This window comes from Pezoporus occidentalis, unplaced genomic scaffold, assembly GCF_034315485.1.
Source record: "Pezoporus occidentalis ecotype Australia unplaced genomic scaffold, CSIRO_AGI_Poc_V1 ctg17, whole genome shotgun sequence".
Lineage (NCBI taxonomy): Eukaryota > Metazoa > Chordata > Aves > Psittaciformes > Psittacidae > Pezoporus > Pezoporus occidentalis.
This window is the reverse complement of record NW_026913531.1, coordinates 6,506,387-7,083,102: the sequence shown is the minus strand read 5'-3', so window position 1 is coordinate 7,083,102 and position 576,716 is coordinate 6,506,387. Positions and strand designations below refer to the sequence as shown.

Here is a 576,716-nt window from a genome sequence, read left to right as displayed (position 1 = left end):
CAAAAGAAAGGGTCAGGTCACAGGAACCTTCCACTTTCTTCAGCAGTGAACACTGATCAGTACTACTCTATTTTAGTTCCCTCGAATGGCTTTGTCCTCCTTGTGCCTTCCTTTTATACATCCTGATCCCCAGTTTGCAATTAGAACTCTCTGGAAGGTTTTATTCTCCTGCTGGGCTTGAAGAAAGGTTTAATATTAATTTTGATCCTTTTATTCTTCATTCTTCACTTGTTTGTCTTATTGTATTTTTACATCTACTTTGCCAGAATTTAAAAAACTTTTTTTTTTATTTAATATTTTCCTCATTTGGATATGTCATCAGCTTTCACCTTATTCAAGACATTAATAAGCATATGTACTGTTGCTGTGCTTACAGTAAGGCATTTTCTTATTGTTTGTACATATTTAACCGCTTGAATTGTTCCTTTTGGCAACTTTCTTTTTAACAATTTCTCTCATTTTTACCAGTTTCCTTTTTTTGAAGCTCAACACTCCAATTCAATGGACTGTTGGCCTTTATTATTATAACAGATATTTCCAATTCCTAGTTCCTAATTGTCTTGAGAGCTTTGAAACAGAACCTGTGCATTTCCCATTGTGGGCTCCCTAATCAGCTGTATCTCTATTTCTTGCAGGAGATACTGTGCCACTGATAGTATCTAAAAACCCTCTGCTTCACATCCGGATGTGACATTTGTCTAGTCTGTCTGCGGCAATTAAAGTCTCTTGTTACAGTTGTATTTCCAGGTTCTGTACCTCTTTCAGCATATCCCAGTCAATGTTGGTCTCCTAGTTGAGTCACTGACAACATAGAGCCAATACTTGATTCTTGTTGTAAGAATATAACGCCTATTGAAACACCAATTAATATATAACCTCTCTGAGTCACTTTCAGCGGACTTTTATCTTGCATAGGGAGAAGCAGGAAATACACAAATTAAGAGTAAGCAATTATTTATTAGCTACTGCACACAATAGGGAAACAAAGCCTAATGATCTACTAGGCTATGCATTGATATGTTCACTCCCACTTCACTGAAGGAGCAGTAGAGCCTTCCCTGGCAAGGCTATTGTCAGTCAGAAGGACAGGGTTATCCATGGCTGCTCTTTGGTCCTTGGACTGAACTTCCATGCTGCCTTGTTGCTGTCTTCAGAGTCTCTGTTTCCAATATGCTCTTTGTTTTCTTTATCTTGCATGGTTTAGCTTATATACTTTCTTTTACCTTCACAACAACTTTCTTAGTAGGACAGAGCCAAATCAGAACCATGTTGTGCCAGACTAGGCCCTAGATTGCAGACAGCTGAGCCCTAGGGCTGAGAGCTGTTCTCATAGGCTCCCAGTAGCTCACTGAGGTGTTTGGTTTGTTAGCTTCATTTAAGATCTTAATATACAAGCCACCTCTATGACCAGTGGAATTTATTCTACCTTTTTTGCATATTTTGTATTTTCAGTATTGCAATGGCCCACAGACCATTTAAAAAACCTAGTAAAACAGTAACTTAATTTAAGGGTAGATTTCTTTCTAGTTCTGTCAGCTGAGTCCTTAGTTTGCTGGCATTGAAGCAGAAACAAATGCTGCTGCTCTGGTTCCCTTTTGTGAGTTCCAGTCTGAATGGCACTGTATGTATTCAATTACATGTATGACAATATGCTAAACAGCCATGATTTCAAAATTGAAAATTTGGTTCTTTTCTGACAAAGGTGAAATCGAACCTGAAAAAGCCCATTGAATTTCATTTAAGGTGTCTCATTTAAGTGTTTTTGCATAGGAAACATACTTCACTTCTGTATGTTCAAACGCTGCATTTTGTGTCCTTTTCACTCTTAGCCCTATGGTCTGGGGCACTGAAGACAACACTAACATTTTCATGAGGGTTTGTGTGGCTGACTGTGTTGTAGGGCAAATGGGACGTTGCACAGCTGTGCAGCAGCAGAGCAGACTGCCAGGAAGAGCTAGGACAAATCCTGTTGAGGGCACTGCCCTGCCATCACCCTTGGCACCCAGCTTGCCATCTCCTGTGAAGCATCCCTCTCCAGCTGCCCTGACAGGCAGGGACATAGAACCATGGTCTACTTATCCAGTCCCCAAACAAATGGGGAAAAAGCCCTGACACAGCTTCGTGTCTTTTTCCTGCAGCCTGGTCTGTGACTGCTCTAGATAACAAAGCAGACCATGAGCACGGGCAGCCAAACCTTCCAGGCAGGAGGGGAGGATGTAGGGGGGAAGGGATGGAAGACAGGAAAGGCTGCAGAGCCCATTAGTGCAATCAAGACCCTGATATCTAGTACTGTTTATTTTAATTTCCTTCTTTCTTCAGGCTTTTTCTGGTGATGTTGCATTCTCAGTCATGCTCAATTTAAATTCATAAAGCATTACACTTTCAGCTGCCTTTCCAACATCTTTCCTTGATTTGTCTTTTATCACTCAAGCCACCTCACCTGGGTATCATGTTTATTGATATGGCTGGGAGGAAGGACATTGATCTTCTGTTTGCTATGTATTTGCCAACAGCTCAAGCACATTTGTCTTATTTGTAAAATCAGCCTGCTCCTCAATGTTTTCCATTTTCTGTTCCGTTTCTAATGTCCTATCTTTCTCCCTCGGAATAATTTTTTTTTTCTCACTGTAATCGTCACTAGCCAAGGGACCACATGCTGATTACTTCTGAATAGGGGACGTGTCTGTTAGATCCTCCTCTGGCATGACCTGCCCCTCCTATCCCAACACTGAAACCTTGTTTGCTCTTTGACTCCCTATCTACCAAATATAATAAAATCAAGGCTTTCATCCTTCATTTCCATATTACTACACAATCACCTCTGCCTCCAAATCAACTTTCAATTGTTTGTGGTTTTTTTTTTAACATCTTCTTCTTCATCTCCTCTTGCAGCTGGCTTCCCTTTGCTTCCCTTCCCTTCTGTGTTTTCCATTGCACCTGCTCTGGGCTCCTCCATTTTCCCTCAGCTTTCACAAGTAACACCAGACACCATCCATAATGGGCTGGGAGAGTAAATACCCAGTTATGAATCTTCATTCAGTGCCCAGCCACGGGCTGTCACTACCACAGGCACTTGAAGCCTGCCTCCAGCGCTAGTTTCTCGATGTGCTCATAGACTTACAGCCATCAGCTGGTGGTTTGCCCTCATGCTTCTCCTCTGCTAACTTGACTGCTTGATACCTGGCAGGATTAACCAAAACTCACATGCTAATACTACCATCAATCAAGCCCAGCCCATGCTAGCTGTCACATTAACTTATTTCACTGCAGGCTTGGAGAAATCTCTCCATCCTTAGCTCCTGCACCTTTGAAAATGTCAGTTTCTTTTGTTTTAATTAGTATAGGACACTTTAATCAATTTTTTATGAAGAATTTTTACTTAAAAATACTCCTTATATATAAACACATGTAACTGTATACTTATCTGTATACACACCTACACATATATAAAAACAAAACTGTGTATAACTACCCTTTATACACAGAGAGCCAGCAAAAGAAAGTAGGGAACAATACCAAAAGCAGTTGCCACTCCATTCCCATGAAGTTGCTCAAGAAGTGAGTTATTAGAGCATTAGAGCGTAAACCATCACAGCTACAAAAAAGCAATGTCTTATATTTTAATTTCAGTGATTTGTAGTAAGTATACTTTTTTCCTTTGTGTGACTGTAGGATTGATACCAAATGATTTATTGGCAATGTGCTAGCAATCATCTTGAGGTCCTTGTCAAATTTTGTAATGAATTCTTCTCAGTTCAGCACTTGGTTTTTGGTAATGGGAAGCCTGCCAAGTTCTGAAATTTGATTTAAAGCTTTTAGCTAATTGTACTTCTTTCCTATTAGTTTCATTTAAAAACATTGTTGCAGTGAAACTGCAGTTTATGACCTTGTGTTTCTTCTAAAACAGAATAAATTGCTACAAAAAAATCACAGTAGGGGAAGCAACGATTGTAGCAGCAAAATTCACACCCCTCAAAATATTAAATCAGGATCCCATTTTCTGGGTAACAAATGCAGTCCATCATTAAAAATAAACAAATATATAAACTGCTGAGATCATGCCCACATTTCTATTGAAATTAAATTTCAGAGGAACCTTAACACAAGAATTTTTTTAAGTTCTGATGGTTCTAGGTGATAATGAAATTCAGTTTATACAACATGATGATATTAGCACATCATGCTTGCTTGAACCAATACTATTTTCTGCTTTATTTATGCTGATAAATGACTTGCTTCAACATAATAATCCACAGCAGAAAGGGTGACCTCAAAGCTGAGAAATCAAGGGGAAGTAGGAATAGAAATACAGGGCAGGATCAGCTTATTTCCTTGGGGACTCCTGGGACCATTGTGCAAAATTTTCCCAAGATGCAGAGGATTTTACAGTGCATGTACAGCAAGTTTGACATTGCTGGAAAGTCCTTTCTGGACCTGAGGAAACTTCAGTGTGATGGGCAGATCAGTGGCATGGGTTAAGCTAGGCATTGGAATTAATTCTTATAGGCCACTCTAAGCCAAGTCTCTTACTACTTATGAGTAGTTTCTGCTGCTTCTGCATTATTCTGTACACTTCCTAAATCATACTGTCATCGTATTAGCCTCAGCTTCTAACAACTGTGATTATAATCTGAATCTAAATGAACTTTGCTCATTTTCTACTCAATGTGTTTCCAAATACTTACTTGGTAATTATTATTCATCGTTGCACTTAGAAATTTTTTTAAGCAAATAAGTTTTACTTAAATTTATTAGTGTCCCTGGGAAATGTTTACAAGGAAAGGTAAATAAGTAAATGTAATTAAGCCATTGACAGACTGCTCATTAGTTCATTTTTCTTTCAGTGAAAGAGAATTGGAAATGTTGGGGTTGTTTTACCCAACTCTTATGGTAAAACTTAAAGAGCAGCTAACCACTCAGATACTTTTCCAAATGAAAGACAAGAAATGGCAAAGTTTCATTCATTTCATGTCTGAAACTGATGGAAGGAAACCTGCAGAGAGCTCCTTTTCCAATGTTTTTCAAGGTGAGGAAAAAAAAACACAAACCGAATATTTCTGTTTCAAACAAATATGTTGATGATAGATGGTACCCCAAAACTTGTATGTCTGTTCTACAGTTGCCTAATATCGCTTGCTGTAAGGCAAAGAGGATCTATGCGATTTAAAATACAGCAAACTTGTGCCAATCTTTCCATCACTTACTTCAATTGACAGCATGTTTTCACATATTCAGCTTTTCATATTTGCCTCAAAATTAGATTGTTGATTTTGATGTATCTCTCTATACATTCCAGTCACTAGATTTTAAATAAGTGGGAATGTGATGCTTCCTATTGTTACTATCACACACAACACCGCATTTGAGGACTTCTCTGCCAGGTTCCTGACTTCTCGCTTTCAGTCCTGTGTTTGCAAACCACCCACACCAGGCAGAAACCATATCAAAGACATCCAGCTTAAAAAGGAAGGGCCTATCTTACAGAAACATGTTTCAGGCAGAACTTAGCTGTTATGGACAATAATAAACTATCTCAACTGCAGTGCTCCTTTATCAGTTTAAATTAATTGTAACTGCCAGCTCTTATCTATAACTTCCTGGGCCATGTGAGATGTATGAAATATGCTTAGATTCAGAAGGGCTACACGTGTTCAGAATTATGTAATTTGCACCTTTTCTGGTCCTTCTTCAGAAAGTGTGCTGTTGGGTTGTCATCTATATATTGCTGAACTCTGCAGGTTCCCATTTCACTGATTTCTTTTAGTCTCTTTTTAGAACAGATTTTTTGGTCCCTATTAGACTAATTACAAGTTTTAACTGAATATGCACTTAAATCACAGTCAGTTCTACTGAATGCAAATGATTGAACAGGAACTTAAATAATTTACAGCAGGAAGCAGCAGTTGCAAGGAAACTGCGTGTCTTTGATAAGCAAAGAAAGTACCATGAAAAATTGGACCTGGAGTGGGACAGCACTGTTTAATTTTGTTTCTAGCAAACATTTAGTCTGAGATGCTTGGTATTCTCCAACTAAACCAAATATGTGTTTAAACCCCACATACCTTCATAGTCAAAAATAACGATGCTTGCTGCTGTAAAGTAAGACTTAATGAACAGTTTCAGTCACTTCATTAAATGGCAAGTTGTCAGATTAGGAGAAACAGTTGGCACATTTATACAAAGGGAGAAAACCCACCATTAAAAGCCATTCTTATCCATTAATTTTTACTGCTGCCCATTCTGGCATTCTTTTTAGGATACACATGTATGTTTCATTTCAGTCATGCCTTTGGCTAACAGAACCTCTTTTCTCCTGCAGGTAAAACAAGCAGTATTAAGATACCCACTGTCCACAAAATGGGAACAATTCTGATTTTGAATCAAAAGTTAATGCACAATTATTATGCTGTCTTTCATATAAGTATTTTCAGGCTAGAAGTTAAGAGTAACGGATTTATTTGCATTTGACTGTTTTGTTCAAGTTTTGGTATAACTTTGCAAGTGATTGAGTTGGTCCTGGAGTTTACTAAAGGTGAAGAGGTTAGAGGCCCTATCCCAGAATATTTCACTGTTCTCAGATCTGTCAAGATATGATACATAGCAGACAATTACCTATTTGCATACTCACATCATGTCTGATTTATTGTCTTGGCAGATACAGACCAATGCAACACTTGTTCCTGTTCCCAATTAATGCCAAAGGCAAAGGTGACAGATTTGGACTTTAAAAGGGGAAAGAGGAGATTGGTTATAACAGCTACAGTTGTCAGCCAGAAGAGGAAACTGGCACTGAAAAGAAATGAAACCCTGGCTATTCTTGTTAAAAAGAAATGGAAAGTTAGTTGAATGAGGGGAAATAAGATCTTTTTAATATGTCTACTGTAAGTTAATTGAACACAGTGAATAATGATGATGATGTGAATGGATTTGTCTGCCTGTCTGTCTTCCCTTCTGCCTTTTTCTATACCTCTGTGATAACATATTATGTTTTGAATGCTGTAAAGAGGTGCTTGTATTTTAATTTTACTAGCTTTGCTCAAGTTAGGTAGTTTTAAGCAACTATATTATCTCAAAATATTATTTATTCAAGGTACAATAAAATTGCCTTGGGGAAATTCTCAGTTGTAAGGTTGGGTATATTAATTCTGTCAGTAAAAATAGCATTTCACTCCAAAAGCAAGTATTTTTAATGACTAGTTTTAAATGCTGAAGTACAACTATAAACTAGCCACAAACCATTTTTCTGTCTGTATATAAAATATTTTCCTTTGGCTAACTTTGGAGCATTTCTACTTGCAACAAACTTTAAAACAATGGAACATTGACTGTCCAGCTGACTACCCTTTGTTTGCACATCAGGATCAAAGTTAGTGTCCCTAACTTCCTGAGTGTTCAGTGAGGGAATCCGCAGTTACCTGTCTCCTTCTTGAGAAGGAAACAAATGATCCCTTCATATTTAACAGTATTATCAGGCATCTTGTAAATGTAGTTCATTTAAATGCATTGTTCAGAAAAATACTTTTGTTTTTTAAACCAGGAGCATATGTGTCACCATAGTTTGGGATGAAATCACATGTAGCCATTCTCACTTTAGTTTTTATATTGAACTGCTTGTCACACACCAGCTGAAGGAGGTAATATTATTTTTCTCTATATATTGGTTTATTTAGGATTTTGGCTTTGAAGCAATCACATAACTTCAGTAGTGGTGGGTAATCTACGTTGGAAGTGAAATCTCAAGTTTTTAGGCTTTGAATCAGTCTTTTGCATCCAGGACAAGTATGTATGTTATGTAGCAACAAATTTTTTACCAGATTTGCAGAACTAACCTACTAGTAAAGAACTAAAGGTGTGGTGCTGGTGCTTGCAATTCTGTTGCCATCTCATATAAACTAAAAAAAGTAAATTTCAGAAGAGTATAATATGGATTTTTGAAAGTTCTGGTATCCTATGATTTTGAGAGCAATGAATAGAAGTAGCCTCTAATGGGCGTATATAACAAGGCATACAAAAGAAGCACTTATTTTTCAAGCACACTTTAACAATAAACCACCTTCAACTTCAGTTTTTGCTGCAAAATAGATCTTCATGTTGTCACTTATGATTTACGTATAGCTATATAAATACACACTGCTGAAACAAACAGGCAGACAGAGAGTAGAGGCTCGGGATCCTGTTGCTCCCATGGTGACCGTCTTCCCGAAACAGCAAAGTTGTGATCTATGAAAACAGCTCCAAAATGTAACAGTAATGTAAGCAATAACAAGGCATTGTATCTTGAATAAATAACCATAATCCTTTCTACTTCACTAACAGCTTTTTCAAAATGAATAGGTTCAAATCTCGTAGGAGAATGACATTTTGTAAACACTGGGTGTATGACTGTCCTGGGTTGAGCAGTAGCTGAACCCAGGACATTGACATTCCATATGAGGAATACCCTCTAAAATTATTTACTTTTAACTGCCTCACTAGTCAGAGATTATTTAAATTAGACAAAACAAACTGATGACTGATTCATAATTTTTTAGATTAAAAACCACATATAGTCCTTCATTCTTTACACTCATAAATTTCACTGGGAATGTACATTGCCTCTACTGCACTTCACTCAATTACCTGATCACAATTGCACATTTCTGTGGAGCACTGGTACGATTCAGGGAGAAAATGTGAGCATTTCAAATGGCAACAGCATTAGCAGAAACCCTTCTCTGTTATTTCCTAATTTAAAGATTTTTTCGCTTGGTTCTTTTCTTCTGTGCAGGACGTTGACTACTTTAGCTGTTACCTTGGCAACTGTTTGGTCATTTCTGTTGCAAACACTTTATATTGTTTTTTTAGCTTTTTGAGAAGAAAAGTGATATACTAAATAATAATAAACAATTCTTTTTTCTCCTTAGCCTTTCTATTTCTGCAGTCCATTACTATTTCATGAAAGAAAGCCTTAGGGATCCTACCAGAGCTTGAATTTCTGGTAGATAGAAAGAAAGGGGGTGAAGGAAAAGAATAAGTGCATGTGCAGATGCATTTCTGTGATAGTAACGAGTTGTGAAGTAAAAAGGCTGAATGCATGCAGCTTTGAAGCTCTTGAAAGAAAGGAACACCAGCATTTGAAAACTCTTTGAAAAAATTAAATATTAAAATAATTGAAAAATAGTATTAAAACTCAGGGAGAAGGAAGCTTCTAAATCAGGGTAAAAGCTGTTGCCTACTGTGGACTGTAGCCTGATATAGAAATATCACACTATTTCAGCCACTGAAGAGTCCTACCTCTGCATTGGCAGCTCTGCTCTGTTTTTAAGTGAGCTGACAGAGGCAGGGCTTGTCCCTCTGCTACTATAGCTAGGCAATTCCCACCATCTTCCTTGTTCAAAGACAATAGGAGTCCCTCAACCACGTTGTTCTCAGCAGTGTAGACACAACCATAGTCTATGGCACAAGCCACAGTCAAAAATTCCAAACAAGATTTTCAGTAATGTACGTTTACAAACTAAAAGACTTCTACAATCAAACTCATAATTATGTATGAACATCATATAACAGTATTTTGCTGTTTGGCGTATGCTTAAGAATGCACAATTTTAGTGATTTTTTCTCACCCATCACAGTAGAGAAAGAAGCAGAAGTTTCTGTTTCTTATCAGGGCACAACTGCTAAGCCAGTATTCCTGTATAAAGATACCTCAGATAACTCAAAAATCCTCAAAACACCTTAAAAAAAGAAGAGATGACCATTTATGTCTATGAAGGTCATACACATTCTTTCCCTAAGGTACAGAAGACCTGAAATCTGAATTAGCATAAATTGTAGATGTTTAAACTGAAGATCAATTATGAAAAACAAAAGAATAAAAGAAAAAAGAAAAAAAAAGTATATGAAAAGTAAAAAATGGAAGAAATGCAAAGACGAATTTGGAAGGAAACAAAATGAAATAAATTGTTAACAGTAGGAAAGAACAGTAGCAAAGAAAGTGAGGAAAGGAATGATAGTGAAATACTGCATCAATTCCCATTTCTAAGTGGTGGGTTCACACCAATAACAGTGTCTATAAAGAATAAGCAAAGAAAAAGACCCTCACTATAGTGATAACAAAAGAAGAAAAAGTATAATAAAATATTTTCAAGAACCATTTGTAGATTAGTATTAAACTACTAAGTTATAACGGACATTAAACATGCACAATTACATAGAACATTTTCTCACATTACAATAAAATGACACATGTAGAAATAGACTGAAGCCAAGGAAATCTGTTGGTACATCTAAGCCAGTGGGAAATTTGTGGTGATGAACTTATCACTAAGATATTTAATCTTTTTAACAATATAGGGGACTAATAAAAGTGCTCCAAAAGATGACATTATGAACTAAGTATCAAAGAAGAGTGACTTAAGTTACTCCAATAGTTAGCGAGGTATTTTATTTCTTTTGGTGATAACCAGTTTACCATAGGCCCTCATTAACTAGCAAAAAAAGACAAGTGGCTAAAGAAGCTTGGGATTTTAATATGAAAAGTTCCCACATTCACCAGATTTTCAATATAAGCATAGATACCACAAAGGCTGACAGATTAAAAAAAGCCACCTTTTAATATGCAATTTTTAGATTTTAATGAACTCTTTGGTATTCCATACCACAATTGACTCTGGAACATCTTGAAGTTTAAGGTCTACCAACAGAAATAATCAGCTTTGAAAAGGTTTCACATTAAGATTTAGGTCAAACTGCACAACTCTATAGTAACAGAAAACCAAGTCAATGAAAATTTATTCTTTTACGGCTGCTTTCATTGCCCTTGATTTCAGCATCACAAAAAGCAGAGACTCATACAACACAGGGAATGCCTGATTTAAAAACAATTTTTAGATTCATATTTTCTAAATGAAATTGTTCCTTTAAGAAGTGGAATTTAAAAAGAAATCTTTAAGGGGAAATTGTATGTATTTGTTCTTTTAAAAAGCAACAAGGCCTCATGTCATGCTAGCAGAGAATATTTTCTTCCAGAATTGCACAAACAGTACTAATAATTAATTACAAAAAAAAAAAAAAAAAAGCAGTTTTCACTCCAGGCAAAAGGATACACGGCACTGGACCATTCATTTTCTTCACTAGTAATGTGAATTGCCATAAGAGCCAAAGAAAAATAATGCCTGAATTTCCAAAGCAGCAGTTTCAGTTGATCACCAGAAATGTACAGCCTAAAAAAACAGAATTTATGAACTTCAGTGCAATTGCTTTAAATTAAAAACTGAAGATATGCAAAAATATAGGTAGACCAGAAAGCACTATATAGCTAATGCAGGGTGTTTAAAAATTATAAATTTTCAGCAAAATAATATCTTTTCCTCTAATTTTTTCTGAAGTTAGAATTAACTAGGCATATCTTAAAAGCAAATCATGAGAATCTCTAAGGCAGAAATGTGCTGTACATGGAGGACACAAAAGACAACCTACACAGTTTGGTTCAGAAGACTGCAAAGATTGCCCTTGGATAGACAATGATTGTGGAGCCTGCTTTATGTTCTCTGTCTCATCAGATGACACAGAAACAAATCACAGTCCACATAAAACAAGTCACACGATCATCAGGTTAGCTGACTACATCACTCACACTGAATCTGCAGTGTGGTTCTTCATGCAGTGACAAATTCAGAATTTACTATCAATGACTTGCAAAAGTACATGATCTCATTTATCATGTAACTTTCTTTTTGCACTAGTGCACAATCAACTTCATATCTTCCTCACAGCATCTTTTATCGTTCCTTGCACGCTACACACTTGTAATTTATAACTTCTTCACAGATGTTCAGGTCTTTTATTCTTTAAATGAATAAATTCAGCAAGTCTTTAAAGCAAATTCATATATTTAGACATGTATTTAGTTCTACTAAGTCAATACTTCAAAGTAATCTTTAAATGAAGCTCATACCCTAAGGGATATTTTTAAACCAGAGCTACAAATCCTGTCAGAAATTAATTTCTTGAATGCAGATTTCATTCCATTGTGTTCCAAGATTATAACTGACTAATACATGTCTAAGATGCATAGGGTTATATGCCTAAGCTGCACAGCGTGTGCTTAGCTGACAGTCAAAATCACCTAACGTGCATCCATGTAATTCATACACTAGTAATGTCCACATGCATTGGAAGAGCAGTAAATTTCTCAGCTTGGGAAACTTACTTCCCATCTGTTCAAATACAGTAAGTACACATGAAATAAAAGCATTCATTAATCTAAAAAAAAAAGAATAAGAAAGAAAGAAATTTTCTGCCATTAAGGCAAAGCACTGTGTAGTTTTAAAGGGGATATAGAATCACAGAATCATAGAACAGTTAGGGTTGGAAAGGACCTTAAGATCATCAAGTTCCAACACCCCTGCCATGGGCAGGGACACCTCACACTAAACCATGTCACCCCAGTCTCTGTCCAACCTGGTCTTGAACACCACCAGGGATGGAGCATTCACAACTTCCTTGGGCAACCCATTCCAGTGCCTCACCACCCCCACAGTACAGAATTTCTTCCTTATATCCAATCAAAACTTCCCCTGTTTAAGTTTTAACCCATTACCCCTTGTCCTGTAACTACAGTCCCTAATGAAGAGTCCATCCCCAGCATCCCTATAGGCCCCTTCAGATACTGGAAAGGTCTATATACATGCTATATATCTGTCTATCTATATCTGTATCTGTATCTATCTATATCTACATATCTATATCTATGTCTATGTCTATGTCTATGTCTATGTCTATATCTATATCTATCTGCTTGAGACATTTAATTCCTCCTTGAACCCTGAGGAGTAATACATATTAGATCCCTTTTGAGGCTTAGATAACACCAGTAAAATTCTTCATCTGATCCAGAGTTTCAAACTGTGACCTGAGGAGCCAAGGCTAGGTTTTGGGGGAGCAAATCAGGGATCTGCTTTCTATCTTACTATTGATGATGTAGCTTTAAAGTCATTTACCTTTTTGATATTAATACAATGTAAATTTGTCTCTGGATTTTTGTATTTGCAAGATTAAACTCTCAAAAAAGTATGAGTAATGGAAACTTATTTGTCAGGATTAGAATTTCCTAGCAGAGCTGGAGTTCTGATTGTTTGTATCATGAGCACCATGTAAATTTGTTATCTAAGGATAAAATAAAAATAAAGCCAGATAGGTTGAAACAGCTTGAGATAGCTAGGTTTGCAAAATTCTGTGCATATTTCATCTGGCTGATGAGAACAGACATCATATGATTATGTATATGTTTTTCTGGGCCCACAGACAAAAATTAACTGTTTCTGGGTTTAGTTCACTGGAATTTAGGAATTCTATTTTTGTTTCTTAGGGAACCCAAATATGAAACCAGAAATATGAAAAAGAAGTTGTTACTACTTGTGCCTAACAGAGCATCTTTTCCCCTTGCAGTTTGTATTTCTTCACTCTGCAGTTGGGATCTACCCCTATGAGAGCTGTGGCAGCAACAATATGAGCGCTCAAATCTGAGCTGCATTTCCAGATTCCCCCAAGGAATTACATTTTGACTAATAAATCTGTTAACCGTATTTGGGAAGGATGAAGGATTGATATATGTGGTTTTGGAGTGAAAAAAATTCATATCAGAACATTATAAACTGGGGTGGCACCTTCTTTGTCTACTTATTTCATGCTACTTTCTACCCCACTTTTAACCTCTGAGGTTTCGTGGAATCAGGAATAATCTTTTCTGTATGCACATAGGCTGTGACCTCTACAGTTTCAGACTTGCTTTCAGCTCAGCCAACAGCCACCCATTTCATTAGCATGTTTTTTCAAGCAAAACAACACCTGGAAAACAGAATTTTATAGACCAGCATCCCCCCCCCCCCATACTCAGAATATTAGCAATTCACTGCTGGTGGAAAATACTATGACTCCTTGCCCAGGAAAATTTTATTTGCTTGTTGCTGGAAAGATTCTGCATGCCTGTTTGGCTGCCTGTTGCTTTGTCCAAAAACCTGTCCCATGCCTGCTCATTTTAACTCTATTTCCATCACAATGTCCTCTCTATACTTTGGTTAAAATTAGGTTTCATAGGCTACCCATGCTTTTACAATTTCTGTATATCACTACCTTTTGCTTTTTCTCTTTTCTCCCAACAGCAGCATCTTTGGTGTTATTTCTTTGGCCTTGAACCAGTTTCCATCTCCTGCCGAATGCCATACATCCACAAAGTGCTTGTTCTGCAGTTGTGATTTTGCTGCTTCATATAAAAAAGAAGAGCTTGCTCTGGAGGCCTTGTTATAAATAGAACAGACTTTTTCCTAGGTCTCCTACTGATTTGCCAGATTGATTGTATCTCTGCTAATCAACCTGAATAATACATTGGCATTCTCCTTTTCTCTTAAAATAATAATGCATATCTATTTTGCTTTATGCTTCTGAAAGGTTACTTACACCATTTTAAATAGCAGAATATCTCTATTATGCTTAGATGTTTTGACCCTTTATTTGATGTTGAAACATCTTATATGTACACATAATTTCTGCACATATAATTGAGCTATTTGAAGGTTAATTCTGATAAGGTGACCTTTAACTACGTTTTTTTCAGTTTTATTTCCATCTTTTCCATCTTGCTGGATGCCAGTCTTCAGAACGTGTCAGTAAAACCAGGAAGTGTCTCATCACGCATTTAAATACAAATCTTGCTTTCTGCCCCACACATTCCCCTATAAATACCTTGAAAACATTGTTTTCAATTATAGATTAACATCCTGTACAATGATAATATTAAAAAAAAAAATCCAGTTAACATATCTCAATGTGGAAAGGGAGAGAAATTTCATTAATAAGGCTTTAAAAAATAATATAATTAAGAATCTAGGTCATTAAGAGAATAATGAAGAGTCATTGGTCATTGATTTGCTAATTTCACTATTATGAAAAGAGGAAATCTATAGGCCTCTTAAAAAAGTGATTGACAATATAGCCTTAAATATTTGCATAGTTTGCAAGCACACTTAAATAGAATGAAATATGATTTTTTTTGAAAGAAAATACTTGCATCTGCAAAGTTTGCAATTGAAAAAAAATTAAATGTATCTGTACTTTGCACATACAGCTAGGATCCAAACCAGTTCCAGAGTAAGTACCTGTAATGAGATGTTTGAGTATTCAGAACAGATCTATCAAATTTGTACCTTCAGCTAATTGCCTAAGAGAGTATAGTAATTAAGAAAATACCCCAGGAATAGGATACCTATTCCCCATTCCTGCCTCTGCTATAAAATGTTACTTCCATTTTAAGCATGTTACTTAAGATGGCTTTTCAAATTCTTATGCACACTTAAGAAATCCATTGCAGTTTCTTGGGGGAGTAAAAAAAAAGTGAAGGTATATTTTTGGGTGTAGAGAAGATAATCGCTGTTGTGCTGGTGTCTTGAAACAATCTGAAATATCCCACAGAAGCTCTGCTAGCCCACTCAGCTGATGCATGACACACTGGATAGCAAATCCAGAGTGCCTAAGCAGCAATATTGCCAATTAGAAACAGAAAACAAACACACAAAATGAATGACACACAATTCCATAAATTATATGTTATAACCAGGAATATTTCCTCCACTTTGTTACAACTGTCAGATCTTCCATAATTATTAGAATATTGTGCAGAAAACAAGATGAGGACATGGGCAGGAAAAGGCATATCGCATACTTTAGTCAAATGAGGCTCAGCATTAACCCCATATTAATTTATATCTGTGTATCTGAAGATATTGCCTATGACTCAATAGGGACTCAATAGGAACAAAAGAAAAAATAATCATACCTCTGATGAACCAAGGTGAGGAAGTTAATATTTCTTTTTCAGGTGAGCATCAAGAAGAAGTTAATCACAGGGTGAGTACATTGTCTGATGACTTGATCATTAAAAAAAGCATTCATTACAATTGCCGTCTCCTTGCAATAATTTGTTATTTTCATATTATTTTGAAAACACTAGGGTTCTTTGCACTTTCCTTAATTAGAGATGGAGATTCAGAAGGATATGAATGTTCTGGTGCCACAAAGTGAAATAATGAACATTTTCATGTAGTTTTACATAGGTAAAACAGAAAGAAGATACAGAGACAGATTCTCTAAAGTTACAAAGCATGTCACTAACAGTGACAGGAATAGGAGCCAGAGGCAATGATACAGTGCTTCTGTGCTAATCAGTAGATCTCAAGAACTGTCTTTCCCAATGCATGTGCTACTAGATTCAGAAGGACCCTAACTACTGTGAATTTGCATGCCCAGTTGCTTATTAACACAAAAGAGCAGCATTAAATACTTAGGCAACTAGCCCTTAAATTCCAAGGTAGGTCTCTGCAGGGACCATCTTCTGGAGGGACAAAAAAGTGTTGGATATTAGTTGCATTTGATTTTATCTCTTCTATGTTTACAAGACAAATTGGATGTACATCTGGTACACAAAGCAAGTAATACTGCTTAAACCGCTGTAATATGAAATCACTTATATGCAATGCAGCTTTTGTGTGTCAAATGGGAGCTTACTAAACAAAAAAAAAAGTCTTATGCAATAAAGAGCTGAGATTTATGCATAATGTAAGTGAATATTAAATAATTGTATGAAGAACCAATGATGATTTTAAACATAGATACAGAATTAAAGACAGTTGTAAGACAACTCCATGTTCAAACTTATTCTGCATATGCTCACCAATATGTATTGGCAGTAACTGAAAAACAGCCTATGTAGATGTTTATTATAGGTACGAAGGCCTGCTTTTGTCATTTAGTAGAGATAAAGCCTTAGTTTATAAGATGGCTCACTGAAATTATAGGATGTCAACCTGAATCAAGGTTTCAGACTCCATCCAACAGTGATTAGCTCAGAAGCATGTGAAAGGAGTACAACATACTTTTAAATATGATTTGGTAAGTAAATAAGCTTTATGTAAATACAAAAATATGCTCCTGCTGAAAAATGCAGTGGTTTATTACGTTTGCCAAGAGTCTGATTCTGTTATTCCTATTTAAATTGTCACGTTATACCGCTGATTATTCCCACCATAGTCAAACCCTGGAATATTATTTCTAGAATTCAGAAAAATCTTCATAAATATACTGCTACCTAATTCTGGAGGTGACTAAGTTTGTCATATTAATGGTCTGCATCTACGTATGTCATTGACCATCCCAATTATAACGCTGCCAAACAGCTAGCTACAAAACTGATACTCGCTCGTAGTATTCTTTAGTTGACTTTGCTAGGAGGAAATGATTCATTAGACACTACCAGAATACTCCTTGCATTGACTCTCTTTACCTACAGCATGTCGGATGACCCAAATCCTTCAATGTAAAGAGATATAAGCCAGAAATACCAGTTAGGACACTGATTGCCCATAGTGCTTCTGAGTACAGACTATTAAGATTTGGAAAACAGGGGAATCAAGGTGCTGGAAAGAAGAGAAAGCCAAAAAGAAATGATCATGGGAAGAAGAAGAAGGTTCAGAAGTAAAAAGGGAATCTGGAAAGAAAATCCACACAGACAGCATGGCTGCCAACTACTATGGAGTATGAGTATCATGTACATACAACAGTGGTCTGGGGCCTCTGTCTGTACTTACTGTGTTACTTTCAGTGTGTCAAGCCTCTCAGCACCAATCACAGAAGTCACAAGATCAGACCAAGGTATCTATGTCTGTTCCTGGTTGATTTTCTGTTCCTTCTGGGTTTTTTAAAGCTAGGTTCATCCACTAATTCAGCAGCATCCTTACTTTGTTTTTTTTTTATACTTCCCTGAGTCTTAACATCATAATAAGATGCTGGTGCCACTCTGACCTTTTAATCAACATTTATTAGTTTGTTAGCTGATGGTCATATAAAGATGTTAATTTTCTCAATTTCATCCTGGCTGACATATCCAAGTGACATTTCAGTTCAGAGATAGCAATATTTTATTTAAAGCAAAACAAAAAAGCCATCACAGGCATGGGTCTGCAAACTGGGAGACACCTTAATATTATCAGACTCATTACAAACCAGGCAGGTGAAATTTATTGTGACCTGAAAGTGCAGGGATCTGGGACATTCATATAATTAAAAAGTCTTGGTATACCTTAAGATGGCATTACAGACAGAGACAAAAACCTGTGCATGCTCACCTTCCAGTCCTTGTTTCAGCATCCCTTCCATGTAGAAGCAGACACGGGCAGAGGAGAGGGAGGGTGTTTAATCTGAGCTGTGTAAATTAGCTCAGCCTCTCATTTTTCTTTAGTAAAAAGTAAAGGGATTTTCACTTCAAAGTTGGTACATCACAGGAATTTAAGATAAAATTAATGTTTGAACAGCTCCTTCTCAACACAGCCTCTCACACCTTGCTCTTTCAACTGAGGACACATAGGTGCATATATACACGTGTGTGTATGTGCATATTTTTATATATATGTGTGTGTATATATGTATGTGGATGGATGAATAGATGGATGGTTGGATAGATAGACAGATAATCTGATGATATGTATTCTACTTCTATTTTCTCTTTATCAGCCCAAGCCACTATCAAGTTTTATACTTTTCTAAGATAGTCAGCAAGTAAATCCTTTTTTTTTTTTTTAAGTATTTCTTGACTTACGTTCTTCCTAGTTACAGCTTAAAGAAGACAGCTTATGAGCCTTTCCATTTCTCTAAGAGATTTCGACCCTCAAACATCCAAGAAGCAGCAAGATAATCTGCTGATGTAGTTCTTTTTTTGGTTTCTTAGTACATGAGGAGAACTGGCCAAACGTTCCTTTCTATTACACTCTGTTCTATTCTGCCCTATTCCTCATGATGTACAGTTTTCCAGTTCTCTTTTAAGAACGTGTATGGATAAATTATTCTTTTGATTTTCTTTAGAAAATAAAAGAATTGCTTTCCTTCAGGAACATAGAATCATAGAATCATAAAATGGTTTGGGTTGGAAAGGACCTGAAGATCATCTAGTTCCAACCCCAATGAAGTGGGCAGGGATGCCCCACACTCAACCATGTTGTCCAAGGCTCTGTCCAACCTGCGCTTAAACACTGCTACTTCTTTGGGCAACCTGTTCAGAGCCTTACCACCCTCACAGTAAAGAACTTCTTCCTTATATCTAACCTGAACTTCCCCTGTTTTAGTTTGAATCCATTACTGCTTGTCCTATCTCTGCAGTCACTGATGAAGAGTCGCTCTCCAGCATCCCTGTAGGTCCCCCTCAGATATTGGAAGGCTGATATGAGGTCATCATGAATCTCACTTTATATCAATTACTCCTCAAAAAAATCCCAACCTGTCAGTAATCCCTTCTGTCTCTTCTTCTTGTATTCTGTGCCACTTAACCCTGCTGATCAAATCCACCTAGGACACACATGCTCAACAAGTGGAACTGAATCAGCTTTGGAGATGGATTAACACTTGTACATGTTCTAAAAATGTACCTGGAAGGAAAGGACTAGTATTACTCCTGGGGCAGGTGGACTGTAGCATTACAGACAGGTTGTCTTCTTTATGTCCAGAATCTTGTGTCTCAGTTTTATCACAAAGGAGTTTATCTCTCACTTTCTATCAGTCTGAGTTTCTAAGGTGACCCTAACAGCTGTGTTGCAAGTTAAGAGATGATATAGAGAAATGTTTTTTCTTCATGCTGTTATTCTGAATTTTAGTAGTACCTGTTTTGTAGTTCTATTTTGAATAATAGTAACCACTAGGCTACAGGAAGCTTGGTGTTCCTGCTTGAAGCTTACTTTGCTTGGGACTAATTTGGTCAACTTAGCTCCTGTTCAGGATGCTACTGACCTGGATTATATTCTTTTTGTCATTGAACAATTCCCAGCTGCTGGAAAAACAGACCTGTAGGCAAGGGTTATTGGATCCAACCCTGCAGGACTGCTGGCTTTCAAGAGTGGGACATTCAGAAGTCAAAAAGAAAACATGAAGGGAAAAGGCTTCCTGTGTCTTTTGATCCAGTCAGCAGTAGAATTAATAGTAGTTTCCATTGGTACCCAAACAGAATCAGTTACACCCACTGTTACACCACTACGGCTTTTCCCTGACCACAGTGTGTACTATCTTGCATTGTTCCTTTACAGAGGCTTGCCAAGACATCCTCCTTTTGAAGGAGCAGTTTGAAAGTTTCAGGGTAAAATGTCTCATTAGGTAGTTGTAAAATAAACATCAGGAAAAAAAGTTAAATTTTAACTTGATATTTTCAACTTCATAATTTTAGCTGAAAAAAAAATAAAATAAAATTACAGGTATGCACAAGCAAGCCAAGGTCTTCAGACAACCCTGCCTTTAGGGAAAAGGAAAGAGATTTCTTTCCAGCTCTTTCATTTGCTGTACTAATGAAACAACAGGCACAACTGTGAACCCACTGCAGTAAAGAGCATGAGACCCAACCACTTGAGTTGTCCTTCTGGGCTACCTGTATTTTATGGTGAGTTTTACTAAACTGTTATTTTTAACTTCCAAAACAGCAAGGATTGGAAGAACTGGACGGCAACCTGGTTTCTATGTTGTTAAAATTCTCCTGTGTCCTGATGTGCTCTCATCATCAGATCATTCATTCTCAGAAAAAAAAAAGGTCCAGTTTCATGTATTCAATCCCCACCAGTCAAATAAAGACTGTATGTTAAACTGTGTAACTGTCAGATTTAAATTTTTCTTATGATTTTTGAGCACTGGCATAACAATGATCAAAGAGGCTGTGATGTATCTGGGTACCATGAGAAAGATTCTTTCTCATTCCTTTGTGCCAGAACTGCTTATAGAAAAAAGTAGTATTGAGCACTCTTTAAAATAATTCTGTCCAAATTTCTCTTCAGATTAGCTTTCAGAGTCTCTTATCCTGAATTACACTTCCAAAAGTCCAATCTTTGCTCCTTTCCCTTGAGTGGGTAATGGTGTTGGGGAACAATCACACAAAGAACAACCAACTGAAATGTTCTTTGTACTCTTTATCTTTCATTGAGCAGAAAACATAGCCATATATAAAACCTATATAAATCATAAGGCTGCCTGAGGCTAGTTTTTTACTTTCCCCTTTTTCCCCGATTTATCTTGCTTTACAATGACCATGCACACTTCAAGGGATACCTCAGGAAAGACAGAATATTTTTTTTTCCCCATAATTCCTTTGATCCAGACTGCACTATCCTCACTTCTCAGTTTCACTGTTCAGTGGGTAAAATGGATGAAGCATAAATTTCTGAGAAAAGCAGATTAATTGCAAAGATATTTAGTCTCCATAGTAATGTTGCATCTTTGTTATCCGACATGAAATATCACGGGTAAAAAATGCAGAAAAATCAAAAAACCTGGACTCTACACAATAATAATTCTTAACCCCTTTCCCATTTCTGTTCTGTTTTCTTTTCAAAGAAAAATTTTCATTGTTCAAACAATTAAATATTGCTAACAAATTTATGAGAGAAGCTTGAAATCTAGTTGATGGATTGTTTAATTATGGTAAAATATAGCCATGTAGTCATATAAACCATTTTTTTTTAAGTCATTCTCTGGCAGAAGAGAACATTTAAGATGAAAATGTAAGTTTAATATATGCTATCCTGAGAAAAGAACAAAGAAGGAACAATACCCACCCTATCTGCCTTTTGATACTTATTATCTGTGCCTTACAATCTACCCACTCATGTACATTTGCCACTATTGCAGAAGTTGTCTTTTATTTTAACAAATATGAATTTGAATGTGGGTTTTTACCTCAAAAAAAAACCCACCTTCTGGAAGAATGAGCAGAATAAAAAGGAAGAAAATTTGATTTCTCATTCACATTCACATTTATTGAATATGTACTTTTGTGTGTTATAAGCAGAAAGAAAATTCATACAAAAAGGTTCACTTTGCTTAGATATCTCAATTCCTTCCAGCTAGCTGCAAGTCATGTGCGCTTTCGTAATACTACGATGCACATAAGTATATATGGGCTTGGTGGGAAGACATGAAATAATTTTACAATTTACCATGAATGCACACTCAATAACTCATCTCCTGAGGATTCATCACCAGTCATTGTTCAGTTTGTTCACAGAACAACGATGAAAAGTCAATTAAAATATGCCAAGTAACATATGTGAGGACCTGACTTTGCACTTTTGCCAATGGATTTCAAAAAATTAACAATCACAGCAGTTAATACATTTTCTAAGATCATTTTAAACACACATAGATTTATTAATTTTAATTTAGACAGGGTAATTAAAACAAAGAAAGAAAAAGGACAGCATGACATATATTGGTATCTTCTACAGGCAAATATTCTTGCTGATTTTTTTTGTTTTGTTTTAATATTCTTCCATCACAAACACACATGTTTTTCACCTTTCTGTTTCTTTATTTTGTTTCTCCATAACATTTTTTTTGCAGTCAGGTTACTATATTACAGTAAGGAACATTATGGAAGCTATCACTCATTAAGCAGCTGCATGTTGTGACGTAAACAGCAATATTAAAGAAATTTATCATAAAATGAGTTGGTTATTTTGAAGCACAGAATGGTAAAAACAGCTTTCGCTGGTTTGTTGGGTTCTTTTGTGTGTGGGTGTGGTTTTGTTTGTGTGAGTTTTGTTTTTACTTTTGTCCACATTCTTCTAGTGATTTTAAACTACCCAGAGGTAGTACTTTTTTACTGCTCAGTCCCTTTTCTGAGACTTAGATAAGTTCTTAGATATAATTTCTTGTTTATCGGTTGTTTCTCTTATTCTATGATGCTCTAAGCTGTTGGTTTTATTCCTCTTAAGCCTAGAGGCTGACACACACTAAAATATCATTTCACCATAGGGACAATTTACCTTCTCTCTCAGTGGCTTAAGACTATACTGTATCTAGGAATGTTTGATGAGAATGTTTGAAATAAAATAGAATGTCTATATTTATACTACCAGTATTTAATCTTTACAATAGGACACAGAATAAAATCCCACAGCCAAGATATTCTGATAATAGTTGATTAATATGTAGTTTATTTTATAGTGTAGAAATGCTATTCAGATGTAAATGCAAAATGAGAAAGGAGTCTCCATGTTCCTGAACTTTTTCTAAATATTTCAACTTTAAAATTGCTTGTGAACTCCAGCTATCGCCTTCAGTCTCAGGCACGTATATATAGCACTATATAATCTCTAAATAAATAAAAGAATAATAATTATTAAAAAGAGTTGCTGACAATATGGTGTCTTGAAGCCTTTATGCAACTGTCATTCTCAGACACAAAGAATGACACTTTAAAGCAAAATTTAGAGAGGAAAATAAATTAAGAAGTTTTTAATTTCATGTATACACACGTGTATATTTAAACATGATTATATTGAACAGAACTTTAAAACTTCAGCATGCCAGAATAATTCTATCTTCTCTCAGATGAACATAGATTTCCCAAGAAAAAATATGCAGAAGTTGTATTTTTCTTATGATACTTTCTGTATATTGCTTTTGCCTTTGTGTTCTGAATCATTATATATGTTTACTGTAAGTAGAAATAAACAGGAATTTTCTGATGAAGCTTTTTTTACCAGAAAAAAATAGTCAGAAAAAAAAATTTTAACAAAAATTTTGTCAGCCTCTTTAGGAAAAAAATCTCTTCAGGGGAAGTTTTCCAGGATCCAAGGTGACATCTGGGGAAGTGTGTCAGAGGGTGAGCATCTGACAGACAACTGATTCCAGGGATTTGTTATTTAACCTAAAACCATATGGCAGATCATTTACTAGCTTCAGATGTACTGCAGGGTCATTCTGAACTATCTGGGAAACCTATTGCTGTTAAAATACCAGTGAGAGTTTTTCATTCTAACTCTCAGTATATAGTAGTCATAATTTACTCATGCTAATTTGCCTTACGATGTCTCTTGGCTTTCAGTTATTTGAATATGATGTGGAACTTGTTCAAACCTCATGATTAATAAATGCAGCAGTTTCATATTAATCAAAAAAATGGCAAGATATTAAACTTTCTGGATAGTGTGAAGTGTTATTTATGTGCTTCCAAAATAGTATTCAGTGTATCTAAAATTATGAGCTAGATAAGCTCAGTTTGTTCATCTTCTGACCTCAGGTGCATTGCTTTGATGAATAATTAACCACATATGCATTTGTCAGGGATATACACTTATTTTTCATTCTCTCTTCTGTGACAAAATTTTCTGTTAAATACCATTATTCATTTCCTTCAGTGACATTTTTGTATTCCCCCAAATAATTGAAGTACTGAAATTCAACATGCTAGCTAAAACAGTTTTCTACAAAGCCCTTTGTTGGAACACATTTGTTGAGATAAACAGCCAAAAAAAGGGAAGACAGGGTTGGATCATCATGTGACATGTGGAGGCAGCCAAGGGGACACCAGGCTAAGCAGGTAGTCAGCCAAGACCAAAGGCATGTAAGAACTGACACTGCTAAATACAGCTGAACATTTCTTCACTCCATCATCCAACAGCTACACAAAGGAGTAACATACGTAACATACGGCAGCAGCCCAAGCCATATGGGTGTCTGCAGGAACTCCAGCAAAGATCATAGGAAAGGCAGAAAGTGAGCTGCAGACAGCGCTAGAGCATGCCTGCCAAGAGCTGATGGGCTTATGCATCAAAAGAGCAGACACTGAGGAAGCATCTCTGTCTTATCACCTTCCCATTTCTATGCTCTGATGCTACCAAGTCAGAAAGTTTAAATTCCTGACAAGAGTGCAGTGTTAAAGTAATTGATAGCACCACCTGTACTGCTCTTTCACAGAAAAGTATACAAGTCCCAAGAGTGAGCGTTTACAGAAGGTACAAAAAATGTCAGTCTGTGTGCACCAGCAGCAGGAAATCTGTCTAAAACTGTAGCATGTCTCTTATTAAGACTCTTGAGACAGCAACACAGTGACTCTTGCAAATACAATCTTTTCCTTTCTATGCTGGCTGTGAAGCTGATTGAAGTAGCCTTTGTGATAAGTCCTCAAGAGGAGGATGCACGGAGAGCAAGCAACTTGGGGTGACTTGCCACTTGCACTGAGTTGGAGTCCCTTTCACCTGCTGGCCTCACCTTTGGAACACAGAAAAGAAGGAACTGAAAGTTTGGGAAGCTGTGTAGAGCCTCAGTAGGGATGAAACACTGTCTAAATGACAGGCTTATCTATCCAAACTCTGGGCCTTAAGCTCCAAGCTTCAGAGCTTGATCAAACAGCTCTGAAGAAACTATCATTGAGGAAAGACATATCTTCTTGAGATAACAGTATCATGTAAGACTCAGGCTATCTTGTATGTGTTGTTCATTTTTAAGATATTGTCTTTCAGATGCCAAAGGCATTATTATTCCATGCATTATCTTGTGTGTAGGTTTTGCATATTGAAATAATTTGTCTAAGTTTCACATGAAAACAAAATTAATGATATAGGAAAATGAATTTTAAGACTAATTGAGATTATGCAGCATAAGTGAGTCCATGACTTGTCCAAAAATCCTTACTCAATTCTGTTGATAAAAATACAAGTGCAATTTTCATCTATTGCTCTTGAATTAAATGCTTTTTTCTTTCTGTAAACAGAATTTGAAAGGTTTTTCAAAATACCTAAATGCTTCTGAATCCTGTTGCATTCAGTCATAGCTATAGAGGTCAGGACCTAAAAAACCTGTGAGTACTATAGAATCATTCTCAGGCTTAGCAGGATAGGATTTTATAGCTGATAATTGAACATCTGTGTGCTTTTATATAATTTGGCAATAAATATCAGTCCTGGTTGCTTTCAGCTCTTTTGCATGTGCCTTTTTTTAGAATATTTTAAATCTTTGCATACATTTTAGATAAGTCACTTTGCCTTTTTTTTTCTTCATTAATTGCTTTTAGCTTCTGTAAATTGCAAACATGTTTCTATGGAGAGGTCAAATTCCTGTTTGATCATATTCACAGATCTTTGTATTAGTCTAAGTAAATTTACAGTGTAATTTTACAGAGTTGTCTCTCATTGTGCATCAAAGATGGTTTATTCTTCTCATGGAAAATATGAGTATAAATGTTGTATTATATTTTTAAAGCAAGCTACATGTCCCTGCAAGCAATTACACTTAGAAATGGTGGCCTGGAAGGGCTTATCTTGTAAAAAAGAAAAGGACAATACTGCAAAATATTTCCTCATGTTTCTAACAAAATGGTAATAGTGACTTTATTTATAAAATCTAACATACATATGTTGCCTTTATACATTCCAATAGTTACTTAAATCTTAACACCCCCCTTTGAAACACAGAACAGTAACATGTATTCACATGTTTTGCTATATATATATATGTATATATAAAGCACCAATGTTTTTAGGCAGAAAGACTAGCTCTCTCTCACTAATCCCTGGTATTTATGCATGACACAAAGAGGCTAAGCTCCATATGGGTCCTGTCTTTTCCTGCCAGCTTGCTTTTTTCAAGTCAGTAGCTATCAAGTGACTGATAACATCAAAAACTTGATGCCAGTCTCATGTCCATGCATGGCTCTTTACCCAAAATACTTTGTACTCCAGAACTAATCATAAGTTTCCAGAATTCTTGTGTATCTTTGTAAGTGTAATTAATTAAGGGAAATGTGGCCTTTTCTAAGGGCTGCTCTGTGAGCTGATACACTATCAGAGTAGTGATGGGAAAGCAGCATGTTATGGGGCTAGACACCCAGGTGGACGCTGGTGACAGCAGGAGACAGCAGATCTTATGGCTCAGGTCCTCCCTAGGACTGCTCTTCTTTTTTGCTTCTTATCCCACCACAAAGCTATGTTAAAAAATATAGTACAATGGACTGGACATAGCCTGTGGGGTCTTTTCTGATGTAGGCATTCAAAGGCAATATCATTTTAGCAACCTAGATCTACTTATAGTTTTGGTATCTAGAGGATCATGAGCATCCCCTGAAACATCTTTTCTGACAAAGAATAAACTACTTAAAGTATGTAATAATGATATTTATGCAGTGGATCAAAAGGATGGATTTTTGATGGATCAAAAGAGAACATGGCATTAATTAATGACTTTTCAGAATGACGGTTTCTAAGATTTTACGTTCATTGTCATGGGTTGATACTTCTGCCAGCTGTCATGGAAAATATTTGCACCTTTTTCTTGTAAAAGTAATTTTGCTGGATGTTTGGATTAAGATTGTATAGAGCCAGGGCCAGTAATGCTCACTCCATAGACTTATTCTGCATATAAAGTTAATGCTGCCTCACTCCTAAATCAAGAATGTCTCTTCTTCTTTGACAGGCAATAGATCTTCCATGGGATGAGCTATAAGAAAATTTTGAAATGTTTGAGGAACAAAATGTTACTCCTTCATATATGATAAAATTATTGATGCACTTTTAAATATTAGTTCACCATGAAAAATACCAAGGCAGTGCACTCAACTACCTTGACTTATTTCCTTGCTGATAATAAGTGTCATCATCCACCCCCGTGGGAACATATAAGAGCAGGTTTGAGCCAGTTCTACAGCTTGTTTTGAATTGGCATAGGCAGTGGTGATTGTGCAGCACCTAAGAAGTGAATGTGATTTGTGACCAATAGCAATGTTGACACTGCGCATGGCAATGTACCCTCAGGTGCAACTATTCTTGGCAAATACTGACAGCAAAGCTGAGGCACTTCCACAGTCATGAAAAACCTCCTGAATTTAGCCTGCATTCAGGTCACTTAGATGTTGGTTGCTCTTCCTGCAGCTGTCCTCAGGGCACTGGACTCCTGCAGGGAAAACTGACATCTCTCATCTGCCTGACATCATTAGTGATAAGACAGATATGGTGGCTAGAGGCTGCGCACATTCCAGGTGTGGTCATGTAGCAGATAAATATGCCTTAGAGGACACTGTAGGCAGTTTGAACCAAACATTTCCCTTTCCTTCCTTGTCCCCAAGGGCCGGATGTAGGGACAGCATGCTTAGCCTCCAGCCTGCCTTGGGACACTGTCATCAGTATCGTGTGACTCTTAGCAAGGACTGTGTAAGTACAGTCTTAAACAGCCAATTCCAGATTTAGCAACAAAGCCCCTATGTGCCAATTACTATACAGAGCAAATTAACAAAACATTTCCCAACCTACGTGACTTGAAGCGAGGAGAAAGAAAAAACTAGCATAAGGGTCAATGAGAAGATGAAGAGAGGTTAACAGGAACAGAATTCCTCTCACTCTTTCTGAGCACTTTTTTTTAGCACAGACAATATTGGATGAATTGTGTGTGTCTGTGAGTTGAGGGTATTAAGCTGGTGTGGCTAAAGACATGAAGCACTGCGGCATTGTTTAAACTCATTAGACTGTATATCTAGAGAAGTAAAAAATAAAAGCTCACAACCCTAAATTACTTGCTTAAATGAACCTTTTAAAAAGATAGTGATGTACAAGAAATCCTGCAGGATTTAAGAAGCTTATCAGCCTCTATGCAGACTTGCTTGTTTCTGCTCTGTCTCAAGCATCATTTTAAGGGTTGGGAATTCATTTTCTCCTTTTGCACTCTGTTTTAACCATAGACTGTCAAAGCTGACAGGTTCAAAATGAGTTCCAGCCTTGGAAATGCATCTTTTCCTTGTTTTTTTTGTTTTGCTTTAGGTTTTTTGTTGTTGTTCATTTGTAGGGTTTTTTTTTGCTTTTTGGTTTTGCTTGCTTGGTTGTTTTTCTTTTTTTTTTTTTTTTTTGGGGGGGGGGGGGGGGGGAGAGGGGGTTGTTTTGTGGTTTTGTTTATTTTTTCTTTTTCCCAGAAACAACTTTTGTTGAGTTCTAATCAACAACCCTGAAATAACTTTTCAGACTTTGAAACAGTTACGAAATGCTAGCTACTTAGATGTGGGAAGGCAACCATCTGGCATATCCAACCTATGGCTTCACTGCAAGTGACCGAAAGATCAGCACCTCAATCCTTATGCTTTTGCTTGTTTGTTTGTTTGTTTGTTTGTTTTTTTAATGGGTACTGCCAATACATGGAAAACTATCAAGCACTCTGGAGCATGAGAAACTGGAAACCTTGCCAGTTTAATTCGCTGTTGTTTCCCTAAAGTGGAAGGAAGCCCAGTTATGAATATTCATTATTTTAAAACCACACGTTCTGGATAGAATACATCTGACCATTGTGCAAATCCCCCAAGAGTTTCAAGGTCTGCTTAAACCAGCTGAGAATCAGGAATATTACACAGGACTTTAAAATTATTCCAGAATATTTAGGAATAGATTGCAGCTCAGACAAGTCTGAACAAGCAGAAAAAGAAAAGCAAGAGATCTCTTATGGCCCTCTGCAAGCATCTTACCATGTCACGATTGGCCATGTTGCATAGCCATTCATTTTTAACAAAATATGTAGGAAAGTGGGGGTGAGGAATGGATGTTGTCAATCTCATCTCCAGAGTGCTGGATGGCAGAGATGACCTGAGGAATGCATCATAATTAATGAAATTAGAAGTCACAAGCCTAAAGCAATAACAAAGAAAGTAGAATTGAATTTTACAGGTGTGAAACTACTTCTAAGACAACACAGTTCCACACCACATTTTGCTAGGGGCTGTGCCAAAGGACATACCAGATGTTTAATACTATGTAACACCTTGCCTAAAGCTAAGCAAAGGTCACTTTCGTGCAGAATATTGACGCAAAATGTGAGGAAATAAAAATATAAGAGGAGAAACAGAATCCTAGTTAACAATTTATTTTGGTCCAAGACCAACAGCTAACATCCATTATGATCTATTTTGTCCATTGACCAAAAGAATGTTTTTCTTGATGCTGTCTTACATCTTAAGTCTTTTTATTTTGGAGAGACATTTTTTCTATTTTCACTCTACTTTTCTGAGAGGAACAAAATATTTATTGTTTTGATATATATTTATTTAAATTTAATTGGATAGACATTACTGTTTGCATGTGCTACCATGTCACCCTTGGAAGCCTTAGTTTCTGTGCTACTTTTGAAGGAATGGAGTCCTCTGTCCAGATGTTGTCATACACTGTATTTTGCAGATTGCTGCAGCATGCAAGGGTGTTCCTGCTGAGCAGGAGCACCCAGCCTGCAAGCCTTGGATAACATGGTCTGGGGTGAGGCATCCCTGCCCATGGCAGGGGGGTTGGAACTATGTAATCTTACAGTCCTTTCAAAGCCAAAATATTCTATGATTGTGTTTCATTGGGTTTGTATTTTTGTTAAGACTGCTTCCTTAATATTTGGCAAAGTGTAACAACAGTTTTTGCAGTTTTTTAAATTGTCGTTTCCCAAAAGTATAATTTAAATTTATGTTGAAACTATTTGGAATGCATTTCCTGCTCTAATGGCAAGGTAGATGCTATTTTAAGTTTACCTTTCTCTAATTTCAGTTTCTTCTGAACACTGAAATTACATTTCCACTTACCACTTCTAATTATTAATCCTGTGATACACTAAAACATGGCTTTTACAGAAGAAATCTTTGTTGGGAAATTCCAGCATCCCTGCAATCAGTGGTCTGGTCACTACCCTGTGAACCTTGAGTATCTTTGCTGCTGAAACTGGCAACAATTGCTGTCGCCCTTGTACTACATTAACCCATATAATGATATAATGTGGCAGACTGCAGAGGCAATAGTGTTTTGTCTTTCAGCGAAAATTCAGTGGCAGAAATCCCTTTGTCTTGAAGTCTTGGATGTACATCTTATCTGGCAATAGCAACACAGGCTAGGAAATTTCTCATCTTGCTGAGGAAGCTTAGAATTTCTAATGCTTTATGCATACTTACACAAATTCTTCAAGAGGTATTTGACTCCATATTTATGAATTGCTCTTTATATTTGAATGAGATTAGTATTATCCATTTTATTTTTTCATGCTGAATAATAAAAATGCACAAAATTTCTTTTTGCAGAGTGCTACTTCTTTTGTAACACCTCCTGCTATAGGGCAGAATGTTGAAATTTCAAAAAACAGATAAGCTGTGTACTCTCAGAAGTGTAAACAAGGCTTTAATCCCCTTTATAATGTAGCAGGTATGTTGTGTTGTTTTTAATTACTTCATCATCCTAAAAAAGCAAACAGTTTCAAAACTGTTTTCTTCTTAACATATGTGCCAGATGCAGTATCAGGGAGCTTGCAGCAAACTCAAATAAGGGCGTGATTATATAGAAAGCCTGAAAAGAGTTGTGTCCACATCATAAATATTTTAAATAGATTTTAAATTATTTCAAGAGTCTTTCTTTAAATAATAATTTTACAATGAAAGATATAAACCATAATTTTATGCTAAATCAATTCATATTATTGGAAGAAACAATATTACAAACCACAGACAATAAATTAAATCCTGTGAAAATTGACTTTAGTAGCTACCAAAACAAAATAAACAATATGTTTGCATAATCAGGAGAGAAATATTGAAGCCAAGTTCATAAATGAGTGTTGCTTTCAAACCTATTCAAATATTTTACATTTAGAATTGGCTTTTATGTAAATATTGAAACTTCTAGTATTTGAGCTATACTTTTATGTTTTTACTTGATACATAAAATGTTTTGCTTACAAAGAAAAAACCACTTGACATTTAGCTTTGAATCTGTTGACAAAAAATTAATCATAGAGTCTATTTAACATTGTACTATTATTATTAATATATTTATTATTCCATTTAAGAATAGTCATTGTGATTACTTTGAATGCAACGATAAAGTGAAATAATAATTCAGATTCTTAGATTCTAAGCCCCCGTGGGTTTTTTTCTTGTTGTGGTTTGTAGTTTTTGCACTGCCTTTCTCCTTTATAATGTGTAGGATCTACTATATTGGTGGATGCAACGACATGAGGATTGTAAAACCTTTATTAAAAGTATTACTGATGGTAAACACTGTAGAGTTTTAGGAAAGTCATTGTTGGGGGGATACTTGAGGTGTTCATTTGGCTAATGTTTTTTTTAAATCCTCATGCTCAAAACAAGTTTAATCCTAAAGATTTAAATGCAGAATAAATTGTAGGGGGAAACAAAGATCTAAGAAAACTATCCAATTTGCGGACATTTATGTAAGCATTGCTAACTCACGGTGTTTATATAAATTGATCTTATATAAATGACATTTTTCACTTTTCATGGTTTACATACTGAGTAAAAAATCAGTCTTAACTCCTCCACAGTGTTTGGTGCTCTCCCCACCGAGCTTGCTTTTTTTTTCTAGCAAAAGAACTGATCTCTCTTGGTTATAATTTACTGGTAAATCAGTGGGTTTACATGCAAGGATGCAAGCTGTATTATCTTCAGTAATTACTTTTGAAGTCATAGTGGTAGTTTTCTTGTACAATTCAGTCTTCTGAAATGATCAGAGAATCAAGCTGGTTATAGCCTTATTTCACACCAGCTTTCTAACAGACAGAGAAATGTGTTATGATGCCTGCAGAACTTTAATAAACAGCATAACTCTTTATCAGGTGTTATATTTGTTTTGCTCCTGAAATAATGTCCTTCATTATTCTTCCATTTAGATTCCTTTGCTGAATACCACTGTAGCTAATCTACTACTGCATGTTAGTGGAGAAGTTGTGGAAACAGAAGCTGGAAATGTTTGGGAAAAACCTTTATGCATCATGAAGTAGGATTCCTAACTTATGAATAGAAATAAATCCATCTTATGTCTCAGATCATAAAAGGAATTTATGTTCAATGTGTATTCTTTTCATTTATTTGAAAAATACTGTATTTACAACTGTAATTTGCATGAAGAGAGACCACATCGTTAAAATATGATAAGCATTTTTTCTAAAAAAAACCAAATACAATTGCTATTTATTCATACAGACTGGTATAGAACAGGATCCAGCTATTTAAAATTAAAGTAATCCAAATATAAACATAACTGGTGGATGACTAGACTATAATCTAAAAAAATTAACACTTTTATATCATTTTTGGTTTAAAAAGACCATGTAAGTAGAAGTTTAGTTTGAACATGCAGTTGCACTGTATGTGTACTGGCTTTCAGAGAGCATATAGGCAATTTCTCTTCACTGCTCATTTCATTAGTTAAATTCAAACCAAGCAGTAAAAATGTTCATTTCTTCATGTCAACTAATGTGCAAATCACTGAACTGAAGAAAAGATGAGTGAGCAAAGCAGAAAAGATGGAATTTGTCTTAGAGATGAGGACAAAGACCGAAGACTTAAGATATGCACAGTATATCATAAAAGCGTATCGCAAATTTATGTTATATCACCCCTTTTCAGTTCCAGTCTGGGGTGAGCTACATCCTTTTCCAAAGCAGAATTTAAGAGCATTGGAAGGTTTTGTCATTGTTTCCTAGAGATGCAGGTAAGGGGTGGACCCCCTGTCATGATATAAGTACCACTACCTACTGTGACAGTGGGAGGGAGTAGGAAAGCAGGGGCAGGGATGCAGGTGCCATCTTCCTCCTTCTAACTGTGCTGACATTAAAGTTTGCATCTGTAGTAGAGCAGAAAAAGGCCATTGAGAAGGTTCATAAGAAGGCTACAAAATCTCACAGGTGCAAAGACATTGCTTACACAGAGTTGCCAAGTCACCCCGCTTACTTGAAGAGCAAAACCAGCTGGGGAACTCATACAATCATAGAATCATAGAATCATAGAATCATCATAGAATCATAGAATCTCACAGAATCATAGAACAGTTAGGGTTGGAAAGGACCTTAAGATCATCTAGTTCCAACCTCCCTGCCATGGGCAGGGACACCTCACCCTAAATTATACCACCCAAGGCCTCGTCCAATCTGGTCTTGAACTCCGCCAGGGATGGAGCATTCACAACCTCCCTGGGCAACCTATTCCAGTGCCTCACCACCCTAACAGGAAAGAATTCCCTCCTTATATCCAATCTAAACTTCCCCTGTTTAAGTTTTAACCTGTTACACCTTCTCCTTTCACTACAGTCTCTAATGAAGAGTCCCTCTCCAGCATCCTTATAGGCACCCTTCAGATACTGGAAGGCTGCTATGAGGTCTCCACACAGCCTTCTCTTCTCCAGGCTGAACAGCCCCAACCTTCTCAGCCTGTCTTCATACGGGAGGTGCTCCAGTCCCCTGATCATCCTCGTGGCCCTTCTCTGGACTTGTTCCAACAGTTCCATGTCCTTTTTCTGTTGAGGACACCAGAACTACACACAATACTCCAAGTGAGGTCTCAGGAGAGCAGGGTAGAGGGGCAGGATCACCTCCTTCGACCTTCTGGTCATGCTCCTTTTGATGCAGCCCAGGATACCGTTGGCTTTCTGGGCTGCAAGCGCACACTGAAGCTGGCTCATGTTCATTTTCTCATTGACCAACACCCCCAAGTCCTTCTCCGCAGGGCTGCTCTGAATCTCTTCTCTTCCCAACCTGTAGCTGTGGCTGGGATTGCCCTGACACAGGTGTAGGACCTTGCGCTTGGCACAGTTAAACTTCATGAGGTTGGCATCAGCCCACCTCACAAGCGTGTCAAAGTCCCTCTGGATGGCATTCCTTCCCTCCAGCGTATCAACTGAGCCACACAGTTTGGTGTCATCAGCAAACTTGCTGAGGGCGCACTCAATCCCACTGTCCATGTCGGCGACAAAGATGTTAAACAAGACCGGTCCCAACACCGATCGCTGAGGGACGCCACTTGTTACTGGTCTCCAGCTGGACATTGAGCCATTGACCACAACTCCTTGTGTGCGGCCATCCATCCAGTTCTTTATCCACCGAGTGGTCCATCCATCCAATTGATGTCTCTCAATTAATAAAGTTATCACTAAACTTTTCAATGTATTGAAAAGAAATAAAGATGCCAAGGATGCCTCATATGGAACACAGAAAGCACAATCTTTTTGCCCTTTTACTTTAGCAGAGGCCTTAGTGCAGGCACATGATAAAACTCTCTCCCTAATAACTATGCAGGAGGGATTTGCAATAGCACTCGGACATACCTTATTTTAATGAGCTGCCTGATAAACTGTCTGTAGGGTTACTTCAAGTCACAGTTTTACTCTATATCTTCTTTCAGCACAAAGATGAGGCCGCTGTAGCCTGAGCAGACTATTCCTATACAAAAGCTGTTCTTTTTTTAACTCATTGTCTCCACTGTGTCAATAAGTCATACACCTTCTTTGGGATACTCTTTAAAACACCTCTCTCCAGGAGATAATCTTTGTGTGCATGCCTTCTCAAGAGAGTAGGCACAATCTTCATCCTTTCTAATTTCAGCCTTTTTTTTTTCTGAAGACTGATTAATGAAACAACCAAAATAAGTAACTTGCTGATATGGTTTGCCTATCAGTACGATGTCCAAAAAATGATGAACGGGGTATCTCACTGTTGCCTCAGCCAAGCAAGGTGGAGGGCTGGGGTTAACACTTTTGGACCTTATTGCTCTCTACAATTACCTGAAAAGAAGATGGAAAGAGGAAGTGGCTGATGTCTTTTCCAAAGTAACAAGTGATAGGACAAGAGGTAATGCCCTCAAGCTGTGCCAGGGGAGTTTTAGTTTGGATATTAGGAAAAAGTTCTTCACCAGAAAGGTTATCAGATATTGGAACAGGATTATCAAGTGGAATCACTGTCCCTGGAAGTCCTCAAAAAACATGCAGACAAGGCCCTCAGTGACCTGGTTTAGTGGTGGACTTAGCAGTCCTAGTCCTAGGGCAATGGTTGGATTGATGATCTAAAAGGTCTTTTCCAGCCTAGTCGATTCTATGATTCTATTATTCAACCCTTGCCAGGTGCTGTATTACCACCATGTGTATTTGCCAGCTTGATTGGTGTGTTGTTACTCCCCTCTGGTTTACAGTGGAGATATGCCCAGATTACTCGTCAGGCCACTGGCATTGCCAGGATTCCCTGCGTCAGTCAAAGCAGGGATCTGAACCCTGTCCGCTACCAACAGCCACTGCCAAAAGAGTGCAGCTTTGTCTCTAAATATGCATTTCTAACAAAGATAAAATTTTGAGTTATAGAACACTTTAGTGCTGTGAAATATTTTATATTCTTGTAGATCTGTCATCCAATTGGAAACCAACTTTTACTCCATGAAGATTTCTAAAGCATTCACAGACACAATTCTTACTTATGTTGTTCCATAAATTGCTAAGTACATAATTTACTATGCTCCAGCTACCTATATGATTACTGCATCAAGTGTATTACAAAACTTCAGAAAGATATGGAAGCACTATTAATCATGTAGTGCTAGCCTGAACCTTAGCTTCTCTTACCAACTTCAATAAACTTGCTTAATTAAGAAAGGAATGCAGCATAATTTTAAAACCTAATGTATCTTTGGCTTAAAATATTGATTATATGTTAAAAAAAATTTTAGCTTGAAATATTGGTGGTGAGGCTCCACACCATTGAGAATACTTTTTGCTTAGAGTAATTGTAATACTGTATACATGTCTCTGAAAAGGAATATGTTTTTATTATTGTTCCAAAATATTTTTGATCCTTCTTGAAGTATTGTCTTCACAGTCATTGTCTCCACATGCAGTGGAATAGTTTAAATTCAGTTGTCACCACAGCTTTCCAAGGCCTGAAAAAGTAGTAGAGTATTATAGTTACTAGGCTTTGTAAATCCTTTAAATAACTTAATATTCAGTAATACACAGACATGTAATTTTATATTATTTAAACCCTTGTCCACGTGTGTGTTTTTCAGAAAATCTCTTGTTCAACATGTGTTGTCAAATGCAAAGGTAACCTTTCTTAAAAACAGAAAAAGTTTGAAAATAAAACAAAGAAAAAACTCAGCCCCCAACCTCAAAACAAACCTGCAAACCTGCAAAACCAACACCTAAACCTATCAGATTTATAGTACATTTACGTAAGAGATTTCTGGTGAGCAAATAGCAGAAGTTTGAGGTGCCAGCATGCATGGTGCCAGCCGTTGCAGAGGAGAGCCATGATATCATCACTTAGAGACAAGCCTAGGGGATGCCATAGTTTCTGGCTGTCCTGGGCACATTTAAATTCTTCTCAGCTCTTATTCAAGTTGTTATATATTGCACAACCTTATCTCTACTAAAACACCTTAGGAACAGAATGATTAAGTCAGTAACCCTTTACTTGGCCATAAAGAATAAATTAATGAGTGACTGAGTATGTGTCATGTCTTCATTCTGTGCTGGCCACTGAATCCTTGATAAGAGACCAAATTTAAAAAGGAGAATTTCCAAATATCCTTCTGGGTTTTTTGATGTACAAGATGAAACATCTTTTCCAGTGTAAAAATCCAGGTTATGCATTCCTGTTGTCATGAAAGGCTCACTGTAACTTGGCATAAGTGGCTGTGAATGGGAAAATGAGAAGACACCAATCTGAGAAAAATCTGCAGTTATTTGAACAGTCAATGCTTAAAAGACTGCAGTAATCTAAAATAAAGATGCATTACGTAGTATAGGACAGAACAAAGGGCTAATTTTACAATTTTACAGATGCATCTTTAAAAACAAAGCAAATTAAATGTATTTCAGAAACATTCAAGTCACTCAGAGCAGCCGCTATCAGGACCCCAAGGGATGATTCCTACCTACCATTCTTGGAATGTTTATAAACACCTCTTTGTCTCAAAGAAACCTGCAATTCTGGATGATTCTCATTTTCTTTCATTGCGCTAGTACTGACTTTCATTAGTACTAATTATCCTTTTTAGTGCTTTATTTCAGACGGCTAATACTTGCTTTAATGGAAGCTGCATAAATTAACTCCCTTCTGAACTGGGAGAGAAGATTGGAAGATCTTTGGAGTAAGAATTATTCCTTCTTTTTCTATCTAAAAAGTTCCAAAGTGTAACTAGCCTTTCTTATCTTGGTCAAAGGCATTGCTGTAATAGAAACACAAAGGCCTGCATGCCACTGCCAATGTATGATTTAATGTAGCTAACGTGGTGCAGAGGGAATTCTAAGTCCCAAGTTGAGGCCATGAGAGATGCTACATTGCAACTTGGCCCCTGTAATAATTACAACAACAAATTTTATTGTGCAACCTTCCTTAGCTTTGTTGAACAAAACCTGACAAAAAAGCATTATGTTTTGTTGGCTTTACTACTCTGACATTTAATATAAGAATAGTTTAATCCATATTCCTACTGTGACTTATGTTTTACAATTGTAACCCATTCTCTCAACATTAAAAAATAAATGCTTGCTGTAAAATAGGTAAATGTATTATATTTTACATTTACCCTCAGAGCAAAGTAAACATGTCAAAACTAACAGCTGCCAGTGCTTTCATTGCTGAAACCCACATAATCTAAAAAAACCCATATTTTATTTGATTTTGATGAATATTTATGTTCAGATTCTTAAAAGTAGTCAGTGCTAGCAATAATTCCTGAGGATGCATAATAACAAGCAGAGTTAGAGGAATGCTATATTGGTTTTATCTCAAAAACAGTGCACAGAAATAATTAATTTCAGCTGATTTCTATAATAGGTATGAGAATAGCAGTCACAGACCTCCTATTCTTTAACCTCCAGCTACTTATATTGAATATAATACTGAATATAATAAAAATATGTTTTCATGCATACGTGCATATACATAAACATTGACAATTCAGCCACCATTTTACATTCTGTAAGTGCTGCATTTAAGAGAGACTTTCAGAACTGAGTTTCTCAGTAAGTGCAAACATAGAAATTAAATGCTGCAGGGGAGTGAGGAGCAACAGTGAAATGAAGCACAATTTTCTTTTAAGTCTCTAGTCTGGAAATTCAGGTATCATAGTCATATCCACAGCCATGCATCCCTCTCATTAGCAGTGAATAAACTGGGCCACATGTCACAGAGGATTAAGTACAGGCCATAGCACAAAAGAGCAACTAGAAAACAAGAGAAAACAACTTGGTTCCCATTTTTTCCAACTGAAGTCATTTTTTGAGGAGCTGTGCTTAACTTGAGCCTTTGGAAAATGCCTGTAGCAGCTGGCAAATGGGATGAAATTCAATTTGTCCTGAATTTAGGTCTCTGGTTCTTAAGCACTATCAGGAGCATTAGGATGCCAAAGCTCCCATTTGGGTCATTCAGCATCGTTAGGGGAGGTGGAAGATGCTCAGTAGGGTAAGTGGAAATTAAAACAGCCCTGTACTGCAGCCACACCACTGCAGTCAATGGCTGGGAAGGATTCAGGTCTCTCCCCCAAGATCTGGCAGCCCCTCAAGCAGACGGTGTCCCCAGATCCTGCAATGAACCCTCACAGGGGGACAGGATCAGTGCCCATGGCAGTGGGTGCCCACATCTGCTCCCAGCACTGCCCCGTTTGCCTCTCCTTAGTCAATAGTCTGCAGAATAGTCAATAGCCTGGATTCATGCCAAGGACTGACATGCTGTCACCAGTTAACAACTGGAATAAACCTAATATACACACTAGGGGAAGTCAAAATTTTACCGTCAAGGGACACTTTTTAGGAGGGAAGACCTCTATTTTTATTCATTTTTCTCACATATATATTACATGCAGGACCCTATTTGAAAAGAATACATTTCAGATGGAAATGGTAGGCACACAAATACTAGAAAATATTATTTTATTAATTCCTATCATTAACTGACTCACATGGGATAATGCAGTCTTTACTAGGCTATATAATTTTGATTTGGATGGCTGCTTGCATCATTTGCTAAGTAAGTAGCTATTCAGTATCTATTTTTCTCCTCCTTATTTGACCTATGTTCTCATGGCCCATTTAGCATACACATTATATTTAACATTTCTTTTTTTCCTCTCTTTTTTTTTTTTGTTTTTTTCTTTTTAATGGCTTTATTCACCTTTCTGGAGAACGCCCTGACTGGCTTTAAGCCTGGCAGTATGGAAAATGCCCACAACCCTGATAATTGGCCTCTGGGGCACAAAGTAATGGAAAAATCACATAATTCAAGAGAAAATACAACTTTGATTTCTATTATTTGGCCATCCCTTAGAACAAATGAATCTTGAGTTTCAACCTCAGGTGCTTGACTAGCTACTATAAAATAAAAAAGCAATGTTTCTGGTAGTCTTAGTTCAATCTTTTTCTTTTAAATTATTGACCTTCATTTGATAAGTTTTATGAGAGTTTTTTTAGATGTTTAAAGGTGTTGCTTTGATTCCTAGACTTTCTTTTCACCAAAATAAAATTCTGCTGGAAGGCCTTGAAATATTTTATTGTGACAGTATGATCAGTTCAATGTGGATAATCCTCACCAGAAATATTACTGAAATTGTTATTTTAACCCTAATGTATGTCATCTGTGAGAGACAATATGCTGATGGGATTGTTAAAATTGTTATGATTGCTGTTATGACTGTTGTTAGATACAATGACTAGAGACTGTGTGAGACCTGAAGCCACAGGGAACGTTAGAATTGACAACTAATTTTAACTGCGTGCATGTCTACCAGCTCTATCTGCAGGATGGTACACCTAGGAGGATGTATATTTGTGTAGAGAAATCAAAATTTAAAAATCACTATCTATTAAGAAACACTAAACCCCTGGTGAATAGAATTTGAGTATGAATATTTTTAGTGTATTTTTGCCTGCACCATATTACTAAATCTTTATGCGTTGCTATATCTCTTCTGAAAAGCATGAAGAGATCATTTCTCTGTGTGTTTGCAATCTGCAGTGTATAGGGATGAGCAAAGTCCCGATTAACAATGTTCTACTGTGTAACTATAGATCAGTGTAGGAGTAAGAAGGAAGACAAAGACCTTAACACAAACTGCAAAATATAGTAACGATTGCTTCTTTTTTCATGACGCTTGCATTATTACTTAGCTTTTAAACCTCTGTGAAATACATACCTCAGAAATTTATTTCCCTACAATTTATGTATTTTGCAATGCAAATTACTTGAAGTCTAACATGTTTTTAATACTTTTTGGATTACTAGTAGTAGAACAAAAAGTAGTGGGACTGGATTTATTGGAAAGGACTGAGGAATAGCTATGAAGGGTCACAAATCAGACTGACTGCAGGAAAATTATATTCAACAACATCCAGTGATTGCTCTGAAATGGTTCTTCATGAGGCTAAATTTAAAACAGATTTTTTAAGACTCAGGAAACAACTAAGAAGGGTAAGAATGAGTGCAAGAAAACTATTTTCAGCAATGAGCAATGATTGAACTGGAAAAGGATTCATTGTGACACCAAATTTTAAACAAGAACTCTTTTTACCTTTAATTTGAGATTGAGGGGCTACTGAAGGTCTTCTGTAGTAGTAAACATATGGGTCATGGAATTGTTGGGTGTCCCTGTCAAAGCTATAAAAAGCATGAGAGCTATCCTTCCAATTCCAAATTTCCATTATTTATTTAGCATTCATAAAACTAGGAAAGCTAGTATCTTTCATAACATTATTCCTTGTTTTATTTCCTTATAAAAAGGTCATATCTGGTTATATTTGCAAAGCACATTGAAGCTTTTTAAGTCCATCTCTACTAAAAATTAGTAAAACTAAGCAGATATGTTTAAATATCTTTTTAAGTGAGTATGCATTTAAATGCTTTACTGACATTTTGCATGTTGCAGTATTTTCTTTAAGGTCCCAAACTATGTCAAAACATTCAGCACAGGCCACATTTTGATGTTAGTAACGTCCCATAGTGCTTATAGTTACTCGTGTTTAAATGATTACTTGGATTACTCATTACATTGGTGGAGGACTTTTAATTTGCAAGACAAACAAGACACCTCTTACAAGAATTAAGATAGGGAAAAGTATCAGTTCAGTACAGCTGTTCTGAATAAAAACAATCAGAAATTAAAAATCGGTCATTAATTTAATCTAGGAGTAGTTCCAGGAGGCAGGAGTAAGGTAAAATAATGGAGACATGATGGACAGATACTTTGTAAGTAAAGAAATAATAATACCCAACCAAATTTAATCCTAGTGATTTAGGTGCTAAATAAGTAACTATTCAATATCTGTTTTTCTCCTTCTCATTTAAACTACATTTTTATGACCCATTTATCATACACTTTACATTTCAGTTTTTATTTATTATTTATTCTACTTACTTAACTGTACTTCAGCTATTTTACAAAAAAACAACCAAAAACAAAACTCAAGGCACTTGACAAGTGTGATCCACCTCACCTTGGTATCTAAAGCAGGTGTGATAGTGGTCTAGAAGCTCTTATTGACTATGGGTACTTCTAGAAACATAGAAAAATTACTCAAATATAAATGTTGACTTGGTTGATATCTTTAGCTAGATGAAATGAATCTCTCCTTAATGCCATTGTGTGGTCCCTTAGGAGGAAGGACATCTCTATACTGAAATGTGAATGTCTGAAATGGGTGGAAAGTAAGACGGGATCAACTTTATGAAAACAAATACCAGTGGCCGTGGCACCCTGGTAAAAACCAAAATGTTTAAAGAAGTTATAAGCAAACTATTATGTGTAGAAGTCTAAATTATGGAATTATGTTCAATATAAGAATGTGATTGCTTTGAAATAAAACATAATGTTTGGTTAGCATTTTTTTTTTTTTTTACAATAAAAAATTTTAATAAATATGCAATGAAGCATCACCAAATAAAAAAAATGCAAAAAACAACCGAACAAAATTAAGTTCTTTTTCATGTAAGACCTTTTCACTGTGGGCATTGCCCTGTCTCTATGGTGGCTGTGGACACTTCCATGTTTTGGGTCCATCCATTGCTGTTACCAGCCTCCACATGCAACAAACTTTTAAGCTAGTAAAAATCAGTATTTTCACAGGATTTGGAGACAGACAGATATAATATATTATATATAAATATCTTACTTTAGTTTCACCAATTATCTTTGACACTTTTAATCTAAAAGCTGCTAAACCTTTATCTCTCGTGTATTTGAATGACACTGCAAGGACAGTATTTCCACTTCTCCTCCTTCACTGATAATGAAGTAATTCTCTGGTTGAAATAGTGATGGTCAATGGCAGCCTGGGCTGCAGTGACCATGAGATGGTGGAGTTTAGGATCTTGTGTGGGAGGAATAGAATACCTAGCAAGGCCACATTTCTGGATTTCCAAAGGGCAAACTTTGGCCTCTTCAATCAATTGCTAAGGGAAGTATCATGGCAAAAGGTACTAGGTGGTAAAGGGGGTCAAGATAGTTGGTCAGCATTCAAGGATCACTTCTTCAAAGCTCAGGATCATAGTGTCCCAATGAGTAGGAAGTCAAGTAGGGGAGCCAGGAGACCAGCATGGTTAAACAAGGAACTGCTGGGCAAACTCATACGGAAGAAGAGAATCTATGGATTATGGAAGGAGGGGCTGGCCACTTGGGAGGAATATAGGACAGCTCTTAGAGGATGTAGGGAAGCAATTAGGACAGCTAAGGCCTCCTTGGAACTTAATCTGGCAAGGCGGGTCAAGGACAATAGAAAGGGCTTCTTCAAATACCTAGTGATTAAAACTTAACACAAGAAGCAGTATAGGCCCACTGCTGAATGAGGTGGGTGCCCTGGAGACAGAGGATATAAAGAAGGCAGAGGTGTTGAATGCCTTCTTTGCCTCTGTCTTTACTCCTGCAGACTCTTCCCGGGGGACCCAGATTCCTATAGCCCCGGAAGGAGTCAGGATAAAGTAGGAGTTTGCTTTGGTAGATGGGGATTGGGTTAGGGATCAGTTAAGTAACCTGGACATCTATAAATCGATGGGTCAGGATGGAATACACCCGCTGGTGCTGAGGGAGCTGGCGGAGGTCGTTGCTGAGTCACTCTCCATTATCTTTGGTAAGTCTTGGGAAACAGGTGAGGTGCCTGAGGATTGGAGGATGGCAAATGTCACGCCAGTCTATAAGAAGAGAATGAAGGAGGGCCCAGGTAATTATAGACCGGTCAGTCTTACCTCCATCCCTGGAAAGGTGATGGAACAACTTATTCTTGACACCATCTCTAGGCATATCAAGGATGAGGGGGTCATTAAGAGCAGCCAACATGGCTTTACCAAGGGGAAGTCATGTTTGACCAACCTTATAGCCTTCTATGAGCAAGTAACTAGGTGGATGGATGATGGTAGAGCAGTAAATGTGGTTTTTCTTGATTTCAGTAAGGCATTTGATACTGTCTCCCACAGCATCCTCATTGATAAGCTAAGTGAGCTGGATCAAGAACTGGTTGGAAGGAAGAAGGCAGAGAGTTGTGATTAATGGGGCAGAGTCTAGCTGGATGTCACACAGCTGTGGGCCCCACAGTTCAAGAAGGACAGGGAATTGCTTGAAAGAGTCCAGCACAGAGCTACAAAGATGATTAAGGGAGTGGAACATCTCCCTTATGAGGAGAGGCTGAGGGAGCTGGGTCTCTTTAGCTTGGAGAAGAGGAGACTGAGGGGTGACCTCATCAATGTTTACAAATATGTGAAGGGTGAGTGTCAGGATGATGGAGCTAGGTTTTTTTCAGTGATGTCCAGTGATAGGACAAGGGGCAGTGGGTGTAAACTGGAGCATAGGAGGTTCCATGTGAACATCAGGAAAAATTTCTTTACTGTGAGAGTGACAGAGCACTGGAACAGGTTGCCCAGGGGGGTTGTGGAGTCTCCTACATTGGAGATATTCAAGGCCCGCCTGGACAAGTTCCTGAGTGATGTACTCTAGGTTACCCTGCTCTTGCAGGGGGGTTGGACTGGGTGATCTTTTGAGGTCCCTTCCAACCCTTAGGATTCTGTGATTCTGTAATAATGAAGACAGAAATTTCATGCATCTCACTCCCAGACGGCACTGGGTAAGCCTCACATATATGTTCAGCCTCACTGAACATATATGGTGAAAGACAGCCCCCATTTTCTGTACAAACAAGATCCTAATGAGGATTTCTTTTTTCTTTTTTCAGATCCTTCAGTCTCCTGGCAAGTTGCAGAAAATTCAGAAAGAGCCAGGAAGAAGACATTTCTTGCTCATAATCACTATAAAAGGAAGCTGTGTAATCTCCCTGTTTCTCTGAGCTGTTTTACCTGCAAGACCACAGATACCTTGTAAGAATATAGCACTCAAACATTTACTCACAGGGGCTGTTGTTCCCTGGTGCCTCCAGTGCCTCCAGTTTATCTCCAAAATATTCGGTTTATTAAAAATGGAAAGGTTCTACCTTCGTTGTTTGCACAGTCTGCTCCTTATGTGTTTAGAAAGAGAAACAACAGCAGTAAATTAAGTAAGTGGAAATACTGGTTATGTGAGGGAGATTACATCAGGGTTTTGTTTGGTTCATAAAAAAAATAAGAAGAAAGGCAATTATCCATATAGTCCCATAGAAAATGTTTTAAAAAATTGTAGAACTGGTACTGGCACTGGATTCTTCATGTTATGAAAGGAAGCAAAGCATGCAAGTTTGCCTACAAGTTTGTAGGCAGATAAGTATTTCAGAATCTATGATTGAGATCTGTCATTCCACCTCTCTCTTAAAAAATTACATACTACAAAAATAAATTTCCTGTAGAAGTACTGATGATCTCTTGTGGGAGAATATCATAGAAAGCAAGCCTTTTGCTTTTCCTACACTCAGTGTCTTCAACTACAAGTAGTGTCTCCAATACCTTTAAAAGCCACCTCTAAACCCCCTTCAAGACAAGACATGAGTGAAAAGTGGAAAAAGTTCTTACAATTTTGAATGCTCCATTTTCTGTGTTGTGATCTTTCACTACCTAAAGAAGAAGGTAGGCAAATCAAAATAATACCTTATTTGCCAAATACCTACACACTTTTAAAACAATCTGTCTTGGCTTCTTAGCCAGTAAGTCTCAGATGTGTATAGTGGTAGAACTTGCGCTTTGCATTCAGCCACCAAACACAGTAATACACTATATAAAATATTGGTTCTTTTCCAGTCATTCTTGGAAGGAACAGTCTTAGGACTAGCTAATTATCCTTTGGTATGGATCAGGAAAAATTCTGTATCCGTGCAGACACCAGACACTGTATTGGAGGATACCGATTTATTAATTTGAATATCAAAATCATTTCTCCATTTCAAGTAATGTGGCATATTTATCACACGTAAGTGATAAAAAGGCAGAAAATAATCTGCACCATAAGGAGTAGCTGGAAATGTGTCCTGGGGAGAAGCCTTGAGGGAGAAAGCCAGAATTTGCCTTCTCGTGAGCGGACTTAGAACTGGGATGATGCAGTCTGGACCAACTAACCTCTCTAGACTTTACAGGCTGGAAATTGGCTTATGTGCTTTACTTTCAAATTCAGGTGTAAAGTTAAAACAACTTTATTCCATGAGATGTGTTAAAGCAGAATATTCCTTCAGGAATAGGCTAAAGACTTGGCTCATATCTCTCTTCATGACTGAAAGTAAAGTTAGTATAAAAGGATTGTGAAGAGATAAGCCTCAGTGATTTCAATTGCAATCACATTACACTTCAGGTCTTTGTTTTGGTTTCAATTTAAATGTAATTGAAAATCCTTCTCAGCAACATAGTCATGAAACATCTTAGAAGAGAGATCAGTCCTGAAATCAGTGTTTGGGAGAGGAATGATAGTTGCCTACTCTAAAGGAATAAATGAATTGGCTCGTCGCACTGAGAGTATGGAAGAAAGACATACTTTTGTTAGAGGTTCCATTCTTATATTTACTAGAGAAAATGACTTGACTTTGTGTAAGTGCTGTTCATCCCTCTATTATCAACACTGTTCCCAGCGCAAGTCTAAAACATAGCCCACACTAGCTACTATGAAGAAAATTAACTGCATCCCACCCAAAACCAGTACAACAGTCCACAAGGAAAGAGTCACATTTAAAGGAGAATGTGATAGACAAATTTACAAGCAACAATTACACACACAGATACATATCATTGACAATATGAAAGAAAATTGTATTTCTTTATTTTGATAAGAGTATGCATCATAAATCATGTAGTATGCAGGATCAGTAACTTTTCATCTTTATTTGAGAATCACTGACTGCATTAAACATCCAGAAATGTTGCATTGAATATCACATCATAATTATCTTGAGAATTGTAAAGCCAGATCAAATTTCTAAACAAACAAAACCAAACCACATCAAAATCATAAGAAGTAAGAGGAAATAAAATGCGGGCACAGGCAGTTACTTGTCAATAACTTTAATAGTTATGAATACATCCTCTCTGAGTAGTTCTCTAAGATACATTGTTTCCACTCAGGTTTATTGAAACAACCTGGTTTCTTAGAAGGTGAATACAACAGCAGGGAGCATTTTTATGGTCATTGCTTTCTACTGAAAATACTGTTAAGAAGCTTTGTTCTGTTGTTTCATGTTTTCATTATGACTACATCCTTCTGCTTCCAAGTTCTTCCTCCTTTCCTTCCTGTAACTAACAAGCAAAACTAAACAATAATTTACACATAAACTGTTGGGTCCTTCAAACATAAGACAGCATCACTCACCCAACGAGTTCAACAGGAGAAGTAACTACAGTGCAGCATGAGCTCCTTTGTCAATTTATATTTTGTTGAAGTTTTCAGTACACTGATATGAAAGGCTGCATGGGTCTGTACTGACAATGGGTACATCAGGGTAGTCTATTCTTTCTGCAGCATGCCAAGAAAATGAAAAGGAAGAAAACCTCAAGTGTCGAGGACAGTCTTTTGAAAAACAGAAGTAAAAAAATTTACATTTTCTGGTGGAAGCTTGGATTAATTATAAAAATTTATAATCTGGGATGACTGCAACACTCCAATCTATGGAAATGCGTTTCAGAAACAAAAAATGATAGTGTAGAATAAACTCATCTCTTGGTCACTCTGCAGGATTAATCTCTGCTTTAGACATTGCTATTCCCAATACTGTCACAGAAAAACTCCAATTGTCTTCTGCAGGAGCAAGATAGTATTTTTCTGCCTTAAATTCTCTGGGAGAGAATACCAGAGTAATTGCACTATCAAAATTCAGCTGTGACATGATATTCTTGTCTCCCTAGTCATGACAGGTAATATAAACTGCCCAAATCACATTCCTGCTTTGAACAGCTTTCTCCTGGATCTAAATTATCTCCAGCAAATACAGAGAGAGTCTAGGGACTGAGCTGCTCTTTGGGGCAAAACAGTATTCTGGGCAGTTTTGTTTCAATCTTAATTTATATACAAGGTGGTAAAAACGTTTATTAGATTTTGAGTGACTGATACCATAATCAAGCAATTCTGCTTATTATTTTCATTTAAAGTCCTGCCAATTGCTTTTTTCCACTCATTACGAGGCCATTAAGTATGTTTTCAAATGTATTCATTGGCATGTGAGCTGTGCTTTATTTTATTTATGTATTTTTACTTACAATGAAGACAGAATGAGACAGGGAGAATGCTTCTTTGAAATACCCAGTGTTTGGATGACCGTTTTGCTCCTGTTTGGAAAAACATTTTGGAGAGGGAAATAAATAACTTCTAAAGTAAAAGTTCAGCTGAAGATCAAATAATGTTAAGAAAATACAGCAATGTGACTCATTACTTGAGTCAATCCCTAGAACTCTGAAGTTTTGCCTGCTACCTTTATTAAAACCTGCTTCACAGGGCCAGTTGCTGAAATGGTTTGAAAACTTGAGTGAAAAATGAAGTAGTATCAAGAATATTGTAAAGGAAATTACCCAAGATAAAGCAAAATTGTCACAGTTCAGTCAGGAATTGAGAAACTGCATCTAAATATTTTCAAAACTGATTGAAAAAAAGTCTTAATGAAAAAAGTCTAGGTTTTCAACAGTTATTGCAATAGAAAAAATGACTGGTTTCTGTGCCCAGGTAATAGAAAAACACTCCAGATTCATGCAGTATGTTTTTATTGGTTTTGGTATTCAATTAACTATTGCTCTGTAAAAAACACAGATGTGAGTAGGAGTCTTGGATAAATAAACTGTCCTTCAAAAATCTGCTTTCGGTATCACACATCTATAGTAAAGTTTTCATTATCTTCCTCGTTGCTGGAAGTTTCAAATCTTCTACATCTGCTAAAGTTTAAGCATTCTAAACTGTTCCACAGTCCTCTGTTATAATGATCTCAATTCCCTTCAGAAAGACATCTTTTATCTAATCTTTAATCTCAATTTCTTTTGTTGGTAAGGAGTTTGTTCCACAGTATTGTGAAAAGGCTTTACTGACATCAGTAAGAATTGAACTGAGCTTAGAAACTCCCATTTCTGACTTTTCCCCCCAGCTTTTAGTGTCTGTCAGTGTTTTATCTTGCTTTTTCCAGATAATCACTGATTGTAAAAAATTTTGTTAGTGTTAGATACTCCAAAAAAGGGTCCAAGACAAAACCAATTGCTAGACTACTTCAAAGCTAAATTATTACTTATATGTAAATTTAGGTTATTGTAACATCTGAGTCTAAAAATAACCTTCTAAAATCACACATATATGTACGTACGTACGTATGTATGTATGTATGTTTGTATGTATGAAAACAGTTTTAACAACTGTACCACTAGGTTACTAATCATGGGGGGGAGTTCACTGTTTATGTAAATTATATAGCATAATTAACAATTATTATCCAAAAGAAAGGAAGAGAGCTTTCCATGACATTTGGCTCATGACTGCAAAACCTTAAAATAGTCAAAATTGAAATAATGAAATAGAATATAAAATTTCATGGAGAGACTTGATCTTGAAGGAGTCCCATTGCAGTAGATGAGGAATGAGGAAAGGCCACCTTCATTGAGAAAGTCACAGATTAAATCAGTTCAAATCTAACATATCTAAGAGATGACACCAGGTGTCATAAAACTCCTGAAGGGAGTGAAAAAAGTGAAGGCAAAAGTAGTTATTTTGGTTGGAGGAACAGTTCTGCCTCCTGACTAAAGTAGAAGTAAAAATGTTTTGGAGAGGGAGATTACACCAGGCCAGGTCCCCTTGTAAGTGTTTGCAGTGGGATGGCTTTTTGGTGACCAGGGTGAGCCAGGGAAACAGCCATATAATGGGGACTGTGCCTGGACCAGAAAGTTCCTTCAGAAGACGATTGCCACAAAGTAACTCTATATTTCTATTCTTCAGACATTTTCCTTAACTTTGAAATGGTTGCTTTTCAAGGCTCTTGGCATATTATGGCAAATATTAAGATTTACTGAAATTCCATATGTTAACTCTTTTAAACTATAAATGCATGTGGCTTCAAGAGGTATTACAGCTGCCCTGTTTACCCAATTAATTTAGTAAATCCTTAACTGCTCATTTTTGCACATAGCTAATTAATCTGCCATCAGATATATTCCTTTTCTGACCTTTTAAAGATTTTTAAATGCTTTCGGAAAAAAACTTGTACAGGTCACTGACTAAGTTTCAACATTTTTAGGACTAATGTTATGTATAAAAGGAAAGAGGCTGTGGATGAGTTAAATCCCAACAAATTGTCAGTGGCTATTTTTCCTGAAAGATTTACAAAAAGTTGATTTTATTGTACACAGTTGTACATTCTTTAAACAATATAATTGTTCAAGCAAATTTTGCTGTTTAGGCTACAGATGTTTCATTCAGCATATAATGAGGGCTAATAAAACCTAATAATACTGAATAATTGGTCATGCTGTAATTAGATTTGACTCAGCATACTTTTGCATTTAAAAATGTTCCAGATACAGATTAAGCTTTATTGTCTTGAAACAAATAATTCATATGATGAGGCAGGTGCTTTCTATGGTTTCATTGCAATTTCTCAGTCTTCTGATTTTTATTTAAAAAAAAATAAAAATCCAGTTCAAGTATGGATGAAAATCTATCTAAGGAAAGAGGGCACAACAGCCATGACTGACTTCCAGTCCCAAACTGGGGGAAACCAGACTAGCTAAATCTTCATCTGCAACATTATGGATCATCTCAGATATGTTGCAAAGCTCAGCTGTGTAATACTGTTACAACTGGTAGTTCTAGCAGGTCAAAAGCAAATAGTGACAGATTACTTTAACCATTCAGGAAGAACAGTTTTAGCTCAGAAGACACATTTATTTAGCTTGAAATTGAATGCTGCAGTTTGTCATACTGAGCACATTTTCATGTGCACAAATCATAGGCTCTTAGACCCTTCTGAACTTGCACTTGAAGTTTTCTGATTGCATGGGGAGTTCTTGGTTCACAGAATCACAGAAGAGTTAGTATTGGAAAGGACCTTAAGATCATCTAGTTTCAACCCCCTTTCAAAACTATTTACATGGTAGAAGAACATATGCAGACAAAACCAATCTCTATCTGCTTCTAATTACTGTGTTCCAAGTCAAATACTGGATATCACAAAAGATCACTCCACGCCTCATAGCTAAATAGTACAGAAGGAGTTTTGCTTTTTCTTAACAGTATCAGAAAAGTGGAGGTCCTTCAGGACCTTCAGGGGTTGCAAACACAACCAGCTCTGAATTCTATACCTGTAGTTCCACATTAAGAGTAAAGAGCCCAGACCTCCTGGAAGGAATATTATATTTTTAATATGTGAAAAGTTTAAAGCTGCAACACTGTCTGAATTCTATATCTGTAATGGGGAAACAATCCAGACCTCCTGAAAGGGATTTTACCTTTTTTAATCTGGAAAGATTAAAACTCAACAAGTGTCCTGGGTTCAGCAGTAGCAGTTCTTTTTTCTCCTTCTTAGTAGCTGGTGCAGTGCTGTGGTTTTGCCTTTCGGCCTGGGAACAGCGCTGATAACACCGATGTTTTTAGCTACTGCTCAAATATTTAGACTGACCAAGGACTTTGTGAGCCTCATGCTCTGCCAGTGAGGAGGGGAAGCTGGAAGGAAGGAAGCAGAGAAAGGACACCTCACCCAAACTAGCCAAAAAGATATTCCATACCACAGCACGTCATGCCCAGGATGTAACAGGGTTACCTGGAAGGGCTGATTCACTGTCAGGGTTGGACAAGGTATCTGTCCGTGCTCGCCTGGGCTGGGTTTTATCAGTCGGTGGGTGGTGAGGTGTTGTATTCACTTGTTATTTCCTTTATCATTATTATCATTATTATTATTGGTAGCAGCAGCAGTGATTTGTGTTATACCTTAGTTATTAAACTGTTCTTATCTCAACCCGTGGGAGTTACATTCTTTCAATTCTCCTTCCCATCCCTCCAGGAGCAGGGGGAAGAAAAGGGTGGGGAGTGAGAGAGCGACTGCGTGATTTATGGCTGAGCTTAAACCACGACAACAAGAACAACTCATAACAAATGATGTTTAGGTTATCTGGATTTATCCTTTTCCACTTTGAAGGACCATTTCCCATTTAAATAACCATACTAATTGCCATACCAGCATTTGCCCACAATAACAAGAAGGACCATATGGAAGCTTTCCTACACACAAAATCCAAATCACAAAATATGCCCACATTTTAAAGTTCCCAAATGAAAATAATTAAAAATGTATAGAAGGACATACTTTGACTATGCATACTAAGAGTGTGTACTGTGTCTTCAGCCTAGGGACCTCACTGAAAAACACACGGATTTCTATCTGTTAAGCTACACCTTGGGGTTTTACTCAGGTTTTGCTGAAGGACTGTGTCCTTGGGGGTTGAGATCTGCCTGTGCATTGGCAGAGCACTGCTACACCTCCTCTCCAGACTGTCCCTCTCCCAGGTTTAGAATATCTTTATTCCAAGTTTCTTCTGCAACCCAAATATCCAACAAACTTGAAAATCAAAAACCCCTTCAGGGTTTTGTTAAGGACAGATTCATACTCTGTCCTCCAGATATCAGAAATGGGAATACACTCCCCCCTTACTATGTGCCTACTTAAGATCAGCTCACAGAAGACATTGGCTAGTCCTACAGAGACTCTAACTGGTACAGTCCCAGTGTTAAATGTTTATAGACCAAATACAGTTTTACAAATATAAAATGAATCCCAAAAACTGAAGTATTCCCATTTTGCAAAGCTTTACAATTTACAATTAATTTGACAAACTTAGATAAGACCTACAATATCTTTTTTCTTCCGGCATTAGTGATCCAGAAAAGGCTTTCTCATTTTCCATGAGCTGTAAGGTTTGTGATCTGCTTTAAGGTGAAAAATCGTTATTTTGAGGATTTTGGGGCTTGGGCTTGTTTTTTTTAATTTGAACTGCTGCTGCATTCCCAGAACTTGATCTTTAAAAAGATGTTTGACAGAGTGTGCCCCAACCAAATATTTCACAAACATATGCTTTCTTTGAACACAGGATGCTTTTTTCACATGATAAAAAGTAATGTGTCCACTGTACTGTAATATCTGAAATCATTACTATGGGCATGATATTTGTGAAGTATATGAACAATAGAGAGTGCTTTTTGAAAGAGCAATTTAGTATAAAAATGACACTGTACAATGCAGTTCTGCATGTGGCAATATATTTAATCCCTTATTAATAGCCGGGGTGTATAATTCAAGATTTATCTTTTATAAATGTCATTATTTAGGCATTGTTAGAGAAGAAAAGGGATCTGCTCCATTTTTCTTTCTGTTGTAGTATGAAATATGGTGGATGATAACTACAATTCTCTGGAGATGGCAAAACAAGAAAGTATAAAAGGAAAAGAAAGATCAAAGAGAGGCTTAAAGCATCTTCCCAATGCAGCTAAAAATGTGCTTTTAGGCTCTACCAAAACAGTGATGCGCTCAGAAACTGGTTTATGCACAGTAATTCTGGTTCTGTTAACAAATCAAGCCCTATATGAAAACTACTTCTGTTAGAAACCTCTCGGGAAAATCAGGGCTAGCATCCATCTTCCACCCTGCCAAGCAGGTGAAGGATTTCTGGAAAAGGCTGGCTTGCAGGTTCATCCACAGAGGCAGCAAACTCGCTGCCCCAGCAGATGCAACATCATCATTTTGTGGAGAAGAAGCAGTTCTCCTGCCAGTGCCTCAGCAATCTCCATTTCCACTCTGCCCCTACTCTGTCAGCTCACGCAAAAGCTGCAAATAACGTAAAAGGGCCCACATGGTTAAAATGTGTAAGAAATATAAAACTCTTTAATGTAGCTTCTGAAACCCACTGTATTATATACTGTGAATTTTCCTATTTTAAGATATGTTTTAATAAAGGTAATATTCAAGATACATATGACACATCATGTTTTACACTGCAAAATTCCATTTCTGTGGTAATAACAGCTATTTAAGAACTGTAGCTATACTTGTGCTTATGTAGGTGAGTTTTTTGAGAGCTCTCACTTGTATGTATACCACTACAGTGTTAAATTACTCTAAGTCAAATAATTTCAGTTACGTACAGGTGCCTTGTAGGTCTTCATGAGCACTTTCTTTATATGATTCCATTTAGGACATCAGCCAAAACAAGTGAGATTTAGTGAATCAAAGTTAAGACTGCATATAAACTCCTGAAATATCAGCAATATGGGATTCTTTGTCACACTAAGGACAATTCATGCAAATCATATTCTTCACATTCTGCAAAGCAAAAGAAATTTAAAACAGACTGGAGTAATATGCAGAATTAAGAAAATCTTTTGAAAATACTAGATTCTAAGTCTTTGTTTTTAATCTTAAGTGTCTATGTCAGATTGATAGACTGATAATATATAATAATATTTAAAACAAATGTGCTGTAATGTGTATTTTGTGGCAAAGGTTTATTAGAAAGGAACACAATAGGTATATTAATAAAAAAAACAAACCTGATCTTTCCATATGATTTTGATCCCAAAACATTTTTTGAACATAGGATACATTTCATCAGTAGGTGAAGTACATCTATGATTACAATTGAGGCTAATAGCTAGGAATAAAGCAAAATATGAAAGACATGGTTGGACAGAAAAAAAAAAAAAAGAAGGAAAATTCAAGTTTGTTTTAAAGAGGATTGCAGGGCAGACAATGGATGTGTATAACATTGCACAAAGCAGTGTCCCTCCCTTCCAACACAAATTAATATTTGTGGGGTTTTGTCTGAAGCATTCAAGATGTTGCACACATTCTAATTTTTTCCAAGCTCTATAAAATGATCCCCACCATACTCTGAAAATTAAGGGTTTCTGCATTTCAAATTTGAAGGTCAACACAGCAAAATCTACAAGACTTATAACTTTGCTTTATATTTTTTCCAGTTTCTTATAACTTTGGGAAATGTTAGGCCAGGATTCCATTGATATGAATCTACCCCTGACTGAGTAGCATGCATATATATACACATATATATACACATATAGATACATATACATACACATATATAAACACAAAGATTTCTAAATTTCAGTGCAAAATATTAATCTCTTCAGAGAAGGTAGTTAGGAAAAGGCTTTCTCTTTTTCCTTAAAAAAAATAAGTCTCATGTTTTGTAAAATGCTAGCTCTTCTTTGCTCTTTGAAGCAACTCAGAATTTGACAAAAAATTCATCCTAGTGTCAAGAACATGCTTTCACTGCCCTTCTCCAAAAGATCACGGATTTGATTGATTGCTGAGTTCCTAAAAAAAAAAAAAATCTCAGCATTTCTCACAGGCAAGCTGTCTAAAGACCCCACTTCTCCCGAGTCCAGACTTCCCAGAAGTGTAGACTCTGAGTGTGAGTTTTCCTGAAATTTTCCTTCTCTGCTCTGGGAGGCATTATGTTGTAAGGCGTAACTGAGAACTGAGAGGCTGGTCTCCCCTGTCAGGTAAGGCAGGATAAAGGAAAAATAATGCATTCTTACACGTAAATAAGTAAGGAAGATGCTGAACTCTGGGCAGCATAAAAGAAAGGTGGAAAAAAAACTGTTGGAGGGGAGAAGATACCAAATAGGAGTTAAGGCCAGCGACAAAGTGAACATTACTACAGTTGCAAGCAATAAGTAAATGAATAAGGAACTCCTTATTTTCTTTACAACTCCCTACCTGTTTTGCAGATGCACTCAGAGGAACAAACGTAATTAGTGGGAGCTCTGTTTTCAACCTAGGAAAGTATCACACATTGCCAAATCCTTGGGAAAAAAAAAAATAAATAAAAAAAAATGCCTTGGGCTTCTGTAATTAACATCTAGAATTAGTTATTACTTAGAAAATTGGTCATTATCTGTATGCTTCAATCCCAGGTCTGCAAGTAGGTATACTAACTCAATTTTTTTTTCACAGAGGTGATACTAAAATACGTCTTAACATTTGCAGCTTATTTCATATATTGTAGAAACAGAAACCCTTAAAAAACAAGTAGTTACATTTTCTGTTCAAGACAGAATATGTTAGTGAGAAGGGCATTTAGCCAAGAACTGACTGACATTCATAAAAAGTAATACTGAGTAACTAAGCATTCAGCGAAGGAAGTAGGAACATTGCGACAAAAGAACAGCATAAGCGCTTGTAGATGAAATTTGGTTTCCATAATTGCAGAGGATCCAAATTAATGTTATATAGACAGGAACAGAAACTAGGTGCTTCTTAAAATTTATCTGCTTGATCCAGCACTTAAAGACCACAAAGTTCTTTCAGAATAGGTAACCTTTTATGTAATATTCATATCCATTGGAGAGCAATTATTCCCACTTATATTGAACAAGTTGGTGTTGGCAATAAATCTGATTGCAGCACAATTTCTACAGTATAAACTTTATTCCCAAGTGTGCCTGAAAAGTTGAAAATGTAGAAAATTTATATTTTTGCCTGGCTGAAAAAAGACATGCTGCCTACCAATTAGTCAGGAGGCAACCTCACCAAGATTCAGGCATCTATATAAAAGCCAAAGTTCATTCAAAGATTCTGTAAATACTACCAGGATTTGGACAATGTGTGACAGCATAAATCAACAATTTATAAATTAGTCATGGGAATCTGCTACTATTTATTTAGGATTGTCTCCACACAACTCCTTCAGGAATTACTGTTTGGAGTTGCTTATTTTTACATATGAGGCAAAGAATGGATTAATAATTTCTCCTGAGTTTCTGCTAAGGTTTCTCTTATAAACACCTCTATAGTCTACCCATTCATCTGTAAAAGGTGAGGTCAGTTCACGTGTAGGAAAAGCCTGATGAAAGTACTTCACAGGCAAAAAGCATTTACTTCTAGAAATTCCCAGTGTACCGAGTAGAGACAAATTTTTCTATTTCATACCCTATAAAAAAGCATTCTTAGAATCACTCACTCCTAATTACTTAGGTGACCGATTGCATTTCTACCAACCATCTGTAAGGATAAATACTTTTCTCTGAATAAACCTAGCTTCCTGGCACAATGCTGAAAGTTAATGTAGTCAATAAATATACAGATGTGCCCTATTAATGTATTATATACCTCAATAATAAGGAATGAGCAACCTATGTATTAACAAACAAGAACATCAGTTACAGCAGAATATTTTCCAGGGAAAAGTTCCTGGATTGCGGTTCCTGAATCTATGGCTGCAGTCTGTTTGCTGCTTCTTCCTGAGGTTTCTGCTTCTTGTTTCCAATGGCCAAGTTACAACAAAGGTTGCAAAAGAATCTTAAAAATAGCATTTCTTTTCTATGGGATGATGTCATGGTTTAAGTCCAGCCAGTAATTCAGAACCATGCAGCCACTCACTCATTCACTCCCTTCTTTCTCTCCCCGCTCCTGGAGGGATGGGGAGGACAATTGAAAGAACGCAACTCCCATGGGTTGAGATAAGACCAGCCCAGTAACTAAGGTATAACACAAACTACTGCTGCTGCCACCAATAATAATAATGATAAGGGGAATAACAAGGGAAGAGAATACAACTGCTCACCACCCGCCGACCAATACCCAGCCCAACTCGAGCAGTGATCTAGCCCTCCAGGGTGACTGCCCCCAGTTTATATACAGAGCATGACGTGCTGTGGTATGGAATACCTCTTTGGCTAGTTGGGTCAGGTGTCCTGTCTCTGCTTCCTCCCAGCTTCCCCTCCTCCCTGGCAGAGCATGAGACTCACAAAGTCCTTGGTCAGAGTAAATATTACTGAGCAGAAACTAATTACATCGGTGTTATCAGCACTGTTCCCAGGCTGAAAGTCAAAAACACAGCTCTGCACCAGCTACTAAGAAGGAGAAAAATGACTGCTACTGCTGAACCCAGGACAGATGAATATTTTATAAAGTCCAAGAACTAAACACAGGGTGTTTTTGGCACTGAAGAGTACCCTGCACAGTCTCCAGCTTTCAGTTGCAGAGGGCACAGGTTACCCCCAAGAGCAGATGCCTCAGGTACTGTTGGATGCTTAAGGCAGAATTAGACACATCTTTTCATGTGAGCTGATCCAGAGACCATTCCGAATTCCTTTAAAATCTTAGAATATGGAAGCTGAGGTGTTTTTCCCATTTCCATCCTGGTTATATTGTTGAGCTCATGAGGCTGATTTACACTCAAGTAAATGAAAAGAGAACCATTCATACAGTCCTATAAAGTACACAGACGCTCTTTATCAATTGCAGTGCACTTTGCACTTGTATGGGTCAGCAGAATTGTTGTACCAAATGAACTCTTTGCTCTAAATAACTGGCCTGGGGAATGATAATGGCTCACTGATTTTGTTCAGGGTAAAAGTACAGTTTTGAAGATAATCCCCTGCTTGTCTCCATTTACCATGTGTTGCTTCATTGATGAGAGCAGTTTTGGTGTGCATCAAATAATTTTTTTTCAGAGGGAACTAAATCACAAGGTCTGCTCTCCAAGTGCTTCACTGTTAATGGGGACATTATGCTCTGAACAAATGTGCAGGTTCTACCACCACAAGATCTTCCGCCATGTAATTAACATTTTTTCCTTACAAAAAGAGTCCAACTATATGAGTAGCTGAAACACACAACACAAGGAATTGGTAGAATCGTGCAGTCCAGACTGAATTTAAATTGAAATAATTCCCACAATTTCATACGGTGGGAATGGGCTTAGCCTTAGCTTCAGGCACTTCTGTTTACATATCATAGATCCTTTCCCATTGTGCTCCACTGCCTACTAATCTAGACATAGAGATACCCTAAGTTTAAATTTTTAGCATGTGAATAAATTTTGAGGATTTTAGAAACCGATGTGCAGACACCCCTATGGCTTTCTCTTTTTTAATAGTGGCAGGAACTTTGACAGGAAACCCAGAAGTTCCTTTCTTCATTCCATCTTGCAATAGGTAGCCAAAACTAGTCCCATCCTTGCTGTTACAGTTACGTAGTGTATTGGAAGAACATCTGGAAAGAAAACGGCAAATTATTAACACCATTTGCTCTGGCATAAAATGTTTCTGATTTCAACAATCATATAAATTTTTTGAGTGTCTATGACTTCTTAGGAAATAAAGATGAGGCAGCCAAGGTTGCTTGCACTGTGGCACAGAGAATTTTTATATAGTTTCTTATAAACACACTGAGAAGTACCTCCAATAGTGCTTTAAGAAATCATTCTGAGAGCGGACACTTGGAAAATGGCTATCACTGATCCAGAAGTCTGATTACAAGATATAGAATTTATAGAAGTATTGAGCTGCAAGGGGCCTCAACAAAGCAAATATTTTTTTATTGATGCAGCAATAAGATCCTACACTGTTAATTGTTAGAAATCAGGAAATATAAATATAAAAACAACTCCTACAACGTTAAATTCACTCCATACCAGCTTCTGTAAGTTCTGGCATATATGTGCACAAAGATGCCTAGAAAGTAAAGCAGCTGTTAGCTTCAGAAATTGACAAGTGCTGATGTTACTTGTGATACTGATATAATTCGGATTCAGGAAAAAAAAAAATTCTATGCAAATTTTTAAATAATACAAAATATTATTTTAATTGATTTAATATTTTGATTTTTGTAAATTTGCTTATGTGTGTTGTTGTTTGTTTTTTTTTCTATAGCTTATTACATTTTATTTTTCCTCAGAATGAAAGAAAAAGTCCTTTTTAAGGGGCTATTGCCTGCATTCACACTGTCATTAAAGTCACTAGGAATTAGCAATTGATTAGTCCCTCTTAGCAAATTCAAGTCATCAGTCCGCCTGAGAAGCAAATCTGCCTGGCAGAGTTATGCAGCCACACAAAAGAGCCACAGCTCTTCTGTTGCTGGGGGGCTGAGAATTAACTAGCAAGTGTTGCCTGGGTAAGAGACATGTCTTGAACATCTTGTCTTCTGCTGCAGCAAGTATGACAGAAAAGTAAAACAAGAAGTGGAGAGCTTTCACACAGGCAGACCAAGCCCATTTGCAGCTGAGAGAGAAGGAGGTTGCAAGAATTTATTCACAAATCCTTTGAATCGTGAAATATCTTTTTTTTTTTTTTTTTTTTTTTTAATTCACAAGTATTACACAATAATAGATGCACTGTAAAGTGATTTATTGTCCTCTGGAACATCTGATGGCTAGTTCCCAAGTTAATAATAACACTCCGTTTTATCCAGACCTTTCGATGCTAACTCTGAATTCTTCACAACAGTGTTTTTATTGTCTACATTTTATAAACAGAGAAATAGATGTACAAAAATTACTTGTTCAGGTCATCACTGTCAAAGCTGGGAAGGGATATAAAATAGATTTTTTCCTATTGCTTTATTCAGAAGAATAGCTACATAGTATGTGCAATATATGCACCTGATACCTAAGCTAGCAAAACAATTGTTATGTGCATCTTGCCTTAAATTTGATGGGAAGAATGGGCTTTCCCCTGGCTCATTTTACACTTTTTTGGAAGTGGGTATTTAGCAGCAGTAGGGAATGGGGAATGGAGGTTTTGCTGAAGAAATAATAGCAGGCTGATAGTACACACTGTATGGTCGTTCTCAGGTCTTCATTCAGCCCAGCAGGAGCACGAATGGCAGTGTTTGCTCACTCATAACTGAGTGTTAAAACATCAGTTAAACTCTTTCAGATATTATTTTTTATATATTACTGTTTTCAATTAGTTTTCAATGCAAGGGGCTGACAGCTGCATGCAAACTCTTTCAAGAAACAGTCTTTCTAACTCTCTTTGGATATTGAAATTTTGTAAAATCCAGAATACAGTCCCTTCCCAACTTGAAAAACAAGAGTCCTTTTCAATACATTTGTGTCCCATCATTATGGCATTCGACTGATGTTTGGCAAAACAAAAGTAGGTCGCAAGGTAATGTTCCAGTTCTGGAACATGGGTGAGGTCCTCATTTACTGTACATTTGCTCTGTGGTATCCCTATTTTTTTCTTTTCCTTATGAGCTGTCACTGCTTCAAGACAACTCTAACTAAATCTCAATATGCATGCAAAGCTAAAACTCTTGATAAAAGAAGGAGGGCTCTGCCATTTCTAGGTTAAGTCTCTAAGATATTGCAACAGTCCTTGTGAATAGTAAATACTCTGTAGCTGTCAGTACTCGAACAATGTTTATTTATTAATAATGAGAATATTTTTACTTGTGTGTCTCTATAGGATTCTGGAAGCTGTCATGCTTCCAGTCCAATACATTGCTGCATGTTTTCATAGTTTATAAACCTTGTCACTTATGTATAAGGCAAAACCAGCAATAACTCTTATCATGGCATTCGCTTTACATTCATCTCCATTCAATGTTATTGTAAAACATTTGAGAAGACATATTCATGGCTGTATATGCCAATTTCTTATTTAAGACAATTATCTTCTTCTCATTTTATGGTTCCTCTCAGTCTTTCAGACTGAGTTTTGAGAAATATTTTACTTAACACCTGACTGTCTTAAATTTCCCCTTAGAAGATTCTGGTACTTGTAGTTTAAAAGTATACCCATTAATTCAAATTGTAGACACCATGAAATTATGTCATAACATAAACAGGTCCCCTGTTGACATCAGCAGAAAATGTTTTTGAAGTGTTTATTCAAAAAAGAAAAATCTGAGGGAGAATGAGGGACATACATAGAGGCATTAATCAATGTGACATTTTTCTTATCCTTCTTATAAATAATGTGGGCAACAAGAAACTGGCAGTTACAGCATTCAAAAACAAAGAAAACACTTATCTTAGAGAGCATGTACAGGGTGCATAAAGTGGTGTGAGATATTTAAAGTGTAAAGCCATTCAGATACTCAGAAGATATAATGTTTTCTTGGAACCAAGTACTTAGTGAATCACACAATTAATTTTGATAATGGAATAGAGTGTCTGTAAAATTCTACAGGGAGTTAACCAATATGAAGTATTTCCAAGACATAATGTTTTGCTACTGATTTATATACTCAACTTTTGGAGAATTATTAGGTCTAATAGTACCACTTGGTATTACTTTACTTCTAATAAATAAAATTGCTGGTTGCAGCACAGAAATATTAGAAACTGTGAACTGTAACTGCTGGATTGATTACTACAAGTAGTGGCTATCAGCCAGTCAAAACACATATGTTGGGTTATTATTTAATACAATAACCTAAGGCAGAACTCCAGCAGAAACCATAATACATATTGCCTAATTAAAGAATATCAGTGTATCATCGTGGAGACAGTGACTCAATGTTAAGACAATAAACATACTCTTACTGTTAGTATTCTTTAACTTCTGAGTGTTTAATTTTGCAGGATTAACATTACAGTAGAACCATCTTCAAGACCAAATTTCCTGGAGAGGTCTGGATGTAAATTGCCATACCTGGTAATACCAGTGAGCCTCCAATCCATGATGGTGCTCTAGCAGTTGCAAGATCCACCTGAACAGCAGGGCTGTTCACTGAAATAGACAGCTGCTGGGCAACATGCGCTTTCCCCAGTCCAGAACTCCAAGGCTGGAAAATGCTATGACACATTACTGTTTGCATCTCATTTAACTTTTGACTTAGGTCTTTGGGTACTAAATTTGCTATCCTTACAAATTTAGTGTTCTGCCTTTATTACAGACTGCTAAGGTCTGTACTTAGTGCTTTTGTGCAGCCATCACTTCACCAGTCCTTTTTTCCCCCTATGACTAACTAGACTACATAATCACTGTAATTCCTAAACCTTGATGTTTTGTTTGCAAGTTTCTCTGCATAAATTTCAAGATTACAGGTCAATCCTTTGATGATTTCACCTGCTGTTCAAGAGAACTGAACTAAACAACATCTCTCCATAAGGCACAGAGGACCTAAAGCTTCTTTCCCACTCCCTGTGGCAGGTTTGAAGGTGTGAAGTTCAGAAATTTATTTTCATGAGTGCGGACTTACAAGGCAAATTCATCATGGAAGTCCTAATGTAATGTCAGCGTTACATGCTATTGGTTAGTAAATATTTCCAGTGGATTTTGCTTCAAACCATACCTTATAAAACCTGCTGGAAAGCAATGTCCATCTAGTAAAACTGCTAATGAAATTACAAGGTACAGGGACAATAACCTCACATTTGAGGAAGTTTTTTTAGTCCGCTAAAATAATAAACTTTTTATTGTACACTGGATATTATCTGTGGAAATTTGTATATAAGTGGGAAGGAAAGACATTACTCAAATTTCCTTTCAGTTACTGAAAAAAAAAAAGTGTTATGAAGTCACCCTCTAATGGGTCTTGGGTCCTTTATATCTCTTTTACTTCCCCATTTCCCTGTTTTAGAAGGTATAGCTGCAGCCTGCAGTTCTCGGAGTAGTATGTATTGCTGCTGCTTATGGAAACTGTGACTTGGACATTGCAATGTTCAGTCTTTTTTAAAAATTCTAGGAACTCTCAGTATTTCAAGTGAGAAAAAGGAACTGGCTGCTTTGTCTCACTCATAATAGGTAACTGGAATGAGACAGATCTGTGTGTAATAGCTACACGTTAGTTACTAATCAGTTACTACTGGTTAGTGTAAAAAATCCTGCATGCTGACATTGGAATGAAGAGCAGCCTTTACAATGGAAAATGTTAGGGACTATAGAATATTAACTTCTAATATCTAGTAATTCTCAACTTCACATTTTATGAAGTTATCTGAAACATTAAGTACTAATGTTAAGTATTTTATGTGAAATGCTTAGTGTGTCAGATACTTAACTGACTTTGTACTACATGGCAAAAATAGAGGCACCTATAAATATTAGACCTGGAAAATCTTTATATCAGGGGTAGAAAAAACATACATGGTATCTCAAGGACTGAAAAAAAGTGCAATGATACTGTAAAATATAAAAGCAAAAAGCAAAAGATCACATAAACAAAATAAGTTTGTCAAATACAGATGTTTTTTCTTGTGCGAATACTGTATTTGTCTCCATCTGTATCAGTGAGTGTGGAAATGCTACTGGAACCACAGCCCCAGAAGACACCCAGAAAACAAGTAATAAAAAATGAAGAAATAATTGCAATAAATCAGTGTATACTCATGATTGGATTGTAAGAAATGATTAGGGGTTGCCACAACCAGATGAGTAGCCACCTTCTGAAAATAAATATTTCAGTAGCTACCCTGAATTTGTAATGCTCGTTTCCTAGTTCTCCTCTTAGAAAACCTGATTCGTAGTGATTTTCTTCAATGACTGAAAGATCCCTAAAGAAACACATGCTGTTTTAACCTTAAATAATTAATTTCTTATTAGGCAGCTACCATTTTCTTGACTATGGCTGCTGTTTGCTTTTACTGTGGCATCTGTGTTCCTTCAAAACGATTGCAAGCTTGGTCAATGCGAATGATGGCTACGAAACACATTGTTAAAATTTTCTCTTCCAGCAGGATCATTTTACTTCTGAGCATTTCTACTTTCTGAGACCATTATATGATTTTCACCTGGTAGAAATCAACAGAATTCTGCGGGCTTCCTCTGGAGCTGTAAATCAAAGCCATCTGGACAAGTACTGAAACTTACTTGTTTTGTAGTTCAACATCTACAGGGGTTACTACATCACTAGTTAACAAGATTTCTGCTTCAAGGTGTTCTTGAAATAATTCTACAAAGAAACAATGAAAAGAACCATGAACTTAGATGAGATCAAAGTACTTAGGATTTTCCTTCCAAGAATTTGTACCGTTTGCCGAATCACACTTCTTAACTGTCTCAGTCAAGTGCTTCTTATGTGCACTTCTACAAGAATATCTGCAGAACGACAATGCTGTCTTATATAAGTCAGATGTCAGTGTGAATAGAAGCAAGTGCTGCACTGACGTTCATGAAAAGTTAAGTGGCAGAGGGTAAATGATTTGTACTAGTAGAAGTGCTTTTGGTGTCCTTGAGTATGTCACTGCTTGTTGACCTACTCTGTTGGTTTCTGGAGTAAAATCCAATTAACTGGTGCCAGTCAGTGCCTCCTACTAATGTTAATGCCGTGCACGCTGTAGAAATAAATGGTAAAACAGAAAAAAAAAAAAGAAAAAAGAAATCCAAGCATCATTCTGATTTCAAACTGGTGTTATATTAGTGTATATCTCCAAGAGGTGCAAGAGAAGAAGACCTTGTTATTAAGCACTGAGATATGACTCAGAAAATGTGGGTGAAATTTCCAGTTTGGCAGAATTTTTGTGACCTTGAGAAAGGCACACAATCCTAATGTATCTCAACTTCTTCACTTATTACAGAAATAATACTGACTGTATCTTGTTAAAAAAAGCTTATGTGGGGATTAACTGTCTTTTCAAGAGCTTCTGTACAACAAGGAAGGAACTTGCTGCATTATGTCAATAGGATAAGGCTTCCTACTCTGAGCTCCTCTGAAATATCCTTGCTTTGGTGGCTTCAGTTTAGACTGAACATGCAAAAACTGCATGTGCAGTGACATGCAGTGGAAATGGGAAGATCAGAAAAATGTTGAAACCCAAGGAAGGGTAAAAAGAGGATGGACTCTGCTGCATTGTATGCTGAAAACAGAATTATATTTGACAATTCTGATGGAATTTTTAAGCATCTAGATTCCCAGTGGCTTCCCAGCCCCAAGCCACTATTAGAATCAAACCAATGTAACACATTTTAGAGGAAGTGTAGAAAATGAAGTGAAAATGGACACCTCCACTTTGGAGAAGGAAGAAACCCATGAGACACTCAAATGCCAAGGCCAAATAGGACAGATAGGTTAATATTCACATTGCTCAAAGCCAACACTCTTCTAAAGAAGACAATGGCACCCTCACCCCACAACATTTGGAGGTTGCCTTGGCTGCGTACATACACCACAACCCTTTCAGCTTGCTCATGCCCCATATATTTCTCTAATACATGTGCTCCTTGTGCAACATACAGTGTCATGATCTCCAAAACATAAAAAGGTTTCAGCCCTGCAGCTCTGTGTATCTTTGTTGTTTCCGCTCGCACCTCTCTAAAGCCTCATGTTGACTATTGTTGTGAACGTAGAGATGACTCCTGCTGTGGGTGCTTCTGTCATCTCTTCAGGTATTAACCATGGATAAGATAGGAAATATTTTATGCTGTTTTCAACACAACCATGAGTTTATCATTCTCTGCAGGATGATACCTTTTCTCCTGTTGCAAACATCTTGTAGGAAAACTGAGGTGAGATTCATGGCCCAGGAGTCCAATGCTCACCACTTGGCCAACATATTCTCTATAAATAAGCTAAAGAGAAATGTTGGGTGCACCTGTGAGACTACTAGGCAGCAGCAGAGGTGCAGCATCTCTTTGCAGTCCCTGGTGCTTAACCGGGAAAAGGGAGTCAAGCAGGTGACTTGTTGGAGTACAAGCAAGATTCAGGCCACCAGTAACTCGGAAATCAGGAAATCCTACTTTGTGAGCAGCAGAAAATGTTTATTCAAGGAACACGTGAGGGACAAATCAACTTTTCCCATACTATCAAGAAATGCTGATTAATGACTGTATTTCCTACATCTTGTAGGACCTTTTTTCTGTAACAGATGTAGATCTTTATCAGATGATTCACTGTTATCCGGTTAAGAACCAAAAAAATACCAAATATGTGGGTTTTATCTTAGATTCCCTTCAGTGAGGAGTATAGCTTTATTTAAACTTGTGGTGTCTACCTTTATATATATCTTTCTCTCAAAAGGTCATTCAAAATTATCTTATCTGAATGAGATAGTCTTAGTGGATATCTGTTATTTACTCAATCCTTTTGTCAAAGTGGAAAAACATTAATTTTCCTCTGGAGTCTTTGTCTTCAGACTAGCTCTAAATAGAAGAAGAATAGGAATTCATTTTGTTTTGCAAAAAGACCCCACTGGTGAGATGAATGAGAAACTCCATTATTTTCTTCTTAAACAATTTAGGTATGACTAAATATTTTCCCAAGTGCATATGAAATTTTCTTAGCTGTCTAGTTTTTGGTTTTTTTTGAGATGATGATGATGTGAGAAAAGGGTGGGAGAAGAAGAAATTCCTAGTATCTTTAGTCTTCTTCACTGGAAATATCTGAAATTTGAGCTTTTCTGTGTTTGACTGTTTATGTAAATTATTTCTGTTCCTTGATTAGATGGGCGTGATTGCATTCTGTTGTTTTTCTTTCACATTGACAATTAATGGCTCCTAAGAGAATTTCAGCTGATGTCCCCTGGTAGAAAATCTGGCAGGATGAAGGATGAAAAACTTTAAAGTTGTAAACATTCCTTTCATACGGAAAGAAATGTCTATTGTTGTGTAGAATAAGGGGAATTCAGAATAATTTTAATCATGATACATTCAGCTTTTACACTAGGTAGTCCTTTTTCATTGTCTGGGAAAAACAACATCAAATCAATTTTTATCAATAAGTTGTAAAGAATAAAGGTCAGGTTTTTACCTGAACCTGAATAGGAAAACATTTAACAATACACAAAATTGCTGTCATTACAGTTGAGATAGGAGTCATTTCTTTGACTTTAATGAAGATGCAATCAGTTTGCTAATGAAGACCTTGGAAGAGTCTTTCTTCATAGCCATGCCTGATAAGATTTCCCTAGGATTACTGGGCTGCCCTGATCTCCCATTCTCCGGCCTAGCTCCACAACATAGAATTTCACACCATTGTTTCAGGAAATATTGTGCAGCAACTGCTTGCAAAGGCTGTGGTGCTGATTCAGACTTCAACCATTTTTTACGGTCTCTTTAAACTAACAAGCTACAGGAGTCTTGCCTTGATGTCGTGCAGTTTCATGCAAATCATTGACCCCATTCCTGTAACAGAAGCACTGTACTTTTTTTGCCACCTGCCCTTTCAGTTTGAACCAAGACTATCTATTTTCCATTCTATTAAATAAATAAAAAATCTTACCATTACACTTTACTGGATTTTTTTTTCCAGTTGTGATTAGGAAATAATATACAGCACAGTAGCAAAATGAAGAAAAGTTTGTAAAGGAATTCTTCAGTGTAAGATTTTATTATACGGTTTGTATTCGAGTACCAAGTATATAAAAATTAAAGCAACTTTCCTTCTGATTTCTCCTTTAGGAGAGAATTTCTATTTGAGACTTATCAGAAACTCATACTTTCCAGTTTTCTTCGTGAGTTCTGTATCTGTGATTACTGCTGTAAAGAAGTATATAAATAACTTCAACACAGCTTTTTCCTGTTGCTTATCATGCTTAAATCTTAGATTTACCCTTTGAATCTTCAATGTAGTAAAGTTAAATGTTTCTTTCTGAAGAAAGAATTAGAGAACTGGTAGAGTGTCAATAGTACATTTCTTTGGACTAACCTGTAAATTGTATCTGCTTCAAGATGTTTGTGTCATTTTGTTGAGGGGCAAATATTAAATGTAAGTCCAATTTATTACCTAGGGTTTCTTGCATTGGTATATGTTTGGAACAAGAATGGTAAATGGACTGAGAGAGATTGCTGACAGATTGCTCATCATGCAGTCAGGTAACAGACAAAGGTGAACGCTTTCAGCATCATAAACTCATCATAAATCAAAATTGAAAGCTAAATCAGTAAAGCAATTAAAACACATACAATATTTATACTCTCCTAAAATGAATATATTAGTTCCTAATTTCTTTGAGGTACATATGTTCTTGATTAACTGTAAACTTCAGGGAGAGTCCAAGTTCTCAATGCTTTTTGGCCAGATTCGTTATTTCTCAGATGAAATTGAACAAGACAAAATACAAGCTCCTATGTCTGTAAAATAAAAAATAGATTTTTTTTTTTTTTTTTTAATGTCAGGAGCACGACTGGATGAAAGCAGTACAAAGAAGCAGTTGATTGCAAGATTATTTGGGGCTATGAAAGTAACAATACCCTGACAAGGTCTCAATTCTATGTATAATTATGCTCAAGAAAGATCTCAGAATTTCATAGGAATAAAATAAAACAATGCTAAACTGCTAAGAAGAGTGAAAAGTTTTCTGTATGGAGAATAAAAAAGCTTAAGTTTTTTCTTTTATCAAATGCAGGTTGAAATGAGATATCACCATTGTATAAAATAACATGAGGACAATGGGAAGAGAATATTTGCACTAACAGCCACTACTAGAACAAAAGAAAAATGGCAGCAAAATAACCAAAAACAAATTGCTCCAGAAACAAACAAAAAAAAAACCACACCAAAATAACTCAGTATTGAAACACATCTAAAATGGAAGTCATAGGAGAAAAAGTCTTACTGTTTTGTGAGAGAAGGTGATGCAGCCCTTCTGTTGCTGACAGCAAGGTGCTGGACTCAGTGACTCAGGAGGGCCATCCTTCTTTCCTGCCTCACCAAAATGTTAAAAGGCAGCTTTTGGGTTTTTCCCCAAGCCATGTCTCTCAAGGTTGCATCTGTCTGCACACAATAGCAACTCTCAGTTCTAGGATTCTGTTGAGCTAGGATGAAACTTAACATGGACTTTGTATATTTATTTACTACAACCAGAGTAATACTGGTGTATGAGGATGACAGATGTCAATGAGGTAACATTTGCAACCCTGTGCAGGCATGTGCACACATGCACACATACACATACTCTTCTGCATAGTTGCACAGTTCAATATAAAACAATTCTTCAGTTGACTTTCATTGTCTATAAGCTATTTAAATATATATTATTGAAAAGTAACATCATGGAAGCAGCTGTCCCCAGAGGTGTCTAAAATGAAGCAGACACTAAATCACAGACAGGACTCCTAATTTTCTTGTTTCAAAATCAAAAATAATTATCGGTAAAACCAGTTGAGGGCTCTGAATAATAACTGCAAATATTCTTGTCATTCATCTATAAAGAAAGAAAATACATAATTAAATCTATCATATGGAAACTAATCCACTAAAAATTTCTTAGCTATCAAAAATTAATTCATGTTTTACTGTAGGAACCTTTACTGTGACTCAGATACAAAAGCCTCATCACCCCACTTAGAAATTTCCCATTCAAAATAAGCATGCACGATCTTTGTGCATTAACACTCTAATTTACAGTTCCATTTTGAGTAACAGCAGAAGTAACTGGACCGTGGAATAAATTATCAAGGGAAGTGTTTATGGCAACATCATTTCAGAGAATGAAGTCTGTGACATTAGCAAGGATGGCTTAATGAACTGCTGTGCCAAATGTAGGTCGAGTTGTATCATACAGGTAGCTGTATTATCGAACCCTGAAAACAAGAGACTTCAGTTTCTACCACTGTCAGTCTGGGCTTTTCCTTTTCCCCAGCCTTTCTATCTCATTCTCAGGCTTTTCTAGCCACAGGTGGCTGCCAGTGATGGGGGATGGCTATGTCTATGCTCTAGCCCCCACTCGAGAGTTACCCAGTGGTTAAGTTACCTCACTGACTTCCATGCCCCTGGAGAATCCCTGTTCCTTGGTGTGCCCCAATGAGAAAGTCATGGATGCCAGCCTGACAGCCTGCATCTGCCTGCGCAGTAAATTAGATGAAACAGGTGGAACAAGACAGCTCTTCTGCTCAAGAAAAAAAAAAATAAATTAAAAAATGAGACAGATGACTCCTTAAGCAAATAAACAGAAGAGAAAGAGCAGGGTTGTCCACATTGCCTCCCAGGGTAAATCCTTGACCTATGCTGTCCCAGGGACTTAGTACAGGCATTTCTCAGGCTATTTCTGGTTGCTCCAAGCCAGAGCTGTGCCAGGGAGCATGTTAACAACTAAGTAGTGTAGCTGACATTGGAAAAACTCCACACCATAGCCTGTTTTGCTACTGCAGCTCTAGCTACACCAGGAATTAGCCTGGCAAGCAGATGTGCCCTTCTGGTTCAGACACCGTCACTTCACAGTTTTTGTTTCTCTTTCTGTTCTAGTATTGTTTTCCCCAACTGATTGATGGGATTTTTTTCCCCTTTGTATATTTTCAGGAAGGAAAGGTAGTGTTTGCAGCTGTCAACACACAGAGATGAGAGCCGTCTCAGTGCCTGGATGCACCACATTACATGACACGGGTGAGTACATTCATAGTGTATCTAATTATTTTCTTGGCCCTCTTCTAAAACATTGTCTATCAGCATATCTTTCTTTGGACAAGGAATCTCCTCAAAGGAGAATTTGCTATACGTGTTTCTTTTATTTTTTTTTTCATTACTGAATAGACCTACAGACAAGATAAAGGCTGGGTCATATTTTTGGTCCTGAGCCAGTACTGACATTTTGTTCCATAATCTACTCTTACCACAGGTCTTAACACAGGATTCAAGCAGAGCTTAGTTGCTTTATATTTCTTTAAACAGATTTTTTTTTTCAATAAAAATTATAGTGTTACTGAAGCTGTAAAAGGCTAATTTTAATGAAGTACAGTTTTAAAAAGAAAGTCTTTGCATGATATCTGTAATAACATATCTTTAAGCTGGAGTTTATACTTACTGCACCTCTTGTAGATCCTTAACAATAAAAAAACCCTCATGTCCTCAAGAACATGGAAATGAAACTCACAGTTCCCTGAAATGAAAAACTGCCTTGAATATTTTCCTTCCAGACTGTCATCTTGTTTTAGCAAGTCCACCCACAAGCTTTATAAAATGTGATACATGAAAGGCCAGAAAGACTGAAACATTCAATAAGAAAGCCATATTTGTCACAATAACAGAAAAGATTCATTCCATGTGAAAGTGAAAAATTAAATCTATGCCTCCACAATTTGTGATTGGTACTGGTCTGAATGAGGTATTATGTAAGAAGGACTGACTAGACTCAGATTACCTGAATTCATATGAGTGGATTTATTGTATTTATTGCAATATGCATTTATTACAAATATAAACATAAAACTTAGTTACCTGAAATGCAGTTTTGGCTGCTGAATACAATTTACGTCCCAAATAGCCACAGAGTAGTATTCGGATGACTAAAGGACAGCTAGGAAGAAAAAGGTTTGACTTTATTTTTCTTTTGTAATCAGTAATATTTTACTTTACTGCACATTCTGCCCATTCCATGACAAAAAAACAAGCAAACATGTGATGTCCTGGAGGAGCGGAGTATGTCCTTGCTTCTGCCACTGGGTGCCATTGTGAAAGCCTAGACAGTTCATTTAAACCAGGCTGTGGTTTATGGATATCTCAAAGAACACACCTTAGCTCTGTTGTACATGAAAGAAAAGTGGAGGAGCTCTGCCTTCAACCATAAAGACGTAAAATGCATACAAATGCTATCCAAGTACTAAGTATTCTAAAAAACTCACCTCTGGGTGTTTCAAATTAGCACCCTGAAGAATGGATACTTTGGATAATTTTGGCCTTAAGCTATTTATGATAATCCCCCATGTATGAAATGGAGTCACCTCACAGAAGTACTGTGTGGATAATTTCATTAGCATCTTTAAAAAATGTGTTAGATGCACTGGCAAGCATTTAGGAAAGCTCATGAGAGAATACATAATAACAGAATGAGTAATTCTGAGTTCAGAATGGGTTCAGTTAATAATGGACAGATCCATACACCTAGAATAATGAAGAATAAACAAACAGAATAATATCAGGCTATCATGTCAAGGAATACCCTTTATTCTTGCATGTCAGCAGACAGGTTTCTGGGGAAAAAAAGGTGTATATGTTTACCAATCAAAAATTTATCATGAGATATAGGAGGCCTAGTGAATGTAGCCTGAGCCAATTTTGCAATTTTAATGGAGATTTCAGAAGCTGGAGGAAAGATGTTATTACATGAGATTTCAATCCCTACTTAATTCTTTAGTGTGAATACAGCAAGTACAGTTCCAGAAAGCTTTTCCTTAGTAGATACTTTCATTAAAAGGAAATGTTGTCTTTTGGGCCTCCACTAAGGTGGAAGTAAAGCTCTCATTTAGTTTCAGAGGCAGGAAGACTGAAGCTCCTAAGCAAACAGTACTCATCTGACTTTTCTATCACAATTAGGACTATTTAATAAAAGTCAGACTTTGGAACTCTACTGTTGTGTAAAAATTTTCTGGTGCTATTTAAATGAACAATGTCATCTGTGTGTATCTTTGGCGCACTTTCCAATCTTTCTCTTTTAAAAAGCATTTTGTTTAGTTATTCCATCTAAAATAACAATCAGATCTTGAAATAAATTGCTGGTTTGGCATGAAGAAAATAAGGTGAACCTGTTTTCTTAGAATTTTTCTGAGCATTAAACACACAACTTCCATTAATACAGATTTGACAGCATTTCATATGTTTTTCAAAAGTTCCAATGAATGTAATAAATCTTTTGCACTTAGCTTCTCTACTTGGCAGTTTCACCATGATCCCTTGTTACGAATAGAATTTATACTCTAATCTTGAAGGACAGCTTATGTAAAAGGAAACACTCTTGAAGCAAAATGGTGACATGGTTAGCTGTATCATTAAAACCTTTCCGAACATAATGATCACTGTCAGGCACACAGGAATTACAGACTACTGTGCTTCTTTCAGTTTTAAATTACAGAAAGGCTCAGAATATGTTGTCTGAAAGTCATCACATAGAATCAGCAGTGACCACCTACTTCATAAACAACTGACAGCTCATGACAAAAGTGATGATTTTCAATATAGGAAAGTAATTTATTATTTGTTTTCTGTGTCCTAATTCATTGTTAGAGTAAGTGAATGAGAGCTCAGAAAATGAAGATACGCTCATGTACCTTGCCTCAAATGTCTATTCAGTTTAATCATGAGATAGTTTCATGGATTTGATTACAAGGAGCACAATATGGCCTTGTACACATTGCTTTTATATACTATGTTGATTTAGAGAGAATTTAAACCAGAATTCATCATTTGAAAAAAAGATGAAGCCACCTAGCATGTTACCCTCAAAAGGTTCAGTGACTGTTTCTATATAAGAAGCAATTTCACAGTGTGTAAATGGCTGTGGTGTGTTGCTTGGTTTCACAGAGTGTAGTGTGACATAACATAATGAATGGTTTCAGAGGAACTGAGTGTTGTAAGCAGTAATAACACCAGTGAAAATATCAATAGAAGATAATTTGTACAAACATTAATGTTCAACATTGACCTGGTTATTAGCTTAGGACCATATTCTCCTTTCATGGTTTAACTGCAGCTGGGAACTACGTAGCACACAGCTGCTCACCACTTCCCCCTGCTCTGCACCCATGTGATGGGGAAGAGAATCAGAAAAAGGAAAATCTCATGGACAGAGATAAGAACAGTTTAATAATTACATAAAGTAAAATACAATAATATAAAATAAAAGGGAGATTACAAAAAGAGAGGAATAAATCCCAAGACAGACAATACAAACACATTTGCTCACCACCTGCTACCAGTGCCCAGCTTATTCCTGGGCAGCAATTTATGGCTCCCAGCCAACTCCCCCAGTTTCTATACTGAGTATGACATTATATGGTATAGAATATCTCTTTGGCTAGTTCTGGTCAGGTGTCCTGTACTTGCTTCTTTCCAACTTCTTTTGCCCCTCCTAACTGACAGAATACGAGAGACTGAAAAGTCCTTGATGGGGGAAAGCATTACTTAGCAACTACTAAAACACCGGTGTGTTAGCAGCATTGTTCTTGGACTAAATCCAAAATACAGCACTTCACCAGCTATGAGGAAGAAAATGAAATCTATCCCACCTGAAATCAGGACATCTTATTAGGATAATTGGAGTTCTGCCTTCTATTTTTAAACTAACTGATATACTTCAGTCAGAGACTTTGCAGTCAACAAGTGTGTTCTTGAGCAATTGAGCCCCCCCCCCCCCCCCGGCTCTCCCCTTCCCCGCTCCTGGAGGAACGGGGAGGAGGATCGAAAGAGTGCAACTCCTATGGGTTGAGACAAGAACAGTCCAGCAACCAATGTACAACACAAATCACCACCGCTACTATCAACTACAACAATGATAAGGGAAAATAACAAGGGAAGAGAATACAATACCACAGGACAAGAAACGAGTCCCACCTGGAAGCCCGTGTCCTTCCGGGTAACTCCCAGTTACCCCCCACCCCGGGCGTGACGTGCTGTGGTATGGAATACCTCCCTGGCTAGCCCGGGTCAGGCTCCCCGCCTCTGCTTCCTCATGGCTTCTCCTCCTCCCTGGCAGAGCATGAGCCTCACAAAGTCCTTGGTCAGGGTAAACATCACTTAGCAACAACCAAAAACATCGGTATCACCAGCACTGTTCCCAGGCTGGAAGTCAAAACACAGCACTGCACCAGCTACCACGAAGGAGAAACATGACTGCTACTGCTGAAGCCAGGACAGTTCTGCATAGTTTCTTGTCTGGAGGGAATCTTCTACCTTGAGAACAATTCTCTCACTGAAGAAATTTCCAGAGATATAACAACATGACTGGGATCGCCTATAGCCTTGTAGCACTCTTCCCTCTGTTCAGATAAAATATCGATCAAGGCCCCAAAAACAAATAAGTGCAATAAATTACCACCTAAACTGCATATATGACAGAAAAGAAGCTTTTCTAAAATTAAATATATATACATTATGATATGATTTGTAATTTATGTACACAGCATAAAATGAAGCCAATCAAAGTGGTCAGATTCATTACAATCCTAAACTGGTCAGTGTGTGGCAAATTATTCTTCCATTTAGAAATATTTCTATATGGGGGCAAGTATATAGGGGTTTCTTGGGCAGTGTAGTGCAGCAACATTGCATGAATATAAAGACAATTCTTAATGGTAATTTACTAATTCATACTAGGAGGTAGGTCACCTGCCTCATATCTTAAATACTTTATAGCCTTACATAAGCAATAAATATTTGGAAAGAAAAAATACGATTCTCTCTGAAGAATAGAGAACTCATAACATTGTTTTCCATTGCTTGGTTGTCTTGTTTACAATAACCTAAAAATATTTTTAAAATCCTTAATTTATTACATTAGAAATGAAACATACAATTATGCTACAGTAAAAATGCATATAATTAATAATCTTTCAGGCACTGTAGAGAGTCCCAATTCCATACTGTAAAGAAACCAAATTCCCCTGTCTTGAAAGGGACTATTAACATTTGAAATATTGAAATATAGAAATCCTGAGGAATGCCAGCAGAAAAAATAGTAACTGCCTTAACCACAATGCAAAGCATGGAAACACAGAGTACGTAGAATGCCTAAAAGTGGGAGTAATCTAGTCAAGATACCCACAGACATAGCAGTGAACAGATTTTATGAGTGATCACCTTTAACCTAGCTTTGTTTTCACTGAAATCAGTAGCAAAAATCAATCAAATTCCCTGGGACGACTGTTAGTAAGAGGCAGGAAGTCTTTGAAAACCATGCCCTGGGCACCGGAGAGTAATTCTTGTAAACAATCCTTTTCATCTGCTTAATATCTTCTTGTCCTTGTTATTTGTGCACCCCTGAAACATGGAATGCAAGCCTGCTTCTGACTCTAAAGCTGTGTGTTTCCTATATTGTACCTTTACATTGTGCTGGGTGCAGCTCAGCACTACAGCAGTCTGCTCCTTGCTTTGCTTCCCAGGGAAGGCAACAGCACTATGCAGACCAGAAGGGAGCGGCAGCAGTCCTTGGGTAGGATCTCAGTATTGGAATTGATACCCTGACCCTGTTGTGCTCACCTCCCAGTTGGTTTAGCTGCTTTTTAGGATGAGCTTCTGGCAAGCCAGCGATATCAGTAGAGGGGCATACAGAAGAAAGCAAAAATGCAGAAGCTTCATATACATCTGCCCATACATATACACTCTTCTGAGTATCTTAGGAGAAGGTTTACATGGTTTTTATTTTGCTGGTTTCTATCCTTTTCTATTTTACTTAAAACTTATAAGTAATTTCTGCCTCCCCAGATCCTATGGTTTCCTCTTCCAAACTGTTACAGATTTAGGTAAGTCTAATGCATCTGACCTTCTCTGTAATTACTATTTATGTGGTGGAGCAGGAAAAAGCTATTTAAATGTTGCAGTATTTCAGGGTTTTATTGTCTTGTCTTTGTAGGACTTTTCTGTCCTATCTGACTCTATTTGATCTAAGTGCTTATATGGGCCCAGATCAAGTGTAGCTCTCAAGCACTTAGTTTGAGTCAATTCATCCCACCCTTAGAGCTTCAGTGTGATTACTTTTATATGCAAAATGTACATGTTTGTTTTTCATACAAAATGAAGCTTGTACCTAAATACTTTGCTCACAGTAAACACAATAATTGTCCTGTTGGTCAAACACAGCCTGCCTGAAATAGCTTTACTGTTGTAGAAATGGATTTTGTAGAAAAGCGCTTTCTTGTGGTTTGGCTATATGGTTTTGCTCCCCTAGCAGCATCTAATGACTTACTCTGTCAAAAAAGGTCTTAAAAATAATCCTGCATTCTATCCAGTTTTTAAGCAAGCATCTTCCATTAAAGGTCTTCCTTCAGTATGGTTATCATACCAGCGCTTCCATCTGAGCCTATGAAGTCCTAACACAGCTCAGGTTCCCTTATTTCTGTGTAGTACAAGCTTGGACAAGTAAGGAACCTACCTCCTCAATTCCATAAACCCCTCTATTTTACCTCTACAGTAATCTGTTATATGGTATTCAGTGAGGATAATTCTGGGAACACAACCTACAACCAGCAGTCAGCTGTGTGCTCTTTCAAAGCCATCTGAACCTCAGATTTCACTTTTTCCTTAGTCCTTATAAAATTTTCAGGAATGGAAGGGAGCAAGTCCTAAAGTGTCCCCTGGAAATGATGTAATAACTCCTCTTCCTAGTACCCCATATCACCTGTTATTCCCACAGTGTTTCTGGATAGCTGGTCAACAATTCTTATATTGTCAGTAAAGGTCAATCTCAAAAACATTTGTAGGTTTTTGAGAAAGTTTCACGTAAATAAATATGGTAAATAAAATGTGGCAATTTGTATTTGGACTATACCAGTATTTCACAGCGTTCTAGGTGTCTTAGCCTTTCATGATGCTATGGGCCTTATACATTGGCAGCTCTGTAACTTGCCTTTTCTTTTCCCTGACAGCCACTGAGTTTCCCCTTTGACTTTTTCCTCCTTCTCTCTTTCTCCTCTTTTGTTTTCTTATTTTTCCAAAAAAACCAACTTCCACCATTGGAGTCAATCTCTGCCATCAGCTAAGGAGGCCACTAATGTGCATGTAATTTCTGCCAAATTCGGAACTCCATGGCTGATCAAATTTCTTAATGTTCAAAATACTTGAATACTTTTGCATGATAGTAGGGGCTGATTGCATTTTATGAAGCAGAAAGTGTTTGCCAAAGAGAAGATAATGTGATTTTAACAAAATCAAGGGAGTTTGTCAAAAGATGAGGTAAATCTTAACACCTTCCTTTTGAAATGCAACTTTCAGAGCAAATTCCCATTCAGGTGGAAAGCTCCTCAATGCAAGCATTTTAAGAAATAATAGATAGCCCTCATGTTCTCAGGATTAAGTTCCAGAAATCAGGTTTTTTCTTTAACCACCTGTCAGTTAATTTCTTTGGCAGCAATGAGATAGGAAGAGCTCTTTTTGAAACTGTGTGAAAAGGCTTCCTGTTACTGGCATGAAAATATAAATCCTCAGTGTAGCTAAACAGCACACTTGTAAAGAATGAAAATTAGAAACAGTCTCAGTGGAATGGTATGAAACCCAAATGGACAGATACATTCACCATTGCTGTCACCTAAAAGCCCTATTTACTTCAAAACTGGTGGAAAAAGAACTGAAAATGATATTCTGGCATAGACATGCAAAATTATGGAAGTAGTAAGAAATGAGTTATCTTTCCTTCATTCACATTTGCAAGCTTAATTAATTATCTCAGGGTTAAAATTAATTTTAAGCATTTGTTCGTTAAACCAAAGAAATAAAGACATTGGCTTTTATAACATTAGGGTTTCTTTCATAATTCTCTCAAACCTTCAAAAACATAGTAGACAACACAAATATTGATAGCGAGCTTCAAAAAGTAAAGCGGTAAATATAACCTGATGTTTGAGATTTCAGCAAACAAAAATTCCAACTTTTAATGCAAGAATAAAAAATATGTTTATAATTTTAGTGCTTCAAAAGATCCCAGTTGACTTCAGGTTCACCCGTCTATAAATTCACACAGGGTTAGGTAGTAGTGGATAGCCAGCCTCTTAAAGGCCCTATGGAACTGATATGCTAACATGAGTCAGAAGATTAATGTAATCTTTTGGTCAAGGAAATGGACTTGGAATTAAGACATCCAGGTGCAATTCCAGGATCTTTTACATTGAGCTTAAATACATTTTCTGGCTGCCTATTAGTAATCTTTTCATTTCCATGTCCTTTTTCTCTCTTGTATGGTTGCTCTGTCCCTGGCGGTGTTCAAGGCCAGGTTGGACAGAGCCTTGAGTGACATGGTTTAGTGTGAGGCGTTCCTGCCTACGGCAGGGGAGTTGGAACTAGACGGTCTTAAGGTCCTTTCCAACCCTAACTATTCTATGATTCTATGATTCTAAACTATTAAGGGTAGAGCTATTGTATCCCAGCAAGAGGGAAAATTAATATCCATTACTTTTCAAAGGGCATGTATGTCATGTGGGAAAGACTATTTGAAAACTACCAGTCATTAGGAAAGACACTGATCTTGATATTGGTAAAAAAGGAGCGTGGGCATTAACAGAGGCCTTTCTATTCAAGCATTCCAAACTTCAAGTCAGTGAACTAAAAAATAAAGAATTGGCGCTCATGGAAACATGGTATCTGACATAGCTGTTCTTTTTGTCAGTGTGGCTTTCCATCCACTTATTCTATACTGGGCTACTAGGAGCTCAGAAGTAGCCAAATCTCATCCACAAATTAATCTGTACCTGCTGCTACTTTGGCAATGTAGCTCTAAGTAACGCAATCATCAGTTCTTGTGATTTTTATAAAATCACAAGATTTCTAATTTTCTTTTCTAATGAACTTTCAGTTCAGACAATTTAAATGCTACTGGTGTGTTTACAATATTGTTACAACATTCCCATTCACCTTTGAACTTGCCAACAAACGTCATAATTGATATTACCAATGAGTAGTGAAAGAGAAAGACATTCAAATAACCAAACTGCTGGAAAACAGTTTGTTGCTTACTGCACATAACCAGAATGAAAAGGAAATATTTATGGAACTGAAATAGAGAGATTTATGGATCAGCGCATTAGTTGCCTATCCAGAAGTTATCAGGTTTAGATACTGCTCTCACTGAGATGTAAAATGGAGATAAGTCACTTAAAATAAGTCACTGGTTTAATCACTTGTCAAGCTAAGTTAGTTGATAAAAGCATCAACTACTGTATTTAGGTAAAAATAAGATGGAAAATACATACTATACTCACTTGAACATAAATATGTTAAAATTCTAAATCAATTTCAGTAGTTTGAAAGCTGGTCTTGTGCTTTTGGGCAGTACCAACTTGTAATTTTGGACAGTACCAACTCCAAGGCATGTTTAACACATGGTTATGTACCTGTATTTTAAAGAATTTACTGTTTTGGCTTATCCATGTTTCTCATTTTGGACAGTGTGATTTTTATTCTCTTACTGCATAAGAAAAGGAAAAAATCCTTATGAAAACGGATCATACAGCAATTGTCATCACTCTAGCTTCTGGGGAGTTATTCCTTATTGATATTAAGAAAAGCATGGCATTTTGTAAAAGAAAATCTCAGCAACGTCTCAGTTGGAACTGAGAAGTTGTTTAAAAGTATCTATGCTTTAAAATTACATTAATGCTTTAAAATTGTTGTGAAGTATTTAAAGTTCCACTAAGTTTATTTACATAAGCAACAGCTGAAGATTTAGGCCTGCAGGATTTCTTAAAATTTAAATGTTTCTTCCTGCTACACCTGTTTGAGAGAACCTTCACAAATGGCATACCATTAAAACTACTAAGTGGGGCTTCAGATAATTTTCCCCCTTCAATTTTTCATGTCCTCCATTTTTCTGAAAATCACAGGTGATAGTTTCCTTTTTCAAGACCATGATCCATAGTAAATAACCACTATGGTACTTTAGCTTCCAGTGATTCCAAGGCTTAAAATAGAGTCTTGAAGTTGAGATAAATAAATAGTGTCATGCAGCAGAAAAAAATGCATATGTTTTAAGTGACTTAATTTTTCAAATGTTCTTTATGTGTAAAAATAACATGGTTGCTGTGTTCCAGTTAGAGTATTGGCATGCTATAAACACAGATGTCTAACACAGAAAGCAGATGTTTTCAGAAATAGGTCAGAAACAAAAGACTGACAACCTCAGCGATGACAAAATCTGACAACACATAGGGTACTCAATTCAGTCAGCTAAACTGAGGTGTATAGTACCCTCTGAGACTTTTATCTTTTATGTACCTGAAGCGCCCACCTGCAGCTGTCCTCCAGGCATCACCTAAAGGAGTCCCATACACTTCTGGACTGCTGAAGCTCAAGCTCAATACAATAAATGGCACTAGATGCTCTGTGTTTACAATGGAAACTTGTGGACTTGTGCTTAGATCAGCATCTGCCCTTTAATTTCAGACACTATTAACAAATGAGAAGTTGAATCTGCCTCTCAGAATCTAAAGACAAAACAAACTAGACTACATTTCTCCACTCAAGGAAGGGTTTCATCTTAGGTGAGAAGATCCAAGCTTCTGCCTTTGAAGCTGTGTACCTTTGGTAGACAATGCTTGCTTTGGAGGGCATCAATTTGATTTGCCTGCATCCTAGGTAATTCTGGAGGAACGATATCAAATACATTTGGTCTGTCAGTATGCGCTATTCTGAAATCGGCAAAATGATGTGCTCCATGGAAAGGGAGGGGAAGGCAGTCAACTTGTCACCACAAGAATGCACTTGCACATGTGTAAAAAATACAGCTCAATCCACAAACATTGTACAGGTTGATTAGGGCAATTAGTTTTTAATTGCTTTAATAGGAATGTTTCCAGTTCATGTTAAATAATCAAGCATCTGTCATTCTTTAAGCTGTGGCTTTCAAGAGTTTTAAGACTTTTTTTTGCCAACTCATCTGCAAAGTAGTAAACACTTTGTAGCATGCCTTCTGTGCATATTTGCTGCTTCCTTCTTTATCAGCTCTTCCTTTGGTGTAAATTCAACTCTGAATAAATTTGTAGGTCACAGCAGAACTGAAGAAGTAAATCCATACAAAGTTGTAAAGAAACTTGAGAAACAAACTGAGATATGCAAAAGACGTTTTTATACTACCCTAACTAAATCCAAATAAACAATGGCACAGATACACCATAGAAGCATATAACCAAGCAGCTACATTTATCTTTCTGTTTACTGAGAACTGATTCCACTAAAATATGTGGTGGTTTAATTCTGAGCTTTAGTCTTTTAATTTCTCTTAAGAGAATGCTTTGATGCCAGTTTATCTGACAAAGCAGGACTTTAATAAATAAGGGAAAGAGCTTAGCAGAGAGAAGTATAACCAGTACATGGTGTAATTAGTCAAAACTCTGTACATGCTCAAAAAAGCAACTGATAATCATGCAAAGAATACTCCTTTTCTGTTTTATGCAACTGACACTTAAAAAACTTTGCTCAATTATACAGAAAAACAAAACAAATCCAAAGTTTAAGTGAAATAACTTCTCCATCTAGATCAGTTTAATTGAAGGATGGGCAGTGTTCGTAAATTGTGTGTATATATACCTATATAAAAAAGATAACTCTAAGATGGTATTAGAAGGTAAAGATTTGATACTTTAAGAAATAAGAGAGAGCAAAATAGAATAGATTTTTTTTCTCATTCAAACCCACTTTGGAGGTAGATGACTTTGTAGAAGGCATCTGGGTTGTACTTTTGTAGACCCCTAGGAACATGAGTAACATTATTTGAGTGATCAATACTGCCAAGAATATTTTGTTATGAGAAACTGTAGCTTCTGATAACACAAAATCAATGTTAGGCTCTTCTGCAGTATGTATGCAGTATGTATAGGTGTGATACCCTACAGATTTTTCTATCATAGTCACTGAACTGAAAAGAGACTATCCTATTTTAGACATGGTTTTCTTAAATAATAAGATAATTTCAAATGAGCTAGAAGCAAAAAAATAAACAAAACCATGTTGGATTGTGTGACCATGTGTTGATTTAATTGAACAAAAGTATATGTATAACTACTCTTCTTCAGTCTGACTCATTTCCCATCAGACTTCTCTCCTCTAGGGAGAATGTCATTTTTCATTAGGAGTTAAATCAGGACAGCTATTGGTAAGCAAGTGGGACAGCAAAACAGTGACTCAGAATAACATCCCACAGCAAATATTTGAGGCTAGTTTGAAGATGAGTCACTGAAAAAGGTAGTTCAACCTCCTGAATTCACTGAACTATTTTTCAATGGACTGAGTCAAAAAAAACAAAACAAACCCCAAACCAGGCTGAGAAAGATAAATCCAATCAAAAGTGAAACTCAAAATGTAGAAGGAATGGAAGGACTATTCAAAGGACTGTTAAAGAAGTAAAGGCAGTTGTCTTTATTGAACAGTCAAGTTCATCTGTGACTGACATCTGTGTATGCAATCTGGTGTATTAATTTTTTTTTTTTTTAATACAACGCTTCAACCTGCTATTTATATTAAATACTGTTTTCATTTGAAGAAAACTCTCAATTTAGTCTGTTCATCATCAATTACAGCCTCCCAAGGCTAAGAACAGTCATACCTGCTGGCTAAGATTTGTTGATCCAGCAGACATTGCTCTGTCTGAAAACCAGACTGGGTAGCACAAAAGATGATAGCCAGAAACTGTCTTCATATTCCTAGAAAAGGACTCTTGTGGTACCAAAAGGCCTAGGGACTGGTTTTGACACTGAGGCTAGAGAGGACTGAGTGGCTGTGCCCACATTACATAGCATTCACTTGGGGTAATCACCCCTCCCCATCATGAGCATCCATCATTCTAGATAAGCATTTTTTGTTCCCTCTTTCCAGTTTATGTTGCATGCAACAATGTCAGGAATGCATTGCAGTCCATCAGAATGGTACTATTTCATATCATGAAACTGAATGCATCTACCATATGCTCCATGGTAGAGCATGAGGGCACGAGAGCGTTTAGAGATCGCAAAGCCTGGTGGGAACATAATGTTGGAAGAAAGAGCTCAGCTTGGTGACACATGATAGGTTACACTTCTGGAGAGCTGGGCAACCGCTGCCATTATTGCAGTGATCAAGTGTAGACTTACTGGAACCAGAAGTGTTGGTGTTGCCCCAGCGGCTAGAAGGTAATAATGGCAATGCGGCTACACTTCCGCCTTTTATAGGATGCCAGTCTAAGGCTAATGGCACTGAGCCGCTAGTGCTTCAGTCACATTGGCTTGTGACATGGGTTATGCAGCTCATACAAGCTGCAGCTCATACAAGCTATTAACAAGCTCATGTGCTTGTTAATAGTGAAGCAGTAGTGGCTCAGTGCCATTAGCCTTAGACTGGTGTCCTATAAAAGGCGGATGTGCAGCCGCAGTGCCATTATTACCTTCTAGCTGCTGCGGCAGCAGCAACGCTTCCGGTTCCAGTAAAGACTACACTTGATCACTGCGATAACGGCAGCGATTGTCCAGCTCTCCGGAAGCGTGACCTAATAGTCCATGTTGACTATTAGGAATGATCTCTGGAATAAGCAATGTTCTGAACTGTGCTGGTGTTGTCTCAGGGGATATCCATTGGAAAGGAAAATGGCAGTTAGGGCTGAACAGAAGTCACTGTGGATTTTACTCACTATGCAGGAGTCGCATAGGGATGTCAGGGCTGCCATCATCGACATCATCACCTATTGTCCTATCCCTAGATTCAGAGGGAAATTACCCTGGGGTTTCTTGCAGCCCTATGGGATATATAATAATTTCTTTTGGGGAATACTGGTGATACACTGGTGATAGATTGAGAAGCACTCTTCCAGTTTGCTAGTAGTTTGTGAGACCTACCACCTGACTTGGTAGTAAGAAGTCATGTCCCCTGTACTTTAATTTTTACACAGAAGGCATTTAACCAGTTTTTGAAAGCATGGTGCAAGCCAAAAGAACCTTGACCAATGGGATACAAAGGTAAGACACAGTTTTAAGAAACATTTTTAAGAAGTTATTTATGTGCTTTCAAAAACTGGCAAAAGAGTACTTACCACAGCTGCAGAAAAAAAAGAGAGATAGCCAAAATATGTTGCAGTGGGAAACATGTGTTATGTAGCGAATTCTCATTGACTGACAAAGTAAACCAGATACCAATACAATTAAGATAACACATAAATGTTTATTATTATTTTGTTTATTTCATTATACTTAAGAATCACATGTCAAGGACATAAAGGCTAATGAACTGTAAAGCAGTTGTTCTACTGCAGGGCATTGGAATCCCATGCTAGGAATTCTCATATGTAACTTAAATTTCTATTGACAACTAGAAAGAATTCACAAGAATAGCTAATTAGAAAGAAATAATTTCATACAGTGATTGTCTTGTACAATGTGCACCTGCAGAGAGGAAAAAGACCGAATGCTGATGAGTCAGGCAGGTTCTCAAGAAGGTTGGCTGTTGGAAGGCCTCTCTTTCATCCACGTAGAGACTGAAATGGAAAGACTAAATCAGGAAATGGTGAACCATGAAACATAAGCAGAAAACAGATAAAAACAAGAAAGTGAAAAAAAACAGCACCAAAAGTAAAAAACTGGATGAAGCAACTGAATATAGTGAAAATAAAGCATTAACCCCCTGCATATATGGAAGGGTTTTTTACATGGATGGGAGAGCAAAAATTAGGATCAGATATATGCAATAATTCTGGCTCAGCTTGCTCCTCATTAGGAGCATCTGTTTCTTATACAGCTGTTTTCACAAAATTTTTAGGAACTTAGTATGTTCAATAGATCTTCCCTCCGCAGGAAACAGACATATCACACACAGTGTGCAATCTTGAAATTTATCATTATATTTAAAATGAAATATATTTCATTATCTCAGCAGTGAAATCTTGTTGATGTAGTTAACACAATGAATTATGGATGAAGTTTTTGACTAAAGCAATCAAGATTAGCTAGCAATGATGGTTTACAGTGGTTAGGAAAAAAATATAGACCCACAGAATTGTAAAATATCTTGAATTAGAAGGATCAAATCCAGCTATGATTTACAGAATTCTGATTCTGGTTGGAGGTTATTTTTTCCTTTTTAAAAAATAAAATAATATCCTAATTAGCAAACTAACATGGAAATACTTCAACTCTGTAGTTTAGAAAGTCAGTTCAAGATATATCAGTGTAGCTTCTTCATTTAGAAAAGTCCAAAGATGAAAAAATGAAAGATTGTGGTTTGCAGAATTGGAAGGAACTGGGTGTACACAAGACATGTGAAAGTAAGTGATTTCAACCATGTAATTTTTGTAAAAACTTCAATTAACAGATTTGATTAAATTACTTGGCAATTAGTGAGAAAATCAGCTGGTAGCTCTGTGAAGGTAATGACCAAAAAAATTCATTTGAATTCCACTGATGTGATGAAAAATTAAAGCAAAAAGAACCTTCCTTGAACCTTTGGATCTATTGATGCCTCCAGGAGGGACTGTATTATTCATATAGTTTTAATTCAAAACAAATATTTCACTGGATTCCGTCATGTCTACTAAGAAGTGAGTTTATTAGCATTTTCTCCATAGGAACACTAATATCTTTTCTCTATACAACTATTATTTTAATAGATACTTAAATTATATATTTCTAAGAATTCGAAGTACCAAATTTGGTCAGAACTGGACAATGTGATCAGAAAATACTGGGTGAAGGCAGAAGAGATGTCTCATGTACTCAGGCCTATATGAAGCTGGGACAAAAAAAAACCTTGGGTGCAACATCATTACTCAACTGTGCACTCTGGGTTCTGGCCTTATATCATCATATTTTACAATTCATTCAATTAAACTAAGTAAAAGATCAGAAATGAAATCACACTATAAAATTTCACACCTCTCTACCCCCAAGGGGACACTGAGGTTTACAAAAGACAGGAAGAGGGAGAATGATAAAAGGTTGATGCTGGTCAAGGAATCTAACAGGGTATTCCTCAGAAAAGAACAGGAAACACTGGAACTTTAGTTTCTCAAAAGATGCTTACTGAGATCAGGCTAATGAAAACAGCTTGCAAAATGAATTTAGCAGTTGGAAAACTGTATCAGTTTTAAATAATATACCCTCACCTCATCTTGTCCAATTATACTGCAACACAAAAATATACATTTCTGTAAAAAAAAAAAAAGTGCAGTTATAGTGGAGATGGAGGTTTTTTGCTATGTATCCGAAAGATTGAATTTGGGTCTCACTTCATATGTATGCCAACGCTGACCTTTAGTGGTCCACATCTAAGGGATGAAGGTTATCAGGTGGGGAAACAAAGCTGACAGGAATGCCGCTCATATATCACTGGCTATAAAACCTCTTATTATTTAATTATTCCTGCTCAACAAACCGTCTAGCTTTAAGACAGGTAATTTGCCTGTATGATAGGAATACCAGTGATGTAATTTTAACCATTTTTGAAGAATTTTCTAACTGTTCACAATGTATCTATGAACTGAATCATGCTGCCACCACACTGCCCTTCCAAATCTTCAGGAAAATATTTATTTTGTAGCACATAGAGCACACAGCACATAAGGATCCCAGACGTAAATCAATGCCTCAATAAGCTCTCTGTATTTCAACATGCAAGATATTATAAACACACACAAAAAAGAGGCACACTGCCTCAATAGATCTTGCGGTGGACTTTGATATGATCTGGTCTTGCCTTTCTAGCAGTTTTTTAGCACTTTTAGTCTCTTTTGTAACACTGGATTAGAGAAAATGCTGCATGCTCAGCTGGATTTGTATTGAAGGCAGTGTCCCATGCTAGAGGATATGTGAACATCTGTCACTAGCATCAATGCACTTGTTCAATCAATTAATGTTTAAAGTACCTTAAAGATTAAAACTGCTAAGTGCTATTATTGCTTGTTGATGGTTTATTTCTTAAATTAAAGCCTTTCTGCTAATTCATGAAATCTCAGAATACATTTTTTTTAACCATTAAGATATTGGAAAGTTTATTCTATGGATAAACAGAAAACAAAGTCAGGTTATTGGTTTCCAGCACATCAAATATAAGATGAACAATTTTTTTCCTTTAAGTTAAACAGGAGAAACATGAGTTTATGATATGTTATGCTATGAGTTTATGTTATCTTTAGACAGAAGAAACATGAGCATAAAATTAAATGCTTAGGAATTTTAGTTATTATGTGATATAATTTTTTACTTTTTTTTTATATTTCTAACAAGTATCTTCCATTGCCAAACAGCGAATCACCTCTCATTGATAATTAAATGCACCATTGACAGTTCGCAGATGAGCTAGTTGGTACCAGGATTGAATATCTTCTATGATTCCAAAATATTCTCTGCTTTCCAAAAGGACACGGAACTGTTGGAACAAGTCACGAGGAGGGCCATGAGGATGATCGGGGAGCTGGAGCACCTCCTGTATGAAGACAGGCTGAGAGAGTTGGGACTGTTCAGTCTGGAGAAGAGAAGGCTGTGTGGAGACCTCATAGCAGCCTTCCAGTATCTGAAGGGGGCCTATAGGGATGCTGGGGAGGGATTCTTCATTAGGGACTGTAGTGATAGGACAAGAGGAAGTTTAAATTGGATATAAGGAAGAAGTTCTTCACTGTAAGGGTGGTGAGGCACTGGAATGGGTTGGCCAAGGAAGTTGTGAATGCTCCATTCCTGGAGGTGTTCAAGGACCAGTTGGACAGAGCCTTGGGTGGCATGGTTTAGTGTGAGGTGTCTCTGCCCATGGCAGGGAGGTTGGAACTAGATGATCTTAAGGTCCTTTCCAACCCTAACTACTCTATGATTCTATGATTCTCTGTCAAATGGCATTAACAAAATGCTGTCTGGTTTACTGACCTGGAGTACATAGAGCATGCCAATAATGTCAACGGCAGCACAATTATTTACTAGATTTCAACATCAAATAACAAACTGAATATCAAAGTAAAGACAGTCTTTTGCTTCCTCAGATGTGAACCTATATTTGAGAAAAGAGCAACTTAGTTCCTTTGCTTTCCACTACTGCAGAAGGACCATTTAGCTTTACAATTTCTAGTTATTAAGAATGGCTATCAAGTTTATTGCAAAGTGCATATATAAAAAAGAAATGTATACACAGAAAAGCTGCAAAAGAATTTTGATCATTTAATGATTTCTTTTTGAGGGGGTGTGTAAAAATGGGCTTCATTTCACAATCTCACTGTCAGTAAAATCAAGTGCAAACAGGGAGACAAATACTTTTTCATTCTAGGACAGTACTGAGTATTAATTTCCCCAAGGAGCCGCCTCAGAAGTTTTTTGTAAAATTTATAAATCAATTTTAATACTTGCTCCCATTTCAGAGTGTATTAGCTATATTTATTCATATGTTTGTGTATTGTCCTACTAAGACTGCTGATGAAAATTTTTTTTTTAGGCTTTTGTCTTTTCAAAATTCTAATTTTCAAAATTCCTTTGATTCCTTTTCATGGAAGCATGCAAGTCTTTACTTCTGGAAATACATGGGGAGAAATAAATATGCCTCTCTTTGTTTTTAAATTAAGATGTCTCTGTCCTTCCATTAGTAATTTTGTATCTCTGCATTTCACCCCACAAACGTAAAATATTTGAGAGTGGAGTTTGGGTACTGCTTGGCTCTGGCAAAAATATGGCTTTTAGCCTGTCACATTTTCATTTTGTAGAATTTTGTAGATTGAGCAGTCTAGTAAAATCTGTTTCTTAATTTACACAAGGCATGAATTTTCTGGAGCTTAAGGCATGCTCTCTGTAAATGTGCTGACAACAATGACTGCACAGCGTTGCACGCACTCAGTGACAGCCTACTGTGCGAGGAAATGGCTGAGCAATAATAGATTTCCAGAGGGCATAAATCTGCTAATGGTGATTTGATGTTCTGGTTCCTTCTCCTAAGAGAGTAACAGGTTGAGAGGACAGGGAGGTTGTGTGGCAGCCGGAATGACATTTGGAAAGGAGACGGTCAGGGAGTCAGATTCGCTGGGGAGACGGGGGGCTGTTTAATATGGAGCTGTGGCACCCAGGTGGTTGAGTGCACTCTGGCACACACCAGGAGGCAGAGACAGCAGCTTAACTGGTGGTCTGAACAGTGATGCACTGTGAGAGCAAATACAGAAATTTCTGAACAGTGATGTTACATCAAATCATTCAGTAACCACATAAAGTGAACTGATGGTAATAATTATGAAACTGCCCACATTAGGAAGCAGTAGAGAATTTTTCCACCAGAACTTCCTTCTAGCTGAAAATTAGTTTCCTTAACTAAGCAGCACCACTGCTTCTCTCAAAACCATTATACTTGTCCTAGACCAATAACTCTTTCCCAAATGGTTTTAACTGACATATTAATTTTGGTATGTAAAACTAAATATCTAACCAATATAAAGGAGAACCTTTTTAATAAACTGATATTATTAAAAATGTGGCTATGTAATCATAGAATCATAGAAGAGTTAGGGTTGGAAAGGACCTTAAGATAATCAAGTTCCAACACCCCTGCCATGGGCAGGGACACCTCACACTAAACCATATCACCCAAGGCCTCATCCAACCTGGTCTTGAGCACTGTCAGGGATGGAGCATTCACAACTTCCTTGGCCAACCCATTCCAGTGCCTCACCACCCTAACAGGAAAGAATTTCCTCCCTATATCCAATCTAAACTTCCCCTGTTTAAGTTTTAACACGTTACCCCTTGTCCTATCACTACAGTCTCTAATGAAGAGTCCATTCCCAGCATCCCTATAGGCCCCCTTCAGATACTGGAAGGCTGCTATGAGGTCTTCACACAGCCTTCTCTTCTCCAGGCTGAACAGCCCCAACTTCCTCAGCCTATCTTCATATGGGAGGTGCTCCAGTCCCCTGATCATCCTCATGGCCCTTCTCTGGACTTGTTTCAACAGTTCCATGTCCTTTTTATGTTGAGGACGCCAGAACTGCACACAATACTCCAGGTCCCTCTGGATGGCACTCCTTCCCTCCAGTGTTATCAACCGAACCCCACGGCTTGGTGTCATCGGCAAACTTGCTGAGGGCGCACTCAATCCCACTGTCCATGTCACTGACAAAGATGTTGAAGAAGACCGGTCCCAACACAGATCCCTGAGGGACACCACTCGTTGCTGGTCTCCAGCTGGACATTGAGCCATTGACCACAGCTCTTTGTGTGCAGCCATCCAGCCAGTTCTTTATCCACCGAGTGGTCCATCCATCAAATTGATGTCTCTACAATTTAGAGAGACGTGTGGGACAGTTTTGAATGCTTTACACAAGTCCAGGTAGATGACATCAACTGCTCTACCCCTGTCCGTCAGTTCTGTAGCCCCATCATAGAAGGCCACCAAATTGGTCAGGCAGGATTTCCCCTTAGTGAAGCCATACTGGCTGTCACCAAGCACCTTGTTGATTTTCATGTGCCTTAGCATGCCTTCCAGGAGAATGTGCTCCAAGATTTTGTCAGGCACAGAGGTGAGACTGACTGGTCTGTAATTCCCCGGGTCATCCATTTTCTCCTTCTTGAAAATGGGGGTTCTATTTCCCTTTTTCCAGTTGTCGGGAACTTCACCTGACTGCCATGAAGTTATGATGTCAGTTCTTGCAATACTTGAATTCACCTGCCTGTAGAGATTTTATTTACAAAAAATAACATCATCAATAGCAGCAGAACTAAGATTAAAATAACTAATAATTATCTATACTGTTATTGATAGTTGTTCTCTATACTGATAGTATTAAATTGTAGATAGATGTGTTACTGTGATAACTAATTGTAGTTTAAATACCAGGAGTAAAACTCTGGTTCTATTTAAGAAGGAAAGCAAAAGTAACCAGGCGTAGAGTTGTAACTGGCTATTATTTAAAAAAAATCTTTGAATGTAGAACCCCATATATTTAAAAATAATTAAATCAAAAGCCTTACTGGGAGTTAATGGGAGTTAATGGGAGAAAGTTGAGAAGTATTTTGAAGATTTTTTGTTCTTGATAAATTGATCACTGAGGTGAAAAATCCTGGGTTTAAAAATACCTTATTCTTAGAGAGGAATGCTCAACATGATGGGAACTCAGATGATCATTTTAAAAAAAAATTGTGGCTTTTAAAAATAATACTTCTCATTTCCAATCTCCCTGTTTACATTTCCTTTAAAATGTGAAGGAGAAAAAAATGTATTATTAATGGTAAAAACAGTAAAAGAATCGTGTTTTTCTCCTGAAAAGGACAACTAAAATATTTCTGATGTAGAAACTTGATATCTCAAAAAACATTGCTTTAGGAATATACATCATAATTTATTAACATACAAACTATGTAGTATATGAAAATAGCTCACACAACATATTAATAAGTGTCTTCAGTAGAGAAGATAATCATTGCAGTAGTCACTATATGCCATTCTTCTTTTAAGTTATACTGCAGAGTAGTGCTAAAACTGGAAATTAAAAAGTCATCATCTCTTCAACTAACCTTTCAAAACAACTCCCCCAACAATCTTTGCTGAAAAAATGCTTTTGCTGAAGCAGCTCTTCCTTTAGTAGTACAGCTATTACAGTACCAGTGACACAGATCATAGTTTTCCAAAGTGTAGCCTCTTTTTTAAAAACTAAAAAATTTTCTCTCTTGCCCATCCCACCTCTGTCTGATGGTAAAGCCCACAAAAGACTATGTCTGTAAAATAAGCCTGTGTAAAACCGCCCTCAGGACAGTCATCTCAGGATATGTGTATTTATCTAAGACCATGCTGACTGTTCACATGGGAAGCATGAGCTCAACCTAAAGAGGTATACCTAACATAGCTTAAATTTATCATGAGCTCAACCTAAAGAGGTATACCTAACATAGCTTAAATTTAGCATAGTAAAGCAATCAAAAGTTAGCAGGTTTCAGTGTGGCCAATGAGAACATACTTTTAGAAACTTGACTACAGTTATGACTTTTTGGAATGAATACTTCAGCTAGCTAGATGAATACAAGTTTAAGTATAGTTATAGTTGCTGCAATCATACACCCAGTTGCAATGTAGACATACTGTAAGACCTCCTGTGGAGAGATAAAAACAAACTTTGAAAGTCAAATACATTTGGTTTCTCAAATATATTTCAGGTAATTTACAATTATGAAATTTGCACAGTAGGACTGCTGCTTTAACTTGATACAAGCTCTTCGGCTGTGCTACACAAGTTCTCTCTGCAAAAGGAAAAACAAGGATAGGAATTGATTTTAAATTAGAAAAAAAGAAATGCTAAACCAAGAAACTAATCTAAAACAACACTTTTGGACAGCCACAGATCAAAACATCTGTGCAGTTTTAAACTTCATCTTGAAAAGAGAGCAAGGGAAAAGTGCTTTTTCTTTTTCTGATGCTTATCCTCAACAGAAGTATGAACGATTTGACTCAATGGCTTTTCATGTCACAAATTGCAGAAACATATCTCACACTGTGATTAAGTTTATAGTCCCATTAATTTATGCAGTTATACCTATTACTGGTACTAATACAATATTTTTTCCATTTCCTCTGTCTAATTACATAGAGGTACAACAGATGCAAAAGATTCTTCTGGAATAAATACAAGAACTCACAAGGAAATATAATAGATTAATTCCCTGTTTTCAGTGACAGGTTATAAAATTATATATTAATTCCTTGTTTCACACATTTTTGTCATACTAATTACAGCCAAAAATGTAAGGTTAGTAAAATACACCTTAGAAGTTCAAAGAAAGAAACCTAATTTGATAATGGTCTACTCCTAATTACTAATATTTGCTGGAATTGCATGACATGTATTAGTAGGATATATATGTTACCTCTCTGACAGAGCTAGAATACCCTCTTTATTTTAATTCAAAAATGGATGGTATAGGGTAAAAAAGTCTTGTGACCTGTTTGTGAGGCAACGCTTCAGGCTAGAGGTAGTCTAAAGCATTCATTCATCCAGCTTAAATCTAAAATACACCGTGACAGTGTCTTCTTCCTGACTGCAGAAGTTCAGAGTTACTACGCATCTAGAATGACTGGAAAGGAAATATGTTTTAACACACACTAATTCATACAGGATAATAAGGTGTTAAGAAATAATGAATAAACTGAATAAGACAAAAATATTCCTTACATGTGCCCAATGTGACAGATATTGTTATGTCAGGTTTAGCAGGGGTCATATCCATTACCTTCTGAAATCAATGGAAATTATCTGACCTTACTGAAACTAAGATTTACAGAGCACTATGGACTTTTTAAAACCATATTATTTCGCTTTGCCTAGTAGTCAAATTCATAAAATTTCCTCTCACTGGAGGAAAAAAACTAATTAGCAAGAAGCACTCTGCTCTTTGAAGTAAATTAACTCCCTACAGTTATTCAGTTATTTTGAACAATTTTGCGTAGTTTCATGTATGTTCAAACATCAGCTAAGGTTGTATGGGGGTTGCCATCACTATCTTGCACTGGTAGATGTTGGTCTTCACTGTCAATTCTTCCAGAAATGTCAATTCTTTTAAGAATGTAGGTGCTTTATCTAAGTACCAGCAGCAAATACCACACCTGGAGAAGATGGATATTAGCAAGAGTTGTAGGTATACTAATATTGATTCAAACGTATAATTGGTCTGTGGCTTCCAAAGAAATACCTGGATGTTTTGTGAAAAATGAAATGCCCACAGAGACACATCTTGGTCCTCTGTAAAATTATCATAATTTATTGAAAGAAAGAAGAAATGAACAGCATGGATATTCTGCCTTGGTTTTGATTTAAGTGTATCTGACTCTGCAGGTAGATGTAGAACGTGACGGATTCAAGCTATGAGCCAGATGGACTTCAACAGTAAGGTCTGGAAGCCATGGAGATGCAACAGCACAGACACATGTCTACCAATGAGCCTAAGAAATGAGGGAAAAAAGTGGGGAGGGGAATCAACAAGGAGGACAGGGGGAGTATATGTATATCCTCCTTCCCAGATCCCATGCAGGGTCTGTAGTAGCTTCCAGTACTTCCTGACTCAGCGGCCTCCAGCTCTCCCAGAAATTCAGACCTTCTGCTCCAGAGCTTACCCCCAAGTTTTCCCTTTCAGAACTTTCAAATCCCAGTCTCCTCTATCTCACACCTCGCTTATTCAACTTAATGCACATAGTGCCCTGTTACTTTTGTCCAAGAGTCCCTAGGCTTATTTATTGTATTTGAGAGCTATTCAGCTGTCATCAATCCTTCGCTTATGACTTGACCTCACAATGAACCATCCTATGAAAGCCTTTTTCTGTATTTGCCTGTTGCAAGCCTTTCCGTTGAGATCCTTGTGTATCATAGAATCATATAATCATAGAATGGTTAGGGTTGGAAAGGATTTTAAGATCATCAAGTTCCAACTCGCATGCCATGGGCAGGGGCACCTCACACTAAACCATGTCACCCAGGACTCCATCCAACCTAGCTTTGAACACTGCCAGGGATGGAGCATCCACAACTTCCTTGGGCAACCCATTCCAGTGCCTCACATCTATGATCCCGCAGCCATTCATGGAATTACGTTAAATACTATCACGAACTCTTTGTACTAAGTAGACAATTGTAAGTCCTAGTAATACTGAGATTTCCAAAGAAATATGAGTGTCAGTGACTTACCAGAATGCATAGGTTGCAAAATGTTTTTTATGATACGAGCTTCAGTGAATTCCAAAGATGGCAGAAGAAGTTAATGACAGAGTGAGAAATTACATAAGAATACAAATTACTTTTGTTTTTGTAATAAGTTCCCCAGCTTAAATAATGCATTGCAGAAAATTTCTTATATTCCTGGATATACTGCATTGAATTCCTGATTTTTCCAGTTCCTCAGCCTTTCCTCCAGACCATACTTCCTAATTTATTCATCTTCTTCCCTTTGAATATCTGTGTTCTATTTAGCCACTCATCAAACAACAGTCCTTAGCCCTGCAAAAATTTGTTTTTAAGACTTGTGAATGGTAATAGGGCTCAGTGTTACAGCATTTCTTCCAAACAGCCTCTGATTTACAGCACACAGAGAAAGGAATTTAAAGCAAGAGATCTTTATGTGTATACTCTGTTACTCTTAGCTTTCCCTCAAGCCCTTACATGTAAAAATTTAATTTTAATGTTTCCAGTTGTCATCAGGACAAAATGATAGCCTTTTTGCTAGAGTCTAAATATTAAACTGGGACATCTGTTGGTCCTCTTCCTTATTTGTAGGTTGAATCTTTTTTTCCAATTGAATCTTTTGGTCTGCAGATTTTTATTCTGAGCATAAGAAAATATAACATTGCAATTCTGCCACTTATCAAAGCCATTCTTTCAACTTCCCTGCTAATAGCCTTTCATGATTTCTACAGTAATTTAGTTTAAGTAAGAAGCATAGCTGTTCAAAGTAATGCATATATATTTTCTGTTATTCAAAATGTTATTCTTACTTAGGGTAGCACTACAATTTTGAAGCAATGTTTCTAAATCTGGGGTTAAACTAAGAATAGCTTAAAATACCAGTGTCATGTTTGCGCTTTATTTTGGCTTACTGAGGAATACAATGGCCAAACTGTTTTATCTTCATTTAGGTTGCCATTTAATCTTTCTTAGTTATGACTCATACATTAAAAATAAACAATCAGTATTTATGTGTATCCTGAGAGTGCTCTTATAAGGAAAGATGAAGATGTTCTCTTAGAAGATCTAACCATTCTGTAGGCAGGTTATTTTTAAAAAATGACATATTTTTGAGTAAGTGGAGATATTCTACTGTGAGAATATTTAACTGCATGCAATCTTGTCATCGATTCCACCCACTTCAAGGGGAGTTATTATAATGCTTATTGGTGCGCTATACCTAGTTAAGGGCATAGGGTTTTTTTTGCCTAATGAATTAGAAACCTCTGCACCTTCTTTTTTATTTTAATATAGCAAAAAGATTACTAAAGAAACTATGCTTCAGTTCTGGAAGCTACAGAAGTATGTGGACAGGCTTGTGATGTAGATTCCAACCAAGGCATTTTCTGTCCTGCTACTGACCATTCTAAACTCAACTGGAATATAATAGTAATTTTTATGTATATGAAACAAAACTGACATTAGGCAATGAGTCATCTTTCAAATGGATGAAATAGATATATCAATAGTATATACCAACTGTAAAGATATTTGTCAATAATATATACCAACTGTAAAGATAACAGTCTAATCTTCTCCTTCCACATTAGCATTGGCAGTTAAAAATTGCATAGCATAGATTTTGCACTGCAATCCAAGTGATAGGAAAAGAGAAATAAATGCAAGTAGTATTTTTTTCTAGTAGTGGATCTCTACGCTGTTTGTTTTATTTGTGGCTTGCAAGGCAAAAAAACATGTAAAATGGGATTTTTGATGCTATGAGAAGCTTATTTTGGTTTCTGCCCTGTCTGCTGGTGAGGACACACCCACACAGTTTGGCTCATTACCTCTAAGCGTGACTGATTAGGTTTTTATGGAAAAAAAGGCACAACGTTACAAATTAGTCACCTGGAGCTATAAATGAATGTAGAGCACATGAAAGACTTGCTTTGAATGCCCAGATAAATCCACTTGACTTTCAATACTAGCATCTGATAAAGCTGACAAATACTCTGGTGCTAAAAAAACTTTCGACACGCAAAAGTATTTGATGCCTTATTTGTCAGAACAAGTAGTGGAAAATATTATCTGTTTCAGAGTGGGAAAGTGAACAGCCTGAAAGTGATGACTTTGGTTTGCTGGAGTTATATCTGAATTTTACTTAGTGACTTACAGTAAATACAAGCTCCAGAAATTCTTCTTGACTTCAGCCTAGCACAACCATTTCTGCCCACCCCAGGATATTGGAAAATGGCCTGTAGTTTGCATTGACTATATTAATTAAGCAACCTGTTAGAATTTAATGTAGTGCATTATTTTGTCATTCATCATTACAACAAGAAGGTTATTGAAGGATACTGACTCACACAAGTGAGACAAAAGCTTAGGAAATAAATTGCTGCAAAATCATGACAGCACAAAAGCACAAAAACACTTGACAGAAGAAAAGAATCAATACAAATTAACAGTATCTGCACATGAACAACAATCTTCCCATTTCAGCTGGGAACTAACAGAAGTAATGTCCTACCAGAATTATAGATGACTACTTCAGGAAGGTTTCAATTCCAGAAGGAATGCAATCATTCTTCTTCCAGGTCACATGATAGAGAGGGCTTACAATCAAACTGTGATTTGGGATGTGCATTTGCCAGAACCCCACAGGACCTAAGAAAGCTTGCGTTTCTTTCTTATTAGTTGGTGGAGACATTGCTATTATCTTGTTGATCACATCTGTGGGGATCTGGCGACGTCCATCTTGCCATTTAATTCCCCAAAATTGCGCAGGTCCCTTGGCAGGTCCCTTGTGCAGGACCCTGTGCAGGTCCCTTGGCCTTACTCCATTTTATGGCAAAACTGGCTTTCAACAGGATTTGGATTATTTTCCTCCCTTTCTCAAAGACTCCTTCTGCTGTATCACTCCACACAATAATGTCATCAATGTATTGCAGGTGTTCTAGAGCTTGCCCCTGTTCCAGTGCAGTCTGGATCAGTCCATGGCAAATGGCAGGGCTGTGTTTCCACCCCTGGGGCAGTCGGTTCCAAGTGTACTGGATGCCCCTCCAAGTAAAAGTGAACTGTGGCCTGCACTCTGCTGCCAAAGGAATTGAGAAAAACACATTGGCATATCTATCCAGTTTGCCTGAATTCCCAATCATCAGAGAGAAAGAAAGGCCTCTGAAGACCTACAAATACAGATACAGTTGTGGTGGGTTCACCTTGGCTGGACACCAGCTGCCCACCAAAGCTGATTTGTCTCTCACCTTCCTAAGCTGGACAGGAGAGAGAAAATATAAAGAAAAGTTTGTGGGCTGAGATAAAGGCAGGGAGAGATTATTCACCAATTACCAGGTGAACCAGACTTGACTTGGGGAAATAAGTTTAATTTAATACCAAGCAAATCAGAGTTGGGTAATAAGAAATAAAACCATATCTTAAAATACCTTCCCCCCACACCTTCCTTCTTCACAGGCTTAATTTCACTCACGATTTCTTCACCTTCTACCCTCAGAGCAGCTCAGGGAAACAGGAATATGTGTTGTTTTCAGTTCATCACATGCTGTCTCTGCTGCTCCTTCCTCCTCAGGGGACTTGCACTCTTCCATGCTGCAGTGTGGAGTCCCTCTCATGGCAGACATTCTTCCATAAACTGCTCCAACGTGATTCCTTCCCATGGGCTGCAGTTCTTCATGACATGCTCCAGTGTGGGGCCCTTCCACCAGGTGCAGCCCTTCAGGAACAGACTGCTTCATCATTGGACCCCATGGGGTCACAAGTTCTGCAGCAAACCTGCTCCAGCACAGGCTCCTCTCTCCATGGGGCCACAGGTCCTGCCAGAAGCCTGCTCCAGCACAGGCTTCCCACAGGGTCACAGTCTCCTCCAGGCATCTCTGTGCCCCTGTGTGGGGTCCTCCATGGGTTGCAGGTGGAGGTCTGCTACTACATGGATTTCCATGGGCTGCAGGGGCATAGCCAGCCTCACCACGGTCTGCACCACAGGCTGCAGAGGAATCTCTACTCCAGTGCCTTGAGCACATCCTCCACCTCCCCCTTCACTGACCTCGGTGTCTGCAGAACTATTTTTTTCACATATTCTCATTCCTCTCTCCCGGCTGCTACTGTTCCACTGTCCTTTTTCCTCTTCTTAGCTATGTTATCCCAGGGTTACTATGACACTTGCTGACAGGCTCAGCCTTGGCCAGCAGTGGATCCATCTTGTAGCAGGCTGGCATTGTCTCTGTCAGACACAGGGGAAGGTTTTGGCAGTTTCTCATAGAAGCCACCTCTGTACCACCAAAACCTTGCCATGCAAGACCCATACAGCAGTCCATTTAAAAGAGCTAAAGAGCTGCTTTCTTTTTTTCTTTTTTCTTTTTTTTTATAATTACTACACTGTAGATGCAGTGGTAAACAGCATTCTGAAGAATTTTCCTCTCAGTGACAGTTCCTTTTCTATCTGTACACCTCTCATTGCGAATTTCAGGAGCATTATATTTGATTAAATGTACTTATATCTATGTTAACTTTATATGTTAATTATGCAAATAAAAATGTTAAAATGTATTACAGAAACCTCTATGTTATGTGAGTGTTTTTTTACTGTGATTTACGCTTCTATTACTGTTTCATAATTTTTCACAATGTCTTCTAAATTATTCAGCATTGCAGTAATAATACTAAATTGTATAATATAGTGTCATTGTTGGGTTTCTTGCAAACTTGCACTGAACTTCTAGGTAATACAGGTCTTCAGGCCTGTTTGTTCCCTGCTCATACCATTCAGCCTGGCTGTAAGTCTGTAACTAACTGTGGATATGATTTAAAATCCATTTTCCTAAATATCAGCAAAAGCAGGCCAAGATTCAAGCTTTGTCATAAAAGTGTAGGTTGCTTTGACTGGAAAACATCTGCTCTTAAAGAAACTTACAGCTAATATTTAAGAGTTCAAACAAATGCAAGTGTTGCAATTCTGAGTACCATGATCTCAGGACCTCCTGCCATCTCACAAAACTGCCATCTCTGATTTAAGTGTGCAGGCCTGCCAAGCTACATAACATGCCTAATAGGAAAATCTGGAAGTAATGATTTATTTGCATAAGCCAATAATGAATTGGAATGCTGAAAAACTGAGAGGAACTTAAGAATCTACTCCTTGTTAAAGGTCAATATCCAAATCTAGCTAGATAGGCAATTCTTTCTGGCTAAGATACCTTCATAGGAATTGTCTCCTATATTTGTCCAGAAAGTAGTCTTCTTTTAAGAAGAAAACATTATGTATAACAGAATAGACAATATCTTAGCAATTCAAGTTCCTCAGCTAAATAATGTGAAAGTCAGTGTCAAAATCCTATTTAATCCAACTTGTAGCAGGGACTTTACCAAAATTAGTGCTAGACTCACCAGAGGTCTGAATAGCACAACCCTCTTTCAGAGGTCTTTCTTCTTGTATTCCTTAAGTGTTTTTAGATACCTATATTCAAAAAGAGGTATTTGGGTCTCAGTTACATACACCACAGGTGAGGACTTTAGCCTCTAAGGTATAGATCTGGCAGAAAAATTACTTTGTTGGTTACAGAAAATGGAAGAATTTCAACATGAAAGACAGAGATTCTTCACCTTCCTATTTACTAACTTAAAGCATTTGCCCAAAATACAGGATCAGGTCACTGCCTTACATCAGACAGATTAGGAATCTGCGCCAAAATCTCTCATCTCAAATGGGCTCATAATTGATACAGATTTTTGCCAGTAACTTGCTGTTGTATACATTACATTTCATGAATAAGAGGTCTGACAAAGTCCTGGCAGACTCATGAGCTATGCCATCAGTTCATCAGTTTGATTTAACTGACTGTGGACATCACCAGTGTTTAGGTATCTTTCCATCTGCTCTTTGACATATACCATTGGTGCATGCTTCAGAGCTAGGGTCTTTGAAAGGTAAATTAGATTTTAAATATTTTGTAAATCTCATCCATAAAAAGAAATTATTCCTGGGCTTGCAGAAGACAGGGATTTCAGGGAGATTTTTTCCATCTCTTTATCTATATTTAGAGTTAGATGAAAGCAATATAAAATACACTCTTAGTCAATGTGAATGATGTTGCCCCACTAGAATACAATAGGACATACATAAAATACTATTAAATTAATATATAGAAGCGGTATCACACCCTTCTACTTAACGGACAGTTTCTTTCTTTGATCCTTAAATGTTCTGCACATAAGGCCCTGCATGCAAAATTCTCCTTAAACACTGTAATGTAGATTTAGTAAAATTCTTTTTTTTTTTTTAGTTATATGTCCTTTTGTATGGAAGATTTGCAAAACTAATTTAATAGGAACTGGCTTTTTGGATACATGTCAACAAAATTGACTTGCCTAAGTAGAATTTATCACCTTCTCCAATACAATGAATTAATAATAATGGGAAAACTTAAAATCTCTGAAAATTATAAAAGCTTTTTCAGCTCTGTTACCATTAGCTGTTCACACTCCCTGAAGGAACAGAAAATGATTACCAAACACATCCAAATAAAACCATTTGTACAAATCATGAAACACTGTAGAAAGCAACTTGATCTTGAAATAAATAAGTTTTCCTGCGATTAAAAAATCTACTAAGCAATTCTGATTCCTATTCCAGATCACTCCCACACACTTAAAAGGAGCCTGCTGCATTTTTTGAACTGCAGAAGATACTAGGATTTATATTTCTTCCAGCTGCACAAGAACATGAACGACATGGAGCCAAATTTCTTCTTATTGCAACTCTCGCTACTGTAAGAGAGTTATCTACTGAAAAAAATGTCCACTCCTGGTTCCAATTCTGAAGTATGACAACATGGCTAAGAGAATAATTTACTTCAACATATTTAGTAATGAAACTTACTTAAACCTAAAAGTTTATGTTATAATCCACTGATTTAATTTTTAGGGTTTTTTTTTTTGTGTGTCTGAAGCAAGAAAAAACTCTGAATAATAGAGTTTAAACAGGGAAACATTTTCCCTCTTTAATCCAGATATAGCTCCTTCTTTGTTTCAAGTTGCTTTTGAAATTTCTTAGATCCAGTGTTGTGATGGCCACAAGCATTGAACCCTCCATATGATCTCATTTTTTGATGTGGTTCAGCTGAAGACATAAAATATAATTTTAGTTAAACCAGTGCAAATTTTATATCTAGACAAGGCCTATATTACAACTGCTAAATATTTATTATTAGTAATAGTATGATTCAAGGAGATACCACTGCTTGCTTGCAATCTCAAGTGAGAACATTCATGATTTCTCATTCTCTTTTCAGCCATATCTAACACATTCTAGTTTTAAAGCACTGCTCATTTGACATGGAATATTAAGTAGTAACAAAAAATATAATTCCCATAAGGTTATTTTTACAGAGGTACTTCCAAGACAATTGTTCATTTCTTAATTGGTCACAAAATTTGGCTGAATTAGAGATTATTAGATCACGTATCTATTTATAACAATTTCAGGTGCTTTTACATTTCCTTTTATTGTTCTTGTTGGAATTATATTATTTTTAGTAAATAATTTTTTTATGAGGCTGTTTTATTTTTACTGCAATTTGAGTTTGCTACTCTGAATATTTTTTTTTAGCTTTCCCAGTGAAAATTCAATCTTTTCTCAAGGAAGCCAGGAAATATTTACACATATATTTCAAAGATAGAACCTTCCCTTTAGCTGTTTCCAGATTTTCTTCAGAGCTTGAGATCAAATGTCTCCCTGTGTGCACAGAGTAGAAAAAAAAATAAAAAAAAGTCTACAGATATTTGATTGATGTTGGGTTTAAATATGAACAGCATTCTTCATACCTCCAATCTAAGGATCTATCTTCCTAAGGGAATAAAACATCACAGGGCAACAGAAGCTGCACTCTTCAATGGCTACAGTGATAACTAAAAAGCATTTCTTTGGTGTGTAGGGAAAAAAAAAGCCCCATTTGGGGATGTAAATATTCATATTAGACTACAGAAAATAAGTAACCCTAAACCATCTCAGACAGAAAATAAAATGCATTAAACTGCTTTTACCTTTTCTATATGCACCCAAATTATCTTGTCTAAAGATTTATGACTTTAAAAAGAATGAGCTGGTACTTTCTTAAAGTAAAATATCTTAGCTCATTGCTTGCAACACCTTTGTTGCTAGGCTGCATTAGGAAACAGGCATTCTCATGTTGCCACACTAATTTGTTTCTTCTTTCCTTTGTTAACGCTTCCATTTTCTTTTCTTTTGTCCATTTTTACCTCATGCTTTCTTCAGCTGGGCAATTCACTTCTGTATTTTTTATGGTCTAATAATTATATTTCTTGGCATTCTGATTTTATCCTTCAGTTCTGTTCCCAGTCCATCCTCTAGTTACCAGAAAGCTACTGAGCTGATGTCATCCAAAACTGAGTTTTGCAGATGTAACAAGGAAGGTGACACTGTTATCTCCAATGCCCAAGCCAATACTCACACAATTCAATAAATGTCAGCACAAAACAGGAGATAGAAAAAAAGGTAGAAATATTTACACCAGACAGAAAACTTTTACAAACATAATAAGGATGGATTTGGTTTGTTTGTGATTATTTGAAATCAGTTTTCCCTACCCATACTAGATTTCCTCTATGCATGTAACCTTCTTTCCTAAAAGGGACGACATCATTCTGCAAATTGCTAAATTTCAGTATAAAGTTTGAGAAAGTTAAAAATATCACAAAAAGGAAATCTGTACAAGTTTTCATTACTGACTTAGTGGTTTTCAGGTGACCAGAATATGTCTAGTACTATGTTCTAGTAAAGTGCACTTATTAAGGCATACTGAATAAAGACATGTAATTAAAATTGTAATGCTAATTTAGAAAAATTAATAGGCACATACATATTTCCTACAGGTACAGCAGCACTTCTCAAATGTCCAGAATGCTTTTTGGACAAGTCTGAGTTCACTCTTTTGAGAGGCTTGGTCATTCCAGTTCTGGAGATGAATCTGTTCCCTGTACAGCACATTATCTTTGTCTGTGCTGGAAACTGTTGAGGTGGTGTTGTGTTGGTTTAGTTTTGTGGGACTTTTTGTTTGTTTGTTCTTTGTGTTGTTTTGTTTTGTTGTTGTTGTTGTTTTCCTCCATATAAAAACACGTAAACAGATCAACCTGCTCCCAAACTCCACACAACTAAAACAAGCTGTTTTTAAAGGAATGAATTCTGATACCACTAGATGTTCTGAACATGCCATTTATCTACGGTTACACTCATCATCTGCAAGAAAGGTGCCACAGTAGTTATTGAAAAAGGATGTCCAAGCACAGTCCAATAAAAGAATCATGTGTGATATAAGAGCACATGCAAATGAAATTCTAGCCCTGAGGCTGTAATTGTCATCTTATGTTCAGCAAAATTTTAATATGATTTTGTTTTCTGCTCTACTTGTTGTCTTGGTGCAGAAGATATAAATATACTGGAAGGGATGATTTATTTGTTTTGAAAAGTGATACATCCGATGCTTTATTTGTTGACCATCTAGGATCATATTCTAACACATTCAACCCTGCTGATACGTATTTTGAGAGCAGTTTCATTGATTTTTGGTCTGGCCCTGAGTCCAGGGAGAAAAGTGCCTAGTATGTGTTCTGAGTTGGTTTTGCTTTACATCAGTGATGAAGAAAGAAGGACAACTAATATGTCATTTAAAAAGAAGTGATGTCAAGTCAGCATGTTTCTGTTCTTCTCTGACTTGATGAAGAGTCACAAGGGCATATTTAGACTTTTGAAGTATGAGAACTCCTTCTTGAACTCTTTTTAGTTCTTTTAGCTAAGTATCTGAATGATCTCTCCCCCAAGCCCTTTCCTCTCTCCCTCTTTTTCTAAATACCAGAGCAACTGCTGCTACTTGAGATGTTGGATACATGCCTACAATGAAGGACACAACAAAAATGAGTAGGAATTCACAGTGATACTGTAACCATGGTTTCATCAGTGAGTACTTGTTCATATACCATTTTAAAAGCAGAGAGGAAAACAGCAGGTATTTCTGATAGTAAAATAGATTCAAATCCAACATGACAGAATGTCTTACATAAGGAAAACACAAGATTTAGTGGAGTATATTACAGTTCTCAATATTGCCATGATATTCCTGAATGGAATATAATATAATATAATCCTGAAAAATATGATTTTCCACTAAATATGCTTGAAAATACTATATGCCTTAATTTTCCAATACTTTGTAGAATAATCTGAAATTATGAAGACTGCATCGTGCAATGAAAATCTAAAACAGGAGTTGTAGATAAGTTTCTAGTACAATCATCAGTACAATATGCTCACCAAATGTTTTCTTTCAGTCATTTGATCTAACAAAAAGTTTTGGATTAATTTAATTAATTTAAACTACATTCATTCCCAAATAGACATTTTATAGCAAGCCATATTAACACACTTGGAAGATATTTCTGTTCCTCTTGAAATACTATCTGAAACTTGGGACACTACATCTTCTATGGCAGCAGTTGGAATCTACCTTAGATATAATGGCAAGGATTAATGCAATACAGAATGAAAAGTAAGAAACAGTGAGGGAAGAACATCAGAGGGAAAAAAAAAACCACACATAAAGACATCTCTGTTCCCTAGGAAAACTGACTACAAGATAATTAAACTCAATATAACAAGGTTGAATATTCAAGCACTTGGCGACAAATTCCAAACATGAAGACAAAAACCCATGGGAAGTACTAGCATAGCAATGCTTTAATATTCTGCATTTTAAAAATCACTTTTATGAGTTTCCTATAAATATAGCGGGTCAAAAGAGTCAACTCTCTGGAAACAAGTCAGGATAGTAACTTAGTAAAAAAAAATTATCCCTTTTTATATGCACCAATGAAAGTCATGACAGACTTTACCAGTTACCAGTATGTGTGTTCTGCCATAGGAGTTTCTGTTTATCACATGCGGAAGAGATCTGGACTATGGAACAAACAGCTTACATGAGCCTCAGAACTGCTGGCACACTGACAGACAGCAATGGCTCTCCTGATCTTAGCACTTGCATTCTGGAGGTGATATTCAACAACAGATGACATATCTGTAGGCCAGTCTACCTGCTGTATAGTTTACTGTTCAAACTGAGAAGTCAGGATAAAGGTATAACTATTTCTCATGCTGTTTTTATTTTCTCCTCTAATTCTCCCAGGTTGTGATCAGTTTCAATCTCCTTGGAACTGTTTCATCCAGCTTCAGAAGCACTGACCCATGCCTAAAAGGAAAACAAAAATATGAAAGAAGACACCTAGTACTCAGTGATTTTTTTTTTTTTTCACAAGCATCACTCGAGTTGTCCTTATTCTGTCTTTTTCCTCCTCTCTATTCAGCAGTCCTAGTTAAACTACAGGTTTGACATGCCTATCACTTCAAATCCCTGAGTCATAACATTGCATGAAAGTAATATTTTTTAAAATAAAATATGAAACTCTTGGGTTTCGTTATGTTGCAAAAGTCTTGAAGACACAGCTAAACGTAACAAAAACAGCAGTATGTGCAGAAAACCTGAAGCCCAAATTCTGAAATCTGTCAAAATAAGACACAACCAGAGAGAAGTGTGGACCTCTAAGCCCTATGCCTTCTGCCATGTCATGCTTACGATAGTGCTTCCAAGAGGGCATACTAGGGATGTGCCTCTCTCCAGCTCACTATACTGCTTGCGCTAGTTGCACTAGGACCTGTGTCAGCAGTGACAGGAGAAGAGAAGACTTTTCTATGGAGGTGAAAGGCAGAGAAACACCCTCAAGCAAATGCCTGGCTTCCCCTGAGAGGGGTCCTTCAAGAGCCATAACTTGCATTGCATGTCAAGGCCACAGAGGGTAGCTGTAACAAAGCACTCAGTGCTGGCTGAAACGATCAGTGCTGGGACAACAGACTGACATACATGGGTGGTGACACCTCACTTGCCTCAGCATACCAATATATGCTTCTCCCAGGCAAAGTTCAGTCGCCTCAAATGCACCCTCACTTTAAAACACCACCACCACCACCAAAAAAAAAAAAGCAAGAAAGCTGCATGTACTTCAGTCTCTTATTTTTCAGTTTGCTCCCCATGATATGGCTCACTATTTAAAGCATTCAGTCTTTGTGTACAGTAGTATGAAGTTATTTGGAAAAATAATGTGTGGTAAATTGGCAGACAAGTACAGTTTAAAATATAGACAATCTGCTGAATGATTTAGGAGAGCTGCCATAAAATTTCATTTCTTATATTATAATATGTTCAACATTTTATGCAACATAGTACTTCAAGAAGATGATAAAATTAAACAGCGAAGGTTCTTTGAAAATGCCTTGCAGGGAAGAACACACCAAGTGATTGTCAGGTCACAGCAGGGGCCAGGCCTGGGGTGGGAGGGACTCCCCTGGGGTAACAGGCCAGGGCTGGGTGCCAAGGCCCATCCCAGCCCCAGCCAGGGTGCACTGGGGCAGTCCAGCCCTCAGCATCACCTCCCTGGGGACAGGGACAGGCCAGGATGTGGGCTTGGCTCAGGGGCATGCATGGCTGGGCAGGGCAGGGCTGTGGGGAGCTGGAGACTGGCCCTGCTGTGGTGTTCAGGGTTTGTGGGTGTATGTGTGTGTGTGTGTGTGTGTGTGCGTTCTGACAGCCCTGGGGTTTGAAATGGGGTGCTGGGTTGTGGGCAGAATTGGGGAGCCCCAGGGATGAGTCAGAGATGGCCATGGCTCACAGTGCCCTTGGGGTCCTGGGTTATTGTGCTTTCAAGGGAGAGAAAAATATTAACAGACAGTACCGTTTTAACCTTTAAGAAAACAAAATCTATACCTGATATTCTATAATTCATGGAAAGAAATCTCCAGGGCGGAGCTGATGGTATTGTGATCTGGTGAGTTTATGAAATAATAAGATTCCACTACTTGCACTGGGCTACAGAAGATTGCAGGTATCTTATAATATATTTGGGGCCTGAAGGCCCAGGCAGAAGGTATTAACAACTACTAGGAACTTTCTACTTAGTAAAATTCCATAAAGACTCAGAAAACAATGACCATTTTTGACACTCACAAATTAATATAGGAGTCCACATATCAAGCTGTTCAAACACATGAAGAATACCAACTGGTTTTGTAATTGTAATTAAAAAATTAAACAGACACACAAATTATTAATTTTAACATCTAAACACTATGAAATCCAAAGTCCACTGAGGCTAAAACCCATGCCTGTGCAGAGCTAGAGTTTCATCCCAGTTCTTTACACTGTTATCTAGCACACAATGTAGTCTTTTTGTGTTGTCATTCTGTATTAAAAGCTGCATCAAAAAGAGTTGCTAGTCTACAAAACAGTCTTACTTTATTTAGTCCAACTCAATAGGTTTGATTTTTAAGGAAGGTAAATGGGCTTTTTTGTGAGGATTTTTATTGGTTAAATCTTAAATAATAAATGCAGGAGGAAGAGAGTTGTTCAGAAGCTTTCACTACCTGGAAACAGTCTGGCAACATTATTTTTAAGTTTAAGGTCTGCAGAAGCTTTCTCCATGTTTAAGTATAAGATTTACTATTGTTTAGCATCAAGACTCCATTGCTTTTTGTGTTCCACATGTACAGGTTTTCCTTTACCACTAAAATACTGTCTATGCCAAATTTTTCTTTAATCTTTTTTCTGGCAAGAGTACATCTGAATGCTTTTCCCCATGTGTATATATAGCATTGAAAATCTATAGCAGCGAAGTTCTCAGCTTTGTAAGGCCTAATTGAACCCACCATACCCTTTAGGTCTGAGTTAAGTGTTAAGGAAAGAGGTATCGCATTGTATCTGATGAGATTCACACAAGAGAATGAGTTGAGGGCAATCTATGGCAAACAGTAGAAGATGCTCTGAAAGAAAACAGGGTTTAGTCTAGTACTCTAAGGGGGCCATACAGCTTTGTAGAGTGATGCTAGTGGTATTCGTTGTCTTTAATCTTCTCCCTTTCCCTAGCAGAATGAGAATTATGACAGTCACCTGTTTACCACAGCTCAAATTTAGTTGAAAAATAACTGACTAATTGTATTAATCACCCTATGAATGATAATGGTTGTTTTTTCTTTCTGAGAATGCTATGTAAGATGTACTCATTGGTTAACTACATCTCTCTCTTACTTTCCTGTCTCGTATTTGAAATAACTCCCAGTTGTGCAGAGTTTAGGTTTTACTTTAAACTACATATTTTTCTCCTTTGCAAAATTCAGATAGTCTTTTTCATACAATTTCAAAGATTTTTATAGTTTATAATAGTTATATATCTGTATTAGATTTGATTTGCCTTTTATTTCAAGAAATGCAGATTGACAGAAATGGACTACCTGGAAGCAACAGGTATAGTTTATTTTTAATAAAAAGATTAATAATTAGTAATAGCTGTTAATGGTCATCTTCAGCTTTCCAGTAATAAACTGGAAAATTATTCCTAACAAAATGAACCAAATGCTGAAAAAGTAGGAACAAAAAAACCCCATCTCCAAGATAATAAAGGAGACATGGAGAAGTAGAAGGTGAACAAAAGAAAATTTCTTCAATGTGTAAAAATTTCATTCTAAAATGGAATTTCTATTGGCCACATTTTATAGTAAGATTTGTTTTTTCATGTGATCAATATTGAAAAAACTTAATATTTGGGGGTTTAATAAATTTCTCTGGTAATTTTCTGGAGAATTCTTACAGCACTAAGATTTGTAGGCATGAATTTTTTTCTTTTTTTTTTCTTTAATTGTCTTGGGGATCTGTTGGCAGGTGTGTACGCAAGTGTGTGTGTGCATGACATGTGACAAGTCCCCTTCAGGTGGGATTTTGAGTTCTGCAAACAATGACATTTTGTTCATCTCTGCAATTCTGCTTGCCTCTCCTTTCCCTCTTCTGTCAGCTAATGGTAGAAGTGGGAAGCTTGTCACAGATACAGATGTTAAGAAATCTTTGCCATGACTGAAAATAGTTTCAAACTAACAAAATAAATTGCTAGCAGCGATGCACATAATTAGCAGAAAATATGACTCACTTAAAGGAGAAAACTTAGAAATTCTGCAAATATATGTATTTTTTCCAAATACATGTATTTCTCCCTATGACTGAATTCCTAGTCCATTACTATTTTCTACTATGAATTTTTATTCAGATAATTGAACAAAGTAGAATTAACATTTTTATATTCTTCATTAAATATAATGGACATTAAATAGCACTAAAAATTATAAGCAAAAGGAATATATTTCACAATAATATATTATGCCAAGTGTGTTCTAGAATACCTTACCTTTTGTCTAATATAATAAATAACAATCTAACATATAGACAGCAAAATAAAGAGCAGGCTCAACATCACTGAATCTTACATAAATTTAAATTTGTACCGCTACATGTTTAATGACACCACAAGCCCTCAGATCTTTGAGAACTAATGGCTCATTATTCCTGTTACTGCATAAATGCATAGAGGAGTACAGAAAAGAGCCCTGTGTTGGTGTGCAGCATGGCAAGGTGAGAGGCTGGAAACCAGCCCCATTGCAACACAGTTAATGCTGTTTGGGCCGTGTTCTTACTGCAATAACAGTAGCATGCAAGCTCCTTTAACTTCTCTCTCTCTTTTCCTCGGCTTTGTATTCTTGCCCGTCATTCTTTTTAATTACTATTTCAGATTCTCTATCAGGTATATTGTGTGGGCAGGAAGCTCAACAGGTACATAATAAAAAGGTTTGTGTATAAAAACACATGCAAGTCCATGACCTACCAAAAGAAGGAACTCGTTTGGGCTTTTTCTAGTCCTGAACCTTCCACTGTTTTACTGATGATTATGAACCTAAGCTTGTACCCTAAGGAAGATGTATGGTTCATATACTGGCTTCTATTTCACAATTTTACATTAATAAAGAAAAGATTTTGCACGTATGGAACTCCTGCAGTCAGACTCCTTCTTCTAGGAAAAAAACTAGAAACCTCTCCAAAGTACCCGGTTGTTAGTAGGGCTGTTTGTCATAGTGAACGAAGAATCCAGTTTCTTTTTCTTGCTCTTAAACAACAATTTGGACAAAAAAAATAAAAAGACAAAAAAAAAAAAACAACAACAAAAAAACCCCCGAACACACAAACAAAAATCCTCAAACCCCCAAACAAACAAACAAAACCCAAACAATCAAATGAACAAACAACCCAAACCTTAAAACAGTGAGAAAGAACCAGTACACATATATGGCAAAGCTAAAAAATACCTTTATGAAGAAATATTTTAAATGGCATTGGTAATTTTTGTACTGCAAGCATATGAATTATTTAAAAAAAAATTGAAATGTTATTTGCACATCTGATGAAGATTTGCCAGCCAGAACACAGCAGGGTAAGCAACTCAGCATTCTTTGAAACTTTTTATACATAGTAGGAATGAACAACAGCAGATGCTGGAATGCAGTGCTGGAATCTCCTAAACTATTGACCTTGTCTTTTGACAAAGCAAGGCTTTATTCTGTTAGCAATCCATTATCTTATGAAGTTCTTTCTAGCACCAGAAGTTGCCATTCCCTTAACTGCATCAAAGTGGAGGTGGACATGCTTTGGCTACACATGAATGTGAATGGTTGAATAGTGGGGAAATACCGCCACAGTTTTTGTGAAAATCTGTTTAATATTCCAGGTAGGCATTTAATCTGTGTGTTTCCTTATTTATTATCCTTATTATCTACTTGAAACAGAAGGTATACAATTGAGTGTCTTACATCAGCATGATTTCTTAAATTTCTTTGTTTTGGCATGTTTATACACTACTACATTCAGCCCATCAGCTAAGAAAATCCTACAAGAGTCCTTCATTTTATTTCTTTCTCTGAGCAGATGACATTTTTCCCAATAATGAAACATTCTGTTATAATTAAAGAACATAACTGTCAAACTCTAAACTTTAATTAATCTACTAGAGAGATAAAAAATACCAACCCATGGAATATTTGAAAGTATGGAGTATCAGAACCTCTTTTAAATATCCCTGTGTTTAAAATCTAGAATAAGTAGTGGTGTGCATTTTGGCTTTCTCTAAGTAGTCTGTCTAGCTGATGAGCCATACTGCACCACAAGTACAGTACTTGTAGTTTCCTGGTCATAGGAAGATTTTTATCCAGATAAATAGCACTTTTGTAGCAAAGCTAAGAGATTATCAAAGTCTGTGTAGCTGAAGCTACCTCACTGACATTACACTGAGACAGTTTACTGGCAATTTATAGTGATGGAAACTTTAATTTGGATACTGCTTTGGAGGGGTTTAGTGTAAGCAGGTTTTTATTTATTCATGTGTGAAGGATCCAGGCATGACCTAAAATACCTGTGAGATATCTCAATGACCTGATATTTTCAGATGGAGACGTCACTGGTCTTTACCTTCTTAACTTTTTCAGGTTTGAAATGGTGAAGGAATCTTGGGGTGGAAAGGTAAACTAATGTTATCAGTTAGTTTGTCCTGATGCTGGCTATGATGTCTTTTTTACTGCCATTGGTGTTATAGATTGGATTATTTCTTAATTATAAGATCTTTCACCAGCATCAGTTATGGCTCATATTACTATTTTCTGATCTCTCTAGTCAACAGCTCCTTTGTGGTCCTCAGCCTTGGCTTTAGAATTAGCTCCTCCTTCTTTAACTCACACACTATGCAAAGAACTTGATTGTGACTTGGATGATCTTTAACAAATGCATAGTGATCACAAACTTTAAAATGCTTAAAGTATTTTTAAAATAATGATACCTTGTTTCTTGACCACAGCGGCTATTTTGACAGTCTGCATGTTCTTATACTTGCACGGATGAAAAGGAAGCTCCTCAGCTAAGCAACGTGCATAGGACATCAATTTCTCTCTTGTGTACCTGGATTTCAGTGACTTTTAAAGACATTGCTGTTACCCACTTAGATCTGCTCCATGCCATCGGCAAAGACCAATTTAGAGCAGTTTGTAAAAAACCTGAAACAAGACAAAGAGGAAAAATTATGACAGAAATGGGAGAAATTTTTTTCTTCATGCAACCTTTTTCTTGCATCTATATGTTAAGGATAATAAAGCTAATAATGAAATCATAGTCCAAGAATCTGATAGCACAGATACAACAGAGATGAATGACATTTATCATTTCATATGGTAATCACAGTAAAGTTTTCTATTACACTTTAAGCATTCAATAGAAGACAATTAAAATGTTCACTCACATACCACTTTAGCTGCAAGCAATACTTCAGCTGAGTAATATCAGAGTGAGTAGAAAAATAGCAGAATGACTGCTCTTAAACAATGTTCCCAATCTGGGATCACAAAAATAAAAGGTCCCCTTCAATTTTCAGGTCTGATATACAACAGTATGTGAGCAACTGGGATTTTTCAAGCAGGTCTTTATCAGCCCTTAAATCACACCCCCAGAAAAAGCACCCCAGAGGAGTATAGTAAGACCAGAAGATTCTGATACATTCAAGCATTCTGCAGGCAGGAACTAGAACCTGCTCCGCAGATCAGCTAACTAAGAGAGAGAAAAGCTGTCCTTTCCCAGGTGAGGGCTTTCATCTGTGCTGAAAGGTGCTAACTATCCTATTAAACTCTCAGGTTTGGATGTCTTCTATTGGCCTTTAGTTAGCTTCAAACAATTCAATTCTAAGTTAAGAGGATGTCCCTGTTCTGAGCTTTTTCTTCCTCCATTGAACGTCTGCAATAAGAAATTTTTAAGGTTACCGCATCAATTTCTGAAACCACATGTATAATGTTTTTTTGTGTGAGAAAATCAGGTTTATAACAATCTTCTAGTGGAACACAGAAATCAAGATATGGGAAGTAAAACTCACAGCTGAACTAGGTAAGAAATTTAGTGAGGAACTACAGAGGAACCCTTAATATGCAAAGAGCCTTTGGGAAATAAGCATGGATGCAATTGTAAAGTACAATCGGAATTATTACTCCAATTACATGGGAATGTAATTTATTCACACAATATTTTTTTTTTTTTTTTCTTTTTCCCGGTCTTAGCCAAGATCCCTTGAGCTTTATTTCTGCACTCCTCTTAGTCTCTAATGGCTTCTTTATCAAGTAAAGACTAGTTCTAAATATTGGTGCTTTATTATTTATCCCAAAGTAACATTTCTAAGACAGGTTCTTCCTTCTCTATCTTCATCTAAAAATCTTATGCAGGCCTTCATCATGTTGTAGTAGCTCTGGCAGGCCCTAAAAAACTGAAGTGCTGCATCATCAATATTATGCAAAACAGAGCTACAGGAATCACTTTCCATTCTTACTGCTTTGACTACATCACATACTTTTGTAAACATTATCTTCTCCTCAGTTTGCACTGTATGTCTTGAAAGTAAAGGCAAATCTTTTTCAAAGGTGGTTCTTTACCTCCCTATATGATTAGTTATTCCTTGAGAGTACAGGGGTGTCTACGCTGTTTGTAACAAAATATTTCATGAGTCTCTATCTTTGTTGGAGGCAGAATGTGAGGAAGACCCATGCTGTGACTTACACAGGGAAGGAAGACAGCTGTCAGATGTGTCTTTAAAGTATTCTTTCTGACATTAAATTATATATATATTTTATTTTTTTTTTAAATAACCTGGTAAATGGTGAAGAGGACTTCCTCTGGTAATAAAGAGTACAAACTCACCCTACTCTTCCTACCTGTCTTTACCCACTTATCTCCTGTAAGTTCCATGTGCTCAAATACCAGATGAAACAGAGCCAGGTGATGGAGAGACTGGGCATTTCATGCTTTGGGGCTAATTAACAGATTTGGTTGGCGTACTTGGAGCTTGGATAAGCAAAAATATGTTTTGGAGGTCTGATGGTTGAATTCCATTCAAGAGAAGCTTAAGCGTGTAATTAAACAGCACATTCACTACTGAAGTTTCCATAAAATATATCATTATGCTTTTATGCTCTTCATCAAAATTATCCATGCAGTTTAGTTTTACCAAAAGAGGCCCTTTACTGTAGGGAGAATTCCCCTTGTGTAACAAAGCCCAAAGGGCTTGCTCCATCCCAGTTTTTGTGTTTCTTCCATAGTTTTTCATTTTCTATTCTTCAGAGTTTTCCTCCTTCTTTCACCCCATTGACTTCAAAAGCTTATGTGCTTGAATAGGAAGAGGCTCCTGTTCAAATTGGTATCACAAAGCACAGGTGTTAAGTGGCAGCCTCCACACTATGCAGTAACCTCAGCGCCATGAAGGACGGTATTTCAGCCATTTAGTCCTCTGTGAGTCTGGCAACAGAGAAGCTAAGGGCAGCAGGTCAACTAGGACAATACTATAAGTAGCAGTAACAATCTTTCTGTGCTGGGTTTTTTGTTTTTTTTTTTCCATGCTTGAAAGAAAGTAGAGAGGAAGGGCATGAGGAGCTGAAGGGCCAACAGGCTTCCCAAAATGTCCTACAAATGTTTATAAATCAAATGATTATGAAGGAGACTTCAAATCATTGACTCCTCTAGTCCACAGAACAAGGACTGGAATTTTTTCCAAGTTCTAAAAACAACCACCTTGTGTGAACATGGACGATGAGTTCGGATCTCCTACATACCCAGCAAATGTTTTTATCGGTAAGTTGCTCTTTTAAATATGATAAAAAGGAAGGATGTCATAAATGACACTTGTTTTCATCAATACTTAGAAAGAGTGACACCCTCATGCTTACAGATGTTGTTATAAAACATAACAGTGCTAAGTTGTAGTTTGAAGTTGTGAATCCTGATCTGCCCCATGTACCTTATTTTACAGAGTAATGTGCTTTAATGCCAAAGACAGGAAAATAAAAATCCCCCCAAAATAAAGGAAGAAACCCCATCATATATGTCCTTCTTTGAAGAAGTACATACCAACCAGTCTACATGGCTGTCTGCTGAACATGCTTGCTCTCATGAGTGCTTTCTGAGCTGCTTAGTTTTCCTTTGCTTGCCTAACTCAAAACTCAAGATTTGTTGCAATTTGTTGTGCCTAAGTGGATGATGGATCTTGCCCTTAGCTGCAGAGTGATTGTTAGGACACCGCTCTAATGGTTTGTGTGTTGAAGATAAATTAAGTCGGGATAAGGATCTGAAGTGCCCAAGATAACTGACAAAAAGCCACTTAGAATAATGGCGTAAGTGGAGGGAAAGAGTTGGTTTGTCTCTTTTAACCCATGAGTTGCACTGAAAGGCCAAGCTCCAGCAACAAACTCTGGCTTGGCACCAGCACTTTCTTTGCACTTGTTTTTGCAATGTCTGTGTTGGCAGTTCTTCTCACCCTATTTGCCTTCTACCATTCATTCATGCAGAGCATTTACATTTTCCACAATACAGTGTCAAAACCACTGTGAAACCACCACCGCAGCACCACTGAGCCTTGAACCCACTTGGGTGGTCGCTCCCCTCCCATGCCCTTTTAAAGCGGATGGACAGATGGACTTCATGGACAGTATGTGTAGGAAGTGTAAGCAAATACTGAAATATTTATTGCAAGAATGAAGTTTGTGCAGTTGATAACTGTCTCATCCTCAAACTAGGATGAACTTGATTTCAAAGTAACTCTCTGGAAGTATTAGATATTGGGAAGAAGTTCTTCACTGTGAGGGTGGTGAGACACTGGCACAGGCTGCCCAGAGAAGTTGTGGCTGCCCAATCCCTGGCAATGTTCAAGGCCAGGTTGGACAGGGCTTCGAGCAACCTGGTCTAGTGGAAGGTGTCCCTGCCCATGGCATGGGGCTGGAACTTTAAGATCCTTTCCAACCCAAAGCTTTCTATGAAACGCTATGAGAAGCTCCCATTTTTAACCGTTTTCTGGCACACATTTATTCACAACACCCGCGTCCTCCGAGACCCCGCGTCCCGCCTCCGCACCCCTTCTCCACCCTCGGCCCGCGCAGGACAGGCGGGGGCTGCGCAGTGAGTTTGCTCGAGCACGAGGGGCCCAACGGATAGCCACGCGGCCGCCTTCCAGCCCTTTCTAACGGCCGGAGAGGAGCCGTTGCGCTGAGGGATGGGGGAACACGACGCGCCACTCCCCCGACAGGATCCCTCCCTGGTGTCCTTTATGTAGGGAGCTGGCGTGAGGGGATAATCGCCGCGAAGCAGCGGCGGCAACTGCATGCGGGAGCCGTGTGCGTGAGGCAGGGGAAGCAGACGTGATTACTTCAGAATTTATTTAAGGAGCGGTGGAAACCACTGCAGCGCCTTCCAGGGGAAGTCCCCGCCAACGAGCAGCGCGCCCAGCCTGGGAGCGCCCGTGCGTTCCCCCTTACCGCCTCGCTCGCCCGCTGCCGCCTTCCCCGGCTTTGGACCCGGGGAAAGGGCGCTTGCCAGCGCCTGCCGTAATAGTAATTACACGCCTGGACTATTCAGATTATATCAGAGTTTAGCACTGCTTTGTCATGGTCAGATTACAGCAGATGATACGTTTTATTACACTGTATACTTGAGAAGATGTACTGGCGTTTGCCTGAACTCGTTTGAATTAGAGAATATAGCATCTTGTTGCTCTCGTGCTGTTTTCAACACGGGCATCACCGAGTTTCCAGCCAAGGGTAGGGCAGTGCTTGGCCCCGGGCGTCGCTGGCGCTGCCCCCCAGGCAGGGGCGCGATGCGCGGAGTGGACCGAGCGCATCTGCTGTGAGTGACCGGCCGGGGCTCTTCCAGCTCCCACTGCCGCGGCTCTTGCTCTGTACCGCTGAGATCAGGCTGCGTACGGTGCCTGCCGAACAGCGGTGAGCTGTGGATAGAGGATTTCTTTCTGTAAAGCAGAAAACAGCCTTTGCTTTTGATCATGCAGGCAGTCGTGCGCGCGTGTGGACTTCAGTCACGCAGAGGCATAATTAGGCTGGGAGGTACTGAAGAACCAGAGAAATCAGGCAGCGTTCAGTTAAGCTTTAACAAAAGATGAGAAATAAAGGGAAGATGCTTTCGCCCTGGCCCCTCCCTCCTGTAATCGCTTGCCTCCAGCTGCAAAGATGCTGTTGCTCTAAAGGGGCTGCTGGAGCTTTAAGAGGCGTTCCCCCCCCCCGCTCCCGACAATGGTCTGAGCCGAGCTCTGCTTCCCAAAGCAAAATTTGTAATATGCCATTTTTCCCATGGATGCTTCTCCTCTTGGCTGCTGACGAAGTGACTGAAGAAAATGCTGAGGTGCCAAGCAGCCAGTCTTGCCGGAGGACGTGTGCGGGGGTTTGGGATTTCTCGGAGCAACGCCTGTGTCACCATTTCTAGGAAGATGGTCCAGGAGTGCTCGGCTGTGTGAGTCCCCCCTCGAAGCCGGTGGAGACTGCGGTTGTTATTGATCAAGTGAAATAGCAGACGCCGAAATAAAAGCCACTAGGTACTGAACCTTCTATTTCTGAGTTAAGACATTCTCTCCTTAGCCCTGCTACCCTCCGGGAGGTGAGATACAAAAACAAAATCTTGCAGTCTGCTGCTTGCTGTAGTACATGTATGGTATTTCAATGCATTTCTGTAATGGAAGTTGGGGAATTTAAGACTAAAAATTGTGAAGTCAACTTCTCATTTATTTTTTGTGGTTGAGGGAGATGTGAGGCTGGAGGGATAACGTAAAGTACAAAGAGTCAGAATTAGTCCTTTTTTAAGGTACTGTGTTGATCACCCCTCCTGTGTGGAAGGAGTGCAGGATGCTTCTGTTAAAGGTGATATCATAGTTTAGTGGAGGCTGGCAGGTAAGGAGTTAACTAGGAGGAGGAATAGCATGTAATGCAACTCAGACAATAGGAAGGATTTTCCTTATGGAATTGCACTGTGCTGCCTAAGAGTGATCTTGATGAGAACATCTGAAAAGACATAATTGCAGTAAGAACTGGTTTTGTCAGCCACTATGTTTATTTAATGATTTGGGAAAAAAATAGTTTGTAAATGCAAAATATCCAAAATGATCCAATGAAATGAGTTTTCCAGCTGATGTCACTGTGGACAGGCTAGAACGTATGGTAGTTAGATATCTACTTCTTTTTCCTGCAGTAAAATTGCAAGTAACTTGAAATGACTCCTCAAGATTGGTATGCAAATCAACATTTGACTATAGAGAAAAGAAGGTTTTAAAACCAGTTATGGACAGAAAGGTGAGGGAGTAAAATTAGATTCACATCTAAGGTGGTAGCCTTCAAGGTGAGCAAAATGAATGCTTGTCTAACAGCCATTGTCACGCAGAAGCCAAGTAGTATTCTGTCTTCTCATTCCCAGAGCTTGCCCAAGTAAAAGAAGTTCAGCTGGTAAATTATACCTAGGCTACATGAAATTGCAGAGGTGTTCATTAGAACATTTGCTTTAAAAAATAAATAATTCCAAGACTCTTGAACAATTGAGATAACAGGAGATGCCATACAGGGTGGGGTCTGATGAGAAGAAAGATACAACTTTTTAATTTTCCATCTTTATATAGCATATGTACCGCAGAAATTTCAAGTAGTTTTAGAAAAAGTGTTGAAAATGGACTTTTGCAGCCAGTCTATAAATGATTATCAGGATCTGTAAGACAGAATTGCTATCAATTTAGGTGTTAATGGAGGAGTTCCTGAAAACGAGCTTTATGTAACTCAGTTTTGACTAAGAGTAAGCATATTCTGTGTCCTTTGTTTCATTTTTTATTCGTTCACTCACCTGGATATCTAAACTAAGCTGCAGAATTTCTAATTGAGCTAATATTGAGTTCAGTCTTGATGGAGACACAGCTAATGCTATAGATTTGCTGTGACATGTTTCATATGACCTAAAAGATCTTTCGTGCAATGAGAATGAGCCACATTCTTTCCCCCTCTCATAGAAAAGATAACTTAAATAGTCATTGCTTTTTTCCAGTTAAATGTTGTGTGCTTAGAGGGGAAACCTGTTTGTGATTTCTCTTAATATTGTAGGCAATGGTCACATAACATCCCGTGTACTACCTAGTCATGCAGAACACACATTTGTGATTTTTATCCCCCTGTTTGGAGGTAGTAAAATGACAAGAGGTTGATGGTTTGCCTGTGTTACTGACTTTTTGCAACCATCTGCCCTGATTCAAACCTACTTATATCCATGACAGAATTTGCATGAATTCAAGCAGTTGTTGGATTAGGCTCCATGCAAGTGATTGGAGAAAACACTGATCTAGGAACCAATCAACCTGGAACAAATTTTGCAGTAGATCATGTACAAGATAGGCAACAGATAAGGAAGAGAATGTATTTAGAGGACTTTAATGTGCTGCTTCACAGACTGCCGTTGTGTGTGGCTGTTATACCTGAGCACTTCAGGTCTAGAACAACTATAAAAATAAGTGCTTAGGCTTTGCTTCAAATTAGAAGAATTCCAAAGTTATTACATTGCCTAAAAGTCTTTTCCTAGGGAGCAGGTATGTGCTACATAAAAAGTTGCTGCATTTTAAGGGAAACAGTAATTTGTCAGTATCCTACTTCCCCTTCAGAACTTCTCAGAGGGTTTGTGGTAGTTGTAAGGTGCCACACAAGTTCAGTGTCCATTACAGTCCTTGAAAGTTTTGGGCACTTACTGTGCTCCCTGAGCAAGGGAATTGTAAGGTTTGCTCTATGACTTCTGATGAATCCAAAAAACAGTGTTTGTGTATTAACTGTAAGATGCTGGTGACTTACAGTAAATGCATTTTTCTTTGAGAGATTGCTTTACTTACATTCAGAGTACTGAGTAAAGTGGTAAATTTATTCCTTCAGAGATACCAGTTCAGTACCAATGGAGGTTTTGTTTTTCAAGAAAGAGAAACACATTTAAAAAGACTTGAGATCAGTCAAGCATAGCTCTAATTAAGTTGTATTGCTACAGAGCGTCAGCTGCCTTCTGGCAAAGGAACATAAATTTTATCTTTTATTCTTTTGAATAAAGAGGTATTAATGAAGCATATGTCACCTTTTTAAGCGCTTTGCCTCTACTCGTGCCTCTTCTTTGCAGTCCTGGCAGTATAAGAAGTACTGTACACGAGGCCTTGTTCTTTTACCATGGACTTCCGTGGTCTTGAAGGTATGCAACAGAGGTGTTTAATCCACCCCTTGTGGTTCCTAACACCAATGGAAAAAAATGCCAGTGCCCTCAGTGTTCTTTCTTGGGTGTCTGTGTTCCCTCATACATAACTTTGCGTGCCTTCAGTCATATCCGGACAGAGCAAGATGGCTACCACTTGGTGGTGGCTTGCTGCCATTGTAGTTATATGACCTGTTCCTCACTCCTGAGGACAGGTATGTTTAATGAAGGTCTTAATTGCCTGTTCCCTCTCCACTTCCATTCTTCCCTCAACTCCTTTCCTGACTCAGTTTTGTGGGGGTACCAGTCTGCATTTCTCCTCCAGTGGCACAGAGCTGCGTGATTTACTAGATGCATGATTGGACGCCACTGGTATAATCAAGTAGGATTTGAGTATCAGATTAAGAAACCAAATTGGATGCCTGAAGTATACCTACTTCATCTTTTCTTCTTTCTTTCATGTGACCAGGGTCTTGGTAAAGAAATCCTTAGTAAATTGCTTCAGTGGTAATTTACTGGGTCTCTGCAAATCTGACTCCAGATAGCTGCGTACAGATTTCCGAGTTTACTCAGTTCAGCATTATGTACCTTTCAAGAAGAAGCCAAGTCTGTGTTTCTTGATAGTTGGGTTTGTTTGGGGGTTTATATTTGCTTGTTTTCTGCGACTATGATGTTAGGAAAGCTTTTTCTTTTTTTTTTTTTTTTTTTCAGTTCTTGATGAGAACAGAATGTGTTCTTGTTTTTATTTCTCATAAATACATCAATAGCATGGTCAGAGAACTTCCTAAATGTACCAAGCACCTCAGGGCTTTATGTATGTTATAAACATTGACTTGATAACAGATGATGACCACTGAGTAAGTTCAGTGTTGGGATTTGGCGGGGGGGGGGGGGGGGGAGTATTTATTTATATTTACTGATTTTTCCCTTTAGATTCTAGAAGGAGCATATACCACTTGACTACTGTCATACTGTACATATGTGTTCTCCTGCCAAGCTAGGCTTCATCAGCTTTTCAGTCTTTATTCTAAAAATAGTTTTTTCATTATTTGCTTTACTGTCATTCACTGGGTAGGTGAAAAAATATAAAGCATTAAAATCTTCCTTCAATCCTGTTTTTTTGTTTAAACCATTTGAATGATAAGCAAGAATATGGGAGGCCATAAAAGTTGAGTTACAAGACTTTTAAAACTTAAATGTTTTATGGCTTCTGATGTATCTAAAAATCAGTGTTTATATATTAACTGTAAAAAGCTGGTGCCTTAAAGTAAATGCATTTTTCTTTGAGAGCTTGCTTTGCTTGCATTCAGAATACTGAGTAAAGTGGTAAACTTTTTTTTGGAGAGGTGTCATTTTGACATCCAATATAACATTGTAGGTTTGGGGGTGTTTTTTTTGTGGGTGTGTGTGTATTTTCTGGCAAAGAGTAATTGCCTACATTTCAAAAAATAAGCACATATTTTCTTTAAATTTGGATGTCTAAAAAGTACATATTTTCATTCCTCTCCTCATGTGATTATGTTTTCATATTTCTCTAGTTTGTGTTTTTTGGGGGGGGGGGGGGGGGGGGGGGGGGGGGGGGCTGTTTCTTATTTTTTTTAATGTCATTTGGAGATTAGGATATTTAGTGTAAATAGCAGTATCTGAAAATGTGTCCATACTTGTAATCAGGTATAACTGATGTTTATGTTTTAATCATGATTTTCTTTACTTTGTCAAAGTTTTCCAAGTATAGAGATCCCACTGATCTCCACAAGGTAGAGACAGGCCATTCTACTAAAATAAAGTTTTTCTTTTTTTTTTCTTTTTACTTTTTTTTTTGTGTGTGTTTGTTGTTTTTCTTTTTTGTTATTTTTTGTTTTTTTTTGTTTTGTTGTTGTCGTTCATTTATTTCCTTCTTTATGTACACAATGAAATGAACCACAATTTTTTTTTTTTTAATTCCAAATTTCTCTCCAGCTTTATTTAAATAGACATTAAATTTCAGAATCTCCATGGTAAATGAGTGAATTCTTTAAACTTAAAGCTTTCTCCAGACACATGAAATTATTCCGTGTAGAAGGGACCTTTGGAGGTCATCTGTACCAACCGATTGCCCAATGCTGGGCCAACTGCAAAATAAGATCAGGCTACTCAGTGCAGGTTTGGAAAATAAAAAGTTTTAGCAATCAGTGTAAATTTCTGAAGTGTAAGGCAGGTATTTATATACTCCAATTTCCTTTATATTTTGTCACATTATCTGAAAATTACAAGAGAAGTAATTTTGCAATATAGATTTGTGGCAATACAATTCAAGCTTTTTGTTGTAAACTTCAGAGGAGGGATTCTGATGATTCATACACCTTTGTCTTCACTTGTTCTTCCTTTACTGTCTGCTCTATTTTTCCCTAATAGGATTCATCAAAGCTACATAACTGTAATTGCCTTGTAGCACTTGATAGGAAGACGCTGATTAGTGAAAGGAATACTGCCCTGGGATAACAAAAAACATAGGAGCTGGTGCATGCAGACCAAATGGAGAGATTAAAATGTATGCACAGACATATTTTTACATCTGAATTTCAGTGTGCACATGGAGTTGAATGAGGAACTAACAACCTAATTCACTGTATAAAACCAATTCAGAAGAGAAGAGGGCCAGGAAACTTCCTCCTGATGTTTGATCTTTTGGGGCTGTCTCTGGTTACATAGTTATATATAGTAATCAGTTGTATGACAGGGGAGCAGGATCTCAAACTGTTGGCTGATATACAGAATTAGGAAACATGGAATATTCGAATGTCAGTTTATGACTGTATTTGGTCTATCCAAAAGTTACAGTTCAGAAAATCAAGTCCTGTGAGCCAAGCCATTGAAGTGGTAAAAATGGAGAACAAGGAGGAAGTTTAAAGATGGCCCATTAGTTATCCTGCTGAGTTCTGAGTAGAACTGATGCCTACATGAATTAATAAGAACTCTGTACCTGAGACAAATACCTGATACATATGCATGGATTTGTTATTCCTGAACTATATATATATATGTATATCCAGTAAGTTCAGGATGAATCTGATCTCTCTCTGTATGAAAATTAATTCATGCATATATAGTGAAACATATCTGAGATGTATCAAAAGTTCTGTAAGCTCACAGATCAGCCACAAAAACGTGTGTGCCATTGTGGGTCTAAAATGTAATAGAAGTGGGCTTGCCAGTAGCCTTATCCTGAACCTTTGAGAACTGCAGCATTGCATGTGGCTGCATTTCCCCTAAATACAATTGAAAAAGGCATTTTTCACAGAAGAAATGACTTATTCTGGTTATTTTACCAGAGAGATCACTTTCAGTATCTAATGGTTGAAATCCTTCCTGTATTAAGTACATTTTAGCTTAACACAGATTTATGGTCCGCTATTAGTAGGGCAAGATTCCTTCACATTTCAGTGTATGAAATTTTGCAGTTGATTATATTATGAAACCAGACTAAAAATTGCCAGAGTTTTGGTGGGTTTTAATCATCAAAGTGAGGCTTAAAATTCAGACTTACATAGAAAAATTAGAATGCTTTCTTTCCTCATTGGAAATTTAAGACTAAAATTACTCATGGTATGACCACATTAGCAGTCAGACCCAAATGTCATAGCAATACTATCTCTATTTTATGTTTTAATGAAGATTCTTCAGGTCTTTCCATCTGCATTGTGCTTGGTTCTCTAGGTGCTGTTGGTGTGTTCAAACTTAAGTTCCTTACAGCTACAGTTAAACTGGAAGCTTAACTGTAATGGCCTGAACCTGTGCGTGAATCACATCATCATGTGGTTAACCAAGGATTGTCTAATACCTGCACACGCCACCAGAAGCCTCTGGAAACTTCAAGAACTCTTATAACTCCCTGATGTGATTCGCTTCCTATAGAAAGATCCAAATGCAAATGTGCCCTCCTATTTGTCCTCAGCTGCATGTCTTCAACTACTAAATTGTGATTGGGCTGTTTGATGATACTTTTTGTCTATTTTTGTTGGTTTGAAGTCCATGCTCTGTTTTACCTGCCTTTGCTTTTGTTGCAGCCCTTCTGAAATAACCTCCATTTTCTCCTTTCTTTTTTTTTTTTCTTCGTCCTTTTAAGTTTCTTAAATATTCTCAGTATTTTGATTCCTTTCTGCTATCAAGCAGAAAACTGATAAAGGGTGCAATAAGGTCCTGGGGAAATGGCTCTATTCTTGAACATATGCTGGAAGAAGGCCAGCATTTCTTGGGAATAATGTTAAATGGTGGCAGCCTTGGGACACTGAAGGCATCCCATCTGCTGGCCGGCATGACTAATACATGCCAGATAAAGTGGTGTGGTTGTTTTTTGTTTGTTTGTTTTTTTTTTTTTTTTTTTTTTTTTTTTTTTTTTTTTTGTTGTTGTTTGGTGTTTTTGTTTGTTTGTTTATTTGTTTTTTAAAAAGGGAGAAACATGTAAAAGAATGCTTTTCTAAGGGCAAGAAGACACAAATCATAGTAATGATACACGGATTGACTCCACAGCTCATTGGAGTTGTAAAGTAGGTATGCTTTACTCAGCGCTGAGGCACATGGGGATTTCTCCTCCAAATGCATGCGTGCCCCCCTTTGCCACTCAGTTCGTTTATATTACATATAATGATTACCTAAACATGAGATTGCTTCACACCTAATACATATGCAAAACCTATTCCCGTCTAGTATTATAATTAGTTTTCTGGCATTCGTCTCATTGGTGTGCCTGTGCAGTGCCTCCTGGTGGTGGTCGTTAGGGGGTCGTGAGGATGAGGGCCTGTAGTTCCTCTTCATCACCGTGAGTAACCTCTTGCTTTCACGCAGACTCAATAGGGTTTCGGCTCCTGTCCAAACCTCAGGTTAGGTACCAGCCGGTTTTATGTATCTTAAAGCAGAAACTTGTCAGGTTTGTAAATTTTGTTACTCTGGCTATCTTTTGTTCCTTTTCTTTCTAAAGATACTATTTGAACAAGAATGTCTTAAATATTAAGCTATGAATCTTACCTACTACAATTCTGCCTAGCAGCTGTAACTCCTACAATTCTGCTATACCATTCTATCAACTTTGACTCCTATGGTTCTGCTTCACCAAGCACAGCGACTGCTTAAGCAAGCAGGCACAATGTTAACCCTTTATTTCCCAGTATCAGTAAATTGGAAGAGCATGGCATACATGTCTTTCACAAAGACCTGTAAGAAATCTTTCTTTGGGAGCCCCACAATATACCTGCAGTTGCTTGAAATTTTGTTGTTTTCTGAATTGATGACCCAGGAATACCCTGAGAAGCTGAGTTCCCTTCAAGGTTGTTCTGGGCGCCTTGTTGTCTCCCACAAAATATCCATGTGAGGACATGGCTCAGGATTCTCTTTTCACCTGCTCCTCATTGTTGCAAGTGTCAGCACAGCCCTTTCTGGTGTGATCTACCAGCATTTCTGATCTGGCCCAGGTTAGCATACTGCTTTTCTGTATTTGTCTCCAAGCTGAGGGTGGGGAAAGGGAGAGGATGTATATGGTTCCAACTGAAAAATGGCAATGATCTCCAAATTGCTTGAAGGCAGTGTACATCACCAGTCTGACTGCAAGAGCTCCTGTATCTTATAAAGGTTCTCCTGAGGCTGTGAGCTATGGGAGAAAACTTCCAGTAGAAACTGCCTACATCTGGAACTCCACCCAATTTCCCTGCCCTCCATGATCTTACTGATAGCAGAAGTTTATTACTTGTGTCATGTCATGGTAATGCAGCCTAGCCTTCCAAGGTAACCACACTGCGTGGTCCACTGCCCTCCCAGAATGCAGCAGCTGAGAGGGAGAAGGTGTGGCAACAGTGCCATGAGCATTCAACCCATGGATTCCATTGCTGCCCTACAGCCACTTACATATATAGGATTTTCTGCATCTCCATAATGGCTATAGGAGGAGATTTTCTTTCTAGTTTAAATACAAAGAGTTGACATAGCAACAGCTGTTCACACAGAGGTTGCCCTGCCTGTTCATACACACATACCAGCATGTGTGAAAAATTGCACCACTCACTCTGCCGCTGCCTGTGAGCAGTCACAGTGTATGCTGTGCCATTCAGACCATGTGATTTGCTGTGCAGGACATTGGAGGTAATTTCTTGAGTGATGGAGGTTCATCAATGAGAATCCCCTGGAGCAGGAAGTGTACTCCATGAGATGTTGATGATTATGAAGCAGGAAGGGTTCAGTGACAATCTGAATTGTTTCCTTTGGTCTTGAAGAATGGCCACCTTGGTCTCTGGCCACCTGCTGCATATGGAAAAGTTATGATTAAACTGGGCTAGTGACAGATGGCCTTGGATGTTTTAGTTGTCCCTTTGCTTTCTGTTGCCTTGACCATCACAAACTGGTTAGCCACAAGACCTGGGTGGAGATGCTCCACAGGGTGATGACTGTTTGCTGAGTGAAATATGTTCCCACAACACTGTGAGAGGTTTGTGGAGGCAAGACAGTGGCTCGTCCCTGCTGGTAGTCCCACATATCATGGCATGTGTGGACAGTGGACAAAGTCGTTACATCAGCAGGAACTTCCCAAAAGCTCTTCTGCTTCTATAGGAAATTGAAGTATAGGATGGTGGGTACTCATTTATTCAAACTATTCTGTTGGTCCAGCTGCAGAGTTTAGTCACTGTCCCTATCTGTGGTGCCTCACAGTACACAGTGTCTATACTCCAAAGAGGAAGTGGTAGCTACCACGAAGGTCAGTTGGTAATGGCACAGATATTTTTCAACTTGAAGGTTTTTTTGGCGATGGAGGTGCTGATGTGTTAACATCTCAATATGAAAGGACATTATGGTGCTTCCTAGTGAGGCCTGTAGTTTAGAAGAGGCAAAAGTTAGTGGAACAAAGTTTTGAACCTCATGAGTAATGGAGATATGCAGCATTGAATCAGATAATCCTGAGTAAATATACCTGACCTAAATATATTAGAGATGTGTGGATTTACCAGTATCTATCACTTTAAGCTATTAACTGTTTCTCTCTTGCACCTAATTAATTACTAAATGGGTAATAGCTACAAACAACTCTTATTTTTCATCCAGTCCAGACATTTTAAAAGCAGGATCAAGACCTATCTAAAACCTCAGAAACTAAGCTATTACCTGTGAAGGTTATGCAGTAGTAGCTGATAATTCATGCTGAAATACCAGTGTTTGGTAGTTTTGATAGCTTTGCTAGTTATCACATTTGCCAAAACAGTGAAAATTAAGGATGCATGAGCATGCAGAATATCATCAAGGTAAATCTAAGCAGCAAGTGTTAGCACAAGGGTTGCTTGTGGCTTAGTGATAATAGGAGGAGTTGGTTTTAATGAATTAACAAGTGTCTTAGGTCTTTTGTTCCCTGGTGCATGGCCTGTCTTTCAGTGACATTCTGTAACAGCTAGATCTTCCATTTTTCATAAATGCCACATTCACAAGTTCCATTTTCCTACTTTGGAAAGCAGATCAGATTTAAGAAAATGTAGAGCTAATCCATCATAGTAGTGAGACTAAAATGGTGAGAATGTTACATGATGACACATTTAACAGTGAAAACGTGTCAACCACGTGTCTTGTAGACAAAGATCATGTCCAGAAAGTTCACAGCAAACTTCTAAGTAACATATTTTACTTTGATCCCACTTGTTGAGATAAAAGTCTTCCAATAGTTACTAAAATAACAGAATATCCAGAAATTAATTCTTAAGTTAATTTAAACTTAAGGTTAATATAACTTAAGGTTAATTTAAACTTACAGTTATGTCTCATGTACTGCTTCAGTCAAACTAGAAAAACTGTTTCTAACTCTTTGGATGACTGTCATTGGGTAGATGTCATCTATTATTACACAATCTTTTTTTTTTTAATCTGAGCTTTGAGACCTCTCCTATCTTTGGATTTGTTTTTGCTTTGTTGTTTGTTGGGTTTTTTTGTTTGTTTTTGTTTTGGGGTTTTGTTTTTTTTGTTTTTTTTTTTTTTGTTTGTTTGTTTGGGTGGTTTTGGTTTTTGTTTGCTTGGGTTTTTGTTTTGTTTTGTTTTTTTTTTTCTCCCATTTGCTGGACCCAGTATCTCATAGCATAAGTTTCTCCCCAGGTGTGAACTAGGGTTTGAGATTTAAATAAGCAGCTTTATAATTGAAGAATGGGACTAGGTGGTACTTGCTCTGCTTAGGACTTGTTTTAGGAAAGAAACAACAGTGATTCTGACTCTGGTAATTCAGGGGTGGTAATTAGCTGTGATTTTTTTTAGTTTTTGACCTCTTGCTGAACAAGCTCACTGGAGAATAATTTCCCCCAAGGGTGGGAATAACTACACAGAAAAATAGATTAACCTGGCATTGTTAAGGCAGCATGATACTGGATCAATGGTTAGCCTAAGCTGTACTGTAGAAATGCCTAGAGCAGAACAAAATCTGGCAATTAATGGCAGCTGCTGGCATCAATATCAACAATTCAACAATGACATTAAGAAAGGGGAGAAAATCAATGATAAAGGAGACTAAAATGCAGAGGAAGTCTTTTCTGTCATTTTAAGAGAGCATTATTTGCAAAACTATTAGTTTAAAATATTCCGCTACCCTCCGTCTCCTTCCAGTCATTCTTCTCTCCGCTTAGGAAGCACATTCAAAGTCTTTGCTGTGTTGACTTAGTCAGTGTATTTAATCCCTGTCTATCGACCATCTGATTAACATGGAAAGCACAAAGTTGAAAGAGGAAACAATGCAATAATCTGCTAACTGTGTCCATGTGACAGAGTTAATTCCTCTTATCAAATCCCTTCAAATGTTTTTCTGCTGAAGAACTTTCCCTTGATTTTTGTTTTTTTTTTAAAGAAATGATGTGTGAAGTGATGCCAACGATAAATGAGGACACCCCGATGAGTCAACGGGGGTCCCAAAGCAGCGGCTCGGACTCGGATTCTCACTTTGAGCAGCTGATGGTGAACATGCTGGATGAAAGGGACCGTCTCCTTGATACTCTTCGGGAGACACAGGAAAGCTTGTCACTTGCACAGCAACGCCTACAGGATGTCATCTACGACAGAGATTCTCTCCAGCGACAGCTTAATTCAGCACTGCCTCAGGTATGTAGTTTATAAAGATTTTGGTTTTGGTTCACCAGTTTTCTACTTAATGCTCCTTTAATCGTAATCAATATTTATTCCTTAAAGCCCAAATTCTGCTCCCATCGAGGTTGGCTGCAGAACTCCTATTGATTTAATACCTGGTTTGACCTCTTTGGGTCCTGTCTTCTCTTCAGAGTAGGAGTAATGCTGCTGACTTCAAGGAGACCAAGATGAAAGCCTGTAGCTACTGGTTCTTTTGGCTGTTGCACTGGCATTTACAACAGATGCAGGACCATTTAAATTAAAAATCAAATGCTAGGAATGAAAAAAAAAAAAAGAGGGTGTTTCTAACAAGCAGGTAATAAAAGTAGCTTATATAGGTGAAATAAGGTACTACACAAAACCACATGAGCAAGTGATATTTGTATTCATTAATTTTTAAATAATTACATAAATGTCATTACCTAAAATTACCTTGGTCTTTTTTAGGAACTGCAAAATTAATTACTTAAGTTAAAATCACAATATGATATTTTGTTATTCTATATCAATATTATTCTTTTCAAGATACTAGAATGAAAAAGAAACATCTTAGTTCAGTCTTGCCAGAGGTTTGAAATATACCATCACTGAAACTACAGTTTTTCTCCATGTTAATTTATTTGCGCCTCTGAACTGCCACTTACTAAAGAATTTGATGGTAGCCATGAGAGCCTGGGCATACTTGTCTTGGCAAAGTTGTAAACCTGTCAAGACAGTAGTTAGAGAAAAAGGAAGACAGATTCAGTTGTGTGATTAGAATAAGGAGATGGTAAGGATGAATCAAATGAGTGAGAAAGTTCTTAACGATAGAAGATGAAAAAGGCACCCACTGGAGTAGGGAACAGAAGCAGTTGCTTAAGGACTAACCTCTGTAGGTTACTGGAATATCTTGGGATAGGGTTGAAAAAGGGAGAGACTTTAATTATTTGAATAATAGAATTACCAGTTTCAGCAATAGCTCCAGCAATAAGAATGAATACACTTGGCTTGGGTAAAGCAGAAAGGAGTAGCAGTGATCTTGGTATACAGTAGAATCGAGGTGTTTTGGGTTTGTTGAGGGTTGTTTTTTTGTTTGTTTGTTTGTTTTTCTCTAATCTATGGGCAGTTGTGCTTCTATTCCACTGGTGTCTTTTCAGAGTGTAAGAGAATAAATGAAACACAGCATAGATCCTTTATTCAAAGATTTATTGCTAGAAATCTGGAGAAGAGAGGAGGTTCTGCATCTGTGAACCTTCATGGGGTGTGCCACTTAGTACAGAGGCGCTCTCAGCCTGTAGTGAGGTATTTCTGTTGACCTATAGCAGATGTATAACCCTTAATGTTTCTGTGTCTCACATAAGCAAAACTGCTAAAATGCAGGAGACTAGCTAAGGAAAATAATATTCATCATAAATGTGATACAGAGCCTAAAAAAATGGAAATTCTAAGGAACTGGATCATTATATTATTTTAATCTTTTTTTTTCTTCTAGTAAATGTTGGTATTGTGTGTTTTTGAATGGTAGCCGAATACTCCCTAAATGTAATTGATTTGTCAGGTGAACACTTTGCAGTACCTTATACTATTAAGAATGCATATTTCAGATGGTATTCATTATGTATCTAAATGGAGATGTGTGTTTCACATGAGAAACTGTCTGACATACTGCTTACACTTTAAAGCAGAACCAGATTTTTTTTCTCATCAATTAGGTTGTCTAGATCTTCATGTAAGTAATTCAATGCTTCTGTAAGCCTGTAACATTCTAGTAATACAGCCTTCCAAGAAAATAACTTCCTTATGACTGCTGTACTATTTAGCTTCCTTTATGGACTTGAAATATTCTAAATAGTACTTTTATAATTTTTTTTCTGTTTATAATTTTATGAATGACAAGCTTGCATTGCTAGCAGCCTGACATATGCTGCTATGACCCCATGACAATATGCTGCCCAGTGCTTTTATTGTGGAGAGAGGAAGAACTCTGTGTTCATTTGATTTAATAGAAGAATACATAAATATATGATGACTATATGATAATTATTATTTAGTTATAATGTTACATCTTATAAGTCTTGCTTTATCAAAAAATATTTTTTAGCACTTGTTTTCTTTAGTGGTTTTTAAAGTTCGGTTATTTCTTACTATTTACATGATGCTTTCCGTCTAGAAAATATATATTGATACAGTTACATTCCAAAGCATTTTTGTTAGAACTCTGGTTTTGTTGATTGCCTTAACCAGTTAAAAATATGGTCTGGAAAAGTCATTACACTTTGCATAAATAGAATCTTAACAAAAAGAACCTTGCTTGAATGGATCAATGATTAAGCCATAGAAAAAGCTTGTCTGATTGGAAATAGGAAATAATTAATAACATTAAATATGAAGCTTGAGATGTTAGTTAATGCTGCTAAAGCCATAGCTGTTAATGTTGGAGCAAAATCAAAGATTGACTAACTGTAGATGGTTCTAAAGTTTTGTACTGACCTATACTGCAACAGAACAATGTATTGTTAACTATTTCTTTAAAATTCAGGTTACAGAAATGCAGGTGTCTTTCTAATTGCTATCATTGAAGTAATTTTTATTTCCATTAGATTAGTAGTCTTAACCTTATGAATATCTGCGTTTAACTGGCCAGCTATGTTTAAAGAAGGAGGGAAAAAGTGAGCAGGTAATTACAGACCAGTTAGAGTAAATGTAATAATAGAGAAGAGTTTCAAACTCTTTTTAAATTAAAAACTAATAATAAGTCAGAAACTTAACTTTAAAATATTACAAGGGTGTGCCAAAATTATCTTTATACAGTATAACTTAACATCACACTTTGGTACCAGAATTTCTGAAACTGAACTATGATATCCCTAAAATAGATCTCTTTCAAAATTTCCCCATTTAAATTACTGCTCAGTATGAAGTAAGAAAAAGTAAAATAATTAGTAAGGTAAATAATAAAACAGAGGAAAAAATATTCAGTTACAGAAGAGATTGAAAGGATGGAAGAGGCTAGTAATAGTAGTAGTTGCTGGTTAAGAATGTGTTTGGAGAGCATGCCAGTAGAAATTTTTGATGACACGAAATTGAGTTGAACAGTTACCTAAGGGAATGAGTATGGTAGTACATAAGAATGAGTAACAGATATGGGATGATGTTGCATGGTACAAAGATGAGGGCTCTATATCTAGCAGTTAACAAAAATTTATGTTCTGACTTTTTAGGTAGCAGTAGGAGACAGGGAAAGTACATGTTATACAGCAGTTGTGGACAGCCGATGGGAGGTGGGTGTAAAAAAGATGAATATCATTCTGAAATGTATTACATAAGAGATTTCTATGAGAAGTAGAGGAGAATGCACTTAAACCAAAGGCTGGTTTGAGCCTTTCTGCCTGGGTTTTTGTTCAGTAATGATTTAGACCAACCTTAAATTGGAAGAGATTCAGGAAAACACTGCTAGAGCAAAGAGGCAATAACACCTTCTGTGTGAAAAGACTAACTGGAGTTTTCTTACTTCTGGGAAAAACTGAGTTGAGAGGGAGTATGCATTATTTCATAGGTTTTCTTGGAGAAGCAGGAAGATGGAATGACTATGTAAAGAAGGAAGAAAGAGTTTAAGCCAAAAATAATGTTGATGGAAGAAAAAATGAATATAGGGTACCATGAGTAAAGATGTTATCATTCATCAGAAGGTCTTGAATTATCAAGGAATGGCATTCAGAATCCATCTTTCTTAGACAGGGTGAAAACCCCCAAAATGTTTTCAAGATCAAGCTGTTGTGAAAGACATTTATATATCATAGTACCTTTGGTTAACCTCTGAATTTGACCCAGAACACCCCTTCCTGTTCTTTATTTCAGAATTTACTGTGGAGACATTCTACTTTGTGTGGGATCACTCACACAAAGAATGAAACATGAGTCTGAATACTTTTACTAGAACTGTTAGAGTTATGTGATAGTACAGTTGAAAAGCATTCTGTGCAAAATAAGTCTTCTGATATTAAGAATCTAGTTCAGAAGTGGTCTTGTTTATTCTTCCTAAAGCTGCCTGTTGACAGTGGAAGCCTCTAAGGAAAATGTACTTAAGTCTGTGCTGCATGTACGCTTACAAAAAGAATTTATTGTATTTAGGTCATGACTCTTGAGACCAGAAAAAAAAAAAAAAAATTGCTAAATACAATATAACTCTAATGGGGAAGTATAGGATTTAAATACAGTATGTTTGTATTTTGTTGGAATAAAATTAGATCTTTTACTGTAGCTTAAAATGTGCTCTACTAAAAGGCTTAGAAACTAACTCCTGTGTTGAGTAGTAGAAAGAGTAAAATTTTCAATTACAACTTTCTCAAGCATATTTTGTCATAGTCTTCTCTAAGCTAAATAGTCTAGAAAGTGTCACCTATGTTAGTTGCCTTGTAAGCAAACATGGAAGAAATACAGTTCCTGTTATTGTAAGACTTACATTGAATCATAAGAATCATACAAGTTCCATGAGTACTTACAAGAGTTTTACTTACAAGAATACATACTTACAAGGGTGCATACAAGAGTCATAACAGTTGCAATAAGTATGCTCTGATAAAAATGCTGGACTAGGCATGTTTTGTGCTTGTTTTATTGTTTCATTTAGTCTTTAAAAAACAAGTTCCAAGGTATGGAAGATGCTGAGCTATTATTTATATGAAGATACTTATAAGTCATCACTCTGTAGTCAAATACTTGTATTTTGTTCATGAATAATGCACTTGCTCAGTGATTTACTTAGAAATTAATCTAATATTTACATGATCCCAGAATTGTTGAGGTTGGAAAGGTCACTTTATCCAACTCTTCTGCTCCAGCAGGGCTGGGAAGAAGGCTGCTGTGTCCTGTCTAGGACTGTGTGCAGATGGTTTTTGAGTATCTCTGAAGGTAGACTCTACAACTGCCCTGGCCAGCCTGTGCCAGTGCTAAGTCACCCTTACAGTAAAAAGTGTTTCCCGATGTTCAGGAGGAGCCTCTTGTGTCTCAGTCTGTGCCCATTGCTTATTGAATATTATATTACCAGAAACAGGGATAACAATGTGGCCCAGTCCTGTGGCTGTGCATGATGATAAAGTAGAACAACTTTATGAGCACATTAAAAGACTTTCAGATGCTGAAATGAATCCTGCTGATTGTCAGTAAGGACAATTTCTCTGATAACTGTCAGTCTGTCAGTCTCTTTTTCCTGTCCTGCACTGGTAATTTTTCTAGACGTTACTGGGCTCATTATTAAAGGACTGATGAAAATGTGTAAGAACTTTTCACTCAGATGAGTGAGTTACTTTCAGTTTGAATCTGAAATAATAATAAAATTATACTGTGGATGATTCTGAGGAAATAAATTCCAAATTAAGTTTTCAAATACAATGGTATGATTTTTAATGCAAATGTTTATATAATTTAATAAAAATACTAAATTCTTTTAAAGTCCTTTGAATCAAAACTTTAAAGTCAATGATACTACAACAATTTTTTTTGGAAGTTTTTTATTTCACAAAATCAGCATATTTAAATTTTAAATGTTGCTAAGGAGTTTTTACGCTTCAGAGCCTAACAGAGCTTTGAGAAATGCTGTTGCAAGGCTGAAAGGCCTGTTGATAATCACAATTTGAAAGCAGACTTCATAGGTGAAATATTATTCCAGGTGAAAATGGTAGATCATGACTTATATTCATTGACTAATACTTTGATATTTACAGTAATACATTGATTTTGTTCCATCTTTGAATACAAATTCTTTTTTTTTAGAGAAAATTCATAGATGATGGGAAGGTCATACCATCACTGACATTGCTGTACTTATGCTGATAGAATACCTAATTCTTTATTTACAAAATCTTCCTTTCATGTGTTTTAAACTCCTTTCCTGAGCAGTTGCTGGGTTTTTATAAAGAAGGTTTAAGTTCCAGTTTCACTGAGCATTTATGTTATTGTTAATGTTACGTATGTTTTGGGGTTTTGATTTGGTTTGGTTTGTTTTTTTTTCATGGCTATAATTCTTTTCATGTTCTGATGATCAGAATCTGCACCTATGCTATGTCTTTTATAGTCAATTTATTCTGACTAATAAAGCTGTCTAAAAGTTAAGCATTCAGTCTTAATCACGTAGAATCTCTCTATAAGAAAATGGGAAAATTAAGTCCTTCAGAAAGGGCAGTTAATTTTGTAAGATGGGTAGTGTGAACCTGGAAATGATCTGAGTTTGTTTTTTTTTCTCTCATGACTAGAGAAAAAGCATTAATGCCTAACTTGGATGGTTAACTTTTAGACAGCTAAACTTGTAGGAAGTGAATTCTTCCCTACATGGGTATAAAAGCCCTGAATTTAAAATGACCTTTAATAACTACAGCAGTCTAAGTATGCTATTCGTTGGTAGAGATCATAGAATAATTTATACTGAGAGAGACAGTTAGAACTCGAGGGGTCCAAACCCCCTGCAAAGCAGGGCTAGTTATCCACACCTAGGAGGAGAGTGTTTCTGAAATACATATTTATTTATATATACTTTATATAAATGCATAATACATATTAATACATATGTTTCATAGAATCATAGAATAGTTTGGGTTTGAAGGGACCGTTAAAGGTCATCTAGTCTGAGATGGCATTCTCTCAGAAATTCCATAGCAATAATAGACAACCCTGTTAATAGTAGCTAGCAAACACATGTATAACTTTTCATTTGGTTAAATGTTTCATGCAAATTTACAATTTCATGAAAGACCTTCTAATAGTACATGTACAATAGAACAATTGAATTGCCTGTTTCTATACTAGCCTCTTTAGAGTTTTATTAAAAGTATCTTTGCTATGAAACCTTACTTTTAGTACTAAAGTCAAACTTTACTTTTGGTCTTGATAAGGAAGATCTTGGTAAGGAAGATAGCATGGAAACGGCTCAATTTTCTGAATTTATTTCTGCCTTTTTGCTTTTATTTCCAGCAACTTTGAGTGTATTGTGACTCCAGTGAATCTCAGTGGTGGAGATCTAAGCACATAGTCCTAATTAAGTATAAATTCTTCAAGATGTTGCCTTCCCCCCCCAATAAATATTAGCATTAGCAATATTTGAAAATCTGTTCTTTCTGGATATAGATAGTAGGATTGTTTGGGGTGTGAGACTGCAACGCTAAAAAGAATTTGTTATATCCTTAGTACCCCACAGATTTTAGCTAAACTCTTAATTGTTAGCTACAAGGATTCAGTAATAAAAGCAGTGATAGAGATATACTAGTAATCATTACGTTTTTATTTCTTCTAATAAGAGACCATTTATTTAGAAATGATTACTGGAGGCACGATAGAAGGGAAAAATCCAAAGAGGGAAATGTAATGACCTTGTTTTATTGAACCACTTTATGTAATTTGATCAATATTAAGCTTTAATAGGATTGTGATTAGAGAATTTTATTGATAGCCTTGCAGTTTCTTCCAATACTGATGGACAATGAACGTTTTACTGCCAGGGACAAGAAAGGTGTTGAAAGACAACAGTAAGTCAGTAGGGTCTTATTCTGAGGTTGTATTTTCTGTTTAAATGTGTGTGCATATAGTGCATAGATGCAAAAAAATAACATACATATAAATAAGTATAGTGACATAGTTACAAAAATAAAATAGCCCACCAGAAAAAAAAACACCATGTTTTTAAAGAATTGAAAATAAATATTGTTCTTATAAGATTAGACACTTGCTAAGCAATTTCAGGAATTTCCTTTTTAGTTAGAAAGAATAGTTTGACCCACAGTATTGTTCTTAAAATAGCTCTTGTTCGTGTGATGAAGATGGAATGGTGGCTTTTCTTCTCGTTTTATTATTTTCTGGCTTGCTGAAGAACATAGAGTACCAATAGAATCCTGTGTATTTGAGTGAACAATCAGTACTTTTTTTTTTAAGTACTAAAACCCTTGTCTTGTACAAATGGCTTCTGTAAGGTCTCCATCAATTTTTTTTATATTTCAAAGTAAAGCTTTTTTTTTTTTTCTTTTTACATTTCCAAAGAATAATTTAAAAATAATTCCAAGAAGTGAAATGCAGATCCTATGTCGTGTCTGATGTGGAAGTTTCAAGTTTTTTATGCTGGAAGCCCAGCGATGCACTTAGTATTCATGTGTAAAATTTAATCTCAGTCGAGTGCTCGTTGCCATCTCTAGAAGATTTCCACTGTCTTAGAGAACAGTTGTTCAGCCTTCTAAATAAAAATGTCTTCATTTTCAAGTGTTCTGAACCTATGCAGATCCCACTAAAGTCAGTCCAAGGATCAAGTCTTTGTGACTTCCAAAATCAGTTTAGATTACTAAATACAAACATAAATATTTTCTTAAATTGTAATGATACTTTTCTGCTAGTTTAAGGTTTATCTCAGCATATTAATATTAAGGTAAGCATATTGATAACATATACAAAAGACCAGATATTAAAAATAACAATTCTAACAGGGTAATTATAGACGTAGATACATTTTGTTACAGAATTTAAATGTATCATGGAGAGACAAATATTTACCTATACTAACAAGTATTTGCTCAAAACCATAAAACTATGTTAGGGACATGATTTTTTTCTAAAGTACACGTAATTTAGCTCTCTCTGGAGTCTGTGGAGTTTTCCTGATGACTCTTAACAGGTTTGCTGGTGCTGCTGAGTGTTTATAATTCACATGATCTCTGGGACTCTGAACTTCTATAAATAGAAGTTAAGGGATCTCTGGGGCTCTGAACTTCTATGGATAGAAGTTAAGGGACAGGTAGAGCAGTAACCTTATTTTTATGTAATATCCTTTAAGATAAGTGTTTTGGGTTTTTTCCCCTGGTTAGAATCACATAATACTTTGTTTTTAAATTATCATTGGTCTACTGCATTCTTTACCATGTATGAGTTCTAAAAAAAATCCAATTATATTGTGACAGTCAGTTTGTTATGACATTCACTCACCTGTCAAAACAGATAATTTAAATAAGTCTTGGAGACTTGCAGTAAGGTCCTCTGTGTAGGTTGGTTTATTTGAAATGATGAAGTAACCAAATTACAGATTTTTTTTTTTTCCTGCATGTTAGTTTTTTGTTGTTTGGTGGGGTTTTTTTTTTTTTGTTTGTTTATTTGTTTTTTGTCCCCCATGAGAGTCTAAGCAGATGGGAACATAATGATAAATAAATGGAAAGAGTAATAACAAAAATATAATGCACAAATAGCCTCCAGCATGTCTACAGTTTCATGGGTAATCCAGAAGTATGGGCACATGCATGGAATGCAGTGTTTCTTGAAATGCATGCAGTTGCTTCTGGAGTTCTTTGGACAGTGTTTTAGACTTATCCTAGTGAGTTAGGGAAGAAATATGTAGGGGGTTCTGGGCATGATGGGGCTTTTAGAATAAGTTAGAATAAGTTTGGATTTGGCACGACAATTTTTGATTGTTAATTTTTAGCTTGCCTAGCTAAGCAAACGTGCATATTTTCACTATGCCCAAATCAAAAGTGTTCCTTGACATTCTCACTGTCTAAACAAGACTCATAAGAGTATTTGAGTCAGTGGTGCAAAATTTTTATTATTGTATTTTTTTTGCATTTATAATGACTAATACCATCATTATAGGCATTATAGGCATTGAGCACTAAGATAAATACTACATTCAGAAAATAGATTTTCTGATCTGAAAAATAAAGTTAATCTTTCTTTGGTACTAATGAATAAAGTGGCATCTGGAGAAATGTGCTTTGGAGACAGAATGCAGAGATTATTTTTAAATTATATTTAGTATATATTTATACACTAACTTTGTGTATTATACTTCCTTTGCTTAATAATATAAAATTAAAAAATAAACATTGACAATGGAAATAATATGTATGCAAGAAACTAAGAAATGCTGAACAAATTTGCAGTGATTTCTTTTTAAAAGGTGAAGGATGAATACTATCTCATCTAATTGGCGCGTAAGCATATTGTTGTAGGCTGCTTGGTCCAAAAAGTGTAGAAGACAGTACTTCTGAAATAATGAACAGTAATAGATATTACCCCTGTTCGAGTAATATGTTACTAGCAGTAGAATCTTGGTACCAGAAGTATCCTGAGAAAAGGGGCTGTTTTAAGATAGAGAATTTCTTAATGTTCAGTAATTTATACATGTTCGTATCAGATCCAGATACCTGACTATTATGTGAGTTGTTGGCTTTATCTGCTTTAAACTAACACAAAATTTGTCAGCCAAAACATATTTAAAATTCTAACACTATGTGGAGAATGGATCAATTGACTTATCCCTGTTATACTGTTTTATTAATCAGCTAAGTTCTGTGGCTCATTTTCTTTTCCATCTAACTGCTTAGGATCTTAGCTTTACTACAAATTCAGCTGCTTCCTTTATTAAGACAGAAATGTGGTTTTATTTTTTTTTTGTAATTCCACTGATCCTTTTTCAGTCTGTATTGCTGCTACTTCTGCTTACAACTGTGGCATGCAGTTATAAGCATATACTCAACTATCTAATAATATATATGTGCATAGATTCCTTCCCTCCAGAGACTCAGTATTTGGATAATATAGGTGGCTTTGAGGATGTACTGTTTACTGAAATCATAATTAAAAAAAAATCAAAAATTTCAAGAAAAGTTTCAAGAAACAGCACAGTTTTTCACAAAATTAGACATGTCTATGCATTTATAAATTCTCAGATTAAGTCTTCAGAAATAATACTCTGCATGGACAGATGGTTTTATTTCAGTGCAAATAGAAACTTCTGCTTATTTAATGAGGATCAGTGAAAATTATTCAGGAACCTATCTTTAAGTCTGAAAAATTGATAATCTGATTTCCAAAATAAATAGCTACACAAGAGCTCAAATAATCTGAGTCGAACTTGCTGAAATGTGTGCATTGCTCCTAAAAACATCACTATATATTTCTGATTTCACTATTTCATCTGGTTACAATTCTTTATAAGTCAGTTGTGCTTGAATCTGAACCAGTTATTTTCTGTGTGAATGCGTCCTTGATAATTTTGCTTCTTACATACGTATTGCAGAGCTATGATAGCTAGGATTACAAGAAGATCAGTGACACTGAGGTAATACAAGAAAATATCGATGTTTTGATCTATGCTTGAAGATACAGAAAAATAAATTTTTCTTGCTGGTCATTGTTTGTGTTCTCAGACATTATAGAAAGAGAAGTGAAAACCATCACTTTTTCTCTGGATACAATATATCAAAGTACTTGCCTCTTAGAATACTAGCAGGTAACTATGAAATATCTGAAATGCTATTTGTCCTAACCCAGTGCTGCATTTTTGAGTCCTTCATTATGATGTCTGTTTGTTTTCTAAAGTAACTTACCAATATTACCTAATTTGCATGGTGATAATAGTATGCTAATAAACCCTTTAAAGAAACCACAAAAATGACTTAACAAAGTTGGTTTAAAACCATAAAGATCTAAACCCATCGGTTTTAGATCTTATTCTCCACTTGAGAATAAAATTCTTGTTTCCTACTGCTTATTCAAACAAAAAAATAGTTTATTTGAAGTCATATAGCAATGATCTGAAAGTAAACCAGAAATTTTCTACACCTGTACATGAAGAACTGTTTTAACTTTACAGTTCTTTGTTTTTTGCAGAGATAGGTACCAATAGAATAGGGACAATTGTTGCCAAGTTCATAACACTTAGTGCTCATTTCTAGAGTGCACACACCCCAGCTGCTCACAAAGGGATGTCAAAGCAGAGGCCTAATGAAATGAGGAACAACCGTACTGAGACATCTCGGGGATGCTTTTGCAGACTTCTGCCATTTGCAACTGAGGGCAAGTTTTTCACTTCAGCTTGTATGCTGTTCCTAAGATAGAAGTAAAGTGTGTGTGCTCCAAAACCACTGCAGTAACTTTTGAGTGACTGTAAAATTAAAAAGAAAAAAATTAAAAAATATCATGGACTTCCTCCTACTTTTTAGATTATAGACTCATAGAATAGTTAGGGTTGGAAAGGACCTTAAGATCATCTAGTTCCAACCCCCTGCCATGGGCTCACTAAACCATGCCACCCAAGGCTTCATCCAACCTGGTCTTGAACACCACCAAGGATGGAGCATTCACAGCTTCCCTGGGCAACCTATTACAGTGCCTCACCACCCTAACAGGAAAGAATTTCCTCCTTATATCCAACCTAAACTTCCCCTGTTTAAGTTGTAACCCGTTACCCCTTGTCCTTTCACTACAGTCTCTAATGAAGAGTCCCTCCCCAGCATCCCTATAGGCAACCTTCAGATACTGGAAGGCTGCTATGAGGTCTCCACGCAGCCTTCTCTTCTCCAGGCTGAACAGCCACAACTTTCTCAGCCTATCTTCATACGGGAGGTGCTCCAGTCCCCTGATCATCCTCGTGGCCCTCCTCTGGACTTCTTCCAACAGTTCCATGTCCTGAGGACATCAGAACTGCACACAATACTTCCAGTGAGGTCTCACAAGAGCGGAGTAGAGGGGCAGGATCACCTCCTTTGACCTGCTGGTCACGCTCCTTTTGATGCAGCCCAGGATACGGTTGGCTTTCTGGGCTGGGAGCACACACTGAAGCCGGCTCATGTTCATTTTCTCATCGATCAACACCCCGAAGTCCTTCTCCTCAGGGCTGCTCTGAATCTCTTCTCTGCCCAACCTGTAGCTGTGCCATCAATTTATCACTTATAATACCACCAGCTGATATCCTCACCTTCACAAAGATTTAAATTATATGAAAAATCAGTCTTGCCTATCACGTTTTCAACATTGTATTGTTGAAGAAAATATTCATGTATTTGTAAATATGCAGTCTTGTACATGAGTATGCTTGTCTGCATGCAAGCAATGAATAAAGAATGTGTACATGATATGAATTAACTACAAGCTGCTGATCCAGGTGCACTCAATCTGAAAACAGATGTGACTAAGTCCAGTAACAAGTTAAATTTAGTGCACTTATCAGTTCAAGTGTTTTCTCCAAGTAAGAATGAAAAAATAAAAGGTATTGATGCTACTAAATGCAAAATACTTTCTGGTTCTCTTGATGACTCTGCTTTTGAGAAGAGCAAGAACACATTTTACATCATCACTGCAGAATTGTACTGTTGTCATTTTTGCACAGAACATATCCTTGAACCACAACATAACTTCCCTACCTCCTCTTTTTTCTGTGGGTCAGTTGTGACTCATGATTGTTGTACATTGTCCTCCAAAAGTGAGTTATTTTATGAGTAAAAAGTGTGTGACACAAGTCAAAGTCACCATGGATATTTGAATATTCACATGGAAGGTTGTACATTAACAGAATTTTAACTGGCTTGTGACATCTTCTTATTTGAAAAGGATGATGCTCTACAAGCCAAAGATAAGTAGCATATTTGGTTTTCTGACAGAGTGATCACTTTGTAATGTAGTAGTATAGGTTACATAATTTGATTATGTTGTATCCTTAGTGTCCTTCAGGATCCTTCTTTCAATTTCTAGTAGTGAAATCAGTATTTCATCCATTTAGACTTCTATTGAAGATTCAGGTTCCCTTCCGTTATGTCCAACATTTTCCAAAAAACTTCTGTAGCTTGTTGCTTCTGTAAATAATTTTTATATTCACAATATGCAGACTTGTTGGAAGCAGTTTTAATAACTTGTGAGAGTAGGTTTACATAGGATATTTAACTTTGATTTTCTATTAAAATTCAGTTGCTACTGCACTGGAGTTTCTACTGATTATTAGTAAAAAAAAAAGATGAAAAAAATACCCAAAATAATCTAATTGCATAATCATAATGTAAAATGTTATTTATTATTTAAAACATTTTTTTTTAATTATTATAGTTTGGATTTTCCATGGAAAAGAAAAGATCTATAATATTTTCAGTCTCTTTTTCCACTATTTTATAAGAATATTTTGGAACAGTTTAGTATAAATGCATCTTTGAAAAAAATAGTTTATTGAGGAAAAAATAAAATTCCGTTTTAGGAGTGGAGGAGTGGAGGTTACATTTTATGGAGAAGGAAATTATTCATTAAAAATTCTTTTTTTTTATAGCCAGACTTATTTTTCAGACCATGTTATGACTGTGATATTGTGAAGAAAAAAACTAGCATTACAAAAGTCAAAGACTTTTTTTTTTACAGACACTGAACAATTTTTGAACACCTTAATGTAAAGTTTTGGGGATTTATCTGGGTTTTGTTACCAAGGAAATCAGAAAAAAAAACAACACTATAGTGCAAAAGATAAAAACAATTTATTAGAAATTAAATTTTAAAAACAATTAATTGCTAAACTTTAATTTTCAGGCAGTGAAATCTGCATGAGTATATTCTGTTGCCATTGTCTGTATCACTGAATTCTTCTCATTTGTGTAAATATGATTCCAGAGAGGAGTAGACCATGTTTGGTAATGATTACTTTAGGAGGATATGCCACATATGTGCTTTTCTCTCTCATTTGTTTTTTGTTTTGGTTTTTTTTTTTTATAAGACTTAAAATAGGTTGGTATTTTATGAAGGTGTAAAAATTCCTATCTGTCCATTTCTCTTTTGTTTTAGTAAAACAACAAATGATGGTTATTTTGCCTTCCACTGCAATTATGTCTGGTTATCTGTCTTCCTGAAAAATGCTTCCTGGTCAAACATGTTGATTCCAGCTTTATTTAGTATTGCTCAGTAGTAGAGTTGACTGCCTCTGTTCGTAGCTTGAGAGATAAAGACAAGAGAATTCCATGGTGTGGTTTGATGTTTGTAATTCTACCTTTTTTAAAGGCAAAATATTTAGAAATAAAGAGTCCATGCTTCTATTTTATTAGTTGTTCTCTTATTTAAAATCAGATGTTTCCTCTCTGTTTTTTGTCTTTTGTTTTTTTTTTTGTTATTGTTTTGTTTGTTTGTTTTTTGTTTGTTTTTTTTTTTTAATTAAACTGAACCTATATGCCCATACAGATTTCCAATAGTTAGATATTTTGCACCTGTTTTATTTAAGAAACTTTTGGTGGATTATTTAAGGAGCTTTCTCTGCTGTCTACCATCTAACCAGTCTAGCCTCCTAACCCTTTTTCTCCAAAAGTAATTAATACACTGCATTTGACATTAGTGGCTTTATTTTTGAGTCAAATTCATGATGAGAAATCTTTTCTACAAGATGACATATACAAACCTTTTACTTTGGAAATCTAATATTCTGTTTGGGACTTCAGAGACAATTGTCTGTCAGGACCTTCTCTAACTGCAAGGGACCATTTCTTTTTAAGCCTTGGATAGAGATCTTTTGAAGCTTATTTTGCCACATTCTGTAAATCTGCAGTTCAGTGAACTAAAGCAATATGTTGCAGTTCCTTCTGTATTTTGGGTGTAGCAGGAATTGATGACCTTATTTCTCATTTACTAATCATGAGGTACTCAGCATTGCTGAACACATGGAGAGACAGGTTAGAAGAGCAGACTAGATGAAAGGCTTGCAACTTCAACAAAACTGCTGGAGGATATTGGGAATAGCATACAGGATGTTCTCTAAATTCCTGCCTTATGGCATTTTTATGGAGTTTGGTGTCCACTGATTGAAGCAGGTTATCAATGTACATCTCAAAATATAGCATCAAGTTTAATTTAAATTTCATACTTTTTCATTGTTCTATAACATTTCATACTTTTTCATTGTTCTATTCCATGTTAAAATGTTATGAAAATTAAAATGTGATACTTATACAGAGCAGGTTGTTTTTTTTTGGTTTTGTTTTTTTATTTGCAACAAATTTGTTGATAGGAGTGTCCCTGAAAGAACAAAATTCTTAATTCTTCTACCTGTCCCCTATAGAAGATGACTCTTTTACTCCACATGAAATGGTCTGCTCTGAAAAACTGAGAAACTTAGATTTTTTTTCTTCTCTCAAATAGATAACATTAATTCCATGATTACTTTCATTAAAAAAAATTAAAACATTTTGACAAAGTTAATCTGCATTTCTGCAATAGGACTGAGGAACAATTGCATCAAGGAGTGAGGAGACAACCCACAGCAGATCATTTCTTACATTCTTTGTTCAGGGTAACCCACCTGGCAGAATCATTGCAAGCAAATCAAGTCACCTTACAACTGCATTCAGTCAGTGGTGAGCAGATTGTGGATATGCTTTTCTTGTTCTAAGTGTCTCCTGCCTCCTGCAAAGTGAAGCGTGGGATGGTGAGGCATTGCATTTTTATTTATTTAAATGAAAAAGCTCTTAAATATCCCAAAGCCTGTATTTCTCATGTATTATATGAGTAATCAAAATATTAACCGTTGTTACATCATTTCTATTTAGTTTTTAATTAATATTTGTAATTCTTTTTAAAGTGATTATAACAAGACAATATCTAATCAGAGAACAAAGGTTTGGTTTTGTTTGTTGGTTTGTTTGTTTTTTTTTAATTAGAGGAAGTAGCCATATTTTGAGAGAGCAGCTGTATTTGGAAGATATAACTTGTGCTTACATGATAGAAGCACACATAAAATTCTTTCTGATAAGTTACAGATAATGTAACTTTGTGCTTCTACTTGCCTACTTATGAATATAAATAGAGCAGTGAGGAACAGTGGTATTCACTGCAGAAATAGTTTGAAGATACAAAAAATGTGGGACTATACAGTTGGGAGTCTATACTTGTGACTGCACATCAAGAAATGAGTCTTGTAAAAAAAACAAAGATACTGAACTGTGATTTAGAAAAGCTAAGGAGTGCTTAGGTCTGCCTCTGAAGTGCTGTTTAACCATAGGTCAGTCATAAATTTGCTGTTCATCAAACCTCCAAAATGGTTTTCTTTCTGTTTCTTTACCTTTTTCATGTTTCTCATGTGTAACCCAGGCTTTGATCTGACTGGCTCACTCATTTCCTCTGTCACTCAAAAAAACACAGTGTCTCTGTACATACCTGTTATAGTAAAGCTTTTAAGTTACTTTTGAAAGGGGTGATGGGGAGCAAATTAGTGTTAACAGATATGGAAAAAAACCTGTGCAAGACTAGGAAAATTTAATGTCAGTGCTGGATGACACTAAGTGAAGCTGAAACTTCTGATTTATGCTACAGGCCAATGAGCACTGTAGGTTTTAGGTTGTGGAAACTACTCATGAGATACCTAAAAAAGCAAGATTTGCATTTCATTGCTTCCTTGGTTGGTACATTGCACAGCTGAGAATTTTGAAAGATGTACAGTACATTTTTCAATATTCAGTTTAGCAGTAAGTATTAATACTTGTGCAGCAGTGACTCTCAAGGAATGGAGCTATCTATTTTTATTAATGTATAGTAATTAAATAATTTCCATTTGCAAATTAATATACTTTTTAAATCCATTTTTATGACCACAGAAAAATGTATACAGTGTGTATATACAGCAGTTCCTCTTTCATATTTGTTGTGGTTTAAGCCCAGCTGGCAACCCAGAACCATGCAGCTGCTTGCTCAGCCCCCGCTACCTTCCTCCCCCTGCTCCTGCAGGGATGGGCGGGGGGAGAATCGAAAGAATGTAACTCCCACAGGTTGAGATAAGAAAAGTAACTAAGGTATAACACAAAACTACTACTGCTACCACCAATAATAATAATGATAAGGGGAATAACAAGGGAAGAGAATACAATGGCTCACCACCTGCTGACCGATACCCAGCCCAACCCGAGCAGTGGTCTCGCCCTTCTGGGTAACTGCCCCCAGTTTATATACCGGGCATGATGTGCTGTGGTATGGAATACCTCTTTGGTTAGTTTGGGTCAGGTGTCCTGTCTCTGCTTCCTCCCGGCTTCCCCTCCTCCCTGGCAGAGCATGAGACTCAGAAAGTCCTTTGTCAGAGTAAACATTACTGAGCAACAACTAAAACCATCGGTGTTATCAGCACTGTTCCCAGGCTGAAAGTCAAAAACACAGCACTGCATCAGCTGCTAAGACTTGAGAAAAATGACTGCTACTGCTGAACCCAGGACAATATTAATACCAATTCAGTCATTGATGCTATTCAGGTTCATGGTAGGACCAAGTCTTTGTGTTTGTAGTGTCCCAGTATGGGTGGGTACATTCCAGGTTTTCCTGCTTTTCATCAAGCTTTCTCAGACATATACCTCTTGTGTTGAAGATTTTTTGCAAGTCTTGTGTTTTTGCGTCTTTTGTCTGTTCCATTTAGGTATCTGTTAATTTTCTGCTTATTTTTTGGAATAGAGTCTTAAAAAAAGGGAATGGTTTATTGTCTTTTCTGAACCCCACTAATAGGTGTGTAATATTTCTAGCTGCCTTAAAGCAATTAAACATAGCCACAGATATATGGGCTGAAATAGCTGAATAATAAAAAGCAAAGCTTTAACAACACTGGTTAATGCAAAGCTGTGTGGGGAAAATGATTTGCATTGCTGTTAAATGGGTGTGTTTAACATACAAATTCATTTAACTGATATACGATCTTGCCGTATTTCTATAGTCTCATTCAGTATTCAAGAGCAATGCAAAAATTACAAGATGAGCTTTCAAAGTTGTGGCATTTTTATAATAATTGTTGTATTTTAAATATTAGCACATATTTAGTGTGGCTGTGTGGTATGTAGATTTTTATCACTTTATGATTTTTTAAAGATACAAATAATGCTGTGGATGTTTTAATCATTTGGACAGTTAGTGTCTAGGTGCTAGAAGATCTGGGGTCTCCCTGGGATCTGGGGTTCTGCCAGGGCAGAGCCTGGCCCCAGGACCCATCCCAGCCCCAGCCAGGAGCAGGGCAGCCAGGGGGTGACTGGGGCAGACCCAACCCTGAGTGTCAGACATCTCCCTGGGGATGGGGACAGGCCAGATATGTGCCTGGCAGAGGGGGACCCATGGCTGGGCAAGGTAGAGCTGTGAGGAGCTGTTGCAGCACTGCTGGGGCAGGGGCTGATTGTCCCAGGGGCCAGAAATGGGGTGCTGGGCTGTGGGGGGAACCCCAGGGAGGGGTCAGGGAAAGTCAGGGCCAGTGGTGACCTAGGGACCTTCAGCCCTTATTTATAGAGTTGCCAAGGGAAAAATCTACAAACACTACTATTCTAACTTTTAACTGGTATTCTATAGTTAACAGAAGAAAAACTTCAGTGTATTTTTTCATTTGATAACATTGTGGCCTCATGAATTTATGAAGTAATAGGATTCCACTACTTGCACTGGGCTGTGAGAGATACAAATATATAGTGAAATGAGAAACCTCTTTATTTTACATGTATGAATGGCTTCTGCTTCGCAATTAATTTGTGTATTTATTCGCAAATGTCAAATACATAATTTAGAAGGAATTTCACAATTCAGTTTTTACATTGCCAGATTCAAAATCTATGATTTTGCATGATGTAGCAACTGGTAGGTTCTTCTGTTCAGCCTACAGGCTTCAAATATCTGGTAGAACAGCTCTCTTTTGAAGAAGCAGGACCCCTTGGGGATTGTAGATAGGTAAAATTCTTAGGAGTTTAAGAAAACTTAAATTCTGACACCCAGAGGCTTAAAAATCCTTTGGCTGCCTTTTTAAATTCTGATGGCAACAAGATGATGAGCCTAATTATATATGCCTGAGTAACAGAACCGTATAAATTAGTGTGATGAGTTACCAGTACACAATTAGGTGATAACTAAGGTTTCTTAAAGATGACAATTCTCACTGAGATTTTAAAACAAAAATACTTCTCAACTAAAATGAGTCTTGAAATTCCTTCATATGGGCTATATATTAGTCATTAATATCCTAGTGAACTTGGTCACAGATGATCTTACCTAGTGGTTTAGAGCTTAATGATCTGGAGGTGTTCTTGTTATTATAACAGACATACTTCATGTCATTACTTGACTGAAGGGATATAACATACTTAGGTTTATAAGCCATGTATGATTTTTATAGTTTTTGTCACATCAGGGGTTTAATCATTGTCTAACATGCAGAAGAAACAACACTTCCTTTAATAAAGAAGAAGAAAATCATAAGAAAAAATACAGTATATTGTCCCTATAAATGATGTTTAATGTGTACTTTAACACTTTCAAATGACTGCCCTTCCTTTCTAAGCATTTTAGGTTGATGGGATACCATCTTAATGAGACAGCCCTAATTATAAAAGTGTCACTTCTGGAAATGAATAAAAAATTTCATTAAGAGCTCAGTGATTATATTTGTGAAGATTGTCTAGCTAATTTAAGTTGCAAAGTTAGATGATGCTCTTAAGTGGTAATCTTATGTATTTTAATAGGTGTATAATTCTGAATAATTTCAAGGAGATTGTTAAATTCTATGATACCATTAAAGATACTTTTAACACAATAGGTTGTTCATTCCTGATTCATTGTCAGCTTCCAGATATAAATTGGAAAACAGGTATAGGTTAAATCACTTGAGAGCTGGGTGATTAACCTAGTTAGCAGGCTCATACAGTCATTGCTGTTCCACATAACAGCAGTCAGATGGGCATACATCAGTTGGGTGACTTTGTGTCCTGGTGGGACAGATTGCCCTCATTCTTTGGGGCATCTGCAACATCCCTGTTAGTTTCACTGACTTTAAGAAATGGCCCAGATCCTTAAAGGTTATCTTTTGCCTGATTGCTTTTGATTCCTTTAAGAGGTTAAGCTACTAATGTACTGTTAAGCACAACCAGACTTGTTAACTAAGCCTCCAAGTCTTCCTTTGTGAGCCCTTTACCTCAACTGTCACATCCACTGGGTTCAGTTAAATACTCCTCACAGTGCCAGTAATCAGCTCAGAGTGGTTAGTAGCTGCCTACACTGCCAGCAGCCTACACTGCTGCAAGTTCTTGGGAAAGGAACCTTGATTCTCATCTAGTCATTGTCCGTTTTGGGGGAAATTAAAACCCTGTAATTTTGGTTCACTGCTTTAATGATAAAAAATACAAACCTGATCTAAAATGTAGGTCTCTAGCATACTGTATGTTATTTTTTACTGCCTATAGGCTGGCCAAACAAGTATAATTGCTGAAAATATATGTGGTTTTTGGCTTCTCAGGCTGCTTAAAACTGATGCTGAATTAAGTATGAGAGGTCATAGAAAGAGCACAGTACATTATGTTGGCTGTTCATGTCTAGGCAGAGTTATGCAAATATATATAACTTCACACTCTGTCATCTTTCTCCTGAGTGAATTTATTTCAAAAGAAATAAATCCTTTGGTCTTTTCTAATCTGAAATCATAACTTGGCTTCTAGTCTAGGTCACTTGTTCTGTGACCAGCCACACTAAGGGAATGCAGTTGCATGTGAAGTAAAGCTAATTTAGGAGTAGAATTATCTGAATTTGTCTTCCCGATTTTGTGGGCTTGTAGTAATAGTCACATGAAATGGAACAAACTAAAAGAAAAAAACAAAACACAAACAAAATCTGTCTCATCACCAAGTCTTTAGTAAATTTTCCTTCTCCCTGGAGGGTGAACTTGATATCCAGAGTACATAGGTGCTTCTTGTTATGTATACATATACCGTTATCACAGAAACACTCTAAGTGGACTGTTACCATTGTAAACCTCTGGCAAAGCAATATGTTTTTCCAACATATTGGAAAAATGAAGTATAGACTTAGGCTTTGGAAAAATGAAGTATAGACTTAGGCTTAGGAAAAATGTTAATTGAGGGTTAGAATCAGTTAGAATCTGAAATGCTAATCTAATTTATTAAACACCTTACCAGCTTCTGAAAGGCTGGATATGATCATCAAAGCCAATCATAAGAGAGGACAACAAAATTTTAAAATGCCATCTCTATTAATTTATTTTTTTTCCAGGCTATGTTGGGGAACTGAAGTCACTGGGTCAGATGCAGTACATCCTGATGTAAAATGTGTCAAAAAATATTTTGGTTTCTTTTTCTTTTCAGAATTGGTAGTTTATTAATAAGCTACCTCCTATTTTCAAACTCATTGAGAGTATCTGCATTTTAGATGCTAAAATAATGTTTTAAACAGCAAAACATAATTTCTTGTATAAATTAAGATTAACCTTAATCTGTAAAAATAGATACAGGGGCAACATTTCTGCTTTCTGATGGACTCACTAGTCTCCTAACTAGCATGACTTACTACTTGAGGTAAGGCTAATTTGGACATGAGGTAAGATTCTTTGAGCAGAGTTAGAGATGATAATGCATCATTGGTGATGTAGTAAGAAAAAATTGTCAAGGAATTTGGTAGATTCCTAATGTTTTGAAGTTAAGGAACTTTTTTTTGAAAAGGAAGACTTCATATTTTTTTCAAGTTTTTCTCAATAAAAATATCCTTGCAGTGAAAAGCATATTGCTCCAAAATGCTGGGAAAGGAGGAAGAGGATGTAATAATATGAGGTTATGTCAAATGAAGCTGTAGGCTGGCCATATAGGCTTATTGCAAGACAGTTTACTTAATAATGAAAGGATGGAAAATGACATGATACATTCTTAAGTACTGAAAATAAAAATGTAAAACCTAAACTGAAAAGACATGTTTTGAAGGTACAAATGAGGTTTGCAACTGATGGTGAAAGACATAGTATGGTATGAAATAATGATATTAGAAACTCTAAATGTGGAAGGGATCCTGTGGTATGCTAGTGCTTGATAATGTTGCAAAAAATAAAATGTTACAGAAGTCAGATAGCCATAAAATTTAGAATGAACATGAATCCTGCATAGTCATGAAAAAAAACTAATGATTTTGCTTTGCATGAAATTTGAATGGGGGGGGGTTAGCCTGCATGCGAATAAAGGTTTAGACAATCTTGAATGTAATGGAAAAAACTGCTGTAATGCAAATAATTTTTTTGAGAAGTATTTCATATGAAATGGTGTAATAATAAAATGTAGCTAATATCTTAGCAACTATGTGAGTGAATATCAGAATAGGCATGTTACTTTTTCTTTGATTGTTTATGATGATACATTGTGGGTAGGAAAATGAATCTGAACTTTCCAAAAGGTTGTGTTCCATTTCTTCATCTGCATAAAATTGTAAAAGTCTGAACTCTGAAGTTCTGCATAAAACATTATGTAGGTTTTTTGAAAAGTCTATGTAAGGCTTCTGTAAAAAGAAGGATTTTATGAAAGTCCACCAGTAATAGTTCTTGGCACAAAATCAGACATTCAGTTGGTATGCTGTGAAGCATAATGGCTATGAGAAAGGCCTACAGGGGGAGGACAGTAAACTGGAAGGAAGTCACACTGATACTTAGAGGCACAACTTAAAGCATTACAAAACAAAAATAAAAATCTAATCAGCAAAATGGTTCCTTTGTGGATCAGCGGTTCATCTGTTGTTGCTTTGTAACCAGTTTGGTTTCAGGGCCCTGAATGTTTTAATGTGTTATAACGGTACTCTGCATGGAAAAGTTTCCCTATTCTGTGCCTTTTGTTTCTCTGTTATAAATTATATATCAGTATTAATAAAATAGAGCTTTTCTCTTTAGATCATATTTTTACCATGGCATGGGAACAGGGAGGCAGTAGAGTCTGCCTCGTACGCAAACCCTGCTCCTGCCATCCCACTTTACTTCGCGTGTGCTTAAAGCAAATCCCATGAGCCTTGGTATAAATAGAAACAGCAGCTTCATGAAGTGTTCATACTTATGTTGTTTGTTTATGAATTGAGAACATGACCTATTCCAGACGTGCAAAATTGCCTAGTTTATAAGGAAATATTTTCACAATTTAAACAATTTTGATAGTTTAGTTACTTTATAAATTTTATATTATTATCTTGGATTTTTGTGGAAGTAAAGTTTCTGATATGATATATTTTACTCATTTTAAAAGTGAATGCAAAACATCTGACAATCGAGAAACGAGCAGAAGGATATTTGACGTTACTGATTTGTATCTCAACCTCATTGTGCGTTTTTCTTCCTCAGGTTGTTGATTTATTGTTTTCAACCCACATCAACAGCTGTGTGACACAGTTACCTCCAGGTCCCTTTAAATTATAGATATCTGAATGTTCAATTAAAAAAGAAAAAAAGTGCTTCTGGCACATAATATACAGACATGCTCCGTAAATAAAAATTGTGGTATGTTTTGGTTTGGGAGAAGGTTCTTTGCATAAGAAAAGCATTATCTGTGAATATCATTAAGTATTAATTAACTAATATTAATTTAAAAGTGGCTGGTGATGGAGTGAAAAACCATTGTTAGAAACCTATTTGGAATGAAATCAAAGGTGCCTTTTTTCTTTTATTTTTCACTTATTTGTAGAAAACAAACTTCTTGCATCCAAGAAACACTTGGTTTGCACATTCTTGAAATGTAAAGGAGCATGGGGCTGGCTAGCTACACCTGAGTGTTGTCATAAAGGGAGTCAGTAGCCAACTGGCAACCAGAAAACACAGCCTGCAGGAAGAAGTTTGGTTGCAGACTGCTGCCTTGTGTCAGGAAGCAAGTTGGCCTAGCCTGAGTACTACTTTGGAAAGAGCCTGTTATCAGATGGTTTCCACTGTCAAAAGGATGTTTTTTACCCTCAGTCTACTTACAGGTAAAGGAGATTCAAAGTGGGATACGCCAGCACCTGAATTATTTTTTCTCGAAGAAGTTACTTGAGAATAGCAGAAGGAATAACAGGGAGTGGCAGAAAAATGGTTATAGCTGCTCTCATCCTGGTTGTAGAGCAGACTTGTGTTTACCTGCTGGCTCCTGTGGGACTAGTTACTGAAGTCTGAGTTACATGCCAGCAGTGGTGTGTTGCCATGAAAGCAGGAAGGTGTTGCTGGAGATCTGTTGTGTTCCTTGTGAACAACTGGATAATGAAGTAGTGAGATGGTGTCCTGTTGTACCATTGTCACACTTCTACCTTAACAGTTAATGCCTCAGACTTTTTTTCCCCAATACTTCCCTGTGTTAATGCTCTTTGCTTCATTTCTCATTTGCTTTCTTGGGGCAGCACTGATGTTTTCATTATCTCAGATTAATTTAACAGTGCTCCATGCTGATTTAACAATAGCTACTCTGATTTTTTAATAAAAGTTCTTAAGCATGGTTTTTCAGGTATAAATTTACAACAGTATATTTTAAAAGCTCCTATTTTTATTTTGATCTTCTTTACTGTAAAACCCAAAAGAATCTATACCTGTATTCTGTCACTTACAGGTGACATTCTGACTTGTGGAGAGAACTTATTTCCTTCCCTGGGGATGGCAAATACCCATAACTAAAATTCAACTCCCCTTTTGCATGATTTATTGATGATACCGATAAATGGCCATTCTTTATGTTAAGCTGGTGATTAAAAATCATGATGAAGTGTTGCTTCTGTTCAGAATCACCAGAGAAAACAGCTTCTGTAGAGCTAGCTCACTCCACTTTGTTGGTCTAAACCGTGTCTAATTCTGATCCCAGGCTATGTGCTGGTGAGGGTGAATTTAGAAATATACTGCTTTCTGGACATAATATGGTGGTTTTTTTTTGTGCCTTATTTTTGTCAGTCAGTGATAACCGTTTCATACTAATGGTCTGTAGAAATACGTGCATTTTTTATAATACTGTCTCTTAATATTTCAAATTAGTGTAAATGTTTAATATAAAAAGAAGAAGTTACAGGCTTGTAACTTCGTGTCTTTATGCTACCATAGAACTTCTGAAAAGAATGAAATATTTGGGGTTTTGCTTACTAGTGCATAGTTTCAAGTGCTTTTCTAGAAAAACATTTGCATAATTTTCAGTATCTAGTTCCCTGAAATAATTCAATGAACACTCACATGTCCTTGTGGAGCTGATGCAGGTTCTACAGTTTTGTACTGTATTTGAATGTATGCCATGCCCTCTGAAGTAGTTTATTATATCATTTATAGTAGTTTATTATCGTCATCAAGTTATACATCCTTACATAGCTTTATTACAATAAGATGTTTACATGAAGTAAACTGCTTTGGATGATGTTATAGGATGATGAATGTAGAAGGAAAATGGAAGGGAGAGAAATATTATGTTTTGAGCCTCTGTTTATGTTAAGATCAGTGTAGATTATTGTCAGAACTTATCCTTACAGGAATCTAATATTAAAGGAAATGTTAGGGGATGCAAATTCTGTTTTTTTTATTGAAGCTGTTCTGTGATTTGTATTTTGACAATATGGTTCATGTTGTTACTGAAAGTAGTAGGTTGATGCACACTTAATATCTTGTTATGGAAACTGAACTTCAAAAATAGAAAGGAAGAGAAACACTTAAACTGAATTGTGGATTTGTAACAATGCTACTTAATATGTAAGATTCCAAAGAAGGTAACCTAATTAAATGTTGAAGAGAGATCTTGGATTTGGCAGCAATTTTCTTGTTCTTCATCATTGTGATAAGTAGTGAGTCCAAGAGCTCTGTCTTTAGGACACTGAGATTATTTTTCTTAAGGATTTTTTTTTTTCCCCATGTAAAACTAAACAGTTGAAGATGTTTCTGTTGACTTGCATCAGAGTCTAGAGTTCTGATAATGAAGCTTTCTGTCAGTGTAGCATGATTGCTGTCTTCTTGAAATATAGCACTTAAAACATCATTAGGGCTAGGCAGTATTCTACAGATGTGTTATCAGGAGGTCAGAAAATGAAACAAAAAAGCCTCTGTGCGTATATGCCTATATATTTTGGGGGTTTGCTTTTTTGCTTAGCTTCGTATTAGTAGATGAGGCAATTCTGAAAAAAACTTTTGATTTACCTTTGTGATTGTTTTACACTTAGAAATCTCAGTGATGTCAGGTATTTTCTTAAGTAAATCAGCCTGTGCTTTTACCTCCAAACCTCTATGAAAACATGAAAATTTAAAGACTCAAATGGTATCCTGCTGGTTGCACTGAATGGGTAGGAAGAAAAACACGTTTGATTTTTATTGAGGCAGATAGTGTTTTGCTAAAGAGGACCATCTCCAAGAAATTTTTCTCTTGGGGAGATGGGGTGGTGGGAAGAGAGTAGCAGGTCTTAGACTTGGCAGCTAAATGAAGTTTTGTTTTTCCCCTCTATGTCTTAATGTGCAGATTAGGTGTATTTGCACAACTGTCAATGGTGTCTGTCCCACATTATAGGGGGAATGCAAGTTGTTTATCTCAGTGGTGAACTTATTCTTTCCCTGTTGTGTATTGCCTTAAAGCAATGAGATGTGTGGTTTGGCTAAACTATTCTTGTTCTAATAATCCACAAAACTTATAAGGGGAAGAAACTGAACCATTTTGTCTCCAGCTGTCTGCCTTTCTTAAACAAGATAATTTAAAAAAAAAACAAAACAAAAAAAAACCTTACTAGGCTTAAAGGTATGGTAATTTGTTCTTCAGCTCTGCAAGGTAGCTTTTCTAGCATATTAAGTTTTTTAGATACCAGTGAACTGAAGACACTCGAGTGTTCAATATCAGAATCAGTAGCATTTTACCTGAGGCTTTTTACAAGTCTGGAATCCTTCTTGAACAGGGTCCATGTATCTTTGTATATGTTACCTGTATGCACAGCAATATCTTAAATTCTGGACCTGGTCAGAATTACTGCGGATATAGCTATTCAGCTCCGAACATGTAATTACAGCCTGGTTTTGTCTGCCTTTTTCACTTGGATCAGGAAATGTACATTGTTCTTTCTCAAACTTACTAGTATTTTAGTCATCTGCTTATTCCTGTGAGCACAAGAGTCCTCTTTCCATAAGCTGCAGAGAAGAAAAATGGTCAGCAAGCTGTGCTATATACTCCCTGGCTCTAACCATTAAATTAAACCCTCAGATTAGTAAAAGCAAATTGAATGGGCCATTCTTATTCTGACAGTTTGGTCTGAACTTAAAAAGACCTCAACATTTTTTAGTATTGGAAATTGATAACATGTCCTCAGCTACAAAACCAAAGAGTTATTTAAATTAGTAAACTGACTGGCTAAAGATAGAATATAGAACCATAGAATCATTTAAGTTAGAAAGATCATTAAGTCCAACCATTAACCCAACACGGTGAAGTCTACCACTAAACCATGTCCCTCAGTGTCACATCTACATGTCTTTTAAATACCTCCAGAGATGGTGACATAACTACTTCACTGGACAGCCTGTTCAGTGCTTCACAGCCCTTTTGGTGAAGAAATTGTTCCTAATATCCAGTCTAAACCTCCCCTAGCGCAACTTGAGGCCATTTCCTCTTGTCCTATCACTTGGGATTTTACCTGGGAGAAGAGAATGAAGCCCACCTCGCTACAACCTCCTTTCAGGTAATTGTTGAGAGTGGTAAGGTCTCACCTGAGCCTTCTCCAAACTGAACAACCCCAGTTCCTTCAGTGCTCCTCGTAAGACTTGTGCTCTAGACCTTTCACCAGCTTAGTTACCGTTCTTTGGACATGCTCCAGCACCACAATTTTTCTTGTAGAGGGGGTCCAAAACAGAACACAGTATGTAAGGTGCAGCCTTGCTAGTTTACTTTATTAAAGATGGAGTGGATGGCAGTATGTGTTGCTAAGATTGCCTTATAGTTTTGACTCCCTTAAAGTAGGTTTTAAGCACTGGAATGCAGTTTAATTTTATTTCCTTAACACTGAAGTTGTTCTGATTATCATTCTGTTTGGCATACAATATAAAGTGTCCTATTTCCCCTCACCCTACACATTTAAACTAACGCTTGGTTTTTATTATAGTTTAGAAGCACTAGGTCTATCTTTCAATAATGAAACATGGATTATTATGGCCAGAACTTGTCTAAAAGGATGACACATGAGTGGAAGTTTGTTTTTTTGCTAAAGCAGCTGAGGTTTTTATAAGAAAAGAATTCCAGCTTCCTTGCAACACAGAAGTGACATAAATTACAGCACGGGTCTTCTGTTACTTTCTGAAATTAATGCATTTTGGCATAGTACCTGCATAGATTCTAAAGTCCTGTAGAGGATAAACATGAAATATTTCATTGTATGCAAGTTACGTTATGCTGGCTGGAAGCAAAAAGTTGCATAGGAGATGCTCTGCAATATGCAAGTTCATAATACACAATGCTGAGCACTTTCCAACAGGTGTATGAGTTCCCGCACTTCTTAGTAGGTTCTTTAATACATTCCAACTGTGTCACAAGTTATTATTCATGTTGCCCTTTTCAGCATTTCATTCTGTCTCTAACACTTTTTATCCTGGAGGTGCAATGACCTTTGAAATTAAATATTTTATGTAAAACTTTTGAAGGGTAATGTACACTGACATATAGGAAAACAGATCATGAATGCCTAAGAGACTCAGGACACCTGTTGTAATCTTACTTAAAAGTCTTGAAAAAGGGATGCAAATGATAAATGTATGCTATGTGTATGAAAATCATGCACATTATTACTCTCCCCCTGTCAGGATTTATATGCCCATCTTGTCCAGTTTGGTGACATGGCAGAGAAGGTTATAGCAGGATTCTATGTGTAAAAGTCAAAACAAGATTAACGGCAAATGGAAACACTGTGCAGATGTATTTAGACTCAGAGCAGCTAAACAAATAATAAAGATAAGTTATTGTGAGTATGTCTCCTCAAACTGAAAGAAGACATTGTGTTTTATCCAGAAGAACAGTGTTAGTACAGTGCTAATAGACTATCAGGCAGATCTTAGAAATTCAGTCTTATGGAAACAGGGTGGTGGTGGTGAGAAAAGGTCATATAGTGGAATGCCTCTTGCTCTTCGCTATTCGAACTTGGTTTCATGTAATCAAGAACTTTTTCATGCTTCGTTATAGTACTTATCTCCTGGTGAATGAGTAACAGACTTGGAAGATGACAGGCTCTCTCAATAATTGTAATGCCATTGAGAGAAGGTCTGACCCAGTAGTCCATTCCAGTCTAGTCCTGCTAACTCTAAAGTAGTGTGTGGGTCCTTTCAGTGTAAGGGTGCATATTAACAGCGAAGGGGAAGGATGAACAATGAAGCTTCACGGCTTCTGTAAGATAAAAAACAGTGCAAGCTGCACTGCAGATGAAGTAATTAATGCAGCTATGTCATATGCTGGCTTTGCAATCTTCTTCCCTTACCCGTCTTTGACTATAAATTGCACTAACAAACCCAGAAGCGGAGGTCTAAATAGCCTGTATGCTTCCTGGATCACAGGTAGGAAGGAATTCAGTTTGATCCAGTGTTCTTCCTTCTAAATTGGATGTGAGGGATGTTCATATACATTTGGGAGCAATATGTACAGCTCCACTGCTTGTGGAGGTTTTGATTCTGCCAGCGTGGATTTTTTAAAAATAGCTGCCCCCCCCTCTGCAGTTGCACACTACAGTTATGCAGGAATTCTTGATCTGCATCTTATTCCTCAAGGACTGTGTTTGATTAAGACTTGGAAACTACGTCAATCTCTTTATCCCTGTCAATGCTTGGCAGATACAGAATTTTATCAGATGTGATTCTCCTTTTTTTTTTTTCCTTCTCCTTAATTCAGTTGTTCTATAGCTTATGTTAGAAAAAGTATAAAACAAGATTTTATAAAGAAAGGAAATAGGCTGGAACTTTTGTGTATACAGTAGAGATTTGCTAAGTAATGGGAAATACTTAAGATATTTCCTAGCTATGGAAAGTTTGAGATCTGGGGGTTTGTTACTGGTTTTTGGTTTTGTTTTGGATTTTTTGTGTTTTTTTTTTGGTGGGTTTTTTGTTGTTGTTGTTGTTTTTCCCACAGAAATGGCTACATACTCTCACTTCATGCCTTTCTTCTGTAAATCTAAATCTTACTTGTCAATTAAAACTTGCTGGCTCAGTTACCATCAGCCTTACCTGCTTCACTCTCTTACCCTTCTTTCTCATCTTTTCTGGTGGGTGAATGACACATGGTGGGTTAAGAGTTCTGAATAGCTCTTTTTTCACTCTCCAAGATAGTTTCTTTCCAGTTGATCTGTTATAACATTTATTCCCTGATCATGGTGGCTGGGAAATGGGATGTAAGTTGGGAATTGGGAAGAGTGTATATCCTTCTTTCCTTCTGCTCCCCATTTAAGAATTCTCATTAAGAATCTGCTCTTCATTTGAAATGAACTTTCTTAATTAGAAAGTTTCAACTCTTAAATGAAAATTAACTTGCTTAGTCTTGCTTAGTTTGCATGGTTCTTCTGCAGTTGTAATTTTCTGAAAATAACGAACCATTTTTTATTGTCTAGAGTTAATAATTGCTAAATATATGATAGATATTTCTTCCATGAGCTTCATGTAAAAGGTGAACATGTGAGTTTGGGAATTACTTCATTTAAAACACAGAGAATTTCAGGAGCGCTCTTGTGCTCCAAAAGCTACTTGAATCTTTCTTTTCTGCTTCTACTCATTGTGTGATTTAAAAAAATTGCCTTAGGCCCCTCACATCCCACTAAGAAGGGGAAGGCACTAAAGCAAAGGCAAGCCATGTCAAATGCCACACAAATGGAAGTGTATCAGTAGATAATGCTATCCTGTCAGTTCATTTTTGTGGTATGAGTTTATGTGACAGTGTGCGTCACTGATGAATGCTGAAATACAGAAAATTTGAGTTAGGGCAGTGAGGAGAAAGGAGGAGACTCAGACTATATCTGGCCTTGTTCATTAATATTATGCATAAGCCTAGCTGAGTTTCTTCCTTGGAAATGTTTCATAATGTCACTTTCTTAAAGTGTGTCTTCGTGAGTTGAATGTTTATTATATTTCTTGGTCTTCAATTGACATTTTCTGGTAGATCAGTTTTGCAGATAAATCAACGTCTTCTACTCAGGAAAATGCATTGACTGCATAATATTTATCACACTGTAAGAACATATGGATGTTATTGTCAGTTTTGCCTGACCATATGCTTGGACTTGAACAGACCAATGTAATTCCTGTTTTCTTAATGTGTTAAATATGAAAGTTTTAATGTGGAATAGGTTACAAATTAAGCAGGGAAAATTCTGAGGATTTTTTTAAAGCCACCTTAAACACAGAAAGATTTTTGAAGTCAGGTAGCCTCATCTCATGTAAACAACTTGTAGGGGGCAGCAGATTTTCTGTGTGTGCCTGCTTACATTAAAACTTAAACCCAGCCCATTACTGAGAGACTGTTCAGGAAGATTTTGGTCTTTAAGATATTGTGGATGTTAGTCTGATCCCTAGTCACAGCTGCAACATTGCAATGTGTCGCCTGTGCCTATTTTGTCACCAGTAATAGACCTGGAAGTGGGTTTATATATTCAGCCTTTACTGTGATGAGCCATTCAGCATTATAAATTGTTATATTTCATGCGAGAATAGAATGGCAACTTTGTCAGCTATTGGTTCCACTATGACTTGAGTACTTTGTGTGTACTGCTCTATTCCCCGACTAATAAATGAAAAGGATTTGCTTTCATACTTAAAATAGATCATAACATTTGAAGGTGAGTTGTATTTACTTCAGTATAAAATTATGTCTTTGTTTTCTTATCCTGCATCTGTTTCACTTTTAAGAAGTCCTATCGCAAATCAAAACATCTATGAAACTGGTGATTTTGTTTTTCTGTAGAATTTGATAGTTGATTTTTGAACAGTAAAAAATTGGGTTCTATGTTCTGTGACAAACTGTTTGATTCCTAGCAATCATTTTAAACTTGGTATCAAAAACTGTGGAGCAGTAGAGGAAGAAGGGACCCTAGATGACCATCTAGTCCCATTGCCTTGCTCAAAGGAGAGTCAGCTAGAGCAGATTACTCAGGATCATGTCCAGTTGAGTTTTGAGTATCTTCAGGCACAGAGAACCTCAACACCTCTCACCAAACTGCTCCAGTGTTTGATCACCATTACAGTATTCTATTTTTTGTTCCTTGAATTTAAACAGAATTTTTTTGTTTTCCACTTTTCTGCCCATTGCCTCTTATCCATTCACAGTGCATCACTGAGAAGAGTTTGGTTCCATCTTCTTTTTGCACTCCCCTTCAGTATTTACACACATTGGTAAGATCCCCCCTGAGCCTTCTCTTCTTAAGACTAAACAATCGCTTTGAACTCTAAACAATTGAGATGGTGCTGTTCATGTGTGTACCTTAGAATTTGTGGGAAAATAACAGTTTCAGTGAAGACACGATATTTTCATCTATTGGCAATTTTCTATTGGGCATTATGCCTGTACATTGTGGCTGATGTTTGCACAGCTGTTAGCAATTGCTCACAAAGAGGCTTGCAGTAGGGAATCCAGCTCATAATATTAGATACAGAAGGCTTCATTTTTTTAAAATCTACAGATTTTCAATCCAAAAAGAAAAACCCTCTCTTTAAAGAACTTCAAAGCCCATCCTCAGTAATGTTAGCTCATTGTGTTCTATGAAGATTTTAAAAGAACACGTTAATGTTCACTGTGGAATTTAGGGCTACTACTCATCTCTGCTAGATGCTTTGCAGTAAACAAGGAGATGACGTCTACACCAAAGATGTGCTGTTAAGATAAGAGAGTGGGTAGAGGTAGCAAGTGGAATTTTAATTTCTCAGTGTTGATAGCCAGAAGACAATGTTGATCACAAAGGTAATCCAGGTGTGCCCACATCAACCCTGCAACAAAATGGAATTTTATTAGTAGATTTGAAGGGAAGTAGCAAAATAGCAGGAATTTGTAGGGAATTGCTTTCTAAAATAAGAAACAGTTTCAGATGAAACTCAAAGATGTGGACTATAGAATGTCACAAGTAAGCAGAGTTTTGTATTGTGGTCCCCATACAGCTGTAGTTAGGAATTCAAGTAGCTATCTTACTAATACTATCGTTTGAGAGTGAGAGAAGTCAAGAAACATCATTTCTTTTGGAAGATGAATGCATTATGAATCAAGCAAGTACTTTTGGAACTTAGGTACACAAGAGAAATAATGTTCTGTGTTTCTTGATGTCTTTCTCATGGACACTTAGAACAGGAAAGGGAATTTGAACATAACAAATTCTTTCCCAACATGGAGCTCAGAAGCAAATCTAGAACTAAGTTAGAACTGAGTTCCTAGATCTGCACACTGATGGAAATGGTTGACTATATCTTAAATTACAGCTCAATGTAAAGGAAAAATACAGTGTAAGGACAAGCCATAAGTTTTTCTTTTTTTTTTTTTACTTATATATGTCAATGTTCATTTACATAAAAAAGGAGAATTTGTGTTCACATACCAGTTTCTAATACTATTATATGGTTGTGAGAGAGAAATGACTAAACAGAGCAACAAAAAAAATTAAACATTAAAGGCTGGTGGGTGTTATGTTTCTGTAAACACTTCTGTATTCTGAATTAAATAACATGCAGTCTTCAAAACCAGCTATACTAACTTCTGGGGCAGGTAATGATGAAACTTACTGAGATTTAGATGTTACATTTAATACAAAGTTCTGTTGAATCCCATGTGTAATGGTCTGCTTTAGAGCCTCACCCAAGACCTCTTTTGAGCAACCCACATTTGTGAGATGTCCTGGCAAGAACAGCAAGTCTCCAGCCTACTGGAGAACATTGTGATTAGCATTTCTGCAATTTGGCCATAGATGTGAATTAAACCCATACAATCTTTCTGTTATTTTTAGTGACACACTTATCTTTGCTCTGTCCTTTAAAAAGCTTTTAACCACAGAGTGGGCTCAGTGGAATATTCCTTTGAGTTTGCAACTTTAGCACTGATGTCTGGAAAAGCATTGGAAGAGGGAAAGATGAAGTTGCAAACTCTTGTACTTCAGCTCTTGATGGCCCTGCTACCTAGGGGAGCCTAGTATTTCTTGTTGTAACTTAGATGTGCCTAAAGCCATTGTGGGTGTTGGAGCAGCACAAACTTAGGAAAGTGAAAGTGATACGGCCTTGGCTCTCACCTCCCTCAGAACTCTCAGAAACTGTCATAATACCATACAGTGAGATTGCCTTTTATTTCTGGAGCCAGTACAGGCACCAGCTGACCTTGGTAATAGCTAGTGGTGCTCATGACACAGACCTGAGGCTGGGAATCAGAGCCTCTAGACTTGCTTTCACTGTCCTTCCTCATTGCTTAATACCTTAATCTCTTCAAATGCTGTCGAATATAAACACACATTTATTCACCAAACTTCTTATTTCTGCTGATGTATCTGTAAGCTATATTAATTTGAATAAAAGAAGACAGGCCGCACACAAATTAATGGGAAATTCTTCAGCAGTGCTCCATTGTGCAGAGGAAAGTTCAGACTCACTCTATGGGGCAGACATGAAAGTGTCATAAAACAAACAATGATCAGATTCATTTGTTTTTCTTAGAACAAACAAAACCAACCAAACAAAAAAGAACAAGGAAAAAAATCTCAAATTAACTTCAAGTTTAATTTGAAGTGTAATTAATTAATGTGAATTATTACTCATCTGCATGTTGTACTCTTTTCCTGATTTCTTTGTCTTTTTAAGTTAATCAGAATAGATTGCCTCCAGTTTTACTTGTCCAAAAATGTGAATAATAAAAAACTGAATAGGGACAGTGTGCTGAAATGCCTCAGCATAGATGTTCATGACCACTAAAAGCAAAGGACATTATATAAGAAAGGCAAACAGCCATGAATAATCAAACAAAGCTCTCCATGTATATTGGGACTTGAGCAGGGTAAGAGAGAGAAAAAACAAATCATTAGCAAATGAACAGCTGGCAGAAACACATGTTTATTCTTTATGTCTCTCATGAGATATACAGCTTTCTTACTGGAAAATTTAAATTGATACTGTCATTTGTAATAAAAACAGTTCATGTAGCTTGACTTCATTTGATGTATATACAGGAAGATAGTAAATTCTCTGCAGTTCTTCGGGATAGTAATGTCTATCAATAAAAATGAACACATATTAAGAGCCTCATAATGACAGTTACATACCACATCTTGTAGATACTTTTTTAAAAATGAAAATTCAGAATAAGCATGCTGTTATCCCTGTCTGAAGCAAAATGCTGTAAAATGATTTTCTCACAGCTTAGTGATTAATCCTATACAAGTTTCCTTAACCAATCCCACTTTAGTTATAGCCCTTCCTTGAAACAAAACTGCAAAATATGCTGAGACTGTGATTTTACTTAATTTCTCAAGATCAGTGAACTTATTTTTTGTAAATGGTCATGAGCAGAGTTTCTGTATTGATCATTGAACTGAAGAAATAGAGGAATCAAGTCCTGAGAGTATAGTAAGCTTAGGGACCTTAGAAGACAAGTGACTTGTAAGTCCTGGGCAGTGTTTCACTGAAGCACTAGAATAACATGAAGGAAATATGATATAAAGCTCAGAAATGGTAAGTGATATCATTACTGAGTTGAAGAATAAACTGTAAAGTACATCAGGTAATTTACTGTTTAAAAGCAAAGGTAATATTTTTTAGAAAAGCTGTCTTCTTTTGAATATATGTTTATGTTTACTTTCTGTCACATAAAATGTCTTTTTCCACCAGTAAATCTAGTATTTCCTCTGTAAATGGAAGCTACTTGCAAGAAGAAAGTAGATGAGTAGATATGTAAGACGAGCTTATTTTCAGGAAAGAAACAATATGATCCTAAACTCTTTAAGATTCTTACTCCTATCTGTGCTATTAAAAAATTGTATTGAGAAGTGATCAGTCTTTGGAAAGCATCATCTCTGTGAGAGGAATAGAACCAGTCTAATCTATTGTGATCATGCTTGAAACACAGTCAGGCGTACTGTCTCCCCTTTGCTCTGCCCATTACCATGTTTACATGCCTGCAAAGGGTAACATGAATACTCCATGAATACTCAGGTATGCAAAGTCACATAAAATCAGACTCAGCTGGGCAAGTTGGTTTCAAATAGAAGTGAACCAGGTTTTAATTACTTCTTCATACTTTGTTTTTGCAAGGGTTAATCTTTTGTTTCTTTTGCATGTTTGTGTTCTCATTTTTTATGTACTGAATGCCAGATTTCAATCATATATAAGATATTTTGATGAGACAAGTGAAACAGGAAGTCCTGTCTGAGAGGCAGTTTGGAATAAAGTACTACTTAAAGATGAGTTTAAATATCCTTCCTGCCTTTGAGGGGACCTGGACATTAGCCTCCTTACAAAGATAGTGCTATTTTTCTGCCATATTAAAGCAAAGATATGAAACCCTTCAAGACAACTGGATGTATCTTGGTAGATTTTTCTGCAGGATTATAAATGCCACTGCTTTCTATTGGTGATATTTGAAACTGAGGATGATAGCAAAGATTAATCTAACTTTTGGCTCTTCTGAGGCTTCTGGTGTTTAACTGCATGTACTCCAATACAAACTAGTTAATGTGAGTTGGTTTATTTTATTGATGGGAAGCAAGATAGAAATCCTTTCTGCCCTGTTCTGCCTTAGAATTATTAATGCAAATATTTCTGAAGGGATTTTTCAGTGCATACTTTCAAAGCAAAACATTTTGGTGAATAGTGCAAGTATGCGTAATTTCTCTCAAAGTTATAAAAATGGGAGTGGGTGAAAGAGTGTTATAATTAGAGACAGCTGAGTATTGTTTGTCAAAGACATTCTTTAACAAATTATTTGTTATTGGATAATTTGAAACTCACATTTGACTATTTCTGTAGATTGTGGGAGGGAGCTCTCAAATTTAGCGAATAAGAATTATGTAAATTGAATGCTTTGTGTGATTTTTTAGTTTGTTTCCCCTCTGCTCTTTAGTTTCATTTAAAAAAAAAGGTGAAAAAAAAGCTCAAGCTTTACGTCATTGTATAACAGGAGCTACCAGGGCTCATCTGGAATACATAAAACCAAAAATGTTTTGTATCTCCATACCATGTTGTGAGTGAAGACTAAAAAAGACCGGTTTTTGCAATGGTAATCAGTTAGTTATTTGGATTTTTAAAGCAGAAGAAAGGGACAGGTTAAATGATCTTTCCGAAGACACATAACTGAAGCGTGACCTAGATCCATGCTGTAATTATTGCTTTAAAAAGGTGTCTTAATGAAAGGTGGAGTTTTTTCAAATGTAACCTATAGTTTCAAATTCTTGTCACTTTCTGGCTAAGGTAAGCACTGTGTTGATGCCTCTGATTTCAGATGTTGTACAATGCAAACATATATTAGATTATTCACAACTGCTTTCATATAAGATGAATGAAAAGTAAATAGGCTAAGATGGGATGCATATGAATCACTGAAAATTATTGTCCCTGTAAGTGAAGACTTTATAAAGAGTGCTTCTGTGCTACAGTTTCTTTTTCATCTGTGCCCTTGATCTTTTCAAGTTGCTTTGTGACTGTGACCCTGCCAGTCTGCTCCTTTGCAGAGTGTTTGTCATGTTTTGGATGATTTTTTTCTCCTGAGGAAAGTAACTTTTGTCTCTTGTGGAAATTTCTCCTGGTTGATTGGACAGGCCTTTATTGGAAAAGGCTGATTTCCTCTTTTCCCTGGCACCTCTTCACCAGACTGACCTCTTGGTCACGCGTAGTTAGAACGTGCCAGGAGCTGCAGGCAAAAGAGGCTGTGTAGTTTCCCTGCTCCAGCAGCACTCGGGTGGATCCTTTGGGAGAGGCACCAGGTGCTCAGCTTTCTGTCCTGGCACTTACTCACCTGGAACTTCTCTTTCCTTCTCAAAGCAGGTCTGGTCATAGCTTTGCAGTTTCTTCATTGAAAGAAGAGTATCATCTTCAACAGTTCAGATCTGTTGGGGGAATTGGCAGCTCCTAAAACAGGGCTTTGAGAGCTGGCCATGAGTCTGTTAAATCCAGCAAATATTCTAGTTGGTGATTTCAGTGGATTGTGTGAAACATCTGGAATGAGTGACTGTGCTGTTATGGCACAAGCCAACTGTGGGTTACCAATTTACTATATATAGGTATGTCTTTTTCCAACCTTTTGCCATTAGCAGCTGTTCCTGAGGTGCAGTGAGCCACTGTCTAGTGGTACCCAGGGCAGGATCTGCTGGGTTTCCACCACAAATTAGGCAGGACCTCCTGGCAGTGATTTGCACCTTTCCTTCAGTCTGCCACCATGGAGTGGAAGGGTATTATTCTTGTCATATAGGTGGAGAGGTTCCTTCTAAAGGCCAATTTCTCTTCCTAATAGCCTAGGTAGGTGAAATTTGTGGCTGTGCCAAAGCTGCATTGCTTTCTCAAAGGCATGCCAAGACAGAATGCTCAAGGGTAGGATTTCATTGTAGCTAATGTTATGGTTTTGTTTTCAGTCTGAGATGAATTTCTATTTGAAGTTGTGCTTCCAGTGGTTTTTCGTAACATGAAATGTTTAGGCTACTCTGAAAACCATGCTATGTTTTCTTGCAAATAAACATTATTTGCTAGTTGGTTGTAACTGATAAATACATAGGTATGTTATTTGGAGACATGACCTAGCACATGATTAGGGATTTTATATTGCTGTATTTTTCTTGGAAATTTGTGCCTTATTGAACACATTATTTTATTATGTAGTTGCCCTGTGCCTGTATACTACTTGAGTTCAGGGAAATATACTTGCAATTGTGTTATTGTAACTTAGAAATACTATTAGTACTAATAGTATTTCTGTTAGTACTATTACTATTAGTATTTCTAATACTTTTAGTATTTCTAATGTTGTTAGAAATACAAATAGTATTTCTATTAGTACTATTACTACTAAGACACTGTATTTTCACTGTGTATTACTTTGGTATCTTGTGTTTAGTTTTAGCATGAGACATTCATTGCTTGTATTTCTTCAGCCACAAATAAAAAAATGCACTTTTAAAAGAACTGTAATTTTATTTTCTGTTTTACTATATTATACTACAGGGATTGATCTCCTATATTATATTTTAATGAAAAGAAGACTGGGATTTATTTTGGTAGTCTGCCTGCATTCATTTTGCTTTCAAATTAGATAGGAAAATTAACTATTGGTTTGAATGCATCACTTTAACAGCATTGTCACAACAATCAATCCATTATCAGTCCATTTCAGCCATTTTAAATCTGTGATTATTTTTTTAATTCTACTTTTTGCTTTTATATATCTTACCTTGTTTCCTTCTTTTCAGTATTTTAGCATTCTCCCCCCAGCTTGCTTTAGAATGATGTATGTGAAAGTACCAACTTTCATAGCTGCTGTAGAGGCTTGATTTACATGTGTATATACAAGATACCTCTAAAGCCCATAGTATTTACCTCGGTACTTACATAGAAGGCCTCATGCATCTGATGTACCTGTCTCTTAGTAGGAAGTGGTTGTTATGACATGTTTTCATTTTGGGCAGACCTTTGAAATGTACATTCTATCTGTCAATATTGCATGTCATCATAAATTGGGGGAAAGAGTTGTATGTGTAAGTGAAGAAATTTCTACTTTTTTCTACTTTTTCTGTAATATAAAATTAGTTGTAGAATTGGGAGGGGGGGAAATTGATTTTCCTATAGAACTTATTTTCTGCTCCTTACAAAACTCACTTAATGCTTAGGCAAAGACATATTACCAAAAAGTCTAAGTAGATACTCATGCATAAACTAAGAAATCTTGGAGCGTACCATCTTTGTGTTTGACATTGGTATTTAGAACATTTTAAAATATGTGTGCCCTGATTATGTATTGAAACATATTTTTAATTAATAATGAACTAATATGGATGTACACTGCAATGGGAGTACAGCATGTTCTGAAAAATGCATAAAAGGTGATATGTTTTTTTTCTGCCTTTTTTAAGTTTGAATGAATTAAAAAATAAATAATTTCATCTGAAGCAAAAGGATTAAAAAAGTGTATATTTTTCGGGTTGGTGTTTTTTTTGCCAATTTAAAACAATTTTGCGTTAATGCTAATTAAGAATGGCCATGAAGATTTTTTAAAAATGAAGATTTCTGTCCATTATTTAGACTAGTGTAATTAATAAAATGCTTTCTGTGATTCCCACTTCTCTTACAGTTCGTTACATTTTTTGAATGTTGGAGGAAAAGCTATTAAATGTAGTCATCATACCTCATTTAGGATGCAGACGTGATAGCACTAATTAATGTTTCTTGAATTAAATAATGTAATTGGGTAGCTAACTATAGCTGGTATTTTAGAGTAGTTTGTTTTAAAGCTCATTATGTGGTCTTAATGAAACTGGCTTTTCCTGATTGGTGCTCACTACTCCAGACAGGTATACCCAGAGCTCCTGTCTCACCAGTGAGAAAAAACTGTTTCAATGTAGGAGCAGTGAGGATTGTTTCGCAGGAAAGAAGGCACAAAATTAGGCCTAGGCTGCTAATTAACCTTAATTAGAAGCAATTTGTTTAGAACCATAAGTTTTATAGCCTACTTTAAGTACTTCAGTCCTCTCTGTGGTGGCTCTTTTTAGGAATTCCACCCTATGAGACCTGTATAACCCTCTCTATGCTTGTATCTGAATGTCTGTGGCATGCACACATGTAGAGAGTACAAAAGCTTCCTTTACACTGAATTAAAATAGTGGGTTTTTTTGTAGTAGTAACTGCTGCTACACTGCATTTTTTGTTGTGTTCTCTATTTCAAAGGTTATGTCAGCACTGTACAGAGACATTTGAGAGGCAGAACTAGACTTGGTGCATGTTGGTACTTTTCAGTAAAAAAATAATTTTAGGCAGTTTGCAAAAGGTATAATGAAGTCCATCACAAAATCTTTTAAGGAAGGTTTCCTGAGTTTTCACAAGTTCTGGGGTCTAGCCTCTGTATTTATTTTCCCTTTTATCACCTGCTACTTGTGAAATTTGTAGTTTTGTCTTCCAGGAGGTTCTGAAGACCTTTTGAAAGCTTAGTAATTAACAGAGAAACAGTAGAAAACAAGCATGCAAATTCAATTAGAGGGATTTTGGAGCTACCTGTAATACAGCATATGTAATATCCAGATACAGTGCTTTCTATAGCAGAAAATTTTCCTGAAATGATTGAGGATACTGTCTAGAAATACTTTTTCAAAGGTGCAGGAATGCATTATCAGATGTGATGTACAGTAGGCACAGAAAAACGAAAGGGCATGTAAAGTGTAGGAAAAAAGCCTGAAATAAAATACAGTATTTTGCATTATATCAGAGACATGAGACCTAAAGACACTGTTGCATTTCAAGTATTTTTCATTGATATCTCAGTTATCATCTCATTGTCTAGATATAAGGGGAATAGCTCAATTATATTGATTCCTGACACCAGAAAATGCAACCCAAGGGGCAATTTAGATTTACCTGAATTAAACTGGAAGGCAAATCAGTGACAGCTTTATAATACTTAAGTTACAGTTTTAAATTCAAAACTTAGTTGGAAAGGAAAAGCTCTGTTACACTTTTAATGGTGAAAGCAAACAGGTTAATGTATACAAATATTTCTTCTCCTTTTACAAATGCTTTCATTTCAGGTGGCAGAGTCTGGTGATCTAATGTACAGTAAAATAACCTGAAACAAAACCCTTGCCAAAAAAAAAAAACAACAAACAAACCAAAAACCGCAAAAATCAAACAAAACCAAAATATCCGAAACCAAAACCCCCAAAAACCTAAGGCTGACATTAAAGACTGGAAAAAGGTTTAGGGATACTACTACCATTCATATTGCTAATTCCTTTTTAATTTTTTATAATTTCCATACCTCAAGGACGTGGCTTTCTAAAAAGTGTGGTTTTCTCAGTGGAGGTGAAGGAAAAGGAATTGAGGCTTCTGGAGTTGAGACCTTCTGGGAGCAGATTTGGCCTTGCTCAAGCAACACAAGCTGGAACAATCCCAGCTGGTAAAAAGTTCATGCACAATTATTCCAGGCAAAGGAACTGAACTGTAAGCTTGAGCTCAGTCCCAGGCTGCTGCCCTTGATGCCTTGATGTCCTCTGGAGAAAGTATTATTGGAATAGGAATCAGTAAGCACAAGTGCTGCCATGGGGGGAACAGGCATTACCACCTCCAGAGGATGATTCTGAAATCCGGTGTCTGGCCTGGTGAACCTCAGAACAGACACATTGCTTGAGGTGGAGCAGTCCTTTACCCTTTCTGGAATCACAGTTGGAGGACCATGGGGAGGGAACAGCTTTCAGGCAGCTGATGTTGTTTATGTCACAGAAGAGACATAAACTGGTTATATCTCTCATAGTGAGATAACCAGTGTCCAGCCCCAGATCTCCTCATGGTGAGGCATGTTACTTCTCCCTCCAAATGGACTGACCCTCACACAGTGTTATTCGTAATGGATGTTGGCACATGGTTTAAAATAAAGTCAAGAAGCAGAGAAAGAAACAAGTACCGCCACGAGTAGAGGGGAAAAGTACTAATGAAAATGTTACCCAGCAAGTTTATTCTAATGCTTCAGTCTCCTTGTTAGGATGATAATTGTCCATTACAGGCTTTGCAGGTAGTCAATTAAAACAAGATGGCTTTATGGTGCTCCCTCCCCATCTTGTCATACTCTCAAACGCCCCAAGTGCCCTTTGTATTATCCAGGATTCAGTTTATTTCACAGTATGATTTAGGCTTCTCTCTTTCTTCCAAAGAGAACAGAGTATTATATTCACATAAAGACTGTAAGATATTGCAATGCTATATATGACTCATGGTGTCACTGTAGCATATAGTATTAAGACACAGCTTATCAGCTGTCCCACTGCATGTTAAAGGAAATCTCTTTCTACATCTTCAGGTCTATGGCTTCTGTTAGTTTATTAATTTCTACTACAAATCTGCAGGTTTTCCACTGCTAATCTGTCCCTACTGCTTCCTTCACTCAGAATTCCTGTCACATCCCTGTTCAAAATGCAGAGCTATATATGAAGGTGCTGGCCTGTCCCTGCTGAACAGCCTTTCCTCCTGTCCATTATCTTTCTGTTGAAGAGGTTAGTTCTCACCTCATGCGACCTCCTGGCTCTAATAAATGGTCCCTATGCAAATCAGGAATCATTTAAAAATATATTTTCTTATTGTCCTCTTTAGTCTGCTGAAGCCTGTGAGAGTGCTTATTTCCTTGATTGTAATAAAACTTGCATTATTATCTGAGTTCATCAGCTGTAAAGGATTACTTGTTTTCATCCTTTTCCTTCTGTAATACCTTACAAACAACAGAATCCACAGACAGAGCTGTCACTTTTTGACCAAAGCGGACAGGAGGAAAAAGCAATTAGTAAATGATACAATAGAAGCCTACCTCTAGAATATTCCACTTAACAGAGGAATGCGTCAAAAATAGAATTCTCTTCTACTTTATCTAACAGCAGAAACCAGAAACATGAATGTTTGCTTACTGAGTGAAGCGATTGCAAAGGAATTCTCTATAACCTTGTCAGCTAAAGTGGTGAATTAAATGGCATGTCTTGAATTACTCAAGATATCAACAAACTTGCAGGCAGGCAAGACAAAAAATGTGATAGTCCAGGTTGTCCGAATGGATCACATATGGTCTAGTCACAGGCAAAGCAGTACTCTCCACCGAAAGTCCTCTTTATCCTGACAATAACTTTTATATGTGGACATGATGTTGTATTTTAGTAGAGTTGCAACATACAGAATATTTTTAGTTGTGTGAATGGGATTTTTATTTGCATGAAAAAATGATGACATAAAGCTTAGTCTGTTTTTACTGTGTCATGTTGGTATTAATGAACTGTTGCTCAACCTGCAGTTTAACCATAAATGTTAGGGAGGATTGTTGGTTTTCTTTAATGTCCTTCTGGAGTGACTGTTTCAGGCATTGACAGGGTACTGTCAGAAACTTATGGCATATGTTGTCCCAGATCAAGGGACTGCCTGTCAGGAATACCAATAGATGGATATATGGATGTGGAAAAACTGACTGAGGGTTTAAAACTTCAGGCATCATATGTATGAAGGTAGCTTTTGGAGAAAGAATTAAAAAATACCCCCCAAAAAACTGCTTCATTTTTTAAAAATTTGATTTAACTTTTTTTTTTCTTTTCATTTGACTCCAGAAATTAGTCACAGATATAAAAACTAAGTTTCAGAAGATAATTCTGTTCTTTGAAGAAGAAAAGAGGATGTTGAAATGGATATTCTATTTTTTCTCTTCATTTTCTATGTGTGTGTTTTCTACATAGAGCTCTCCTGTCATAATAAATTGCTAACACTGTTGCTTTTCACATCTGTCTTTTGGCAAGACTCGTGGGTACTTAAAGAGATTAAACAGGGCAATTACTAAGTAAAGTCTCTTGAAACTATCAGTCTTGCTAATGAGAGAAAATGAATGCATGCTTCCATTTAAATGAGATATGTGAAAGACAAGCTTTCAATATATCATAGTACCATGGAACATGATGTAAACGTGTTGGAGCAACATGATGGTATATTGGAAAAGAGAATAAAAATGAACATGAAGCAGCAAGGTTGCTATGGGCAGAAATGTTAGACCTTTTAATTGCATGCTTTGTAGCCTTTGAGGAATTCTTACACAGCTGGAATTGGTGACCATTATTTGATACATCCATATATTGGAGGGGTTTTTTTTCCTTCCTTCTCCTTTTCCCCTCCCTCCCTTTCCTCTTTCCTGGATGTGGAAAGACTGATTTTGCAAAATATCAAATGAAGTAACTGCTGTTCTTAGCATGGTTAATAAGTGTAAAGAACTTACGAGAAATAAGGTCTCTCCCACTACCTAGTAATTCTGATAGTATTTGAGACTAATGAGGAAAACAAAATGCTGCACTTTTCAGAGCTCGGTCACTTTATGAGAAAGGCTATATAAAGTGTTCTTGTCATCAGCACTAGGTGATGGGTCTTCCTGGCACAGGCTGATCTTACATAGTCCATACTTTGTAGTAACATAGTTGTATTTTTGTCAAATTCTTGGGGGGGGGGGCAGGAATTGTGGTGATTTTCCTCTGTCTTCTTTTTTTTGTCGTCAGAGAAAGAAGGGGAGATCAGATAAATACTTAAAAAATAATGCCACTGGAAAAAATATGAAGTTGAAAGTTAAAAATATTTAAAATAAGAGCTGTAATTTATATTGTTTGTTAGTGTTTGAATTGAGAAAGCATGCGTAATGTGATTAAGTCTATTTAGGACTATTGTGTAGTTACTAAGCTTGGAAAAGACTATAAATAAAAATTATTGTCTACACACTTTTAACTATGTCATGGTTTAACCCCAGCTGGCAACTAAGCCCCTCACAGTCACTCACTCACTCACCCCTGGTGGGATGGGAGAGAGAACTGGAAGGGTAACAGTAAGAAAACCCATGGGTTGAGATAATGAAAGGACATGATGCTTTAATAAGTCCAGTGGTTGCACTTGTACCCAGAAAATGCCCAAAGGCTATCATTTAGAAACTTGAATTAGGGTAGTTTAAGCATTATTTAAAGTATTTTCCTTAGAAGCAATTATTAACATATTTAAGCTTTTATTGTCATAGAATCATTGACTCATGGAATGGTTTGAGTTGGAAGGGACCTTAAAGCTTATCTAGTTCCAACCCACCTGCCATGGGCAGGGACACCTTCCATTAGACCAGGTTGCTCATAGACCCATCAAGTGTGGCTTCTGAAAGGTTTATAATCTTTAATGTGATTTGTAGGAAACTGAGGAACATTTCTTGTAAGAGGTGTGACTTCTCAGAGGAAAGAGGAACATGTGAACTGTATGTGCCTCTTTAAACATTCTTGCAAAATACTGTAATGGTTTAATGCCTGGCTAGAAGCTGAGAGCCGCACAGCCACTTGCTCACTCCCCCTTGCCCTGGCCCAGCCCACTGGGATGGGGAGGAGAACTGGAAAAAGGTCAAATCTGTGGGTTGAGGTAGGAACAATTTCATAATTGAAAAAAAATAAGATATACTACTACTGATAATAATAATTGTAATGAAAAGGAAGAAATCAAAGAGAGGAATAAAACACAAGAAAGACAAGTGCTGCGCAATATAATTGCTCCCCACCCACTGACTAATGTCCAGCCATTTTCACTCCCATCAATAATCTCTGTGAATCTCTCTAAATATGCAGTGGAGTCTGAAATGTGCCCTGCCTAAATATATGCAACCTATTTTGCAAAGTCACAAGTGGTAATTTAGTGTTTTCAAATATTTTAAACCAGGTGTAAGAATTATGAGAATTCTGCACACACAGCAAACCTTTTAAAGAAAATAAATACTTGCCTTGTGCAGCAGGTAATGTTTACGTGTTTACTGTGACACACAGGTGATTAGTTTTTTAAAAAGAGCATCATCTACTACTTATTTGCATGCATTTTTTATTTTATGAAAGTGTTAAAATTATTACCATATCAGAAGTCCTTCTTGTTAGCATTATGATAGCAATAATCACACAGGAAACTTGATGTCTTCTTCAACACACCATTATTTAGAAAATTGGATATAACCCCCTTACTCTGTGTGGGACCCATTTTCTGTTTATAAAATAAAAACACAAATTATTTTAAGATTCAGATAGCAACTAAATACTAAGTATTAATATTAATGTATAAAATAGCATTGGAGCTGATCTAAAGAGTATGTCAGCTATTTCATATTACGTTGTTTTTTTAGGGCTGTTTCTATGGGGAACCAGAAAAAATATTTCCAGATTCTATTCTGCCATCCTTTTTGAGGCATATTCTGCAAACCTACTACAGCTGAAGGATATATGTTATTTCTCCTTTTATACTGTTGATGCATCTCTTCTGCTGTGCCTTATGTTTTACTTTATCATAATCATCTTTGTACCTGCGCATGAATCTGCAAGCTCTGTCAAAATTCCTTCTAATGTTTTAAAGCCTTTTTTTTTTCTTTTCCTAAAGTCATGGTTAGTGTGGATAGACATAGGGTAAATTACTTAAGATGTTAATTTTTTTTCTGCTTTCCCAGTTTGCAACAGTTTTCTTCCAATGTAGAAGAGAATAATGGGGAACAGTATTTTGTCTCTCTTTTTCTTCAGTAATACTTTCTCCCCAGATACTTTCAGTTATGAACAAGAAAAATGATGAAGTCGACATTCTGAAAATACAAATTTCTACTCTGTTTTTCTAAATGTAGTGCTTCTTTAAAAGAATGAAATACTGGCGGTTATAGCAAAAGTATGCACTTTACGCATACACATACAAACACGCATCCTTACATCTGAGCTATCTGGCATTTATGTGAACTATTCATTGTACTGAATTTTGTTAAAGTGAAAAAAGATTACTTTGTCAAAAACAAAGATGCCTTGGCATAAAAGCTATCAAAAGGTAACCTTATGTATGGTGAAGTTACGGTGATAGTGTGTTCCCGATCCTTAGTGAGGCAACCGTTATTTTGCAAACAATTATTTAGAATGAAATTTTAACTCTAGTTTTTGAACAATATCTTTGTCACTTCAGAAGCTGTGGCACTGACTAGTTCCTGTAAAGAGAGTTTAGCACCACATCTCAAAAGTTCTGCCAACCTTACTTAAAGTTCTGGGCTTTTATCCAATGAACTTTTCTGGTTTTGAAAAATGCATTAGATTAGATTTAACTGCATTTGATGACTAGCTGTAGTGAAAATTGCCACTGTAGAGAAGAATAGAAGGTTACAAGCAGTCCAATTCATACTGAAGTTAAAAACCAAGAAAACTCTTTTGTGCCCTAAAAGTCTTTTAAGCATAGTTTTCTAGTAGAAATTTATATACAAGTTAGTTCCTTCTGAAATAATGTGTTTTGGAAAAAGATGGATGTTTTTTTAGTTTGACTAGATATCTGAATATTACATGGTCTCTTCACAGCTGGGATCGTATAAAACAATCTGAATTGTAGCATTCAGGTAAATAAATAAAAAAAAATAGTTTTCTCTGCAGAGAAAGCCATCACATATTTTGATAGAGATAATAGTTTACATTTACATTAGTTTTAGAAGTGATTTTTGATAAAAATGGGAAAGTGCTGTTGAGATAAACAGCATCTAATGAAATTAAATTTCTGATCCTCTGCTTGAAAGCCAGCCTTTGACAGATACAGCAAAATTAGAAAACAACAAGCAAGGGACAGGTAGTATTTTAATCAAAATACTTGAAAAGGTAAAGCATTAGAAATAAGTGCAATATATACCAAAATCATAAATGCCTACTAGGAAAACTAGATACTACTTACTTGGTAATCTGGTAAGTATGAAGTGCTATTCATAAATTCTCACAAAACCTCAGGTCTTGCTTTTGCACCACTTGTTCAAGAGAAGTTAAGTTAAAGCCACTCCTATGAAGTCTAGTTAATCATAGACTGACAGGGGTTTTGAAGTGGGGATTTATGTTTGCCCAGTAGCTCATGTCTGTAGGTGAAACAGAGCTAGTGAATTTGGAACTTCCAAACACTTGGCAGCTCCAAGAGGCTGCTGTCCCACTAGCATGAGGCTGCACAGAGTGATTTAAGATTCTCTTTAAAAATAGTAGGCAGAGTGCCTGCAAACTTTGGCCTGTATTGTTAATTTTAACTATAACATATGTTTAACCTTTCTGTCCTTTTCATAGAATCATAGAATCGTAGAATAATTAGGGTTGGAAAGGACCTTAAGATCTTCTAGTTCCAACCCCCCTGCCATGGGCAGGGACACCTTATGCCAAATCATACCACCCAAGGCCTTGTCCAGCCTGGTCTTGAACACCCCCACGGATGGAGCATTCACAACCTCCCTGGGCAACCCATTCCAGTTCCTCACCACCCTAACAGGAAAGAATTTCCTCCTTATATCCAATCTAAACTTCCCCTGTTTGAGTTTTAACCTGTTACACCTTCTCCTATCACTACAGTCTCTAATGAAGTGTCCCTCCCTAGCATCCCTATAGGCACCCTTCAGATACTGGAAGGCTGCTATGAGGTCTCCATGCAGCCTTCTCTTCTCCAGGCTGAACAGCCCCAACTTCCTCAGCCTGTCTTCATATGGGAGGTGCTCCAGTCCCCTGATCATCCTCGTGGCCCTCCTCTGGACTTGTTCCAATAGTTCCATGTCCTTTTTCTGTTGAGGACACGAGAACTGCACACAATACTCCAAGTGAGGTCTCAGGAGAGCAGAGTAGAGGGGCAGGATCACCTCCTTTGACCTTCTGGTCATGCTCCTTTCGATGCAGCCCAGGATACGGTTGGCTTTCTGGGCTGCAAGCGCACACTGCCGGCTCATGTTCATTTTCTCATCGACCAACACCCCCAAGTCCTTCTCCGCAGGGCTGCTCTGAATCTCTTCTCTGCCCAACCTGTAGCTGTGCCTGGGATTGCTCTGACCCAGGTGTAGCACCTTGCACTTGGCATGGTTAAACTTCATGAGGTTGGCATCAGCCCACCTCACAAGCGTGTCAAGGTCCCTCTGGATGGCATTCCTTCCCTCCAGCCTATCGACCGAACCACACAGCTTGGTGTCATCGGCAAACTTGCTGAGGGCGCACTCAATCCCACTTCCCATGTCAGCGATGAAGACGTTAAACAAGACCGGTCCCAACACCGATCCCTGAGGGACACCACTCGTTACTGGTCTCCAGCCGGACATTGAGCCATTGACGACAACTCTTTGTGTGCAGCCATCCAGCCAATTCTTTATCCACCAAGTGGTCCATCCATCTATCTCTCAGACAGTCTGAGAGAACAGTGTTTCTGTGGAAGCTGCAAAGACCATGTGACGCACATTTAGAAGAAACTGTGAAAACAAGGATGACTTTATGTTAAAATATGGCATGTGTTAAGCATTCAGTAAAAGATTGTCAGAGAAATTCACTTTCCCCTCTCCCCCCCCCCCATCACTTTGTAATTAGGAAGTGATGATGATATTCAAATTAATAGTTAATAAGAGATATCTTATGCCAACTATAGCAGGCAATCCAAATCCAGTAGCAGTTAACTGCTCATTTATTTTCTCTATTATATCTATGGTAAAATACCATATCTGGAGTGAATGTAAGTATGGGTAAATATCAAACGTTAACTTAGTAATGCATACCAAGAGTGATCAAACTAGATGTGTTAGTAGCCTAAAAAATACTTGAATTTGTCTTTTATGTTGCATAAAAGAGAACCATCTCTAGATTTGTCATGCTGCATAGAAATAAATCAGATGTTCTTTCTATGTTGACAAATACAATAATGACTATATCTGATTTAGCTTTTGCTGCTACAGCCTTCACAAGATTTCTTCCTGCTACGAACAGTTAAAATACTCAAGATCAAATTAAGGTAAAATTGTCTGGGGGGAAAAAAAATGAATTTCAGTCACAGCCTTAATATGGATGGATGTGTGTTACTCATGCATTTGTATAGTTTTACAGTAGGCCCAGAATGCTAAGGTAATTTCAAGCAGATTATTTGTCCTTAGACTTTTTATTTTAACACCTTCTGCTAGAAAAAGATCTCTGAGATTGGTTTAAAGAAATTAATTATATCAAAAAGAAATGCTCTTTCTTTCCATTTCCTGAGTTCATAATGCAAATTTGCAGTTCTGTTAACACACCTTTAGTCTTCTTTTCAATAGCCTTGTGTTTTGATGGGAAAAGCGTAGAATGGTTTGGGCTGGAAGTGACCTTAAAGATCATCTCGTTCCAACTCCCTGTCCATGAGCAGGGACATCTTCCACTAGAACACGTTGCTCAAAACCCTGCCCAACCTGGCCTTGAGCACTGCCAGGGGTGGGGCATCCACAACTTCCCTGGGCAGCCTTTGCTAGTGCCTCACCACCCTCACACCTGAAGAGTAGACTTTGTGCAGCAAATATAACATCACTGATTGACAGACAGAAAAGTTTGTCATCCGAACATTGCCGTGGGTTGAACATTTTAGGGACTAAAACCTTGACCTTTCTTGCAAATTTACATTTAAGAAAGTACTTCAGTGTTGTTCAATTAAAATATTCAGGTTTAAAATTAAAATATTTGACTTTATTACACTTTTTAAAATACCTGAAATATATTTTGCATTATGTTTTGCATTATGTTTGTTTCCAAAATATTTAGTTTGGAAAAATGTTAATGGAGTATTTCAACAGTAAGTAAGTGCTTTGTGACATTTTTGCTTGAAGTTCAACTGAAGGAAATGTTGAAAATTTGTGTTTATGTAAAATGGTTTTATTTTCACAAACCAACATTTCTGAACAGAATAATATCCCTCAGAAACTGTTATTAAAACCCCCTCTACTTAAATGGAGAATGAAAAAAACCCACATTTCTAATCTTCCAGAGCAGCACTGCCTCAGTTCTTGTATCTGCACAATGGCATGTGGCATGCATTCACAATTTATTTTACCTTCCTTATTCCATCAAACAAGCTCTTTGCATTTTTTCTCCACTGGAATTATTTATTTGCACTTAAGTCAACAGCTGGGTTCTGAACTTGGCAGTAATCACAATTATAAATCAGTGTTTTGCTTATGCAGCTTGTGTATATAACACCGTTCACTACATATGTAGTACACACTTTTGCAATGATGAAGTGCAAGTTATACCTCGTTCATTTCATCTGCAAACACTCTTCTTATTTCCTTATTTTCAGCCTTCATTATTCTGCAGTACTCATGTGCATTGTGATGCTATAGAGAAACCCTAATTTTAGTTTAAAAAGTTCTCTCTTCTTGCAGCCATCTATTTTAATCTGTGCCCATTCTGTCCATTATAAGTGGTAGAGTTACCTGTAAAATAAACCTTCTGGGAGTAATGGGTGTATTTTGAAGCACAGATAAGAATTACCCTGGGCATTTGCCCAAGGAGAGATGTTAGGGGAGAGATGTTAGTATTCTTGGTCTCCCCTTTTAAGTTCCCAGCATAAGTGAATCTCTCCCAGAATAATCACAGCATTCTGGAATGGCATAAAGTTCATGAGCTGCCAGCTAAATCTGCTGCAGGTTAAAGGAACTACTAAGGTTATTTTAAATTATATTGGCGTTTCTAGTGTTACGTGGAGTTTCTCACAGAGGTGTACAAGGAGTTTAACTAATGGATCAAGTTCAGTTTAAAAAGAGTCTGAAAAAGCATTAGGATATATCTCTGAGTGGCCAACTAGAGGAAGGGTATGCAAAGAAAACAGCCTGCAGCCAAAGAGGAAAAATGGATTTTTCACAGTGCTACTAACAGAAGAAGCTGATGAGCTGCTCTGTCCTCATCAGTCTATTCCCTCATGTGAACCCATGTCCAAAGGAATAATGGTAATTTCTGCCTTGTCAAATTCTCCTCCTCTTCCTGATTATCCTTGCATCACTGATTCAGTCATCTGACATTCTGTTGCAGATTAATTCTCCCCGTGTGCTTTTTTTTTTTTAATGGAGACACTATGGATTCAATACTGAAATGCATGTTGAATAAGCGTAAGATTATAATGTTAGTAGGTTCCTTTATGGCCAAATGCTTTTTATCAGCAGAAAGACAAGGGAAGCAGGAGGGAGACAAATGAAAGTAAGTGATTGGGAAGAGACGATGTGACAGGGAAATCGTGTTTTGGATAAAATGTCAAAAAGTTGGGAATGTGGAAAGCTGTTGTGGTTGTTAGCTTCCAGGAGGGCCCATGGAAGTATTAAGTCACCTGCAAATAACAGCACTGGATCCTTTTGAGTGTCACTGTGAAAAGGAACACACATAAGCATTGAACATTTTTCAGGGTTATGTATAATTTCTCATTTCCTGTCATGAGTCAAAGATGAATGATGTGAATTAAACAATCAAACAATCTATAGGCAATAATACACCTTAAAACTCCACAACAGTTCACTGGTACTAATCACTGTGGAGAGTAAGGCACAAAGAAACTGGAACATGGGTCTTTACATTTACTTTTTGTGCATCCCTTTCTCCAGTAGCATCCAAAAAGCTCAAAGAGAAAGATATTATGATGTTTCTAAGAACTGGAAAAGGCCTGAATAACTGAGTAGCCCTGTAGATTATTGAGAGACTTGGGGTTATTGAGCCTGGAGAAGAGAAGGCACCAGGGAGACCTTATTTCAGCTTTTCAACATATAAAGAGGGCTTATAAGACAGATGGAGTGAGATTTCACTGAGGCCTGTATGGACAGGACAAGGGGCAAGCGTTTTAAACTGAGAGGGAGTAGATTTAGATTGGATATATGGAAAACATTTCTTAAGATGAGGCTGGTGAGACACTGAAACAAGTTCAGAGAATTTATAAATGCTTCATCCCTACAAATGTTCAGGTTGCACAGGACTTTGAGCAAAGTTGTTTAGTGGAAGGTGTCCCTGCCCATGGCCAGGGAGTTGGAACTAGATGATCTTTAAAGGTCCATTCCAACCCAAAACATTCTAGGATTCTGTTACTATTGTGAGCGTTAAATGTACCAAGATAATTTGGATGTATCGTTACTAAATATGATAAATACAGTATTGTATAGCATTCACATTTGCAGGATAGGTGATGCAACCATCTTTCAGAACTTAGAGCAGAGCAGAAATTAATTGAAAAATGAGATGCCCTTTGAAGTCATGAGATATACATAGGAGCTAAGCACATGTTTTTTTTTCATGTTGATGGCATCCTACCAGGAAAATAACTGATTTGTTAGTATGCTGTTTCCTGATCTCCTGTAGTGTTAAAATCTCATTGCATAAAATCTTCACTGTATATAACAAACTTTTTCACCCTTTAGAGGAATTAAAGTGTAGATATTGGGGAAGAGATTTAAGGATCAGCAAGCATAGTCTGTAAACTCCAGTTCAAAAGCCCATCTTCTGAACTTTTAACCTTCTCCTTTTTCAATACAATAGTTTAATTCCAATTAGATATTTTTTAAACTATTATGTATTTTAGCCTTTCTTGGGAAATATTCTTTAAAAATATTAGAGAAGAAATAGTTGCTCATTTTACAAAAATATCTCATCAAGTTGAAGATTTTTATTTACAAGTTTAATGCCCTAAGCTATCATTCCACTAAAAGGAAGGCAGTTTTTATGAAGATGTTGCTTAAGGGCTTTAATCTGAAAATAATTTAAAAGAATAAACAGCAAGACCCAGGGGTGATAGGACTGTTTACTTGCAATATACGGTAGATAAAGAGTTTGTTAGTGAATGTATTTATATGAAAATGTAAAATTAATAGCCATGTTTAATGTCTTACACAGGAAACTGTAACAGTTATGAAGATCTTGATGTTTGCATAGGCTCTCCAAAATCTGAAATCCTTCTACTATTCATAATACCTTTCTGTAATTATCCTGGGCCAGCTGTATGTGCCGTGGCACCTGACAGCTAAGTGAAGCACAATATTGGGGAAGGAAGGAATATTCATTATGAAACTGTAATAAAATATTCCATATATTAGGAACACTGTGCCTTATCTCAGTGAAACAGTACAGTTCTGTAGTGAATGTAAGAGGGCAGTGCAAGATACGCTGTGCGGGAGATCCTCTAAGGGCCCAAACTATATGTCGAGGTTTAAACCCAGTCAGGTAATTCGTTCGCTCACTTCCCCCCCTTTCTTGCCCTCCCCCTGCTCTCGGAGGGACGGAGAGGAGAATCGAAAAGAATGCAACTCCCACGGGTTGAGATAAGAACAGTTTAGTAACTAAGGTATAACACAAATCACTACTGCTACCACCAATGATAACGATGATAAAGGAAATAACAAGGGAAGAGAATACATCATCTCACCACCAGCCAACCGATAACTCGCCCCCCAAGCCTGACCAAGCTCTGACCGATACCTCCTCCAACCCCGCAGTCTCCCAGCCCTTCCGGCTAACTCCCAGTTACCTCCTGGGCATGACGTGCTGTGGTATGGAATACCTCTTTGGTCAGTTTGGGTCAGGTGTCCTGTCTCTGCTTCCTCCCAGCTTCCCTTCCTCCCTGGCAGAGCATGAGGCTCACAAAGTCCTTGGCCAAACCAAAACGTTGCTATCAGTTCTGTTCCCAGGCCGAAAGTCAAAACACTGCACTGCACCAGCTACCAAGAAGGAGAAACATGACTGCTACTGCTGAACCCAGGACATTATAATAACTGCTACCTTGAGTCTGGAAAGTTGGCTCTTGTCAGCAACAGCTGCATGTTGGCTGTTTTAGAAAATCTTTAAGGCACTCCATCGTATTAGTCCCAGAGAAGATGGTAGGGGAGGAGGCCCTTTGTAGATCCTCTCTTGTTTTCTGGGTGTACCTCAGGTGTTTTTCAGTTAACGTGGAAGGTTGGATCCATATGCTTCAGCTATGATTCTTAATTGTTAAAAAATTATTATAGTGTTTTTATTTTGATGTTTTTAATTTCTTAGAGATTTGTTCTCAAATGTGATGAGACAAATCCATGCTCTCTGTGAAGCTGATAATGATGCATGATAAAAGTGACATGATTGCTTCAAGCTAGTGATTTGACTGACATTTCTCTTAAAAGTAAAATAAATTAATTTTAATATACATTTAGAAAGGAATGTAAATACTTTGTATGTTATATATGAAGAACATTTTCAATACTTTTTACTTTTTCAGTTACCCGCTTCCTAGTGGGAGCAGGATATAAATTTCTTTTGAACAGAAATGAAAAACATTCCTACTTACGTATGATCATCCTGAATCTGAATATGTTTATAAATACATAGTTAAGTTAATGTATGTAATAATACCTATATACATACATAGAATCATAGAATAGTTAGGGTTGGAAAGGACCTTAAGATCATCTAGTTCCAACCCCCTGCTGTGGGCAGGGACACCTTACGCTAAATCATATCACCCAAGGCCTCGTCCAACCTGGTCTTGAACACTGCCAGGGATGGATACATAAGGGGAATTTATACAGTACTCACAGAGGCACATAATTTATTAAGAACAATTTAATGTTATTTATGAAATCTGTAATTTTTTAAGAAAAATACAATTATATTTTTAAACCAAGAATGCAGGAACAGCTTGAAGCCTCCTGTCATTATTAAAGTAATTGCAATACACAAAAACAGAACAAAGCAATGTTAGAAACAATAATCAAAAGAGAAAAATATGCCCAACTCAAGGAAATTTTTTATTACTTCCCTTGCATGCTCCTTGCATTACTTGCTTTTCTTCTTGTAAAGGAATTCTATTATTATTGCATTACTGCCTAAATCAAAATAATTTTTTTATAACTGATCATCTCGGGAGAATAGAGATAGTAAAATGCAGTTATATTTGCATTCCTACTGCAAAAATCACATATAGATATGAAGAGAAGACAAGGCTGTGCCTGTAAGACACAGTCCTAAACTGTAAGAAGCACATTATCTTAAGGGAAATTCAGGGAGGCATTGTGTGCTTCAGGGAGGGAGACACAAAAAGAACAACTTATTCAACAGGAAATGTGCTTAGAGCAATGCCCTCAGAAAGATGTCATTTTCTGTGGAAGGTGATGGAGAGAGGAATAGTTTGCTGCCTCTAAAGGCTTGCATTGTTTGCAATGCTCCATTCCTATTTGTGCCACAACTGAGTGATCTGAGAGCTCCAATAGTTGCGCTATGCTTCTCCCTGTGTACCTTACTTTTAACAATGTCCTAAGAATGACTTCTGACTATATATATATAGATTACACACAAAAGATCACAGCATGCCCTCCATATTGGACCTCCACTGTCATCAACAGAGAATTGTATGACTGCAACAATGTTTATAATTTGGGGAAAAATCACACTGTGACAGATTAGATTTTCTTTCGACATTTTAATCATCATAAAGGCTCATTGTTGCTTTGTTGCACTGAAACCTTTGTGAATTGGATAATAAACACGTCATACATTTGAAGGATGACTTCTTTCCCTGAAATTAGTTAAGCTTGACTAAATGTTGAAAATACTACATTGCTATCAGTTGGCAAATAGGTTCGTTTCTTTGAAATGTTCTTAGACTGTGCAACACATTTGTTTTGAAATATTATAAAGCACTTATTTTAAAATCAGTACTGTATTTTTTCTTGAAACAACTGCTAATGGACAGTTTATTTGAACAGGTAATTACTCTCATAACCAATTCAACATATTGTAGCTTTTCTGAGAAATGCTTTTGGGAACTGTCTTTAACCCAGTACAATTTAAATGGATTTCAGAACAACTTGCAGTGGATTTGGATAATATCCTTTCCATCAGCAGCTAATTGGCAGGAAATGAGATTAATAGTACACAACGAGTTTTTCAGTTTTGATCACTAGTAAGTGCGCTAAAATACCTGAATAACTCTGTATGGCATTACACAGCACCTATTGTTTAAATAGTCCTATTCAAGCTACTGAGACAAGTGAACCAAGTAGATTTAACTTTCAGACATTGCTAACAAACTGCCTTATGAAAATCACACAGGAAAAGGTTCTGGGTGTCCTAAATCAGTAAATACTTTTTTGAAATTCAGGCTTAGGTCTTTTGTTGTCAACAGCTATGTCTTATGATTTCTGAGTTGCATATCTGCAAGCACTGATAAAGAAATTTGGGCTTTATATACTACTAACAACCCAGACGTTATTCCTAAAAGTTGACACTTGCCATGAGCATTTAGGACAAATTTTAAGACATCCAGTTGTTTCTGCGTGGTACTTTTTTTTTTTTTTTAATTATCTTGCTTAATATGTGTCTGGTTTGCAAAAATATGTGCACAACATATGTCTTTTCTATTGCTTCTTGTCTGAAACAGTTTTAGCAAAATTAGCACATAAATAGTGACTATTATTAATGTTGGCATTAGTCTGGCATAATTTGTTATACCCACTCATCTATATTTCATATGCTGATCATGTTGAAAATCAGTGAAGCATGTGAAATTGTAAATGACAAAGTGAAGCATTTGCAATTTTATCCACTTCTGCTCATGGATTAACTGTTTGGTCAAAAAATTAAATTCCCATGATACTGAAGGCCAACAATATGAGGTTTAACCATGTGAAATTTGTACCAAAATTTCACATAAGGGGATCAAATGATAAAGCAGCTATAATGATGTGTACCCATGTTCTTTGTATATGATGTAAGTTTTTGCTAGTAAAAGGAGAGGGAATGAAGCAGTGTGGCTAAATTGCTCAGGGTCACTTTTATGAAGTTAGTAGGACTGGAAGTCAACCATTTTTGTAATTGTGATGCAGACCAGTCATTCCCAGAATCCTACCTAGATGATTACATCCACCTTACATTACAGTGCCTTTCCTAAAGGGCACTGAACTCCAAGATTGATTAATTGTGACACATTACTTTCTGTGACAGGAGCATAAGCTCTGAATGAACAATTATTTAAATGTTCTCAACTGAAAATCAAGCCCTTGTCATCCATGCTTGATGTACAAACATGGTCTCCTGACTGTCTACGCTTTTCCCCATCTGTTTGGATGGCAAAATGCCTGTTCTCAAATAGGTCAAAACCTTGCCATAGGGCATGTATGCCAGGCAACAATGGCTTCCTGTGGAAGACTGCATAAGCCTGAAAGTGTCTTGACTTCTGCAGGAAGTCCTTCCTTTGGTATAGGAGCGAAGCATTAGCTCCTCAGGTTTATATACTTATCCTCAGATATTGCAAAGCAGTGTCTGAACAATAGGAAGGAAAAGGAAAGAATGGCCTAATATGATGTAAACAGGGCAAGAAAGTCTTTCTTCAGTTTTATCTCCTATGAACTCTGAGAAGAACAGCATGGTTTTAAGGTCTTTAAGTGTGGGACCTGCCAGGCCAAGAGAAGAATCTGGCATGGTGTCTGGTGCATTAGGTTTCTCTGTCTACTTTTGCAAGTATACAAGCAACTTACTTACACATTCAGGCCCCTGAGGCTGAAAAACAGGAGGCCATTGGTCAATGCACAGACCTCTGATTTCTCAAGAAGATCACTTACTGTAGTAAGCAGACTGCAGACTGTCTTAAAATAATTCTTATCCAAGAAATGAGTGAGGATATGCGCATAATTTTAATTAGTCTGACCATAATACTTGCCTTGTTTATATTTTGTGTGTAAAAATGCAGCATATAAAATGTAGTAGTGGAATTGCTGTGTGGTATGACTTGCACATTGTATGAGCACTTACCTATAGGCAGCAACATACATATCTCATTGCAGAAAACAGTAAAATTAATAAAATATCTTGTATATGTTTGTAAATGTTGATCTCACAATAGCATAGACAGGAGTCAATATTCTAAGCTCTGTGGCTGCTGTACTCTGGAAAATATAAGCTTTTAGGTTATATTAAATAATGACTAAAATTTTCTGTTACGAAACTTTTGACATGCTGTCATGTATATTTTATTTAGAGCCAGTATACACTACCATAGCAATATAACACAAAAATAATCAAAATTATGGTTCAATTTCAATGGCTTCAGTACCCTGAAAGTCACTGAAAGGATTTAGGTGGGACATCTGCCGTATTTTTTTTCCCCTACAATTTCAGTTCTTTAGGGTTATCTCAGGTAGGTACTGATTGAAATTGATATCCACATTAATTGCAAAATAACCCATTGACACTAAAATGTTCTGGAGTTCAAATACTGCAGAAAACTCCATACAAGTTACAGTTCACCAACTCCATGAAATACAAGGGAATTCTCAAAGTGCCCTCTAGTGTAAAAAGCTTAGCAATGCCTGTTTATCGAGTGAGTTGAATATAAAAGCTTACACTCTCTTTTTCATCTAATAAGGTCATGGAGAGAACTGAACTTTTAAAATTCTACTGATTTTTTTCACTAGCACATTCATCTGATTTACTAATATAAAAGCAAATTCAGGTCTATCACCAGGAAAAATCAAACCAAACAGGAATAAATAGCTCAAAACCAGTATTAGGCATATGCTGTCCTAAAGAAACATCAGTTTCCATTAGGAAATACTGCTGGTCTTTCTTTGAACAATGTCAGCCCTGGTGGCCTCTGCAAGTCTGTTGTGTTTCTTCCTCTCCTTCCTGCTGGGTCCATGCCATAAAGCTTGAGCTGAAGTTGCCAGTGTCATTGCAGTGTCGCAGTGTCTTCTGTCTAGAAAAGACAGAAAAAGAGTGAAACATCACCAAAGTGTATGCCTAAGCTTCCTCACATGTGCCTTATAATTTGTCAGCTGTTCCTTTCCAGCTGAAATCCAGTGCAGTCTTTAGTTATATTGTCAAAGTTCTCCTTGTGAATAATGGATAAATATTTGTATAAATCTTCAGGTGGGCAGTCCAAAATGCATTGCGTAAACCAAGAGCCTGAGTCTCAAGGTTGATTTTGCAAGTGGTCTTGCTCTGTAAAGTGATGTATCTGCATGCTGGTCTTGAAGTGTTAAGACAGCTGGCAGGAAATCAGTTACCTGTCAGGTATATCTGTGCACATATGTGACTCAGTGCTTCTAGGAATTATTCGGGATTCTGTTACCTTCTGAGATGACAGGCTATTATTTAGTAGTCCAAGAGTTAGAATAGGGTATTTGGGGTCTTGGTTCTCCTCAGCTTGGATCTGTAACTGTGCCACCCTAAATGACTGAGCTAATCACTGGACTGCCATCAGCAGTCACTGGGGCCCCTTGGCATCCTGCCCACAGAAGCTGTGTTACTCTGCAGCCACAAGTGCAAGAACCTCTCGGGTGGAGCAAGGGGGAGCTGGAGCGGCACGAGTCTGGTTAGACCTGGCAGCTGGGAAGAGGCAGCCCAATAGTTGCAGCATCTGGTACTTGGGCTGCTGGAATCGCATAGAAAAACACTTAACTAACCTTTTAAATGCTCTACTTTATTACTGTGCCTTTATACCAAGGTTCATCTTGCTGGCCTTGTTTCTGGACCCTTGTATTGTTTTGCAGTCTCAGCATCAGTAAGAGCCACAGCAGGAGCTCTTACACAGAATAGGCATTTACATGGAAGTTAAGGCTGTCTTCTTGAACTGGGAGCTCTGGTTCACAGTCTTCTGGTCTGTGGAAGTTGTTTTACCATTAGGATATGACTTCAGTTCATATAGTCACATTATGATAGCGTACTGTTTGTCCATATATCTTAGATACACCTGAACATTCCTCAGGGACCTAGAGATGAAATCTGGCCTTCCAATAATGGAAAAAAGCACTAGAAAGTGCAGAGATCTTGGAATGCATCACAGTATACCCCTATGAAACAGCAGACTGTCAGAGAATCAAAACTAAGTCAGAGTGATATAAACAATTTCCCTGATGGTTCTTCAGAGCTGCTTCAAAGCCACTTGCCAAATCTGAAGATACATGCAGGGGTCTGGATATTCTCAGAGCAGTTTCAAAGGACTTTACAAAATACCCTTTTGTCTGCTTTCTCTTGCCATATCCCAGATATAGCAGGCAGTCTCCAGAGAAGCCCAAACAGTTGTGCTCAAAACATTCAACCAAATCTTTCTTAATAAAATTCAGGAATGTGTGCTACAGATGTCTTAGCATACATTAGCAGTGTAGGGTCAGTAACGACGGCCTTTTGCAATCCAGAGACTTGTTACTATAGACTGCAGGAAACGAAACAGCCTGCTCTGAAGCACTGTGGGGGAGCTATTTTCCTGACTCCATTGTCCTAGTAAATGGTGGGCTGCAACAGGTTTCCCTGTTTCATCAGAACTCTCTATAGCCTTATCTTTCTGCAACTCCAGATCACCTTTCTTTAAGCTTATGATTCATTTAAATTACATAGTCTGGAGGTCAGTCTGCAGAGGAAGATCTATAGAGAAAGCCTTACAAAAACTATCAGGCTAAATGTTAATGTTAGGGACTGTGAATAATCCCCTGTTCTTTCTAAACTTAATCCTTTCGGTGGCAGCATTATAATAATGGGCATTTATGGTTTGCCTTGCAGTCCTGTTATTAATACTGAATAGGAGCCAGTCTTTTTACAAATCTTGCAGCTTCCCAGTCAGCAGGTCTGTATTTATGGTTGCTATTCTGAGATACCTAATTTCCTGTGCTCTCTGTGAAGCTTTGGTGCCTAACACTTGGTTTTGGATTCCATCCCAGTGACCAGGTGCCTCTAAGTTACTTGTATAACCTCCTAACACTTTTTTTTTTTTTTTTTTATGTCTAGCCATTAAAACAGAGTTAATCACTGCTGAAGTTCAAGGTGCTATTTTCAGTGATGTCCAGTGTAGCTGGATGCTAGGAAACAACAGGATGAAGTTCCCAATCAGACAGATTGGACAAATTTTGCAAAAGCAAAAAAAAAGCTATAAGTTGATTTATTTTACTTCAAAACCATCAGAACTGTGAAAATCAGAGTAGTATAGGTCAAACCTATGCAAATGTGTATGTCAACCTTCAGTTAAATATATTGGTCAAGAGATTTAATAGGAGTAACGGGTAATAAAATCTTGAATTCAAGAGCAACTCCTTTTGAATTAAAAGTATTTCTCTGCATAAAAATCTGGCCTGAAGGACACTATTAATAATAAGGATTCTTATAGATAATGAAGAAACTATTGTTCCTATCACAGGAAAATCAGTCAGGCTGCTGAAATGTTTATGACTGTCAGGCTTAATCATTCCCAGATTCACTGGTTATGTGATAAATCTGATAAAATGTGATTTAGTCGCATGAAGTCCATTCAGGCCAGGTTACTGGTACTGAAAATAAAAAGTATATGATCTGTAGCTATCTGTTGCATATAGAGCTCTTTATGGTAAAAGTAAAGTATCATTTATTCTGAAAACTGTCCTACCAAGTGAAATAACTTGTTGTTGATATTCAATAGCTGTATAAAATAAGGGGCAGGGCATAAGGGGGGAAAATAATCATGCTGTAGTTATAAAGAAGCAGCAGCACAAACAAAAGCATCTTAAAAAATGTAGGTTTATCAAAGCTTGGGGGGAAGCAAGTCTGATGTTTGGTTTTCCTTTTCCCTGCTACCATCTCTGCTACTTCTGTCACTTTTCCCCTTCTGTGCTAGAAGTGGTTAAAATTACAAGGTGAATCCCAATGTGCTGCATTTTTGATTGCTATTTTATTATATGCATCCCATTTTCAGGATATTTTTTCCTTACTGTTTATCTCTCAGCTAAATTTGGAAAGCTCTCTGCAGGCTGGTGTTCTGTTGAATGAGCTGGCTGCCTGGATAGATAACTTGATGTGATTTTGCACTGGTTAGGGCTGTAAAGTAAGAATACTGTTCTCTGGTTTGCCAAGGGCCTCTTTACATATATTAAATCTTGTCTCCTTATATCATGTGAAAAGACAAAATTAAACCAATAATCCATTTTCTGAACAATTCTCAGATTTAGTGGAAAATTATTAGAGGAAGGGAGGAAGGAGAGATGCCTCATGCACTAAAATAACAAATTTGGGATGTGGACCTGTGGGAGTGAGTCGAGAGGAGGGCCACAAAGATGATAAGGGGGCTAGAGCACTTCTGCTATGGAGACAGTCTGAGAGAGTTGAGGCTGTTCAGCCTAGAGAAGGTTCTGAGAGACATTAGCCTTCCAGTACATAACGGGCACCTACAAGGATGCTGGAGAGGGACTTCTTACAAGGGCATGTAGTGACAGGACAAGGGGAATGGCTTTAAGGTGAAAGAAAGGAGATTTATATTGGATACTACAGAGAAATTCTTTACTGTGAGGGTGGTGAGGCACTGGCACCGGCAGTGTTCCCAGTCATGCTGGATGGGGCTTTGAACAACCTGGTCTAGTGGAAGGTGTCCCTGCCCATGGCAGGGGGTTGGTGCTAGGTAATCTTTCAGGTCCCTTCCAACCCAAATAATTCTATGATTCTATGAAATTCAGGACACTGTTAGGAAGTAAGGCTAGAAAGTGACCACTAAGATCAGCTACACAGATCCCCCTATAGATTTCCTCCAAGATACTGCCATAATGTCTCAAGTGAAACCTCTTAATTTTAGAGACTCAAACTGAATATATCAAATTTTCTGGTAGGTTACTTTGGTTTTTAATTTCTAAACAGAGAAGTGTTCTTGCATCTTAATTCTAGTCTCATGTGTATACACAAAAGAGCCAGAGACAAAAACAAAAAACGTGTATCTTACATCTAAAATCTTCAGAGTTTGACCTTCTTTTCCCCACCACCAAATAACAAAAGCTTAGTTATATTTCATATATATTTTTAAAGGTGTCCAAGCTTGAGTTCACAAAGACATATTATTTGGGTGACAATGATTATGCCTTGGGTAACATGGTTTAGTGGGAGGTGTCCCTGCCCATGGCAGGGGGGTTTGGAACCGGATGATCTTAAGGTCCTTTCCAACCCAAACTATTCTGTGATTATTTCCCAAGCTTTTGGTACACAGCAGCTTCTGCAGAAAAAATAAAACCAAACACAGTTCTAGAGAAGAGATGATGAACAGACAGAAATGATAGAGAAGACACAAGCAGGGCAGAACTCTGACTGAGGCACTTCAGCTGTGAGGATCTTGCCTGTGAGACGAAAGGGAATCTGAGATGTCTTTTCCTGCCTCTGGTTAAGTTTAAAAAGCTATGCTTTTGAAGTCCATACCTAGCTCTAATCGAAGTGCTTTTGGGAATCCTCTACTCTGTTCCTTTTTGGTTGTACATTAGGCACCTTGTGAGAACACCCTCATTTTGAGTCATCTTATTTTGATAGCTAAAATACTGCTTTCCCAGAATCTCATTTTAGATACTATTCCTATAATGGTTCCTGTATTAAGTGAAGGATCTACCATATAAAAGTCACACTTTTATGTGATGTTGTTGTAACTCTGTAGTACAATAGAAACAAAATGAAAACACATAACTTTTTTAAGGCATCAGTTAGGACTACCACTGGCAGATACCCCAAAATTCTGTAAAGGAAACTGCCACATGCTTCCAGCAGCAGATAACAATCACTCTCAAATCTTTGCATAATATTTCCTCTTTAAATATGCAGGCTTTAACATCTGGAAGTAGTGCTGAAATTATTTTTCCCTGAGCTTTTGATGGAGAATACAGGGAATGTATAGAAATTTCCTGGGCCATGTTTGCTTTTCACAGACTTTTAATAAACAAGTTTGGTAACAGGAATGTTCAATGATACAAGGAATTTTATTAGTTATGCAAAGTGAAATTTGTAATTATAATTGAGAATGATGGCATCAGGAATAGGTTTATGTTATGTAAAGATGTAAATATGTAAATTTTAAACAAGGGATGTCAGATGAGAATACTCATCTATTTCCAGAAAACACAACAACCAATAGTTGTTCATAAAAAGAATTTAAACTCCATCCAATATTAAATAAATACTGAAAAAACTTATTTTCATAGACTTCAAAAACAATAGAGGTATAGTGAGGGAATATTTGTTCATTGTGTATTACTCACCCTGCTGCATTAATTATTATTACTAATAATAGCTGTCTCAGAATGTTTGGACCTTGAATTTGGATTAACTTTTCCATCTGCTCATGAAATAAAAGTCCTTAATTAGTCAAAGACTTGGAAAGAATCAGTAGGAACCACTGACTAAACGTAGCTAGGACTTTATAGAGACATGAGCTGTGCCTTTTTACTTTGTCTCTTCCAGAGAGCACGGATCACCCCAGAGTCACAGGAAGCATATCATTTTCCCTGTGTGGTAGCTGTAGGGCTTCCCTTGTCCTCTGGCTTTTGTCCCAGAGTATCTCACAGGGTAGAATTGATACTAGTAGTATGAGACTTGAAAAGATCCAATTCTTCATCACACTGCCTATGGATGTCTTCTAACCAAGCATCATATTTAGAAGCAGCGTTAACTTCTCATTGTCTCATATGCAACACATGTGTGTAATGTTTAAGGATTAAAAATTTCCTGTACATCATGGCATACAGCAATCCATGTACCCCCACCAGCCCTGGGGGAACAGATCTATCCACCTACTTTATCCGTGTAAAAGACAATTCCAATCTGAGAAGGAAGGAAACTGAGAAGACGTATGACTGAAGGAGAGTGGTTCATGGAACTTTTACTTTCAGCAATAGAAAAATAACTTTTTGCTTGTATGTTTGTTTGTTCTTGTTTTCTCAGCCTCCAGAGAACAATATATGAAATTAGAATCTTAACTTAAACATGGGCCTGTGTTTGATTTCAGGAGTATACTTTGCTAAGGAAATAAAGCTTGTATAGCTTCAGACTATTCCATATTTCTGCAGTTAAAAAGATTAAACATTTTCCATTGTTCATCAAAAATGGGGGGGGGGGAATGGTTTGTGCTACCTTCTTGTAGTTTCCTATTCTCTCTCCTTGCTCCCCATGCAGTTGGTTTCCTCTTCTCCCCCTGAGCTGCTTAAGAGATTGTTCTGTCTCTGTGACTTCACTCTCTTGTCACTTCAGACTCCTGACTTGCTCTCAGCAGTTGTCTCTTCTGCTGCTCTGCTTTGTGTGTGAGCCACAGCAAAGCTATCGACAAATCTCAGAGAACATTAGGACCTGGGATTTTCAGTTTTTCCCCTTGCTGTGCCTATATGTGAAAAGCAAGAAAACAAGGATGGGGGAGCATATAATGTTGATGTTTATTATATTTTCCCATCTATCCTGTCTAAATGATTATATATTGTGTTTATATGTGCCTAAAGCACAGCACAGTTAGGATTCAGGCATCAGCAGTGTATCAAAACTAAATAAATGAGGCAGAGTTTCTCTCAAGAGCTTGTCTGTGAGTTCCTTAAAGATTGCCATAAATCCCTATTTGCTTCATAAAAACAACTTCTGCTGCATATCTGCAGCAAAGTTGCAGAGAGACTGTCTGAACACGTTGCCAGAGGGAGTTTCTGGCTGAGCCTAACCATGTTCATAGAAGAAAAATGAAATTATAATCGTATTGGGAGATTCTGTGATCTATGATTAAAAAAAAAAAATAAATCTAAAATGTAGCATTTATGTTAGACAAAGCTATTTCCACTATCGATATCTTTATTGATAGTATATTTCAAAAGAAATTTCATAGAGTAAGTTTGCTTAAATTTATTGAGAAGCAATAAGGTCCTGTGTGCTTGTGTAAAGCTTTGTTATTTCTCGTATATAATACCTAAAACCTGTCTATAAAATAACATTCCTGCTTCAAGTTTTTGCTGATCAATAAACATATTTAACAGGCAGTATAATAAACTTAGGGAAAAATCTGGTTATTGGCATGCTAGGAAAATTTAACTATATAAACTCACAGACTAAGGTAGGAAGTGACAAGTAATTATTATTTCTGTGATTAATCTTTACAATTCTGAAGTGCTAAGCATCTCAACTTCACTGTGCTACTATATACATGAGTAATATGAAGACATGGGAGTGAATCTCTCCACCTCAGACAAACTGGTGCTTTGAATTCTTGTCTAATAATTTAATCATTTATCCATTGTCAGTACCCATTTTATTGCATCCACCTACTATGAATCAAAATTAATTGAAATTACAATCTCAGCAAGCATTTTGATCATCTGTAGATGGAGTCGGACACAGCTCAATGTGCGTGGGGGAAATGAGCATAGACCTTGTGGTGGGAATGGCCCTTCAGTATGTGACTTCAGCTCGGCTTGAATTCCTCTCCTAATTCTCATAACATGCTCTCACTGAGCTGGCAGCACTCATGTTTACAGAAGGGTTGTATAATTTCTCTTTATCTTGGTAAATCTGGCAGCTGGGCTGAAGCAGCTGAGAGACCTGCAGGTCTGCACAGCGCTGGGGTGTTGATGGGGGTGGCAGGGATATAACGTCCCATTCTGTCACCCAGTGTTTCTGCACACTGTAGCTACAATGTTGGAAAGTCTCCTGCCAGTTGGGCTGTCTTGGTACTGGAATTGAGAGCTACAGGAAAGCAGCCACCTGCAGCATTAATTACTGAGACATTACAGATACTCAGAAAACTTCCCTAGCTTCCTGGCCCACATCAGTGCTGTAATTTCAAATAATTATTGGGTCGTTCCGTTCACTGAACCAGCCAGCTTAGACCTAATGAGATTTTAAGTTAGCCAAGATTTGAAACACTGCAACTTATTAGTCACCCTGAACATTATTGATCAGAAGAGGGTGTTGTAGTAAGCTTCTCTCACATCTGATTTCTTTCAAAAAGAAAGGCTGAGCCACCTAAGCATGATTACTTCAGCAGCAGGAGGGGCAGAGAAACTGCCAGTAGCACCCTGTGACATAAGAGGCAGTTGACAGATCTCAGTAACTGGCAATGTTTGGGGCAAAACTGTTTTCCTGAGGACATGAAGGTTCTCGTTGTGCTCTGTAGTTCAAGTAGGTATCCATAAGGCTGAAGACAGGTAATAATCCCTTCACATGCTAGAATCTTTTGGGATTTTTGGAGGAAGAGGGCATGGATAAAGAAAAACAATGTGCACTATGGATAGAGCATCCTGGAGCAGTTTCCTGTGAAATGGATGTAATCAGGATTTATACTTAGGCTGGGTGCACTGAAACAAGGATCAGATTGAGTGATTTCTGTGAGCTGATGCAAGTTACAGCCAACACAATAAAAAGGAAGCAGAAAGAGTCTTTCCTCTGTTTCATTTTTTGCTCTTAATCACCTTACTGATGCAAGTGAATCTCTATTGCTTTATTTTTCAAGAGTGTGAGGTGACCAAAGTGAATGGTACAAGTCTGGTTAGAGAGAACTCTGTGTGGCCTGTGCCTGGGGAGAGAGGATGCAACATGCTTGTTCCAGTGGACTGCACACAGTCCTACTGCTCTTGGTACTGGAAACGCTATGAAGAGAACCGTGGCCAATCCTCAGCAGCATCAGAAGTGGCATACATTGGTCTCTGGACTTCTGACTCCCAGTCTGTCCTTGCAGCTGCTCATAAGCCCTAGCAGAAGGAGATGGTCCTGTGATGAGCCCTTCCTGCCAGCCCAAGGGAAGGAATTGTGTGCCCTGTGTTCATAAGGAAAGAGGATAACATGAGGAAGGTGGAGGAGGGAGAAGAGTGGATTTCAAGTGGAAAGAAAGCCCCTGAAAGTGTACTTGTCTCCCAGTCTCCCTAGCTTCCTCACCACCTATCTAGCATACTTCTACTCCCTCCTATAGCGGTATTTTACCCATGTAGTTCTGTCCAGTACCTATTTCCAATGTCAATCTATATTATTTGCTGTTTAACCTGCATTTCCATATAACTTTAACAAAATGTGGACTTTCTGCTGTGAAGATAAGATTGCTATAGTATCTCTGCTTGTTACCAATTAAAGTTTGTAACTTCAAGTTTATTTGTTGGTAAAAGAAATTTTCATATAGCTAAGGGCGGATCAGGTCACAAGAGGAAGATTTTGGTTTTTTCAAGGAAAACGAATGTCGACATCTGCAGATGTTGTTAAGTTAATGAAGATGGGCTAAAATCAATAAATATATTATGACATAGCCCTCATTGCACCAAAGATTCAGGTTTCAGAGACGTTTGCCTAATTCCCACTGAAGCTTGTCTTTTTCATCAAAATCCGAACTTTACCTGACTATTCATATTTTACTTTACTATGCATGTTTTTGTATTTAGCTATCCCTATGAATAACTCACAACTTTATTGTAATAACCTCATCCCCATGGGATTCAGACATGTAATCATCTTACATTTCCCAAGTGAGGAAACAAAATGAAGAAAGACTTAAACTGCTGTTTTGACAATTCTGCTTATCCTGTGGAATTCCTGACTCTCGGAATAACCCTGTTGATGCTAGTGAAACTTTTTCATGGAGCAAATCACAGCTGTTACTGTCTTGAAGGGCATGTCTAAATCTTTCTGGAACCCATCTGAGCCAGCTTCTTAGTGACGGGTTCAAAATGAGCAACAGGAAATGAACTCCGGGCTCCTGACAGTCTGAGACTTGAAACTAGGAAACCTCTTTCCACCATGCATTTCTATAGGTGACCGATGTGGCCCATGAAAGGTGTGGGGTGAAGCTCCCCAGGACACAAGAGCTGTGGAGCTGTGTCTCCTGGCCTGCAGCCCATGGCTGCTCTGTGTGTCACCCTGTCAGGCTCCACATATGAAGCACCCTGGCCCCGCATCCTGACACCCGCTGCTGCTGCCATGGGGCCAGCATCACAATCCCTCTGCTCCCCATAGATTTGCTATGGTCAGCATCATCTTGGGAGATGAGGAACAAGATGCCTTTTATGTGACCTCAGCTAGATTATCAAAAGGTTACTGGCCAGAGACCAAATTACTCTCCTTGAAATGTTTTTCTTCATTGTTTACTAGCCAGAACGTTTTATTATGCAGGCTTCAGTGCCATATAATTGCAAATACTTGTATAGTTAAAATGGAGTTGAACCTCACAGTTTCTTGATATTTTAACTTGTTAGGCACATTAAAGTACGATTTTTTAAGAAAGAGCACCATCTTGTGGAAGTACGTGGTCTGAGTGTGCTGAGCAGCCAAAATCACGCTGAAAGCCGTGCAGTTAAACTTGGGCATTGTGAGTTTAAGCATCAGTAGTCTTTATAGTCACGGTTTTACCTTAAATATGAAAATAAGGAAAAATAAAGAGGCAGATGAGATAACATATTTCTTCCGTATTATCATAAGCCTTCACAAAGATCATTTGGAAGCTCTGAAAAAATCATTTCAGAGCTTATTGAAGTAGATAAACCTTAAGATACTTCTGAACATATTCTAGGGTGACAAAGTGACAATGCTAGATTGCTAATTCCTGAGAATATGAGCTTCAGGTTTATGATTCCTACACAAAAATTATTTTAGACAAGTTTTGTTTGATAGACCAAGGCAATGGCCTTCAAACGGAAGTCATAGAGTACTGTTCTCTGCAGTACAGCCGGCTATATTAGAGCCTGGATTTAAGCCTGTAGTACATTCATTGTAAAGCAGTCACGTTTGTACTGAATGTTATTGTACTGTAGGTGAAGTGCAGTCTTTTAGACTTTCTGTTACATTTGGTATTTCTCTGTACCTCCCTGTACTGTCTGACTGGCTTCATGCTTTGTTTTCCAGTCATTTAGTATAAAAATGTCAGATAGAACTGCTTCATTAAATGGAAATTATAAAATAACTCTATTTATATAAGCTAATCAATTTACTCAAACTTTCACTTATTTACATAAAATCAAAATAAATCAGTAGTCAAACTTTACATTTTAACTACACTTTATTTTCATGTGTTATGTGGCACTCTCAGATGCTCCAGTGTAGTTGCTCTGGCTGTTAACATAGAGCTGTTAGCATACAGTAGCTCTTGAAATCAGGCCTGGTATTGCATGCTGATGCACAACTGTCCCGGTAAAAATACATCACTCACCAGGCAAATGCATCACACTCACTTTGATCATTTGGTATGTCAGAAAAAAAAAGGCCTTTTATCGCAGCATGAAAGAATGTTGCTTCAAGACTACAGGATTTCTTTTGCCTTCACTTAGCATAAGAGATTCTCCTATGACAAATATTCTGTCGCTCAGATACTATTTTAACATTTTATATATATGCATACATGGATGTATATATAAAAGATGTATATTTTCATATATATGCATCTATATACACGTGTCAGTAGAATAATTCCCCAAAGCTGGTTCAGTGAATAAGTGAACATATTTACGTTTTTATGTCTCTGTCTAACATATAACAACCTTGCAATAACTGTTTTGTTGGTGGAAGTGACATTAAAAATGGGTATAACTTATAACTTGCAAAAGTACTTAGAAGTTCCTTTTGTATTACCAGAATGGACCTCATAACCAAGAAAATCAGTTTTATGTTCCCATTAAATATCCTAGCCATCTTATATAGGCATTGATTGCTACTGTTCTTTCATGTCAGATGGTGTGTAAGACAAGTGCTAAATCAGAAATGCATGATCTTCAAGCAGAAAATTTCCTGAAAAATTTCATTTAAGCTTTTGAAGGAGTCAGATTATTTCTCATGGCTTCCTGAAAAACTTCAAATGTACTTTTCTTTTTAGAAAGCGGTTTGCTCTTTCTGTTGTTGAAGGGTAGGTTAACATGACAGATCACAGTGATACCTTTGTTTCTATCCTGGTAAGTGTATTTTGTCTGTGTCTGGTAGTGGTTGATTGTATATTTAGGCTAAAAGCATATATTAAAACCTAAAAGTTTGATGTGTCTGCCCTCCAGTGAACACAGATCAAAATGAGCACAAGCTTTATATTACACTCTTGTCTGGGAGATCTTTGAGACTTTTTGACCAAGTATGACAGACAAACGCAGGTGTCACCAAGTTAAGGAGACTGGAGGTCTAGCAGTCTGGTCTGCCCTTTAGCTGTGTTTAGGAATACATATTTCCACAGAAAACTGAAGAAATTTTGCAGGTAATTTTGACTATCAATTTACAACAGAAATTGCCTTTTTGTTGGTGGGTTGTTTTTTGGGGGGGGGTTTGGGGGGTTGTTTTGTTTTGTTTTTTTTTTTGGAGGGGTATTGTTTTGTTTTAAAATTTTGAATTATAAATAGAAATTAGCATCTTGCACTTAGGTAAGCTATGATTTTTCACAGGGTTTTTTAAAATTTATTTTATTATACAATTTTAAAAGTTCTAAGCATAAACATAAATGATTGTCTTTCACTTGACGCCTACTAAATGCTGGAAGTGAAACCCCTCAGAAATAGGCTGTGCATATTCTAAATTCTCTGACTTTGAATTACTGTTCTGATGGATTTGAATTTTTTTTTTTTTTTTTTACATTTCCCTCTTTTGTTGCTGCTGCTTTGGACTTTTTGGGAACTGTTGTGTCTTTTACCTTGCTCAAAAAAACTATAAAAAAATATATTCTGAAATAAAAGCCTGCAGCAGCTTCAGATATCATCACCTCTCTACTTGGTGATAGATGCCAACCCTTGGTCTGTGTCACCTCATGTTCTGACAGAAACGGAGATGTGCTTTTGTCTCAGCCACTGCAAATCACAATCCAGTATAGCAGTGCAAATGATTTTTGTTAGTAGTGTGAGCTAATGTTGCAGCCTGCAAAAGGTGTAATGTATGTGACTAAATCTCTATTTGTGAAAAAGGCAGAATACTAGAATTGGATATACAAACCTCTTCCTGTAGTTTCAGAAAATCATTGCCTTCACTCACGTCTGTTCATGTTTAAGATGTGTGAAAAGTTTCTTAGTGTTAGGAACAGCTTTTCCTCTTTTGGTTGTGTATATGAGGGGTGCCTCCTTCTGAAATCACACATCTAAATACATCTGCCTGGAATTTAACAGCCACAGCCCTACTGGAGAAGGAAGGAAGGTGGTGTAATTTTATCTTTGTTTTTTTCTAAGGACTTTTCTTCTCATGATTCCTTATTTCTTAACTAGAAGACTACTTGAACTTTTGATATGTTGTTCTCTCTTTTATATATTCTTCTGTTGCTGCATAATATTGAGATTTCAATATGAACAGCAACTGCATTAAAATAAATAAAGAAAAAAACCCTTCTTGTTTCCCTCCTTCCTCAAATACAATAAATTCTAGTTTCTCTAATAATCCAGGCTTTGTAAAGTTACTCAAACTTGTAAAATACTACCAGGAGTAGTTGTTAACTTCCATTTTATTATATGTATCAAAGTAATTTCAAGAATCCAGCCTTGTATCATTTAACTTGCAGGGTTCATACTCATCCAGAGAAGTTATTAAAACAATTACATACCAGCTGACAGGAAAATTAAACATTCTACATGAAGCGCTTATTTATTTTTACATGTAGTCATAAGGAAATGTTTGTTTAACAAAAGGTGGATAAAACTTTCTGGCATAATTTGATGAGGTGAACGTTAAGGTCTTGTCTAATATTTGGCAAAAAAAAAAAAATGCAGTCACCTACTGCTTAAATTTAAGCCACAGTCTTTGTGTGGCCAACAAACCACAATTTCCATGCTGTACTGTGTGTTATCTTTGATAATTTTCTGTAGATTTGTCCCTGGCTTGCACTGTCCTTGCCTACTGCTTCTCTTTGTTAGAGCCCTGAGTCAATAGGCTTCAGTTTGCCTGAGTTTGCTTTTGTATAGTGTAATCTTTGACCATTTTTCTGAAAACCAGTTAGTTCTGAGATCTGTCAGCTTTCTGGTGGTTCCCACAAGTTCTTTTCCTTGGTTCCACTTCTGCAGGCAGTCTGTGTTTGCAATTGGGCATTTGAGAGTTTTAAGAATATGTGTAGAATACGACACATCTACACGTTTCATGCATGTTGATTGCTTCTGACTCCAACACAGCTAGAAGTCTAGAGAAACTCTGCATCTAACACAAATTTCCCAGTTTCAGAGATTCTATAGCTTCAGGTTTCTTACCATTCTCAAGTGGGGATTTTGGGGGTTCTTTATGGTTCCTGTAGGTTCTCTTTGGCCTGGTTGGGTGGTGAGGTGGATTCCCCCACCTGCGTGGAACTGGTGGTGCTCCATGTGATCCTATGACTCAGAGAAGAGGTGACTCCCACCAGCATTTGCTTTCCTTGTCATGTGCTCTGTTTTTATTTTACCACCCACTTGCAGAGAAGGAGAAAATTTGTTCTCCCAGATCACCAGTCCATCATTTTGCTTAAGGTAACTCTAGGGACATACCATGAATTAAGATTGCTGACAACAGATGGCAGCATTTGGATAATTCTGCAGTAATAATTTCAATGAGAAATGTTAGCACTGACCTTTTCCTGCAGAGTTAGAAAATTTTAAATCACACTCCTAATGCAGGGACAATCCTGAGAATATTTCACCCTCATTGCACTTTATAGCACTGCTGTTACAAATGTCATATACAAGTAATGTGGTACCACCTCTAGAAAACAGGTGTGATTGTGTCTTTTGTACTGTTTGTCTTGCACGAAACAGAAGCACATACAGTTCTGTATAAATTTTTCACAAGGGATACAAATACTGGTCCCACTCATGTGAGCTTTAAAACTTATTCCGGTAAGAAGTATAATTTATATTTGGTATTTTAGTGAGTTCAGTAGTCTAGCAACAAACTGAGAAGTACTTGGTACTCCTATCAGTGATTCTGAAGGCTCATTTTAAACCTTTATCTAAAATATGTACTTCAGACTACTGCTGAGCGTCCTCGGTTCAGCAGTAGCAGTCATTTTTTCTCCTTCTTAGTAGCTGGTGTAGCACTGTGTTTTGACTTTCAACCTGGTAACAATGCTCATAACACAGATGATTTTAGTTGTTGCTCAGTAATGTTTACTCTGACCAAGGACTTTGTGAGTCTCATGCTCTGCCAGGGAGGAGGGGAAGCTGGGAGGAAGCAGAGACAGGACACCTGACCCAAACTAGCCAAAGAGGTATTCCATACCACAGCATGTCATGCCCAGGATGCAACTGGGAGTTACCCGGAAGGGCTGGCTCATCGCTCGGTTGGGCTCGGTATCAGCGGGTGGTGAGCGGTTGTATTCTCTTCCCTTGTTATTTCCCTTATCATTATTGTTGTTGGTAGTAGCAGCACTGGTTTGCGTTATACCTTAGTTGCTGGACTGTTCTTAACCCGTGGGAGTTATTATTTTGATTCTCCTCCCCATCCCTCCGGGAGTGGGGTAGGGGGGAAGAAGAAGGGTGGGAGTGAGAGAGAGACTGCATGGCTGACTGGGTTTTAAACCACGACACTTGAGCAAAGGTGCTTATCTGCAAATACATTTGCAAGACTGAAACTCTAGAGAATTATCATGGGTTAATATCTGGCTTTTTTGCCAAACTTCATCCAGAAATGAAGAAAACAATAATCCAAAATTATGTCCCATATTTTTCCAGAGGAAACGTATATATGCATTAAAAACAGTTTTCAATTCACTTACTACCTTTTCTCTTGAATGAGGCCACAAACCTACTTCATCTCAATAACAGCTGTAATAACACTTCAAAGGACCCCTGGTTTACTTCTTCTGTAATTGCCTTCTGCTTCCATTAGAACTGTTTAGCACTATTTTTAAGCAATACGTAACACAAGGGATTTCTAAAATTATGATAACTGTATGCACTAACTGAGGAAGGACTAGTTAACTGAATGTTGGCATGGCAAGATACAACTTGCAGAACAGTTTGATTTTGTACAGTTTGCATTTATTGCCTCCCAGTTAAAGTAGTAATGAAACAGTGGTGCCCAGAGACAGGACAAGCAGCAATAGCCATAAACAAAAACACAAGCAGTTTTACCTCAACACGAGGAAGAACTTAGTTGAGGGTTGCAGAGCACTGGAACAGGCTGCCCAGCAGGGTTGTGGAGTCTCCCTCTCGGAAGAGATTCAAAACCCACCTGGACGTGTTCCTCTGTAACCTGCTCTAGATGTCCCTGTCTAGATCATCTGCCCTGATGGGGGCTGAACTAGATGATCTCCAGCGGTCCCTTCCAACCCTAATGATCCTGTGATTCTGTAATTATGTGAAACAGTAACAGACTGTTACTGTGACTGAGTTAAAACTTTAATAGTGAACAAATAGTGGGTACAAATAGTGGGTACAAACTGGAACACAAGAGGTTCCACTTAAACTTGAGAAGAAACTTCTTCTCAGTGAGGGTGACAGAGCAGTGGAACAGGCTGCCCAGGGAGGTTGTGGAGTCTCCTTCCCTGGAGACATTCAAAACCCACCTGGAAACATTCTTGTGTAACCTTATCTAGGTGTTCCTGCTCCGGCAGGGGGATTGGACTAGATGATCTTTTGAGGTCCCTTCCAATCTCTAGCATACTGTGATACTGTGATAAATCTGCCATGCTGACACCGGGGAGCTGGGGACACACATTCTTAACTTCTTCCTGATTTTCTTCAGTCTCCACCAATAGCAATGGATCGAGTAATCTGTGTCATACAACACACACCCATCTCTCCCTATGCTGTTCGTAGTGAGCACTTCGCAGGGGAGCAATGACACCTAGAGAAGCCTCAACATAACATCATTTTTCCCAGCAGTATTCTTGTTACAGTGAAAGACTACCTGTCCCCAGATTGACTATCCATCTCCCTCTCTTGCAACCCTGTTTTCATGCACTGATGACGTGAAGGAACATCCCTAGACATCTTTAAAGGCTCCTGCCCGGTGTGGCAGGCTCAGGTAAGGCCGCGGCAGCTCCCCGGCAGCCGCAGCCCGGCCTGGCAGCAGGTGGCAGTCAGGGGAAGGGGATGGGGTCAGAGCTTGCCTGTCGCCATTTGTTTTGCTAATATTTGGGGGTGTTTCTCAAACTGGAACATGCAGGAGAGGGTTTCAGCCGATTGCAGAAAATCAGCCTTTTGTCTTCTCAGACCTGGACATGAATAGGTTGTTCTAGTGCTTCAATCTTTAACTAAAAATAATGCTTTATAATCCTTTCATATCTTGCAGTTTATCAATGGCTGTTTGGGCTTAAATCCTCTTTAAAATATTTTGCTAGGAAAATGTCATTTAACAAAGAAGTCATGCTAGGAATAAAATGAATCATGCACATAAATCCTCACTTCCATGTGCATTAAAATGAAAATAGGCCTCTAGACCATCAGTGTCAATTTGGTTATTCTTACCCTAAAGATTTAGTGCTAAGTCCATGTGAAATTTGTGGCATATATCACTGCATGTCTGCACAATCACCTGATTCACATGTTTTGTAGTACTGAATGTTTGTAGATGTCTATTAACTGCATCCTGTTCTATGGAGATTAGAAAGTGGGCCCTTACATTTTAAATAGGATGTGCATATACTTAAAGAAAAGCCTGCTTAGTGACTGAGGGGCCGCTTTCTAATCTCAGATACATAGTGTGCTCTGCCTGTTTACTGTACATGGGAAACCATGATACTGAGCAGAGATTAGTATGGCATTAAACCTGTGCATTCTGCAGTAAATTACCTGTATAATGATAAATATTTTTAAATAATTTCTTCAACCATAGTGTTTTTTCTTCTTTTTAAGTTTATCAACAGCTTCCCTATGCATTTAAAAAAAAAACTGTATTTAAAAGCCAGTATGCAACTTTGATGTGACCTTTGATGATTCACAGATTCATAGAAACATAGAATGGTTTGGGTGGGAAAGGACCTTAAGATCATCTAGTTCCAGCCCCCCTGCCATGGCCAGGGACACCTCACACTAGAACCATATCACCCAAGGCTCTGTCCAGCCTGGCCTTGAACAATGCCAGGGATGGAGCATTTACCACTTCTTTGGGCAGCCTGTTCCAGTGCCTCACCACCCTAACAGTAAAGAACTTCCTTATATCTAACCTGAACTTTCCCTGTTTAGGTTTTAACCCATCACCCCTTGTCCTATCGCTACATTCCCTTAATGAAGTGTCCCTCCCCAGCATCCCTATAGGCCCCCTTCAGATACTGGAAGGCTGCTATGAGGTCTCCACGCAGCCTTCTCTTCTCCAGGCTGAACAGCCTCAACTTTCTTAGCCTGTCTTCATACAGGAGGTGCTCCAGTCCCCTGATCATCCTTGTGGCCTCCTCTGGACTTGTTCCAACAGTTCCATGTCCTTTTTATGTTGAGGACGCCAGAACTGCACACAATACTCCAGGTGAGGTCTCACAAGAGCAGAGTAGAGGGGCAGGATCACCTCCTTTGACCTGCTGGTTACGTTCCTTTTGCTGCAGCCCAGGATACGGTTGGCTTTCTGGGCTGGGAGCACACACTGAAGCTGGCTCATGTTCATTTTCTCATCAACCAGCACGCCCAAGTCCTTCTCCGCAGGGCTGCTCTGAATCTCTTCTCTGCCCAACCTGTAGCTGTGCCTGGGTTTGCTCCGACCCAGGTGTAGGACCTTGCACTTGGCATGGTTAAACTTCATGAGGTTGGCATCAGCCCACCTCACAAGCGTGTCAAGGTCCCTCTGGATGGCATTCTTTCCCTCCAGCCTATCAACCGAACCACACAGCTTGGTGTCATTGGCAAACTTGCTGGGGGCACACTCAATCTCACTGCCCATGTCAGCAACAAAGATGTTGAACAAGACCGGTCCTAACACCAGTCCCTAAGGGGCACCACTTGTTACGGTCTCCAGCTGGACATTGAGCCATTGACTGCAACTCTTGTGTGTGGCCATCCAGCCAATTCTTTATCTACCGGGTGGTACATCCATCAAATTGATGTTTTTCCAGTTTAGAGACAAGAATGTCGTGTTGGGACAGTGTTGAACACTAATTATTTTTGCCTGGATAGTTTGATAGCCACATTGATTCTCTTTGTATCTGCAATTATAAGTCACATGGAGATAATTAGTTTTGGTTTAGAAGCAACTACAATGTAGTGGGAATTCTGCATCTTTCACATAAGGTGAATTCGTTTATGGTATCATGTTTTTACTTGGTTTTGGCTTTGTTTTCCTTCCTTACTTTCTGAAGAAACATCTTTATTTTTCTGAAGGCATTCTCAACACTGCAAAATTATCAGAGAAAGCTGATTTTTAAAATGCCTCAAGTGACAGAAACCCAGGGCAAGACACAGGGGAGAGAGTAGTATTTAAATGTTTTTAAGATTGTGATGCAAAATCTACATCAGCACAGACGCCAAACCTGAAGCTTTCTCTTCCAGTGATGTCATCTTTCAGCAAGAAGACAGCAAAATGTATTCTAGTTTTTGGCTGGAACCCTGGGAGGGGGTGCTGTTCATCCCACACAGCGCTGATGGACTGGTGCTTCTCACAGTTCCATCTCTCTGCTGATTGAATAGTATAAAAAAAGGCTGGCTCTGGTACTGCTTCTTTTTTTTTTTTATTATTATTAGATGAAGTAGAAAAAGATATAGCTTCTTAGTATTGCTGTGCTGGACAATTCCTTTGAACACCTACAAATACATTAAGATGCCTGTATGCTGAATTGCAGAGAAAACCCAATGCAAGAGGGCTGACTACTCACTGTGATGGTAGATGAAGTCTCTTTTTTTTGGTGTTGTGTAACCAGTTCATTGTTTTTCCCTCATCCATTTTTTTATGTAGCCTAGTTTGATGGAAAAACCTCCTCATCTTCCAATCTAAGCCATCTTTTCCCCTGTGTCATTTTTGCAATACATGTGCAGCAATATCCTGTGTCAGCCAGCAGAAGCACTGTTCTGTGTGGCAGCCTTTGCTTTATAACAGTTTTGAAAACAGCTATACTCATATATATATTAAAATGTTATACTCATGTAGTATAGTATTAAACTAACATAGGAGTTTATTCTAAGTGATGGGAGATATATTTGCTGTTTTCAGTGTTCATAGTGTGTGTGATGGGAGATGTATTTGCTGTTTTCAGTGTTCCTAGTGTGTGTGTTTGTTGCAGGGTTTAGGTCAGTGGTACTTTCTGTATCAGGGGGAGGAAAGGAGTAAAATTACTTTCTTTGCATCGCAGTCTACAGAGCAGAAAGAGCTGCACAGAACTGTACCATTTTTTACTTTTCTGTGGATAGTAACATTTTTGAATAGCCATAGACACAACTCCTGTGTTCTGCCATCATCAGAACAAAATACGAAATGAAGACTGAGCCAACTACATTTTAACGAAAGCAACATTTTGTTATTTGTTTCTATAAAATCTAGCTCACCAAATTACTGAAGACAATAAACATGGGGAAGAAACTCTAGGTTTAATCCAGAAGATCTTCATTGTATAACCTACCAAATCCATAGATCAAAAATATTAATTTTGAAAATAACTCTTCTCCCAGGAAAGCTCCAGTGTACTTTTGACAGCAGCATTTTTAAAGACAGTGTAGTTAATCACTTTTCATGAATGAGTGAATGAATGAATGAATGAGTAAAAACATTCAGTGCTCTGAATTTAGCCACATGATCCTAGCTCAAACTTAGGTCCTAAACCCCCAATCAATCATGAAGTAAATTATTATGAATTCATATATATTACACCTTTAGAGCTGACTTGGAAAACACTTAAAGCTGTTAAATCATGAACATCCTGTCAAGTTATTTACCATTATAACTGATGCAGAACTTTCTGTTCTATACTTTCAGGTTTTTAGGGCAATATTATTCACTACTGGAAATAATTTCTTTTAATGAAGAACTGATTACAAAATGAGAATTTATCAGTGAATATTTTCCATTTAGCACAGCTCAGTTGCCAGAGAAATGTCTATGTCTCTCACTTGCAGATGCCGAGCACCCATCATTTCTGCAGAAGGTGATAAGACATGAGGATGCTCAGCATGCACTGGAAAGGACCTGTGGTTAGCGAAACCTTCTCACAATCAGTAACTAAAAAAAGGAGGGGAGGAAAAACAGGTTTTAATTAAAAATTGCTTTTTCAGGGTCAGCTGCTTGTAGCTGCATGTTGCTGAAGGGTGAAATAATTTGTGAAACAATCAGACTGAAAAAAAGAATTAAGTTAAAAAACCCTCAATTTTTACAAGCAGAGGTGCCTACAGTTTTATGTAGTACTTCCGCCTGCAAGGTTCAGTGTGATCTGTACTCTGGTGATTAAATCCGGAACACTTAGTGAAGGAGGCTGTTGTCTTTTGGACTTGGCTGTGCCACTCATTACAGCTATTAAGATGCTGGAGTGTGGGAAGAGAGCAGAGTAAGAAAAAGCCTGCCTTCTGGTTAAAGAAGTTGCATGCTTCTCTGAAGCATGCCCTGCTGCCTCTGCTGCCGACAACTTGTGTGATTCTGGTCAAGTATAATGGTCAACATAAGCATAAATCTTAACAGACAGTCAGGTGCTGGTCTCTGTTCTTAAATCTTAAGACCATCTAACATTTTCAGGTCTCAGTCACTCCCAGCAAGAATGACAGATTTCTTTGGTCATATAATACTGAGTTAGCTAAAAAATCCCCAAAAAGTTACGTAACATACTTCATGTTGAAAGCAAAATTAACTGACAATTTTGGCTGCAATTTGCCGGTGTAATTCAGAGTTACTGATATGTACTGGAAAGGAAAAAACAACCTCATCTCAAGTTGCACACAAGAAAGGAGACTTTGAAACACTGGGATGCAATGGCAATATAGAGAAATACAGTTATTTCTGAGTGGTTGTTAGAAAGTCTAAGTTAAATGTAATACCTTCTACAGAGAGCAGTATCAGAATGTCAAAATTATTTTTAAAACCCTGTCAGGAGAAAATAAAAGATATCAGATCTCAGAGTGGTTCATGATGGTGACTTTTGGGAAACTTAAAAGAAGTCTGGAAATATGTTCAGGTTAGAAATTGTTAATGAAGATCTGTCCTGATTGTCCTGAAAATCAAGAAAACAAGCCAACCTAATAATTCTATGCAGCTTCTTCTGGAGAGAGAAACACTTTCATACAACACAGATTTAATAATTAGAATAGAATACATAAAAGTATAACAATTATTGGAAGGAAAACATGGACAAGCTGGATCGATGGGCTGAAGCCAATGGTATGATGTTCAAAAAGGCAGAGTGCTGGGTGCTAAACTTGAGCCACTGTCATTATTTAAAGCCCGACTGGTTACTCAGAACTGTGCACCTACTTGCTCACTCCACCCATTCTTCTCCCTGGCTCCCAGAGGGATGGGGAGAAGAATGGAAAGAATGTAAATCCCATGGATTGAGATAAGAACAGTCCAGTAACTAAGGTACAATACAAAACTACTACCATTGCCACCAATAATAAGAATGATTAGGGAAATAGCAACGGGAAAGAATACGAAACTTCAGCTTTCTGTCATCCTCTTTAAATATTGCTAAGACCTATGCTTTTCTAGGAATGTCTGCTTATGATATGATCCCTCATGGCTAGATCAGTCATGTTGTATAAATTATGTGTATTTTACATTATAAGAGCTGAACTTTCTCCATGACCAATCATTTTCCACACTGAACTCTACTGTTCTTCTATTCTAGGACTGAAACTTCCATCTAGCTTCAAGATACTTTTAAGATATATATTTCATTTCGCCAATTCTGTTTGTGTATCATTAACTATATTCATCTGAGTCATAACATCTGATTACAAGACACATGTAAACCTTGTGTAATGTTTTGTTTATATCTTTTTACATTTGGCTTTTCTTGTGGGTTCTTTGCAGTCAGGTTTTTTCCTTAAACAGGAAAAACTCTTTTTTCAATTTGTAGCCTTTCCTGCTTTATCTTCTAATTTTTAAAGATTATTAAGATATATTAGTTTCTAAGTATTTGCTTGAAATTCAAGATAATTTGCATGCTCTTGACAGCTCCCATATGACTTTACATTGTATTGGTTTGGTTTGGTTTGGTTTGTTCTTCTGCCTGTCTGTTGGGCTTTGTGTCTTTGCATTTTTTTGTATATGTGTTGTTCCCTATATGTTTTTTAAATATGCTGTATACATTATGTGCTTTGTGCTTTAGTTCGAGACCCCTTGTTTGCTGCTTGTGATAAAGTTGTGCCTGAATCTTTCACATTTCACATGCTGTTTCATCATTAACTGTGGAGAGTCTTCAAAATATTCTGCATAGATAAGCATATAAAAAACTGTAACATTTTGAGAACTTTTTTTTTTCCCCATTCTCTCAGGTTTTGTTTCAGGCTGTGTGCACTCTGTATTATGGAGACATGATTGCAGTATGTCTAGATAATATAACTTGTGCCAAGTTTCTTCTAGATGAATTGCATAAAAAGAGCCTTGAAGACTTGGCTGCACGGCTGCCAGGAATCAGTGATGATCTATAGATGATCCAGGCAGAGCACATGCTGTTTTACATCAACAGCTAGGGATAACAGTGAAATGAACTAAAGGTATCCATCATCTATGTCATACCAATCTGTATTCTCTCCCCCATTATGATGTATTCTCCATTCAAACATTTGACTACCACACTGCACCCAGTATGATTTATCTTGATTGAAGTTTTAGAAATAGTTGATTAATATTGATCATTCATATTCTATCTTTAAATCTTACTCTAAGCACCAACTGATTTTCAATAGCAAGAGTGGAAATTAATGACATTTTTTATTATGTGCCATAACTTTAAAAATTCTGGAAAGGTTTGACATGTTTATATGCTAGTAAATCTAACAGTACCGAGAAATGTTCCTGGATGGTCAAACACAATCATCTGTAGTTGTAATCTATTGGCCCAGACCCTGGCACACTTTTCATTTACACTGACTGGCTTTTTCTAGGCAATTCCAAAGTATGGTGTGAGAGCAGGACCACTGCAGGAACCATTCCAATAAGCAATTTGCATGAAGCTTCTTTGGACACTTCTGTGTTGACTAGCTCATCTGTGCACTCTCCTGTGCCAACTGGCCACAACGATTTGGAACTTTCCGAAGCACATTTAGTCTGCTCCTATAAATACAGCTTTCCTTTCCTCTGTAGTGGTGTCACAGCCTCCATGCCAAGTCTGCTACCGCTTCAGTTTTGACAGGTTTTGTCTGCCTTTTTTTTGCCCCGTTAATGTGTCCAGTGATTCAGATAACAACTCCGAAGATGGGCAGTAACACTGAAACACAGTAATGGCTGGGATGAGATTGCTTAGGAGGATGATCTTTATGTAAACTAAAACAAGAAAAAACTGAGCTAAAAAGAAGTCTGTGGAAAGGTATCTGTGAAATGTATTTGTGCTTGTTAAAAGTTATTGATAATAATAAAAGCTTATTTTTAGCCCTTATGAAAAGGGATGATTTTTAACCATGGAGCATGATATGACGTGTCATTTTTAATCTAACTGTAGCATTCAGTGTTCCATAATGGACATTTTCTTCTCTAATAGCTGTCTACCATTTTACCTTTTAGATGCATTAATTGCAAAAATGAAATTACAAAGATTAGAAAGACTTTTTGAAGGCTCTTGTAAATCAAATGAAGAGTTCAGTGGTTAATTTAATACGTGAAGAGTTCAAAGACATGTGAAACAATAAAATATCTTGTTTATCTTGAAAAGAAACCAAGTTTGTCTGTTCAGATATTATAAGATGAAGTGTATGTAATGGAAAATTATGGGGACATAATCATGAATGAGTCATTTGAAATTTTTAAAAAATAAAATCACAAGTTTTATTTAAATTGTTGACTCATCTGTGATTTATTTTCCCAACTGTTCTGCCTTGCTTGTCTGTCAAACCACGTCCATGGTCATCTTAGATTTTTCTGTTAGACAGTGCAAATGTAGAAAACATTTCTGCTGTTTAATGAAATTTCTTTCATGGTCAGTCTCCAAATGCTTTGAGTTATAATTTATGTTTGTGCTTGTCTAGATTGGTTTTTATGCCACCTATTTATTCTGAGGTGTAATGTTGTTCAATCTTAGCAAACTACAGTTAACTTCAATTTCAGTGCTGTTCTCTATGCACCAACTAGAAGGTTTGGAGTCTTGGTAAATAGACAGGAGTAGGAGTAAGATAAAATGTTTCCTTCTGATTTCCATCTGGGTGTGCAGAGAAGGAGCAAGACATTTTCTGTCATGGTAAGCTGCTATCTGGTGATGCAGAGACAGATAGTGAAAATTATTAGGGGTAAGAGGAATTTTTAAGTGAAGAGAGGCTATCGTGATTAGCACTGTTTGGTTAAAGGAAAAATAAACCACAACTTATTTATGTAAAATGTAACTGCTATAAAGGAGCTACGGTAAATGTATCTATTTATTTTCTTAACAGAATAGAAGCCAGTCAGTGTAGTTGAGAGATTGAAATATTTAAAACTCATCAAGTCAAACAAATTATATTCTGTGTATGATTTTTCTATAGGTATCTTTCCCATAAAGTATTGCTGAAAATACATCCTGCATCAGACTCCGGAAAGGACTAAACTTTTATATTTTAATAATACAGGTTAAATATGTGGTTGGCTTGTGCCATTTTATTTTTTCCAAATGAAAATTCTTCCTAATGCATTTCAATTAGGAAAATTTTCTATGTATGACCAATACTGTGATTTTACTATTCTATTAGCCACAGGTGCATTTATTTTATATATGTCTTAAGTTCATTATATATATATGATGCTCTACAGTTTTTACAATGTCCTATGATGCTTCAAAAACATATTAATTAACATAGCCACTACTTGACATTTATAAAAATTTGAAGCTGCTTGGTATTTTATGAAATTCTAAAGAAAATTCTGAGCTTTGAATCATAATGAATGTACATTGGGTCCATTTAATGTACATAAGGCATGTTTATGCTGCAGTGAATATGAAATGAACACAAAGTACGAAGAAATAGGAACTGCCTGGCCTGAGAATGCTACGTTATGTAACCTTGTAGATGTGACTTAATTTGTTTGTGTCACAGTATCTCCTTTTATAAAATATGAGTAATTTTGCTGTGCTCCATAATGTTCTTTATCTTAGTCTGGGATGTTAATCTTGCATGTGTTTATAACAGCAGACTATATCTGAATGTGAATGTGAATTTGTTGCTGCAGATGTTGCTTTTCACATCATTTGTTTTAGGCAAGTACAAAAAGACATTTTCTGGATTGTGTGGTTTTGGTTTAGTTTCACATAGGTATTTTTAATAGTAAATTTCTCTCAGGTGTACTTAACCTGTGGTGGGCTTTTGTGTCCTTCATTATCATGTTTTCTGGTCATATTTTGATGACTTGTTTAGCATTCAGTTTGGTAGGGGTAGGATTCACTGCACTGGGTGGTAGGATTCACTGCACCTAACTTCAGATATCTAGAGCGTAGGCATTTCTGTCTTTACTGACTCCCATCTCTGTGGTGTGATTCATCTCAAATTAAAATAGACATCTAAAATAGGTCAGAAGCAGTGCCCCTTGAAAGTGCCTGTCATTATTTACTTAAGGGAGCCTTTGATAATGCAGAGACACTGGCACTTACACTGCAAATAAAGCCCACCAGAAGATGCTGATGTCCATTCCTGCAGTTGCTTGTAAGAGGGAAATGGAAAAGCTACCTTACATACATTTGCAAAGAGCTTTCAATGTGGGGATGTAGTCTTTGCTCAACAGCAAGCGATAGCAGCAAGGACTTTTCAGTTTCCCACCTGATATCACTCCACCTGAGGTTTTCTGTGCATAAATAATGCTTGTCTTTTGATCTGTCATCTTTGTAGTCTTACCACTAAGTTTTCAGCATTTTCCACATGAGCAATGAGTGCAGAACACGAGGCAGTAGTCATCTGCTACCACACAGAAGGGACAAGATCTGTTTAAAAGATGAGAACAGTACTGTGTCAGTATTGCAGTGTTTAATTTAAGTTTGACTACGTTTTTATGCTTCAGTCAAGTAGCTATTTTTTCCTGACTGTCCAATCCAAATGTATGCTTTTAGACTGTGATCTTTAATAATTACAATTCTTTCTTCAGTTAATATTGGCACAAATATTTGTTAATTGTTAGAATCATATTTGATGGATCATAGTTGATTGTTTGGAGTTGAAGATGGATCAAGTATGATCCATCTTCATCTTGATTTTCTCGCTAGAGATACAGATTAAGCTGTAAGAATGTTAATAACATATATGACACTGTTTATAAGTTTATGGCACTTTTGAAATGCATGGCAAGATAAATCATGAATAATGCTGCTTAGTCAGTTGCATGATGAATAATGAAGGGAAATATTTCCCTTTTTTCATGTCATCCATACTGAATGCAGAAAGGAAAGAAAAAATACTGTTATTTTTCTTATGTCTTATAAATACTGTGATACTTTATATTGTATACTACTTTTTTTTTTTTCCCCAAAATGTGTTTAGTAAAGCATAAAGATGGCTATTATGAAGATTAAGATTTAGAAAGTCCTTTTTTGGGGATTTAGCATGTTTTGAGGCCATTCAGTCCAAAGCTCAGGAAAATTACAATTTTAAATTGTTGCCTTTTACCTTTTTTTACAGAATTTTCAGGAAGATAAATATGATAATTGAAAATGAACACTAAATCAGCATTAATCACCACAGCATATTTGATGGTTGCCCAAGTCTGAATTAAAAAAGAAATAAATAAAAATTTGAATTCACATTTCCTAGTACTGGAAAAGTACTCAACTGCATTTGTATATCATCATTTTCTGCCCAGGGAAATGCATTAAGTTTGATTCTACTTAATAGGTATGCAGTTGCTGGATTGTTCTATATTTTTATAATAGCTTGTAAGGGGAAATGGGAGGCTGCTGAGTCAAGAGCTGGAACAGCCATTTGCCCGCAGGACAGTATTGACTGTTTTGTTTTATAATCCCATATCTTTTCTGTGTTGGAAAGATAATTTTAGACAGTGTCAGTACACAAACACTCCCACTGCACTTTTGATAGGGAAAATGGCATCAAGAGGTTAAGGACAAGTGCAGAAGAAATCGAATATATTTTTAGAAGAGATGCTGTTTCTGCTTTCTACCATGACCGCTTATCTTTATAAGGGTGTATGTATGACAATGAAGAGGCATGCACTATAGCAATGTCTTGAAGTCTTTTCAAGCTAATATGTTATTACTGATTTGTGGTATGTACTTACAGGAAAGTGCTAGAAGGTTTGATTGCTTTTCACTAGCTATTAATAGGAATTTTGTATCATCTGTAGAAGACTACATTTTGTGAATAGAGTGGGAGACACAGGTCTGAGGTTTTCAAACTTGCAGTCACTCCAAGTGCCTGGCTTGTTATGTGTACAACAGTGAGACCTGATGCTCAAAATGACACGTAATAGCATCAGCAGGGCTGAAGCAACTTGGAGAGGCTATTGAAAAACTGAGCATCCTTGAAAATCAGATGAAAGTAATCTTCAATTAAACAACCAAATTAATTACTGCTTTTAGAAGTATGACTGTAAATATTGTTCCCTTCAGCAGTCCTGTAGCAGATTCCCATTCCAAGGGTTGTAATCCCATTCAGAATCATTGATCTAGTGTCCTTGGTTCAGCAGTAGCAGTCATTTTTCTCCTTCTTGGTAGCTGGTGCAGTGCTGTGTTTTGACTTTCGGCCTGGGAACAGAGCTGATAACACTGATGTTTTGGTCTGGCCAAGGACTTTGTGAGCCTCATGCGCTGCCAGGGAGGAAGGGAAGCCGGAAGGAAGCAGAGACAGGACACCTAGCCCAAGTTAGCCAAAGAGGTGTTCCATACCACAACACATCATGCCCAGGATGTAACTGAGAGTTACCTGGAAGGGCTGGTAGACTGCGGGGTTGGAGGAGGTATCTGCTGGTGCTTGGTCGGGCTGAGGGGGCGAGTTATCGGTTGGCTGGTGCTGAGGTGTTGTATTCTCTTCCCTTGTTATTTCCTTTATCATTATTGGTGGTAGCAGTGGTGATTTGTGTTATACCCTTAGTTACTAAACTGTTCTTATCTCAACCCGTGGGAGTTGTATTCGTTTCAATTCTCCTCTCTGTTCCTCTGGGAGTAGGGGGAGGGCAAGAAGGGGGGGAGTGAGTGAGTGAGCTGCCTGACTGGTTTTAAACCACAACATCTAGTTAGCTGCAAGAACATCAGTAATATTTCATTACTTGCACAGTATGAAAGAAGTCATGTTCATGAAGTTTTGTGGATTTAGTTCTGGTTATCCATGTTTCTCCAGTTTATGTTCAATTCATTCAGAAATATATTCGCTGACATTGTGGAAATATGATGACATTTTAATTAAGAAAACAAACATTTCTTTTGCAAAGGCCTACTGACATTCACAATCCTTACTCGAGTATTCCCAGTTTCTGTGTAAAATATGGGACTAATCAGTTGTGAATTTTAGATTTTGTTTCAGTTCTTTAAGTTCTTACTCAAAGGACCAGTTTAAAAACTTGCATCAGTCAAGCAAAAGCTATTTACCAGATGGAGCAAAACCAGAAATAAATGACAAAGACAGTTGTCTTGGCACAAGGTTTCCTTTATCATCTAAACATAATTCTGCTGCTCATTTTCATTAGTAGTTTCTCTCTGAATAGCTCTTATACTTGTGGAACAGGATATATCTCAGTGTATGTAAAGACTGCAGGATCAGTATAAAATAAATTAATAGGATGAAAATGAATAAAATAACACCATTAGGAAGCAAAAATATTTTTTGAAGGAAGGAGAGGCTGTGCTGTTGTAGTGCTTGAACACGTTATCTCAAACTTGTATCTTCTTTCGGTTTTCTATCATAAGCTCTCATCCTATTTTTAACTTCATGATAAGGCTTATAATGTAAGATGTTCACTTAAAAAGAAAAAACCTTTCTGCTAAGGATGATACATAGGCAATGATTATCATCTGTTAATGTTTTTTCATAATTTCACTCTTAATGTACCGTGATCCTTTGCAATAATTTATGTGATTTAGATGCTACATTTACTGGTAAGAAATTACTCTTATTTTGCCAAGTAAATGTGTGTAATGTTACAATCCGAACAACTTAAAGGATGTAAATAACAAAAGTGATACCTAAGTGATAGGACGCAGGGTGAAATAGCAAGCTAATTGTTTTCACATTTCTTTGCTACCATCTGGGATCACATTATTTTGGAGGCTTTGGTCTTGATTCACCAAGAGTTAATGTTAGATTTGACTGGAATTTTATTAAAAATACTCATAAATGCAGTCACTGCTATGATTCTACACGAAAAAGTGTCTTTAATTCCAAAGAGTCTCAAGACTTTTCATGAAATATGTATTTATGTAACAAAACAGAAATATGGTCATTACTGGCATCAAAGTGAATGGCAGAGGACGCTGGTTGTGTACTAAGTGTAGTTTATTATCTGTGCTTTGAGCAGTTGAAGCACAAGTCACGGAGAAAGGCATGTATCTTTTCAAATCAGGTAAGATACAACTTTGTGATACAGATCTTTCCTCGATTTTTTGTTGTTTCATTACACATTCTTGCAACTCAGCCATCCTCTCCTCCTCTAACTCTCACATTGTGCTCAATATCCAGAACACTTCTTTATATTCAAGTTGTATGTTTTCATTCAGGTTTTTTTTAGATTAACTCAGTGAATCACTGTCATCAATGCATAACATAAAAATAGATAAAATCAGTGTTTATATCAGATTCATTTCAGTTACCTAATGAGCTTCTGTATGCAATCTTGATTTACTGATCAAGTTTTATAGAGGAAATACAGATCCAGTGCTGAGGGGTTAAAGTGTTTAAAGAAAACCAGAATGGTACTTCAGATATTTCATCCCAGCTTTGTTGAACTATGCAGAAAGGAAGTCAGATAAGGAACTATTTAATCAGTAAATCTTGAGAGTGTGAGAATTAATTTCTCATACCTACGATGGCTAGAATATTGTAGCCAGTGCTGTACAGGTGTCCTGACTGTGGTCAGCAATTGCCTGTCTCGATTGTGCAAGAGGAAGGGGAATTTTGCTTCTGCCCAGCAAACAAGCAGCTTTCCTGGGTTCAGCAGTAGCAGTCATTTTTCCCCTTCTTAGTATCTGGTGCAGTGGTGTGGTTTTGACTTTTGGCCTGGGAACAATGCTGATAACACTGATGGTTTTAGTTACTGCTCAAATGTTTGGTCTGACCAAGCACTTTGTGAGTCTCATGCTCTGCCAGGGAGGAGGGGAAGCCAGGAGGAAGCAGAGACAGGACGCCTGACCCAAATTATCCAAAGAGGTATTCCATACCACAGCACATCATGCCCAGGATGTAACAGAGTTACCCGAAAGAGCTGGTTCACTGCTTGGTCGGGCTGGGTATCGACAGGTGGTATTGTATTCTCTTCCCTTGTTATTTCCCTTATCATTATTATTATTGGTGGTAGCAGCGGTGGTTTGTGTTATACCTTAGTTACTGGGCTGTTCTTATCTCAACCTGTGGGAGTTACATTCTTTTGATTCTCCTCCCTGTCCCTCCAGGAGTTGGGGGGGGGGGGGGGGGGGGGGGGAAGAAAAGGGGGGAGTGAGTGAGTAAGTGGCTGGCTTATGGCCTGGGCTTAAACCACAACAACAGAAAAATCAGGCATTGTGTCTTTTGGACTTACTTCTGTTGTGGTTGCATTTTATGATTGCTGATTAGGGACTGCATACTTGATAGGTTGTAGAAAATGTATTCTGGATTAGCTCCTGCATTTATAAACTCACTTAGCTAATGAATCAGTGACTAATTTCATTGACCTTTTATAGCACAGAGATAGTTAGCATTAGAAAAATTAATTGTGAAGTTTGCTATTTAAAAAAGAAATAGTTATGAAAGTTTGAAGTTCACTAGTTGATAGTCACTTCACTCATTTTTTTTCAAAATAATTGCAATACTTTGTAAAATGTCCCAGTATTTACAACTGTCGTGGTTTAAACCCAGTCAGGTAATTCGTTCGCTCACTTCCCCCCCCTTTCTTTCCCTCCCCCTGCTCCCAGAGGGACGGAGAGGAGAATCGAAAAAAGAATGCAACTCCCACGGGTTGAGATAAGAACAGTTTAGTAACTAAGGTATAACACAAATCACTACTGCTACCACCAATAATAATGATAAAGGAAATAACAAGGGAAGAGAATACAACACCTCACCACCAGCCGACCGATAACTAGCCCCCCAAGCCCGACCAAGCTCCGACCGATACCTCCTCCAACCCTGCCGTCCCCCAGCCCTTCCGGCTAACTCCCAGTTGCATCCTGGGCATGACGTGCTGTGGTATGGAATACCTCTTTGGTCAGTTTGGGTCAGGTGTCCTGTCTCTGCTTCCCCCTGGCTTCCCCTCCTCCCTGGCAGAGCATGAGGCTCACAAAGTCCTTGGCCAAACCAAAACATCCTTGTTATCAGCTCTGTTCCCGAGCTGAAAGTCAAAACACCGCACTACACCAGCTACCAAGGAGGAGAAAAATGACTGCTACTGCTGAACCCAGGACAACAACAGAGCAAGGGTACTTGAAAAAATTAATTACATTCATCTTTGCATTTCCTCTGAAAGCTTCAGTCATTGTTCTTGTGCTTGAAAGTGAAGCATCATACAGAATACATAGGTTGGGGCATGCTTTATCCTTTACTATTGCTGACCTACACTTTATACAGCTAACAGAAGATAATTTTGTTCTGCAGTGTACTTGCATTCATAGGTTACACAAATCATTATATTCGAAGTTAAAATAGGGCTTGTAAGTACATACTTAAGTGCTTTTCTAAGACACACTTTGCATACAAGCTTTGGTATTTGTATATTCAAGATACAAAGCAACAAAGAACAATGTTGTGAAATGTTGATAATAATCTCTTAATTACAGAAACGGGATGAATAATAGGCTTTATTTCTCAATAAGATAAGCTGATCTGTTTCTACGAGTCTTCCATTCTAAAATGATTTTCTATTTGTACCAGGAAGCTGAAAGTGAACAAAAAGATTCCTTGTATTATGTTTAATTTTCCTTAATTCTCCCTCCCACTTGGTTTTCTGGGAGCTGTACCAACTGGGAAAGGTTAGTTTCTAAGACTTGATATCACAGTATCACAGTATCACAGTATGCTAGAGATTGGAAGGGACCTCAAAAGATCATCTAGTCCAATCCCCCTGCCGGAGCAGGAACACCTAGATATGTATGAGTTTTATAGATTCTTTGAAGTATGCTCATTTGTCAGGTCCTTGTGCAGCTTTTTTGATGGAAAAAGTGGAAATGCTTTTGGTGTAGAACTTCATTAAATGAGCTAAAAGGAATTGTAAATTAGTTCGGATGTGGTGAACAATTAGACATGATGTGTGACTTTGTGAAGATATTCACTGCAATTTGATATGCAATTTGAGGATCTTTTGTTTGAACTGTGGTAGAGGTTTAACATCATTTCAGCCATTAATAGTTGCAGATCAGAATTCTTTAAATATTAACGTATTTCAGTTTAAAGCAAATTTAGGGAATTTTAGCCAGATGACTAATATATTGCATGATACTCCCTCTATATCGACGTCTACAACTGCAGATATTAAAGAAACATCAGTTCAAGTACAGGACTGTAGATTTTGGAAGCTGAGTAGGGTTTCTGTGAGTCTGTGGAGTAAAAGTGATGTGGTCTAGGTTTAATGTGAAAGCTCTCTAATGTTCTGAAAATCACACACTGTCCCTGATCCTGGAGTAAGGCATGTTTCTGTAACATGGTTTTCCCTGCTAGAAACAGAAATGAGAACAGTATGTGATAAAAAGTCCATGTTTCTGGGTAATAACTCACCTAATTTAATATGAGCTGGTGATTTAAATCTTAACTCAAAACATCTGCTTTTCTATTGCACTACATATTCTGAAGAAAAACTATATCACACAAGCGCTAGCATATTAAAAGTGCGTTTGTCCATCTCTGCTGGCAGAGATACAAGTTTTTGTATTAGTGTCTCTCAGTTTTCAAAATATTTCACATAATGGTCTGATATATTTTTATATACATATATATAAAATATATATATGTATATTCCCTTTTTGATGTGTAACTTACTGTTTTTTTTTAATTCATATATATATACATATATTAACATTTATCTACATTTTTGTATCTACTATATAAAAGTAGATAAGTAGATAAAAAATTCCCTTTTTGATGTGTAACTTACTGTTTTTTTTTTAATTCATATATATATACATATATTAACATTTATCTACATTTTTGTATCTACTATATAAAAGTAGTAGGCCTCACATCAAAAAAGAACAGTTATACCACACTGAAAGTTTTGGAGAGGGATATCTAATTAAAATGTGAAGTCAGCATAACACATACAATATAGGTTCAGAGCTTGGTAACTCATACATTCAAAAGTAATTGCAAGTAAAGCCATCTCAGAAGCATTGCCATGCCTCGTAGTTTTAAACATGCAGGATTTCTTTTCATATAAAAGATTTTTTTTTTCCCTCCACTACAAATCTTTCACTTCATGGAATAATTAAGTCATACGTTGGAAGACTCATTGGAGCAAGTATTTGAATAGGGATTACTTCTGTCACTGAGCTGTACTTACAGTCTGTTTCTCCATTTGCCCTGTTGGGTCTGTTCAGTTTTCTTCATTCTGTTCCACTTTCTGCTATGTTGTTTGATACCCATCTTAGTGGTTGTGGCATTCAGTTAGACATAGGAGACCTGGTTTCAGCTCTGTGTTCTGAGGAGATTGCTGAATCCTAGCTTTGGGGCTGCTGGGTTTTCTGAAATATGTCTGTGTCTCTGTAATTGTGAACACACATGCTGCTGTGCATCTGTTCGTACTTTACTGAATTTACCTATGCTCTAACCAAGTCCTGAAAGAAGGCTGGTTTCACGTTTTTAGGAAAATCACTGTTTTTCACAAATGTTTTCAAGCTGTTTGAGTGGTACATCAAAATTACATTCTGATTCCATGAGAGTCCTGCAAGAATATGGTGGTGGTTTGTTTTTCATAGACCTGAAAAAATTTATAGTTGTTACTGGGAACATTTTTTCATGAGGTCAAAAGTTATTGGAGAGAGAGAACAACAGTTTTAATGTCATGCCTTTTCTCCAGATCTACATCGATTAGCTAAGGAGATGTGTTTGTTGGAACTTACATACAGGGTGAGAGGGATGTTGGGGTTTTTGTTACTGTTGTTGGTATTTTCTTCTAAGCGTAAATTTTGTCACCTAAGGAAGAAAGATTCTATATTCAGATTACCAATAATCTGGTATTTTCCTTTGACCAGTTGAAGGGCCCCTTTCTGAATATTAGCATCTAGATCTTCTGGAAGACTACTGAAGAAGTGGAGAATAATCTTTAATTTGAGGTCTGTGTCTCAAGAAAATGTTCCAGACAATAATTTTGCTTTGATTCAGTAAGTGTTATAGAAGCAGTGTGATGATGATTATGAGAAATTGTTAGACATGGATCTAAGAGGATTTTTTCTCTGGCTTACAAAATGTGATTATTGTGGTATGTGCCACACTGGCGTACACAGTTAAACAGACAGGTATCTCTGCATCTATCCCAACTCCTTTCGTAGTCATTTTACTTTAGAAACTGTATTATCTTCATTTGCTAAAAGCATTAAGATAGAATAAAAACCAGAGGCAGCCTTGCGACTCACCAGGCTTTTTAGATTTTTGACAAATTTCATTTTGAAAGCACCATTTCTTAAGTGGTTTCTCTGTCTCTCATTTAAACCTTATGAATAAAATACAAAGTGCTTGATAGAACAGGTAAAGTTAGTTTTCTAACCACTTTACATTTTTTACACTTTACTGAAACCTTACTTTTCAGTTCTTGTAAATGGAACACTTATTTTTTACTGCAAAAAGGAGTCAAGTTCTTTGAATATTACTTCCTTTAATGTTTTCCTGTAGTTCAAACGATCTGTGTGTGAAGAAAAAATGCAGTGACTGCTTTTTGAACATTTGATGCAGGTGTTCACAAGTACTATTGACCTTACAAAATAAATTTTAAAAAGATATTGTGTATAGCTAATAAGCTAAGCTGTAGGTCTGCAGCTTTGTGAAGCACAGTAAGGCTCAGAATAAAACTTCAAACTCATATTTAGTTAGGAAAACCTTTCAAAAAAAGATTCAGACTGAAGCTGAGAAAACAGAAAAGAATAAGAAAAAAGAGGTTTATAATATGTATTATATTTAAACTGACTGTAGCTCTGTTAACAGTCTCACAGATGTTTATTTACCCAGTCTGTAGTAGAATCAAAAAATTAAGAAATGTAAAAAATATCAATTTAGAAAGCAGTACACTCTTATCTAGGCAAGACAGTCAAAATACAAAAAAAAACACAAAACCAAACCCAACGAGTTTTCTGTTATTTAAAGCAAGTTGCTATGTGTTAACTTTGCTGTCAGCAACTGAAATGATAAAATTGTCATTGTTATCAAATAGAGCTATAAACTGAACGCTAGGCATGCTTCAGGTTAGTCAGAAGAGGTCCTCTGTTTTTCACTGTGCATGCTTGCTCAAAATGAAACCGTGTGTTATTGGTTAACTGGGATGCTTAGCATAATCACTTTGCAAGGCTGTGGTGGAGGGAGGTGATTATCACTGAGAACAGATGGGCAGGTCCAAAGCATTGCCAGATTCTGCACAAGCTTCGTGTACTGTAGGTTCTAGCTCTCTTTTCTTTGGCATTTGTGATTTTTATTCACTGCACACATTCTGAAGGGCTAGCTGAACTAGAGGTCAGGGAGCAATGACCTTACAGTTTAGCTCACAGATGTAGGAGTGGGGAATTCAAAGCACTGTCACTGTACATCTGAACTGATGGGGAAGACTGCATTTGGTACAATTTCCTCCCTAAATGTATGAAAGGATTTATCTCCGAGCTTAGCACTCTGCATCTGTAGCTCTCTGTGGATTGTACTGTGTGTGTGACCAGAAATGATATTCTCGGATATGAACACTGTCTCTGCCTCTCCTAAAGTGCATCCTCCTAATGGGACCCGGTTTTATACTTTTCAGGTAAGTGAACTTTAATAAAACTGAAAGGATTTTTCATGGTACTTGAATGATAGGTAAACTTTGAGTAAGAGTAGCTAATAGGTTAAGAAGCTTATGTGTTAATTAGTTTTGTATTGATAAGAGAAAATATGTAAGAAATCACTATCATCAGAATAAGTTTGCTGACTTAAAAATATCAGCATGTAGATTATTCCTAAACAAACATAGAATTTCATGCACAGTGATTTTGCTATTGATTTTCTTTCTCAATAATAATACCATCTTACAATTCATTAGATTTATAGTCCTTAGATGGACCCACACTGTCTGTCTGTTTAGTTCAGATGAGCACTGTGTTGCCATTATCAGAAATTCCAAATTCATATTATGCAGAATAATATTTTTAAAACTTTGAATGTTGGACCTGTCTGGATTTTTTTATATTGATTCTGAATGTAGTTTCATACCCGCTGACGCTTAATTTGATTCATGTGGATAGTAACCATACATGTGCAATTGACAGAACAGCAGAATATATTGTTAGGACTTTTAAGGTTCTCTGTTTTAAGCCAAGTTTTGCCTCATTCAGGTAAATAAGCCTGTGTGCTTAGCTAAATTTAAGAATTTATTATATGCTTTAAATCCAATGTGCAAAGCAGTCTAATTAAAACCATCTTTCAGTAGCATTTAATCAAAAGAAATCTTCAGTGCCTTGGCTCTGGAAAACTATGTAATCCTGTATTAAGACTTAACAATAATAAACCCCACAACCTTTCTGCCCCAGCTGCTCCTTGTAGCACTCTGGCCCAGCAGGGCAATGCAAACACTCCACTACGTAAAGTGGCAATAGCTTTTTCAGCTCAGCCTCTGATACACTTAGGATTTAAATAACCTTGCCACTCATGATTGTATGATGGCTTTGTCTTTTTTCTTACTTTATGCTATTGTGGAGTGATGTCTTTAATATGTAACATATCCTGTGTGCACTACCAGAGCAAACTATCTGAGGCAATTTAAAATTAATTAAATGCATGGCAAACTTCTTTCACAAAATACAGGTACCCCATTCTCTGGGTCCAATAGCTGCATTTCATTTTTTACTTCTTTTAATCCATTGTTTTTAATTGTACTGTCTTGCCTTCCTTACAGTGATGTCAAATGATAGTTGAGGGCTGTGCAGAAAGAGTGGCATCCTCCTAACAGTGATGATCTGCTGATCCTGGCAGTGATTCAGAGACATGAATGCCCCAGGCCTGTTCCTCTACAGCATGACTACTTTTCTCACACACTAACATCTAAATATTATGTACAGCCTCCTGTAGCTATGCTCTTAAGCACAGTTCCTGACATCAGGTATTCCTTCTGAGCGTGTCAAAATAGTCACTAAAATTAGGATGCTTGATTGTGATACTAAATTGACTATTTTATTATGTGGTACTTCATGAAAGTAAGAGCTAACAATGAAGTATATAATCTTTATTACAGTATGTATTGTTGCTATTAGTAATCTCTGTGATTACTGTAGGCATTATCCAACATATAAAAAATTGTCTTCTAAAAATTATTTCTTCTGCTGATTTATAAGCTGAGGGGACAGTAAATATAACTGAATTTTCTGTTGTGTTCTGGATACTTTAACAAACAATGTAGACTTAAATGACCTTGGAATGTAAAGCTGCTAATTCAGGACAGTCTGTGTTTGTGTTCTAGAACAGCTTGCTGTCCTCAGTGCTAAAGAATCCTGGGAAAACTTAAAAAAAGAAAAAAAAAACAACAACAAAAAAATCAACCAAAGACAGCCTATATTTTCCTGTGATGTTTTCCTGTGTGAAAATTTTTTCTTCTATGTATTTGTTTGCATATGTGAAGTTGTTTAAACCACGACAGAAGTATAAAGATATCCATGTGAAGCAGCTTTCCAGTTCTTGTCTTGTCTTCCTTTGTCGTTCCTTGCTTCCTAGCTATTCACCACGTTTGTGGTATCTTCTCTTTTGCGCTTGAGTTACTTCAGTCTTTGCTTACAAATACAATAATTGCTGAGAAGGACTTCATATGACTTGTTAATTGTTTTGATCTGCTTTAAACTACTTTCACCTTCTGCTTTCTTAGTTACTGTTTCTATATGTTACATTGTAATCTCTTTGAGACAGAGAATCTCACTTAAATAGTTTGCGAAGTTATGGGACAGCTTAATGGTTCTTAATTTGAAATATATATATATACTGATATTTAACCTAAATGTCTGAAAAATAATCTTAGCAAAACTAATGTCCAGAGTTTTTAAAACTGAATACATCTGACTGATAGAGGGTAATGAGTGATTTAGCTGCTGAATTAATTGTACATTGATGTAATGATTGAAAGCTGCTGAATTAATTGTACATTGATTCAAAACTAGAACATACTAATTCTTTCAACAACAAAAATGGTACTGAGAGAAGCAGAAAGCGTGTGTGCAACTTGTAACTTTATTATCGGCATTTCACTGCTGTTCTTAGGAAATAAGACTGGATTGGCCCCTATGGACATACAGAGATGCATCTAGCAGAGCACTTGGGCTGGGAGAACCATAATTAGTGGATATCTCTACAATTTTTTGAGCATTTATTAAAATCTTAATCAAATGTTTTTAATAATATGATTTAAAATCAACTTTATAAATCTGTTCTTTTTATGAGTTTAATTGAAATCAGAAGTCTGCTATAAATTTTTGAATTCAGAGATTTTATTGCCTGATGAACTTTATTTTTAGTAGATCAAATTAACAAGGAATTTCTTGACAAATAATTGCACCATTTAAAATTGTGTTTTCACTTGCAATGACACAGCATAATTAAACAGTTTTTTTCACTTCCCCCTTCTCTCCCACTTTGTTGTATCAGCTTCTTTTGCCTCCAGGACACCTAGTGTTCAGAAAAAGTATTGAATTTGAGAACTACATTATATTTGCAACTACCTAGAAACTATAAAATTCCTAGTACCTTTGTCCTGCTCAGGAAATCGGTCCTGAAATTCTGTAAATGGTGAAAGCATGGTTTGGTTCAGTATATTTGCTGAACCACCTGCTATAATTAAAAGAAGCTTAAGCTTTGATCCCTAGACTCTGCTTGATAAAAACAATTAAAATAGAAAATTATAGGAGAGGTCATATAAAGCAATTATATGATCTATGAAGGGAAGGAGTTGTAACATTATTATGAACAAGATTTAATTTTAAAATTATCAAGGCATTACCAAAGTTTAATGCTTTGTATTTCAGTATCTCTTTGATCTCAATTTCCTTGTGCCAACCTTAGCAGACTTCAGCAGCTGTATAACAGAAAGTGATTTTCCTTCTGTCTTCAATGTTGATAAAAAGTTGGCATTTCTGCTATTCTATGGGAATAAATTAGTTTGCCAGCAGTCCAATGGTGAGCATGTATCTATCTTTCATGAACATTGTGAACATCAAAGTCCAAGTAGTAACATTGCCGCACTCTCTGGTTGGTCTTGTAGTTCACTTATATTTAGTGGTTATTTGCGTAAAATAATGATACAGTTGGAAAAGGTTTGATTAGAAAAGAGTTATTTTTAACTTGGCTATTGGTTATGAAATGGGAAATGATGCTTTGAAAAAAGACTTTTTAATCAAGCTGAATTTCTAGAGAACTGGAGAGTGGTTCCTTTTTTATGAAAGCATAACACAAAGGAACTTAATTTTGACAGTTCAGATTTCATATTTGAAAGTTGTGGAATACTGCTTTGATCATTTAAAAGCAACTTAAGCTTACCTTGGTGTTTATCATATCCAGTAAATATTTTGTTTTCTTAAATTAGTTTCTGCACTTATAAATTGAATACTAATTTGCACAACTAAATATTTAAAACATCTTCACATTGTACATAATGTTTATTGCACCAGAATTTGAAATTGAAAGAGTATTTTTTTCTGTTTCAGTATCTTTGAAAAAAAAACCCCAACCAAACCAAACCAAACCAAAACCACAAAACCTGAGGTATTTGTATGAACAGTATATTTTTACTCTTGTAACTTTCAATTATTAAGCTAAGCACAAATCTAAAGCACAGATTTAAATGAGGGATAAAAGTGGTTGCCAATAGGCAGAACTTAGGAACTAGGCATGTGCAGTAGAGAAAGACTAACACACTCATATTGTGGCAGTACGCTGTCTCATGTATCCAGCCACAATTTTAACTGTAAAATCAACAGTATGTAGTAACATTTTCCATAAATGTAAAGCAAAAACTTTCAAATAATTGAAAGAAATACTAGCCCATTTTATAGTCAGTTGAGATTTGTGGTTTGTAAATTAATTCTTAGGACAAGTAGAGTATACTTTTTGCTAAGAAGTAATGAAGTAAGGACAGGTCTTTTCTGAAACCTTGGGAAGTTAAAGCAGTTTTTGAAAGTTATCAGATGATCAGAAGGAAATGTCTAAGACACATCAAGGATGTGGCCCATCCCCAGAAATGTTCAAGGCCAGGCTGAATGGGGCTTTGAGCAACCTGGTCAAGTGGAAGGTGTCTTTGCCTGTGACAGGGGCTTGGAGCTAGATGAGCTTTAAGGTCCCTTCCAAGCCAAACCATTCTGTGATTTTACGATTCTATGAAATAAAATTACTTTCTTACTGAATCTGCAGAGGAATCCTAAAATATTCAAAGGTTTGAAACTGGGTTACTGGGAAATGTTTCTATACATAAAACATATCTATCACCATGATGCTGATTACTACTCTTTATTTCTTAGCGACTAAATGTTACAGTCCAATGATAGTGAATTAACAACAGAATGCAAACAGAAATGTTACTTTCTAGTACAAAATGTGCTTTGAGCTGTGTGAAAAAAGCATAATCTATAAGAAATACTAGATGCACTCCTTAATTTTGCTCTTAATTCTTATATTGACAGTTTAAATGAAATATATACTTACCCAGAACTTCTGTTTTATACTGTCTTGTAGTTTTAATGTTTCAGTAATCCTATTGCTCTTCCATGTATCTTCTTATATAGAACTGGTAAATGAAACAAAAAGCCTCTTCTGTAAGAGAAAGTATATTGTTAAAATTTATAATTGTACTTATTAGAATACATTTATCATGAAGTTATGCTTTGGGCAGGTATGCCATGCTACTCTGTTTAGTAGGCCGTAACTTTTCTAACTATTTTTTGCCTTGCCTATTTCTATGCAATCTAATTTAATATCAAAGACATCAGGTTTTGAGTTTTCAGAAGTCCCCTGTACTATGAAAAAGGTATATTTTTAGTGAGGGAGATGGGTTATCAGTCACCTTGTATCTGATGTGATCACTCATAACACTACAAAGTTTTTGTGAAACATGTTTGATGACTCTGCTCCTACTCTATGGAGACTTAACTGCTCGTATGGAAAATATACTATATACTAGATAAAGGTAACGGCCAAGAATTTGTGTGTACTTTCAGAGCTGTGTCACCTGGTCCACCTAAGAACTGTGGAATCTGATCTTATCTCGAACCTTTCAGCTGGCTGACCATGTGGGCAGTTCTTTCCATTAACTCTCTGGCAGGCATGGACTTCTCTCTTAGTTTTGCCTAAATAAAGGTTTTCCTCTTCTTACTTAATGCACCAGCACAGTATGTTTTTTATTTGCAAACATCACGTGAAAGTACTAGAGGCATGTTCTTTGTGAAGGCTGCAAGTCCATGGTAACTTGTATAAGTAGTGATGGTAGACATCACTGAAAGGCCAACTGTAAAGGAGGCAACTGAATAATTTGGTTTGTGTGCAAAACGTGGTACAGTTCACATAGGATGTTGTAGACTTCTGAGGGTTTGAAAGCTGACTTAGTGAATATACATAATAACAGTGGCAGAAAGGCTGACAGGGAGGTGGTTTTGAAGACCTGTGACATGCTAACAGTTACAGAAAATAGTCATGCTGGACCAGTGCTTTAGCCTGTAGCCAAAAACTAAAATTGTTAAAAAGTCTGGGCAGTGTCAAAGGCAGGAGACAATAATAAAGTGATCTGCGTTGCAAATAGCTTGGAAATATTTAGAGCTGTAAAACTGGGGTTTATATAATTTTGAAATTAGGAAATTCAGAGGAATAGTGTGAGGAATATGCTTATAGGCTCTTTTACTCAGAAATAAATGACAAATGCTAATAAAGGCTGGTCTTGCATTTCAAGTGAGTGATATTTATTCTTATTCTATTTTTATTCTGTTATATGTATTTTTATTGCCTGTTTTGTGAAGAACAAACTTAAAGCTTTTCTGCTCAAATATAGACACGCTAATGCAATGTTAATCTGTATGTACACCAAAATATTAATGTTCTCTGCATTCAAACAACTATAAAATTTTGAAGTAGAGATATTTAAAATTTTTATATGTTAAAACATATTATTCCAAACAAAATTTCACTAAGTTTCATCTGGTAGTGTGTTTTTGTTTTGTTTTGTTTTTTTGATAGAATAGAGGAGACTCTGAGCATTTGTTAATCAGCTATAATAACAACTAATAGATTTAATCATTTTCGTGACAGTGTGGCACTTGGACTCCAAAAATGGAACAGAATTATTCAGGCTGACAGAAAAATTAGAACATCATGCAAGTGTCTGGCTAAAAATCTCTAAAACTGTATTACTGTATTTAATACAGTGTGCCTTAAGTAGAGAGATAATTTTGTTTGCACAAGGGTATTTTTTTGTAAATCTGTTGTGCTAAATAATTGTGATTTGTGGCCATCAGAGCCACAAGATGAGGACAAAGTCCTCATCACCAGCAGTCCTGTCCACACCTGTGATGCAGGGAGTGTCTTTGAAAAGCTGCTTGTTTTCTGGTTAGTGAAATCATGCTAAGGACTGCCCCAACTGCCACCAAATATCCTCACTCCTGCTTAAAAATCAGTAGCACTGCATCACCCCTCGTTTTCTATAGTTTCTTTTCTAGCCAGTCAATAAGATGGTCTGATAGTTTTTATAGAATGATAGAATAGTTAGAGTTGGAAAGGACCTTAAGATCATCTAGTTCCAACCCCCCTGCCATGGCCAGGGACACCTCACACTAAACCATGCCACCCAAGGCTCTGTCCAACCTGGCCTTTAACACCACCAGGGATGGAGCATTCACAACCTCCCTGGGCAACCCATTCCAGTGCCTCACCACCCTAACAGGAAAGAATTTCCTCCTTATATCCAATTTAAACTTCCCCTGTTTAAGTTTGAACCCATTACCCCTTGTCCTATCACTACAGTCCCTAATGAAGAGTCCCTCCCCAGCACCCTTTTATAGGCCCCCTCAGATACTGGAAGGCAGCTATGAGGTCTTCACGCAGCCAAACATGCTGTTCTGCATGCAGTGAACTGGGAAGGATGGGTGATTATTAACTGACTGGTTTGATCTATAGATGCTTTGCATCCTCCTCTGGGTGGAAACACACGTTGCTTAAGGTTCTTTGCCTATTGTACAAAATCATTTTTTCCACTTAAAAGCATTTAACTGAACAGTAAGAAAGCAGAGCAGTCAATGCACCTTTCCCATGCAGAATTCCTGTAATTCAGAGTGTGGCAGGTTCTACTTTGCAAAGTAATGAAGTAGAGTCAAAAAGTACATGTCCTTTTTCTGACAGAATCACTGGGGCTAAACCAGAGCTGCTGTTTCTTTTGCAGCTGAGTGGATGTGACCAATAAAAGCAGGGGACAGCGGGAGGAATAGCAATAGAAGTGCTTTCTCCTATTCCAGAAATAGGATCACAGTTTGGTTTCTGAATCATAGCTAGAAACCATGTTTCTGGCTCAATTTCAGAAGTGCTTTCAGTGTTAGATTCTGAACTTGGGCTTCTTTTACCATAACTTGAATAGAAAAACTAGAGGAATAAATGTACTGGTATTTTCTAGAAGAGTAAGAATACTAAGGGTTATTACACAATAATGTGTCTTGGTTTGATACTCATTGGTCCATTCCCTTAAATGAAAACAAGCTGGATAGAGTGAGATAGCAAAAAAAAGAACAATATAGGTATAGCCTGTTCTGAGAGCACAGATTGTGCCTCTGTAGATGGGTGTCCTGAACTTCCTGTATAAATTGTGGTGATAATCTATTGGAAACAATGTTGGTTTTCCCTTGATGAGTATTACCAGTCTTCCTATATAGCACTGCTGAAGCTCTCCCATCCCTGGCTGGGAGGAAAGTAAAGTAATTTGCAGATTTCATTATACATTTAAAATATATTCCTAGTAGTTGTCTCAGATCTTGATCATACTCCCACTTTGATTTGCTACACATTGGACCGAGTAGAGGAACGTATTTAATACAAGAGGGTGTTCTGTCTGGAAGTCTTTAGTGCTATCTTGACTAGCTTTTAGTATAACTTCAACCTCATAGTTCTTCGCAGTCTAGCTTTTACTGTATGAAAGCCTGAATTAGTTAGCGGTAGGAACATAAATGTTGCCCTCTACATCAGTTGATAAGCCTATGATAATTAGATTTCCTTCAAGAGCTGGAAATACCGTATATCAGCACTTAGAAATGTTGGTTTTTTTTTAAGAAAGTACAGTCTAGAGAAAGATACAGTTGGATAGAAACTACTTACTAGACTTAAAAAAAAAGTAAATGGAATTATATATAGATGGAATAATTACTAACTAGCACAGCATTGACTTTTTTTTATATAAGGCATTTTGTGCTCACAGTCTTTTATACACAGTTCATAAATTTGTAAGGCAAGAGGATCTGTTGCTTGCCTGTTACTCATTTAACATTTCCTCATACAGTCTTCATTATCAACAGCATCAGCTGATGATGTTGAGAGGTGGGTGATCCACCTGCAGATTTCTTCTCTTTCTTACATCTGTCTTAAGGCAAGCAAAAAAGCAGGGGAAGATGGACAATGCAAAATACTTGGTATGTTGAACTGTCCTTTGACTGGAGGCAAGCAATACAATTGTGAATAAACTTTCTTGCTGAGGAACTTGTTAGCCTATAGATATGCCTTTTTTTTTTGGAAATTACTGTGATAGAAGGATTAAACTAAATATTCTAATTTTACCGTTATTCATAGGTTGTATTTTCATTTTGAATGAAGTTGTGTTAATGTACATCACAAGGTTTTTGATACTAAATTTCTTAATAGTGATTTCTGTAAATAAATTTTATTTTGCCTCATCAATTCCTGCTCGGTTCAGTATTCAGTTTGCAGCTATGTTTAGCGTAATATTTATGGAGGACTACAAGGCTAAGATTGTTTTGAAATGACAGCTGGCATAATTCAGTTGATACTGTGATTCACTCAGACATGTAAACAAATGAGAAAGTTATGGATTCACTATTTCCACCAAAAGAATTAGAACTACTTATTCATGGAAATTTAAGTGATCTGTTTATATTTTTTTCACAAGAAGGAATTACACAGTTTTACATGACTAAGAGTGCTTGTTCACTAGGAATGACACTTTTCACTTTTTGTCTAACAAGGTCTGATTTTGGTTTGTTTTTTTTTAATTAAGTATTTTAATACTGCATGCATGATGGTGATACAGTGTGAGGTATGACTGTCTGCCCCATCATCCAGAACAGTGTTAGTGCTGAGCAAAGGCAGAGGGGTGAGGAGATGCCAGCGGCAGTGAAAATGCATTGAGGGTGTGATTACATATAGAGATGTGCTTCTGTTGCAAGATTAACTGAGTGTAAGGGAAGATACTTCATGTGTGCTAATAGCTCCATTAGTAAGTAGTATGGCAGAATAAAAACTGATCTCTAGTACAAAAGAGGAGGATCTGATGTCTGTGTCATTCACATGTGGAGGCCAGGTGGGTTATTTTGGAATAGGTCTAGTCAAGTCCTACTGGTTGAATGTCCACAAGTGAATGGAAGGCATCAGGTGCACTCTCAAGAGATGAAAACCAAAGAAAGTTGAGAAAATAGAGAAATTTGCTTCAGACAGCCTGATGCAAACTGAAACACTAATGTAGACTTGATTTCTGTAATGGCAGGCTCTGATAGCACTTCAGAATAAGGGCTGGGTTCTGTCTCAAATCATATTTTGGGAGAGAATAGTCCTCTCAAGGAGTCCAGGAAGATAAGCCTCCCTATGCTGAGCTAATCTTTGTCAATATAACTGTATTGATAAAGACTATGTTGACTGTCTAATATCATGAATTCATTTCAGATGAATCTTTCCAAGGCATGCTATTTGCAGTGTGTTTTATTATTTTCCTAGGACTCTATTACTAAAATAAATATTATGTGGAGAAAATTATTATTGGGGTGTTACATTTCTGAGCAAATAAAAAATCATTAATGGAAAGTTTTGATGAAGCAAAGAAAAAGGTTTTTTTGACATTTAGTTATGGAAGCCTCTTTTCTTTACCATACTTCTATATTAGTATTTAAAATACTACTATAAAATCAGTTCACATTAGTAATTGAGTCTCTCTTTCATGTAGTTGGGAACCTGAATTCCAGATGGGGTTAATGCATGTATACAATATATCATATAAAGTTTGAAAACATACATGGCCTCTCTTGACCTAAAGCTTTAGATGGCTTGGCTAGTGCTGTAATGGACAGTGGAACATAAAGCTAAATATCTGCTAAACTGTGCTCAGCAAAAGAATGAAAGTAGTAATTTACACTAAACAGAGCTGTGAACACATCTATTGCTTGGAGTAAAATTGTCAACATCAACCTTTGTGCTTCGAATAAAGATCTGATGTCAGCACTTTGTACTGTCCTCTCTTCAGACTGGGAGCACTGTCGCTTGCTTGAGGTAGTCTGGGAATTTTCAGCTGGTCTGTAAAAGAAACCTTTCAAGGAATTTTCTTGTCATAGACTTTTAATAGTTTCAAGCTACAGGTTAAAGCAACACACTTTTCGTCATGTTCTAGTATACATTTTTTTGGCAAGTATCATTTTGGAAGTTAGACAGCAGATAGGCCAAATAGTCTTTATGCAGAAGTACATCCTTAAATTCAAAGGAAATCAGCAGGGACCATGAAGCGGGGGAGGGAGGAAGAAACAAAACCAACCAACAGCAAATATATTGTTTTAAGTTTCTCAGTTCTCCACTTCCTTTCCTACTCTTCCAGAAGCATTAACGTATGGAAGCGCTTCACAGACTGTGTCTTTATTTCCCTATTCTGAGCAGCACAACTGCATTGGAGGCCTGAGCTTCAGGACAAGTTTCATCATCTCTCTCACCTTTGGTTTGTGAAGAGATTCATAACAGGTCTTTGAAACCAACTCTCTTTCCATTACACATGATTTTTATTATTCATAAGCTATTTATGGAGGAAAGCTTAGTCCTTAGTTTGCATAGTCACTGTGCTTAATAGCATGATGAAAAATTGCTGATCTCATACTGCTGCTTTCATTGCAAGACTTGTCTGCTATTTTAATAGTTTAGAGGTGTTTTTCTGAAGTACCATAATGATGTTGTGAAAATTCAACATGTGTTTTGGAGCAGTTTCTGGGTCAGTAGTAAATTGATCTATTATGCCTTCAAGAACATTGACTTTTTTAAGTATACATTTTTTTTATTATTATTTTAAGGTAAACTCTATGATGTAGACCAATACTTCCGGCATGTTTGTGAATTGATATTATAGAAGATTTATCTTTTTCTGACATTTATTCTGAAATGTTTTGATAAAGCTTTGCACTTCAAAATTTGAGAAATGCACTTGAGAAATCTTTCTTATGCCATTACTTCTGCAGTCACTTTTTCAATATTTTTCCCTAGAAATTCTATATAAAATAAATATATACTAATGAATTTGAATACATTCATGTATGCATAAATAAATGAAATATATTTCACTATGAAAAAATAGCACTTTGGAATCTGATATAAATGACAGGATATCATAAATCTTTGGAGAACTAAAAGAATCCTTAGGAGTATTCCTAAGAGTAGGGTTCTTTTGGTAATTTTGAGGGATTTCAGCAGACAGAGTTTAAAATTATCTCTGAGAAAGCATGAACCCTTGTAGCTAGGTAGCAGTCATTAGTTGTCACAGACCACTTAAATATGGTGTTGAGCATTACCTAATTACTGATACTATTCATAAAAAAATTTGTGTTTTTCCAGACAAATCTGAAGGTATGGCAATCTAGTCTTGCTTTGCACAGATGCAGTCACCAAAAGGCTTATCGCGTGGGCTCTGAGTAAAATAATTCACGAATAAAATTTGAATGTCCTGGTGGAAGTGCAGCTGAAGTGTCTGATATGTCACAGCAATAGAGTCCAGGAAAGGAGCTTAGCCTTCTATGCCAGACTTTATCAGCCCCCTAATCCTATAGGTGGGAATATGATATATGTAAAATGTTTGCACAGTTCAAGATCTGTTTTCCACACTGTGTGACTAGTTGGAAGCTCTTCAAATAGAGTTTATTCCTCAGCTGTTTGACTGATTTCAGAATATTGCTGCGTAAGGCTGTATAGAAAACCTGGTGATCAGAGAGAGAGAGTTACTATCCATTTTTCCAGAATAGAATTGACTGTGCAGGCAATTATTTCTTATCATTCCCATTTAATATCTGAATGACATGAACTTCACCTTAAGACTTTTACCTCTTGGAGACTTCTAGCCTCAAGGAAGCTGGGGAAAGTCAGCATATAGTAGAGGTGGATAGTTCTCACATGTTTTCATGTTTCTTTTCTGTGGTATTCATAGAATACCAGATTTCAGAAAACTGTTTTGGAATACTTGATATCAGTTCCAGGGAAAAAAGATCTATTAGCTGGTCACCCACCAATGAAGAGTGAATTTTCAAGCTGTGAGGTGAAGAGCCGAGGGTCAGATGCACAGAGAGATACTGGTATGACCCTCATTTTGGCTCACAGCTTTCACTTAAAATGTAGGAATACCATTTTATCTAAGTGTAAATACACAATAAATCCTCAGAGAGAAAATCTGGATTAAGTATACAATTTAGCACCTTTAAGACTTGAAAACCACATTTATCTTTTTTCCCCAAAGGTAACCAGAACAAGGGAATTAAGTATGTTGGCCCACACAGCTCCTTCTGTAAATATGACAAGATCAAGTGCATCTGCTTTTGTCAAGTGACCATTTATGAAACCATCCCTGGTAATTCCCTATTCAGCAAACAAAAATTTAACAAATCTCCTAGGTGTCTGCAGTTGAGCAAAGGGATAGCGTTAGGTCTTTTGAAGATCACCATTCTCTTAAAAGGAAAATTTTAGGGACATGAATTGATTTTATTAAAGAGAGGATTTTACCACAGAGGCAATCAGCATTCATTTAGAACTTGAGAAGAATAAGTGAGAAGGACTCATAGTGTGGTTGGAGAATATGCTGGAAACTTTCCTATGGCAGCTGCAGCATGCAAGATCCAAGTCACAAGTTGGATTGGATTTCTTTCTTGCACGAAAAAGGATATGGATATTTTCAAATTTAAGTCCCACTCATTTCATGTACCAGCTGCTTTATCACCATTTAGTCTCCTTTTATTCCAGTTACAGTTCTGATATAGCTACAGCTCTTTTAACATCTTAGTGAACATGACAAAAATACACATTCAGATAGCAGCTGAATATAGAGTTTGCTATGAATGGATGGTATAATCTACTAAAGGAATAATAAAAACATTTTCATTCCATATGTTCTGTGTATTTGGGAAAACCCAGCATGTTAGCTCTGAATATTCACCTCACATTTGCATGAAACCAGTGTAAAAATGGAAAGTCAAACCCATTATTTTCTTCCACTTAATTTCTTTCAAATAACAGTGTTGTATTACTTCCTGACAGCGCTTAATTAACAGCCCTGGAGATTTTTCCTAGGTTTGAGATTCTTCAAACTCATCTGTGAATTTATCTGACCAAGAGAAAGCTAGCAGGCTTGTTGCACTCATTATTTTCTTCGCAGTGTATGTGTGTCTTGGTGCATGATCTGTGAAAGTTAAATAATTTCAGTTGTATGTACAATTTTTATAAATGGGTGAGCAAGCTAAGACAGATTTTTTACTAACTGAAGGTACAAGTCTGTTTTTCCTCAGAAACAAATTTGGATTAGAAGTCAAGGGAAATAGAGCTTCCTTCCATTTGTCTGTGTTTTGGGGTCCTCTGAGGACTCATCTTTCTAATGTAAACAGTTTAGCTTTACTTTCAGGGCAAGATTTATCTCACTTGATATTCTGTATCTGTACTGTGAAGCTCTATCCAGACTATTAAAACTACTTACAGTTTCACCAAACTCTCCTCTGCCTACCACGTAAAGATATAAACTATTCCAAAAGTACCTCTTTCTAAGATTTTGAAGGCAGCTGAGGAGGGTTATCTTTGATTTTTATGTGCTGATTTCTGGTAAAATCAAACTTACTGTCAGTATCCACAAGCTTAAGAGTGAACATTTGTTTTTGTTTTTAAACTTAGCTCATATTCTTACATTTTGAAAATTTGAGGAGCAGGTTATCGATGAAAATTAGTTTGTATTCAATGTATACGAATTTGGAGGAAAGCAAATCTGAATATGCAAAATGTGTATCCCAGTCACCTTCTGAAAAGAATGGGTGAAGATAAGCTGATAGCAAGGTTTGATGTGTGGTTGTCAGATTTCTTTCTTGCCTAATATTAGAGAGTGTGATATAGACGTGGAAAAATGACTTTGTGCTACTGAAATAAACACTATTCACTTATTTTTATATCTAATGCTATGTATATGACCATGATAAGAGGGGGGTTTGCAGTGAAGAACAGATGTAGTTTGGGTTTTTAGATCAATCTTGCTTTAAAGAACACATCTAAAAATACTGTTTACTTACATTTGTAGTAGAATTGGCTGTGCTTTCAAATTTGAATACTTGCTCCACAATATGTTTACTTTGCTTACATTGCTGAAGGAAATTTCTGTCTAATATTTTAAATAGCTTTGATATAACCATATCTGTCAAGAACTGAGACAGAGCAAAGAAAAATCAATTATGTCAAAGTCTACATTACGCATCAAGAGATCAATCTTGACTTAACGATATAGTATGCTTTATAAGAACCATATATTGAAATTGTCAGCCCTTTTAAATGGTATGTGGTTATTTTTGGATAAAAACAGAGAGCTAGAAGGTTATTTTAAGAAGTCAGAGAGTATAAGGGAAAACTTAATTTTTTGTACGTTTTGTCTAATCTTAACATCAGACATAAAATCTAGGTAAAATGAAACCAGCTTGGTAAAAAATAATAAATTCAGGTTTGTAAGAACAAAAATTAGACATACTATACTGTTAGACAAAAATTAGACATACATACTGTTTGATTATGGAAAATGAGCATTATCTCTCTTATTACAGTGTAATTATAGTTGTAGTAAAAGTGTAAAAATAATTGTAGATTTTGCCACGCAGTATGGCTGAAGGTTAAAATCTATCCCAGTTTGCACTTCTCTGCTATTCTGTTTTACTGAAAATCATCATAGGAAGATGGATTTTTGTTCTCTGGCTCTGAAAGGTAAGCTTTTCCTTAAGCTTTCCCTAAGACCAAAGAACTTCAGCTTTTTCTTCACTATTTCAAGCCATCTGAGGTGGTCATAGTGATCTACAACTGCTTATGAATGCTGTGACCTGCATATTAAGGTAATGTGTGTGTGGATCTACTAGATTCTTGAAATCTTTAATGATTTGGTTCTAGAGCAGTGTAGTTAGGCAGATTGTAGCAAACCAATGGAATAGCTTTAGATATGCAGCTGTCTGGAAAATATTTTGCTAGGTCTAGGAAACAATGACTGTTCTCTAAAGAAACCGGCTTTGTATAACAGCAATGTCTAAGAACTACTGAGTCTAGGAACAATGAATTAGTAAAGAAGTTACTGTGTAGAAATAGAAGGAGAACTGCTTAGTGACTGTCACAGAATATAAAGCTACAAGCTACATGAGTTATATTGACCCCAGATTTTCACTCTGACACTATAGAGGCCTAGTGGTACTTTAGATAAGAAAATATATTCTTTGTCTTTTTTTTTTCTTATTTATGTTGACTCTTTTCTCAGTATCTCAGACATTTTTAAAGTCCTGTATTTCAAGCAAGCTGCTCTGAACGGAAATTTTTAGGATTTGCTAGTTGAGCATTTGGTGCAGAAGGTGCCACAGTCTGTTAGCCAAGAATGACTTTCAGAGGGACAAAAAAATGCAACTCCTTGTCAAAAGAGGTTCTGTGGAATTTATCTTCCCAAATATCACTCGGCTACAAATCTCCCTTGCTTAAAGCCAAAACTGTCTGAAACCCATATAAGACAGAAGGCAATGCAGGGAGTTTGTAGGTAAAAATATAGTCTTTGCCTTCAGCATAGAGCAGCAGCACTTAAGACTCACTTCAGGGCCTAATTAGACATATAGCAAGATCTGTAGCTATACAAACTGCACAAATACAGTTTATTCCCATATAAAAATCATGCATCTTGAAAATGCTTAAAAAATGAACAGGATCTGCCACAATATCAAATGATTCATACATAAAAGCTGTAGGTGAAAGGTTTCTTCTGAACATGCCGTTAGACAAAAGAAAAGTTGATCAGTGTCATTATCTAGGTTTTTCTCCCAAGTTAGTAGGTAAATAACTTTCTTTAATGTAGTTTTGAAAACATTTAAAGAAGTTGTTTTGTAAAAAACAGTAATGGTGGAGAATGGGTGCTAAAAAAAAAAATAAAAGTCTGTCCTTGCAAAGCAGGTATTGAAGTAGAATGATCTTGTTTGTAGACGCACAAATCCAAGAAACAGTATTTATTGCAGCCCCTAGCAGAACAGATGGAAGCCTGTGCTTCTCAACTTGCTAATTAAACACAAATTAAATCTTGTTTCATATCAGCTATAGTTTGTGTTTTTCTTTGTTCAGAGCAGTGACAAGAAGGCATATAATTCTCTTTATGTTCCCTCTTTTCTTGCTTCTGGTTACCGTATGTGCTGATTTCTGTAAGAAAACTAAAATTAGGCATATAATATTTTTTTTAAGAGATAAGAGCATAAAATAGTTTAAGAAATTTAAGTTTCCTTCACAGCCTAAAAATTTTTGACATTCCTGTGCTTTGTGGGGTAGAAAGAACATTTCCATTTGAAGCCCTGCTGTGATAATAATAATGGGAGTTTTACCACCTACAATATACGGGTAGCTCTGTTGCAAGTATTCAGAATGAACATTTGAGCCGAACTTTTGCATCTGTCAAAGAAAGGATTAATGATAAAGGGTGGCTTGTCTTGTTCAGATTGTCAGTGTTTTCAAAAACTAGGAGCCCCCCAAAGCTTTGCCATTTTTATGGAGCCTACTGCCTGTGTTGCACAAAATAATACTGCTCTATAAGAAAGCTGATAGAATACATGATAAATTAGTTCCTTACAACTGCCTCTCAACATTTTTAATATAAAATATTACATGAGACCATATCAGTATACTCCATGCTTTAGTATGAATTGTTACTGTTTTTTCATGAAATACACATTAAACTATATCTTTTTGCTTTTTGTGAAAATAAGTATTATGTTTTCATGTCATTATCTTTCTAAATTATAATGCTTTAAGTGTTAAGCAGTACTTTTGCTATCAGACACTTTCCAGAAGCTGTATTTGAACCCTTCACTTGATTGAAAAAGAAATTAGTAAAACAGTATAATTACACGTATTGTAAAAAAAAAAAATAATCAAAATTAGAGTTGAGGATTGATACTAATGGGGTGATTATTAGAATACAAGTGAAGGCATTAACAATTTAATGCTTCATCCAGAGAGAAAAGCAAAACAGAAAAAATAATGGAGGCTCCTGTAATTCTTAAGCAAAGCCACTACAATAAACAAACAGTTATGAGCTCTACTTCCTTTTTCAGCATTGTTTATAGATTCTGGTAATTGAAGTGTACTGTAACTGTTAAGAAAAACAACTGGTTTTCCTTTTAGAGGAGAAGGAAAATAAATGCAGGAAAAAAGTACTTGGCATGAATCTGTGGTTTATTGACTTTCTTAACTACCTCTATCAGCTTTCACTTTAACTCTGCCATAGGATGGCATTCTATGAATGGATAACAAAATAAAAAATAAAAGTCATGGCCATATTTACAGATAATGGCTGCCACAGCTAGTATTGCATAAAGAACAGCATACAAAATAAGATAAAGAATTTTCAAACATCTGTCATTTTTTATTAGGAATTCGGTGATTTCAGCTGCCAATTTTTGCCTCTCTAAGGTTCTCTTAACAGATAAGGGTACCTTTCTTCAGGGACCTTTGTGATCCAGGAGTAATAAGAAGGTTTTGTTGTTTTGTGTACCATAAATACAAACCAAAATATTAAATATTAGGGATTTATTAACAATGTAAGACTACAGAACAAGTCCATGAAGTTTTTCTTGTAACTGAATATCTTTTGTTACTGAATTTACCTGCTCAGAACTGATGTCCAGTTTCCTTTAGCCCTTTGGCTGTATTATGAAAACTATTTCTGATGAATGACACGGAAATACCATACTTCTTTATTTTTCCCTCTGTCTGTAACTGACTTGTGCATATTCTGTCTTTCAATACCATATTTTCCTTATTCTGGTGAGTTTACAAAATATATTTCTTTGACTGTAGTTAAGAAACATTTCTTCATATTAAAATATACGCTTATACTTGCACACAGTAAATGTCTTTGTCATGCCTAATATACCTGACATTTAAAATAGGACAATTTTTTTAAATACTGTAACATTAATGCATGAATAACAATAATACTTTTTTTCAGTAGATTGTTTTTGTATTCTAGACTGTGAGCAGTCTATTTGATTTAAGCAATAAAAAGCTCTCCAGCATTTACATGCTTGGTGGAAAGGCCACCACCAAGCACCTTTTCAAAAATTCATCACATGCAACAAAGCTGCCCCCCAAAATTAATCTTTTTTCCACTCTCTGTATTTAATTTAAGCTTGAAAGTGATTATTTGTTGCATATTATTAAGCTACTAACTTGAAAATAAAAGATCTATCAAAAAAAAAATACTTTGATCTGTGCGAATATTTTGAGTCTTGCAGAAAGAAAAAGATTCACCAGTTCCTCTCAGGCTAAACCTTTTCACTGTGTTAATTTCAATAAGGTTTGTGTCAAAGGAATAGTAGAAAGCGATCCATATGTCCTCTAACTTTCTATATTCACCTTACCAATTTTTCCCACTACACTCCTCATATATTCTCCCGAGAACAGGTTTTTTTTTGAAAAGACAATATCTTTAGACTTATCTAATGAAACAGTTTCAGTGGAGTCCCAACATGAAAGGGCACAGAAATGTTAGAAGTTTAGCCATGGAAATACTTTGGCACCATATGTTTATCAGGAGGATTTATTGCCAGACACTGATGTTACAGCGAAGTTATAATTAAACGGGAATGAGACTGATGAAACAAAGCTAATGTTTTGATGAAGCTGAAGTTGTTCCATATTTGGAAGCCTAACTCCAGGTGGTAAGCCTTTTCTTGTATTAGACTAAGAAAACAGAAGCAATTTTTAAAAGCTTTTCCTACTTTTTCATCACTTTTCCTTTTTCCTAATTTAGATCACATACATAATGCAATATTGCCTGTTTCTTTTGTTCTTAACTAAGCAAGCTTTTTTTTTTGAAGAAAATAATATACATCAGATACACAGTTATTCCACTCCTTCCCATCTTTTCCTCCATACTCCGGCATCTTCCCTTTTTAGAAGCAGAAATTTGCTACACACAAATTACTATACTTTTATGCTGCTTTCATGTGCATGGGCTGACCTGTCTGTGTTACCAGCAGGTTAGGAAATGAAGAAAGATCTGCATCTTCTTTGCCCTTCTACATTGGCAGAAAACCAGTAAGACATTTCAGAGATACACGGTCTGGTGTTCAGTGTGGACCTCAGTATTAAATGTGCCATGACTGAAATGCAAGAGCTGCAGGAAGAGAGCTCCATGATAAAGAAATGCAGAACCTGTGTATACTAGAAAGGCTATGTGCATGTAGAGACTGAACTCTGCCAGCAGTGATTTCTGTTCATGCTATTTTGCATTGTTAGACCTGAATAACACCCTTCAAGACAAGATAGCTCTGTTACCTTGGAAACATCCAGCCAGCCATGGGTAATCTGCCTAGCACTTACTGCTACTTTTCAGAGCTTTTATCAACATTTACTGAAACAACTCCTTTGACTCAATCTAAAACTTAGTTCTGTTTATGGAAAAATCACCATTAGCCACTGAATTTTTATTATACTTCATCAGCCTGACTAGAAAAAAAAAATATTTTGTTATGTGAAACCAGGTCTTGCTGTCTGTTCAAAGACTGAATGTTGTCTCATTTACTCCTTCAATTTCCCTATTCACACACAAGAACTGCCATTATTGCAATAGTTTGAAAAAAAAATAGCATTTTCCATTTCTTGAGAATGGCCTCAAAGTACCAGGCACTACTATTGTTATTTCAGATGATTACTTAATCTCAATTTACTGTTGAGATTCGGAGTTGGGTGTCATAACTCTAACACAGTACAGAGCACAAAGCTTCTGGCTGCTACTGCTGGTTTCAGTTGTAATACTCACATAAACTAAACTGAGGGACATCAGGCTTAGTACAGTGTTCTGTATTTTGAGAAGGCACCTAACGTATCTTAAGTGAAGTGTCAATATTCTTGTTTTTTTTAAACAGATTGACTTCACGATTCTGTTAAATTGAACCACTGAGCTCCAATCCTGAAAATCTGTTACAAACTTTTCATACAAACTTAGGCAATTTACTTAACATTCCTTTTCCTTCATTCTGCAAGTCTAGAATAAGAAAAAAAAATGCTCTTTTCCCCATCCCTTGACCATAGGATGTGTTTGGATTGAAGATGTGAGGGGAAAGGAGTAAGGCCATTGACATCATGACTGTCTGTCTCTATTACTTTAAATGTTCCAATTGTCATTTAGAATCAGCTTGCACTTAGCCTTCCCCCTGTATACTGAGACCAAAGATGAATTTAGCAAAGCTCTTGCAACTAGATACCATCAAGATGAGAGAGACTGACAAGGCCAAACTGTTTCACAAAGACCCAGATTACTATATCTGATAGTCTGGTTTTGGTGACTTTGGAGGCACGCTTTTCACCCGGAGTCAAGAGAAAAACAGGTATGTTGGCTGTTGAGCAAGTATTGGTCTCCATAATGAGTGGGACATTACTTTGAAATGCCTGATGACTTCTTGCAGTTTGCAAATTAAGTGTGCTTTCTCTCTTGTAAATCTAACAACCTACTTCAAAGGTACTAAGAAAACTGGGTCTTTAACCTTGCACTTGGCCTTTAAGGGTCATCATAATTAGAGACAGTAGAAGCCTGTCCAAATAAATAGTGAATGCATGTTAAAGTGAACCTGTGGACTTGTCCTGCATGCTGTTTTTGAGAAAAGAAACTTTACATTCAAATTTAAGTCAGCCTCAAAAGTAATCCTTTTTTCTTGAAATGCTACTCATTTAATTTTTAACATATTCTGCTCTTTTCTTTTGACATAATTTTCTGATAAAACATTATACATGCATAAAAAAATACTAGAAAAAACTACTGTCCTGGGTTCAGCAGTAGAAGTCATTTTTCTCCTTCTTAATAGCTGGTGCAGTGCTGTGGTTTTGACTTTCAGCCTGAGAAGAATGCTGATACCACTGGTGTTCTTAGCTGTTGCTCAGTAATGTTTACTCTGACCAAGGACTTTCTGAGTCTCATGCTCTGCCAGGGAGGAGGGGAAGCTGGGAGGAAGCAGAGACAGGACACCTGACCCAAACTAGCCAAAGAGGTATTCCATACCACAGCACGTCATGCCCGGTATATAAACTGGGGGCAGTTACCCAGAAGGGCTCAGGTCAGGCTGGGTATTGATTGGCAGGTGGTGAGCAGTTGCATTCTCTTCACTTATTATCTTCCTTATCATTATTATTATTGGTGGTAGCAGTAGTGGTTTGTGTTATACCTTAGTTACTCGACTGTTCTTATGTCAGCCCATGGGAGTTACATTCTTTCGATTCTCCTCCCCATCCCACCGGCAGCGGGGGGAGAAAGGGACGGGGCACGGGGGGTGCAGGGAGAGAGAGGCTGCGAGGCTGCATGGTTCTGGCTTACTGGTTGGGCTTAAACCAGGACAGTAACAAACAAAAAATAAAGTTTCCGCATGACGTTTAACCAGAGGTGATTTGACATATGATGTGGTGTTTCTCATACATCTAAAGATGAGAAAATGTCAACAGAATCAGTCTACTAAAACTCCTTAGGATGCTTCACGGTTTTGAGGATAATAAAGTAGAGGGATTTGGCAAATTTCCTCTGGGAGGGCAAAGCTTGTCAGCTGCCTAAGATGCCTATCGAAGCTACTTCACAGATAAACTGTAGGGCAGTTGTGGCTTAGATGAAGAAATATCAGATCACCTGATTGATCAAATCCTACAGAATAGAAGGTGCCTACGGAATAGAAGGTGCCTAGGGAGGCTTTCTAATTTGGATCACAAATGTAGTTACTTATTTTAAAAGATATGTTTCATACAAAGCTATAAAAGAAAATCAAGTGAGGCTGAGAGTGCACATCATGTTTTTGCTTCTTGCTGTATGACATTTTTCATCTTTCACCATAATCATGCTTAGTTCATCAGCTGTCTCTGGGCACATCTCATCTGACATATTTCATTGGGAGCATATCACGTCAGGCAATATTTTAGCAGATGAAATGACCAATGAAATTTAAAGGGAGATTTTTACTTGGTTTTCTCTTCTCTTTTCTCTTTCTGTATATAACAAGGTGGGAAAGCTGTGATCCCACATGGCACAGTGACTTCTTTTTTTTTCATAATTTCAATCTGGTTTCTTTGAATTCAGCCGAATTATTTGTGTGATAAGCATAGTGAGTCAGGTTTACGACTCCAATATGGGATGAACAGAATAAATACAGATTAATTACTCTGTAGTAGTTAATCATTAAGTGAACCATTTTACATTATTCCTGTCTTAATAACAAACATAGTTTTTAAATAGACATTTGTATTGAATATGTGTATCCTTTGAAATAGTTTGGTTTATTTTTAAGTAACATTTTATATAATAAATCAACCATGGTGTAAGGAGGATGATAGCAATGTATCCCCCGAAACTGAAGTATTACATGGTCAGTTACAATACTAGTCCTATTTATTAATGGACCACTTCTAAGTCAGGGATAGAAATAATCCAGTGTCTCCAGACCTGGAGATATGTCTCATATTGCTCTCAGTATCAGTAGCTACAGGGGGAAAAATACACTAGCCTATAGAGCCTACACTTTCAAAATGCTGTGAAAGAGACAAATATCTAGGGGACAGTAAATTCTAACGTAGATTAGAGAGACAGTATAGTCATCTATATTTAGAAAAAGTGGAGCACAATGATATGGCATAATCTGTCATTATGGAGTAATACCTAGTATGTAATACCTAATAGCTATTTAAAAATACAGTAACAAACTGAAAGGAAATTTGATTTCAAATATTTAAAGCCAAACTGATATAAAGAGAGAACGTTCCTGTTTCCAGAGCTACAGATTGCCTATACATTTACTGTTTGGTTCCAAACTTCCCTTGCCATGTTTTAGCCAATAGTTAGTTTTTAAAAAAAGAAAACATCTGAAAAGGATAAATTTGAATAGAAACACATTTTTTCTTTTGTGTGATTATATTTAGATAATGTTTTCAGAGATCTGCATCTTGTGATTAAAAAAACTGGTGGTTTAAATCCATAACAAAAGAGTACTGATCAGATTTTGAAATCTGATAAACTACTTTGTTAATTTTTATTCACAGTTTTTAGCATTTAAAAGAGATGTCCTTGACCATCACATTCATGCACAAACAGATGAGTAGAACAAGGGATGTCAGGCTTGCTTAGCACCTCATATATGCAGATCATGCCTTGTAAATTTATTATAATTAAGGTGGGTGATTCTTTTAAATCCTAAAATTACATGAATAAATCCAATTGCACTGCTTCCACAGGAATTGAATTCAAAGTCCACTGTAGGCCTAAGGGAGTTGGCAGCGTCCAATTAGATGAAAAGCATGTCTAATACTAAGTGGCTAACAGAAACATAATTACCATGGATAACTAGAAATAACAGGATTAGAAATGAAAAATTACCCATTATAATGCTGATCCTGAATTTATTGTGCATGAATTCAGCAGTGAGCCCATGCATAGCAAATGTCAGGATTGGGACTTAAATAACAACTGATCAACTTTTGTTATTGTATGTTGAGGAAATAGGAGAATATGAGACTAGCAAAAAATTTGCCCCTTGCAGCCCAGGAAGCCAAGCATGTGCTGGGCTGCATCAAAAGTGTGTCCAGCAGGTCGAGAGAGGTGAGACCCCACTCTCGTGACACCCCACCTGGAGTACTGTGTTCTGTTCTGGGACCCCAACACAAGAAGGAAATGTACCTGCTGGAACATGTCCAGAGAAGGACCATGAAGATGATCAGGGGACTGGAGCACCTCCCGTATGAAGACAGGCTGAGGGAGTTGGTCCTGTTCAGCCTGGAGAAGAGAAGGCTCTGGGGAGACATTAGAGCAGCTTCCAGTACCTGAAGGAGGCCTGCAAGAAAGCTGGAGAGGGACTTTTTACCAGGGCATATAGTGACAGGACAAGGGGCAACAGCTTTAAACTGAAGGAGGGTAGATTTAGATTAGTTGTTAGGAAGAGATTTTCAGCTGTGAGGGTGCTGAGGCACTGGTACAGGTTGCCCAGAGAAGCTGTGGCTGCCCCATCCCTGGCAGTGTTCAAGGCCAGGTTGGACAGGGCTTTAAGCAACCTGGAGGTAGGAGGTGTCCCTGCCTATGGGAGGGGGGTCGGAACTGGATGATCTTTAAGGTCCCTTCCAAGCCAAATTATTCAGTGATTCTGTGCATTCCTGATTGTAATACCCTGACTCCCTTTTGCTTCCCTTTTCTTCTTCCCTTCTTCCTTCCTCACTCCCTCCCTCCCTTCCTTCCTTCCTTATGAGTCTACTATTCCTGAATTTTACTTTTCAAATAATCTAGTCTTTTTCTCATAGACTGCTCAACTTTCCACTGTACATTACCTGTGTAATCCATTATAACACTTATGCAAAAGACTGTATAATTTGACCTAGTAATGCTTCTGTTGATACTTATCCAATTAAAAGTAATAAAGGCTTAATCAATCTTTACAGCTTTATACAACATGGTTCAGTTTCTGCAGTATAGTATTGGCAAGAAGAATAGTATTTAAATATCCATGATATACCTACAGATTCTTATAGATTCAGTTTAATTCTTTTTAGGCCCAACTTTTTATCTCTTTATTCTGAGGAAACTTGTATCAAAACCATCAAAGCCAGTAGTTTTAAGTATGTCCAGAGGCAAGTTCTGTAAATAAATTCTGTTCATATGCAGGAATAATTAAATCTCAGTCTTATGATGCTCTGTGCATGGATCATAGATCAGAATTTATTCTGTTAAAGGAAAGTACATCAAGGTTACAAAATCAGAACATCAAAGAACTTATATGATTCACAAAGCAAATTTCTTATTTCACCTTCTCGATGGCACATTACTATTAAATGACACTACATTTTGATTCTTTGATTATTGCAGAATGTATGAAGCATTTGCAAATAAGCTAATACCTTCTATTTCATACTCAGGCTTGTCTTCTTGTCCTCTACATTCTTAATAGTTTTATCATTTTGATAACTTGTGTGATATTACCAATACAGCAGATGGGGCTTCCATGATGTAACGTACCCTTCTGCTTCTGTAAAAAATATATTACTAGCTTGTGATTTAAAAATTCAACATCCTTCCTTTTCTTCTTTTTTGTACAGTATTATTTTTACAGTTTTCTCAGCAACTGATTATTTTCTTCTTTTATTCTAAACAACTGGAGAGAATCTTCTTTTATAGCTTCAGCCTTTTAGATAGTTTCTTGATTGGTTTCACTCAGTCACCTTCCTTAGGTATCTGTCGCCTAATCCACTTCCCTGAGCTTTGAAGGACTCCTTATCTATTTGTAGTTTTATCATATAGCTATTGCATCGTTTCACACAGAAGTCAAAAAGGAAACAATAAGGCTCCACATTCAAATGAGGCTTGCAGCCTGTGATAGAGCCCTCCAAATCAGTTAGAATTACTAATTTGTACCCTGACAGGCTTCCCAAACTATGACATAAGTGAGGAAATCAGAAAAAATGAATGTTAGGAATGCAAGATCTATACATATGCAGCCTTTGAAGGCCAGTTTTACTTTGAAGGACATGTGTTGTCCCTTAATATATAGCTATTTATTTAGCCACACAATACACCATCTCAAGCACATACTTTAACTGTACTTCTGATAAAAAATTACTTGACTGAAATATATAAATGATACTATATGAAATATTACGGTATATAGCTACATATTTATATTAGAAAAAATGCTTCTGTATTTTTCTGTCATACAAGTTAGTTCTTAATCACTCAGATACACATTTTCATTTTTGCCCATCTCTGTTTATCTCATGTTCATACCCTCTTGTTGGCTTGACTGCTTCAGAAGAAACACTGTAGCAAATAAATAAGTGCTTGTCATAGCTGATCAACCAGCATAGTTGAAGTCCCTGTGTTCAGCTGCCCACAGATAGTATTGGTCAGCTTTTGGGCCACATTAGTGCCTTCTCAGGAAGGCCAAAAATTAGAAACTTCCACACTGCAAGCCATCAGATCCATATTTCCTTTCTATATATGGTTCTTGCCTTTTGTGAACCCATATGAGAACCTCAGTGATATCTTTTGGTGGCCTTTTTTTTTTTCCCATTTAATCCTGTTGGTAAAACAGCTATCAACTGTGTCTTAAAGCTTGCAGCTTACAGGAGTCAAAGGCATCCCAGTCATCCAGTGAATAAGGTTGCTTCCCTGATTTAGTGCACTTTATATTATCTCATTCTGCCACCTTCTTTTTTCTTTTTTAAGATATTGTTTGTGTTTCAGATCAGGATACTTACACCAATTTGTTTTTAAATGTAACAAGGTGACTTTCTGGGAAACTTAAAAGGAAGTAATAGTGATTAATACTACCAGAAGGCTTACATCTGGGAAAGCTTTCTGAAATCTTTGTACTACACTCTACCAGCCAATGGTACTCTGTTGGTGAGGCCTGGGAAGGTTTCTGAAGCTCGCTATGCAATCAAAGAATGTGCAGGTATATTTATTTTTTATAGGTAAAATTCATCTCTACCGATAGCCAGAGCTAAAATTGTATGCTACCAATGACATCAGAAGAGAATTAACCATTTCTTTATATAGGTAGATTAATTGAAAAAAAAAAAATATATAGTTAGCCTAGACACAGCTTCTTGATGGTCCACAGAATCTGTAAGAGTCACTTGTATCTCCTAATAAAAGTGCCTGTTACTACCCAGCCACCTCTACAAGCAGCTGGAGCTGTGATTAAGAGAAATACATCTGTAAAGCCATCTTCTAACACACTGCTTCTTAACTTAATTTGAACATTCCTTATGGCTTTAGTAGTCTAGTTTTATCATGTAGAGTTTTATTTGATCTGAATATGCTAATGAAGAAGACCAAAGTATGTCTGAAGACAAGAGAAAAGTAGGAAAAACAAACTAAAAATTAAATACTGGGAGAAGACAAATGTATGCCCGCTGCATGTCTGTGATCCTTGTATTGGTTTTTACACCTAAGATAGCTGCATACAGAATGTGGAAGTGTTTTTCAAGCTAATTAATAACAAACAGAAGCACATTTACTATTTATTAATCAACACACAGTTTGAATTGTACAAATGAAGACACTGTGTTGTTAGTGAGTTATAAAGATTGAAGCTTTAGGTTCCTCAAAGTGCATTAGACATCTTTAACTTACTAGAATGTGATGGCCTTCTGAAGCTGATGAGATTCCTTGTGCTTAAAATTTTAAGCACATGGTCTAGTAATTTGCAAGGTCAGAGACCTTGAAGGTTGGCACTCATTAAAAAAGTGAAAGAGGAATAAGTCTAGTGTGTCAAGAAGCTCTTAAAAATATTCCATTTTTAGCAATAATGGTTTTGATGAGGACAGAATATCCCTGAGATATGTATATAACTGACTTCACATGATTTACAGAAAGTCTGTCCAATTTAAACTCACTATCAGTGTACAAAACTAGAAATTCTGCTATAAAAAGGAAGGCAGAGCTAAGATTGAGACATCTGGAACAAGTATTAAAAATCACCTAGTAGAGAATTAATTTTCACAAAAGAATAAACATTAGATAACCAAGATAAAATTAGGTATTTTTAATCCAGGTATCATAGGTTGGGATTTTTTTTATTTAATAAAATACTGAAGGTAAAGCAATTAAGTTATCTTTTAGTTGAGAAAAAATTGAAAAAATAAAAGCAAAATCCCTTTAAAAAAAATCATTTAGTATTATTAAAGTTCTCACTGCATATTCATATAATTCTTATACAGCCTGTACTTCCAAGTATTTTTCTGTCAGATTTCTCAAGAAGGTAAATTACTCAGTATCTTCCATATGTCAATCCTCATTGAATAACACCTACATAGTTCATGCTGCAATGCTGTAGACTTCAAGAATGTCCAGCATTGAAGACAAGTGGTTTGACTCATAAACAGGTGCTTTAAAGAACAAGTATGGATACCTTCTCTTTCCTTATGTGCAATCAGTTTGTGGGTGGGAATTAAAGGTTTATTGGCCATTTGTTTATGCAATACAAATGGTGGTTTTATTACCAAGATCTGGATATGTGTGCCTTATGTCTGGTTATTATGATTTCGTGTCTGTATTCAAGAGAGCCGTGGCTTGTCACTTAAGCCTTGCCCTGTATTTGTGTCATGCTGCTTTGTGTGTCTAGGCCAGTTCAGCATTTTCAGATTCCTTGTGTATTTAGCTGAAACCTGAGTGAAGCCCTTCGGATTGTTATTTCTGGGTTTGTTTCAGTGTGTTCTGTTACTGTTCTGTGTATGGGTTTTTTGTTGTAAGAAATGCAGAACTCCTTGTTTACCTTCTGATAACGGATTAGCTTCATCTAGAGTAGAAGAATACTTTGAATGAGCTTCTGCCGCTAACAGTGAGGAGGATCCTAAGCTCCAAGTCTTTAAACCTTTTATGTGAAGGGATCAGTGGGGATTTTTAAGTTGACTAAAGTGATGGAGATTACCATACCAAACAATCCTCAAATAGCTGAAAAGGTTAGAAATATGTTTCCGACAAATGTACTTCAGTAGAGTAACTGGAAAGCAATGCAGTGTCAAAGAGTTACAAAATACCATGTTGAAAATTATAGCACAAATTGCATGGGATTTTTGCACAGAATTTTAGTTGAAATCCAATGTGCTAAGTATAATGTAGCCGTTAGGTATGATAAACAACAGTTTTACTAATAACTTTGGAATGCCTCTGTTTAATTATAAATAATATAAAGATGTTATCCATTAGATAATACAATTAAGCTGCAATTAAAAAAATACTGCTAAATTATCTAGGTAGTTAAAATAAATATTGAGGTAATGGTATGTGTTCATATAGTAAAACCAATCTCAGAATTTAGGATGGCTTTAATTATGAAATCCTAATTTACCTCTCTTTATGTAATATATTCACAAGAAATTTACTATATTCAGGTACTACTGTAGGACCTACATAACTGCCAGTGATCTGTTGCTCAGACTTTAAGGTAGAATGACCAAAGGAAATTTTTAATAATGAAAAAGGTTACTGATGCATTATTAAATGTACCTAAGGACCTTAAAAGGTATACTCTAATCCTATACATTACAAAGCTACTCAAACTGTACTGTGCATTTCATTGCACTGGGATTCTAGAGACTAAACTTGGCTGGGGAGAGGTTCTTAAATTTTGATAGGATTAGATTAAAGTTATTAATGAAAGTGTTTTTCTTCACCGAATTTCAACTATATTTTCTAGAGAAAACAGCAAGACTGAAGCTGAGAATTGTAAGCGTATATCTGAGCAGTTTTTACTTCTTCAGAAGCAGCTATATTTCTCAATTTGAAGGGGATTTTCCATCTCCCTCCCTCCCCTTGTCCCTCCGAATGTAAAAACATATTCTGGAAAGTTTTCATTGAGTTTTAAGAAGCTGAAATGAGTTTTGCTACATCCCATCAGAAATCCTTTTTTCAACCTCCAGAACTTCTGGGACACTCACGTTGGCGTGTAGACTTAGATAGGCAGGGGAACCCAAGACTGCCCTCTAATGGCGCTTTCTGCAGTGTTGCACAGCTGACAAAAGCTGGCTGGCAAATACCGTACTGTAGGTTACACAAACCATTTCCAGTAATTATAGGGCTTCTTTATGCTTGCAGGACACCTGTAAGAATATGTACTTTTTACTAAATAAAGAAACAGATGAAAATGTCTGTGGCAGTGTAAATATTATAGAGTTCACAGACAGGAGAATGGTTGCCACTTCACAAATTGCTTCTGTATAAAAATAAAAGAAATAAGTATTTAATTTATGAAGCAGTAGGCTCTGCTGTTAGCTGAAATGAATTTCATTTTGTCAGTACACGGCAATTAGAGAAGATTAAGAGAATGATTATGATTCTGGTTTTGTGTGTCTTAATGCATGTTAGAGCTGTTAACTTCTATCAACTGGATATCATACACGAATTAGGGAAAGAACATGTTCTGGCAGGACTCCAGACATGCTACTGCCAACTGATACACCTGTGTGCTGCGTGCTGGGTGTGAGCTTTACAGAAGGTCCAGAAAGCAAAAGAGAACCTAATTCGTTGTAGTTGTGGGGGAATTTTTTTGTTTGGTTTTTGAAGGCCTGTTTTGAGCCCTGTAAGGGACACATTACCTTTTAATGGGAAATGGCCCTGTGATATGAAATAAGAGGGCTGTGTTCTGCTTCAAGATGAGCAAAACAGCCTTATTTTGCATTATTACTCAAAAATAAAGGAAGGGAGAGGGTTTGGGGAGATGGGATTATACAGAGCATTCCCATTGCTTTTGAATACCAAAATAGTGTATTTTATACACATTTCTTTTGTGCTATATGTTGACTCAGAGGTAATTTCTGCTATCAGAATATACACATACTCCTGTACTTTTAAGGGACTGTGTCTTTGCAAAGTACATTTGTTTGATTAAATATGACTTCTAAAAAAAAAAATCACACTTTTGTGAGCCAATAACATTGGTTCTTTTAATCTATAGACCCTTCAGCAGCACCTTAGAAAAGTTTCAAGTATATTCCTCTGACCAAAGCTATTGGTCTGGAGGAGACATCCAGATTGAACTGAAGCTGAAACTAAGAAGCAGCTGTAAAATGCCTCATGCTCCCTTGGAGAATTGGCAGTCTTTATAGTGAAAAAACAGCACTAGAATTTAGTTAATTCACTTTTTCATTCTTCCATAGGAGAAAAGGGTGCACAATAATGGAATGGTAAGAGCTGTGTTTGTGCTTATGCCTACTGTGTCATCAGCAGTAAGATGACACAAAGTATAGCTCAGAAATGCAGACCCTCTCATGAGTAACCCTTAAATATTGCAGGCTTAACAGAAACTTTTCTGTAAGTACTTAATTCTGTGTGGTGTTTTCATGTTTTTTCCATGCAGCGTTTGGGAGATTATAAACCTTGTAATTATTAGGAGAGCAAAAACTGCAAACTCTCTAAACCCCAAACAGTGAGCTGTGAGCAATTCTTGGAACTTTCCCTGTGTGAGGGTATGACCTAGCTGTTGCAAACAGGTAGGAGGATAGGTAGAAGGTAGTCAGATACATAGATTAAAAAAACCCTAAGTGTTGATGTGTACTGAGATGATAGCTGCTCTCTTGGGCCTCTCTGTTTTCCTGTGTTCTCCAGTCCACTTTGAAAGCCAGAGTTATTTCAAAGGATGTTTCACTCTAGAATCTTCTTTAATATTTCTTACTAAGTAGGAAGTAAATTTCTAATTTGTGTCCCACCAGTTGGACAACACAAGGTAACAGAAGTTAAGAGGAAACTTTCAATTATATTAAAATAAAAAAAAAAATTGCCACGTTAAAAAAAAACCAATAAAAGCTACTGAAACAAGGACATAACTGTGAGACCTTTGCAAGATCATAAGCTAAGGTTATCACTGGCAAAGTAAGTTTTAAAAAAATATTTCCAAAACAGGTGCTATTCCTGGTTTCATGGATGCACAATCTGGCCATTGGTCTGTCAAGGGCATTAGAACTCAGAAGGAAAATTTCAGAGCTCATTAGGAATATTTTGTGTCTGTGAAAATTAGATATCAAGTTGATATAAGTTCAGTTTCCACAGATACCAGAGAGCTATGACCTTCTCTAGTTTTGGCAGCAGTGTAATTTAGGTTTGATTCACTCAATGCTTCCTGCTTATAGTGTTTCAGTGGGATAGTGGGGAAGATATTTACACTGCTTACTTTAGATGCTTAAGGTAGCTTTCCTGATAAGGGAGATGGAGACACTCCCCCACAAGACCAAACTTAGAACTTGCCTACCTTCAGACTGTAATTATGGACACCCCCAAACTGACCTGCTGTTCATGGGGCAGTCATGTACCCCTCTTCTTCTCTTAGCAGGCTGTGACCTTGATGTTCTGCCCTCCTCATTGCATTGCCAGAACATTTGCCTGATGATTTAAATCATCTGCGTAGTGGTTTGGTTTTGGTTGGTTACACACACACATGCACACGCACAAAACGCCAAAAATTCCTGGGTTTATTAAGCAATCGCACAGAGTCGTCACGCTGCAGAAGTACATATGGTCAGTGTATGGTAATGGGACCTACCCTTTCAGAACCTGTTGAGTTTTATGTCAGCTTGTTACACACCTTGAAACTCCAGCCCACTGCCTGCTGGGGATACTGCTGGGGCAGTTTGGCTTCCAACCTGAATGCCTCAGGCAGCGTTGGTATTCTTCCCACCCCAAAAATCACTTAACAAGTTAGTTTGTTTTTTTCTCTTTGGCAGTTTTGCACTCTGCCACTTTCTGAAGTTTTTCTTTCAGAGAGTTTCACTCTCTGACCTCTTTCTAATCTATATAGAGTCTTGAACCACTAAACTTGAGTAATTAATTGAGTAATTTATCATGTCATTGCACCTGCCCTCTGGGATGTTGCACAGGAATTTTGCTTATTTTAATCACAACATCATTTTAATTGGCTGTATGAATGATACTCTTTAAAACTTAAAAATAATTACAGAGCATAATTTACATTTAGAAAGAGGGAATTAATAATGCATTTACTTGACCTGAAGCTTTTTCAGTTATATTACACTGATACAGACAGCTTCTAATATCTTTTATACTTTACATTAATTCTTAGAACAGCGGGTTTTGAGGTTTGAGGTCTCCCTATGGACTAACAAATAAAAGACAAGACTCTCTGAGTCATTCCTGTGTAAAATAGTGAAATAATGCCTAACTTAAACCTATAGATCTGCAATTCATATGATAATGTACCTGTTCTGTTAGTCATCCCCACATACAAGATAATTTATTTGTTCCTATATATTTTTCAGCACTTTCTAAAATAAAATAAGCTTGTAAGACTTTTCTAGTTTGCAACTTAGACTGAATAGATGTATTTCAGTATCAAGCCAAATAATTAATGCCATCTGTATGAAAACTATAATTGGAAATTGGCAGTGGTAGATAAACAAAAGAATAAGAAAAAGCTTTCTATAAATAAGTACTATCCTTTTCTCTTGGCAGTCTATATGTCATGAGAACAAAGAAAATCCCTAACTTCTCTTCACAAATAAAACCAGATATTCCATAATTGCCTCTTCCTAATAACCCAAATCTGCATGTGTGTACATGCTTGTGATTATTTCATCGTATAAAGTCTGGAGGGCCTGTAACATTATTTTCAGTATTTCAAATAGAAAGTTACTCTAACATGTTCTTAGTCTGCTAAGAGTCACTTACAAGTGCATACAGAATCTGATTAGTTATTCAGAATTATGAATAAATTTTATGCCTAAAGTATTGTCAATATTAGTTATGGTGATACTTGAGGGACACAGGGAAATTTTCAGTTAAACCAAGCAATTTTTTTTAAAAATTGTCAAAATAACAACTGATTTTTTAATCTGCAATTTTTTATTGTAAAATTCATTCTACGTGTTCATTCTGTTCATTCCTTTTAATTGCCACTACTGTGGCATTAAGGTGAACTTGGTAAGCGCAAAGTCAGATTTTAATATTCTTTTGCAAAACAAATTCTGACCAAAACTATAAATACATGTCCCACATGACATCCTTGTCTTCCCACACGACATCCTTGTCTCTAAATTGGAGAGACATTAGTTTGATAGATGGACCACTCGGTGGATAAAGAACTGGCTGGATGGCCGCACACAAAGTGTTGTGGTCAATGGCTCAATGTCCAGCTGGAGACCAGTAACAAGTGGTGCCCCTCAGGGATCTGTGTTGGGACCGGTCTTGTTCAACATCTTTGTCGCTGACACGGACAGTGGGATTGAGTGCGCCCTCAGCAAGTTTGCCGATGACACCAAGCTGTGTGGTTTGGTTGATACCCTGAAGGGAAGGAATGCCATCCAGAGGGACCTTGACATGCTTGAAGTTTGACCATGGCAAGTGCAAGGTCCTACACGTGGATCAAAGCAATCCCAGGCACAGCCACAGGCTGGGCAGAGAAGAGATTCAGAGCAGCCCTGTGGAGAAGGACTTGGGGGTGTTGGTCAATGAGAAAATCAACATGAGCTGCCTTCAGTGTGTGCTTGTAGCCCAGAAAGCCAACCGTATCCTGGGCTGCAGAAAAAGGAGCATGACCAGAAGGTCAAAGGAGGTGATCCTGCCCCTCTACTCTGCTCTGGTGAGACCTCACTTGGAGTATTGTGTGCAGTTCTGGTGTCCTCAACATAAAAAGGACATGGAACTGTTGGAACAAGTCCAGAGGAGGGCCAGGAGGATGATCAGGGGACTGGAGCACCTCCTGTATGAAGACAGACTGAGGGAGTTGTGGCTGCTCAGCCTGGAGAAGAGAAGGCTGCGTGGAGACCTCATAGCAGCCTTCCAGTATCTGAAGGGGGCCTATAAAAGGGTGCTGGGGAGGGACTCTTCATTAGGGACTGTAGTGATAGGACAAGGGGTAAAGGGTTCAAACTTAAACAGGGGAAGTTTAGATTGGATATAACGAAGAAGTTCTTTCCTGTGAGGGTGGTGAGGCACTGGAATGGGTTGCCCAGGGAAGCTGTGAAAGCTCCATCCCTGGTGGTGTTCAAGGCCAGGTTGGATGAAGCCTTGGGTGATGTGGTTTGGTGTGAGGTGTCCCTGGCCATGGCAGGGGGGTTGGAACTAGATGATCTTAAGGTCCTTTCCAACCCTAGCTATTCTATGATTCTGAGTATGCAGCTATTTAATAATCTGCCTTTTTATTATTCTTATTATATATCTTGATATAAGGTCACAGTTTTAAGGGACTCAGTTAAATTTTAGGTCAAATTATATTTCAGGAGAAAGCTGGGAGGCAGATCTTTCTCTGCCCATTTATGAAGTGACATTTTGTTGCTTATTTTGTGGCTACATTGTAAGAATCTTTATCAGAGGGCGAGTGTGCACACTGTACTTGCGTAGAAGATTGACACAGTTGCACTAAGTTACTGTTACTCAGAATGTATTAGAGACACTGTATAGTTACAGTGCAAGCTGTTCTCCAGAAAGCTTCCTTGTATTTCATAGGGTTTTTTTGGCCTTATTTATTTCTGAGAAATCTGACCTGGTGCATCTGTACTGAAATAAAAACTAATTTTTTTATATGCTGGTCTAACTTTACTGATGTGAAGTGACACTCTTGTAAATCCCACTCTATAGCAGTGCAGTGCTTCCATGCTAAACATCTAATGTTCAGTTTTCATGACAGTAATTCCATTTTCTCCTAATATGAAACTATATTTGGCATATTTTAGCTCTTAATTATTTGATACAGCTTCTTTTCCCAACAATATCCTCCACTCCTGCCTCCAAACCTCTTCATATCCTGAAGTTGCTTTTTTGATGTGTTGGTAAAATTAACTGGAAGTAGGTGTTGCTGTAGCTTGACTGTCAACACAATCGGAGGACAGACATGAATTTATGTAATCTCTTTTATCCTGATGCTATTAAGTAGCTAAAGATTAGGCTCATAATTCTGACATTTCCCCTATTTCAGTGTCTGTATCACAAATAACACTATTGGCCTTCCTATTACTTCTGTATGTTCTGGCAAGAAAACAATAGGTAGGAACATGTATGTGTGAAATGTGTTTATTAAAGTAGCATATGAGAGCAAACAAATTTTATTTATTTTTATTTATAGCTGCCTCAGCATTTTTATTTTGTTTGCATATAGGGTGTGAAAAAACTAAAGGTATGTACTACTTCCTCACAGAAGGTCTAAGATAGAGTGCAATCATTAGCTTTAGTAGGCATAGTTAGGCTATCACATTCTTTCTTTTGTTGTTACTACCTTGTTCAGATTTGAAATTTATTTATATTACAGGAATTTCTCTGGCCACATATAAAAAGGGAATAGGACTCTTAGATATTAAGACTAGACTAGAACAGTATACCCATGAGAACATTAATAGCTCTGTTATGACACTTCTTTTCCTGTTAGATGGGTGTTGTCTATATTTATAGATTTTATCTCCCAGATGGATATATCTGTTTTGAGACAGATGGGAGAGTGGGCACTCTGTACCAGCTGCTGGGAGATCAGCATTAAGCATCCACAACTTGGCTCCACTGATATTTGCACGTCATGACTCCCCTTAGAAGAAGTTGCCTTTCTTAACCACATATTCACAATTGCTAGCTGTGGCATATAGTTGTTTATCTGGAAGTCACTTTTACACTTTTATTGTTAAGCATTTGTGTAGAAGGCTATCGTTCACATACATTCATAGCAGTAGGTATAACCAGATAATAAATAGAATATATTAAATGAGGTTAGAGATGCAACGCCAAATTCAATAATGCCTGTGTACAAAGCTACAGAAGGATACAGGATGATTTTAGACCATAATATAACCTTTAGTTAATACCATTCATAATACACATGAAGTGCTAATTCTTCTAATTATATTTAGATAGGGTTGTTAGTACCTTTATATTGTATATATTAAGATACTCAGCATCAACATTATGTTGTTGAATAAAGCATAGGGACTATGGTAGTGACTTTTGTACAAAGGTATCTTCTTTGCTTTCAACTGAGGAGGTGGAAATAGCACTAAAAAGTGTAGGCCTACTTTTACAATTCTAAATAATGGTTTATGTTTTAAGTAACTTGCTGTCTCTCCAAGCTACAGCTCTATCTGCTTGATCAAGTAGCCTGCAAAATGTTCTGTTAAAGCCACCCCTGTAGCCATGACAGTTACATATCTTCCACTGCTTCCTCAACAAACAAGTAAACAGTGCTTAGAGAAGAGGGATATGTAGGGACTCAGTGCATGCACTGTCAATGATCTATCCTATTTCATTGCATTATCTGTTTTACTGAAAGAGAAAACTCTTGAGTACTAGGTGTCTCATTGGTCTTATGAAATAGTGTAAAATATTGGTAAAATTTCTTCTTTAACACATTTCTGAAATGAAGCAACCCAAATTTCATGCACAAACACATCCTCTTCCCTGCACAGCATGTACATAAGGCTAAATTTAGAATATTGGTGTTTAGGAAACAAAATTGGAAATAATATAACTATCAGCTTTGATATTGTGAATTTCTGTGTCATCTGCTGAAAATTGCCTCTGCTAAGCATGATGTTTAGGACTCAGGCTCTCAGACTCCCCTTGTGAATACTGATGCAAACTTATTTGATAAGGAAAAGGTAGGTTTAGTTTCAGAAAGAGTGCTTTAAAGTATAACAATATTTGCAGAAAGTGAGAGGTAATAACTAAGAGGGCAGGAATCATTCCACTAATCCAGCTATGTCCTGAATTTCACTGAAAGACCTCTGCCAATGGTATCCCAGTCCTCATCATTGTCAGTAGATCACTGTGGTTTCAGTCAGAGTATTTATTTGATAAGTGAACTGGAGCATGAATCGTCTTCACTTTGAAATGGACTTTAACTGGTCTCATGGTGCAGAGAAAGTCAAGGACAGATTATAAAACCTTGTGATACTTTTTTTGGAAGCTTTTTCATGCATTCCTGAAACCCGGTTTAAATGTCATTTGCTGCGTATGCTTCTGAAGTTAATGCACTTTGCTGGAATAAAGTACTTTTCAAATAGGTCTTGAACAAAGTTGGTTTCCTTCTTGCTAAAGAAAATCCAGTAGATAAAAGCAGGTAAAAACAGCCTTTGGAATTTGTTTGCAACAATAAAAAGGGTGGCCAAGAATCAAGTGCTGACCTATTACTCCTAATGATAGGTTTACCTCTATTATGTATTGTCATGGCCACCAGATAGCTAACACCCTCATAACTTTAGTATTCCTCTGAGACTCCAGACTATTTATCAGTCCTTCAGCTTCACTTGAGCTGGTAAGTTCTGGCGAACTTCAGATTTTACATATGATGAGTGGAAAGCCAAATAGATTTGATACTGCGTGTGCTTATTGCATATTTGGATTCAACAGCTGAACTCAGAGCATCTCGGATGTTTCAAAGGATAGTGGTCTGCTGACTTTGTAATCCCTTAGTTTTCACCATTGTAGGCTGACCTGGAATTGCAGCACAAGAAGACCACAACTGAAGCCTTACTCTGGTTGCAAGATTAAGTTAATCTTGCTTTGAATAGGAAAGAACAAGGTCCATTTTTTGCTCCTCTCTGATGTGTTTGGGCACATAATGTGCAGAATCTTCTACATAATACAGCAGACTTTGTGTGTGTGTGCCTGATGTGGCCCTTACAAAGCACAACAGCCTGGATTTCTGTACTGCAACATCTCTATTACTACGGTAGTTGGCACTCCACAGTGGTATGAATCTGCAGATGACAAGCAAAATTTAAAGCTGGATACTACTGTGGAGTCCATCTGATAGGAGAATAGTACAAATGGCATTTGTTCTGTTTCAAGACCTAGTGACAGGTATGGTGGTGATGTCAACAACTGGTGGGTAAGTGCTCCAAAGGTAGAATTATACCATCTGAAATTTGATCTGATGTTGAATATATTGAGTGTTGTTTAGTGCTGAGATTCTTCTATTTGGAAGAGGTCAGGTGATAAAAACTTGGAAAATCAAAAGCAAATAACGTCTGTGAGGAAAACTATATAACTTCAAACCAAAAGTTCACAAAATAAAGCCCTTCTAGCTTCATAGTTTAGATGCAATAGAGTTCCATGGGCATTAACAGTATATCCTAATGAGTAACCCCGAAATAAAAGTGATTTCTACAAATAAGACAAAACAATTGATAGTAATCTGCTATTAAATAAAAATTCTTACCCCCCCATTTGAACACTATTTTACAGTAGCTCTTTTCTTTTTCTTTTCTTCTGTTGGTAGTAAATAGAATAGATTACATCTAAAAAAAATTTACAGATTTGAAGAATAACTTACAGTCTTGTTGAAACAAGAGAAAGCATTCAGTCTGAGAAGCTATTATACAAAAAATGCAAAAATAGAATTAGCTGCTTTTACACCATTATTTCCTCCAGTTCGCCAAATCATTGGTATCAAGGATCTTCCACATGGAGATGGGAGCAAGACAAGGGCAATACAGCTCCCTCAAGGAGGATTATTATGGGGAAAGTAATGCAGATGGAATAACAGAGTGCTAAAAATACACTCAGCCTTATAATGTCCTGTTACCATCACAACTTTCCAACTACGTTGTCATGTACTCAATACCGAGAGATCAAGATAGCAAACAAAGGCTCTGTATGTTAGAAACGTGCAAACTGGTCTGAATGCTTGCACATATATAATGAGGGAATATGACTGCATGTTTCTGAGGGAGGAAACTCACATTCATGCACTCCTATTTTAGCAGAAAGAGAAAGGGAAATTCTTTACTTGTGATTTGAAGAAGTGAAAGGGCCGAGTACCAAACTCATTGGGTAAATTTGGCCTCTTGCTCTCACAGCACCACAGTAATTTTATTTGTATAGCTATAATTGAACATAATCTTGAAGCACCCCTTCTTTGTAAAGAAGCTGTATATAAACAGCACCTTCTCGCTCCACAAATCTGTCTCTTGCACACTAAGTTGCACACTTGAATTCTGAGTCATACGCATGCACTTCAGGAGCAACTATTTTTTCTCTGTTTTTCTCTTCTCTGTAGAATTCTAATATTAACAGCACTCTAGGGAAGGGAGGTGCAAAATATTCCCCCTGGCATATCATCAATATTGGCACTGACTGTGCTCTGATTCCAAAATGTTAATTGTTCTGTGACCAAGGTAAAAATAACCATTTCCGACTTTCAACCTACATACAGTCTATGTCACTATGCCTTTTAATGGAAGTATATTTTTCATACTAGAATTACTTTTTCAGTAGTTTTTAATAGTAATCATAATATCAACTATTGTACCTTTAGTGGAGAGATTAATTTTTTTTTGTTCCTTTTCTTTGTGTTTTTTTTTAGAAATCAGTGCAGAGAAAAAGCTCTAATCCAGCATTTGTTTCAAAGAGAGTAGACTTTCAAGTAGTTTTCATCATCTTTCTTCTTTTATTGCCAAAATTCTGCCTCAGGATTTGTTCTTTAAGCAGTTTTCATAAGAAATGCATGAGATTAATGTGTAAAGCTGTAAAGGTTTGCAGCCACACATACACGCACACTGTATATAGTTTAACTGATATGAGTAGTTTTCAGGATTTATGGACTTTTGTATAAAGCTTAAATAATTTTGGTAGTGCTGATACAGTTCCATCCTGATAGACTTCAGAAATTCTAAAGAAATCCTTAGACCACTACTAGAGAAGTTTCATAGTCAAACACAGTCAAAAAAATGACCACCCTGAAAATGTTTTGTGTTTACTTTTCCATCTGCATGCTGGTTTACTAGGATACCTGAAAGAGAACTGGATATGCAGCTTGTCCCTTATTTTGATGTTTTGATGCTATCTATCTGCATTACTACCAAAAAAAACCCCATGGATTAGAAGCTAAAACACAGAAAAATTTTCCTTTGGAATTCCCATAACTATATTATTCCTATTTATTTACTTATTTTTGAGCTTAAATGAAATTGAGATATAAACCTGCATTTATTAGTAGCTTATTCCCTTCAAAATCTGATGGAATTGAAAGACCTGAACAATTACAAAGGGGAATGGCTGGGAAATAGATTGTTATTAAATATAAACTCTAAATCTGTTATTTTGTTCTAAACATAAGAGGGTTAAGTAGTCTGCCAGTACCAGTGTTCAATTAAAAATGGCTTAGTTCTGCTGTTAAAGTCTGTCTGTTTGACTTAATTCCACAATAAAATTGTTCTGTTAAAAATTTCATGTAGCAGCATATGGACAGGGTTTTATGTTGGTCAAGCAGATGCACACTGAGTTCTAGTATGTACTTAAGGCGATACACTTTTAGCAATATAAAGACTTAACCTATATTTACAGCTGGGATTTGCATGAGGGTTTATTCAGTGGGATATTAGTGGCCACCATCATGCAACACATGCATTTATTTATTTATTTTTCTGGGTGTAAGCTTTAGGTTACATAGTTTATGGGTTTTTAGTTTAGATTTGTTATGAGTTCCTTTGAGCTGGATATGATGGCTTATAGTAGAGGCATAATATATATAACACAGAGGATATTTTCATTAATGTACTTGGGAAATAGATAAAACCTCTTGGAACCCATGCCTCTTGCAGTGTTGCTTCTTTCTTTCATAAACATCATTGTTTTTTGTCCTGTGAAGTAAGATGACGCCATTCAGTATGTATTTTCAGGTTTATCCTGCCTGTGCAAAGGCTGTGGTTCAATACATTTTGATTTTCAGTGACAGAAACTCGTACCTTGAAGCTGGACACCTGTACAAAGGTCCTGTCCAAACTCATTCTCCAGCTTCGCAGTTCTTTAACTCCTGGAGAAGTGAAGCTTTCTAAAATGGGCGGTTGGCCAGCAATAATAGTCCATGTTCAGAAATACTGCTTGCTGCTCTTCTTCTGCCTCATGGTTTTATATATCACTAATCCACAGGATCCTTCTTAATCTGTCCCTGCTAACTTTCATTTTTAAGGTTTTCTTATAAGGTTATACCACAGGTAAGGACCTTGAACTAACTATAGTATCTGTAAAGAACATTCTTACACATTCATCAGTCTGACATATAACATTGTAGTCTTCAAACATATTACATCTTGTTTTGAACATCAGGGCTGTTATGTGCTTTATGTAGTGTATGCACTTGTCAATATTGGTGATAGTACTTAGAAAGTAAGAATACTAAAGAATTAAGGTTGAGGTTCCATTATCTGGCCAAGGTAGAAGTATAGTTGTGGCTACAAAGAGGGCACAGTGTAACAAATTTGACATACCAAATTAAGAGAAGGCTGGAACAGAGGTGTAAAAGCAGAAAACAATACATTACTGCATAAGACACGCAATGCTTATTGCACTTGCAAATTACGTTTGCAGACTTTCAGGTTTTTAAGGCATTTTACATGTTTCACAGTTGGGATTTATCAGCAGTGGATGTGTCTGGTTCTAGAGCTATAATCTGTACTCTAAAAGCTCAGTACTCAATAGTAATTTAGGAAATTAGACGCAGTGACAGAAGCACGTAGTTCAAAAGATAAAGAATAATGAATTCTTAAGTATTCAAAACCATAATAAAATGTGAGCAGGTGAAGACATGACACTTCATTCATATCCACCAAATATCAAAATCTGGACATCGCTCTATCTTGTTTTCAAAGTGTAAATAGATTTTTCCATGCAAGTTCTTTCATCCAGTATCAGGGAGTGATATGAAAGAAAGTATGCTTGCAGATATCTGGATATCGCAAAGGAATATCTGAATTCTTTTCAGTCAGGATTCACTTGCAAGAAAGTGACTTTGTTGTTTTAAACCAGCACATTCTCGTCAGTGTGGTTTCAGAATTCTGGAGTACTGAGTATGGCACAGTATCTTCAGTTGAAAAGTATCGCATCCAAATGAAATGGGGGGGGGGGGGGGGAGAGAATTATCACCTCATGCTGACAGCTTTGAATATTTTTGAGGTCTAGAAATGATAGGCTATTAACTCCACAGAAGAATATATTTTGTTTAAAGTCCTTCGGATAACAGTCTGATCTCAAAAAAATGAGGTGAGCGTGCTTGTGGTGGCTTAACATGTTAAGGGTTATTCTTTTAATCACCTAGGTATTTTGGGTATTTCCTAAAGCTTTGGTTTTGAAATTTTGGAAAGACTTTATTTTATTTATTTATTTATGTATTTAAAATCTGAAATTCCCATGAAAAGATCCACAGCCATTGAAAGATTTTGGGAACATCTTGTGTTTTAGGTTGAACTAAAGATGGAAATCAGGTTTCAGAACACATTCACAAGACTAATCTTAAAAGATACTTATCAAGAAGTAAAAGTGGCTATTTGTCTCTCTATTATATGATTGGAAATAGATAAAAAATTGAGGCAGCAGCTCTAACAATAGTTCATTCATAATATTCCAAAAGTGACTAAGAGTCATGTTTCAGTTCTACAGAACTAGTGAACTTGCTTCTGCTGACTTGAATGTGAAAAATTAGTAAATTACATTCATGGTTTTTCCCATTTATTTTGCATTTCCATTAAGTCAGGTTGTTCGTTTGGTTTCTTCATCTGCATCCAGTAATGTTAAAAACGAAGTTTTGGAAGCCTTAAAGCCTTTATATATATATATATATATATATGTTCAAAGTGCAACAGGGAACTCTTCATATGTACGCAACATGGTTCTGAGAAGTTGCTGTCTGCATTTTCCTCTCTACATTTGGAGCAGCTTTTTCATGTGGGTGACATGGTTTTGCTCTACACAGCATGCAAGAATTTTGTGCTTGTACTCCATATGACAATGTTCAGCAGAATTGGTTCAGAGCAACGGATTATTTTATTCTTCCTGTGGCAGCTGAAGGGATTATTTCTTACCTAGAGGAACATGTGCAAACAGAACATTAATTTACAACAGGTAATGCTGTTGTTATTGAAATGAAATGGTTAAAACTGAAGCCCTGGACTTTAAAACAGCTATAAGGCTATATATATATATATATGAAAATCATCATTATATTTGATTTCTCATTGGATTACTCAACAGTATTTATACTAATCATCTCAATGATAATGTAAGGCGTGTATCAAATGCTATATTTTCTAATATAGTATATGATACACAATTCCAGCAATGTGCAAAACCTGATAAAGCAAATGTTTAAAGTCTAAGGACTTTTTGAACTGTGCTCACAGTACTCACATTTTTTTGAAGAGCTTTAGTTAGGAATCTTTGCCTGCATATTTTAAAATGCAGCTTTCTGTCTTTTTTAGCTTTGAAGGTTATAATAAAACTCAATTGAGTCACCAAAGATATGAGAAACAGCTAATATGAGGTGTTAACCATTTCATCTTCTCTTTTGGAGCCCTATGACTTTACACAGCTCACTGCAGTTCCAAAGGAGCTAATACCTCAGCAGAGCCTGGCACAGAGCAGCATAGAAACACCTGCTGTGATTCTGAAAGCAAGGTGTTATTTTGTTGTTGCTGTTCCTGGGTTATTGAGTGCTCTTTCTTCATAGGCATCACGGCCCACTGGTATGGTTATGCTGCTTCTCAGTCTGAAGTTAGGTATTTCAGAGTACATTCAGGAGTCTTCTATTGCATAGCATAGCCATGCTCACAAGCTCTGTTATTTGCAGTGTAGATTTTGAAATGGTTCTGCTTTACTTAAAAATCTTTTTTTTTTTTTTTTTTTTAATTGCTGGCATATTCTGTGAAGTTTCTGTATCTGGTTGGCACGGTACAGACTTGGGCTTTTTTATGACTCTTACTCTTTGCTATGCTTCTAGGGAATAAGTCATAAAACATACTTTTTGTTCTATGTGCAACTTGGACATACACCCAGAGAGCAGGAGGCTCGAGATGAGCATTCTGAAGAAGTGTAGTCAGCCTGGAGCGCTGAATAGCACCTGAAGCTTGGGGGCTGCTGGCATTGGCTATAGATACAATCCTTTACTGGAACATGCTATTGCCTGGCTACCTAGTGACAAAACCAGATCAATACTTAGCAATTTCTTCCCTAAAGCCTGCTGATGAATGCTCCTATATGCGAGCAGGTTATTCTTGTTTTTCTGCTGTGAGAGTTAACAAAATTTCAGCAATGTGTAAACACTGGGAAAGAAAAATTAGCTATCCCATCTGCTTTCCTCTGATTAACATTTCTTCCATCACATGTTTAACACTAAGCCTTTCTGATGGAATTAAAAATAGGTAGCTACAGAAGAGCCTACGTCTATTCATTGACACTCAGTCTTTGAAACTTACAACCATAAAATCACTCGAGTAATAGACCCTACCAGGTATAGATAAAAAAAGCCAAGTGTTCCTGTTGCAGTGCTTCTGTATCTCATCCTCTTGGGAAAATTCTGTGAGGAATTTCAAATATGAATATATATATCTGTATCTCAAGCTATTACAAACTATCAGCAACCAATAGTACCAACAATCAATAACAGCAGCAAGCAGGTACATATATATGTATATATGATAGATTACTACAAACTTAGAGTTAATGAAACAAACTTGTCAATGATGTAACAGCAAATATACTTACTCCAGATTAGTTATTTGTATACATATGGTACAAAGTGCATTAAATATGACTCTATGAAACAGATTCTGGAAGGGGCTAAGGCATCCCAGAGGGCAGGACCAACCCATCCTAGAAGTGGGAGGACAAAATGAACCAAATCCAATTATTTTTTTTTTTCAGACTGTTTTCATGTTCTTGCAGTTAGAGCAGCCGATGACAGTTACTAATTCTTACTTCCTTAGGATGTTTTCCCCTTTTTCCAGACTCTTTTCACGCTTTCAAATGATAAGTTACCATTACTGTTCATTGGGTTTGTGCTTTTTGATGGTATCTCAGGATGTCTGTGGTTTCTATGTACCCAGCTGTACTTCAGTGATGCCAGCTGTGCTTCTCAGGATGCTACTTGTTCACAGGCCTAGTTCCTAGGCTAACAGCTCCCAGGCTGTCAGGCATGTTCTTTGTCAATATTTCAGCAGACATTTTCTTCTGTTTAGTTAGTCTAATCAGGTCACTTTTATTCCTTCTCACATTAGAGCTATAAGTGCAAGTTTTAATTTTTCTGTTAATAAGAAACAGAAAAAAAATGTGAGCTATTTGGTTACTAAGCTGGTAGTTTATGCAAGTGATTTATGTAAACTAAGAATGTGTGATGTGGTCCTGGGTTTTTACCTATTATTTAGTAGCTATGATGTTGATCCAGGATCAGCCAGTAAATCGAAGCAGACTTTAGATTCCTTCTGTGCTTGGGAAGATTTGCCTCCGCTCCTGCCATCTTCTGGAAGAGGGTGCAGCAGCCAAGCTATCCCCTGACCTGTGCATATCTCTTGTTGATACCAAGCCACCATGTGTAAATTTCTAACAACTGAGTAGGGCAGGGACAAAAATCCAAGTCTGCCGTTACTGTGGGAAGTGCTCCAGCTGATCTGAAAGGCATTTTCTCTTCTGGAGGAGTTAACTGTTATGTGCAGGGGAATAACAAATATTTTGTGAACTTAATGCTGTGGATGTTCATCTGAGTGGTAGCAGACTTTGGTTCATATCCACGCTCTGAAAATGATAAGAGACTCAATTTGAATTTGACATGAGTGTCCTTCCTATTATGTGACTCTCTTAGCTGTATGGTGCATTGACATGAGGGTCTCTGGCTTATACTGGGAATGCTCTTAGTAATTATGACAGAAGTAGGAGATACTCTTGCAGGATGACAGTGGAGAACAGGAGACAGGCAGCTTTAGTGCCTGAGAGCTAATTAAACTGCCACTGGAATGTCACATAAATAATGGGTTTGGTTTGTTTTTTACTGTTTGGAGTTGGGTTTTTTTTTAATAACAATAGAGTAGTTCCCAATAGGATTTCACGTGTATCAAAACTTTTCAATATTAATAGCAAACCCAAACTATGGGCATAGACACATGGAACTGAAGAAGATGCGTAAGTGCATAAATTCTCTTAATCAAATATGCATATGAAATGTTTTGTTCGCAGTTTCACTGAGATGCTAGCTGAAGCAGAGTCAATCAAAATAGACTGACCAGAAATCATAGCTATGATTTCCTTAAATGTCTTATTGTAGGAACACTGTTGCATTTCTCTCATGATACACTAATTATTTAGTTTCAGGGTTGCAAAATGTTATGATTCTTTTTCCTAATAGATGCTTACCATTAATCCCATCATTGTTTGTGAGACAGCTGGATGAGTAAAACTGTAAAGCTGTTAACACTGTATCAAAAAAGGCAAAGCTGTTGATAAAAGAGTGGGATTCTGAGTTAGAAAAGGTGGTACTTCTGTTAAGTAAGGTTACATGACATTCATAACTAAGACTATCAAATGAATGCACTTATTGAGATAATGTTTGCATCTTTGTTTCACAGTAAATGTTGTGTTAATGATTAAAATCACCACACTTCTGATTCGTATTAACCATATTTTCTACCAGTGTTAATCATATATTCCTATGCTGAACACCTGCACATGTGCCAAATCATTGTCCAGAGAGAGTGTTAATTAATATATATATGTGGAAATTCTTCATAAGTTTTCTTTTTTTATATTGTGGAAAGATACTATACTGTATTTAAAACATTGTTTTTTGCAGTAATTGAAGTTTTAAATTGAAATATAAAGTATTGTCTAAATGTCATCTTTTTGGAAACCATATTTTCTTGAGCTTATCTCTTGTCGCTACTGCTACACTTTTAAGTAATGTTTCTAACTACAAAACTTGCGATGTCCTGTTTTAATTAATCTCATGCACCAAAATGCAAGCAAAAGATAAATGGAAAAAAAAAGTCAGGAATTAATTGTACTTTGACATCTTGCAGATGGATGGATTGATAGACAGATGTAAGAAAAATTCACAGTGCATCCAGCAAAACACCTTCTCCATGTAAACAAAAATTATGATTAGAGAAATACACCTTAAAATCAGTAAAGATACTACTAACTGAAGATATTTCTTAGTTACATAAGATAGCTCACTGGACTAGGCCCATCATGTTGGTACCAATAAGACTAGCTTCAGGAGTGAGCTCTTTGCAGCATTCCGGCCTATACAGAACTGTCACCCTTTGAGATATTTTCTTATAGTCAGAGGCAGTTCACTTGGGAAACATTTGCACATGTGAGTTTTGGGATGTGAGTGTTCTGTACCCAGACAGCACTTCTGCCTTACACTTTTGGTAACATCATGCTGTGGATCTTCCCAAGGTGTGGAGCTGGCAGCTGTGCATCGGTTACCAACATGCAAGAGCATGATCTCTATTTCCCATCCTCCTTCCTCCTACTAAATGCACAAGATATTTTCAGTGCTTATAAGATATTCCTTTTAAGACATTCCTGTGACTTAGCATAGCCAGGATGGCTATTTATGTAAACTGTTAACTGATGGTATGTGTAAGCTAATGCAACTTGGTTTAGACCACGGTGAAAAAACAGTTACTTGAATCATTTCAAGTTCTACTAAGGTGAATTATGTTGCATTTTCCACAGGCCAAGAGCAGGCAGTCAATTTACAGTGACTCTTTTGGTAAATTTGCTGTCATCTGCGTGTTTGCAGTTATAATGCTTTCTGCATCAACTTAATACCGATGAGATGTATTTGCTTTTTTGTTTTGCGTAGAATGGTGATATTGCAGGTTACATTAAAGTTAGCCTTCAATTAAAAGTTAGCCTTTTATTTCCATTTGCAACTGAAATACAGATCATCTTGGAGGAAGGATTTAATTTGAGTGAAATTAGGGGGGTTTTGGGTGTTCCCAAGCTGGAATAAGTTTGCTACATTTAAAATCCCTAACAGTGTAAGGAATACATTGTGTTTTACCTTATACAGCAAAAATTTCTGCGACCATTCCTCGGTAGTCTGGCTGTCTAGACATTCTCTTGATCACTGAATGCATCCTCTATAAATAGTTAGCAACTTGTATTTTGCTTGAAATGGGAAATCAGCTCAGCTTTCCTCTGACAGAGATGGGGTAATCTTTAGCCAAGCAGAAAATCCAATGTATCTGGCACCTGCTGAAATTTTCCTTTCCCATGCTTGCCTGTGAGCAGTAGTGACGCAGCAATGGTGAGGAAATAGCTTTTCAAAGCAAAGTACTGTATTTTGCCAAGAAAGATGGGATTAAATAACAGAATGCCTTGTCTAAACTTGGTGTTCCTTAGGAAACAAAGTGGCAGCTTTCTGGCTGAGAGAACTGTGCTATATTTAAACCACTCACCTTTAGGCAATTCACTCAGATGTTAAAAATCACCTTAGAAGGTACCTGCTTTATTCACTCACAGGTGCTTTCAACTTGAAGTACTGTGAATTATATTTCATTTAGATAATTCAATTTCAGCCTTCTTGATACACATTCTGGATCATAGCTGCCCTTTACTGATCTGTGCTCTCTCCACTTCTCTGTCAGACTGATCTTTTAACTGGCCAGAGTATTTTGATCTGCCCTTTCCCAGCTGTTAGAAAACTTGCCATATTAACAAAGCTAATATATTAATTATATTTTCATTACATTACTATGTGTTTTATAGGTATTCTTCTTCAGGGGGGCTGTTAGTTCATATCTTTCTTTTCTTTTTCTGGCTATGATTTATACATTATTTTTAGTTTATGAAAATAACACTTGAAGTACACATAACATTCATATATAATCATATGATAATTTACTAGGTTGTTACAGCTGCCAACTTTCTAGTGACAATATGATTTAAAATTTTGATAAAAAAAAATACTGGCAGGCTGTTTTTCTTTTTTTCTAGCCCCAAAATAACGTTCCACTATTATGGTCTATTTTTTATTAAAATTACTAAATGCCATTAGTGTTGTTAGACATTCATGGTCTAAATTTGGATTTTATGCTAATCAACAAAATACCTCTGCTTTGCAAACTAGATTCTGTATTTTTTATGTATGTATTTGTCTATGTCTGCATTTATGATGTACTCAAAAAGATTGTTTGGATCTACAGTCATTCATGTCACTGTGTTGGTGAACTTAAGAAAAAATATACCCTATACTTATTCAGTGATGCTTTGATGCTAATTCTTTGGCTGTTTGAGTAAGTGTTGCCAGTGTAATGTTTTACTCTTTTTATTATATTCTTTTCGTTGTAGTCACTGAAGTGTGTGCTCTTGAATTTATCTCTTTAAGTAGTCCTATAGTCTCATTTTTACATGGGCATAATAATTATTGTTATACTTTAAAGTCCTGGTGCTTATCTAGGTAGAAAGGCTCTATGCAGAGGAGCAAGATCATAGGTATCAGGAAACTTTTTCTTTCCTGGACCACTCCTTGGTCACTGCTACAACATCAGGGACTTGTAGAAACATAGCAAAGGAAACTGGGCTCTTGGACATGTGCACTCTTGCTCACTTTCTTCAGGTCTCCTGGTGTACACGCACTTAAGCACCTTTGTCATTATTTCCAACAAATTTTCAACGTGTTTCTGTTCATTTTCATTATAAAGACATAGGTCCCTGAACATCATCTGGTAAGAAATTTGGTCTGATTTGTCCTCCAAGCAGCTGCAGGGAATGTTAAATGAGGAAAAAATAAACAGCTTAAAAAAAGTTCCCTGTGCTTATGTTTTTCTTGGAGCATTTCAGATTTGGGCTTTCAGTGCAATGCTGAGTTATAAACCAGTGTCAAAAATGACAGTTGAAAATAGTTTTAAAATGCTTTTGTGACTCAATGTGCTGTTTTAATACATAAAGACATGCAATCCTCAGTCTGCTGGTCTTCACCTGAAAAGTTCATGTTTAATTTAAATCAAAAGTGTTTCAGTTCTTTTCTTTACAATTAGAATTTAATTTAATTTTTGAACGTGCTTTTCCTCATAATGCTTTTCATGAAAGCTTTGAGAAAATTGAGTAATCTCCCTTTCCTACGTCGCCGAGTTATCAAATTTAGAAATCTACATTTGAGCTATAGTTAATGGAGAGGAATAATCAGTTTCATGTACAATTCATCCTAAAATATATCCTGCACAGGTCAGATTAATTTTATTTTTATTTTGATTGTGTAGGTTTTTTGTGTTTGGTTTGTTTGGCCTGGAGAAAAGGAGGCCCAGGAGAGACCTTATTGCTCTCTACAACTGCCTGAAAGGAGGTTGTAGTGAAGTGGGTGTTAAAATCTCCTCCCAGGTAACACGTGATAGGACAAGAGGAAACAGCCTTAACTTGCATCAGGGAGGGTTTAGTTTGGGTATTAGGAAAAATTTCCTTACCTAAAGGGTCGTCAAGCACTGGAACAGGTTGCCCAGGGAAGTGGTTGAGTTGCCATCCCTGGAGCATTCAAAGGACATGCAGATGTGACACTGAGCGACATGATGTAGTGGTGGACTTGGTGGTGTTGGATCAGTGGTTGGGCTCAATGATTTTAAAGCTCTTCCAACCTAAACAATTCTGTTTCGTTGATTCTAATGTGAAGCTAAACTGATTTTTGACATCTGGCTGTTGCCCAAAGGGTGACAACTGAGAAAAAGGTACAGTTCTTGTTAATTTGTCTTTGCTGCTGCTTGGCAGCATAATAAGCAGCCTCAGTCCCTGAAACTGTTTGTAAATTATTAATACATCACTGCACTGCTCTGTATTTGTTTGCTTGTCTTTTGGTATCTCAAAGGACTGGGGGGGGGGGGGGGGGGTATCTTCAAATGCAAAAAAAAATGCTGTTGCTGAAGTCTGTGACTTAGGCTCTTATATTTACCAGGAAAAGCAAATAAATCAAAACCAGCAAAGTACATCCAACCAGTGTACATGTATCCCACATGTACTTTGTTTATACACACGTGACATGGTGCCTTTTGCCTTTTTTCAGAGAAGAAAAATTCTCAGAGTTATACTTCACAGTGCCTAGCAAACATGGTGGCAAATTATAATATAAATTACTTTAATTATTTCTCTAAGACAGCAGGAATGCATGTGATGGCCCTGACCTATTCAGGACCTGCAGAATGTTATACAGTCATCAGTGAGACAGGGAGGGAGAGAGCCAGATTGCTTAGAAGATGGATCAAGAGAGTAGCATTATATCTCCGAGGAATTAAACTGTCATATGCCTGTCCCATTTGTATATTCAAAAGCAAGCTACATTTTTTCAGCAATGTCTTTTCTAGAAGGATGAACATTTAAAACAAACCACCAAACTAAGAACAGTTCAACAAAAACACTGCAAACTGCAGATATCTATGTATCTGTATATGTTTTTCTCTGAGGTGATAGTCTATGAGAAAAATCAGTGTGGAACAGTGTTAGCTGTATTTGCTAGTCTTATAGAATGAGGTTATATTTATAAAAGTGATACTTCTAAAAATAGAAATAGAATATTAAATTATTTTTGTGGGCTCTAGTATTTACAGTGATAATCTCAGCAGATCTATTGTTGCTGCAATTAGAATAGGCAGAGTTTCAATCAATGAATCTTCTTTCTCTTGCATTATCAGGCAGAAGAGAGTGGGTTTTATGTACTTTTTATTTTCCTCTTTAACTTTCTCCAACTCTATATTTTTAAACCCACAGATTTTTCTATTCTCCAAAGAAAGAGAGCAGAAATAAAATCTCTTAATCACTATATTCTATTCTGCTCTCGTGAGACCTCACTCGGAGTACTGTTTGCAGTTCTGGTGTCCTCAGCGTAAGGACATGGATCTGTTGGAACAAGTCCAGAGGGGGGCACGAGGTTGATCAGGGGACTGGAGCACCTCCGGTATGAAGACAGGCTGAGAAAGTTGGGGCTGTTCAGCCTGGAGAAGAGAAGGCTGCGTGGAGACCTCATAGCAGCCTTCCAGTATCTGAAGGGGGCCTATAGGGATGCTGGGGAGGGACTCTTCATTAGGGAATGTAGTGACAGGACAAGAGGTAACAGGTTAAAACTTAAACAGGGCAAGTTTAGATTGGGTATAAGGAAGAAGTTCTTTACTGTGAGGGTGGTGAGGCACTGGAACAGGCTGCCCAAAGAAGTGGTAAACGATCCATCCCTGACTGTTCAAGACCAGGTTGGACAGAACCTTGGGCAACATGGTCTAGTGTGAGGCATCCCTGTCCATGGCAGGGGGGTTGGAACTAGATGATCTTAAGGTCCTTTCCAACCCAAACAATTCTGTGACTGTGTAATTCTATATAGCCAAATGCCAAAGGAGAAATTGTCATAAATTAAAAGAAGCACTTCCCTTGTTGTGAATACCTTTCAAAAACATATTTAAATCAAATATGGGGAGAGGAAAGAAAGTATATGTTCTTTAAAATCCTTTTCATACAGTGTTTTCTCAGATAATATTCAAAAATGTTTGTCTTAGTAGAAATTACCAATGATGTGATGACATCTCAGACTTGAATCTTCTTGTTTAAGAGGCTGGTAACTTTACATTTCAAAGGCAACTTTCAGTTATACACTCAATATTATATTTTAGTCTACTAACATCCACATCCTTCATACTCAAAATTTAATGAAACATCTAAGAAGTGTTAGATGTTTCCTTACCTATATCTCACATCCTTGAGCTGTGTTGCAGTCTGGATGGGGGATGCAGAGTCAAAGTCAACCTCACTCCTGTTTTGTCCCTGTAGTGGCTGAAGCAGTTTTCTCCACTAACTCACTCTAGGTTTGTGCAGGTCTTTTGACACAGCTGTGCTGAACACAGCAGTGTGGTGGAAGTATGGGCAGTCCTTCATGACTGGCTTCCCTGACCACAGCAGATGGACTCTGTCATTTTCTTTTTCATCCTGCACCATGTTCAAGGAAGACATCCCTCTTTTCCTTTGTAAGAGGAATAAACAGTAGTTTTCCACTGTCTGAAGAGGGAAATTCTCATTACCTGATATGCCTTCTTTTATATTTTCTAGGAGGCAACATTGGTCTGCATTTAAAGTCTGGCATATTGGGCATCCATTAACCAACATAGTATAGACAGTACAAACTCACGTGTCACAAAGCAGGCAATGACTTGGAGAGTGTGTACAGTAGGAAGTTCCCAATTAATACAAGATATTGTTACAGCTCTTTTTTTAATATGAAGGATATGAAAGAGAACCTATTACTGAAGCTTAGCTGTCTATGATTACAATTTCCAGATAGGCTTATCTTGAAGACTGCTTCTTGTCATGGTTTAAGTCCAGCTGGTAACTCAGAACCATGCAGACGCTCACTCCCCCCACTTCTTCCCCACCCCTGCTCCCAGAGGGATGGGGAGGAGAATCGAAAGAATGTAACTCCCATGGGTTGAGATAAGAACAGTCCAGTAACTAAGGTATAACACAAATCACTGCTGCTACCACCAATAATAATAATGATAAGGGAAATAACAAGGGAAGAGAATATAAAGGTAGAGGGGAAGGGAGAAAAAACAATAAACACGATTCACAGTACAATTGCTCACAACTTGCCAACTGATACCCAGCCTGGCCCAAGCAGAGTTCTGGGCCTTCTGGGTAACTCCCCCCAGTTTATATACTGGTCATGACATGCTGTGGTATGGAATACCCCTTTGGCTAGTTTGGGTCAGGTGTCCTGTCACTGCTTCCTCCTGGCTTGTTGTGCCCTCCCTCACTGGCAGATCATGAGACTGAAAAGTCCTTGCTCAATGTAAGCACTACTTACCAACAGCTAAAACATTGGTGTGCTATCAGCACTGTTCTCAGACTAAAGCGAAAACACAGCACTGCACCAGCTACTAAGGAGAAAAATAACTGTTACAGCTGAAACAAGGACACTTTTGAATTATGTCATGGTTTAAACCCAGTCAGCCGTAAATCAGCCATGCAGTCGCTCTCTCACTCCCCCCCTTCTTTACCTCCCTCTGCTCCCGGAGGGATGGGGGGGAGAATCAAAAAGAATGCAACTCCCATGGGTTGAGATAAGAACAGCCCAGTAACTAAGGTATAACACAAACCACTGCTGCTACCACCAATGATAATAATGGTAACGGAAATAACAAGGGAAGAGAATACAACATTTCACCACCCGCCGACCGATACCTCATCCCACCCCGCAGTGAACTAGGCCTTCTGGGTAACTCAGTTTACATCCCTGGCATGACGTGCTGTGGTATGGAATACCTCTTTGGCTAGTTTGGGTCAGGTGTCCTGTCTCTGCTTCCTCCCAGCTTCCCCTCCTCCCTGGCAGAGCATGAGACTCAGAAAGTCCTTGGTCAGAGTAAACATTGCTGAGCAATAACTAAAAACATTGGTGTTATCAGCGCTCTTCCCAGGCTGAAAGTCAAAAACACAGCACTGCATCAGCTACTAAGAAGGAGAAAAATGACTGCTACTGCTGAACCCAGAACAAGGACCAGTTTGTAATTGGTCCAAATAGTCTATATTTTGATGATTTGGTTTGGTGAGGATATCTGAACTGATTGGGCATAGCATAAATTACACAAACAGATAACACAGAGCTTAAATCAAAAGTACAAGTACTGATTGGCTTCTTCAGGCAAAAAACATTCACCTCTTACCTAGTGAGAGTGCTTAGCTGCAAAATTTCTCAAGACTGTCTTTCAAGCTTTTAATTATCATTACACACATTCATCCCATAAGATTTATTTTTAGCTGTTCTGTTACAGGAAAATTACAAAAAAAAAACACCAACAAAACACCACAACAAAACCCAACCAAAAACTTCATTTAGCCTCTATGATATATTCTCCCTGAAAATATATACTTAATAAATGACATAAAATGTTGTGAACCTGAATACTTTAGTCTGCAGCCTAAAGTACCCTGATAAGGGCATGAAAAACGAGCGCTGGGGAGATTGGTGTGATCACAAGCCTGAATTAAGGCTTCTGTCCTTTATCCCTTACCATCTTTCTCCTTGCAAATGTCAATCAAAAGCTGAGGTATACCCTCCTGGGCCTCCCTAATGTACGTGGGAGCTTGTACTGGTTGCTCCATTTTGTTTGCTCACATTTATATAGAATAGCTATATCCCAGACTCCTCCATAGCCGGGCAGAGCAGAATATCTTTCAGTAGTTCAAGAAGGTGGCGGCATTCAGCACTCATCCAAGAGCATGTTTTCTTCTGCCTCATTCTGCTTCCAGATCAGAGGACAAATTGTTTGCAGGAAACTCGATGTGCTGAATTTGAGGATTGGAAGAGGAACAGATTTTGAAGAGGCTTCATCTGACTTGTGGGGCAATCAAAGCAGTACGCTGTTGTTGAAAATGATTTAGGCATACTTTTGGCTTTGCTGTCTGCTGTAGTCATACAATAAAAATGAGATTGCAAGAATTAGAGCGTGTTTCATTTTATTTTGATCATCTTTCCAGGAGTTGGGCTTCATTTTGCCTTTGACAAAGCTCTAATAGTGCCTGTGATCCATGTCCAGTTTTTAAGATTTCTATCTCCCACAAGACTCATGTGGTTTCTGAAACCTGTATAGACTCCTCTGGTGCATTTGAGCTCTGTCTAATCCAGATCTGTCAGAGGTCTGATCACCTGGGACCATGTGCATCATTCTCAACGCACCTTTCTAAACTACATTTGCCTTAATGCAGAGCAGTATGCAGGCATGTGTGAACTGCTGTATCTTCCTTCCCTACAGTCCCTCTGTCTGGTGATGAGAGATTACTACTACAACCTGGGTACAGGTCTGGTTGCTGGGTGATTAGAGGAGCAGGATTTCAGGGAGTGCAGAAAAACACTATAGATGTATTGGGTTGGTGGTTTGGTTGTTTTTTTTTTTCCATTTTCTTACTTTTTCCTTTCCTTCTTTTTTTCTTTTCTTCCTTTCCTTCATTACTTTGCCTTGTTTTCCTTCTTTTTCAGTACTAATCCTTGATAAAATGACTTGGAACGAACCTGGAATGTAAATAGAGTCTTCATGAGAAAGAGCAAAAGAGTATTTAGCATGATTTCCACAGATCTACTTTAAAAGACAGCATAACATTCCAACATGCTCATACAGTTTCATATTTTTACATGATATCAAATGAGCATACCCTTTCTTTTGTGCACTTGTAATGAAAAAAATACTGCAGTCTGAAAAGGCTTTATGCAAAGGAATTTCTGGCAATTAGGTGAAGAAATATTTTTCAGTTTTGACTAAGAACTATTCAGGCAGTTCCTTTCTAGACTTCTTTTATTAGCAAAATTTTTAACGGCAAAATATATGCCTGAATTATTTCCGTGCCTTGGTACAACACAGAAGCATGATTTGAGATATTTTAATGGCTATATGAAATCAAACTCTGCTTCTTTGATCACTGTTCTAAATCTTTAGTTGCTGTAATAAATTTCTCCTAAGTTCAATACATTTAAATCAATATTTTGTAGTGTAAATGTAAGAGCTTATTTTAACAATGGTGATTTTCTGCGTTCGCATCTTGTAGAGATTTTAAAAATGAATAATCAGAGTATAATTAGACTGCTCAGTCACTGTGATGCAGATAAACAAATATCAATCTTATTATCTCTTTAACATGCTCACTTAATGATGCGTTATCTTACCTTGTATCACCATGGGGGAAGGTACTATACAGTACTGGGGGAAGATTACTATACAGACTGCAAGGTCTGTCTTCCTGTATATTAGGTATTAGGGCTTGATCTTGCAAATTTTTATATGTAAGTTTAATTCTGCAATGATATCAAGTTCTCTGTAGCTCAATGGGAATACTCCCATGAACAAAGTCAAGTGTGTATAGGTCAGTGTACACACCAGAGAGGTCCTGTTGATGTAGATGGTTGTAGAGTAGGTTTTGTTACTTCTTTTTACATTTTTTTTCTGCAGGATATCATCAAGCATATAATGTATAGTATATATACTATTATGTATACTGTGCATATATGTACAACATATATCAAGTCTTAGAATCATAGAATAGTTTGGGTTGGAAGGGACCTTAAAGGTCATCTAGTCCAACCCGCCTGCAATGGGCAGGGGCCTCGTCGACTAGATCATGTTACTCAGGAGCCTATCCATCTTGACCTTAAATGTTTCCAGGGGTGGGGCACCTACCACCAGTCTGGGCAACCTGTTCTAGCACTTCACCACCCCCACTGTGAAAAATTTCTTCCTTACATGTAGTCTGAATCTGCTCTTTTTTAGTTTAAAACCATTACCCCTTTTCCTATCACTACATGCCCTTGTAAAACATCTGTTTTCATCTCTCTTACAAGCTCCCTCTAAGTATTGAAAGAACACAGTAAAGTCTCCCTTCAGCCTTCTCCATGCTAAATGTCCTTAGATAGTTCTTTGTATATATCATATCCTATATATACAAAATTATTGTATATTTACAGGTATACACAAATGGAGAGGCATACCAATTCTGGCTATAAAAAGATTTTTTTTTATTTCCTTGACTTAAGAGCATAGACATTTCTAACTTTATTGAGTTAAAAGTCCTAAGTTGATAATTTAGGACCATTCATTTAGTTCGATATTTACAATGTCATTACATGTAACTGAGTATTTAACTGAATGAGAAAGTATAATTAAAGAACAAGGATCATCTCTTAAATGGTTTGGGATTTTTTTAAATGGAGAAAGAAAAATAAATTATGTATGTTTTGTTTCAACAATAAAAGATCCCTTTCTGCACAGAACCAGATGATATCTTCAGATAAGAGGCCCCTCACGAAGACAACTGTGTTATACTAAGGGCAGCTGATAGTAAGATGGGGCAATATAAAGCATTAGATTTAGTGAAAGTGTTGTTGGTGATGGGTTTGTTGGATTTTTTTAGGGGAAAAATAAAAGAAATCTCACATTGTTTTCTAGTACAAACATTAAAAGAAATTAGAGAGTTTTGTTTCATTTAGATGACATGTTAAGAGGTCAAACTAATTTTTCAGGAATAACTATGAATTTCCATGGAAGAAGCAACTTGAGTTGAAGATACTGGTTGTTGGAGTAGTCATGTGAGATGTATGAGATACTACATGGAACCAGCTACACTTCAGGGTAGGCTCAACTGAAGCCACTTTCCTATACTGAGTAGACTAAAACACCTAAAAATCATTTTGGAATGTGGGAAGTGATATAAGACTGCTCACCACAAAATTCTTGTCAAGAAACATAAAATATTGCTCTGAGGGAGAGTTTCTTTTTTGTGATAGCAGGCTAATAATTATTTTTCTTATAAGTATGTTCCACTTGTCAGTTACCTGTATCATAGAAGTCAAAGAATTAAGGGAGGTTCTGCACTGATTTCTTCAATATATCAATAAATTAGATTTATTCAGTGAATATCTTTGAATTTGCCAGCAGCTTTGGATACCACTGATTATAAAACCTGGCTTTCTTTTTTATTCATGTCCTTATTTTGGAAATAGCCTTGAAATTAGTGCTGTAGTGCTGATATCATAACTAAGAGCGAGAGAGCTCCTGCTTTACCAGAGCTTTGACTGGGGACTTCCTAAGATTAATTTACAGAATTAGTTAAAACTTTGTTTAATTTAGTGCTTCCACAGAAGCTTGAAATTGTAGTCTCATTTATCCTTTGTCACTATTTCCATCTAATTATGAAATGCAGGCCAGTTTTCTGCCTATGTGGGCCGTTATTTGTGATTGTTGTCTGACTCTGTCTTGGAAACGCCAGGAGGTATAGCCTGGGGGCTGTTTGTGGGTGATGAATTTTCTGAAAATGTTTTCAGATGTGCCACAGCCTCACACAAGTCTTTTCCTTGTGGAAACACAAAAGATAGAAGAGAAGAAGCCTGGAAACACTTCTGGGTCTGTCATTTAGGATACAGATTGAGAATCTACCCCTGTGCACGTATTTCACAGCAAATAGTAGCTGAAGTGCTCATCCCAGGCAAAAATATAGTTCTAGAGCTTAATTTTCAGATATTTTTATCTCTGTTGACCCTATTTCTTTCCTCTGATAAGCTTTAATGCTGATGCATTTTCTATAGGAGAAAGACAAAACTCTAATAGACAGCTTCCAATAGGTGACAGTTACTAGGGTACAAAGTATTAAGTAGATGCTAGAATATTAGACGCATTCATGAATGGAATAAATATTCTATCAAGATGCATGAGATGGGAATTGCTGCATTACTTACACTGGATAACTCATTCGTGGGTTTTGTATCTCAAATGATTGTCAGTAAAATCTTCATGACAATATGATGTTTTTGTCTTAACTTGCATAGTTTGAAGACAAACAATTTTAGAATTAATGCACAAATTTTATACTTTTTATTGAATCAATTTCTTTCATTTCTTTTCTCGTACACTTGATATTTTAGGTACTATGAGTCTGGGTAGATAGGAAATTACCATGGCTATAAGGAAATAGTCTTATTGCCTTGAAATACCAGGGATCACACATTTCCAGTTATGTAAAGTTTCCCATAGTGGCCTGAAGAGTCAAAATACTGGTCCTTAAACCTATTAGCTGCTAGAATTCAACACTGTTCATTTTATACTTTTCATCAAAAAACTTTTAGTCACAGTTTTACAAGAGGAAAGAGGAGAGGAAACTGTTTACAAGATTAGGCTAAAGTTACCCAGAGGATATTGCTTTGAACAGTGATGAATAACAGACAGAAATGAATTAGTTAACAGAGCTCAGATGCAGCAGTCAAAAGTATACAGTAGATCTACCTTTTCACACAAAAATGCAAAATTATATCTCACACAAAATGTTTTCTGATAAGTAAATTTAAAGATATGCAACAATGTGAAAAATATTTACACATTATTTTTTTAACCCCTTATCAGTAGTTGTATATGTATAAACATTGAGATTAAATTTAATAAGCATTAAACCATTGTTAAATAAAGATGTGAGACTGAAATAATGAATGTTTATAGTGAATGTTTATAATATGTATGTTTTCTTATGATGAGATATTGTTTATTGTGAACCTTATCTTGCTGACGTAATGTGGGCTGTTTTTCCCTTACGAAATTATGGAACAACAGTGGTGTTAAAAGATATGTCTAAATATGATACCTGAATTGACCATGAAGCTGATTTGCAGGGACATGTTCTTTTCAAAAGTAGCTGCTCTTTATGAAGTGAAATTGCCTTAAAAAAAGAAAAAAAAGACAATAAAAAAGCATTATAAAAACATTTTCAAATATTTAGGGTGGTAAATATGAAGAAGGGAAATCTTACAGAAGGAAGTTAAGAACTTGGCAGCATACATGGAGAGTTTGCTTAAAATTCAAGATTTATTCTTTTTTGTTACCACTAGCAGCATAATTCTCCTGTAAAACACTGCAAGTTAAAACTGTTTCAAATATTTTAAAACTCTTATAAATCACAGAATGAACATCATTGGCAATATGTGGTTTGTAGATAGTCAAACATCGATACATGCATGTGGCTATTATCAAAGATATTGTTAAGGTGCACATTTTAGTTTACTGCAAAAGTCAGTATTAATATACAGTCAGGCTTAACTTCCTCATAAATTATAATAGTAAAGTCATTATAAAACACATCTTGCATTATGTTGTGTTTTCCAAATGTCATATTGTGTTATTAAAAATACTTGAATGCAAAAGTACTGTCTTTTTGTCAGTTCTGAATACCGTGTTTACTGAATTGAGTTGGTAAATAGTCATAGAAATAAAGTGTAGGTCAATACTTACTTTGAGAGATGATGACGCTCAACTATAATTAGCATGAACATTGTATGTATTGTTACATATGCTCACAACAATGGAAAAAAATCGTTGTTTGGAGGTCTAGTCTAGAACTGTTTTGGGTTTCTTTCTTTGGTTTGTTGGAGATGTTTTAAATGGCAGTCACAATACATTGAATCAGAGGTTTAAAAAAATACTTCTAGAAATTGTTGAAAATTTCTGATATTAATTTCCTCTGAAGTAAATGTGATCTGAAGAATTGTCGTCTGGTCAGATTGCCCAGTAGTCAGCGTCTTTCTGAAGAAGGTTTTTACATGTTGGACTCTGCAATACTAAATTAAGAAGACATTAAAAAGGTGTAAAAATAACATTCAATGCTAATGTATATTCTTCAAATAGCTGAAGGGGCTTCTTTTTGTGTCTTTCCATAAATTATTTTAATTTGGGGAGTAGATCTTTCTTTTTTTCAAGCCTCACAAACAGGTAAACCTCTTGCCTTATGTAGAAACTTCATATTAAAGTTAGCCGTAGAGGTATGATTATTTCTCCATAGTTATCTGACTTTTTGACAGTGCTTCAGAGTTCACTCCTGCAGTGCACTGCAGAGCACTGAAGTGACTTACTATTTGCTTATTTACTCAACACCTCATGAGCCAGGAGATGTAACAATACTTTCAATTTTTTTGTGAATTTCAGTTGAGCCACATTTTTCTTCTCTTAGATCAGCTCGCTTGAATGATAACGACATTCATCTTGTTAACATGGTGTAATTTAAATATACTGTAGCACTGTATAAAACTGTGTTCCATTCAGCAGAATCTCTGTTGCCCCCTTTTTCAGATGACGGTTGCTGCTGGTACGAGCATTGAGAATAACATTCAAAGGACCATATCCTGCCCTAATGTATGTTCAAAATATCTTGGATTTTTGTGTAATTTAAATGCAAAGCCTTCTAATGTAATTTTCATCTTTTGTTACCCACAGAAGCTTGTGCATCTCAAGATTACTTCATATTATATGTTTCAGGGTCAATGAATATTGTACTACAAGTGAGGTCTCACTCCATCAAAATTACTGACTTACTGTCATTCTTTTCTGATGCAGCTAAATAAAGAAAATTTTAATATATTCACAGTTCCTTCTGCATTTACCTTGCTTCCCACACAGCAAAATGCTCCTGTCAGTTGAAATCAGTAGAACAGCAATAAGCAAACTGAGGAAAGCAATAAGAGGCTATATTTATTCTACTGAACCTAATTCTAAATTGGATTTTCATGTAAAGATGTGTAACACTAAATTTGGAAGGAAGGTAATTTCATTTTTCTTGCTTAAACAAATATATCTCATGACTTAGAAGAAGGGAGGAATTCTATTGCTCAGGAAAGGCAGACTAAGAAATCTATCTTGTTAACGAATGAAGCAAATTATTCACTTGTAGTATAATAGGTCATTTATCTTGTTTTAGTAAAAGTATTCAGATAATGCAAAGTTCTTGGGCCAAAATTGAATTCTTATACATTAATTGGAAAACATTAATGAGAATTTGGGATGTACCACTGTGGAAAGACTGTGGCTCTGCATTATATAGAAGTTATTTTTCTATCATGTAATGTGTTTGCTAATTTATTTTTCAGCTAAAGATTATCATGTTTATAGGGGAATAGGTAGGAGGAATTCTGGATAAGCATTTCCATCGCCTTAAGTTCTTTTAAGGTAGAACAAATAAGCAAAGTACAAGCACAATATAGACAAAATAACTAATAGCAAAGAGAAAAAATAGTGTGAATTGATATTGGCAAGAAATTTGTCCTCCCTATCTGGAAAAAAAAAAAAAAAAATCAACATCTTAAAACAATCTTTTTCTCTGGAAAGTTTGTGCTTTTAAGGGAACAGAGAAATTCTTCACACTACAGTCCTAGAAGATAATGCATCTATCTGAATCATTATTGAATTTCTGAATACATTTCTTGAATGGACCAATATTATAAATTCCTTTCTATCATTTGTACTGTTTGATTCCACTTTCAGACTTCCTTCTATGCAGAGGAAAAAAGTTTGCTCAGTATGTAACATACGATTAATCTCCCATCTCATCTGGGTTTTCAATATGACTTTAACTTCTCCAAGGCAATTTTAATATTTCAGTCTGCATATAGTACCATTTTGAATGGAAGATAGTAATAGCTAATAACATGACAGAGTTGACAAGCATGGTGAAACACAGAATTTCAAATTTAGATTTAGAAGTCCATATCGTTACCTTAACTGCCATTGAACAAAAATGTTCTTACTCTTGCCTTTTGAGATCACAGGAGCTGTCATTATGAACTACAGTTCTTAATTATCCCGGGTTTAGTTTTGTTTTTTCTCTTTGTACTTATGTGAAGTATTTTTGTTCTCCAAAAAGAAATATATCAACCTCTACAAGAAAGGGGATAAAATTTAAAATCCATAAAATGCTCTTCTAACTCCATCTCCTGATTTTTATGTCAAAAGTTTAATGTTGAATTTAATATTGTTGCCTCTACTCTAGAGACAGTAGAGGGTAGATGCATTCTTACCTGTTGGTTTTCTGAAGGTATCAGTCTTTCTCTGTTGACTAAAAAGAGGACCTAAAAGGCTGTCTTGGCTTAATTGCCCTCCTAATAGATGGTTAAAATTAAGTAATACAAACCCTGTTTTCACAATTTGAGATAACGTTTAGGACAAGAATTGCTTTACCTGACTGTAGCCTCCTAAAAGCCTGGTGTTCAATTAAGCCATGATGTAGCCACTTTCAATGAAGAAAACAAGATATACCTTTTGAGAGACTGTCCTCTCAAGATAGATTGTCACTGAGGGGTCTTCCTCTCTTAACTTAAGCTGTAGGTTAGGCCAATAGCTAGCCTAGTAGACATTAAAGATCATTCCAAAGCTGAAACTTAGAAAAAAAAATAAGTTCCTGTGTGGATAACAGTGAAAAATCTTGCAAATCAGTTGAAAGACTAGACTTTACTAGGTCCTTCTGATATCTCTCCATGAATTATAAAGCATTCTTAAAAAAGCTAGATTTCACTTTCAGTGTAAATTCATTAAAATAAAAACTTTCATGTTGAAAACTACTGTTGATTTCCTCTGGGAAATAGTTCAGTCACAAGGGGTGTGAAACATACTCTTGCCATTATTATTTACTTATACCCAAAGTCATTCTCAGGTAGTCATGAGGCCTAATTTTAGATTCTCACTTTATAAATAGGTGCAAACAACCAAATTCTTAACTCTGAAGACTCTTAACAAGGAGATACTGTATTTTTTGTTGCGTACTTCCAAATAATTCTCAGTGAAAGTCTATGTTATGATTTTAATGATTTTTAATACTTAAATTCCTTAAATTTATTTTTATTATACCTGATTTTTACATATATAATTAATAATGACCAAAAGTCCTATTAGATACAGAAGACTCCTGTTCAGAGACAGAATATAATCCCTACCAACATCTACATGCCATCCAATGCACAAAGCAAAAGTGAAGAGTGCAAATCTGCACTCACCCTTTCACCCAGCATTTGCAGGGAGGATAGTAGGGGAAGGCGGTTCTGCTTTACAAGTACTTCTGTTAGTACAAAATCTTCCTAGGGCACAGTAACAATTGCAAAAGCAGATTGAGCTTCAATTTAGAGAAATACTGTAACTGAAAGATCATCCAAAACTTGGTGAATAATTGCAAAGGGGTTTATTCACGCCTAATTCCTCTGGTTCCCTGATAATTGGAAACTGTTTATGTAGCCATTCATTACTGAATAAAACCCAGCTCCTTAGACTTTTTCACACATACACTTTTATGTCATGACTGATTGTTGTTATGCTAATTAGAGAAAAAATTGCTAATGAAAATAACAATGTACTTTGCAATATACAAGAAAAAAAAAATTATTTTATTCCATTGAATTCCAAACCCACAATTACCTGTGTGAACCATAGTTTAAATAACTGGCATTAAGGCTCTCAAATATACAGCTGAAACTGTTTCAACTTTTCAATTACTGGACTACATTGTTCTGAAATGTTTTCTGGTTTCTTGTAATTACTGTGAATTCTACAACTTTTTATTTCTGCCTCTAGTAAAAGTAATAGCTGTGGAGGATGCTCTCAGAAGCATAAAATTATCAGTCAGTGTATATTGCACTGGTTCAGCAATTTAATTACATGGCATTAATTATACAGCTGTAATTAATTATAAACCTCAGTTATTTAGTAAAAAAAAAAAAAAAAAAAAAAGCAAAATTCATTTGATTTGGCTTTCTGGCTCTTTATATCAGACCTAAAATCTGTTTCTAGAAGTACTTATCTAGAAGCAGTGACAGAGATGGTAAAACTGTACAGAAAACTTAGATCATTCATGAGAGATATATACGAAAATATTTCAAAATTCTCTATTAATTCTGAGTCACACCTCTTAATGTTATTGATAACAGTTGTAAGAAGATTTATAAATATAAAGAGTGTACAGTATATCTTTTTGTTTAATAGAAGTACACTGCAAAGCTTGCAATAAACCTGAAGCTCAAGAAGAAACTGCAACATATTTGAAATTGATCACTCAGATATGATGATTTTCAGGTTACAATTTTGTTACCAATTTATCACAAATTAAAAAAAAACAAATTTGTGTGCTGTTGCTCTGTGAAGTTTACACCTCCACAGACTTCATTAACGTTTACCTTTATTCCCACGTAAACTTTCCTTTTTCTACTTCTTATTCTTATGAATTGTTTACATGAGAGAAGCTAAGTGAAGAAACTGCTATTATACACAACACTAATATACTATTGTAGTATATTCCTTTCTCTTACATACTGTTTAATGGCATAATAAGAGGTACTTAACTGCTGGGTTTGCTGTCTTTCATACAAGATATACCAAATCTTGACTCTCTCTCTCTCTCTGTGTGTGTGTGTGTATATATATATGTATCATCTTTATACATTAGTTTTTAAACAACTGCAGTTGTTGCATACATTGAAAAAAAAAGTTTCTTGATAAGAAGTAATATCTGTAGATGTACTCTTAAAGTATGCATGTATTCTAGCACACCTGAATGGACATTGCTGATGGATATAAAGTCATTTAGACAGAACAGTTGATCATACTTTGATACCTCAATGCCATTACTTCATGAGTGGAAACAGTGCAAGCTAGTGGTCAGAACAAAGACAGGACACTTAGTATGCAGATCCAGTTGCTGGGTTTGCATGATCTTGAGCTTCTGCAAAATGGCAGTATTAATACTCCCCTTTTTGCAGCTCTTTAAGGTCCAAAGTAAAAATGTAAATAACAAAATATGAAGACAGGCTGAGAGAGTTGGGCTTGTTCACCCCAGAGAAGGGGAGACGTTAGAGCAGCCTTCCAGTACCTAATGGGGCTGACAAGAAAGCTGGAGAGGGACTTTTTTATAAGGGCATGTAGTGACAGGACAAGGGGAAATTGCTTTAAACTGAAAGAGGGGAGATTTATATTAGACATTAGGAAGAAATTCTTTACTGTGAGGGTGGTGAGAGACTGGAACAGGTTGCCCAGAGGTGTTGTGGCTGTCACATCCCTGGCAGTATTCAAGGCCAGGTTGGACAGGGCTTTGAGCAACCATCCCATGGCATGGTGTTGGAACTAGATGAGCTTTAAGGTCCCTTCTTGTAACTATATATACATACAAATATATTACATTTTGAGTGATGAAATATATTTTTTTTTGTAATTGTTTCCCCAGCCAACAGTTCTGCTTTATTAAATTGCTAATACTTGGCATCTAGGAAGAAACAAATATGCCCCAAGAAAGAAAATGAATTATTTTAAAGGTTAATTATGTTAAAGGTTTAATTATTACTTAAGCACTTGTTTCATTCTTACAGCCTATTGAAGTTAGAAATAGTTGAAAAGCATACACATACTGGATGTGACAGATCATAGGAAAAAGCTTACACCAAATACTATGTTTCGAATATCCTCAGTGCCTCAAGAAAGTCATTGGACTGGAAATGCGTAAACACTTTATACAATAATGGTTGAATATAATACTACAGCAAGGATTAAACTTGGTTTCAATTTCCCAAAGGGAATTACAGGGGAAAAAAATAATATATACTATGAGAACTCTAAACTGTGTATTAAATATAGTATATTTTTTTTCTTTACCTGAGGAGCCATGATGACAGACCACTAAAAGAAATTTGGAGATGATGTTGTTCTGATTGTATAAAGGAACTTTATTTGGCCTGAACAAAAGTATTTGCCCAAGATGAGGAGCTACTACAAAAACCTATTTCATCTTACAGAAATTCAATTAATGGAAAAAGCTTTTGAGTCTGAATCATCCATATGTTGTTGTTCCTAAGAAGTTTGCCAGTGCAGTAGAGACTTCTGGAAACATTTTGCAGCCCCTCAGAGCACTAGTTGTATTCAGCTGCTTTGCAAATCTGTATCCACCATGTGGTCCCATGGTCTGTCCTTTTAGTAGAGTGCCAGCATAAACTAATACTCATCACATGTACCTATATAATAACATCAGTTTCTAAAGAAGTGAAGAAATCTGCGAGAGCTATTGAATTGCTACTGTTGAATTTTCAGAATATCAGAACTCTCTGGCCAGGTTCTTTTAGCTAGTACGTACAAGAAAGATTTACTGTTTAATACCACATTTACTTGTTTGAAGATATTTGACATTACCTGGGATTTTGGTTTAGAAAAGTGATACAGTGAGATATTCTGAAATTGCAACAAAAGCACAATGTGACAGTTGTGCTCTACAGTGAACTCACATAGTGAACATAATTCCTGTTACTGCTCTCTATATGCTAATTGTCATGGCACTGGGCATTCCTGGGAATGTTGCTGGGAAGGAATACATAGGGTGAAGCCAGCTCAAAACTGTTGCTCTCTTCAAAGTCAAATTTGCTGTTTGCTCAATATTTATACTCTCTGCTGGTCTGAGCAGCAAATACAGCTCTCCCGTGCTGGTCTATCTGGCTCAGGAAGATAATGCTTTCTGTTGATTATTTTAGAGTAGGCCATTTACATAACCAGTTGACCCACTCAACTGGTACAGGTGTTGAGATAAGTTCAGATGCTTTTATAACAGCTATGCCCACTGCAGACATTATTTTCTGAGCTTCATGAGCACGTCATCCTTGTCTGTCTTCTCTGAGTTTTATTTTGTTATAGGGGTTTATTGATCCATGACACAGAATCAGCAGTATTGCAAATTACAGCAAATGCTCTTGGAAGAACAAAAAGAATATGTTAAGCAGTTTGTACATGCATCTCCCTCTTTCCTTAAGGAATCCAAATGATCACATCTTGTGGTTTAAGCCCAGACAGTAATTCAGTACCACTTAGCAGTTTGCTCACCCCCACCTTCCTCTCCTGGAGGGATGGGGAGGAGAATCAAAAGAATGTAGCTCCAAGGGGTTGAGATAAGAACAGTAACTAAGGTATAACACAAACCACTACTGCTACCACCAATGATAATAATTACAGGGGAATAACAAAGGAAGAGAATACAACTGCTTACCACCCAACGACCAATACCCAGCCCAACCCCAGCAGTGATCTAGCCCCTCTGGCTAACTGTCCCCAGTTTATATATTGGGCATGACATGGGCATCTTTGGTTAGGTTGGGTCAGGTGTCCTGTCTCTGCTTCCTCTCATCTTCCCCTCCTCCCTGGCAGAGCATGAGACTCACAAAGTCCTTGGTTGGAGTAAACATTATGGAGCAACAACTAAAAACATCATTGTTATCAGCGTTGTTCCCAGGCTGAAAGTCAAAACCACAGCACTGCACCAGCTACTAAGGAGAAAAATGGCTGCTACTGCTGAACCCAGGACACCACATTCAGATAAGAAAGCTGAAGGTTGTCAAGTTCACTTTTTCAGTCGATTCTTACAGATTACACAGGTCCTAATACAGAAATTTCATCAATAAACAGAAATACGATAGTACACATAGGAAAGGTGAAAAAGGTGTCAGTCATATGAATAATTCTTTTTGTTACATTGTTAGTTCTCTGATAGCAAAACAAAGATTTTTTTTAAATGTTTTATAAAGATATCTATGAAATACTATCCAGTCACTACAGAGAAGGCCTTTTGAGAATAATTTAAAAATACTTAAACTTTTCATTTGCATTTAAAAATTGACATACATAGAAGTTCTTATGCAAACTGTTGTTTGAAGGTCTAGTAGAGACTGCGTGCATGTCCATACCATTTTACATAAGCTACTTAATAACAGACAAATAAAATCTCAACATAATTTGTGGAAAAAGAGCAAATCAAATTGATTAGGCTTCCTGAGGCAAAACAGGAGGTACAACTTTATGCAAAGTTAAGCATGATCAGAAAGGAAGGGTATTTTCAAATTTACCTATTTCAGCAGATAGGGGCTTGTATGTCTGTGAGGGTAGCTTTTACTATCCCCTTTACTTTTGGAAAGTGGACTCATTCTATTCTCATATTGCATTTTTTGTTGTTAAGAAAGTCTTTTGATATTATTGCAATACAATTGCTTGGGGATTTGGTTGGGTTTGCTGGTTTTTGGTTGTTTTGTTTTTTTTTTTAATTTGGTTTTGTTTCCAAAAACTTCTAAAAGTGGGTAATGAACACTGAAATGCTGTAACTGCATTTTAATTCATTTAGTCTTCTTGGTTTTAGCCACTTAGTGCAGTTGAAAAATAACTCAAAAATTTAAAGAAGGAACTTTCCTTTTCTAGATATCAATTTACTTTCTCCCACGTTATAACACATTGCTTTCTTAGTATATAGGCACTTATATTTCACTTTAAATAAAAATATTGTATTAACTTCCACTATAGCTCAGTGGCTTATTCGTAAAGTTGGTAATAAAATTCTGAACAATAGAGACTGGAAAAGGAAATCATAGAATAGTTAGGGTTGGAAAGGACCTTAAGATCATCTAGTTCCAACCCCGTGCCATGGGCAGGAGCATCTCACACTAAACCACGTCACCCAAGGCTTCGTCCAACCTGGCCTTGAACACCACCAGGAATGGAGCATTCACAGCCTCCCTGGGCAACCCATTCCAGTGCCTCACCACCCTAACAGGAAAGAACTTCTTCCTTATATCCAATCTAAACTTCCCCTGTTTAAGTTTGAACCCATTACCCCTTGTCCTATCACTACAATCCCTAATGAAGAGTCCTTCCCCAGCACCCTTTTATAGGCCCCCTTCAGATACTGGAAGGCTGCTATGAGGTCTCCACGCAGCCTTCTCTTCTCCAGGCTGAACAGCCCCAACTTTCTCAGCCTGTCTTCATACGGGAGGTGCTCCAGTCCCCTGATCATCCTCGTGGCCCTCCTCTGGACTTGTTCCAACAGTTCCATGTCCTTTTTATGTTGAGGACGCCAGAACTGCACACAATACTCCAGGTGAGGTCTCACAAGAGCAGAGTAGAGGGGCAGGATCACCTCTTTTGACCTTCTGGTCACGCTCCTTTTGATGCAGCCCAGGATACGGTTGGCTTTCTGGGCTGCAAGCACACACACTGCCGGCTCATGCTCATTTTCTCATTGACCAATGCCCCGAAGTCCTTCTCCACAGGGCTGCTCTGAATCTCTTCTCTGCCCAACCTGTGGCTGTGCCTGGGATTGCTCCGACCCAGGTGTAGAGTATTGAAAACCAATTGATTCAAAATGGATGAGAAAGAAAAGAGGTGCCTCCAGGTGTCACCTTCAGTTCTGTATTCCTGCATTCCAGTAGTGCTAAAATAGATGTCTGCCTACATAAGTATCTTTTTGACTTTTAGTAAATTTGCATGTGATGGTTATATACTAAATATAGTGCAGGCAGCTAGCATTTTGGCTAATCTGACAAAGTCAGATTTTCAGTTCATCAAGCAGGTCAAGACACAGACAAGGTGCTCTGCCCAGGTATACTGAAGCATGACCTTTCCAGACTGTTAGGTAGTTTAGCACCCAGACAGGGGTTTTGCCTGCTGTGTTGCCACAGGCAGTTTACAAACTGTGAGATAGCTATGGTTCCTGTGTGTAGGCTGGAGGTGAGCTGAGTTGCAGACTGCATGGCCACACCTGGGACAGACAGCTAGGATGTAGACTTCAGCACCTAACATGGATCTCTGGAGTTATCTTCTGCTTTATTTCTGATGCTGGGATTCTGTCATTTTTTACCTCCTCCTTGTCACAGCTTTTGTTATCAATACATATTCAGAAGTGCTAAACTAGATGTCTGCCTGAAACAGATATATTTAAGATTTTCTGTGAACTAGTAAGTGATGGTTATATACCAGTTATATTCCAGGCAATTACCTTTTTGTGATGACAGAGATTTCATGGTTTTATACTGAGACAACTGCATGTCTCTAAATCAAAGTTTATAAACTGTAGTATTGTACTGTTACTGTACTTATTTGCTATGTTCACTATACTTAACTAAGTCCCGCTGCTTATATTACAAGTAGAAAAGCACATACATTCCCTAGGGAACAGGCAGCCAGTGAGGTGTCATTTTCTGCAAGACTTACGTTCTTTCTGTTTGGAAAAGTCTTGCTTTTATGGCCAGGAAGTTAATTTTCATGTATGAGTGGCATAATGCAATGCTGTGGCCTTAATTCGGCATCTACTTTTTTCCATATTAGAAATACCCAATTCCATTTCTCTTGACTGAAATATTTCTCTACAATTATGACAAATTTTCCCCTTTTACTAAGGAATTAAAAGGTAAATGTTTAAGACAAATGGCTCACTATGGAATTTTGTTGGTAATATATGCAAAAAAGCAGCTGTTCAGTTTTACCAACTTTAAACTAGTACAAGATATTCTCTTCGGAAAAGGCTATCATCTACTAGGTTTTGTTTTTCACTGAATTTTGGTATCCTCTTAATTGAAGTAATCACTTTTCTCAGCTTTCTCACATGATCATTTTGGGGTTTTATAGATAGGCCAAATAGTTGATGTGTGAAGGGAGGTTCCTTTATTTATTTTGTTTACTTTTGTTTTCTGTTTTATTGAAGAGATACTTCCAGATAATCATTTTCAAATTTATCTCCTTTTGCCCAGTTGCCCATCAAAGAAAGTATTAGTCACATTCAGAAATCTGACAGAATAAGCTGTTTGAGCAAATTAATCACTATTAGCAATTACTGATTTAATTACACAATTATCAGTTCGTCAGGGCAAGCAGGGAGTTTTACATAGGCCTGCCATCATGTGTACTTTGATGATACTTAAACCTAACAGTCTTAACCTTATTTGAGAGTGCTGGCACCTAGAGTCCTGTTTTGGCATCATGATCCTATCCACTGCTACTGGGCTGGGAAACGTATCAAAGTCATCCTGGCTCGAGGTGGAGGAAGGAGTGCCTGGGTAACACCTGCCCAAAAGCTGATGGGCTCTAACTGTGGCTTTAGGCTCAGCTACAGTAAAAATTTTCATCTCAAGTTAATATGCTTTTCAATTTTAAGTTAGCTTGAAAGAATTGATGGGTTTGCTCTAGGGACTTTTTAGAAGCTAAATACTAAATATTTTCCACTGTTGTGATTGAGTTTGATTCCTTTGCATCCACAGGCTTCAGGAAGGAGAGTACCAGGGCAAAAGAGTGTAGCTGTAAAGTTTCAAAATGTTCTGAACTGCTATGGGACCCTAAGCTTCAGTGCATGTCCGGTTTGGGAAGATTTGTGAGGCTACAGTACTAATGCACTTCATGCAGCTAGAAACTAGGAGCATGTTCTGAAACAAGTGTTCTGCTTCCATTGTATTTCTGGTGTTTGCCTTTCTGTGGATGTTTACTTGTCATTTTTATAATGGTCTTGTTTCTGGAAACATATTGTAAGTAAATATACCCAGGGAAAAATACATGTTCAACATGCACTTTTTACACATGTTAGCTAGTTTGGTTTGGATTGTATTATTTTTAACTTCTGAACATTGGGGCACATCTTGGAGAAACACAAATCATAAGCCAAATATTATACAAAAAAAACCACAAGAAGTTTGTGAATTACTTCTTTGTAGTCAATCTAACAGATTCGTATCTGTGGGTAGGTGAATGAGTCTGTATGCATTCTATTTCACAGGGGAGGTACAATGTAAACATGGTTTATTTAGGTTACAAATGCACCAGGATTTCTGAGAATCAATATTACTAAAATAATGTTTTCTATTTCTCTTGATGTTAGCTTTTGTGAAGGCTGAGTGCTAAAGAAGGGCTAAATAATAGTCTGAATCTAGTAAGGTTTAAAACTATCTAGTGAGAATATTTAATAGTCCCTATGGGTATGTTTGTGAGTGTGAATGTATTTCACTAAAATGGTACCTTAGAAAGGTAATTTTTATTTCCTCTCCCCTTCATATGACTCTTTCAGATCTTGCAGTGATACCTGCAATCCTAAACTGAACTTTCCTGAATAGAAGAGCTCAAAGCTGTCACATATATTCTGTCCTGAACATTATCATCTGTGTTTATTTAGTTATCTGGAAACACAAGGTAGTAAAGGGGGAAGACATATGATTGAATTGATAGTAATATAGTAGGATAATGAACTTCAAACTGAAATAGTTACTCTGCAGCACCTCAAAGGCAACTGGGATTGTTTGAAGTGTAACTTTCACTCAGAGCACGAGATCAGAATTTAGTTTTCAAAGTGATGGTCACACTTCAAACAAGCCCAACTGCTTCTGAAGTCCTTGTGTGAAGATTAGGTAGCAAAGCTTTCTGTGACACACACTTGTAGTAATTATTTTAAACATCACTTAAAAAAAAACCCAAACCAACCAAACAAAAAAACCCAACAGTCCCTGTGTTTGCCCATTTCTGACTTGTCCTTTTTATGAAGGAACATGGATAGTATCATAAGTATGCTATTTCAAATTCTGAAAGGGGAAAAAATACACTTTTAATGTGGAAGGAAGAATGTGTTCTGAATAGCAGAGTTGTTGACCTATTATTAATAACTGAATGACTGATCATGAATAAAATTTACAAAGATACAATGCTGAGGAAGAAGAGAAGGAGACAAGTGGCAGAATAGTTTGTGTTCCCCAAAATGAGAGAGAAGGAAAGGTCACGCTGTATTTTGTCAAGTTTGCCTGGAAAAAAAAACAAGATGCGATGCAGAAAACTAAGTTGAAGCTAGAGAGGTAAAGAGTTTGAAAAGTGAGTCAGGCATGTTTAAATTCAACCAGACTTGTAAACTGGAATTGGCACCAAAATAAGCTGTGCATTCCTTACCAAAATTATAAGACAAGGCCTGTTCTGTTTACTGCTAAGTGTGTGTTACTTCATGCAGTGACCCTTCATATATCCTCTCTGTCAGGATTTATTTTAGGTTATTTCTCAGGGCTATGTACTGCCCTCAATCTGCCATGTAATGAGAGTTGTATGTATGCATGTATGTGCTGAAGCCATTGTATAGTCTGTAAAGCGCTTCAGCAATTTGCATATTGTCCAGGGCAACTCAATGGCCTTCCTTCAGCTGTAACAGTTAGTTTTTCTTCCTAGTAGCTGGTACAGTGCTGTGTTTTGGCTTTAGCCTGAGAACAACGCTGGTAACACACCAGTGTTTTAGTTGTTAAGTAATGCTCACTCTGATCAAGGGCTTTTCAATCTCATGCTCTGCCAGGGAGGAGGGCACCGGAAGCCGGGAGGAAGCAGAGACAGAACACCTGACCCAGACTAGCCAAAGGGGTATTCCATACCACAGCACGTTATATCCAGTATATAAACTGGGGGGAGATACTTGGAAGGGACTGATCACTGCTCATATTGGGCTGGTAATCAGCGGGTGGTGAGCAATTGTATTGTGCATCACTTGTGTTTTCTGAGCTTTCATTTCTTCTCTTATTGTTTCCTATGATCATTATTATTTCTATTATCACTATATTTTACTTTATTTTAGTTATTAAGCTGTTCTTATCTCAACCTATGTGGTTTACATTCTTTTGATTCTCCTCCCCATCTGTTCCAGAGGTGGGGAAGGGAAGGGGTGAGTGAACAGCTGCATGGTGCTGAGTTACTAGCTGGGTCTAAACAATGACCCTCCATTTATAACTTTGTGTTTATTTTAATCCTGAAAAAAAATAAGAAAAAAGGAGGATAAATATAAGATAAAACTCTGTGCTGGCAGGGGGAGGTTGTAGTCTTGTAATTCAGTACAGCAGTTTAGTCTCTGCTTAGGCTACTGCTCTGTGACCATTTATAGAATCATAGAATAGTTAGTGTTGGAAAGGACTTTAAGATCATCTAGTTCCAACCACCCTGCCATGGGCAGGGACACCTCACACTAAACCATGTCACCCAAGGCTTCGTCCAACTTGGCCTTTAGCACCACCAGGGATGGAGCATTCACAACTTCCCTGGGCAGCCCATTCCAGTGCCTTACCGCCTTTACAGTGAAGAACTTCTTCCTTATATCCAATGTTATATCCAATTTCACATATTTAATATTTAAATATCTGGGAAAACATGCTTCTGACAAATTAAAATAAAATCAATCAAATTTTCCATAAAATTAATTTATAAATTAGTCATAGTTTGACATTTTAGACCATATTTTGCTCTTTGTCTCCAGTGACAGATGACAAATTTCTAACTGTGGAGTTGTAAATTGTCATCAGTTTTGATGCATTACAATATTTAATCAATCAAGATATACTCATATATATACTTTATGTTAAAGAATGTCACTTGAAAATAATAATACAGTCTGCAACATAACTATATCTGCAAATTATTTATGAACTTTTAGAAGTGAATACAAGTATCTATTAAACAAAGGCATTGATTATTAAATAAGAAACAAATAAAGTTGATGGTCCAATTTCCCTTATTATATAGCTGATTCTCTTCCATACCTCAGTAGTATGATTTGAATAAAAAAGTCACTATAGCCCCAACTAACACTTTCACTTCTGAGAAGTGTGCTGCCATAGTGTCTTACATGACTAATACTTCTACAAAATACAGTATGTGTAGTAGAACATTCTGAAAGATGACTAATTAAAACACATTGTAAGCCAGTCTGCGGTTTCATCCTACACTATCTATAACATTATGAGCTGTTTAAACCTCACCCCTCTGAATTACAAATTCAGCTTTCTTGTATTTACAGATGTTTATATGAATGATGTTTTAGCCCATCCCATTTCAGTAATAATCTGACAGCGGTTTAATTTGGTTATATACTCCGTGTGCCTCAGTGTTCCCGTCAGTCGGGAGCAAAGCACTGAAGGCCCAATTGATATTTTCAAAGTAACAGGGTATGCTGTCCTTCATTGTGATATCTATTCCAAATTGATCTTGCTAACCTGAACTGCAAATCAAGAGACTTTCTAATTTTCCATTTGCTTTTTATTTGGGAAAAAAAAACAAAACCAAAACAACAACCCAATTTCAATTTAATTATTTTCATTCTTGTTCATGAATATGGGAGAATGAGTCTAGTTTAGTAAATTGGATTTGCTACATTGTAATAATAAAATACTTAATAGTAGGCTATATTTTTATAATCTTCTTCTATAAGATCTATAATCTTTTCATGTATGGAGGCTGTCAAGTCCTTTGAAGCCTCAAGTTTTATAGCTTGATACTAAGGATGACTAGATTTTTAGCATCTATTGCCTTGTGCTTGGGATTTTTTTTTTTTTTTTGCTTTTATGAGTGCACATCTGTTGTCATAACCTGAAGAGTTTCCCAGAACACAGGAAATTTTACGGAAAAAAGTAAAAACCTGTTGTCTATTTTATCATGTCTTTTTCCCTTTGTCCTTCTATTTTGATTGTAAATGTTAAATGTGGCTTTGTTATAACAGGCCAATACCCACTGGATGGACATTATTCTTCAGAAAGAATAAATCTGAGTGATCAGTATGCTGCAGATAATACAGAGTACCAAATCTAAATTATTTAAAAATACAGGAGTAGGACAACATTATTAAAGCAGCAGACTCTGTAGTTTATTCAGCAGTTTTTTAATTAAAGACAAATTGACTGGGAAAAAAAAAACAGAAATGTCTACTGGGTATTTTTTTAGCTGGAGTCATGTAAAATTTAAGTTTTTACATGACAATTTTGCAGGTTTATTTGGGGAAATAATGAAACAGTTTCGTGTTTGCCTGTTTGGTACTGATTTGAGAGTTACACTTGGGCTATTGCTTGTGCTTGTACTACTTGTTGACAGTGATCTAAAACCATGTGAATTACATTCATATTATTATTATTGCCCTCGTTTCAAGTGAAAACTGGCAAATTTGTGCCCAGATCTTCATGTGTAGTTTCTGATTTCTTCCTAAGTAATCCTGTATTAGAAAATCATTCCCAAAAATAGAGCCATTATAATACTCATGTTGCTGAGCAGATACACTTTGGCTTGAAAAATCTGTGGGAATTAATCATTATATGGCAAGTGTGTACTGTAGCAGGAAAATGAAGCAGGTTATACCACAAGTCTTGACAGTGGCAATCTCTTCTCATTCATTAGCTTTACATTTATCTAGAAGTACTATCACACGAACTAATATGTAAGCAGATAACAGTTAAAGTTTCTTTAGGTTTGACTCTTGAAATATAATTTTGAATACTTTTTTGTACTCTTGTTCTTCTAACAAATTGTGAAAATAACATGATACAGCTGGTGAATTTAGATGACATTTATATAAGAGTAAGGTTACATATGCTGCAAAGCTTAACCAAAATATGTATATCCACATTCATTCAATATGTTCAATAGCCTTAATCAGATATATAACTTTTACCCAGTATAATCCTTAGTTCTCTATTATTCTTTTCATGTCCTTTTTAAAAGCAGGCTTTTTTGAGTTTTTTTTTTTTAAGGTACTGAAAGAGAATTTGTGCGATTTTCTTTTGCTCAGCAAAACCCAATTTTATCTCTTTTAATTTGTGACCACAGTCACAATGGTAAATAATTCATCCAGAATAGTAGGCCATTCACAGAGAGGCTATACTAACTTGAGATGATTTCTACTACCTAGAAGGGGATGTAGATTCAACTGAGAATTTAAAGAAGGAATACCTTCTTGACAGAAAGCTGTACAGTAGTTCTCCATTTGTCCAATTTTCACTGAATGACACTGAATGTATTGGAATTATTTAATTCTTGCAGATATTAACATGGGCTCTGAGACTCTAAAAAGTTTTTTTCTTTCTTCCGAGCAGTATTGACTCTGTGCTTATGTGTGAGTAAGGACATATTGCAAAATTTCAGTTGGTGCTCACCTTTCTGGAACAAAAGGAGGGGAGAGGGAGGAAGGGAGTAAGGCAAGAAGGCAAAGAAAAAAAAATAGAGTGTGGGGTCATGAGTCCACTGTATTATGGAGTTAGTTCTCTCTCTTGCATAACAGAAATCTCCCCCTCTTTGTTTTCCTCTGTGAATTAATGAACTCTCACATTGTGACATTTTATCACATTTTCCACATTTTAGATGTCTTACAGACTGATAAATAACTCAAACCATCATTGGTAATCCCTAATAGTTTGAAGCATGTTTTGTGGATATGTAAGAGCCACTAAGATCACACATGATCGACAATTGGAAAAAGGGAAATATAACCCCCATTTTCAAGAAGGGGAAAATGGATGACCCAGGGAATTACAGACCAGTCAGTCTCACCTCTGTGCCTGGCAAAAGCTTGGAGCAGGTTCTCCTGGATGGCATGCTAAGGCACATGAAAATCAACAAGGTGCTTGGTGACAGCCAGCATGGCTTCACTAAGGGGAAATCCTGCCTCACCAAATTGGTGGCCTTCTATGGTGGGGCTACAGAACTGATGGACAGGGGAAGAGCAGTTGATGTCATGTACCTGGACTTGTGCAAAGCGTTCAATACTGTCCCACACGACATCCTTGTCTTTAAATTGGAGAGACATCAATTTGATGGATGGACCACTCGGTGGGTAAAGAACTGGCTGGATGGCCTCACACAAAGAGTTGTGGTCAATGGCTCAATGTCCAGCTGGAGACCAGTAACGAGTGGTGTCCCTCAGGGATCAGTGTTGGGACCGGTCTTGTTCAACATCTTTGTCGCTGACATGGACAGTGGGATTGAGTGCGCTCTCAGCAAGTTTGCCGATGACACCAAGCTGTGTGGTTCGGTTGATACGCTGGAGGGAAGGAATGCCATCCAGAGGGACCTTGACACGCTTGTGAGGTGGGCTGATGCCAACCTCATGAAGTTTAACCATGACAAGTGCAAGGTCCTACACGTGGGTGGGAGCAATCCCAGGCACAGCTACAGTTTGGGCAGAGAAGAGATTCAGAGCAGCCCTGTGGAGAAGGACTTGGGGGTGTTGGTCAATGAGAAAATGAACATGAGCTGGCAGTGTGTGCTTGCAGCCCAGAAAGCCAACTGTATCCTGGGCTGCATCAAAAGGAGCATGACCAGAAGGTCAAAGGAGGTGATCCTGCCCCTCTACTCTGCTCTCGTGAGACCTCACCTGGAGTATTGTGTGCAGTTCTGGTGTCCTCAACATAAAAAGGACATGGAACTGTTGGAACAAGTCCAGAGAAGGGCCACGAGGATGATCAGGGGACTGGAGCACCTCCTGTATGAAGACAGGCTGAGAAAGTTGGGGCTGTTCAGCCTGGAGAAGAGAAGGCTGCATGGAGACCTCATAGCAGCCTTCCAGTATCTGAAGGGGGCCTATAAAAGGGTGCTGGGGAGGGACTCTTCATTAGGGACTTTAGTGACAGGACAAGGGGTAATGGGTTAAAACCTAAACAGGGGAAGTTTAGATTGGATATAAGAAGGAAATTCTTTCCTGTTAGGGTGGTGAGGCACTGGAATGGGTTGCCCAGGGAAGCTGTGAATGCTCCATCCCTGGCAGTGTTCAAGACCAGGTTGGACGAGGCCTTGGGTGATATGATTTAGTGTAAGGTGTCCCTGCCCATTGCAGGGGGGTTGGAACTAGATGATCTTAAGGTCCTTTCCAACCCTAACTATTCTATGATTCTATGATTCTATGAAAAGAAAAACACCTTATTGCCTTTCTGCAAAAGCATGGTATGAGTCAAAGAAAGTAACACTGAGTTTAAATTAGAGGTTTAGTAGTTCAACATGACGTGGTCCACCCCCATCATATTATTTCTTATATAATTTATTGACCAATTTTCTTGAAGGAGTAAAAGAAAACACTGCGTAAAAATTGTGAAATCAATTTTGCTTGAATTTATTTGTGGAGAAGCACAGAAATCTCTCCTGGAAAAAGCATCATAGTGCAAATGTATCTCATAATATTTTTAGAGACAAACTCAGACCACAATTCTGAAAGTATGGGGTTTTTTAATTTTTTTTTTTTTCTTGATATATGAAGAGACCAAGGTTTTAGTCCAAACCAGACTTCCTGGTTTTACCTGGGTCCTGTTACAATACATCAGGGTACATCTTATCCAACCTAAAACTTGTGTGCAGATGAACTCTTACTTTGAGCAGAAATGTAACAATAAACATTTCAGAGCATTGACACCAAACGCACATACTTGCAGTCAACCTAATCTAGAACCAAGGATTATTGTTATGGCTCTTCTGTACTAAGAAGATAAACAGTGAAATATATTCAGAATTTTGTAGTGCTTTGTCTTGTTAATGGGAGTCAACAAGATTGAAATCTGTGTGCTGCTAATGACAAATAGCTAAAATATATAGTTGATCATTTAGAAAGTGTGGATATTTTCCAACAATATTTCCAATGAAGGAACAAGAAGAAAAGAAAGTACTATATTTTTTACAAAATTTGATTGGATGGAAACATGATAAATGAGAGATTAAAACTGTGAGTGAATTGTGGTATAAACTACTTTTCTATGTTAAACAAGTTACCTCTAAATTTGTAGGAAAGCAAATCAGCTGACATAGCTTGTGTAGAATGTAGAATAAAAATCATAAAGCCTTACCAGTCTTTCTTCATGCAGTGATTAATTTGTTCAGACCTTCTTGAAATGAACTGTGGTTCAAAGATGCAATATCCATAGGAGATTTTAAGCTGAATCTCCCCAGTGTCTCTAAAACTGAATTTTATGTTGGGGAGGTTGGTTTTTTTTTTTCTCTTACAAATTTTCTTCTTTCAGTAGTTTTGTGGGTGTTTTTTATTTTGTGATGGGGGATGATGAGAGACTATATTTTTATTTCAACTCCCTCTGTACTGGACTGTGTACACACACTGAACAGTTGAGCGGTGCAGATATGAGGTCTCATAATTTCTGAGGCATACCTTCAGTTTGGAGACTAGTTATATATGTTTTGTGCATATTTATTCATACAAAATAAATCTCATAGGCCTTTCCTGGGAACAATAAGCAAAGAAAGCAGCATTTGTTAAGCCAGCCCCTAGAGGCAGAGATTTAAGGCAAGAGAGCTGTGGTATGCCTCCCTAGCACAGTCCTGCTGCCAGCACATCTGGCAGCTCTGTCAGCAGGCCTGTCCCCATGGCCTCCCACACTCCCGAGCACCCTCCAGCCTCTGTTCTGACTGTACCTCAGGTGCCTCACCAGGGAAAGTCTGTGACTTTTTGTTTTCTCATGCCTAACGGTCCTTTCGGTGGCTACAAATTTCTCCTGAATTTGCTTTCAAGACTTCCAACCTCTCTTCAAAGATACACATGGGATAAATGATGAGCTGTCATTTTGAGTCAGCTAATTTTCAGTCAGACCGCTTTATAGCCCAAGTATTAAGACAAAATGGAACAGAAGATAAGGTAGGCTCTTGATGTTATGTTTATTCAGGTGACAAAAATAATTGTTCTTTCTTGGGTTGTTTATCATAAAACAAATTGTAAATGTCCTGATGGCATAGTATAATATAAAAGCAGTACAGTTAGCTGAATAATTTTCATACAGTTTTAATTCAGTTCTTAATTAGCTTTATAGCCATACAACTTCTGCATAAGCTTTAAGAGCACAGTTGTGCCTGTCAAATCAAATTAGTTATGCAACAGATACTACCTTCAGGGCTCCCAAAGTATGACTGACCATGCAAGATTTCTGCTGCAAACAATAATTCCAGATGACAGTATTCCCTTGATCCCTGGGAATGGGAGGGAATTGCACAGGCAGAGGTCCTTATCATCATGTGTTATTGATTACATAACTGGGTAAAACAAAAATATGCTTTGCTTCGCTTCAAACCTGTGAAAGAAATACATTCCATGGAGCATTCTCACATCTCAGGGACACCTTGGATAAAAAGGCTATATTTAGAATGAGTTTTACTTGCAGTTTTGGAAACATGAGTTGAAAAACTTGTTGTTGTGAGGTTTTATCCTAGTTACTGATTCATCAAAGCAGATGTGACAGAAATACTCATTTGCAAACCTCCAGGGCAAACTCAATTTTACTTTGAGACTTTCCCTGAAAAGGCTTATGATAAAGGAAAAAAAAAGCCCTCTTTCTATCATCATTCAATTCAGAGAAGTCAAAGCTCTTGACAACCAAGCATCTCTGGTAGTTCAGAAGAAGAGAGGTATGAAGAGGTGGCTGCTTGTTGTAAATGCTGGAACTGCAGATACATCAACAGCACAGGAATTTCAGAGAGCAGGAGCACCTGAATAATTAAAAGGCTTGAAGGGCCTGTGCCAGTGACTCAAACAAAAAGTTCTAAAATACTGGACTCAGGTAGCACAGCTAAAGTGAGTGCTAAAAGTCACTGTGAAGATAAGCTGAAGATATTTCAAGGCTGCAAGGACACTGTGTCAGGTATGCCACTCTCTGGGAGCAGAATTTTGAGTAATGGCTTGGATTTAAGCAAGGGGAAACGTTGATGACCAAACAAAATTTTCCTAAGAATAAGCTCCATGCTACTCAGCAAAGTAGTAGGAACTTCATTCCTTATTTAAGATTGTGTTGGCCAAAGCATTAGTGACTGTTCTGCTGGTAGCAGGCTTGCCTTGGCACAGGAAAGAATATACAGTTTGATAAACTCGTCTTTTTCTGATTCCAAGGAAAGCAACCAGAGCATGTTACCAGACTGGTTTGCCTTACTGTACTTAAACAATGGAACTGGGAATTACCAGATGATACTCATCCTTTTCACCACTTGTCACACATCCTGATGCCCAAGCGTATTCCAAAATCTCTATTTCAATTCAAACTGAAACAATACAAAGAAATAAGAAAAAGTAAATAAAAATGTACTACATAGATGACACAGAAAGTTTATTCTGTGAGGTTTTGAAAGTACTATAGACACTTATCCATGCGTATAAACTGTATGTAAATTAGTAACAAGAGTTGCACCCTGTAACCTTATAAAGTTCCTCTTCCAGGAATATGAAGGAAAAAAAGTGTATGTGTGCTTTTGTGCTTCAAAATTCCAGTTCAGTCTCAATTATGATCATTGGCTTTCTATTAAACACAGTATTTTCATTTCATATGTAACATTAATTAAAACCTTAAGGACAGATTTTTTTTTTTGAGCAAAGTTCTAGACAGAATAACACTGCTGGACTGGCAGTTTCTGAATCCTAGAGTAAGACCTACAGGTAGGAGTTCTAATGGTACTTCTGGGAAGTGAGAGAAAAGGTTTAAAATTGAAGTCTCCTTTTGAAAGCTGTTAAGGGCTTTAACATCAAGTATGCTGTGTAGCCTCACAAGTTCTTGATCACTAGGATGTAAAATAAAAATACTGATTAGGAGTTATGAAACGTATGATCAACAGCTGATCTGTAAAAAAGCAAACCACCGAGGATATCAAAACAATGTTTTCTTTACGTGCAGTTTGCACAGAGGTTTACTGTGAATCTAGTTCCAGCTACTGAAAAATTAAACAAAACAAGCCCTTAGTTACACATTGTCAGCATATCACTTGAAATCTATCTGAATACTTTTAAGTATATTTAGGAACTTTATTAAAAAAGAATGAGCCTAGGAATACCTACCAAGTATCTGTTGAACAGCACTTTAATTCAGATAAAAACTGCTTTCAACAACTCAAGGAGAAGCAGCAAACCCAGCCCTTTTGAGCTCATTGCTAGCTTTTGTCTTAAATAAGTAGACTTAGTCTCATCTTTATCCAGCTGGCTGATAAGATAAACCACCTGGACATGTTTTTTTCTTAAACTGCTTTCTTGGGGGGGGGGAGGGAAAGAATTAGGAATGACTGCTATTTAACCCTGGCTGCTTGCGTGTGCACTGACTATTTTCCTCAAACTAAAATGAACTTAATATTTAAAAATATGCCTATAGCTTGTTAAGCAGCAATGCTGTTCATCAAGACATCTTTTTTTTTTTTTTTGACAAATGATCACGAATTTTAAGGGGTTTTCATCCATTGTTTCCATGAGAAATTTAGCATCTGTTTTTTGCTGTAGAGAATAAAATCAACCACTGCAGTTTAGTATATGTCATGCCTGTCAAAAACTAACACATAAGGAGTGAAACCTTTTCATTATTGAAAGGAACGACAACTATGTGTCTCCACTTTCTACAGACAAAAATCTATGCTTAATCTTGAAGAGTAACAGCAGTTGTAAAAATCAAGAGATTTTACTAGGAATTTTGATAGCTAAAATACATGTTTTTCAGAAAACCTGCTAGTTGCATGTATAAAACTTAACATCAGGACCAAGTTACAATCCAGTTTCATTTTCTGTTGTTATTTCATAGGAAACTGACTCCACGCTAACAAACATAAATATTGCTTTGACTCATCACAGCCTTTCACTATACTGTCCAAATACATTTTACTAGTGAAATTCAAATATCACGTAAAAATAACAGGGTGGGTTTTTTTTTTGTTTGGTTTGGTTTGTTGCTTTGTTTTTTTTCGCAAAACACATTAATTATTTTTTTCTGATATTAGGTAGATTTTGATTAGTGAATACCTTAACTTTTTTCTCCCATGCCATGTTGCAACAGCTGCCTTACAGAGAGGCAAGTGCACTCACAAAGTGGATATGTCGAGTTGAACTTCATTATGTGTAAAATGTATTGTCTCTGTTGCTATGAAATAGGCCAGTTCTGTACCTCTTCTGGTGTGATTCTGATAGCTTTGTATGGGGGATGTTGCCACCAACATGAACCTTCCTTTGTTTCTAAACTTAAGTCAATGTTTTCCATAGGTACTTCTTATTAGATATGCCTAGACTTTAAATGGTTTTGGTAGATACTGATGTTTACACACACCATTTTAGTTTGTGTTGATCATTTGTAAATATTATTTAAATCCTTACACTCTAGAATGCATGTGGATTTGATTATTCTGGTGCTTACATTTTGAGTAACTTCATATATAATTTTGTTCAACAGGAATTTGCTGCACTGACAAAAGAATTAAATGCGTGCAGGGAACAGCTGCTTGAAAAAGAGGAGGAGATTTCAGAACTGAAAGCTGAAAGAAACAATACAAGAGTAAGTATACAGCAGACCTTTTCTGGAAATCATGTATGCGTAAAGGAGGAGGAATATACTTAAATTTAGATCTTCATTTTTATAGGCAAAATTACAGCTTTTAAATAAGACTTGTAAGATTCTATGTAACAGGGCAGATCTACCTTGCTGCAGTTTAGAGGAAGTGAAAGTACATGTTAGCAAGATACATTGCAAAAAATAGCAGATTTAATATGTAATATGATAAGTACATTCAGTTTAAATGCTTTCTAAAGCAAGGGACTCATGCAGCCTTCCAAGCCCCAGGGCCTGCCTAAGTAACCTTCACATATCCTCGTGTCTTACCAAGGCTAAAGTCAAGGTTGCAACAGACCCAGCTTTCTTTTGTGCCTTGGATTTGATCTGAATAAGGATGAGATGAAGGCTGCCACACATGTCATAGTCAGACTGCTTCGTCTAGATGCAGCCATGTGACCCTTACAGTAAATGTCACGTACCATGCAGCTGAGTTCGGACAAGATTTCAGCCTTAAATTTACCATGTTCTACTTCAATCAGAAGATGTTATTCTGTCTGGGGACAAGAATATGTGATAGCATGCTCTGAAAATTCTCAACTGCTGTACAGAATGGTTTTCAGAATAAAATAATTTGCACATGCAAGTATCTGGACCATGCAGAACTAATCCAGAAATGGAAGAGGGGAGCAAAGGAGACGTTATGGTGTGTGGAAATATGTGAGAAAACAAATGAAGTAGTCCCAGATGAGACAGGAGTCAGGCTGGTAATGAACATATGGAATAGATCTCAGAGAGGTTCAACACCAAGGATGATTTCTCACATCCATATTTCATTCTTCTGTGATCTGGGTAACTCTTCCTTTTTTCATCGTTTCATTAAACAAATAGCACTTTGGCTGGTCAGATAACATCTTTCTTTGGTCAGCTAATTTGCATTCTGAAGGAACTGTAACAACCTACAGGACAAAAGAACTGAGAGAGGGTTTTTCTTTCTTCTGTGTAACTATATCACCAGGGTGTCATAGACTTCAGTAATCTATGGAAAGACATATGATACAGGTGCCTGCAAAAAGGCAAAGCTGTCCCATCTACTTCCATGCTAGCTTGGAAGTACAGGAGATGATCACATTTAGCACAAAAGTCTTAGAGGTGATTTCCATCACCTCTAAGGTTTGGGAAATGTGATGGGAGTCATAGGTAAGATCTGCATTTTCTCACACAAATCTCATACATTCTAAACTGTCTGAAATGACTCCCACAAAAATAGAATTAATTAGTAAAGAAGCATGTAGGAATTGTACTGTATTTTTTAGCAAAACATCTCCACAAATCTCAAGACTTTTAAAGCTGCTTAAGCTTTAAGTAACTGCTATATATATCGGATATTTTAGTATTTAAAGTAAAAATAGGAAATTCCATTAAGAAAATTATTTACATAGAATAAAGAACGCTTTGTGTTAATTTCCAGAATAAATTTTTGAATGTAGAAATGTAGTTAAAAAATACATTCAGTTGTACCTATTCAACAAACTATATATACCCATTCCTGCACAGAACATTCATGAATTTCCCTTTCTTTACAGAAAAAATACCATATAAACTAAATTTGCAATGTCATCTTCTCAGTTGTCCTAAGTTCTTGCTAAGTATGTGCATTAGTCTGTCTAGCACAGTGCTTTATGCATTTCACTACAAAACCCACTGAACATCAGCTTTGGTACATTCAAACTGCAATGTACCTATACTTACTATGGGTCTTGACATAAGCAGAGCAGACTAGCAGAAATTCCCAAACAGCTTGGAGCCAAAGATACCTCCTTGCCAAACGACTGTGAGAGAAAAGGAAGATGAGTCAACTGCAAGTCACACCTAAGTCAGACTGAGCTCAATCATAGGCATTTTCTTTGCAAACCGAGAAGCTTAAAGATCATCCACTCTTACGTTTCTTGTGTTATATAAAAGAAAAATTAGTAAGAGATTTTCCAGGAGAACTAATACCAGTGAAGGAGAGTTATAGGGTGTGGTAATCCTTGCGAAAAGTCCTTGCAGTTAAAATTAGTAAACTCTACCAGTGTGTTTTCAGAGTGAGGATGAAACTGGGTATTGGAGAGTAAAACCTTTATGCTATGAAAAAGATATAGGAAGTGCAGGAGAAGTTACAGTAAACAAAAGAAGAAGATGTAGTCCAAGTATTAATGGGGAAGGAGAGAGAGAAAACATTCATGCCTTACCCTGACCTCTACCTTTTTCATTAATAAGTTATCACCCCATCATGTCATATATATGTTCTTGCCAGTCTAAACTGCCACATACATTAGTTGTCAGAGTTTGCTGTAATAGTAGTACTGTCTTCTAGAGGGTCCTGTACATTTCTTTTATAGGGAAAGATCGGCATTTTAGAGACAAAGGTGTTGTCTTCAGAATACAGTCTTGCTAAGGTGCTAGTGTTGAGAATTCTGGCAACACTCATTCAGAAGACATTGCCTAGAAAGAAGCATTTTTGCAAACTGAGATTTCTGCTGTTACTAATGCAAAATAGCATTAATATTTTGTAACAAAAAGTTGCTCTAAAATTCTTCCGTGTTTAAGCAAAGATTTTAGTAAAGTAATAGTGTTTGGGGAACCACTGATAACACTTTTGTGATGAGGAAATTAGATGTAATTTCTAATATATGAACTTAGTCCAAATAATGTTTCTTTCTTCCATCCCATTAGCGTTCACACTTTACCCAGGTCTAGGTTGGCTATGTTAGCAAGCCTTACCTGCATCCCAGGGCGCGCACATGCATAGCCACAGGTAGTGGAACTACTCACTACAAACATTTTTCTTTCGAGTAGCAGTTCCTACTACTTTTAAATAAAGAGGCTGAGTTCCAAATTTTCAGATTGCTGTTTCTGAATTTTTTAATCCAACTTTTTATCTCCCTGGGGTAGCAGCATAAATACACTGTTTGAAGTACCTACTGCTTCAAAATGAAGATAGCAAGAAGAAATAGAAGTGACAACTCTGTCAGGTTCTGAGTACACACTAGCCTGCTAGCTCACTTTTACATTTTCAGTTATGCCTAACTGGCAGTTCTTTACTCTAGATACATACCTGTGGGTTTATTTCTTGGCAACAACCCCAGACACTTCTTGCCAATCTCCACAGAAACAAACCAACCCTCCCCCCAAACCACACAACCACATGTATCCTGATTTGCCCTCTATGACAAGCTGCCCTGACAGACCCTGACAGAAACATGCATTAGAAAGACACCATGATGGAATTACATCAGCCTTGCTCTCAGACTAAAGATGAAACACAACACTGCACCAGCTACTAGGAAGGAGAAAAATACAGGTGAACCCAGGAAAGTACCCACCCCTTATTCCATACCATTTACGTCATGCTCAGGTCCCACATTTTCAATGTACCATCACTTCTGTCTTTTGATATATATGCAGCTGAACCCAGGGCATCAAGTCCTGTACACACAAGGTCTCAGCCAAAATATCAGCACTTAAACTTTATCCCAATGTTTATCAAGTTCCTACTCAATCATTCTGAAGCAAAGCTTCCTACTGACCTTTTACTGTTGAATATGTATTTTTACTATAATAATTAACTTTTTCTGATTTAATACAGTAGAAATATTTTCATGTCAAGAACATAGCTAGCAACTTAAATCTGTCAGTATATGAAGCAAAATAGAAAAGGCAGGAGCATATGTATGTATGTTGATTGGTGTGGTGTTGCTGACAGAAAGGCAGACAGGTTGTCTCCGGAAAATAATTACATGAAACTTTGAAAACATGCAAAAATATATTAACAGCAACTGTTACAGTTATTCCTTTGAATATTCTCTAGGTAGAATGATCACCTATACCATGTGGAAAGACAGAATCTTTTCTGAAGCTGGAACACAGGTCAACGTGATTTACCATGTTATTTAAAGAAAATTATGAATTCTACTAATTTGGCTGTACTAAGTTTAAATTTAAATTGAAAGTTACTTTTGTCTCAATGCGTATTCTTTAAAAGTAGAAAAAGTTTGTGGGATTACCTTATTAAATAAGAATATGATTATGAGTAAATTTTAAGTTTGCTTTGACAGCTGAAACAAAAAATGTTACAATGCTGATATGTTTAATTCTGATTGTGTTTTTTCACTGCAACAAAAAACAGACATATACATATACTTTTTGTGTATAGCAAAAAGTGTTACTTAAGTTGGTCTGAAATATTTTAGCTCAAGCAGTTCTAGAGACAAGAAAAATTAAACCTTTATACATGCATGAAACAGCAGTAGCAAGCAGTGTCATTGTCTTTCTTCTACTTAGTACCTCAGGAGATGAAGCATTTACTAAACTGAACACGGCTGACTTACATTTAATTTTATTAATATTTTATTGTCTCAATTCTTTAGTGGACAGTCTATGAAGTATCTTCAGTTAGGCATTGCAGTCTCATAAGTCACTTAGATCAGAACTTAAACTATATTTTATGATTAAATTTCCTTTTTATTGTCCAGAAAAACTCTGGGAATATCTTTTGAAGTGTGGTTTTGATGCCTTTATTTAGCTCATTTTCTTAGAGCTTACATTAGTTTAAAAGGCGGTGAAACTAAATTGGGCACTCTGTTTTCTTTTTTAAACGTGACAAAATGTTCTTACAGTCTGAAAGTACTGTACACATGAAAATAAGTATAGCTATTTCCTAAAGTTCTATAAAGGCAAAAGCATTATTTCACTAATGTAAATGACAATAAATTTAATTAGATTTGCCTCAATATTATATCTATCCTCTAGACTCATCCATTTCTTCTTTCAAAATAAGTACTGTCACAGAAAAGAGGGTGACAATAGTTAGTAAATGTAATATATAGTAATACCTGTAGTTTCAGACACTATAATCTAATAGTTATTTGATATAGTTATTGCATTATTCTCACAAAACACCCTTTCTTCATTTCTATTACTTTGTACCATTATCCTGATTATTACATTTTCTTTCATGCTTTTGCTTCACATATGTTTGTTTCAATTAAAGTTTTAGGCTACCAGTATTTTTTTTCAGATACATATTTCAGATGTACAGAAAGACAGATATGGGACATATGCTGCAGTTAGGCTCTAACTTCAGGTTTTCAAAGAAAGATTTTCAGTAGTAATTTACCAGTATAGCTATTTGAGGTCACCCTAGCTGATCACAAGTGCAAAGTGGTTTCCATCACTGTGGAACAATGTAGAAGAAAATGACTGATTTGTGTGACTGGTTTCAGAGATAATCTTCAGCTCCATATGTGCTTATTTTACTTGTCTCCTTTCCTCGCACCAGAGATGGAGATTCACTGAACAATGTGCATTCTAAATATAAACTGAAAGGAAATTTTTGCCTGTGCTGGTGAGAAATTTTAAGCTGGACCTCAAAAGAGAATTGTCTTCTTAGTGGATTGCCCCATTCCTCTAAGGAAAACCTTGAGCTAAGTCTGTATGATTTTAGTAAATCCCTTATCTTTTGATTTTTCTCCCTGTGTTCCATTATTTATGCCTCACCTTTTCTGTCCATCAACCACTCCTGATTCTTTAATTTCTCCATTTATTATCCTGCTGTGACCTTTTTTTTTTTACAAATAAGTTTGTTGAAAGTAATGAAAGTTAAAATAAAATATTTTATATTGATTATAATCCAGGTCCTGTAGTAATACAAATTCTACTCGGTGGCACTAATTTCAAATTACTAAGTCATTACTCCTAAAAATGTTTTAAGTTTTTTACATTCCATATGTAAATCAGTGTCCATGTAATAATGATGTTATAGTATAATATAGGTAGGTGACATAGGTAGGTGTAGTTTATATCATTACATTTAAGTAAGAATTTTCATTTCACAGAAATCAATCACTTCCATAAGTGCTTTGGAAATTATTTGAGAAATACAGGAAGCTGGGTGTAATCTGACAATTTTCTCTATTATTGTTGATTTAGTTCTACTTAACATTTTAAAGAGGCTTCACTCACTCGCAAAATATTACTTAGAGCATTTTTCAGTTTTAAGATTATTATTTTAAACATTCTTTATCCTCATTTAATGTTCAGGTCTCCAGAAAACTTCATCTCATTTAGCTATGATAAAATTATCAGCATGGCATCTTGAGCATCCTAAAATTTGCCCAGTCTAAGAGTTAAATTCACTTGTCAGATTATTTCATAATTTATTGTCAAACTTATGCTTTCCAGTAGGAGAAGCATAGCAATGAAGCGTGGGTGATTCTGTCCCACCTGCTACAGTTGATCTTCATCTTCTTTTCTCTGCAAGCTGCCTGTCCCTCTGAGTGCTTGACAACTATAGCAGCTTGACACAGTGTGAGGGAGCAGAAAATTCTCAGTAGTCCATGATCTGTATTAATGCCAGAGTTTAATTGGAACATACTAAAATACCTAAAGCTGTTTCTAACAATTCTTTTTCAGTTTAAATGAACTACTAATATTGTTGCAATGTTATTTCAACATGAAATTTTTGGTACTCTCACCAATTATTTGGAACAGTAATTCTTGAATTACTGGGAGGGGGGAAAGTCCTCAACATGTCCTCAAGTTATTGTAATTTCCTTTAGTTGTTAAAATACATTGCTTGGACACATTATCTTCAATGTTAATTTCCCCCATCACTGTAGCAATGGGATGCTTCATAGTTCTCTCAGTGTAGTTAGGTTTGCTCTTCCCAGGGAAGTAGGGAAGGTTTGGGTTTTTTTTGTTTTTTTTTTTTTTTTTAGTATAATCATAGCTGGGGCAAAAGTTGGGTAAAGCAGCAGTATCACTGCAATGTCCAAGGGTAACGAAGCTGGTGAAGAGTCTAGCGCACAAGTCTTATGAGGAGCAGCTGAGGGTACTGGGGTTGATTAGTCTTGAGGAGTCTCAGGGAAGACGGTATCACTTTCTACAACTACTTGAAAGGAGGATGGAGCAAGGTAAGTGTTGGTTTCCTCTCCCAAGTAACAAGTGACAGGACAAGAGGAAATGGCCTCCAGTTTACCAGGGGAGGTTTAGATTGGCTAGTGGAAAAAGTTTCTTCGCTGCAAGGGGTCATCAAACATTGAAACAGGCTGCCCAAAGAAGTGGTTAAGTTGCCATCCCTGGAGGTATGTAAAAGATGTGTAGATGTCGCACTTAGAGACATGATTTAATGATGAACTTGGCAGTGCTGCCTGGCAGTAATGAGGCATTGGGAGGCCTGGTTAATAATACTCTTGCTCAGCTGGTTTTGCTGTAAGCAGTGCTCAGAGAATTTATAAGCCAGAAGCCTATGTCAGCATGTTTCTTGAGCAGCCTTTGGGCTGACAGTAAGGAAAATTCCAGTGTTCATAGGCAGTTTCCAGAAAAATGAAACAAAAAATGAACTGAACTGAGTAAAATTCAAGTGAATAAGAACAGAAAAAAAAAAAAAGAAAAAAGGCATGAAATGTTCAGAGGTAGTGCAGTAGTTCTTCATCAGTATTTTGACACTTAGATGTGACATCAGCTCATCTGTCTTCACACAGTAAAATAGGCAACACAATATTTTGCACTTGATTTATTTGATGTCTATGACACATATACCAACATTGAAATATGGTTTTATCATCTCTAAAATTCTAATTCTAAGCTAAAGACAAAATTAGTGGATGACTTTTATGGGTTTAGTTTTCTACATTTTGCATGTTTCTAATATGGCAACATCTTAACCTGTTACCTGCTCTTCTACAAAAGATTAGGGTGCTGTACTTTTCATGCCATATAGTAAACTCCATGATCACCCTATTAGAAATTCTGAATTCCCAACACTCTGTTCTCTTTCTATACTTAGATAACTTCAAACCCTAATCATTCCTGACTTAATAGCAATACATTGCAACTACAATGTGATTATACTCTGGTTTTGCTTTTCTGTGACTATCAATCCATGTAACAATAAAGTTATTATGTGGCTGAGTATAACTATGGATTACAGATAAATATATAAGTAACAATAGCTAGATTAAGAACACATTGAAGGAGAAATAATAAACAGCTATCCATATAACTTTCAAATTTCCACTTCAGTGACTTATAGTTGTATATTGTAATTACAATACATTTAACATGCATTGTGATTCATTAATTCAGTTACCCTGCTTCAACCTTACAGTTAACCAATTCTCTTTTATGTTCAGGCAGTAAGAACAGCAATGGTAGTCCTATGAATGTGTAGGCAAACGGGGAATTTTATATACATCAACTATCATTTTAATTTTCCATATAACCTCATAGTAATAATGAAAAATGATTATATATTTTACAATAATAATAGGTTAACAATAGGCTATTTACAGGTTATTTTACAGATATTTATAATAGCTTGAAATTTCTCTTTATGGATCTTTTTGTCTTCCATCATGTCTGCGATGCAATAGAGACCATGGACATTTTAGATCACATGCCAGTAAGAAACACCATTAGCTGTGGCATTTAGAATGAATAGTCTTAAAAATGTAATAAAATATTCTGTTTACTTTTACATATTTTGTTAAGTAACTTCCAGTAGAAACTGAAACTATCTTACAGTTAGGGTGAATTAATTATTAACTTCTTTAGTATTTTTGCCTGATGCTTTAGACTGGCTTTGATTGTTATTTGGTTGTTAATGCTCATCAATTACTATAACAAATAATATTGTAAATATGTACTTAATTTAGTTAAATAGTAGCCCTATGCTGAGTGATTTCTTGTTCTTGCTTTTCATGGCTGATTTTTAAGTTAAATGAGTAGATTTTGTGTTTTTCTATTTATTCCATCTGATTTAGAGTCATGAAATGTTGCCGGTAATTCCAGTAGTCTCTCCTACAGTGAGGTTGCTAAGAAAATTGCTATTTGGTACTATGCAGTTTATAGTTGGAATTCCCATAGCATTTAGATTCACAAAAATTAATATCCTTTTGTATCAAATCCAATAGCTGTTACTGGAACATTTGGAGTGCCTTGTCTCAAGACACGAAAGGTCTCTGAGGATGACAGTGGTGAAGCGGCAAGCACAGTCTCCCTCAGGAGTTTCCAGTGAAGTTGAGGTCCTCAAAGCTCTGAAATCTCTGTTTGAGCACCACAAGGCTTTGGATGAAAAGGTACAGTATGGAAAAAAAAGCTTACTAAATACTCTCTTTAACTTACTTAACTGTGCCTTATGATGCAGCAGAGCATCTGTATTGTTTATTTGCTTCTTGGAATATGTCCTGTACTTACAGCATTTACATGTGTCCAGAGAAAACCATAAGAACGTATGACCAATAGCTGTAATGCACTTCAGGTCACTTTACCTATCTTTTGTAGACAACAGTGCTGACTTTTCAAAACAAGCAAATCTCACCCCTACCAGACATGCTTCTCCTATTTAGCAGTACATAAGGATGACACCATGTAATTTATTGTCTTTACAATATGCTTTTAAGTTATTGCTGAGAAAATGTAGGTATCTCACATTTTAAAAACAGAATAAAATGGCAGAATGAGATGTTTCTAACTACATAAATGAACCGGCCTCTTAAAAGTTTTAAAAGGAAAACCTCCTAAATTGCAGACATGTTTTTGTCATTTACTACAGAAGCATAGTGTTTCCTTTATAAGTAGTGTAACCTAAAAAAAGTAGTAGGTCCTTCATTGAAGAATAAAGATAAAATCCACAGATGACAACTGTATCTAGTCATGCTAATTAGGAGGGTCTTTCCACTGGATTCCTCATGTGTCCTCTGCTGGAAAGACTTTTGTGTGAATGAAACTTTGTACAACTTTGTATCCCTTTGAGCATTGCTGACATGAATTCAGAAATCCAAATGATGTCTAGAAACATTATATTCAGAAGACAATGCATCTGAATTAGTTAAGAAGTGCCTCAAAACTGCACATTCAGGGAGCACATGAGAACCATTGCTCATGAGTAAAGAACCTAGTACCTTGTGGGGTTTGTCTTGGCTGATTTGCTTGCGCTCATTGCTGCAGCTGAGTTGCTTCTCTATTTGAGATATTTGGGAAAGCAGAAGAGACATTTGTGTAGCACAGCATCCAAGACCATTGTCTGCAGTGTTGATCTGTGTTTGTGTAGAACCAGTTGAGTGGTCTCACAGTAACAAATTTAACTTTTCCAAATTCAAAAATATACTCAGAAAGTTGACCATATTTAAGTAATTTATAGTAATATTTATTTTCTTTGGTAATAAAGGTGTGAAACACTGTGGGGTTTCGGTCATACTGGGTTAATTTATAAGGTTCAAAATTAAATGAATTTTATGCCAAATCAAAACTTATTTTGTGTTTAGCTATAGCATTAGTTCTACATTCTGTTCAGCTACATATCATGGAAATATGTTTAAAGAAAATCTAGGAAAGGGAATACAATGACTCTTGCTTCTGTGGTCAATTTATTGTAATAAGCTTTTAGATGTCGTTAAGATTTACAAAATCCTGTATTATTCAAAATATCTTTTGAGGACTGATAGGGTTTATGGTCTGAGCTTTGACCTTTTACCCAACATTTTAAACACTGATAAAATTATAGAACAGGGAGTTTTCCTGCTTCTATACTTTTTGACACTATGCTGGATACATATGAGAAACAATAAGAACTAAACTTTAAATAGATTCTGATTGTTTAGCAGTTATGTACTTCTTACACATTTTCTTTTGTGAATGTTTTAGTGTTTAGGTACTATGCAGTTTATTTGACATCTCATTTTGAAAATTATTTTACAGAATTAGATCGAAGCTAAATATAATGTTTTGACCTATATCTCTGGAAATTCTGGTGGGTTTTTCTACTGTAACAGGTTAAAATCAGTAATCAGTTAATTTCAAAATCTTGGAGTGACACAGGTAACACTTCTTATGCATATAATGGGTCTCTGTCCCAGTGGTAATGATAATTATCAGCGTAGAAAACTCAGCCATCTGCAGTCCTATTAATAGGAGATTTGTTACATTAGAAAACAAGTTTTAAAATAGTTTGGCCAAAATGACTTTTTCCTATTTGCTATTCATCTATGCATTGAACCTCTATGCATTGAACCTTTTTAATTTTGATATAGTAAATCATATTTTAATTTTAAAACTTTCCAAAATCAATCAAGGCAAGAGTTTAATAGATTAGTTTAAAATAATTGATTATAAACCTAGCGCATATTGTTTTCAGGTATTTATGTTAAAGTGTCTTTCTTTAGAAGAATTGGATCAAAGTTTTGTATGCCATCCAGATACCTGATAATATAATACTATCACATTATGCTGTGCATTGTCAGTGTTATTGAGACTTCTACTCAAAAATAATGGAAGTAAAAGAGACTGCATACATCCAAATGTGCTGAAAAAACTATGGTTTTTGACAGAAAAATTACATAAATTAGATTTGTTTCAGACCCCTCAGAAGTAAGATATTAATTCACCTATGAAAATTCATTGACGTTACTCAGAAATTAGTAAAACAATGTAAGTTTGACCTCCTAGAGGTCATCTGGCCCAACTTCCTGCTCAAAGCAGGCACAACGGTGTCAGGATGCCTAGCTGGAGTTTCCATTGCTGAGTCTTGTACCTTGTCCCTCTGGTCCTGTCACTCTGCATCTCCAAGAAGAACTTGGCTTTGTTTTCTCCGTATCTTCTGGTTACCTAGTTGTAGATAGCAAAAAAAAAAACACATCTCCTCTGAACCTTACTTTCTTAAGTGTGATGAGACCCAGCTCTCTCAGCCTCTTCTCATATGCCATGTGCTCCAGCCCAGGTCCAACTTGGTAGGTCTTCTTTGAAGTCTGTCAGTGTCTTTCTTGTACTGAGGAGCCCCAAACCAGATGCAGTCTCAAAAGTCCAGAGGGGAATAATTGTTTCAGTCTGCTGACTGAGCTGTGTGGCTTTTATTCACCCCTAGGTCTTTCCTGCAAGACTGCTTTCTCTTCCCCAAGCCTTACTTGTGTCCTGAAGTTATTCCATTCATAGTAATGGAATGCCACTTGGACTTTGTAGCACTGATCACAAATCTCTAAGCTTTGCAGTCCAGACAATTTTCTACGCACTATATAATCCCCTTACCCAATTCAAATCTCACCCTTTCCTCTAGGGGTAAATGAAAGACCTTGCAGAAAACCTCAGTAAAGACAAGGTAAAAAACATTCCCTGTTCTCCCCACATCCATTGAGCCAGCCATCTCATCACACAAGGCAACAAGTTTGGCGAGATGCCATTTGACTTTGACAAAGTCATACTGACTCTTCCCAATTACCGTCTTGTCCCATATGTGCCTGGAAGTGGCTTCTGGAAAGATTTGCTCCATAACCATCCCAAGAGTGGCCAGCTTGTACTTCCCTGGATTTTCACAGGATAATTTCTGCCTTTTATAATGGTGGTCACAACACTTGTGGGTTTTCCACTCATCAGGAACCTTTGAATGAAATCAAATGAATACTGGAAACTTTAATTTTTTCTTCACAAGAAATGTTGACATTGAAACCAATAATTTAGCCTTTGCACACTTGAAAAAGCATAACAAGATATTTTCATAAAAATGCTTGAAGTCTATCCATTTTTCCTAAATGCAAATTTTCTTTCACTTTCTCACTTCCTACGCTTAAACATCTCAAGGTGTTGTAGCAAATTCTGCCACAAAACTTGACTGGTCATGCAAGGATTGCTGTGTACACCATACGAGAGTTACAAAACCATCCTCGTTTTTCTAATGAAAGTCAATGAAAAAGACAAACCAGACTGGAAGGTGGAAAATAAAACATATCAATTCAGGGTTCATAGTTCCAAGGAGGACTGCTTAAGCATAAGGAAAACCAGGAAAGATACCTTATTCCAAATGACCTATTGTCTATATATTACATGAAGTCTATACTTCGCCTTTACCTTTTGTCCAAAAGACAGATCACCACAGAGGGTGGTGTCACAGTGCATTAGAAAGAGAAAGCATGTCATTGACAGTTATTTCAGTGTTCGACAGCTCCTTCAGCATCCCTTCACCCCCTGTAGAGTGAAATCTTGTCATGAGCTTCCCCTGCTAGAAAGCCAGTCCCATGTGGCTAAACCAAATATATAAATCCTAGTGAGTAGAAGGTAGTAAGAGTATGCTGTTATTCTTACTTCATCGTCCATGTGAAATCCTAGCAGTGCCAGACAGCCATCTTCATAGTCTGCTCTTGCGTAGTCACAGTGTGCTTTGTGAGAATTTTCACTTTAGGGTTTCAGGATAATGAATAAATATATGAATATTTAGTATTATATGTGTATCTCAGATAAATCTCATTGTGTCTCCTTGGGTGAATTGTGTCACAGCAAATAAAAATGACACTAGCTGTATTATTATTATTTAGAAATTTCATTTGGCATAACCTGTACATATATTCAAACATCAGTATGTATCTAATGATGCTAAAATATTTAGAAATCTGAAAACACTGGCAGTGAACACTTCTGCTACCAATTCTAGATTTTCTTCATGTTCAAAGTTAAATTCAGTGATTGTTTTTAATAAGTGTAGGGTTATGTTATGTCTAACAAACAAAAGGTATTAAAAAATTGAAAGTTTTAGAAACCAGAAGTTAGAACTGATTACAACTGGGAGTGATGTGAAATTCTGACTTAACATTTCTAATAGCCTTTGCTGTTGCCTAAGGCACTTAAAATTTGTGGCTGTATTCATAGGGAAGATAGCCTGTGTGGAAACTTAAATTAATCACCCTTGAGCTTCTTAATGCTTCAATTCCCTTCTCTTACTGCTGCTGCTATCTTTGGTTTATTTCATGCAATGAAAAGTTTTAGAAATAATGTAAGACAGCTCTATGAAACATTTTGAGATATATATAAATATACTTGGAACAGTTTATAATAAAGAAGATGAAGATGAGATTTACTGGACATCATTAGAGTTGAATAGAAAATAGAAGCTCAGATTAATTTCATGGTTAGAATATACACTGAGTATAAGAGTAGGTCGGGAAGTACATATTCCTCATATGCAAATAAGGAAGAACAAAAACTAGAAAAATGTTTTTTTTTATTTATACCATTTTATACCTATAATTAAATTCTAACATGTGCCTGAGTATTTTAATGCAGACATTTTTCGTATTTTGCTTTAAACTCTGGGCTCAGCATTTAAGCATTTGGAAAGAAGAAACTATTTAAAGCAACTTCTTCCGCAAACACATTTTTTTGGTTGATGCTTCAAGAGAAGAGTTCAGTTGATCTTCACAGAGGAAGGAGACTACCAGGTGTTATTGTCCTAGCTAAGATTCAACAAAACACTGGGTTTCTTCTGACTAATTCATGGCAGAAAAGTATACCTGATATTCTTGCAAATAAAATCAACCTGGTCATGTGAACATTATCACTATCTTTTTATTCATTAGCAGGTAGCTAGGAGAGCTTTTATTCAATAGACTGTTCATGAAAAAAAGAAAAAAGAGATTCAATGATAGCATGTGCAAGGGCTTTTTAGAAGCTCTTTGTGGGCTGCAGATCTGGAAAGAATGAAGAAAGAATTTGACAGCAAGGGAAAAAGTGGGAAGCAGTTGCTAGGAGACAGAGAAAGATGGGTGATATTTTGCACCAACAGCAGTGCTAACATGACATTGACTATGTTACGTTTCAAGATAATGCGGTTGCATTTAAAAGCCAGAGGAATACGCAGTCATCTGGGCCCATGTTAGAGGATGTATCCAAGCCTTTGCTTGCTCTGCAACCCTTTTGCTCAACACTCTAATAGGAATCTGTCCTTGAAACATGCGTATTATAGCATGTTCTGATAGATCAGGTGACATCTGATTACTCTTACTTTGTGAAAGTCTATTTAGTAAAGCTTTACCTACTGCAAAGAAAATAGAAATACATTGAAAGACTATATGAAATTTAAATAGTATGTTATTTCTGAAGTGATAAACACGGTCTCACTGAGATAATGCTTACTTTTCTGAACTATAGTTAGTTATTGTCTTTCACTTGCACAAGATAAATAGCATAATATTCTAATCCCTAATTTGCATTTATGGTTCATATGAACCACACACATACCTCCTCCCTCCATAATATCAGATAAAAATAGTTTGCATTTATTCCAACTCCTTGTTCTCTGACAAGCTAGTGACCAGGAACAATACCTTTTCCTGGACCTCTCAGAAATGAGAATGGTTCTGTTTGCTTTTCTTGCTGTAACATAAACCTGAAGAGGAAATCCAATACAAAAGTCTTTGCAATGCATTTGTATATGGGTTTTCAGCCTTTGCCTGTTGCCCTGTCTTTAGATTGTAAGGTTATTAGATATGAACTTAAAAAGTTCAGGAAAACGTTAGTACAATTACTAACTGGTAAATATTGCTCAGAGTAAAATATTTTCAAAATACATGCATACCACATAGTTTGGTGTGGCTTTTGTATTCTTTCCTGGAATGTGAATGACCAAACGTGAAATCTTTATTCAGCTTTTGTCTTATTCCTCCAGTTTATCTTGAAATCATTTGAAGACTGAGAAAGAAATTTAAAGTGAGAAATAAAGTTGCAACGTTTCCAATGGAAAATATGAATGAACTAGTTGTTCGCTCAGCAGATGAAAGGGAAAAAAAGAAAAAAAGTCTCCTGTGACAAGGCAGAGTTGCTTTCAGTTCCTTTTGCAACTCTTATACTCACAGAACAAGGACCACTACAGTTTTGATTAGTTCATTATAAAAAAAGCAGTACTTTCAACTGTGTATGTAGAAAGAAGGGAAGGCAAGGCAAGGCTAAGGAAACAGCTTCCAGCTGTTGCTCTGTGTCACACTGGTACTGTTCCATGTTACTAACAATGTTCCTTGTTACCAACAATAAATAGGCCAAGAATGAAAAAGAAAACTATTTGACTATAATAACTTGATATTCAGAATGAAGACATTAATTCTCTACCTATTTTTTTTCTGAAGTGCCATGTTAAAAAAAAAATGTCTCCTAAATTTTCTTTTAAACAAATGCCTATTATTTCCAGGGAGTGTTTATTTCAGGCTTTGAAATGTCCATATAAAACCCACTCAGATACAGTTCTACAGTGCCACAATGTATAAAGATTAAGGATAATTTTTCTGATTTCAGCTCCTGTGGATCTGTGACCTCAGTAATGTTACCTAGTTGGTTTGCAAATTCTAACAGTATTCAAAGTGAATGCCAGTGTTAGACATACTATAATATTTTTTAAACATGCATTCTCATTTGTAAAACATTTAGGCTTTAATATATGGAGGTTTCAGGAAACTTACAAAAATCTGAAGTAAAATTACCAACTGCAGTCTTCTGAATTTTCTCTCAATCATCTTGTCCCCCAGCAGTACTTACAGCCAAGAGGACTGAAGCCAGAAAGATGAATGTCATTTTTCCATGGAGTTTTTGCATCTAAGCTGAGATTTCCATTAAGAAATTGTTATCTGCCAGCTCTCACTGCAGTTAGAGAAATTGAAATGAGGATTCTTGAACACAGGACTACACCCCTCACTCGTAGGACATGGACTTTAATAGTGAAGAGCTAGTAAAAGATAGAAATGGTGGTAAGAGTAGCAGGATACAGAAAAAGAGTTTTAGGACGCACAGAGGGGGAACATTTGTGGAGGCAGAGAGCATGATAAGAGAGAGGAAAGATGTGAGTACCAGATAGTAGACTTGTACTGTCTTGGGTCCGACTGGGAGCAGGTCATCAAGCAGCACTTGGAAGCTGATAGAAGAACTGGAGAAATAATACTGCTTTTCAAGCAGAATATGATTTTAAAAATAGGAGATAGGAAAATGAAGAAATACTTTTTCAGGTATACAAACAATTGAAGTTTTTGGATGACAAGCAGAATAACTAAAAAATAGAATTAGATGAAAAATATGAATAAATTAGAATTAGTAAATATAATATTTCAAATTAATTTTCCATATTCCACGTGTGTTAGAATTGAATACTAAAACAATCATATAAAATGACTGCTATGATAGCTTATGTGCTACCATAAATCCGAAGCTTTATAAGGATGTTTTCCAGGAATTATGTAGCTCGTTTTGGAAAGCAGGCTTTATGATTAAAGATTTTTACATGCATTTTTGATGAAAAAAGTACAAAAATGTAATAAATAGTAAAAATGTTTTAGGTTCCATTGAATATTTTGACTGTATTCTCTTGTTCTGTTGTATAAAACCTACTGAAACAGTCATGAAAATTTGTAGTAATTTTCACTCTTATCACTGCCACTCACAAACGGCTCAGTCACTCCCACATTAAAATGACTTAAACTGTGTCAGGTGAGGAACAGGCACAGTCAGTTACTGTAGTTCAGCTATTAATTAGATAGTCATACCCTCTAGGAAATGTCCATTTAAGCTACAACATGCATCTTTGGGAAAGTTAACAGTTTATTTTTTTCAATCTTATAGGGCTGAAGGAATAGAGGGAAAGGAATTGATCAGAAATTGGACTAAAAAAATTGAGGATTCTTTCTAATCTTCAAAGCATCTTAATATTTCATATACTTTAATACTCTTCAACTCACTTTTCTTTTGCTCCTTTGAGTAAATCTCTTGTGATTTCTGATCTGTTAAGTCTACCAATATTGTCTAGTATATAATAAAATCATAGTTACCTGAGGGTATTCAAATAATTCATGTAATAGATGAAATATATTTTCATTTTTTTGTTTCTTTTAACAAAGCTGAAGAATGTAAACAAGACCAAAATACCCAAAGTCCTGCATAAGCAACTATATTTGCATTTGTTAGAAAGGCTGAAGAGGTTTCATTTTTAGTGTTCATTTCCTGAATATGTATTTGACCTTTAGGTTTAGTTTTAAAGTTTAGTGAACATATTATGTTATAGTTTTGCTAAACTTTTTTTATTTAAAAAAAGTCTAAGCCATTCTTGAGGTGTAGTGAGTCTATTTGCAAAATTTCACTTGTATCAGTAGTAATAGAAAAGAAAGTATGTAAGGAAAGTTAATGTTTATCAGATTAAGAGGTATCACTGGAAAAAGTCTGGAAGCATTAGTACATGCACACCTTTTCAGGGATCTCCTCTATTTGTCAAGCGTGTGCAAACAATTGTATATACATGTAGAAGTACTATTTTGCTTTGTTTTCCAGCTACATCTCTTGCTCTAAGAGAATATGCTAACTTTCCTTACAAACATTGCTAATAGCCTTAAACATCCTTGGATCATCAGCTGGAAGAACATTGCTTCAGTGTAGCTGGAATGTGTTTAGAAGTATATCCCAAGAGTTGTCTGATGAGCCAGGTTGTAATATGAGGTTAATGTCAGGTGTCTAATGAAGTTATGTAGATTAGGAGAGGAGTTGCCATAGGCTCCCGTCATAGTCAGGAGGAAGTATCACCTGCGCCCAGCACTGAAGGTCACCTTTATGTCTGATTTGCTTTTGATTGTATTAGGACACTGGTTAGTACATTGCCAGCTTAGGTTATCTGTTGTTACATGAGCTGATGGTGAGCCAGAGTACTCAAACAACAGTAAATATGTCTTCAGAAGTATTAAATGAATATAATATTTAATATTTAGTCATAATTTCAATACTACCAATAACAATTGACTAGATCATACGCATCCTTGGAACAGAATAGGCCATCTATGAAACTGGCACAAGCACAGGCATCTTTTCTGCTTATGAGAGTATATCCTGTTTATGACTTTTTGCAAAACCAAAGCAAACTGCATGATGATATAAAAAATCTTTAGTATGTGTGCCTAAAGGCAATGCTGCAAGTTATTTTGTAATGAATTTGTTGAATCCAATTGATATGAACAGATTAGTTATCTTCCATGCATTGGACTTAAAACATCTGCAAATGTTTTTTTTCATTGTAAAAGATGCTTGTAAACAACATTTTCTTTTTATTCTGTGTCATCTTAGAATATTTGCGTTTGCTGTGTATTCCATAAAAGTACAGGCAAACTGGAACAGCAGTCTGACACTTCAAGTTTGACACATATTTTCATGGGTTTAGTCTTCCCATGGTTAGGTTTGGAAGTTTACAACACTGTATGGTCTCATGAAAGGATGCAACACACATGCCTGGAAACAGACTGGCAGGGCATACAGTAGCGCATATGGCAGATTATATAATCTTTAAAGACTGATAGAAGTTACGTTACTGCACATATTTTGATTTTTCTTCTAGGTAAGGGAACGACTGAGGGTTTCTTTAGAAAGAGTCTCTGCACTGGAAGAAGAACTAGCTGCTGCTAACCAGGAGGTAACACAAAACACTTTCTCCCCTTTTGAGGTTCAATTTCTCTAATACTCTGTCCCATGTGTTCCCTGTCACTTTTCTTAAAGCTCTCAGGAAAAAAAAAAAAAGATAAATTGCATTCTGAATAAGCTGCTCAGTGAGGCTTGTTTAAGGTGGTTGTAAGACCTTCTGTTTATTCTTTTACTCCCTTCTCCTGTTCCCTTGTGAACAAGCCAAAGTCCAAGAGCTAGTGACAGATTCCCACATTTCTTACAGACCCTGAAAAAAGAGTGAGCCAACAAATATGTCAGTTACTATAAACAATTCAATAACCTGTATTCTTATTTTACTATAAAATTAAGTAGAATACACACATGCATATATATATATACACATGCACATATTATATAAATGTTAACATTGATGGAAGAAGGATTATGGATGGCTTTGAAATTTAGGTTTGTCTCTTCCCTTTTAATTACAGTGTGTCATGATGAGCTGTGGTACCATATAACTATTGTGAATTTGGACAAGAGATATTTTTACCTGTATAGTAGTTTGCAGAATGTTCTCTATTGTATGAAAGGGTTACAGAAACACATATTTGCATTGCACAACAGCAGTACACACATATTGAAAAGAATTTTACACCCCAGAGAGGTGTTTCTGAGGCCAGAAATATGAATATTGGTGTCTGCTGGTGACGTTACCATTCCCATTATGTTCTGAATCTCCACCTGATGTGTGCTTCTCACACTGTTAAAAATAAGTCAGACAAGCAATAGGGTTGGATTAAAGCTGTTTTGGGTTATGTCCATTTACTGGTGTAAACTCTTAAACTCAGGTTTAAGAGAAAAGCTGAAAACAGCAACAGACAAAAAAGAAGTACTAACAAATAATTCTGGGAAAATGGAATGTAATTCAGAATAATATGTGATAACGTAAAATATAGACTCCTAATATATTTTTTTTTCCAATATTCAGCTAGGAAAGTTACTTTCTTAAAGTAACCTCTTAAAAATAGGATCTGCAGTTAAGATATTATTGCTTTATAAATTATAAACTACATATTTTGAATCATTCCTTTCTTCTCTGAAGTAGCTGTAATTTATCTGTGCAAAAAATAAAACCCCTCTTTCATTCTTCCATTTCATAATGTCTAGGATACTTGGTTTCAAATGATTTAGTTACACTGTATTATTTATTCTGTTATTTGCACCAGTCTTTATTAAATAGAAAACAGTCCTTTTGTTCAGTCAAGCCAACTGAGATATATCACACTTTTCTAATCCCTCCCATTTAAGATCCAATTAAATCCAAGTACACTTCACTGAGCACGGGACCAGGTCTTTAGAGCATCACCTTGTTATGTGGAGTTTTAAATAAAATAGTGAAATTTGTATTGACAGTAAGGAACAAAGGCATGCACAATGAAATCTAATTGAAATAGGACTTTCATAGCCTTTCTTGCCCCAAATCCTTAGAAATGTACAAATTTTGTGCCTACCTGATAACTAAAAACATTTAGAAGAGCCAAGCATAATAAACCAAGCATAACATGACCATTAACACAATCTGAATACTATTATTTCAGTTTCCTGTGAGGCACTCTTAAAGTTGAAAAATGGAAATTCAATTAAATAATAAGGAAAAAAGATGGTAAGAGATGTGGAAGAGAACAGGTGGATAATTTTCAAACAGATAATGCATTTGAACAAGAGCAGATGATTTTCACATAATTATTTATTTAAACAACATAAAATTAATTAGAGAACTGCAGTATATAAGCCTGTTTTCATACTAGGTTCCACAGTGAATACACAGGTAATAAATGGCTTTAAAAATTTATTGTACTATATATGAAAATAAATGGGCTAAGTTTAAAAGGGAATTGAATATATATGTTTTTCAGTAATTTCTGTATTCCTGTCACTCGTTGTCTGTTCCCCCCAGATAATTAATATTTTGTTTCATATTCTCATACTGATTCTGAGTGTACTACATATTCAGAACTGTATCTAAACATAAAATGATGACAGTAAATTGGTCCCCTAATTAAACAAGTATATCAATAGATATATAGCAAGTATCAGATTGAGGGATACAAAATACTAGAAATGTGTATGTTAAGGTAACACTTTTCTCTGAAAGCCTATGGCTGTGGCTCTGGTAGAATGAGAACAATGAGAAACTGCAGATACTCATGAGTACTTACTGGAAAAATGCTTATATAAAACAGAAAAAAAAGGAGAACAACTATAGCTTTCCATCACTGGGTAGTAAACAAACTCTCATTTAGTAGTCTTCGTGGCATATTGCATACATAGCAAAGGGAGTGAAAACATCTGTAGCTCTGTCAAATCTGGTTTTATCTCCAGTTGCAAACACCATCTTACAAAGCACTTTGTATTTGATAGGGAATAGTCACACACATTGACTTTAAACTGCAGCGGCAATTGAGATGGACAGTTGGACCATCAGTTGGGGGAAATTTGTGTCGCTAATATTTAAGGGTAATGTGTAATGGAGAAGGGCTTTGGTCTACAGTTCTAACAGTGACTATTGAAATAGCATAAGTCACTCTCATTGGTTCAATTGAACTTTTCAGAAACAAGAATGTCCACCAAATGGTTCATTGCTGTTTTGATTCTGTGATGGCAATAGCTTCTATAAGAAAGCGAATGTGTAATTTATCTCCTTTTCACATAAATGCTACACAGAAATTATTTTGATTTTATTTAATATTTCAATATGCTAGGGATTTTTATGTTTTCAAAAAGTCAGTTATCTATAAATTGCAATATAAAATATACATCAAATTAAGGGAATCGTTATGTTTACTACAGGTTTAATAACAATAATTTAGGGCTAGAATTAACCAAATCAGTTACATTAACTATTCTACTGAATAGGAAGTCTTGGTTTTAAATTGTGTCAAGCTGGAGGATACTTACAGGGTACCTCAGCTACTTATTAAAACATGTTTACAAACACTAACTATTATACTCTTACAGAGCACAGGATTCAGTTCAGAATTAGGAGTTTTGAATTTGTGTGTCTACATGTGAACCAGTATCTAAGATTTGACTGTAGTCTGCGGAGGTCTAGTAAATCCAATCTGCCAGCTGAGCTGGTGATGAATCTGCCAGGGCTGCCAGATACAGTACAAAATCGACAGGAGAGCTGTCTGTTTGGAGCTAGAGGTGGGGAAGTGTTGTGGCTTAAACCCAGTCAGGTAATTCGTTCGCTCACTTCCCCCCCCTTTCTTGCCCTCCCCCTGCTCTCGGAGGGACGGAGAGGAGAATCGAAAAGAATGCAACTCCCACGGGTTGAGATAAGAACAGTTTAGTAACTAAGGTATAACACAAATCACTACTGCTACCACCAATGATAATAATGATAAAGGAAATAACAAGGGAAGAGAATACAACACCTCAGCACCAGCCGACCGATAACTTGCCCCCCCTCAGCCCGACCAAGCTCCGACCGATACCTCCTCCAACCCTGCAGTCTCCCAGCCCTTCCGGCTAACTCCCAGTTACCTCCTGGGCATGACGTGCTGTGGTATGGAATACCTCTTTGGTCAGTTTGGGTCAGGTGTCCTGTCTCTGCTTCCTCCTGGCTTCCCCTCCTCCCTGGCAGAGCATGAGGCTCACAAAGTCCTTGGCCAAACCAAAACATCATTGTTATCAGCTCTGTTCCCAAGCCGAAAGTCAAAACACTGCACTGCACCAGCTACCAAGAAGGGGAAAAATGACTGCTACTGCTGAACCCAGGACAGGAAGGAATACTGCTGATCACTGTAATGACACCAAATGCCTGTGTTAGGTAACTGACTCTCACAACAAGCTCATATGTAGACACCTCATCCATAGACAGCTAAATTTAGGTGTCTTACTCCTTACAAACAGCAGAAGCTCTTTGAGTCAGGCACTGGGCTTCTAGATACAGGGGAGATAAAAAAAAAAAAAAAAAGGTCTATATTATATTTACAGTGGATTGAAAAGTCTTTAAATATACGTTTTATTGTGTCTGCTGTAGCTAAGATGAAAAGTGGATATAGTTTTCTGAAAAATTTACTTCCTATTTTTAGTTAAAACTACTGTAAAGCATAGCTACATTTGCTTACCCCTCAGCTGCTTTTAAAATGATGCTGATTTTCAGCTGGTTCCACATAACCTCATTGGTAGAAAATGTAGCATAGAAAATTATGTTTATTATCTCAAAAATATACTTTAGGAACCCACTGAGACTGTGTAGAATATGAAATATTCTACTGGTTTGGGTTTATATATCACTGTGCTCCCATACACTTTTCTTCAGCATTTGTTGAAAATGTCAATGCTGTTTGCAAATGTCAAACAACACTATATCACGTCTGTCAATTGACACACAGATTATATTTAAAACAATCAGGCTTCCTTTTAAAACCTCATTGTCACAGTTTCTACAGAATTCTACTCAATTTTGAGGCTAAATTTTGCTCCTGCAGCTATGAGAGAGCTTGCAGGAGTTTTGGACCATAGATCTGTGCTTCATATAACTGCATGCATTCTCCTATTTAGGCAGTACGTTTCTTCCTAATAGTGGGTTAGTTTATTCATTAGGTTGCCTTAATGCTATTTTTTTTATAGCATCCATGAAAGCGTTAATAGATGATTTACATTGCTGAAGAGAAATGATGATTCGCAATTTATGATTCTTTATATTCTATCCCAGAAACACCAGAAAATGTAGCCACTTAGTCACAAAAGAACTTTCAAATGCCATATTTAATTGCCTGACTCTGGCTATGCAGGGCAAGTCAAGAAACCAGTGAAAAATGCGGATGCTTTTAGCAGTTGAGGACAGTTTTGACTCTGACTATGAGGAATGCTGTAGACATGATTGTAGTGTCATTGCCACTAATGAAATATTCTGTAACATATATATTAAACCTATAAACATATATACATGTATATACATATACACATTTTGTATATTTATTTTATATATAAAATATAAAAAATGTATATAGAACCATATATATAAAAAACATACAATATAAAACATACGTATATATATTAAATAAAGCCTCAGTTAACTATGCCATGTTCTGAGGCTAGCTACGCTGTGTTCCTTTTACCCATGCTTACATGTGAAAAACGTACATTTATCCCCAGCTGTTTCAGGTCCTATTAGCTTAAGGTACTTTTTGTTACAGGAGTTTCTGGGTGGCCTGCGCCTTTGTATGTAATTACAATGCAGAGATTTTTTTAGTAGAAATATCGTTAAAAGAATAGTTTGATGAGAAAAAAGGGCATGTACCTTTTTTGAATGTATAATATACACAGAATTTCATTAATGTGAATTTAAGAAATTATAGATATCAAATCTCTGGATGAAACTGGGTGGAATTTTGTGACTTTTTGCCTGAGGAAGTCCAGGTGGATGGCTTATATCTATCTCTGGTGACTTTAGTAAATCTTTTTGCAAAAAAACCTTCATCTGCAGCACCTTGCTTTACCATATTTTCTCAGAATGGTGCAACCAAAAGTTACTGCTTTGCAAACTCTCCCCTACACCTTTTTTAAGCTTTTTTTTTTTTTTTTTTTTTTTTAAGCTATAAATTTACACAGGTCTAACTCTGGAGGGACCTTGTTTGTGGTCTGAACTTAAATTTTAAATGTCTATGTAATTGTGCCAAATTATATATTTTCTGCAAAGTTGCACATAATTGAAAATATCTTGGCTTGAAGCATAATCTTTATCTGCTCTATGTAATTGCTTTCCATTCTGCATTTAACCTTAACCATCTAGTTAAATGCTAACTGCTGAAAGTTATTGTTGCCCTTAAGTTTTAAATGTGGTAATGAAGCACAATGATTTTTTTTTTGTGTGAATGCTTCTCATTCTGCATGTTCCACAGCATTAATTTCTGTCTCTATGCATTTGAATTAGTGTGTGTGGTATGACAGCTGAAGAGGTTGAAAATTACTACAGCAGCACTACAGCCTTCATTGCCTTTTTTACAAAGTCAAAAAGAAAATTACAAAAAAAAGTCAGTTTTGTTGCTGTAGCTGTTTCATTTTGTGTCCTCAACTAAATGTAATCTGAGTTCTCAGAGGAAAAAAACACTGAAATTCTTTGTGGACATTGAGTACAGCAGGGCTGATCTTTGCATTATCATCAAAAGCATTTTTCACTGAATTCAGGGCAAAATAGGTCTGAAGTTCAGTATGTTTTTCAAATAATCATTTAAGAATATTACTTTCTATTGACATATTTGAAATGGACATCACCATTCCACTTGCAAAAGTGGTTTCTCAGTATAATTTCCATAAATTTCTACCATAGAGAAAAATGTTCCAATTTTGAGAAAAAAATCCCATATATTTCCTACAATGACAGTAGATAGTAATTTTATATTTTAATGATTTATCATTCAAATATGATAAAACATATTTTAATATTGTCATACAAAAATCTTAATTAGAAGTGCACATAGATTTGATTTCTTCTTTTATAACTTTGTTTAGTCACTTAGACCTGTTTATGTGTTGGCAACCCTGTAATGTATATTAAATAAGTTCAGCAGCTTTGGTCTTTGTTGAAATGATTTTGCAGACCATTATTGTGTAGCTGCCCAAATGTCTTAGGGTATTTTCAAAAGACATCCAGAAATGCTGTGTTCTCTTACCCCTCTATTTAGCATGTGGCCACCATATCCTAAAATACATACATTTTCAAATTTTGTCTTGACTTCTCATCTGCTTCCTATGTATTCTTTAGAAGAAACCAATTTGTATGAAAGATTGTAATTAATAGGAAGGATGTTTGGTGTGTGCTAAGGTGTTAATGGATAGCTTCTTGAGGAAAAATGTGGCTGAACAAATAAGCTTTTTATTCTTTCACAAATATATTAGCTCTAATACAGTCTTTGATATCAAGTGCTTGGAAAGTTGTATATATACTCGTCATTCAATATCATGTCGTAAACACAATTGCTATTTCCTGTTTTAATTTCTGAATATTCTGAGATCCCAAATACGTTTTGCAGCACAAACCCTCCATAAAGTTAGCTTATTTATCAAAATAAGCAAAAACCTAATCCGGTATATTTGTGTGTGTGTTTGCTTTAAAAATTATTTCAAGGATGCTCATTTTGAAAACAAATTAGGTGCTACTACTCTAATATAAATGTATTCCTTTGGTGTACTTTCTGGCAAACATAGACATGTACTAAATCTATTAGTGTGTAACAATTTAATATAAACATTTCCTGCAAGAATCTGTGGAGGTCTTCTTCCTACCTTGTTGCTCTGAGCACATCTTCCATGTACTGGACCTGCTGAATTTCTCCTTACTCACTTTTTCTGAAAGCAGATCAAGGGTTAGCTTTGCTTTTACAGTCTGGCACCCCTAGAAGTTTTCAGTGATGTCACTTGTTTCAGTCCATACTACATGAGTTCTCCTACACTCCAGTTTCCCTTCTTGGCTTTGCAGTATTTTCTTACATGTTGTTTTACTTTAGAAAAGTGTTAGAAAAATTTTGAATTACAGTTCTTCGTGTCACTCCTTAAACATCATTCCTGTCACCGTCATTACTGATTATTATTAAGAAAGCGATGACAAATTTTTAGTCTTTTTCATCTTTTCTTTTTTCCAACTCTTTTGTCCAAATTGTATACCTTAAGCATGGGTAGTTTTAAATTAAATGTGTACGTACTAAGAGAAACTACATAAAGCCCTAGAGGCACATTATTTTATTTAGGGTCAATGTCCTGGTTACACAGAGGATGTATATAATTCTATAAATAAAACATCTGTGTATATATTATCATACATATCATATATATACACACACAATATTTACATATATTTCAATAGCTCAGATCTTGTCAAAAACAGTGAAAATCATAATGTTTCTGCCAAATCTGTCTTCAGCTCTGAACACCTGGAAATTAGACCCTGTACTACCAATGAGTGGTAGGGCTTTTTTTTATCCTGATCTGTGTACACTACTAGCATCTTTGTGAGAATAATAATGAAGGAATAATGACTTTGTTACTTCTTTGTTGAGCTTGGTTGGTGGAAACAAAAGAAAAAGCAGGATTAATAAGTCACTAGGTGTCAAATACATACTGTAATGCAACCATGTAATTGATATTTGTTGTTTTTCTGTTGTACTTGTCTCTGTAAAAGCTCTTTCACTGTGTCATATTTCATATAATTTTTGTGGCAAATTAAAAGTAGCACAGTTTTGCTTATTTAGATAAGGGTTTCTGAAGAAAATGTACCGAAATGTACCTGGTAATATTCTGTGAAAAATCTTGACAGATGTTCTTTTTCATAATAGCAACTGCACAATTGCTTTAAATAATTCTTATTTTGTTCACATTGTTGCCAGTACACCATAGAAATAAATGTTACATGCTCTAGACTACGTGCAACAGCACAAGATAGTCATTTACACAGTAACACTTCATTTGGTTCAGAATTCATAATGAAGCAAAGGAGACTAATAAACCCTATTGCCTTATTACCAGTCTAACATGTTAATGTATTACTACATTAAATTGTAAAAATGACTGTTGAGCCACGCAATTAGCATACAGAAAAAGTCAGGACTCGGTGATGTAAACGGAGGGCAGGAGGTCCTGCAAGCATTCCTGTGGTGCCAGCACAGTGCCACAGCTGTGGGCTGCCGCTGGACTGCAGTACCCTTGTCGCAAGCAGGCATAACCTTCTTAGGCATGTCAATAAAACACTGATAGCCAAGAACTGTCAATAGTTATCACGAGTGCAAAACACCAATAGTGAAGGATCACATGGTTATTATTTTCATGTTTTCTTGTTAAAATTATGACTCTGAGACAGATTCAGAGCATCTCCCATCATCTTTGCAAGTTGTCATCCATTATTTGCACTTCAGTGACATGAAAGCAGTCTGAAAGTGCTAGCCACCATACAATACACACAGGGGCACAGAGAGCAGTGCCTACATCAAGGTTAGAATAGAATAATCAAGACATACCAGAAGCTGCAGAAGCAAGATGTTTTAGCTTTGTTTGACAGAACTTAAGGCATAGCTTAAAGATCTACTTAAACCATAAAAGAACTGTAACAGATCGTTGGAGCTTAGTGTTCTACCTCCCATTTTGCTGTAAAGATCCTCTGACTATTTAAATCAACTGTCTTTTACAATGATCCTCTGATCAGTTTACAGTTGCTGTAAATCTGAATGTACATTCTCTTGCAGAGCTCGCTATCAAATACTGGATTTCTAGTAATGATGACACCATGCTTCTTGGTCATTAAGGAAGAAGAATGTAGAGATTCTATTTCAATTTACACTTATTTAAGCTCCATACAGCTCAAATGTACAAGATCTGTTTTCATTAGTCTACTACTGTCTAATCGCCTAGGGTTATAAAAACTCCCTCATGAGGATGATTTCACCTTAATGAGTATTCCTACCCAGCAATGAAAGCTCAATAACAGAATTAAAATCTTAAACATCCTCAAAAAGGAAGGAAGAGAACAATTTACGATGTTAAAATGTTGAAAATATGCATTACTCATAACTCCCACGGGGGTTTTTTCTTTGAATAAAGTCATATTTTTCTTGACATGTCAGGACACATTTTCAAGGGCTCAATTGTGTAAAGTTTCTGGAAAGCTCACCACTTAAATAGCAATAAAATTCGCTGGAATACAGGCAATTATAAAATAAACCTAGCTCAGGTTGTCAAACATGAACATTAAGTTTACAAGTGAATTTTCAGAGTGCTACAAAAGCCCTACTTGCAAATTTATCTGATTCTTTTTTAAGTAGTTGAATGGGAGAGAAGAAAAAGTTCTAAGTTAAAAAATTAAAAAGCTTTTTGTTATTTTCCTTCCCCCAAAGGGAGCTGTGGTGAGTTGACCCTGGCTGTACACCAGGTGCCCACCAAAGCTGCTCCATTGCTGCCCTCCTCAGCTAAAACAGGGGAGAGAAAATATAATGAAAATCTCATGGGTAGAAAAAAGGACAGGGAGAGATCACTCACCAGTTACTGTCATGAGCAAAACAGGCTTGACTTGGGGAAATTAGTGTAATTTATTACTAATCAGAGTAGATAATCAGAAATAAAACCAACTCATCCCTTCCTTCTTCCCAGGCTTAACTTTACTTCCAGTTTCTTTGCCTCCTCCCCTGCAGCAGCACAGGGGAGTGGGAAATGGAGGTTATGGTCAGTTCATCACATGTTGTCTCTGCTACTCCTTCTTCCTCAGGGGAGGACTCCTCACACTCTTCCACTGCTCCAGCATTGGTCCCTTCCACAGAAGACAGTCTTCCGTGAACTGCTCCTGTGCTTGTCCCTTACACAGGCTGCAGTTCTTCTCGAACTCCTCTCTCCCCGGGGCCACAGGTCCTGCCAGGACTCTGCTCCAGCACAGGCTTGCCACGGGGTCACAGCCCCCTTTGGGCATCCCCCTGCTCCAGTGTGGAATCCTCCACAGGCTGCAGGTGGAGATCTGCTCCAATGCTTGGAGCACCCGCTGTCCTCCTCCTTCACTGACCTGGGCGTCTGCAGAGCTGTTAATCTCACATTCTCCCTCCTATCTCCCACCTGCAATTGCTGTTGAGCAGTAACTTTTTTTCCCCTTCTTAATTATCTTACCCCAGAGGTTCTGCCACTGTCACTGATGGGCTCAGCCCAGGCCACCATCGTGTATGTCTTGGAGCTGGCTGGCATTGGCTCCCTCAGACATGGGGGAGGCTTTTGGCAACTTCTCACAGAAGCCACCTCTTTAGCCACCCCTACTATCAAAACCTTGGCATGAAAACCTAGTACAGGAGCCCAAAGTGCATTCATTGTCACTGCTGCAGGCTTTATTCCCCACCTTCCAAAGTTATTTTTGCAATCTGAGAAGGGTTTTTTTTGCTTTTCTTTTGTTCTCTCAAAGTGTGGCTGATGTTGATTACAGTGCTGTACGGTCCATAGTTATTTTAGCTCCTACCTGTTGTGAAAATAAAGCTCTATGTCCATATTTGCCCTTTTAAATATAACTGTTTGCAAATCTCAGAACCTGCATTTCTAAATGGAAAAACTAAAGCATTTCAGCACTAAAGCCATCTTCAGGGAGATTCATTTTTATCTGTTGTTTTAAGACTATGTATGGATTTATGAGAAGTTTGGTTTATGAAGTAAGACTCTGCATTTATGACAGCCTGAAGAGCATCTTGCATTCACTTGCTCAAACATTATCCCATGTATTTCATTTGGTCATGATAGTGAAACATACTGAGATTTTAGCTACCAATCTGGGAGGAAAGATTCCCCCTGCCCAAGCCAACACCTCACTTTTCCATGTGTATTTATTAATAATATTTCATATAATATTCATTCATTTCAAGTAGTCTCATACCTAGACAGCACCAAAAATCTGTATTTGCTTGTCTGTTGGGAAAAAAACACTAAATGAGAAGTTTCTTGCCTTTATACCTTATTTACTACACCTTATTTACTACACTTGTCTGACTTTGATAGATGAAAAGGAATTTACTTTATTAGACAGGTTTGTGAATCTTAGACTTTCATCTGCTTTTCTCTAGTAAAGGACGTTGAGAAGGCAGTTTTCAGGAACACTTTGGTGGTCTTATTACAGGACCATCTCACTAGTACCTGCTTCATCATTTATTCAGAGATGGGGCAAGCTCCCTCCTTAGCCTCTTCCTTTGATCAATGTAGAAAATGAAGCTAATCAGAATTCTTCACTCAATCCCACTGATTTCTGGAAATAGTTAAAACGTTGGTTTTTATGGCAGGCAAAGAGAGCCATCGTTGATTCAATCATTTTGATTAATATATAAGTTTTAATTGGGAAAAGTAAATCTTGTGCAAATGTAAATGGTAGGTATCAGGCTGATATCTGACAAAACCACCTAAGCCAGTGCACTGCTTTATGTACTGTAATTCAAATAGATCTTGCAGTGCAACATGTTGCTAATTTTGAGATCCTTTGTAGTGCTCCAAGTGTGCCACTAGCAGTTTTACTGGTACATCTGCTTCTCACTGGGAGAGGTTGTGATCCAACCATTCTCCTTTGCGGCCTGTGGTTACATCCACCTCTGTGCTGTTCACTGGAAGCTTAGCCTGAAAGGCTTCCTCTTGGATCCTGCAAACAATAACAGCATGGTGTAATTTGGAAATGATTTCCTTCATGCAAAGTATGATTTATTGAGCCAAAAGGTGCCATGTCATGATTTTGTCTTTCCTGTCTGGTTTCTTATTTCATTCCAGAGCACGTAACACAACAAACACACAGGGGCATTTTCAATACTCATAGTGGGGGTTTCCCCCAGTTCTTCAGCGCGTATATTTTCGGCATGTTTAAAAATAGGAGTTCATTTGGAATATGTGTAAAGCCTAGAAATAGCTAATCTTCTTGCCAGAACAAATTAGAAATCTTATAATGTATCTACTTTCAGGCAAAATGCAATTTCTCATTCAAAAAGCTTGCTACTATACTATAAAACCAGATTTCAATTTAAATCTTTTCATTCTAGTTTGACTGTTTCTAAACCTTTATAACACTTACACAGAGTTCTTGTTCATGATTTCCTGAGTGGTCTGTCATATAAATATATCAGTGATTTATTCAGTGATGTGAATATGTGTGAAAACATATGCAAGTAAGTGTATTCTATGCTATGCTGGAATTGCTATGATATGGCAGTCGTGAGACTGCAAGTGATTTGAAAGCAGCGGGACAAAAAGAAGTATAAGCTGCAAAGTGAGAGATGGAAAGACTTTCAAACACCACTGTGACAATTTGGTTTGCCTTTGGTTTGTAAACAGCATTAATTTTGTAAACTGGAGGAATATGCTAAGAAATTTCAAATCTCTAGTAGATTTTTTTCTCTGTTCCTGTATAAGATCCCCTGTCCCTAGAACAGGGAATGCATTTCTGCATCTCGGGAACCACAGTTCCTAGTTTTCCATCCTGTATGAAACTGTTGAAGTGGAAACTTGTGACCCGCAGCTCCTCATGCTGCTTCTCATGTTCTGCTTCTAAACTCAGACTGAGAAGATGGAGGCACAAATGTCTTAAAGGCTGCAGCCAAATCTGTCATACCTCAACTGACAGAGGCATTAAAATTGCAGTAAAAGCTGAAACTATCCAGTGTAATTCTAATTAAATATTCAAAGTATATTTTGAACAAGATTATTAAAACATTCCTTTTTACTGACGTAGAAATACAAATAATATGTTGACATATCCAAGGTTTTTATGTAATTCTTGCTCTTAAAATTGACAGCAGGCATCCAGGTGACCCCCCATGAATGAGATGCATCATTCCTAAACCACCCTCAAGAGCACATAATCGTCTTAGTTTGGTTAAAATGCCCTTCCCTCATGAAAAAGAAATCTCCTTTTATTAGACCCAGTTTTTACACAGATTCAAAAAAGTATTGATTTGTTTTTCATTAAAATGTTTTGCCAGTGTGCATCCCATGTCATGTTTTCCCTCCACAAAGGGTGAAAGAAATATGGTATATAGTGTATACAAGATCCTGATAATACAACATACTGATTACCATTATAATTCCTTTCAGAAGTTACATATAAAGTGTCAAGAAAATGCATGTGCATTTCTGGCCCTGTAACTAAAATAAAGTATGAATAATGACAAATTTATTGTACAATTAAAACAATTTCAATCACCCTATTGAATATCTCTGAACTCTCTAACCAGTAGCTTCTGAAAGGCTCGGTTGACATTAACACAAATTAGAAATTTAACTGGAAATGGCTACATTTATGTTTATTTAGGCTACATTTATGAATCAGGATTTAAATTTCCACTGAAGCAAAAGGAAATCACCTATCTCTAAGCATCATATATTCCCTGTGCTACGCTTAATATTTACCATATCAAATGACAGACATTGATTAAAGTTTTACACAAGCTATCAAGCTACACCTATTAAAGCAAAGTCAGAAGGTGGACCAGGAGTCTGAATTATGTTCTAAGTAGGCTGAAATCCGATATTTAACACTGTTCAAATATGGAATGTTATGATAGAATAATGTAGGAGGACATCCAAGTAGGCAATTTCACTGTTCTCTGAAAGACTTACATAAATAAGAGCTGGATGGAAAACTGACACAATATAGTGACAAGACGTTGGCTTAGCATAATATCCATGTAAAAAGAAATACTTTCCTGAAAAGAGGAGATTAAACAAAAAGTCTTCTAGATCTTTCAGCCTTTCAGCAAAGTAAAACATGGTTATCAGTGAGTTTAATTGCGTAGGACCAATTTGTTTCAATATCAGAAAATGAAAGAAAAAGGTTCAGTGATTTAGAGTAGGACAAGTTTATAAAAAACAGCTTTTCAAAAACTTATTGTCTTCCTTTAATGCTTTACATTTTTTATGTGATCCAGGTTCTTGATGGTGTTAAGGGACAGTCTAACATCATATATATGTTTAGAGCCTCTGTTAATAACAAAACAGCATACACAACTTGTTCTGAAACTACTTAATAAATTAAATAAATTCACAGTAGAAAAATTGAAGTAAGTAAAACCAAAGTAAAAAAGATTTTAAATATTAGCAAGAATGGTGCAAAAAGAAACCTCTGTAAACATGTTTATTAATTAAATTAAATATACTTAAATCTCTATGCATTGTAATCATTTATTCAATGGAAAGCAAAATTAAATCAGTATAATTATTATATTTAAATCCTTTACTAGTGGATGGTTTTAGATACAATTTAAATTACACAAACATTAAAAAAAAGTCAATAGACAAGGTGATGACTTTTTACAGAACAGCAGCACTGGGAATAAGGCCTCAGGGGCCAAGATTTCAAGTGAAGGAAATTGTTATGAGTGGGAAAAGTACCCAGAATACCATCCTTGTAATTTACAGTATGTGATATACATTGGTGGTAACAACAGCTCCTTCCTGAGGATGTCAGAACACTTTCAGGAAAAGCCTAGTGGCGGGGTATTATTTTGTTTGGTCCCTAAGTGGTCAGTATTCTCTGATTCACTCCAAATCTAATCAGGTAACACCACCAGCAATCATCTCAGACTTACAGATCCTGATACCCCCTCAGCTTTCAACTACAAAATCATTCTTCCTCTCTAAAGGTATTGTTCTTCCTTCCTGGAGTCGTCAACACTACTTATGGACCAAATATCGCTATGATTCCTAACAGAAAAATGAATGCACTTAGTTCCTTCCCACCAGCCTGGAGGGATTTCAACTAGCTATTTGAACAGAGAAATATTTTCTTTTATATTTAAATCTTTTATCTAAATCATATCTGAGTATCTTGGTGTTTTGCAGGTTATGTGCTGTTTTCTCATTGGACTTAAGTAATTTGATCAAGAAAATAAATTAATTCAGGTTTGATTTTGCATGTCTGGTTGAAAAGTAGCAAAACACCAAAACACAGGGCAAGCAGCAGTCAAAACATCATACATCTCTGAACTAAACCGTAAGGGGTTGAAGAATGCTGGTGCTTTCAGGGAAAGTCTGGCAGTGAATCAGTAATACTTATGGGAAATCTAATAAAAGCTTTTCCATTGATGCTTGAGATACATGTACAGTAAGTAGTAAAGAGACAAGTCCAAAGTTCTGTAGATGTAAGACAGATTTTGGGATGACATCAGGCTGCGCAGACCAAGAAGTGCAGAATTAAAAAATGTATGTGTAGTAGGCAGCTATCACTAAAAAAAGTGTAATAAGTTGGTAGTTCCTTTTCGTTGTTGTTATAGATAAGTATATGAAGTATGCATAGTAAAGTTAATTACCTGAAGCCTGAAACTGAAAGGTAACAACTGGCCACTCAATTGGAAGTAAGAACTGAGTAAGTTTCAGCAGCAGAGGTACCCACATTGTTTAGGATGTTTTATGTTTAGAAATGGATTCTGATCTAACACCTCTCGAATAATTTCAAATTAATTATTTTGTTAAATACCCAAAGTAAATATAGAGATGAAGCATTTTTCTTGCTTCATTTGTGTCTTGTGGGAGACTTTGCACCAAGAATAAATTTGTTACATTCTCATGTATAATTTCTGTATTCCAATTTGGGTTTTTGGTGTCTATCGAACATAGTTCAAATGTCGCCATTTTTTTGTGTGCTGCCTTTCCTTTTCATTTTGGTCACCCTTTACAATTTGATAGTTTTTGCAACTACAGTGTGAATCTTTTTTTTCCTGTCATATATATGTCTTAGTGTCCTGCTACAGATAGTAATAAGACTGTTTCCCTTGCTAAATAGATGTAATTTATGCTATTCCATACTGATTTATAGCCTTGTGTAATCTTTATTCATGATGAAATGATTGTCTTATTACATTGTCCTTTTCACTAGCTTGGCTGATGGGTATGGTTCTGTAACAGTAGGTACTTCAGATCACTTCTGGCTTATGTATTGATATTCTATTCTATGCTGTATTTTAATATTTGAAATTAATATTTCCTTAACATCTGAACTCAGATTAGTATTTTCGAGTGTACAGGCATGGCATGTGGATTTCGTCATTTATGGTAATGAAGACCGGTTTTAATTTTGAAACTAAATCATTGAATCCTTATTTCATAAAAAAAATATGATTCAGTGATGTTGATAGATAATGGACACAAATTCTGCTAAGATTTTGGAGAGAATTTATATGGATAATATAATAGGGATGTTTACCAAAATTGTCATTAAAAAAGGTGGGCTTTAGAAAGTTGAAAATATTTTAGATTTGAGATGAAAACGTAGAAGTTGTGTAACAATATATTCAGAATTATTATGACAAGGTGGGACTTTAGAAATCATGCTGTTTGTTTCTATGTACCTTTGAAATATAGAAGACAGAATCTAAATTGGTGGAAGTTCTTTAAAGTTTGAATGTTATGAAATCCTTGCTTGTCAGTCATAAAAACTGACTACAAAAATGTGAAGTATGTTGAAGATCAACTTACCTGTGAGAAGAGAGCAGGCTAAAGGAATGTTTCTTTAGGTTATAGGTTAATTTGATGGGCTTAAGCCACAACACTTAGAAAGGTCTAACTAGAAAATTAATATTCCACATTTCAGTCTTTTTAAGCTCACAACTGTTGTTTTGGTTTTCTCAATCAAGAAACAACTTTTCAGTTCATCTGACTGAGTTTGGCAAAGTTAGCAGGGAGACAAATTTAGGCCTGCAGCAGGAAGCTGTCTTTAGACTTGACTATGGAAAGACTAGCATCTCTGCAGTTTTACATTAGTTTTTGATTAGAGTACAATTGTTGCTGCTGTGGTCCAGGTCAAATCTTGCCAAGTGTGCTAAATAGGAAAATAATGCCTGTGATAGCAGTTTAGAAAAGAAATATAATAATTTGAGACCCACAGCCAGAAGTTGAGACGGAAAAAATGTGATATGTTTGATCGCATTTTAGCATGTATTATTTGGACTTGAATGTTTAGGTTGATTGTCCAGTTTTGGATCCAACAGTAGTAAATACAACAATGATATTTATCGCCATTTATTTTCTATGAATTGGTCTTTTAATTTTTTTGAATTTGATTTTGTTTGGTTTTAGCAGATGTGACTCCACCCTCAAGAATATTAGCTTTTACTTTTTCAAAAGAGAACTTAGCATGAAAACCATTAAGAATTTAACCTCTAGAGGGTTAAATAGTACTAGGTACTTGGAAAGCTGTCTGCAGACATGTTTTGTAGTAGATACTTTAATTTAGATATCATAAACATAAAAACATCAATATAAGGAATAGGCATTTCTCAAAAGTAATATTACTGAATTTTATGTATGCTGCACAATTAGTTTCTTACCTAGATCTGTGGTATTATCACTGTCAGCTGGTGTAATCATGATTAGAATTTAAAATTCAGAGGCTACCTAGGAAATAGAGTCCTCTCTGTCTTCACCTTCACCTAATTCATCATCATCATCATCCATTCAGCTGTGTTCTGGCCTCCTGTGTAGAAAGTTACACAAATTCTTCAGTGATTAAATTAGTACATTTTCAAATTATTTGCACATTCTTGAAAGTTCAAGCTAAATAAGAAATAAGTAGATAATAAACAAGAGTGTTATAGCAATTAAAAAACTTTGCTTCGATAACCAATAAGTAAATATTCATATTTATTTGTAAGACACAGGAAAGTTTCCATGCTTCTTTAGGAGCATTATTTCTGCCTTAATTAGCCTTTAAATCAAGAATAGAGAAAAAGTATGAAAACAAGTTAGCTGTGTGGACCTGCACAACTTACATCTGTTATCTGATGACCACCTTAGAGCTGAAACTCTTAAGATATGACAGGCTTCAAACTCCATGTTATTCCTGTGTATAGTTACTCTGCATTCATTACTGTAACAAAACCATTGGAAAAATTAGCTGTAACAATGATGGGGGTTTGGCAAAGAAATTTTTCTCATTCAAAAATCAAGTGAATCTCCCAAAAATAATGATACACAATATTGTACTCTTCTATTTGCCTTTTGCTTTGAAGGGACAATTGCGTGTTTTTATTTACTTACTTACATACTTAAAAAGTGGTAATCCTAGGGTACCTAATGACCATCAGCTGCTAAGAAAAAATAACTATTGTGAAATATATGACTAAATAATAAAATTTTGAGCAATGTTTATACAATATTCTTGTTGAGCTCCAGGGTTTGTCTTAGATGCAGGTGGTAAATCAAAATGAAGGCATAGTGAAGTCTGCATTTTAATGGATCAATGAAAGATTATCATATGAAAATCCAGATCGACTGTTGGCTGCCAGTTAACATATCCTATGATTTTATGCTTGTTTTACTTGATATATAATTGCTATCTACAAATCAGAATTTTATAATATGTACATTGAAGTATCTCCCTTAATCTACCTTAAAGTCACTTAGCAGTAATTGATGGCTAATTCTGCTTGGTGGGAACCATAATTTTGGTAACTTAGATTTGAAAACCATTTGAACTGTAAAGAAAAAGAAATAGGTGAAGCTATTCAGAACAAAAAAGTTATTAAATTACCAAGCCCTGTGTACAAAGGGAGTCTATGCTAATGAGATTATAAAGATCTTTTTGTTATTTAAGACGGACCTAATTCTCTTATTTAAGCAAACCATTTTAAAGCACATTTTATTTGTACAATCCCAAAAGACACAGATTGTGTGGGACAGTTTTAATTCCCATTGTTTTATATTTTCCTATAATTGCTTTGGGTGAAATGTTGCCCTCAGGTCTCAGTCTTAGCACTGAAATCAGTGGGAGTCACATGAGTCCTGCAAGGGCTGTAATTTGGAATTTAGCAGGCAGTGAATCAACCTGACTCAAATCACAACAGTTTTCAACATCCATACTAAGGAAGAAATGTTTACAGTGGTGAGTCCATGAGATTTCAAATGCTGGTCAGAGCTGATTCAAATAGTCTTTAAAATCAGAATTTAAACATAAGTTAAAAAACTTAAAAAAAAAATTATTAAATTATTAGGATCAAAAGAAACATTTTTTAATGCAAATTAAAATTAAATTAAGTCAACTTCAGTGTCCCACAAAACCTTGGCTGCTCTAAACACTTAGAAGGTAGTATGTCCTTAAATCTTCCCTCCCACCCTATGCTTTTCTATTTTAGGCCAGGACAGTGTTTTAGGGTGCTTCTGACTCAGGATTTGTGCAGACACATTACAGTGACAGAAGCCTTTACATTCACACCAGCTTTCCAAAAACAGCATGTATACATCCTACCTGCTTTCTACTGTTTAATACACAATGTTATCCATCCAGTAAATCATTCATTATGGATGATTATGAAAGCAGAACTGTGTAGAGAGATCTAACTGTGCAATTTATCAAAATAAGTAAGTTTTATATTAGCCAGATTTTCCAGCTTACCGTAGTATAGCATGTAAAAGTCTTTTAGGACCTGAATCTTTCCATCCTGCTTATTGTCTAAGGGTAGGCTGCAAAATCAGAGAGAAAGCAACTTATTTTCCAGTAGATGCATGGCATTTTTACTAGAACTACCAATAAATAAAACAATACTTTCAATACAATAAAACCTACTTGAATATGCACTAAAACAGTCAATGAATGCCACAGACAAGGGCTTTTACATACATGTTTTTCTTAACACAAATTAGTATGTTGCACTTAGTAACAGATGGGAAGTTGACAGAAAATTAGCACTTCATTTTACATCACCTGGTTTTGATTCATAGCCTTTCAGTACTGTTTTTATATAATGATAGTTTGGTGTCCATTGTGTTCTGTATAGAAGAATGAGTTGTCCTTGCATTGTTACAAAATCAATGCCTAACAGCTCTGACTATGTTTAGTATTTAAACCTGTCTGCATGTACAGATAATTTTGCAAATGCTACAAATGGCCAAAATAGGATCAAAATATTAATAGATTTAACAAATTGTCTCCTTAGTAGTTTTAAGGTTTATTATGTGTGTTGACCAAATATTTTCTCTCTTTTGCAGATTGTAGCTTTGCGCGAACAAAATGCACACATTCAAAGGAAAATGGCAGCTGGTGAAGGGCCTGCCGAATCAGAGCATATTGAAGGAATGGAGCCAGGGCAAAAGGTTCATGAAAAGGTATAAAATGTTAGTTTTCACTGGAATACACCATCAGTTTGAGAAATAAGCAGGTGTTAGATTTTTGTAATGTAAATATTTTGTAGCACATCCCTTTAGAATAGTCTGCTTAATTAAACCAGTATCAAAAATGAGTTTGTTTAAATGGAAAAGAAATTTAAACAGGCTCTTTGATAGAGCACAGAGTTAGACCCAGGGCTTATAACAAACTTTGCTTGGAATTTTTGCGTAATGCTACAATTAAGAATACTATATCCTGCTGAGTGATCTTATGTGCATCACATACAGAAGGGCAAGGTGTAGTGGCATGGGTATGTGAAAGGGTATACATGCAATAACTACTGCCAGAATAGTCCATAGCAGGATAACAGGGACATAAAAACTAGAAAAAAGTAATTTTCCTCTCTGATACCTATAGATAGTCTTTAAATTCAAGTCCATGTTCATATAGAGAGAAATGAAGAGCTTTACTTAGCACATTTTCAATGAGAAATAGGGATATTGAATTTAGATATTTAAATACTAGATATTTAATATTAAATTTAGATATACTATTAAATTTAGATACTTTAACTACTTAGCAGCCTAAGTATTTGCTGCTTCAGGCTGAGAGAGAGAAATAAAAGGTAGAGAATACTGATTTAGAAACAATATTTTCTTCTAAGCCTTTGTTTTCCAGTTTGATAAAAACCCAAGTTGTGTATCTTCCTCTCTTGCTTCACAGTTACTAAATTAAAATGCAAGCATAACATAACATTTGGCAGGCAGATGAAATGAGTAAAGCTGCCGCTTGGATCTCTAATTGTGCATTTCTATCTAATGGCCTGTGATGAACAGTGGCATAAATCATACTTATAAAGAATAACACTCATCATTACTTATTTATTTTATAGGCAATCTAATTTACAGGGGTGCATTTGCATGGCAAGCATTAATTTTACATGCTTTGCAGTTTATTTTATGTCTGCATTTTTCTTTGAGTAATCTATGTGATTCAGAGCCATACAGTAAACAAATACTGTTCAGCTACTTTCCTATTCCTTGCAAAATCTTACTCTTTGACACTTCTGTGAAAATTTGTTAAAACAGTGAACATCCCACTCACTTGTGCTTTTAAATACCACCACACTGCTTAGCTGAAAATCTCTAATTTTAGCATTTCTTTGCAAGCTGTGTCTTCTGATTTGAGTCAGTGCACACCTTATTTATAAGCAGAACTAAATGGAAATATCTGTCCTTTAAGAAATCTTCATTTTTAGATATTAATAAAAGAGGAATGGAAGCAAAGAAACATATCGTTGTCATTTTATATGAAATATTTGTAGACCATTATGTCCAGAAAACTTCTGTGCTTCCCAGTCAAAACAACTGAAGTTGGTTTTGTTAAGCTGAATTAAAGGCTTGCACTTGATAACTTTTGCATACTAGATAGGGAGTTAACAGAAGACTATATATTGACACCAGGTCACCCAATGTACGCTAATTCAAATCCTCTGCAGTAGCTGCTCTCTCTCCTTCTACACTACCTTAGTGCATAATACCATCAATTCCTTCTTATTTTGTGAAGTCCTCACTTTGTAAGATACTTCTTCTTAAACCCATACTCTAAGCATCCATTTAGAAAACATTCTTTCAACTTCTGCAGTATACATGGAGAATAAGCTATGAGGTAACAGTTTGCACCCTCTTACAATACAGGAGATCAAGGTTCAGTTTCAGTCAATCTGAGATCCTATGGTTTAGGTTTCAACTTTGTGTCTGATATTCACAAATATATAGGTTAAACTTAAGCAGTACCTTTAGGTAGTCACCCTGTTAATCATGCCTATCTTCTTGGACTTTGCGGGAGATAGAGACATGGTAAAGTCTACACAGACGTTGAAGTAGAGCTTGCCTTGGTTTGCAGAATGGACAGTCCCAAACTGACACAGCAATTAGAGGATTCCTCAGCTTAAATAACCTACAGAAAGAGTTAGCCAGTATGGTTCACATGGAAAGAAGACTGGACTGTTTTTTGAGTATCTGTTTTGAAGCTGGAATAACTTCTTGTGTATTTAGGAAAAAGATGACAACATAGATTTCAGCTCATTTATAACATTAGTACTGAATGATTTCTGTACTTTTGTGGGAAAAAAATCATCTGACTACATTTCACGGCAACACAGAAATATTTTGTATTACTTCAATGCTTAGAAAAGGTGCTAAAAAAAAGCTATTACATAGTTTTAGGCTGCTCCCTCTCAAGAGGATAGAAAGAACGGTCCAAGAACTTTTCTGGGCCATTCATTTTCTTTTTCAAAAAAATCTTAGAAAAATGATACGTTGCCAGAGAATGGAGAAGTCAAAGTCATGCCAGTCATTAAAACAATATGACTAAAGCTGCATTAGTGTGTTTATCTATACTGGTCTTAGCAAAATTATGGAAAAGCTAATAGTGGAAATTGAGAACAAAAAAAAAAAAAAAACTCTCCAAAAAATGAAAATAAAGAGAATACTAAAATTACTCTATAAATTTTATAGAAAATGTTTTGTAATTTCTATGAAAAGTATACATATTTTTATGAGGCAAAGAATTTGGTTCAAAAGGAAATTGTTTTACAATACCTTCTTTTTCTTTTTCTATAAAGAATGGCTCAGTACATAATTTGTTGTTTTTTTGCTTTTTTTTTTCAAATGAGCAATAAGGGAAATCAAGCCAGGTAATCTTTAACAAATAGAAATCTTATTAATGGTGACAGGGTATAATCATAAATGGAGACTCATTGCCAAGTATAAATGAAACATCTCAAAAGAAAATAATGATGAAAGAGAAGTAATGAGAAGTATTAACCATGAATATTTATTGCTTCACCAAAAAATAAAGCCTAAACCAAAAGCAAACAAACAAAAAGGGAAAACGTCTAAGAAAAAATAGAGTGAATGGCTTTTAATTCTGATTTCACAAAATTACAAACTTTGTAAGGCATCTGCTATAGGAAAGTATTAGGGATTTCAACATGGAACTATGCTGATATTTAAAAAAAAACAATAAAAATCAAGAAGGAGCTTCTAGGGTATAGCTTTCTGTGCCTGGAGAAAATTGCAGATTGTACTGTGAGTTGCTTTTATTGGTAGGTGGATGCCAGGTCATTAAACAGATAAGGTCACACATGTTCCCTAAGGGGGATTTCAACCAGTTATGTTAAAATTTCTGCTCTATGACAATGGAGCTTCCAAGCTACATCTTTTAAGCAAGATAAATTTAAAAGCTAGCAAATACAGAAACTTGCAAACAGGCCAACTTGCACAAATAGATCTTTAAAGGACTCTGAAAAAGTGTTTAAAAAAAATCTGACAAAGATCACCTGCTGAGGGAATTCAGCTCTTTCTATTATCAGATATTCTTCTCCTTAAATTGGTGACCAGTGGACACCACTTGCTGCTGTCCAGATCATTCACCTGATCATTAGGGAACTGATTGGCCCACAAGCAAAGGCCAGGAAAGACAGTATTCCCAGTGAATAAATTATCCCTTGAGAAATCTATTTGGAAATAGAGAAGCTATAAAAGTGGGACTGAGCATTAGAGATCAAGATCATGACAATGGAGGATGCATGCAGGGTTATTAAAGGAAAGAAGTTGGGCAGGTGTGAAACTCTGCAGTGGCACGTAAGTGAAGAAGGAACCTGCCATTTAGCAAGAGGGTAGCTTATGTGCTTCTCTTCTCAAGATCAATGGTTTTCCATCTGAAACAGCCAGCAGTGAGTGACAACTCACAGATAGGCTCCTCCTGACATTATGAGCAGGGTCTGTTGACTACACCTCATGCACCTCTGGGGAAACTTGAATGCAGGGTGTTAGTAAAGTATTACCAAAGTTCATCTGCCACCTCAAATTATTGTACCAGCAATATTACAGGAGGCTATTTATGTAAGCAAATTTAAAATTATAATGAAGCTTTTGGATAAGAAGGATTGGTGTTCTCATCAGTCCTGATGATAAGCTTTCTAGTACAGAATGAAAGGTGCATCCTGGAGATGAAAGCTTGGCTGTGAAGGTGATGTTGCCAGTGATCTTTGGTTTTTCTCAGCTCTGGAATAATGCTTGAGGAGCCAGTGTGCAAAACCAGTCTGTATCTCATGTAAAAGCAGGAATGTCTTTGACCAGTGGATTTCTGAAAGAAAGTTTGCTGTAAGGACTTTTTGTTTTGCTGTTTACCGAGTGCAGCCAGAATGCATGGTGTGTAAAAAAAAATAGTGGGAGAGGTGATCCTTGCCCCAGAGCACTCATAGTCTGAATTAGTGAAATAATACTCTTCAAACATACAGTACATTTGATAACCAGATGGCAGGTTTCTTCTTCAGCACTGCAGGTGTCTTTCTGGCTTTCTAATAATTTCTTTCTGGATTAATATTGATAAAGCTAATTAAAGAAGCATGTGCTGAGTGGGACTTAATGAAGATTAGTGTCTTGAAACACCTGAGGAGGTGAGGAGTTTTTGGAGTGAAAGGAAATATAGATAAAAACTGTAGCTGTGATTGCAAGTCTTTATGAACCTAAGGAGTAAGTCTGGGAGAGTATACAATATTCTCTCTGAAAGAGTCAAGGCAAATATTTTGTAAGTACTGTGGTGCTTAATAGTTCAGTCTGTCTGCATGTTTATGAATACTTAGTGCTCAACAGTATAGCGTAGGGATTTTATTATACTGAAAAGCTGCATTACTTATGCATTATTTACATGCTGAATCAATAGACTTCTCAGATCTTTAATTTTTCAAGAAAAAAAAAGCTCTTTGCCTGTTTCATATAGATTAATTTGACTTTCAGTCATACAAAATCCTTTTTACCTAACAGAAATCTCTATATACTTCTACATGTCAAGCCCTTTAAACCACTGCTTTAAAAGTGTGCTTACCTTTGCAAGGGAATTTTACCCCTCTAGCGCTGTGCCATCTGATGGCATTGGCTGACTTAACTTATGCTGGATGATTTACTGCAAGGAATTGCTAGGCCAGTAATTTCTAATGCTAGGCTGGGCAGACTAGTAAGAAAAAGGAGTTAGTCAGGGTAAATGGGGACAGGGTTTACTTGTTGAATTTGGTTTGGACAGCTAACTAGCCCTTATAATTAAGAAGCAGTAAGTGATTTCTCTCTCCTGTGTAAGATCTCAGAAATTCTTCTAATAGTGTAAAGGAGAAATAGGCAGGCACTCTGGAAGAAACCAGCAACAAGAAGAAATATGCCTACCTGTCAAGTAAACTTTTTTTATGTTATTATTATTCCCCCCATCCAAGCCACCATTTTGCAAAGTGAGTAAAGGGTAAGAGATGATTACAGGCATCAGAAAGAAGAATGAGAGCTGAAAGCTGATCAGGAAGCAGACTTATTTCAGATCTTAAAATTAGTAATAAACACTGAAGTCTTTTGATGGCTTTGTAGAAGAAGCAAAAAAGTGAGGATGGTTGGAGAGAAAAGTGTTGGAGAAGGAAGCTATTTTTACATCGGTATAGTGGTAGCAAAGAAATATTTCAGTTCAGAGAACACTGGCTTTCATAATTGGTTAGAGATTGGAGAAAATGCAAGGTAACTGAAGAGGAGACCTCTAATGATTCTGCAATTTCTGCCTGACACAGACCAAAAGATTTGGAACAACCTAGAGAAGTAGCACAGTATTCAAACATTAAAGAGGCAACCAACCACTTGGAAATTCCTGTGGCAGCTTAGGTGTAATGCTATTATTTTGGGCATAGCTTTTCACATTTGGTTTTGTGTGCTGATTATATGGATGATGATCCTGTTGCTTGTTCTTTAGTTGTCACTTGTGATTGGGCTGTCACATAGCTGTGTCTGTGTTCATATAATTTACTTTCTTTTAAACCTTTTTGCATGAGGCAGTTGAATGGAATAAGAATGGAAAAGCTCTGTAGTAAAAAGCATCTTCTGGCAAGTTGTTATTCATTTATTCTTACATCTCAAACAGCATCTCTTTGCAGCATTAAATTTTACTCTTTCATAAGGTCAAGTGACATGTAGAGTTTAGCTTCCTTTCATGATTATTTTACTTCCTTTTTAGTATTTCTATACTACAAATTTCATACAAGTTTATTTGACTTGAGAAATATACTGTATTTCTGTCTCTCCCTGATGATCTGGCCAGCATTCTAAGTCAGAAGGATCGTCAGCACTGCAGAGCTCAAAGTAATTTTTTTTTTTTTTTTCCCTGGGACTGAGGACAAAATTTTCCAGTTTCTCTGCCTGTTTTAAAAGTTGGGTTTTTTTAAAAACAAACAACAAACTGAACACCTGTTTTTAAAGCTTTTAAGCTTCATATTGCATTTCTTTCCTCCTCTTCCTCACATTGAATTTTCAGTATATGTATTATTTGTAGGAATTAAATTGATTCAAAGAGAGTCTAAAAGTACCTTGGGTTTTAAAACAGGTAGTACTACTGATCATGTTCTATTTCCAAAATATTTCAAAAGTGATTTGTATATTTAAAATTCTGTATATTATATATGAATGAAGATTTTAATATCTCAGCTACCATATCAGCAGCTGACTGGCCAAAAATCAGAGCGCCTGGCCAAAAGTCAGGGCAACTGACCAAATTCATCTATGTTTTATAAAGCAACAGATGGCACTTGCCTTAGGAAATGAAAGGAGAAGTCTCACAAAATGAAGTGAGACAGTGATATTCCTTTAGGTTGAGATGCCATCCTAGAATAACAGAAAGAGCGGTATTTGAAGTCTAGTCACCATGAGTATTAGGGTCATAGGCTTATGGCAGACAAGAGGATATGTCATATCTTGAGGCAGGTAACGGTATATTCCAGTCTCCAAGAGCTTCTGCAGCAATGACATTCTGTTATTTAGAAACAATTGTCTTATTTATATAGCCTTTTCTAAACATTGTGATTTTTCTGAAAACAATTCCTTGCTGAAACTTACCTTGTATCCATTGCTTTATTTTTTATGTATGCTTTAGATGGTTGCTTTTTTTTTTTTTTCCAACTTCAATCTGGCAAGAAAAAAAGAGAAAACGAAATGCCCTAATTTGGCAGGTTCAGAGAGAACTTAAAAAACTTTTGTTCTTTGCTTACATACATTTACATACTTATGTGGGTAAATCTTCATATACTTAGTAAATAGAACTTATTATATGCAGACCTTTGAAAAGCCGTTTTAATGTTTTTATGTTGCAAGTCAAGAAAATATGTACAATCAAAAGGGTGCTTTTATCAAAAGTTTTCATGATTTTAAAGGTAACTCTGACATAACTCTAGTGGACATATTCCTATATAGCTTTTGTGTCCTCAACATAAAAAGGACATGGAACTGTTGGAACAAGTCCAGAGGAGGGCCACGAGGATGATCAGGGGACTGGAGCACCTCCTGTACGAAGACAGGCTGAGAAAGTTGGGGCTGTTCAGCCTGGAGAAGAGAAGGCTGCGTGGAGACCTCATAGCAACCTTCCAGTATCTGAAGGGTGCCTATAGGGATGCTGGGGAGGGACTCTTCATTGGGGACTGTAGTGACAGGACAAAGGGTAACGAGTTAAGACTTAAACAGGGGAAGTTTAGATTGGATATAAGGAGGAAATTCTTTCCTGTTAGGGCGGTGAGGCACTGGAATGGGTTGCCCAGGGAGGTTGTGAATGCTCCATTCCTGGCAGTGTTCAAGGCCAGGTTGGGCAGGGCCTTGGGTGACATGGTTTAGTGAGAGGTGTCCCTGTCCATGGCAGGGGGGTTGGAACTAGATGATCTTAAGGTCCTTTCCAACCCTAACTATTCTATGATTCTATGATTCTGTATAATGCAGCTTGCCATTTCAAAAGTATCATGGTTTACATCGCATAAACTACATGCTCGCATGCCATTTATTACTTTTCAGATTTGTTTTTTGGCTGCTTATAACCTTGCAGCAATTCCTGGACCACTATTTAGAGAGCTGTAAGGCAAATTCAATGCAAGGTAGAATTTGCTCATCTGTGACAACTGCTAAAATTGCTGTATGAGATTAAAACTGTAAACAAGATTATAATTATCATAGATAAGAAAAAGTTACCTCAAATTTGCACAATGGAATAAAGTATGATGGTTATAATGTTTATCCTGTTTGAGTACTAGTTGTTTACATATCTGACTGCTGCATAATGGGAGTTTAAGTAGACTAAGTGAACACTTTCAGAACAACAAACTGAGTGTAAATAAGTTTTTTAATTGCTATCATCATTTTATCATAGTGCCCTGAAAGTAGATCAATGATGATTCAGCAGCTAACATAAAATGTCAAGATAATATAATTAACTAGTTTAAAGAAAGCAAATTTGGAACAGAGTTTTTTGATATAATGAATTTTTTAGAGTAAAATAGCGTTATTCGATGATCCGCAGAAGGGCGAGTGGTCTTAATCTGAGTTCATTTTATGGCTGATTGAGGAAAAAATGTAGTTAAAGCCAATAAGCGAAATAAAGGTCTTTTTGAATTTTCTGGAAGATTCCTGTTTAAATATGTTCTGATGATAATAATATAGAAGTGCTAATGAAAGGAAGCTTGTTTCCTTTTAGAACTAGGATTATTTCATATATACATTGCTATGCTCCCTACCATCTGAAGGACAAGTGCATTTTAGGACCAGTAGTACTCCTGCATGATGTTCTTTAAGATCTATAACATATTTTAAATGACAGTTACACTGAAATACATTGTTCCCATACTGCATAACAGAAAGGTAACCAATAAAATTGTACCTGATCAAGAAAGTGAATGATAACTTGGACTACTTCAGGTTGATTTCTTTTCATGTTACAGGTAAAATAACACGCTTCTCTCCTGAAATCATTTATTTACAATATAGAACGTATTCCTATAATCATATTTGCAATGCAATGTGAGTTCGAGACTTTTGTATTTGGGTTGGTTTCTTTTCTTTATTTGTAACTATACTCTTACCAAGGCTTTCAGCAGCATACAAATTACTACAGCAGAATGCGTTTCCGATGCAGAACTAACCAATAGTCTGTTGTTGTCCAGACTCTAAGCACTTCTTGGTACAGTGAATTTGTGATTTATTAGTGTTGCTTCCTGTCTGCAGTGTTGCCTAGTTTTGCAAATTAAATAGGCTTTGATTAAGTTTAAATGTTGTGTAAGTTTAACCAAGATGTATTCATGCAGTTTGTTACTTTTTAGGAGTAGTATTGTTGCAATTTGTATTTGAATAGTTGTAATGTCAAACTAAAGCTGTTTTTATACAGTATTCTGCTCTTGATACAGAAGTTTATTTCTCTATGAGATGTTACATTCTGGAATCCCTAGATATGAATGAATACTAATATTTTTACAATTTTTTCATAACTACACCTGTCTTATCTAGCATGAGAATGACTGTGTTTTTCTCTTCCTAGTTGCTTGTGTAATTTTTAAAATAATCTTTCTTTTAGAAATTCTTTGCATAAATTCTGTGTTAAAAGATAACTAATAGATAATGCCACTTCTCTGCCAACAGCGCCTATCAAATGGCTCCATAGACTCTAATGATGAAGCTAGTCAAGTTGTTGAACTTCAGGAACTACTGGAAAAGCAAAACTATGAAATGGCACAAATGAAGGAGCGTTTGGCCGCACTATCTTCCCGTGTGGGAGAGGTGGAGCAGGAGGCAGAGACTGCTAGAAAGGAACTCATTAAAACAGAGGAAATGAATAGTAAATATCAGAGAGACATTAGAGAGGTAAGGAGTTCATCGCCCTCACCTCCTGTTTCTTGACTGTTGTTCCTGTGTTACCCACTGCAAACTTATAGAGGCCAATGACCATGAGTAGCAAAAGGTGAGTACTGGCAAAAGCCCTTGTACACTGGAAACACATAATTTACATTAAGAAATAGTACTAGAAATGTCATTATACAAATCCGTGCTTATAAAAGTGGGTGTGCATAGGTGCAACTCAAATAGGAGAAAGGCCAGCTCCTTTGGGATTTAGCATAACTAGAGTACATTCTGGCCAGTTTTCAGCTATTTCAATTTTTTGAGATGAACTCTGTTAGATAAGGGTGCTGGTAATATAGATTGTCTAAAGTACATTTTTAAAACTCCTGTGTGGTTTTATAAAATGATGTTATTTATATAATCATTTATAATATTTACTCATGTGCAGTAACTTCATTACCCCTCTTATTATTCCCTTCTCTGAATAAATGAAAATGTAATCAGTTTTCCTTTTCTTTCTTCCCCTTTAAGTTTGTGGTACTTCTTAGTGCTCTCCAGAGTGTCTGTCTTATGTGGTTGTTCTCAATATGTGTGGATGGTTAGCTTCTATTTTAGTATTTTGAAAATAAAATTTTAGTGGGACCCAGGAATGTGCATATACAATTTTCTCCCACATCATTGAACTATGTTTCTACTATTATGTACCTATATCAGTTTTTCTGTTTTCTGATCAAGCCTTACGTTGTTTCAGAAGCACGCAAGTAAATGTGAGCTGAATTTGGTATTGGTTTTTGCATTGAAAAATATAGAAACTAAAAAAAATATAAAATCAATGAGCATTGTTTCTGTTTGCTCTACTCAGTGGGTACCACTTTAAACATCATAGTTGCAAAAAATCCCAAAGGAAATAAATTCTCTTTAAAACAGAAAAGTTACTTCTGTGCATACTTTATGTCTCAGTCTACTGTTAGCACCTAGTGAAAATTAAACTGGTATAAAATGATGTAGCATTTTAATTGCATGGGTTTTGCTGGGTTTTTTTTTGGTCACATTAGGCAATGGCACAAAAGGAAGATATGGAAGAAAGAATAACTACGCTGGAGAAGCGCTACCTCAGTGCTCAGAGAGAATCCACCTCCATACATGACATGAACGATAAGCTAGAAAATGAACTGGCAAACAAGGAAGCCATCCTCCGTCAGGTGCGAATGTTACTTAGCTGTTTTCTTCATATATAGTGAATATTAATGCTAAACAGGGGGAAGCTAGGAGGTTTACAATAGTTTAATATGTTCATATTTTTAATCAGCAGATTATCTAAAAAAAAAAGCTTCATATCAGCTTCTAAAACTACTACATGTCAAGTTGTATAATCAACGCTGGGAAATAACTGTATGTTCTGATAGTGTTTTGCATAAATGCACATAGTCTATTCCCTAAGTAAAGAATTGTCTTTGCTTCTTATCTAACAATTTTCTGAATTTTATTTACCAAAAAAAGAAACCAAATCAAGAAAATAGTATAAGGAAAAAAAAAATTCCCTTCTGCAGGAAAGATCAAAATTTGCATACAATATATTGTAATGATTTCTACTTATTAAAAAAGAGTATAAGATAAAAAACATGATTGTGCAGCATTCTCATGTGGTACTTTGTTTCCACAGTGATTCAAAAGCTGAAGTATAAAGTGAAGAGAAAATATTGTTTGTAATTTGAAGATTACAATGTGGACTGAAAGCTAACATGAAATTAATATAATTCACATTGTAAAAGATGAAATTTCTCTTCAGCCTGAGTATCAGACTTCTTAATTATTTTTTTTTCACCTATCTTTTCTTCAAACAACATAAAATACTATATGGGAAATAAGCTTTTATAATCTGATAATGTCTGCTTCTATGACCCTATGCAGATATATTTACACACACATGCATACCTCTCTCTGTATGTGGTTATATATGTTTATGTGACTACTTCCTCAGGGAAGTTAAAGAATCAGAACTAAAACTCTGTTTTATTGCTTCCAATGTAAATCATGCTGTGCAGCAGTGATCAATAGAACCAGGCTTAGAATACATACAGGCAGACTTCATGATGATTTGCAGCATAGCAATGTGAAAAGCCTACCTTTTCATGCTTTGAAGGATTAAAAAAGTTTCTAAAAGCACACTTCTTTTTCATTACATCTTCTATTATCTGGAATGAACAGGAAGCTGGGAAACACTTATCAAGCCATTTAAAAAAGTCTTAATCATGTGGTGTTTCTCAGTAGGCCAGAAATTAGTGCAAAAGTTATCAAAAGTCCTCCTGTTGCTATTTAATGGTTATCACAGATTAATTAGTTTCACCTTTGTAAAATGAGACTTGATTGTAGTTTCACAATGAGCAATATCACTGCCAACTAAAGCAAATAGCAACCATGAGTGAAATTTCAGTTTTAACATTTCCTAATATATGATTGGCATTAGTTCAGAAAATGGCTTTTGACAATTTGTTCAGAAACCTTGCTGGGAATTCTCTTCTTTTGGAATTATACTTCTTTCCCATTTTAGCTCATACATAAACTTTTCTGTGAGATGGACTCAGTATTTCCATCTAGAAAATTCTGAATTTACTGGCATCGATGCATTCATTTTGCTCAAACAAACAACCCATTAATCAGAGGACCTTCTTGTTCATCTTCATTAGTGCAATTTTACAGCTCATTTTTTTCCACCTTCAAATGGTCCTTGAGCCTCAGATCACTCATTGTTAGTGAAACTGGCAGCCTATACTATTCCATGCTAAAGATAATAACTCTCCAGAGAGCTCTCCCAGGTCGTGGAGTATCTATGCCTATGTGCTGAGTTTTGATTGCTTCCCTGATACCTAAGAAAGCAAAGGAAAATCTTAAGTCTGGTTATTTTTTTTATACCTGTTTATCTGTCTTTGGCTTCAGTTGGAAGACAAAAACAGACAGCTGCAAGAGCGTCTAGAACTGGCTGAGCAGAAGCTGCAGCAGACGATGAGGAAGGCTGAAACCTTACCAGAAGTGGAGGCTGAACTAGCACAGAGAATTGCAGCTCTGACTAAGGTACTGCCCTGAGAAATAGGTTCGCTTCAGAAGCCCCATTGTTTAACACTGATTTGCATCCTGATTCCTTGCCTCAAGTACAAAACAAAATTCATACCAAGATGATTTGAAAGAAGAAAATGTTTCCCAATAGGTATGTGCCACAAGTTTAACCAGGAATAGTCTCAATGCTGTGTTTGTAATTCTTAGCATTTTGGTAATAGAAAAAGTAGTCATCTGTAAGCTAGACTATATTTACAAAGAAGTCCTTTATATTTCCAATACATGTGAGTATTACTTATCCCAGGAGGGTTCATTTTGCCACGTTTCTAATTTAAGGGGTGGGGGTGGGGGAAGTCCCATTCCTACACTTACTTAGTTCTGGATGTTTTCATATACAGTGTGTATGAAACAATTATTTCCGTTCCAATAAGTGCTATACAATCAAATCTTAGTGGCAGCTGGGATCATTTGTACAACGCAAATGAAAAGAACTTGCAGTACATACTTAGATGGTTTGTTTTGAATCATTCATTGTATCATATATCTGCAAGGACAAATGTGAAACCATGAGAGGACTTCAAACTGGTTTGAGTTTTTTTCCCTGATAAATGTATTATATGGCAGCTTTCTTGCAGAAAAATAATAAGAAAAAATATTTTTCAGTAGTGTAGTTTTCATATTTGGCCTCTAATATTTCCAGGTGGGCATGTACTTAATACAATGGCTTGGGTATTGTCAGCTTCATAAAGACATACAATGCTAATATATTTATTCTTCATCCCTTAAAATCAGACAAGTAGAGAAAAATGCATTTAAGAGACTGTATTACATATCACACTGATTAATTTAAGTGTTCCTTTCCCTATTCCAAGGAATATTTCTAGCTATTTATGTGCCTGGCTATTTTTAAATTTGGCGGATTATTTTCAATTCTCATGTTTTTCCATTTATAGCGAAGCGTTAGGTGCTAAACAGCTTATTTAATACTGTCTGATTTTTAAGTAATTTAGTGAAGAAGTAGAAAGAAAGAGAGGCTTATGGGACATTTGGGTTGGGGGATTTTTGTTATTTTATTAAGGCAAGATCATTATCCAGTAGTCAAGATTACCTGTTGTCCACTTTAGGTTTGCTTGAATGGGTGGGAATCTGAAAGAGAGACCGAAAATGGTGGGAAAAAAAAAGAAGAATCAGAGAAAAGAGAGCTGCATGAAATACCAAACAAATATCACTGCATTTTAATAAAACCTCAGGTGCATATAAGAGAAATCCCTTGCCATTTTAACTTTTTTTTTTCAGTTGTCTCTGATTCAACAAATAATCACATATTCTACTATCCTCAGTAGCTTAAAAATATTGTTTTCTATTTTAAGAGGAGTTTTCCTGAATAATTTCTTCAGCAATTAGGCACCAGTAAGTATTTTGCAGTGTCAAGCATGTCTTATCTTGCAACTGCATTTTTCCTTGAACATATATTAATGAAAAATATTGTAAGAAGAGATCCCATTTCAACCATGCAGAGCACTCAGGGACTTCCATGGGATATTGTTGTTTTTGTGACCATAAAGCTGCAGTATTCATTTCTGTTTGTCTTCTTGCAGTATTTCATAGGATGGGGTTAGAGAGCTGTGAACAGAGCTGACGCTCCACCCCATTTCACTTTGACGTACGTTATCAAAGGTTTTGCAAGGCAGGAAATTAAGAGGCATATTAGAGTGGTAGTGCCAGTTCTGTTCATTTCTCTGTAATGACATGAAAAACTGAAGAAATTATTTAATTTAAAATTCTGTCTTCTTGGAATACATGACATGAAGAATTATGTCAGAATTTGGCCAATAGGCCAAATAAACCTGTATTTTATATATCTTGTATACAACATCTTTGAAAACTGCAGAGCTTATTGAAATGCTGGTTTGACAGCTGTAAAGTCCAGTAATTTTCATGAACCACATAAATGGAGCTCAGAACCAAGGACAATGCTGTAATCACTGCAGCTTGGTTAACTAGTTTTAAATGAGCTAACTGGAATACTGTTACCGTACTAGCTGGTCAATGAAAGCTGCAAGACCTACTTAAGGGGCTGAATAATGCTTAATTAATTTTGCCTTTGTGCCAGCAAGCATATTGTCAGTAGGGCTCAAATTAGCTGGCTTAAGACTACTTTAATTCTGCCTACCTTAGCTGTGATCACTGCAATGTCCGTATATACTAGATAAAAGATGAGTGTCCTGAACCAGCTAGTCTTTCTGCACTGCAAAGAAGTCAAAACTGATCCTCCTTTCTTTTGTACTACCTCAATGAAAGTGGCTTCTCTGAGATTAATGGGGTTACAATCAAATGAAAGAGGTGAGTTAAGCCTAATGTGTTTTACATGTCTTTTTAAGAAGTAGTATGGGATAACTTGAAACCATGACTGCTTCACTGTGGGTAAAATGTAAGACCAATTATTTACATGTGGAGATAAAACAGAACAAGCATGTTCTGGATTTGGATGTGATTTTTTTTTTTTTTTTAATCAAATTTTTCCCTCAAGTTTAAAATATGCATGTTACAATTCTGCATTCAATTTATTATGCTTTTCCTCACAATAAATCTGGGTTGGGATTCTGCAAATGAAGGATATAGAATGAGATCCTTCTATGCTGTCAGTTTTAAAAACAGTTGTTTTTCCTTTTATATATATATATATATATATATCTATCTATGGGCTAGTGAATGTCTTTTGCTACTTTTCCATGCCCAAACTAGTTCTAAGGAGTGAAGTTCCAAAAGTTTGGACTGTACAGTGAACTCAGATAAGTACCTGTAAATTTACCTGAATCATTTGAACTTTTCTTTGGCTTTGTTTTCACTGTGTTCTGCCCATTGGGTGAGCAACTGGAGGGTTAGTCAGCCTGTGGCAGACTAACCTGGAACAGCATGATCCCATGTACTGTGCTGTCCTGCCTGGCTGTCGCACTGGTATCTCTCTGGTCATGACAAGTAGCACAGCTCTCGGCATGTACCCCAAGATTTAGATTGCCATGATTCATTGAGCCACCTTGTAATCACTCTCACAGTATTGGTCTGTTTGCCTGCCCAGGAGAAGAGGCAGTTGGTAGCAGAAAGAATCTCCCTCCAATATTAACTAAACCTTTCTTTATCCTGTAAGATGTTTATTTTCCTCAGAAGGGAGAGACATTGGAGCATCCAGAATCTTCAGATGGTTAGTCTGTGAAATATGGTTTCTCCTCGCATATATTCAAGGAGGCGTCCAGTAAAGACAACCAGCATCCACCCACTTCCATTCACTCACTCCAACTAGTAGTCGCTCTCCTCCTCGGGTGCTTGTGTAGCAGAGGTACCATGTAACTTCTCTGATCACAAGACAGCAGTCAGCATTTTACTTCATCATTCCTGTATGCAGGTCACCAGAAATGCCAACAGTGATTTTTAGCTGCATTAGAGAAGCCCTGAGATGGAGAAGAGGAAACCATAATCATAATAAACCACATTTAGCATAGTAACACCTTCAGATAATTTTAAAGGTGATACGGAATGACTTGAAAATTGGAGGCAGGTGGGACACAGTGCTTCTTTTGTGTCAATGTGGGGAACTGGTTTGCACTAAGCAGGGAAGAAGTTGCAAGAAAATGGAAAGAGAAGGTTTGCAATGGAAAGGATGCAATAAAGTTTCTCTTGAGAAAAATGGATGTGGTTAAGACAGAAACCTCAATGAGAACAAGGGATAGAGAGAAGATGATGTGTTAAATAGAGAAAAAAGTTGATAAATCCTCTTCTGAAGAAAAAAATAAATCTTCTATGGGGAGGGAAGCCTAAGAAAACTCCATATTTACAACCCATTACTGTCTTTTCAAGCCACCCCTCTTCCTGTGCTTCCCTTTCCACAAAAGATTTTGTCCTGATAGGAGGAAGAAATGAAAGAAGCAGAACTAAATGGAAGGTGTTGATTACTAAACCTACAAGGTGTAGAAGGCAGTGAGAAAAAGGAGGAGCAAGAATGTGTGCATATCTAGTGACTGAAAGGTTGGGTTTCAGAAAAAGGATTGACTTAAGCCAGCACATTTTGTCACATTTCAACAGGTTAGAAGTGAGCATGTGAACAAATAGCTGATAACTGTGAGCTGTTGTGACTCAGTCACCATGGTCACCTGTTTTCTCCGTCAGTTGCACAGCTCAATTCAATAATGCATTCTTTCCTCTTCAATAACTCATTCAATGGATAACCAAAAGAGTTTGCCATTAGAAAATCTGGAGACTGCAGGTGTTCAAAAGTCAAGGTCTCAAAACTGTGGAAATGGGCTTGTACCATTAGAAAAGTTTAGATTTCTCCTGCAGATCAGCACAAAGAAGAAAAATTACAGCACCAGTACTGTACAGGTGGTTTCTGTATCTGAAATTGGACTTTTTTTTTTTTTCAACTAAGATGCAAAGACCTGAAAAATGTGCAGTGCCAATAGTAACAGATGATGTGAAAGCAGCATCTTCTTTGTGGGAGTATTAGCAGCAGGCGCAGCAGCAGTTTTAACAGGGTTTGACAGCAGTAATACAAGCTGCTTCCGTATTCCCTCAAAGCAAAATTTTCCTGGCTTACTGGCTATTTTTTGCTGTAACTGTAACAGTAACACTCCTGTGTTACTGGCTTATACAGGCTATTTTTTTGCTATTTCATAGCTATTTCACAGAGTGCAAAGTGAGCATCAAGACTCATGCTGCTGTCTATAGGGGTCAGAAATTGTTAGATTTTGTCCATATATTTTTAATCCAGTCTGAGATACACATTTTCTCAAATCTATTTATATCTGAATGTGCTGGCTAAACACTTTAAATGCTAGTTGCTGAATAGTGCGCCATGTGTCTTATTAATCCTCATGTACAAAGTGATAGAGAACAGGCATACAAGTCATATATTGAAAAGAATGGATGGTAAGGTCTGCCAAGCAAGTAGTGAAGCAAGTTCCACTTCAGAAAGATTTTAACTCTATTACCTCTTAGCAAAGCAAGTCAGAAGAAATCCAACTTCTGTTTGTGATCATGAGTCCACAGTTGTCCCTTCTGTGTCATGTATCTGAAACTCTTCTTAGGGAACATGACTAACACTGCTGTCAGCCTCTGCCTCATGCCTCAAACCACAAAGCAGAGATGAAGACATTCAGTATATTTATGACAGTGTGGCCTGGAGAAGTTTGTGCAGGAGGCACTTGCAAGTTCCTTAGGAAACAGATAAATTACTAGGTCTTTTTGTGCAGAAGGGTCTCCTTGAGACCATGGCTGGGGCCTTCCTCAGCATAAAGGGAAATGAGCAGGAGCTGCTCAGGCATTTGGCACATAACCATGATTGAAATCCCTAAACAGCATTAGAGCCCAGGATGGGTACTGTGGAGGTGCACCTATGCTTGTTTAATGTCTCAGTTATAAAATAATTTTGTTCTTTTAGAGGAAAAGTAAATTATGTAGCCCACTAGACTGGCTTCTCAAGGATGGGTTGTGACAAACAACACCACATTTCAGAATATTTAAAGGAGATTCTCTTTCAATCTAGAAGTATTAGTTTAGTTATCTTCATATTATGCATTAACCTGCAATTAAGAGTATAGAAGCAGCGAAGATTAAGTTTTCAGTCAGTTAATACAGCTCCGAAGTAGTTTAATTCTGTCAGATGATACGACCAATGGGTTCTATATCTCCCTCACTAAAAATGGTTTAAAAATGAGATAGAATTAGTTCAGCCTTTTCCATTATCAGCCTATCTTTGGTGACTTAAAATCTCCTGACCCTTGGAGATGCATTAAGGGAAAGCCTTGAATCAGTAGTGCAGCCAGGACTCAAAAAGGGGAAAAGACTATCTTCTACAGAGGAGGATGAAGCTTGGTCACTTCACGGAAGGGATAGCATGATCTGGGTTTCTGTGAGGACTTCACTTTTTCAATCCTATCTTTCTATTTATTTAGTACAACTGAAAGATAAGATAAAGAAAATCACGAAGGGATTGTCATGGGTCCAATTTGTAATAAATAGACAAAATAGTTTCAGGTAGTAAGTCAGATACATCACAATACACCTGCTTCATGATAAGAAACAATAGCTGCACTTGTTAAATTACCTTAGTTACAAAATGTACTGTTTCCCTTAAATTTTGGAAGAATCTGAGTTTTGTGAATATACTTACTCTGAAAATAGTAGTAATCTTCAGAGTTAAGCATTATTCTTGTATTTATTCAAAGCAGGTTATGTGGATATCTTCATATCAAAAGCTGCAGTTTATGTTAAATCTCTAGATCACAGGCTTGTTTTCTGTCTGAGCTTTTGGTCCTGATAATACTACTGAGTTTAAGTTATGGGTAATTTTAAGTTATGATGTATATTTGGAATTACATTCGTATCCCTCATTATTCTGATAAATCATTAGAAGATGACTATAAAAAACAGTCTTATTTAAGAAAAAAAAGGTTGTAAAATTTATATTTCTTGTACATATTATTCACTCACCTAAAGATGGAGTTCAGGATCTTTTTTTGAGAGAGGATAAATATGACAGAGAGAAATAGCATTTGACAAGAGTTACCTCACAACTCAAAGTCATCATCAGCACTGTCTATGCACATTACATAGGCACTATGCACAATCCTGTTTCCATAGCAACGAATCCAATATAGCATTCCCCTTTCCTTAAGGATGCTTCTTTTTTTTCCATCTTGAATAACATAGACTTGTTTGATATGACAATAACATGAATATTCATGTTTTGCAACACATGACCTAATTAAGGTCAACTTGTGTCAGAAATAGCAATGAATCTTCGGATGGATTACCATTTCTATACTCGGTAATGACTTTTCATTCCTATTAATGAATTTTTATTTATAGGTTCTTCTTTTATCTGGCGACCTTGATCTTCCAAAGAGATCCACCAGGGTGGATCCTTTCAAAGGGATGAAAACTATATTGTTTCTTTGGATGAAAGGGCTTATGTAGTGTATTCTAAAATGGAATACTAAAGCTTGAGCCTTGTCTCTTTTGATGTTCTTTCTGTTCTCTAGAAATTAGGGAACGTACCATTAACATTGCTCAGTTCTGTAACTGACCAACCATTACTTTAGTATTTATGCATTGTTTTCATACCTAGAAAATGATAGCAGAATTATGAAGGACTTTCTGACATTGGCCTCACAGAGTCCTTGGTTTTAGTTTGACATAATTAAAAAATAACCCATTAGATTAGACAGTATTGCTTTGAATTCACTCTGTAGTAATATGTCATCAGCCAGCCATCACTAACCTTGAACCTCCATGTGTAGGTTAATAGCTTTTTAGCATTCCATTATTTTCAGTTTCTCCACATCAACTGCATCATATTCACCAAGTATCAGTGTAGTTTATTCCACGTAAAAATCTGTCAGTTCAAAGTATTAAATTTTCAGTCACACTTTTCTTTTAAGCATTCTGTGCTGTGTTCTGTTCAGTGTCAGTGTCTTTAGTTCTGATTTTTCAATTTTGTCCCTCTCCTTTTCCTTGACTTGTTAGTCTGATCCAACCTCTTCTACCTCATCTGATGATTATCAATATGTTATGGAAGCTAAACTACAAGAAATGATCTCCATACGTAGGAAGGTAGTCCTACTGGACTTTACTTTCTATTGCTAAATAGAATCCATCTGATTTGTTTTCATTTTCTTTAACTTATTTTATTTTATTTTTATTGATAATCAACCATCGTGCAGTTCAGTGCTTCAGGAGCTTACAATTTTACGATGGCAGGTTTGTGTTCAAACCATGCACAGTCTGCATGTTACATTTGGCTGATTTCATTGCTCATAAATAACTCCAATGTTTTGCTGATGCTTGGATGTAACAGGCCTTTGTAGCTGACACATTTCAAGCAATGCTGTTCAGCTGCCTGTTTAAATAAAGTTTCTTTTTGGAAAACTAATTTTGCAGTTAGTAGTAGCTTGCTTTATGTTTTGTTTAAACTTTACTGACATAAAAACTTACGAAACCACTTAAGTTAAAGAAAGAATTTTTTTATGTTTTTTACAGGCAGAAGAAAGACATGGAAATATTGAGGAACGTATGAGACACTTAGAAGCTCAACTTGAAGAGAAGAATCAGGAACTTCAAAGAGTATGTGCATTGCAGACAATTTCTGTGCACTTTTCTTGGTTTAACTTGTCAGTAAAGTGCTACATTAAGCACTCCAGGACACAAATCCTTTTACTGATAAATGTTTTCTTTCTAGCAGCATCTTCCCACTTTATTTAACCATCTTAATGCACTAGTTTACATCTAGTTACAGCATTCAAAGTATCCTGCTGATAGAAAAATTAATGTGCATTAATCAGTAACTGTAATTACATTTCCTGTTTAATTTCTTTAAATGTCTACAGTTACCATAATTTTTAAAATTATTTTTTAATGATACAACTCTATAATAGTTAATTACTAATCTGTCTCTTCTGTTCTACATTAAAGGCAAGGCAAAGAGAAAAAATGAATGAGGAGCACAACAAAAGATTATCAGATACGGTAGACAGACTTCTGACAGAATCCAATGAGCGTCTGCAGCTACACTTAAAAGAAAGAATGGCAGCACTTGAAGAAAAGGTACAATGCAAAGAGCAGTAAAAATTTCAGCTTAATAAAGCTTCTTCTGTATGAAGGACATTCTGCTTTTATTAGGATGGAGGCATGATGCTGATTTTTGTATTACCAAATATTACCACAAATATGGTCTAACTTACACATTCCACAATTAATTCAAGAGTATGCTCAAACATTTTTCCAGAACTCCTGCAAACTGGATATGCTGAATATTATGAGTCCCTGTTTTACCAGTGGGCAGTCCGGAGAAGAGCTTGTAAATGACGAGGGCAAAACATGGTATGAGGCAGTGAGAGAAACTGGATGAGACCATGGAATGGACACGTTTCAGATACACTGTCATTCCTGTAGTTTAACCTGCTGCTTTTACCTCACTTCCTCTGGGAAGTGTTATTTGCAGGTTTTCTGTGATGTGAGACATTGGGCCTGCAAAATTCAGTTCCCTTGACCTTTATATTTGCTCTCCTTGATTTCTGCCTCTTTTAATTAATTATTCCTCTTCAGTTTGATCTGAGGGGAATCTTTCAGTAGGATATTTCAGAGTCTCTCAAGAGGATTTACTTCAGGTTTATATTGTTGAAATAAAATGTACAAAGCAAGAAACAGGCTGCCAAAAGAAGAACCTGGGAGAATAGTTGTGTTAAAAGTGCGACAGTTACTCAGTTCAAAGAAGATGCAAAGTTTTTGCTGTTCTTGAAAAAAACATGATCTTTGAATTATAAATAAGAATAAATAAAATAATAAAATAATTATTTTGAATTATTCCCAGAGTTTAAAATATAATATATACTCAAACTGAGTCACTAAGGGATTTTAATTTTAAAGTCCAGTAAACGTGAATTTTGCTTATTTTGCTACCTTATACATGGAGGCTACCCGTGTATGGTGATATCTGATATTTAACACAGCTCTAAATTCTTTCTTTCTTTTTGTTGTTTGTTTTTTGTTTGTTTGTTGGTTTGGTTTGGTTTTTGGCGTTTGTTTTCTGTTTTTGTTTTTTTGGGGGGTGGTGTTTTTTTGTTTTGTTTTATTCTTTTTATTTTTAGAATGTTTTGATTCAAGAATCTGAAAGTTTCAGGAAAAATCTGGAAGAGTCTTTACATGACAAGGTACTATTCTGTGATTTTATCTTTTTTACCAAAAATTATGTATTTATTTATTATTTGGATATAGGTATATGGTATGTTAACTGTCCAGCTAGCATGTAAAATCTTCCTGACATCAATAATTCCTTTAATCACTCATATGCCCTAACTAGCCTTTGAGGCTCTCTAATAATTGTTCTGAGCTAAGTTCATGGTTGAGATTCTAGCCTCAGGAAGTCAATATGAAAATTTATATTGATTTCACTGGCTCCGGAATTTTTGTTCTATCAGTTTTAATTCTGAAAATGTCTTGGTTAATGGAGATATATGCATAACTGGCTACGCTTTCATGGTGAAGAATGTAATTGCTTGATTTGATGCAATTCTTCTGAACAGGTGCAGTGGTGTTATACTAAAAATAGCTGAAAGGGGCTATGTTAATTTTGGTGCAAATTAACCCCTCATACTGTTTGGTGAATCAGTCAAATTAATTATAAATATTTGTTCCAATCCCAAATGTTAGGATTTTGTTTTGAAGTTATACTTGCCTTGAGCACAATTGGATACACAAATGTGTCTGCATTCCGATTCACAGAAGTGGTTTTGCCATGTCTCAAATTCATTTAAAAGTGATTGTGTAGAATTTAATAAACAAAGCTCCATTTGACACTAATATAATTACATCATATGACATTCAAAATCAAGATCTTTGAGAAAAATAACAAAAGAAGTATCTGTTCAAACAAATTTTTATTTTCATTTGCATTCAGGTGACTGTAGAAAGGCAGCGAGATTAAAGTCCCAAAAAGGAGCTTGTAGTGTATTGTAATTGTATTTTAGATAAATAAAATTTATGTACTGTGTTGCCACAGTTATAAGATGATTCAGCTGTCACAAAATCAGGGTCGTACTTCACCAAGTTAGATAACAAAAGGACGTTTCTAAATCTGTGTCAATTGAAACAAAAGTTGCTGTCATTTTACTACCTGATAACCTAAATCTGTATTATGGATACCAGTTTTGTCTATGTAAATAAAGTATTTTTCCAGTCTTATCTCCAACATAATATTGTTTTAATAGTGTTATAGTGGAAGTAAATACAATGGCTAATTCTTTTTCAGTCTGTTTTCTGGCTTGAATGTACATATCAAATCTTGACAAAAATGGAAAGTCTGGTATAAAAAACTACACTTCTATCAAAAGTGATTTTGGAAAGATATCTTCATTTATTATATTTATTGATTCTTGCTTAAGGGTGGGAAGTGAATTATACAGAAAACCTCCACTACCACTTTGTGCAGCTGGAAATTCATCCTCTACACAAAACTGCATGCATTTGACTCCTGAACTTCTAGCTCCCACCTTGAATGATTTATTTGTTCCACTTCTTTGATGAAGAAACTGATGAAGCAGTTTCAGATGGATAGACATGACAGCCGATATTAATAATATCTAAATAACTAGCAGTTGATACAATTAGAGTGACCACAAAGTCATCTCAGTAATTTTATTCATTCAAGAATTACTGCAAAAATACTGCAATAAGAATTACTGAATATGTTATTACTTAAGTACAGATCCTTTTCCTTGCTAGTGTTTTGGAATTCTGAGCATTTTAAACTCTAGTAGCAGCAGTGTAACGTCTTCATCTCTCATGTTCTCTCTTAATTTCTTTAAATTTTATTTTATTTTATTTTATAGATGGTTTTATTTAGAGATGATAGTTATTTGTACAACTTGGGAACAGTGCTTAATGGTTGCTGCCAATAGTCTTTTTGTTAGCTAGTTACAAAAATCCTATTTCTGTGGCACAGTCATTTTTTGCCAGCAGCACCTCATACTGGAGTTTCATAAATTCCCAAGAACTCTAAAGCTGCAGTTTAACAAGTCACCTAAAATGTGGCTGTCTCTGTGTTGGTATCTGTAAATAAAAAGGCCAGGATGCACCCTTGATCTCCGAAGGGCAAATGGTGTGTTGAATACTGAACTATACCTGACAAGGAGAGTGCAATTAGTGCACAAATTGGTGCTGGTTCTTCTTTTTCTCACCCTAGCTGCATAAGAAAAAGAAAAAAAAACAACATATGTTTCAGGGACAAACCTGTCCTGCCCTCACTTGCAGGTAGTGGAAAAACAGTAGTGCTATACAACCTAAACAGTAGTGCTATACAACCTAAACAGTAGTGCTATACAACCTCCTTTTGATGCATATGACTTATTAGCAATAATGAGACTTGAATGAGTTCACTGCCCTTTCTTATTACAGTCAGTGCTATGTTCAGTGTGTCTTCTTTAGCTTTATGAGAACTATCTTATAATGTGTATGCATTTTGTATTACAAGTAAGTGTATATTACTGCTCTTGTTTTCAGGAAAGACTTGCTGAAGAAATTGAGAAACTGAGATCTGAACTGGATCAAATGAAATTGAGGGCTGGTTCTTTAATTGAGCCCACCCTGTCAAGGTAATACTTAATGACAAAAGTTTCCTCAAAAGTTCCAACTTTGAATTGAAACAGAGCATAAGAGTCAAGTCTTTATGACAGGGATGTGCTCAGACCACGTGTGAAGCAGTCATGTATTTCATTAGAAATATAAAATCTGTGCAATGATTATTACTGTTGCTTTTTACTTTTTTCATAGGTAAACAGGGCCTTATAGCAGTGAGTATACACGGAAATATTATTAAGAAAAGTCTTAAATTATGGAATGTTTTCAAACTTACATCTAAATACCCTTTTTTTTTCCCTCAGGAGACCTTAAAGTTGAAATAATCATCTTTAATGCTGAAACTGATCAGTGTGTTTATGAACTTATTTATTTATTCTATCAGTTATATCTTCAGCTGAGGATGATGGCAGTATTCAGTGAGATCTAAAAATACCATAACAGGACAGTAAACATTATGCCTCTTTTCAGTAGGAAAGTAATATGGAAACAATAGTGAGACAGATACCATAAAAATAGCTACTAACAGCTGAAATTAATTTATAATTCTAGGAAGTCCTTGTCTAGAAGTATCCCTCAAAATAAAATTGTTACTTTGTGTATAATTCTGTGCCATGTCCAGTTTTCATAACAAACATTGACTTTTAAATCCTGGCAGCAAAAGCTCATGGACCAAGTCTAAATTCAGATCACTGTAATCTTCTAAAGCTATTCTTGTTGGATGTTTTTCTTGCATCAGGTATTGTCTGCCCATTGTTTCCTCAGGCATCTTGCTCGGTATCTAGACGTGGTTTCTCCCTCAACCTTTTACTGTCTTTTGGAATAATATTTTTCTGTACACAGAGAAGTGTAAATCCATGAAATTCAGAATGTGATGCTTGTAACTGTTGTAATTTTTATTCATTTGGGAGTGTAAGTGTGACTACACTCACACACAACCCTTTCTTAAGAGTGCTTGTGAGGACACAGACTATTGAACTGCTGCAACAAACAGCTGAGATGTTTTGGAGCAGCTGCACTTGATGATCAGCAACCTTTCTTGTTGGGTAGATGAGTATCATTAACCTGTGCCCTGTAAATTGGAGTCTGATTAGCCCTTGTCAAAAGGCTGTTTGAATTTAATAAACTGTATAAATGTGTTGAGAATTCAGCAGGTTTGCCTAAAACAGTATGTTTCTCCTGTGACCTCATCTTGCAAAACTACCAGCCCTCTCAGGAACAGGGAGGTGCCAGCATTAAATACTAATTGTTTTCAGCCATATTCAGCTCTGTATTTGCAGGAATTTGTTCATTCAGCAGAGTACTGAAACTGGCCAGCTGATAAATATCTGCTGTCAGACACTGGAACCTGGGCTGTTTCTGTTTTCCTGCCAACTTGCTGCACAAGTGCACAAGTGTGACCAGCAGGTCGAAGGACGTGATGCTGCCCTCTACTCTGCTCTCGTGAGACTCCACTTGGGGTACTGTGTACAGCTCTGGTGTCTTGAATACGAGAAGGACATGGAGCTGCTGGAGGAAGTCCAGAGGAGGGCCATGAGGATGAGGGGCTTGTGAGACTGCTTGGAGACCTCATAGCAGCCTTCCAGTATCTGAAGGGTGCCTATAGGAATTTTGGGGAGGGACTCTTTGTCAGGGACCGTAGTGCTAGGACAAGGGGTAACAGGTTAAAACTTAAACAGGGGAAATTCAGGTTAGATATAAGAAAGAAGTTCTTTACTGTAAGGGTAGAGAGGCCCTGGAGTGGGTTGCCCAAGGAAGTTGTGAATGATCCATCCTTGGCAGTGTTCAAAGGCCAGGTTGGACAGACTCTTGGGTGACATGGTCTACCTTTAGGGCAGTTACTGTTTTTATTTTCTGTGTACAGTATTTACTGTAATAGAACTTTTCTCTGATAACTAACAATATTTAGCACTTCACAGAATCATAGAATGGTTTGGGTTGGAAAGGGCCTTAAGATCATGTAGTTCCAACCCCCTTGCCATAGGCAGGGACACCTTCCAGTAGACCAGTTTTCTCATAGCCCCATCCAGCCTGGCCTTGAACACTGCCACAACTTCTCCAGGCAACCTCACCACCCTCAGAGTAAACAATTTGTGCCTAATGTCTAATCTGAATCTCCCCTCTGTCCTGTCACTACATGCCCCTGTAAAAAGTCCCTCTTCAGACCCCTTTAGATATTGAAAGTGCTATAGATATCCTCATGAACATGTAACACATGGAACCTCAGGCATATTCATTCAGGAAAGTAATGGAAGGAAAATATATAGGATTGTACGTTCAACAGCTAGTTCTATTAATTATCCTGAAATCTGCTTGTTTTTTCATGCTAAAGTTTTGGACAATAAGTTTTATTGTGCAAGCTAATTTTAAAAAATCAAAGGTTTTATTTGTTTAGTTTCTTCCTTAATTTTCTCATGATAAGTTTTCACTTTAAAATTCTTTCTTTTGTGATGCGGTTTTGTCATTTATTATTTGATACATAATAATTTGTTTGTTTACAAAAAGAAATCTGTGTTCCTAGGCTGAAGGTCATTGAATTGTTGTTGTTATTACTATTACTTGCTCAGTCTACCAATGTGGTTTCTTTATAGGCCTCACCTTGACTCATCAGCAGAGCTGAGGTACTCTGTGGGCTCACTGGTTGATAGCCAGTCTGACTATCGGTCAACAAAAGTGATAAGGCGACCTAGAAGAGGCCGGATGGGAGTTCGCAGAGATGAACCAAAGGTTAATCCCCAATTTGTTCTCATATGCTGGCTGATAGGAGAATGTATTTTAGGCTGTTAAGCTTATAGTTTGTGTTTTTCCAGAAAACAACAAAAACCAGCAACCCACCAAACAAGAAAACCCAAGCCAAATAGCAGGGATTTTTCTACATATGCTCAGACATGAGTACTGTAGTAAAATTAAAGCAGGAAAGGTTAAAGTTAAGAATCAAAGTTCAAGCACACTTGACTATATGTCTTTTCCGAGAATCTTTTTTGTGTAGATTTTCCTGATAGTAATTTTATACACCATTAGAAATTATGTGAAAATACTTCACATCATCTGTTGTAATACTGCAAGTATTAATGGAGAGTTAATCATTGAATAAGTATTCTTAAATGTTAGTTGTTTTCCTTTCCCATTTTATAGAAGTTCATATTTGCAGATCTTTTACATGGAATAAGCCATATACATCCTTATTGCCGCTCAGGTAAAATCACTTGGAGATCATGAGTGGAATAGAAGCCAGCAGATTGGTGTTTTGAGCAGTCATCCATTTGAAAGTGACACTGAAATGTCTGACATCGATGATGATGATAGAGAAACACTTTTCAGCTCCATGGACCTCTTGTCACCAAGTGGCCATTCTGATGCCCAGACTCTGGCCATGATGCTTCAGGAGCAGCTAGATGCAATTAATAAAGAAATCAGGTATGTAGCCTGAACCAGTTGTGATGTACTTATGATTACAGCTTCAAGCTTCCTTTAGTGCATGAGTTAAGGTACCATTCATAGCAATTAGAACACCTCTTGCACCTTTAAATGTTTGATAGTGTATCTGCTTTTCATAAGAGAGTTATGATTATGTGAAGATAGCAATGGCATCCTCATTCCCTAACCATAGAAATTTCCTTCAAAAAATGTTCCAAGTGAAGAACTGCTGACCAGCTAAAGAGAAGTATACTAGAGAAGGCTAACACATGGCAGATGTGACAGATCATTACTCATAGCCCTCTTTTCAAGGTCTTTTTCACCTTTCTGCATGACTCCACTTAGTCAGTAATGACCTCCTATCAGATGTATTTTATTTCAGTTTTCTTCATGCTTTCTTCTGGTCATTATTCCTATGTTACATCTAATATAAACCATGTTTTCTAAGACATGGTTTTGATTTTCTATGGAGGCACTGAATGTGATTTTTCATGCTCCAAATTGGGTTACAATGCTTGAAAATAGGTGGTGAATTGAATGTATCTTCATAATTTGTTTGAAAATTTAATGGAATGATAGAGAATCCAATGGCATACTTTAATTGATTTTTATAAACGGAACCATATTTTAGGCTTACAGCATTCCTACATGTAACTGTAGGGTAACTTAAAAAAACCCAACATGGTGTATGCAAAAAATCCTCTCATTAGTGACTTTCTCTAAAAGGAGGTGAAGGAGATGTCACTAACTGTATTAGAGGCTTTCTCTATGCGGGTGATAGATGCACCATCCCTGGAGACATTCAAGGCCAGATTGAATGAGGTTCTGGGTAACCTGGTCTAGTTGAAGTTGTCCCTGCTCATTGCAGGGAGGTGGGACTAGATGACATTTGAAGGTCCCTTCCAACCCAAACCATTTGCTGATTTTACAGACAGAAAGACTGGTTAGAAATCCAGTCAAAACCAGATTACCTTTGCCATCTCTCAATCTTTCCCTGAGCAAGACAACTTTAAAGGGAGAACTCTACTGGAATATGTTGAATTAGAATAACTTTTCTGTTCTTCACAAAAAAAAAAAAAAGGACTCCTTCTAACCTCGGTTGATGGGCAAAGGGCTTATAAACAAACGCTTCATTTTAAGCACATTTTTTCATTCTAGGTAAAATGACAATTAAAAAACAAAACTAAAAACCCAGTGGTAGCATCCTATTGAGGCCATGTTTAAGAAGCTTATATTTTTTTGCTAAGAGAGCTGTTTTAATGAAATTCACTTAAAACCTCAGTGCTTTAGAAGCAGTTGTCATTTTTTCATCAATTCATAGGGATGAAACAGACAATTTGTTTTACATGTTCTCCTGTTTTATTAATTTGGATTATTTTAGCAATTCCCTTTTAAAGGCCCAGTTTCATTAGATTTGAAGTTTGTGTTTGTGCTTTAGCAACAGAAAATCAGATGAAACCATTTAAGACTGGAATTATTTTCCTGTAGTAAATCGGATTGTTAACTCCCCCTCCCCTATATGGTATATATTTTTTCATTCTGGTGATTAAAAAAATACCCTTTTCAGTATTATTTTTGTGTTGATCTATGATATTTATCTTTATTTTCTTTTACTTTCAAATCTCATTTGAAAGAATGTTTATTAGTTTTGCTTTTGGGGTATCAGAGACAAATACAACATTTTCTTTTTTCAAATAAGGTTAATCCAAGAAGAGAAGGAGTCAACAGAACTGCGTGCAGAAGAGATAGAGAACAGAGTGGCCAGTGTAAGTCTGGAAGGCTTAAATCTGGCCAGAGTCCACCAAGGTACCTCCATTACTGGGTCGGTGACAGCATCGTCACTTGCAAGCTCATCTCCTCCCAGCGGACACTCAACTCCTAAGCTCACCCCTCGCAGTCCAGCCAGGGAGATGGACAGAATGGGAGTTATGACGCTGGTAAGAAACTTTGTGATGACAATTTTAGGTGTGATATATCTGGTATTAAATACTTAATTTTTCAGTGTATGAATGGCTTATCTCTCTAATTCTTTATTCACCTCTTTGATGTACATATAGGTAGCAAATTCACTAGGATATGGACATTTGGGTGGTTTGGGGTTTTGTATTGTGTTTTTGAGCATTGCATGGTTCACCAGGGGCATAATGGTCTGAGGACCAAGGGCTTCCAGCACACAGGCTGTGGAATTACTAAGAAACAGAACTGATTACTGGAATTACTGTAATCAATTTATATGTAAAAATGTTGCTAATGAAAAGCTGTGAAGTGATACAGTTATTACACAGTAGTCTGTGGGACTACTGCCAAGTTTAAACCTCCAGGAAATGTCTAGAAGACATTAAAACCTTCTACTACTTCATATATATAATCATTTGGATATACTTCTATATTTGGTATATACTTGCAACATTTTGTATGTATTCTTCATCATGGTATATCAAATACTTGAAATAAGTGGGTTTTTTTCCAAGAGTTGATTTCACTGATAATTTTTCAACATTACAAGCAGCATACAAATAGATACCAAGCTATCAAATTGCCATGCAAAGCATTTTTAAAATACTGTACCTTTGAGGGCATATTCTGAAATGCCTGGTTTGATTTGAAAGGGGATTTGCAAAAAAAAAAAAAAAATTACTTTTTGTCTTAGAAAAAAAGTAACAGTGCAACAGTCAAGTAAATGAAGGTAATATGCATTGACATATTCAAGACATAAACCTCTGATAAGAATGCAGATGCAGGATTCAGCGTTCAGAGTGGTCTACAACCTATTTTTGAGCCTGGGTGAATTCATCGCTTTAAGCACTAGGATTGAATCAGAGCAGCTGCCTCTGCTGATCTCTATGTGCAGGGAAGAGAATAAGATATGTGTAATCCTATTTTTTATTTGCTGCTTCTCTGATAATCGTGGTGTCCCCAGTGTCCCCTTGTGGTCCATTCCTGGGGAGCAACAGCAATGGTTCCCTTTGGAGCCTCTCAGCAGAGGGGAAATGAGGCTTGATCTCAATCACAGGGCAGAAATTAACTCTACTAGCCAAGAAGGCTGCTAAGAAGAACTGGGAGTGGAGCTTGGCTGTTCATTCTGCTCAGCTGGGACTAGGGGCTTCTGTCTACCATTATTTAGCTAAGTACTCCCTTTTCGTGGGAACTGACGACTTGTATCCAACTCTGCCCCTCCCAGTTCAGGCATGGTGTCTGCTGCCTTCTTGGAACAGCAGAGGGGAGGTCAGGGCTGGCAGCTGTGACAGACTGCAGTACTAATTCTTTGAAGCCCCCAGTTCCCACTGCTGAACAGCAGAAATGAAAATGGTGGTGGTACAGACAGTTGTGGAGGAGGCAGGTGTACAGGCTGCTGTGGTACCTCTCACTTCACCAAAGCAGCACCTTCACGAATATGCAGATTACTTCCTTTTCACCATGCAGTTAAACAAAGCAGTCTGGCTACAGATAAATGCAACGGTTAAACTGACCTTCCAGCAGACACCTGCACTGCCTGGTTGCTTTGATTTGGACACAGTAGCTTTGGGTCAGTAGGTTCATCAGATTCAAATACGAAATGACAGCATAGCCTCTGTTCTTCAGGTTGCCATGGACTCACTGGTATCCAGCTCTAGCTGTGCTAAAGCTCAAATGGGTATGTCTGTATGGCGTAAGTTGCAGTTGCGTTCTAGATATACCATAAGCTGTAAAAGCAGCACCTGACTGGGTGCTCAGCAGCACAGCCCACGGCCTTGCTCACCATCATCAACCATTTCAGGACACTTCTGCCCAGCACTGTTTCAGCAGGAGCTCAGTGTTGAATATCTCCTCCTTACTGGCTGGTGACAGGCAATGACTGGCTGTCAGATATCTTCTAAGTGGAAACTTTGTGTTGGGAAATGTTTTGTAGAAGTTTGATCTCTAGAGCACGAATTGCCTAATAATCCTGTAGGAGTTGGCTGGAGAAGCAGTACTGCGTAAATTTCTGCAGCCCAGGTAAATGCAGTAAATATATCCTGCAGAGCATCTTCAGCTTTAAATGAATGAAACATCTAACAAAACTAAAAATGAAAAGGGGGTCAAACAAGACATATTCTAGCAGCCTTCTACTTCCAAATAATTCTCCAGTGCAGAAGATGTGTGCATTTGATTCCATTTACTGAAAACGCTAGTCACTTTGATATGGGATAACTGGAGAGAAAGACCCCTGTTTCAGATATAGTACTTATTGATGGTATTTTTTTAATACTTGGCGAGACACCAATACATTTGTAATATTAGATAAAACTAAATCTCTGTTGGGGTTAGCGGGAAGATTTATACGAAAACTCAAAAAATAAAAAAATGCTGTGATAAGCTTGGAATGTCCTGTTCTTGATAAGCTTATGAAAATGAAGATGATCATAACTTTATAAAAAATAACTGCTTTCCCAAATTGGCATATCTGTCAGGGTTTATATTATGACAGCAAGCGTATAATTAGTATATAATATGGATGGTATTAATGAAACTTCTGCTTTCCACTTTTGAATGTGAGAAGAATGAATGTGTGGCATTTTGTTATGCTCAAATAAGATTTATTAATAATTCCTTTTTTGTTGTTGCTGCTTTTATTACCAACCTAAGCCAAGTGACCTACGGAAACATCGGAGAAAGGTATGATACTAGAGGGGTATTTTAAGTTTGGGAAAGCACATTTTTCACATTACTCTGCTATTCAGATAACCTTGCCAGCCTCTACATCCCCTTTACTCCTTTTCATTCAATTCCTGAGTGTAATCATTTTAATCCTACCTGGAAAGTCTTGCAGACGTCACAGCTAAGCCACAGAATCAAGACTCACGAATGATACCTCGGAGTAGTAGCCTCTAGAGCACAAACTTAAAGGAATACAGTTTAAAACTAACTAAATAAAAAGTGTGGATGCAAAAGAATTACCTTCAAATGTATTTTGGCCATTCTTCTTGCTGGAGAAACCAGAGTGAGATTACTTGAAATCTTCTCAAGCAATCACAGTATCACAGTATCACAGTATGCTAGAGATTGGAAGGGACCTCAAAAGATCATCTAGTCCAATCCCCCTGCTGGAGCAGGAACACCTAGATAATGTTACACAGGAATGTGTCCAGGCAGGTTTTGAATGTCTCCAGGGAAGGAGACTCCACAACCTCCTTGGGCAGCCTGTTGCAGTGTTCCGTCACCCTCACTGAGAAGAAGTTTCTTCTCAAGTTTAAGTGGAACCTCTGTGTTCCAGTTTGTACCCATAAAGCCCAATATAAAGTTATTTACAGCATTGGCACTGATTATGGGATTTATCTTTGCATGAGAGGAGATAATATTAAAGGTAAACCATTATATGCTGTGATATCAAAAAATCATTTTTGTCCATGCTTATTTTCAAGCATTCTGATCATTCTGTTAACAAGCTGTGGAGAGAGTGGCCCTCTTTATGTCTGTATTTACCTTCTCCCTTACATCCCTGAGAAACTTTGTTTACTCAAATAATCCTTTTTAATGAAGAGACATGCTCATGTCTTAAGGATATTTTCCTGTTTAGACCTTCAATGAATCAACCTGTTTGGCATAAAAGAAATCAATTTCTTCTTCAAATGTGATCTTTCTTTCAAATACATACTTTAATCTGCCATATTTAGACAATTGCTCTTTCCCAGTAGCTTCTTTTAAAAATAAGAATCCTTACAATTAGCCAAAAATCAAAATGCACCTGAAACTGTGCATGCTCAGTTCACTTGACAAATTACTGCAGCATATGTTGCAACTTTCTTGAAAAGCTAATCTGCTCTCAATGGAGTCTCTCTCCCCCAGATCGCAGTAGTTGAAGAAGATGGGCGTGAAGATAAAGCCACAATCAAATGTGAAACTTCTCCTCCTCCAACACCCAGAACTATCAGAATGACTCATACCCTTCCTTCTTCATACCACAACGATGCCAGAAGGTAAGATATTTGCAATATGAATTAGTACTTCACAGTTTTACCTGGTGTTATTCTTTTCAGATTATGTTGTTTAACTATTCCAAAATGACTGATTTCTTCCTGCTGCTTCTTGGCAATTGTTTCCCCTACCATGAGAGAGAAAGCCTTATCCTTTGTCTTTTGCATGACCCTAAGAACATTTGTCAGTGCTAAAATGCAGAATCATAGAATCACAGAATGGTTGGGGTTGGAAGGGTCCTCTGGAGAACATCTAGTCCAACCCTCTTCTGCTGCCAAAGCAGTTTCACCAAAAGCAGATTGCACAGGATCACATCCAGGCTGTTTTGAATATCTTCAGAGAAGGAGACCCCACAACCTCTCTGGGCATCCTGTTCCAGTCCTCTCTCACACCAAAAGTAATGAAGTTTTTCCTCACATTTAAATAGAACTTCTTGTGTTTCAGTTAGTGCCCATTGCCCCTTATCCTGTTGCTGGGCGCCACCAAAAAGAGTCTGGCCCATCCTCTTGACACCCACCCATAAGGTATTTGTATGAGTTGATATGATCCCCTCTCTTCAACTGGGGAGCCCAGATGCAGCCTCACCAGGGCTGAGTAAAGAGAGTAGAGAGGGAGGATAACCTCCCCTGATCTGCTGGCCACGCTTCCTAATGCACACCAGGACACTGCTGGCCTTCTTCACCACAAGAACACATTGCTGGCTCATGGTCAACTTGTCCATCAGAACTCCCAGGTCTTCCTCCACAGAGCTGTTTTCCAGCAGGTCAACCCCTAACCTGTACTGGTGCATAAGGTTATTCCTCCCTAGGTGCAGGACCCTACACTTGCCTTTGTTGAACTTCCTTTCCGCCCAGCTCCCTAGCCTATTCAGGTCTCACTGAATGGTAGCACAGACTTCTGGTATATCAGCGACTCCCCCCAGCTTCATATCATCAGCAAACTTGCTAATCCTGCACTCTGTCCCTTCACCCAGGTCATTGATTAATAAGTTGAACAAGACTGGACCCAGTACTGACCCCCGGGGAGCGCTGCTAGCTACAGGACTCCAACTAGACAGAGTCACTGATGACAACCCTCTGAACTCTGCCATTTAGCCAGTTCACAATCCACCTTACTGGTCCCTCATTTAACCCATATTTCCTGAGCTTACCTATGAAGGTGTTATGGGAGACAGTAACAAAAGCCTTGCTGAAGTCAGGGTAGACAGCATGCACTGCTCTCCCCTCACCTACCTAGCCGGCCATTCAATCATAGAAGGTTATCAGATTGGTCAGGTGTGATTTACTGTTGGTAAATCCATGTTGACTACTCTTGATAACCTTCTTTTCTTCCACATGCTTAGAGATGACATACAGGATGAGCTGTTCCATCACCTTTCCAAGAATGGAGGTGACTGCCCTGTAGTTTTCTGGATCCTCCTTCTCACCCTCTTTGAAGACTGGAGTGACATTGGCTTTCCTTCAATCCTCAGGCACCTCTCCTGTTCTCCGTGACCTTCCGAAGATGATAGAGAGTGGCTTAGCAATAACACCTATCAGATCCCTCAGCACTCATGGGTGCATTTCATCAAGGCCCATGAATTTCTGATTGTCAGTTTTGCCTAAATGATCTCTAATCAGATCCTCCTTGACCAAGGGAGTCACTTCCTTTCTCCAGACTTTCTCTCTTGCCTCCAGGGCCAGGGATTTCCAAAGGCTGGCCTTAGCAATAAATCCTGAAGCAAAGCACACTTTCAGTAACTCTTGTCTTCTCTGTATCATTTGTTGTCAGGGCATCCATCTTATTTAGCAGGCCCACATTTTCTCTAGTCCTCCTTTTGCTACTGATGTATTTGAACAAGCCCTTCTTGTTGTCCTTGACATCCCTTCAGATTTCATTCCAAATGCACCTTAGCCTTCCTCATTGCATCCCCATATACTCTGACAAAGTTCCCATATTCTTCCCAAGTAGTCTCCCTTTTTCCACATTCTGTAAGCTTCCTTCTTCTGTATGAGTTTTACCAGGAGCTCCTTGCTCATCTGTGCAGGTCTCTTGCTCCCTTTGCTTGATTTCTTTCTCATAGAGATGCATCAATTTTGAGCTTGGTGGAAGTGATGCTTGAATATTAACCAGATCTCTTGGATCCCCCCTACCTTCCAGAGCCCTAACCCATAGGATTTCACAAATCAGGTCCTTGAAGAGGCCAAAGTTAGCTCTCATGAAGTCCAGAGTGCTTATCATAATCCTGCTTATTGCCCTGTTCTTTTCACACAGGATCCTAAACTCCACCATCTCATGGTCACTTCAGTCAAGGCTGCCCCCAACCTTCACATCCCCAGCCAGTCCTTTTTAGCACTTCTCATTGACTCCTCCACCACCTGTGGCAAAAGCTTACCACCAGTGTTGTTCAGGAACCTTCTGGACTGTGTATCTTTAGCCATGTTGTCTTTCCAACAACTATCAGGTTGAAGTCCCGCGTGAGAACCAGAGCCTATGATCATGAAACTACTTCCAGCTGTTTTTAGAAGGACTCATCAACAACTTCTTCCTGATCGAGTTGCCTGTAGTAAACACCCTCAACAGTAGCACCCATGTTAGCCTGTCCCTTAATTCTTACTCTTAAGTTTTCAACTGGTTCTTCATCTGCCCCTGTGCAGACCTTAATACATTCCCATTGCTTTCACATAAAGGGCAATTCCACCACCTCGACTTTCTGGCCTATCTTTCCTGTAAAATACATAGCCATCTATGACAGCATTTCGGTCATGTTAGGTATCCCACCATATCTCTGTAATTGCTATGATATCATGGCCCTGTGAGTGCGCACATCTCTCTAATTCTTCGTGTTTATTCCTCATGCTGCATGCATTGGTGTACAGGCATTTCAGAGAGGTAATTGAGCATGTGGGTTTCCCAGGAGGGATGCAAAAGGATCCATACACCTTAGCCATACGTACCCTTGAGGTGGCTGGCCTTCTGGTTCTCATCTTGGGAGGCAGCTGAAGAACATTTGTTGCTGCTCTGGTTGGCTTGGCTTGGCTTATTCCCCAGTTGAATGCGATGGTGTGACTATTGCCACTTTAGACCCTGCCCATATATGCTGAATATTTCTTTTTTGAGGTACCGTGTCAATCATTACTAGAAGGAGTGAAACTTCAAATCCTAGAAAGACAAACGGCAGGATTTTTGTGTTTTTCATCAATTTTTCTTAGCAAATTGAAAATATTTATTTACTTTCAGCCTTTTTTTTTCCAGTATGATCCATTCAGACTGATGGACAAAATGTGATCTTGTATTGCCCTGCATGTTGCTAAATTGTTTAAAGAAGATGGTGTGATTGTTTCACTTGTTAGGAGATCATTGCTGAAGTATAACCAATTTGTTTGCAGAGCTGCTCAGAAAGAAAAATCTTACCTGCAAATGTTGCCATGTTATCTATTCCATTTCTTTATTATCATTTTGTAGTAGCTTGCCTGCTTCATTGGAGCAAGAAAGCATTGGTCTTGGCAGTGTCAATAGCAGCCAGGACTCCCTACACAAAGCTCCCAAGAAGAAAGGAATCAAGTCTTCGATAGGACGCTTGTTCGGTAAAAAAGAGAAGGCTCGTCTTGGACAGCTCAGTAAGGCATTAGTGGTAACAAGCTAACATCAACATTTCACAGTCATTTTCCTATTTTTAATTTTGCTGCTTTTCAGTTTCCAATTTGCTTATTTTTCTGTTTTGTCTGGCAGAACTTTTCCATTAAACTTCATTGCTATCAGCAGTTGTATTTGTCATGAGTTTGCTATAACATAAATGAAAAGAGACTTCTGGCATAAATTACTAGAGTCATCCTCTTCACTGAACCTACTGCTTCAGTAGTCTTTTGAACTAAGGTAGAAATGCTAGCAGTGTATCTTCAAATAGCCAAATAAAGAGGAGCTGAGAAAGGAGTAAGTAATAAACCGCTATAAGCAGTGTAGCTATGTGATAGGGAAGGTCCTTGCAAGTAAGTGTGTTGCTTTTCACATTTCATTGTGTCAATAGATGCCTGCTAGTGCCTATCACTGAATGTCCTCACAACACTCTTTCAGTTAGCTATGCTGCTCACAGCAATGCTTTGTTTTCTTTCTAATACTTCTCTCCTTTTCCCTTGCTAAGAAGACCCTAGTCTAATTAATTCCTGGTAAAAATTTTCCTCTGTGATTTTTCCATAGGAAAATACACACTACATGCAAAATTAAAAAAAACAAACAAACAAACAAAAAGTCATAACCTAACTTTATTTAATTACCTTAGGTAGCATAAGCTAATGGTGAAATGACCATCTTTAACAAAGGCTCATAGTCTGCATGCCTGGGTAGACAAATACATCCTTAGCTGCAGTCTGTACTGCTAGGCTGTCTGATCTAGCTAGATTAAGATTAGTATGTATGCACATTCCAACAAACCATCGAATTGGAATAGGTGTGTCAGTAAAATAGAGATAGTAGCTATTTCTTAGTTAGGAAGATGTCACATAATGTGATTTGTGAGGCACTAAATTTTTACTGTCATGGTGACCAAACAATACCTGTAAAAGAATTTTAAGGGCTTACAATATGTAAACCTAAAATTAAAAAAATAAATTCATATTAAAACATGTCCTTATCACAACTAAAAAATCCATCACTAAAATCATACAGAATAAAATAAGGTAACATTCAGGTCAGAGTATCAAAAACTCAAATAACTGAGCATTCTCCATTTATACTCCAACTTTCTCGTATCTCACGAAACTTTGTGTTCTTGGAAAAAAAACTCTAATCACAATTTAAATTGGGTTTTAGTCCCACTATAAGAAGAATAAAAGTCATTTATTCAGTCTTTTTAATAGTGTAATGTATTTCAGCATCTATTAAATGAGCCTTTCAAATACACCTGCATATCACCATCTGCACTGATGGAGAACTGTGTAACTTCAGTGTGCATTATTAATTCATATTTACATTCCATAAAACCAATTTTATTGGTAGTGGTAGATTATGCATAATAATCTATGATTTCACAGTAATTCAGGAACACAGAGGATAAAGGTGTAACAAAATGTTAGTCTTCCCTGCAGTTCCTTGCAATGTAGAACAAAAATAAAATAGCAGGAACAATGTAATCTGCAAAGACGAGTTTCTTAATAATACCCACCATGTGTAATAAGACATATGTATAATTGGATAAAACTTATTTGTAAGTCTCGACACTAGCTCATGAAATCACAGAACAATATTAGTGAAGATTTGCTATTAAATGAAACAGCAAAGATTTCAGTATAATTCACATTTTAATTAAGCAAACTAGGTTTACAGGCATGTATAAAAATAACAGTAGGACTATTACCTGCCCCAAAAGTTGATCCAAATATTTTTAGAAATTGAAATGGCATTGAGCTGCTGAATTATAGTTTTTCTCATCTTAATTCTTAAGATATCAAAAGAAAACCAAATATTGAGTGACAATTTTCATTCAATAGCTGTATATTAAAGACCAAATAAGATTTAAAAAATATCATGGTAGTACTTGGATCAATCCTATGACAGTAGGCTATCTGTGCAGCTATGTAATTAATAGTTCTATTTATAGTAAGTTACTGTATCACAGAAATCAAGATAGTAAGCCCTACCATTACTGCACTGCAATATATTCATATGGTTTTTACAACTTAAATTTATTATACAACATAAATAAAGGAATTTCATTTAATTCCTTGCTTAAATTAAACACTCCAATATAGATACATACTAATTTTTAATATGGAAAATTTCTTCAATAGCTTATGAAATATTGAAGACGTAATAAATGTAATTTTTAGCTACAGAAACATTAATTTGTTTTCTTATATATGCGTATTTGCACATGCACACAATTATGCTTAAAGAGCACTTTAAATGTTCATGTCAATGCAGAGGATATTAGGGATCCCAGTGATATTATACAGCGTAAGTACACATCGTATTTCCATAACTAATTCTATAATAGCTCTAAAAATCACATGTAATATATACTTATAATATATATATATAATATGCATGTAATATATACTTATATTTAAGAAGCAATACTGTAACCTCCAAAGTTTCACCACAAACTTCAACAGAGCCAGGTTATCACCCAAAAGATCTCCTTGCTCTGCATTCCCTGCAGAGCTCTGAAATGATTAGTTTTCTACTGCTTAACTTGCCAAAGTTTCATTATTTTGTAATTTGCTAGTTTTACAACCTCTGTCAAACCATTTGTGTTCAAAGGTAAATTCATGCCTTAGGAGATCTTTCTCAGAATCAAGATTTCTATATTCTTCAAGATTAATTACAGGAAGAGGGAAAAGGAATGTTACAGGGACCATGGGTGTCTTTTGTTTATTATTTATTTGTTTGATTTTAAGCTTACCCACTTGGGGAATACCACACTAGACACATAGGCAGGTCCCTTCTTCCTTGAATCCAGGCAGCAATAAAAAAGTCAGAGCATCTTTCTGCTTCTGCACTGGGAAAGTCACATTAGAGGGTATACTGTATGATCCATGCTCATCGTACAGTAGCAGTAATGTCCTTAGTTCATAATATGACCTTATCGCTCCAGGTGTCCTTGTTTACCGCAACCTTTCCTTGTCACTCTGTGTAAGTTATTCAAGTTCCCATGCCTTTGACAGGAATTAGGTGCCCATGAGACACATCCAGGAAGACCTGTGAGGCTTTTTAATTCTCTGACAGATTCTTTGTGTCATCTCTGGCTTGGGAGTTCACAGGGATAATGACAACAAAACTCCAAGACTCTCTATGAGAGCAAAATGAAGACTTTAGTAGTACAACATTACATAATGCTATATTATGTCAATAATAATGACAAGTTCTTGAGAGCTTGAGTTCTTGAGAAGGCCCTTTCATTTGTACATTTCACAACTAAGATTAAAAAATGGTGAGGGCATTGCTTACTTAGGACCATGAGATTGATCTTCAGGAGGCAAGGAAAAACAAGCAAAGGAAATAAAGTTGCTCTCTTCTTAGACTTCTGCTAAACACAAGGAGGAGAGTCTTTACCTCTACTTCTACTCTTTTCCACATAGCAAATGCTTGCAAAAATTTACATCCGTAGGTGATAAATGTTGTCCACAAACACCAAGTATCATGGTTTAAGGAAACAAACATAGGTGGTAGTGGTGGGTGGGAGGGAGATTGAAGGGTTGAGGGTGCGAAAAAACTGGGAAAGAGCTATGGGAAAATATGATGGGGCTTGGTTTGTTTTGTTTTCCAGGAGGCTACATGGAAACAGAGGCAGCAGCTCAGGAATCTCTGGGATTAGGAAAACTTGGAACCCAAGCAGAAAAGGACCGAAGACTAAAGAAAAAGTGAGTACCTTTCTCATGTGACTTTCATTGGCTCAAACTTAATTCAAACATCAAGTTTTGTGTTGTTTTTATACATGTGTAATGAGAAGCAAGATCATCCACTATGGCAGTTTAGTACTTAGTAAGTTTTTTTCCAGTTTAAAAGTTTTAAAGCTGCATATAAATTATAGGGAAAACTATTCAGTCAGTTGCACAGTATTGTTTCATCTGTGAAAGGATGTAGGCTTATGAGAAAGAGACATTTTCTATTTCACATTGTCATGAATTCCTTTTGACTGTACAATTCTTTAAAAATAGGCAGACATTTAGTGACTCACTACATAGATAAATTATTTTCATAAGGTAAAGAAAAATATTTTGTTTTGCACTATCTATTGAACATATGGTTATTTCTGTCTATAGAAGTCAAAGGCTCCCCATAAACCCTAGCAGCTTCACTTTCTTTTTGCCTGTCAGCAAATGGCAACCTAGCTTTTGTTTGCATAAATCATATAATAATTTAATACTGTATTTGCTGTCCCTCCTTGTAAAATCAGTACCCTGACTCATAACAGCTACCAGCACCTATGGAGAGCTATTAAAATAAAGCTACAAACACAAAAGAGCCCTCTTGGCAACATCACAATTCCAGTGTAATTAGAGGGTGTCAGAGAAAAAAAGTGGTACTTAAAAGTGACTGCAAATTCATTTTGTAAACAAACAGGTTCATTTTTCATCCATAGCCATTAACTTTAGTGCTATTATTTGGATTCTGAAAGCCTAATTTTTTAAATTTGCAGGGATTTCAAGTTTCTTTCAGTCTTTCAATGTTCCTTTGCAAAGTTTCAAGAGAATTTGCAATTCTAATCCAAAGAATCTAGCGATAGTTTCAGCATCTCTTTAAATTTATAGAGAGAGTATTTTTAATCACTACTTTCATATAAATCTCCTGATGAAATACAACTTAAATGTAAACATCCATGTAACGTAAAAATGTGTTTCATTTAAATCAGCCTCAATTTAGCAATTAAAGATAGAGAAGCAGTCACTGTGCTAGCTGAGAGAGAAGAAATGTTTTAAATTAAGAAACTCACAATAACATTCACAGGGATATCAGTTGATGAGTTTTGTCCCTGAATTTCTTATCGATACATTTCAATCAGTCATTAGTCATTTAGAAATATATGAGTGGAAAGTTTATATTGCTATGCTTTTTCACTAAACCTAGACAACATTTCTGATGCTGTCATTATCATTCTAAAGAATATCAGTGAATTTTCAGCAGCCTGTTTTTTGAAGTCCCTATTTATCTTCCAGCTCTGAGGACTGAAGGTACCACGGTATTGAAGTCACTTTGAAGGGACAAATGTGTTCCCTTTGTTCATTTTTTTTCATATGTTAGTTCTTTAAACTGGATAAAATAACTTCAGACTTGACACATACTACTGCATACCTGACATGACTACTCAACATATGAGAGTGCCTACCAAGTTTTGGGTCTGGAAATAGTAGGTGTACAAGTATTCTGTTTTTATACGTATGTCTAATCTCACACAGACAGACTTTTCCATGCTTTCTGCTTTTCAAGTCTTTCTTTTTTTTCTCCTGTGTCTGTGTGTCTTTGGTTCTTTATGGACTAATCAGAATGTTCTCTGCTGGAAGGAAAGTAGTCTTTCCTTTATGAATAGGACTGTTCATCTAGTCTGAACTGTATACTAGTTATCATCAGTATATGCTATATACCTATGTCATTTTTGTTTTTTTTCCCTATTCCTTTAGATTCTTCTGTCTTCATAGTTTCTCACTTTGGAATCCTTACAACTGCTTTTAAGATTACTGCTAATTTACTTCTGGAGAAAGTTTTCTATATATATTTCATAGTTGTAAAAGATATGTGATATGGGAAATATGTAACATTTTGTATTAGAAATATACATGAGGTTCTACTGAATTATGGTAGTGATTAGGGAGCCAAGCAATCAATAGGGTATTGTCGTGGTTTAAACCCAGTCAGGCAACTCGTTCACTCACTCCCCCCCTTCTTTCCCTCCCCCTGCTCCCAGGGGGACAGAGAGGAGAATCGAAAAGAATGCAACTCTCATGGGTTGAGATAAGAACAGTTTAGTAACTAAGGTATAACACAAATCACTACTGCTACCACCAATAATAACAATGATAAAGGAAATAACAAGGGAAGAGAATATAACATCTCAGCACCAGCCAACTGATAACTCCCCCCCCCCCCCCCAGCCCGACCAAGCTCTGACCGATACCTCCTCCAACCCTGCAGTCCCAGCCCTTCCAGGTAACTCCCACTTACATCCTGGGCATGATGTGCTGTGGTATGGAATACCTCTTTGGTCAATTTGGGTCAGGTGTCCTGTCTCTGCTTCCTCCTGGCCTCCTCTCTTCCCTGGGAGAGCATGAGGCTCACAAAGTCCTTGGCCAAACCAAAACATCATTGTTATCAGCTCTGTTCCCAGGCCGAAAGTCAAAACACAGCACTGCACCAGCTACCAAGAAGGAGAAAAATGACTGCTACTGCTGAACCCAGGACAGGTATAAATGAATTAACAATTAATTGTAAAAAATGCAGTCTTATATTTGCATGTTTTACCTCAGAAAGTGTTAAGTTGAAACCGTCCAGAAAGTCACTTAAATGAAAAGTTTGTCTCAGTAGGTCAGATTCCTTTCTGCTAACACTTATAAGCACAATGCATAATTCCCTCTGGAAGCAGAGCCTTAACAGTAGCTGCAAGATTACTTATATGGGTAATTCAGATGGGAATATTATGCTATGTAACAACAAGGATAATGTTAATGTGTGTGAGGTCTTTATAAGAGGTAATAGCAGAAGTCTGAGGATAATTTTCTATCTTAGGATGCAGCAATAAGATTTAAGTCCAAACATTTGATTCCATTTTACTGATAAACAAAACTGCCCTGTAAACCCTACAGGTACAGTGAGCTCAGTTGCTCGAACACAGAGAGCAGAGCAATTCACCTTGTAAGGATTTCTACTGCTAATTTTAGATTAGGACATAAAACACAAAAAAAGCCAGATACATTAAAAGAATGAAGAATAGGTTAAAGCAGGGAGGCACTCCTTTGTATTACATTTTAGGTCTGGATGATCTTTCTGTATGCAGCCAATTTCTTTCTCTATTAAACCAGCAATAATACCACACATGGAATTTGTGATTCTCTCTTGCACATGTAAGTCAAGTGAAATGGCTTTCAGCACTGTTAACAGCTCAGTGAACTTCTCTTTCAGTTAAATGGTAGTTCTGGTGCAGGAAAGCAAGGAGTCTCCCCTTGACATGAAACCAGAGGTCTGATTCATCGCTGTGATCAACACATGAGTTCTGTGAGCAGTACTCATGAGCTTCAACAGTTTGCAATTAGCTTTGAATTAAAAATTAAAAATTGACAGAAGTTAATATAAAAGGATGAATTCCTTAAGATGTTATCCATTTCTTTCAGCTGAATTAATCTCTTAAGTAAAAAATACCTTAAAATGCTAAATTTCTAATTTTGTATTTTTTAATGTATTCTCATCAGTAATTCAGCAAGGATGTCCCTACCCCAGGGATGAAGAAGCATTATGTTTCAAATTGCCAGCTGCTATAGCCAGTAGATACCTATGGTCCACTAGGTGCCCTGGCCACCTGCTCCCCAAATAGCCAGTACATGCATTGACCCTTCTCTGTGCTCATGGAGTTACAAACATACTGTGGCGTGTGGTAGTGTTTTAGTGCAATTTACAGGTATAGAATAGCTTACCGAATAATATGTTTCACTCAGAGAAGTATGAGAAATCATGGTAATTCTGGAGACCAGTTCTCTCTCTGGTGATTATAGTGTCATTAACTTAAATTTCAGCATTTTCCTGCTTCTTGCTTAGAAGACACTATTTAGATGTAAAATTTCTTTCAGTTTCAATTGACTGCTTAGACATCATTAAAATGTAATTAACAGTTTGCCTCTGTGATATGCTAGACATTTATAAACCTTAAACAAGAGTCTATTCATCCAACATTTGGTTATTCCAGTAGATTTCTTGGAAACGAGTCTTTCTCCTAAGGCATCAAAGAGAAATTAAGGAAGCTGTGTAAATTTTTTAAATTGGATCCAACATGTTCCTAGAATAATCTAAAAAGATTAATTAAGTTGCCTGACTCATCCATAGATCTTTACTCTCAGACACTGAACAGCTCTAGTTAATATTACAAGTTTTTAAGTCTTACTATTTGTAAACAGAGCATGCAGGCTTACAAAACAAAAATGAGTGTCAGGGGTATTTAGAGTGGTTAGGGTGTTATTACATCATTTGGTGAAAATAAATGATGTTGTCGTGTGACAAAGAATAATGTATTGCATTTTTGTTATTTAAACTAGCTTTTATATTCCATTTGATTTGTTCTATACAGTATATTTTGTATATATTTTGCCTTTTGTCTGATGCTCACAGCCTATTTGCCTAATGAGTACTTTCATCAAGAAAACCATAGTTTAGGACTAAAAGTATTAATGGCACTGATCCCTATATGTCACCATTACATTTGATCCCCCTGATGATTCAAATAATCGGCACTCATCTCAATCATAATTTTTATTTGATTAAGGTATACTGTCCAGAAGACACTCATCACTGAAATGAAAAATAGAGTTTTTCTCTTTCATTATTGTGTGTGTGTGTGTGTGTGTGTGTGTGTGTGTGTGTGTGTGTGTGTGTGTGATTAACCAGTGTGCTTATGAAAAATGACTACCTAATTTCCAATTCTGAATTTTGTAGTGGACTCCGGCTGCCATTTCTCCATGATTGTGTATACACTGTTCCAGCTCTTCATGATGTCATCCTTCATGGATGTCTTTTCAACCAGATATTATGGCTGTGCACAATAACTTGGCCTTGGCATTCACTTAGAGTTGTTATTATAGCCCAGGCTGGGACCCAGCATAGGCAGTTTCAGGTCAGTTCGATTTCTGTCCGAACTCATAAAGGTTCTCAAAGGGTTCAGATAGAGGCATAGTCCCTTCTGGGACAGCAGAAATTGATTAGCATGTGTCCCACAAGACAATTCATACCTCAGAAAAAGAGTAGATACCACTGTGCCTAAAACCAAATAATCTGTATCTGCCTTGAAAACGCACATCCCTACTGACCTCATCTCAGGTGGCAAATTAAGACACTTTACAGAAGATGTATAAATATTTTACTGTCCTTTTCACTAAAAGAACATACAATGAACCCTTTATAAAAATCTTCAACAGTGAATTCAGCCAAACTTGAAATAATACTAACAAATAGAACCTTGTTTGCTTCCCTTTTTGTAAATTTCCCTAGTGAGCATCAGTTGTATTCTCCTTGTCTGCAATTTTGCCCAGGAGTGATGTCAAATCATCCTTGCCTAAAAGCCTCACTAATGGCAAATACAGCTCTAAAGTCTCAAGTGCTCTAAAGTCTACAGCTCAAAGTGCAGTATAGCTCTGAGTACCAGTAATCCATATCCTTTTCAAATGTACTGTTTGATTTGATCTGCAACAGTATGCAATACAGTACCAAATAAATATCTGCCTGAAGAAGGCAGCATGCTTGTGCTGGTTTTGGCTGTGATAGAGTTAATTTTCTTCATAGTAGCTAGTATGGGCTAAACCACAACAATGCTGAAGAAAAGACAGTCTTTTATGTTGCATAAAAAGTATGTAATGACTAGTCATAATCACTGGTATTTTACAGGGTGTGTTTATTTCATCCTGTGCAAGGCACTAACAAGAGACAAGGTTTGAGAGATATTTAACTGGTGTGCAGCCCTAGATTGCCACACGGAGGTGGATTTGACCTTGTGCATGCTGCTAACACAGTTTCAAACTGGCCAATGCCGTTGCCTCCTCAGCAATCCCAAATATAAGTTATGTCCATGAAAATATATTTGTGTGCAAGTCAGCTAACCTGGATCCTACTGACAGAATTCCAGGCAGAAGCTGATAATTCCCCAGTGTATTAATATGAACATTTGAAAACCAATTATTACTTCATAACCAATGAAATAACGGCAATGTCTTGTAATGCTATTGGTCCTGGTGGTGTTAGGATGAGTTGAGCAGAGCTTTAGCTTCACTTTTTTCTTCAATTTTGTTTTGAATCTGGACAAGAATCTACTAATTCCATATTTCCAAAACAAGCTTAAGATGTGAGGTTTATATTTTCCTAGGAAAATCAAATTAAGCCATTCTTTCAGATGAACCTGTTTTGGGGAGATTTACTCCACAGGTACAGGTTTTTATTTGCCTTGCAAAATCAAGACTTAAGTAATTCTCATATGTAAAATTACTGTATAAAAATAAATTCTTAGTATTCATAGCTTTAGAATTAACCTTGCAGAAAGAATTGCAGTGCTGCTAAAGTCTCAGCTGACTACAGTGATGTACATATTAAACAGCAGTAACTTCCATATGAGAACAGTATGTTGTATTGACTCTTCTTCCTTTCTACTTAGAAAAGAAAGAATGATATTTTAAGTTCCTTTGATAAATTTGACAAATTCCTAACGGTTCTGTTCCTTTTCTTTTGTTGATGTTCATTCCTATATAGCCTTCAAAACTTGGGAGATGATAAAGTGTGGAATTCACATTTAAATAAAATCAGTAAAAAAGCCCAGAACACTGGGACTTCCATTTCTTTACAAGCAAACTTAAGTTTTAGATCACTGTCAACAGGCTACTTGAAAAAATGTTTGGGTAGACCTTTTGGGGCGATAAGAGTCTGAGACATTATAGTTATCTTTTAGGTGTTTTTAAATCCACACAGTGCCCCTTTAACTGGGTTTTGTGTGTGCAACTGCAATTAGAATTTGTCATAGTGTATTTGTGACTACAAATAATCTCCGTCCTCTGCTGTATACAAATAGCTGGTTTTAATGGTTTTCTTAATTGCACATATTTTGGAAAAATTAATCCAATTGGATTAATTAAGGACTTTTTCTGTGCCATCCATCTAATGTTCCTGAATACTTAATGCTTGATATACACCATTATGTCCTAAATGTGCATGATTTTTTTTTTTTTACACTGATGTAAAATGTGATGCTTTCCCCGCCCCCCCCAATCTTTTATTTACTGAATTTGTAGGAAAATTCAAATTTTATATTTAATTTCTTCCTTTCCTACCGCATCTCTGAGAAACTACCTGATGTTGTTAGTAGCTTTGAGACTGATCTTTAGTACTTCCTCCCTTTCTAGAAAGCAGTACTGTGTTCAGTATCTATTATTTTCTGTTTTCCTCTTCCAGTTGAGGAAGGAGAGGTATTCAGGGTTCTGATATGGAGATTAGGATTGTCTGCTGTGTTCATCATGATTGCCTTGGCTGGATTGGTGTCTAATCCTTGAGACAGACATAGAATTAATTTTATTTTTAAACTTAATTCCTTTAGGAATATTTTTAACACTTACTGGAAGACGTTTCAAGTCATTAGTCAGTCAAAGCTTTTGCAATGTTAAAATATATCTGACTATTATAGATAGCCAAATTATTCTTATTATATATATTACTATATTATTATATATATTATTCTCTAAGAGACTTGGAGCCTTCTTAACATTACAAATATAAGAATATATGGGTATGTATCTTCAGAGGATTATTAAACCTTATTCAGATTATTCTAAGGATGAAAAAATTGATATATTTTATTCTATATCTAATCACATTTTTAATAAGTCTTGTATTTTAAAGAATATTATTTTTATCCTTTGCCCTTTTTTATTCTTTTCCTCATAGAAGAAAAGGACATTTCTATCAAGAAGTTGCAAGTTTTTTGTCAAATAAAAGCAGAACAAAACCCATTCCCTCACTGTTTTACAAATATAAGCCTACCTTTCGCAGTTTTGGATTTCTGCATAAATATAAGCATCTACCTATATGCATGCAACTGGCTTTTTAAACAGTGATCTCCACAGATGAAATATCCTGTCAGATTAACTGTAGAATTAGGGTTTAAGAGAAAAAGTAATAAAACACAGCAGAGGGGAAAAAGTCAACTTAACTTTTAGTTTAATGTATGTCTAAGGGAAATTATGTTCCTTCAATAAAATGATGATGAAAAGTCAAAAGCTAAAATATAAAGATCCATTTTTTTTCTTCTGTATTTTATTATTCTGCAGACAAGGTGGTCAGGCAGTGAAGTAATGTCCCTTGATTCTCTGCTTCTATAATGAGGGAGACTGCAATGGCCTTCAGGTCCCATAAGTTATTCCCAAGCGACTGCAACTGCCAACTCATTAAAACTGCCAGAAAATTACTTGCATTCTAATTAATTCCCCAGCTTATTTCTCTCTACCCATACCCAAAAGACTATTCAGAGGAAGAAGAAAGGAGTGAGAGTTCTGGTTTAATAGACTCTGAAGGTCCAAAATTAAAGGTTTTTCCAGCAAAGGTGTTCAAGTCAGTCTTTACAGTTAGCACAGTAGAAAATGAGCATGAATCATCAATTCATATTCAATTCTACTGCTACTTCCATTGGATTTTGTAATCATTTGACTAGTTCTCTAGTCCTTTATTTATATTGCATACCTTTGTTGTTCTTCTCTTCCTTAATCTTCCTTTCCTGAACCTTCTGTGTCTAAATTTGTCATTTGTTTCCATCTGCTTCTCTGTATTGTGCTGTCTCTCCTCTCTCCCAGCTGTTCTGCTCATACCACATACATGAAAATAAAATTTAAGATCTTGAAACCAGCGCCCTCCTGAACTCACTGAAATGTCTGCAGTCTTTTCTTAATTATTATCGGAGCACAGACTTCTCATCCCCAAGTTTTCTACAGCTATCTCCACCAAGCATTTTTATATCTCTATAAATCACTTCTTAATAGAAGTATAATATTCTGAGATGTCTGGGTTTCATTCAGGCATATAATTTTTTTTATGATGGCAATTAAAGGATGCTGAAGAAAGTTTATTATTTTTGATAACATCTTGCTTTCTCCTGCAGATATGGTTACTAATTATATTGGCAAGGATAGGTTACCTTGAGGGCAAATCACTAATACCAGTATTGCTACTAATCTTTTGTTAGTATGACCATTAAAAAATGATAGTCATCTATGTACATGACATCTGAATATTTAAAGAGAAATGGAGTCTACATCATTTATGATTCCTCTAAGATATTTTGCTCAAATATTAATAAAGTGCACATAGAAAAGTAAACATTGGTTTGTAGTATGCTCAGTTTTACTGTTTCTCTATGTTAATTTGCTTAAATCCACAGGTTTGGGATTTTCAGGATTTTTGGTGTTACACAAAAATCATTATGTAATAATTCGAATCTGGGTAAATGCTTGGATTTGAAAATCTATTCTACATCCACTGTATTTACATATTACTGGCACAAATATGTATTGTAGATGGAGGATGTGCCATGCTGAGTACCTAATAAGTAGCCAAAATCAGTTTAATGAAAATCTCATTTTGACAGATGCATCTATTCTTCACAAGAACATTTAACTTCTTTAAAACATTCAAAGGCCAGTTAGAAAGATTTCTTTAGTTATAATGGTAGCATTATTTTATCTATCATATGATTTTTATTTTTTATGGGCTACTATATGTTCATTAACATTTATGTGCTTTTTTTTTTCCATTCATCTCTCTCCATCTCATGAAAAGCATATCTGGGTAAGTTAAAACACCATGGTTGCTGAACATACTCATTTTCAGCACCATGTTTATTTCCTATCTTTTATACTTATTTCTTTTTGTTTTTCCGTGAACCTTGTGTAACAGTCCATACAGAAAACTAACCCAAATGAAAACTTTCAAAGTATTTAAAATAAATGGTAAACCTCAAAAGCATACAAAAATTCAGATCAGGACTTGCTCTTGCAGGGAATGACAGAATGGATTAAATAATGGTGATTTTTATTTGATTTTTTTTTCTTTTAATAAACAGTTTTGGGAAGGTGGAAAGCCCAGAATTGTGAAGACATTTGAAAGTTTAAGTCAGTGAAAAAATCCTGAGAGTGACAGCCTAGATAAATGAATGTTATTAAAGCATATATTCCTAGTTACATCACAGAAGACTCAAGATTGTAAATACTCTAGGAACCCAGACTACACAATTTATATCTTTTTCGTTGAGCCCTCATGCTCTGTAGTAGTACAATAATATTTTATTTGTGCATATACTTTTACTATTTTGGTTTTCACAAGTTCTTTTTTTTTAACCTGATATCAAGTTTAAAATCTTCATCTCCTCTTTGATTTATCATACAAATGTTATATTTTCTTGAATATATTTTGTCATTTATTGAGAAAAATTAATTCATTTAAAACATGTACAAGCTATAGCTTTCTAAAGGTATAAGGATAAAAAACTCAAAGAGAACAGGAGTTACCACATTAATTTAAATAAATACATAAAATGTAACTTGGTTTTTATTGCACATTTAATACCATTCTTAATTTATACAAATTCAGCTACCTTATTTTGTCATACAGTGACTTTAGCTATAGGATTCTAGCCTCTCTTAAATATTTAGCAAACAACAATAGAAAAGATAAAATCCAAATCCAGCTTAATTGAATAGCAATCTTCTCTCCTGAATTTATAAGTCTTTGAGTATGAGTATGTTTGCTTTCAAGAGGCAGATGTGCTTAATCTTAAATTGAAATCATGGGATTACTCAGATGACTATAACATATTTGGTCTATCATTACTGTCTACTTCTCTGCTAGAGTCATTAAAATATTTTGTGGTAAATTAAACATTCTAGTACTGGTGATAAATCATGATAATGTCAGTAATAATAATCAGAGGATCTGCAAGGTAAACACTTTTGTTTGTTACCTTTTTTAAGAAAACATCTATGAGTAAAGGCCATTTCACAAAATCTAAATTGCCTATTAGCCAAAATTTTTAAAATTGATTCTGCTTGTATTTTGCAAACATGATTTGGCTCTTGATTTCACTGTGCCTGCTTTTCAGTTCATCTCACATTTATGATTATATTTTAACTAAGACATCATAATATGTTTAATGTAACAGCCCTTAGGACTTTTCATGTGAACCCTAATAGAGCTATCAGAGTAAATGCTATTATTTGGAGAAATGTGAAGATCTGTGTTGAAACATTGTTCAAGTTCCATCAAGACAGTGTCTGGACTACACAAACTGTATGCATTATGTATATCAGAATTCCTAAGCTGTTATTTCTTGTTTGCTTCATGGGAGGGAGCCTTTTCTTCATAAAGAAAATCGGCTGTCACTGAATGACACTCTTTAAATCAAGATCTTGTTAACTTCCCACACTAAGACTGTTTAAAGATTATTCTTATTTTTAATGAAGTTCATTGCATTTTATGTAATGAGTTGGTGAGGGTTGCTCATAGAGAGCTAAAGTTTTCCTAGTGCAAAGGAAGGATATATATAAAATAGCAAATTTGCAGGATAATAACATAGTTTTGCTTTTTCGTTCCCCTCTTCCTTTTGCTCCTATGTACCTCTGCTGTCCAGAGGGATAGCGAAGCATTCATATTCCCCATGGTATGAGACAATTCTGCTCCCAGCTTGGTAGGTTGATTTGTGTGCTAAAGAAAATGGCCGAATGTAACAGCATCTTTAGAAAGTAATTTTGGGAAGGACCAGAAGTCAGTGCTAGGGAAGCAACAGCACTTCTCTGACACACAATTTGACAAGTCGGTGTTACATGTTTTTTCTTTTCTGTCTTTCATAAAAGAATGAAGACAGCCCGCCTGTTGAGATACTCTGTCTAAAGCAAATAGACGCATCTCAATTTTTAGATAAATGCTAAATAGGTGATGTTCATGAAATTTCCTGACTTTACAAAACGAGACTGAGGGTATGATATATTTTAAATAGGCTATTGTAGTTTTTCCCATAATATCTCCAAGAAGAGGATTTTATTCTTGGACAATAATAATGTTGTCTTTAAAAATACAGCTTTAATTTGGAATTCATTCTGGTGGTAGTGATTTAAAACCCTATGTGCAAAATAGCATTTATAGTAATGCTTAATTAATGTCAATTCTTCCTCATCAGCTTGTTTTCATATGTTGCCAAAAAACTAAATAAGCATGGAAATAATAACATTTTAATTACCTCCTTACGAGTGCAAAGTGGACACATTATAACATGTAGTACTCTTCTGACAAAGTCTTAAAATGAGAAAATGTCCATGTTCCCCTGCAAAGCATCTTCCAAATTAGAGGAACGGTAAAATGATATTTGCAATCTCCAAACCCTATTTTTGTAAAGAAAGAAAGAGGGAGTGATGAGCTTTTTTGTTTCTTCCTCTTGTTTTTTGTAAGGAAAATTGAGCCGTGGTTGCCAGCATTTGGTCTTGAGGACCTTCTGTTTTCAGGAAGCCAGTGACTACCCCACAAGGACAATAGTTCATTCAGGTTGTTATAGAATATTTGGACTATATTCCAAAATAGGCAGATCACTGGATTAATTTTTCTGATGATTTGCACTATTGATAAAAACAATGCATATTTTCTCCTTCATGACACTTTCAACTTATTTTGAAAGAATGGCATTCTTTTATACTGCTTGTTCATATAAAAACCCCAGAAGTTTATTTGACTGCCAGCTAAAGAGCATCTCCTTTAGTCAAAAACAGAAATTCTTGGTTTAGTTCTGGTTTAGAAATTGTAGGGTCAGGTTGTGCAGATCTCCTAGTGTGTATTAAAAAGTAGTCAAAGAATACTGTTAAAAAGTAAAGTATAATTTAAATGAACTTTAATATTGGAGAGTTGTTTAGAAGAAATATCTGAGGGAGGGAAGTATAAATTCTGAAGTATAGAATTCTTTTCAAGAGAAAGAAATATTATAAAAATTCTTTAGTATTCCACCTCAGGAAGTGAGGCACAAGCCTTATGATGCCTCTATTTGCTGTGCATGTCCAAGGATTTAACTTTACATTAAAAATATTTTAAACCCAAAACACTTCCAAAGACCCTTTGGATTATGTTTATCATACTACAGTCTTCAGCAATAGCATATATATAGGGCATCCTATTTCCAGCCTGGACCCATTTTCTTCAGGCAAAATCAGTAACCACAGCTGTATTTCCTTTAGCTCCGTGAGCCTGACTACCTATGAAGTAACAGAAGTGCTTTCCTGCTCTGGGAGAATGTATTTGTTTAAGAAGCACTGGAATAATGCTAATCCTCCACACCAAGCCTCAGGCCAGTTCAAATGTTGCAAGGTCACACAAGACTCCTTAGAAATATGTACTTTATAATTCCAGCATAAGGTATTAAGTTTTTCATGAAGGTAAGATCTTTAAGTGCCAATGCCTCTTCTGCAGGCACCTCACTTCCTGAGGACATGCAGGAATTTCACACCAAATTAAAGAAATAGGCCACACATTTATTAAAGATTATGCTTTCTTACAAAGCAAGTATAGCTCTACATGTCTTTGGACATGATGTGCTGGGCTGCATTAAAAGGAGCGTGGACAACAGTTCGAGATTAGGTGATTCTCCCCCTGTACTCCACTCTTATGAGACCACACCTGCAGTACTGCATTCAGCTTTAACGGCCCCCAGCATAAGAAGGAAATGGACCTGTTGGAGTGAGTCCAAAGGAATGAATATGATCAGAGGGCTGGAGCATCTCCCGTATGAAGATAGGTTGAGAAAGTTGGGCTTGTTCAGCCTGGAGAAGAGAAGGCTCAGGGAGACCTTAAAGCAGCCTTCCAGTGCCTAAAGGGGGCCAACAAGAAATCTGGAGAGGGACTTTTTACAAGGGCATGTAGGGATAGGACAAGAGAAATGGCTTTGATGAAAGAGGGTAGATTTAAATTAGGTATTAGGGAAAAAAATTCACTGTGAAGGTGGTGGGGCACTGGCACAGGTTGCCCAGAGAAGTGGCTACCCCATCCCTGGCAGTGTTCAAGGCCAGGTTGGATGGGGTTTTGAGCAACCTGGTCTAGTGAAAGGTGTCCCTGCCCATGGCAGGAGGTTGGAACTGGATGAGGTTTAAGGCCCTTTCCAACCCAAACCATTCTATGATTGTGACGTCTGAGTGACATAGAATAAACTATGCTGCAAAGGATGTGTGGGAAGAGAAGTTAGATAAACTTCAGTAGTGCTGTCAAGTACTTGTAATGTTGCATATTACCACACCATAAGCATAGAAAGTAAAGCAGCTGCCTTTCTATTAATATTCAGAGCTAGGGATTTAAACACGTATGCAAAATTGAATATTTGAATTCCATTCCCTACTAAGCCAAACTCTCTCAGCCTGGCCCCTTTGCAGTGCACAAATCCCCAGAGGAGTCCATGCAAGTAAGATCACTGTATTGCTTCTATCTTTTGTGATTTTGTAGTACATATATTTGAAATGCTGCTAAGACAGTGACGAATTGCCAAGGGATAACTGAACCACAAAGGCTGTAGTAATAAAGGAAGACAGAGCAAAACTGAAGCTGTAATTCCAAGATTTCCTTGTTATGTGGGAATGTAAGCAAATTTTAATACTACATTAGCATAGTCCTGTCTAATTTGTTTTTCACTGCAGCTTGTTGCTGAGAGCATTCTTTTGTGTTTCACTCAGTAGGAGGCAGCTGAAAGTATGTTGTTAAATACTGGGGGAAAAAAAAAGACTTTTGAATGACTGCTTTTTCTGTGCCGCCACCACCACAGTGGGGTTTTATTCCTGCTCCAGGAATAAAAATGTCTGGTCAAATGGTTGAATATGCTTAATCTCGAACATTTTTCCAATAGCCTAGCTGACTGGCCTATACATAACTACCAAATATTTCATACCGCTGTATTAAAAGTATGTTCTAAGCTTTGAGAATGATGTTTTACATATATACTCACTGCATGCCAGAGAAGCTGCAGATGCAGGAATTTGATTGTTATATGATCGACTCAATAGAACTATATCTATGTATATGTATAAAATTTAGAAACCACTTCAATCTATAATTATGAAAACGTATACATCAGTAAAGCACATGCATTTCTTCCTTATATAAGCAATAATAATTAAAAACTCTTAACATGGAGCTATCAGAGATACAACCAACCATTAATTAGCCATGAATGGTTTATTTAAGATGTAAAGTAGCTGTACTCAAGACACCCTTGAATTGTACACAGCTGGTCCAGCAAGTTTAGTGTTTCAAACACTCAGACTTGGCAGTGTTACTTCCATGCTTCACTCAGGTCTGGAGGTTGGCAATCTGGGGAGTTTCTGGCCCCTTACCAGACCAGAGCTAAGCTAGCCTCAAGAGGAATCCCTCAGTTTTCTCTGTTTGCTAATGTCTTCTATTGTATGTGTGATCCTTATATACAGGGTATCCCAATTCTCTACTGCTTCAGCTAAGAACAGACAGAAACCTTGCCTTTTGTATGTTGGGTGTTTAAAGGGATGTCAAAGTGCACCAAGAGGAAACAATCCGAAAGGGGAAGGAAACCTATTGTTCACCGGCGTTTTCTGTGTCTTTTCTATGCCTGTCATCGTGATTCACTGTTGTTACCCTTAACAAAATGACACGGTTGCGTCTGTATTGTCCCTGCACATACCTCTGCATATTTAACCTTTTTTGATCCATTTTTAGACACGAACTTCTGGAAGAAGCTCGGAGAAAAGGTTTGCCTTTTGCACAGTGGGATGGGCCAACAGTGGTTGCCTGGCTGGAGGTAAGTGTTGGCCGTAACTTGGAAACGTAAGTCACTTTTGCAAACTGCTGTGTTTGTCCTTCCAGATTCATTAAGAGACTGTGAAATCTCCTCCTCCCTCCCGTCTGCACAGAGCTGTGAGCATTAAGCAGCTTTTGATACTGGATGGTGTAAATCAGAGGCTAGAGCTGAAAAAAAGTAAACTAGGATTGCACAGGAAGATGGGGACAGGCAAAAAGGCTTATCAAGTGCACCTGAATCCCCAAATTTTTGAAATCTGATATTTTCTCAGTCTCTAAATATCTAGGAACTCCACAGACAGTATATGTAGGATGATGTGCAAAGGAAAAACCAGAAATTAGCTGTCAGATTTTATTGGAGGCTAACACAGAAGCTACATCTTCAAGATTTTTAATAAACTTAAAGAATTTGTAACTTTCTGTCTTTTAAAATGTAATGGGAAAGGACTGATTGACCTGGATATCACTCAGAACATGATAAAAAGGTGTTCATCACTGCACTTTCACCTGGGATGTGGCAGACCTAGGCTGAAATGTCTCTGATTTGACAGACAGTGCCTCCATCTCTGAAATCCAGTCTGTAGACAGCTCTTTCATTTGGAGCACCTAAATGAATGGATTTTGGAACTGATCCAGAGAAACATTCAGCAGAGCTATCCATTTGACAAAAAAAAAAAATCAATAGAATTATTATTATTAATTAGGTGATGGAACTATTCAAAAACATTTACCCAGATACCAAGGGGAGGAGAGGAGTATGTTCTTATACAAGTACACAGTCACTTTGATATGGCAAGGTTGTATCATTTCAGTAGAGGTGCAAGATTTTGTTGCTTCAAGGAACAGGTGTCTATTTGTTGTCTATACCGGGCATCTCAATGTATTCTCATCTGTTCTCATGTCTGCTGTAGTTATCATCCATTGACCATGAGAATTTGCCAGTTTTCCCCTTCCATTCAAAAAAAAAAAAAAAAGGTCCCTCTTTAAAGCTTTAATAGGACTATATTCAGGGAATAAATGAATGAAAGAATGAAAAAAGCTGAATTTCTGCAGAATTTATTCAGGGAATAAATGAATGAAAGAATGAAAAAAGCTGAATTTCTGCAGAATTTCTGCTTCATATTGGAATTCCTGAAGGCACCTACTGAAAAAGAATAAATGAATATTGCAGAAAGGCAGTTCAAGTGTTTGCACATGACCTTGGAAAATGGGGTTATATCTTTCTTCCAGAAAAAATCACTGTTAATATGGAATGTTCATTACTTTGGCTACTATGTGACTTTTTTCATATGACTTTTGGGAGCTCTTTAACCAGATTTTTATCAGGTGGAAATATTTAATCTTACAGTCAAAGCCGATTTGCTGGAAATGTGACCATAAAAAGGTCTATACAATTCTGAATACTGAGAAAAATTTACCCTTGATATCCTCTGGGGTGATCCAAAATTTGAACACATTTCTGACAAGTTAAGCCCTAATCTTTTTTTTTCCCGCTTGATTCTTAGCTGTAGAACAGGATGTGCTTCCCACTGCCCCAGAGAGTGGCTGTAAAGAGAAATTGATGTTTATGAACTTCTTGGGAAATATGATTCGAGTAGCACAAGAAAGCCAATGAGGAAGTTTATGTTGCAGTATTAAATGCAAATTGAATATTGATGATAAAAAGAGATGACGGCAGAAGTACTCTATTTATTCAGCGAGCATCAGTGCATTCAGTCGGCACATGGACACTGTCTGCATTTCATACTGTCCTGGGGAAAATATAACATGTGACCCTTTGACTAAAAACCAAAATGAATGTTAAAGGAGACAAAGGCCCAAATTAAAAGTACGTGTGATCACAGTTCTGACATTGCCAGATTTTTCAAGGCTTAACTTTTCAGCCTTTGTGTTTCTTCTGGTCATTTATACATAGCACAGACAGCTGAGAACTGTGGGTTTTCTGAACTAATCCTGGGAAAGTTTATCAATCTTCATATCTGGGTTCTCTTCCTGGAACAATTACTGTACCTTCTATTTAGGGACGGTTTTCACCTTAATTTAATCTTCTGATAGACAGCTGTTTGTTACATAACTAATGTACCTAATTTGGTAAAGAATTAATTTACTTAATGAGCAGCAAATATTTGAATCCATTTCTGCAGCGTAAATAACTCACAGTATTTATGCTTTCTAGCTTTTCAACGGCATGTTTAAAAAGAAAAATAAAGTAAAATTAAATGGGAATATTTAATAGAATCATAGAATAGTTAGGGTTGGAAAGGACCTTAAGATCATCTAGTTCCAACCCCCCTGCCATGGGCAGGGACACCTCACACTAAACCATGTCATCCAAGGCTCTGTCCAGCCTGGCCTTGAACACCGCCAGGGATGGAGCATTCACAGCCTCCCTGGGCAACCCATTCCAGTGCCTCACCACCCTAACAGGAAAGAACTTCCTCCTCATATCCAATCTATACTTCCCCTGTTTAAGTTTTAACCCATTACTCCTTGTCCTACCACTACAGTCCCTAATGAAGAGTCCCTCTCCAGCATCCCTATAGGCCCCCTTCAGATACTGGAAGGCTGCTATGAGGTCTCCACGCAGCCTTCTCTTCTCCAGGCTGAACAGCCCCAACTTCCTCAGCCTATCTTCATACGGGAGGTGCTCCAGTCCCCTGATCATCCTCGTGGCCCTCCTCTGGACTTGTTCCAACAGTTCCATGTCCTTTTTATGTTGAGGACACCAGAACTGCACACAATACTCCAGGTGAGGTCTCACGAGAGCAGAGTAGAGGGGCAGGATCACCTCCTTCGACCTGCTGGTCACACTCCTTTTGCTGCAGCCCAGGATACGGTTGGCTTTCTGGCCTGCGAGCGCACACTGAAGCCAGCTCATGTTCATTTTCTCATCAACCAACACCCCCAAGTCCTTCTCTGCTGGGCTGCTCTGAATCTCTTCTCTGCCCAACCTGTAGCTGTGCCTGGGATTGCTCCGACCCAGGTGTAGGACCTTGCACTTGGCATGGTTAAACTTCATGAGGTTGGCATCAGCCCACCTCACAAGCGTGTCGAGGTCCCTCTGGATGGCATTCCTTCCCTCCAGCGTATCAACCGAACCACACAGCTTGGTGTCATCGGCAAACTTGCTGAGGGCGCACTCAATCCCACTGTCCATGTCAGTGACAAAGATGTTGAACAAGACCGGTCCCAACACCGATCCCTGAGGGACACCACTCATTACTGGTCTCCAGCTGGACATTGAGCCATTGACCACAACAGTTTGTGTGCGGCCACCCAGCCAGTTCTTTATCCACCGAGTGGTCCATCCATCAAATTGATGTCTCTCCAATTCAGGGACAAGGATGTCGTGTGGGACAGTGTTGAACACTTTACACAAGTCCAGGTAGATGACATCAACTGCTCTACCCCTGTCCATCAGTTCTGTAGCTCCATCATAGAAGGCCACCAAATTGGTCAGGCAGGATTTCCCCTTAGTGAAGCCATGCTGGCTGTCACCAAGCACCTTGTTGTTTTTCATGTGCCTTAGCATGCCTTCTAGGAGAATCTGCTCCAAGATTTTGCCAGGCACAGAGGTGAGACTGACTGGTCTGCAATTGCCCGGGTCATCCATTTTCCCCTTCTTGAAAATGGGGGTTATATTTCCCTTTTTCCAGTCATCGGGAACTTCACCTGACTGCCATGATTTCTCAAATATGATGGACAGTGGATTAACAACTTCATTTGCCAGCTCCTTCAGGACCCGCGAATGGATTTCATCAGGTCCCGTGGACTTATGCATGTTCAGATTTTTAAGATGGTCTCGAACCAGATCCTCTCCTACAGTGGGCCTAGGGTCTTCACTGTCACAGTCCCTGTATCTGCCTTCCAAGACTTGGGTGGTTTGGTCAGAGCCTTTGTCAGTGAAGACCGAGGCAAAGAAGTCATTCAGAACCTCAGCCTTCTCCAAATCCTGTGTAGCCAGTTCTCCTGATAGCTTCCGGAGCGGGCCCATGTTGTCCCTAGTCTGTCTTTTTTTCAATGTACCTATAGAATCCCTTCCTGTTATCTTTCACATCCCCAGCCAAGTTTAATTCTAACTGGGCCTTAGCTTTCCTAACCTGATCCCTATGTTCCCAGACAACATCCCTGTACATTTCCCAGGCTGCCTGTCCTTGCTTCCACCTTTTATAAGCCTCTTTTTTCCCTCCAAGTTTCCTCAGCAGCTCCTTATCCATCCAAGGAGGTCTCCTGGCCCTCCTGCTGCACTTCCCTGTAGTCGGGACACAACACTCCTGTTTGTAGCAGGTGATCCTTGAATATCAACCAACAGGCTTGGGCCTCCCTGCCCTCTAGGCTATATCCCATGGAACCTTACTAAGCAGGTTCCTGGAGAAGAAATACATTTTAAAGTTGTGATCAGTCTCCTTCTGGCCCTTTGTTTAAATGCAGCTGGATATAATCTACATAATTTTGGTTTACATTTTTTTTACTTTCATGAAAGTTTGTATTTTATTACAGTTAGTTGGAATTTGCTCATATTTTTAAGATTCAGACTAGCATTGAATGGAAGGCAGTGCCTCATCCCATCAGTGGAAAGGGTTGTCTCTGCTTTCCAGATTTGCTGGTGAATATACTGGTGGCGTATTTTGACTCATTTCCTTGACACTGTGTCCTCTTTTAGTAGGCTATTATTAAGAGAAAGAATTAATGAAATCAGATAATTCTGATGGCCTATTCAAGATGCACAAAGCTAGGCCTGTCTGTTTTCGATGATGTTATCCCCGCATTCTCAGTACTTACGGCATTCACTGCTTATGTCCTTCTCACAGTTTTTGCTATAGCATAATGTATTTAATACTGTGACAACAACTTCCCACACATGTGTATCCCTGCTATGGAGTTATCTCCTTTGGGAGCAAAGAGCTGTAGACAATGACAGTCATTAATGAGGCAGCACAAAATGAGACAGCTGAGAAACCCCCCAAAAAATTTATACTCAGTAGGTCCCAGGAAAAAACTGCTAGGAGTAGAGAGTACCTCTTACAAGAAAAGATTGTGGTGGAGCAAGGGGCTTTACTGACCTAGGCTGGTAAAACTAACATAAGGAGTGGAAAAACATGAAGTCAGAAGCACAGAAGTATCATCTAAATCCTCAGGTAATGTAGTTGGGCTTATGTTTTGCTGCAGCTTCTAGCCCATATTTCTAGCTAGGATGTGACACCATACCAGACTCTTCCCAAATTCACAGTCTTCACTAGATTGGTATCTGGACTGTGCTTGGTTTATTTCTACCAAGAAAATAACAGCTGAGAAGTCTAAGATTGTGCCACATGAGTACACCATGGGGACGAACACGGGAAAAGAGTAAAAAATGGTTTAGTACAGAAGTAGAAAAATCACATAATCAGTTCCTCTTAGATTGTTTTCGCTATATGATAAGACTATCAAATGGGCAGTGACATTGACTTGTGCCACTACTTACTCATTGAAGGCCTGGGAAAGGACGAGCCCAGATGATAGAGACACACAGCTCTGAAATTATTCAAAGCAACCCTTGCCTTAAAGTTCTGGGTACAATAAAAGCAACAAAAAGAATTCACATGAAGCCATGGCAATTGCAAAACTTAAGAAACAATTTTGTTCTATTAAAGACTGTGATATTCATAATAACTTTTGTGTATTACCAGGCTTATTCAGACTGATAGGTGCCTTGATGGTTGATTTTGTTTGAGAAATGAATGCGTCCTTTCTCTGAACAGCTCTGGCTAGGCATGCCAGCCTGGTATGTTGCTGCCTGCCGTGCCAATGTGAAGAGTGGAGCTATTATGTCTGCTCTGTCTGATACTGAGATCCAAAGAGAAATTGGGATCAGCAACCCTCTTCATCGCTTAAAGCTCCGATTAGCAATCCAGGAGATGGTATCACTGACGAGTCCATCAGCACCTCCAACATCCAGAACAGTGAGTCCTGTTCAGATAACTTTTTATTTCCCTGCAGGAGTCTGCAGAAAGCCTTTTCATAGTATGAGGGTGGCTCTGTGGTAACACACACTTCACAATCAGCAGGAGCTGTCCTACACAGACTTAGAAGGACCTGTTCATCACTCACTTGATTATTGATAGCAGATATTCTGATTTTTTTTGTTGTGCTTTTGATTAACCTTGATGTTCTCTAAACAACCGGTATTGAGTGTCATATTTGTAATTTTACCTGCATTTTCACCTTCCTCTTCCTTCAAGTCATCCAACCAAATCAGATTGTGTTTCTCTTTGTTTATTTCTCTTTTTTGTTTGGGGGAGTGCGGTGGTGGCAAGGCAGGAGTGGGGAAAGGTTACATAGGAGCGCAGCTCTTTTGAACCTTGTTCCTATTCCCCTTTTTTGCATCCTTTCAGATGTTATCTAATCTGTGTAAGCAGATTTCAGTTCTTCATGCTTTTAAGAGAAATGATTGGAGGTGTAAAAGGAGAACTGGAGCATGTGCATTTGGTGAGGAAGGGAGAGAGAGTAGCAGCAGACAGTAAGGAAGAAAGAAGAAACAGATACAAGTCTGAAAGGAAAAAAGGGTATATATGAAAAAGAGCAAGAAAGTAGATTAGGGGAGAGTAAGAATTTATATAGTATAAATAAAAATACCTTTTAGTGGAAAATAAAAAATAACAGGCCAAACTGATGAGATAGAAAAGAAATAAGATGATGGGAGATTCATGCTGAGAGGCTGATGGTGATGGCTGTGAAAGAGGCAACAGGGACTGAAAAAAACAAATGAATTGGGCTTGATCAAATGGGAAATATGGCATAGATGTGAAGGACAAAGACTACTACTTAAGAGTGCAGCCCAGAATTCCAATAGTAAGGTAATAATAGTTATTTTAACAATATTATTCATGTTTTCTAATCTGTTATCTTCATGGAATTCATGGTGAAAATTGGAACTGAGATACCTTTGAGGGGTACCAGATCCACTGAGCTGTGTAAGCAATGGGCAACAGGACTCTAATGTTCCTATTGACTGGCCTTTTATCTTTAACTTGCTAAGTTTCTTCAAATATTATAGTTCCCCCATCTGATATTTTCTCCCATCAGCACAGCTGTATATGTCATAACCATGGTAATACTATGAATCGTAATGGATTTCACTGAAATAAAGCAGTATACACTCAATATCATGTTGAATTACTAAACAAAAATCATTTTTATTTTAAAAGCACAAGAGCATATTTCAAAGCATAAGAGCATTGACACTGAGACAGCAGCACGTTCAACCTAGAAACACGGCTAATAATTTTGCCTTGCTTTTTTTTAATACTCCCTGAGTAACTGGCAGAACAAAGCTGCCCTGCACTGGAATGTGGATTTCTGAGTCCCAGGTCTTTCTGTATCCTCTCTTTCTCAGGAAAGGAGTTAATTTACTTCAGCTCTCAAGAAAATAACAGCAGACTTTCACACCCCCTGCCTGCCTCATCAGAGTGTCCTAGTAATAATCTAACTGAAAACAACAGGATGAGGAAAAAGGGTTTTACAAGTGAATTCTCTCAACAATTTCAATTTACAGAAACATGTTAGAAGTAATCATTATTTAGATTACAATAGGAGCATGTGATGTGTGCAGAATATTTAGGCTGGAAAATCTTCGATGACCGAAGCTTAGCTCGAGACAGAGCCATGAGCTAAAGGTTGTATGTACCACTTGTGTGTGAAATGCAACTTTAATTATTATTCTTTCTTTTGTGATGGTGCTCTGCCAGATTTCATCCATCCATTCGAGTTGAAATACTCCATCATGTCTGCTCAGAACCCTCTGATGACAGATACAAAACAAATTCTATGAAGTTGTCTTTAGTTGCAGCTCAGTAGAGGCAAGAATGTGGTTGTGCTGATGGTGATGCTATGCGCTGTTAACTTACAGTGGTGCTGCCTTTCTTCTTTACCACTGCTTACCTAATGTGGATCCCACCTGCCTTCCTGCGGGCCTTGTCCATAGCCCTCAGGCAATGTTTGGGTGACCCATGAAGAAATGGAAAATCTTGCTGCTCCAGCTAAAACGGTTAGTCTTTCCAATTTAATTTAAAATGGTTTCAGTGCTTAAAAGAGAACTAGGATGTATCTTTTGTATCACAGATGCCATATCTTCTGTAGGATGCTTCCCAGGCATGCCATTAGGAAGTCGCAGGGAGTAGTGAAATTGAATTTAAAGAACTGTTACGTCATTTCTCAGCAAAGGAAATTACACACTGTACTGTGATCACAAAAATTGTCTTAACCTAAAACCAGTACTGGAGTTTTACAGTACATAATGGTTTCACTGCCAGCGTGAAGCCTCATTTAATGAAATGAAATCATTGTGGTTACAGGTGCAACATTTCCCCTATACTCTATAGTACGTCTTCTAAATACAGCTTTATATCTGCTGAAATAGAAAAAAAAACAAAAGGCTTCAGAATGGTGAACTGCACAACTCAGTGTTTTCATTATGCTAAGACTATGTATAGCCTTTAGTGTCCATACTTGTGTATTCATGCTTTTTGATTCAGGGTTCATGGAGTGTATCATTTATGTATTGTTTTTTTTGTCAAGCTTCTCCCTGCTTTGGGGGGGGGGGGGGGGGGGGAATGATGACATAAATATTAATAGATTTTATTCAATAATTATGACTTTTATCTGTCTTTTACTTGGAAAGTATAGGGTTTTGTGGTTTTCTTTTAGCATTACATCATAAAGACAGTGCATATAAAACATGATACAATCCTACAGTGAGATGTCTGAAAAGCCTATCTTCAGTTTAGGAAACTTTATAGTCAGCCCCATACACAAATGTTGATACAATACAGACTTATTTCTTAGAAATTTGTGCTTGCTATACTATTATAAGTTTTCTCAGGAACACACATAAAGCAAATTCTCATCAATTTTTTTTTTTTTACAACTGATCTCATTTTCAATTTTATTATTCTTGGTAAAGATAATACAAATACAACAGCACTGCACTGACCAGAAGTAGAGCTGATCCTGTTTAACTAGCCAGCCAGAAAAATACAGTTTTGCCATAAATAGATTTATAGAAAAACCTACATTACAATACATTGACAAGAAGACAACTTCTTATTGCAAATATTTTAATACCTATCTAGAAATGAAAAATGGCATCTGTAATGCCCAATTTTGTAAGTAAATGGTTGTGTTTTGATTGTGGAAGCATAAAAAGTGGTTAAAATAATGCTGTAAAGTTAAACAAGCTCTAATTACTTTATATCATCTTGAAAATTAGCTAGACGTCCCCTAGTAAGATTTTACTGGTTTGGTACTGTAATTGCAAAGGTAGTTTAGCCCAGGACACTGCCACTGACTGGAGTTATTTTACTGGTACATTTTACATGTATGCTTTCATTTGTAAAAAGATTAACATATACATGAAAACCACATCTTTTTATAAATAATTTTTATTGTCTTTTTACGTGCTTTACTAATTGCTTCCTGCTGATAACACAGAAAGAATCTGAAGAAGGCAGCTGGGCTCAGGTATGACCCTTTTGCGTGATTTTTTTTTGAATGGAATGTTAATTAAGAGCATTATCCATATGCATAGAGGAGAATAGTATTGTGCCAGTATCTCAATGATTAAATTATGATTTATACATTTTAGAGTTCTAATATAAAGAAAATATTCTCTGGACAGGTTTGCTATGTTAAAGCACAAAGAAGTACATATGCTGTAAATATTTTTCTTAAAAGAAATGGCTATATTCCAGAGACATCTTCTACTTCCCAGCTAAATCTAGGAAAAATATCTTCCTCATTTTGGAGAATAGGCTCATAATTATGCCAAGAGTTTGAGATCTAACATTTCTAAAATTGCACCAGATTTTTTTAGAACAATTGTATAAATCATACCCAACTATCATTGTACAAATAGTCGTGTAAAATTAGGAGAAAATTTTTCACTGTAGTTAGACTATCAATTACTTATATTTTTCAACTTCTCTCTGTAATATATGCACTGTTTTATACAGTCTTACTGGCTTTACTTATAGCATTCTTTTTCTCTTCAAAATCTCACAAGAACGAGAGATGAAGGGACTATATTTTCCCCCATAGAAAATATATCCAGCTTGCACTCTGTTATCCTTTTGTCTAGAATGACAGGAGACATTAAAAACAAAACCAAAAAATGGGTAGGCTTGAAAGTGATGCTGAAATCTGAGCTCAACCCTACTGAAGAAGTGTTAATCTTGCAGTTTGAGTTCATTTCTATTAAGTTTTAGTGGTACAATATAATTGACAACAGTGAGATGAAAAATCTATTTTGTGCAACCCATATAAAAATAGCTTGTGTTTTTTTTCTTCTTCACCCCATCAAAATTCAGCTGAACAATGAAGTAGCTTAGTGCCTGAATGCTAGGAGGAATCTGGTTTGCTCTTGTCTTAAAGAATTAATTTATTGAGCTCCACTTATGAGACGATAGTTTTAAGCTGTTCACAGCTGAAAATATCTCATTAATGAATTGTATTTGGTCACCTGCTGTGATGGATGATGAATGATGGTGAGCATAAGCTTGTCTGACAAATATAATAATGTTTTGGTCTCAAAAGGATTTACAGGGGTGTAACCATGAAGTGTCATTAGAGCCTGTTTACAAAATCCTAGCTCCCACTAAACTGTGACACAAACTTCAGTTGAATCCCTGAGGCCATGTTTGTATTACCAAGTAGGAATTGTCTATCAAACATAAATATTCTAGAAGGTCAATTGAAAGCAAGTAAAATTATAAAACACATTTCAAGTGTGTAATTTTGCTTACATTTAAAACTCAAAACTGAACATATGATTTCCTGTTACAAAAAAAAATTGCTTAAAGTCTACAAATATAAAATAAGACACAATGGGCGAAACTGCTATTAGTGACAAATATCTCATAGTGGTTTCCACCTCCAATGTCAAAACAGAATGTGGCGTTTTTTAGACATATTTATAAGCTAGGATGTCTCACTAGAAACAAGCATAGCAGATATTATGTTTTCAGTCTGTGGTGCAACCTTGAAGAAACTAAAGAGTATATTTCCCCTGTCCTTTCTCTTTCCCCTGTAGACCCTGGCTTATGGTGACATGAACCATGAATGGATAGGTAACGAATGGCTCCCCAGTCTGGGTTTACCTCAGTACCGAAGTTATTTCATGGAATGCCTGGTAGATGCAAGGATGTTAGACCACCTGACAAAGAAAGATCTGCGTGTGCACTTAAAAATGGTGGATAGCTTTCATCGGTATGTTGGAATAAAGACTACACCTAAAAAGAGGTTTATGTGTCTGATGTAGTGATCAGTACTGCACAGAATAAAACTACTTACTTACTTTCTGTTGTTCTGGTGTGGAAAAACACACAGAAAAGTGTGTGCTGAGTGTCAGAAATCTGAATTGTGAGAGATTCCTTTAGTAATAGCAACCACATTGAAATTATGTCTCTTAGAACTAAAGATACTGGTACAGATAAATTTCATAATGAGCAGGGAATTATTAATGCATAAATAAAGCCTTGACAATACAGAAACAGTAATAATTTATTAAGTGGTTTAAAGTATCAAACAGTGGTAGACTAAGATTTGAAGCCCTAAGATCTCATAATAATGAAAAGCTATTGTGTGTAGCGCATAAAAGCTGTTAAGGGTACAAGCAAATTGAGAGTTGTTCAGGTTATCTAGGGATATAACCTGGAAACTAAATTGGAAATATGGAAATAAAGGCATTTAGACTTCAAAGAGAATGATGTTTATGTGACAAGAAGTGGATTTTTTTTAATGTACTCTCTGATTTGTCACTTTCTTAAGGTCTGATTTGACAAAACATTTCGCGGCTCACAAAGGCTGACCTTTCCTGAGTACCATTTTTAATGTTTTGCGTTTCTTATACTAGAACATTTATTTCAAACATATTCATTTTGGTTTAATTCATTTCGTATTTTTGAAGTCCATGGAGATTTTTAACTGGTTTTGCTCTCCCCTCTGTCCGCAAGATTTGCTACATGGGCACCATGAAACACCTCATGTGAAATGCAGGAAATACATCCTACATGTATTCCCATCTTCAAGATTATCTTTATTAACTCTGTAAATGTTTCTCTTTAAATAACAGAACAAGCTTGCAATATGGAATCATGTGTTTAAAGAGGTTGAATTATGATAGAAAAGAACTGGAAAAGCGAAGAGAAATGAGTCAGCATGAAATAAAAGGTGATAGTTCATGGGAATAAGTACTGGGAATGTTTCTTCTTCTGAAGCTTGGCACTATTAACCCTTTGTCAGGCCATTTTAGCAAAGCATTTAACCATGTGCTTTAAGTAAAACTAACCTAAGTCCACCTATCTTCAGAACATACAATATCTCCCTAAATTATGTACAGTTAAGTACTTTGCTAAATCCAGGCTGCAAGTACAAATGCTGTTTTGATTCATACATTTTGCTAAATTGGATTTTTGAACAGATTTTATCTTATTCTAGCCTCTTCCAGTCTCAGAAGCAGAAGGCCAAGTATCCTGCAGCTTAGAGGGAGGTGCTGGGGGTACCATGGGGAAACAGGAGCACTCAGGACCCTAACACTGATCTCCTGATATCCAAAATCATTGCCTTTGATTTCTTACTTCAAAATGTGTATCATAGAAAATGTTGCTTAGAGGGGTGGCCACTGAGACGGTTGGTATATAATAATAGTTCCTAACAGAACTGGTGTTGCTAAATTTAACAGCTGATTTTAAGTTATTTTTCTGTGCAAAGCTCTCTAGAGCATCACAGAATATTTTTCTGCATATATACTTCCTGTTATACATATATATATACACATATACAAATATATATATATAAAAACAATTAGGGTTGTTGGATTTTTTTCCATCATCAGAAGTGAATTTTTTGATTTCCAACTCTAGTGACTACAGCAGTTAGCTAAAGAGCTAAAGAAATAGGAATTGGAAGCGGAAATGGCTACAGTGAAAGCCATCTGCTCAAGGCAGATGATGGCAGGCAGTAACACAAAGGCTATTGTCAGTCAGCCTGAGTGGGTACAGCTGGAGACCGAAGGGTAATTGGGTACTGGTCTCAAATTCTGGTGAGTCTTCAATGCCAGTCACTGCTACGACATGGGCAATAACCCATAGCCTCATTCACCCTGATGCACACACATCAGGATGTGTGCATCCATCAGTTTGACTCAGTCCCAAGTGGGATTTTGTCTCAGTGATCCCTGGCTGCCACACTGTGTTTCAGATGATCTTGACCCCAGCCTGGGATGCTCTTGGTCAGGCAATTGCAAATGCCTGAACACAGAAAAGCAACCTTAGCTGTACGTCCAAGGATTCAGGAAAAAGCCTCATCACTTACTAACACAAAGCTCAGTGTTACGTTTTCCACTCACAATTATAAAGATCACTATAATTAACTTTCTTTTAATCTTACAGACAGGGTAGGCTACTTCTTTTATAACAGCCAAATCCTCAAAAATGGTTTCCTAGTCCATTTGTTTTTCCTTAGCTTTATAACTGGCATGGGCCTTGACAGCTCAACCAGCTTTCTGAAATAAAAATAGTATTAGTCTCTTACATTATAAACTCATCGTTTGCTTTATGGCATGTCATAAAATGGCAGGTGCTCACCCAACTCTCAGAATGTTTAATACAAAATTCTAAGGTGAAGCCTTGAAGAAAAGGTATTTCTCCTGTGTCCATTCACTGTTAGACTGTAAAACCTTGCGTAAGAATTGACAAGGCTAGCTATAGGAGGTGGGAGGAATTGCATTCTGAAAATGCCCTTTAGAGGCATCTTTCTCCTTTGGAAACATTTAACTTGCAGGTAGCTAAAATGACACAGGGTTTTGAATAGGTGTTATTAATTCTATATGAATAGTTTGCTGGCATTCCTCATTTAAGAAATGAAGCAGTAATCATGTATGATAACATGAAGTTATCATGTATCAGCAGACTGAACTGATGTTATGTCCTTACAGATGTGCTGGTGTGGAGCAATGACCGAGTCATACGCTGGCTCCAAGCTATTGGCCTCCGAGAATATGCAAATAATATTCTAGAAAGTGGTGTACATGGTTCACTTATAGCACTGGATGAAAACTTTGATTACAGCAGTTTAGCATTATTATTACAGATTCCAACACAAAACACCCAGGCAAGTTTGCTCATGCTACTTCTGATTAATCTGTACACATTATTGCCTTTTATTCATATTCAACCATTTTAATTTTTCACTTTGGTATCTCTAGGCACGTCAGATCCTTGAGAGAGAATACAACAACCTTTTAGCACTAGGAACTGAAAGACGACTTGAGGAAGTAATTAATTTTATTTTCAGTATTTATAACATATCACAGTAAAATATAAAAATTAAATTGAATGCATGAAGACATTTACTTTGCACATTGTTAAAAAGACTCAGTTACAACTTTAAGAAAAAATTAGGAAATGCCAGTCATGGTATCTAAAGTAACCTCATTTTGGCTACATATTCATAGCACTTTGGATGCTAAATTTGGCACTGCACTCTTACCTTAAGATGAACATTCTCCATAGAGGAAACATGCAGAAAGGACTGGAAGTTTCACTGGCCAGAGAAAGTGGTGATGGGAGGAAGGTGCCTGTGCAATCTATTCTTTAGGACACACTTTTTCTTCAAAAATAAAGAAGACAGAATAAAAGTGAGGGCTTGGTGGCTTGTTTTGAGGTAGGTTTCTTTTGGTTCTTCAAAGTTAATCAGTATGTAATAGAGTGATATTTGGGGCAGTTACCCAGGGTAGGGAATCTTAAAAAAAAAAATAATTCATCTTTAGATAAGAGTCCAGTGCAAAAACAAACAAACAAAAAAAAAATCAAATCTTTGACCTCTGCACATAAGAAGGAATAAAACTTTAAGGACTTAAGATGCCTATGAATTCTGTGCATGCACATGAGTGTTTAATTCTTTATTAGCACTCTACATAACCCTCCTAATGCAGTGACAAACCAATGCACTTTCTGTAACAGTATCTGGTAGATATCTGATTTTTAAGGAAGTTCTACTTTAGCTGATACAAAAACCATCAACAATACTGAGCCAGAGATTTACGAAGAGTTTTCCACCCTAGCATTTAACTTTTCTAAAGCGTTTACCTTTACAAGAGTGTCTCAAATGCACTGCAGTTACTGGATGCACTGCAACAGAGCAGGGTGGTTGTTGTGGAAAACATTTGTCAGTGGGGAGAGGCGGCACACAGCAGGACAAGGAATCAAAGGGTTAAAACTTAAACAGAGGAAGTTTAGATTGGATAAAAGGAAGAAATTCCTTATTGTAAGGGTGGTGAGGCACTGGAATGGGTTGCCCAGGGAAGCTGTGAATGCTCCATCCCTGGCAGTGTTCAAGGCCAGGTTGGACAGAGCCTTGCGTGGCATGGTTTAGTGTGAGGTGTCCCTGCCATGGCAGGAGGGTTGGAACTAGATGGTCCTTTCCAACCCTAACTATTCTATGATTCTATGATTTTGCTTTACCAAATACAACTCTGTGTTAACAGAGTGATGACAAGAACTTCAGACGTGGCCCCTCCTGGCGACGACAGTTTCCTCCACGTGAGGTTCATGGGATCAGCATGATGCCGGGCTCCTCAGAAACACTGCCAGCTGGGTTCAGATTAACCACAACATCAGGGCAGTCACGGAAGATGACAACTGACGGTATGCAGTCATTCATGCACTTACTGTTGAAAAGCAAGGGACTTATTCTGCATGCTAAATTGACTTCTATTGCATATCTGTCGCACATCAGAACGGCTGTGTTCATATAATTATAGGATGAATAGTCTGGGAGAGCTGAATTAGGGAATGGAAAAGAACTGACTTGGCATACTGTTGATCTTTTCAGGTTAGCTTCAGACTCTAAGTGTTTGAGAAAAAAAAAAAAAAAAGAGGGGGTGGGCATCTAGCAATCCTAGATCTGGAAAGGAAGCATTCAGAAAGAGAGGAATTAATTTGCTAACTTTTATCTGAGATTGCATATAATAGCTAAGCAAATTTTTCAGTTTATTAGCCTTTCTAGCAGGTAGAATGTATTTTAGAGAATGAACTTAGAAAGGACTATCACATTTATTTTCCTAATTTACATTCCAACTAACTAGCTCATCCTTGACCATCAAATAACTCAAGCTGCCAACAATTAGTTATAATCAGACAGGTAGTGTAGTTAGCAAGTACTGAATTTCATCTATATTTTTTCATCATACTAATTGAGTTACTGTATACCAGTCTTCATTTTCTCTGGAAATCTTTTTAGTTTCCAAAAGATGCACTAACTCAGCAGTGATTGGAAAAGTAACAAATAAATCATAATTAAAAAAATATTTAAAACTTAAAAGTCATCGTAAGAGGGCAGGGAGAAAGGACAAATCCCAGTGCAGCTATTCCCTTTGGTATATGGATGCTAAAGCCATGTATACCTGCTTGAAGTTCTGAGAAGTAAAAATACACAGACTGGCCTCTTCCAAATACCGTTGCTTATTTCCTCATGAGAGAATTCAGGTCTAGGAATAGATTTGTCTCAAAGTAATTTAATATCCTGCTTGTAGTGATTACATTCTGTAACTCTTGAATGAACTTGGTATGACAGTATTGCCATCTAAATTCCATTAAAACCATCTAAATTCCATTAAAGTTTCTCACTTTTAAAAACAATTCTTTATAGTTGCAGTTATAGATGGAATAATTTAATGATTGCATCACTGAATTTCATTGGCTCTGCTGCTCATCTGCACGCTTTGCTTTTAATCCTGCACTTTTCAGCAGCAATGAAGCTGTAAGACAAGAGACCATTCCAAGGCAAATTCCATGTATAAATAAAGGTACTAGCTCCCTAGGCATTTCCATGGCCTACATTACTGTAGGAGCTAAGAACCTTACAAATATTCATGGATTTCATTTTCTAGCCATGCTATGATGTAGAACATATTATTCTCATTTTATAGATGGAGAACTAAGGCACAAGGGAGATTTAGTGATTTACTTGAGGTCTTCCAGACAGTAGACTTGAACACAGGTAGCTTTGAAGACCTACATCTTCATCCAGGATTTGGCTTCCTATCTCCCAGTGCTAGGAACACTATAGTATTTCAACAGCATAATAGGTACAGTATTAGCAGTTTCAACAAAAGAAGGACAAAATTGAGTTTTAAACTGTATTAACTTACGGCAGACTTCAAGAGTGCACCAGACATGAGTGTAAACACTTGAGTTCTGAACTAGACTATGGCCAGATAATGTCACAGAAATCCGCAGAGCAATTTAATAGCCACCCTTCCAGTGGGAAACAGACTGGTTTATTTCCTTCATGATTCTAAAGAGGTTCTGGTTTGTTTCTTTTTTGCAATTTGCAGTTGCTTCATCACGACTGCAGAGGTTAGACAGCTCAACAGTTCGCACATACTCATGCTGACAAGGCCTAGCAAAGAAGCCAGCACTGAATTATTGTGAGTATTCATAAGAGGCCATCACGAAAGCTCTTTATAACTGTACCCTACACCAAATATTCCTTGGCATTATTCAAGCAAGAGCCAGCATGGAGCAGAAGACCTAACTCAGGATCACTAGAGTGGTCATTAGATCATGACAACAGCCTCAAGTTCAGTCCAGGGGACACCACACTGTTCTTTTTCCCAACTCAAACACCAGGTTCTTTCTGCTGAAACCACTTTAGCAAAAGAGATAGAAGTTTTCAGACAACTCTGTTCAGTTGGTAGCTCACCAACTGCACTGTATTCTGTAGGCTTTCAAACTTAAAGCTGGGGAGACAGCAATAGGCACAGGTACTGAATATACCAGGAGCTAGGAAGAGGAATGAGAGAAAACTAGTAAAGCAAGAGAGATTTACCTTTTTCAGTGAGAAATATGTCTAAATTTAGAACATGAGATACCTGCATAAATCTGGAACAAAACTTCCCCTTCACAGAAAATCTTCTGAACTTATCTGTTACAGAGATTCTTGCACTTGTCAAATCATTCAGAACTCACCAGTGAAAAAGAAAGGATATTCTGAGCTGGATGCAACTTTGAATCAAATTTAGTACCGGAATTCATTTCTCACCACTTCTCTTTCCAGTATGGCTATGAATCTCACAGATTCACTCTTCCAGAGTTCTGTGGAAATACACTGTTTTCTGCTACATCACAAGTTTAGTAATAAATCCTAACTTGATAAGCGCTTTCATCAGTACAGCACCATTTCATGCTAATATTTTCTCAGTAAAAGTTTGTTGTTCCATTTCGTTACTCAGAGGATTCTAGGGGAGCTGGAAAGAATATCTGGATAGCACCAAAACTTCACCAGGCATTGAACGTGCTTGAATAGCTGTTACATATTGTAGGCAAGACATTCCAGGGCCTGTGAGAGAGTAATTTTTTTTAGATTCCCAAGACTGAGAGAGGATTGAGGCCATTGAGATTTTACTAATTCTGGGCAGGTTCAAAAAGTGCTTAGTGTAGATATTATCAGTGGAAAACATGGATTGCTCAGGATCCTACTGAGGACATGAGCCTTACTTCATAGACCTTCAGGATGTGTATCTTTTCTCCTATATGCTTCAGAATTGCAATGTTGACAGCAATAACTTATGACCAAGAAATTACGTTCAAACACCAAGCTATCTATTAGGCCAACAGTGATGAGCCAAGAACATAAGGTGATGTTTTCCAATAGGTTTGAAGAGTGCCACAAGGGCAGAAAATTAAAATTGGTATGTTAACAAAAATTGGTGTAGGACTATCTGAACTGTTTATTCCCACCGTATTCAAAAATTGTCTAAAACGTAGCAATCCACAAGCAGAAGTAAATTAGCAAACTTTTCTTGCACTATGTGGTAGTTATATATTTTGAGCAAAAAAGCTGTTTATACAAAGTTATACAAGCTATACAAGTTAACTTCAATTTCTATAGGAGTATTAGCCATGTTTCAAGTATCTGATACTTACATTGGTACTTGTCCACTGTTCAGCTAATTACAATCTAATCTTAAATGCTTGAGAGCTCTATAAGCATCAGATTTACATCTAAATGTAGAACCGAATATATAAGAATGACTGACATTAACATACTTAATTAATATTTATTTTCGCTTACCATATATTCCTTTTAGTAAAGCAACAAGATGGTGTGAACTAGATGCACTCTTCATAAGTGCAGTTTCAAAACATCACGGCAGGTTAGAAACCAGAGCAAGTTAAAAGTATTTTTGGCTTTCAGTGAATGACATCAAAAATATGCAGAGAGAAGATTTCCTTCATTAAGATATCAGACTTGAAAAGCTAAGAAAATTGCCCGAATCTTAGGGATGAATGCATAAAAAAAACCACTCCTATGGGGATTTGAAGTTGGTTGAAGGGCAAGCGAAGAGTTTTCTGAATTATGTGATCACAGTTCCTAACAGTTTCTTCATGGAAGGAACTGATTGATACTTGGACAAAAGATTATTTATTACAACATGCCTCCTGAAATTTTCCAGATCCAGGTCAAACTGGGACCCAGGCTTTTAACACCTTTCCTAGTTGACTTACATCAATAGTTGTGTCACCCTGGTGACTTAACTACCTGCACGCATAGAATCAGGAACTGATTCTAACTAGGTGGCAGAGGGGATAGATAGCTGGATGAGCTTTCACACGATACAATATAAGACAATTTTTAATATAGTAAAGGGGAATATGCATATAAAAAGCAGACTGAATAGAGAGCTGCGAACAGGTTGCACATGGAACAAATGAGATGGCCTGTGATCACAGCAGGCTGCAGATCTTTCATTCTGCTACTTGCCTTTCCTACAGGTAATGTCAAAGCCTCTTATTTCAAAACAGTGTATGCCAACACCACCAACTGGGTACAACCTTACAGTGTCTTATGGTGTTTCTTCACAACAGCTGGGTTCAGTTCATATGTTTTCAAGTTGCATTTCAGATATTTTTTGCAAACATTTGCTGAAACCTCCATGATAAGCTGCCAGAAACAATGCACTGATATTCTCAGAACAGTCACATGAACATGTTCCATGCAGCCCAGTTTGAGTGCACTCTCCAATCAGGAATTTAACAAAATTTAACACTCCTGGTGCCTAGCCATTTTATCATGAAAAGAAGTTTACCATAAAGCACATTGGACAGGTCAAGCTTTCTGCTTGGTGGCCTCATTTTACCCAGCTGAACATCTGCAATGCTATTACACAGCCAGTGGATTTGGCAGTCACACAGTCTAAGCTTTCCTAACACTTTTCTCTACCAAAATACTTGTCACCACCAAGTCAGAAGGCTCAGCCAGAAGAGTTTCACTGCTATAGGCTGAGGCAGTAGAACACAGTAGCTTCATTTTTATTCTAAAGAAATGTCAAAGGGTATTTGGCAAAATCAACAATGTACTTTATCAATGAGGGGTTCCAAAGAGGATTTGTAAAGACAGAGAAGAGTTCCAAAAAGATGTGAATGATAATCTGGAAACAGCTGGTCCATAGCAAAGAAATAGTCAGGGTGAAAAAGGTAAATGCTGTCAAACTGCAGTGAACAAGAAGAGTCACAGAGTACATCAACAAAGTCTATATACTTTAAAATGTGTGTTCCACCTTGTACCAAACAGGCAAAGGTCTCCAGATCCACTGCTGAACCCAAATAAGAAAACAAATGTAAAATGAATATAAGCAGGCATCTGTTTGATCTAGGACAAAAATCAGTATACATTAGTAAAAGATTAAAATGCATTATTAATAGGTTTATGTTACAGATCTAAAATTAAACAACAAATGCATGTCTCCCTTAGATACTCAAAATCCATGTTTTACTAAAACATGCAATAGCTTAGTGCTATAATATTTTCTGGTGTCACTGCATCCTAGACTAAATTGGAATCAAAGAATCTCACTAATTAACATTTGTTTATTTTCTTCCCTTAGATGTCATCTCTTACTTCTACTTTACCTGAAGTGCACTACCACTACTTAGGAAAAAGAGCATTAAAACTCTCTGCAAGAACAGGGTAATAGGGAAGAGAACACATAAGTTTTATCAAAAGATATGATATTCCTTTCATGTATTGATTAGTTTAAAACAAGAATTACTACAAAAATAAAAGAAAAACAAAACAACCTCCCCGCTTCCTCTCAGCATCTCTGTCATCAGAAGTTTGGCAGTAGTGCACATCCAAAGCTTTTATCAAATGAAGCCACTCATTTTTACATTGTTCCATCTGTTTTATTGTAAAATACTAAGACATTTACGTATTTACTGTGTATGTATTTCTTTTAAAATGTGTAAGTCTTATGTAAATGGATATAAATATGATTTTTTAAAAATAAAATCTATGGTACATGGGGTCTCAGTGCAAACACTTGACAATACAGTGTCAATAATACTGTTTGTATCTTTCCATTCCACCATTTTTACAGTTTTTGGATTGTAACAGTCAAATGAATATGTTTAGCAGCGTTAGAAGCTTCAACATGTTCCTACTGAGAAAATCTGTCAATATTTAAAGCTGAACACCTGCCTCTGATGATGTATAATAGAATAACGTAACCTGGAACTGGAGCCAAAATGGACCTCTAAAAACAAAACGGAAATGTTAGATCTCTATAGAGAAGAATCATTCATTTTAAGAGGCTCACATCTTAAAAACTAACAAATAAACCTGGAAGAACCATTTACAAAAAAAAAAAAAAAACAAAGCAAAAAAAAAAACAAACTAAAAAAAAAAACCTGACAAAAAAAGGCAATTTAATAAAACATGATTTATACAAAAAATCAAAAACTTTCTTCTATGTTACCTGTGGACCAAGAAGAATCTTGCCTTACCAGGAGCCACCTTTTTATTCCAGGATCTTCAGACACCAGCCAGCATTGGAAAATTAAATTTAATATTTGCATAGAATCAGATTCTCACTTCCAGATATATTCAACAAAGAAAAAGAAAGAAACAAGAAGCCAAACCCCACCATTTCTTCATTATAACAGGGCATTAGACAGGCTCCTGTCTAATGTTATGCTTTTAGCCAATATGGCCTTGCTGAGACTTCACAGAAGTCAGTTTTATCAGAGGAAATAACTGAAAGACAGAGTGATTAATATATAGTGTATAAAAGTTTAGAAGAGCAACTATTACCTGCTGTGGCTTTATTTGGTGGTGTTATTGTCGTTTATTCTTTGTTTAAATGGGAAGTTTCAAAGTAAGACCTACTTAATAGTCATTTACCTATTTGCTATTTTTCTGCTGCTTGATCTTAGCTCAAGACCTGTCTTTTAGTTATTTCTTTTCGCAGTTTGATCTGCAATGTTTGCACGTACATAAACATTTGTTTTGTCTATTTTCATTTGGCAAACTTCAGTCAATCAGATGGTGAAAGATTTTGCTCCCCCAATGTCAATAAAAAAAGAATTCAGTGCTATTTGTGTTTAAAGTCTATTAAGCTTGGTACATAGTAGCATTAAAATAGTTTGGATGCCAGATACTTCTCATAGCTAAGCATAAGCATATTTTGCCACTAACAGGTACAAGTTATGAAGGACCTACAGGTGAGAATCTGCCACGAGAGGGAGCACTGAACTTGCTAATGGGTGAGATATGATGACTCAGGTTAAGACACAACTGTATAAAGACATGGCTCTCTTACATACAGTTCTTCAGGCTTAACCAGCATCACTGCTGGTGGTCCTTCTTTTCCTCCCTCAACCTCCTTTTAGATTATTTAAATCCAGAATGTCACAACGTAACACAGTTCCATTTTCAGTGGTTGCAGTATCATTTGAATATACTTCCCCTTGTAAACACCAGCTCCCATTTTAAGAATTTCTTCTGCAGCCTACATGATCCACACAGTCCACACTCAAATTCAAGGGACACAGAGGAATGAAGTGTGTTGGGGAAAACAGTGAGCAAGATCTTGCAACCACAGCTGCAGTTATCCTGCCCCAGATGTACAGTACCCCCAAATTATTTATTTCACAGTGGAAAAAGAGCAGAAATATTAAAAGTATATTTTAAAAAGAGCATTTTTGTGACTTCAGTTTTGATCTCAGGCTAACATAAAAAATCCTTTAGTGCATCCCTGTCTCCTCCATATAAGCTGGAGCTGTACACTCTACACAATAGCTAAAAATTGTGGGTATGTGCAAAAATTATCTAGTTGGCTGCAACACTTTCAGTACACTGGAAATAATTACTACGTCAACCTCTCCCAGCCAAGTTTCAATAACTCCCTGACCATTAAAATCTACCCACATACTGCTTCTCTCTAAAACCAAAATTAACAAAATCGGTGCTCTCCTATCACGTATTGAATAGGCAGTTCTTCCTCGATGGCACACCAGGTTGCTGGGGAGCACCAAAGCCATGCACAAGAATGACTACTCCTGCTCCCTTTCTCCAGCTTGGCACAAAGCTAAAGCTGTAAACAAAGCACTCTCTTTCTGCAATCACAGTTCCTCAGCAAAAGGCTCCTCTGGAAAGCAAAAGGAATGCCCATGAAACAACTGTTTTTCCATACTGTACTGCTGCAGTAAGGTGGCTTTCTTTGTCTGATTTCCTGAAAGTTGATGAATGAGACATTTGGCATTCCTGGAATCCTCCCCATTACCAGGGTGGTAGCAGAGTGAGTACAGCTGGCCACTCTGCCCTTCTGCTTCAGTCTTGATCTTAAATGATTCCTACCAAAACAGGTTATTACAACTATTTTTCTTCTGGACACACTTTAAGAATGTTAACTATTCAAGCTCTTCACAAACAGTTCAGAGGATAGACAACTGTTTCTTGCCAATATTAATATGAGCAAATAGCCCCCAGAAAAGTAAGTGTTTAAATCTCCATTACTAATGTTGTGGTTGGTTTGCTGTTGGTTTTAAGTCTGATAGTATTTCTTCCTTAACAAAAGAGCCCCAAAATAGAAAACAGCTTACCTTTCCTTACAAATGGAGAAACTGGTATAGGAACACGAGATGTCATTGGGAAAACTATAAATGATCTAGGAAATTAATTCTCTTCTACATCCTGTTGCAGCATTCTTACTAGATGACTTGTGTTCTCACTAATTAGCTCCGCTTCCCTGCTTCTACAATTATAACTTGATGCTGCAGCCAGGATAATTACAGCAAACATTCACAACTTAACATCTCAGCTTTCATTGTGCAAAAAAACGTAATGGCCATGTACCTCGTGAATGTGCCTCAGTTTTCTCTGACAAGACCCTTGTGGTTTCTCACCACTTTTAAAACAAAACCAAGCAAAACAAAAACACACACAAAAAAACCACCCCATCAGTGACAACTCCCAAGATCTCTCTCTTGCCCTGGCTCAGCATACATTGCTAAATTGTGGAATTGTGAAACTGAAAAATACTCAGAAGTCTCTGCAAGGCACTCCATTATCTGGCATAGGCCTTCTATTAAAGCCCTGGCACATCCGGAAAAAAACAGTACCTTTGACTAACTGCAACTTATATAAGCAGTATTTCAAGAAAGTCTCAGGACATCTCCGAGAAGCAAAATTACTCCACATATAAATCACTAATCTGTACAGTTAGCATATCTACCATGAAGCATCGTTAGGACTTAGTCTTTATATGCTTCCACTCCCTGTCCAGACTGGGATTTTCAGCTAAATCAGATAGCTGAGCAGGGTGGCTACCTTATGCAATAATCTGGCAAAAAGCAAGTACAGCACAGACTCAGACTTGGCTGGTTTATTATACAACTGTATGACCTGGCTCAACACAGTTGCATGCAGTCCCAAGTGAAAAAACACCCAGAAATTGTTTCAATTTCCTGTGTAACTGGTAGAGCTCATTGACTCTACAAAAAAGTCACAAGCATGAGGCAACGCTGCGTATGGCTCATATTAATTAGCACCTGTCTATCACCTTTTAGCTCCTACCTCAGCCTGCTGATTTATCACTTAACATCCTTACCTCTACCCAAAAGAAGTTAACCTATTTCTGGACTCTTTTGAGGACACTGCCATAGAAAAATATGTCTAGACTTAATTTCTGCCTTACCTTGGCCTAAGTATGGAACCTCTCTTTTATACCAACATCACCTGAATTTCCATATTGCTGACTGTTTTTTCCTGTGGAAAGTATTGCCAAGTTTGAGTAATTTTGCTGCTTTTAAGCTTTTCTGTGAATGTATATTTTTTAAGGTATTTTTACATTTATTGTTCAATTAAAACCTGCAGCTTGAGAAGTAATTCATGTAGAGAGAGTATCCTCCAGCCCCTGGGCTTGCTGAGAACCCCGTATTTTGAAATGGCCAATAAAGTCAAGAATGGGCTGCCTAGTATCTGTATTTGCTAATTTTCTTGGATATACATATCTCAGTGATCCCGTAACATCTAATTATGTCAGCAAAAGCACATTCTGGTTATCCTTATAAGTGGTACAAACCACAACAACAAAATTATGAGAAAATGCAAAGGATAAATGCTTGCCTTTATTTAGAATACATGGGTTTTACTGAATATTACTATGGACAAATCCAGATTTTCACAGATTCAAAAGCCAGAAATTGCCTATCATTCTACAAAAAGACACTTCAGAAAGTTATTGAGTAAAAAAATCATAGAAATCTAATTTACAGCAAAAAGACTTAGGAAAAAAATTATCAGTTCAATAAAGAAAACTCATTTTAAAATTTATAAAAATTTCAAAGACAGAATCGTAGGATAGTTTGAGTTGGAAGGGAACTTAAAGCTCACCGAGTTCAAAGGCCCATAAAGGCCCATAATTTGCAAGTAAGGACAATTTATGTCTGCAATAATTTCACATCAGAATTACTATTTATTACTGTCCTCAGTTCATGACTTACCTTTTGTAAGCTATTTTAGACAAACTCAAGTTACTGGTCACTTTATACAACAACAGACTGAAATGTTAATGCTATAGAAATGTATGAATTATATTTGCAGTTTTTAGCAGTCTTAATATCCAGCATATAATGACAACATGCAGAGACTTTAGTCTGCTTCATTGGCTGTGACAATATGGTAAACACAGTAATATTTCTAAAGTAAAAAATCAGTCCCACATCATTAGGAATTTTTATAATGTGGTGGTTCCTAGTCTCTTTGTATACTTCATTAACTGACCCATTTGTTACCAACAATTATCCCATTTACTTTTTCTTTAGCACTTCTTCAAGGTGTTTAAACGTGCTAGCATCTTCAATGGTTGGTGTTATCTGAAAAGGAAGAATACACAGAAGCATGTGATAGTAGATTGCTGTCCTTCAACAGTAAAAAAGAATTTAATTCAGAGAATCTCCTAACTCTAGCTCTCAAAAACAATCAAGAAAAAAGTACCTGGAAAGCTCTGGAACATGAAAACCTTTTGGGGAAGCTACAGTAGAAATAAAATATACAATGTGGTACCTGAAATCACAGAACACTTGCAGAATGGCCTAGAGAATAGAAACCATGATGTTGTGTCTTTGGATGTGCACATGTGCCCAATTCATTAAAGTATACATCTCCAGCTTACCTTATATGGCTTTCCACTGACAAGTGCAGAAAGAGCTGAACGCGGGATCTTGCCAGAGCGCGTTTTTGGCAGCTGTTTCACAAACACCCCCTTCTGAAAAGCTGCTACTGGACCTATGTTAGTTCGAACTCGCTCAACAATCTCTTTCAAAATCTTTTCCTCTTCTGTCTTTATACCTAGGGTATAAAGAACTTCTTGTTCATGTCCTTTAGCTTTTCTGTGACTTTTGCAAGTCTATGTAACGCCAGTGTCAGTGAGCTCTCACCTTCTCTCAGCACACACAATGCAAAAGGAACATGTCCTTTTAAAGGATCCTCCTGGCCCACAACAGCACAGTCAGCCACAGCACGATGGAAGAGAATACACTGAGGGACAGAGAACAAAACTGAACATAACTAATAATAACTGAACTTTCAGTGAGAAAAATCCATAGGCATGGCCAAAAAAATAGACTTATTTCTTATGTTTCGACAGCACAAAGTACTTAGTAGACCCTGGGATTCCAGTTACACATGTTGCAGATGCACATGTGTATACTTTCATACACTCTTACATGCAGTTTTCAAACAAACATAAATAATAACTATGGTGGTACAAAATACAAATATAGAACAATGTAAAAGTGACTTACAGCTTTGGGAGAGTATCACATCTTTGTTTTTGTTAGTGAGATCTTTGCTGGAACGAGTAACAGTAGTCTAACATTATGAATAACATGGAGTTAAGTGGACTAAGGACCAAAACCATAGAAACACTCTGACTACAGGGCTATAAAGTCATAGTGGTTTGTTCTGACTCCTATTTTTTTGATTCTTCACTGCAGAAAGGCAGAGTGTTTCAACAAAAGCCAAATACAGGCCCAGTCTCAGCTTGCAGCCAGTCTAGTTCCATTCACTCTCTTGGAAACATTAGGTCTTGTTCTTCTTAGATTAAAAAAAAAAAGGGAATTAATCCAGAGTTGCCTCCTTTCTACTACACATTTATACAACTGATGGACAGTGGCACTACTATTTCAAATTATCTTTTAAGAAAAAAAGTGAGAGATTCTCTTTTCTTTCCAATTAGCCAGCTGAGGATCTCACTTTCTAGGAAAAAGTCACCAAGATGTCTCAGTACATACTGAAATGTGTGTCACTAAGTCTGGGACAAAGTTGGACTTAAGGTAACAGTAGTCGTGAAACCTTCTCCAAAGTAATTGGCTCTTTTTGTGAAAATACCTGTGTCCCTGGGGGTACCTTGCGGTCAACAGTGCTTTCAACATGTCCTCTGTACTCAACCACAAAGAGGACCTAAAGTGACCTTACACAAAGGCCACACTCAGGCCTCGTAATGTGACTCTGCATATTAGTTTATCTGTGCATACAAAGATGACATGTTTGCTAAAAAACAGATCTTCACATACCATGTTGTCAAAATCAAAGGCAGTAGGATGACCGAAAGGGAGGTGAACTGAAAGCAGTGTCAAGAATAAAGGCATTTTTTAAGTATTGCATTGGTTACTCATACAAGGGCAGGAGCATGAGGAAGACTACAGGAAAGGTACACAGGCAGCAGGAGAAAAAATCTTGAAGGAACAGAAAGTTGAATCAACACTGCTCCAATTAACAGAAGGGATGCTCTTGGGTGACCTGGTTGTGAAACTGATGGTGGCAGGAACAATTCAAAGCGCTTCCCATAACCTATCCTCAAAACAGATGATTTGTAGTCAAAATAAGCAAGAGGAACTGTCTCTCTGTGCCATGGTCATATGCATCAAGTAGCTTTTATCAAAACAAACCTGCACAGTGTTTCTCACATACTCTTTTTGACAGAAGCTATACTTATTTCACAAACTATGATCCTAGAAAAGTCCCATACTACAAAAAAGCAAATGGGAAATATGTAGCTCAGAAGTAGAGGCATACTCTGTCAAAGTACAAAAGCATGACGATATACGCACAGGGTTTTAAACTGCGTGTTTTTCACAGGAATTAAATGGGATGTGCACAAGCCATATCAACAGTAACACCTACTGCACAGCAGTAACGATGGAGCTCCAATGATACTAATAGATAACTTGGATAAATAAACTATTTGTTTGGAACACAATAAAGCTGAAATTCTTAGCCAAAGTACTATAGAAAATCTTTTTAAGCTTGTAATGCAGCTATAATGTAAATGCAGATAATACACTTGTTCAACAAGGTGACTGTCACTTCATTAGATGGCGATTCAATGAACCTCTAATTCTGTATTTACAGATCTTACTGAAGGGCAAATTGTGGTCTTATTAATGCTTGCCCATTTAACTAGCAATTTGCTGTGCATGCATTAATAAAATTTATTTTTCAGCTTTGTTCAAAAGGTGAATAGAAAAATATATAGGATTTTATAGTGATGAAACACTTTTTCTTTCTAGGGAAAGACTTAAGTAGCAGGGAGGAAAATAGAGACACTGAACCTGGGATGAAGGATACAAAGGTAATATAGCTGAGGAGATGGTTCAATTCAACGTTTGTATACTAGTTCCGCATTCAGCCTGAAGTGCAGAAACAATGCCTAGCTCAGCCCCTGAGCAGTAGAGCAGGTGAGCAGTAAGAGCAGTAAGGGGTGGGATGAGACTCCCTGCTGCGCTTTAGTAGAGAAACACAAAAAAAATTACTTCAAAAGGAAAGAGGTTTAATCAGCCTGAAAGCCACCTTTAGGTCTCCACAGACCTGAGTCAGGGCAGTGGCTGGTTCAGCTCCCTGGATGACCAACGTTCAAAGGATTGCCTGTGTTTGCATGAATTTGATCACTTCTGTGTAATCAGAACTTCTTTCATTCTCTTTCAAGTTTTCCAGCTTTTTTTAAAAAAACAGTCACTAGACTAATAGACACTATGAGGCAAAAAATGACTAACAGATTAGTTCACAATTCCATGAACAGTTAAATTCAAGGTTCTTAAAGGGGTATTTTTCCCTTGTACATGCCCAGCACACCTTTTCCTATACTCCCTGAATAAGCATTTGATATGTAATCAGGGAAAATTGTAACTGGCAATCAATCGCAGTGGTTCCAGAGAAGTGAGGGAACAATGACATGAAACTGAGACACTATTATGAACTGCACTATTTTCAACTTTTTGAGTTGCATGTGTATTATATTAATGACTTTCAATTTAACAGCAGGGTTGTGGGTTTCTTACAGAAATTTTCATTACCATTTAGCACTGCTCATGCAATAAGAGAAAAAAAGCTGTCAAGAAACTGTGAAGGAGACCCTTCAAATTAAGAAAAAACACTGAATGTGAGTCTATGTGAAGTCACCCAACACCAAGCACTTTAAAGAAACAATTAAAACTGTATTTTAGGAATAAAAGTTTCTCCTCCTAAGTAGGCGCTAAAACCACTTGGCACATTGACCCTACATTATTTTAATGTGTTCCCAAATAAATATATCATCAGAACTTACAGGGATGCTACCCATGCTACATATTGACCCTTAACTCTGCCTTCAAATGTCAAATCATACCTGTCTTATCAATCCCATGGTACAAACTGCTTACTGTTGACTAAATTTATTATGGTTCTGGAAAGCACCATAACAGGAAGGACTCAAAACAATTAATGTTTTGCTTAAAAGTACCAACAGAAATGCAATCAAAAAAGGAGAAAGAAAATTAAAGGGTTTAGTGAGATTTTCAATCTCAGCTTACTTTATTTATCTTTCATTCTTCTATTTTTACTGTCAAGCAATGCTAACCTCTTCAATTGCACCTGCTGAAATCCTGTGTCCGGCAACATTGATCACATCATCAGCTCGAGACAGGACGTACAAATAGCCATCTTCATCCATATAACCTGCATCCATAGTATCATAATATCCCTAAATGCAACACAACCAAAAATAAACTCAGAAGTAGTACTAGGAACATGCATTAATTTCCTATGAAAACAACACACAAAACTTATTGTTTCAAATTAAACACGGTTTTGGTGCCCAAAAGATTTAATTCTGTAGTATTTTTCACTATTCTTCTGTCAGAGTATACTGTGCACCTTCCTTTCCAGAATGGTTTTGTTGTTTCTGATAGAAAGAACAGAGGACATTACATAAATATGGATTTTTTCCAACTTTGCTTACATTGATCCCTGACAGCTTGGAGAAGGACATTCCCTGAATCTACACAAGGAAGATGGAACTGTTACAATATAATCATAGTTGTCAAATTGCTCCTAAAGATATTCTTGTTTGCTGAATCCAAAGATACATCCTCATCACGATACATCTGTCCACAAAAAATAATTTGTCTGATTAATTCACTCATTTACTTTTATTGAAGCAAACCTTCCATTTTGGACATTCACATAGGAAAGGAAGAAGCCAGTCCCTGGACAGTGAATCTAACCAGGAAACATAACTAATGCAATAAGGAGCCTTCCATGTATTTAGGTGCGCACTGGGCAAGTGTATATTTCTGAGCTGCATGTCAACAGCAGCAGTATATTTGAAGGTATGCTAGTCTAAGGTTGTGAGGCTTATATCTTTTATTAAATCAAATGACATAAAACAACTTTTAGGTTCAGAAGCTTGCATTTACTAATTCTGTTTCAGAGCTTAAAAAACCAAAACAAAACAAAAACAAAACCCAGAACCAACAAAAACAAAAAAACATCCACAGTGTCGCCAAAAGCTTAAAGTATGGATAAAGAAAGATCTCTGATTAAAATACGTTACAATCATTTTGACTGCTATCAAGTTTAAATTTACCATGATTCAGTTCTGCAAGATTACCAAAGGTTTATACAATTCATTTCAGAATTCTTACTGGATATTTTTTGAAATATAACCTCTGGAACATTTCCTGATTTTCCCAAAGACCTGAGAATGCTCCAGGAGGCAAAGGCAACCTTAAATTAAAAAGAACAAAGTGTTAAGAAACACAGGTATACCAAGTACAACTTCTGTTCTCCATTCATACTTCACATCCACATAAATAATCATTGGCTATACAATCAGAAAACATTTCAGCTTAATATGCAGATAACAGATCAAAAAGACCACGTGTCTGTTGTAATCACACGCGTGTAGCTCTGAACTGTATCCAGGCCATACATTAATATAACATAAGCATCTCTGCCACTCAGTAAAAAAATGTTTGGTCTAGTAAACACTATATACCAACTATGATATCAGCATTCAGCTTTCAACATTTCTAAGGATTAAGTGTCTGAAATGTCATATGGGACACTTCACACACATACCTGCCAGAAGAAGAGAAGCTACAGAAGTCTCAGCTAACAAAGAAGTGTTTGTTTCTTCCTTTAAAGCTCTGACAGGGTTAAATATAGGTTTACCTGAACTAGGAGGTACATATTCAGGCATATCAACACAAGTTTTATGAAGCTTAACCTAGTAACAGAGAGAACAATCACGCAAGCATTTTTATACCGATAAACCCATAAATGCCTCATACAGATTTTACTAGTATATGCCTGCATTCCTAATCAGCAAATCTTTAGCCAGGAGTACTCTATTTTCTACTGTGATAGTGTCCTTGTGACACAAGACGGCAACACCTCTAGCAGTGAAACACCCCTCTTCAGCATAGCAACACTGGTATCATTACTAGTCTCCTATGGTGTTCAGGTCAAAAGAACAGGTGTTACCAGCTCAGTAACATGTACATTTCTAACACTACAGGCCCCAGAAGAATATTTATATATCTATATAGAGATATAAAATATACATATATATATATATATATATATACACAACACACACACATTTCTTTCTAACTGAATATGGTATAAATAGTACAAGCTACACCGAAAAGGCCATATCATGTAGTAATGATTTCAATCCATGTTTTTTTTTACAATCCCAGGTTTTTTTAACTTAATTCAGCTCAATTAGCACAAAGAATATCTACTATAAGTATTACTACTTTCTCTGAGGCTTCAGGCTCAACACATCCTATAAATCACATTCCTTGAAAGTATGGTTGAGGCAAGGCCAGAAATGCTAATAAGACACTTCCAAAGTAGTCACCCAGGCTTCACGAAGGCAGGTTGGCTTCTGCCCAGCTGAAATGAATTCACTGGCCTATTTTAAGCGTTTCAAACTTAGTAAACATCCTTGTGACAGACAAAAATGATCTATAGGGTATTTAACTTGAAAAAAAAAACAACAATATATTGATCCTGGTGTTTGTGGACATAGGAGTTTAAAAGAAAAATCTCTTGTTTAGATTCTAGAAGAAACACTAGAGAATGGAAGTTACTATGGTTGTTGCCTGGTTGCTAATAGCATGGCAATTCATAACAGCCTCAGCCATTGTAGGTTTTGAACTTTAAATTTCTTTCAGTCTGAAACATCCTTGTGATGGGAGAGAAAGGACAATTCAGATTGACAAAGTCCTTAATTTCTCCACAGCTCTACTCAGTAGTTCGCACTTATTCATTAAATAGAAAGAACAATTTTACTGATGAAATCAGAAAAGCATTTTCATTCCTGCTACTGTAATTGTTTATAAATCTAAACACAGAAGTGTGTGACATCACAAAAATGCAATCCCTGCTCCCAACATTTGTTATTGCTTGGTTTTGTGCCTATTTTGTCTGTTTGCTGGTGAGGGGGTTTGGTGGGGTTGGTTTGTTTGCTTGTTTGCTTTTGCCTTTTCTTCTGGGGGTGCTGTTTTTCTTGTGGTTGGTTTTTTTTTTAAAGGAAAATTGCACTGATAAGTACATCTACAGTGCTTATTTTGTGAGGCTACGGAAACCAGACTGATAAACTACTGGCTGTCACAGGTATCGCCAGTGACAAATCATATCGCACAAATCACAGCATAATAGAGACACAATCTGACAATGTGCTTCCAAGGCTTTCTGTAAAATATTACTTGCTGTTAGGCTTCCAGTCCATCTACTAAGCAAAAACTGAATGCCATCCTCCATGTGTCCATCTTTCAAGCAAAGTAATTCCAGAGGAATAGGCACATAAAATTCTTCCATGACAGTAAAGCTCTTAGCATCATTACCAACTAGAATTTCTAGGTGCTGTGCAAACACAAGTAATTAGTAAAATCAATAAAGTTAGAATTCAGCTTGCCAAAACATAATTATGTGTATTGGAATTTTGCCAGGACATGAGAATTAAAATGCCCAGAGACAAAAATACCTCCATCCCACTGCTGTCAATGGGAATGCTCCCATGAATTCCATAGGAAGCAGACCTGGATCATAAGTATGTGCAAAGAGACAGAAGAGAGAAAATGAGATAGTCTTAAAATAACAGCAACCTGAAAACAAACATCTCTGCCTTTCCTCAGTCATAGAATGGTTTGGGCTGGAAGGGACTCTTAAAGGCCATTTAGTTCCAACTCCCTGCCATGGGCAGAGACATCTCCCACCAGACCAGGTTGCAGAAAGCCCCTTCCAAACTGACCTTGAACACTGCCAGGGATGGAACATCCACGTCTTCTCTGGGCAACCTGTTCCAGTGCCTCACCACCCTTACAGTAAAGAATTTACTTCACCAGACTGCCATGACTTCTCAAATATAATAAATAAGGGCTTGGCAATCCCTCCATAAAAAAAAAACAAAACACCAAACAAACAAACAAAAAAAAAACACACAAAAAAAAAACCAAACATTTTGAGATGTTTGGTTTGGGTCTGTTCTCCCTAGGAATCACAACACAAAACACCTACAAAAGTCCTGTATTTAAAAAAATGTTGCCTCCTTGTCCCAGCACTGCATTGATATTCAAGGCCTTTTGGGGTTATTTTTACTAAGAGGATATATTGACCAAAAAATGTCTGGTATGCATAAGTAAATAGGATTGCCCCAGAGATGGTCCTGCTTTCCTTTCACAAGTGACAGTACCACAGAAGACCAAGGAGGAGGTAGGTTCCTTCATTGTCATTTCCATGATACAAAAAGAAGCTGCTTTGATTGGTTTCCCCTTGGGACATATACTGTATTTCTCTGGCTGTCTGTTAACTTCTTTCTCTCATCCTGCATGGCAAGCCACAAACCAGCCAGTATTGAGCCTTTGCATCTGCTATCAGTTCAAAGATAAGCCCTCCCTTACACTACTCATGCGTTTTGTTTTATATGTATTATATAAATATTTTATATGGTCATAACTACAGTAGCATCTTCTATCTCATCATTCCTTTTTCCTTCTGTAAAGAACAGTCATGAGCTTCAACAAAGACAAATACAAGATAAGCTTGCCATCTTTTTCTGAAATATGAATGTATTACCAGCTATTCTGGATCAGGCTACTGAGAATTCTAAATCAGTCAGCTCATCCCATTAAACAAGCAAACACTAGGAAAGTTTCAAACCTAAGCTGAGGTTTAAGCCAAAAACCTACTCTGAGGTGAATCAAAACACGTGAACTTGGGAAAAGCTGACCTTTGGATTTCAAACCTCAAAAAAGATGTACAGATCCAAATTTTGATCTTGCTCATGCCTATTTTTTACCAGTACAGGAGCAGCAGTACAAATGATGCAATTCTCAATTCACTCTAGTGCAATCCAAATGACGATTGTAGAACTACAGGAATAAAAATCCAGGCCCATTTCTCATTTCAAGGTTGAATGCATTTAGGACAACATTAGGAAAACTAGGTAAACTGCGTAAATTCATTATGTAAATTATATGGGTTCATTTTACAAAGACCTATTCTGGTTCCATTTTACAAAGATAAGAAGGTAGTTTTATTATAAATTGGAGAAACTAAGACAGCTTAGGTGAGCTTGGCAGCATCACAAAAACACTCTGAAGTGCTTTCACAGCAGCTGTTTTCTGCTAGACAATTTTAAATCACAACCATTATCTGCTTTTTTAGCAGTTTCACTGTTCATTTATTTTTCATACAATGCTGGCTGACCTTTTACAGAACAGCCCACCTTTACCTTTGTCCATGAAAATCTGACTCAGTGTGTCACATCCTTTTAGGATGCCACTCATCCAAATGGTGTAAGATTCCTTGTGGTTGGAATTTGTTCCAATTTGTGGTTGGCAATTATAGACACAGCACTCAAAAGATAATTTACACAGAAAAGCAGATTTCTGAAAGTACAAATGAAAGTCAAAAGCTGTTAGAGGTGCTACCTTGTCTAAATTTCAGAAAAGTCACCCTGTTATTTTATGGTAGACATTGGTACTCACAAGCTGCTCATTAAAGCCAGTCAAAGCAAGTGTAAACCATTGTTAAGTGAGTTTGCGCTTGTGAAGGGAGCTAAATCATCTTGACTGACAGCTGTAATTATTACTCAGCATTTATGTAGCACCGTGCATAAACATCACTCAAAACATTTTTTTGATTGCAAGTTTGAAAGCCATCTGGAGTCTAGAAGCTTTTTCAGACACCGGGAACTACAGCACAGGAAAAAGGGTGAAGAGGTAAGAGTAGGGGATCTCAAACACTGATCAGTTTGCATGAAATACTACTTTAGTTAGCTGAAAGGGGACAACAGTAGTCGGCCTCAGTGTGGATTTTTCAGGAAAAAAAAAATACAGTTAGTAGGGAAGAGAGAAACCCATCAAAATCTAGTGAAAGCACTGGAAAAAGTTCAAATGCTACTTACATGTGCTCAGCCAGACATCTGTTAGAAAACTCATCTTTGCACAGATTGCTCTCACACTGAAAGCCCTACTCACTGTTTTGCTTGCAAAAGGAAAAAGACAAAGCCAATAAACATGTGGAAGGCTAGCAGAGAGAGATCTTTTGCACAGATTTTTCATGATCACATGATCTGACCTCCCATATAACACAGGCTAAAGAATGCCATCTACTAAATCCTGCCTCAATCCCATAACCTTTGGTTAAAATAGAAACCCAGGCTTGACCTAAAGGTGTCAAAGAAAAGCACCATATTCCAAAGAATTTGTCCCAATGATTTAAAACTTTACCTGTTAAAACTATTTCTCATCACAATATATCTAGCTTCAGATTACAATCTCTTTATGGTAGACTAAACAAGACATCTCTCAGAGATGCCTTTTCCTGGGGGAATTTTCTGACCTTGATGAAGTTACTTAACTCATCTTGGACAAGCTACAATTCCACAAGTTACACTGTAAATTTAAGCCAAGCTTTCCAGCACTGTAGACACTCTCATTTTCTCTAAATAGCAGTCACTTTATCAATAGTCTTTTGAAATACAGACATAAGAACTGAACATAATGCATTAATGATTTTACTAACATCATATCCACACAGTAATAATAGCTTCTTTTCAGTTGTCCCTACTGAATAACAAGGAATCATATTGCCTGCTTAGTTACACTAGCAGCTTTCATTTGCAGGTCTTAGGCGTTCAGAGGTTTATCCACTGTAACATAAAAAGTTCCTTTGAAAATCACTGCCTTCTAGGGTACAGTCCTTCATCTTATAAATCTAGCAAATTTTCACTATTCCTACCTGTATGACCTTTGCTAAAAGGAAGTATTGCAAGTGGTCTATGCAGGATGACACACTTGCTTCACATGATTCTGCAAGCATTTTTCTCCCTCAAGCAATCTTCCCTGAGGCCAAGCCACTCAGAATGGTCTGCAACATGTCCTTCCTGGAGTTGTCACAGAGTTTCAAAACAGAAAAATGGACAACATTAATTACGGAGACAAGATTAGATCTTCACTGGCTATTTTGGTATCTCAGGTAGCTTCTATCTGCATTTCCTCTGAGCTAAGGCCATATACCCCTCACTTTTGGCTTTGGGTGGATTCTCCCCTTGTTTTCACTCTCTGAAGCCTCTTTTCTTCCTGGGAAGAGGAGGAAGAGCATAAAGGAGAGCTGTGACCTTTCTTATATGCTTATCCCAAATTAGAATGCCCAAATGTTGACCCACTAAGTCTTACAAGATTTTTCTTTACTTTCTTCAATGGGATACCAAGGTATTACCCTTTAAGCTCTCTTGCTTAACATTTCTGTTATGCATCTTGATTACATTCCTGGCTACAGATTGCTTCAGACTTCCACACAGATACTGATTTTTTTTCAAAAATGCATTATAAGAAATATTAAATGACTATCCTTTTTGTTGAACATCTATTTGCTCTCTAAATACTGTACAAAGATTGAGCAGAGTACCACAAACCATGAAACTGTGAATGAGTTGCTTATTTCTGAACATCTCTTCCACTAAAGCATACTAACTTTATAGTGTTTGCTTTAAAAGTCCTATTTCTATTCAGTTAACTTAAAATCTAAAATGATAAAAACCTGTAAACTTGTCATGACCCTTTCTGTATAAACCTCATGAATAAATATTATTTTTCAATACTTTACAGTCTTACAGCATTGTACATGAAGTTTTGCATTATTTTACCCTATATAATGGGGTGGGTTGTCATTTGAATCATTTCAACGTTATAATTTTCCTCCCTCTTCCCCACTAATCCCAAACTGATGAAAAAAAAACCCCACAATATTAATGGTCTGCAGAGCCTCGCACACAGTCACTATTCTTAAATGCAATTTAAACAACACAACCAAAACATTGCAGAATTGCTGTCTATTATACTACATTGTCTCATCTCTTTCTGAATATGAAGCAGAAATATTTATGTGATTCTATGGAGATCGATAAAACAAATTTGTAAATACTTATCCTGCAAAACTCCATTATTACGCATAAAATTAACTATACAAATATACTAGATGAAGTGTCTAGCTGGAAATTTACTGGCAGCCATTACTCTCTGGTTAGAATGAGCATAAAGCAAATTTAGTCCTCTTGCTATTGTGGGTGAATATAAAGAATAATGCTAGCTAATGAGAAAGTTCTGACAACTGCTTCATAGAATCATAGAATCGTTAGGGTTGGAAAGGACCTTAAGATCATCTAGTTCCAACCCCCCTGCCATGGGCAGGGACACCTCACACTAAACCATAGCACCCAAGGCCTCGTCCAACCTGGCCTTGAACACTGCCAGGGATGGAGCATTCACAGCTTCCTTGGGCAACCCATTCCAGTGCCTCACCACCCTAACAGGAAAGAATTTCGTTCTTATATCCAACCTAAACTTCCCCTCTTTAAGTTTTAACCCGTTACCCTTTCTCCTGTCACTACAGTCCCTAATGAAGAGTCCCTCTCCAGCATCCCTATAGGCCCCCTTCAGATACTGGAAAATAAACATTATGGGTTTGCAATCTTTATAATGTACAAGGAGAAAACAGAGCTTCCCACTGCACTGGAACTTAAATGGGATTTCTCTTTGCTAAGGTTCATTGTAAGAACAGAAAACTTGAAAATTCTCACGGCTAATCACAATTACATACAGGCACACACACATTTTCAAGTGTGTATTAATCACAGGCAGGTCAGAACAATGCAGCAAAACTGTGTCACTAAATCAGACCAGTCATTGCTAAGGGAAATGGAGGTCATCCCTACTGTAATTTTCACTTTGGAATAAATCTTCATAATCTTTCATGTTCAAAGATTTTCCACAAAAAAAAAAAAAAGATAAAAACCAAGTAAATTTAGAAACAATTCACACAAGCCCAACCTCATGAGTTTTTGTTTTCTTTTGGTTTTGGCTTTTTTTATTTTTTTGCTTGTTTGGTTTCCCCTTTGTTTGTGGTTTTGGGATTTTTTTGTTTGTATTATGTTAAGATGGAGAATTAATTTAAGAGAACCTATTGGCTCAAAAGATTTAAGTCAGAAAAAAGGCTGGAAGGGAAAGAGGGGTGACAGTTACCTTAGAATTGGTTTCATATTGACTAATGCTACAATGTAATTTCTTTCCCCACTTTTTCCCCCCCAGTTGCAATATATATGGACATGATAAAAATAATAATGTCCCTGTGCCATTACTCATTCTTGCATAATCCAATGCAAAAAAGCAAAACAAAACAAAATTTCCCCTTTTACCCCTGACAATTTATTCAACTGCAGCAAAAGTCATGAGGGACAAGTTAAACAAAACCAAAACAAAACCAGCAATAAAATCAATAGATAAACACACTTGTAATCACTTAAGATAAATGCTTAAATGTTGAGCCACATTAGGGAAGATAAATTCTGGCCTTAAGAGTTTGACAATAACAGCAAACAGGGCCATCTAATATAGTAATATCTGCTCCTGACAGGCACTTAATGATAGAGTCATAGAATTATAGAATGGTTCAAGTTGGAAAGGATCTTGAGATCATCTAGTTCCAACTCCCCAGCCATGGGCAGGGACACCTCCCGCTAGATCAGGTTGCTCTAAGCCCTGTCCAACCTGGCCTTGAACATTGCCAGGGATGAAACATTCATAACCTGCTTGGACAACCTGTTCCAGTGCCTCACCACCCTCACAGTAAAGAACTTCTTCCTTATATCTGACCTGAACTCCTCCTTAAAAGTTCAGATTTAAATGGGTGTCCTATCGCTACAGACCCTGATGAAGAGTCCCTCCCCAGCATCCTTGTAGGCCCCCTTCAGATACTGGAAGGCTGCTATGAGGTCTCCACGCAGCCTTCTCTTCTCCAGGCTGAACAGCCACAACTTTCTCAGCCTGTCTTCATACAGGAGGGGCTCCAGTTCCCTGATCATCCTCGTGGCCCTCCTCTGGACTTGCTCCAACAGCTTCATGCCCATCTTATGTTGAGAACACCAGAACTGCACACAATACTCCAAGTGAGGTCTCATGAGACTAGAGGGGCAGGATCTCCTCCTTTGACCTGCTGGTCACACTTCTTTTGATGCAGCCCAGGATACGGTTGGCTTTCTGGGCTGTGAGCGCACACTGAAGCCGGCTCATGCTCATTTTCTCATTGAAATGACAGTAATGACTCAAACATATTGCACACATCTACTGGCAGTACCTCTTAGTAGATGTAATTCAGCCAGTTTGGCAGAGCTGCTAAGGATGGAGTCCACTTCACTTCTCTTTTGGCAGACAACCAAAAGGTACCTACCCTAAGCTAACCATGTCACCTTTGCAGTCACTGGAGAGACATGAGCCCATCTGTAAGGCTACTAATTTGATCCCAGCTGAATGGCTGAAAGCTGCGATCAATTTTCTTACAAAGTACCTTTCTCTCTCTTCATTGATTACAAGCCTATGTTTTATCAGGTATCAGGCATGAGAGAGCTTTGAAAGATGGCCCTTCACTCCGTCCAGGGTTACTGACATGCAAACCACACTATTAAAGGCTGGAGCAGTTTTCATTACTCAGACTCAGCAATGGAATGAATGCACAAACTTACATGTGTCACACGACAACTATGTCTAAATATGAGTCTGCTGATCCAGGGAAGATTGTGTGTGCATTTAAACACATGGTTGTGTGCCCTGGTGGCTTAGACCTAAGGTGCTGAAAATTAGGTAGGGTATAAACTTCATCCTGAAAGCACTCATCTGTGTCAAACAGTACAATAACTTCATGTGATACCTCCTCGGTCTCCACAGTGGCCTAGTTACATTAGACCACTAATACAGCTGAGCAAAAAAAATCTCCACACTTTGGTAATTCCGACTCCCAGGCAAGCACTACGAGGCCAGCCAGCCCACACGTCTGCAGCAAGGTCCAGTGTCTGGAGCTTTTATGGCCAGTTCATGTGGCCACAGCCTCAGTCCTCAGCCAAATTCTCTAACAGCTCATCAAAATCGCTACATCTGTCCCAATCTTTTGGCTTTTGACAGAGTTTCAATTCACTGAAGGTTAATGCTAATCTTGATATTTTCTTTCATTCATCTAAAAAGCAGCAAAGACTGAGCTACCAAAACTCTCCCAGATTTTACCACAAAAGTGGATGAATGCATTTCTTCCAGGTCCTGTAATTGCTGGCAGTTTGGAAGTGTTCAGAACTGAAATTCTGTGACTGAAGATGGAGGTGGCTACAGCTAGCGTGTTAATCACAAAGCAGGTATCTGTCCGAGGAAAATACCATTTGCCTAAAACCCTATGAAACACCCAGAACACAGGGCTGGCACGTACTGTGGCAAGCAGTAGTCTATCAGTCTTTACCTAACTAAGGAAATGTTCTGCCAACAGTGAGGCTGCAGAGGCAACTGATGTTATCTAAACAGAGGCCTCTTTATCTAAGAAAAACTTACTTTGAAAATAATTTTAAAGCTTATGGGACTCATCTTGCGGGAATCTGGTCAATGGTACTAAAAATCACCCACATGATGCAAAGCTGAAGTTTTTTTCTTTCTTTTCCTGTATGTATTTTGTCCAAGTACTACCCTAACTGAACACTGTGCGCTTCATGCAAAGCACAGGCAGAGACAACATACATTCTCCCTCTAAGAATATACACCAATTGGGACTCAAAGATAGTGAAAGAGGAGGCAGCATCACACCCATAAATCAAAGCATGTCAATCTGCCCCGCTGTAGTGTTTCACTAAACTGAAAGATAAAGTAGTGAAGAGAATACTTCAGTATCTTGCTCACACATCACAACAGAAAGACCTCATCCTGTGCCAACAGATGGTAATTAAGAAAATGGTAAACTCTGCTGTCTAACAAAAGAACCAAACCAGCAACGGACACTCATTCACTCATACAATTTCATCTGTGATTTTCAATCTTTCAGTATTAATGGACATTAAAAGTTCTAGCAGTTTGATATCAGTATCAGAGACAGCCATACTTTTCAATTCTCATTACTTCAACTACTGTGTTATACATAAAAACTTCAGTCAAAAGACAACCCATGTAGGAAGATTCTCTTAACAGTAAGATACTTAGCTTGCTTACTTTACCACAATATTTCCTAAAGTCTTTGCCTTCACTGGTTCCTTATTTTCATCTAGAATCATCACTGTAAAAAAGAAATATAGGAAAAGAACTCCTGATTAGTGTATTTTTAGGTGGAGGACAGTGTCTTTCTTCATTATGTCACACTTCAGAATGGCAATACACCAAGCAACAAAAGGAATTAAGTAATTTGGGAATGCCAACTGGATAATCTTTTAACCTTATTAACACTGAGCCTTAAGTACAAAAAGTCTTAAATAATACTGCACTTTGGGAGCAGAAATAGCACAAAGACCCAAAAGGGAAAAACTGAGAACTGAAAATCAGATGACACCTTCATAGTGGAAAATTTAGACTTCCAAATAGCAAAGGACCGTTAAGATACATGACAATACAGGAAAAAAACGTGCAGGTAACATGAGTGGGAAACAACAACTAAGATTACTGGAGGCTAACCCAGTTAATATGAGAAATACCATTAGCAGTAATATGTCTAGAGACACAGAAAAATGCTCCCCAGCTGACATGGCTTATTCTAATCTAGCACAAAGGTAAAGTAGCTCATGAACCTCCCAGAGCTGCACAGCGGGGTAATGCCAGAGTACAACAAAGAATCCAGACCTTCCAATGAAAGCCCTTTCCCTGGGTGACACTGGCCCATCACTTTCAGTGGAAGCATTGTACCCTGGTACTGAGGTTTCTGAGGAAAACCATGTGAAACTGCCTCTTCCCTGCAGTCATCTGGGAAATCTACTACAACCATTCCATCTGAAGGTGCAGGTATAAGAAAGGAACAACAGATAGCAACTTGGTAAATGGAATTAAATAAAGTGAAATGACTAAACCATGGAAAAATGGAGAGAAGGTTTTGTCAGACTCAACAGACATTGATTTAAAATCATAATTTTTGAAACCTGCCCAAGCAAAGAAAGCAATGTTCAGCTGGATCTAAACTACTACAAATAATCATACATTTACTGTCCGTCTTGCAAGTAGTGTATTTCAATATACAAAAATTTGGGGAAGGGAGATCTACTGCTCACCCCTGAATTACTGAAGAATTGACTTAATTCTTCAAAATGTGCTGTTGCCTCAGTTTGAAAACAATGCAATTAAATTATCTGGTAAGACATCAAGTAGATCAAAAATAAAGTACAATATAATGTTTGATTTAAGACAACAGAGCTAGAAATCAGTACGCTATCTTGATTCACTTTTAAATGGAATTTCTGCCACTGCACTTTGGTATCATAGCTAAATACGGCTTTTATTCTTCAAATTCTAAAAACTTAGCAAGGAAATCAGTTTATTCTAGCAATACTGTAGCAGGAAAGAATTTGGCTGTGATTAAAAAAAAAAAGGAGAAAGAAAAGAAAAAGATTTTGTAACTTCCCATTCATATCGCAGCATAAATACAACATAATTTAGCGATGTCCAAAACCATTAACAGTTGCATGTACAATCTAAAAATACACAATCTAGTTTCTAAAGGGCGTGAGGATCTCTTGCAATTAACATAGTAGCAGCAGCAAAACAATATCAAAACAGAAGTGGATGACAGCAAGAAAGCCGCCAATACTGATCCACTGCTTTATAAATGGCTGCATTACAGGAGGACATAAGTGGCCTGAAAGAAGTAAAGTTTTTCATAAAGCTTTAATGAATTTTAGTGCTATTTTCATGTTTCAGTTTTAGGGCATGCTAAAGGCATTTCCTTCATTCTATTTAAAGAAATTCTTCACTACTAGGCCCAATGTTCAAAAGAATTTGTAGGAAATGCTTATATTCTTGCTATTCATACTTTTTTCTAGGCCTATCATCTGATAGCACATGCAATGCAATTACATTCTTCTACTCTTCCCTATTTATTACAACTGTGGACAAACTTGATGGCTGTGGGTTTTTAATGTTGTTTTTAAGCTATACCATAACTATAAATGCCAGAACCCAGAGGTGCTGAAAATTAGTATTTTCTGTAATGTTCACATTCACTTGCACGTATTAGGAAAAAAACACAATTTAGCTCTTTCTGCTCAACGATGTGAGGACTTTTCCTGAAGATGGTTTGATTTCTAATGTAATTATTTTTTGGACATCAAATAATTATTGAAAACTGTGTTAAAAAACAGGGATCCTAGGTATGAAAATATTTTTCAATTCTTAATCCTGTAGCTGAACCCTCTGCATGCAAATACCTTCCAGACAATGAGAGGTCATCTTTTTAACGTTTGTCCATAGCCTAGCATATCTCCCACCTGGAAATAAAAATGCTCCACAAGTACTGAAAAATAATGTACTTAAAACTCTAGTAAATATGAACCCTGTATTATATGTACCTGTACAAAAAAAAAAAAAAGCAGAAAACTGAGTTTGATTTTCTTGAAAAACTATGAGATGAGTTCACATAGAGATTTATAACCTTGCCAAGCTGCTTACTAGCTCACTAAGACTTGTTTGTGGAGGAGACAGACCTCAGTGAGAATTTTCTTAATGCTTTTCAGAATAATTATCATATAAAATTGTACAGTCAAAAGAAAATCATAGAATGGTTCAGGTTGGAAAGGAATTTAAGATCATCTAGTTCCCACCCCCTGCCATGGGCAGGGACACCTCCTGCGAGACTAGGTTGCTCTAAACTCTGAATTTCTTCTTCACAATCTCATTCCACAACACACAAAAGAGCAGAGCTTCCTATTAAAGGAAGGAAGAAAATGTGTTAATAAGACTAATTTGCTTTCTTTAAAAGGTATGAAAATTAAAGAGAATTCACTTAGGAATATAAGTAATATCCTTTCCTACTAGCAAGTTTAGCACAGTCTTACCATTGTATCCTGGCACTGGTTTTCCTGCCTGTCCGGGTGGAGGTGTTGTAGAGTTCCCTAAACCAATACAGGAAGCAGTAATTGCAGAACCAGATTCTGTTAAGAGAACACAGGTATTGTTAGTTAAGTTTGTTCTTAGTGTCATTAAGTATTGGTTCTAAGTTTTGCCTTCTAGCTCAGCACATCAAAATAATAGATTAAAAAAAAAATCTCAGACAAATAATGGAAGTTTCAGAATTCAAGAGATTTTACGTATCATCTAATGAATGTAAGTCCATCGCAGAAATTTGCATTCCTCAAAATGGAACATTTTTCAGCCCATATAGAAATAGTTCAGTGTCGTAGTTTAAGCCCAGGCTGTAAATCAGAACCACGCAGTCCTCTCGCTCACTCCCCTGCTTTCTTCCTATATCCCTGCTCCTGGAGTGATGGGGAGGAGAATCGAAAGAATGTAACTCCCACAGGTTGAGATAAGAACAGCCCAGTAACTAAGGTATAACACAAATCACTACTGCTACTACCAATAATAATAATGGTAAGGGAAATAACAAGGGAAGTGAATACAATACCACCCATCAACACGCAGCCCCATCGAGCAATGAGCCAGACCTTCCAGGTAACTCCCAGTTACCTCCTGGGCATGACATGCTGTGGTATGGAATACCTCTTTGGTCAGTTTGGGTCAGATGTCCTGTCTCTGCTTCCTCCCAGCTTCCCCTCCTCCCTGGCAGAGCATGAGGCTCAGAAAGTCCTTGGTCAGTCTAAACATTTGAGCAGTAACTAAAACTATCGGTGTTATCAGCGCTGTTCCCAGGCCAAAAGTCAAAAACACAGCACATCACTGCACCAGCTACTAAGAAGAAGAAAAAATGACTGCTACTGCTGAACCCAGGACACCCTGAATGGAAGGCAGGTCTGAAATCCCGTCTGAAGCACCAATATAAAATACCTCATTCAAAGCTTCCAAATGAGACTGCACAAATATCCCCTGGAATGTCTTTGCCTTCCTAATTACCCTCACAATTAGGCAGCTAGAAATTCCTTCCTCCTCACCTTCCTCTTTTTTTTAAAGAAAACTCAGTTTCATACAATATTTTTATACTACAAGAGTTGCTATTATAGAAAAGGAATAAAAACTATCAAGTCATGTAACAGAGTCTAAATTTGAAAAAAAACACCAACCAACCAAATGAGTTGATATTCCTCTTTTTCTCTAAGAAAAAAAATCTATAGAAATTACTTTTAATGCTGCTGTAAGTCTGAGCCATAGAAAACAAAGTGTAGGTGGTTGTAAATATTAGCAGGAACACAGTATGATACCATTACTTTAAAAATGTGGCTTTATCATTCTGGGGATGTCCCAACTCTCAGGTTACTTGGCCTGGAATTCATAGTCTACACCACCCTCAAGTATCACCACAACAAAGTGGGTTTGTCTTCAGCTCTATATTTATATCTGATAAGTATGGTCAGAACTGTTTTCAGTTCTCTTGCATTAGGAAATTACAGTTGTTGTTGCTGTGAATTTTCTGAGCTTCCACAGCATATGTCTGCCACTTCAGGTGTTGTTAAATGACTGTTCAAGTGCTAAAAAAAGCAGGAACAAGATGAAAATTACAGAAACTTGTGGTGGTTTTACATTAGGTGTTAATGAATAGCTGAAAATTAGCATTAACAGCATATTTAAGCTAGGGCCTAACACCAGCTGTGGGACACAGAATGAGAATTATCAAGCCTCAATTCTAATAAAGACAAGCTAAAAGGTTTGCTTACTTGTTTCTCCATCTTTCTCTGTTCCTTCCTTTACATGATGCACATTTCCCACACAAATCACAGATCCTGATCTTCTATTCCAACAAGCAGAACACCCAAGCTACAATTACAGTGGTGACACAATATCAAAATGATCTAACATGTCCCATCTCTGATCACACTGAAAGTTGCAGGAAAAGAAACTTGAAAATTACTCAACAGTTTGGAAGCTTTATTTTCTGCACAGTGTATGTACTGAAGACTTTTTTTCACTTCTCCCCAGAACATAATGAAAAATGTTTTTTTTTCTTAGAGAATGGTGAATTGGAAAAGACAGTGGAGGGGACAGTTTCTTTTTTTGACTGTGTTAGGAGGAGAAGTGGTAGCCCAGAGTATGTCTTACTTTACATATTGCAGGGCAAGAGCTAAATACCATCTAACAGATGAGGTGAGAAAGGTGTTCTCCTATCACTAAAACACAGTGATTAGGTTTGCTACCAAGAAGTAGGGAACAAAGCATGACTGTTAACCTGATGCACCCATGAGATCTGCAAGAACTGGGAATTGACAAATATTCCTAATCAAGAGTGCTCAACTGAAAAACCCTGAGGGAAAAGAGAGAAATGAAATATCTGAAAATTAGTTTTGATTGTTTGCCTCTCTGATACACAGCTAATGAAAACAACAGAAACTAGAAAGGAAACTTCATCATACTAATTTGTCTGTATTTGCCCCTGCTTTTTGGATAACTGTGAATAAGACTGAATGAAAATCCGCTTATTCTAAACAAGAACCACAAGTTCTAAAACTTTGTGAATAGCTCTCTAATTGGTATTTCTTCTATTATCTTCTCAATTACCAGTGGATATATTATTTTCATATTTACCCAGTGCTCTAATCTCCAAGCTGTACATTCAGTTCCCATGGGTCAATAAGATTTCTTAGACTCATGAAAAAAAAAAAATTTCGGTACTTGACCAGATATTAATTCAGAGAGGGAATCCCAAAAGCATCTCCTCTTTGTGTTCAGTTAACAGTTCCCAAATGACAAAGATTCCCATACAATGCAGAAGCACAAAGGAGTACTGTCAAAGGATGACAGGAATCTTTGTGCTGTACATGTCTTGGGAAATCTAGTGTATCTTCCCAACAGGATCCTGGATTGAAATATCAATTTCTCAAAACTATCAGGAAACAGCACCCCTTTGTAGGAGAGGATTTTTAAATCACAGAAAAAACAGTCTGACTTGAAAGTAGAATTCAATTCAAAATCCTGCTGAAAAGAAATCACTTTTCAGAAGAATACAGAAAAATAAGCACTGATGAGAAATATCCTTTACCAGTTTTGTGTAATACAAGTACTGTCTGGCCCTTTTATATATTTCCAATAAATAAAGTTGCTTAAGAATCTTTGGTTTCAATTAAGGTTGATTTCTTTAAAATTCAAGTCAGGACCTGTATGCAGATGCTTGTCAAATGGACATTGCATTCCACCTACCCCTTACAGCAGGCTTCTGAATGCACAAATGGACATTCCTGACCTGACATTTGCTTATAGTCATAGATTCATTGAAATTAATGCATAGTGTCTAGATAGATCCCTAATTCTGAAGTCTTTAAAAACTTTAACATTTTTAATATAAGGAACAGAACAGTAAATCTGTCTTCCTGTCAAGCATTTAAGTGCTAACCCTTCACTCACTACGCTAGTAACTTAGCTCACCCTCCGGCTATGGAAGGCTTTTCAGGGACAACTGGATCATAAACCAAATTTCTGCATAACACCTTAGTGTGACAGTGAAACAGCTATCTAGAAGAGCAATGTTTCATAACTAGTCTGGTAGCTACATTCAGCATCTGCTCTGAGTTAGAATGAATGTACATCTGAGAATAGCAAAAAGCACTTCACTGAGACTTGGAAAAGAGAATTAATGAGAGGCCATTTTAAAATCATACCTGTTAGAGTGTCTCAAGTCCCCCACTGCATTTTTACTTTCAGGATAAGGGCTGATGCAGAGAAATAGCCCTTGAAATTCAAAGATGTGACCTTCTTCATTTTGTCCTACTCTACATGTAAGTGAAAGATATTATTTTAAAGATATTGAGATATTATTGAGATATATTGGACAGCTAATTAATAGTCCAATACAGGCATTTTTGTTGCATTTGAGCCATGAAAGCAGTTCTTATGTCAGAGAAGATGCTGCTGATGCAGTAGCAAAAAAGTGCACTCTCTTACAAGTAACAAGTACTGCCTGACTTTATTCAACAGAAATCTTCCGTCTACCCATGTGCCTAACTTGCAGAAGCTGTGCTCTACCAAATGATGCAGAGCAACAGCTAGTAAGTTCTGTGCTCAAAATTGTCTTGCTCATTCACAGTCAACAATCAAGTTCAATCAAAATAAACAGTTTTGAAATGACCCAGGAATTTAAATACGGAAAATGCCCTGTGCCACTTACATTCCTGATACATTATGGTTTCTAGACTGTCTCATGTTCCTCAACATAATAGACTGTCACGCTGCTGGAATACTTTATTTTCTGGCAGGATGTACTTAGGGAAAACACACTGCATTAGTATTTGAGTTTGGGTTGCACTAAATGAGTAATGTAAGGCTGTCTGCTTTGAATTTCTTAGGATGAGTGGATAGACACTGGAAACATGCAAAAGAGGTGGGAAGTTGTTATATAGGAGGAGACAGAAAAAAGAGAATTAAAAGGAGCAATTGTCATACGTTAACATACACATTAATGACACTAAGTTCTCAGTATGGCAGTGCTGTTTTGAGCCATTCTCCTAGCAAAGCTGTCATTCTGGTTGAGGGGAATGGAAGAAGTTACTACAGCAGAAAACAGCACTGATAAACTGGGGAGTAGGGTCTATGGAAGGGAGAAAGCTTAGGCAGAAAATCCACACAGAACAAGAATGCAGCTCTGAAAAGAGTCCTTGCACTTGCTCCCTCCACACTGTGGTCATTTTAATTATGCCAGAAAAAGTGAAATTAAAAGGTCAATAAAATAACATCAACATGCTTTCCAGTCTGGCAACAGCTACTGGGCATCCAGGAACAGAAAACCACAGTACCAGACAAATTCTAGCATTCAAAATCTGCATCACAGCATACAATACTGCTTCCTTTTAATATATTCCTTATAATAAAACCAAATGTAACACATCACAGAAATAATATGTACTGGGAGAGTCCTGAAGATTCAGTGCCCAGATCATCAAGTATTCATACAGACCTCATTTCCCTCACCTTCCAGCATATCACAGCAAAGAAGTCAGTTTCCCATGCAGTTCTTCACTGTGAAAACCCAAACAGGTTTCGAAGTCTCTAACTGCACTAGCGGTAGGTGGCCTCACTCACAACTTGTGATTTAGAACTGTTAACCCCGATAAATTCTGTCCAGACAGCCATGCTGCAGGCTGGTAGCTCAAGCACCAATTTAGTCTTATGCTTTCTCGTCTTGGAAGATAATTTCAGATAATTGTTTTAACCTCTGTACAGTACAGCCATGCCATGGTTTCAGCAAGGAGTCCAAATTACCCATTGTATAATTTTGTCATGAAGTTTTCTTCATCTCTTCCAAGGAAGAGATCTCCACTCTCTGCAAAGCTCCAGGGTGGCACATGAGACATGATACAGTATTAATGTCTTTCTTAGAAACACTAAGTACACCTGGCTAGTGCTGGCTATTTAACTACAAATACCCTGACGCTAATTATTCATCAAAACTAAAATAAGGAGATGACAACTAGCCACTATAATCCACTACACCAGAAGGCACAGAGGAGAACAGTTTGGGTAATCCCAATGCAATGTGATGTATGATGCTGGGCTGTCAGCTGGCAGACTGCCATAAAAGTCCATGGTACAACTGTACCTACATTGTTAGCATATGTTGATATGCCATGACATTTACTATCTTTCAAGAGTAAGTCTAGCGAAAATTACTGTTCAATTCTATCATATTTATAACATTAATTTCCCCATCCATTTTATTCATTTTCTCTTCCTTTGGCTTAAGTCTGTTGTCAAATGGAGTAAAATTTAATGACATCTTATACTTACCAAAATTCTGATATTCTAATACATTTAGCAGGGTAATGCAGCAAACTGTAACAGAAAAGTGGGCAAAGCCACAAGAAAACAACAGTGACTAAAGAATCTGGAGAACTGTAAATTCTTAAGGATTCCCTGATTCAGTTTTTCCAACTGTCAGAAAGCAAGTGTGAAATTAAATACAAGGCACGCATTACACACAATTAGGTTAAATTAAAGACAATCTGTTATCCCAAACTGTGAAAGGCTTTGCTGGCTAGTAGTGCAAATTCAAAACCTCATGCACTGTTTGGCAGACCATTTCACCCCTTATTTCTGAGTATGACAGATGCAGCAGAAAAATTTTTGAACACTGATGGCAATTATCATTTATTTTTACTCCACCTGACTGCATTCTTAACTTAACCTTCTTGTGAGTTAAGCATACACAGTTTCAACACAATACCAGGAGCATACAGAATGCCAAAATATGGTAAGTAGCAGTGGTTTATCTTTGCAAAACCCACAAGGAGTATCAAATTTCAAGTGAGGTTTGCAAGTTGAAAGATTTCTATTCAAGAATTTGTTTTACAAGCAGTTTATCAACTTCTTGATGGTCGAATTTGAGATCCTCAGGACAGTGAGAAGAGTGTGCAGCAAGCTCACTGCCCTGGACTTCAAAAGAGCAGACTTTGACCTCTTCAGGAACCTGCTTAGGAAGGTTCAATGGGATATAGCCCTAGAGCGCAGGGGGGCCCAAGACTCTTGGTTGATATTCAAGGATCACCTGCTACAGGCTCAGGAGTGTTGCGTCCCAACTAGAAGGAAGTGCAGCAGGAGGGCCAGGAGACCTCCTTGGATGGATAAGGAGCTGCTGAGGAAAATTCAAATAAAAAAAGAGACTTATAATAAGTGGAAGCAAGGACAGGTGGCCTGGGAAGAGTACAGGGATGTTGTCCGGGAAGCTAGGGACCAGGTTAGGAAAGCTAAAGCCCAGTTAGAATTAAACTTGGCTGGGGATGTGAAAGATAACAGGAAGGGATTGTACAGGTATATAGCAAATAAAAAAAAGACTAGGGACAACGTAGGCCCCCTCAGGAACCTCTCGGGAGAACTGGCTACACAGGATTTGGAGAAGGCTGAGGTTCTGAATGACTTCTTCGCCTCAGTCTTCACTGGCAAAGGCTCTGACCAAACCACCCAAGTCTTGGAAGGCAGATACAGGGACTGTGAGAATGAAGACCTTGCGCCCACTGTACAAGAGAAACTGGCTTTCCCTCAGGGATCGGTGTTGGGACCGGTCTTGTTTAACATCTTTGTCACTGACATGGACAGTGGGATTGAGTGCGCCCTCAGCAAGTTTGCCGATGACACCAAGCTGTGTGGTTCGGTTGATACGCTGGAGGGAAGGAATGCCATCCAGAGGGACCTCGACACACTTGTGAGGTGGGCTGATGCCAACCTCATGAAGTTTAACCATGACAAGTGCAAGGTCCTACACCTGGGTCAGAGCAAACCCAGGCACAGCTACAGGTTGGGCAGAGAAAAGATTCAGAGCAGCCCTGTGGAGAAGGACTTGGGGGTGTTGGTCGATGAGAAAATGAACATGAGCTGGCTTCAGTGTGCGCTTGCAGCCCAGAAAGCCAACCGTATCCTGGGCTGCAGCAAAAGCAGCGTGACCAGCAGGTCGAAGGAGGTGATCCTGCCCCTCTACTCTGCTCTCGTGAGACCTCACCTGGAGTACTGTGTGCAGTTCTGGTGTCCTCAACATAAAAAGGACATGGAACTGTTGGAACAAGTCCAGAGAAGGGCCACGAGGATGATCAGGGAACTGGAGCCCCTCCTGTATGAAGACAGGCTGAGGAAGTTGGGGCTGTTCAGCCTGGAGAAGAGGAGTCTGCGTGGAGACCTCATAGCAGCCTTCCAGTACCTGAAGGGGGCCTATAGGGATGCTGGGGATGGACTTTTCATTAGGGACTGTATTGATAGGACAAGGGGTAACGGGTTAAAACTAAAACAGGGGAAGTTTAGATTGGATATAAGGAGGAAATTCTTTCCTGTTAGGGTGGTGAGGCACTGGAATGGGTTGCCCAGAGAGGTTGTGAATGCTCCATCCCTGGCAGTGCTCAAGACCAGGTTGGACAAAGCCTTGGGTGATATGGTTTAGTGTGAGTTGTCCCTGCCCATGGCAGGGGGGTTGGAACTAGATGATCTTAAGGTCCTTTCCAACCCCAACTATTCTATGATTCTATGTTTCTTACAAACTTAAGTGAAGCTAAGGTAGAGAATATGCAAGTAAACCAACTGGAAAGAATTTAAGTTAAGATATTCTTTCTCAAATATTATTTAGAGAGATTATCACATCTGAAACATCACCTTTTCCATCATGCTACTTACAATTGAGATTACATTCATTTGGCAGATCAGAACAACTTATTACCTTGATGGGATGGCTGCAAAACACATCTCTCTATAGAACAGAGTGTAAAACCCCTACAAATTTCCTGTAAGCCTCATGGAAAAACAAGTGGTTTTCACCTCTTCTTCACCTCCAAGTAAAATTAAATTTGACCTTTCTCACTTGGTTAAATTCTACACAGAGCCTTGAAAAATCTCAACTGCTTAACTTTCTCTACTCAGAAACTGTAATGTAGAATCTTGACTCAGAAAAAACAGAAAAGTGATATAAACAGGAAATGAACCAAACAATATTTTAAAGGGTTACAAACAAAACCGGAAATATCCATTAATTAGGCTCTCCAGTACAGATGTATTTGTACAACAGGATCAGAGTGTTGCACAAAAATCTGCTTATTTGCTTTTTTTCTGGTTATGACTTCTTGCTGTTCAGTATTCACTTCCACTTGAAGCTTTCCTTATTCTCTATATTCTTTATTGTACAGTAGCACCAAGAGCACTCAATCAACATCAGGGCCATACACTACAGACACCTTAGTGTGTGCTTACTGTCTGAAAGACAGCACAGGCAGTAGCTAAAAGGGACAACAATGTGACAGCCATATTCATTTTCATTATCCATTATATGAAGAAGGATGATTTTGTAATTAAAATGCATAACCGGACACTGCGCAGTTGACTTAAGCTAATTTAAATTAACATCAGTGAAGGTAATTGTGGGGCTTCATTATTCTTCAACACCTTGGATGGACATTCCCATGTTCCTTCTTCCCTAGTTTTTACATTGAGTTGGATTGAATTGATTTAGATCTAAAAAAAAAAAAAAAAAAGAAAAAAGAAAATCTTTTTTTTTCAGCCAGTTTAGTTTTTGTCTGAATCTGATCCTGCCTGCCATGTGGCCACATGCATGGTAGGACTGGCCTAAGAGTAGGGGCACAAAGGCAGTGCCAGTGATGAAGGAAGAATGCTCTACTGCCTTTTCCACTGGTGGTTTCACTAAGTTGACCATTCATAAATCACACACATTACTAACCTGGGTTCAGCAGTAGCAGTCATTTTTTCTCCTTCTTAGTAGCTGGTGCAGTGCTGTGGTTTTGACTTTTGGCCTGGGAGCAGCACTGATAACACTGATGGTTTTAGTTACTGCTCAAATATTTGGTCTGGCCAAGGACTTTGTGAGCCTCATGCTCTGCCAGGGAGGAGGCGAAGCCGGCAGGAAGCAGAGACAGGACACCTGACCCAAACTGACCAAAGAGGTACTCCGTACCACAGCACGTCATGACCAGGATGTAACTGAGAGTTACCTGGAAGGGCTAGTTCACTGCGAGGTTGGACTAGGCATCAGTCAGTGCTCGGGCAGGCGGGGTGAGCCAAGTTATCAGTCAGCAAGTGGTGAGGTGTTGAATTCTCTTCCCTTGTTATTTCCCTTATCATTGTTATTATTGGCGGTAGCAGCAGTGATTTGTGTTATACCTTAGTTACTAAACCGTTCTTATCTCAGCCCATGGCAGTTGCACTCTTGATTTTCCTCCCCATCTCTCCAGGAGCAGTGGAAGGGCAAGAAGGAGGGGGGGGGGGGGGATAGGGGTGGAGAGAGAGACTGCGTGGCTGACTTGCCAACAGGGAACCACAACAGTTACACACTACCACTGCTGAGCTATTTATATCAGTATGTTTCATTTAAATAGTATCACAAGTACTTCCTCCTCTGCAATCAATTTGTCCATGTAGTCTAAGCCATACTTTAGGATATCACTTTACATTTTAAATGTCAGCTGCAACACAGGTACACATTTAAGTGTTTTCATAAGCTAGGCCATTTTTCTTAAACAGATCTCTAGCCACAAATAACTACCTGAAAATTCATCTATGTAGTTAACTCTGTTGGTTTAATTTTATATCAGATCCTAACCTGCAGTGGTATCAACCAATGCCTCCCACGTCAGCTGGGACACTATTTTGTATCTTTAAAAGCAAACACTGCATTGTATTGTGTTGCACAGATTTAAGTATATTCATATTCCAATAAATGGGCAAGCATTCCCATATTATTATGCCCACATACAGCACTGAGAATAACAGTTTCAAGCTTGTTTGTGCTATCTAGGAATTATGATGTTAGTATTATCTTGACTGTGAAGCTATATTAATGCATGTACAAGAACAGCTGAGTACAGCTAGGCAGAAACAGAGCATTTCCCTCATTTCTTGTGAATGTATAGAAGCACAGTGGGGAATAAAATAAATCACAAAATAAGCTAAAGGTATCTGAAAATCTGAAGCCTGAACCTCAAAATAAAATCCATTTTGCTTATAAACTAACATATTTTCTGAAGTACCTGACTCTCCATGCTTATTCTTAGATATTAACATCAGAAAAGAAACCAGCAATTCTTTTAAGTATTTTTAAATGCTTCAAAGTAATTTTAGAAATAAAGCATCTATTACTATGATTACATCTTACACTTGTGAAGGCTTAATACTGCTTGTGCAATAACTCTATTGCTATATTCAATCCACTCATTTGAAAACAAAATTAACTGCCAAACCCATTAAAATTCCCCCAAGGCTCCCTTTCACAATATTACCCAAACACAGAAAGCATCCTACTTGTGGTAATGTGCATATACAGAAGGCCTCTGAATATTTCAGAGCGCATCCAAATAAAATCTCCAGAATAAATGTACAAAATTTAACCATAAAGAAGATCTAACTAATTAGTTAGAGGTTGGTGGTTCATGACAAATATTAAATACAAAGAAGAAAGTAAGTTCAGCTATCACAATTTGGCAAGCTAGTCACAAAGCTCCAGAAGTTTATGCATTCTTTTTGTAAGAATACCAGGCTCTTTTGCCTACAAATGGTAGTTTATAATGTACATCTTATAAGTTGCCTATATCAAAATGACAGCCAAGATAACCAGAGGACACTGGAAAGTTTTCTGGCCTTTTTTTAAAGATGTCACATGGCATGTTGAAAGATGTATTAAGTTGGGCAATGCACTGAATTATAATATATTTTCAGACTAAAAATTAACTTCAAGCTTTTATTTTCCTCCTACTGTAACATCATAACTGAGACATGATGAAATTCTAAGAGATAAATGGAGATTATAAAAAGTAATTACACATCTCAGTGCTAACCATTTACTGTTTAATCACTTTGGGGAGCCTTAGTATATTGTACGGATAGGGACAGTGCCAAGTTGGAAAAGACAGACAAAAATACTACTAATTCACATATTTTTTATTTATCAGTGTCTAACATTTTAGAAACTCCTGTTCTCTTTCTACCTTTACTGGGCAACCCTGAATCCTGCAAAGGTTCATTCCTTCCACGCACCAGATCCGTGCAGCTTACTACTAGCTTTTCTGTCCTTAAATCAGCAGGAAAATCATCTGCTTTACACTAATGAGGACTTTATTCTCTTTATTCATGAGCAATGAAAAAAAAGCAGTCACCATGTGACAAGGAGATCAGCAACCTGTAACAATTTCACAAATGTTGACTGGAGAAGCTGTCACAGATTGTCTCCTTCAGGTAGATGAGACTGCTCTATTCGTATTTAGCATACCCATTCCTAATGGTGCCCCCTCTTCTTCTTCATTTGCTTATTCAGTGTACACTAAACATTGTTGACGGCTGAACTCCGTAACTTAAGACTGCTTTACAGTTCCTTTATTTTCAGTCATCTAAACCACATCAATGAAATTTTAAAAAGGAGGAAAACATCTATAATGCTTCATTCATATTAATGCATGTGCCCAGCTGCATTTGGAAAGACTAAGATTAATAACCACTGAGAAACTGAAGTCAAATGGGAACAGAAAAGCTTAATACATCCACACTATCAATTCTAAGTTAGAAAATGTCAGTGCAAATGAGACAGAGTGGCACTGGCGCAGTGGATACTGATTTTTTACCAACACAGAGGAGGTGCTGACAAGAGTATAGTCAGGAGAAAAAGAGAACCTTTACAGCAATTTAAAGAACAGAGGTGTATGCTTTTTTTCTTTTCACTAGAAGGACCTATTGTGCTTACTGACTTAGACAAGCCCACACTTCAACCAACTCCAGAAATAAAAACATAAGAGATCAATCTGTTTTTCAAACCACAGAACCCTTGCCATCTCTGACCCGGTATGATCTTTGCAACATGGCGCATTTCCCAAACTGCATGTGAGAACTGAAAGCCACGTGAAATGCACATCTGAAATAAACGTCAAAAGATAAACATTTTTAGAGGAGAAAACACACTTCATGAAATGGAGGAGACAATGAATAGCACTGAAGATCACAATAAACCTATGCACCTGTAATGATTCTTTCAAAGTAAAAATGCCTTAGAGAATATGTATATAATCCAGTCATGCATTCTTTCACATCCAACACCTACGTAAGCAGTACATAGTAATAAAAAACACATTTCTGTAAAACACTTTCTCAACTAAGCAGCTACTGCCTAAATTGCTAAAGGAGAATCATCTTCACATGGGTTCTGCAGAGAAAACTCATGAAAGTTTAAGACTGGAAGATGAGTATAGATGACTAAGACTGAAATTCTACAGAGGCAACACAGCAGAGAAACCATTTTACTAAGTCATGTCACACATCATATATGATGGAGATGGTAAACAGCATGAATGCAATAATTCAGTATTTTACCATTAGATTAACAAGGATTACACCAATCAAATGCCCAGTTCTGAGCACCAGCAGTTTTCAATGTTTCCCTCTCCTCCTTACCCTCCCAGAAACACAGTGCTCCAAAGTAGGGTTTTCACAAATAAACAATTTTATCACATTTCCAAATACACACTCATTTAAGAAACTTATGTAAGTCTGATGTTCGATGGGACTGCACATCTAAAGGCCCAAACAGTTTACATCATAATGAAACACCTTTAGCAACAACAACACAAAAATGTTGGGTGGAAGGAGAGTGAGGCTGTGGGTATTTTTTCTCCACAACTATAGCACATTTCTGGGATGTACACACAGATTGAGGGATCCAATGCTCCACATGAGGAGAGGCACGTTTCCCCACTCTTCCTCCATGTCTGAGTGGTAGGACTTGAGTACTTCAAAAGAGAGGCACAACTGCTTTTCACAGGTTTAAGAGACAGGTTGGATCCCTCAAAGCAGTTTAGCCCAAATTACTTGGCTTATTAGAAAACATGAGTGTCAAATCCTAATTTAAATCCATGTCACTCCTTGAAGTTAAATTGTTGTAAGATAAAAATTGCAAGGACTGTAATTACTCCAACCTCAAGAGAGAAGCCAATCATCAGGAATAATTAGTGCTCCTGGATTCTGACACAGGTTGACCAGACAGACAAAATAAATATGTAAAAGTTCTGTTCTTTTTCATTTCTCTGAAGCTAATGATAAAGGGCATTGTACAAAATTAGACAGCTACACACTACTGAAAGCTCAGTCTCTGCACTGGCAACGTCCATGGCCCCTAAAAGAATTTCCTCCTCTCTTTCCTCCAATAAGGACAACCAAAAACTTACTTAAAACAGGGTGTCCTAACATGACATTGAAGGAATGACAAGCTACTGTAACTAATGCCACTCAGTCCACATCTTCACAAGTCTGATTACTAAACCACAAACAATGACTGAAATGATCCATGTTCATACACTTAAAGGAGAGAATGCAAGCCCCCAGGTAGAGACATAATAAATGACCACTTTTCACATCCTATTCTACATGAATACCTGTTGTAAATTCAGTTATCCAGAAAATTATGCTCAGAGAATTCTATAATTCAGGGCTGTGGAGCTGCATAAGTTTCTGCAGAGTAATTCCCACTTCTGTAGAACTGCTCTGCTGGCTATCAGCTTTCACTAATAAAAAATATGATCCCAGTATTTACAGGATACACAGGTCTTTAAAAAGCATGAACTGCATCCACACTGAGGCACCACCTGGCAACCTAGACCAGGAGCCTGGACTTCGAAAGAAATTTGTTATGTATCTTTCATCTCAGCTCCAGACTCTTGGGCTCCATAAATTCAGAAGTGAATTTTTGACACTCAAAAAAAAAAACAAACAACCGAAACACAAACAAACAAACAAACAAACAAACTCCTTACTTTAATTACTACAAATTAAACAGCCACCCTTTGTTTCTTTGTTTAGTTTACCTTTCCTGCTGCCTCTTCATCTGAAAATGCCACCATATTAAAGAAATGCACTGGTTTCATCTGCATGGTTTTGAATGGGACAAAGCACGTAATTGTCAAAGAACAAAATCTGTAATCCAATTGTCAAACGTGGGGAGATGGAGGTCTACATTGACAAGGTAATTCACCTAAAGAACAGTTATGTAGTGGAAATCTGGAAAAATTAGCTAGCAATTCAGCTGCAAAATCCATATTTCCAGACACTCCAGAGAAGATTCTGCAGAACGTTGCCAGGACAACACAATAGAAACTGAAGAGTGGGGAACGTGTCATGCTGCTTGGAGACCAGATTAATAAACTCTTCCCCATACACGATTGCGGTAGGAAGTAGCTAACTGAAGTACATTACAGTATGTGCACTTAACTATGATTCATATTTTTTACACTGAATTCAGTGACAGTTGTTAGTACAGTTGTAATATAAGATTTGTGTAACTATTAGTCCTGTGTGGAATTACACAATAATAGTATGTCTGATATTACCATCATAGCATTTGCATGTTTTCAAGTTAAGACACAGGGAAGGAACAAGAGCAATTTTAAAAGTGATAGAGTATATTAATTAATTGTGCAACAGAACTTGGGGAATTCCTAATAGTAGATTTAATCACACTATGTCACAGAGTATCCAAGATCTCATTACAATGTGTACATACTACAACCTTCTTTTTCAGCAGCCATAATGTAGCAAATGTAGTAAGCAGACACCCATTCCTTACTGGATAAGGTAGCTATTTCCATGAAAACAAAAAACATGGGCAATCATCTCATAGTTCTGCCTGCTCACACTCAGGACATAGCAAATATTTCCAATTTATGCCTCCTACACTTGCATGCTCTGGTAGCTTCAATTCCCGCAGTACATGATCAAAAGTTTTATGGAAACATGTCTCTTGACTGAGATTTTGTACATGTAGAATTTTATCACTGAATTTACAGTTTCAGTTCTGTTTCAACTGAATTTTTCTATACATCCTCGAAGATGGTCTCAAAATATTTTTATTTAAAAATACAAAGAGAAAAAACTCTTTACATCCTATACTTATGAAGAAGCATAAATCTGACTTCTTAAGCTTGTTTCTAAATGTCAAAAACAATGTGGTTACTTCTTTTTACTACAAAATACTGAATAGCTAGCATGAAAGCAACACAAGCTTTCAGAGCCCTCATGCTTCCACAATTCATCACAAACTCATGACTGTAACCCAGACTCACATTTCTTTGTCTATTGAGGCCTTTCCCAGGGATGTGGCACAGCAGCTACAACCTAAAAACTGTTTAGGCTATTTCAAAAAGATTTGGCAAGCTGCCTCATAATATACTTACATGGAATACTGAATCAAAGCTACTGTATCATTTCCTTAAAACGTAACTACACAGAGGTCCAAAATGTGCATTCCTTTTCCCTTTTAGACAAAATATCACAAAACACACATAAAATATGATCAGAAAATTTATCTCCAATCAAGAAAAACTGTTTTCTAAAACTGAATTTGCAAAGGTTTCCTAGATAGCTCATGGCAAAATACTCATCTTTCCCAATTTAATGTCTGCAAGACTGTATTTTTACTTACTTCACAGGGGTGTTAAAAGAATTGCATGTGCTTGCACAACTACTTTGAAGATGAAAAATGCTATTTAAATGCCAAGTGGCATTTTATATAAATAAGAGGAAAATAAACAGTGCACAAATTCAAAACAAGACTATCCTCTCTCCATGTACAGATTGAGCACTGGATCTGAAAATACTGTTCTTTCACCCATTGCCGTGTCTCCAAAGAAAACAGAAAGCTCTTACGAGGCCTTACTGCCTCAAATACTACTTTGCCACTCACTCGTATACGTTTCACAGCTTGTAAGATGTGCTAACAATATTTGTAACACAAATATTAACATTTAAAGTAAGTGTTATTCAGGACAGCATATTGACACAAACCAAAGTTTTAATCAATCAGGCTTTCCAGGTGTAGCTGCTTTGAAGTCCCCTAATGAAAGCTTTCTTCTGTTTCAAAGTACTGTTTCAATTCACAGTGATTTCATACACTCCATAAATCTTCTAAAGACAAAATGGAAGAAAATTCTATCTGCATTTCTTTGTCCATACTCATTTATTTCTAATTTCAATATAGAGCAAAAGGGCCAGGAGCTTTGCAGATACGTTACTAAACCTGAAGCAGAAAGTAGTTTACACTCTCTTTTAATTTTATAATACTTTTGTTTGTTAGCTTTTTGTTTCCCTTCACTCATACTCATTTCCATCTCCAAATAATGACTCAGTTGCTTCTCATTTCTACAAAGCTGATCTTTTCTCTACTCTCAGTCATAAACAAGGGAATAGAAATTACCTCATCATACAAACCCCACTAATTACCCAGATACTGGTACTGAATTTTCCTCATCATCATCCTTTCCTTTAGCTTCAGTTGAAAGAGTCAGCAACTAAGACATAACTGCATAAGAAGGGCTAGAGTCATCAGGTAAAATCAAGGTGCCAACATTTCTCACAGCTTTGTAATGACTCTGTTTTGGAAAAATGCCGATAAATTTCAAATTGGGGAAGAAGTAACAATTTGCCAGATTATCAAACATCAAAAGTATTTTCATACCTAGAAATAAGTCAAAGGCTTTCAATCTCAGGCATAATGAAACAGCAATTTATAACTGCAGCTGCAATTCAATTACAAAAAAGGTAATTCATAAAATTCAACAGTTTTGTTATTTTGAATTGAATTTTGTTAAAAAAAAAATTAAAAAGTTACTAGTTCTACATAAAATAGCTGTCTCAACCTCTTCCTGCTGGAAGTGATAAGGGGGTTTTATTCTGTGCTTTTAGTAGCAATTTTTTATTCTAAATATAGTTTGGAAGATTCCTATTTCTGAATTTTTGGGTCCTCTACCCTGTCATCAGTCACTAATCTTGCATATTTCTAATATGACGTGAAACAGCCAGTTATCTCCTCTATAAAATATTTCACATTTAGTGCATACAACTTTGACCAAGTGTACTGAAATACAGTAATATTGGATTGAAAGGGCATTTCTGGCATAGAAATCCACTTTCAACAATATCTTACCAAGTGACAAACACTGCTTATTTTTTCACAGTTAATGGGATATGCTTTGCATTCTGCTAAAAATGAGGTGACTGAACGACAGAAGGGAAGGCTGCTACAATTTAATTTAAGAGCATGCTGTGAATATGAAAATCAAGGAACATACTGTACTATGAGTAGGGTTTGTGGCCTTTGGAAAGTCTCTCAGTCTTGCCTCTACACACTATAAGTACAATTACATGCACATGTTTAAGGTCTCTCACTCATACCTGAGATACATCTACATAAACATGGTATCATTAAAACTTTGCACTAAATGTAAGTCAAAAGTATAAGCAATTATATATATAAGTGCACAGATGACAAATAAAAACACATGTAAAATTATGTACAGTAATATTGTTTACTGCCAGTTCAGTAGGCAGTCAAAGACATTGTTTGATCTTTTAGCCTTTTTAAGTTAATTGCTCATTCTGCACCATTCAGCCCTGTTCTTGCCTATAATCTTTAGGATCATAGAGAAGTGACCAAAATGCAGGTCTCATGCTAATTAATTAGCAGATTAAATAAAAAATTACACTATCTTGCAGGACTTTCTTAGTATATACCTAGTCCTGGGGGGATTAATAAAAGTGATTCATTTGAAACCTCCTCAACTGATTCCATTACCTAACATATAATAGGAGGTAGAGTTTCCCTTTTTTTTCCTAATCTTGTATATCTGCTATCTGACCCATCATGGAGGAATCAAAATGTTTTCCCCCCCTAGAGAGAGAGAGAGAGAGAGAAAGATCAGAGAAAATCTGCATCTCAAAACAATGATGCACAGAAAATAGAAGTATTCTTAGAAGGGAGCGAAGGAGGGAGAAGAGGAGGAAGCTTTTGTAATACTCTTCCTTAGCTTCAATAGCAATAATGTGTGCATGAAGCAAAATCCAAATCTGATCTTGTAACAGTAAAATTTGAAAATCCACAGTTATAGGGATACATTTGATGGAGCCTTAATCCAGAATTCAACTGGCACTTTTGCAAAGTTACACACAGATTGGTACTCTGCTTCACTGATACTTCACTGATACTTCTAAGTATCTAATCCTCCTTCAAGGGAAATAAATGGGAGACATTCCAAAATAATCCACTGAAGTTGGATTAGATCCACACAAAACAATATTAAAGACCAAAGCGTCTACTCTGTGCTGCATATTTTTTAGGTACACAAAAATACACCTGCAAAAAACTTAACTTAAACCTGAAAGCTTCCCTAAATACCAAATTTTCTGTCACAAAGCAGTCACATATGCAAACAATATAAAAATACAGTTCTACCTGTAGACTCGGGAAACAAGTCTGAAAATATTGCCTCAATGTATTTTACAAGCGGTATTTTAAAACACTCACCTGTTTGCCACCAGTGGTCCAAGACGGGTACTCTGAAGACCTTTTTTGACCATTCTAGTGTGTCCACATCACAGTGCTCACCAGCTACAAATAACGTTCTGAACCTTTAAATGAAAATTAAAGAAAGTGTATGTCTTGATCTGGATGGGGAAAGGAAAACAACAAATTCAGTAAATCACATAATCATAGAAAACCAGGTTGGAAGGGACCTCAAGGTTCATCTGGTCCAACCTTTCCAGGCAACGCATGACCTAGACTAGATGTCCCAACCCCTTTCCAGCCATATCTTAAAAGCCTCCAGTATTGGGAAATCCACCACTTCCCTGGGGAGATTATTCCAATGGCTGGTTGTTCTCATTGTGAAAAATTTCCCTTTTGTGTCCGGTCAGAATCTTACCAGGAGCAACTTGTGCCCATTAAACTCTTGTCTTTACCATGTGAAAAGAAATAATAAGTATCTCTGCTCCCAGATAAAGAGAAAAGGGGAGGAAGGATTCTTACTCTTTGTAAGCTCCTTCCTACTAAGTAAAAATTAGAATCTTAGTAATACTAATTTATGCTACTTAATAATCATGTAAAACAGCTTTATTTTCTGAATGCAAAGACCTTGGGAGAACAGAGGCAATCAACTGTCAGTGGAAGTAAAAGTAATTTAATGCTTTGTACACAGAAACTAGGTAAATATCCTTTAGGCAAAACATGTCAGAAACATACCAGAAAAACTATTAAAGAAATAAACAGAACTAAAGGAAATACTTGTAGCATAACTCTTAGTTTTAAGTTGTTAATAGCGTTCCATTGAAGCAGATTTTAGTATTCTTTGAACTGCTGAGTCATCTTTTTATAGGCATTTTGGAAATTAGTTTTAGGGAAAATTAATGGGACATAAAAACATTTTCCTGTGGAAAGGCAGGCTATATATCCTACTGGATAATGCCAAACAGAACAACATTCAGCAGCCTGGGGTCCCTGATCACAGTTCTAGACTTCAGCTCATTTGACTGGATATTCCCACAGCCAACTTCGGCAGAGAAGAGATGCAATGCCTGGCAGCTCTGACAGATGTGATCTGCATGTTTGTGCTATTGAAACAGGTAGTACTATATAACTGAGCATTAAACTCACAGGAAGACTTCATCTTTAGTATCTTTTACTGGATGCTTAGCCATACTTTATTGCCCTTTACTAAGCATCAGAAATGCACTCCATGCCTTGTTTAGAATGATAAGGTCCTCTATGTCAGTGGTAGCTTTCTTAAATGACTACCAGTACTTAGAAGCTAGACATTACCATGTACTACTGCATGCTAGTAAGGTTCTGATCTTTCTGACAATTGCACCATAACTTTATTCATGTCATAGAAGATTTTCTGCACTTATTCCCTAATGAGCAATTTAAAACTCTGTTAAATTACATGTGGTGCAGCCTCACCTTGAGTACCATATGCAGTTCAGGACAACACAATTTAAGAAGGATGTTAAGGTACTCATATGCAACAAAGCTGGTGAGAGGGCTGAAAGAAATGTCCTATGAGGAGCAGCTGAAGACTTTGGGTTTGTCTAGTTTGGAGAAAAGGACCTCACTGCTCTCTTCAACTTCCAGGGGTAGTTGATGCCCCAAAGCCTGTCGGCGTTTAAGAAGCACTTGGAAAATGCTCTTAACAGTATGATTTGAATTTTGGTCAGCCCTGCAACGCTCAGGCAGCTGGACTAGATAACTGTATAGGTCCCTTCCAACTGAAACATTCTTTTCTATCCTAATTGTCACAGATACTCATGACACTGCCCATACACCATCACCTAGTAAGATACTAAGGAGAAGAATCATTCGCAATCTTGCCACCACACCTCCAACAAAGAAACAAGCTATCTCTTCAGGCAGAGACACACAACTTCTAATTCAGATTCCTGATGTACAGATGAAAATGAACAGCCAACTGTACTCAAATGAACTGCTGATTTATGTTCAACGTATGGTCATTAGTACATGCCTTCTTTTATAGTCCATGTTTTTAACAGCATGATTTCTACTGATAGCAATGCAAGGTATTTATTCTACTTGGTTCTTATTATTAAAAATTAAAAAAAAAGTCCATGCTGAACAGTTCTCTAGACTTCTATAGTCCAAAAAGAACAAAGGGCAACTTTAGAGAGTAATTTATCTCTAAAAGACTCAAAAGAGTAAGGTTTATTTTCTATGTAACAAAATCAAAATGAAAACCAAATGAAACAAAATCCAAGGCCCTAGAGCAACACTAACATATGACTAAGCCACTGTTTAAAAAAGTGGCAATAGACACATCTATTAAGTCATTGCAATATAAGTTGGAAGGGATGTTCCTGCATCTCAGAAAAAGGAAATCACGAATGTCTGACAGTTTTGGACATTCCTGTTTTTATATACACTTGTTCCTATTTAAGCAAAATTTTGAAAGAGAAATCATCTATTTCAGAAATAAAGTCTAAGCCAGAGGGAAATTTAAGACATAACATTTCTGGTTTCATTTCACAGATAAATCACAATGAAAACCTGCGCCTCCTTCCCCAGAAGAGTGGTGTGGCAGTCTGAAACACTTCAGCCATGTCAATGAACGTTTGTAACCACCAGGTGCAATCCTGCCACGAGGTACAATGTGAATTCTGGATCCAGAGCTGCCATGCACATGCCATTTCACTACAGACCAAAGAACTTGCTTCCCTTCTGTAGTATCTGCACAGGATGGTCTCATGCCTTTCCTCTCCCAAATCCTCCCTACTTGGCATATTACCAACAAAGACAGAACTTTCATTTCACACAGAGATGCAATTACAAAATTCAGAAAACTGAGGGAAGAGAAGAAAGGTAAAAGGCAAACACAGTCAGACTCCACATCGGAATTCTCTTTACTTCAAAATAACCTCTTTCTTGGAGTGAAAGTGTACATCAATACTTACATTTCCTGAATAGCCTGTCATAAGAGAAACTGCAGAGACACCCTACCAAGTACTCTATCAATCCCCAAGGCTTCTGAGATGACAAAATGCCTAATTAAAATATGAACAGAGGTTCATGTGGCCCACCATCAGATTCTGGGATTAAAATCACCAATGCAGGGACCACTGCACCAGCTAAATATAACAACCTGAGAATGGTCTTTTCTGTGAACTAAGTAGAAGTAACAGTCATAAAGGTAGCCACAAAAGTAACTTTGATACATGAAAATTAACTTCCTGCACATCTAGTTACACACTTATGAAAGTCAGAAGACATCAAAAAATGTTACCATGTTGAACTTTAACATACAGATTAAATAATTCAACTTCTTTAATTGCAGAACAGTGTTTTGGCCAACCTTCCTTTCTGACATCCCAGATGGCTTTGAGTGGCTTCTTTCTTGGAATAGATGGCAGAAGGTCAAATGTATAAGCAGTTTTCATATCAAATAAACATAGTTTTCTGTACTCATAAATATGCTACATCATTTTGGTAAACTGCTTTCTGAGTACATCTCCCACATTAGAAGACAATGATTATAATGAGTGTGACCCCAATCAATACCTTGCCCCCGAATGCTTCTTATTGTAAAGCACAAGTCATTGTGCTTTACTGCTTAGCTGATAATTACAGTTAATAGCTAACTGGAAGTTAAAACACAGATAAAAGCTTACGATAGAAGAGAACAATACATTGGACAAGAAAACACATAAATACATATTTTGTTTAGTTTTTTAAGACTCATGCCACATGTAGGGCACTCCAGTTAAGCACTGCTCAATTTACATTCTATGGAATGTTCTGTAATTAGGCATGTTAAATGCAACATTTCAGCTATGATGTAAACCATCAAATGATGAATTCATTAACTTTATAAATTGCTGAAAAAAAAAAAATCTGTTAAGTGTCTTTGTTCTAAAAATAGGGCAAGAACTTAAAAGACTTGACAAAAAAGTTAAGACATCATGTTATTCCCTGAGCCAAAAGCAGAATTCCTCTCTTCTGAATTGCCAGCTTTAGTAATCAGATTCAATAATCTGCAGGCTTAAGAGGAGCATTATGTTGCAAGAAAGGGAGGGATTAGCTCTTTGGCAAATTTACGGCACAAAAACATAAAAAAGAATATCAAAGTGCCACAAGCCTAACAAAGCATAAGAACTGTGGAATTCTTTTCTCCTATCAAACAGTATAGCAAGAGACAGATAGCAGTGGTTACAAAATGCCCCACTGAATTATTTTTCTGACAGTCCACTTAAAACTTCAAAGCATGTCAATGCACCCGTCCTGCAATCATCTATCCCTGCAATGCAATTAATGGATAAGAAACATCTTAAAGCTTCTCAGTTAAATAAATGTCCCAAGCTGTTCTACAAACCTACATTACTAGCACAAAATTCAGTGCAGTCAAGCTTTTAGGACCTATTCAAGAGTCCAGCAAGTGGACTCAAAGTATCATCACCTGTTATATATCATCATATCATGCCTTGACTTCGCAAACAAAGATTTGGGAAGGGCTTTAATCACGCTTACTACAAGCACGCTGATGACTAAAAAGGCCAATGTGGAATAGGCAAATCCAGCTGCAAAAAGCACAGCGAAAGGTCTTGAGTATTATAGGTGGGGCACAATTCTTTCTACGCTGTCTTTTTTTTCTCCTTGAGACTAGTTCTGTGTGAGTTCTCAAAGGAGTCAACAGCATTATGTACGGTGTGTCTCCAAGTCTCCCAATTGAAGGCCAAGGTGGACCACTGATGGTAGTCAATATGGCCAAGGCTAAGGTATTGCTTCAGAGAGTCCTTATATCTCTTCTTTGGGGCACTTCTCTTATGGCTACCAGTGGCAAGTTCACCGTAAAACACGATCTTAGGGAGGCGGTGATCCTTCATCCTAGAAACGTGCCCTGCCCAGTGTAGCTGCAATTTCAGCAATATGGCCTCGATACTGGTGACCCCTGCCCGTTCGAGGACAGTGACATTTGACACATAGTCAGTCCAATGAATGTTTAGAATTGTATGGACGCAGTGCTGATGAAAGCATTCGAGGAGTCGCAGGTGATGACGGTAGATGACCCATGATTCAGACCCATATAAAAGAGTAGACAGTACAATGGCTCTATAGACACTGATCTTTGTACTTTTCTTCAGGTGTTTATTGCACCAGACTCTTTTCATGGAGTTTTCCGAAGGCTCTATATGCCTTTGCTATTCTGTTGTCTATCTCTTTGTCGATCGCGGCATCCAAGGAAATAATGCTTCCCAGATATCTGAACTGCTGAACTGACTTAAGCTCTGACTCGCCAATGGTAATGTGCAGATGGTGATAATCTTCTTGTGGTGCAGGTTGGTAGAGAACTACTGTCTTCTTCAAGCTGACTTCCAGCCCAAAAACCTCAGCCGCCTCCACAAAGCAAGATGTTAAATGCTGCAGAGCTGCTTCTGTGTGGGCAACAAGGGCGGCATCATCAGCAAAAAGCAGTTCATGGACAAGATGATTTAGGGTCTTAGTGTGGGCCTTCAGTTGCCTTAGATTGAATAGGCTACCATCAGTACAATATCAAATATAAATGCCGTTTTGTTCATTGAGGTCTACCGTAGCCCTTTGGAGCACCATGCTGAAGAAGATTGTGAATAAAGTTGGTGCGAGAACGCAACCTTGTTTCACACCACTGGTTATTGGGAAGGGCTCAGAGAGTGCATCGCCATATCTGACTTGGCCTTGCTGATCCTCATGTAACAGAATAATCATTTTGAGGAAGTTACATAGAGCCCCTTATTCTGTTCTCTACACTTTTCTTGCAGTTGTCTGAGAACAAATACCATGTCTGTGGTACTTCTATTAGCTCTGAAACCACACTGACTTTCAGGTAGAAGTTCTTCTGTGATAGCAGGTACTAATCTGTTCAATAGTATTCTTGCAAGAATTTTTCCAGCAATGGAGAGCAGAGTTATACCTCGGTAGCTTGAGCAGTCTGACTTTACACCTTTTTTCTTATACAGAGTGATGATGCTTGCATCACAAAAATCTGATGGTAATTCACCTTGTTCCCAACAGCGCACAACTAGCTCATGAAATTTAACATGAAGTGCTTGGCCTCCATGCTTCCAGATTTCAGGTGGGACTCCGTCAACCCCAGCTGCCTTGCCAGTTTTCACCTGCTGTATAGCCTTAAGAGTCTCTCCCATAGTAGGGGCTAAATCCAATTAATTTTTCACTGGATGTTGTAGAATGTGCTGGATTCCTTCGCCTTGGACTACACCGTTAGCACTAAAGACTGTTTGAAAATGTTCAGACCAATGATTCAGGATGGAGATTTTATCTGCAAGAAGCGTTTGGCCATCTGCACTAAGTAAGGGGCTTTGAACCTGAAATGTGGGTCCATACACTGCTTTCAGAGCCTCATAGAATCCTCTGTGGTCACCCAAATCTGCACATAATTGAGTCTTTTCTGCTAGGTTGAGCCACCACTTGTTCTGAATGTCTCGAAGTTTCTGTTGGAGTTTGCTACATGCAAGACAAAAGGCTGCTTTTCTTACATGACAAAGTGGCTGAGCGTGGTGTGCTTGATGAGCAGATCTTTTTTGTCAGCAATTCCTGGACCTCCTGGTTGCTATCGTCAAACCAGTCTTTGTTTTACTTTAAGGAGAATCCAATGAATTCTATGGAGGACTGCAGGATGCTATTTTTAATATGTTGCCAAAGCGCTTCAGGAGAAGAATCTATAAGCTGGTCTTGAAGCCTAGTTTGAAGGTTAGCCTGAAAGCTGTCCCTCACTGCAGCTATTTGGAGATTATTAACATTGAGCCTCCTCCTCAGAATGCCGCCACTCTTAGGTTTGGGCTTGAAGTGGAAATTAAGTTCCCAACACACAAGGCGGTGGTCTGTTCGACATTCTGCACTAGGCATCACTCGGGTGTGACAGACATCATGAATATTTCTCTGGCACACTAAGACATAATCAATAAGGTGGCAATGTTTAGATCGAGGATGCATCCAGGTTGTCGTCCGGCTGTCTTTCTGCTGGAAAATAGTGTTGGTGATAGTAAGCTGCTGCTCTGCACAGAACTCTAGTAAGAGGCAACCATTATCATTGCAGCTGCCAACACTGTGCTTGCCTAGTACTCCTTTCCAGGCGTCAAAGTTCTTACCTACTTGGGCATTGAAGTCACCAAGGATTATGATCTTATCTTCTATAGGAACCTTTTGAGTGAGGTGACGCAGGTCGGAGTAGAATTTTTCTTTTTCTGCAGGGTCAGCTTGCAGAGTTGCAGCATATATGCTGAAAAGAACAACATGCTGCTTATTGCGTAGTGGAAGACGTAAGGAGATAATACGATTGGAATGACCTATCGGCAAATTTTCAAGTTTAGAGACGATGGAGTTTTTAATCATGAAGCCAACTCCAGAAAGATGACTTTCAGCTTTGGATTTGCCTGACCAGTAGAGTGTATAGCCAGCACCATGTTCTTTACGGCTACTTTCCTCACGAAGGTGAACTTCACTGAGAGCAGCAATACTGATGTTAAGTTGTGACAATTCATGGGCAATTAGCGCAGAATGGCACTCAGGACGCCCACTGTTTGCTGTATCAAGCATGGCTCTGATGTTCCAACATGCGAGTGTCAATCTGGACGCACCTTTGGAGGCAGGTGTATGCCTTTGTCTCTTTGTCTTTAATCGACCGCAACAGAAGATGCCCACTGGCCGCAGCTAGCCAATCAGGTGGAGGGCTGTCGTGGGTTTAAACCCAGTCAGGTAACTTGTTCACTCGCTCCCAGTGAGTGGTGCCGGGCTGACAACAATCGAGCCCCCCCCCCCCCCCGCCCCACCAGGGCTCTCCCCTTCCCCACTCCCGAAGGAACAGGGAGGAGGATCGAAAGGGTGCAACTCCTATGGGTTGAGACAAGAACAGTCCAGCAACCAATGTACAACACAAATCACCACTGCTACTACCAACTACAATGATAAGAGAAAATAACAAGGGAAGAGAATACAGTACCACCCACAGAGAAACAAGTCCCACCCAGAAGCCTGTGTCCTTCCAGGTAACTCCCAGTTACCCCCCACCCCGGGCATGACGTGCTGTGGTATGGAATACCTCTTTGGCTAGCCTGGGTCAGGGGCCCCGTCTCTGCTTCTTCACGGCTTCCCCTCCTCCCTGGCAGAGCATGAGCCTCGCAAAGTCCTTGGTCAGGGTAAACATCACTTAGCAACAACCGAAAACACCGGTATCACCAGCACTGTTCCCAGGCTGGAAGTCAAAACACAGCACTGCACCAGCTACCACGAAGGAGAAACATGACTGCTACTGCTGAACCCAGGACAAGGGGGAGATGAGCTTTGTTTAGGCCACCTTTTCTAGGCCTCTCTCCATATGGAGCAAGCAGTGCTCTCTTAAAAAAAAGGCTGTCTGGTCATTCAGGATGTTGCCGAACAAGACTGTCATCTCCTGGGTCAGTCTCGAGTGACCAATGTCCTGAACCACCTGCATGCAGGGTTGGGTCTGCGACTTCCAGTGCACCTTATCACCTGCCGTTTTGTCCCTCGCCTGTCGCTACAGGGCTTTGCAAGTGTGGGTAAGCCCTTCGGGCCTGCACAGTGGATTTTTTAGGCACAGTGTGCACAGAACTGGCCCCACCCTTTACACCTGAGGTTTATCTGCTAGGACCTAGGGAGCTTGGACGGTGACAGCAAAGCCCTCAGGTCATAGGTTTGATTAGAGTAAGTCCTTCTCTTAGATGGATGGCCTTACAGGGCTATACGAGCTCCATCTGCCTGGGTTTGAAGTTAGAGTTGTCCTTCTCCTAGGATGGCTGCCCGAAAGCTAGTGAACCCATCCTGCCCATAGACACACTTTGTCTGACGCTTCAGTTGAGACCTGTCTGGCACGGGAGAACCTACCAGACGCATAAGCCACCACCAGCATAGCTCCCAACCTCACAAAGGCACGCAAGCTCTTTCCCCACGACAAGGGGGTGTCTGTGAAAGAGTATCACTGGATACAGGGGACAGATCAAGGTCCCTAATGGCCCTGATGCAATCTAAATTGCTCAGTACAGCATGTACATTTTGGTTTCACTCCAAGCACAAAAGAAGCCACATCTTCAAACCACTGCCCAAAAGCAGGAGCGTTCACATGGATAATAACCAGAGCTGCACAGCTCAAGACTCCAATAGGAATGGCCGTACATGATCTACAGCAGCACAGAGTTGGGGGTAGCACACAGAACTGCATAATGTACTTCAATTGTCCTAAATTTTGGGTCTTAGTCACATGTCCTCTAGCAGCATAGGTGAGATCAATTATACGAGAAGTATTTCACAGTAAAAGTTTTCTTAATTTGCTACTTTAATTTCACATCCTCTCGTTCCCCTGTTATGAGACAAAAAATGGGAGTTTCTAATCTACTTGCTGTTCATTCTTTCTGCACATTTTTCATGCAGTCTCCTATTTTTTAGTAAAGCAAGTGCATTAATATCCGGTATAAGTTGAACAAGCTAAGATCTCTAGATCCTCTTATATAAAATGGCAGAACATTCGCAACTGACTTAAAGTGAAGAAAGCCAAGTAGGCCATTGGACACAAACTGCAAATTATCACTGATCACTGGAGCTGTTGCCCCGTTCCATGCAAAACTGCCAGTTGACAATTATTTGCACATCAGACCTGACCAGCTCATAACAATTATATCAATTAAAAGATGAAGTGTGATTCCAAATATGGGAAGAGTTGATGAGTGATGTTATGGAGTTAAGCTTGTAAAGATAGGAACAAATTCTAAAAGCTGAACAGAATATGCTCAGATATATGAGGGTCATGGAATTTGGATGTTGTTTTTCAAACACAACAGGCAGCAACATGATCAAACATGCTTAGCAACACTGTTTTATCAAAACCTGGTCATTTAGACCCCCTAGCAATATATGCTTGAAAAGGGCTTTTCTCTTATAGCATTATAAATCGAATATCTCTTCTGCTGTCAAGCATGAGCAATGTTTAAGACATAGATGACGCTTTGTGTCAAAGTCGAACAAATTTCAAGATTTTACTCCAATGGCCAACAGAGTTTGAAGCATACACACTAGAACCTTTGGAAACTTCACGTGCAATTTTGGGCAGAGGGTAGTGATGCCTCCAACATCAGCTCTTAATAGACTTTATTTAACTTATGCCATTTCAAAAGAACACACATCTGCTTATAACTCAATTTACTCCTGTAAATCAAGTACTCCCTTGTATACCGGAAGCTGTCATTGCCTACCAACTCTGTACCTTATCAGCAATATTCCTTTTTAACAGAACTTTTAAAAGTGACATTGGCTTTTACCAGTTTTAAATAGAACTCCTTAGAAATTAAATGCTCCATGGTGGAAACCCCTTCTGTGACTGCATTCCTGGACATGTGCTTCAGAATCTCTACAGAGTAAGTAAGGATGCATGCCAGCCCAGGTAGCAGAAATACATCTCATATCAAAGATTCTACACCATATAACAAAGAAAGCATCATAGATCAAGTAAATTAGTTAAAAGTAAGACTGATTTCAAACCGAACCAGGCCGAATTCACTTGAGCTTGGATGTGAAAGTCCAGCTAAGTAACACCCAAAAGCAAGGATTTTCCTAAAATGGAAATTTAATCACCTGTTGAACTCCAGTTCTTAACAACTGCACCTACTAGATATTAAATGCTGCACTAGAGAGTTTAGTAAAGAGAAGTCGCATACCAGTGGATGACATGGCCCGAAGCTGAGTGAATTATGATACAACTAAAGCTGAAGAAAATTGAAAAGTTCATTAACTATGCACTGAATAGGAATAGCAATGATGAAATACCTCTTTACATCTGGGGCAACTGATATAAACAAGGAGACTCTTATCTGGAATTCTCATTTGACCAGAAAATGTGACAACTTACAGAGCAGGGTAGCAGATCTTTCATTAAATGAATACTCCAGACTAAGTCATTTTAGTCATTGCCTAAAAAAATGCTGAGGAACAGTAATTAAATTTCCTAGTATCCAAACCACTTTCTTGTCAATAAATATCATAGAATAATAGGGTTTCAACTGAATCTGTCAATTAGGAGAGTCTGTCAATTCCCCTCAGTTAGGGTCTCAAATGAGCTTGTTTTCTATTTCAAGGAAGAGTAAGGATTGACAACACTCAAAACAGATCGAAGAAAGTAATGATGAACTTGTAATGAATACCTCAGGAATAAATCCAGCTTACTAATAAATAAAACTCTCTTGAACAATTAAGAATGTGTAGGTCTAATGAAGCTACATGGCTTTGCATCTTCCCCTTCTCTTTGGACACGCGTGATAAAAGATGTTCTTATGACTGAATGGTGCCTATACAGTCTGACACAGTCCTTCTTTGATGCTGAGCAAATTATTCAGCTGCAAGATTAGATGAGGTCCAAAATCACGTTTCATTTTTAGATTATTTTCTGTGTAAGATACAGAAACTTGGTCTGTAGAAGTACTAAACATTCACAGATGCAAGACAATGTGACAGACACTTTATTAGTATAGTGCTAATAATGCATTTTTCAACCATATAATGCTAAGAACTCCGAAACATTGGTAGTTCAGTGGCTCAGATTGGATATTCAAAACCCATAGAAGACTTTGACCTTAATCTCTCGTGCCTCAGCTTCCCATCTGCAAAATACAGATAAAACCACTCTCTCATCTCACAGGGGATTTGTGAGGATAAACTCAGTCAAAGCATGCTGACAGTATAGTGATAAACACCTTAAAAATAGTACAAGATAGCACATAACCAGAAATAGTAACTTAATTATGGAGAGATAAACAAAACATTGACTAGCTGCTGATTAAACAAACACAAAATATCCTCTGCACTCAATGAAATGAGAGGTCATGTGGGAAAACAGTACAGGGTCATGTAAGCCAAGACTGTATTACAGGTTATAAGCACAGTGGAGTAAAACTAAGGTTGAGAGAGCAATCCTAACTCAGTAAGAGCTCTTAACCTTAGAGTCATAAACTTCTAAACAGCTTTCATCTCCTCTGAACTAACAATATAAATTTACAAGCAAATACCTGTGTACCTAAACTATCAAGAATACATCTAAATTATGCTATACGGAGTGGGTAAAGCCCCAGACACTCTGCTATTCTTAGTTCATCCCGCCTGTTTCTGGAAGAAACTACTTCCAGTGTATCCTTAGTTCACCTTTTCAGAGAGTACTGCTTTCCCAAGGCTGCCTCAGGGTCCTGCTGACGGATTGCTCTAATTGCGGTTGGTGAAGTAAAGAAGGCAGCTACTTCATGCTCTGCTAGCACACGGAAATAGGCCCCAGCATCTGGCGTTCCCACAGGCTTCCCCTATGGAGAGAATAATTTAAAATGTCACAGGATAAAAATACTTCATGATTCCTTGACAGTTCAAAGCTTGAACACGTAACAGGAGTGGTAGCACTGCAACAGAAGTAATTCCTAGTAGGACTTTAAAGAAGGCTTTGTTAAAAATAAAAATACTGTGACCATATTCACTTGTAGAAATAAGTTCACAAACTTTGGACACAACCTATTTCATGAACACAGCACACACTAGCTGCTATTTAGAAAAACAGGACAAATGGACACATGAATGAAAAAGCAGCCACAAAGAGCTGTTACTACACTGGCAGCAGAGGGAGTAAGGTCTGCATCTACCCTTATTGTGAAGCAACCTGTAAAACACTGAGACCCATTGAACTAGGGGCCTCTGGACACAGTGGCACTGCAGCTACATCCACATGCACAGGCCTACAGGACTTTTTCTTCCCTGGAATTCTCCTCCCAATTCTAGGAAAATTCCCATTTAGCTGCTTATAACTGGCTTCTTGGAATCCTTGTGCTGCTACCCCCTACATGAAGCCTGGAGAGAAGCTGAAGACACCCTTTCTTGTTTAGTGTGCTATCAGACTGCAGTCTTGTTTGTGGCTGGGATTTTTTCTTTTTAAATTACTGGGTTTTTTTAAACAACTAAACATTGTCTTGAGCTAAGGGGCATAGTCAAGAGAGCTCTAAACAGAAGTAATCCGATGTGACAAATTGTCCAACAGTAAGTAATAATAAAATACTATTCTGTGGTGCTGTAAATATGAAAAGCAGTTGGCACAGGATCATATAATCACAGTCTAACTGTTTGTAATCACTGCAATACATGAACTGCTCCACACACGTTCTGAAACCATGAAAAGATGATGTTAATGTGGAATGAGTTTTAGCTCTACAGGTCCTGCCATAACCTTTTCAACTAGAAAGGCCACACTTGGAAGATGAACTTTGACAGAGCACACAAGTTAGGAGAGATATACATTCTATACTGCAAACACAACTTTGTTAATGCTTTATTCAAGATGACACAGGCATGGAGAAAGTTTCACTATTGAAATGCCACCATCTTTCAGCAGCTTACCCATCACAAGACAAATTCATACCTTCACCACCCTTGTGTAAATGCAAATTTGAAATAGAAAGATTAACAGGTCTAGCAGGAAAGAAACAGCATATGAAACTCTAATACTTTTCATCTTACCAAGACACAAAAGGAAGAGAGAGTCATTTGAATATCTTGAATAATTTACTAAATTCAGTATTTTTATTCTGACAATGAGGCACTAGTAACACGAAAACGCCTGTATGAAAATACACACTAATCAAGTTAGTTGACCCATACCAACAGAAAAAACAGCAAGCTGGATGTGATGCTGGCTCACGGGAATTCACCCCCTTCTCTGTCTTCCATCTGCCCTCCCCACTGCAATCTACCCCACACTTGCTCTGCAACCAGCTGTGCCTAACACTGGCAAGAGCACTGATAAACCATTTGGCAGATTTAAAGAATGCAGCATGCCTGAGGTAAGATATGTACCATTGACTTTGGAGCCCTATGGTGAAATACTGCTGGTGAGAGGACACTGGATCACAGCAAAATGAAAAAAAAAAAAACCCAAAACAATTACTTTTTTTGAGGCTAGAGCAGGCATTGAGAGGCAAATTAAGAGAAAATAAACAAAAGAAACAGTTCCCAGCCCAAGTAGCAGGGAGGAGTATAACCAGTGCAAAAAAAAATTCCTTTTGCTAATAGCCTATACAAATTATGAAAAAGAAATGCAGAAGAATGCTGTCTGCCTACTGAAGCATCAACCTTGCAAGATTCTTCACCACAATTTTCATGTGCTCATCAATATTTGTACATGAACCTATTTTTTCAAGTTGGATGTCACCTCCCTGTGATGTTCACTATACCTGCAGCTCTGTAAACATCTGGTCAGGAGCTCAAGCCCACATCACTAAATAATGCTAAACAAAATAAATGGTCTCAGACTAAAAAATTCCAAATTTCCATAAACTTCTCATATTAATGAATTACGTAATTGAACTGGTATCAATCATCTTGCACAGCAAATAAACCTACCTGTGGAGAAATCATAAACTGGTTAGTCTGCCAGTAATAATGCAGGGTTTATTTTTAAAGAAATGGAAATGTCCAGAGCCCATAAATGGGCTGTGTCTGGCCCTCATCACACCCACTCCCTGATAGGAGAGATAGATGGCTGCCAGTGCTCAAGGCCAGGTTTGGTAGGGTGCAGCTGTGTAATCTTGGATCAGATCATCAGGAAGACAGCAGTTGTGAGAAGAGCTGAAAGGAGCTTCCCCTTCCTTGAAAGGCAACTTATGCTCAGGCCCTCACCCTTGATCCCTGCTCAAGCTACATTGCAGCTGAGTCCATGCCTCACACTTCCAGAATGCCCAAGCTCAAACCCAAGCCTGAGTCTGAGCCCATATTCAACACAAACAACTAAGCCTTCAGTAGTATGTGGGTAGGCATGCAGGGATGTGACAGGTTGATATTTATATGTCACACATAAGCTACAGCATCTTTGGTTTGGAGAAGTACCATCCTCAAATCTAGGAGAAAAACAAACAAAACACAAACAGTGGAAGGAAAGGAAGAGACATTTCATCTGACAGATGACAGGAAGTAATATGCAAAGAATAAGACAACACTTAGAATACTCATGTAGGAGAGGAAAAAAAAAAAATTGCCCATTTGTAACATATTCTTACTGGTTCTGCAGGAAAAATTCCCTGGTGCCTCAGCAGCTGGTCACAGTTTAGCAAATGCATAAACAAAAACCTACATGAGCGAAACAAATCTGAGACAGTGCAAATTCATTTCAGAGCCCAAAAAAACCTACAAATAAAATTGCCAAAGAGAATTATCATTTATTATACAAAACTTGTAAGAAGTACTGCGAGATGCCCTGAGAGGCTTATTACCATATGCAATTCTGATTTTTAAAAAGCAATATAAACAATAAGGCACAGGGTAACTGAATTCACAATGTGTTGACAGATTGCTGAGTCAGTTGGGGACTACAAGCAAGTGAGATGCTTCCACTGGATTTCTGCAGGGATTAGTTCAAGACCTGTTGCTGTTCAGTATTTGCATCAATACTGCAATATTTGCAGTAATATCTGTGATTAGGAGGAACCGAGGGCACAGTAAACAAAAACAAGACAGTCAGAAGGAGTGATCTGCCTCAACTGATTTAAAAAAAGAAGAGTAGAAACAGACATTTGTTGCATCAGCTAGGAGGATTCAAGTAGAAAAGGCGTTATTTTAATAACCTACCAAGAGACAGACAGGAACATCTTTCTGGAAGTACTTAGATTTAGCATTTATCAGATGTCAACCAGCCCAGCAGCCATCCGGAGGTAGAATGTGCTGACATATAATACATGATTATGAAAGAAGTTTCATAGTCAGGCAGCAAGAATGATAAAGGGGATAGAAAAGTTCAATGGAGAAAATCAGAAGTCACTGGGATGAATTACTTGAGGAAAGACATATAAGAGGAGCTACAATAAAATAACAGCAGCAATTCCCATTCTGCCTGATCCCTAACAAGGGGCTCTTCAATTAAGGATAAATTCAAAATTGTGAGGAGGAAATTCTCTCTGCATAGCAAATATTATACATGGAACTCATTGCCACTAAAACCTGCTGATACCAAAGCACACTCAAAATCCTGTCATATCAGGATTCAAAAAAGTATGCTCATAGAAATGCTCATTCTTCTGCTGCTGACACTGCTGCCAAACCAAACCTCCACTAGGGACTTGAGATGATATATCCTACAAAATTTGTTCCACAAATAAAATCAGTAAGGATGATGGCAGAAAGATCACAAAACTGGCAAACTTCTTGCTTCGTAAGCTGATAATAATGGCTGTAAGGAAGGCTGGATGCCTCCAAAAACTGGGCCAAACGAAACTAATTTAAAGCCTATTGCTGCTGTGTACCCTGCAGATTTGCTGCAACAGCAGGCACGGGGAGGACCCCAGTGAGCGTGGTGAGGATGGTTGCATGAGCACAACAGTGTCTTGAAATAGCACTGTGTGGGACAGTATCTCCTCCTCTGTCCTAGACCACTCAAATGAAGTCCTTAATGAATGGCTCCTTGGCAAGTGTGGGCATCTTTTTCATTACCTTAGCTCCAATTTGAAGTCCTAAGCACTGGAACTACAATGCTGCCTTTTCCCTGACATCACAGGATCACAGGTAGCAGCTAGATTTTCTCTTCATGCTACCCTGCTGCTTTACAGCTTGTGAACCCATTAGCAAGAACAACCCAGAGTGGGCTGTGAGCCTTCAAGTAGCTTATTTATAGCTGAAATGTGTCATGCCTTGGAGAAAACAGCTCAGGACAGATTATACATTTAAAACAAAACAAAACAAAAAACAAACAACCAAAACCAACAAACCTTGCTATATTCAGAAGAATTCATCAGTGTTTTCACATTCCTGACAATGCTATTACAGCAAGTAAAAACTGCAAGCACAGTTTCCATAGCAATTGTTAAAATGACAAGTTGTCACCTACTAAGTAATTTAAAAATAAACAGATCACTTTAAGAAGTGAGGATACGAACTCAGCACAGTTTATATTCAATGGTGGTTGTTCCTAGGCAAAAGGGATGAGGTGTTCTTTCTCCTAAACAGCATACTGATACTTCCTAACCCAAAACCTATCATTAGACAATCATTTAGGAAACTGACTACAAATTTATGAATACTGGTTAAGAGAGTCTTCTGAGCAGAGGAAATATTATACACTATTCTGTTTGTAAATATTATTTCTAACCCTCTAAAAGATGACACTGATGACACATCTTCAGACACTCATGAACATTCTCTGAAAACTTGCTTGGTGGTACCCCAGAGAAAGAAAAAGGGGAAATGTACTGTTTAATAATGCGTTCACCAAGAGCAAAAAATCATACAAACAAAGCAGACCTGTAGGTTAAACAGATATAAACTCTGATTTTTCTTTAACACTGTTAAAGAAATAGGGTTTTTACTCTATTTTCCCAAAGCAACACATTTTAAATTTAGAGGTGCCTTTATAATGACAAGAACCATCTTGATCCCCACACATTCGCCCAGAGATAAAACTTCACTGTAAGACAACTATGTAGCAGAGACTGCTTAAGGAACTCATCAGCTTCCTCACCATTCCCCCTTGTCTTACCCTGCACTTGCTAGAATGAAAACCTTTCCATTGCAGTCATTCTGCCAATTCATGCAATGATTTTAAGGTGGTACCTGCGTACCAGTGGTCAAAAATAGGTACTGCGAAATTGTCAAACTCTCCCTTATGTCCAAGAAAGTGCCATTTTTCTCACACTGCATTCCTCTTCTAAACTAGTGTAGTGGTGATAAGTTTATCTCCCTTTGGAATGAAGAATCTAATTAACATCTATTAAGTGTTCAAACATTAATTAGACTATAGTAATTTAATACTCAAGCTAATATATTTGATTCTATAAATGTGCATTTCTGCTACTGCATGAAGTTTTCGCCCTTTGTTACTGAGAATAACAGAGAAGTTAAACTCAGTGGTCCCCAGCCCTAAAATAAAATGAATTTAATGGGAAAACACTCGGGTTTTGCCAGGCAGACTAGAAAATTGAATTCTTTTATAACAGAATTAAACTTGAAAAGGAATAAAAACTATTTTCTGTAATTATTTTACTATTTCACTTCTATTTTTCTAGTGAAACTCATTTATAACTGCAGTTCTCTGTTTAATTATCCATAGAGATCCTGAAGCCACTGAAGTCCCCCCCCAAAAAAAAAAACATACTAGAACTATACTGAGCACCTAGAGATGAAATAAAGATGAAGATGGGGTTTGAAAAGTATCCAACGTAAGGTAAATTGGCCGAGTTACAAAATCAGCCTAGAAAAGAACTCAATTTCTTTCTTCCCCAAATTTCAGCTTAACTCAAACATTTAGTATCAATACATTCAGAACACGGGGAAAAAGAGATTATTACCTATATAGGCATACTTACGCACCCTATAGGGTTACCTTTAGAACACCCACCTGCATATGCACATGTATGATACACTGACACTGTAAGGAGCAGCTCTTAGCATCATATGCTGAGATTTTTCACACTCCTACAAGTAAGAATTCAGTCTACAAAGTCTTTAGTCAAAACAGTTGACAGTCTACTATTTCATGCTGCAAAACAAGCAGTGACCCTAACTAGAGGACTATTATATACTGCAGAGTTAATAACAGATGTAGGTAACAGATGTAAGTAATAGATGACCTGAGAAGGTGCAGCCCTGTGCTGTCCTTGTCCCTCTCTTAGTTTTGCCCAAAGATCTATTCCATGTGAGTAAATCCAAGCAAAGAAAGAAAGTAAAGATTTTTAACTTGTGTTGAGGCCATACACCAGAAAATTAATGTCACATATTGGTCCATACCATTTAGCACAAAAAAATGTCACCAACTATAAGATCAGCAAAGAACAGATATTCTTTTCCTAGAGTATATTTCTGCTTCATAAATCTCAAACAGACTTATTAATTCTGATTACCTATACAAATAATATAATTTGCTGGTAAAGCAGATTCAAGATTGAAGGATAGCATGTTAGTACTTAATTAAATATAGCTTATAGAAATGTCCACACATCCTCTTAAGCTTTCATTTCTAGGCAAAAGAACGAGGTCAAAATAAGTAGCAGGGTGTTTTTGCGTAAGGATACTGAATTTCCAAAGATTTCACATGGTCTTTACATACTACAAAGATGTAACAGCAAAGAGATGTAATAGATAAAAGATTGTTACCAACCTGACAGGAGAAGGACAAAAGGACTGATGTGGGATTTCAGTGCAGCACACAACTTGTTCTTCCTCACCCTTTCACCTCAGGAAAAAGCAGGTGAGAAATGCACACTGAATACTTCAGTATGCAAAGCCATGCATACTTCAGTGAGTTTTTCGGAGCCAAAGCTTGTTTGTCTTGTTCACAGTGATCTCTTCTGCCACCAAAATAATGCAAAGACTATCCAGACACTGTTTCGCTTCTTCACAAGAAAAATGATGTTTTTATATACAATACAAACATCATTGCAGCGATCACTTTATTTTGTAAGGAGAATCATAGAATCATAGAATAGTTAGGGTTCGAAAGGACCTAAAGATCTCCTAGTTCTAACCCCCTTGCCATGGGCAGGGACACCTCACACTAAACCATGCCACCCAAGGCTTCATCCAACCTGACCTTGAACACCACCAGAGATGGAACATTCACAACCTCCCTGGGCAACCCATTCCAGTGCCTCACCACCCTCACAGGAAAGAATTTCATCCTTATATCCAATCTAAATTTCCCCTGTTTAAGTTTTAACCCGTTACACCTTCTCCTATCACTACAGTCCCTAATGAAGAGTACATCCCCAGCATCCTTATAGGCTCCCTTCAGGTACTGGAAGGCTGCTACAAGGTCTCCACGCAGCCTTCTCTTCTCCAGCCTGAACAGCCCCAACTTTCTCAGTCTATCTTCATATGGGAGGTGCTCCAGTCCCCTGATCATCCTCGTGGCCCTTCTCTGGACTTGTTCCAATAGTTCCACGTCCTTTTTATGTTGAGGACACCAGAACTGCACACAATACTCCACGTGAGGTCTCACGAGAGCAGAGTAGAGGGGCAGGATCACCTCCTTTGACCTGCTGGTCACACTCATTTTGCTGCAGCCCAGGATACGGTTGGCTTTCTGGGTTGTGAGCGCACACTGGCAGCTCATGTTCATTTTCTCATCAACCAACACCCCCAAGTCCTTCTCCGCAGGGCTGCTCTGAATCTCTTCTCTGCCCAACCTGTAGCTGTGCCTGTAGCTGTAATAGAAGAGGGTTCCACTTTTAGTCTGAACCATCTGTGAGTACATCTTTGAGACCTTCCTTCAGACTGAAACACCAAGCATAGATTCTGCAGTACCTGTATGCTCAGTTCTGCTCTCTCTGTGAGGCATCCAGCAATCCACTTGTGTCAGGACCTTGTATGACCCTTCGCTGAAGACTATCATCAGCCCACTGAGCACTCACAAGTGCATGCAGTGGGATTGGAGGAATACCACTGGTCACCAATATCCTTCAATTTGGTAAATGTTATACAATGATTAAACAGCAGTGCTAACCAGTACTTCTCTCTGTCCTCAGTTTTCCCCTCCACCACACTTGTGTGCTTCACATACTCCCTTGCTGCATTCTATCCATTTGTTTTGGGTAAACCTGGCTAATTCAACCATGCCTTACCCTACCTGTAGTGCCCTTCCCTTTAAACATTTGTGGAGTGACTTGGGGCAGAAGAAGAGATAATATATTGCCAACAACCACTACATTACCTACTGCATTTCACAGAAATGGTATCATCCTAAATGGTATTTGCTATGCAAGTGCAGGGCTAATTACAGGGCAGGAACAGGATACATGTGGCCAGAAGTACCAGCAGCACTACCACAAGGTACGTCCTTTATACACTTCATTTGAGGAGAAGAGACAGTGTGGCTGGTGTTTTGTACAGAAGTCTAGGACAGCTGTTATCAATGCATGTTATCAAGGACTGTAGGTCCTGGACTAAGGATGTGGATGTCCTCTTGAGCAGTGGCCTTGGTGGACTGCTCTCCCTTCACCTGACGATCTGTTCAAGATCTTTGTGGTAGGGGCACATGCACCATGCCATCTCTGAAGCATGGTTTTGCTTTCATCTATTTGAAATGAACACAGCACTGCTTGTCAGTCCTCTCCCCCTCTGCAGCAGGCTTGAAATTAGCAACAAGGTGCTGTATCTGCTGGAGAAACTTCTGGGCCTTTCAGAGCATATGGTCAAGCTCCAGGTTGCCCCTTCAACAATATTCTGGAAGGCCAGTGCCAGAGTTGTCACTATGGCAAAATACAGCAGTAGGAAAGGAGGAATAATTTTAATAAAATCGTAAGAAAAGTGTTCAGAAAGGAGGAATAACAAAAGAAATAGCACTGGTTAAGAGGACAGAAGCAATAGCTTGAGAGAAATAAGAGCAGTTGAAAGTCACTAGCAAGCAGGCAGTCATTAGCAAATATGGAGTCGCACATGCTATCCGTCCCTTTTGCAAGCACTAGAGGTACTTCAGAATAAGGTGGGAACTCTTGACAGTTTTAAAGCTTTCTGTTGGCATGCATACTTTTCATTTGTCCTGAAAAACTTCTCAGCAGTGCAGTCCTGCTCATTGGGTCCTATCCTTTTAACCCACGTGGCAAAACTTCTGCCTTAGCTTTCTCTGCAATGTCATTCACATGTCTAAAATCACTCTGGGAACCACATCAATAAGCAAGGACAATCAGAGGACTTATTTCAGAACTGCACTACTGCTGTGATTTGAAATATCATGTAGCTGTCCCCCTAATAACCACTGCTTTTCTGGACTTGAGGATTCTTGACCCACTTCAAGAGGCATCTTGTGGTTGTGAGAATCTCTCTTCTAAGTTTATAAAAAGAGTGAACTTTGAGCAGTAACGTATACCTTTAACTTCCTAAACAGGATGCAGCAAGCCCGTTCTGTAGAGTTTGATGTAGGAACTTCTAAACAATTTTGAGGGCAACCTTACCTTACTACAACTGTCCATTCTTCTTCAGTATCCCCAGGCTTAAGAAACTTATCTACTCAAAAGTTCAGGCACAATCCAGCATCAGCACCCATCAACAGTACTGTCTGAGTTTGTAACAGTGAAACACATCTCAACCTTTCTGTTCTACTATGGTCATCTTTAGTTATACGGTATAATAGCAGGAAGATGGAGAAAGTTTCATCATAATATCCATTTCCTTATGCAGAACTTTTGCACCTATGATGGTCTGTAAAACAGTATGTTTCCACAATGCCATGCTGACTCCCCTGCTCCAGAAGCTCTAGGTACAGATGGTGCTCTACCAATTGCTGTATTCACAGCATCATCAAAGCTTGTTTCACAAGCTTTTTCATGTCCTCAGAATCCAGTACATTCACTATACTTTTGCAGATACTGTACACTATGAGTTACCATTGGATTTCCCTTAACAGTTCACAAGCTTCTAATTACCACTACAACTCAACATGCCATGATGGCAGAATTAAAACAACTTCTGCCTCTAGGAACACTGAAAAACACAGAACAATTGCTAGGGGGACATCATGGTGGCAGTGTCAGAGAAGTTGGGATATACCCAGAATGAATGCAGACAACCAAGTCTCAGCATGCTTGAAAGCTAACAATGTCAGTGCTTTTACATAAAATGTGTTTCACTGTCACTGATGGGTACTGGATTTACTCCCTAAAGAATAAAGAAGATGGTTCAAGCAATACCGTATCTTCAACGCCTGGCAATTAGAGAATCAACAATAACTTCTGAAAAAATAAAACATAACATGATTGGTTTTTTGAGCACAAAAGTTAGGATGCAGCAAGCCACTCTAGTTGGACTACTTTACTCTCCCTCCCCACTGAGTTTCATCCCCAAAGCAGAAGGACCAAGTCCTGAATGTCATCTGAGTCTTCACTCAGGTGCCTTAAGTCATAGAAAGAAAAAAGAAGAGAGTCTTCTTAGAAGTTCTGGCTCTAACGATAGAGCTCCCAATTGCCTCTAGCTCAGGTCCAGTAAGAATTTGTCATCTCCAGACATGCAAAACACAACATACTCTCCTAGATCCACAATAAATGTAGTCTAATGGCCTCTGGCTGAAGCATCAGCAACACAGGTACTCTCCACCATCTGCCATTTCTGGGTCTGTTGTTTTGGAGTTCCTTGTCCTCCTGACCATCACCAGTCACACAGATGAAGTAGAAAAGTTTGAAGGATAATGATGAAGTAAGTTTTCCTTAAGAATTGCTGTAACAGACAGGAGAGTATAAGCACTGAATATATACACACAATTAAAAAATATGTGGCATGAAGAATAGAAAGGTGTAAACAGGATCATTGACTGGAGGAGATGCTGTCTTTTAAGAATGGATCATACCTCATACAAAACTGTAGTATTCCCATGAAGGAGAGGCCCATAGCAAATATAGGAATGACCAACAACCCAGCCTAAATCAGAAGCTGCCCACCACACCTAAAGTGACAGGAAAAAAAAAAACAAAAAGTGAGGAGTTTTTAAGAGGAGTTCAAAAACATTTACATGGCATTTAAACAGAATTACCTCACCAGGTTTCAGTCCATATATAGCTGACATTGTCCAGTTCAGCATAACTGCATAGCCACCTGTTGGCCTGACAACACCCTAAATGAAAAATTTGAATATTTAAGATCATTTGAAGGATGCAATGATATTCCTGTCTTCTACTAAATTTTAGGCTTTTAGCAGCAGACTTAAAGTTGCATAGATTCAATAATTCTCATTTAAGGAAAGGATCCATTCCAACAAGTATATGCTTGTGCTAGCATTCCTACTAAAGAACATTTTGGAAAACAAGCAAACAAATAAGCAAACATTCAACAAAACAAACATGAAAACCCAACCAAAGGTCTAAATGACAATAGTTTTCAGAAGATAACTAACAAAACTAGAATTCTCTCATAAAAATTGGATATACAAATATTTAGTCAACTACTTGACAATCTTCATCTTGGAAGCATGATTTGCCAAAGATGCCTGTCTTTTTCTCTGGACAGAAAACACAGTGAAGTAAATTTCTGAGAACTTTTACCTCCGATATACTGCATTTTCAAACTAATAGCCAAGGAAAATACCTGTTGCAACAAAGGATCTTGTCTTGGACCTTTTGACAATATAATGAATTTAATATATATGTGTTGCTTCAAAACACCCACATTCAAGGAAAAAACAGAGACAGGGTTTTTTGGCAAAACTTATGTTTGTTTTCCTTTACCTCCCCAAAGATTCTGAACTTTATAAGACACATTAAACAATTTTCTAGTAGTAATTTAAGCACTGCCTTATCCAGGGATGTGTGGTACTGCCTCTGAATTTCTGGTGGTGAGTACACTGCTAGAACATTATATTCTGCTTTTCTTTAAAAGAGGATTGTAAGTACCAAGCAAACACTCAAGTTTGCTTTAAAAATAAGCTCTTTTAAAAATAGATCATTAAGACTAATTGACATTTTAGAAGCAAACATTTTCAAAGAATGTCCTATGTTAATTTTCACTTAATCAAAACTTTCATTTTCATGGGAATTATGTTCTCAGAACTGTTCAGTAACACAAGCTTTCAGAACATGCTTAAATCCATTTAATGTGTAATGTCATACACTACGTCTTACTTAGATTAGCTAATACGTAAATAATGAATAAGCAAAGACTATTCAGCAATAAATATTATCACATAAGTGATATATTATGTAATCTTGCCATTAAGTGACCATACTTCGTTCATCCAAAACAAACAGTTAAAACACAGAAGATACTAATGGATAAAAGACATTCTGCCGTCTTGAAAAGTTTGTATTGTACAAACATAAACTACATTTACTTCAAGATATTACTACTATTTAAATAAACATGATTTATTAATTGACACTGTAAACTAGTGAAATGTGAATAAATGAGATTAAACCATTTCTAGCAATGCTTATCATTTATACCACTGAGCTCCGGCAAACATTTTCAACCTCTTTAATTACATACTTTCTCAAGTGGAACTCAGAAACAGACTACAGATAGTCCTTTACCTTAGGCAAGCCCGTTGTTCCAGATGTATACAGAATATAAAGTGGATGATCTGAGGGAACAGAGACACATTTACAACACTGTGCTTTGGCAAGCTCTTCTTCCCAGTCAAGATCACGACCTGGGGTATGATGAACATGGCCCTGCCCATTGAAAAATAGAAAATTGTTGGAAGAAAGACAGATAGAGTAAATGGAATTGGGTCAAAAAACATGTACTATTAAATATTCTGTACTGTAATTTCTCTGCTGCATTTGTTGTATTTATTATTTAAATCTTACGAATATAAAGTTCTCCCATCACATGAAAAAAACAAAGTACAACAAATACACTAAACATTGCACTTGTAGAAGAGAAAAGGCATCTGCACTACATACACATCTGGAAGTTAATGTAAAGGCATAACAACTGTACACCCACCAAATTAGGTCGCGTGTAAATGAGGACTTTATCAGGTTTGCTCTGTACCCTTGCCAGTGCTCCTTCTAGGAGGGATATGTATTCCACCTTCCTTTTCGGTTCTACTCCAAAACTTGCTGTCACAATAAGTTTGGGCTAAAATAAAGAAGTTAGATTGTTAATATATACATTTACAATATATTTTATACATGTAACCTAATAACATGTTTTCTATGAAATTTTTTGATTAATGATGATCAACGGATAAAATCTATCTTCACATAATTAGAAACAGGAAACTGATAAAAATCCCTAAGGAAATCAAGCTCATACAATCTTGCTGTCCATGCATCTGTTTTTTCTTCAGGAGCATACTAATAACTTCTGGCACTCTTCACCATTTTCAACCAAATTTGAGTAAGAAATAAACAGTATTAAGTTCTTTTAAGGTGCACAAAAATAACAAAAAGAGAGAAAATCCCACCTCTGACTTAGCCCTTCCATTAAGGAAAAGTGTACAGTGATGCCAACAAATATCTGTTCTGTTTAGCATGCTTTTGAATTATCTGCCTGCACCAAGTGGCGTATTTCAAAACTAGCTGTAGCACTTTGCTGGCTCTTTTCCAACCTGTAATTAAATGGCACAAGAGGGAAAAATCAGAGAAAGAGGAACAAGCAGGCAAACATGATGAGAAGTACAGAAAGAGAATAAGCTAAAGTCATAAGGCACATGAGGGAAGTAAAGCTAAAGTCTTTCAAGTGCTGGTTGCAGGATTCAGGATGCAAAACCTCTAAAAACGAGATTTCCATAGTTCTGGTGAGTTTTTTGAATAATTTCTATTTCCAAATGTGGATTTAACATCTTTCCCATTAAATTAACCTCGGGTTTTATGTAAGATTTCCTAAGTCAAGAAATCTGCATACAAATTATTTTGACTTAGGTCCCAAGATCAATAATTTTATTTCATGAATTTTAAGAAATAAGAAGCAGGACCAAAAAAAAAAAAAAAAAGTGTTAAAACACATTTTAATTGGTGAAGAATGAGCCTTCAATCTCCTTGCTTTTGGAGTTTCAGAAGTATATTTATCTTATGCCCCTCAGTTTGATCAAGCTAGTTTGCTAATTGTATGCATTTGCATAAATCTCATTAAGTAGGCACAAACCATGATGCCACAGCTAAGGCTGCATTAAACTCCACACAGAAAGCACAGATTAAATCAGTTTCTTAGGCAATAATCAAATGTTTCCTGTCCAAATCTGCCACTTGACAAAGTCTGCTAATAAGTGTGTATGCAAAATAAAGATTTCAGGATTTATTTAAAATTTTAGGAGTTGATTTAGAATTCAGGATTTATCATCTTTCTCTTTTGGAATGCACTGTTTTTAACAAAAGATGATACAATGCAGTTAAACTGAAAATTCATCTGGATGCTGCTCTGAAATTAGACAGTAATTTATGTAAGATATTAACACAGTTCTAGTCGTTAAGATGAAAGACTGCTGTCAACACCAGGTTTACAGTCATTTGTAACTGGTGCCACTTCTGCTCATCAAATGGTTTGTATGCAGTCTAAAAATAACCAATGCTAAATTGGCTAAGAAGATATATTTCCCAAATAAGAGTTGCTACTTGGAAGTATCATGGATCACTCAGTGCAAATCAAAGGTCTGTTACTGGCTTCAGCTGCTGCTTTCTAGTATTTTGCCTCTCTACCTACTGATACTACTTCCTCTGCATCTCTGCTCCCATGTTGCTTTTATACACCCATTCCCCACTTCTTCTATGGCTCCATGTAGTCCTGCATGCTAAGATTACATAGAAACAGAACTAGTTTGAAGGAAAACCAGGAAAGTTCAAAAGTTAGCTGGAGAAGGAATGCCAGCAATAGTGAGCTGTAGGGGAAAAGTATAAATTAAGTAGAAATAAGATAAAGCAAGGCCCCATAGCACAGAACCAATAACTTCATACTGTTGTAAAGACTCCTCCTACAAACTTTTCTATACTCTTTAACAGCACATAAGGCGAAGCTTAGAAAAAGGAATAAAAAGATTTTTATTGGGTCAGCTAATAAAGCACCAAAAAGCCCAAAGTGAAAACTAACTAGCTTTGGGGCACAAAATGTCAGGAGTGTAATGAAGATGTTTACTGAGAGATGCAGTGGTCAGCCCATCATTATACAGATATTTTACAGTGGTCTAAAGAAAGAGACCTTAATCATACAAGTAGTTAAAAATAAAACACAAGACACTGCCTTCTAATCTAAAATACATATTCCACAAATAGACAGTGCTTCAAGACAAGAAAATACCTGACTATAACTATTATAAGGCAATTACTCATCTTAAGTATCAGCAGCTAAGCTTGCTGCCTGATCATAGAATCACAGAATTACAGAATGGTTTGGGTTGGAAAGGACCTTAAGATCATCTGGTTCCAACCCCCCCCGCCACGGGCAGGGACGCCTCATGCTAGACCATGTTGCCCAAGGCTCTGTTCACAACCTGGCCTGGAACACTGCCAGGCATGAAGATTTACCACTTCACTCAAAAGGTTTGATTATCTTATGCTGAGTAGTAAGGGTAACCATTCATAGGCATAGCTGTGTGTAGAAACTATGGTCTCTTTACAATAAAATATTACAAAATACGAGCTCATTTTTTCAAGGAGGAAATTCAGAGGAATGTAACACCTCTTTTATGAAGAAAGGCTGAGAGAGTTGGGGTCGTTCAGCCTGGAGAAGCCTCATTGCAGCCTTTCAGTACTTCAGAGGACTTATAAGAGAAGGGGACTAACTTTTTATCAGGGCCTGTTGCAATAGGACAAGGGGTAATGGTTTTAAACTAAAAGATGGGAGATTTAGACTAAATATTATTATGATGAGGGCACTGAAACACTGGAACAGGTTGCCCAAAGAGGTGGCAGATGCTTCAACCTTGGTATTCAAGGTCAGGTTGGATGGGGCTTCGAGCAACCTGATCTAATTAAAGATGTGCCTGCTCATTGCAGGGGTTTGGACTAGATGACCTTTGAAAGTTCCTTCCAACCCAAACTATTCTATGATTCAATGAAAGCGTCTATTGTTTCGATATTGTAAACTATATAGTCCCACATTCAGGTGAAAGGAAAGAGAACAAGAAATGTTTGTTATCATGCTCTGTATCACTTCACTGCAATTCACTGTAGAATGCCTGTAACTGCCAATACCTGACACGAGTAGAAATTATCAGCAGGACTTTGTAGCATTCCCAGACCTATTTAAAATTCAAGATAAATGAAGGTAAGCTGGCTAAGTATATGTACCTTTTCACAGGCAGAAAGTGCTTGTTATTTCTTTCACTTAGATCTTCCAATAAAATGTGAAGTTTGACCTTTCTTCCACAAAAGCATCTTGCAGCCAGCTTTCCATTGCACTTTTAACTCTAATTAATCTTACCAACATTAGCTCCTGAACTTCAGCATCTAAACCAATTCATAAACCAATTCACATAAAAGCCTAACAGAAAGGCTGGTTTTTTGATACCGCTTCAATTAACTTCTGCGTTCAGCAGAATACCATCTATCACAACTACTTATATGCATATATCCTAAATGTAATCTCAGTATTATGCAATTCATTTATCAAAAAAGCTTTACTGTGTTGCAAAACAGGGCATGTTTTGAAATTTAGGTTGAGGATGTACCTCTCCTCTGACTTACACTTTCTCTGCACATCAAATGGACCAAAAACCATCCATAATATTCAGATGTGCCTTTTAAAGAAGGGAATGTAAATTAGGATTTAATCCATGGCCTGTAGCTAGTAATTCTACAGCTAACACTTCGAAAGACTTGCTATGTGATCTTGGGTAAGTCACAAACTTTCTCTGTTTTCTTTTTAATGCATGAAGCAAGGATTATGACTACTGTGCTGTCTCCCTCTGTTCCTCAGAGAAAATCCATCAGGATTAATTAGTTAATATTTGCAAAATACTCTAAAAGTAAACATGCTCAATAATTTGTATTGTAACAACTTTCATTTTAAAAGTTTATAATTTTTCCTCTACATTTTTTTTCTAATTCTATGAGTTACAATTAATTTTTATAGCCTGTTAAAAAGTGAAGGAGTAGGCAGAAAAACGGGGAAAAACTATGGAGCTATCAGCCTTCCCCTAGCTTTCTTTACACAATTCCAACAGCCATTTTATTAACTTTTTCTTTGTTAAAGCATCCAGTCGGGGAGGGGGCATGCGTTCAACTTCCAATTTACAGATATTCATACAATTCAAGCATTGGTGATCTGAAAAGCACTTCTGTACACAACCATCTAAGCAAAAGTTCCACAAATCCTGTGGACTTTACCCTACATAATATTTTGGTTTACACATCTAACCAATGTGACTCAGTGATAGACGGCTACCATGGATGGTCTGAATGATCCAGGTGATTGATCAATATGACAGACATTTTTGTCTTATTCACTAGTAGAAGACAAGAACAGAAGCTTCCAATACAAACACTATTAGCTGGTTTGAAACTAATGCATACACAAGCTACTAATATGCATATATAAACTACTAAGTATATTATTAAAGTACTATTTGCATTTTCAGTTACAAAAACTTACATAATAATTCATAAACACACCCAACTTGTGATGAACTTGGAAGCCTTTAAAGCATTCGCCTCAATTAACTAAGATCTCTGCAGAGTCACTTACTTAAGGTAAGTGGTTTCCTAGCTGCCTTGATTCATGTAGAAATTAGATGAGGTAGACTCATAGCTGAAAAATCATACAGCCCAGGACATCTAAATGTCAAGCAAACCGATGAAGTCATTTAGGACTGGCAGCATTGCTCTTATACTTCAGGAAAATGCTGAGCAAAAGACCAGTTTTAAAGTGATGCTTTCTAGAAAAAGATTGACACAGGGGAAGAGAAAGTATGTTCTAAACAGACAGCAGCATATTAAAATCATGTTTCTTTAAAAAGAGGTCATTGTGAGAATGAAGCCTTAGGCCCATAACATACTGGATAAAGAACTGGATGGATGGACACACGCAAAGAGTTGTGGTCAATGTCCCAGTGCCTGGCTGGAGACCAGTAATGAGTGGTGTCCCTCAGGGATTGGTGTTGGGACTGACCTTGTTTAACATCTTTGTCGGTGACATGGACAGTGGGATTGAGTGCGTCCTCAGCAAGTTTGCCGATGACACCAAGCTGTGTGGTTCGGTTGATATGCTGGAGGGAAGGAATGCCATCCAGAGGGACCTTGACACGCTTGTGAGGTGGGCTGATGCCAGCCTCATGAAGTTTAACCATGCCAAGTGCAAGGTCCTACACCTGGGTCGGAGCAATCCCAGGCACAGCTACAGGCTGGGCAGAGAAAAGATTCAGAGCAGCCCTGCAGAGAAGGACTTGGGGGTGTTGGTCAACGAGAAAATGAACATGAGCTGGCTTCAGTGTGCACTCACAGCCCAGAAAGCCAACCGTATCCTGGGCTGCATCAAAAGAAGTGTGACCAACAGGTCGAAGGAGGTGATCCTGCCCCTCTACTCTGCTCTTGTGAGACCTCACCTGGAGTATTGTGTGCAGTTCTGGTGTCCTCAACGTAAAAAGGACACGGAACTGTTGGAACGAGTCCAGAGAAGGGCCACGAGGATGATCAGGGGACTGGAGCACCTCTTGTATGAAGATAGACTGAGGAAGTTGGGGCTGTTCAGCCTGGAGAAGAGAAGGCTGCGTGGAGACCTCATAGCAGCCTTCCAGTATCTGAAGGGAGCCTATAGGGGTGCTGGGGAAGGACTCTTCATTAGGGACTGTAGTGATAGAACAAGGGGTAACGGGTTCAAACTTCAACAAGGGAAGTTCAGGTCAGATATAAGGAGGAAGAGCTTTACTGTGAGGGTGGTGAGGCACTGGAATGGGCTGCCCAGGGAAGTTGTCAATGCTCCATCCTCCTTCAAGGCCAGGCTGGACAGAGCCTTGGGTTACACTGCTTACTGTGAGGTGTCCCTGACCATGGCAGTGGGGTTAGAACTTGATGATCTTTAGGTCCTTTCTAACCCTGAGTATTCTGTGATTCTATGATTCTATAAAATTTGTATCTCAATGTCTGCTAAAAAGTTATCAACCTCAGCACATATATAGTACTTTGGTCATATTGCAGTGTTAGGCATCCTAAACAAACTGAGACTGTGTGCCACACAAAAAGAAAAGGTGTTAGGCTCTCTGGGAAAAAAAACAACAAACAAAAACAAACAAAACAATAGGGTTTTGACATTGACTTATATGAGTAACTAATGCAATGATGTTTGTTTTTCCAAATACGTATTACCTTTGCATGGTCAATGCGAACAGAAAGCTCTTTTGATGCAAATCCACCAAAAATCAGGCTATGGATGGCTCCTATTCTTGCACAAGCCAGCATACAGTACACTGTCTGTGGAATCATGGGCATGTAGATGACCACACGATCTCCTTTCTTCACGCCATGTCTGATCATGACATCAGCTAACTTGGAGACCTGTACAGACAAAACATTCACAGTATATTAAAAGTTTCTCCAGATATGTTTTTGCCCCATAAAAAACAACTTTCACACAATCAACCGATGCAGGACATTAAGGAAATAGTCAGTATGATACATGAAGTTTACGAATGATGCAATGAATGAATTTAGGAAAATTTCCTTTTTGCAAAAAACACAATAATACATTTTTCTTTTGTAATATGAGAATGGACTGTGGACTGAAGCCAATTATTTTACATATTACAAAAAAAAAAAAATCAGTAACAATGTATTCCAAATTTTTAAATGACACTCTAATCATTCATTCTTTTATCCAGAAAACTGCTCATATTTCTTAATTTTACCTTTTAAGAATGGATGTAAACAGAGCATTTCATAATGCAAATTCTGTCCTAAGTAGCTAATGTTGCAGATGGAATGACACACTTCGCTTGTAAAAAAAAAAAAAACAAAACAAAACAAAAAAAAAACAAAACTAGAAGTGGAGATATGTTTATTGATATAAAACAATAATTTAACAAAGTTGATAGTAAATGCAACAGTGGTTTAACAAGACTTGTTGGTGAGGTACATGTGATTATTTAATGCACAGAGGACAGGGTAAGACAAAGCTTTCAGGCAGGTGCTCCTGTTGAGCCATAAGGGTCAGAAAGGACCCCTTGCTTTCTAAACTCCTTTCAGAGTTTCTGAGGGGAGTCTAGGTGCAGCCAGAAACAAACTTAGTCCCAGACTTGCTCAACAGTTTACATCTAAAGGATTATACGTGTACAATCAATACTTTATATCATTTAACTAAGGTTTCAAAGCATGCTATTAATCATTTATGCAGAACATCTTGAGCAAGGAATCTCTCAACCACGAGGAGTAACCTTGAGAGGTGTCCCTACCCAAGGGGAGATTCTGGCAGCCTGCTGCCATGCAGGAGAGATCAACAGGCCCTGGGCTGTCAACTATTTATGGATTAGGATGACTGACTTTTGTCATATTTGCATACCAACCATATTTCAGTTGGTGCATGCTCAACAAGCTGTTGAGCAAGACTTATGGCCCTTAGCTATTGTGCTGTTATCTGTCTCCACAAAGTCCAAAATAAGCCAGACGCAGCATTCACAATCAATACTGGTGGCTATAGCTTAAGCAGAAAAATGGGGGGAAGTGAAGAGCACGCTGCCACAGCTAAGTCTGAAACACAAATCAGTGTGTAGTAATATTTCCCCTACCTCAGTAAATTTCTCGGACTCCAAGACAAGAAATCTTACACCCTGCACCAAATACATTTCAGAAATTTCAGAGAAACACATTTTGGTCTGAGAAGTCTTTTTTCCACTCATTTTCAGATTTTCATTTTTGGCATGAAGGAGCCTGAAGACAGAGTATGCATGGCATGAAAGGACTGGAACTCAAGAAATGTAACAGATCAGCAGCAGTGTTAAGCCATCTGTATCACCATGGGAAAATATTTATTACCTTGACAGCATATAGTGTTCTATTACAAAATTAGTACTGAAAATCCCATTAGTACGCCAGGATGGAAAATTCACCACACATTACTTCTGTTTGAGTGAGCATGCTAGCCTGTGACAAGTACTCTGCACTTCTAACCTGCTTGTTGTGGCACTTCCTGAAGGAAAAGCAAATGACTAATTGCCCGAGAGCAACCGAATGAACTCAGGTTTCTCGAGTTCCAGAGGCTGACAGCTGTGTAACACTCAGTAACCAAATCTGCTCACTGCTCTTAAATTTTTCAATTAGACATCAGTGTGCAAAGGAGTATAAGTAATACAGGTAAAACTGCATGTAACTGTGCACAAAACATAAGCTAATAGGATAACAGAAAAAACAGTAAACTAAGAAGAAATAAACTAATAAGCTAATATGAAACATGTTGGAAGTAGAAACGTCCCAAGAAGTCGTGAGCTGGAATACTCCACAAGCACAATTACATGCCAGGTAGATAAGAAGAAAAGGAGTTTTGTTTGTAATAGTTTTACATTAGTAATAAGACTAAAAAGTTAAATTCCCTAGAAAGGGATATCTGAAGATACATAAATCTAAGTTTGGAAAAAAAAAAAAGAGTTGCTCTGTCATACAGTGGAACTCACGTACAGTAGCAAAACTCTTCTTGAAGAGGTTGTCATTCACTTGAAAATACTACAATAAGTGTAAGAAGTTGAAACATTCTGATTTCTTCCACTATCAATGTAACAGGAAACTACTCACATATGTAATCCTCACATCTTATCTGAACTGCATTATTCCTTATTTATTTATTACATTGCACCAAGAAGGTTTCAAGCAAAATTTAGTCGCATGAAAGACTTTTCTTCAGGTACTATCAAACTGGAGAGAAAGGCAAGGGGAGACAAACTCCTGAGAGCAGCAGGCAGATGTTGCCTGTCAAACAGAAAATACTCAAGCTTCTGAAGCAGCAAAAGATGTTTTCAGTGACCCAGCAAACAACACAAGCAATGGAAGCACCCTAAGCCAGTAATACATGTTGTGCAAGCAGAGCAGGACGGAAGGACCCTGCTTTTCAAGGATAAGCTAGACAGGAGGGTAGATTTTCTTTGAAACATTTTACATTCATTTATATTATCAATCAAATTTCAGTTTTCTCTATTTAAAGAGTTATCTTGTTCCAGCATAATATTTCAAATTCTAGTACCACTGTTACTTTCCAAGACTTACAGGCATTAGGCTCTTTCTTTTATGGTCATATTCAAGAAAACATGGGCAATTACATCCAAATCTAAAAGCCTATGTAATATATGTAATGAAGAGAATAATACAGCATTATGCACTGCTTCTCTCTTTAGCAGGAACATGCTCAGACTTTCAGCAACCTGAGACAGTAACATCCAGAAGCTCCACATGCATTTGACCTGTGTTTGCATTAAATACCCAGCTCATCCACAATCAAACTATGCATATATTTTACATTTCTGCCTGAGGATTTAAATGGAAACACAGAAGGCCCAAGCATGCATGCTTGCATCAGTAGATGACAGTATAGCTTCCACTTTTTATAAACATTGCATAAATCCCTGCTGTTATTTTAAACCACAATAGAGAAAACATTTCAGGCAAAGTGATCACCATACCAAGCTGAAAATTCACACAAACTAAGGTATGTATATGATTTATTTATAATAGACCTCTTATATTAAATGTTACCGATTATCAAAAGAAAGTATCTTTAATTATAGACCTATTCATACTTATCAATAATATATGGAACTGAGATATGCTATCAAAACCCAACAAAAATCAACAAGGCCTGGACACAACTAGAATTTACTGCCATGCCACCAGCATTTACAGTCATTTCTAGATATTTCCCTGCTATACGCAAAAAGCATCACTTAAAAATCATCATTAGTAATTTTGTAATAGAAGACTTCTTATGCCTCTATACAAACTATAGAACATTGGTACTTGGCTACAGGAAGGAGACAGTGAAGAGGCCTGCATGTACTTAAATAATTTTTATTGAAACCAGTCATAGGTAAACTGCACTTAAAGACGAATGCATGTAGCATGCCACAGACAGGAATCACATCCACATAATTGCTTGTCTGCACTTAACCTCTCTATCCTAGAGTTTAATGGCACTGAAGACAACAACCCAATATACTACATGAGTACCTATGATATTCCTTGTGCCCTTTCCCTCATCCTTCTCACAGCCAGAGAACATCTGGACTACATATAGATAATAAAACACCGTATCTGCAACTATTTGGAAGAGTAGGGAACAGTTTATTTTAAGGGTTTATATTGACCTTAAGATTGATGTGGAAACCCTGAAACATCCAAGCAATCACTCTTTCTTAAAAAAAGGCGGGGAAGATGTCAGTAGTGACATTTCATTACACTGTTAAAGCCATGAAATATTCCTCTTTGTTACAGTGTGTTGTCATTTATGGTTTACATTAAGACAGCTTACTTTATCACTCAAGATTTTATAGTTGCTATTTTCCTACCAGCATGCTATTTCTCTGCTTGTCTTCAAGTTTAAGATTGCTCTATCACTTTAATATATTTGACACTTCAGCAATAAAATCACTTGAGACCAAGTGATATAATAAGAAACTCAAGTAGGTTTTCAGCTTTGAAGATCTGGGCTTAAATTACACTTCTAGCAAATGCAAGCCCCCTGTAAACATGGCTTTATTTTTACCCAGCCACCGAACAAACACTACGTATGTATTAGCAGTTCAGGTCTAGAGAAGTACTCAGTTCTGAAGTAAATCACCAGGCTGCCCCTAGTAGTTAAAAAAAAAAGCAGTTTTGGTCCATGCCAAAAAAATTCTTCTTCAAAGATACTAAAATGGAAATTCCACTCAAAATCCTCAAAAGAGGAACTTCAAAACTTCCTGGGTTGAACAATGGCTGGGTCTCACCAGTGTTCAGTCCTTCAGTAGAAGCTGAACACAAGAGGATTCTTCAAATACTGAGAGCTCCTGAAACATCCTGAAATACTTCTTGTAGGGTAAAAAGAGCCATGTCACATACACATTCCTCTAAACCAAAGGCAGCAGGTTGCTCTTCACCTTCTCCACTGTGTCATTTTCGCAAGACTACTACAGAAAGTATTCCTTCCTACTCCCCCCATCTCCTTCATCAGCCTCTTCACTCTTCTATTACTCTTCTTTACTGTTCCCAGGGAACCCCCATGAGACAATATGCAGGAACACCCCCTTGGCCCACTGCCTGCTACAGCAGGCAATGCGAACTGCAAAATCACTGACTCAGATGCCCACCTGTATGTACTCCTTTCCTGTACATGTATCGAGCATGGACTGTATTTAGGAGGTTTCTGGTACAATTAGGACACTGGGCACAGAGCTGTGGAAAGGTGGTGCAGGTCTCTTGATTGACTGTGAGAGCTGTTATGCCTTCAGAGACAATTCCCCAGAGGCTGAGAGAGAAGGTCTATAGAGCAACAAGCTCCATCAGAGACCATCTGCCCTGTCCCAACTCTGCCTGTGTGCCAGGCACAGCCCTGGCAACTGTTGACGTCATGGATGTGGCATGTCTTGATAACAGCTCTCCTAAGCTTCTGCACAAAACACTAGCCACACTGTCTCAAATGCAGTGCGTAAGGCACTGTGTGAAGTACCTACCTTGTGGTGGTAGTGGTGCTGGTACATTCTTCCACAAACTGCAAGAAAAATAGAAAGCAGGATTGCCAGACAGCTGCTGGGATTGCAGTTAGTTGCAGAAATCTGTCCCTCCTTTTTTCAGACACCTAGGAGTTCTTTGCATTGAGTAAGTTGGGGATTTTTAGGAAGGGTCATTTTCTTTCCTGGAGATTGGCTGTGGACTGTGTGTCCCCAGGAAGAGACTGGGATGAGATGGAGCATCCTTAATACTTATCAGCTTGGCACGGATTCAGTGTTTGATCAGAAGTGATGCCATGGCATTCACTCTACATGAAGAGATAGGTTCCAGACAACTATTTGCCCAGAAAGTTTCTGGTACTTGTGAAGGATAGCCCATAGTATTAGGCACAACTCCTACAGCACCCGTTCTCCTGAAAGGCCATTATTTAGACAATATCTACTCAGAGTGGGGAGAGAAATCAAACAGCAGTGAGACAGATGAAGGGTGAGCACAGCACTTCATAAAGGAATCCATAAGTCAAGGAAGCAAAGATCTGGGGGACAGCTATGTTCAGACATCTCTGAAGTAAGCTATAGGACATTCATTTCAAAGGACAAAACTAAATCTAGTCCAAAGTGAAACTCAGAAACCACATATAGTGGTTTTATTACAGTTAATTCAGCATGGCTCTGCTTCACTGATCCGCTCAAGCTGCGCCAAATTATACATTACTATAGGCACTGCTGACATTGACATGCTGCAGTATAACTATCTTCAGTCAGGGGAGATCAAGTTCCAGCCACTTCTTCAGACTTTTACAGTGTCATTTGGAAGTCTTTTGTGCAGAATGTGAAAAACCCAAGACACCACTCTCTGTAAATTCCTGATTAGTCTCATCCTTTAAAGAATACTAATATTGATATTTCTGAAGAGCTACCCCAGAGACATTGCAGTTAAATCTTTCTAGGACAGGCACTGAAGAATGCCATTCAAGATTTAAATAAGATAAGAGCAACCAGTATTAAAGAAGTCCAATACATAGTTTTATCAAGATAATATTGCTTTACCAGACAAAGAGGATAAAGTAGGGCTGTCAGTCTCAGTAGGATTTTCTGTCTGTATTCTAGTTTTAATTCTAAATCAACTCTGAGAGAAGATATGTCTTGAAATGAAAGTAAATATTTCTAAGAAGGAACTGGTCATTTTTCAAGGCCGAAGACAAAGAAAGAAGATGGAGTAAAGCATGAAGAATGAGAAAGACTACTAGAAACAGAAAAATCTGGGTGATTCTTCAGTCATATACAGAAGATATGAGATGACAGATATATACGATGACAGATATACACATAAATCCAAACTGGCAATAGCCAATACAGCTATTTTGGAAGAAGAGTAATTTTAGGATGAGTAAGTATGAAAAAACCTTCCTACAGAAGAAATTACATCCAGTCCACTGTTGATAACCTGAAGCCCTTCTTTCTCATCCATGTTCTTGCAATACTCAGTGCTGTCAGAGGCTTGGGGGTTGATGGTTTTACTAATCCTCTCACGTTACTGCACTCAGAAAATATTTATTACAGCACTGAATTCAATATGTTAGCTGTGCATTGTTACTAAAAAGCATCACAGAGAGAAATCACACTGCCTTTGTGTGCATGATCTGTCAAGCATCAACAACTGCCAAAGACTCAGATTCTTGAGATTTCGTTTTAGCAAGTGAGGCATTCTAGAGAATACACCCAATGATGTAAACAGAAGGGGTTTTTCACCTAACAACCTTTACCTTAACTTGAAAATGGTAGTATTTTCCAACACAATCAGAAAAATTGTTTGTAAATGAACAAAAGGTTATGAACTTATATCTTCTGCTTACTTTTATATTTCTCTAATACTACTCAGACTCAGTAATACTTCTAACAGAATTTGTGTCTCCCTTACCTTTTCCTGCCATCTCACTACTGCAATTAGAGAACCTCCCAAGACATACCCAAAATTTTCACCTACATCCCCATTTCACTGGCTTCAGTCCAACATTCAACCCTCATTTAAGGAAAAAAGACCAATCAGTACATTCTGGAAGACTGTTTACGTCTTAAATTTGGCAAATTCCTCCTGTCTGCATTTGGAAGATATCATCTGGAACAACGTATAATTAACACACTTAAAATGCAACTGTGTGCACTACATACAGCTTCAGTTTAAGCAACTGTAATTCTCAAGACTTCCCAAGAGACAGTCTAGTTGTGCAGAATATCAACACAAACTGATCTTGTCATTATTTACATCAATAAAGAATAGCTGAAATTGGCCTGCAATCCTTCTAGTCCAGTTCTGACAAAATAAATAACTAACTAAATAAATAGATCCCACAGGTTGGGCACTAAACATTCACAAGCTTCCAACATTTCTCTCAATTATGTGTAGTTCAGTGGTGCTTAACATCAAAATTGCAGCATCACTGTAGCTCTTAGATCTCAAAAGCAGTGCAACAAATAGAAAATATAGGGATAATTTGAAAACAACAGGATTTCTGAGTACATAGCTCAAGCTATCCCACCCTCCTGAAGGAGCCTTATTATCTCCAGCCAAACACCTATGTCATTTTTCTCACCCTTACCATGAGTTTGATCATGGAACAAATGATACAACCTGCTATAAAACTCTGCATCTCCCCATGCTGTGACCCACAGTTATCCTATATAACTTCTGGTGAATCTGTCTATAACCTCTACTTCTGTTAACCAAAAGGCAGAAGGAATTCCACCACTTCAAGTGCTGATGTCTTGTGGAGACACTTTGAACAGGCAGGCTCTCTGAAAAGACATCCTCATTACACTATCAGTCTGTTTGGCATTACTGCCCAGACAGACTACTAAACATTCACTGGATATGGACAGTCTGAACAACAGAGTGACCGCAAATACACACTGTTGGGCTGTTTTAAATTGGGAAAGGAGCTCCAGAAAGAAGGCAAAAGGCTTCTTTCCCTGCCAGTAACTTCATCCACTTTGGTCATATGTCTGATCTGCACTTACACTGATCTAAAATGAAACATTCAGAGCACTGAAAGTCTATTTTAAACTGACAAAAAATATTACTTTTAGCTTACACTGAGCAGACTGAGAGCACAGTGACAAGCACTGACTGAGGACTTTGAGCCAACATCATCACCCATGCTCCACAGTGGTTTTGGTAGGCCTTATGTTAAAGTCTCTCCTGCACCTACAAGATTCATGACACCAAATACACCAGCCCATGTCTCCCATTTTCAGCAGATCTCTTTGTGAATACCTTTGTTATTGGGTGTCCAGTAGTTACCAGGTAAACCACATTAAATTTATTCCACAAGAGTGGACTAGAAAGCTTCAACAGAAAAGATCTTAATCTCACATGAAGCCTTTCACTCATATTCCCTCCTGAGTAAGGAGAAGAGCAAACTGTAGAGAATTCAAACACAGTATTTAGATAGGACTCAAGTACCAGCAAGATTATAATGAACTTCTGAATGAGTTCAGCTACGTATACCCAGAAAACTTAAACCAGTTCTTCCATTTGGTTTGGTAATGCTGCTGTAAGAGAAAATGTGAAGGAAAGGATGTGGATGTCAACTACCAAATTTTCTCATTCTGCACAAATCTGTCATATCCTAAAACAATTCATACACTTCTAAAGAATACAAAGACACAAACTTAGGAGACTTAATACCAACATCAAGCTTAAAAAGCAAAACAAAAGCTACTTTAAAAAGGTTACTTTTCCCTCCTTTTCAGGGGAAATGTCTACAGAAACAGTTCACTTAATATAATTTACATTAAAATGTTGTATAACTTCATTAAAAGAAAACAAGCATGTATTTCAATATACAATTACATATGTATGATTTTATTTATATATATATTGTGTATATATATTAAGTATATATTTATATGGCATATGACAAGATTGTATCTATAAAATTATAATTTCATAAAGGTAATATTATGTATGCTATATATATATACATTAAAAAATAAATAAAATTAGATAAGAAGCTGGGCCCTTTAAAATCCTCTGATTTCTTAAAACACTGAAGTTAATTGTTCTAGACCCAGCATACTTCACAGTAATTTCCATGTTCTTGTTTGAACCTGGTAAATCAACAGAATACTGATGAAGAATAAGTGATTTACATATTTTCCTTAAAAGATAAAGTGCAGTACAGGTTTATCATTTTTTATAGCTGAATGACTTCTCTTTTCTTGCATCAGTGGAATAAAATCCTCACAAACTGAATTACTGTATTGTGAACTTCATTTCACCTTTAAAACCATAGGTCCACATTACACCAGACACTGCGTGCCTAAGTGGAGTGACTGTAATGTATTTCAACGTGCAAGATGTATTAAGGAAGAACACAAGTCTGACTCCAACATTTCTTTGTACTTAGTGTTAAGTGCAACTGCTATATAAAACTGGAAGAAAAAAGACAGCTAAACAGAGGAGCAGCGTGATAGCAAAGCACCAGCTGACAGCTGAAAGCATGGAAAACACTGAATAGGGCAGACTGCAAACACCCATGGTGGCAACAAGCCGCAGTCAGGCACTGAGAAAATCTGAATGGGCTGACGCAGAACTGAGTATTCACCACCCCAGCTGGGAGTAAGCTACCTCAGCCAACAGGGAAGTCAAAATCCACACTTTCTGGACAGAAAACTAGCGCAGCGCCATAAGCATCTCCACTGCAGCATCCCTACTGCAACATCCCCAGTGCAACATCCCTACTGCAGCCTATAATTGGGCAGGTGAAACAGCTTTCTTTAGAGTTCCTCCCTCCAACTGTAAAACCAATATAATTTGGTTTAACACTCAGTTATATGCAGCAATAGCATATAACAATAGCAATAGTTCATTTCTGCAGAACTCTATTTTTGTTTATTGTAGCAACTGTCAAGTGACTTGACTAGTATTTGCTTTACTCTTTTAAATATGAAATAAGAACTGTTGGTGGGGGGCGGGGTGGGAGGGAGGGGAGAAATCCAATAGTTATGTTTCAAATTTAACCCACCAGGAATATAAACTGCAGAAGAAGAACTAAAAGAAGATCAAAACCTCTTAGATGTAGTATAACTAGTACAGGGTACAGGCAGCTAAGCTTCCAATTTAATACTGAGCACAGCAAAAGCAGCAAAAGGAACAGCCTAACAAGGTAGAACATTTCTACCTCTGTAGTACCTTCCTGCTGTGAAATATTTACCGCATATTTTCAGTGACAAGGTTTTTCTCAAACATACCTGTTCAAGAAGCTCCTTATATGTTATTTTCTCCTTGGTATTTGTTACAGGACTGTCATAAATAATAGCAATTTTGTCTCCTTGTCCATTCTCAACATGACGATCTACAGCATTGTAACAGATATTCAGCTCTCCACCTACAAACCTAAAAAGAGAAGTTGTAAGTATGTAACAGCCAGCCTTCCTTTTTTCTTTTTTTTTTTTTTTAGTTTAGGGGGAATGAGAGCACTGAATTAAAATATAGCTCATAAAACATTATACTCAGGTCAGGAAGTCATTTTTTATTCTATAAACTAGCAATTTACTCAACAAGCTAAATAAGCCCCTTACTGACAATATCAAAACTGCTGTACCTTAATTGACTTAACTAAGAATTTGCTAAACTTGGTCTTAATTTAACTGCTTTTGCATCAATCATTCTGATTTTTATAACTAAGGTTTCACAGAAAGAGCATACATTCACATAAAATAACCTGACATTATGAAAATACATTATCGCACTACTTTGTGTTGGCAAGCTCATACCATTTTTAAGAACAGTTTTAGGAATCAAAATGTTCTTATTCATCTCTTAGCAGTAACAGTCAAGCATATAAGCATCTGTATCTAAATGAAACTGAACCCAACAGTTATAAAATCTTATAAATTTGTCTGACATTCATAATCCATTTGACGTTACCATGTTTTACATCAGTGACTCAAAATCCCCTCTAAAGGGATGTGTCATAGCCTCTTCAACAGCCAAAAAATTCTCATCTTCTAATTAAGAAAAAACACTTCACAAACTCAGGTTTCATTTTCATTGTCATTTTACATTGAGGAGGGCTTGAATAAACAACCAAGTGCAGCATAATCCTCAAGTAAAAAAATACAGAAGACATCAGCTACAGTGATGACTCTACTGAGAGATGGCACAATCTAAAAATTAAAGTTCACGCTAAATAATGTTCTGTATTTCTTTTTCTATCTGCACATATCTCTCCACAGCAAAAAAGAAATGGAAAAAACATATTTGAAAGTTTCAGAAAAGTTCTGCGGAGATGCCCTACTGTGACAGTGTATTGTTATAATGTAACTAGAAGTAAAAACAGAGAGTCTAAATTAAGCCACTACTACTTTAGAAGTATTTTCTTCACCTTTCCTGTATAGTAAATGACTGCTCTAAATTAGAGTATTTTAGGTAGTACTCATATATCCACATGCACACATGCTATGGGATAGTCTTTATTGTCAAAGAATAGCAATTATTGAATTAGGAGTTAGGATGTTTAGGATGCAGCAATCTTTTCCTGCAACTCCTTTGCTACACCATTACTAAGGAGAAAGTTAAGGACCAGGAAACTACCAAAACCACTCTCTACTACAAATTGCTTCCTGTAAAAGAGTAACTCTATGAACAATAAAGGATCCAGTTTTGTTTCATGTAATACAGAAAAATTCTGTATTACTGTCATAAAAGTTGTGTTCTCCACTGATTTTATAGCAGACCACTGTAGGATGATATCAACAAGGGAACAAGGGAGCACAGCACCTGGGCTACTACTGAGAACAGTGAAAACAGGAGCAAGCACTAGAGCTTAGATTCTTCTAAAGACACATGGCAATATCACACTGACACATAATTTTTTAACTATCACTTGCAAATAAATATGTGGCAAAGATGTGACTGCAGGTCAAAACAGAAATACCCTGTCCTGGGTTCAGCAGTAGCAGTTATTTTTCTCCTTCTTAGTAGCTGGTGCAGTGCTGTGGTTTTGACTTCAGCCTGGGAACAACGCTGATAACACCAATGTTTTTAGTTGCTGCTCAGTAATGTTTACTTTGACCAAGGACTTTCTGAGTCTCATGCTCTGCCAGGGAGGAGAGGAAGCTGAGAGGAAGCAGAAACAGGACACCAGACCCAACCTAGCCAAAGAGGTATTCCATACCACAGCACATCATGCCCACTATATAAACTGGGGGCAGTTACCCAGAAGGGTTAGATCACTGCTCGGGTCGGGCTGGGTATTGGTCAGCGGGTGGGGAGCAGCTGTATTCTCTTCCCTTGTTATTTCCCTTATCATTATTGTTATTGGTGGTAGCAGCAGTGATTTGTGTTATACCTTAGTTACTGGACTGCTCTTATCTCAACCCGTGAGAGTTACATTCTTTTGATTCTCCTCCCCATCCCTCTGGGAGTGGGGGGAGGAAGGGGGGGGGGGGGAATGAGCAAGCAGCTGCATGGTTCTGGGTTGCCAGCTGGGCTTGAACCATGACATACCCCCAAGACTATATGGTTAGTCTGATGAGAGCTCTGCTACCCCATTCAGAAAGCGGGAACCTCTTACGGGATCAGAGAAGCACAGATGCACCTACTGAGACCACAACTGCAAGACTTTTGCTTCTCTACTTTTACCCAAGGATATGCTCAAATACCTCATTCCAGCTAACAAATAAAAGCTGGCTTTGAAAACCTGCCCTGTGCTACTACAAACTTCTGGTGATCCAATTCTCAAGGAGATGTTACCTATGGGCAACTTTGATTTCTTTGAACAAACTTTAGCTGGAAAGAAACAGGAGCATGAAACCAGGATGCAGTATACTGGTTTTGGCTGGGATAGAGTTAATTTTCTTCCTAGTGCCTGGTACAGTGCTGTGTTTTGGATTTAGCCTGAGAATAACACACCAATGTTTCAGCTGTTGCTAAGTAGTGCTTACTCTAAGTCAAGATTTTTCACCACATTTATTGTTGTTGTTTTTATTGTCTTCTACTTTTTCCTTTTATTTTTTTTTTCCCCAGTTATTAAACCATTCTGAACTCAACCAATAGCTTTTACCTTTTTCCAATTCTCTTCCACCCCACTGGGGCTGGGGGCGGGTAGTGGGGGAGAAATTGAGCAGCTGCGTGGTACTAACAAGGTTAAACCATGACACCCCGTCTTGGACTAAGGACATCAATGAGATACTCCTATTTAAAACAGAGGTCTAGGATCAAAAAGAACATATTCCAGTAGACTTCAGAAAGATCAGAGGTGGATCTGCAGGATATTTGTAAGAGCTGCCAGTAAATTTTGCCATAATAAGCAGGACTGCAAAATGCTAATCTGGTGCTAACCAGACAATTATCTCAGTGCGGCTTACCAACTAAACTCAAGTCTGAAGAACCTTATTTTAGGCTGTGATCCCAATGCTGAGAAATTACTAATATTTGATAAACAGAGGATGAGTAAAACAAATAAAAAGAATACACAGTAATAACTCTAATACATAAAAGAAACTGCATTCAGTTCATCAGCAGTCTCTGAAGAGCTCAAATACCACCCACTCGTGCTGTGGTGGAAAACAAATTATAGGATTCTTCCTGTCAAAACCGACAGAATTTAAAATTGTTTATGGTATCAAACCGGCTTCCTTCACTGTAACATTTATACCAATAAGATTTAAGGAGGAAAAGGAGGTGGCTGCTCTCTTCTCACAAGTAACAAGTGATAGGACAAGAGGTAACAGCCTCAAGCTGTGCCAGGGGAAGTTTATATTGGATATTAGGAAAAATTTCTTCACCGAAAGGTTATTCAGGCATTGGAACAGGCTGCTGAGGAAAGTGGTGGAACCACGTTCCCTGGAAGTGTTCAAAAACCATCTAGATGAGGCCCTTAAGTGACATGGTTTAGTGTGGGACTTGGCAGTCCTGGGGTAACGGTTGGACTTGATGAACTTAAAGGCCTTTTCCATCCAGCTGATTCTATGATTCTAACACTCTGACAGCATCTACCTATCCTTTTGATAAGTCTTCTTTCCCACACATCCATGAAAGCAGCAGCTTTTGATTGTCCACATTATGCATAACTTAAATCTAAAAAGGCATCTTTTTAATAATTTGAGTCTGGTTAATCATTAGGACCTTCATGAGCTTCTTTAAAGCTTCTTACAGCAGTCACCTCAGACTTACTGCCTCTCCATCACTGGGGCTCAGCAACTCCAGTCTCATCTCGGCCCGAGGTCTCACAGAGTTTGCATGTTTTCACAGGAATCTCAAGCACGTGCACTTACCTCTTTAATCATATTTTAAAAGACTACTCTGATAACCTTTTAGGGGGTAACAGTAAAAGAGGGCATGAAAGTTCACATCTTCTGTAGCAGGACTCCCATTACATGCAGCTTAACATCTACCATCCGCAGTCTGGAAGGTTTTTTACTGCATTCAGTATTTTTTGGGGTGTGACAACAGCCTACTTCCTCATAAAGAAATAAGTACAGTAGGGAAGAAGGTAACATGTAATTATGCCTTAGTTTACTCAAATACTCTAAAGCTATGCTTTAATTTCCAACACTACCTGCTATCTTAAGAATCAAAGTAGCTGCATTCAGAGACAATTTTCAGTCTTTAACAGCTCCAAAGCAAAGATAATCAAGAATTAAAAACAAAAAAAGAAAGAAACTAAAGGCTCTGAATAAAGCTGGCATACATGCAAAAGAAAAGAACTACATTAAAATTACTTTGCACCATAAGTATAAAAATGCATATTGCTAAAATCCTTTATGCCATGCAGGGTACACACACTTCCCCAAGCCAGGTCCCCAGGAATCAACTGAATTATTTTCTAGATGAAGTAAGAACAGAAGCTGAATAAAATGTTAGACAAAACCATGTCAATATTAGATATTCTGAGATAATATTATGTTAATTGATCCTGTCTTGTTTTTTAAAAGTGTAAACAACATTTGAATACCAATCTGTGCAACATTCCTAAAGTTCAGATGGGATTTTATATTGCATTTATGTCTTAGAATAAAAAACCTAACTTGCAAAATTGCCACATGCCTACATGCATTAGGAAAAACTGTTTCCACATTCCTAAGGAAATATGTGCTTTAACCTTTACAACAGGGATTCCACAAGATTCAAAAATAATCCATTCGTGTTTCACTATCTTTAGCATTGGACTTTTCTTTCCAGCATCTAAAATCTACATCTCCTTTATCGCATTTTAAGGCTTCTAGTTTTGACCCCTTCAAAGCCAACTCAAACAACAGTTTTCCTTTGAACTTTGCAGCCAAATTCTACGAGTTTTAAAACTTCAGTCTCCTTTTTGGCTTTTACACCAGACAATTTTATTCCTTCATCCTTTTATGCTTTTTTGATCTTCTCTTTATTTTTAATGTGCACAAAACCAGATGGTGTTTTGACCCATACCAGCCACTTATGCAGGTTAGTCGATGATACCTGGGATTTCTGCTTCACTCAAGCAACACTGACCACTTACCTTATGGAAATCATTCTGCATCCCACTAACATAATACTGGTAGTTCCAATGTCAGAGACTAAAGATGCACTAGGGCATGCCATATGTTTCTTTCATGCTCCTACAGTATTTAGAGGACAAATAAGAATTTGCCTTATAGCTACACTACAACTACATTAACCACCCCCTTCAATTTCTTCAACCAAAGCAAATGAGACTGAAAAATATATGAAAAGTAAGTCTCAGGTTTGGCAGCCAAAAACAAAGATATTGAAAAAATTGTATTTATTAATTAACCAAATAATATGTCTCCAAAACTGGAGACAAATTCTAACTAAGAAACATATACATGAGCTTCTTAACACTATTTTTAAGGTCTCTGCAAGCTGTTTCCTCAGTAAACCTCAGAACTACAGCTACATCTTTACCCTGTTAGACCAGCAAGCTATGCTTTTCTTGGAATCCTGGACTCCTCCTCAGTTATGTTTCATCCTCTTTGTTTTCTCTTCAGCATGTCCTCTGAAAGAGCCGCTTGTATCCTCTCTCTTATAGTAAGTCTTTTCCTCAATGAACTTCCTTATCTTCATCCTGCTGAGCACACTGAATGCTGGTTAACTATCTGGTACTTCAGAGGCATTACAGTACTACACTAGTATGACATCCAGCCTGTTATCACTTAAGGGGAACTTAAATTTAAAAAAGAAATAAAATTGCATGTTGCAAATTAATACATTAAAGAGGATTATACAACTTCAAATTGCTTAATGTTTTATTATCCACAACAGTTCAACAGATACCTGGCATGGAAACAATAATTAGGGCCTGTTGTTGAGTCTTCAGAGCCTTGCATCTGACTGAGGGCAGAAGGAACCTCTGGAGGGTACAACCCCCCTGCTCAAGCAGAGCCACCTAGAGCTGGTTGCCCAGGACCATTTTGAGTATCTCCAAGGATGAAGACCCCACTAACTCTGTGCCACTGCTCAGTCACCCTCACATTTAGAAAATGTTTCCTGACGTTCAGAAGAAACCTCCTGTATTACAGTTTGTGCCCCTTGCCTCTTGTCCTGTCCCTGGGCACCACTGAAAAGAGGCTGGCTCCACTGTCTGCACACCCTCCCTTCAGGTATTTGCTCACGTTAACAAGATAATTTCAGTCTGTGGCAATTTGCATCCACAGAGGGAGAAAGATGAAAGTGAGAAGTGAGGCCAGAAAAGAACCTTAGAAGACAAGTCTGACTTCAGCCCAGGAGATTCTCTTCAGTTATCCCTGCCATAAGGCCAACTAACTTCCACCTGATAAATCACAATGCTTCATGAAGACCTAACCATGTTACTTTCAGCAGGCAAGCTTATCATGCTCAACAAGTCAAACCACATTTGTTTAACAGAACTGAATAGCAAAACCATTCTCTTGAGCATGTCTTCTATATTATATTCTCATACCTTAGTTCTTATAACATAACCATTGTATTGACTGCTTCATTATTCTCACTATTCTGTTCAGGAATGCAAGAACCAATGAGCTTTACTGGTCTTTAATCACAGAATCATAGAACTCTTTAGGCTGGAAAAGAGCTCTAAAATCATCAAGTCCAACCATTCGCTCGGCACTGCCAAGCCTGCGACTCAGCCATGTCCCTCAGTTGCTACATCTACACATCTTTTAAACACCTCAAGGGAGGGTGACTCAGGACAGCCTGTTCCAGCGTTTGACAACCCTTCTGGTGAAGAAATCGTTCCTAATATCCAATCTAAATCTCCCCTGGTACAACTTGAGGCCATTTCCTCTCATCCTATCACTTGTTATTTGGCAGAAGAGATCAACCCCCACCTCACTACAACCTTCCTTCAGGTAGTTGTAGAGAACAATAAGGTCTTCTCCGAGCCTCCTTTTCTCCATCTAAACAGCCTCAATTCCCTCAGCTGCTCCTCAGAAGACTTCTGCTTCAGACTCTTCTCTAGACCTGTGTTCTCTATTGCTATGCAAGCAATACTACCTACCTGCCCTTTTTGAATAGTGCCATGACCTAGAAATCAAGGTCAGTGGACTCTATCCATCCATTTTAACACTTCTCACTGTCACACAGCCCTGCTGACTTCATAAGCTTTAGCCTGGCTGGTGCCATTTAACATTCAGCTTATGACATATAAACAATTTTCACTACTAGAGGTGCCACAGAGTAACATCAGACCAATAAGAAACTAAACTCCATTCAACAGGTTCTGCATTTCTTCATTTGGGCAGATTTAAGAATGATTAATATTTTTAATTCCACTTTTAGAATTATTATTTTTAAATGTCTTTTTAAATTAAACTAGAAATACCTAAAAGTGGCAAAGAATATCAATGTACCAAAGATGATCCTCATTGCCTTTTTTATCTTGCATCAGTTTCTCATTGGAAAAGATCAAAAAGCATGATGTGACCTTACTGAAAACATGTGTTTGTAGTCAACATAACATTTTAACAGGTAAATTGCCTTTGAGAAAGTACTGGAAAACCTATCTGGTAATTTACAAGAAGGGTGTCATACTCTGTCTTAGTCAGTTTGCCATTCACCACATATATATATATATATATATATATTACACCACAGATATATGTATATTACAATGCCAGTACTTTCACCAAACTTTATCTTAACCACATCCTCTAAATTATTACCTACTTAGTGTCTAAGACTAAACACCTCTGAAAGCCACAACTCCTGTGTTTCCATGCACCCACGTCCCCTGGCACCCCATGCCCAGTTTCCTATGCTTATAGCAGCCAGTCCCTATGCCCAAAAGAGGTCCTATGAGAGGACATCAGGTGCACTCACATGCATCCCCCAGACATACACGGGCTGACACACGTGTATGTCACACCTGCCACACACGACAACTCCTCTCTCACCCCGACACACTCATCCATGCGACTTTTAATCATTAAGCTTAACCAAACGTAATAATTAAACCCCTCCACTCTCTGCAGCCACCCCCTTCATCAGCTATGGCACACTGACCACGCACCACCAGCGCTGGGGCAGTTCTGCGTTAACCGCACGACGCAGCACACCCGCGCCCCCTTCGGCAGGCTGCCCTCCCCGCTGCAGCTGAGCGCTGCCCTACCGCGCTCGCCCCGGCCCCGCGCAGAGCAGACTCACCAGGAGGAGCGCCCCGGGCGGCCACTCTCCAGGGCCCGGTCCCAGGGCTTGTACCAGTGTATCTGCTCGGCGGCTGCTCCCCACACCTTCTCCGGTTCCGCCAGCGAAGACCTAAAAACTTCCTCGTACTCGCCCAGCGCCCGAGAGGAGGCGGCTCGGCCGCCAGGCAGCGGGCTGCGGGTAGCGGCAGCCCAGCATGGGAGCGAGCCCCCCGAGCAGGGCAGTCCCGACAGCCGCCAAGCTCCGCCGCCCCGGCCCGCAGCCGCCCCGAGAACTTTTGTCAGTGCCGGCAGCCTGCCCAAGAAGCCCATGTTCTGCGGCCTGCAAGGGACGCGAGCCGCACACGGGGCACTGAGGCTCCACGAAGCCCTCCGACGGGACCGGACCAGGCGGAGCGGCAGCAGCGGCTCCCAGTGGCCCGCGGTGGGCGGAGGGCCTGCCTCCGTCCCGGCGCCCCGCAGGTAGGGGGCGCTGGGGCAGTGCGGAGCGAAGGGATGAGCGCCGGGGCAGGGCGAACGGTGCTCCCGGGTGCGCCCTGCGGAGCTGCAGGACGGGAGCTATGTCGGGGGGTGTGCCAGGGCCGTCCTGCATTCCCAGCGCTTGGCAGCGACCGTCGGCGGAGAGAGGCTGAGAAAAGGAACACCAAAAACTTGGTATTAATTTTGACTTAATAACTTGAGAATAAAAGATCATTCTGTTTTCCAGAAGACGTTCACATTTGTAGTGTTTTATTTTACACATCTTGGCGTTTATTTAGAAACTCTCGCTGAGTTTCGGTGGTAATGTTTCAGAGTGTTATAATGCACAAATCAGTTAAGACATCAACCAGCTTAAAAGATGTTATTTTGTTCCATACGAAATTATTTTAGTGCTCTAATAGGTCTATCCATTACATGTCTCTCAGGAAATTCTTGCTGCAGTCACATTATAAAAATGTTATATGGCTGAGGAGAACTCTAATATATTCTATATTCATGGTTAACTCAGGCATCTGTTATCTGACTTGTTGAATTAGTGCAATGGGAACATAACAACACATTACAGGTAAAGAAATAAATGCATAAGTAGACTGTTTACCCACTACAGTAGGTTTTATATATGAAATAAATTTCCTTTCCTGGCTAAAAAGAAAAAAAAAAAAAAAGAGCAGTGGAGGATTTGGCCTATAGAGTTCAAGTTCATCAGAACTTTTAAGATCACCTTCAAAACCACTCACAGCCTTTCAGCATAAAGACTGGTTGCTGCTTCTGGTTTTGAGGCAAATATAATCAGCTCAGTTTCCCGTGACTTGCAGAGTCTATTAGTGTTGTCCAGTGCTGTATGAACCACTTATCCTGTGCTGCACTGCAGTTTACCTCTCTTTATGTAATATATGTAATATCATGTTATTTTACATTGCATACGGTGCTGAATCCAGTGCAGTGACTGTCTACCTGAGGTATGCCACTGGTGGACTTAACAAGATGTATCAGTTGCCCCAGCCCAATTTGTGAAGCCCACTCTCCCTAATCAGATCATTAGAGGTACATTATGTCCACGCCTCAGGGAGTAACCCTTCCTGTTAATTGCCTTACAAGCTATGTTTTTTAGATCACCAGCACTTGGATGCCCATCTTAATAAGGAAGGGACATACAGAAACTGGATGCAGGCAGCTTCTGGGTGGTGATAGCAATCCGTTTCTCAGTTGGAACCTCTCCCTGTCCCGGCTGGGGAAAAAACTGTCATGGCCAGGCGAGCTAAAATATTTCTGTGTATTCTGTAACGTGTTAGTTGTAGGCACTAGTACTGAAAGAATCATCCTGAGATTTAAACACCTAATGGTCTGTGTCTGATGATGTCTAATATTTCTTGTGGGGTTGAAAAGCAATGCTAACCATTTTTCTGCTCTCTCCATAATGTGTGTTTAATGTGAAAGTATAAGCATTTGGCAAATGAATTTGCATTGCAACAGTTAATTCCCTGGTATTCATTTTGAATACATATCCTACTAGAAATTATATGCTAGAAGCATAGGGGATACAAATGAACTTAATCAGAACATGAAGTGCATGAAATTCCATTTTAGCTAGCATCCTAATATCTGTTTCCTGAAGGAATGTTTCTAATGAGTATCTATGGAACATACTTCATTAATTAAACTCATCACAGCCCATACTGATAACTAAAAGGATAAAGAAGGGGATTGCTAGTTCTCCCAATTGCATGCTAGTAATTTAAGGTTCACTTACAAATACTATTATAGCAGATTTCTGAATTGATGAATTTTCTCTCTGAGGCTTTTTTTCTTTATTGCAAAACTTGATGCTTCTGAAATTCACACTTGACAAAGAATTCTGAAGTAATGTCAAGTGATGTGTGTAGCAATTCCCTTTGTAGCTGTAGACTTCATTGAAAAACATATGTATGTGTCTAGGCACAGATCTAGCTAAGAGCAAAACCGTGAAACATGGCCTGGCTTCTTATGCAATTGCAAAATTATTTACTTGAAGCCTTTCTTTCATTTAAGAAAAGCATTTTTTTTCCACAATGGTATCCTTTAGTGTAAGGCATGCCTGTTTGAAGATGTATGTATGTTGAAAAAAAATTGGAGGAAAGTATTATAAATATCATCTCCAGTATACGGAATGCTCTGACTGCCCTAGTGTACAAGACTTCCAAACTTTGGTAATTCAAATTTCACTTAGAGTTCTTTTCTAAGCACAAATTAAAACTGTAGTCAAAGAATTGGTACATACATTAAATCACTTTGCTATGGTACTATACAGCCTTTTGTCCAACTCTTAGACTGTGTCTATCCCAAAGAACTGCCAGTCTTATACGAATAAGTTTCACAGTCCCGTATACCGCTGATGTCTGAAAAATAGTCATAGTTTTCCACAATGCAGAGTTAAGTTCAAGTCGATATAAACTTTCACATTTTCCTGAGAGGTGATGGAAGTAGTAGTAGTAGTAACTGGCACCCTCTTAAGTACATAAGTAGATACAATTGTTCTTCTGTAGATGCAATTATTCTTCCATAGATAAAATTATTCTTCCAGTTTAATATTCAGTCTTACAACACTGAACATATCACAGCTTTACTTGAAATCCACTAAAATTAATTAAATTACTACTTCATAAAATACATATTTTCATGGAACTTTTCAAGTAGATATTTTGACTATTTTTAGTTAATATAAAAGGTGGTTTGTGCGTGATTTGTTCAGCAACAGTGAGATCTGGTCATGGGGACAACCAAATCAAGCCAAGCAAACAAAACCAAAACAAACAAACCCCCCCCCCCCCCCGAAATACTTGGGCTTGCCATTCTTCTTTGTTTGACTGCTGCCTTCCAGCCTAAAGATGCCTTCAAGTCAAAGGTCTTAGGTATACTTAGCTTTTGCAGCTCTCAGAATAGTGATGCAATGCTGAAATCAATGCATCCATGGTGGATAACCTATCTGCCCACTGAAGGTGTTGGGAATTCATGACCTTCTTTTCATTTCTACCTTCTGGAAGTGGTAATGTGGAATGGTAATGTGCTGGGACACAAACAATGAGAACTTATAAAAATGCTAAAATATCTGTCTGTGCAGGCAGAAGCCACTTTGTACAGGCTTCTGGAAAGTGCTTAAATGGAAGTCTGACTCAATCCAGGTGACAATGATTTTGAGATCCTCTGGGATGAAAATGTGATTTTAGTATCAATTATTACGTATGTTATAATTTGATTCCTTCCTGAGGAGGACTGACAGTGCAGGAAAACCTGTATTTCATCCATATTTTTCCAGATCTAAGTTCTGTTTCAGAAAGCTTCTAGGGCATACACTTAGCTTTAGTCTAGGAGTCTTACTCACATAAGACCATGCTAAATCTGAGTCAAATGTTCAGACAGCTCTGATAAAACTCTGCAGAGCAATAATTTTCATACCTTTAAGGTCTAAGCAGACTTTGAAAATGTGGGAAATAATACCAGGTAGATAATGGGGAATTCTTAAAGATAAGAAAAAAAAAAAGAAAACCTAAAAACCCCACAACACCACATTACAAATCAAGCACATGAAAGCAAAGTAGATTCACACAAAAGCAAAATTTATATGTTCTTCGGTATTTAGGCATGCTTGAGGAAAAGAGTCCATGGCTAAATCCATGGAGGACAAGTAGAATTTTAGCATTTGCTTTTCATTTCTGCTGTTGGGGATTTAGCTTACAAACTTGATGATGTAACTTTATGAAGACAGTCATTGAACTTTGATTTCCAGGTAACCCATGACCCTGAGCTGCCCGGATTCCTGAAATCACAGGTATTGATTACTTGTCTCTATGAGAGCAAAATCTGCTTTTATATCCAAAGCTATGCCCATTTTTTTTTTATAAGCCTCTACCACTGTTTTACAGATCACTGCATCAGAACCATCACAGGCACAAGCACCGTTATTACAAACTGTTCATCATTCAATATATATTCTTTGGAGGGGACAAAAGAATTTCAAGCACTGGTGTTTTTATTGATGTTCCTTTTGAACTTGATAATGAAAATAACCATGGATTTTGCAACCATTCTTTTACCCAGAAAGTTGTCTTTTCCATAGAACTACAAAGGAGTCCATTAGCCCTCAGTCTAAATGTTAATGTCACTATTGGCATAAAAATTAAGTAATTTTATAGTTACCTGTTATATAAGTATTTCTCACCAGCAAAACTTTCTCAAATTGAGAATACAGCCCAAGAAGTATGAAGAGTTTGGCCACTAGTACAGAAACTCTATGCTTAAAAATTGCAGTGACTCCAAGTCCTATTTTTGACCTTTTTTGCCTAAGATAAAACTGATGTTCCCAAAATTTCCAGACTTGCCTGGGTCAAAGGTACAGAGATCATGTCTCCTGACTTGGAGGATTTGGGGAGGATGAAGAGGATATGTAGATAAAGGTAGAAAGAAAAAGAAAAAACATACACACTCTGGGTGCATTCGGAGTGCAAACCCTGCATCATTGGCCAGGCTAGAGACTCCTAAGAGCATGGAGCTAGTTGGCACAGCTTTAGCATTTATATCTTTGCCTGTCACATCCCTCTGGAAGAAGCTATCAGGGTATTGCAAGGACAACAAACTTGCCTAGGAGCCTGCCCCAATGGCAAACTGTGGCTTAGCATATTAACATATACTGAAGGGCCTCTTTCTGTATAACTGACATTGGCTTAGTCTGCTCCATTTCTGGTTATCTCCCAAAGCTTCATTCTTGCAATCCCATTCTCAACAGTTGCTGCATTTTGTCCTTGTTACCTGTTTCATGATACTTATTCCACTACAAAATTATATTCACAGCATGACAAGAAAAGCTAATGCTCAAACACTGGTAATGTGCTGATTGAGTTCATCTACAGAATTATCTTGCAAGCAAACTAGAAATAGACACCTAAATTGACTAAGTACAAAGTCAATACCGTATTTCATTGCAACTGTCATTTACTAATGTGTGCTGTGTTTTTAAGAACGCAAGGTCATCCAGACCCATATAACAATTCTGTGAATTTCTTGAATGATCTCAGTTTTGAGCAGCTCAGGATGAATGAAATTTCACAGCAGCTTAGGGAAGGAATAGTAGCTGTCACTCAGTTTGCCCCAAATAACATGAGTAATAATCTCTGGAAATAGCTTTTTCTATGGCTCATCTTGCAAATTAGCATGTCACAGGATTCTGGAAAAAATCTAAATAAGAAAAATAGGCACAAATTCAGGCCCAAGAATCATTGTATGAAGCAGAAAACCCCTTACTGGTGAGCCAGCAGCAAAATCATATGTCCAAATACATTCAGTTGTACACTCAAGCCCACATTTTCTCATGGCCTCACTCTCTTACAGTGCTGAACTAGAGTGCCAGACATTTACATTTGCACCTTGGAAACAGGATTCCAGATTTAAATTTTATGGCTATGGAGATTTTAGATTGCAAGGTAAAATTTTAGACTCACTAAATCTAGAGGTCAAAAGTCCCTGATTATAACAGAGCAGAGGCTGCATGCCCACTGTCAAGATACTCTTTTCTTAATAATTTACAGTCTCACTAGTGTAAAATGAGTATAGTACACATCAAGGAGAAATTCAAGGTAAAAGGCAGTGAAGAATCTTCTGCCACCAGATAACCTATTGAAGTAAGCTCTCTGGCACTGGGAAAAGGAAGAAAACCAATTTCTCTGTCAAATCAGTAGATTAGGAGTGGAATTCAATAAGACAGACATTCCAATTTGAAATCTGGTGTCCTGGGTTCAGCAGTAGCAGTCATTTTTCTCCTTCTTGGTAGCTGGTACAGTGCAGTGTTTTGACTTCTGGCTCAGGAACAGAGCTGATAACAATGATGTTTTGGTGTGGCCAAGGACTTTGTGAGCCTCTGCCAGGGAGGAGGGGAGGCTGGGAGGAAGTAGACAGGACACCTGACCCAAACTGACCAAAGAGGTATTCCATACCACAGCACGTCATGCCCAGGATGTAAGTGGGAGTGAGCCGGAAGGGCTGGGAGACTGCAGGGTTGGAGGAGGTATCGGTCAGGGCTTGGTCGGGCTGGGGGGGGTGAGTTATCGGTTGGCTGGTGGTGAGATGTTGTATTCTCTTCCCTTGTTATTTCCTTTATCATTGTTATTATTGGTGGTAGCAGTAGTGATTTGTGTTATACCTTAGTTACTAAACTGTTCTTATCTCAACCCGTGGGAGTTGCATTCTTTTGATTCTCCTCTCTGTCCCTCCGGGAGTAGAGTGAGTGAAGGGAGAGTAGGGAGAGTGAGTGAACAAGTTGCCTGACTGGGTTTAAACCACGACATCTGGTCATTTGCCTTATCACTTGTGTCCTATTTTCTTTCTCCAAGCACCCTGAAGTTTACTCAGAGTACCTATACTGTTCTACTTTTTCAGGGTCAAAGGAATTTCAACATGCACACTGCATGTTCAAATATTTGCTCACTCCTGTTAAATGGAAAGCAGTGAATGATTTCTAGATATATGTTTTAGACCACAGTATTGGATCTTCAGGATTTATTTTTCAGTACTGGCTTTTGGGGGCTTATACTCAATATTTCTGCTCACTGGAATAGCAGGATTACTTATAAATATGAAGGACATTCAGCTGGTTCTTGCTCGGTTATCCAGTGTATGTGTTTGGAATTACATAACAAACGATGTTTTACTATGTAGTTTAATAGCAGAGGCTAAATTCCCCATTCATTTTGAAGGTCAAGATCTGTAGTGGACTCTTCTTAAGCTGTGTAGTTGTTATCACAGCTTTGAGGTGGATGAATTCATGAATATTTGCTTGAAATGTTTAGATGTGCATTACAGAGGGAAGTTTAAACATCCATTGTGAGCTTGGGAATTCGTTAGAATTTCAGAACCAACTCTTTTACAGGCTATACCTGATGAGATTGCTTTATTGGCTGTCAGACCCAAAACCACCTATTTAAATTGTCATGTCCATGTATAATGGTTTCTATAAACCAGAGTCCAAAGTTTAACTTCTTGGCCTCTGGAAATACTAGGTCAGCAAAACCAGTGTCTAGGCTTTTCATCTCAGGGTAAATATATAATTTAAAAAAGAAAAAAAAAGCCTTGAGTAAAAGCTGAGTCCTTACTTTTTAAATAGATTTGGTTTCCATCTCACATGAAAATTTTATGTTGACTCATTAATAGCTGAGAATCATTTTTATATGCAGTTAATTCTTTGGTACTTTAAAATGGTCTCTTTTCTTGTAAAGAGTCACCCTGAAGTATCCCTCTGTAGAACACTATGGTATTTCATACAAAACAAAGTATCCTTCCTTGTAACAACTGGACAAGCCAGATGGCATCTTCTGTAAAATTCAATTCCCCAAAAGTTGACCTATTTTCTTGACAGCATATTTAATGAAAAAATGAACTCATAGGAGTCTATTTTAACCAACAACAGTATTTGCTCCTTTTTACATCATTTATGGTTTTCTACTAAGTTTCTTCTTTCCTGTTAGTTAAGTATAGGTAAATGTGGAAAACAAAAGCTAAAAACCTGTCTAATCTCATGCTGGCACTAACATAGATGTGATAGTAGATAAAACATCATGAATAAAATATAAAATCTTGCTATTTCTGCTTCCTAACTGCACCAAATATCACAAGGTTCAGTATTAATACCCATACAAACAATTCAGACCCTGTGGGCTACATAATCTCTGACCAAGCTGAACTACTTCTTAAATTGTAAGAAGGAACTTGTATGAAATTATTGTGGATATTTTCTGAGTCTAATTTATCAGCTCTTACTTTCTATTTCTGGCAATCAGGAGTTCTGAACACTAGGAAAAATGATGAACGTCAAATCACCTGTCCTTCCAAAGTTAACAATATGTATATGTATATTAACTTTTTTAGGACAACGACAGTGTGGTTTTGTGTACCATCAGTACCTAGTTTGTTACGGGGTTTTAGCAGTCTTAAAAATCTTCAGATCCAAGAATCCTGTCTATGCGAAAACATTCCAATCATACACATTTCTTTAAATTTTAGTAACAAAACAGCCTGACTAAACACAAAGGATAGTAAAATATATGGATAGACTTAAAGAACTAAATTAATTTAAAATAAATTATTCAGAGAAAAAAATACTTCTTCATAAACTTTGTGGCAGTAACAGTCTTATTTTCCTAACAGCTTCAAAGATAAGAACAAAATCACATTCTCCATACCAACCAATAGATTTATTTCCAGCTGTCATATCAAGGATGTGTTAGGGTAAGGATCAATCCCCTCAGATTTCGGTCTCGATACCTGTAGTGCTAATTCAATCAACAGGCTTGCCTAAACTAAACAGCTGAAAACCAATCATTATCCTCAGCCTTGGTGCTTAGTAAGAAGGCACATGATAATTCCATTGTAATTTCAATTATAATTTTGGGGGGAAAAAAAATCCTTCCTCTTCATATGCTGAATATTTTTTGCATACATTTTCAAGGCTCTTAGGATTTTTGCAAGGTTACCTCTAGAGCTATGAACATTTTAATGAGAAAAAAAGGTGCTGTAATATATAGAATACAAACAAGTGACAAAATCACAAGCACTAGTTGTCTAATAACTTGCCTGCATCTTAGCCAAAGGAAGAATTATCCATTATAACATGTCTTCACAGATATTTGCCATCAAATTTTGTTTCTTTCCATACTTCTATATCAAAAGGATTAGGTAGTGTCACATAACAATAAAAAGATAAAAAGCAGACTCTAGTATAACTTCAGTTTAACACGCTATCCCTAATTTGAAATTTCATTCTCTGTCACAAACTTAGCAACAAAGCAAAGACATTCTAATTCAAAATCAAACAGGAATGCTCATCAGAGATTCATAGAATCACAGAATGGTTTGGGTTGGAAGGCACCTGAAAGACCATCTAGTTCCCACCCCCCTGCTATGGTCAGGAACACCTTCCACTAGACCAGGTTGCTCAAAGCCCTGTCCAACCTGGCCTTGAACATTGCCAGAGATGGGGCAGCCCCAGCTTCTCTGGGCAACCTGTGCCAGTGCCTCACCACCCTCATGGTGAAGAATTTTCTCCTAATATCTAATCTAAATCTACCCTCTATCAGTTTGAAGCCATTCCCCCTTGTCCTATCACTACATGCCCTTGTAAAAAGTTGCTCTCCAGATTTCTTGCAGGCTCCCTTTAGGTACTGGAAGGCTGTTACAAGATCTCCCCAGAGCCTTCTCTTCTCCAGGCTGAACGAGCCCAATTCTTAGCCTGTCTTCATAGGATGTGTGTGTTAGCCCTCTGATCATCTTCATGGCCCTCTGGCCTCACTACAAAAGGTCCACAACCCTGTTATGCTGGATGCAATACTCCAAGTGGCGTGTTACGAGAGCAGAGAGCAGAGCAGCTCAGAGTGTACGTTGCTGGCTCATGTTGAGCTTCTCATTAACCAACATCCCCAAGTCCTTCTCCTCAAGTCCACTCTCACATCCTTCATTCCACTCTCTATATGCTTCCTTTCTGTGTTTTCAGTTTGGCCAGGTGTTCCTTGTTCATCCACACAAGCCTTCTGGCATTTCTGTGTGCCGCAGTAATTTTTTGGTTAGAACTGTCTTGAGCTTGGAGGAGATTTCTGGGTTTATTCTATGGGTTTTATATAAAATCCACAAAAAGGATAAAGCCATTCCTCATCTACTGCCCTGCCCACAAAGAAGACATTCATGTGTGTGGGACACACAGCTGGAGGTACTTGATTCACTTGGCAAATTACACTATCTGTAGTATTCCCCCACCTTTAAACAGAGGCAGCTCAGGTTTGGAGTTAGTTGCCTCATCTATCTAAACATGGATTTAGATATCTCAGAGTTTATTACAAATCTTTTAAACCCATATAGCCCTTATGAGGTTACACTTTAGTCAGTTGAACTGAGCCTGAAGACTTTTAAACACAGTAATCTGTGCTTAGGCAGTCTGTTGAACTGGAACTCTCAAAAGCTTTGTAAAAGGGTGTGCAACACAAGTCATGTTAGAATGTGTCCTCATTTATACACAGACACCATCTCTATACCTGTTTTACATAGACCTCATGATTAAATAAAACACAAAGCAATAACAAATAAATCCTCCTTTTGATCTTATGATCTAGAGATTATTCATAGTAGCTCGTTAATCAGGCTGATTTATTTATTTCACTCAATTCTAAGACTTATATTCTAATGAATTCTTTACAAGAAAAACACTGGTTATGTAATATCTGTATGTGCTCGTGAGAGTATTTGAGCTTTGTTGTTGCTTTTTAATCATCTTTAAATTTACTGCTCCTTGTAACAGACACTTGTGTATTTATAACAATATTCTGTTCACCCCTTAGATTATCTATGCCTGAGTGGGCCTGAGTGGCAAGCCTACTGCAGAAAAAGGTTTAAAGATTTGGAAGGGGATAGCATTGTAAAAACAGGAAAAATATAAAACAAGTTCCTGAATACTAATGTAAGGCCCTAGCTAAAACATAATAACATCAAGCCTATGGTAACAGACAGTCCTCCCACATGTACCTCATTTTTTAATAGGATACATCCATTCATAAACGTACAGTAACTGCTTACCTAACATCTTTCTAAATGTAGCTAACCATTTCAACAGAGCATACTCTAAAACTTAGATGGTTGCCCCTACCCTGAATCTTTTACTTGTAACAGATCTGTGTGTATTAGCAGGCTCTTCTATTTCACATTTTGACTTTCAGAAAATTCAGCAGCTTTGTCATGATGACAATGGATAACTGCCACAATGAAATCCAATATTGCCATATTCATATTTGAATTAGACACATAATCACATCATTTGTTTGCTTTAATTGTTTTTATTCAGAAAGACACAGATTTCATTTAGCTGCTTATTTCTTATGCTTATTGTTTCTACCAGTGCTAAATTTATAATTAATCTTCGCAACATTTTATCTAGTTGTATTTTCACAAAGGTCAATAACTTTTTTTTTTGTTAAAAATACAAAATCAGAATGTTGAATTTGCCACAAAACTAAAATCTACATGTTCAAACCAGTTGTTTATATTTCATATTTAATTCCTTCTCTCAGTCACCTACAAGGGGTTTGATATTTCTTGAAGATTTTTGTGTTTCTGCTCCCTAGAATTCATGAAGTCTTCTCTGACCTCAGCAAAGCCTTGAAGTATCCTGCAGTTGGTTTCTGCAGTATGTTAAATATGCAATCACAGCAAACTCTTTTGATCCTGCACTATTGAAGGCTCAATTTTTATCTCTTTTTTCAATTCCTCCTCTGTTAATCTGGCTTCTAATCCTGCTGTCTTTGAAATGTGAAGTTTATCTCCACTGACTGCTAGGCAAAAAGCTTCACAGTGCATGCTGAATCTTCAGCTCTTCTTAAATTCACTCCAGTTTCTCCTGTTTTCTTTTGACCCACAATTTTGAAAATGAACAAAAATGAACAGAATGGAATCACAGTATCCTCATCCAGTAACTGTGGATGTCATTGCCTACCTCTTCTTATTTCCAAAGGCTCTTTGTCTCATTCCCCAGCTCTTCCATGAAACACCTTGAGATTGAGGTTACCCTGTCCCTTGTCCTGGGTTACTGAATGTTTTTTTCTCCCTTGCAAAGAGGCTGGCATTGCACACCTGAAGAAGCAATGCCATGAAAAGCTGGGGAAAAAAAAATGGAAGTTTTGGTTATCATCTGAGTCTGATACAAGATCTATTGTGCTACTTTCACCACATCTTTTCTGATCCATAATAAGGATTTGTGTATTTATATGTCTAGAGGCTGCAGAGGAAGGCTTTTATTCCACATTGTTGTGATATTGATCCAACAAAAATAACTCACATTACTGAACATAAAGAAAATCAGTTTAAGTAATGACATGTGTTGTATAATCTGTCACGGCCTATTTTATGTAGGTCTGGAAGAGTTCGTATTGCTCTATGGATAAAGGTGCCGCAGTGACAGAATAGCCAAAGCTTAGCAACAGAAGAGCATCACATGGAGAGTCCTAACCACCACCCCTTTTTTGCTGGAGACCTTGTTGGGAGTTTGTGTAAGTTATAGCCTGAATCCTAAGCATTTGTGCAGTGATCCATTCATGGTCCCCCCCCAAAAAAAAACTAAGATTTCTGTCAAAAGATGCATGCAAAACAGAATGCCAGTTTTCTAGTTGTGGATGAGCACTTACAGTGGGGGTGCTACTTGCATCTATTGCCACTGCAGGATTGCTATATGTGGCCACACAAAATGAATCCAGGGCCACAGAATCCACAAGCTTAATTAGCCTCGTGAAAGTACTAGCAAGCTACTAACCATCCACAGAGGAATGTCATTCATCCACCATACCTTTGCATTTCTGATGCTTCCCCTCCATCCAAAACCAGATGAATGACTTCTGAATCAGTTCCTGCACTGCATGGGGGAAATGCAAGGAGATTTATAGCCTCAGGGCCCCTTACCATTGTTGAAAGTGGTTATGAAAAGATCTGTGTGAGATGAACTGCTGAAAAGGTTTTTTTTTTATTACCAGGCTTATCTCTAATAACTTTTTAATGGATTCCTATGCCATGGTATGCCTTAGGAGAACTCCAGAAGAGACATGGCAGTATCAGTAGTATAATGAACAGACAACTGACAGGACTCAAGAGACTGGTGTTTACTACTGAGCTGCTAGCAAGTCACTTAAACTCTGTGCTTCTGCTTCTTCCTCTGTAAAATGCAGTCTTGACAGTTATCTCACTTGGTAATACCTGAGTTATTAACCATTGCTTCTGTGCAGAAGCATGAATGATCACTGTGCCCTCTACCTACAGTTTACAGCATCCTGAATTACCATGGGCCACTGACATCAAGACTGTTTGAATAAGTCCATGATAAAAGTTAAGACACCTTTGGCAGCTTTGCTTTCTATGTCAGTGCTGGTTTTATACCAGTAGTGCTTTCTGATACACAATTTTATCCCTCCTTCCACACTACTCACAGCAATGCAGCCAGTCTTGGGGATAACTAATAACAAATGACTTCTCAGTTGTCGTATTAACTGGCCTTTGCTTCTGCACACATTTAATGCAATAAGCAAAAAAATCTAAGTCAAGAAGATTGAAACACAAGCTAAACAGCAGATCCACCATATTCCTCAGAACCTGCATTAAATAACACAAAGTGAAAAATAGTCAGAATATGGCAAATGTCACAAGAACACAGCCTTCTGCTGGCACAGTCCAGTAAAACTTCTACATGAAGCTTCACTCCAAAATTCATTTCTATTTCTCATCTGGGAATCAAAAAGCTTTAACAGATATTAAGTGGATATTTATAAATTACATGATAAATTACAAACATAACCTATAATCACAAGTGGTTTAATTATAGGGGCAACCAGCCGTAAGCTGTGTGCAGGGCTATGCATATAAATATCCTAAACAGTAATGCATTATTAAAATAGTTTCTAAGACAACCTATATTGGGCAGTAGAGATTACATTTAAATTAGCAAGTCATAAGGCATAATGAGAATGACTATATAGAAGGAAAAAGTTGGTGCGAGAACTTTAGGTTGGTGCTGAGAACTTTAAAGGCTAAAATATACTTTTTTTTTTACGAAATCTTACTTTGGTTTCTATTTAATCTGGTCCCGAGCATTAAATTGTTATTAACAGTTGAAATGCACTGAGTGCATCTTGGAGCATATGTCCTGCTTTATCATCATCTGAAGGGAATTCTGCTTGCCTGTCCAAGGTCTGGTTGTCATGTGAAATTCCAGGGATTGTTTGTCACAGAACATTCCCTGCTGAATTTCTTGATGAACATGATAAAAAAGTTTTGAACTGCAGACTGTGCCTTTGCATACAATGTTAAAAGAAGCTCTTTACAGGTTCTGTGGTACCAGCCTACCTCCTTTCTCTTACATAAGAGAAGTGCAGCCCAAGGCCACATACTGTGACTACAAGCACTACTAGATAGCTGATGCTCAGTCACCTCAAATGTGTAATGTAAGAAGGCACACAGCCAAAATAGTTTAAGAACTGGAATGTGCTGAATTGTTTTCTGAATGCTTAAGAAATACTTTTCTGGTGACAAACAAAAGAAAAAGCAGCTGTTAATTTTACAGTGTGCATTTTCTGTTATTTGTTTAACAGGAATTAGAACACTAGCATGTTAATTTCAGTGCAGTTCTTTAAAAGATTGGTGACAAAAGGCAGTTTCTTCCTGTGATTTTCATGTATTATCCACTTTTCTCTTGCTTACTGTTTTTATATCAACCACTGCTCTTCTAGTAACAGAGCATTTGATAGCTGAACTAGTGTTGATAACAATGCAAGAAACGAGATATATTGATCCCTCCAAAGACAGTAGCAAAGCAGAGAGAAAGAACTTCTGACAAATCAGGCAGCTAAAGCTCAAGAAGTCAGTAATTAAGAGAACAGTTAATTGAAAGTATTGAGTTTGAATGACACAGAGGAGAAACCTGGTGATTCTTGTGCAGACATGAACAAGAGGCAATCAGAGGCAGCACATTTGACTCCCTAAGAGCAAAAAAAAGGAGAAGAAATTCAGTCACCCTTCAGCATGTACCACAAAAATCTGCCTAACCACAATGAAAATTAGCATGATCAGAAATAGAATCTTTTTTTCCCTGAAAAACACTTTCAAAAAGAAAGACAGACTTCTAAAATTCTTTGTAAAAATGGGGTTTTGTTTCTATCTCCGATTTTAGTATCTAAATTGATGCAATTTGATTCCTATTTGTGAGGGAAATGCTTAACTGCAAAATTGAACATTATATTAAGATAGCTTTATAGCAAATCATGCCAATTATTTCACTCACATTAAATCATCTGCTGCTGGTTTTTTCTACATAGTATTTTTGTAGGCTATCTTTGAAATATTTATTATTCCTAAAAAAGCCCTGATGAAGTGATGTGGCCAGGAGAATATGCAATCAAGCTTGCTTTTGGCTAGTATCTGCAAGATTTCATTTAATCCAAATATAAGAAATGCAAAGCCTGCTCATTTACGAAAAGTAACCTCATTTTCTGCTTTGGACATGACATTCAAATGTAAAGTGAATAAACACAAGACTTGCATGGAGCCTATAGCTGCAAATCATTCACATTTCTCCACAATATAAGTACTCAAAGGTCATAATCTTTCCTCATCTCAGACCCAACATAAAAGCTGAGCACTTTCCAAGGCACTAAGTCACTTCCCCAGCAACTTTAGGTGCACTATACTAGGCAAGAGAGCTCCACTTTCTACCATCTATTACTAATGGTCAAAACTGTTTATGTGTTCCAGCTTGTTCACTTCTATGGCCAAAGCACTGTGTTGTATGTTGGAGATCCAAGGAGAGAAAACTCAGAGTTGCACATGAGTGAGTGAAGACCAGATAGCCCACTGCTCCACTAAGAGCTGGGACAGAACTGAGCAGTAGGATTTAGGGCAACCAATACAACCCACTGGATGCTCACCTCAGGGTTCATAGTATTCAGCAGCATCCCAGTTAATTGTAGTACCACTGCCAGTTACAAGAGCTGCACTTGATCTACTTGTAGATATATGCAAGATACACAGATGGGTCCTCCTCATTTGTGTCAATGAGTCTTACCTACAGAAGAAGTACAGGACCATCCTATACCAGTAATGAACCATAGAGTCATGTGATTTGGTTCAACAAAAGAATAGGATGCATGCATGATGGGCAGAGGGGAGTAGAAACACTGTGACATCCTTGCTGGTAGAAGCCCTTCAATCCTTGCTAATTAGGTTAATCAGGATACAGTAATGGATGGGGGGTATCTCCATTTAAAAGGAAATGTTGTACAGCTGTAGATCATTAAAAAAATGCAATAAACAAACTTCTATCAAAATTAGTTTATGGCATCTTTTATAAGATACAAAAAATGCACTTTTCCTTTCCTATTTTAAATAGAAAACTGTCATGTACTTTATACTAGTGTTCCATATACCAGGTCAATAAAGTATAATCAGCATTCTCTTTATGAAAAAAAAGAAGTTATCACAAAGACCAGGCATTATTTAAGGTTTTCAGTTAAAAATAGCACAAGCCCTAACTTTGAAATAAGAAGTGTCAACAAACCATCCAACTTTGATTAGGTTTTCATTATTTTGCATTTTAAAAGAATAAAAACTTTTGAGATACTGTTTTTCTCATTTGAAATTCTTGAAGAGTTTCCAAGGATGGAGTGGCCTGCTGCTTTGATATTGCTGCTACTTATTCACAGATTTATCAAAACTCAAGCCTTAAAAATTCACTTCTTTTTCTCTAAAACTCACTGTTTGATCACTTCTCATTAAAAAAAAAAAAAGCAATTTTAATTTAATGCATCAGATTATATTTTTTATATAACACAACATTAAAGAAGAAAGTAGAAACAAAACAAAACTAGTCTTGGCTTATTTCTAAAATATGCTCCATTATCCAGAAAGGCATCCAAAAAGTGATATAAAAATTATTTGAGAGCATTTTTTCAAATCATTAAAAGGAGAAAAGTCAAAGTAAACTGACTTCATAATACCATTCTTCATTTCTATTCAGTGGTATTAGACAAATTTAAATCTATTTTCGTCCTGTTTTCTTCCAATTCTTGTGTATTATGTTTTGCTGGTGACTTATCTGTCCTAATTAAAAACTTCCATGCTGCACCCTCCATGTTCTTTTCACAGAGATGAGTGTCTGAAAGGTTTTATTGAACGTCTTGTGAAAAATAGCAATGTGCTCTATTTGGGTTTGTAATTTTCTAGTTATTTATGTTCTTTGCCTTATTTTATGAGTACCTCATAGCAGATGGCTTTATCCAACCTGGCCTGGAACACCGCCAGGGATGGAGCATTCACAACCTCCCTGGGCAACATATTCCAGTGCCTCACCACCCTAACAGGAAAGAATTTCTTCTTTATATCCATTTAAACTTCCCCTGTTTAAGCCTTAACCCGTTACCCCTTGTCCTGTCACTACAGTCCCTAATGAAGAGTCCATCCCCAGCATCCCTATATCCCCCCTTCAGATACTGGAAGGCTGCTATGAGGTCTCCACGCAGACTCCTCTTCTCCAGGCTGAACAGCCACAACTTTTTCAGCCTGTCTTCATACGGGAGGTGCTCCATTCCCCTGATCATCCTCGTGGCCCTCCTCTGGACTTGTTCCAACAGTTCCATGTCCTTTTTATGTTGAGGACACCAGAACTGCACACAATACTCCAGGTGAGGTCTCATGAGAGCAGAGTAGAGGGGCAGGATCTCCTCCTTCAACCTGCTGGTCACACTCCTTTTGCTGCAGCCCAGGATACGGTTGGCTTTCTGGGCTGCGAGCGCACACTGGAGCCGGCTCATGTTCATTTTCTCATTGACCAACACCCCCAAGTCCTTCTCCGCAGGGCTGCTCTGAATCTTTTCTCTGCCCAACCTGTAGCTGTGCCTGGGATTGCTCCAACCCAGCTGTAGCACCTTGCACTTGGCATGGTTAAATTTCATGAGGTTGGCATCAGCCCACCTCACAAGCGTGTCAAGGTCCCTCTGGATGGCATTCCTTCCCTCCAGCGTATCAACCGAACCACACAGCTTGGTGTCATCGGCAAACTTGCTGAGGGCGCACTCAATCCCACTGTCCATGTCAGCGACAAAGATGTTGAACAAGACCGGTCCCAACACCGATCCCTGAGGGACACCACTCGTTACCGGTCTCCAGCCAGACATCGAGCCATTGACCACAACTCTTTGCGTGCGGCCATCCAGCCAGTTCTTTATCCACTGAGTGGTCCATCCATCAAATTGATGTCTCTCCAATTTAGAGACAAGGATGTTGTGTGGGACAGTTGTCAAACGCTTTGCACAAGTCCAGGTAGATGACATCAACTGCTCTTCCCCTGTAGCCCCATCATAGAAGGCCACCAAATTGGTCAGGCAGGATTTCCCCTTAGTGAAGCCATGCTGGCTGTCACCAAGCACCTTGTTGTTTTTCATGTGCCTTAGCATGCCTTCCAGGAGAATCTGCTCCAAGATTTTGCCAGGCACAGAGGTGAGACTGACTGGTCTGCAATTGCCCGGGTCATCCCTTCTTGAAAATGGGGGTTCTATTTCCCTTTTTCCAGTCATCAGGAACTTCACCTGACTGCCATGACTTCTCAAATATGATGGCCAGCGGCTTAGCAACTTCATTCCCCAGCTCCTTCAGGACCCATGGATGGATTTCATCAGGTCCCATGGACTTGTTCACATTCAGATTTTTAAGATGGTCTCAAACCAGATCCTCTCCTACTGTGGGCGCAAGGTCTTCATTCTCACAGTCCCTGTATCTGCCTTCCAAGACTTGGATGGTTTGGTCAGAGCCTTTGCCAGTGAAGACCAAAGCAAAGAAGTCATTAAGAACCTCAGCCTTCTCCAAATCCTGTGTAGCCAGTTCTCCCGATAGCTTATGGAGGGGGCCTACGTTGTCCCTAGTCTGTCTTTTAGTTGCTACATACCTATAGAATCCCTTCCTGTTATCCTTAACATCCCTAGCCAAGTTTAATTCTAACTGGGCCTTAGCTTTCCTAACCTGGTCCCTAGCTTCCCGGACAACATCCCTGTACTCTTCCCAGGCCACCTGTCCTTGCTTCCACTTATTATAAGTCTCTTTTTTTATTTGAATTTTCCTCAGCAGCTCCTTATCCATCCAAGGAGGTCTCCTGGCCCTCCTGCTGCACTTCCTTCTAGTTGGGACGCAACACTCCTGAGCTTGCAGTAGGTGGTCCTTGAATATCAACCAAGAGTCTTGGGCCCCCCTGCCCTCTAGGGCTGTATCCCATGGAACCTTCCTAAGCAGGTTCCTGAAGAGGCCAAAGTCTGCTCTTTTGAAGTCCAGGGCAGTGAGCTTGCTGCATGCTCTTCTCACTGTCCTGAGGATCTCAAATTTGACCATCTCATGATTGCTGCATCCAAGGCTGCCCTGGAGCATCACATTTCCAACCAGCCCTTCCCTGTTGGTGAGCACGAGGTCAAGCATGGCACCTCTCCTTGTCGGCTCCTCTATTACTTGCAGAAGGAAGTTGTCTTCTACACAATCGAGGAACCTCCTGGATTGCTTGTGCCAGGCCGTACCATCGCTCCAACAGATGTCAGGGTGGTTGAAGTCACCCATGAAAACAAGGGCCTGCGAGCATGAGGCTTTTCCTATCTGTCTGTAGAGTGCTTCATCCGCAGGTTCTCCTTGATCAGGTGGTCTGTAACAGATCCCCACAGTAATGTCTCCCATAGCTATGTTCCCTTTAACCCTGACCCACAAACTCTCTGTGGACTGCTCACCTGTCCCCAGACAGAGTTCCATGCTCTCCAGCCTATCCCTAACATAAAGGGCAACTCCCCCTCCTCGCCTGCCGGGCCTGTCTTTTCTAAAGAGCCTGTAACCTTCCATTCCAACACTGCAGTCATAGGAGCCATCCCACCATGTTTCTGTGGTGCTTATTATATCATATCCCCTTAGATGTGCACACATCTCTAATTCCTCTTGTTTGTTCCCCATGCTACAGGCTTTTGTATGGAGGCATCTGAGCTGAGCTCCAAATGAAGCCAGTTCATTGTCTGGAGCAGCTGGAATATCTCTGCATTGCTCCGAGCATTTATTATAGGTGCTGACAACTGACTGGGTGTGTTGGAATGGAATGATGCCCCCCTCCCCCAACACATCTAGTTTAAAGCATCCTTGACCAGTCCGTGAAGCCTCCTATCAAAACTGCTCATCAGAGCCCCACCAGCCTCCACTAGACCTGGCCTTCTAAACTGAGCCCCATGTTCTAGATACCCAAACCCCTGATTATGACACTATCCTTCTGGCCAATCCTCCTAGCATTTTTTTAGGTCCTCCCCTGCATCCTGGAGAATTGATGAAAAGACAGTCTGAGCTCCAGAGCCCCTAACCACCTCCGCCAGGGCTCTGTAGTCCTTCTTTATGTTCCCCAGGCTACTACTATCTATATCACTAGCACCCACATGGATCACTAGAAGTGTAATAGTCCATGGGACTTACTAGAGCAGGCAGCCTCTCTGCAACATCCCTCATCCATGCCCCAGGTAAGCAACACACCTCCCTTACGACTGAGTCAAGCCGACAGACGAGTGCTACTGTCCCTTTCAAAGTCAGAGACCCGTACCACTACAGCCTGCCGCTTTTTCCTCTCAGCACCAGTAGAGATCTTTACCAGTGCATCTTTTTTCCCTTCTTCTTTGCATCACTATTATAAAGTGATTTATAGTCTGACTCTTTTGTACAGTATTTGGTCAAGTATTTTCCACTCCCTGTTTTAAAGTAGGGCTTAGTTTTAGAGAAATCATACTTTACAAATGCGAATGCTCTGCACCAGGGGTGGGGAGGCAGAGGAGAGAGATGGTGAAGGAGTTGGAGGAGGATCTCAATAAAAAAGGCCCAACAAAAAATGGCATAATAACATAGTCTTTTTAGTAAGATAGAGTAAAAAGAGGAGTCTAGATAGTAAGTAAATCTTTCATCCAATCAGATGCTGGGAAGCCCACTTTCACACAATATCAGACAGACTGCAGATGGATTGTTCCACAGCATGCTGCACAGCTCCCATCTGTGGAAAGGCTCCTTCTCCCTCCCATGCTGCAACACCCTTAATTTTGTTTAACAATCAAGATGCTGCATCTTCTCCTGACAGGCTGGGCTGTAATCACTGGCATAACATCCATGAGCATGCAGAACAGGCCCATATGGGGCACTCTAGCACATTCCCATACAGCACCTGCTCATACTAACATATGGACTGCTCCAGCCTTAAGCATAGGGCCAGAGACCAGACATGGCCTGGTCAAGATCATTAATTCCTCAAATGCATTGTTGCCTGCAAGGTTCCCAATATAATGAAGGACACTCAGTTTAACACTGTTGATTTCAGACCATTTCTCTAGTTTTATCAAAATACTCTGTGTGAGTACCCAAGTCAGCTTTTCAGAAGCTGCCATGGCCTCCCCTTCATAATGCTCTCATTCATTCATATGTGAGTAAGCATAATCGATCTGCTGAAACATCTTCTAGGAAGAGGCTTGACATCACCTTTATCCACAATGCTTTTATCTCATCAAATATATGCATGGGATGGCTTTCCCTGTCTGCAGAGAACAAAAAGCAAAGTCCACTTTCTCATTTATCGCTTTTGCCCCGAGTTTAACTGTGGTAGGGCGAAGGATTCAGAAGTGTGTGATTTTTTTCTTTTTGCTTTGTAGTTACAAAAAAGAAATCAAAATAAATATTCAGCTGAACTAAGAAAGACTTCACTTGCTTTCTTAACATCTTGAGTTTCTGTCCTTTCAGACTTTTAAGAATGGCTAGAGGTATAGGTCAAAATAATCAGTTGTCATGGTAATAGAATTGCAAGTGTTATTCTTGCTTTTAAGGTTCAGAATATGGGCTCTCTGTTTAGTTTAGCACTTAGAGATGTAAATTACTGCAATAAATAAATTAATAACAAATGACTTCTCTGCAATTTTCCAAAATACAAGGATGATCTTTATGTCAAACAGAGGAAATATGGATTTGTCCAGCAAATTCTGTAGTACTGCTGAGAGGATAAGCATGACAGAAACAGGCCTAAAGTTTGTTCTTATTGGGTGCAAATTTCTGTATTAGTCATTGAACTTTTGCTGTTGAAAAAGATGTAATAAAACCTACACAAACAGAAAATGGAAAAGTAGCATGTGTGACTATTTAATCAATTGCAGGGTGAAATATGGAATGGAATAGCTTTGTTTGTTTGTTTGTTTGTAGCTTCAGTCTAGTGGCAAGTCTTCTGCAACTCGGGTCTCAACATACATTTAGTAGAATGAGGAAACAAGGTCAGCATGTATTGTACTAGCATGTATAAAAATACATAGAAAATACTAAAGCAAATACTAATTAAATGGCGTTACACAAATTAAAATATACACCTCTACTTGAAATATCAGCAGCATCAAAAGATACTAGAAATGAATGAAAAGTGCCATATCATAAAATCATAGAATGGTATGGGTCTGAAGGGACCTTCAAAGGTTATCTAGTTCAACCTCCCTGCAACGAGCAGGGACATCTTCAACTAGATCAGGCTGCCCAGAATCACATCCAGCCTGGCCTCGAATGTCTCCGGGGATGGCTCATCCACCACCTCTCTGGGCAACCCGTGCCAGGATTTTACCACCGCTATTGTAAAAAATTATTTTCTCACAACCAGACTGAATCTCCCCTCTTTTAGTTTAAAACCATCACCCCTTGTCCTATTGCAACAGGCCCTGCTAAAAAGTCTCTCCCCATCAGGGTAAGTGCTACTTAGCAACAACTAAAACATCATTGCGTTACCAGCATTATTCTCAGACTGAAGGCAAAACACAGCACTGCACCAGCTACCAGGAAAAAATTTAACTCTATCCCAGCCGAAACCACAGCAGTGCTGAAAGGCCACAGTAAGGTCTCCCCGAGCCTTCTCTTCTCCAGGCTGAACAACCCCAACTCTCTGAGCCTGTCCTCACAGGACAGGTGCTCCATCCCACTGATTATTTCTGTGATGTAATAGTAAAAAGATGTGAATTTTATAATTCAAAGAGAAAGAAAATTAAGAAAGTTGGTGGAAGTATAGAAGAGAATGAGTAATGCAAGTAGGTTATTTAGATGTTCCTATATACACTCTCAGAGTATAAAAATTGGTAGTAAGTGTTGAAAGAAAAACACTTCTCTTGTTAAAGATCCATTTCATTCTTAACCCTTCATTAAAACAATTTTTGCAGGATAAAAAAAGCCCTATCATATATTTGGTTTTCACATGCTCTTGCAAAAGTAGGTTTTTGATATTTCATCTCAGTTCTGCCCATCCACATGCTTATACTTCAGCATTAGCTCCATGACTGCAATGAAAGATTTAGCAGTAAAAAAGCTGCCCACTGCACCTGATTTGAGACCTCTTTCTGTGGCAAGCAATAGTAACAGCACAGAGAACCCTTTCATCCAATTCTGTAGAGCAAAATGATCAAATTGTAGTTGGCCTGAAGACCAGGTATTTTATTGTTCACCTTCCTTCACATACCTTGCAACCACAACACTCTAGGTGGATGTGTCCAGTTTTTGTTAAAGAATTGAATAAAGGAACCTGAAAAGACAGCAAATTTCTGTATTTTCAACAGCCTCCTACATTTATCATATTCACACTGTGATAGCACATTGGTCGCCCCAGGTAGCACCTGCTGAAGACCAGAAGGTTTTTTAGATATGAGGCCAGTATTTTTCTATACATGATCTTGATTCAAAAATAATTGAGCCATTTCAAGGCAGATTGACAAGATGCTTCTTTGCTTAGAAACCAGAAATAGAAAATTACAACCCAAGAGCTAATGACTCACAAAATCACTCTGTGAAATCAGGTTTTAAAGCAGAAAACATCTTGCAACCTCAGTATCACTATTGCCCATGCAGGAATATAAGTTATTAAAATCAAGAGCATAAGGGAGAGAAGCAGGGCAAGCAAGATAGGTTGTTTTGAACCTAGATATCTGTAATAGCACCACCAAGAGCATTGCACATAGATGTTCTCAGCTGGAAAAAGAGAAAATTGCATGGTGACATAGATTTGCTCCCTCAAAACCTATTCATGTTTCATTGTGGAACCTTTGAATGAACAGCTTTAGCTCTATTTGAGTATGTGTGTAACAAATACAGAGGGAATGAAAGAGAACATTTAGACAGTACCAGTCACAGAGACCCAAAAAAGGATTTAGGTGGCTAACATGGGGTGCAGGCTGAAATGGCAGTCAAACGTATTTGTTGTTATCAGTGATCTGCGGGATTTATATAAAAGTGAGAAACTCATACAGACTGGGTACTTTTAATAATAAAATTCAAGCACAGGATAATATCTTTCAGTCAAAACTACCGTAAGCTGAGTTACTTCATTCTGCTGTTTCTATATTCAGTCAGTTTATCTTGCTAATACTCCAACACCTGAATCTTAAATATTTTAGCAGTGCTAAGATAATCTTTAGGTAATTTCTGGCATTGTACTAGAAGACTATCAGGAAAGCAAAGTTTCTGCAAAATGATCAAACAAGTACTGAATTCTTATTCACTCAGTGAAACAAAATTTCAAACACAATACACATCAAAAAGAATTTCAGTCCTTTCACAGAAGGGAATATGATGTAGTATTGATATAAAAGGAGTGTTGAAAGGGGACTGACTAAATGACATTCATTTGTTTTGAAATTAAAAGAAAATTAAACCATTTCTCCCTAAAGATTGGTATTTCCACTTCAAGCATGTAGAATAAACATTATGTCTTTCCAAGAAAGGAAAATTGAAGCATGTAGTTGATGCAAAGATGAAAAGGAAGATTCAAGGAGGCCACTGGACAAAGTGCATTCTAGTTCCTAAAATTTCCATTACTTTTCTTACAGCTTGTGGAGTATAATCATGCAAAGACTCTCATCAAGCTCAGTTGTGCCTGTTACTCAGCCTGTGTATGGAAGAGAAACATTTTAAGCAGTACCTATTCAGGGTATCATAGCTTACCTTTCAGGAACATTTTAAATCTAGGCAACAGTTATGATGTCAGCCTAGACAGGAAGTATATTAATGATGAACAAAAAGTAATATTCCTTGATAACATATTAAAGGGAGAAGTTGCACTGCTTCTGACAAGTGTCAGACAACTCAGTACCTCACACCAAACGCTTACTCATCCATTTGTCCAGACATTATCTACAATGACACAGGCAGATATTTTCAGCTCCAGACCAACAGCTGGTTGCTTCCATCCCCACCATAAGTCCCTTTAATGATTAAATTAATGAATATATCAAGTTATTTCATTTCTAGGATTTCTGAACATTGTTTCAGAGTGAAAAGCTCCAAAAGAATAATCATGTTACAGAGATCCATGAAATAGTAAAATTCGCTTTATTCAGAGACAGTATTTCCTTACTTCTGGGTCTGGCACTTTCCAATGATGGAATACAACAGATCATAAACTCAATACGATGCTATAAAAATGTATAAATGCAATAACTTTATTTTCTTTCTAATTAGAAAAATCTTCAACCATAAAGATGAGAGGACATGAAGGTGTGCTATTTGCCAGAGTTTGCCTTAGATAGTGACAATATGTATGCTTCAAATAGCTGACTGTTTTGGACCATTTTCAAGGTCAGCCATTACAACTTTGGTTCTAATTCAGTTATGAGTACTAGTTCTGTTAAAAACCATCAAAATTACTATCAGAAAATTCTGACTTATTTTCACTTCTTTTGAGAACATGTGAAAGCTTTCCCTTTGTTCTTATGACTGTGAATATGAAACTCATTTAAAATTCTGTATCAGTGCAAAGTTATCTGTATGTCAACTTATCAATCTTTCAAATTATTTCAAATGATTTCACTGTTACAAAAGTGTGCAGTAAGCACAGATTTGCTGTATTCTTTGAGTGGTGTCCTGGGTTCAGCAGTAGCAGTCAAAAAAATGTTTACTCAGCTTTTCCACTGAAATTCTCAGAGAAATGATGAAAGCAATTAAAGGAGAACATAGTCTTATAATTTGTGTAACATGTATGATAAAATGGGGGTTGAGTGGAACAAAGGCCATTGCTATGTCTGAGAATGCATTTCTAGTAGAGAAACAGAAGCCTCTGCTCTCCCATTTACTGAGGATGTGAAGGACAGGGAGAATGATAGTGAGAAGGGTGGTAAGGAAACAGCATTTTTAAGGAAATAGCTAGGCAAGGTAATAGCAATTAGTGGAATGAGTAGATCATATACTAAATTCTCTCTTTCTTATCTGTTCCCTGCCAATACAAATGCAGTCAGACCTTGATTACTGCTGCAGTGAACAATAAAAGGTTTGAGACAATATAAAACAAAAGCATTCAGTGATACTTTGATGAAGAGACAAGAAACACATTACAGATGCTGAATTTCAAGAAATAAGAACAAGTACATTAAATAATTTTATCTGGATTTTTTCCATGACAAGGATTTTGAAACAGCTAGATTTTAAAAATACTGTGATGTGGAAGTAGAAACCCATAAACAGAGAGAGGTTGAATAAAAGCAAGATGGAAAACGAAGACAGGAGAACCCTGAGCATGTTATGGGAAACTCCTCTGTCTTCCCCCTGGAAGACTAGAAAACAAGGCTGCTTTCCTGCTCTGTTTTATTTATTTTGGCAGCAGATCAGTGTGTCCAGTGTGGCTGGGGCGTTCCAGACTCATTAGCATCTGTCCACCTAACATTACTGCTATTACAAGGCCATTCCAGCCTTCCAAACAGGAAGACTAAGCTGCTTTTAGTGGCTTTCTTTTTTTCCCCATGTGTTTTATTTTTTGTTTTCCTTTGGCTACTGATCACTCAACCAGCTTGAGTGCATAACAAGACAGTTCACAGTATTGCTCACAATAGACCATAACCGTATCTTCCTGACGACACAAGATAGCATTTGCATGAATAATTGCAGTGTCAAAAACAGCCAGAGGCCTACCCTGTACTTAACTATCATCTTCATGTGTTGTTTTTTTTTCCTTTAGTAACAAAAGAAGTCACCACAGATAAAAACTTGACTACCCTGAACTGAAAGGGCTTGGGTGTCAAAGCAGCACTTCTGGTGAACTGCTCCCTATCAACCTCTTTTATAGTTTACACTTAAAATTTCCAGCTCAAGGTTCTCAGCTAAATTGTTTCAGCTGTTCTTCTTGAAAGGCAGCCACTCATGAGTAAATATGACTACTACAAAAATAAAATCCTGACACGAAATTAATGGAATTCATAACTCCCAGCATAAAACTAGTGCTTTATTTTCAAGAGCAGCTTTTTTCATTTATTACTTCACTCTTTCTCCATTAAATAAATATTAATTATAGTGTTACCTATACAAGTGCTTCATACTCTTATTACCTGGAATTTGCAGTTATCCTTGGATCTGCAATGAAAAGAAGTGCTTTTAAGAAGAACTGTATTTTTCCATATGCCTTAACAGTTGTATAAAACATAATGAAGAAGGCGGGAATCTGCATGTACCACTCTGTCAGTCCTACAGGATTAACCTTTAATTGTGTTCATTAGATAGTGTGATTGTATTTTATACTGTTACTTTTCTAAACTTAGTAAGTGCTGTAAATAATGTTGCCCATGGCACAGGTCTCCTGTGCAGTATTCAGGTCTCCCTGCAGTACTCAAGTCAGCAGATTTGCAGCTGTCCTGTATCATAAATGGAAAATAAATAAATAGATAAATAAGAAGAGACTGAAAATTCTCCTTTCTAGTGCACACAAAGTTTCTAACTTTAGAAATATATTCAAAAAAGCTGGCTGGATATAGCATGATAGTTGTCCTGTAAGAAATTATCCACATCAAACAACTGATACTGTGTAAAAAATGTCTTGCTATGTTAAATCCTTTCTGGTGTTAAAAAACATGCAACAAAAAATGAAGGCAGGGTTTATTCCAAGGCCTGTTAATGATATTTGCCTTTATGAGTCAGAATGAAAAGTTTGCTCCATGGTGGCTTAATTTGCCAGCCAAGAAGTGCTCTCAAGCTCTGCTAATCAAAAGATTGAAATGCAGCCTTTGGGATCAGCCTGAGCCTGTTACTCAGAACATGAAAGAATTTAGTTGGGTTGCCAGACCAATACAGTTAGTTTTTACACTTTGCCATTCTGGTAGACTGAAATCAACACAATACAAGATAGATTATACATGCAAATGCCTATTAATAGTAAAGACAGGTAGGTGTGTCTGTTTCACAGTTCAGGCAAATTACCATGGTTTCCAAGAGCCTTATGGACTTCAGAAGCCTATTGCTGAATATGCCATAATCTAGTTATTTAAAGGTTAGATGAGAAATCACTGAGACAGTTGGCTCTATAAAGAATTTTTTTTAAGCGGATGCCTTCTAATGAAATTATTTTATTATCATCGAATATAATTTTTTGGTTTGCCTTGTTTAGAGTGAAAAAACATCACATCTCTCCTCTTACTTGTTCTCTCATGTAATCACATATAAATGTCCTTCAAAACACTCCTAGTGTATGTATGAAATTACACTGCATCCTCTTCATATTTCAACACTACCAGTTGTGAAGCCTTCCTTTGAATGCTCTTTGTGTCTTCAGCAGTGCAAATCTAGTCAAATTGGCATTAGCAGTACTATTAACATACTCTTCAGGGGAATATATGTAAATTCATCTATAGCTATGCTTAACTGGTAGAATCACAGACTGGTTGAAGTTGAAAGGGACCTCTGGAGGGAATCTCATCAAACACCTTTGCACAGGCAGAGCCACCTGAAACCTGAAGCCAGTTGCCCAGGACCATGTCCAAAATGTCTTTCTGATATCCCCAAGGATGCAGGCTCCACAACCTCTCTGGACAGCCTGTGTAAGTGTTCCATCACCATCACAGTAAGGAAAAATATTTCCTGACGTTCAGAGGGAGCCTCCTGTGTTACAGATTGCCTCTGGTCTTGTCATCAGGTTCCATCTTCTTTACATCCTCCTATTGCCATAAGATCCTCCTGAGCCACCCTTTGGCCAGGCTGAACAGCCTCATCCTTTCCCTTATAGGTGAGATGCTCCAGTCAGATAATCATCTTAGTGACCTTTCTCTGGACTCTTTCCAGTATGTCCATGTATCTTTTGTACTGGAAAGTCCAGAACTGGACACAGTACTCCAAGTGTGGCCTCACCAGTAGCCAGCAGAGGAGAAATGTGCCACTGTACAGTATGTCCCACTTCAAATATATACCAGAACTTCCTGAAGTTGTTTTGGTACTTCAGGTCTCAGGACCAGTATTTCTGGATTTGTTTATCAATTTCTGTACTAGATACATTAACAACAGATATTTTAATACAACAGAGTGTATGGTATATTCGCCTATTACATGTAACTGCGTGCATGTTCACATCTATATTTCATACAGGAAAGAGATATTCAGAAGACCCCAGGCATGCTGAATTTTGTTTCATTTTATGCAGACTCTCAGCTTGCTCTATGTTACCATAGGGTTTAAGTCTGCTAAATAATTCAAAACTATACTTTTCACTGTTGGAACTTTCATTTATGCTACTATTAGATTCTTATCTGACAGACAGCTATGGTCCTTGCAACTCTCTTCTTACCTGCAGAAGTAATTTGCCAGCCATGCATATCCTTTCACTTGTCTCTCTTCTGTAAAGACATTTTTCCCAACATTCAGCTTTTGGATTTCTTAATTTTAGAGAAGATTCATGCCAGCAGCTACTTAACTCATCTTCAAGTAAATGCATTCTCCAGCAGTTGTTTCTATTTAACCATGCTTCTTAAACTTCAAGGAATCAACTGTGAGAGACCTGTAAGATTTATTCTTTTTTCTCCTGCTGATCCATAAAATCATGTGCTTACTTGATTTTGAATATCTCCTCTTTCACACTTTCCTGGCTCAGCAGAGGTCTCTCAATATTTCTCTGATACAGTTTAAAAACAGTTGCAATATTAACATGTAAACGAACAAATAAAATAATACATCTTGTGTACAAAGAAAACTTAACCCTTTCCACAAAGAACCACCAAAAAAAGTCCTGTGAGTGTTATGCAATTCTAAGGAAGTGATCTGAAAAACAAACACTGGGAATTTTTATTTTGAGGACTGCTGTTTGGCATCTATGTCATTCAACAAATGCCCAGACAAATGGTAATGATATGCACTTAAATGTAACCATCATCAAATGAATCAGTATCCTCCTGCCATCTGCAAACACTTAAGCTCTTAACAGGTACCTTCAGAACTCTCAAAAATGCTTTGTTGATTTTTATCACATTTAGATCACCGAGATAAAACTTTATCAGTGATGTGTCAGTAAAAAAAAAATAAATGATTTTTATCACATTTAGATCACCGAGATAAAACTTTATCAGTGATGTGTCAGTAAATACAGGTAAAGCTGGAATTTTATATCTTTCAGATTATATCTGTCAGTGTTTTATGTTTAAATAGATACTGCATCAACCTGTCTTTGGTGAACTGATGTCCTTTATTACATCAGTTCTATAAGAAATAAAAGCTTGATAGAACATAAAACTTGGATATATTCAAGAGACAAGCATACTAGCCATTCATTCATATTGATTTCAGGGCCATCCAAATATCTACAGGACTCATTGTCTTATCAGAAAATTCCCTGTTGTCAGAAGGTTTTCTTCATATGTTTGCTGCTTTGATTTTATTAATCAAATAACTTTAAAACCCACTCATTATTAATATTATAATAAAATCTGCCAGGAAATTATCAGGCAGGATCTGAATGCTAAACAGAGACAGAATACAGAGGTTTTATATTACAAGTTTCCTTACTTTTAAAAATTAAAAACTTTGGTAATAGAATAGTTCAGAGAAGCATTCATCTGAAATACCCAAGAATAAAATCACCACAATAATTAATACAGCTACTTGTTATGAGGAATATAAATAGGACCAATGAGGAGATGATGTTTTGTTCCCTCATGACAAGAACTGTATCACTGTTGGAACAAGTCCAGAGAAGGGCCACGAGGATGATCAGGGGACTGGAGCACCTCCCGTATGAAGACAGGCTGAGAAAGTTGGGGCTGTTCAGCCTGGAGAAGAGAAGGCTGCATGGAGACCTCATAACAGCCTTCCAGTATCTGAAGGGATACTGGAAGATGCTGGAGAGGGACTCTTCATTAGAGACTGTAGTGACAGGACAAAGGGTAACAGGTTAAAACTTAAACAGGGGAAGTTTAGGTTGGATATAAGAAGGAAATTCTTTCCTGTTAGGGTGGTGAGGCACTGGAATGGGTTGCCCAGGGAGGTTGTGAATGCTCCATCCCTGGCAGTGTTCAAGGCCAGGTTGGAGGAGGCCTTGGGTGGTATGATTTAGCATAAAGTGTCCCTGCCCACGGCAGGGGGGTTGGAACTAGATGATCTTAAGGTCCTTTCCAACCCTAACTATTCTATGATTCTATGATCAGGAATTAGAGGGACCTATACCTCATTAATACAGAAAAAGTAAAGCTACCATACTTCTATTTCCAGAATTGACAATAAAAGTATCAATGGTAATCCTAAAAGTAAGTCATATTGAAAGATGAGAAAAAGTTAGAAAGCATTAAAAATTAAATGTGTTATTAATTGTAATAAATATGTATTAATGAAAAAATTACATTTGAAAGACAGAACCAATTAGTTATTTCTACTTTGCTTTACCACTTCAGAAAGAACACATTAACCCACACAAACACAACCAATGTACCATTGAACTTCTCGTTTGAGCCTCCTGCAAGATACACCTTACACTGTGAAATAATACCCCAATGCACTGTGCATTTTACGACCAAGGCATTTTAGGATAGCTGTGATCTTTGTTATGAAAAATTTCTACAATCAGGGAAGAAGTTTACAAATGGCAGATTAAATGTGACCTAAAACCATTGCAGGTATTAGGCACATAAATGCAATCCTGTAACATACAGAGAGCTATGCAGTCAGACCTCCCCACATCCTGCACTGGATTTTTTCATCTGCCTTTGGCTTGACACCCAATCTGGTAGATATTCTCAAACACACATGCAGAACTGGACCTGGGAAAGTGTGAGGTTGACCCACACCTGATCTGAGATCCCTCTCAGGTCTCAGCTGTGTTCTGAGCAGCCAGGCAGCATGAGTACACATACAGCCATGTTCAGGTAACAAGCAGAGGCTTAGGCACCAAAAAGGTTCAGTGGAGCTCGGACTTCAAGCATTTCATGGACACACAAGTAACCCTTTCACCTTCCTGGAGTAGCATATGATTTCCTTGTGTCTCTGTTTTCAACTTCTGAGAGCAGATACGCAGCCCTATAGTCCAAGAAATATGGGATTCCTCCTGCTTGTAGACCACAGTAGTCACACTACGTTACAAAGACAGACCTCAGGTCTTGTGAGGCTTTGGTCTTGTCCTGGGCAATCTGAAGCCATGGTTTAGTTTGTTTATCTGTAACAGCAATTATTGAACAACCAGCTGGCTACTATTCTGTTAGTTTTTGCTAAGATTCCGTACAATCATGGAATCATTCAAGATTGGAAACGACCCTTAAGATCACCGAGTGCAGCCATTAACTGAACATTGCCAAATCCACCACTTAATGTCCCTAAATGACAAATCTACATGTCTTCTACATACCTCCAGGGAAGGTGACTCCACCACTTCCCTGGACAGCTTGTTCCAGTGCTTGACAACCCTTTCCGTGAAGAAATTTTTCTTAATATCCGAACTAAACCTCCCCTGGCACAACAGTTCTACAATTGTGTGCTGAAATATTCTCATCTATTTCTGTAACTAACAGATGACAATAACAAATTGCTACTGTAAGGGGCAAACTATTTTTTATACAAAAATAATGTAGTATGGAGGAGTAAAAGCATGAAATGATGGCAGGGACCTTGAAAGTGTGGGCACAGGATGATACTGGAAGCCTTGGGGCAATAAACAACTCACCAACAGTCAACCACTGCTTTCTGAAAGAATGCAACCTCAGGAGCTGTGCAAAACCAGCATTAGACTTACAAAAACTTAACACATATCCAACATATGTAAACCACAAGCCATATTGCAAACCCAGATGTAATGCCACATTGCAGAGCCGTGAAGAAAAAGCAACATGTAGCATGTGCTGGCAAACACACGAAAATGAGCCCAGGAGCGAGGAGAAAGAAGCTATTAATATTACAAAACACCTGAGATGCTAGTACCTTGCTGATTTGACTGTTAAAGTTTCAATCAGTTTAACAGTAAGTTCTTCTTAATTTTGCCTATGAGATCCTGCCTTTTGCCTGTACAAGAATTTGAGCACAAGAAGTTGGGACTTCCAGCACCTGCTCTGTAATGCAACAGACTGGGAACAGATTGAGACAGTTTGAGATTGCAAAGGGATGAACAGCTGGAAGAATGATAGATTGCATCAACGCACCATCACAGATTAAAAGGAAGAGTATAGCTGCGATTTTCAAACTTACAGAAATAACTTTTATTACTTGTATAAATTTATTTTAAAGAAATTGATACATATGTTCCTATATTAATTGGGAAGACATTGTTATATGCCAAAGTAACAAGTATCCTTTTCTTCAAGATCTGGAGAAGAGAAAAACATCAGGCCTAATAACAACATTCAAAACTGATATAAATGATGAAGGGATATGAAAGAAAGGGGGAGGTGATAATAGAATTTATGTCATTTTGCTGAAAGTTAGCCTCACAGCCTGCTCTGCCAATCACCAAAAATAGCAGCAGTCACCAAGCAAGGAGAATTGATTACAGGCAGTAAAAGATAAGGACAAAGAGTTTGTTGGAATTCCTCAGTCCTCAAATGCTGAATATTTATGTTAATTTATCACTGCAGTTCATGTACTTCAAATGCAATCCATAAATTATTCTGTGTGTTACTGAATTTTCTTTGTAGTGAGTTATTCTGGACACAGTAAGGTAAATTATGGTTAAATATGACGTCTTCGTTGCTGTCTTTTCCTGTGAGTGGTTACTGGGAACAGTGACTTAAATTTCCCATTTTGATGAAACTCTCTTGCCTGTTGACAACAGATCAGAGCATGAAACACACCACTTCAGGTAGCTGCTGTGACAAGCTGCATTTAAGATGGCATCATCCAGTGCTAAAAAGCTACAAATACAAAATATACTTTAACGGTGCATATAGGAACGTATGTATGTTACTTACAGACACTCCAAAGATAATTAAGAAAAAGCTCCCCAAGTGTTTCCTTGCAATTCTTGCTGTAAACAGGTTACAAGATACTTCTCTTTTTTTTCCTGGGAGACTCAGAAATTACTCAGACACTTTCAGAATGAACCCTTAGCAATCCCTTCACTTTCAAAGCTGTCATCCACACAGTCTCTTAAGCCTTTGCTCAAGTTTTCCCCAAACAGTCCCACATTTTTTTAACCTTGTTGGACTGCTGACAGCATGAAATACATAGCAGTTCACATAGACATTCCTTGCTTCCCATAAGCTGTGTGAAGACAGCAGTATAATTCATGTTTCTTGATACATCCCAAAGTCTGACAGTCTCAAATGTTACAGCAGTTGGCTAAAACTGAAGTTTCGCTGTGTTCACAGAGAAGCAAAGGCAGAGGGAACAGTTCTGCAGAATTTGCTTCCTCTGAAACATCCTCCACTACTGACCACTCCTGTTATATTTTAAATGTCTGAGCCTAAGAAAATCCTTTTGGATTAATTCGGTTTCTTGATCTCCAAATATCAGTCAGGTTAAAAAAAAAAACAAACCAGCAAACTATGAGGGATCACAGAATGGTTTGGGTTGGAAGGGACCTTGAAGATCACCCAGTTTCAATCCCTTGCCATGGGCAGGGACACCTTCCACTAGACTGAGACAGTTGCTCAAAGCCCTGTCCAAACCTGTCCTTGAACACTGCTAGGTATTGGAGACACACAGCTGCTCTAGGCAACCTGTTCTAGTGTCTCACCACCCTCACTGTGAAGATAATCTAATGTATAAAATAATATTTTAATCAGAAGGTTATAATCAAATGTGAGCTGTCATTGACACAACATTCAAGATAACCAAGCCTCATCCCTGCAACCCAGATAAAAACAAAGGCCCAAAGCAAGCAACTCACCTTGGTACAGCTGCTTCATACATTTGCTACTGATGAGCCGTCTGCAACAATGCTTTCTGTAACTAGATAGTCATGACACTCTGTTGGACTGCTGAGTGACCAAGGATGGATCCTTACAGGAAGCCCTATGGGACTGGAGAGGCATGCTAGATCCAGATATTGCAGGAAAAATCAGAGCAGCTTGAATGTGACCTCTAGGCCTAACACTGACCAGTCCAAAGTAGAAAATTGATATTTATAATTTCTGAAATCTCTGGCCATCTGTTCTCTAAAGCTTTACAACATTTAATTTCTGCACATATCTAAGCAACAAGGCCAGCTTTGTAGCTGAGTCATAATCTCACTCCCTGAAATTACTTTATATTAGGAAAGCAGTCAATAAAAATGGGGATGGGAACCCTTTCCCTTTTAAATTTCTACATTTAACATCTGGAATGCACCCATCTTTGTTTATGTAGCTCTGTATGACTGAAACCAAGCCCATAATGAATATTGTTTAATGCCTGCAGTATCCTGAGATTGCACTGGTAGAAATATTTAAATTCCCATTTTTGAGGTAATTGAAGCTTGGCTTAAACAGGCTCCACAACATTCATTTTAGTCTGAACAAAACAATCATTTTTCTCTTTTTTTTTTTTTCAATTCTCAGTGATGCAAAGCTAAAACGCTTTCAAGCTGCCAGCTACATTTTGTTTGGGGGTTAGTGAAAAATGAAGTAATGCCTTTAAAATGCTTAACAGCTGGTAATGAAAGCCTCATCCAGGAGATTCTCAAAACATGCAGTTCTGCTTTGCCCTAAAGTATTGACCACCTCTGTATTGATTGGAATATTTACTAACTCGCTAGCAGGCAGAACATATCTTTGTTTTGCCTAGTCTCTTGGATTTCTTCAGTTCTTCAGTCCTTGTGGATGCTAATAATCCAATCCATTATTAATAACATCAACCTTATAAACTAATGAATGCAATTGATAAATTATGTCTCAAATAGCACTTGCTGTGCTCAGCATAAATGCTAGCTGATCTTTAGTTGTCCACAATGTTTTGTTTAGCTAGCCAATAAAATAATTCCTGTTGTATTTTATTTAGCTGCACTCCATGTAATTTGTATTTGCATCAGGGAACAAGAGAAGCGGCTCTGAATAATGTAAGTCCAAAGCCCAAGAGTTATCCATGGAATCATTCCCATACTCAACTTTCCAGAGAATTAGCACAGCTCGATATCTTGCAGCACTAGATAGTAAAATATCCTTCATGCCTCACTGCAATTCATTTGTTGAGTATACATGTACACAGAGTCTCAGTTCCTGCATGTGTCACTTAAAGTGGTTTTAGATTTAATTTCTCAGGGTTTGAATGCCATAGAAACACAGTTGAAAAGTATTTTCTGCACTTACTACTAACAAAGCCCCTTAGCAGGCCAGTCTCACAGCATAAAATCCATTTAAATACACTATTGAAAACACTGTAGTAAATTTATGGATGTAAATAGCCTTTAGCTTTTACCAGAAATACCAACACAGGCATTAAGAATGGTAGCACTGGGACCTCTAGGTATATCAAACATGGCATCTTAACTGAAGTGGCGGAGCAAGGAATAAAAGCATGACTAGCAATGAAGGGGAGGAGGGGGGGACATCAAGCCTTCACAGTCTCTCTCCAGAGACATAGTCATAGAATGTAATCGTTTAGGTTGGAAAAAACTTTTAAGATCATCAGATCCAACCATTCACATAGCAATGCCACCACTAAACCATGCCCTTAAGTGCCACATCTACGTGTCTTTTAAATACCTCCAGGGATGGTGACTCAACAACTTTTCCAGGCAGCCTGTTCCCGTTCTTGAAACCCTTTTGGTGAAGAAATTGTTCCTAATATCCAATCTAAAGCTCCCCTGGCACAACTTCAAGCTGTTTTCTCTCATCCTATGGCTTATTACTTAGGAGAAGAGACTGACCCCCACCTCACTACAACCTCCTTTCAGGTAGCTGTAGAGAGAGATAAGGTCCCCCCTAAGCCTCCTCTTCTCCAGGCTAAACAACCCCAGTTCTCCCAGGTGCTCCTTATCACACTTGTGCTCCAGACCCTTCACTAGATTTGTTGCCCTTCTCTGGACCCACTTCAGCACCTCAATGTCTTTTTTGTAGTGAGGGGCCCAGAGCTGAACACAGGATTTGAGGTGCAGCCTCACCAGTGCTGAGTACAGGCCCAGTCCTACTGGCTATGCTATTTCTGATACAAGCCAGGATGACGCTGGTATTCTTGGCCACCTGGGCACAAGCTGGCTCATGTTCAGCTGGTTGTTGAACAACACCCCCAGGTCCTTTTCTGCCAAGAAGCTTTCCAGCCACTCTTCTCCGAGCCTATAGTGTTGTGTGGGGTTGTTGTGGCCCAAATGTAGGACCCAGCACCGAGTCTTGTGGAACCTTATACCACTGGCCTCAGCCCATTGATCCAGCCTGTCCAGATCCCTCTGTAGAACCTTCCTATCCTTCAGCAGATCAACACTCTTGCCCAGATTGGTGTCATCTGCAAATTTACTGAGGGTGCACTCGATTTCCTGTCCAGATCATTGGTAGATATGTTAAACAGAACTGGCTCCAATCCTGAGCCCTGGGGAGCACCACTTGTGACCGGCTGCCAACTGGATTCAACTCCGTTCACAGCCACTCTTCGGGCTCAGCCATCCAGCCAGATTTTACTCAGAGAACAGTACACCTGTCCAAGCCATGAGCAGCCAGTTTCTCAAGAAGAATGCTGCGGGAAATGGTGTCAAAGGCTTTTACTAAAGTCCAGATGGACAATATCCACAGCCTTCCCTTCATCCACTAAGAGGGTCACCTTGTCATAGGAGGAGATCTGGTCAGCAAGCAGACCTGCCTTTCATCAGCCCATGCTGACTGGGCCTGATTACCTGGTTGAGTGCTGTGTGATGGCACTCAAGATGATCCACTCCATAACCTTTCCCAGCACCAAAGTCAGACTGGCAGGCTGTAGTTCCCTGCATCCTCCTTCTGTCCCTTCTTGTAGACAGGCATCACATTTGCACTCTTAAAGCACCAAGTCATCAGTCCTGACAGAACTACTCAAGGGACAGTTATTGTGACACAAAAACAGGTTAAAAAAATATTTCTTTATAAGGAAGCGTTTGTTTTTAAGTTCACTTGTTGCCAGACCTTTTCAACCATAGCCACTTTCCAACACCTGTTGTATTAAATTTTGCATCAAATGACCAGACCAGTTGTAGACCATCCTGCTCCTCAGCCCAGAAACATGGTTCTGCAGAAAAAGAATAAGATACCTGTCCTGGGTTCAGCAGTAGCAGTCATGTTTTTTCCTTTGTGGTAGCTGGTGCAGTGCTGTGTTTTGACTTTCAGCCTGAGAACAGTGTTGGTGAAGCCGATGTTTTCAGTTGTTGCTAAGTGATGTTTACCCTGACCAAGGACTTTGTGAGGCTCATGCTCTGCCAGGGAGGAGGGGAAGCTGTGAGGAAGCAGAGACGGGGCGCCTCACCCGGGCTAGCCAGGGAGGTATTCCATACCACAGCAGGTCATGGCCGGGGTGGGGGGTAACTGGGAGTTACCCGGAAGGACACGGGCTTCCAGGTGGAACTCGTTCTCTTGGCCGGTGGTATCGTATTCTCTTCCCTTGTTATTTTCCCTTATCATTGTTGTAGTTGATAGTAGCGGTGGTGATTTGTGTACATTGGTTGCTGGACTGTTCTTGTCTCAACCTGTAGGAGTTGCACTCTTTCGATCCTCCTCCCAGTTCCTCCGGGAGCGGGGAAGGGGAGAGCCCTGGTGGGGGGGGACGGACCTCGATTGTTGTCAGCTCGGCACCACTCACTGGGAGTGAGTGAACAAGTTACCTGACTGGGTTTAAACCATGACAGATACCTAATAAACCTCTTCCTCCCTGGTGGGAATCCCCTTCAAAGGGGAAGCCCAGTCAACACATGAATTGTGAGCAATGCAGTCTCAGGAAGTGAAAAGTTATCATATTGTAGAGCAAAGAAAATATTACTGCTTTTTGGGTTTCTCAGCCAGGACCAGCTGAGAAGCCTCTGTGGCCTATGACACAGTAATTTAGCTTGTTTCATTACTCCTGTGGGCTTTCCCAAATTGTTTAGGGATATTCTCCTTTAATTTTAGAATGCTCTCAATGAGAACCAAAAGCAAGGGGTCCCACAACAGCTCAGCAGCATCAAGCCAATTCCTTCGATATAGAGCTTTCTCATGGCTGGGAAAAAAATAAAACAACAAAAACACAAAACAAACCAGATGTAATGATTTTTAGGATTTTGGTGTCTCCAGCCCTCAGCGTTGCAACAGCATTCAGCTTTACAGAACTAGCAGAGCAACAGCCACAGAACTGGAGGGGGACAGGGCAGGTCCAAGTGGCCAGGAACATTTCCAGAGACTGTGGGCAGGTGACAAGGTCCCACTCTTCTTCTACTAAATGAAGAAAGGATCTACGCTGCCAACAGACAGCATTTTGTCATATAACACAGATAGGGGCTGCCAGAGGACTGCTGACCAGGACTACTGTCTCTCTCTGCAGTCGTATTCTCCACAGGCAAGTAGGGAGTGTTCATCTTCAAGATCATGAGGTTTAGGGAGGCAGCCATAGGGCAGGGATATGCTGTGCACTGCTCTCTTTGTTTTGTTGCCCTAATTGGTTATGCTTGAAACCAGTTCTGCCTCTACATTACCAGCCTGGAAGATGAGCAGTGTGTTGTGGGAAAAGCTTCTCCTTCAACAGCTCCATAGAGTGAAAATGTAAAGAACACATAATTGATGGAGGATGGTGTTGAAAGGTCTGGATATAGAGGGGAAAATCCTTCCAGCTCCACACTTTATGGTTCTAATCCCACCCCAAAAGATTAATCTGAATCCAGATCCTGAAATTCCCTGCTCTTCTGAAATTGTTGTCTGTTCATAATAACAGTCCTGTTCCCTTGAAAATACTCTGGAATACAGCCAGGTTCAGAAGTTTTGCATAAAGAGAGTTCTGAAATCCCTCACAAGCTAGGAAAACAGACACAGCTTTTCTTTTGCATGGATACTAACAATCCACAGGTACCTCTGGAGAGAAAAAAGAAAGCAGGCTTTAAATCCCTTACTGGCCCATCTGTGAGATAAAGAGTTTCCCTTCTTGCTGCCAGGGCTAAGTCAAACTCAGAATAGTCTGTGCAGTCCCACTTCAGGAAGAGAAGAAAAAATAAATAAATAAACTGCAACACTGAGACCGTTTGCAGGCAGAGAGCAAAAGAAAAAATGACACATCTAGCAAATTCCCATCCCACAGCCTGCTGATGGCAGTGCTCTTCTCTTGCTATTGTCCTCAGTTTCTGGGCTGTCTGGTGTTCTGATACCCAGTTCTCCCCATTGAAATCTGCTGACATTGCTTTAGTGATGCATAACCAAGTTAAACTCTAACTGCCCATGCAGGTTTCAAACACAGCACTGGAGAGTGCAACACAGAGATGTTCAACCTTACACTTCAACAGAGCTTATTTTATTCAGTCCTAGTAAATGACAGACATCACGCAGGCCTCATGCTTCATTCTGGTTAGTAACTCATAAAGGGAGGGAATATCAGGGGACATTCCCCAGCAGGCACGGCTGAACTGAATCTGGAGACAGGAGGAGAGCTGCTGGACCCAAACTTAATCTGATTAACCAGACTTATCAAGTTCTTTCTTCTCTCCTAGCACATGAGATATCAAGTGATAAAAAGAGCAGCTCACATGACAGTAGGAAGAACTGCAGTAATAGGCTATACTATCAGTACTAGATTGGTTCAGGTGTCTTGTAGCTGCATGTCATCACATATGGAGCCTTTATTCTGCCATGGGTTCAGCAGTGCACACCCGTACTCACTGGCAGACAGCAGATGAGGTCAATGGGTATATCTAGTGGAAAGGATCCTGAACAGGGAAACTAAATGTATTCCATTGATGCAGATAAATGAAATGCAAGTGTAACTGCAGGATGAGTGCTGGACCAAGCTAGATGTGAAAGGCTTTCTCTCAAAGTATGAAATTTCTCAGGTACAGGAAAGGTGAAAATAAAGATCAGCAGCATTTCTGCTTTTCCTTGGAGGAATCCTTTTGAGGATTGTTAGGATTCATTCCCCTATTATATAACCAGTGCTGTTACTTTGCTGATTTTATTTAGGTAACTTTATTAGCTTCATGGTTGGACCAACAGAAGTAGATGTCTATTTTTGCATAATGCAGTATGTAACCAACCATTTAGGGCAGATACTCAACATATTTAGGGCAATTCAGTACATGAAGTGCATATGCACTGGCCAGGGTAAAGGTACAGAAAGGCATTGTACCAAAAGAGAAATAATTAAAAAAAAATAAAAATACTTAAGTCAAAGGAGAAAGTTGGATTCAGAAAAAAACAAGCAGAGCAGTATCAAGCCAGGACATGATTTCTCTCTGATAATTTCTCTCCCTTTCCCTGCCACCTCACTCTCTGGCAAAGCCGAAGGCCTTGGTTTGGGATACTCTTACTTGCCTGTGCTACTGCAGGGTACAGACCACAAAGTAATATTGGTTCCTATGCCCATGCTTGAGTTCAGTATGATTCGTCAACTCACATAACTCTCACCAATTTAGTTATGAGTGACTGCGTTGTCTCCTATGTCCCAATTTATCTAGTGTCAGGAATCTAGAGTTTCACAATAGGTCATAGCAGAAGGTCATTTCTGGAAAGATGTTAAACAGGCCTGTGAACCACTGACAAACACTGTGTCCTTGGGGGAGACACAAACAACACGCAGCCTGGGATGCCCTCACATGAATTATCAACAAGAACCAGCTGGCAAGTGTCCAGTGGTCACTATGCTCAGCCCCACTGCCTCCAAGAGCTGCTCATATGGCACAATTAACTATACATCCATGAGAGGAATTTGCTTAACTGGTGTGTTGGCAGACTCCCCCAGCAGCCCAAAGCCATAACCACCACTGGGGGCTATAATGACTGCATCCAGCTTACTCTGGACATTGCAGTACAGATGGAAACATGGTAGCCAAGGGGTGTCTAGAACAGTGGCACGATTATCTTGCTGGTATGCAAATATAAGTGAATTATCTTTATAAACAGTGGACACCCCAGGGCCTGTTGAACTATCCTGCACAGCAGTGGGCTGCACGCCAGGATCTCCCTTGGAGCAGGGACACCTCTCAAGGTTACTCCTCAAGATTGAGAGATTTCTTGCTGCAACAGATTCTCAGTAAGTGATTAATAGTATGCTAAACTTTGAAACCTTAGCTAAGCGATATAAAGGATTGACTGTACATGTACAATCCTCTAGACATAAACTGTTGACCAAGCCTGGGACTAGAGTGGATCCAGCCACACCTAGACTCATCACTGAGAAGGAGTCTGGCCCCCTTCTTAACCTCATGACTCAATGGGAGGGCCTCCTTGACATGTTTTTTCTGACCCTCTCCTCTATGCAGTAAATACTCAAGTATACCTTACCATCAAACCCTGTTAAACCACTGTCATATTTATCACTGAACTTTGTTATCTCACTGTTTTACATCATTGAAGTTATTGTCACTTTCTCTCTCATGAGTGAAGTGTATGACTCCATCTGCGACATTGTGCCAATGCAGGGAGATGGTACCATCAATCAGAGCTTCAGTATGAAGCACTTCCAGGCTCACGGCAGCCACTGACTAGATAGCGTTGACCACTGCTGCAGTGACTAAGACAGACCTGGAGAAAAACTAGAGGCTCATTGTTTTATGATAGCTATTGATGTGACAGGAGTGCTGCTATAGTGGGCCTCGTTCATCATCAGCGGCTGTGAAGAAAGCAGGACAGAAGAGCCCTGTGACCTGGTGTTAATCCCAGCAGTATTTGTCTATTTCTTCAAATATTTTTTCTTGGAAAAGTTAAGATATAAACCGTTGACAGTGCTGCAGCCATTAGAGTGGAAATAAAATCGAGAATTTGTTCTCTGGCCTGGAACGGAACATGGGTCAACTTGTAGGTAAATTTCATGTCTTTGGATGTGAATGAAGAGCACATTTACCAGAATGGTGTCATCTGTGGGTTCTGAGCAGATGGACAACAGCATGCGTTGGAGAATACTGTTAGTATAGTGCCAAGAGGAAATGTTCCTCTGAATATTAGAAATAAGTTACCCAGAAAATCAGCCAAGAACCTTAAATCTGTACATTTCAGACTTCTCTGAAGGCCTTCTGTGAGGAAAATACTGTATATGTAATTTAATTAGATTCTGAACAGACTCGGGCACGTGTTCTCACATTAGTTAACTGCACTGAAGCAAGTAAGTTTGCCATGAGAGCAAAGATAGAGCATGCCCAGATGTTTGCAAGATTAGTCTTGCAGACTCTTCAGCTCAGGAATCAAGACTTGAAACTGCCTCCACACAAACAAGTTTACTAAAATACAGGGACTACAAGCAGTCATATCAGCATCTGTGCAAACCCAAAACCCACACAGGCCCTGAAGCTGGTTTTGCCCCTGGGATGCACAAGGAAATAGAGTAACTTGGCAAGTGAGCATGACTGCACTGCAGTGACCAGATGTGATGTAATTGTTCACAATGTCACACAGATCAGCTCTGAGGTCATGTTGATTGGAGATGCAGCAGTGATCATTAAACTGCTTCTTAGACCAAGACAACTTAATCATATTTGCCCTTGACTCTCTTTCCTTCTGAAGACAAAGTATTCTCAATAACAATCAGCAGCAGCCCTGACATTCTGGTCCCCAGCAGTACTTAAATACTGCCATCTCTTGTGAGCATGTCATTAAAAAAAAACAGAGGAAAGCTTCAGCACAATCATTATCTGTCTTCTGAAACCTAAACCAAAATTAATCTTTTCCTTTTTTTTTTACAAAAAGCAAGACAGAAAGAGAAATACTGCTCATTTTAGTCACAAAACTTCTTCTCCCAGTTGTCATGTTTTTTTATTCTTCACTGGTTTGTTGGTGCTTTTGAACCCTCAGATTGTCAAACATGGTTATCTGTGTAGCTTAATCAAGTAATTAATGATTTCAAATACTTAAGCTTAATTTAAACCTTATATGCCTTTAAACACACCAGTTTTGCAAGTAGCTTCCTTTTCTCCTTTTCCCAATTAAAATCTAAAAATGCACTCTAGATCCCAAAAGGGCTTTTTAATCATATTTTAAATTTTATGGCTCAAAAAGGTACTTACAGAGTATACTAAAATCAGAGTTAATTACAGTAGCTCCTTGAAATCAAGGTCCTACCCCTCTTCAGGTGCATATCAGAATGTCACTGATCACACACGAAAATTAACACAGGACTAATAGTTACAGGAAATACAAAGTTTATAGCCAGTCTTATCTGTTGCACTGCTCACACTTCTGAATTAATTAGCTGTGGCAATTTTATGGAACTGTGGTTTGTCCTTGCACTTGTCTCCCCTATGCCTACATATGCACCTCCTTGTAACTGTCACTGTAAGTTCACAGCCATGTATTCTTTCTCTGTCATCATTCTATATAGGGATAGAATTGTTTTGCTGGAGACAATGGGAAACCCAGTGAAGCACAAGCAATAAATATATTCTCATGGACAGGTCTACATTTTTGGTTTTTTGTTCGTTTTTTTTTTCCTTCACTTAGAGGGTTCTTGTTAAGAAATCACATTGATCCAAAAAAATTTATCCAAAATGTACATTAATAGACTCAACAAAGAAGATAGATGGATAATTCATTATGCTGGTCTATGAGAAGAGCAAATCGCTTCTGTTCAATTCAAATAACTAAAAACACTGTATGAAATCATGCCTTATGGGTATGTTAAGACTGCAGATACAGTGCTTGCATATGAAAAAAACTGATCTGGCATCAAACTAGCTACCTGAAGATGCCTGTGACCTCACAGAGGATAATTTGCACTCTTCTCAAAGGTCCTCAGTACTGACAAACTTTAAGTGATGATCCGATCCTTAAACCAGTCAAAATAAGTAATGGTAACAAAGGGAAATAGATTCAAGTTTCAGTTTTCAAAGGTATCCAAAGGCAATCATGGATTGAAAGTCTGATTTGTAACTGCTTCTAAACTACCTCCCTGCCTGAAAGAAAAAGTGGACCCTGCTCACCAGGGCGCAGCCCACTTCCCCAAACAGAAAATATAAGCCTACCAGCAACAGGTTTGCTTTTCTTAGCTTTGCAGTAGCTGTTTTTAAAGACACTACTTAGACTTACAGGCTATAGAATCATAGAATAGTTAGGGTTGGAAAGGACCTTAAGTTCATCTAGTTCCAACCCCCCCTGCCATGGGCAGGGACACCTCACACTAAACCATGCCACCCAAGGCTCTGTGCAACCTGGCCTTGAACACTGCCAGGGATGGAGCATTCACAACCTCCCTGGGCAACCCATTCCAGTGCCTCACCACCCTAACAGGAAAGAATTTCTTCCTTATATCCAAGCTAAACTTCCCCTGTTTAAGTTTTAACCTGTTATCCCTTAGGCAGAAACTCACTGGGCTGAGTAGACTCTTCATCTAAATTTCAATGTAGCCCAAGGAGAATTTCAGCAAAGCTTGATCCTGTTCTCCCTGTTATCAACTGCAGTTGAATCTTTAACAAAACCAAAAAAAAAAAAAGGAAATATTCTGAAAGGCCAAATTGGCTTCAGTGTTTTGGAAAATAGTAATTGCAATATCTATCTGCAAAAAGTCATCCATTATATGATACCAAAATGTGAAATGAGGCCTGTAGGAAAGTATAGTTCTGTAGTACAGGGCAGTACAGTGGAAAAATACCGAACTATATATACACAGCTATGCACTCACAGTAGGACTTTCCAACTCACCTGAAATATTATTTGAGATGGCATGGCTCTCCTGGGACAAAATGAACTGTACTTGTGAGTAATGCATATAGTTCTCAGAAAGCACTAAATCACATTTCTGTGAACTGATGCAGTTCTTTGCCCAATAAACAAACTGCTCTTAAACCATTAGATTTCTCACATAGCAAGTTCTGCCATGGAAACTGCATGGAAATAACCAATAGAATTTTAAAAAAGGAAGGATTCTTTCTCCTGTAGATGCAAAATGTCACTCAAAAGCAAATCTGAATGATGACAAAAATTCTCAGTCTTCCGAGAATTCACAGCCCGTCTTACAACACTACCACAATCTCTGCTTTTAGTTGTGCTGAAGTCCAAGGCACAAATGAAGCATAAAAAGGAGAACAGGCTGAATGCATGTTCTGAATCAGTCCTAGAAGGTGATCTATGGTATTGACAGTTCTCTGTACCTGGAATCTTCTCTGAAATAACCTGGTATTTCACACAATATGCAAACATAAACTATATTTAATAGGGGAATGACTGATACAACTGATAATCCTGCAAATTGAGTAAGTGGCATTCCACAGAACCACAAAGTCAATACAGGAACAGTGGAGTAATGTGCTGCATTTAACAAAAAAGGTCATAACTGTACCATAGTAAAAATCTGTTTTGTGGCCTCGGGGTGAAATAAAGTAGCTGTCCAACAAACCTTCCAATGTAAAGCTGGATGTGAAAATTCCTGCAGCATACTAAAATTTCATGGGAAACCTAGGTAGGAACCCAAATGTAAGTACCCAAGGTGAAATTTAGCACTGACAAGACATTTAGTCCAATGACTAATAACCAGAATACGGTTAAAGGCATAAAACAGTGCTGTGTAACTGACACACAGATTTAGCTGTGCCATACCAGCTGCTTGCCACGCACCTCCATAGTTAAACAGGGCTTTGACCTCTGGTAGAGGTGGCTCTGATGATAAAGTGAATAACTGACTTTACCACATTACTCCAGTTATGGGGCAGCACCTTAATTAATTGAGAAGCTCAACATGACCAAGCGGTGTGCACTCACAGCCCAGAAGGCCAACTGGGCTGCATCAAAAGAAGTGAAAGAAGCGTGTCCAGCAGGTGGAGAGAGGTGATTCTCTCCCTCTACTCCGCTCTCATGAGACCCCACATGCAGTACTGCATCCAGCTCTGGGGCCCCCAACATAAGAAGGGTGTGAACTTGCTCGAGTGAGTCCAGAGCAGGGCCATGAAGATGATCAGAGGTATGGAGCGCCTCTCCTATGAAGACAGGCTGAGAGAGTTGGGCTTGTTCAGCCTGGAGAAGACTCAAGGGGGACCTTAAAGCAGCCTTCAAGTACCTAAAGGGGGCCTGCAAGAAATCTGGAGGGCAACTTTTTACAAGGGCACGTAGGGATAGGACAAGAGGGAATGGCTTTAAACTGGCAGAGGGTAGATTTAGATTAGATAGTAGGAGAAAATTTTTCACTATGAGGGTGGTGAGGCACTGGCACAGGTTGCCCAGAGAAATTGTGGCTGCCCCATCCCTAGAAGTGTTCAAGACCAGGTTAGATGGGGCTTTGAGCAACCTGGTTTATTAGAAAGTGTCCCTGCCCATGGGAGGGGGGTTTGAACTAGATGGTCTTTCAGGTCCCTTCCAATCCAAACCATCCTTATGAATCTATGGTTCTATGAATCATCCCATGCAAAGCTTAGAACAAGGGGACATGAGCTATTCTGGCAGCCAGTGAATGCACTCAGAGTGGTGCTGGGTTTTCCCACATTGCATTGCACTGTGCTTTGCAGAAATAACTCTCTGGCCATTGTACCACCAGTTCCTTGAGGGAAGTTAAAAGGGTCATAAAAGTCGTAAGAGTAATAGATCATAATCATTATCTCATCTAACCTCCTGAATACCTCTGCCATTCCATTTTTCTTTAGAAGTTAGATTAAAGCAAGCCTTTTAGAAAGACTTATGATTTTTGTTAAGATTTCAAACAACAATGAGTAATTGGTCTCTATGTTATCCTTATTGCTCAAATAGTACATCTTACTCAATTTGTTAAACTTCCAGTCATGGGATCACCTTATGACATAAGACTATAAATCTAAAGACTATAAATGCCTCCACTGTTACTCCTCTTCCATATGCATGGACCTACACACAGTAATTCAGTTCCTTCTAACCTTTTTCTTTGATAAGCTTTGACTGAGGTTCTTAAATCTCATGCCAAAGCTGATTTTCCATCTTGAAAGGCAACACCAGGTCTGGACACAGTATTCCAGTCAGTTGTTTTATGGATGCTAAGTACACAAGACAGATCATTTCTCTAATTGTACTTCCTATTCCTCTTTTATATATTCAAGAATTGCATTAGCCCTTCTGGCAACATCGCACCAAGGACTTTACACTGAGCCTGATATGCAAGTGCACCCCTCCCTGAAACAATCTCCAGTTCAGAAGTAATCATGGCATTCTTCATCACTTGCTAGCTGCAGCATTAGAACATATAATTTTTTAACTGTAACAATTCAATCAACTATTCAGATAATTCTTACCAATAATTTGTGCAGTTTATTACAGAACCATATAATAATTTAGGTTGAAAAGGGCCTGAAAAATACCCAACCTCTTGCTCAAAAGCAGTCAAATTTCCCAGTAAACACAGGCTGCCCAGGCTCTTTCCCAGTCAGGTTTGAGAATCTTGAAGGACTGAGGTTTCACAGCCTCAGTGGGCAACAGCTTTCAAGGCTTACCCACTTTCACAGTGATCCTTTTTATTTTTTAATAATCTGTGTTGTCTAAACTCATAGCCACTGAAGCCTTTATATCCACATTTTAGATCTCTGAATAGCATACCAGATTTTATTTGAAAATTTAGCCACAGAGATTCTACAGCTCTCTCATTAGCAAATAGCCTTGTTCAGTGGCATCTGACCACTGACTACATGTTAAAGATCTATCAATAAGCCAGTCTGCAGTCCATACAATATAAAAATCAGTCAATTTGGTCTAGTTTCCTTGGTTCAGTAAACATCATGTGTAATTTAATTAAAAGCTCCAATACACCCCAAGGAATCTGCAAGAACACTGAGAGTCAGACAAGGTGCTTCTGTCTGAAAAGCATCTTCCAAGATAGCAAACAGGCTAGCAGTCATTCTTCTAACTAGTTCTGCTAACTTTGGCTATTAGAGTCCACTGTTTCCCCTGGGAGGTGGCAAAGCAAGGGTTCCCTGCCTCATTTCACACCCTTTATCCAGTCACTGAATTCAGGTGGATAACTTCTGCAGTTTTGCCAGTTCAGCCTCCTAAAGTATTCCTCAGCTTGGTCTTTAATGTTCTTGAGCATTAACTATGCAGTTATGCTGATTATGAAATGTTTAATTTCAGCAAATACTGCTTTTCATCTTCCTTGAGTGCAGCTAATACTCCCATTCAAGTCTCTCATCCAAGTGCCAATTAGCCCCTGTGGAAGAGCACACAAAAAATCTGACCAGCCATAGATGAAAAAGGATAAACCCAGAATAAGCTTATTGCTTTCCACAGTCACCCTGCTCAAGCTCAAACACTGATTTTTTCCAAAGCTGTATGTTTCTAAAAAGCTACATGTTTGGCATTAACACTATGTATTTATTGACAGAAAAGCTGCTGTTATAACTGCATTTTGTTTCAAAATGTCTATTTGCAAGATGGCAATTTAATAGAGCAAGTCTGAGGGTTATTAGGTCCTATACAGAAAGCAACTTGGATGGCTAATTAACTTGGCACCTTGCTTTTGATATTATTTAAACATACTTTTATATCCGTAATAGATTCTTTTGAAGTGTCATAACAGTTTGAGTGTTGTCACATTAGGTTGTTATAGCTCCAAATGTGTACTTCTTCTCTGTTCAGGACTATGAATCCAATACTGGGTAATGTGACTACTTAAGAGCTGCTGTTACACTTTATGTCAATCCAGCTAACATGCAAGTACATAAAATCTGTGGAATAAAAAATCTTTATGTTAAGGTTGATTTTAAGAACTGACTGCTGGCCAGTAACTGACTTCTTGACTGGTATTTTAGCCAACTGAAACGTCTTCTCGTCAAGATACCAAATGGGCTACTGTTTGTTAAAGAACTTCGTGATGAATTAATTTTATCAGAAGTGGGTGGTTCATACATATTATTTTAAATTTCTCTAATTTTACAATGGCCAAATGAATTTTTAATCTGCTCTGAAAACTTTTAATGGCAAAGTTTCCACACCTTCCCTCATTATCTATACGAGTGCTTAAACACCCTTGCAGTTGAAAGATTTTAATTACATACAACTGCACTTGCTGTACTTTCAAGTCATTTGTGGCTTGTCAGGTAGCTGAGTGCCACTCCCCTTTGGAGTAATGCTGCACCCCATCCCAGCGCTTCCTGGGTGAACGCAAGACCACAGGTACTACAGAGGGCAATAAATACTTAAAAAGGATGCCATTCTTCACGCAGTCGTTCCTCTACATTGCTGTCCACCGCAGGGAAGGCAGCCAAAACTCTGTGCTACTCTGCCACACTGCTGCACCTTTCCCAGATGGCAGCTGAACAGGTTCCTTTGACTTCATGTGACCAACGAGGGTCAACAACCAGAGGGCTGCCACCAAACCTCGCAGAGCTCTGGGCTGGAATTCCACCTTCACGGATGGTCTTCACAAAGGTGTCCAAGCTCACACAAGCTGCAGCTGATGGGGAAGAGGCGGCCACCATGCATGGTCACCACACAAGTCTTGCTCTGTGAATGTGAGGACTCGACCCCACACTGTGGAGACATGTTGGGTTTGCCTTATGGGAAACTTCGGGTTTCTCGAGGATGGCTAAGCTTTACTCAGCAGTTTGAAAAGAGGT

The 576,716-nt window shown here is 37.4% G+C and overlaps 2 protein-coding genes and 1 long non-coding RNA gene across 15 annotated transcripts; 1 reads left to right on the top strand and 2 right to left on the bottom strand.

Annotated features, from left to right (window-relative positions):
- Window positions 1-118,634: 118,634 nt before the first annotated feature.
- PPFIA2 (PTPRF interacting protein alpha 2) lies at window positions 118,635-433,801 on the top strand. Of its 8 annotated transcripts, XM_062613845.1 has the most exons (33): window positions 118,638-118,956; window positions 130,453-130,703; window positions 290,876-290,938; window positions 314,296-314,397; window positions 323,349-323,513; window positions 333,551-333,625; window positions 354,073-354,189; window positions 363,673-363,894; window positions 364,926-365,072; window positions 366,808-366,942; window positions 374,446-374,532; window positions 374,959-375,042; window positions 375,391-375,522; window positions 376,566-376,628; window positions 378,976-379,067; window positions 381,642-381,777; window positions 382,247-382,467; window positions 384,167-384,404; window positions 387,073-387,102; window positions 388,273-388,403; window positions 391,846-392,000; window positions 395,645-395,738; window positions 411,310-411,391; window positions 417,132-417,332; window positions 419,354-419,416; window positions 420,859-420,888; window positions 422,456-422,631; window positions 423,497-423,594; window positions 425,360-425,535; window positions 425,630-425,698; window positions 426,911-427,070; window positions 428,762-428,854; window positions 432,314-433,801. In XM_062613845.1, the coding sequence occupies exons 2-32, from the start codon at window positions 130,455-130,457 to the stop codon at window positions 428,818-428,820; spliced, it is 3,852 nt and encodes a 1,283-aa protein (XP_062469829.1). In that variant the 5' UTR covers window positions 118,638-118,956; window positions 130,453-130,454; the 3' UTR covers window positions 428,821-428,854; window positions 432,314-433,801. The 8 variants fall into 8 exon arrangements, 2 of the variants coding, with proteins under 2 accessions (XP_062469828.1, XP_062469829.1); XR_009963872.1 differs by having other exon boundaries at window positions 118,635-118,956; window positions 391,849-392,000; window positions 425,360-425,698; XR_009963873.1 differs by lacking the exon at window positions 290,876-290,938 and having other exon boundaries at window positions 118,636-118,956; window positions 425,360-425,698.
- LOC134161106 (uncharacterized) lies at window positions 166,221-173,341 on the bottom strand. 2 transcript variants are annotated; one of them, XR_009963836.1, is made up of 3 exons: window positions 173,132-173,341; window positions 169,133-169,223; window positions 166,221-166,393 (listed from the first exon to the last, which is right to left on the bottom strand). It is a non-coding gene; the product is annotated as an uncharacterized LOC134161106 (long non-coding RNA). The 2 variants fall into 2 exon arrangements; XR_009963835.1 differs by lacking the exon at window positions 173,132-173,341 and having other exon boundaries at window positions 169,133-169,468.
- On the bottom strand, window positions 348,793-526,316 carry ACSS3 (acyl-CoA synthetase short chain family member 3). Of its 5 annotated transcripts, XR_009963877.1 has the most exons (17): window positions 525,885-526,279; window positions 517,517-517,661; window positions 506,946-507,134; window positions 500,653-500,787; window positions 500,235-500,375; window positions 498,743-498,823; window positions 498,560-498,655; window positions 487,411-487,562; window positions 475,240-475,343; window positions 456,380-456,475; window positions 453,558-453,621; window positions 442,671-442,752; window positions 441,605-441,727; window positions 438,147-438,246; window positions 437,882-438,057; window positions 437,465-437,582; window positions 348,793-348,806 (listed from the first exon to the last, which is right to left on the bottom strand). XR_009963877.1 is itself a non-coding variant. In XM_062613846.1 (16 exons), exons 1-16 carry the CDS (start codon window positions 526,193-526,195, stop codon window positions 437,517-437,519), a joined length of 2,061 nt encoding a protein of 686 aa, XP_062469830.1. In that variant the 5' UTR covers window positions 526,196-526,279; the 3' UTR covers window positions 436,818-437,516. The 5 variants fall into 5 exon arrangements, 4 of the variants coding, with proteins under 4 accessions (XP_062469830.1, XP_062469832.1, XP_062469831.1 ...); XM_062613846.1 differs by lacking the exon at window positions 348,793-348,806 and having other exon boundaries at window positions 436,818-437,582; XM_062613848.1 differs by lacking the exons at window positions 348,793-348,806; window positions 525,885-526,279 and adding an exon at window positions 525,561-525,667 and having other exon boundaries at window positions 436,818-437,582.
- Between the last annotated feature and the right edge of the window lie 50,400 nt (window positions 526,317-576,716).

Excerpts from the sequence above, each read along its gene's own strand:
- PPFIA2 (XM_062613845.1), top strand. The coding sequence starts at position 130,455 with ATGATGTGTGAAGTGATGCCAACGATAAATGAGGACACCCCGATGAGT. Across the intron at positions 314,398-323,348 it reads CTGAAAGAAACAATACAAGA|CTGTTACTGGAACATTTGGA; the intron begins GTAAGTATACAG and ends CAAATCCAATAG. Across the intron at positions 422,632-423,496 it reads ATGGTGGATAGCTTTCATCG|AACAAGCTTGCAATATGGAA; the intron begins GTATGTTGGAAT and ends TTTAAATAACAG.
- ACSS3 (XM_062613846.1), bottom strand. The coding sequence starts at position 526,195 with ATGGGCTTCTTGGGCAGGCTGCCGGCACTGACAAAAGTTCTCGGGGCG. Across the intron at positions 507,135-517,516 it reads ATAAGGAGCTTCTTGAACAG|GTCTCCAAGTTAGCTGATGT; the intron begins GTATGTTTGAGA and ends TTGTCTGTACAG. Across the intron at positions 442,753-453,557 it reads TTAGGAAATATTGTGGTAAA|GTTGCCTTTGCCTCCTGGAG; the intron begins GTAAGCAAGCTA and ends TTTTAATTTAAG.